Source organism: Podarcis gaigeae, assembly GCF_964106915.1.
Source record: "Podarcis gaigeae genome assembly, chromosome: 11".
In the NCBI taxonomy this organism is placed as follows: Eukaryota; Metazoa; Chordata; class Lepidosauria; order Squamata; family Lacertidae; genus Podarcis; species Podarcis gaigeae.
This window is the reverse complement of record NC_139687.1, coordinates 61,133,483-61,662,595: the sequence shown is the minus strand read 5'-3', so window position 1 is coordinate 61,662,595 and position 529,113 is coordinate 61,133,483. Positions and strand designations below refer to the sequence as shown.

At 45.9% G+C, this 529,113-nt stretch overlaps 8 protein-coding genes, 4 long non-coding RNA genes and 1 pseudogene across 40 annotated transcripts in view; 6 read left to right on the top strand and 7 right to left on the bottom strand.

Moving 5' to 3' along the window:
- The first annotated feature begins 41,002 nt into the window (after window positions 1–41,002).
- Window positions 41,003–58,024, top strand: AQP3 (aquaporin 3 (Gill blood group)). Its single transcript, XM_083702933.1, has 6 exons — window positions 41,003–41,198; window positions 52,397–52,523; window positions 53,143–53,280; window positions 54,285–54,403; window positions 54,534–54,751; window positions 55,759–58,024. Exons 1-6 carry the CDS (start codon window positions 41,091–41,093, stop codon window positions 55,943–55,945), a joined length of 897 nt encoding a protein of 298 aa, XP_083559059.1. The 5' UTR covers window positions 41,003–41,090; the 3' UTR covers window positions 55,946–58,024.
- A 13,832-nt stretch (window positions 58,025–71,856) lies between these two features.
- Window positions 71,857–73,366, bottom strand: LOC310827156 (WD repeat-containing protein 5-like; annotated as a pseudogene). The gene is made up of 2 exons: window positions 72,942–73,366; window positions 71,857–72,470 (listed from the first exon to the last, which is right to left on the bottom strand). The product of its transcript is annotated as a WD repeat-containing protein 5-like (transcript).
- A 19,429-nt stretch (window positions 73,367–92,795) lies between these two features.
- LOC310827636 (maestro heat-like repeat family member 5) lies at window positions 92,796–97,072 on the bottom strand (the record flags this gene model as incomplete). The annotated part of the gene is made up of 6 exons (XM_083703795.1): window positions 96,651–97,072; window positions 95,691–95,831; window positions 95,070–95,189; window positions 94,301–94,380; window positions 93,998–94,133; window positions 92,796–92,849 (listed from the first exon to the last, which is right to left on the bottom strand). Exons 1-6 carry the CDS (start codon window positions 96,705–96,707, stop codon window positions 92,796–92,798), a joined length of 588 nt encoding a protein of 195 aa, XP_083559921.1. The 5' UTR covers window positions 96,708–97,072.
- Window positions 97,073–105,820: 8,748 nt separating this feature from the next.
- On the bottom strand, window positions 105,821–109,262 carry LOC310827202. The gene is made up of 2 exons (XR_014556200.1): window positions 109,159–109,262; window positions 105,821–107,756 (listed from the first exon to the last, which is right to left on the bottom strand). It is a non-coding gene; the product is annotated as an uncharacterized lncRNA (long non-coding RNA).
- LOC310827196 (maestro heat-like repeat-containing protein family member 7) lies at window positions 107,754–109,997 on the top strand. Of its 2 annotated transcripts, none has more exons than XM_083702997.1 (3): window positions 107,754–107,956; window positions 108,987–109,066; window positions 109,248–109,997. In XM_083702997.1, exons 1-3 carry the CDS (start codon window positions 107,900–107,902, stop codon window positions 109,420–109,422), a joined length of 312 nt encoding a protein of 103 aa, XP_083559123.1. In that variant the 5' UTR covers window positions 107,754–107,899; the 3' UTR covers window positions 109,423–109,997. The 2 variants fall into 2 exon arrangements, 1 of the variants encoding a protein (XP_083559123.1); XR_014556196.1 differs by lacking the exon at window positions 107,754–107,956 and adding an exon at window positions 108,563–108,666.
- Window positions 109,998–119,037: 9,040 nt separating this feature from the next.
- Window positions 119,038–130,780, top strand: TPGS2 (tubulin polyglutamylase complex subunit 2). Of its 2 annotated transcripts, XM_083702930.1 has the most exons (7): window positions 119,038–119,225; window positions 120,689–120,768; window positions 124,962–125,049; window positions 125,936–126,067; window positions 126,265–126,378; window positions 126,854–127,014; window positions 130,168–130,780. In XM_083702930.1, exons 1-7 carry the CDS (start codon window positions 119,135–119,137, stop codon window positions 130,405–130,407), a joined length of 906 nt encoding a protein of 301 aa, XP_083559056.1. In that variant the 5' UTR covers window positions 119,038–119,134; the 3' UTR covers window positions 130,408–130,780. The 2 variants fall into 2 exon arrangements, with proteins under 2 accessions (XP_083559056.1, XP_083559057.1); XM_083702931.1 differs by lacking the exon at window positions 125,936–126,067 and having other exon boundaries at window positions 119,098–119,225; window positions 130,168–130,552.
- On the bottom strand, window positions 127,155–215,787 carry LOC310827201. 3 transcript variants are annotated; one of them, XR_014556198.1, is made up of 4 exons: window positions 212,953–213,847; window positions 201,613–204,364; window positions 198,606–201,475; window positions 127,155–127,497 (listed from the first exon to the last, which is right to left on the bottom strand). It is a non-coding gene; the product is annotated as an uncharacterized lncRNA (long non-coding RNA). The 3 variants fall into 3 exon arrangements; XR_014556197.1 differs by lacking the exon at window positions 127,155–127,497 and adding an exon at window positions 215,594–215,787 and having other exon boundaries at window positions 200,130–201,475; window positions 212,953–213,558; XR_014556199.1 differs by lacking the exon at window positions 127,155–127,497 and having other exon boundaries at window positions 200,130–200,551; window positions 200,805–201,475.
- Window positions 130,525–164,075, bottom strand: LOC310827165 (aquaporin-7-like). 2 transcript variants are annotated; one of them, XM_083702941.1, is made up of 7 exons: window positions 164,055–164,075; window positions 154,295–154,415; window positions 150,533–150,659; window positions 146,968–147,105; window positions 146,597–146,715; window positions 145,749–145,966; window positions 130,525–132,499 (listed from the first exon to the last, which is right to left on the bottom strand). In XM_083702941.1, the coding sequence occupies exons 2-7, from the start codon at window positions 154,382–154,384 to the stop codon at window positions 132,334–132,336; spliced, it is 858 nt and encodes a 285-aa protein (XP_083559067.1). In that variant the 5' UTR covers window positions 154,385–154,415; window positions 164,055–164,075; the 3' UTR covers window positions 130,525–132,333. The 2 variants fall into 2 exon arrangements, with proteins under 2 accessions (XP_083559067.1, XP_083559066.1); XM_083702940.1 differs by lacking the exon at window positions 164,055–164,075 and adding an exon at window positions 159,103–159,706.
- LOC310827062 (maestro heat-like repeat family member 5) lies at window positions 164,943–194,330 on the top strand. 4 transcript variants are annotated; one of them, XM_083702619.1, is made up of 27 exons: window positions 164,943–165,576; window positions 166,296–166,666; window positions 167,883–168,022; window positions 168,320–168,430; window positions 170,196–170,312; window positions 171,214–171,324; window positions 172,469–172,609; window positions 173,129–173,248; window positions 173,938–174,017; window positions 174,357–174,492; window positions 175,770–175,865; window positions 176,731–176,835; window positions 179,260–179,395; window positions 180,218–180,336; window positions 181,841–181,990; window positions 182,124–182,278; window positions 183,096–183,243; window positions 183,463–183,644; window positions 184,541–184,678; window positions 185,438–185,552; window positions 186,355–186,498; window positions 186,977–187,153; window positions 189,006–189,155; window positions 190,226–190,351; window positions 191,681–191,783; window positions 192,592–192,657; window positions 194,007–194,330. In XM_083702619.1, the coding sequence occupies exons 2-27, from the start codon at window positions 166,297–166,299 to the stop codon at window positions 194,165–194,167; spliced, it is 3,597 nt and encodes a 1,198-aa protein (XP_083558745.1). In that variant the 5' UTR covers window positions 164,943–165,576; window position 166,296; the 3' UTR covers window positions 194,168–194,330. The 4 variants fall into 4 exon arrangements, with proteins under 4 accessions (XP_083558745.1, XP_083558744.1, XP_083558746.1 ...); XM_083702618.1 differs by having other exon boundaries at window positions 168,317–168,430; XM_083702620.1 differs by lacking the exon at window positions 192,592–192,657 and having other exon boundaries at window positions 168,317–168,430.
- A 1,753-nt stretch (window positions 215,788–217,540) lies between the features above and the next one.
- On the top strand, window positions 217,541–218,224 carry LOC310827219. The gene is made up of 2 exons (XR_014556226.1): window positions 217,541–217,913; window positions 218,004–218,224. It is a non-coding gene; the product is annotated as an uncharacterized lncRNA (long non-coding RNA).
- Window positions 218,225–218,805: 581 nt separating this feature from the next.
- Window positions 218,806–426,011, top strand: KIAA1328. Of its 7 annotated transcripts, XM_083702763.1 has the most exons (12): window positions 218,814–218,905; window positions 221,790–221,825; window positions 223,902–223,946; window positions 224,192–224,331; window positions 230,948–231,042; window positions 240,517–240,632; window positions 300,788–300,915; window positions 359,736–360,403; window positions 365,911–366,015; window positions 387,958–388,127; window positions 395,007–395,115; window positions 422,346–426,011. In XM_083702763.1, the coding sequence occupies exons 1-12, from the start codon at window positions 218,848–218,850 to the stop codon at window positions 422,554–422,556; spliced, it is 1,881 nt and encodes a 626-aa protein (XP_083558889.1). In that variant the 5' UTR covers window positions 218,814–218,847; the 3' UTR covers window positions 422,557–426,011. The 7 variants fall into 7 exon arrangements, with proteins under 7 accessions (XP_083558892.1, XP_083558890.1, XP_083558889.1 ...); XM_083702764.1 differs by lacking the exon at window positions 223,902–223,946 and having other exon boundaries at window positions 218,812–218,905; XM_083702766.1 differs by lacking the exons at window positions 221,790–221,825; window positions 223,902–223,946 and having other exon boundaries at window positions 218,806–218,896.
- Window positions 357,581–376,933, bottom strand: LOC310827237. Its single transcript, XR_014556244.1, has 2 exons — window positions 376,685–376,933; window positions 357,581–359,655 (listed from the first exon to the last, which is right to left on the bottom strand). It is a non-coding gene; the product is annotated as an uncharacterized lncRNA (long non-coding RNA).
- A 43,756-nt stretch (window positions 426,012–469,767) lies between the features above and the next one.
- The window catches only part of CELF4 (CUGBP Elav-like family member 4), an 805,408-nt gene continuing 746,062 nt past the window's right edge, over window positions 469,768–529,113 (bottom strand). For 4 of the 14 annotated variants that reach the window (XM_083702825.1, XM_083702815.1, XM_083702822.1 and 1 more), the window contains exons 9-13: window positions 522,139–522,204; window positions 517,443–517,523; window positions 511,929–512,072; window positions 499,817–499,984; window positions 469,768–472,133 (exon numbers count right to left, since the gene is read on the bottom strand). In XM_083702825.1, the coding sequence (XP_083558951.1) occupies window positions 499,857–499,984; window positions 511,929–512,072; window positions 517,443–517,523; window positions 522,139–522,204 (419 nt within the window). In that variant the 3' untranslated portion in view covers window positions 469,768–472,133; window positions 499,817–499,856. Of the gene's footprint in view, window positions 472,134–475,503; window positions 475,592–499,816; window positions 499,985–511,928; window positions 512,073–517,442; window positions 517,524–522,138; window positions 522,205–529,113 lie in introns of all 14 variants that reach the window. The other 10 variants (XM_083702827.1, XM_083702818.1, XM_083702816.1 and 7 more) reach the window with 4 other exon arrangements.

Genomic DNA, 529,113 nt, shown 5'->3' with positions numbered 1-529,113 from the left:
ATTTCTTCCAATCTTCTTGATATTCCTCTTCCTTCTGATCACGGATTCTTCCAGTCAGGTCGGCCAGCTCCAAAAAGTCCAACATCTTCATCTGCCATTCTTTTACTGTTGGTATTTTTGGGATTTCCAATTTTTAGCTAGTAGCAGTCTTGCCGCTGTGGTGGCAAGGGGCTTCGTGCTTCTTAGATGTGAAACACCCTCCCAGCACTGAGCAATCGGCCCCAGGTTCCCCCTTGCCTTCACCGGCAGGTCTACTCACGAGTAACAGTGCCAAGCCTGAATCTTCTCCCAGCACCTCAGGGTTTTTACTTACTGGTGGGGTGTGCTGGCAGGAAAGAGGCCCCTCTGGAATCTGCAGCCTGCAAGCTGCTCATTTTCAACGCTTTGAAAGTAGCAGATATCTGTCTCTTGGGAAGGGCTACGTCACAGAATTTTATTTTGGGAGGGAGGGGGCTTTGTTTGTTTGTTTGTTTATATCCCACCTTTCCTCCAAGGTGCTCAAGATAATAATAATTATAATATTATAATATTAATTAATTTATACCCCGCCCATCTGGCTGGGTTTCCCCAGCCACTCTGGGCAACTTCCAACAAAACACTAAAATACAATAACCTATTAAACATTAAAAGCTTCCCTAAACATATATAAATAAAATGGCATATATAAATATATATAAATAAAATAAGATGGTACACATGGTTCTCCCCAGTCCTCATTTTATTCTCACAACAACCCTGCTAGGTAGGTTAGGCTGTGAGAGGCAGTGTGTTATGTACTGAGTTGAATAGGATCCAAAAGGCAGCAGTCTGATTGGTCCTAGAACAATAGGATTCAGAATACAGCAGTCTGATTGGTCCTAGAACAATAGGGTCCAGAATGCAGCAGTCTGATTGGTCCACACTAGCCACCCAATCCAGCTCCAGGTGGAAGGGAATCCGCAACCTGATTGGCCTACAGGAGAATCCCGGAATTAGCTAATCATGTGGTGCCCATTGTGTAAATAATGTATATAAAGCAGACATCCTGGGGGAAATTCCATTCCTCCTCACCACTAAAAGGTAAAGGTAAAGGGACCCCTGACCATTAGGTCCAGTCATGGATGACTCTGGGGTTGCGGCGCTCATCTCGCTTTATTGGCTGAGGGAGCCGGCGTACAGCTTCTGGGTCATGTGGCCAGCATGAATAAGCCGCTTCTGGCCAACCGGAGCAGTGCACGGAAACACCATTTACCTTCCCACCTCGGTGGTACCTATTTATCTACTTGCACTTTGATGTGCTTTCAAACTGCTAGGTTGGCAGGAGCCGGGACCGATCAACGGGAGCTCACCCCGTCATGGGAATTCGAACAGCCGACCTTCTGATCGGCAAGTCCTAGGCTCTGTGGTTTAACCCACAGCGCCACCCACTATGAGCTGAATATAGAGCATGAAATCCACTCTTGACTCTGATTATATTTCACAGTGACTGGCCCAAGGTCATCCGGTGAGCTTTAGGGCCGAGGCAGGATTTGAACCCAGGTCCGAGTCCAGCGCTCTAACCACTGCTCTGCACTGCACCGCTAAATGCTAATTGGCAATTCCACTGAGGATGCAGCCAACCCCCAGCAGTAACTCAGTGGCGGTGGCTAAGCAGTTAATGATAACGATGATAATATAAATTATTTTTTTCAAAATCTATTTAGTTTTACACATTTGATTTATTTATTTGATGAGATTTATATACTTTTAAAGTTAAAAACAACAACAACAACAACCCTCCAGGTGGTTTATATATAAAATACTACAAAATATTCACCAGAGAATACTGATAAAATCAGCAGACTTTAAAAACACGTAGACAACAACTGGATTATTAAAATGTAGATAAAACCAACAGTTTGAAAAACAACTATGCAGAATAAATTTCATGTATGGGTAGGCTTGCCAGAGCAAAAGATGTTTTTAGCAGGCGTCAGCGATGGGACCTGCCTAATATTAATAATCAGTTTAAATGAAACAACAGAGGTGCAAGTAAACAATGTTAAATCAGGGTTGTTCTGATTTAAATCCACCTTTGTGGAGAGAACATTGTGTGTATATAAAAAAATATTTTTTTTGTTTTACAGTTTAGAGTATTCATGAAAACAATCTTAAAATATCGGTGACTTCCCTTCTTCCCTTTCCATGGTTCATTTTGCATAACATCAATCCCTGCCTATTTTACATAAACTAAACCATTCAGTATCCCATCAAAACTCATTTACACTGTTGAATTTATCTGAATGCTGCCAGCTTTTTCAAGTGCACATAATTCCGCCCCCCCATATATTCAATAAACATTTTCCAATCTTCTTTAAACCTTTGTTCTTCTTGTTCTCTTATTCTATAAGTTAGGTCCGCAAGCTGCGCATATTCCTCAGTTTTAAGTTGCCATTCTTCTTTAGTTGGGGCCTTGCTCGTTTTCCATTTTTGGGCTAACAAAACATGGAAAGCCAGCGATCGCTGACACCTGTTGGAACTATAAGGCAGGGAGACCAACAGGAGGTGGAACCAGAGATGACGTCAGGCGGAGCCTAATAATTCTAGATTTGTCCCCATCCTCAGGAAAGAGACTAAGGCGTAAAATTTAAAAATTCTGGGAAATGATATACAATGAGTTGAAGGAAGTGTTCCAATTAACATTTGCAAAAAAGCCTGAAGCATTCTTATTAGGGATTATAGGAAAAGACCTGCCAAGGAAACTGAAAAAACATATTTATGTATATGACAACGGCGGCAAGAGTCTTAATAGCACAAGGATGAAAGAATGAGCAAATCCCGGCCAAAGAACTGTGGCAAGAGAAATTGATGAATTACCGTATTTTTTGCTCTATAAGACTCACTTTTTCCCTCCTAAAATGTAAGGGGAAATGTGTGTGCATCTTATGGAGTGAATGCAGGCTGCACAGCTATCCCAGAAGCCAGAACAGCAAGAGGGATTGCTGCTTTCATAGCGCAGAGATCCCTCTTGCTGTTCTGGCTTCTGAGATTCAGATTATTTTTTTTCTTGCTTTCCTCCTCCAAAAACTAGGTGCGTCTTGGGGTCTGGTGCGTCTTATAGAGCGAAAATATGGTATGCGGAATTGGCGAAATTGATGCACAAACTGTGTGATAAGGACAACTGTGACTTTAAAGAAGAATGGAAACCTTTTACAAAGTATTTAAAGAAACAACAAAAGGAACTGGATTTCTTGGCAGGTTTTGAATAAACATACACAAACTTTTTATTGGTAACATATATCTAGATAAATGAAGGATCTTTACAATTTTAAAACATGCAGAGAATAACAAGTGCTGAAAAATCAGAGAGAGGAGGTGAGGGAAGCCTGGGGGTGGGTGGGAGGTTTTTTTCTTTTTTGGGGAGGAAAAAAAAAGGAAAGAGACTAAGGCAGCACTGAGACTTTGGAACTGCCTGCCTCTTGATTTCAGGCAGGTGCCTTCACTGTACTCCTTCCAGTGCTGCTGAAGACATTCTTATTTAGATTAGCATTTAGAAAGTCGGTATGAGTTTTCATTTGCTTTAGTCTATTCTACTGCGGTTTTAACTTTCGGCATTAACTTTCGGCATTTAACTTTCGGGTTGAAATTTACGGCCGCAAGTCTTTTAGTGATAATGGTATCCTTTCTGTGTGTTTTTTGGCAGACTGCTTTGAGGGTCCCGTCCCCCCTGTTTACCATCAAGCAGTATATAATTTTTATGGAAAAAAATAAAAACAAATAAATAAGGAGGAGGGAACGGACAGCCAGTAAGTACAGTACTATGTTTATCTTCAGGCAAGTTAAAAGCGTGGATCAATGGAGCGGCAAATTTTGGCCGAACTTTCTCCCAAATTTAGTGCAACAATTTTCTAATTTTGCTTTTGAAAATGCTGCACTGTTGCCGGCTTTGTATAAAGAATGGTAATATTTTGGCATTTGTTAGTGAGAAAGCACAGGGTGTTTGGCAGAGATGGCACCCTCTTACTCCCAGATCACATTTAAACCGTTTTAAGCATGGTTTAGCCCATTAAAAAACCCCTAGGCTTAAGGATGCTTAACTCCATTCTTGACTGGGGCCAAGGTAATTTTTTGCCAAAAAAAGAGAAGATTTTATTAAGGCTGCCCTACTGGACTCAGGAAGAATTATGCAGGCATGCAGAGGATTTAAAAGTAAGTATAAAGGGATACTGTTCATGTGTCGTCTTGCAATAAATTGTTAGAATAGTTTAGATAACAATAAATAGTTTAAAGTTAAGGGCAGCAAATTAAATATAAAAGCTGTTATTTGCAGAGGTATGTATTTTATCTTGCCAGCGGAGGAATCCCAGCTCTAGACAACTGTTGCTGCTGCCCTTTCCTAATTCTGAACAGCTGTCGGGGTTAATCCACAAACACAAAAATGGAGTTTGGAGGAGTTTAGTCTGGGTACTGAGCGCAGGGTGGATAGGTGGGGGCGCAACTTCAGAAAGCAAAAGGGGGAGAGGATTTGATGTGCCTGCCTTTGCCATCGCACTGGCCAAAAGCTTCAAATTAGAAATTCTCTAAATAATATATAAAGGTAAAGGTAAAGGTACCCCTGCCCGTACGGGCCAGTCATGTCCGACTCTAGGGTTGCGTGCTCATCTCGCTCTATAGGCCGTGAGCCGGTGCCATCCGAAGACACTTCTGGGTCACATGGCTAGCGTGACGAAGCTGCAGCTGGTGAGCCAGCACCAGCGCCGCACACGTAAACACCGTTTACTTTCCCACTATAAAGTGGTCCCTATTTATCTACTTGCACTTAAGAGTGCTTTCGAACTGTTAGGTGGGCAGGAGCAGGGTCCGAATGACGGGAGCTCACCCCACCGCGGGGATTCGAACCACCGACCATACGATCAGCAAGTCCTAGGCACTGAGGTTTTACCCACAGCGCCACCCGCGTCCCATAAATAATATATAGCCACAGTCAATGTAGATCGCTTCCAGAAAGGAATGGTTGATCATGTCAATTTCAGTTTCTCTCAGCTTCTAATTTTTCCAACCTTAATTTCACTTCTCCACTTTTCTACTTCAGTTTGCAATTTATTTATTTTTTTAAACCATCCTGAAAATTCTTTAGCATTTTAGTGCAAAGTTCTCCTGAGATACACAGGTGTCTGTGCAATTTCACCTCATATACACATTTCTGCAAAGCCATTCTCCCTAACATAATGCATTTTCCTATGCTATTTTCATGAATTTTTAGACATAGTATATAGATTTTTTGTACACATTATTTGATTGGAGAACTGCATTGAAAAATGTGTCAGTGCCATTGCTCCTGCACAGATTAATGAATAGGTCCATAAATTTATCCACTCCTTTCCTAAAGGCACCTGGCTATGGATGCAGCCAGCCAGCTAAGAAGGGAAGTCACAATTCCCCTCTTATAGGGCTGTCTCTCGGCATTAAATTATTTAGGAAAAGTACAAGGCCTTGCATGAATAAGTTGCACATTCAGGTCTAGCCACATGGTTCATTCTTCTTGCATGAGAGCCCAGGAATAAACCTGTCTGTACAATCCCTTCTACATGGATTATGTGTACGATCTATTTCACACACTTATTTGCTTCATTAACAGCACTTGTAAACTACTTTGCTATTACGAAACACTCAGCAGAGTGCAGAAAATACTATGAAAAGCAACCAGCAACCAACAACAATTAAAAACCGGCAATTGGGCCTGTAGTTAAAATGGCCTAAAGAAGCATCAAATTAAGAGTGTCATTTGTTCAATTTTTTCCCTTTGTTCGAATTCCCCGAATTCCTGCTTTTGTTTGTTTTTCTGTGCATTTGTAGTAGCGTTCAGCTGCATTTTTATTTTAATAATATTGCTCGCTTTTTGTGTTGCTCACTGCTTAAAGGTAAAGGGACCGCTGACCATTAGGTCCAGTCGTGACCGACTCTGGGGTTGTGGCGCTCATCTTGGTTTACTGGCCGAGGGAACCGGTGTACAGCTTCCGGGTCATGTGGCCAGCATGACTAAGCCGCTTCTGGCGAACCAGAGCAGCGCACAGAAACGCCGTTTACCTTCCCGCCGGAGCGGTACCTATTTATCTACTTGCACTTTGACGTGCTTTTGAACTGCTAGGTTGGCAGGAGCAGGGACCGAGCAGCGGGAGGTTACCCTGTTGCGGGGATTCAAACCGCCAACCTTCTGATCGGCAAGTCCTAGGCTCTGTGGTTTAACCCACAGCGCCACCCGTGTCCCACTGCTCACTGCTTATAGATGCTTAACTATGAAGTGATTTTATAAATGCTTTAAAATACTGTGGTACCTCAGGTTACATACGCTTCAGGTTACATACGCTTCAGGTTACATACGCTTCAGGTTACAGACTCCACTAACCCAGAAATAGTGCTTCAGGTTAAGAACTTTGCTTCAGGATGAGAACAGAAATCGTGCTCCGGCGGCGCAGCAGCAGGAGGCCCCATTAGCTAAAGTGGTGCTTCAGGTTAAGAACAGTTTCAGGTTAAGAACGGACCTCCGGAATGAATTAAGTACTTAACCTGAGGTACCACTGTAATCAAAGGCTGCAACGTGACATCAGTGGAACCAGGCCTGACTTGGGAAGCGGAATAAAGGATCTTCAAGGTTGTGACATGTTGTGTATACCTTGTGTACTGGTTCCTTGGGAATAGTTGTTGCCTTCACGCCTGGTTTTGAGCACCTGGAGATGGCAGGGATTGAACCAGGCGACTTCTGGACACTGATGCTCAGCTAGTGAGCTAGCTACAGAGCTTCCATCTGCACCATCTGCTTCATCTTGCCCTGGAAACTCGGAGCAAAGGGCAACCGTGGTTTCCTCTGTGCCTGATGAGTATTCTGGGGTGGCGAGGGCAGAGAGAGGCAGCACCTGCCTGCAGCAATCACCTTTCCTAAAGCATTTCTTCCCCGCTGGCTGAGGTATCCTCTTTCAAATTATTTCCACGCTTTGCATAATGGCTCCAACAGCCACAAGGATGGGCTGTGACCTGTGCCTTATGTAATGGATTGTGCAATCCCGATTAGGTAATCACCGGGGGGGGGGGGGGTTATATAAGGAGCATTTGGTGAATTATCAAATTCAGCGTGAAACCGATCTCCCTCGGTATAGCCAGCAGTAATCTGCCTCTGCCTCTTTGGGTAGTGAGCGGACGAGATGAGAGAGGTCATTTTCCACAGGTGACGTCCCTTTGAAGAGCACGCAGGAACAGAGTCAGGCCGTTGGTCTGTGTAGCTCTGTATTGCCTGCGGTGACTAATGGCAGCTCATCATGGTTCAAAAATAGGGGAACTTCAAGGAAAGGTTGACCTCCTGTTCAGCACACTCAATTTCTGCTCCTGGTTTTCCATTTTCCCCTCTAATGTTCAGATGCCCATCTGCACCTTTGGAGATGGCTTCCTAAGGATGTTTTTTGCCCACCACTTAAAGGTTAACCCGAGACTGTTAATTTTACAAAACTTGGAATTCCCCAGAGCATTCTGGTACCTCCTTTTTGCATGTGAGTGGTTCCATTCTGGCAACACATGGACTGCCACTTGGTATACTATTTGAAGATATTGTTACACATCAGCCTAATCTCTGAGCAGAGCGATATTTCAGGGCTGCTGGGTGCTCAGGTTTCCCTTTTGAGAATGAGGCACAGCGGAGACTGTGGTGTCTTTATGATATATGGTGTATTTCATAGAATTATTTACACATACAGTGGTACCTCGGGTTAAGAACTTAATTCGCTTCAGACGTCCGTTCTGAACCTGAAACGGTTCTTAACCTGAGGCGTGCTTTCACTAATGGGGCCTCCTGCTGCTGCTGTGCTGCTGGCGCGCAATTTTCGTTCTTATCCTGGGGCAAAGTTCTTAACCTGGAGCAACCAAAGTGGTTAGCGGAGTTTGTAACCCGAAGCATCTGCAACCCGAAGTACCGCTGTACATATTTTGTTATGTGCAAATGGCTTTAGATATCTATTAGGTCCATAAATTACCATATAGCATATATAGTCATACCTTGGGTTACAGCCGCTTCAGGCTGCGTTTTTTCGGGTTATGGACCGCCGAAACCTGGAAGTACCAGAATGGGTTACTTCTGGGTTTCAGCGGTCGCGCATGTGCAGAAGTGCTGAATCGCAACCCATGCGTGCGCAGATGTGCCGCTGCGGGTTGCAAACGCTGCAGGTTGCGAATGTGCATCTCGCACGGATCACGTTCGCAACCCGAGTGTCCACTGTATATACAACCTGAGCCTACGATGGAGGGGCTCACAGCAACACCACCCCAAGAGGGTCATGTTTCTCCCATAGCCACAGCCTTCAATTCGAGAAGAAACCAGGCTTCCCCGCTGCCTTTCCAGCTCGCAGTTTTCCCCTCTAGGTCACATCACAGCCAACTCGGCTATCTAAACTCAAGCATTTTTTTCTTTAAAGATATTTATTAAAGTTTCAAAAAAGGTTACAAAAAAAGTTACAAAATAGGAAAGAAAAAAGAGGGGGGAAAGAAAAAAATACAAAAATAGAAAGAAATACAAAGTACAGAAAAATAAAAAACAGTTAAAAACAAATCAATCTTTTCATGTCTTATATTTCATTTACTTGTTTCCCTGACCTCCTCACACCTCCCTTTTTTGTATTCCAGTTCAATTAGTTAATTCAGCAAATCCTTTCCCTCCTTGTTTTTATCTTAATCCTTTACCTTAATGTGTTATAACTTTACATTCTCACCTAATAACAATCCATTTTTACATACTCCTTTATAACATTGCTGTCACAACCACTTAACTTCATTCCGACATCATTCTAACATTCCTTAATTTTACAGTATTTATCTAAGTAGTCTTTAAATTTCTTCCAATCTTCTTCCACCAACTCTTCTCCCTGGTCTTAAACTCAAGCATTGTCCTTCTATCTATCTAAGAGCTAGAGGAGGGACCCCACCTATTTTTCTTCTGGCAAAGAGCCCCCTTTCCTTTGTTCTCTTAATGGCCCATCACCAGGTGGTTACCTCATCCAGGAAGCCAACTTGGCTTGATTAGCATTTAACATTTGCTAGGATTATACGTGTCTGTCACCCACAAACTCAAAACGCTATGATGAAACAGAGACAGTGATCTATCAGATAGGAAAAATAGGGGCTGCCCCTAGTTAGAACGGACTATTGTAGTCCGGACTCAATCTTTTTTTTTTTGCTTCCCCAACCAGTCATGTCTTGAACGAGCCTGGATGCAATCTCAAGAGAAGAGAAGAGAACTGTAGAATTGGAAGGGACCCCAGAGGTCATCTACTCCAAGCACATTGCAAAGCAGGAATCCCACGTTATCTGAGATCCCTAGGAAAAGTGGTACAATATCTGCCATCTTGCATTAATCATGCTATAATGTCAGGTGTGTTTTGTAGGAGCAAAGGTTTTCCAGGTTCATTCTTTCTCTCTCTCTCTCTCGTGTCAATTTTACTATGAATCATATATTCTTAGTTACAGATAGGTAGCCGTGTTGGTCTGCCATAGTCAAAACAAAAAAAAATTCCTTCCAGTAGCACCTTAAAGACCAACTAAGTCAGTTCTTGGTATGAGCTTTCGTGTGCATGCACACTTCTTCAGATACACTGAAACAGAAGTTTCCAGATAGAAACTTGTATAGAATCTTGTATAGAATCTCCCAGGACATTCTATACAAGATCTCAAAGTAGCTGTTTTACTACAAAGGAATTTCAGAAATAGACTGGAAAGAGAAGCTGCTGAATTACAACTTATCACCAAACTTAAAACCATGGAGAAACCTGGCCTGAACAAAGACCTTGGATTCTTATCTCATTATACATGACAAAGCCATTTTTCACCTTTTCACCCCTTGCTTCTTCCTGTAAGACCTATTGCAGTCGTTAAGAGTCGTCAACAGGCTCATCACAGCTATCTGCCAATCACCCATTCCCACCACCCTTCTGAGTAATACCCCTCCCCACCTTCTCACTATATAGAAGGGTCTGGAAACTTCTGTTTCAGTGTATCTGAAGAAGTGTGCATGCACACGAAAGCTCATACCAAGAACTGACTTAGTTGGTCTTTAAGGTGCTACTGGAAGGAATTTTTTTTGTTTTTCATATATTCTTAGTTTGTGCGGCAAGAGACATTTCATCACACAGCCATGTTTTCCAAACTTCTATTAAACTGTTAACTATTTATTCACTTACTTGCTTATTTTTAATATAATTTTTATTATTTTTTTTCTAATTGACAATTCAAAATATTCATTTAGGTAACCTTAAATCCCTTCCCTTCTTCTCTTTCTGTGGTTCATTTTGCATACCAAACATCCCTGCATATTTTACATGAATATTGTGAGGATGTTAAAAATGTGGGAAATCAATTAAAAATTATTATAAAAAACCCCAAACCATTCAGTATTCCATTGTTACATCCATCAAAACTTATTTACACAGTTGAATTATCTTAATGCTACTAGCGTTTTTAAATATGCACAATTTTCACCCATATATTCAGTAAACATTTTCCCGTCTACTTTAAACGTGTGTTCTTTCTTTCTTTCTTTCTTTCTTTCTTTCTTTCTTTCTTTCTTTCTTTCTTTCTTTCTATTTATTTTTTGATTCAAGTCACACTGCACTGTCCTCATAAAAAACAACATCGCTTGCATTTTGAAAAGTGAGTCCTTTGAGTTAAACTGCAGGATGGATTTGAAACTACAGGAAGGCAGATTGCAGTTAAACGTTGAGGGAAAGTTCGTAACAGCCAACTTGACAATGGGGAAACTGTGCCAGGGGAGGGGTGCCTTGCTGTCTCTGGAGGATTTCGAGGGAGTGGGAGGGCATGATGAAGTTTGAGCCCTACAGCTCAAATCTCAATTGCAAGCTGCTTTCTCTCAGCAACACCCATCCTTTTAATAGTGAACCGGGGCAGAGAGTGCCAACAGGAATGTTTTTGAAATATACTCGGAGTCGAGAGTGGATTTCATGCTCTTTATTCAGCTCATAGTGGTGAGGAGGAATGGTTCCCCCAGAATGTCTGCTTTATATACATTATTTACACAATGGGCTCCATGCTAATTCCGGTATTCACCTGTAGGCCAATCAGGTTGCGGATTTACTTCCACCTGGAGCTGGATTGGTTGGCTCCTGTGGACCAATCAGACTGCTGCATTCTGGACCCTATTGTTCAAGGACCAATCAGACTGCTGCCTTTTGGATCCTATTCAACTCAGTACATAACAGTTTTGTTGTTGTTGTTTAGTCATTTATTGTGTCCGACTCTTCGTGACCCCATGGACCAGAGCATGCCAGGCACTCCTGTCTTCCACTGCCTGACGCAGTTTGGTCAAACTCATGTTGGTAGCTTCGAGAACACTGTCCCACCATCTCATCCTCTGTCGTCCCCTTCTCTTTGTGCCCTCCATCTTTCCCAACATCAGGGTCTTTTCCAGGGAGTTTTCTCTTCTCATGAGGTGGCCAAAGTCTTGGAGCCTCAGCTTCACAATCTGTCCTTCCAGTGAGCACTCAGGGCTGATTTCCTCCAGAATGGAGGGGTTTGATTTTCTTGCAGTCCATGGGACTCTCAAGAGTCCCTTCCAGCACCAGAATTCAAAAGCATCCATTCTTCGGCGATCAGCCTTCTTTATGGTCCAGCTCTCACTTCCATACATCACTACTGGGAAAACCATAGCTTTAACTATATAGACCTTTGTTGGCAAGGTGATGTCTCTGCTTTTTAAGATGCTGTCTAGGTTTGTCATTGCTTTTCTCCCAAGAAGCAGGAGTCTTTTAATTTCGTGACTGCTGTCACCATGCTGAGAAACAAGAGGAAGGTAGCAGAATGCTCTCCCCCCCCCCCTCAAGGGCATCGTCATCCGCTGAGGGAACAGAGGAACAGCTGAATATTCCTGCTTTGCAGGAGGTTGGTCTAGATGATTGTTGGGGTCCCTGGACATGTAAAGAGGTAAAAGCTTTCTGGGAAACGATATATAATGAGTTAAAGAAAATGTTTAAAAAACCTTTGTTTAAAAAAACCAGAAGCTTTTTTAATTAGGTATAGTGGGTAGAGAGACACCGAGACAAGATAAAAAATGGTTCTTCTATGCAACAACTGTGGCAAAAAATTTGTTAGCCCAAAGATGGAAACAACAGCAGCTACCAACAGAAGCTACTGCCAACAGTGGCAGTGAAAATGATGGACTTTGCAGAACTTGCGAAACTGGCAGGAAGAATCTGGAACCAGCAAGACCAAACATTCCAAAAGGACTGGAACAAATTTATATTATATTTGAAAGACAACTGTAAGCAATTAACATCATTTGCAGGGTTATCTGAAGACCTGTAAGGTGAAATTGCTGCCTATTCAGGTTGAGTAATATAATATTTTACGTAATGATATAACAAGGATAGTTAACAAAGCGAAATGTAAAGATGCAAAGTTTAATTTTGTAAACCATCAGAAGGGAGGGAAGGAAGATGTTAGGCTCAGTCGGACCAAAGAGATAAAACAAGAGGATACGATGTTACATAATGTCATTATATGTCAAACCAATAAATATCATTTACATATATATTTAAAAATAGATGATCTTTGGGGTCCCTTCCAATGCTATGATTCTGTGATTCTAAGTAGATGAGGTTTTCGGTCTGAGGCTTTCCTTAGCTTTTTCGCTGGCTTCATTTATATTTTTATTTTCCTCTTCCTTATTGCATATCCCACCCTTAACTCAAGGAATTCTGGGAAATGCCTCTGCCTCTTCCCTCCCCTTTGAGTCTTCTGAGGGAGGATTGCCTGAGAGTTGGCGAAGGGCCGAAGGCCACCCAGAGAGGAGAGGAGATTTGAGTGAGAGTCTCGCTGGCCCTCGTCCAACTATCCTGCTAACCATTGCACTGGACTAGCTCCTCTGCTAACTCCGTAGCGCTGTCCTGGGAACTCCCCGCCACTTGGTTTAGTGGGCAGAATGCAGAATATTGTTACTTTTCTCTAGGGCTGAAGTGGATAAGCCCATGGTGACTTCCCCAGTTTATATGACTATGATTTGTATTCCTCCACCCCAAATGTCTTCTGAGGGCGTGCAGGTGTTTTACCTAAGCTAAACTCTGCCAGGGAAGGCTGCATGTGGGAATCATCCAGTGAGGCAATTCCAGGGCCCACAGAGAGCTGAGTCAGACCTGGATCCCCGCAGGCATGGGCTGAGGAACATCAAGGCAAGGCAAGGTCTTCTTCTGAGAGGCTGGTGCACTCCTTTACCTCCCTACAGCATCTCCCTCTGTTTCCTTCTGAGTCACTTTCTGTGGTTCTCCGACTCTGGGGAGATTTGGGTCAGGACAGTTATGCAGAGTGTGGCTCTCATAACCCAGCTCTTCAGTTCGGCCTCTCTCTGTGGGAATGTTAAGGACAGTAGGAAAGGATATACCGAATAAATATTATCCTTCCTTCACTCACACTAGTAAACGATGCAGCAGAGCACATTCCCTTCAATATAGCCAGAAACTAGTTTGCAGATTCGTTTGAATCTCTAAGTTAAGATTATTCCTGGTGTCCCCTTTAATCCCTCTTAAAAGAATAAAGGCACAAGAGTCTTTCTGAGTAAAGTAACAAAAAGTTTACTCACATTTCAGTTCACGATTTGATCCGTGAAAGGCAGGCTTGACTTGGTAGTTAGACAAAGAAACAGTGAGTTCATCTCACTTTTAATTCCTTACCCCTACGGTTATGATTTGTGGGTTTCCCACTTAATTTTATTTTGATTTTAAATGTGATTTGAATTATGTTTTAAACTAATCATTTGATTTTGTATTCTTAATATATTTGGTGTCAGCCACCCTGAACCTGGTCTTGGCCGAGGAGGGCGGGGTATAAATAAAATTTATTATTATTATTATTATTATTATTATTATTATTATGAGACGGAACTCATGTGCTGCTGGCTGAGAGCCAGCAGACAGCAAAATTTACATTAAGGTAACAAAATGGCTGCAGGAGAGCAGCATGGCAGCAAAAGAGAGAATAAGACAAGCTAGACTGAGAAAATGGCTGCGTGACTCGGCTCTTTTATGGAGTCAGCCAGAAACAGGCACATCTCCCAGGTCACATGCAGGGGGAGGAAGCTCAAGATCAGTGGAAGTTACACTGACTGGATGTCCCCCCACCTGTGCCCACGCCAGGAAAATAAGGAATGTTGCATTTGACTGCACCAATAGATTGCGTCCTACACTCTCTCTCTATCTGAATGCCTCCTGCATCCCTACCAACCTTCTGGGGTGCTAAGATCAGCAGTGGGGGCATTCTTGGGAGTCCCACCTGCCTGCCTTCAGAAGTGTGCGTCCTACTTTCTGCAAAGTCAAACTGGGAGAATGCATGAGAAATGGGCATTGCATGGAGTGCACAAAGGCGCATGGCAAAGGAGCATGATATGAGGAAGATCAAGGGTGGAGCTGTCTGTGGGGGAGCGTTCATCCTCCAGAGGCTCAGTGATGCCAATGGGAAGAGTCTGTGACTTGTCATGCTCTCTCCATCTGGGTCATCTTGCACACGTACACGTCCTAAGGGATGCTGACTGCACCGAAACATCTTCAGGCCTCCACAGCTAAGGACCATCTGGGATGCTGCCTTTTGGTTTTCAGTCAGGGAGTCAGAGAGGATCACTAGGGTTAACCAAGGTTTGTCTTGGAAAGGAAACGTTCTGGGAGCCAATGTAGGTCTTTCAAGACCGGTGTTATGTGGTCTCAGCGGCCGCTCCCATTCACCAGTCTAGCTGCCGCATTCTGGATTAGTTGTAGTTTCTGAGTCACCTTCAAAGGTAGCCCCACGTAGAGCGCATTGCAGTAGTCCAAGCGGGAGATAACTAGAGCATGCACCACTCTGCTGAGACAGTCTGCGGGCAGGGAGGGTCTCATCCTGCATACCAGATGGAGCTGGGAGACAGCTGCCCTGGACACAGAACTGACCTGCTCCTCCATGGACAGCTGTGAGTCCAAAATGACTCCCAGGCTACACACCTGGTCCTTCAGGGGCACAGTGACCCCATTCAGGACCAGGGAGTCCTCCACACCCACCTGCCTCCTGTCCCCCCAAAACAGTACTTCTGTCTTGTCAGGATTCAACCTCAATCTGTTAGCCACCATCCATCCTCAATACCATCAGCCACAACCCGTGTTGGTCCTGTAGGATCTTGAGATGCTGTTGGCCATGTTTCTCCCTTCAAACCAGCTTCAGTCCTCCTAGTCCAACATACCTGCTAACTCTGCATCCATTGTGCTTTCACTGCAGGCCTGGGAAGTGGGGGACACAATCCATTTCTATCCTGTATCTATTTTATGAAATACAGTGGTACCTCGGGTTAAGTACTTAATTCGTTCCGGAGGTCCTGAAACTGTTCTTAACCTGAAACTGTTCTTAACCTGAAGCACCACATTAGCTAATGGGGCCTCCTGCTGACGCCGCGCCGCTGGAGCACAATTTCTGTTCTCATCCTGAAGCAAAGTTCTTCACCTGAAGCACTATTTCTGGGTTAACGGAGTCTGTAACCTGAAGCGTATGTATCCTGAAGCGTATGTAACCCGAGGTACCACTGTACTGCACTGAGTTTTGATGCATTTTCTCCCCAAACCGGCTGTAATCTGAATTGGGGAAAAGAACGACCCAGCTGCACTTTGAAGCTGGGGATGCACACAGAGATTTTGACTTGATATACCAGTGAAGGTGCTTTGGGGGTGATTTGCTGCTTTGCAAACGCAATGGCACGAAGAATGCTGCTGCGGTGTAATTGCAGCACCTAGCATATGCTCAGTGTAAATAAATGCTAATTAGTAATGGTTATGTTGACACAGCAGGCAATTATGCTGGTATAATGTCTAGGATCAGGATGTTAAGCAAAGCCTCTGGCTCTGTTCCAGCTGCCACTCTCATACAGTAACACAAGCAGAAGCGAGGCAGAAGGAACTACGGTGTGTCTCACACAAAGAGGTTGGAAAACCCCGCTGTGCAATTAATTGGGTGGGAAGGAGTCATGGAAGGGCCTGTTCTAGATCTGGTCCAGTTAAATTTTTTAAATCTAAAATGGCTTGGAGGAAGGAAGTGAGACTATCACCATCTGGATGACCCAAAGCTGGAGATATGATGCATTTCTGAAGATTAGGTGGGACTAAGTGTCCATGCAGCTGCAATAAACTGCTAGGCATGAAATACTGCATGCACCATAATTCAAAAGCGTCAATTCTTCGGTGATCATCCTTCTTTATGGTCCAGCTCTCACTTCCATACATCACTACTGGTATTTGTCACATAGGAAACTGCTTTATACCACCTGTGGCCCACCCAGCTCAGTACTGTCCACACACACCGGCAGCATCTCTCCTGGGTTTTTCCGACAGAGAGCCTTTCCCAGCCCTTCCAGGAGAGGTTGGGGAACCTGTGACCTTCTGCCACTGAGCTATGCCCCTTCCCCAAGTGCCAGAGGTCCCAGAGATTCCCCACCCATCAAAGGAGTGGGGAAGAGACTCAGGAGATGGAAACAGAGTCTCAGAGGCTTGGAAGGGGCGTGTGGTCCACTTTCCAGGTCCAGAGCTTCCATCCCTATCCCAGTTCTCTGTCAGCAGAAGACAGATGTTGTAGGTGGAGGACCTGCTTTGCAGCTTCTACGAAGGTAATTGCAATCCTTGGCGGGCATGCACCTTTGGGCAGGGCAAATGAGGCAGGTTTTGCATGACTCTCAGAACACACACTTCTGCCAGCACTTGGAAATTATAGCCATGAATGGGAATGTAAAATAAGGCTACAACCCAAAGCAGGCTTCCTTGAAAGCTAACTCTGCCAGGACAAAAGAATGGGGAAAAATTATAATTTATTTAGGAGACCATTGTAAGCAGATGAAAACATTGGCAGGATTTTAATCACACTCGTAAGGTAACAAAAACTGTGGACAATTTAGATGGATGAAAAATGTGTGCAACGGATTGATATGCAATTGTAAATATTGAATATATGATTACATACTATACATATACACATTACTTTACATTTACATTTACTCCTAAGAGTTGACTTCCCTCCTTCCTTCTTCTGGTTTTTTTTATATCGTCACTAAGTTTTCCGCATTGTCTTTATTGTTCTTCTTCTTTCAACTTTATCTGTACAGTGTCTATATACAAATAAATCTTTCTATAAATACATGTCTTGTTGTTTGGCTGCATTCATTTACAGATACAATTATTGTCTTGATTGTATTTTACATTTTAATTCATATTGTCATTAACATCCAATAAAGTTTCTTTTAATTTCCCATTATGAGGTTTATTTCCTTTCTACTGATTTCACTTTATATGGATTTTTAATTGACTTTGTTATAAGTTTATATTTTCTAAAATCAAATAAAAATTGTTATTATTATATTATATTACCGTATTTTTTGCTCTATAAGACTCACTTTTTCCCTCCAAAAAAGTAAGGGGAAATGTGTGTGCGTCTTATGGAGCGAATGCAGGCTGCACAGCTATCCCAGAAGCCAGAACAGCAAGAGGGATTGCTGCTTTCACTGCGCAGGGATCCCTCTTGCTGTTCTGGCTTCTGAGATTCAGAATATTTTTTTTCTTGTTTTCCTCCTCCAAAAACTAGGTGAGTCTTGTGGTCTGGTGCGTCTTATAGAGCAAAAAATGTGGTATATTTATTATGTTATGTTATGTTATGTTATGTTATGTTATGTTATGTTATGTTATGTTATGTTATGTTATGCTTTATGTTATGTTATGTTATGTTGTTATGTTATATATTATTATTATATTATATTATATTATATTATATTATATTATATTATATATTATATTATATTATATTATATTATATTATATTATATTATATTATATTATATTATAATAAAGTAAATACAGTAAATACAGTAAATATAAATAAATAGGACAAAATGGCTGTGTTGATGTGAAATGTATGGTGGCACAGCCCATTGCAGGCCTAAGGGACATTCTACTCAGTGCCTTCTACTGAGTCAGCCTATTGCTCCATCGAGCTCAGTCTTGTTGACACTGATTGGCAGAAACTTCCTGCGCAGTCCAAGTAAAGGAGCTTAATTCTTGCTTGTTTGCTCTGAGTGCCTCTGGGGCTGCTTCCCCAGCTCCTTAATTGACACCTCTGACATTCTGGCAACGAGGAACTTTTTTACGTTACAGCTCCACCTGTATTGCTCAACCAGACAAGATGGCGTGACTGGGTCTCTATAGTTGGGTAAGGGATCCATCGCGTGACAGACCTACTGCTGTTGCTTGCAGACAAACTGTTTATTGTGCATACGTTTGCACAAAATTTGCGGGAGCACAGGCACTTCCAGACTCGTGCAGTTTTGCAGGTGGGAGTCAGTGCACAAGGGCAAATTTGGATTGCGCAGTTTAAACGGTTTCGTGCTCTTCTGCATCAAACCCATTTGCAAAAGAGGGGGAAAGCCAGAAGTTTTGTGGTAATGGGGAAATTAAAATGGAAAGTGTAGAACAACAACTTCTGGACACTACATTGTGTAACTCCTTTGCAAACAAATCAGAACAAATGCTCGATAAAACAGCTGGCCACTTATAGCTTCCCTGCAAATATTGTGCAATAAGAAGACAGTCTCGAAAGGACCAACACTGGTTGTTTAATAAGTCTTGAAATATACTCAGAGTTGAGTGTGAATTTTATGCTCTTTATTCAGCTCGTAGTAGCAATGAATGAAACTTTCCCCAAAACATCTAGCTATATAGACATTATTTACACAATGGGCCCCGTGTGACTGGCTAATTCCGGGGTGCTCCTGTAGGCCAATCAGGTTGCTGATTCACTTCATCCAGGAGCCTGATTGGCTGCTCCTGCAGGCCAATCAGGTCGCTGATTCACTTCCACCTGGAGCTGGATTGCATGGCTCCTGCGGACCAATCAGACTGCTGTATTCTGAATCCTAGTGTTCTAGGATTCAGCTCAGTACATAACAAGTCTGAATTTGCCAGAATGCGGCCAAATCTCACCCATAAAATGATGACAATCTGAAAGCATCCTTGTCTAGTTTGGCCCTAGTTGTGCAATGTAACATGATGTATAGATTGGTCGTTCCTGCCCTGTGCACCAAAATACATTTATTTAAGTCACCATAGTGATTTATAGTAAGTCAGACTAGTCTTGAACCCTGCAGCCTTGGAAGCAGGACTATGAGGCAAGGTGAGGCAGTTGCCTCAGGTGTCAGATCCTGCCTCTGAGGAGCATGATGCTCGCTGCTCACTGCCTGTTCCTCTTCTTCCTCCTTTTACTCCCCTGATGTCTTCAGTGGGGATGTTGTTGTTATTTAGTCGTTTAGTCGTGTCCGACTCTTCGTGACTCCATGGACCAGAGCACGCCAGGCACTCCTGTCTTCTACTGCCTCCCTCACTTTCGTCAGGCTCATGTTTGTAACTTCGAGAACACTGTCCAACCATCTCGTCCTCTGTCGTCCCCTTCTCCTTGTGCCCTCCATCTTTCCCAACATCACGGTCTTTTCCAGGGAGTCTTCTCTCAGGGCTGATTTCCTTCAGAATGGATACGTTTGATCTTCTTGCAGTCCATGGGACCATAATTCAAAAGCATCAATTCTTCGGCGATCAGCCTTCTTGATGGTCCAGCTCTCACTTCCATACATCACTACTGGGAAAACCATGGCTTTGTGGGGATGGGGGCTGCAAAAGTGTTGTAGGGTTGTGATGGCTGAGATGGGTTTCATTTTCTGTTTTGCATCAAACTGCAAAATGTCCCAGGCCAGCTTTGAGTAGAATCCTCTTGGGAAGGGCATGTGAGGACCTCAAGGCTGTTTTGCAAGCCCGACTGCTCTCTGCCTCAAGGATAACACGGAATGGATGGAACAAAGGATGCCTCTTATCACGAATTGCTAGCCAGATTGTGTTTTGTTTGCTCTGAGCACCTTGGCTTGATAAACAGAAAGTCTGGTCTTACTTGAGCATTTCTAACCTTCTTGAGGGAGAGAGACTTAACTAGCTTGGGGAGACCCCCATCTTTGGGGCTGGGGAGACAGACTTCACCCCATATCCAAAATGAGGGCTCCTCCAGATAACCTGTTTATTGAGCATTCTTCCTGATTTCCTTGCACAGAACTCATATGGAAGTGAGACCATGCTTGGTCTTCTCTGAACATTCCTGAGATGATACCAATGGGTTGAATCCAGCCAGGGTTTAATTTCAGCCAGAACTTGCTGAAACTAAGTTCTGGCACCTCTCAGGTGGATAACATTGTCCTTCTAAGAGAACAAGGGAGGTATTCATGTGGTGCGTTCTGGCAACAATTTTTCTAGAAAAATAGGTCTGTATCCAGCCTTCATATGACTCAAAGTAGATCCATTAAAATTAATGCATTGAAATGAGTCATGCCCTACTTTCAATGGGTCTACTCTAAGCATGACAAACATTGGATGCAGCCCAATAGCAGCCTAATTTACAGGAGAGTTGCACATTATTGGTTGCTGTACGTAGAGTGGAATAAAAACTTAAGATGCAAAGAATTATGACACCCAAATCTGACTCTTGCTGCTCTGACATTCAGTACACTCAGCATATATTTACAGATTTTTTTTGCTGATAGCAGGTTGAGTCATTTGCTCTAAACATGAGATTCCGCTCCCTGTCACATGAATACAGTAGATGCAACCTTTCACCCACAGACCTGGACTCACGTCACACATTTCTCCGAGTTCTCCTGGGGACAACAGAGCAGCTCCAAGCAGCCTGGAATCACAGGGATGCTCGATCCACCTTTAACTGTAGGATTGTTAGCTCAGCTCCTTCATCTGCATAATTGCATCAATCAAAAGCTCGTCTCAATCACAGGCCGTTGCACCATCTGATTCACACTCCTGACCTGCCAGCCAACGGCATTCTGGGATTGCGACACCTCGGATGCTCCTGATGTGCTGTTCTGTTGGACTGACACGAAGTTGCCTGCTGGGCTGTTGAAATGATGTTCAAGATTGTGGCTGAAGAAGTTGTTTGACACCTGTATCATTCATCTTCCTGTGATCACGGAAGCAAGCAAATGGAGGGGCGGCTGGGAAATGTGTCATTACATTCGGATCGATGAGGGAGATTAGGGATCATGATTTAGAGGAGCTCTCTAATTTTAGGAGGTGATGAAACTCCTCTCCTGCCTGACCCTCATTTTCTCCTCCAACCTCCTTTTCCTCATTCATCAGCCCATTTGAAGTACAGGGTGGAACTCTAGCATCCCAGGCACCCAACTATACAGCACCTGCTTAAAGACTTCCAAGCAAAGGAGAATCCAGCCACCTCCTGAGGCAGGCTGTTCCGCAGGCGAACAGTTCTTCCCATTTGGAGGTTTCTCTTCATGTTTCACCCAAACATATTTCCTGGCAATTTCCACCCATTGCTCCTAGTCCTGCTAAGCAGGCCTGCTCCATTTTGTCTCTTCTCTTGCTTGCATTTTTGATTTCGCACGTTTCTTTCATGCCTGACACATCTCTATGCCATCTTTCATGCCCAGACCTCCCAAAGTGGTTGTTGTTGTTGTTGTTTAGTTGTTTAGTCGTGTCTGACTCTTCGTGACCCCCTGGACCAGAGCACACCAGGCACTCCTGTCTTCCACTGCCTCCCGCAGTTTGGTCAAACTCATGCTGGTAGCTTCGAGAACACTGTCCAACCATCTCGTCCTCTGTCGTCCCCTTCTCCTTGTGCCCTCCATCTTTCCCAACATCAGGGTCTTTTCTAGGGAGTCTTCTCTTCTCATGAGGTGGCCAAAGTCTTGGAGCCTCAGCTTCAGGGTCTGTCCTTCCAGTGAGCACTCAGGGCTGATTTCCTTCAGAATGGAGAGGTTTGATTTTCTTGCAGTCCATGGGACTCTCAAGAGTCTCCTCCAGCACCATAATTCAAAGTGGTATGCTACCCATAACAGACCACACTGGGCCCTCCAGCGAGCTGGTTTTCCACCCCATTTTCTCATGCAAAAAGCATACAGGACTTTCAACACAGGGCTGGCAATGTGCCAAGCAACACTACTTGGTGCTGGTAGAGATTAATGGGCAATGATGTTTTGCAATATAACACCTGAAGTTCAGGCTCTGTGTCTCTCTGTTTGTGAGCCTGTAATTTCTTTCTCGATGGGAACTTCCCTGCTGCTCCTATTTGCATATAATTAAGCTACTGCCATAGTAATAACAGAAGGAGGAACGGCATGGGCTACAGTTAACATCAGAAAACCCAACAGGATACTGATATTTGGGAATACTGGCTGAGAAGGTGTTTGCAAGACAATAATAGAACCATACCATCAGACACTTGGAGGGACTCTGAGCCTCACCTAGTCTAATGCGCTGCAATGCAGGAATCTCAGCTAAAGCATCCATGACAGGTGGCCATCCAACCTCTGCTTAAAAACCTCCGAGGATTGGCCGAAATCACAGTCAAAGGTCACAAGATAATCTGCTCTGCACCATTAGACTGAAGTCATGAGTACGATCTCATCAAATAAGTGTTTGTGTGAATGGCTGGCAGCAGTCTGGGAATCCAAGACAGATTATCCGATGCAAATTGAACAGGATAGCTAAATTGTTGCATGTGCAAACTCAATAGGAACAGCAAGCTGGCCTTATTCATTATGGTCTAGAAAAAGTGGTTCCCAAACTTTTTTGGCCCCTCCCCCCGGTTCCACGACCTCATCCCCAATCTCCCCCACCCTATAAAAATAATAAATAATACATTTTATTTGTACCCCATCCTCCCCGGCCAGAGCCGGGCTTGGAGCAGCTAGGTAAAAGAAAAAGGGACCCCTGACTGCTAGGTCTAGTCGTGGACGACTCTGGAGTTGCGGCACTCATCTCGCTATATTGGCTGAGGGAGCCGGCGTACAGCTTCTGGATCATGTGGCCAGCATGACTAAGCCGCTTCTGGCAAACCGGAGCAGTGCACGGAAATGCCGTTTACCTTCCCGCCGGAGCGGTACCTATTTATCTACTTGCACTTTGACGTGCTTTTGAACTGCTAGGTTGGCAGGAGCAGGGACTGAGCAACGGGAACTCACCCCATTGTGGGGATTTGAACCACCGACCTTCTGATTGGCAAGCCCTAGGCTCTGTGGTTTAGACCTAATATCATATAAATAACACAGTATACATAAAAACAGGCATCAGTTAATTGAAATACATCTTAAAATTAATTCAGACAAATTAAAATCTGGACAAATGGCAGTTATCAGGTTAAGAGTGATAGCGGTTAATACTTTCCAGGACCAGCTGTTTTCACTGATCATATAAGAACCTGTGAACAGCATTGTTCAGAATAGCAGTTTGCATGACCCACTAAAGAAGTTAATAGCACAATAAAATTCAAAACAGTAAAACTAGATAGTTGAATCAATGTGAAGATAGGCTTTGGTGGACTGTGCGGATGAGACCAATAGTGGGTTCAGCAGTCAAGAAGGCGGTTTTTGCATGTGCTGCTGAGGGAAGTGAGGGGCAGGTGTGGCTTGTCCACCTGGGAAGGTAGTCCATCCAGGAGAAGGAAAACTCTGATCCTAAAACTCCAGAATGAAGTCCCTAAGGCAGTTGGATGGTGCCTTGTCTGTCTCCTTCCGGCAACTCCTGAAGCCAAGCTTGTGCCAAACGTCTTGCTCTGCTTTCCTTTGGACCACGCTAGCGAGGCTGAGAGGGAGGGGGTTGTTAAGTTGTGGGGAACATATCAGACAACACAGTGATTCTTCAAACAGCTCTTGTTTATTCACAAGCCCAGAACAGAACTGGGCTGAAGGGTTCAGTCAACGTGCTTATATAGCATTCAACTACAAAGCAACAGTAACAACTTTCTGTAACTATCCAATCACTGAACGTCACTTTCAATTCCTTATTTGCATATGCGGACTTGAGTGAAAACTATCTACAGTATCCCCCTGCTGGCCCAGGGTGAGAACTTCAATACATAACAGGGGTCTTGTCATCCGGGCAGCCCAGGACCTCCATACACATTGCCCAGACTTGTGCCCCAGTAAGGTCACTTTGGTGCTACTTGCAAAGTGGTTTGACTTCACCCCTGGAGGGACACTCCATTGTCTCTTGAGATGGATGGGAACCATTCAAAACCATTTGCATCAAATTCATTCAGCAAAAACCGATGATACCTGTGATACCAGCTTTTCAAAAGTTTCATAGTCATTTACGACTCCAGCACCCCCCTGCTGCCCCCTTGTTTCTTAGCACCCCCAAGTAATCCCTCCCACCAGCATTGGTACCACCAACTTTGGGAACCACCGCTATAATTTTTCCTCGCAAGTGAGTTGCTCCATCCCAAAGTCCAACAAGTTTTGCTTCTTGGACTGACATTTACAACACTGGAAGCAAACTTTGAAGTTACACAGGGGTCTTCCTTAGACAGAGCTATTAAGCACATTTTAAACAGGAATCAGAGATAAGAGGACATCGGTAGAACTGAGGATTCTTTAAAGCAAAGGATTTGGGGATGGGGAGGAATTAGCATCATGTTAACTTAGTCTTTATTATATACATAATCTGACAGTGTGTGTGCAATCTGTCTGTGTACTAAGAGTGGACAATGCATTGTCAAATAAAAATAAAAGGAATTGGACATAAGGGGGTTATCGGGGTTGCATTTTGTGGGAGCTGGAAAGGGCGGCTCTTGTGTGCAGACACAAGGGGGTGGTGAAGTGAGTTATCTGCTTCGGCGGGGCGCATTTAGCACCCACGCAGTTTGTGCAAAGCAGTTACCAGCCTCTTCCCCGTGCATTTGTGTTTGTACGTGATGTGAGATTGGCAGGGCGGATTACCCGAATCTGCATTGCGAAAGCTGGGGAGCTCAGCCCTTTGTGTGTCGGAAAGGAGGTTATCTCCTTGAGCGTCATGAATTGTGTAGGCCGACCTTGTTTGGATGGGTGTCCTTGCAAAAGACGGCAAGATGGAGGAAGAAAGAGGCAGGGAGAAGTTTTGGAAGCAGTCGGGGATGACAGCAACACGGTGGATGGGAAGACCAGTTTTTTCACCTTACATGGCGCATTAGGGTTGGAAGATTTAGGAGAGGTCTAAGGAAGAACGTTCTGCCTCCACAGTTGGAGGCAGCAATTCTTCTGAAGGCCAGTTGCTGGAAACCTCAAAAGCAGAGAGTGCTTTTGTGCTCAAATCCTGCTTCCTTGTTTTTTCAGAAGCATCTGGTTGGCCACTGTGAGAACAGGATCCTGGGCTGGATGAGCCATTGGCCTGATCCAACAGGGTCTTTTTATGCTTTGATAGAATGCTGTGGACGCGGGTGGTGCTGTGGGTTAAACCACAGAGCCTAGGGCTTGCCAATCAGAAGGTTCGAATCCCCGTAACAGGGTGAGCTCCCGTTGTTCGGTCCCTGCTCCTGCCAACCTAGCAGTTCGAAAGCATGTCAAAGTGCAAGTAGATAAATAGGTACCACTCCAGCAGGAAGGAAAACAGCATTTCCATGTGCTGCTCCGGTTTGCCAGAAGCGGCTTAGTCCTGCTGGCCACATGACCCAGAAGCTGTACGTTGGCTCCCTCGGCCAGTAAAGTGAGATGAGCGCCGCAGCCCCAGAGTCGGTCATGACTGGACCTAATGGTCAGGGGTCCCTATACCCTTTAAGGAAGAACGTTCTGCCTCCACAGTTGGAGATTCACAGTTGACATTCTTCTAAATGTCAGTTGCTGGAAACCTCAGGAGAAACTTTGCAGAGAAACTATGCAACAGAACTTCACAGATTTGCTCAATTTGTCATATACAGTATATAATTTTTATTAAATTTTCTGTTTTACAATTTAAAATACTCAAGTAATAACAATAATAACAATAATAATTTACTTATGCTCACTCATGTGGCTGGGTTTCCCCAGCTACTCTGGGCAGCTTCCAACAAGAGATTAAAAATACATTAAAACGTCAGTCATTAAAAACTTCCCTAAACATGGCTGCCTTCTGATATCTTCTACCCAAAGTTCACTCAACAGCTTCTGGTGGTTCCCTCATTGTGAGAAGTGAGGTTACAGGGAACCAGGCAGAGGGCCTTCTCTGTAGTGGCACCCGCCCTGTGGAACGCCCTCCCACCAGATGTCAAAGAGAAAAACAACTACCAGACTTTTAGACGACATCTGAAGGCAGCCCTGTTTAGGGAAGCTTTTAATGTTTAATAGACTATTGTATTTTAATATTCTGTTGGAAGCTGCCCAAAGTGGCTGGAGAAACCCAGCCAGATGGGCGGGGTATAAATAATAAATTATTATGATTATGATTATTCATTGCACTTTTCCATACAGTTTCACAAATCCCATAATACATCCTTTTTTACATCCTTAAGATATCAGTGACTTCCCTTCTCCTCTTTCCATTGTTCCTTTTACATATCATAAATCCCTGCATATTTTACAAAAACTATACCATTCAGTATTCCATTATTGCATCCATCAAAACTTATTTACACTGTTAAATTTATCTTAATGCTGCCAGAATTTTCAGCTGTACACAACTATTTCCCATATATTCAATTAACGTTTTCTAATCTTTAAACGCATGTTCTTCTTTTATTCTGTATGTTGAGTCTGCAAGTTGTGCATATTCTGTCAACTCAGGTTCCCACTCTTTTTTGGTTGGGACCTCACTCGCTTTCCATTTGTTCATTTTGAACTTGTTGGCATCCATGTGTCTTGAGAGACAATGGAGTGCACCTCTGGGGGTGACATCAAACCGCTAGAGAAACACAGCACCTGCTGTGGCTGAAGAGACCAGTAACTTGTAACTGCTGCCTCCTATGTTGTTTTTGCAGCATTAGCAGTCCCAAAGTGACCTCTTGGGAGTGCAAGACTGGACAGTGTGTGTGGAGGTCCTGGGCTGCCCAGGTGCCCCCCCCCACCTGACTGATGTAGTCCAAAGGAAAGCAGAGCGAGACGTTTGGCGCCAGCTTGGCTGCAGGAGTTGCCAGAAGGAGGCAGACGAGGTGCCATCTAACCATTTTAGGGACTCTGCTCTGGATTTGTGCAGAGTTTACTCGTTAGTCTTTTCTTCTCCCAAAGATGTTCTGCAACAGAGCAACAGAGCCGTCTTTCCCATAGGGCTTAGTGGTGCGTCGTGCCAGGGTGCCGGTCTCTCGGGGGCGCCCCAGTGAGTGGGGGAGCTGTGCGCCTTTGCCGGCGGCCTCCCCTTTCCCTGCACACCTGCCAGCTGTGCCCCACCAACCATAGGGCTGGTGGGCGTGCAGCTTGCCTCCCAAGTCTCCTAGGGAGGAGGGCGATCCCTGCAGAGGCTTAGGATGGAAGCTGCGCCCCACCAACTATATATGGCAGGCGGGCAAGCAGCTTCCCTCCCAAGCCTCTGCGGGGATTGCTCTCCTGCAGAAGCATGGGGGATAGTTGCACCCCCCCCCCATGGCTGGCAGTGCGCAGCTTCGCCACCCCATCCGTGGTCATTTGGGGCCGCTGGGCAGATATTTGCACCCTGGCGCTGCATCTGCTAAAGACGGCCCTGGGCAGCAGCATACAGGGGCCAAGCGTACAGGGGTCTTACTGGACAGTGATGCTGTCAGGGTAAGACGTGAAGGGCGGAGGTCCAGGGCCCCACTCAGCAGAATGAGCTAGAAGACCCTCAAATGTCTAGGGATGGCTTGCACTCACCACATTTTGAAATAAGTTTTTTTTTTATTGAATTTAAATGGTAACAAGAATTTCACATGTATGGTACTACAAAAACCACAAATAAAAGTCCATTCATTCCTATACAGTTCATTGCACCAGACATTCTTATTTCAACATCTAAGACTTCCCATCACCCCCGATATATTCCACATTGTTATTATCCAGTCGTACAAATAATTATTGCTTTGTTCTAGTTTTGTTGTCTTGTAAATCTTTTACCTCCTTTTGTTTTGTTTTTGGTTGTTATTAGACACAGAAATCATTCAAATGCTGCCATAGATGCCATACCACTACTGGTTTCTTTTAAAAAATATATTCCTTGAACATGTCCCATTTTTTAAATAAATTAAACACACAAAAAGCGAAGCGAAGCGAAATAAGTGGTGAACTGCACTTGGCTATATAAGCATCCCTCCCCCTATCGGGCCAGTAAATCAATACACTAAAATGACAAAAATTGATGGGTTTGAGCTCAGTAGACATCTGCATTCTTCTGGCCCATACAAAGACCCAATGGGCTGTTCCCAGAGGGCCCGGCTGGTGGAAAAACATGACTGTCCAGAAAGGCAAGGAGGGACTACAATTCCTAGCCATCACTCCCCTTGGAGTTGGGAGTTTCTTGGGTGCCAGGGGATCTGAGACAGATACTGTGGCTCCCATCCTGAGATTTGCTTTCAAGTCTATTGCACCCCCCATGAGCCGTGAAGTTGTCATGGAAGTTATCTAGGTCAGTTGCACAATGAAAAGTAAAGAAAGCTCTACAACACAAACACGATTGCCAAACCATTGCCTTTCATGGGCAGCGGGACCCTGATGAAATCTCAGGGCTTTACTTGGGTAAGAGCACAACTTCTGAGTCAGACTGAATGGTGTCTTTCTGAGCAACCAGTATTGACTGATCAAAGCGATAATCCCCCCAAATTTACCACAAATCGTCACAACTTGTAAGGTTGCGGTTAGGCATTGGTTTTATGAATCGGTTGGTGGAGGGGTATGGATTGGCTGTGCCTGCCCCTCCAATGCTGCTGCTGCAAGGGAATTCTGTTAAAGGAATCCAGGGGCTCACCATGCATTTGTCTGAACCCCTGTCCAGGGGTTAGGGCCACGCAAGGGCCCCTAGGAGCATTTGGGGAGAGGTGAGGGCATGGTACCCAGCTCCATCTCTCTCCCCAAAATGTTTTACCTTTCTGACTTGGCGGGTGTGCAAATGTCAGTCTGTCCCCGTGCAGGGTCAGGTAGTCACAACCAATGCCTAAGCAACCACTCACATTTTTTGTATTTTAATAAAGTTGTGGCCAAAATTATGCCAAAAACCTTAAACAAAAATTCTGTGTGAATTGTGTTTTTATTGGGGTGGCTTGGGGACCTCGACACACAACCAAACATAGATATTAAACCACACATTTGTTGTTGTTGTTGTTGTTTGACCAAGCTGCGGGAGGCAGTGGAAGACAGGAGGGCCTGGCGTGCTCTCGTCTATGGGCTCACAAAGAGTCGGACACAACTAAACAACTGAACGACAATAATAAAAAAGGCATACAAATTTGCAGTGCTATTGTGCAATGTCCCAAATTCAGAATTAAGAAGTGTAAGGAAAGATAAGGGGAAATAAAGGGGAGGAAAGTGTTGAATTGGTTCTCCATGCCTGCTTTGGTCCAGCTGATGAGATAGATAGATGATGATAGATTAGATAGATAGATAGATAGATAGATAGATAGATAGATAGATATAGATATAGATAGATTAGATAGATAGATAGATAGATAGATAGATAGATAGATAGATAGATAGATAGATATAGATAGATGATAGATGATAGATAGATAGATATAGATAGATGATAGATAGATAGATAGATAGATAGATAGATAGATAGATAGATAGATAGATAGATGATAGATAGATGATAGATAGATGATAGATAGATAGATAGATGATAGATAGATAAGATAGATAGATGATAGATAGATAGATGATTGATATTGAATGCAAACAATTAGATGCAAATATGCATTTGATGTCACATGTAGTCTCATCCTAAGAGTGACAGGCTTCCAAAGTGCAAGCAGCCACAAGACGCATTCTGTGCTACATATAAGGAGCTTGAGTGCCTCTGCTTGGTCGCCTGGAGACAATTTGCAGTTGCCAATGACGACCAGGTAAGCCCACTGCTAACAGGCTAAACTGAAAAACTAGGGTAACTCTCAGTGACACAACCCACTAACCTCTCTGTTGCTTCATGTATTCTTTAATGCGGAGTTTTAAATGCATTTTACACTTATATGGAATTTGTAATTAGGGTATTTAGTTCTCTCTTGACATGTTCTAGAGCAGGCATGGCCAAACTTGGCCCTCCAGCTGTTTTGCGACTACAATTCCCATCACCCCTGACCACTGGTCCTGATAGGATGATGGGAGTCGTAGTCCCAAAACAGCGGGAGGGCCAAGTTTGGCCATGCCTCTTCTAGAGATTAATTCAGTATAATCCTGCACCATTGATCTAACTTGGAACACGCAATTTGCACGTTTAAAGACACGACCTCGTTTAACCTTGCTTAACTCTCCTGCTTGCTGTATTGCAAATCTGGCGGCGGGCTAGTCATGGGAATGCTAGCAAAACAGTCCTGCCCATTGCTACGCCCGGCCACAGCTCTTTGGAACTGATCCAGACTTCTAACCTGGGCTGTTTCTTACAAAGGCTGTGAGTTTTTTCTCTCTCCATTGGTAATGGAATCTCAACAATTCTCTAGACAATGCAACCAACCTCTTGTGGCTGTTTACTTAAGGTGTTCAGCTTTTCACTGGATATTACTGCATAATCCGGGGATCCTTGTCTCTGCAGAGGCTCCTGGAGATTATGTATCCTGCAAGGATCTCAGGTTTCATCTTGCAGTCGTACAAAGTTTCCGAACCAAGCCTTCTGCAAAGTAAAAGTGTTTCTTTTCGTGGTAGAAGGACTCTACCTCCCATTCCACCATGTATGAAGCATAAAAGTGTGACCCATGTAGAGGTGGGGGAGGAAGAATAGAATAGTAGAGTCGGAAGGGACCCTGGGGTCATCTAGTCCAACCCCCTGCAATGCAGCAACCACAGCTAAAAAGAATCCTTGGCAGATGGCCATCCAACCTCTGTTTAAAAAACACCAGAAAGGGAAAGTCCACCAGCTTCCCAGGGAGTCTGTTCCACGGTTGAACAGCTCTTACCAGCAGAAGGTTCTCTCTAATGTTTCACTGGAATCTACAGTGGAAGGGAGTTCCATAGTTTAACTATGAGCGATGTGAAGAAGGACTTTTCCAACCTTCAGCTTCCACAAGTTCTGGTGTTATAAAAGAAGGAAAAAACTTTCCTCTCTCTGCTTTCTTCACTCCATCCATAATTTTATAAACTTCTACCATGTCCCCTGTTAGTTGACTTTTCTCTGTTGTTGTTGTTGTTTAGTCATTTAGTCATGTCCAAGTCTCCGTGACCCCCTGGACCAGAGCATGCCAGGCACTCCTGTCTTCCACTGCCTCCCGCAGTTTGGTCAAACTCATGTTAGCAGCTTCGAGAACACTGTCCAACCATCTCGTCCTCTGTCGTCCCCTTCTCCTTGTGCCCTCCATCTTTCCCAACATCACGGTCTTTTCCAGGGAGTCTTCTCTTCTCATGAGGTGGCCAAAGTCTTGGAGCCTCGGCTTCAGGATCTGCCCTTCCAGTGAGCATTCAGCGCTGATTTGCTTCAGAATGGATAGGTTTGATCTTCTTGCAGTCCATGGGACTCTCAAGAGTCTTCTCCAGCACCATAATTCAAAAGCATCAATTCTTCAGCGATCAGCCTTCTTTATTGTCCAGCTCTCACTTCCATACATCACTACTGGGAAAACCATGGCTTTAACTATACGTAAAACCATAGCTTTTACTATAGAGACTCCTTACACTGCGTTTAGAACCAAAATTGCATTTGGATAGAAACTGTTTCTCAGGCGGCTAGTCCTAGTCTTTATAACCCTGTACCTTCTTCCAGAAGGCAGAAGCTGAAAGAGATCATTTCTGGGGTGCATACCATCCTGCGCTATCTCTGCAGCTTTCTTATGGCACCTGGAAGCATAGATTTGATCCAAGGTGGGAAGAGTGCACCCAATTATTCTCTCTGCAGTCTTTACAACCCTGGTCAGCATTGTTTTTCCCCTGACCGTGCAGCTCCCAAACCACACACACAGACCAGAAGTTAATACACTCTCAACAGTAAAATGGTAAAATGCCATCAACAGATCTCATTGGAGGAGTTGCTCTCCCACCCACAAAACTTATATTTTTTTTAAAGGTTGACTTGTCAGGAAGGGTAAACAGCAGATCTAGTTGCCTCCCCTTTCCATTCCAGGTCCATATTTCAGTGCCAAATAGCATTATGGAAAAAGGGGAAGAACGTGGTAGAGGGATAATTTGCTATGCCAGGGGAAGCCAACGTGGTGTCCTTCAGATATTGCTGGACTCCAACTCCCATCAGCCCCAGTCAGCACGGCCAGCAGGCATGGATGTTGGGAACTGGAGTCTGGAAACTTCTGGATTGGCTGTCCCTGGATGACACTCACACATGGTTCTCTCAAAATGGCAAAACCCATTTTAGACCCAGAGGGCAAACCCTCCAACACTTCTCAGATGAAAACAGGGACATTCTCTTCTACATTAGGAATCTTCTCCTATGTTTGATCTCCTGCACATAGACACATAGACATCTGTCACCTTAAGCTAATTACGTCTCGGCTTAACCTACCTCACAAGTTAGTGGTAAAGAAAAAATGTGCAAAGGAAGAGATCGTGTACAACATCTTCGACACACAAATAGAATGAAATAAAATTTCAGCTGTAATGGAAACTGAGAATGATGGGGACTTCTGAGCAAACATGCAAAGGCTTGCAGTGTAAGACTCAATTTACAATAAAGGAATAAACACTCCGCACATTTCCTAAGGAATGGCTTGCTGCTGAAGCGTTGCAAGGAAAGAATTTAAAGTGGATTGGTGACCTCTTTCTTCAGAATTTCCTTCATTTGGTATTTCATTTCCAGTATTAACAGGACTCCATTTTTGCACATGCACGCACACAAACCACTTTTAATTGTTCTCTGAGATGTGGAGGAAAAAGGATAAGCGGGACATTCCAGGATCCAATCAGAAACTGGGATGGCTTCCATAATTCTGGGACTGTCCCTGGAAATCAGGACACTTGGAGGGTATGAGAGAGGTCACCAGGTCAGTGGGGTCATTGGGACCAGATACACTGTTAAGAAATCTCACTGGGTGAGTTGTCATTATTGATCTCATTTCCATCAGGAGCTGATTATAAGGTCGATGTCATGAGATGGAGGGAGGCAATCATCTGAATAAATGCAACAGGAAATGTGGAGGAAGCAGAGATGCTTCCAGGATAAACTCACCTCCTGAAAGTTATCCCGAAGGTGGTGATGACTCAGTCACAGTGTCCTCATAGGAAAAGCCACCTTCTACTGAGTCAGGGCACTCATCCATCTAGCTCAGCGCTGTCTACACTGGCCGGCAGCCGTGTTTCAGGCAAGGGAAATTCCCAGCACTAATTGGAGATGCAGGAGATTGAACCTGCAACCTTGTGTATGCAAAACAGATGCTGTACCACTGAGCTTTCCTAAAGCGTGGAAGAAGAAGGAGGAGGAGGAGATCGACAAGCTGGAATGCGTGCAGAGGAGGGCCACCAAGATGATCAAAGAGAAAAACAACTACCAGACTTTTAGAAGACATCTGAAGGCAGCCCTGTTTAGGGAAGCTTTTTAATGTTTAATAGACTATTGTATTTTAATATTCTGTTGGAAGCCGCCCAGAGTGGCTGGGGAAACCCAGCCAGATGGGTGGGGTATAAATAAATAAATTATTATTATTATTATTATTATTATTATTATTATTAGTCTGGAAATCAAGCCTTATGAGGAACGGTTGAGGGAGCTGGGTATGTTTAGCTAGGAAAAGAGGAGACTGAGAGGAGATACACTAGCCATCTTCTCATAACTCAAGGTGGCCGTGTGGAAGATGGAGCAAGGTGGCTTTCCCTTGCTCCAGAGGGCTGGACCCAAATAAATGGATTCACACAACAAGAAAGGAGATTCCGACTCAGCATCGGGAAAGAGCTTTCTGACAGCAAGAGCTGTTCGACAGTGGAATGGACTCTCTTAGAAGCTGCTGAACTCTCCTTCCTTGGAGGTTTCTAGGCAGAGGTTGGATGGTCATCTGTCATGGATGCTTTAGTTGAGATTCCTCCATTGCAGAGGGTTGGCCTGGATGACCCTGGGGTCACAACCCTATGATTTTATAATTCCTAAGTCCAGCCATCACACCAAGGATGGGAACTTGTATACGATAGACACCAGCTCAAGTTTAGTTAGAGGTCTAGTGGTTTACGATTTAGTCCCTGCTGAGGTTCCTGTAACCAGGATAAGCTTGGGTCACCTATATTAATTTCAAGTTGTTCTTTCGATAGCGGTTTGTCATTAACATAAAAATCTTGGAGTCTGAAGAAGTGTTTCTCTCTCTCATGAAAGGATAATATCACACAAACGAAAAATCAAGATGTTATTTCTGCAACATATAATTAAAAATAATAAAAATATTCAAGGGGAAAAGAAGGGAAAGAATGCGGCGGACTGGCCACAGTGTCACAATGTCAAATGCCTGCAGGAGATGATAGCAATTAGGGAGATCAACAGTTCCATGCTTGCATGAATAAGATCAGATTTTCTCAAGACACAGCTGCAGAACAAGAAGAAAAGCTCTCAGACCTGGGGGAATTAATCAGTACACAACACACTCAAAATATGGGTCAAGTGTGGATGAACCCTAACCTCTTTGAGGCTCCCACCTGGAAGCACCCTAAGACCCCGCTACTCCACTGAGAATGACTTCCAAAAAACCGGGATCACAATTGCACCGCCCAACCCTCAACTGACTTGGGTCAGCAGAATTTGGGTTCATGTAAGACGGAAATCTGTTCCAGACAGCGCTGGCTGGTCCTTAACTTTCCCAGTCTCTACGTTCTGGCCTTTACTGTATTGGCAACATTTCAGCTGCCTCCTTTCCTGGGTAATAATAACATGAGTAACGGTGCTGAGTAATCTGCCAGTGTATGGAGCAGGCAAGCACAGCAGATGTTGTGCAACCCTCCATATTGTATGCCGCAGGATGGGTGACGAATGGCGGTTTCCCTGCATGTCTTCACTGCAGTGATTAACGTACGCAACACCTCTTGTGCCACTGATCTAGTTTGGGCTAGATGAGGGTGAGTCACCCAGCTCAGAGTTGCCCCAAGAGAGGTAGATTGTACTGAGTCAGGCCAATGAAAATGGTAGCGTCTCTGCTCCTGGCAACCTAGGCAGGTTCCAACATGTGAATGTGGCTTCTCGAAGAACTGGTCCATCACCACTGGATTTCTCTGCACTGAATTACGGTGCAATGCATTTCTCTGCACTTGTGGAACTCACTGCCACAAGGTATGGTGATGCCTACTACCTTTCAGATAATGTGAAACAAATGGACACAGTTACTTCTGACATATGTTAGAGCCTATATATAAAGGCATCTTCCGCCTTAGTTTCTATTGTTGTTGTTTAGTTGTTTAGTCGTGTCCAGCTATTCATGACCCCATGGACCAGAGCACGCCAGGCACTCCTGTCTCCCACTGCCTCCTGCAGTTTGGTCAAACGCATGCTGGTAGCTTCGAGAACACTGTCCCACCATCTCGTCCTCTGCCGTCCTCTTCTCCTTGTGCCCTCCATCTTACCCAACATCAGGGTCTTTTCCAGGGAGTCTTCTCTTCTCATGAGGTGGCCAAAGTTCTGGAGCCTCAGCTTCAGGATCTGTCCTTCCAGTGAGCAGTCAGCACTGATTTCCTTCAGAATGGAGAGGTTTGATCTTCTTGCAGTCCATGGGACTCTCAAGAGTCTCCTCCAGCACCATAATTCAAAAGCATCAATTCTTTGACGATCAGCCTTCTTTATGGTCCAGCTCTCACTTCCATACATCACTACTGGGAAAACCATAGCTTGAACTATATGGACCTTTGTTGGCAAGTTTCTGTAGCGATATCTAAATTGTGCACCTAGCATTGATGAACGCCAGAATTCGATGCACTCCAGGGAGCAAAGACCACCTTAAATGTTCAAGTCAATCATTCTCTAAACCCACATTTTCTAAAGAATTCATTTTTTAAAATGTTGAAGTGTTTGTGGTTTTACAGCGTGAGATTTCAGAGGAACTGCAGATTCAGCTGCAATGGGAGCAGAGCTTGAATAAGAGGAGATTCGTTTGTGACCACAGCTTGGGAGAAAGGCATTTGTTATTTTAAACTAATTTTTATTCAGTAGCAGGCGGTATGGTGGGAGCTGTCACTCACCTAACCTCCTATTGGTCACATGCAGGGGTCCCAGCTATGTGCGGCCACATGGGCGAGCCCCCCCCCCAATTTTCAGTATTCCACATGGGGCCCTCCCGCTGCCACAACAGTAGAGAAAGGCCAGACTAAATGGACGCTTTTGGGGATCTGACATCCTTCTTACATTCAGGTCCTCAAGCAAGTTTACACATATGTGCAGCAGATGCGCATTAAATGTGCTCCTAAATCTGCCCTGACTTGCTTCAGGAAGAACTTTCTGAAGGCAGGAGCCTATTGACAGTGGAACAGGCTCCTTTGGAAGGTGGTGGGCTCTTCTTCATGGAAGGTTTTTAAGCAGAGGTTGGGTGGCCACCTGCCAGGGATGGCCTGGTTGAGATTCCTGCATTGGAGTTGGGCTGGATGATGCTTCCAGCTCGACAATTCTATGATTTTATAGGTGCTCAGCAAAGTCAGGACTAACTTGCTGCTGCTTTGCATGTTGCTGATTTACAGTGATGAGCCACGGACGCTTTGGGCTGGATCGGGCCCTGAGTGAGTCAGAACTGGAGGCACGCAAGCACTGGATGTGTAATGGACAGCCACCAAACTCCTCGAATGCTTGTTCGTAATTTCGTGGCTCAGTGCCACCTATGGGTCAACAGCTAAAACGGAAAACACACCTCTGTTGGGTAACAAAACATTCCTTCTTCTCCTGTCTTTTGCTCATCTCAACAAATCATTTGAGACTCTCGGCAGTTCTGAGAAATTCCAGCCTCAAAGAGAGAAAAGGCACCACAATCCCAAACCTGAAACTGGAAGTAGACGATCTGAAAAGGGCACACAAACCTCTAAGACCCATGCCAAAAGCCAACGCCCCTCCACGAGACATCACTGTGTGCTTTGCCTGATACAAAAAGAAAGAAGAAATATGGAACAACCTCAGAAACTCAACAAACCTCCGATATGGAGAAAACTCCATCCAGGCCTTTCAGGATTTATTGCAAGAGACCCTAAACCAATAGAGGAAACCTGCGCCCATGTATCCAATGCATAGCTGTCAACGTTTCCCTTTTTTTAAGGGAAATTCCCTTATTCCGAATAGGATTCCTCGCAAGAAAAGGGAAAAGTTGACAGCTATGATCCAGTGTCTTCAACAAGCAGGAATCAAGTACTGATGGGGCTTCCCCTTTCGCCTCGTTGTAACAACTGACACAACACAGCACACGGCCACCGACATACCTGAAGCCCTGCAACTACTGGAGAACCTCAGACTCCACCAGAATGGCAACCATCAGACTCACCGAACGACAACCAAGATGAAAATACAGTGAACAACAGGAGAAAGAAGAAACAACAGAAATGACATGACAATGAAAACCAAGACAGTCAAGTACCACTCACAGAACAGCCCCGCCGAACACACAAAACAAGACCACGAACCAACCTCAGCTAAACCCACACACCACAGATTGATAAGCCTGCAACATCAACTACTGCAGGTTCAGTCAAATGTGATGAAACAGCTGCTCAGCTTAGATCATCTGGTGCCCAATTTTGAACTTCTAGCCACAGACCATCAGAAGTCCTGTATGGATCTTGAACCCAGAATTTTGGAAGCAGAGCCCATGTCACTAGCTCCTTGCAGCGACATGGCAGTTCCGTGGTAGATTAACTGCTTTGTTTGCCGAATGTCTCAGGTTCAATTTCCCAGCATCTCCAAGCAGGGATGGGAATGTCCCTTGTCTAAAACCCAGCCCTGTTGACTTGTCAGACCTGGCAGTTTCCTATGGTGAGAACATAACTAGGAATCTGCGGCAGAGGGCCAGAGATTGCAGCTGAGGCTCTCTGTCCTCTTATCCCAGACATACGGAAACCTGCTCCCAGCTCCGTCCATGCACAGAGAAGTTCTTTATAATTAACCATCATGTTCTGGTACAGCCAAACCTCGGTTGTTGAACGTAATCCATTCTGGAAGCCCGTTCGGCTTCTGAAACGTTCGACAACCAAATTGTGGCTTCCGATTGGTTGCAAAAGCTTTCTCCATTCAGCGGAAGCCGTGTCGGATATTCAGCTTCCAAAAAACGTTTGAAAACCAGAGCATTTACTTCTGGGTTTTCGGCATTTGGGAGCTGAAGGTGTTTGGGAACTGAGGTTTGGCTGCATTCAAATGAGGCTCTGGGTCAAGGTTCTCGGCTCAAATTATACAGAAAATAGCCAAGGGTTTAAGTTTCTGTTTCCTTCCTCTCTTTTTACATTGCTGTGCAACATCTTTAGAAATGATCTGGATGGAGGAATTGAGGGGGACGCTCATCAAATTTGCAGATGACACCAAACTGGGAGGGGTAGCTAATGCCACAGAATACAGATTTGGGGTTCAAAATGACCTTAATGGATTGGTGAACTGGGCCCAAACTAATAAAATGAATTTCAACAGTGACAAATGTTAGAACCAGCTGCGCAAATACAAGATGAGAGGCATTTGGCTTGCCAATAGTACATGTTGAAAGGATCTGGGGGTCTTGGTGGACCACAAGCTAAACATGAGCCAACAGTGTGATGCAGCAGCAAAAGAGCTAATGCTATTCTAGGCTGCATCAGCAGAAGTCTAGTGTCCAGATCAAGGGAAGTAATTTGTTGTTGTTGTTGTTTAGTCATTTAGTCGTGTCTGACTCTTCCTGACCCCCTGGACCGGAGCACGCCAGGCACTTCTGTCTTCCACTGCCTCTCGCAGTTTGGTCAAACGCATGTTTGTAGCTTCGAGAACACTGTCCAACCACCTCGTCCTCTGTCCTCCCCTTCTCCTTGTGCCCTCCATCTTTCCCAGCATCAGGGTCTTTTCCAGGAAGTCTTCTCTTCTCATGAGGTGGCCAAAGTCTTGGAGCCTCAGCTTCACGATCTGTCCTTCCAGTGAGCACTCAGGGCTAATTTCCTTAAGAATGGATGCGTTTGATCTTCTTGCAGTCCATGGGACTCTCAAGAGTCTCCTCCAGCACCATAATCCAAAAGCATCAATTCTTTGTTGATCAGCCTTCTTTATGGTCCAGCTCTCACTTCCATACATCACTACTGGGAAAACCATGGCTTTAACTATACAGACCTAGTACCACTCTATTCTGCCTTAGTCAGACCTCACCAGTAGTCCTGTGTCCAATTCTGGGCACCACAATTTAAGAAGGATGTTGACAAGCTGGGATGTGTCTACAATTCTTTGATTCTTTGATTAATTTGCACCCTCATGAATCTGGTTTGTGATCCTGAACACTAAGGAAGATGATGCAGTCCTTTGAAAATGTGTCAGGCAGAAGGAGATATATACCTGGAGCTACTGTACATTTGAAGCAGAACTTTTCCAAAGAACAGAGCAAAAATGATTTATCCTGCCATGGAACAGGTAATAGAATCGTATGATTGAAGACTTGGAAGGGACGCAAAGGTAAGGTTACCAGATGTCCCTGTTTCCCGGGGACAGTCCCCGGATTCACAAATCAGTCCCCATACATAATCCATTGAAGTTGAAAAGTGTCCCCGGATTCACTGGAAAAAATCTGGTAACCTTACACAAAGGGCCATCTAGTTCAAAACCCCTGTGAGGCAGAAATCACAGCTAAGGAACTCCCAACAGCATTCTGCTGCCAAACAGCTCTGACAATCCATTTACTCAGAATCTCCTTTCATGCCTTTAATCCATTGGTTCGGGTCCAATCCTCAGGAGCAACAGAAAACAGGTTTGCTCCATCTTCTATATGACAGCCCTTTAGATATTCGAAGATGGCTGTCGTGTCAACTATCAGTCTCCTCTTTTCCAGGCTAAACATACCCAGCTCTTTCAACCATTCCTCCTAAGGCTTGGTTTCCAGACCCTTGATCATCTTGGTCTCCCTCCTCTGCACACCTTCCAGCTTGTCAATATCCTTCTTAAATTGTGGTGCCTGGAACTGGACACAGGACTCCAGGTGGGGTCTGAACAAGACAGAATAGAGCAGCCGCCAAGACCACATAACACCGGTCCTGAAAGACCTACACTGGCTCCCAGTATGTTTCCGGTCACAATTCAAAGTGTTGGTGCTGACCTTGAAAGCCCTAAAGGCCTCGGTCCAGTATACCTCATGGAGTATCTCCACCCCCATTGTTCTGCCCAGACACTGAGGTCCAGCACCGAGGGCCTTCTGGCGTTTCCCTCACTGTGAGAAGCAAAGCTACAGGGAACCAGGCAGAGGGCCTTCTCAGTGGTGGCATCCACCCTGTGGAACGCCTTCCCATCAGATGTCAAGGAAATAAACAACTACCTGACACTTAGAAAACATCTGAAGGCAGCCCTGTTTAGGGAAGTTTTTAATGTGTGACATTTTAATGTATTTTTAATCCTTGTTGGAAGCCGCCCAGAGTGGCTGGGGAAGCCCAGCCAAATGGGTGGGGTACAAATAAATTATTATTATTATTATTATTATTATTATTATTATTATTATTATTATTATTATTATTACAGTGGCACCTCGGGTTACATACGTTTCAGGTTACAGACTCCGTTAACCCAGAAATAGTGCCTCGGGTTAAGAACTTTGCTTCAGGATGAGAACAGAAATTGTGCTTCAGCGCAGTGGCAGCAGCAGGAGGCCCCATTAGCTAAAGTGGTGCTTCAGGTTAAGAACAGTTTCACGTTAAGAACGGACCTCCGGAACGAATTAAGTACTTAACCCGAGGTACCACTGTACTTCCCTTGATCTGGAGGGCACCAGGTTGGCAAACGCAGTGCCACTGGTGGAATGAGTTGAATCAGTTGGGTTGTGGTTTTAACTGCACATGAGTAATACTACTGGAGGGGGTGGAGCAGAGGAGGTAGCAAAACCGCCCACTCAGCCTTACCCTGTCAAGAAAAAAAGGAAGAAGGGGTGGGAGAAATTGCAGTTGAAGATAAGTTTGTGAGGGTGGAGTTTTTCAGGGGAGGTGTGTCCAGGATTCCTCTCCCTTTCTGCACGTTTATAAGGCGAGGCAGGTCTGCTGAAGAGCTACAGAGAGCCAAGCTTGGAGAGCTGAGAGGGACTCTTGCTCACCTGGACACAGAAAGCAGAGAAGAGGCAAGGCAGAGATCATGGGACGACAGAAGGACCTTCTCTCAGCCATCGGCTTGAGGCTGCGGATCAGGAATAGACTTATCCGTCAGGCCCTGGCTGAGTGTCTGGGAACCTTGATCCTGGTGGTAAGTAGATTTTGGGGGAGCAATGGGCTTGGGAGACGGATATGTTTTGGATTTATGTATTGTATTGCACAGATGTAAGAGCCCAGATTCAGCTTCTCAGAAAAGTTGTGGGATAGTTTGTTGAGTGGTGATCCTCAGAGGGTTTGGCAGAAAGTTTGGTTCTGGAAAACCCTCTTGCCTCTGCACAACTGCTTTTAACGGGATGTTTAGCAACAGAATTTCCCCTTTCCTTGTGTCCTGGTGGAAAGGGTTGGCTTCAGAAGCTAGGGAGGAATTGGAAATAAAACACTTTCAAAGGTCAAAATGTCTTGGAACAGGAAAGATTTTGAGTTACACAGAATGGCAGCAAACAGTCTTGAAGCGTTCTGTGTAACCTGAAAGCCTGCATGTTCACACAGCCAGCCAAATTGACTCTCCAAAAAGATAGAACTGCAGGCAAGTTTGCATTTTTTTTACGAGGTACCCTGTAACCTCTCCCCGCAGCACCTCCAGCCTATGAATTCACAAACAGAATTCTACAGTTAATATTCATTGGAGCAATGTCTCGTTTTCACAATAGCCTTGTAAGGTATGCCCTCCTCATAAAATCCCTCTTCACAGATTGAGAACTGAGTCTAAGTAACTTTGCCAAGCTGGTGCTCTCCAGAGATTTTGGACTACAACTGTAACCAGCACAGAGTTCGAAACAACTGGAGGCCACGAGGTTGGCAGAGGCAGGTTTAGGTGTGCACTTATACTGTGAAAGAGGCCGCCACTTTCTGAGGGTGCCAACACCAGCAGTAGCTCCTGGCTGAGCAAGCCTTGAGTGGCAAAATTTCGCTTTGCTCTGCATCGTAAGCGAAAGAACCCCAAGTGCTTGCCCAGTTTGAAAGTGCAAGTAGATAAATATGTACCACTCTGGCGGGAAGGTAAACGGTGTTTCCGTGCGCTGCTCTGGTTCGCCAGAAGCGGCTTAGTCATGCTGGCCACATGACCCAGAAGCTGTACGCCAGCTCCCTCAGCCAATAAAGCGAGATGAGCGCCGCAACCCCAGAGTCGTCCACGACTGGACCTAACGGTCAGGGGTCCCTTTACCTTTACCTATGTAAATCTCACATGTAACTTGCAATAGCCCAGCTTGGCTCCTTTCTCTTCCAAAATGCATGAGGCAGCTATACTGTCAGAACCTGCACCCCCCAAAAAAACCAAACAACCCCCCCCCCCAAATATCCTAGGAACTGTAGTTGCTGAGAAATGTGGCCCTGTGAAGAAATAAACTGCAGTTCCTCACATTCTTGGGAGGGGGAAAGTGTGCTTTACATGTGCTTTAAATGTATGGTGTGTACATAGACTGAAACACAGAATATATATGGGTTGTTGTGTGTGTGTGTTTTTTAAAAAAAACTTCTTCTTTTAAGTTTGCCACTGTGAAAGAGGGAAATGCAATTGCAGAAACCGCTCAGCAGTTTTTCAATGCAAAGGCTCCCAAGACTCTGAGCATCTGCATCTGGGAGCTGTTGCTAAGTTGTGTCCCTGTTTTAAAATCATAAAAATTAAGAGAAGTCGCTTCCAGATGACCTGCTCCTTGAGCATTCCTGCCAATTTGCTTGCCCAAAGTCTGCTGGGTGGGGAGGTGGTACGGCGTCAGCCGTTGACGGAGCATTTGTTCTGAAATGTTTGCAGGGAGGTTAGACATTGTTGCATTAAGTGAGCGTCATCCTGTGCTTTCCAGTGCATTTTCCTCCCTTCCCTTCCCTCGTCTCTAAAAAATTTACCTTTTGCGGGAATAGGACTTGTTTTGCTCAGATGGCACAACGTTAATTTGCTGGCAGGTAACTGAAAACCCAGCTGAAAAGAGTGGCAGCCTGGAGTTGTCTAGAGATGGGGATTCTGCAGAAATAGGTTGTCCGAAAGACCCTGATGTGTGTGGGTTGTGCGGTCAGTGCTGTTGGCTTTCCCTGTCGGGTGTGGTGGGTGTTTTCAGATGTGTGTGTGTGTCACTTGCCATTGTCGACACAAATGTTCACAATTATCACAGCCCCAGTTGACTGCTTTGCTTCTCTGCTTTTAATGTGAGATTGGTCTGAATGGGTTTTACTTTGAAAGAAGGGATAGCTGGCCTAAGAATGCCTTACTTGCTGCTGGTACCTCGGCACTTAACTGTTCAATTTACAGAAGGTCTAACATCAAGGAAGCTCTTTGATTGAACTCCTGGGGTCTCTAGGGAGGGCTAGAAGAGATATGAAATACTGGAGAGCTGCTGCCCATTTCAGCTTCAAATTCCTCCTTTCAGCTCCCTCTGTCCTCACCCTCCAAAGTGCTGGAGGGTTGTCACACTCACCAAGCTGTGATGCATAACTCATTCCAAAAGCTGGAGAGAGATTCCCAGCTATCAGGACCCTGCCATTCGCCCCCATCGGCCAGCTCCCACCAGCCACCGGGTATTATTCGGTAACAAGCCCTCCTGCACAGGAATGTCTGGCCAGAAGCGCTAAGAATAAAATTATCTTCTATCTACCCCTGGGCTGAATTCCTGAAGGCCAGAGGTCTCGGGCTGTTGTAGAACAACTCAGTGGCAGAACGCCTCTCATTTCATTGCGACCTGACTATACCTTTTCCATCTTCTAGCTTCTTATTTTTCAACTCCATTGACAGCTCCCTCCTACCCCTTCCATTTTAGCCATCTGTTACCAGCTGCAATCGATTTTCATCAGGCACCAGCTCTCACCACTGTACTGCACTGTCTTGTAGGAAACCCAGCCAGATGGGCGGGGTAGAAATAATAAAATAATAATAATAATAATAATAATAATAATAATAATAATAATAATAATAATAATTATTATTATTATTATTATTATTATTATTATTATTATTATTATACCCATGCAAATCTGCCATCTTGTACATGGCAATTTACTGGATAACTTTTTAAAAACCCAAACCCAAACCCAAGTAGACAGGCCCCTGCCCCGCAAAGGTTACAATTTAAAGTTTCACATTAATGTGGGACCAGACATGGGGAAAGGAGGGACGGGAAAGATGGAAAAGGCAAGGGGTAAGGAATGATTTCGTGAGAAGCCTTTAAAATGGCATTAAAGAGGGAAGTCACTGTGTATAATTTCTCTATATGTATGCCCCGACTTCAGAGGGAATGGGAGGAGCTGTGTGTTACGAGATCCTTCAGAGCGCTGGGAACGAGGAAGCGTTTTCAAAGTGTCCTGAGGATCATCTGATCCGTTTCCAAGTTCAGCTTTCGTGGCGGAACGCCAGAGAAGCCCTTATAGGATTTAACTGAGCGAAAACCAGAGCTGTAAATTTAATTGATTAGAGTGCAATCCAAACCATGTCTCCTTAGAAGTAAATCCCTTTGAATTCAACAGCGGGGCTTGCTTCCAGGTAAATGGGTTTAGGACCACAGCCTTCGCTGCTTACATTAATCAGTTAGGAAGACCTCTCCAGCGACTGATAAGACACCTGGGTGAATAAGCCAAAAGATTCCCCTTCATAATGTATTGTTTTAAATGTAAATATTTATTTTAAAATTGCACTATTTTAAATGCAAGTGTTTATTAGGATGCATGAAAATGTGTGCAAATTTAATTATTGGACAGTCCAACCACAGCTGTCAACTTTTCCCTTTTTTAAAGGGAAATTCCCTTATTCCGAATAGGATTCCTCGCAAGAAAAGGGAAAAGTTGACAGCTATGAGTCCAACCTGAGGCAGTTTACTCTGAAGTAAGCCACACTCTATTCAGTGGGGCTTCCTCTCAGGGAAGCATGCATAGGATTGCAATCTTAGACTGAAATCCTAGGAGGAGTTAGCACAACCAATGCACCAAATGAATACAGATCCAATACAGATTTAAAAGCTGCTTTTCCTCCCACCCCCAAGTTCCCCCTCTATTTTCCTGGCTCATTCACTTCACATCCACTTTGCTCCAGGCAGTGGTGATGATCTGCGCCATGATGGCTGGTTGTGAGCTGGGACTGGGAGCTTCTCTCGGCTGCTGGAGAAGACCTTCTGGGCTGAGCCAGGAGCTCCTTTCAGGCTGACCGTTAGGTCCAGTCGTGGCCGACTCTGGGGTTGCGGCGCTCATCTCGCTTTACTGGCCGAGGGAGCCAGCATACAGCTTCTGGGTCATGTGGCCAGCATGACCAAGCTGCTTCTGGCAAACCAGAGCAGCGCACGGAAACGCCGTTTACCTTCCCGCCAGAGTGGTACCTATTTATCTACTTGCACTTGATGTGCTTTAGAACTGCTAGGTTGGCAGCAGCAGGGACCAAGCAACGGGAGCTCACCCCGTCGCGGGGATTCGAACCGCCAACCTTCTGATCGGCAAGTCCTAGGCTCTGTGGTTTAACCCACAGTGCCACCCGCGTCTGAAGCCTTTTATACCTTGGGCCAAAGTTCCTCCTCCTCCTCTGGGGGCTCAGCTTGGTGGGGCTGAGGAGCAGGAGGGGGGAAGAGGCTGGCCATGGGGTGTGGCACCCTGGGCCAAGCAGGGGGCCCCCATAGCTGCTTGTCTCGAGGAGCCATCAGGCCCCAGCTGCTCTCTTTATCAGCTCCTCGCAAGCAGCAGAACCAGGCACTGAGCACACAGCCCAGGAGACGCCCTGGAAGCTCACAGCCCGAGAGCCATTTTGCAGGGGCAAAGCACACCCCGCAGACCCATTTAGACCCATTGCACAGATGAAGGCGCAATGGGAGCCGTAAGGGAAATGTCCTGGGCGATGCAAACTCAGAGCTCCTCTCAACGATCCCCCAAAAGGGGGGGGGTGTAGGATTGGCAGGACTCTGGGGGAAGAGGGGCTGGAGTCTGGCGTGAAAGAGGGGGGGGCAGTGGTTTGTGGGGAACTGGGCCGGCCAGGAGGAAAGAGTCGGAGTCAGGGGAAGCTTCAGAGCTGGAGGAAGAGGAGGAGGAAGAGGCAAAGCAAGGGCCAGGGGTTTCCTCACCCGCTTCTGCATCTCAACTCTCTCAGAACCAAGAGAGGACTGAACAGGATTATTGGGGGTAAATTATCCTTGCAATTTCCACCCAGAGACAGGAGGCAAAGGGCTTCACTCGCAGTTCGTCTCAATACAAAAATCTCCAAATGGGTCCGACCTTCAATGCCTAAAACTCCGAGGATCTAGAGATCACGCTAAGGGTGGCCAAATTCTGTGCGACTGCCATAAAACTCAGGGAACAAGCTGTCCTACTAAAATGATTAAGGTTTTAAATGACAATTTTAGGTTATATTTTAGTGATCAAGATTTAATATATATTTTTAATTGCCACTATATCTGAATTGTCTTTGTTATACCCAATTGCACTTCCATGGATTCCTGTTGTGTTTTATTATTTCCCTGATATTGTCAGTGAGCCGGAACTGGTCTGTGGCCGTAATAAATTCAATTCAATACCTGGCTCTCGCTCTGAGATGGATTGTGGGAGGCAGGGAAGCGCTGAGTGCAAAAGCACTTTGCCTGCTGGAAACCCTTCTTAAGAAGCTGAGGTTCTCCTCCACCACCAATGCAGAGGGACTTCTGAGTAAACGTGTAAAACTCGGGTTTCTTAAAGCCTTAGTGAGAACTTCAGCTTTTTCTGCAGTGAGAACTTTCACTCCTGTACGCCTTAGGGAATTCCTGCTTCTCAGAAAACGCTTCCATCAGTGCCAGGTTTAAGAAATTAATCTCAACACGCCCTGCAATCATTCGAGATCCATATCACATCTTCATTAGAGCAAAGGAAACCTGCAAAAGCCTCCAGGTGAAACAGTCCACCCTGCGAATGCTCCAGGGATTTGCTTTCAACAGGGAAACGGCTTCCATCGGAGTGTTTTTAAATGAGTAATAATATATAAGGAGTGTGGAGCTACAGGAAGATGAACTTTAGCAGGGACTAGTAGGCCCTTAAACATCTGAACAAGAGGCAGTAACTGTTGGGCAAGGTCTCTCTACCTGGAGGGCTTGTTATCTACCTGCGGGTACACACCCATCCGGCTCGGCAGGGCGGGGCAGTTGAGCACACAGCAGTCCCAATAAAATGGGACCCAAACCCCTGGAAGGAAAAAGAAAGTGGCGACTTCGAGAGTGCCATAAACTTGCAAAACAGCAGAGAGAAATGTCCCATTGCAAAAGCTGCCTTGTTGCGTGAGGCCAAACCAGAGCGTTACACACACAACGTGCAATTTTGTCGCCTTCTGCTGTGATCTTAATCTGGATGCAACTATGCCTGCTCCAAACGCTGGATATTTACACCAATAAGAAAGTTATAGAATCACAAATCTGTAGAGTTGGAAGGGACCCTGATGATCATCTAGTCCAACCCCCTTCAATGAAGATGACGATGATGATAATAATAATTTATTTATACCCTGCCCATTTGGCTGGGCTTCCCCAGCCACTCTGGGCGGCTTCCAACAAAATATTAAAATACAATAGTCTATTAAACATTAAAAGCTTCCCTAAACAGGGCTGTCTTCAGATGTCTTCTAAAAGTCTGGTAGTTGTTTTTCTCTTTGACATCTGGTGGGATGGCATTCCACAGGGCGGGCGCCACTACCGAGAAGGCCCTCTGCCTGGTTCCCTGTAACTTGGCTTCTTGCAGGGAGGGAACCGCCAGAAGGCCCTCAGCGCTGGACCTCAGTGTCCGGGTAGAACGGACAGAACAACCCCTAATAGATGGGCCATCCAGCCTCTGTTTAAAATTGAATGTTTTTAAATGAACGCACCACCTTCCAAGCGGGTCAGTTCCACAGTCAAACGGCCCTTGCCACCAGAAAGGTCTCCTCAGTGTTTAATCGAAATCTCCTTCCTTGTCATTTGAATCTGTTGTTTGAGCAGCTGTGCCTGCGTGGGAACACCAGCGCAGCTCTCTGCAGGACTTGCTGTGCTGAGTTGCAACTGTATGGGTACAGACCTTACTCATCAGTAGAACTTATGATATTGCACCTCTCTGAGGGTCCTGTGCTGTGCAGCTGATCCCTAACCTCTTCTCCCCTCAAATCTTGGGGTGCTGGCCTGTTTGCATTGCCAGATGCCCTGCTTTGTTCTCTGGTGGCGAACACTATTCGCTTCTGAGCCAGATGCAGGGATAAAGTCCTGCCTGGAAGTCGCTTCTTAATCCTCCACTCTCTTTTCCTGCCTTTGCTAAAGTGTCCAGATCTTTTGTAGTAACATCTGGAAGAAAGTTTTTTTTAAAGGGGGGAGAGTTCAAAGGGGGAAGGCAAACATCTGGGATATCCCTGCTTGCCGTTAAGACAGTGATCTGAAGGTGGCTTCCTAACACAGAGGAAGTTGGAGACAACGATGCTTCCGATTGCCAGTTTCTGGAAACCACAAGAGGGGAAATTGAGCTCTTGTGCTTGGCTTGCAGGCATCTGGTTGGCTACTGTTGGAACAGGATACGATTGGCCTGATCCAGCAGGATCCTCTCCTTCTGTTCTTACGATATGATTTATCCCAGACTTGCTCATACTCATGCCATTTGGACTTTTTACTGTGGTCACAGAGAGATTAATGAGGCATCTCAGAGAGAGAGAGAGAGAGAGAGAGAGAGAGAGAGAGAGGTTTTCTCCCCTCAATTTAGTCCCCAAATCCGATGCACTATGCCAGCCTCAACCATCCTGGTGGTCTCCAGACCCTCGGTCTGGGCAGTGGCGTAGCGTGGGTTGTCAGCACCTGGGGCAAGGCAAGTAATTTGCGCCCCCTAACCCTAACCCCCAGATGTTGCGCCCGGTGCGACCGGGCCCCCCTGCACCCCCACGCTACGCCACTGCGTCTGGGACAATCCTGGAATTACAGAAGCAATCTCTGTGATCATCCCCAAAAGTCCTGCTTTTGATGTCCCTATTTTCACTGAAGAAATGTTGGGGGCGGGCGGGTATGGAATAGGACGTCCCTCTTTTCCCTGGAGAAATGTTGGAGAGGATGCTATCAGCCTCAGCCAGCCTGGCCACAGGAGCGGTAATCAAATACACCTGGAGGGCACCAGGTTGGGGAAGATTGCATTGTGCAGGTGGCAGGCTTGGAAGGTTTTTCTTCCAACACATCCTCTTCCAAAGGTTAAAGAAACTCGCAGTTGTACTCAAATTTGCTTACTTTAGAAGACATTTTCTTTTAGCCAATCCGAAAAGGTTTGCACTTTTGTTCACTTGCACCGAAGCCCCACCTCCTGAAAAGACTTGAGCAACATAGCAGCACAGGAAGCTGCCTTCTTCTGAGCTGTGCCATCTAGCTAGTATTGTCTGCACGGACTGGCAGCAGTTATCTGGGCTTTCGGGCAAGGTTTTCTCCCAGGCCTCTTTGGCAAAGCCAGGGATTAAGCCTGTGACCATCCGCATGCAAGGAAGAGGTGCTGCCACTGAACTATGGCCTTCTCCAGCTGCAACACACGGCCACCAGCAGAGATTTGCAGAATGTGTGCTGCAGCCATCACTGGTGGCAAGCAAAGCCCTCTTGTTCCAGGGCACCAGTTTTTTAAACTTTAAGGTGAATTCATCCCCCACCTCCTCTCAGTTTGCGTGAAGGGATCTCCTCGCTAGGAGCTCAGAACCTCTGTTCCTTTAAATGTCAGCCTTTCGTGTTTTTTATCTGGGTGTTTGTGACGGATGGCCTAGCTGACTGATTTTGGCAGGTTGGATTAGCATTAGCTGGTATTTGCTGTTGTTTACGCATCGCAACAAAGGAGAGCTGTGAACAGAGGAGGCTTGGCTGTTCTTCAAAAAGAGCAGCTCTGGAGAAACACAGACGGATCTGCCCCATCGAGGCGCACTCCCTTGGGCAGTCCTCCTGTCAATCACCACGGACAGCTCATCCACACTTGCATGTGGCCCATGTTTTATTCTCTTTGTCCCGAACGAGAGGTTTTTCCTTTGCCTTGCCGCTTTCCCAGGGAAAACCCACTGCTGAATCGGAACAAATGTCAATCTTCAGAAAACCCGACTGATTTCTGTGTTGATTCAGAAGTAAACAATGGGCTTTCCTGGAGGAAATGGCGGGGGAAATGAAAAACCTCTTGCATGGGAAAGTGGAATTGTGGGTGAAGGAGAGCTGTCTGTTCTCTTCCTGGTGCCTTTTACGTGGAAAAACACTCTGATAAATTGTGCTCTAAATTGTGCAAATGGGTGGCACACAATTTGGGGTGCCATTTAGACTTTGCACCCCAGGCTCCGTAAATCTCTGGGTTGACCCCTACTCTGGGACAAAAGTTACCTGCGTGCTCTTAGCATAGCTGTCAACTTTTCCCTTTTCTTACGAGGAATCCTATTCAGAATAAGGGAATTTCCCTTACAAAAAGGGGAAACGTTGACAGCTATGGCTCTTAGCAACACTGGGCTCAGGAGGAAATAAGTTTCAAGAAATGCGGGGTTTTGTGGCCTGTCAGTCACTCCTTTTAATCTCCATCTCTCACCCTCCACTATGTGAGGTCGTTCTCTCATTCAAGGTCTCAGAGCCTCGAGATTTGACAAAAGACTTGAGCAACTCTGACTGAGCCAGGTTTCATTGTTCAAAACAATCCAGTTTTCCCGGAAGCTTTGAATAGGCCCCTGTTGCTGCGGTTAAGGCTGGTTTGCAAAGGCTGTTTGTGCTTCATGCTTCGTCACCTTGACCTCCCTCGCAGGGAAGTTGTGACTTTGGGCGATAACATTCTTTCTGGGCTAGTCGAACATACACACTGCAAAGACTTGTGTGTGTGTGTGCGTTTGTCCTGTACTGATTCAGAGGTCGTAGGACAAAGTTGAAGGACAAATAACCCTTCAGAGCTCTTTGTGTCCAACAAGGAGCAGAAAAACAGAGAGGGGGGAAAACCACTTTGTCTGTTTAAGGAAGGGGAGGAACCCTAATCGTAAAGGCAAACAGAGGACTGGCTTGCATAATGCAGAAATAAAAGTTCTTTTTTGTAGGCACGCTGATAAACTTATCCATTACACTGTGCATACAGCGTACTTCAAAATCACTAAAGTCCACATTCTGTGCCAAGCTAATCGAAACTGTGCAGCAGGAAATGTGGAATTATGCAGCCTGTTGTGACTGAAGAAATTCAGCTCTTTTGCTTGGTTATTCTACTGTCCATCTTGAGATTTTTGGATTGAAGCGTTGCTAACGTATATAGCATGTGTGCCAATCAGATGGCCGGATCCTGTTTCTCAAATATCATGCTGGTTCCTGTGTGCCCAGTGAATATATCTTTGTTTTATACCCAGCCGTCGATTCTGTTGTCAGGAGCTGTTGAAGCCACCTGCCATGTGGGCTATGCGATAATGTGGCAGAATGATAATTCATTCCAAGCTGAGCTAGGCTGCAGTTCTTGGATGTTCTATGTTTTTCTCCCTGTTGCTTTCAGTGGGACTGAGGATGCAACATTGTCTAGCCTCCCTGAAAGCAGAGACATTAAGCAGACCTTCTTGTCTGATTTTCCCACAAACAAGTTAAGGTGAATGCTCAATATACAAGTATCTGGAAGTACCCTAGAATTTTTGGATTTGGGAAGATCTGCATGATTCGTGGCTCAGCGGATTGACACAAATGTTTTTCTATTTCTGAATTGTGATATTTTGGAGGATATTTAAATCCAACCTACAGGCTACTAATCAAAACAACAAGATCAATAATATATTTAAATCCATGTGAGAGATCAACTTCTCTTATGGCACTTTTTGTAGTGCACAGATGCAAAAGAGGAATCTTGGTTTGGTTTTGATTTTAAATCTTCAGCCTGCCTTCATTCCAAGTTTGCAAAAGTTGCGCTAGCCAGCAAATCATCAGCTAATTCAATAACTGTCTTGCCGCACCTGAATGTTACAGGTGGGCTGTCCTTCCTTTATCATTTTTAAAACACCACTTATAAGCATTTTAAAAAACTAAACAAAAACAACAACTACACAAATTCTCCAATGAAATCAGAGTCAACAATTTACATTTTGAAAAACTGCTCCAGGACAGAAGGCATGAGTTAGTGACACCACTGCTTCTAGCCAATCAGTGCTGTGCACAACCAACTTCCGCTGTAAACACTCTAAACTGGGTTCTCCTAAGCTCAGTTTAGGATGGAAGGTTGTACACCTGAGAATGTGGTTAGTGAACATCTGCAGCAGGATCACCTCTTAGAATGCCTGAAGAACAGAAAGGGAAATCACTGGGTGCCTTTCATAAAGTAAAATTATACTTTGGTGCTGCTAGAGGATGTGATCCATGAAACTGGATTTGACCAAGATTTTTTCCCTCCTTTCAGGTGTTTGGTTGTGGTTCAGTGGCCCAGTCCGTACTCAGCGGTGGAAAAAACGGACAGTTCCTGACCATCAACCTGGCTTTTGGCTTTGCTGTGACTCTTGGAATTCTGATCGCTGGACAGATCTCTGGTATGTGCCTGAACTTTATGATAGGACACAGATTTGGCCACAGTTGACTAAGGACCTTCCATTGTGGAATTTAGGTCCGCCTGAATCTTACTGTCTGTGAGTTGGTATTCCCTTCGCCTTCCAGGAACTGAGAGCAGCACTTGAAGGCTGCAGCCCCAGGCTCACTTACTTGGGAGGAAACCTCACGGGATATGGACTTAACATGAATTTATCTTATTCTAAAGCAGACATGCATTTAAATTTAAGTCATGTGTGATGAGAGAACTCTTGCGCAGTAGCTTACGTTGCATAATTGAGGCAAGGGTTGAAGTGGTTTACGTTAGACATAAATTAAACTTGCTCCAGCTTTGCATTATCCTGAAACAAACCTGTCCTCTTTCCAAGAAGCAACCTTTGCGTCAAGACTTTGACACGTTTAGTCATGTCACGAGAAGGATCCCTGATCCATGGAGGGTTGCACCACCTACGAGATGTCCTCAGTAATATGAGCAGCCTTAGAACCATAGAATTGTACAGTTGGAAGGGCCACCAAGCCCAGCTCTCTGCCGTGCAAAACCCTCTCCATCTTATACATGCCTGGAAACAAAACAAGCACCCTAACCATGGCATTTTTCCACAGGTGCCCATTTGAACCCTGCTGTCACCTTCGCCATGTGCCTTATGGCCCGGGAACCTTGGCTCAAGCTGCCTATTTATTCCTTAGCACAAACCATCGGGGCATTCCTAGGAGCGGGTATCGTCTTCGGCTTGTACCATGGTAAGTGAGCAAGCGCATGGGTTGAGCATGTCTTCCCGAGCCTCTGGAACCTGCCTTTCCTTCCGACTTAGATCTGGAATGGTAATGGGGACTTGAAATTAGCACAGTTCCTTCATAAGAGTTTTAGGACATGGCAGTTTAATTCAGGGCAGGAATTACCGTATTTTTTGCTCTATAAGATGTACCAGATCATAAGACGCACCTAGTTTTCGGAGGAGGAAAACAAGAAAAAAAATATTCTGAATCCCAGAAGCCAGTACAGCAAGAGGGATCGCTGCGCAGTGAAAGCAACGATCCCTCTTGCTGTTCTGGCTTCTGGGATAGCTGCGCAGCCTGCATTCGCTCCCTAAGATGCACACACAGTTCCCCTTACTTTTTAGGAGGGAGAAAGTGCGTCTTATAGAGCGAAAAATACAGTATTTTGCATCATTTCTCCTCTGGTCTGGTGGAGCTCCTCTTTCCTTTGGTGGGCAGGCAAAGTGAACGGTGTTATATCTTGGCCCTGGAGGGGGGAATAACCCAGTTTCCATAGAACCTAAGAGACCTCAACATTAGAATGAGGGAATTAAGGGCAGCTGCAACTAAGCTGAAGGAATACACGTTGAGGTCCTGTTGCCTTTAATGTTGAGACTTTGCCTAGAGTCCCTCCAGTTAGTGCACTAGGATTCAAGGATGGGGAATTTCCTGTGGTCCTGTTGGATTCCAATTCCCACTAACCCCAGCTAGCCTGACCAAGGGATGATGGGAGTTGTAGTCCAACAACCTCTTGTGGGTGTGTGATTTTCCTGTTTTAAACAAAGATGAATTCCCCCCCCCCGTAATAGCTAGCTTTGTTTCTTAAAAACAAATAATTTTTAAAGATCTCCATCCACTCTGTATCCTATCTACTGATATATCCCCCCTCAAGAGTAAGAATAATCTTCTCCATATATTTATGATATAAAGAAACTGGGAATGGTGGCAAGGCTTTGATGAGATGTCTACTTTGTTTCCTTTTTTCCTAGATGCTATTTATGACTTTGGTGGGAGCCAGCTATTAGTCACTGGTGACAACGCCACCGCAGGGATATTTGCTACTTACCCTTCAAAGCACTTGACCCCCGTCAATGGATTTTTTGACCAGGTAAGAATGGGAGGGCTTTTGTAAGGCATTCTGAGCCAAAAGAGCCCAAATGCTATAAGAAGTGCAACAGGGAGACAATTTGAGATGGAGGAAAACCAGATTCTCATCTCTTCCTCCTTCCCCCTCTCAGTTCATCGGCACAGCAGCCCTGCTTGTGTGCGTCTTGGCTATTGTGGACCCCCACAATAACCCAGTCCCCAAAGGACTGGAGGCTTTCACCGTTGGCTTTGTCATCTTGGTCATTGGAACATCCATGGGCTTCAACTCTGGATATGCCGTCAACCCGGCTCGAGACTTTGGACCCCGTCTCTTCACTGCCATTGCTGGCTGGGGCTCAGAAGTTTTCACGTAAGTTGATGTGCCTTCACAGTAGATCACGGGTGGTCCTCCAGAGGTTGCTAGACTACAACTCCCACCATCCCTGGCCTTGCCCATGGTAGCTTAGGCACGTAAGAGCTGGAGGGCTGGTTCTTCATCCTTGCAGAAAACGTCATCAACAGGACTTTGCTTGCATTTGAATTTTCATTCGTGAGCAGGGAGCTCGTAATAATGAACTCTGGCTTGGGAACATCACAACTGCTATTGTTTCAAAGGCTGGTGTTTCGGAGGTGCTATTGCATAAATAGCTGCCCTCCAGCAGTTTCGGACTCCAGTTCTGATCAGCCCCACTTAGCATAGCCAGCGGTCAAGGATGATGGGAATTGTAGTCCACAACTTTGGGGAGGCATCTGAAGCTCAAGCACTTTCAATGTTTTGTTGTTGTTTTTTTTACTGGGACACACTGACAGCAACTGGAGACTTTTATGGGTGGCTTTTGGACTTTGATCCGCCTTCCTAAAATTTGGAGGAGCCTTTAATGATGGCAAGTTAGTGTCCGAGGCTCAATATCCCTGTCAAGACATAGTCCTGGTCTATGCGCCTAGGTAGGATCTGAGGACAATTTAATTGCAAGCAAGTCCTTGGCTGACCTCCTGAGAAATATTTTTGAGGTTGACACCATCCATGGAGTCTCATGTACCAGCTGCCATTGTGAGAGGGAGGAGTTTGGGATTGCTCCATGGAGGATGGTTGAGTTAGAGTGATATTTCCCAATTTTTTTTCAAAATGGGGAGACATGAAGCTAAATTCCAGGTGTCCTTGGACCTCAGGTCTACTTTTAGGGGGAAAACTGAGTTAATAACAGGAGAGGCTGTCACTGGGTGGGGAGTGCTTCTTGGGATGGGACAGGTAGTCTCATCTGAGAGGAGAAATGGGCCTTGAGGCCATTTTGGATAGAATAAAAAGGAGAAGCACACAACCAGATTGGCTGACCTTCCTATCTCACCCATCCATTTCCTTGTGTTTGCCTCTCACAGGACTGGCAGGGGCTGGTGGTGGATCCCCATCGTGGCTCCTTTCCTCGGAGCCACGGCCGGCGTGCTGGTCTACCAGCTGATGATTGGTTGCCATGACGAACCGCCTCAGCACCACCTTCACCAACACGAATGCGACGAGGAGGAAGCCGTCAAGCTGTCCAAGGTGAAGCAGAGGGACAACGTTTGAGGCTCCCTGCAGAAGCGCGACCACCCCTTGGGGTGCCAATGGACTTTTTTTGTTACAAAAAACCAACCAAAAAACTCAAAAAAATAAACAAAGGACTGATAGAACCAAAAAGAAGAGAGCAAGAAGATAACAAGACACACAGTTAGGAATTTCTTCTCCCTACCCCAATTTCCCCAACCCCACTTTTCCTCTGCTTTCCCCAATTGCTACGCCACCCTTGGTTCATTTGCTTTACAAAGTATGCTGTAAGCTTGAGGATCTGGGGCCTCACTCTGGCTGCACTGGGGAATAGTGTGCGCCACGGAAGTCATCATAGCTGTCAACTTTCAGATTTGAAAATAAGGGATCAGCAGCCTCGAAAATAAGGGATCAGCAGCCTCACCTGTCCCAGGGACAGTCTACGGGATAGCTAACAATCTGGGATAGCAGCAGGAAATGGCGCTGGAATAAGGGAATTTCCCGCAAAAAAAGGGAAGGTTGACAGCTATGGAAGTCATTAAAGTGTTAAGGCCTTCGAAGCCTGAATCCTACTTTTCCCAAGTACCAACAACTCCAAACCTCACTCTTGGCTCCCTGACACCCCCTTTGGCAAGATGCATGCAAGCACATATTGATGCGGGAACACCTTTCTAAATAGTTTTGGGGCGACCAGGTGGGTTAGAGTTAGGAAGAGTATTATGCCATTGCTGCCTATTCCTCCCCGGGCAAATCTCTGCAGGGCTGGTATCATCTCCTGGCTGCCAAGGTGGGGTTACGGGCCTTGCCTGGCCAATCTTTTCCTCAGAACAAGCTATACGGGCAGGAGTGATTTCGAGCTCCTTTTAGGGATGGGCATGAGAAACCACTGCCTGGAACGTCAACGGAATAAAAAAGACGAGGCGTTGGGAGAACCTGAAGGAAATGTTGGTTTTCATAGGGTGCAAGATTCATTACAGAGGCTCTTTGCCGCATCAAGCTTTGTAAATATAAAGATGTAACACCTTGTTATGTTCTGTCACAGCGTCCGGGCTTTGAAAAATGTGTGTGTGTGTTGGGAGAGAGAGAGAGAGATAGCATGTAAATTGAGTTTTTACTTCAGGGTGTTATATATATATATATATATATATATATATATATATATATATATCAATGCCCCTTTACACTTATCCCTAGTTAGCGAGTTTTCAGCTCCATTCATGCCGGCTACAATTCTACATGCTTGAAATCAAGAAGCATAAAGGCCCTTCACTCTCTTGTGGTCTTTTATTGCGATAAACACTAATTCCACCCTAGGCACTCGTTGCAGAAAATGTTGGGATAAAATGGTGCCTGGAACGGTACTGAATTTATGGCGGTGCCGGCAGTTTCCTCGCACAGGGAGCTGAGCCGAGAGGCCACAAAATAACAATAAATAAATAACAAATTATTGTGAAAATAATAACTTTTTTTGGGGGGGCTGCCAAATGTTGTCCTCTCTCAGGGCACCATATTACCAAAGTCCGCCCCCGCCAGGAACCTGGAAAGCCAGCTCATTGGTCCATCCGCCAATTGTCTTCACTGATTGGCAACAGCCTTTTAGGACACATTCCCAGCCTTAGCTGGAGATGCCAGGATTCGAACCTGATTCCTAAGTGACTCCACTTAGCATTCATGCCTATGACACAGAGGCACCCCCCCCCCGCAGGACCCAACATGGGAGACCTTCTCCGTTTAGCAAAGCAAAGCGGTATTACCTGTTAGGTACACTTTTGGGATGCTCAGAACTGGGCTTCCTCTCCCCCTAAGGCTGTCGTTTTGTTGCATGACTCCAATTTATAAGGCAACCAGGTGTCGCTAAAATGTTTTCAATCGTGATTTTAAATATTGAACGGCATTCCTTGGAATCGGAACATCGCCCCTCTTTGGGGGGGGGGGGATTCCTTCCTGTAGGGAAAGGTAAAAAAAACCAGGCATGTGCTTCCCACCCAACCCGATTTGTTGCATAGTTGCAATCTGCCGTGTTGCTCCGATACAATTTGTAATGTCTACATCATTTGTAATGTATTTCCAATTTGTCTTTGTTTTTTTTAATAAAAATAAATGCATATATAAATTGTCTAATTACAGTCTTCGGGGTTTCCTTTTTCAGTTGGTCAGTAATAAAAGTTGGTGGGAAATGCAAAAATAAATAAAAATGCCCAGCAGATTAAAAAACAAACAAACCTGTGCTACTAGATCCCAGAGGTCTGGTGAGATTGACTCATCGACAGATAGATTGCTGCTTTCTTAGAGTTGCCATATGTCCTCTTTTTCCAGGACACACCCAATTTTTCTGGGAGTAAAATTTCTGTCCGGATGGATTTTAAAAATTGTCTCTGGCGTTACTTTTTGGATGAGACATAGACATAACTTGAAGACTTGCTCTCCCCTCTTCTCCCACCCCCTTCAGCAATATATCACAGTTTATATAGCCTACATATAGTAGGGGTATTTAAAATGAGTCTCATCTTAGCATCCTCATTTTTGTTCTTCAAAATATGGCAACCCTAGCTTTCATAGAATTACAGAATTGTAGAGTTGGAAGGGACCGCAAGGGTCATCTAGTCCAACCCCCTGCAATGCAGGAATATTTCCCCCAACGTGGGGCTCAAACCCATGACCCTAAGATTAAGAGTCTCATGCTGTACCAACTGAGCCAAAGGCTCTGCTTGGAATGGGCCTGGTGAGCTTCATTTGAGAAAGCATTCCTTGGGAAAGGTGCCACCACAAAGAAGGCCCTGCCTCTGGTAGAAATCAATTCAGTTTTAGAAGCGGTTGAAGTGGGCCTCCCTCAGAGAAGGGCCAGACGGAAGGAGGCGGCGAAACCATGGCTGTGAAAGAAACACTTTATCCATTTCTGGAGGTCCAGTGGTTCATGAGTCAGGCTGCAAGGGAATGACAATGAGATTAAATTGCACAGTGTGTCCAGGTCCCAAACCTTCTCTCAAATGTGTGTCTGTATCTGGGAGCCTTCTCTGCACAGAGTGTGGTGTTCTTGTGCATGGAAGATGCAGTCCAAGATGGGATTGTGCATTTTGCAAACAAAACAGCTTTGTGCCACTGCAAAAAAAACCATCCCATTGCCTCGAACCATAGGCTACCTGTTGCTGTTGGGAGTTGGGGTACAACATTGTCCACTGTTGTGCTCCTGCGTATCGGTAATCTCTCACAGCCCACACAAAAAAGATCCCAGGCCGTTCCACCCCTTAGGCTCACAGACCAAGCCTTCTGCTTGCTGGCTTTGATAAATCGCCTCTTGCCCAAACAGGAGATTAGAAAATGGCTGTGCTCCTGGCTTCCCCACACCCCGCTGGAACTGAGTCAAGGCTTTTTTTCCTGACAAAGCTGAACTGGAATTTCACATGCTGCATCAGTACCTTTCCCTGTTGATATTAATTATAGCAATAGTAATATTGTCATGGTTGTTCTTAAATCACCCTGGTGCGTTATCCCGGGAGTGTGGACTGGGGAAAAGGACATGAGACATTCTCCTGGGCAGAGACATTACAAGTTGCAGGAACAAGCACTGTCCCTTGTCTTGAAATAACTTGCTCAGAGATAAATTTTATTTTATTTTCTCTTGGAAGAAGATTCCACCCAACTCATGGGAGGACTATTTAGAGCAGTGTTTCCCAAACTTTATTGCACCCCCTTAGTTCCATAAACGTGCCCCCAGTGCTCCCTACCCTATAGGTAAAAAAAAGAGTAAAGGACCCCTGGATGGTTAAGTTCAGTCAAATTCGACTATGGGGTGTGGCATTCATCTTGCTTTTCAGGCCGAGGGAGCTGGCGTTTGTCCACAGACAGCTTTCCAGGTCATGTGGCCAGCAGGACTAAACCACTTCTGGCACACAGAGGACCGTGATGAGTGCCAGAGCGCACAGAAATGCTGTTTACCTTCCCGTCACAGCAGAACCTGTTTATCTACTTGCACTGGTGTGCTTTCAAACTGCTAGGTTGGCAGAAGCTGGGACAGAGCAATGGAAGCCTATCCCGTTGCACAGAACTTCTAACCGTGCGATCGGCAAGCCCAAGAGGCTCAGTGGTTTAGACCACAGCACGATGCCCCTACCCTACAAAAAGCATTCTTCAGAATAGTGCTTTGCATGACCCACTAAGGGAGAGCATCGCACAATGAAATTCAAAACGACCGCAATCAATTTCACAGTTACCCAAAATCCAATTAAAACGATGTAGCTCAATTCATTTCCCCAGTAGTGATGTATGGAAGTGAGAGCTGGACGATAAAGAAGGCTGACTGCCGAAGAATTGATGCTTTTGAATTCTGGTGCTGGAGGAGACTCTTGAGAGTCCCATGGACTGCAAGAAGATCAAACCTCTCCATTCTTAAGGAAATCAGCCCTGAGTGCTCACTGGAAGGACAGATCCTGAAGCTGAGGCTCCAAGACTTTGGTCACCTCATGAGAAGAGAAGACTCCCTGGAAAAGACCCTGATGTTGGGAAAGATGGAGGGCACAAGGAGAAGGGGACGACAGAGGATGAGATGGTTGGACAATGTTCTCGAAGCTACCAGCATGAGTTTGACCAAACTGAGGGAGGCAGTGGAAGACAGGAGGGCCTGGCAAGTTGTGGTCCATGGGGTCACGAAGAGTCGGACATGACTAAACAACAACAAGCTCAATTCATTCGACATATTTTATGAACTTGACCCAGTGATCCTAACTTTACAAAGTCTGGTAGTCACTGACACCTTCAGCGCTCCCCCTGACACCCCTTTTCCTATTAGCACCCCACCCACAGGTAACCCCACCCCCCACCCCGGGGGGCAGGAGTGATTTATAGGTTTCCTTGTTTTCTCTTGGCTGATGTGCCTCTCCCAGTGGTGGGAAAGTTTCTACCTTGATTCCTTGCATGCGTGGGAGAGGCAGGGCAAGGGACTGTCAAGGACGGAGCACTTTCAGATTATTAAACCTTTCAGCGTCTTTCTGGGTTTTTCGTTTCCCTGTCAGGCTCTCTGCAAGACAGGACGGGCTTGTTTCAAGTTGGCTCGGAAAGGCTGTATTTCATATCCCTTTCGACGCAGTCACTGGGGACATAGATTCATACATATACGGACACACATATATCCCAGAAACTTTTGTGCCTTTGAGAAGACGGCTGGGAGGGATGGTGGTTGGGAGGGAGGGAGGCTTCCTTCATCTTGCAGATCTCAGCAGAGCAAGCAACGCACCTGGAAAACGCAGGTGTGGCTACCTGCCCTCAAGGCTCTTTGCAATTTAAATCTCAGACTCTCCATTTCAATGGGGTGTGTGAATAGCTAGATAGTTGGACTGCCAGGCAGACTACAGCACAACCAGGCATAAGCATTCTGTTCTCTGTTGCAAAGGGAGACAGGTCTTTCACAGTGGGTGAGAGATAGTTGTGGGTGCCAGTGTGCCTATCAGTTCCAACAGTGGATGCAGAATTAATAGCCACTGTGGCTAGTAGCCATTGGTAGTCTCTCTTCCTTGAATTTAATCCTCTTTTAAAGCTGCCCAAGTTGGTGGCCATCCATTCCTCCAGCAACGAGTTCCATAGTTTGACTAGGCTGTCTCATGTCTGGTTTATTGGGTCAAATTGATGGTCTATCAAGCTCAGAGCTCAGCCACATTTCCACCTGGGAAGCACGGGTCAGAGTGGTAACCCCATGAAGGGACATTTTATCATATGTGGTGGGATTGTAATGTAATTAAAAAATTTTGGGAAATGATATACAATGAATTGAAGAAAATGTTCCATTTAACATTTGTTAAAAAACCTGAAGCATTTTTGTTAGGGATTGTAAGGAAAGATCTGCCAAAAAAGCTGAAAAACGTCTTCATGTATGCGACAACGGCCACGAGAGTTCTAATAGTACAAGGATGGAAGACTGAAGAAACCCCAACTAAAGAATCATGGCAAGAAAAATTGATGGACTATGCAGAACTGGCAAAACTGACATATAAGCTACAGGACAAGGATAACTGTGCTTTAAAGATAAATGGGAACCCTTTACAAAGTATTTGAAGATGCAACAAAGCGAACTGGACTCCTTGGCTGGCTTTGAATAAACATTCACAAACTTTTTTTTATTGATGATAATCAGCTAAATAGTTTGAGGATCTACACAACTGTGTAACATGCAGAAAACAGCATTCTTAGAGAAATCAAAGACTGGAACTGAGGGAAGCTGGGGGGTGGGGGTGGGTGGGTTTTGTGTGGGAGGGTGGGGGGAGGGAGGAAAAATGGGGAAATAAGGATGATATGTTTCTGGATAATGTGCTTTGTTTTGATTTTGAATTAAAAAAAAGTTTTTGTAAAAAAAAAAGTGGTTCCCCCCTTGCCATTCTTTTTCCCAGGAAAAACTTGCTCTTTAGTTCTGCAATGGAGCAAACATCAATCCAGATAAAACCCGAACTGCTGTTTGCTCTGACTGAGCACTAGAGAACAATTTCCCCCGGAGGGAAGCCGTGGGACAACAGGAAGTGTGGGTAAGCACCAAGTATTGCCTACACCCCCCCCCCTTTGCCAGCCAAACACTCTTTCTAGACTACAACTCCAAACAGCCCACCCCCCAGCAAAGCCGTATGATACCAAATCCGATGGGAGCATGGTCATGTTGGCTTGAGCTGACTGGGAGTTGTAGCCCAAAAACATTAGCAGGGCACCAAATTGGGAGTGGCTGGCCTACACCGACTGGGTGTAGGGAAGAGGTTTTTTGCAGCCCTGACTGGAGATGCTGGGGATTTACAAGGCCTTTATATACTTCTGAGAAGCCCAAAATGAACATTGCAAGGCAAAACAGAAGCTTGCCAGTCTACACTTTTTTTGTGAGCTATGACTCCTCACCATTCATAGGCACAGTTGGTCAAGCAACAGGGCAAGGCCAATTTGTACTTTCTTTCCTTCAATCTGTCTCTTGGGCTTTAAGCTTGCCAGCTATTGTATGCACACATGTTGGCACGAGGCCCCTTCCAAGCTGCCCTAACCATCCGCCTTAATCTAAGACAATGATGGAGGTAAAGGTAAAGTGACCCCTGACCATTAGGTCCAGTCGTGACCGACTCTGGGGTTGTGGCGCTCATCTCGCTTTAATGGCCGAGGGAGCCGGCATACAGCTTCTGGGTCATGTGGCCAACATGACTAGGCCGCTTCTGGCAAACCAGAGCAGCGCACGGAAACGCCGTTTACCTTCCCGCCAGAGTGGCACCTATTTATCTACTTGCACTTTGACGTGCTTTCAAACTGCTAGGTGGGCAGGAGCAGGGACTGAGCAACGGGAGCTCACCCCGTCATTGCGGGGATTCGAACTGCCGACCTTCTGATCGGCAAGTCCTAGGCTCTGTGGTTTAACCCACAGCACCCCCGTGTCCCTAATGATGGAGGTGGGGGCGCCTATATTTGATCTGCACCAGAACCAGAGGCGACCCCCAAACCAGCTAGGGAGACAGCTTGCTGTAGCTTTTAGCACCTCCGGGAGCGGTCAACTTGGTTGTGGTCGAATCAGCATCTGTTACGGTGACTTGCCCTAACAACTTCATGGTGAGTTCCGGCACCTATTTTTCTTGGGGGGAAAGCACTAGGAATAATACTCACAAGTAGCTGTGGGGAGGATATCTCGCAAAAAAAGTAACTGGTAGCTGAAGGGCTAAGCCCCTCCTATCCCTCCCACACCAGTTTCTCTTTTGCAAATCGCTTGGAGCTTTGCAATAGGCAAGAGACGACCTGGCTAATGTTACACACCCGTGCTTGCTTTTGTCCGTTTGATGACCCCTGGGAATGCAGGAGTCATTGACTATTGCTGAACACATTATTTCCCATGGTGTGCTAAGCTTTCATGCTGAGCAGCACATCCCCACTCAGATTTGGGCATTTCATCATCTGTCGAGGAGTACTTGGGTAATTGCCTGGGAAACGCCTCTGCTGTCCAAAAATACTCTCTAGACAAAGAAGACCAATTACTATTACTATTATTATTATTAAAGCTTTCTCTTGGACTAGCTCGTTTTCCGGGTGGGGAGAACATTGTGTGCGGAGGAAAATTCAGCCCTGGCTGGCAAAATGCAAAAGAGCTCAGGGCTCCTGAACCTTTAATTGCTGTGTAGAAAAGAGACAGCCAATCCAACTATCAGTTGTAGAACAGATATGTTCTACAACCACTGCCTGAAGCAGCAATGCTACTGAATGCCGGTTGCTGGAAGCCACACGAGGGAAGAGGGCTTTTGCACATAGTCCTTCCAGGCTTTCCATAGGCATCTGGCTGAGAAGGCCTCTCCTCCTCCCAGAGGGGAGAGGTTGTGAGCAGGAGCAGCTTCCCGCAGGGGCAGGGAGGCGTGCTCGGATCTCTGCCCCTGATTGCTTCTTCTGCCGCGGCCAAGCCTTCCAGCCAACCAATAGGGCTGGCTGGTGGGTGGGGCTAAATGCGTTTAAACAGCCGTGGCTGCGCTCAGCTCCCAGTCTGTTCCTGCTTTCTTTGGATCTCCCACCCTCCCTCTTAGGTCAGCTTTTTTTGCGTATTGACCTTGCTATGGACTTCGGTTGGTTGCCTTGGTTGCCCAAGGGGCCTGGTAGGACTTTTTTTATCCATTTGGCAAATTGGCACCAGCCTCTTGGTTTTTTCGCCTACTTCGTAGCAACTCGTCACAACTTTCTGGTATTGGCGGTTAGGCATTGGAATATGTGTGCTGTGTTGGAGGATTGGGTATGGGCCATCATCTACCTCTCCTCTTTTGGGTATTTCGTTAAAGCAATCCGGTGGTCGTGGATCCTGTCCGATGCCCTGCTGGTGGCTAGGGCCATGGCACGACCCCCGGTGATGTCATGGGGGAGCTTCCAGTTGTATTTGCACCAACAAGCTCCTCCCATTGGTTATTAACCCTGATATGACTCCTGTGGAGTCTGGTATTGCTGTTTCATCCAATGCCTAAGCCAATACTACTCACATGCTGTAACCAATAAAAGTTGTGGCCTAATTTGGCCCATTAACCTAAAATAATGTGTCTTTGTGTCTTATTATACTCCTGTGCGGGTGGCGGGTCCTTGACTCACAATGAGATACTGGACTAGGTGACCATTGGCTTGATCCAGCAGCTGGAAACTTCTTCTTATGCTATCCTAGAGTTGTAGATTTGAAAGGGGCCTTCATTTAGTCCAGCTCCCTGCAATCGCAGCTGAAGCATCCCTGACAGATGGCCATCCAACCTTGGTTTAAAAATCCCCAATGAATGAGAGTCTGTCACTTTCCAAAGTCAGCCATTCCACTGTCAAACAGCTCTTGACATCAGAAAGTTCTTCCTAATGTTGAGTTGGAATTTCCTTCCTTGTTCTTTCTTCCATACGAGAGCCAGTGTGGTGTAGTGGTTAAGAGCGGTAGTCACATAATCTGGGGAACCGGGTTCGCGTCTCCGCTCCTCCACATGCAGCTGCTGGGTGACCTTGAGCTAGTCACACTTCTCTGAAGTCTCTCAGCCCCACTCACCTCACAGAGTGTTTGTTGTGGGGGAGGAAGGGAAAGGAGAATGTTAGGAGCTTTGAGACTCCTGAAGGGGAGTGAAAGGCAGGATATCAAATCCAAACTCCTCCTCCTCCTCCTCCTCCTCTTCTTCTTCTTCTTCTTCTTCTTCTTCTTCTTCTTCTTCTTCTTCTTCTTCTTCCTATGGGATATTTGAAGATGCCAATCATATCGTTCTTAATAACATCATTATTATATTAAATATCACCTCTCCATTTTCTCCTCTCTAGGCTGAAATTACCCAATTCTCTCAACTGTTCTTCATAAGGCTTGGTTATGCAGCCCAAAGTGGTGCAGTTTTACCACCTAAAGCAGAACTTGCCCCATGCCTGTGCTCTTGTCTTCCTGACTCCTCACTCTGTGCTTTGATGATTAAGCGCCTCTGTGGAAGCTAATAAAGCAAAAATTACAGACGCAAAACCAGGTCAAGGTTGCAAGGGGCCTCCCTGTTGGGAAGGTCATCAAAATCCTATAGCAAAAGCGAGGAACTGGCAGCGCAGTTGGCGTTTCAAAAGCCAAGAGAGAGCAAGCTAGAAGATAGCAAGGCATCCTCAATATATATTTCTGTGTTTTTATATTGTAAACTACCCCATGATCCTCAGATGAAGGGCGGTATTGTTGGCATCCGTCTGTCTCAAGACACAATGGAGTTCGCTTTTCAGCTGTAAACGCTGGCAGCATTAAGATAAATTCAAACAGTATAAACAAGTTTTGATGGAAGCAATAATGGAATACTGAATGGTATAGTTTTTGTAAAATAAATGAACCATGGAAAGAGAAGAAGGGAAGTCACTGATATGTTAAGGATGTAAAATTAGAATTTTAAATTGTAACACAGAAAACGTAATAATAATAATAATCAAAAAAAGACGCAATGGAGTTCACCTCTGGGGGTGAGGTCGAATCACTGGAGAATCGCAGCGCCTGTTGTGGCGGCAGAAACCGGTAACTTGTACCTGCCCCCTCCCATATTGTTTTTGCGGCGTTAGTAGCACCGAGATGCCTCTCTGGGTCACAAGCCTGGACACTGAATATGGAAGTCCTGGAATGCCCAGACCCCAGGACCTCTTGGCCACGCCGATGTGGTCCAAAGGAAAGCCAAGCAATACATTCTGCACCAGCTGGGCTGCAGGAGTTGCTGGAAGGAGGTGTACAAGGAGCCATCCAACTATCTTAGGGACTCTATTCCGGATTTCCATAGGATTTTCTCCTTAGCCTTCTGGGTTTTCCAGAAGAGGCTTTTGGTGGGCCACTGTGAGACCAGGATGCTGAACTAGATGGGGCATTGGCCTGATCCAGCAGGCCCCTCTTCCATTCTTATGCACTTAGTTCCCATTAAACTGGAACATTGGAACTTAAGTCACATAGTCTATCTTAACCTCCCTGGATTTCAGAGGGAACTGCGTGCACCTAGCTCTGTCCCAAGGCAACCCATAACCGGTGTGTCGTATGACTCAAGCCATCTCTGCTTCTTTAATCCCTCACTCACAATGCTGAAGCCGCAACTGATGCAATTTTAGATTTCCTCATGCAGAGTCCTCCTTGCTGTCCTTTCTTGAGTCCTTTACAACCCTTTTCCTTTTGTTGACACACTTTTTTTTTTCTGGGAAGATCCGTGACTCACACAACAACCCCATTTCCGGGGATCAGGAGCTGCAAGGCTCTTTCACATTCTCATCCTCAGTATCTTTCACGACCGGAATTGAGAATGACTGCAGGTAATTGACCTTGATCTTTTGCTGGAGAGCAAAAAAGCTGAGCCAAATTGTTTTGGTCAAAGAGGATGTTCAGCAGAAGCGCTAAGATCTCAGCATCTCTTTGCTGGTGAGTCCTCAGTACAGTGGTACCTCGGGATGCGGATGGGATCCGTTCCGGAGCCCCGTTCACATCCTGAACAGAACGTAAGAAGCGACTGTGCATCTGTGCATGCGTGGGTCACGGGTCGCCGCTTCCGCGCATGCGCGTGAAGTCATTTTGACTGTCTGCACATGCATGAGCAGCGAAACTCGGAAGTAATGTAGAGCTTCAGTATGCTGATGACAACATAGTGTGTGCACGCTCAGAGGATGACCTCCAAACCATCCTAAATATCTTTGCAGAAGCTTACGAAAAGCTTGGCCTATCACTTAACATCCAAAAAAACCAAAGTGCTGCACCAACAAGTACAAAATAACCCCTCTGCAGCGCCACAAATCCAACTCAATAGTGTAACGTTGGAAAATGTTGATCACTTCTCCTACCTAGGCAGTTATCTTTCCACAATGGCCAACAATGATGCCGAAATCCAGCATCGCCTGAGCTCTGCGAGTGCGACTTTCTCCCGATTGAAGCACCAAGTGTTTAAGGACCAGGACATTCACAGGAAAACCAAAATGCTTGTTTACAAAGCTATTGTACTACCAACCTTACTATATGCTTGTGAAACATGGACCACTTATAAACGCCATCTCCAACTCCTCAAAAGATTCCATCAACAGTATCTCCAAAAAATTTTACACATCACTTGGAAAGACAGGCGAACTAATATCAGTCTACTGGAAGAAGTAAAGATCACCAGTGTTGAAGCAAGGATTCTTCAACATCAACTTCGTTGAACTGGTCATGTTGTGTGGATGCCTGATGATCATCTTCCAAAGCAACTACTCTATTCCAAACTTAAAAATGGAAAGCGTAATGGTCAACAAAAGAGGTTTAAAGACTGTCTCAAGGCAAATCTTTAAAAAATGTAGTATAAACACCGACAACTTGGAAACACTGGCCTGCGAACGCTCCAGTTGGAGAACAGCCTTTACCAAAGGTGTCATGGACTTTGAGGACACTCGAACTCAGGATGCAAGGGAGAAATGTGCTAAGAGGAAGGCATGCTTGGCAAATCCACACCTTGATCAACTCCTGCCCGGAAACCAATGTCCCCATTGTGGAAGGACGTGTGGATCCAGAACTGGCCTCCACAGTCACTTATGGACTCATTGTTAAAACCGTGTTTATGGAAGTCAATCTTACTCGGCTACAAGTGATCGCCAAAGAAGAAGATATATAATTTTTTGAATGAATAAATAAATTTAAAAGAACAAGTCTTGGGGGGCGGAAACTGAGGAGGTAGATGAGGCTACATAACCTTTCAACCAGTTCAAGAGCTGAATTACATTCACATATCAACGCAGGGATGTTTCTCTTCATTTCTTTCTCCCACCCCAACCCCTGATAATCTAAGGTTTAGTTTTCTACATTTCCATATCAGTTTCAATTATATTTTTATTTATTTCGGAAAAACCATCAGCGTTTTAGGGGGACGTTCTCCTACTATTTCCATTTCGGCAAAGCAATCCCCACAACATGATGCCTCTTTGTAAGTGGTTTTCACTAATGTGGTTTTCACTTTTGACTCGTTACAGTGGTACCTCGGGTTACATACGCTTCAGGTTACAGACTCCGCTAACCCAGAAATAGCGCTTCAGGTTAAGAACTTTGCTTCAGGATAAGAACAGAAATCGTGCTCCGGCAGCGTGGCGGCAGCAAGAGGCCCCATTAGCTAAAGTGGTGCTTCAGGTTAAGAACAGTTTCAGGTTAAGAATGGACCTCCGGAACGAATTAAGTACTTAGCCTGAGGTACCACTGTACTTGGCTGGAGAAGGCAAATAATAATAATAATAATAATAATAATAATAATAATAATAATAATTTATTATTTCTACCCCGCCCATCTAGCTGGGTTTCCACAGCCACTCTGGGCACTCCCAACAGAATATTAAAACACGGTAGACCATCAAACATTAAAAACCTCCCCAAACAGGGCTGCCTTCAGATGTCTTCTAAAAGTCAGATAGTTGTTTATTTCCTTGACAAGGTTTATTGCCTTTCCAAAGGCAAGGCTAACAAAGAGAAGAGGTTCTGGGAAGGCAGAGAGAGTGAGAATGGATGGGCGGTGTTGATAGAAGAGAAACAGTTTTAGGAAACAACCATAAGATGCAATTTATTGGGCATTTCCCACTCTTTCTCAAGGATTTGGGGCAGGCTGCAATTCCGTCTGTCTCTTATCTTCTAAGGTTCCACGTTACAATACTTCATTGCATAATATCTTGGTTTTGAGAATCCTCCTTTCCTGTCACTCAGACGGATTCCCAACTTTCCCTCCTTTGAGGGATTAAAGAACTATTGCATTCATGGGATCAAAGGTCTGGGGGTGAGGCCGCTGGAACTCACCTCGTTGACCAATTCCCGGTTCCAAAATCGCTGTGACACGCTCACTTCCAGGAACTCCTTTGAAGAAGTTCAAAGAGTCATGCTCTCTGCTCATACCTTTCTGCCACGATGGGTAATGCGTGTGATACACAAATGGTTTCCTCCACACACTCATCCAGTGACTAAATGATGCAATCTCCCCCCCCCCTTTTATCTGGCCGGATCAGAGTGATCTGACCTTTGCCGTGTTTCACCAGAGCTTATTTTCGCTCACCAGGAAACCTCTGAGTCTTGGAAGAGGGCTAGAGAGCCTTCATTTGATGCTGGATTTTACAGAAACATCAGAGGTGCCGCTAATGTCCTGTCCACCCAGCTGCCCAACAGCCTCCTGGACTGAGCTGGCTGAGGAAGGTGCTCATAGAGTCACAGAACTGTAGCTTAGAAGGGGTCCCCAAGGCTCATCTAGTCTAGGGTTGCCATCTTTCAAAAAGTGAAAATCCGAACACAAAAGTTGTTGAGCTTCTTTCCCCTAAAGTATACTGTCGACACAGGTTGCCGTACGTCTGTTGCCATTTTTAGTGATTTCCACCCGGACACTGCTTTCAGCTGAATAATTTTGGCTGTGTCCGGGAATTTCCGGATGTATCGCCACCCTAAAAATGCTCTGCAGTGCAGGAATAACAGGTAAACAATCCGTGACAGGTGGCCTCCCAGCTCCTGTTTAGAAGCCCTGGGTAACAGTCCACCACCTTCTGAAGAAAGAAGAAGAAGAGGAGGAGGAGGAGGAGGAGGAGGAGAAGTAGTCTGGATTTGATATCCCGCTTTATCACTACCCAAAGGAGTCTCAAAGCGGCTAACAATCTCCGTTCCCTTCCTCCCCCACAACAAACACTCTGAGAGGTGAGTGAGGCTGAGAGACTTCAGAGAAGTGTGACTAGCCCAAGGTGACCCAGCAGCTGCATGTGGAGCTGCATGCGGGGAAGCAAACCCGGTTCACCAGATTACGAGTCCACCACTCTTAACCACTACACCACGCTGGAGTCCATTCCACTGTCAAACAGCTCTTACCCACTGGCGGACGAAAGTGGGGGCAGCGGGAGTGCCCCCCCAGGTGCCATCCCGGGGGGATGACATTGAGGCTGCCCCCTCTGGACGTGCGCGGTTCGCCGTGCACCCCGGGATGCGCGCCACGTGCCACACATGTCCCGTGCTGCGTGTCACACCCCCGTGGGTTGTGCAACACACACCCTGGGATGCATGCCACGTCCCCGCACATTCGCCATTCCAGGTGCTGGAGCATGGAGCTCCGCCACTGCTCTTACCACCAGAAAGTTCATCCTAATGTCCCCCCCCCAAAAAAACCCCACCTTTTATTGTGCATATGGTAACCATATCGTAAAATATTGATAAGGGCAGAGGAGAGGGAAGAAAGGGTAGAAAAGGAATATACCAATGTGGAAGCGGGGGGGGGGGGAGAGAATAAAGCCATACCATTAGCAAATACGAGCTCATACGAGGCTTCCAAGATAAAAAAGTGTTTTGTTTTGTTTTTTCACACTGAAATAACTGTAGAAAGTTTGTGAAATTTGGAGAATATATATTTTTTAAGTAAAAACAAACAAAAAGCCGCAAGCAAGGACTTTGGAGGACAGGGGTGAACTGGTAATTTGGAGTGGGGTGGAAAGCTTGAATAGGTTTTTACTGTCAAATAACATCTATTGGAGAGTGTGATGAACAGGGTGCACTACACAGAAGGACAAAGAAAGGGTGATTTAATCACAGGTTCTGGAAACTTGGGTGGGTGGGAAATAAGAAGAGGCACAAGGCAAAAGAACACTTGTTTGGTCACGTTAAAAAAATTGCCTTTAATAATTAGGCACCATGGCTCTTCTATTTAAAGTTTTATGAACTAGGGCCTACCTGCCTGGATCTTTTTTCTTTTTCTTTTAAAATATTAACATATCCAGATTCTTTCTAAGTTTATGACTTGGCGGTGGTTGCTGTTAGCAGACAGAGTTCCCTCCAAGCAATAAGGATGACATCTTATTCTCAAAGGAGAGAATAGTTAATGGCTTCCCAGTAGGAAAAGCCACCAAATCATCAAAGAAAACCAAACCTTTTTATTATCCCCCCCCCAAAAAAAAGAACTATATTTGCCCAGTTTGGAGACTAGCCAAAGAGAGAAGTTTTTTGGACCAAGACTAGGAGACATCATCTTCTCAAAGGTTGCTTTGAGAAAATACCCCCATGTTTCCCAGACAGCCCCCAGCAGTCTCTGAAGTGATGCTGAAAGCATTTTAGCAGTCATTCTTTCAAAATTTAATTGTTTTGTCATTTTCTAGAGCTGCTGAGGCAATGATGTTCTCTGTCGGATGGCATGCTGTAGAAATCACAACATCTGTATGCCCTGGAATTTGCTGTACGGTCTCTTGTACAGTTTGGAGGTTCCAAATGTAAACCAGGTTGTCCTGTGAACCAGACGTGATCCACTTTCCACCAGTAACGGAGAAGTTGGCAAAGATGCAGTACTTCTTATGGCCTTTAGGCACTTTCCTTTGCTGCAGTCCCAAAGCTTAAGAGTGCAGTCCAGTGTTGCTGCTAGAATATATTTGCCACTGGGAGAGAACTTCACAAAGGACACAGAGGGGTTGTCATCATCAATCAGCGTTTTCAAACACTGTCCTGATGCTGTATCCCAGATTCAGCAGAGGCCATCATAGCTGCTGGACACTATCAAGGAGCCATCATGGTTAAAATGCACCGCTGAAACCGGGTCAGAATGGGCTGGCAGGGTTTTTTGGAATTTCCTGGTTTTGACGTCCCGTGCAATGATTCTTCAACATCAACTTCGTTGGACTGGTCATGTTGTGCGGATGCCTGATAATCGTCTTCCAAAGAAAGTATTCTATTCCAAACTTAAAAATGGAAAGCGTAGTGCTGGTGGTCAACAAAAGAGGTTTAAAGACTGTCTCAAGGCAAATCTAAAAAAAGTAGTATAAATACTGACAACCAGGAAACACTGGCCTGAGAGCGCTCCAGTTGGAGAACAGCCTTTACCAATGGTGTCATGGACTTTGAAGACACTCAAACTCAGGATGCAAGGGAGAAATGTGCTAGGAGGAAGGCACGCTTGGCAAATCCACACCGTGATCAATTCCCGCCCGGAAACCAATGTCCCCACTGTGGAAGGACGTCTGGATCCAGAATTGGCCTCCACAGTCACTTACGGACTCATTGTTAAAACCGTGTTTGTGGAAGACAATCTTACTCGGCTATGAGTGATTGCCAATGAATAAGAAGAGGAAGATCCTCCCACTCGCATCAAACGATCCTGAGACAATGTGGGTTGGACTTGCAGCAGAAGATGTGGCTGCTGCGCCCCTTCAAGGTTTTCAAACATTTCCCCGAGCTCACACCCCAAATTCTGAGAGTTTTGTCATATGAGGCAGATACAAAAAAAAGTTTGAATCAGATGACCAAGCAACATCAGAAATTCCCAGCTTGTGGCCAGATACGGTCTTCTCAAATTTGCTGTCATAGGTGGCCCAGATTTTTATAACTGGGGAACTGGCCAGCCACTCCCTATCGGGACTGAATTTCACTGATGAGACAGCTTTTGTGTGTCCTGCCAGTGTGAACTTCAGGGCACAGTTTGGTTTTACAGAGACAGGCTTGCTCTGATTGCTTGAAGAGGAGGGTGTCGATGGTGTTTTGGCTGATACTGAATCTGGCTTCTTCTCTTCCATTGCCATGGCTGTAAAAACTAGCAAGCCAGGAAGGATCTAGGCCCTTGAAGGGATGGAAGAGCAGGGCAATTCAAAGAAGGGAGTCTCCTACTTAAGGCATGGCTAGAGGCTCTACTTTCTCCTCTTCCTCCTCCTCTGCCACCGCCGCCTTCACCTGCACACCTGCGCACCTGCAACCAGTTCTTCCTAATGTTAAGTCAGAATCTCCTTTCATGTTTTTTGAATTCATTGGTTTGGGTATTCCCCTTTGGAGCAGCAGAAAATAAGCTTGTGCCATCTTCCATGTGACAGCCCTTGAGATATTTGAAGGTGGTCATCATGTCAACTCTCAGCCTCCTCTCCTCCAGGCTAAATATCTGCAGCTCCTTCAACTGTTCTTCCTAAGTCTTGGTTTCTAGACCCTTGAACCTCTTGGTCACCCTCCTCTGCATACATTCCAGCTTGTCAATATCATCCTTAAAATGGGATGCTCAGAACTGAACACGGGACTCCAGCTGTGGTCTGACCAAAGAATAGAGTGGGACTATTACTTCCCTTAACCTGGATGCTATACTTCTGTTGACGCAGCCTAGAATTGCATTAGCTTTTTGTTGTTGCTGCATCACCCTGTTGATTCATGTTAAGCTTGTGGTCTATTAAGAACCCTAAATCCTTTTCACACGGACTTCTGTCAAGGTGTCCCCCATCCTATATTTGTGTTGAAGGAATCCTGGATGATAATCCTGGGTGACTTCAGCAGTCACACTGAAGTAAACACCGACAACTGGAAAACACTGGTCTGCGAGTCCTCCAGTTGGAGAACAGCCTTTACCAAAGGTGTCATGGGTTTTGAAGACGCTTGAACTCAGGACAAAAGGGAGAAACGCGCTAAGAGGAAGGCATGCTTAGTAAACTCTCACCATGATCAACTCCCACTCAGAAACCTATTTCCCCACTGTGGAAGTTCATGCAGATTCAGAATTGGCCTCCACAGTCACTTACAGACTCACTTTTAAAAACCATGTTTATGGAAGACAATCCTACTCGGCTATGAAGATAGAAGCAGCAGGAGCTGCTGAACCAGATGAGGATATCACGGCCTCTATGGTGACAATGGGATTGTCTGTCATTATCATCTGACTTATGCAGAGAACAGGACATAGCTTTGACTTGGTCTTTGCTCCTAGGCCAAACTCGTGGAGCCTGGACTCACGGCAGCAATTCCCCTCTGCAAGAGTGTGGGACCAATTCAGATGGTCCACCCTCGGAATCTTATGGATCCTGGTGGATCCCTGAATGCTCTGAGGGGGGGGGGGGCTTCCAAGTGGACAGAGCTGTGGTCTACATGATTGCAGTATATACACAGTACCCTTCGAATTGAAACGCCATGTAAAACGCAATTGTACAGTAGAAGAAGAAGAAGAAGAGTTTGGATTTGATATCCCGCCTTTCACTCCCTTTAAGGAGTCTCAAAGCGGCTAACATTCTCCTTTCCCTTCCTCCCCCACAACAAACACTCTGTGAGGTGAGTGGGGCTGAGAGACTTCAGAGAAGTGTGACTAGCCCAAGGTCACCCAGCAGCTGCATGTGAAGGAGCGGAGACGCGAACCGGGTTCCCCAGATTACGAGACTACCGCTCTTAACCACTTACACCACACTGGCTCTCAGTAATAAATAATCTGAATTTTCTCCCTTGCCAACGCTTTGCTCAGCTTCAGAATGGATGCTGCTTCAGTCTGGTTGCCCCATCTCTCTCTCCACAGCCTGCATGGAGACAGATTCTGCAAGAAGAGCGTGCCACAAAACTCCGAGACGCTCTGCTTTCAAGGGATGTGACTCTGTCAGAGGATGCCCCCGGAACTTCCTCCTGTTTGCAGCAGGAGCAGCAAGTGCAGATGTTAAAACATCCCAGGTTTGGCAGGCAACCAGCCTGCCTTTGCCAACTCCGGGTTGTGCTTTTTCTGGTTCAGTCCTGTTTCTTCTGGTTCAATCCGCCTTGAGACAATTGCTTCATTGTGCCTCCTTTAACAGGCTGAGCTGGCAAAAAGATTGTGCCACACACACACACACACACACACACACGCACAGGAGTCAGGGTGTGTGTTGGCAGACTGAGGTAACCAGTTCCACTAGGCAGGATGTATGCTTTCACGACTCGGGGAGGACCAACTCCCCCCTCCAAAAACTGAAGGCAGATGAGCTGAAAGCAGAGGAGTCTGAAGGGAAAGGGTGAGGGGACGGAAGGAGGAAGCCAGTTTCATCCAGTTGAATACACGGAGAAACTCATAAATAACTCATAGAGGTGCTTGAGTCATTGCGGTTCTGCCCTCCAGACGTGCTAGTTGGGTCCTGCACAGATGCTTGGAGGAGAAAAAATATCTCTAATTTTGAGAAAGGTGTGTGTGTGTTTGTGTTAGGAGTGGGGGAAGAAATTATATTCAGTTCAAAGGCAAACCTACCTAATTCACACTTTCTGAAAGAAGAGAAGAAGAGGAGTTTGGATTTGATATCCCGCTTTATCACTACCCGAAGGAGTCTCAAAGCGGCTAACATTCTCCTTTCCCTTCCTCCCCCACAACAAACACTCTGTGAGGTGAGTGAGGCTGAGAGACTTCAGAGAAGTGACTGGCCCAAGGTCACCCAGCAGCTGCATGTGGAGGAGCGGAGATGCGAACCCGGTTCCCCAGATTACAAATCTACCACTCTTAACCACTACACCACACTGACCATTTGCAAACCGAATCACAGTCCTCCTTCAAAACATGTCCCCAGCCAAGTGATGTGTGCTGAAATGCACACACTAGAGGGAAGTCTGCGCGTATCAGTGAAAATCTCACACAAAAATTCATCCTATTGGAGGAAACGGCTTGCAAAGAGGCACACATTACTTTAAACTGCGTAAAAATGTGCCTCTTGGGAGAAATTCACACTAAAATGCTGGTCAGTGTTTACGGGAATTCATGAAATCATTGCAGAAATGTGGAGAACTGGATGGAAGATTGGAAGAATGAGGAGACCCGCTCCTGCTAGGTGCTCATGGAAGGTGATGCACCCACACTGGGAAGAGATGGGAGAAGAATGGTGGGTGACTGACTGGGGCACCAAAGCCCTGTATTGGTGGGTGGTGCCGAACTGGTTGGGATGGAGAAGTCCTTCTGCAGGTGGCAATTCATTGCGTCAGCCTTTGGTGGGGCACGGCAAGTGCCGTTGCACATTCTGTGCATGGGTCCTGAGCAGGGCCGGATTGAGGTTGGATGAGGCCCCTAAGCTACTGAAGGTAATGGGGCCCTTTACACGCCCAGCTGTCCTTTGTCAACAACCAATTGCCACTGTTTTTTGTGTTGAATATATGCTACATATATATATGTAATTTATGGACCTCATAGGTATCTAAAGCCATTTGCACATAACAAAATATGTATTTTATCAAATAACTGTTGAACTGAAATACAATTAAGAAGTATATCAATAGTGAAATAATTATTAAGCTCTAAATTCAAATGATGGGGAGCCCATAACTTATATCATAGGAGCCTACACAACACAAAATACTGCTGCTGATTAACATTTGTGTGTGGGGGGGAGGTTATTGGCTTGTTTTAATTTCTGTATTATTGCATATTTTATATTCACATTTTTTTGCACTTTTCTGCCGTGAACTGCTCAGGGATCTTCGGATGAAGGGCAGTATACAAATATAATAATACAGGGTGCTTATTTTGTAAGATGGCATTGCGAATAAAGAATACAAAGTTGTATCCAATACTGTACTTAATCTATGACATGTTTTTGCCCTTTGCAATTTGTATTGCGTTTCCTTTGCACTGAAATGCACGGCGTTCACACTTAATGGTGTGGAATAATGTAATGAACTAGGTAAAATTCCACCCCAGTGAACAGTGAGGCAAATAATGTAGTTTTTGATGGAAGCCGAACTGCAGCAGAAAAGAAACAGTGCTGCAAGTAAAGAACACAGGGCAGGACATTGAGCTAAGATCAGGTTAAGACTTCGATGATGATGTTTTGATGATACCAGGAGCAGCAACTTGAAATGAAAACACTGATGCAGCTGCTGGAGGCCATTATTTCGTTTCCAGAGACCCAGGCATATGATCCAGGAATTGCATTCCCGACTGGTATCATCCACAGCAGAGCAAGGGATTCCAGTGTTCAACACTTGGCTCATGCGGTCCACCCATTCAGGTCAACATGGCACTCTGAGATAGCGCTTAGCTGTGCTTCCCAACACTGTCAAGATGACCTGAGTGTGTGGTGACTTGCAGCTACGTATACGGAAGAGATCGTGAAACAATGGCACTCATGCAGGCACCAACCTGCTTTCTTTGCAGCCTGGATGGGACTGAGAGCCAGACACCTGTCAGTGGCCTTTGGGAGAACTGGCACACCCTGGAATGTCGCTTGCTTGACAGCCATGATCCAAGCTGAGGATCCATAGAGTAGAATGGTAGAATTGGAAGAGACATGTCAGGGAACTGCCATCGGAGCCAGAGGCTGAGGGAAGGCTCCAGAGGGATGCCGGAGAGGGTCCCAGTAGGGAGAGAGGCAGCCCATCTCCTGGGGAAGGAAATCAGCGTAACACCGGTGGAGAAGGGGGGCAGATGGGGGAATCGGAGAGGAGGCTCCAGGACTCTTCACCGGAGACCAGCGGGGAGAGCACGGGTACTCTGCTGCCCACACCCTCCCTGCGCAGAAGACTTCCGCGCAGGGAGAGTAGGAGGAGACTTGGCGTCAAAGAACTTCTTTGCTGGAAGAAGTTCAAGAAACGCCCACTGACGGATTCTGCCAGCGACTGAGACAGCCACGGGTGTGAGGCTGTCCAGACAGAAAGGGTTCAACCAGGTTACCTAGCCAGGAGTGGCAGCCACTTACGCACGAGCAACCCCTAGAACCATTACAGGACACAAAGGGGTTTTGTTGCTACTTAAATTTGTTAGTTGCTTAATCTTGCCCAGGGCAACCGAAAGCCAACCAACCAGACAATAAACTTCACATAGGTACAAGAGGAATACATTAAAAAAGATTCCACATCTAAAAGGTCACAGACCAAAGGCCTGGTTATAGAGGTTGTTGTTGTTTTTTGCTTGGCATCATCTAGTACAAACTCCCTGCAATGCAGGAATCTCAACTACAGGAAAACAAAGATTCAGGTAGGTAGCGGTGTTGGTCTGACGCAGTTGAATTAAATAAATAAATAAATAAATAAATAAATAAATAAATAAATAAAGTGTCCAGTAGCACCTTACGAGACCAACTAAGTTTGTTCTTGGTATGAGCTTTCGTGTGCATGTACACTTCTTCAGATACTCTGAAACAGAAGTAACCAGAACCTTATATATAGTGGGAAGGTGGGGTATTTCTCAGAAGGGTAGTAGGAGATGGGTGATTGACTCAATGGGTATGGTAAACCTGTTGACAACTCAAAATAAAAAAAAAATCCTCCCAGTAGCACCTTAGAGACCAACTAAGTTTGTTATTGGTATGAGCTTTCATGTTCTGAAGAAGTGTGCATGCACACGAAAGCTCATACCAATAACAAACTTAGTTGGTCTCTAAGGTGCTACTGGAAGGAATTTATTTTATTTTGTTTCGACTACGGCAGACCAACACAGCCACCTACTTGTAACTGTTGATGACTGTTAATGACTGCAATCAGTCCTACAGGAAAAAGCAAGGGATAGTATGCAGATGACCAAAAGTAGCTTTAGCATGTGTAATGAGACAAGAATCCAATATTTCAGAGTATCTGAAGAAGTGTGCATGCACACAAAAGCTTATACCCAGAACAAATTTAGTTGGTCTCTAAGGTGCTACTGGACAATTTTTTTAAAAAAATTATTTATTAGGAATACAAAGATTACTGTCAAATTTCTTTTTATCAAAACTAAAAGGCTAATCTACATAAGAACACAAAGCAGGCAGAGAGAGAGAGAGAGAGAGAGAGAGAGAGAGAGAGAGAGAGAGAGAGAGAAGATAAAGGACAAAGGAAGAAAATAGGAAAGGAAAAAGAACAGAAAAAGAGAGCTTCTGGTTCTTTATCTGTCAGCTACTGTATATATAGAAATTAGTCAACACATCCACTCCAAAATAACACCCCGTGAAACCGCTTTCTATAAACCAACATTATCTCCAATCCTCAAACCCAAACATCATGAGTTCATTTTCTTTTTCACACAAAAAGTCCGTAAGAAGTTTCCAGTCTTTAGTAAATGTTGACAATGGCTTTTCTCTGATTAAAGTTGTCAGCTTCACCGTCTCAGCTAAATCCAGCCACTTTAACAGCCCTTCCTCCATTGCTGCTAATGATGCGTCTTTCCATTTTTGTGCATAGAAAAGTCTTCAACTTTCGATGTTGTCAGGAGGCAACGGAATGGCAGATGTTAGGACAAGGTGTTCCCCACGGTGCACGGATGCCTTTGCTCGTCAGCCAATTTGGCACCTTTCCTCCATAGCTTGCAGCGCAATAGAAAACCCATTATTAATTATCTCTCAAATAAAAAAATTCTTTCCATGGACCTTTTTAGTCAGCTCCCATTGGAAGACTCCCCACATTTCCTACCTTGGGGTTTTCTTGATGAACTTCCAAATGTGCCTCCTTTTCTGCTGCAAGAAAAGGTTGCTTATGATGATCACTATTTAGTGCAAGTATTTATTTATTGCACGGACACGTGTTTAGGACACGGGTGGCGCTGTGGGTTAAACCACAGAGCCTAGGACTTGCCGATCAGAAGGTCGGCGGTTCAAATCCCCGCGACGGGGTGAGCTCCCGCTGCTCGGTCCCTGCTCCTGCCAACCTAGCAGTTCAAAAGCCCGTCAAAGTCCAAGTAGATAAATAGGTACCACTCCGGTGGGAAGGTAAACGGCATTTCCGTGCACTGCTCTGGTTTGCCAGAAGCGGCTTAGTCATGCTGGCCACATGACCCAGAAGCTGTACACCGTCTCCCTCGGCCATTAAAGCGAGATGAGCACCGCAACCCCAGAGTCGGCCATGACCGAACCTAATGGTCAGGGGTCCCTTTACCTTTACCTATTTATTTAATTATTTATTGCATCAATATCACACCTTACCTTCCTGAAAAGGTTATGGCTTCATCTTTCTTCCTCTCTCCCTGGTACCCTACTGGGGCAGTTCGCTAATCAGATCAAAGCTCCTAACATCACCCATGCTGTGTTCCTCTCTTTTTGGGTGAAAATGTTTTAGTTTCTGAGCCAGCTTAGCTGCACTGACAACAAGCCTGTCCACCAGCCAGGATCCAGCAAGGGAAAGGAGGGGAAATGTTTCCTTAGGACCAGGTCTAAATTCCTCCAGCCATTTGCGTTCCAGGAGGACTTTAATTCCTAGCATGATTTGAGAGATGCTGTCTTCAGGAGAGCTCCTTCTTGAAGTTCAAAAGATAGCAGAAGGCCGCTCAACAGTAACTTGGAGAAGAGCTTTTAGTATGGCTGCCCCTGTTCCATGGAACTACATTCATAGTGAGCAACAGGGAGACACTATCTGCACATTCCTAGACATTCAAAGAGATTTCACAGAATCTAGAATTATAAAGTTGGGAGAGACCCTAGCTCTGCCCTCAGAAGAAGAAAGAGGACCTTCCTCCCTTTTGTGATCTATCTTTAGTGAGTAGGCCATCTATTGACAAGGTTGATCAGAAGCAAAAATTGAGGTGTACCTACACCTGCTACTTCTCCCTGGAGACCACAGTTATTAAGATATATTTTCCCATGGTAGTGTGGCAGTTGTGAGGAAACACTGTTTTCCCATTGCTGAAACCACAATGGGAATTATCCAGCCAAGATGAAATGCCTTTAAGTCTCTGAGTTCAAGGAGGTACTTAGTCAGCTGTTCAGATCCCTCTCAGGATGCTAATTCATGGGTGCTGTTTGTATTTTCCATCTCAAGTTCCCAAAAGTCTTGGGCTGGCTCCCCACTCCACCTCGCTAATAGACGACTGCATAAAAACCCTGTAAATATTGGCATATTTCCAATGACTTCTGCTTCAGCTCATATTCCCACCGGATACATTTCAGTTACCTGTAACCTTTTGTTGCCGGTGGTTTAGCAATTTCGCTGGAACTGAGGAGCAAGGGTGGGTCGAACACAGCGCCAGTCATGTCATATGCTTCACAGATTAAATTAAATTAAATTTCCCAGGCATCAATGAACGTCTTTAATTAGTGGCTCAGAAATTCAAAACAATAATTTATCCCAATCTGTTGATCTTCCTGTGTGTGTGTCGTACTTGGGCGTGACGTTCGAAAGTGCTTTTCTTCAGAAATGACGCATTGCCGTAACTTGTTGAAAGTTCCATCTGGCTGGACTGCTTGATGCTGGGCTGCTGATAGGAAGCCATTCACCCCACCTCCAGCTTCATAGTTGCTAATCCCATGACCCAATGTAGGGTGCAAGGAAGTGACAGCCTACTAAATTGCTCTTGGTGGATCGTGTCACAGATAATCAAAGGCAGGAAGGGATTCCCTGTTCCTTAGAATTCTCCTTGTGATGTTGTTTGCAGGCATGCGCTTTGGATATGAAAAATCGCTTCTCATCATGTATGGGACATGTTTATTCATTGGAAAGAACCCTGTGGCCCTCTTGCCACCAGCTACCACCAACATCTCCCTCTGGTGCAATCTATTAAGGCAAAGAATAAAGGCAAAGGCAAAGGTAAAGGTAAAGGGACCCCTGATCATTAGGTCCAGTCGTGACTGACTCTGGGGTTGCGGCGCTCATCTCGCTTTATTGGCTGAGTGAGCCGGTGTACAGCTTCCGGGTCATGTGGCCAGCAGGACTAAGCCGCTTCTGGTGAACCAGAGCAGTGCACGGAAACGCCGTTTACCTTCCCGCTATAAAGCGGTACCTATTTATCTACTTGCACTTAGGGGTCCTTTCGAATTGCTAGGTGGGCAGGAGCTGGGACCGAAAGACGGGAGCTCACCCCGTAGCGGGGATTCGAACCGCCGACCATGTAATCAGCAAGTCCTAGGCACTGAGGTTTTACCCAAAGCGCCACCTGAGTCCCTTGAAAGTGCGAAACAGTCCTAAAACAGGCTGCAAAACAACACTCAGCCATTCCTAAAAGACATCCCTGTTGTTGTTCTTCTCTGTTTTGCCCAGAGTGCTCTTTCAACAATGCCATCCGTGTGCCAGGTTTGAATGCCAAAGGCTCCCAGAGAGAGGTATTCCTGGCAGTTGTTTCCCTGCAAGGAAACTCCTTTTATATAAAAGCTGGTCCCAGCTAGATGCTTGCAAGGCATGTTGATCCAGACTGATGAGGGTTGGTTGGCACCGGACTGGGAAGCTGTCACAGAAGTTTGTTTCACTCAGGCAACACTCCTACACCAAGGTGCTTCTATGGCATTCCTTTCTTCTGCTACCTTCCCTCTGCTCTTGTCACTCTGCCAGCAAGTAGGAACATAAAGAGAGAGCCCGGCTGCATCACACCAAGCCCTTGCCTAGCCTGGAATCCTGTTTCCCATAGTGGTGGCATACAGAGAAGGGCCTCCGAGGATGATCCTAGAGTCTGGGTCGGTATATATGGGGAGAGGCGGCAGTGGCATAGCGTGCGTTGCCAGTGCCCAGGGCCACACAGAGGAGGCGTGGGAAGGAGGGAAATGGATGGGATACACACGCACGTTCAATTGCCTAACGGCGTCCACGTCACCCAGGAGATCGCAGCCAAAGAGATAAGAAGAGTCGTTCTGTTGTCTGGAGATGTCACTTCCTGGTTCACATGGAGAAGCCATTTTCAACAGAGCCCAGCAATGGAAGCGTGCAGCTGTATTGAGGCAACATTGGGGTTGGAGTTTTACACCTCTAACAAATTTCCACCTGGGGCAACCACCCCTGTGCCGCACATGCTATGCCACTGAGAGGAGGTCCTTGAGGTATGGCGGTCCTGATTGGTTTCTGAAGGCTTCTGAATGACAGTTGCCAAAAATCACAGCAGCGGGGCGTTGCTCTTGGGCTCGCACGCTGCTTGCAGCCTTCCCATGGGCACCTGGTTGTTCACTGTGAAAATAAGATGGTGGACTTGACAGGTCACTGTCCTGATCCAGAAAACTCTTCTTCTGTTCTTATTTTGGGAAATCTGAAGGCAATTACAGTGTTGAGATTTCAAACGATGGCGACAACATACCATATTTTTCGCTCCTAAAAAGTAAGGGGAAATGTCTGTGCATCTTATGGAGCGAATGCGTGGTCCCTGGAGCTGAATTGTCCAGGGGCAAAAAGCAGATGCTTTTTTTTTTTTAGAAAGAGGGAAGGGGGTGTTGAAACAAAGCTTCAAGCAGCTGATCAGCAAGCAATCGGGAGGGGAGGTAAGGGACTCTAGCGATAAAGGAGGCTGCCTGGGAGGGGGGAGGTAAAGACAGCAAACCTGCAAGGAGAGAAGGCAGGAAGATTAAAGCAATGAGGAGAGAAATTAGAAGGAGCAGCAAAAAACTGCTCCAGCTAACGAAAAGACACTAAGGCAAATAAGAGGGAAGGGGGTGTTGAAATAAAACCACTGAGCAGCTGATCTGCAAGGGATCGGGAGGGACATAAGGGACTCTAGAGATAAAGGAGGCTGCCTGAGAGGGGGGAAGTAAAAGCCAATGGATCCTCAGGATTTTTGCATTGGGTCACCCCAAATTCACCATCAGATCACACAGCATGTCTGTGGCCACAGCATGAACCACATAAATAATACATCCACTGTTTCATTCAGAATATGTTTTTTTCTTGTTTTCCTCCTCTAAAAACTAGGTGCGTCTTATGGTCAGGTGCGTCTTATGGAGCGAAAAATAATTTGGGTGGAAAGCACCTGCAAATCACCGTTTGTGTATCTGTGTCTAGGAAGTGGTGGAAAATATTGCTCCTTGTGTGCTATATTGCTCTCTGTATAATCTTGCTCTTTGTTGATGGACTGGGATAAATACACCGCATAGCAAGCTTCCATGTTCACCTTAGTCAATGGATCAGACAGAATTTCAGTGTACAACATGGAGGGGGTGGGTCCTGTTTCTGGGGACCTCCTTTGGCAAAATGCACTTCTGTGCTGTTTGTATTTTCCCGATGGCTGGTGGTTTCTAAATTTGACTGATTGGCTGACTGATCTGCTTTGCATGCCAAAAACCAGAGCTCCAGTCTGCAGGCAGGGCTGGGAAATTCTGAAATTCTGGAGAGCTGCTACCAGTCAGGGTTGACAAAACTGAGCTACCTGGTCTAACTCTGTGTAAGTCAGTATTCTATGCTCCTCCAGAGATGCCTGGCTTTGCCAACCACACAAGTTCTTGTGGAGCCACGTGTCTCCAGGATCTGAAATAGATCCCTGGCTGTGGATGGAAGGCTTAGCAGAATTTAGGGTGGACATTTTGAACCCACTGAATCATTTCCAGAGGAGATCAGCCTTGGGCAACTTGTGAGGCTTGATTCTTAGCCTCAGTTCTTCCGATCTGTAAAATGGGAGCCTCAAAAAATTCGTGGGAAGCAAGGTGAGATAAGGGTGGTGAAATATCCTATATTCTGAACCTTCTATGTGTACAGTGGCTGGCATAACCCACCTCTGATGCCTTCAGTTTGGGAGGAATATTTGGCTGACTATGGAAGAGAGCCAGTTGACAGTCCTTTGGAGAGGAATATGAGCCTTTAATTACTCTGATTCTACAAAGATGATTTATGTGCAATGCTTTCCAGGCACACCTATAACTTGGTTATTATTATTCCTGGCTGCTCTTTTGGATTTTCTTTTTAAGGCAAGGGTTTAATTGCATGTAAGAGGGTGGATTGTGAACAGCCCGATAGACATCTGTCATGAGCAATTTGGGCGTGGTAGATCTTGCCTTCAGCAGGGATGATAGATTAGGTGCTGTTTTGCACTACCAGGCTCTATGGCTACCTCTTTCATGTTTATTAATATCTATTTCTATTTATTAAAATATTTCTCTACCCCATTTCATTGCCAACAACAAGGCTGGTGTACAGGAAAACAGACGTACAATAAAACTACAACTCAGCAGCTAGGTCAATGGAAAGCTCAGTTAAAAAAAATAAAATGGCGGTACAAGTTGCAGCACAAGCAGCAAGTGCTGACTGCCACAATTCAGAGAGGAGGCGGTTCTACAGAGAGGGCAGGACTCCAACTCTAAGATTCTACGCACAATTTGTGGCCCATCAGACTAAATGCAGCTCACCAGCTACATCTGGCATGCTTTTGAACATCTGCATGGAACTGCTGAGGGAGATTATCTGGAGATTTGGGGGGCAGTGTCATCAGTATACTGGTGATATACAACTCAATCCTTTTTCTTCAAATTCAAGGGAGGCAACAGAGGTTCTGAAAACGCCCTGGGGTCTGTGATGGGCTGGAATTGCTGTTGGTCAGGGGCTGAGCCAATGAGAGGTTAGATGCTCATCTTGAGATGGATTACTATCATCTTCTCTCTTTTTTAAAGATTTTTATTAACGTTTCAAAAATTTTATAATAACAAAACATAACATAATAATACAAACAAACAAAAATAAAAACAGGTATAATTTCAATCCCTTATTTTCTTATAACTTACTTCCCCGACTTCCTCATACCTCCCCTTTCTGTATTCCAATTTCTAATTTATTAATTCAGCAAATCCTTTCCCTTATTTTCCATTTAATTTTAAGCCTCTCTTTTTCTTTTTTACTTGTCCATTACAGCTAGAAACCACATACTTTCTAAACCAACGTCATTCTAACATTCATTAATTTTGCAGTATTTCTTAAGATAATCCTTAAATTTCTTCCAATCTTCTTCCGCTGTCTCTCTTCCCTGGTCTCGGATTCTGCCAGTCATTTCTGCCAGTCCCATATAGTCAATCACCTTCATCTGCCATTCTTCCAAGGTGGGTAGATCTTGTGTCTTCCAATACTTTGTGATGAGTATTCTTGCTGCTGTTGTAGCATACATAAAGAATGTTCTATCCTTCTTTGGCACCAACTGGCCGACCATACCCAAGAGAAAGGCCTCTGGTTTCTTCAGGAAGGTATATTTAAATACCTTTTTCAGCTCATTATATATCATTTCCCAGAAAGCCTTAATCTTTGGGCACGTCCACCAGAGGTGAAAGAATGTACCTTCATTTTCTTTACATTTCCAACATTTATTATCAGGCAAGTGGTAAATTTTTGCAAGCTTGACTGGGGTCATGTACCACCTATAAATCATTTTCATAATATTTTCTCTTATCTTCTATCATCTTCTCACCTTGTGATGTGATTTGTGCCGTTATCATCCTCCCTTGTCCATCCTTAAATACTTATTTCGGGTCTAACTTAGATTTTATGTATAATACCACTCCTCTTTTCTTTGTTTTATCTGAGGTTATAAATTCCATTCCAATTCTTTTATTTATCAACACTTTTCTATGTCTTATAGCCACATGAGTTTCTTGTAGGCAAACTATATCCAAATTTTGTTTTAAGACTGCATGTTCACTTTTATTCCTTTTTGTTTTATTATTTAAAACATTTACATTCCAAATTAATATCTTGAGATCAGCCATTCTGATATTTTTCTTTTAATTAGAATCTTGTTTCTCTCTTCTTGAATACCTGTAATATCTTCGGACGTTTCCTCTTCCTCACCGCCTGTTGCTCCCTGTTTTTCGTGAAGCATCTGGGGACCCACAGGTTGAGAAACGCTGTTGTAGAGGCTGCTGAAAAGCAAGTGAGTACGAGAAGAGGCTGCAGCCACCCAAGCCCAGCCCTGTGTGCCATGCTGGCTCTGAGGGGCAGGCAGAGGGCAGAGGGCAGGGCCCCCTGGGCGGGAAGAAAGGGGGAGCAAAGCGCAAGGAGTTAGATAAGAGCTGAGGGCAGTGTGCATTAACTAAGGCCTGTAGAAATTGCTGCCCCAGGCAGAGGGTGAACAAGGTCCTGAAACATCAAAATCAGACACAAAGGATGCACAAGCCTGAACCTGGCAGGAAGAACCACTAAGTGTTCCTGAATAATAATAATAATAATAATAATAATAATAATAATAATAATAATTCATTACTTGCACCCCACCCACCTGACTGCGTTGCCCCAGTCACTACCCTCTACTCCTCTCCAGTTTCACCCAAGTCCTATCTAGCTCTCTCTGGCAAGGAAGGATGCTTGAGAGTGCAGGGCAGTTTCTTGCAAATAAATCTCCAAAGCCAGCAGAGTTTTCAGTGGGGAAGGTTCATTACCCATTACCCCATATATACCCACTCGACCTCTTTGATTGGTGGACTTGGCACTCTTTCAGGCACCACAGAATGCCTGCTCTGCATTTAGTGTGTCAGCACCTAAACTTTGGAACTCCCTGCCTATGGATATCAAACAGGCGCCTTCACTGTACTCTTTTGGGCCCCTGCTAAGAACGTTCTTGTTTAGACCAGCCTGCCCAGATGTTTAGAAAGCTGGGGCAAATGTTAATCTGGTTTTAGTCGATTGTTATTTTAACTTTTCAAAAGTCTCAAATTATTGCTGTCAGTTTTTCTAATCAATATTTTCCTATCTTTTCTTTTTAACCGCTTTGAAGTTTGTTTATTACAATAAAACAGCATATACATTTTCTGAAATAAATAATAAGTTTATCCCCATTTCCCAGAAAGCAGGCCTTGGTGAGCTGCTCTTCATGCCTCACCTGCCAGTCCTTTTCACCATCTTACCTTGTCAGAAGACGAATGCCATCAAAAAAGCTTTCTGGGTTTGACAGCATATCCCAGCACCTTTGCACCCCCAAAATATTGTATTCTTTGACGTAGTCACCACATCCAATAAGGTTTTTCAGAGCCTGCACAGTGGTCCTGAATCAAGTGAAAGTATTAAGAATATTATATTTATTTATCCATTAAAAAATGGTATACTGCCCTTCACCCGTAAATCTCAGGGCAGTTCACAACACAAAAATACAAGATAGAAAGCACAAAATAAATAATAAAAACAAGAACAAACCAAACCAATAACTCCTTCTTCCTCTCACAAATACAGCTGAAAGGGCGTAGGGTGTTAATCCGCCAATGGCCTGACTGAAGAGGAACATTTTGGCCTGGCATCTAATGGTATATAATGAAGGCACCAGGCAAGCCTCCCTGGGGAAAGCATCCCACTAATGGGGAGCCACCACAGAAAAGGCCCCTTCGGACTTCTCGTGCAGGAGGCACAGGAAGAGGGGCCTCCGATGATGATCACAAGGTCTGGGTAGGTTCATCTGAGGAGTTTTAGGTCCTTGACATCTTGCAGTCTCGAGCTGCTTGGCCTGATGGATCCACGAGAAAGCAAACCACAGGAGGAGAAAGAGCTCTTGAGTTCGAATTCTGCTTGCTGGTTTCCCACAGGCATCTGGTCAACCCCTGTGGGAACAGGATGCTGGACTGGGGTGGGCCACTGGTCTGATCCAGAAGGCTTTTCTTGTGTTCTTCAGCAGTGAATCCCTCCCTTCAGATTGACCTCTTGTCTCTGGCCAACACGGTGTTTGCGTTAGACCAGTGCTGGCACGAATTCTGGCCCTCCTGAACTCCCTGATCAACCCCAGCAGCAGCCAGCATGGGCAGCACTCAGGGATGATGGGAGCTGGAGCAGCCTCTGGAGGGCTGCAGATCTCCCACCCTGCGGCTTACAAGAAACACACCCTTTCCCCGCACCCCCCTCACCCATTTTGGCTATCATGATGTAATGGAGATGATACAAGGCCTCCGCTGACTGCAGGCCAATCTCCTTCACGTTGTCTGCGAGGTGAAGGGACAACAGCGCCACCAGCTGTCCAAGAAGGGGGAAATCCTGGGATATCTAGGAGGTGGAGAGAGAGAGATGAACAGTCAGCCCACATCCCACAGAGCCCAGCAAGAGAAAACCGTCTGGCATGCTTTCAGGCGGCAAAGGTGGCAGAGGGGCGCAGGGCAAGAGATCTGTGCTTAGATGGCCCACCCAAGGCTTGCCCTGGGGCCTTTTTCCCAGCCAGAACTCACTGGGACTCAGTTCTGGCACCTCTCAGGTGGGCGCTATTGCCATTGTAAGAGAATGAGGGAGGTGAGTTCATGGTGAGTCCTGGCACCTCTTTTTCTAGAAAAATAGCACTGGCTGGCACCTTCCCCATGGGATGGCCATGCCACACAGCTTTCATCTAGTTCACACCTGAACTTTCCAAAGCAATACGCCAACCAAGACACAGGTTTTCCTTCAAAATCCTCGCTTCCACAAATTTGGCAATGCAGTTCTCCAAACCAGCACAACAAAATGCAGACATTACGGGAGAAGGTATACAGAAATGCACAATTCATAAAAGCAACATGCTTGAATCCTGGCTAGACCAAGTCTCGTTTTACCCGTCTAGTTTCTGGTACCCCTGGATACATCTTGACAGCTAGAGGCCCAAATATCCTCTAGGGCTAGGTGTGCCTTTTACCAGCTTGGTCTGGTTTGCAAACTATGGTTCTTCCTAGACAGAGACAGCCTGACCACTGTTGTCCATATTTTGGGAACCTCAAGGCTAGATTACAGAAATGTATTCTGGGGGGGTCTGCCCTTGGATCTGCTTCATAGGCTCCAGCTCATGCAGAATGCTGTGGCCAGATTGCTGGTGGGGGCCTCAGGCTGAGAAAATGGGACACCATTGTTAAAACAGCTGCATTGGTGGCCCATCTATTTCTGAGGCAGCTTCAAGGTTCTTCTATTCATTTACAGAGCCCTGACTATCTGAGGTCCAGGTGCCTCAGGACATCAGGAATTCATATATCCCAACTTGATCACGGAGAACATCTATGGGAGTATTGTTAAAGCAGAGGGAAAGGGGGAGAGATGCTAACTTGCTATGTTATTATATATCTCACGCACAGATGCAGAATCAATTTAACACCCTGGCTGAAATTTCCCAAGAGGCATCCCTCTGTCTGAAGTTGGAAATAGCAAGATGAACCAAATGGGTTTCTTGGCGAACCCAGCAAAGCGATTCTTCTGTTCTTATGATCTGCACAGGTAGGAAGGGAATTTCCACACACAACCCTCATATTTGCTCGAGGGTTAGACTGATTAGCCGGATTCTGCCCTGGATACGCTTCCAGAAGGGTTTTTCCTGTGGGATCGGTGCTGATTAGTACCAGTTATTATTGTATTCACTTATGAATCACTTCCCTAGAGGCACGGAACATATGCAATTTTTTATTTTATTATTTCTTTATTTTATTGCATTTACCTCTCAGCTTTTTCTGCCGGGAGCTCAAGGTGGTCCTCCTCCTCCTCATTTAATCCCCACAACCATACTGAGAGGAAGGTTAGGCCAAGAGGCAGTCACAGGCCCCCAAAGTCACACTCAATGAGAGTCACTGCTGAGCGGGGGAATTTGAACCCGGGTCTCTCCCAGGTCTCAGACCAACACTCTAACTACTACACCACAGTGTCTTACACAGCATAAATGCTAAATGTGTCATTATAAATGCTAGCGTGTATCCCACCCTGTAACCTATCTCCATTGAATCTTGGCTAACCCTTTCCGGATAAAATCTGACAAGTTAAAATTAGCTGAAAACGAAAAGCCTATTGCCAAAGACCCATTTGCAATATCTAATCGGAATTTCTGTATTTTTTTGCTGTATAAGACACACTTTCCCCCTCCTAAAAAGTAAGGGGGAATGTGTGTGCATCTTATGGAGCGAAAGCAGGCTGCGCAGCTATTGCTGAAGCCAGAAGAGCAAGAGAGAGAGCTGCGCAAAGCCTCCTGAGCGCAGCCGGAGTGCTCCTGCCTCTTCTCTCAAGAGGCTTTGCATTGCTTTCTTGTTTTCCTCCTCTAAAATATAGAGCGAAAGATACGGTATCTGTTATTGTTTTTATATTGTAAACCACCCTGTGATCCTCAGATGAAGAGCAGTATAGAAATTTGATACATTTTACAAAAATCAAATATGAAATTGCAGCGTTAAGCCTTGGTCACTCACATCAAAGTCCAAATGCTCAGAAACATATTTCATTAGAAAGCTGGTGCTCTTGACAGCTCTTTCGCACTCATAGATTTTTGTGGAGTCAATCCAGCCATTTGTGTGCTGCAAGAGAGAAATCATCATCATCACATGGAAGGACAACCATTAATCCGGGTTTGCAAATTCACAAAGCTTCGGCTACTGGCTTGATCAATCATGCCAGGACCATAGAGGAGACAAATTGCAAAAAGGAGTTGTTTTGTAAAGGAGAAAGTTTGCTGCAATTTGTTCTACATCATCATCATCATCATCATCATCATTATTATTATTATTTTATACCCCACCTTTTCCCCTGACAGGTTACAAACAAAATTAAGAACAACTTGAGATATAGAAAAAAGAAGCCATTAAATGAAACACATTGAACATTAATAGAATTAGAAATGAATTGGCTCTTGGTTTGTTTTTGTTTTATTGTGTATTTTGTGTTCTCATTTTGTATTTTCATGTTGTGAACCACCCTGCGATCTGTCATTTGTGTGTGTGACAATTACAATAATACAACATACACCTCACCACAGCCATAGTCCTGGAATGCAGGAAGCATCCTTAGACCAAGCCCAGCCATTGATCCACCAATCTTGGTGTTGGCCACAGGTAATGATGGGCAGCTGGCCCTTCGGGGTTTTACAAAGAGAGTCTTTTCCCAGCCCCACCTGGAGATGCTGAGGACTGAACCTGGGCCCCTGAGCATGCAAAACAGAAGCTTTACCCCTGAGCCACGGCCCTTCCCCATATGCCACCAGCAGAGGACATATCTTTGAAAGGAAACGGATGTGTGCCTTGCACAAGCCTTCCTAGCAGAACAGAGGCCCAGTTCACCATCAGCATCCACAACCATGAGTTGGCCACAGACGCCCCCCGTACAATCATTTCAACAGGATCTTCTGCCTCCCCCTGCTCTGACATCTTGGGGGCTCCCTTACCACTAATATATCCTGCAGCGCCTCCAGAGAGGGGGCCTCCGACAGCAAGCTGGTGAGCATGTTGAGACAGGCGTTGACCGCCTGATAAAAGTCCTGGAAGGAGAGAAGCAAAAGCAGTTAAAAGCTGAAGACCCCCATGGAAATCCCATGTGCTATGGAGCCTTCTAGTCCAGCATCCCCTTTCCACAGGGGCCAACCAGATGACCCAGTGGGAAACCCGCAAGCAAGGCGTGAGCTCAACAGCCCCCTCCTGCCTTGGAGGTTTTGAAGCAGAGGTTGGATGGCCACCAGTCACGATTCTATGGTCCTATACTGCCTGGGGCCAATGGTAGCACATCTGGAGAAGCACACATTCTTCAACTCTATTTCTTTATAAAGAAAGAAGTCTTTTTGCAGCCCGTAGCCAGAATGAGAAAAGAGGGAAAGAGCCACGGGGGGGGGGGGGGCTGTTGTGGTAAGACTTTATTTCTATACCACCTGTCCATTGTCCAGGTGAGGGAACACCTTTCGAATGGCACACAGAAACAAGAGAATCCAGCTAGAGACCCAGTATATTAGGGCTATTGCAATAGGGCAGCCTTGCCCACCAGCTGCTCAGCAAATTCGTAACAAAGCTATGCAGGGGTTCAAACACAGAGCTCAAAGAGTCATACACATCAAACATTCTTTGACATACATCAAGAAAGGTTACAGGTCATACAGGACTCCACACTGGGCTCAACTTCCTTGGGGTGTCCCAAACCATTTGGCCCTAACTATTGTACTTTACAATAGTTAGGGGACGCGGGTGGGGCTGTGGGTAAAACCTCAGTGCCTAGGACTTGCTGATCGTATGGTCAGCGGTTCGAATCCCCACAGCGGGGTGAGCTCCCGTCGTTCGGTCCCAGCTCCTGCCCACCTAACAGTTCAAAAGCACTCTTAAGTGCAAGTAGATAAATAGGTACCGCTTTATAGCGGGAAGGTAAATGGCATTTCCGTGTGCTGCGCTGGTGCTGGCTCGCCAGCTGCAGCTTCGTCACGCTGGCCACGTGACCTGGAAGTGTCTTCGGACGGCGCCGGCTCACGGCCTCGAGAGCGAGATGAGCACACAACCCTAGAGTCAGACACGATTGGCCCGTACGGGCAGGGGTACCTTTACCTTTATTGTACTTTAACCTCCATTGCCATAGCAATCAAATCTTCAGTGGGGGCTGTTGTTGTTGTTGTTTATTGAGAAGGCCTTGTGGCAGCTGCCTCACTGCAAGGAGGGAGGTTACAGGGAAGCAGGCAGAGGGCCTTCTCGGTGGTGGGCCCACCCTGTGGAACACCCTCCTATCAGATGTCAGAGAGATACATAATTACACTTCCCTCTGAAGACATCTGAAGGCAGCCCTGCATAGGGAAGCTTTAAATATTTGATGTCTTGCTGTGTTTTAATTTGTTGGAAGCCGCCCAGAGTGGCTGGAGTAACCCAATCAGGTGGGCGGCGTATAAATAAACAAGCAAACAAAATTAAATGCTACGTAGGAGGAAGGCATGAGAGTCACAAAATGCAGGCATGCAGGAATCATTTGTGGATGCATTCTAGCCAAAGGTTAAATGCAGTTAATATTGAAACATGATTAAAATAAAAAAACCACACCCAAAGTCTCTGGTTGTTACATCATTGTAATGGGTCAAGTGTCTGTAACTTACTGGGCTCAGACTCTCTGTCCTCAAATCCTTTAACCTGGCAACCCCATTTTCCTCCATGCATATCCCTAGAAGCAGAAGGTCCAGTCACTTGGCTCTGTGATGATTGCGTGGGACTCCCGGCTTTGAGTTTTGTAAGTTTCAAGGAGGGCAACGAAAACACCTTCTTGATGCTTTTTTTCACTAGCTCAGACCGAAGCAGGGAGTCCATAGGTGGTCTCACGGCACTGAAGAGGAAAGAGAAAGGAGAGGAAATGATCAGCACCCAGCAGTTCCTGGTGAGGAAATATGCAGTGTGTCTTGCCAATGTCAGGGTATGGGCAAGGGAAGGGCCAGGAATAGGTGGGGCAGGGACAAGCTGTAGGGAGACTGAGAAGTACCTCCCCAGACTTACATCATGCAGCTGACGGTGATGATGGCGTGGTGCATGACAGAAATGGAGAAAGATCCCAGCGGCTCCTCTTCGATGACTTCCTGTTGTGGGGAAGCACACAGCACGTCAGAGACATGGAGGCACCATCGCTGCCACCCCCACTCCAAGCCCTGACTTGTGCTCTCTCCCCAGCCAAGCCCACTTGACACCACCTTTGCAATTGGCAAGTGGGTCCTCCCAGGGGAGAAGAGTGGGCTTCCTGGATCTGGGAATCAGATCCATCTTTCACCTGGACAGAGCTCTACCTCCTAAGAACATAAGATCAGCCTTCTGGACCAGGCCAAGGGCCCATCTAGTCCAGGATCCGGTTCTCACAGCGGTGAGAAACCAGGGAGCAGACCATGAGCCCAAGAGCCCTCTCCCCGCCTGTGGCTTCCAGCAATGGATGTTCAGAAGCCTGCCTTCCTTCCTTCCGCTGTGGAGGTAGAACATAGCAACCATGGCCAGAAGCCATGGGCAGCCCTCTCCTCCTGGGAGAACCTAGCCTCTTTTCCTTAGGCGCTGGTGACATCCTGCTGAGGTTGCCACAATTTAGGGCTGCCTTGCAAGAGGGATTGGAAACTTGAGCTGGAGCAGAACGTGACCACCCAGAAATGGTTTGGGGCCAGATGCTCAGAACCTGAAACCCTGGTATTTTACCAGAGCTAGACCTACACAACTATAAAAAAAGAACCGCTCTGGAAAAAACCCCCAGGAGATTCCCCTCTTTTTATCTTTTTTCTTTACTCACAATGATGCAGATGGTGAGCTCCGCTTTGTGCGGGAAGATGACATGTCCCACATTCGCTTGCACAAGCGCCTTGGTTGTTAGAATGGCTGCCTTCATAAGGCCCTTTTTCAGAGCCTCGTCCTAAAAGGAGAAGGGATTTTATGAAATTGGGATTGAATCAAAATCACAAGGAAACATAAAGCCACACTGACTCTAACCCTAATTCTAATCCTTACCCTAACACGAACCCAATCCTAAAATTAACCCTAAGCCTAACCCAGAAATGGTCTTGTTAGAGAGTAAAATTCAGGTTAAATTGCTCTTTTAGGAGTTGTTTTTAAAAGTCTGGAGCGGATTAATCCATTTTGCATTACTTGCTATGGGAAAGCACTTCTTGTTTTTGGAACGCTTTGGTTTTAGAATGGACTTCCATAATGGATTAAGTTTGAGAACCAAGGTACCACTGTGATACCCCATTTGGTCCTAGGTGTGGAGTCAGTATACACCCGTCTACAACCCTTCGGTGGATGAAGCCAGAGACTGCCTGAGGCATGTGGTGCAAGGACCTTGGCAGAGTTCAGGAGGTCTGCTCAGTCCTGAGAGAACAAACAACAGGAGTCTGTGGGAAAATGAGAGCCACACCTTCCAGGTGTTCTGGAATTGGAAAAGGAGCTCTGCCACGATGAGCTCAATGAAGCGCAGGAGGTCCTCAGGCCTCGCCCCAAGAGCCATCTGCCCATAGCAAAGCATGACGGTGACACTGGCATTCCTCTCCCCTGTATTCTGGAGGGAAAGGGTGGGGAAAGCTACCTATCTTTACCTATCTTTAGGCGCCACGTGAAAATGTTCCTCTTCAACCAAGCCTTTGGCTGAGTGATTTCAGATACCTTTCAAAGTGTGCTGGGTGTGGGGGATGTTTGCTTTTCTTCTTCTTTTTATTATGCATATATAGATATAGTAATTTTATGTAGTGAACTGCCCTGAGATCTGTGGATGAAGGGCACTATACAAATTGTAATAGTTATATTAACAACAACAGCAATAAAGCATAGCTTGCTCTTCAAGAAAACTTCATCGCAGGCCATCATAGACAACAGCCTTTGTCAACCTGGTGCCCTCCAGATGTTCTGGACTACAAAGCCCATCACTCTCAGCCAGCACAACGGTATGGTGCTAGGAACAGTAGTCCAAAACATCTCCCACAAAGACAAAAGCTAACGGGGGGTTGCAGATGGGGCTGATTAGTGAAGACAGCTCTTGGGCTGCTGGTATCACACAACATACCCGGCTTGGTGTTCTTGTACACAAGGCAGACCTTCCCATTCCCTCCGCATGGCTCCAGCTCAAACACCAGGCTCCGCAAGTCCAAGTAAGGTTTCTCCAGCTGACCCCCCTTACCTTTGGGGAAAGAAAAGGCTGAGCGAAGCAGACAGGCATTCTCATCAGGTGAAGGGCAAGGAATACTCAAACCAGGCAGAGCTTGAGAAGCTGGCGTCAGTGGGGCTTGTGTATAAGGTCATGGCAACTTTTGGTGGGGTAGCGGGAGGTGAGGAGAGATGGACCGAGGTCTCCCATGGACAAAGGGGTGAGGTGGGGCAGTACCTTCTTCATTATCAGTGTCCTCCAAGTCAGCCAGCGTGGGGGCATTGGGCAAGGCATAGACGGGTGACGCTCGGACTCAGTTTAACTTGGAGATGCTGTTGATGGTGATCCAGCCAAGTGGCATTGGGTTGTCTGGAAAAAAGGAAGCTATTACTAAGTTGCTGGCATGGATGCCACAATTCTGTAGGAGCACAGAAGGCTCACAGAATGTGGTGCCTTCTGAAGAAGAATCTCAACTTGCATGCTTGCTTGTTGCAAAAAGCAAGCGCCTAATCATCATGGCCGCAAAGATGGGATTTGCAGCACGCAGAGTGCTGCTGATGAAATAGGAATGATTCTGCTGCGGAAGAGCTCCCATTTCATTCCCCACTTCCCCAAAACAGAATTACAGGAGCAGACATCCCTAGGAGTGTAAGAGTAGGGTTTTTTTTATATGCCACTGTCACTGCGAGAATCCTAATAGCGACTAACTGGAAGAATGAGAAAATCCCTTCCAGATCAGAATGGTTGAATATGCAGAACTAGTTTAATAAAGCATTTTAAAAGAAAAAAAAAGAAAAAAGAAAACACACTTGGCCATGAAGTTCACTGGGTGAGACCTTAGGTGAGGCAGTCAGTCAGCCTGGCCTACCTCACAGGACTGTTGTGAGAGAGAAGCACCATGTAATGAGCAAGAGAGGGAAGAAAGGCTCTTTGCAGCTCCATCCCTCGGCCGTTTCCATGGCAACCAGGGATGCCACCTCCACCTCCCCCTTACCTAGGATGCGGGTCACCCCCAGGGTGAGCTTCTCCAGGTAGGGCTTGGTGCTGCAGGGCCTTCTCCTCCATCCTTTGCCTCCTCCCTCCCACATCAGCCCCTGTCCACCTGCACACCTGTGTTGTTGTTGTTGTTTAGTTGTTTAGTCGGGTCCGCCTCTTCGTGACCCCCTGGACCAGAACACGCCAGGCACTCCTGTCTTCCACTGCCTCCTGCAGTTTGGTCAGGCTCACGATGGTATCTTGGAGAACACTGTCCAGCCATCTCGTCCTCTGTCGTCCCCTTCTCCTTGTGCCCTCCATCTTTCCCAACATCAGGGTCTTTTCCGGGGAGTCTTCTCTTCTCATGAGGTGGCCAAAGTCTTGGAGCCTCAGTTTCAGGATCTGTCCTTCCAGTGAGCACTCAGGGCTGATTTCCTTCAGAATGGAGAGGTTTGATCTTCTTGCAGTCCATGGGACTCTACAGAGTCTCCTCCAGCACCAGAATTCAAAAGCATCAATTCTTCGGCGATCAGCCTTCTTTATGGTCCAGCTCTCACTTCCATACATCACTACTGGGAAAACCAGAGCTTGAACTATATGGACCTTTGTTGGCAAGGTGAGGTCTCTGCTTTTTAAGATGCTGTCTAGCATCTTAAACTCTTTAGTTAATTTAATTCACCTGTAGGAACAGCCAAACGGGAGGGACAGCACCATGTGGGTGTTCTTTTGACTCCTCTCGCGATCCATAGTTCAGAAGCCACACCGCGAAGACTTTCGGGAAACGCAGTCCTCCTTTTCATTCTGTTTCACTCGGTGGCCGTTCTGTAGGGGGAGGAATGGAGAGCAGGCACTACGACTCCCAGAAGGCAATGGGAGAGCCGGCTCCTCCTCCTCCCTTTCTCCCCCCGCCCGTTCCGAGTCCTCTCCATTGGCCGGCTCCTCCGACTCCGTATCTGGGCAAACCCCGGTCCCCGTCAGCCAATGGGAGCCGAGAGTGGGGCGCGCGGGGCGTGGAGACGTTGGAGTTGGCGGTTGTTTCAAATGGCAGATGTGACTACTCGTTGGAGTAAGGGCCGTCTCTTTACCTCAGGAGGGCCTCGCGGCGGGGTCAGCTGGGAAGTGTCGGGAGGAGAAGGAAAAGCGGGGAGGGGGGGCTAATTTGACGGTAATAAACCGATAATGAACGGTGGCAAAGGCTGCCGTGGTTCCTGAGCATGTGCAGAGAGCCGCCTCCGTTGCCTCAGGAAACAAGCCCCGTCACTTCATGGATAATGTTAACACCTTAACCCAACTGACAGCAACTCTAACTTGTATCAAAAAGAGGGAAAGAAATTGTTGAATTATGAGGAGGTCCGAGAAACAAGTAAATGAAAATTAAGGAGATGGAAAGAAGGATTGTTTTTAATAATTTTTGTTGGATTTTTTTATTTTTTGTAATGTAAAATCTTTAATAAAAATTATTATAAAAAAGCAACTCTAACTTGTGCTCTTTGCTCCCATGATTTTTTTTTTTGTCAGACCCAGGAATGATTCTCTTTTGTGTGACAACGTGTTCTCTGTATTGGCCCTTAGAAGTAGAAGTTAGTGCCATGTCAAGAAATACATTTCTTGAAGGTAGATGAATTTTCTATGACTAATTTCCTTCATGTTTCATTTACAAGCAGTTCTTTTTCCCCCCAGGCAGATGGTTCAATAGAATTGTTGCCCCCCACTCACTCCTTGGGTGCTGGTTGGGTCCTTTAAATCTAGAGAGAAGCTGGGGCTATGCCAAAGCAGCCAGCTCACATTGATATGTAGTGAATTACATACTATAGGATGCCCCGAATGACAGAAGGGAACTTGCTCTAGTTGCCTTGTGAAGAGTTTAGGAACAAGTACAGAAATATTGCAAAATTAATGAATGTTAGAATGATGTCGGATAGAAATTAAGTGGTTTCCAGCTGTAATGCTTTAAGAGAATATGGGGGGGGGGAAGGTTTAGAAATAGGTTAAAATTTATTGATAAGGATTTGCTGAGCTAACAATTTGAATTGGAATACAAAAAAGGGAGGTATGAGGAGGTCTGGGAAATAAGTTAATGAAAAATAAGTAATGGAAACTTTATGTGTTTTTAATTATTTTTATTTTTGTACTTTTGTTTTTCTTTTTTCTTTTTGATTTTTATTGTATTATTATTGAAAACCTTAATAAATATTCTTGAGAAAAGAAAAAAAAGGAACAAGGCAGCAAAAATTACGCTCCTCTCTGGTCCTCTCCCTGATCTTTGGTTCTATGTTGTGATTGTTCCCTGTTCTAGCCATTGAAATATGGCATGGAACTTGTCAACTTCATGAATGTCAAAGAAATGGTAGGGAGAAGGATAAGCTAGTTGCTCATGGAATTATAAAACTTTATCAAGTACCTCCAAAGCCTTTAAAAATCTGTTTGGTATACAAAATAATTGAACTTATTCTTATAAAACTGTTGAGAATAGTCAGGAAGCTGATGTGATACCTGGGGTCTATAAAAAGACTATAATCTTCGGTCTATGGCAGCAGTCGGCAACCTTTTTCAGCCGTGGGCCGATCCACTGTCCCTCAGACCTTGTGTGGGGCCAGACTATATTTTGAAAAATAATAATGAATGGATTCCTATGCCCCACAAATAACCCAGAGATGCATTTTAAATAAAAGGCCACATTCTACTCATGTAAAAACACCAGGCAGGCCCCACGAATAACCCAGAGATGTATTTTAAATAAAAGGACACATTCTACTCATGTAAAAACACGCTGATTCCTGGACTGTCCGCGGGCCAGATTGAGAAGGCGAGAAGGCCGCATCCGGCCCACTGGCCTTAGGTTGCCTACCCCTGGTCTATGGTGTAACCATGCAGGAGCCTTCAAACCAACATTCGGTCCCTGTCTCCTGACGGGAAGAGGAAGTCCAAGGTGCAGGGTTCTTGGTGTTGGGCAAGGTTATTCTTGTGCCTTCCCAAGTCTGGGTTGGTTTATTTTTGTTCATTAAGATTTTTTTCCTGGGCTCCTTAAGCACCTTTTCTTCTTTTTTGATGCTGCTTTCATTTCCTCTTCTTTTGTGGGAAGCTTCAGTGTGGGAGGTGCTTTGTAAGAACAACTCAAAGTTTTCCTGATCTTGTCTGTTCAATCTCTAGGTATTTCCACAGAGAGGAATTTTAGAGCAAGACACCTGCTGAAAGGTCAGAAAGTGGAGGTGAAAGCAAAGGTGCCTGCAGCTGCTGCTCCTGCTCCAATGGATGCCTGGAAAAGTGCAGGCCAAGGGCCTGGGCAGCAGGTCAGTACCGAGAAGGGCAAATGAAACCAGAACTCTTGAGGCTGCAATCTGTGGCAGATTTAACCTGCAAGTCCATTCAACTCAGCAGGACTGTTAGTTCACCCCCTCATGTTAGCTCACCCTCTATATAATGCTAAAGATAAACCAATTAGTCCTCTACTTCTTTTCCCTGAAGCCTATTTGTCTTACAGGGCAAATTGGAAAGTGTGAAAGCCCTTGTTTCCAAAGAGGAACTGTTGTCCAATTGCTGCGTCATAAATCAAGATGTGATTTGATTGGGTGGTGCAAATGAAAAGTACAGCATTATTTCAGAAAAGAACTGATATCTCAATTTGTTTTTATTGTTTCGTTTCCCACCCTATCCCATCCAAGGGTTGAGGCTGAGCAGCAGGTATTACAAATGAAACATGTCTCTCTAAAGGGCTCATGCTCGAAACAGAAGAGATAAAACAACCAAGAAGCAAGTCTAAGGCATCTAGGCATCTTTCTGTCTTTTTTTTATTGTGTTTCCATGCTGACTTTGGATGAGGGGGCAAAACAAATATTGCAGGCTAGTAACTTTTTGACTTATTTGTAAGGCTAGCTGAAGAAGTACCCTTCTCCTCTTTGCGTACAAATTGGATGCTGCAGGATGGAGAACTACTGCTGCATCCTTGTTGAGCTCTTGTCCTGGCAAGAGTAGTTATGGGGCTGTAGGATCGCGCTATACTAGTTATTGGAGGGTTGAGTTGTTGTCACGTCACTAGAGAAATGGATGGCTGTCTTTAACTCATGCACAAAGCAGAGACACAAATGCCTAGACAAGGGCAGGGATCTAAGGAATGCCCATGCTTATACAGTGGTACCTCGGGTTACATACGCTTCAGGTTACATATGCTTCAGGTTACAGACTCTGCTAACCCAAAAAGGACAAGGAGAAGGGGGCGACAGAGGACGAGATGGTTGGACAGTGTTCTCGAAGCTACAAACATGAGTCTGACCAAACTGCGGGAGGCAGTGGAAGACAGAAGTGCCTGGCGTGCTCTTGTCCAGGGGGTCACGAAGAGTCGGACACGACTAAACAACAACAAACCCAAAAATAGTGCTTCAGGTTAAGAACTTTGCTTCAGGATGAGAACAGAAATCGTGCTGTGGCGGCAACAGGAGGCCCCATTAGCTTAAGTGGTGCTTCAGGTTAAGAACAGTTTCAGGTTAAGAACGGACCTCCGGAACAAATTAAGTACTTAACCCGAAGTACCACTGTATGCATGTCTGTATTGTGTACCGTATGTATGTGTTTGTGTTGAAACAGTTTTTAAAATTCAAACTCCAACAGGTTCGCAGTAGCGGCTTGTGCGAGGTGTGGCAGGTTGTACATTGGGACCTTCTCTGCAAAGATCCTTCCCGAGCTCTAAACCACCGTTTTGTTCAAGCATTAGTCATTAATTACTCTTGGATTTCATCTCTGCGTAGTCCAGTAATTTCTAGCTCATTCTCTGTATTTTTGTTCTGCTGCTGTGGAGAAATGTGCTGAAGGTGCTGAAGAAAGGTGCTATTACACAACTGAAATTGAGAATATAATGGAAGACTCCCAACTCAGCTCTCTGAAGGTGCACATTGTATTAGCTGTGAAAATTCAAGACTTAGCTGTTACATGCATGCAGAGAGCTGAAGGGAAATGAGCATTTATGTAGCATGAAATGCCCTCTGGCGGACAAGGAGTGCAAAGTTAGCCAGTTCTTACACTAAGGGAGGATGACCAAAGCACTGGCAGTGACATTTTCATTGCTGCAGTAACCTGAGGTTTTCCGTTTCCTTTGGTCCCTGCACAGTAGCAAAGTGGGGTTGATATGGCAGGCACATTAGTTCTATTGACTGTGAGGGTTTTGGAGCTCCTTATAAGTCTTTGAGCAGCATCAGCTGTGACCGAGCCGTCAAATGCATGTTGAATTGTGAACTGCACTGGATTGAATGTGAACTAAATGCTGAATTCTGAAATAACCACAGAGGGGGAAAATTCAAGCATTTTAAATCTTGAATAGTATTTATTGAAATGATAAACTTTTTTTATTGTAAGCATTTCCCCCCTACTACTGCATTTAGCAAGGTAGCCTTTAACATTCACTCATACTGTATTGGTAGTTATATGATATATTCATGGGTTGACTTTTGTACACTTTTGTCAATAGCACCTTGGGCAGAGCAATCTTTTGCTCCTAGAAAAACTGCATTGTCAACCAATTAATAAATAACATCATTAATAAGGATTAAAAAGGGGGCAAATTGGTTGGTTTTTTATTGTTTAAAAACTTGTGTTCTCTTTAGTTATTAATTCATCTGGGACCGAATATACAGCCTGTGGCTTTATTGTAGATTCAGAAACATTTATTCCATGTTAATGATTGCTTTTTAAAATGCTGGTTTTAATTTTCAGGTCCCTGACAAAGTAGGAATGAAGAGTGCTTCTCTGAAGGATTTATGTCCTGAAGACAAGCGGCACTTGGCAAACTTAATTAAAGAGCTTGCAAGGTGAGGATAAACTGTCTGATAATGCATCAGGTTTAGGATGAGACTCTTTTTCCTTTTATTATAAATATTTTACTAATTTCCAAATATAACAAAAATAAAACAACATCAATACAAAGTCAATAAACAAAAAAGTTGACTTTCCCCTAGTCCCTTCCAATGTTTATCAACATACCACATGCCCAGTGTAAAATAAAAACTATTAAAATTATTGTTCATTCATAATGTAACTACAAGTAGTCCTAGAACCCTGCCAATGTATTAACCTGTGTACATTTCTTTTGTATATATGCAATAAAGTTCTTCCATTCTTCCTTAAATTTGTTGCCATCTCTTTCTCTTAGTTTCATTGTCATTCAAGATCATGATCTTCTGGACCACCGCCTCGCAGACGTGGGGATACAGGGCATAGCCCGTAACTGGCTGTGCTCTTTTATCTCTGGTCGGGCACAGAGGGTGGCACTAGGGAGGGAAATGTCGTTGCGCCATTCCTTGGTGTGTGGAGTGCCGCAGGGCGCAATTCTCTCCCCGATGCTTTTTAACATCTTTATGTGCCCCCTTGCCCAGATTATCTGGAGCTTTGGGCTGGGCTGTCACCAATATGCTGATGACACTCAGCTCTATCTGCTGATGGATGGCCACACTGACTCAGCCCCAAACACACTGACCAGATGCTTGGATGCTGTGGCTGGATGGTTTCGTGGGAGCCGATTGAAACTAAATCCTTCGAAGACAGAGGTCCTATGGCTAGGTCGGGATGGCATGGGGATGAGGGACCAACTCCCTTCTCTTGCGGGGGCCCAATTAGTGCCATTGCCTTCCGTTAAGAGTTTGGGTGTAATCCTAGACGCCTCCCTTTCCATGGAGGCGCAAGTTACAGCAACAGCCAAGGTGACATTTTTCCACCTTTGCCGCATCAAGCAGTTGGTCCCTTACCTTTCCCGCCCCAACCTGGCCACAGTGATCCATGCGACGGTCATCTTCAGGCTTGACTACTGTAATTCACTCTACGCAGGGCTGCCCTTGAAGCTGACCCAGAAACTCCAGAGGGTGCAGAATGCTGCAGCGAGGCTCCTCACGGGGTCTCTGCCATGGGAGCATATTCACCCAGTGCTTTTCAAACTTCACTGGCTCCCGGTAGAGTACAGGGTCAGATTTAAGGTGCTGCTTTTGACCTTTAAAGCCCTTCACGGCCTAGGACCCTCGTACCAAGGGACCGCCTCTCCCGGTATACCCCACAGAGAGCCTCAAGGTCCATAAATAGCAACACCCTAGTGGTCCCGGGCCCTAAGGAAGTAAGATTGGCTTCAACCAGAGCCAGGGCCTTTTCAACTCTGGCTCCGGCCTGGTGGAACGCTCTGCCTCATGAGACCAGGGCCCTGCAGGATCTGATTTCTTTCTGCAGGGCCTGTAAGACAGAGTTGTTCCGCCTGGCCTTTGGCTTGGAGCCAATTTGATTCCCTCCCTCTCTTTCTTTTTTCCTTTCCTTCTCCTCCTGCGATGAGACTAAATTTTAATATTTCAATGTTGTATTTTAATTTTAAGTTGTAATCATTCATCTTGTTTTTATTATTGCTTGTAAGCCGCTCTGAGCCCGGCCTTGGCTGGGGAGGGCGGGGTATAAATAAAAATTATTATTATTATTATTATTATTATTATTATTATTATTATTATTATTATTATATTATTATTATTATTATTATTATTATTATTATTGCCATTTCACCATATTCCATTAATTTAACTTGCCAATCTTCATTGGTTGGGACACAGTCTCATACATGAGCTGCAGTCTCATACGTAAGTTCTTTTGTAATCAAGGTATATCTACTCCTGTAATTCCTAGTAGGAATGCTTCTGGTTTTTTGACAAAAGTTAATTTAAACATTTTTTTCATTTCATTATAAATAATTTCCCAATAGTTTTTTTACTATTTTACATTCCCCCTACATATGAAGAAATGTCCCTTCCGTTGTTTTACATTTCTAACACTTATTTTCTTTAGATTTGTACACTTTTGCTAATTTGACTACAGTTAGATACCATCTATACATCATTTTCATATAATTTTCTTTAATCGCTACACATGCTGTAGATTTAATCCCACTCTTCCATAGTTTTTCCCATTCCTCCATCTGAATATTGTGTCCCACATCTTGTGCTCCTTTAATCATGACTAAGATGAGACTCTCTTTCCAATTACTTATGAAATTTAAGCATTCATGTTTATTAAAAGCATATGACCACTCCTTGCTGGCACAGGTATGATCAAGTAGGGCATGGAGCGGTTGTCTGCCTCTCTCTGTTTCAAGAGACTGCTGCTGTTTAAGGAAGGCCTTCAAAGAGTTTTCTACAAAATTTGTCCCCATTGTGTCATGGATGGCCTGAAACGTTGTGTCCTATCTCACTTTGCTGTTTTCCCCCAAGCACCTACAAGTTCTTACTTTGGACTGTGACATACTAACATGGGGCCTGATCAACATTTGTGTTTGGAGACTCTGTGTGAAACCAGCACCCATGTGGTCCTGAGAGCACACTCCCTCCCAAAGGATCTTTAGCGGGAGTCACACAGAGCGCTGTCCTTAATGTATGTATCTGAACCCTCCCAAACGACAAAGGTGAGTCCACATGAAAATAATATAAAAAATAAGAAATTTATTATAAAGGTAGTTTTATCAACAAAGTTCAGCAGCATACACACAACTCTAGGCACATGTAAAAACAATATTCTAACTTTCTAAAATAAGCATTTTAAATAAGGGTCCAAGTTAAACAGGGGAAGTTAATTAGAAAGATAGTCACCAGTTAGTTCTCTTGGCACCTGCTGGAGTGCTCCTGAAACTGTGAGTGTGCACACCTGTGAGTGTGCAGGTGATCTGACCTGAGGTTGCCCGACTCATCCCGGAAGTGCCATTGCTCTGTCGAGTTTGTATTTTCAGTTCTATGGGATTCCCAGTTGGTTGAAGGAACCTGGCACCAGAATCTTAAAGCGGAGGCTTCAGGCCCTTTTGCTTACTAATTATCCCATTGCCATTGTTGCAACCTAGCTTCCTGAGGAGGAGTAAATTGTTATGTATCTTCCTGACCTACATGGCAAAAAGGTCAGGGATAGTCAGAGGAACTGTGTCTTTCCCCATTTAAACTGTCCCGGACTCTCCTGAAGGGAGAATTGCCCTGTGCTTGGATCCTGCTTGCGAGTTTCCCACAGGCATCAGGCCAGCTCCTGTGAGAGCAGGATACCGCACTAGATGGGCTGTTGGCTGGATCCGGCAACACTCTTCTGATGTCCTTATGTCCAGAGGGATTCCAAATGAGCAAACCAATCAGTGGGCCATTTCTTCTCTTGCATGATGACCTCCTTCCTCAAGAAGTTCCAGAGCATGAAGAAGGGCAGAGCCCAGGTGAGGTAGACCAGAAGCAGAGTCTGAAAGGGCCTCAGTGCGTCCTTGGAGCAATCTGTGGCGCTGCAGTCTCTGGCCTGCTGTTCCCTGGGGGCTCCTCCTCTGGACCAGGCCAGGACACCTGTCAAGGAGCTGTGGGGGGCAAGCACAGGCCATTCATGGGACAGGAAAGAACAAGAGGCAGAAAACGGAATTAGCTTTTATGCGCAGCAAGCAACAACAAAGCCCAGTTCCTCTGGCTTGATTTGCTCCAGCTGGAGACTGAAACAGACCTCAGAAACCCACTCCGGATGCCTCCCAAGCAGATGGAGACTGAGGCGAGGGGGTGGGCTCGTCCTCTGAGCCTGCCTGGCCTGTCGCTCAGCAACTGCAGGTCTGTCCTCAAGAGGGATGTCGGGGGAGGAGAGCCAGGACTGGGACTGCCCAGCCGCTGAGCAGCAGATGCAGTCTCCAATACATAAAATTCCAATAGATAATAAATTTTCCTTTCTTTTTCCTATGTTCCATCTCATTTTCCATGGAGTTTCTTTATTTTATCACATTGCTGCACCCCAACTTCACTCTTTTGTATCATAGCAAAAATACAATCATCTCCAATTATTTCCATTGCTCATAGTTCAAATCCTGCTCGTGAATTTGTGATATTATATTTCTTCAAATAGTCCCAAAAAGACTTCCATTAAACATAAAACAGTCATGGTTAAGTTCTCTTATTTTAGCTGCCAGCTTTGTTGATCTATTCTTTGCTTATCCATTCTTTTCTGCTGGAAACTTCTTCATTGTTCCATTTCTGTGCATAGAGAATCCTAGCTGCTGTAGTTACATACACAAATAACCACCTTTTTTTGAACTTCTAGCCCTATAACCCCAAAAGCTTCAGTTTTGCTTTGTTTTTTCCATTTGAGGGGTATAATCACTTTGAACAGATAAAAGTCATATATCGTTCCCCAAAATTCCTCGTTTTCATTCAGGTCCACCACACTTTCTCATCCTGGTCTTCTTTTATCTTCTTCCAGCTGCCCATGATTGTCAAGGAGATTTACAGACATCTCCACAGGATCCCAAATGGAAAAAGACACTTATGGCAGTGGCCACTTCACATCAAGACTGCAGTGTGCAACCTCGTCTCAAAACGGAAGATCTCAGTGGTAGACATCCTTCTGGAATGCTCTCTGGGATGTGAAGAGTCTTTCAGTGCTTACGCAATCAGATTTATCGTCCATCCCTCATGATCACTGATTGCAATAAAGAAAATGACATGATTGACACACATCATTTTCCTTAGGCTTCATATCGCCACATATCTCAAATATTGATGGCACTGAAGGAATTCGGCCACGCAGTCATAGCTAGGAAGAATGAGATGCTTGAGGTAAAGGTGCCAAAAGGAAAAGGAGCATTGCAAGAGTGTAGGTAAGCCATCCCCAACCTGGTGCCCCTTCCCCGTTTGTGTGTTTTGAACTGGAACTCCCATCAGCCCCAGACAGCATGGCCAATGGTTAGACACGATGGGAGTTGTAGCACAACAATATCTGAAGGGCACCAGGTTGAGAAGATCCTGGCAGATTGGGTCCTTAGCTGCTGTTTACATTCACAGCAAAGCATATGAAACAGCCTCTGGGTTCAATGCCGCAAAAGACAGAATCAGGATTCAAGATGACCTCAACAGATTGGAGAACAAGGCCCAAACTTACAAAACGAAATACAGTAGGGATAAATGTCAGGTTCTACATTTAGGCAGGAAGAACCAGATGCACAAATATAGGATGGGAGACACGTGACTTGCCAGTAGTATGAGTTTCCTGGAGGAAAAAAATGAATCTTGTAAGTCTGCACAACAACTCCACCACTTACTGACTACTAACATTTTCCCAACTGCTAAAAGGTCCCAACTGAATGGTGACTTCTTCCTACTGCACCTAAGGTTTCCAAACACACTTTTCTCAATCTTTCCATCCAGAATATGGTCGAGAGGAATGCCTGTATCATCCTTTCCTATGGGAAAATGGCATTTGGGGCACGGCAAGATGACCTGTGGCCATTGTGACAGAGGTCCTTTTCCAGTTCCGTAGCGTCAGGAAGGTATGGCTCTCATTTCTCCATGGACTTCTGTTTGTTCTCTCGATTATACCATATTGGCCCAGATATATGCTGCATCCTCAGATAAGCCACACCTTTAAAATTGGGGGGGGGGGGGGAGACATATATAAGCCGCTCCCTTAAAATTGGGGAGAGAAAGAAAAAAGTCAATTAGATTCAGGGAATAAAATACCAGTAGTGTTTTTCTTTTTTATCATATACCAAGCAACCGCTGGTGCTGGACCCCCGAGCGCGCTTGGTGTGGTGGTGGGAGAGATGGTGTCTCCAGTTCTCTGACGTGCTGTGTGCTTCCCCCACAACAGGAAGTTATAAAAGAGAAGCAGCTGGGGTCTTTCTCTGTTTCCATCCTCCGCCAAGCCATGGACACAATCAGCCACATGACGTAAGTACTTATAGTCTCCCTACAGCTTGTCACTGCCCCACCTATTTCTGGCACCTCCCATGCTGCTGGGTGCATGTTGTACCAGGACTTACCCATAATTATGCTCCACAGCTGCTGAATTAGCACTTTTCCTGTGAGTTTGGGATCATTTCCTCTCCCCTTCTTTCTCTTTCCTCTTCAGTGCCTTGCGACCACCCATAGACTCACAGCTCAGGTCAGAGCTGGTGAGGAAAAGCATAAAGAAGATCTTCTCACTGCCATCCCTGAAGCTGACGCTCAAAGCTGGGACCACCATGCGAGCACCAGAGAGCCAGGTAACTGGACCTGAATGGAGGAAAATGGGACTGTCAGATTAAAGGATTTGAGGGCAAAGAGTCTGAGCCATGAAATAATGCTTCCAGAGACACTTGACCAGGTTTCTGCAAATTCGGCCCTCCAGATGTTTTTGGCCTACAACTCCCATGATCTCTAGCTAGCAGGACCAGTGGTCAGGGATGATGGAAATTGTAGTCTCAAAACATCTGGAGGGCCGAATTTGAGGAAGCCTGCAACTTCATCCATCACAACAGGAAGTTATTGAAGAGGAGCCACTGGGGTCTTTCTCCAGCGAAATCCTTTGCCAAGCCTTGGAGACCATCATATGCATGACCTAAGTACAGGGAGGTACATCTCAGTCCCCCTACAGCTTGTCACTGCCCCACCTATTCCTGGCAGGGTGCTGCTTCCCTTGCTCGTTCCTCAAACAGAAGCTGGCTGCTATGACTGCACAATCTCACTGTCTATCTCCACACATGGCAGTTGACTGCAAGGGATTCCTGCAAGGAAGCACAGATTGGATGCTGCTTGTATGTGTGTTTTTGTTTGTGGTTGTTGTTGTTTTTTATTTTTGTTACTTTTGTTGAAAATTTAATAAAAATTTAATACAAATATATTTAAATTCAGAAACTTTTTTTGACACAAACACATATATATACAATACAGACATGAATATAAACATGGGTATTCCTTAGATCCCAGCCCCTGTCTAGGTATTTGTGTCTCTGCTTTGTGCAAGGGTTAAAAACAACCATCCATTTTTCTGGTGATGTGACAACAACTCAACCCTCTAATAACTAGTATAGGGTGATCCCACAGCACAGGGCCCCAGCCCCATAGCTGTACTCTTGCCAGGACAAGAAGAGCTCAACAAGGATGCAGCAGCAGTTCTCCTTCATCCTGCTGCTTCCATTTTGTACACAAGGGGGAGAAGGGTACTTCTTCAGCTAGCCTTACAAATACTGTGGTACCTTGGGTTAAGAACTTACCGGTAATTCATTTTGGAAGTCCATTCTTAATGTGAAACTGTTCTTAACCTGAGGTACCACTTTAGCTAATGGCGTCTGCCACCGCCGCGCCATTTCTGTTCTCATCCTGAAGCAAAGTTCTTAACCCGAGGTACTATTTCTGGATTAGCAGAGTCTGTAACCTGAAGCATCTGTAACCCGGGGTACCACTGTAAGTCAAAAAGTTACTAGCCTGCAATATTTGTTTTGCCCCCTTCTCCGAAGTCAGCATGGAAACACAAGAAAAAGTGCCTTCTTCCATGATGGATGGTGGAGGAGAGACACTCTGATAGCCCACTGTGTTTTTTGTGCTGACTGTGGATGAGAGAAGACTACTCTTCCTTTATAGCTCGCCAAGAAATCAAGTGAGCTGGCTGCTCAGTCACCTGCATGAAAATCCTGGTTGCCTGTGGCTACTAGGCAAGTCATCAAATACAAGGCAGTCTTCAGTGATTTTAGAACTGATCCCTTTCATCTTTCGAACCCATGGATATCTCCATCTCCTTAGGTGCCACTTTACATTGGCCAAAGGCTAACAACACAATGCTTTTTTCCCCTCTGAAGAGCTTGCCATTTCTTGCCAGCAGAGGCCTGTCGCACAGATAACAAAGAATGAACAAAGGGTGTGTATCTCTTCTATGTGATGCCTCTTCAAGAGCATGACTGGGAGTTGTGGCTAGACATTACCAAGAAAACATGCCCTTCTGGGTTTAGCTACTCCTTTCAAAGAAGTATTCAAAAACTAATAAAATTATTAGCTCTGCACTGTATGTTGTTGTGTAAGTGATGTAAGTGTAAGTGATGGATTACTCCAATATAGGAGCAGCATACAGACCAGAAGGGTGGCTAAGCCAAGCCAGAATTGGCTGGCAGCTCTTTAAGCCATGGAGAGAACTTTGCTAAAGGACGTACAGAGCAGAATGAGAGGCGTGGCATTGCCATGAGTGAGAGGAGGAGAGGAGGGCGTAAGGCTGAGGCTACCAACTGCTTGTTTATGCGATCTCAACCATGCCAGTAGGTCATTCTGCTTTGACCAAAGCTAGTTTAGCACAGTCTTCTTCTCTATGTTCTGGTGTTTGCTGGTACTTTGTGCAGAGAACAGCACAGTAAACAGCATGGCTTCCTCTTCACCTTGACATTTGAGGTGGAATCTGGCAGCTGAAGCAGCATTGCAAAACAAGAAGGATTTACCAAGCCACCAAGTTCCACAGGATTCAGGCAGAAATGCCCCTTCTTTCGCTTCTGAGGTTATGCAATAAACTCTCAGAAAGAATCCCGCACGAGAACAGAGAAGATACAGGCAAAAAACAATTCACTGCAGTTCCTGCACTTACTCTCCAGGAAGGTCTGCCTGGTGACAACATTAACAACCTTGCAACACCAGGCTAGTGAGGATGGGATTCCGTGGATGCCACAAGAACCACAACTGGTGACCCCAGATGTACCTCCTTCTCCTAGGAACTGGATGAAATGGGACTGTAATGCTTACTGCTGTTACAGCCAATCTGCCCACTCCCTTCCAGCCCCAAATAGGGGGAGCAGAAGGACATGCCTCTTTTTGACAAATCTCTCAGGAATTCTGGTTTCATTTGCCCTTCTCGGTACTGACCTGCTGCCCAGGCGCTTGGCCTGCACTTTTCCAGGCATCCATTGGGGCAGGAGCAGCAGCTGCAGGCACCTTTGCCTTCACTTCCACTTTCTGACCTTTCAGCAGGTGTCCTGCTCTTAAATTCCTCTGTGGAAATACCTAGAGATTGAACAGACAAGATCAGGAAAACTTTGAGTTACAGATAGGTAGCCGTGTTGGTCTGCCATAGTCAAAACAAAACAAAATTCCTTCCAGTAGCACTGTGTGTATCTGAAGAAGTGTGCATGCACACGAAAGCTCATACCAAGAACTGACTTAGTTGGTCTTTAAGGTGCTACTGGAAGGAAAACTTTGAGTTGTTCTTACAAAGCACCTCCCACACTGAAGCTTCCCACAATAAGAGGATATGAAAACAGCCCCCCCCCCCCAAAAAAAAAGGCTTAGGCAGCAGCCCAGCCTAAAAAAACCTCTTCAAGAATAAAAACAAACCAGCCCACACTTGAAAAGGCCCAATTATAACCCTGCCCAACACCAAGCACCCTGCACTTTGGACTTCTTTCTGGCTTTAAAGAGCCCAGCCAGCACCCAAGAAGTGGGTGGGTGGCAGCAATTAGCACGATTAGTCTCTGGTGCTGACAAAAAATATTTATCATGGGAGCAGAGAGCACGATGGACTTGCTGTCAGCTGTGTTATCTTGTTAAAATGATCCATGAAAATATTTTTCCCCCAGTAAAAACAGGCAGAATGTAAAAGCAGGTCAAAGCAGGCCAACAAAACTCTGCCTCACCTTCTTTGATACCTCTGAGTAGGGAAGGGCCAACTGGGGGTTGGCTAGGTAGGCAAATGAAACTCAAAAGCCCACATCTAATTTGTCAGGAAGTCAGTGCATACAATGAAATTATTCACTGTTTGATCTACTCCCATGGTAGGGCCAGAAGGAACATGATGCCACCACCTTTGGGAAGCTGAGCAGGTCTAGATCTGGTTAGTGCTGGGTCAGAGACTGCCTGAGAACCGCATGTACGCTACTTTGGGCTCCATGATGGAAGAGAAGGTTAAGTGCAAGTAAATAAACATGTAAACATGAGCAGCTAGAGATCAAATGTTGCTAAATGGCAGCTTTAAGCCATTTTTCTAGCTCAGGCACATCCAACTCCCAAGAGACTGTGATCTACTCCCAGTATAAAAGCTGTCAGTGATCTACCTATTGTCATTGGAGAGATGAGGAGCGTGTGTTGGGTGGGTAGATTGCCCAGAGTTTTTGAGCTTTTATTTGTTAACTTTCAGTAAACTTTATTTAATCCCACAATCAATAAGGGTCCCGTGATCTACCAGGATCAGCTGGGGATGTACCAGTAGATCGTGATCTACTGGTTGGACATGCCTGCTCTAGCTCTATGAGGAGTACCTAAAGGCTGGCTGCCAACCTGTGAAAATGAGATGGTGGTGCCTAAAAGCACGCCATGATTTTTCCAGCCTCCCTAAAGGACGTGAAAAGGTTGTATCCCTAAGTTATCATTTGAACTCTTTTACTTCTAGCCCTCTCCCCAAAGTTACAAACAGACCCCCAATCTCATTTTAACCCGTTGCTCCAAAGTCGCCGAGATAAGCGTGCATGTGCCTTATGCACAGAGTTAATCTGAATCAGGTCCTGGCCCAATTCACTACCCAACAAGTCAAGTTAAATTTGGCACCCATTCAAAGATCATACCTAGAGCTCCTCTTCATCAGAAACTGAGTGCAATTTCATTCAAGGAAAGAAAGGGCAAAAGGTTTGTTCCATTCTACATTTTACAGTCTGAATATTCTTCTGCATAAAAACCGAAAGTTCAGAAGCAGTGGAAAACACTGACTAGGAGACTACCAAAACCAGCATTTCTGTAAATCCACTTTGTTATTACTCTTAAACAGCCCTCATTTAAAAGGTTGTCTTTTATTAAAGACCCTGTAACTAGCTCAATCACGGAGATAATGAGCCACATTTATTTGTATTAGCCTTGATTATAAAAGCAACTCCTGGAGGCTATACACTCAATCCATGCTCCTCAGACTCTTTTTATGGATACACAGAGTCTAAGCTTTACATTCACACATTTTTTAAAAAGCTATCTGGGGCTCTTACAAGCAGGTACTGGTATTTGGGGGATCAGGAAAGAAATCTGGGTCAACGGCACCCGCAAGACCATACCATGGGACCCTTCCCTGTTGGACCATCCAGACTGCCATCAGACTGCAAATCTTTAGCAGTCATTTATTAACTCATGGTAGTTTCAATTAAAGATTTGGGTAGGTAGGTAGGCAGGCGTGTTGGTCTGTCGTAGTCATAATAAATAACAAGATGAAAGATTTAAAAGATATATATTAAAAGATATCCAAAAGAACTCCCTGAAGAGAATCAAGTCTTTTTGTCTTAAGAGTCTTTAAAAGAATCTTTCCCCCAATTTTTTTTAATAATTCCAGTAGCACTAAGTATAAGCTTTCTAGGTATGAGCTTCTGTATGTATACACATTCTTCCGATACTCTGAATTACCAAACTAAAAACTATGGAGAGACCAGGTCTGAATAGAGATATTGGATTCAAGTACCATTACAGTGGTACCTTGAGTTACAAATGCCTCAAGTTACAAATGCTTCAGGTTACAAACTCCGCTAACCTGGAAGAGTTACCTTGAGTTGATAACTTTTCCACAGGATGAGAATGGAAATCATGTGCCAGTGGCGCAGTGGGAGCAAGAGACCCCATTAGCGAAAGCACGCCTCTAGTTAAGAATAGTTTCAGGTTAAGAATGGACCTCCGGAACGAATTAAGTTTGTAACTAGAGGTACCACTATATACATGTTAAAGCTAATTTTGGTCATCTATCCCTTTAAAGGACGTGGATGGCGCTGTGGTCTAAACCACTGAGCCTCTTGGGCTTGCCGATCAGAAGGTCGGCGGTTTGAATCCCCGCAACTGGATGAGCTTCCATTCTTTGGTCCCAGTTCCTGCCAACCTAGCAGTTCGAAAGCACACCCAAAAGTGCAAGTAGATAAATAAGTACCGCTCTGGCGGGGAAGGTAAATGTTTCCGTGCATTGCTCTAGTTTTGGTGTTCCGTTGTGCCAGAAGCGGATTAGTCATGCTGGCAACATGACCCAGAAAAACTGTCTGCAGACAAACGCTGGCTGCCTCGGCCTGTAAAGCAAGATGAGCGCTGCAACCCCAGAGTCATCTGCGACTGTCAGGGGTCCTTTACCTTTTATAGCCCTTTAAAAATCCCTTGCCCTTCCCTGTGGAACCAAGAGTCAACAACAGTTATAAAGTTGTAGCAACCTCTGCTTCAGAGTATCTGAAGAAGTATGTATACACACAAAAGCTCAAAACTAGAAAGTTTATACTTATGGTAGCTGGTCTTTAAGGAGCTACTCTTTTAAGCTGGAGATGCAAGATGTGTGCCCCACCCCAGACCCTTAAAGATGTTAGAATCATAGAACTGCAGAGTTGGAAGGAATCCTAAGGGTCATCTAGCCCAGCCCCCTGAAATGCAGGAAAATGAAGGTGGTCCTTATGAGGATCAAACCTGCTGCAACCCTGGCATTATCAGCACCACGCTCTAACCAACCAAGCTACCTAGTGCAGGATAGCCTTCTTTGGCAGAACTGTGATGCAAAGTCTTTAAGAACCACTAACTTTGCCTCTGGGAGCCTGGAGGTCTGAGCCTCCATTTCTAGCTCTATACTGTACAGAAGTTGGACAATTTGGTGGCCGGGACCCTCAGTTGTTTCTGCTGCGAGTGGGAAGCCTAATTCTGTTGCCAAGGATCGAAAGGGCGCTAGGAGGGAGTGGCGAATAGGCTATGGGTCTGTTTTGCAGGGTCACGAGACATGGGGTCACTTGGTGAAGAGGAGAGGCTATGGAGGCAGACAATATCATAAACAGGACACGTCCCCCAAGGCATACAGAAACCTCAAGGGCCATGCAATATATGTCTCCCCACCACCAGCCCCGTCTTCCCCATGACGGCAGCCAGCAAAGTTTCAAAACTTCCACCAAAGGGAACCACAAACAAAAGCTGAAATCAGCTGCAGCAGCTCAGAGTTGCGGGTTTAAGTTTCCGCTCAGCGCAACTATTTGGGTTGCTACGCTGTGCACTGAATGGAGACTTTGAAGGAGCTAAGGGGAATTTAACATACTGGCAGCAGCATTTGTACTAGAACACAAAGCAGCCCTGTTTAGCACTCTCTTTCATAGGCGCCGACTCCATGGGGCCTGAGGGGGCCCGAGCCCCCTCAAAAATTCGTTTGGGGGGGCTCCGCCCCCCCAATAATTTAAGAGCGCAGGGGCAAAAATAGGCAAAAATAAGGCAAAAATAAGATCGGGCGGTCGGGCGGAGGGAAGGCGGAAGCTGCTGCTTTCCTGCATTCTGCCTCAGGGTCTTACTGCCCACCCGCTTCTGTTGTTGCGTTTGCTCAAACTCAACAAAGAGCAGGGAATCCCCTGCCCTCCTGGCAAGCAGAGGGTTAAGGAAAGGATCGAGTCCTTCCTTCTAATTCTTTCCTAGTCACACTGCATGCAGGCTCCAGCCCACCACCTCCTCCTCTCCGTGCTCTAGGGACTCGCAGGTGGGAGAGAGAGAGAGAGGGCTGGCTTGGGGGGGGGACTTTTGCCTTCCTTTCCTCCCCCCCCCCGTTAAACTCCTCCCCTGCATTCTTAGCCAGCTGCTTCTCCGCACACCCCTCTTGTGCTTCTTGTCCCTTCTGTGTTTTTCCTTCCCTCCCCATTTAAAACGTGGTGACAAAGCATGGATCCACATGGATCCTCAGGATTTTTGCATTGGGTCACCCCAAATTCACCATCAGATCACATAGCATGTCCATGGCTACATCTTGCACCAAAAAAATCACGCACCCACTGTTGCCTAGGGTCACAGTGGTGCAAAAACATGGTTACAAAGCACGGATCCACATGGATCCTCAGGATTTTTGCATTGGGCTACTCCAAACTCACTGTCAGATATTAAAAATCTTTATAAAATAGAGAATTAAATACATACAGAATGTTAAATTTTCAGTTTTGAAATATTAGTACTAGTTTAGTACTGTATTTCTATATTACTATAGTACTGTATTAGTTATTTTCAAATACTTAAATATTTTTAGGGTGTAAGACCCAATTAAAGCCCGTTATTTACATACAGTATTACAGTATTTACATACAGTATTAGGCATACTGTATTAACTTTATTAACTGTATTAAAGCATTAACTTTAAGATATTATATTTATTTAATGAACCCTCAGCCTTATTCAAAGTAAGCTTAAATTAGCTATTTCACTTATTAATCAAAGTGCTATTACTGTGTGACAGCAATATTTTATGTTTTATTCTTTTAATGATAGTTTAGGATTTATTTAAATATCATTTCAGTCTTTTCAGAGCTATATATTCACTGCTCTGTAATAGTCTATAAGCATAATTGTTACTGTAAATTAAATTAGCTTTTTACGAAAATACCGTGCGTGTTTTTGTTTTGTTTCTTTTTTCAAAGCCAAAAAGTGTTTCAGGCTTGTCGAGTTTCCCGGAGTGTGGAGTTATAGAGAGTCGAGTTTTCGGGGTTCTAATGTTGATCATATGACTCTAAAATACTTTTTAAAAACTTTAAAACTCACTAATTTTCATCTAAAATTTAGAAAACTTCCCGGGGCAGGACCCCGGTATGGGCCCCCCCAATATTTTTTATAAGTCGGCGCCCCTGCTCTCTTTTCCCTCAAGCAACGCTCCCGGCCCCTCACAATGAGGCAAGGAAGAAGGGCTAACCCTATGCTATCCATATAATCAGTTATCAGTAATCAATATATTCATATATGCTCACACATAATCAGGGCTTACAGTATTTTATAATCCATTTTGAATCAAAGGGAAGCTGTGCCTTAGCTAACTGCACACTGCTTGAAACAGCAAAATTAGGAGCCGACCTTTCCCCTACAAACATCCCTGTACCCTGGACAAGGGGAAAGACGTGAATCAGAGATTCTGGTACAAAATCCCCTCCGATACAGGCTAAATTAATCCACAGAACAGGAAGAGCAAAACCACAAAATCTCCAAACTCCCTGTCCTGTCATAACTTAGGGGAGAGGTTAGACAGAGCGTCACCGCAAGCATCGGAAAGCAGAACTAGAACTCCGTGCTTGACCAGGAGCTGGTAGCATGGCAAGAAGCTGGCTAATTGGCTAATTTTCGCTGGCAATATCGTGACTGCCTCATGGTTGTCTCACGATCTATGATTTGCTGTGATCTGCTCAGGTATAAAGACCTCTGGATTTCTGTCAATCGGGGTCCCAGTTCCTTTTGGAAGAGATCCTTATTGCCTGGCAATAAACTTCACCTTCTTATTCTCCATTGCTGAGTCTGCCTGATCCTTATTTAACACCAAGCGAGTACCTGCTTACGTTCACGTGCTTCAACAACAACCCTGCAGAGTGGGGCGAGGGGCGAGAGAGAGAGAGAGGGAGGCTGGCAGGCCAAGGTCCCCCGCCCTGGGAGTGGGGGCTTCCCCCGTAACCCCCGGGTCTGGCTCCGCACTCGGCGGGCCTGGTTTCCTGAGGCAACGGAGGCGGCTCTCTGCACATGCTCAGGAAACACGGCGGCCTCATCATTGGGCCGCCGTCAAATTAGCCCCCCCCCCCGCTTTTCCTTCTCCTCCCGCCACGCCCCCCACCCCCCGCGAGCCCCTCCTGAGGGAAGGATACGGTCCTTACTCCACATCCACCACCTCGAAGCAACCGCCAACTCCAACGGCTCTCCGCCCAGCCACGCCCCCGCGCCCGACTCACGGCTCCCATTGGCTGACGGCGACCGGGGTTCGCCCAGATACAGATCGGAGGAGCGGGCCAATGGGGAGGACTCGGAACGGGGTGGGGGGGGAGGGAGGAGGAGGCGGTGATGCCGGCTCTCCCGTTGCCTTCTGGGAGTCGTAGTGCCTGCTCCCCCCCTACAGAACGGCCCTCGAAAGGAACTGAATGAAACGGAGGGCTGCGATTCCCGAAAGCCACCGCGGCGGGGCTTCTGAGCTACGGGTCGCGAGAAGGGGCAAAACGCGCTCACCTGGTCCTGCCGCCCCCCTTTGGCTGCTCGTACAGGTGGTCAGGGGCTGATGCGGGAGGGAGAAGGAAGAGGATGGAGGAGAAGGCCCTGCGCAACGTGAGCAGCTCCAGCAGCACCAAGCCCTACCTGGAGAAGCTCACCCTGGGGGTGACCCGCATCCTAGGTAAGGGGGAGGCGGAGGTGGCATCCCTGGTTGCCATGGAAACGGCCGAGGGATGGAGCCGCAAAGAGCCTCTCTTGCTCTTCGGCGCTTTCCCCTCACAAACAGCCAGGTAGGCCAGGCTGAGAGACAGGGACTGCCCGCCAACCACCCTGTCTTTCCCCATATTTATCCTCACAACAGTCCTGTGAGGGAGGCCAGGCTGACTGACTGCCTCGCCAAAGGTCTCATTCTTGGCGAAGTGGGTTTTTATTTGTTTATCGGGGAAATAAGAGCGGCTGAAGACCTAAAGGGAGTGGGGAATGGGACAAACCATCCTGCTAGCTCAGTGACACTTTCCATTAGCTCTTCCTAACATTGGATGAATGTTTAGTTTAGTGTGATGCAAATGAGCCACAGTTTATCTCAGGCACACACATTTATCCCCCAACCTCCTTTCCCCTCAAGACTGGGAGCCCAGTCTAACTAAAGGACCTAACAGGATTTCCCCCATCTTTTACCTTTGATGCTTCAAAGGGCTCCCTAAAGGGGGGGGGCTATCTGTCCTCTTCTATTTTCCACGCAGAAGCTTAAGATCTGCCTGCTTGATACCTTCCAAACACTGTGTGGTGTGCAAAGACTTTCTTCCTCTAATTCCATCTTCCCCCAAACCGGTGACTTCTGGGAGATTTGGAGCTGATGGAGTCTGTAATGCAGTGGTGTCATGGACCGGCTGGATGCAGAGAAGCTTGGGAACCCCCAAGGGAATCCCCAAAAGGCTCTTGGAATCATAGAATCAAAGAGAAGCTCTCAACGACTAGGACCCAAATTATCTCAGGGCCAGCCTGATTCCTTAGGCTTTACCTCAATCACTGAGAATCTTTGGTGCTTCCCAGCATCCCTGAGTTTCATCTAGTCTTCACTAGGGATGTACCCTTCAGTATGACAAGCCAAGTCCTGTGGAACTCCCTGCTACTAGAAATTTGTCAGGGACCAGCCCTCCTTTTTTGAAATCTTTGTTTGTTTGTTTGTTTGTTTGTTTAAACAGGCAACATGATTTTAACCAATGAGTATTGATTGATAGACATTTTTATGGATCTTTTGTTGATTCTCCCATCCTTATTTTCCCACTTTCTATATTTCTGCAAAAGGACAGATTAAAAAAATTGTAAGCAAATAAACCAATCAACATGTGGCCTTCCAGCTATTGCTGGACAACAACTCTTATCTCCCCTCCCTGTTGGCCACGCTTGTTGGGAACTGGGAGTCCAGCAGCAACATCTGGAGGACTCCATGCTGACTCCCCCACACTATGCTATTCCTCCTCCCTCCCAATCCCTTTTCCTTTCATGTTGTGGCTCTTTAATGTTGCAAGCCTAGAGGCTGAGAGACTGTCTGGTTTATATTCATCTGCAAACTGCTTTGGGGAAATCTTTCTGGTTGAAGAGCAGGGCAAGTATTGTTTACACTGATTACTCTTTTTGCAGAAGCTTCTCCAGGAGTTACTGAGGTGACGTTTGTGGAGAAGGTGCCAGCCGAGCGCCATGCCATTGTTTCATGGGAACAGGTAAGGCTGGCTATTATTTATGCATATCGCCTCTCCTCCCCCACGGTGCTCGAGTCAGCTTTTGCAGTATTATTAGTTTGGATTTTCCATAGAGGTGATCAGAACAGAGCACCTGGAGGTGAGGTCGTTTTTTTAAATGGGATTCCATGCAGAGCTGCCCTCTGGTAACAGAGCAGGTAAAGCTCGCTTCATGTGAAACTATTGATAGTAAAGGAGTTTGCAGTTTGCCCCTTTAGCACTAGGTGGCGCCGTCCTTCCTGGCTTTCCCGTCTCAGCCTCGCCAACCTGGTGCCCTCCAGCTCTTGTGGGAAAAGTGGGCACAGCAATGAATGCAATCTTTACCTTTGTGAAGTAGTCTACTTTCTACACACTTTCACACACCCTTCTCTGTCCTTCATCCTGGCAAGCGAGAAGTCTAATAAGCTCCAGGACATAGTGAAGCCAGGCAAAAACACTTGAGAAAGGTGTGAAGCTATATGGCTGAGCAAATATGGGTTTGGGAGAGTCTTAAGGCCCAGGTGGCAAGACCAACTTGGCTACTCTTCTGGCACTGATTTCAAGTTGTTCGTTCTAGGCAATGCTTCTCAAACTTTTTTCCCTGGGCCACACTTTCAGAATAAAGACAACACTGAATTCTTTTAGTGATAAGAAATACGTTGTAAAACAAAAAGAAACAACTCCTAGCAGTGCTTGATTTGTAATACAGAAAACAACTACTTTATAGTATGATCATTCATGGGGCGCCCAAAAAGCTTAAAACAATGCAACTACATAATAGCAGAAATCATTCCCAAAGTGTAATTATAAGCAATCCTCTTACGTATCTTAAGTACGTTTACAAACTCAGTTAGAGGTGTGAGCTTGCTTTTGTCGTCTAATGTTACTGATATTACGTGTAATTTGAGACAAACATATGCCTATCAACAGAAAGAAAGCTTTCTCTTTTCTGATGTTACATATTTGTTAGAGTTCAAAACCCCTCTTCGCAACAACAGGTCATGGAGAACTGTAGAATAATAGCCAATGCTCCTGAAAAGAAGCATGCATGCAGTTTCTGGCAATATTCCCAAAAATTATTTTTATACTATACTGAAATGTTTAATGTTTTTTTCCCCCGCCGCACTTGCCATTCTCCCCTGCCACCCCCTTTGAGAAACACTACTCTCAGGGGTGTTGGACATGTCCCCACCAATTATTCTCCCTCTGTTAAATTGGGCCTGTAATGAGGAACTGAAGAATCAGGGGAATCTCACCTGCTGTTGGGTCCTGCTTTGAAGAGCTCCCTCCATGTGTGCGACACACCCTTCCTCTCGATGCTGCCGCTCTGATAGCTGTTAGTTTAGGAGGCACGAGTTTTCAGGGCATGTCATCCAGGGCAGCAGAGAACCGGACATAGCAATGACAGCAGGCAGGCAGCTCAAGAAGAGGAGCAATGCAAACCTGGACAGAGCTGGCTCTGCGGATGCAAAGTTATAGATGCAGCAGGGCAAGGGGTCAGTCTTGACATAGGCCGTCAAGAATGCTGAGGGGGAGAGATGATAGGGCTCTCAGGCAACAGCTGGATACTGCAGGCCTGTTTCTGTCCATCGGGGCCAAGCAAAGTATAGGAGAAAGACAAATGTTGGAAGCAGTATAACGGACAAGAGGGCCAGCTGCACATCAAGGCTTGTTTGTTTATTAAATTTGTACACTGCCCTACACAACATAAAACCACAGTATGAAAAGCACAAAATACAAGTTAAAAATAAAAACAAGAACAAGAACAAACCAACAACAACCTCTCTTGTTTGCAGGCTAGCACACTCCACAAAGCAAGGATGCCCTCCAGATGTTGGGAAAGGATTGTAGTTTAATGGTAGAACATCTGCATTACACGCAGAAAGTCCCAGGTTCCATCTCCATAATTTGCAGGTAGAGAGCTTCCCTGCCTGAAACCCTGGAGAGCATCTGTTGTTTTTTTTAAAATATTTTTTTTATTCAATTTTTTAAACACATACAAAAAAGACAAGCACAACACATAATAAAGACAAACTAAAACAAAAACAAACATGTATAATTTCACAATCTTATTTTCGTATACCTTCTTTCATCCGACTTCCCCATACCTCCCTTTCACTGCATCCTTATTTTACAATTTTTTAGCAACCCGTCAATCCATTTATCCATTTAATTCCCTTTCATTAAGTTTTCCTTAATTTATTAGTTATAGCTGTAATTCTCTACTTCTTACCCCTTGACATCTAACCCTCCTCAATTTTACAACAATTTTTGAGATACATTTTAAATTTCTTCCAATCTTCTTCCACTGTCTTTTTCCCCTGGTCGCGGATTCTGCCGGTCATCTCTGCCAATCCCATAAAGTCAATCACCTTTGTCTGCCATTCTTCCAGAGTAGGTAGTTCTTGCATCTTCCAATACTTTGCCAGAAGAATTCTTGCTGCTGTGGTAGCATACATAAAAAAAGTCCTGTCCTTCTTTGGCACCAATTGGCCAACCATGCCCAGGAGAAAAGCCTCAGGTTTCTTAGGAAAGGTCCACTTAAGGACTTTCTTAATTTCATTATAGATCATTTCCCAGAAGGCTTTGATCCTCGGGCAGGTCCACCAAAGGTGATAAAAGGTACCTTCCGTCTCATTACATTTCCAACATTTGTTATTGGGCAAATGATAGATTTTTGCAAGTTTGACTGGGGTCATGTAACACCTGTAGATCATTTTCATTATGTTTTCTTTTAAGGCATTACATGCCGTAAATTTAACACCAGTGGTCCATAACTGTTCCCAGTCGGCAAACATAATGTCATGACCAATGTCTTGTGCCCATTTAATCATAACTGATTTCACTGTTTCATCCTGTGTATTCCATTTTAACAGCAGATTATACATTCTTGACAGATTCTTAGTATTGGGTTCTAACAGTTCTGTTTCTAACTTTGACCTCTCCTTCTGAAATCCTATTTTCCTGTCTTGTTTGAATGTCTCGTTTATCTGATGGTAATGTAACCAATCTCTAACTTTGGACTTTAATTTCTCATAACTCTGAAGTTTAACCCTTTCGCCTTCATATTCTAGAATTTCACAATATTTTGGCCATTTAGATTCCATATTAAGTTTTTTAACCCCCTTAGCTTCCATTGGTGACAGCCACCTGGGAGTTTTACTTTCCAACAGATCCTTATATCTAATCCAGACATTGTATAATGCTTTTCTGACAATATGTTTTTTGAAACCCTTATATACCTTTACCTTGTCATACCATAGATATGCATGCCAACCAAAGCTATTGTCATACCCTTCCAAATCCAAAATGTCTGTATTCTCAAGAAGTAGCCAGTCTTTCAACCAGCAAAAAGCTGCCGATTCATAATAGAGTCTTAAGTCCGGCAGGGCAAACCCCCCTCTGTCTTTTGCGTCAGTTAGAATCTTAAATTTTATTCTGGGCTTTTTGCCCTGCCAGACAAATTTTGATATATCTTTCTGCCACTTCTTGAAACAGTCCATCTTGTCCAATATTTGTAAGGTTTGAAATAAAAACAACATTCTAGGCAATACATTCATCTTGATAGTAGCAATTCGGCCTAACAAGGAGAGTTTCAACCTTGACCATATTTCTAGGTCTTTCTTTACTTCTGACCAGCATTTTTCATAATTGTCTTTAAATAAATTCACATTCTTAGATGTTAAGTTTACCCCCAGGTATTTCACTTTTTCCGTTATTTCCAGACCTGTTTCACTCTGAAATCTCTCTCTTTCCTCTGTAGTTAAGTTTTTTTCTAACACTTTCGTTTTCTGTTTATTAAGTTTGAATCCTGCTACTTGACCAAAAGTCTCGATTAGCTCTAATACTCTTTTAGTACTAGTGTCTGGCTGTTGCAAAGTCAATACTAGGTCATCTGCAAATGCTCTTAGTTTATAGTGTCTAACTCCGACCTGAACCCCTGGAGAGCATCTGAACCCTGGAGACAATGGTGAACTGGGTGGCCCAACAGTCTGGTTGAGCATAAGGCAGCTTCCTATGTCCCAGTGTTGCAGTACTCCAACTCCCATCCCCCCTGATCCTTGCCCATGCTGCCTGGCGCTCATGGGAGTTGGAGTCCGACCATATCTAGACGGGGCCACACTGGCAATTCCTGCCACGGAGACAGTGGCTGCTGCTTGATTCTCTTTTTCTCCTGCCCTCGCCTCTCCTTGCAGAAGAATGCCTGCGTCTTGCCCGAGGATTTAAAGAATTTTTACCTGATGACGGATGGCTTCCACATGACTTGGAGTGTAAAGTTTGACGGTAAGAATAAGCCTTTCACAGCTTGGAACCAGTTTACTCACAAGGTCGCCTTCTTCACTCATCCACTTCGATCTGCAGAACCGACACCATTACAAACCCCATAATGCTCATTCTGCATATGTAATAAATCAATATTTTAGTGCAGCAGCGCCCACACTTTAGAACTCCCTGCTTATTGACAACAGGCAGGTGGCTTCTCTGTACTCTTTTTGGCAGTTGCTAAAAATATTACTGTTCAGGCAAGCCTATCCAGTCACAAAGAAGTATGGCACATGTTTTAATCCAGTTTTTAGCTAATCATTGATTTTAATTAATGGAGAGGGCATTACTGTTTTGTTTTGTTTTTGTTCCTCTTTTTATGGGGTATGTTATGTTTGTACCTTGTGTTTTTATGCTGTGAACCACAGTAGGATCTTCAAATGACGTGAAGTATACAAATAAACAAATAACTTTTGAATGCTTTTAAATAGCCGTTTTTAACTTTTTGTTGATAATTTTGTCGATAAGCGCTCTTAGAATTTTACTCACAGTCAAACAGTATATAAATGCTATGAAATGCACACAAAATAAACACATTCTTATCTGATCAACAATTGCATTCAAACACCAATTTCCTCTATTTAAGTAGTATTCTGTCTTTATTTTTGGGAAGTGGGACAATGAAATGGGAGCTGTTCAGCAGCAGAAATGTTCCTATTTCAGCAGCAGCACTCTGCGTGGTGCCAATCCTATCTTTGCGGCCGTGATGGTTCAGCACTTGCTTTTTGCAAAAAGAAAGAAAGCTGAGATTCTTCTTCAAAGGGCACCATGTTCTGTGAGCCTTGTGTGCTCCTACAGAATAGTGCCATCCATGCCAGCAACCTAATAATGGCTGCCTTTCTTCCAGACAACCCAATGCCGCTTGGCTCGATGACCATCAACAGCATCTCCAAGCTAAACCGAGTCAGAGCATCGCCCGTCTATGCCTTGCCCAATGCCCCCACGCTGGCTGACTTGGAGGACACTGATGATGAAGACGGTACTGCCCCACCTCACCCCTTTGTCCATGGGAGACCTCGGTCCATCTCTCCTCACCTCCCGCTACCCCACCAAAAGTTTCTGTGACCTTATACACAAGCCCCAGCTTCCCAACTTTTGCCTGGTTTGAGTTTTCCTTGCCCTGCACCCGATGAGAATGCCTGCCTGCCTCGCTCAGCCTTTTCTTTCTCCCCAAAGGTAACAGTGGTCAGCCGGAGAAACCTCACTTGGACTCACGGAGCCTGGTATTTGAGCTGGACCCGTGTGGAGGGAATGGGAAGGTCTGCCTTGTGTACAAGAACACCAAGCCAGGTATGTTGTGTGATACCAGAAGCCCAAGAGCTGCCTGCACAAATCAGCCCCATCTGCAAACCCCAGTTAGCTTTTGCCTTATCTCCCACATCTCCGTTTTGGACTACTGTTCCTAGCACCATACAGTTGTGCTGGCTGAGACTGATGGGCTTTGTAGTCCAGAATATCTGGAGGGCACCAGGTTGACAAAGGCTATTGTCTATGATGGCTTGAGATGAAGTCTTCCTGAAGCAAGCTATGCCTGGCTTTCATAATTTGCCATTATTATTATTATTATTATTATTATTAAATATTAAAATTTGTATACCGCCTCAGAAGATGAATTTCCCTTGGAAATGCCTTTATCCTTTCTAGAAAGCACTGAGGCCCAGATCGTCATTCCTAGGCCTCAGAGTTCCTTATTAAAACCCCCTGAGAGGTGGAGTGGTCTGTTCTTCTCATCCTGCGGCCTAATAGTCTCTCTTCTCTCTTCCAGTTGTCACCCCGGATTCTGAGATCTGGTTTCTGGACCGAGCTCTCTACTGGCATTTCCTCACCAAAACCTTCACCGCTTACTACCGGCTCCTGATCACCCACCTGGGGCTGCCGCATTGGCAGTATGCCTTCACCAGCTACGGCATCAGCCCCCAGGCTAAGGTGAGAGAACAACAAATGGCCCATCCCTTTTCCCAGGGTCTGCCGCTCCTCCCCATTCTGCCTTCACAAAAGTCCTGCGAAGGAGGAAGGAGGTCAGGCTGAGAGAGTGTTTGGCCCAAGGTCACTCAGTGAGCTTCATGGCCAAACTGGAATTTGAACCCTGGCTTCCCAGGCCCTAGACCGACCTTCTAATCCAGTGTGTCTCAAACTTGGGTCCCCAGCTGTTGTCTGGACTGAAGTTTGATAAACACTGCTCTTACCACTATGCCACACCACCTCTACACTGATTGGCTGCTACTCTCCAGGGCTTCAGGTGGCCTCGTGGGGGTCTCTCCCAGCCCTCCTTGGAGATACCAGTGGGGATTTGCATGCAACATAAATGCTCTCGCCTCTGAATGAATCCTTTTGACCCACGGCTGAAGTTCTTCTGTTCCCTTGCTCTGTTCTGTATCACTCCCACTTTCCCAGAGTGGCATTTAGACACTGACTCTCCAGACCCTACAACATTGGCCTTTGAGTCCCACTTCAACCCAAAGATGAGGTTGATTTGATTCCCCCACTTCTTCCCAATGGAAATCTTCACTCCCGCCTTGTTCCCTGGTGGGGAGACACCAACTTGTGGTCCACCTCAGGTGCCAAAATGTCTTGGGCTGCCTCTGCTTGTGGATTAAGATAAGCCCTTTGTCCTGGATGGATATTTCATTCCCTGGTGAGAGTTGGACAGGAAGTGGCTGTTCCTCTCCGCAGAGACTTCTCTCTATTGAGATGGTCCAGGCCCCAGAGACTTGTAGAATCAGAAGGGATTTTCTGGCTGGTATGTCTGTTGTTCTTGAGACCCTGGTCTTGTTGTGCAATGGTCAAGTGAGCCGGGGCATCAATAGGACTGTTCCCAGGTGGCTTCCCTGACCCTGTGGAGCCCTGGTGGAAATCTTAGAGCAAGCTTGGCTGGGCACAGATACAGGTACAGGTGTATATGCCTCTGAACACTGACTCTCTCAGTCCCTCTTGAAGACCCCAGGGATTGAACTCTGCATCCAACACACACACACACTCTGACACCAAAGCACAACTTCCCTCAAATACACCATGCAACATGGTTTTAGGATTACCATGCTGTGGTGTGATCTCTCTCCTGCAGCTCTGTGCCAAGAAAGCCTTGCAAAGGGTAATAATATTTTAGCAGATCATCCAGGGATTAAATTGGGGATCTGCTCCATCCCAAGCAGACCCCCTTCGGTCCCTGAGCCCATCTAGCTGCATTCCTGTCTAAGGCCTCCGGTCCCACGGCTGGCAGATAACAAGCCAGGAGCCAGGCACTCACCTTCCTTCTCTGCCATGTGCAGCATTATTTTTATCACCACTTTTGATAGTTATTAGATGGGCAATTTGCCTTGACAGGCAGGGCTCGGAGGTTAGAGTCCTCTGTGTTAGGACGGCCTTTGGACCAGAGAGCCACACCTCTTTGGGATCCTGAGTTCCCTGGCTTAACTGTCTTTTACCTGGTTTACCTTTCTTTTTTTGCTTTATGTGTCTCTTGTAGGCAAATTATATTTAGATTTTGTTTGAGAATTATATGTTCCTCCCTGTTTCTCTTTGTTTTATTGTTCAATCCATTCACATTCCAATTCAGGTTTGCCTTTATCAACTTCTCTCAAGATAGGTCTACCTCCTGCTGCACCTTTTTCTTCTTCTTGTGCAAGCCGTTCCATTGCCTGCCTTTGCTTTTCCAGAGGGGTATTCCCATATCTGTTTCTTGTCTTTCTAAGTCCCTGCCTTGTTTTTCAAAAAAATTGTGTGCCTGCATTTCTGTTGTAAGTCTATACCTTCTGCCTTTGTATATAAATGAGAGTCCCTCTGGAAACTCCCACTTGCATTGTATGTCTGCTTTTTTTAGGGCGGTTGTCAGGTACTTATATTTCTGTCTAATTCTCAATTTAAAAGGAATTTCTTTAAATATCTCAACCCTATTATCACCCATCCTTAGACTGGTTTCAAATCCCTTCTGGAGAACTGTTTCCTTTGTTCTTCTAGTTATGAAAGTAACCAAGCAGTCTCCAGGCTGCTGTGTTCCTCTTTTTCTCCTATTTCTGACCCGGTAACAGGTCTGTATAGCCTCCTCCACCCACTCCTCTCTTTCTCCTAACCATTCATCTAAGATTTTTGCTAAATGCTTCTCTAGTCTCTGGTTTTCCTCTTGCTCTGGTAAATTGCATATTCTCACCGTATTCTCTTTTTGTCTCATTTGTGTCATAAGAACAGCATCTTCTAATAGATCCAGTCTACCCACAACCCCACCCACAGCCTCTTTACACACTACTTCTTGTTTCACTTGCTCGATTTTTTCAGAGGTTTTCTCAAATTCTGCCAATTTCTCCTCGAGTTCTTTAACCTTTACACCCATTCTTTCTATCTGCTGTGACAGCTGAGCTACTCTATCCTCTATCTGAGTTAGTACTCATTTTCTGAAATAGTTCCTACATCTGTAATCCAAAATCCTTCCTCTGTTGAGCAAATTGCTCCATTACAAAGTCTGCCAAATCTGGTTTAGGGTCTGTTTTTCTCTACCTGTGTTGATCCTCTTCTATCTGCTTCCCACCCACCACCAAGGTTGCTTAGCTTTATCAGACTTTCTCAAAACAAAGTTTTTACTCCCAAGGTCACAGCTCAATATTTCTCTCAATATATCCTCCTCTGCTGTGTGCAGCATTATTTTTATTGCCAATTTTGATAGCAGCGTTATCAGACGGGCAATTTGCCTTGACAGGCAGGGCTCGGAGGTTAGAGTCATCCTCTGCGTCAGGATGGCCATTGAACCCAAGAGCCATGCCTCGTTGGGATCCTGAGTTCCCTGGTTTACCTTTCTTTTAGCTGCCCTGCATCTCCCAATGAGAGACTCCCTTCACTTCCTCTGTGCCATGCCAAACTTCGTGAACTTCTATCGTGCTGCCTCTTACTTGCCTTTTCTCCTGACCAAAAAGTCCTAACCTTGGCCACCTTCCTTCATAGGGGATTCGTTCCACCCCTTTGATAATTTTGGTTGCCCTTTAATGAACTTTTCCCAACATCCTTCTCGAGACAAGGCAGCCAGAACCGCACGCCTACCCTGCAGTGATTGCCGTTTGCTGCTCCTCACTTTCCCTTCTCCTCTTCCAGCAATGGTTCAACATGTACAAGCCCATCACCGTCAACACGGAGCAGCTCTCTGAGGAGGCCGATTCCTTTGTGAACAAGCTGGACCCAAACAAGGTCTTCCGCAGCAAAAGCAAAACTCCGGTGTTGAAGAAGAAGCTACCGTCCCAGACGCCCTCCTCCCAGAAGGGCCAGGCAGGGACAGCCCCCAAGAATCCGCAGCAGGCCGGAAGCTCCTCAAGGAGACGGGAACCCCAGCCCTGACTGACCTTTGCCCTTTGACCCTGCACCACCCCACCGTGGCTTCGGTCCACTGCCCCACCCCCGAGAAAAGGCCTCCTAGTTTGTGGCTGGTGGAGCATTGAATGGGACCAAGATGTGTTTATCTAAAAGTATTTATTTAAAAGGCTTTAGGCTCTGGTTGATTTTCCTTTGTGCCAAACGTGACCAGTGGGCTCAGGTTCGACATGGTCCTTCCTTGGAGTGAACGTTGCTAATAATAATGCTAATAATAATTATTATTTATACTCTGCCCGTCCGGCTGGGTTTCCCCAGCCACTCTGAAAGGCTTACAGCACATATAAAAATATAATGAAACATCAGACATTAAAAGCTTCCTGATACAGGGCTGCCTTCACATGTCTTCTAAAAGTTGTGTAGTTCTTTATCTCCTTGACATCTGCTGAGAGGCCGTTCCACAGGGCGGGTGCCACTACCGAGAAGGCCCTCTGCCTGGTTCCCTGTAACCTCACTTCTTGCAGTGAGGGAACCGCCAGATACCTTCAAGAGGAGGACCTCAGTGTCCGGGCTGAGTGATGGGGGTGGAGACGCTCCTTCAGGTATACTAAGCCTGTCTAGGGTTCATAATGCAATGGCTGGCTATGGGGGATTCCTACTGGGAATCCCCTTTCCTGTCTAGATTGAGCAGATAAAGTGCACAAAGGGTGGGGGGAAAGCAACCCTTCCCTGGGAAGCATCCTTTGAGCAACCTTTCTATGGCACTGATGGGAGTTGTAGTCCAAAATTGCTAGAAGTGCACCAGGCTGAGAGCCGATCACTTTTCAAGTCATAAACCAACCACACGTGAATTGGGTCTCAATAATCCTTGACACGGCGTTGGATGAAAGAAACACAGCCTGCAATTTGAGCAATTGCAGGTAAGAGAGTTTGGTGGTTTGATGTTGGCGGCTGGAACCATCAAGGGAAGGGGGCAGCCATTGCATGCAGGTGGCCCCAGTTCGTTTGCAAACATCTCTAGTTAAAAGGAAAAGGGTCTGGGAAGGATCTCTGCTGGGGATCTAGTGGCCGTGGCACCAGTCAGGACTGTGGGTGCAGCTCCCATAATCCCCTGACCTTTGGCCATGTAGACTTGTGAAGACAGCATCCAGAAACACCTGGGAGGTGCTGAGTTACCAAACCCTGCCTTGGGATGAGATTTCCGTACAATCAGAAATGTAGAGTTGGAAGGGAGCCAAGGGTCATCTAGTCCAACCCCCTACAATGCAGGAATCTCAACTAAAGCACCCATGACACAGGGCCACCCAATCTCCAAGGAAGGAGAGCTTGTAACCTCCCAGGTTTTGAAGAATTTGAATTTGTTTGAAGAGCTAAACAGGAAGAGGGTGTTTCTGTGTCTTACAGCAGTGCTTCTCCTTAAGCCGGAGAACAGGCAGATGCAACCAGGCGTCTTAATCCTGATTGTACGTCATAGCGAAGCCTAGAAATTCTCCTGCATCTTTGCACAATTGATGCACATAGTTCACAAATTGCACCTGTCTAATTGAGTGCACCAGCGGAGGGTGGTACAGGCTACTTCTGTCTACAATAAAAAAATTGGATCAACCAGTCTATAATAACTGAAAGTACTGAAATGATGGTGTATTTTTCAAGGGCAGCATCTCACAGCACACCCCTTGAGCACCCCTGCCTAAAGATATTTTTGCAAGGCTCTTACATGAGCCTTGACATGCCGCTCACTGGCAGCAGCTGAGTGAGAAGAGCACAGGGCAGGCAGGAACTTACACCTTCCAGCCTTCCCTTTTTTATCCCCTAAAAAAGTGCCCTCTGTTTATTAGCTAAGAACATAGATTGATATCTGCTTGCACTCTCTTGGGCACTGTGGCCACAGCAGACAGCTGTGGATCTGTCCCAAGTCCCAAATTCAGCTTCCGGTTGACAGGAGTCCAGATTTCACAGTCGCTGCTCGACGCTCTCGTCGCCCTCGCAGTCTGGCTTCCTGCTCCCATCCAGCCGAGGGCGATTGTGAAAGTCAATGAAGATGTTGTAGATGAAAATTCCAAGAAGGCTTCCCAACATCGGTGCGACCACTGGGACCCACCACCAATTATTTGATGCGCTGGGGGGAAGAGAGAGAAAAACTGGTTTTATGCGGTTCTAGGAGAAGCCAAGAGCAGAAATTGAGCTCAGCTGCTTCTTTGACACCATTACTGGGGCCCACGTGGTTCTTTGTAGACCTGGTGGCAGTATTCAAAAGGATCTGGTACAGGGGTGGGCAAGCTGTGTCCCTCTTGTTGCTGGATGGCGACTACAGGTGACAACCATTTTGAGCAGAGGTTCCCTTCCTGACCCCCTTGGGTGTAAGTGGAGCACTCCTAAGCCCATCCTGCCCCAATTTGGGGCCACTTCCAAGTCGGGATCAGTGTGTGTGTGCGTGATCATGCATCTATCAGACCCACACCAAATGGTTTCTGCCTGTATCTTCCCCATCCTTGAACTGGACCATCACTTGCCTGTACTGCCCCTCAGTTACATCCATCACAAATCAGCCTTCCTTTAACGCAAGGGCTGCCCCTCCAGAGGTTGTTGGAGTGCAACTCCCATCATACGTGGCTGAGCTGTCTTCAAGGGCAGCCCCAAGTAAAGCGTGTCGCAGCAATCCAGCCTGGAAGTTAATAGAGCATGGAGCGCAATGGCCAAGGCATAGCTGTTCCAAAGGGGTTCCAGCTGAGCTAGGGGGACAGGAGAGTGCTCTTTGCCATCAAGACCACCTGAGCCTCCGCTGACAGTGTTGAATCCAGCTGTACCCCCAAGCTGCTCCTTCAGAGGGGAGTGCAATCTCATCCAGATCTGGCAGTCTCCCACTCTGCACCCCCAATTACACAAAACAGGATTCAGATTCAATTTATTGGCCCATCGTGCTTCCAAGCATTGCATCAAGTTCAGGAGAGCTGTTTCCACCTGCTGTTCTTTTATACTCTCATTTTGTACTTTTAAAAGGGGGAAATCCTAGGTACACCACCTTGAATTCCATGGAGAAGAGGTAGGGTGCACATCAAAAGCACCTTCTGTATCCTTACTCCAGTTCTTAATAAATGTGATAGCTCAATGCATGACCTAACTTCTCAAATTTCACCTAACGTTGGGCGAGGAGGTTCAGACCTACCTTCACATCCACAAGAGCTATCAACCAATTTGTTTCAATTGATCTATATTTAAATAAGTGGTTGTTGCCCACCCTCCACCTAACGGGCAGAGCAAACCAGGAATAATAAGAAAAAAAGGTTCAGTAATCAAATTTAATCAATCCATTCAAATAAGGGAGGGAGAAAAGGTGGGGATCTGCAATATTCACCTAGGAGACACCTGCCTTGCGAGTAGTACATGTGAACAAGATCTAGGGATCTTAGTAGACCACAAGCTTAACATGAGTCAATGGTGATGCAGCAACAAGGAAGGCTAATGCTATTCTAGGCTGCATCAACAGAAGTATAGTGTCCCGATCACAGGAATAGTACCACTCTATTCTGCCTTGGTCAGGCCACACCTGGAGTACTTTGTCCAGTTCTGGGCACCACAATTTAAGGAGGATATTGACAAGCTGGAATGTGTGCAGAAGATCATCAAGGGTCTGGGAACCAAGCCTTGTGAGGAATGGTTGAAGGAACTGGGTTTAACCTGGGAAAAGAGACTGGGAGGAGATATGATAGCTGTCAGGGTTTCAGGGACAGAGAGCGAGGGGGAGGGGTCCCAGGGTGACGAGGAAGAGGACGACGATGACCCAAGGTTGTCAGTGAGTCCGTCAAGTGAATCCGAGGATTCCCAAAAGGGAGCCCCCCTGGTCAGGCCAAGGGGCAGTAGAGAGGGAAGCAGTCAGAAGCAGGGGAACGAAGAGGGAATCCCCAGTGGGGGTTGGAGATCGGGACCGGCCTCTCCGTCGGAACGGAGTGAAGGGGGTGGAGTTACCAGTGTGTCAGAAGGAGCAGAACAGGGAGCAGAGAGGGGAAGGAGTTCGGAGCAGAACGTCCTGCCGGAAGGGGAGGAGTGTAGTACCGAGAGTAGCGTAACGGTCGAAAGGAAGGTCAGAGGCAACGTACGCGCGCCAAGTTCAAATGTGGAGGCACGCGGAAATGAGGAGAGCCCTGAGGAGGAGCCTGGTCCCAAAGCACGAAGGAGGGGGGAGCAGGCGTCAGAAGACTCAGCCTCGGGGGAGTCCCGAAGGGAGGGAGCACAGGGGGGCAGGAAGACCCTGCGGAAAAGGAAGGAGAGGAAAAGGTGGAGCAGTACAAGCCTCTTAAGCTGGTGCAGGGGCGGGACTGACTCAGAGGGGACTTCACACATCTAAGGGTAACAGATGCTGAGCCACGGAGCTTGGATGTAACGACAACAATGTTCTTCAATAAAACCTTTTGTATATAACTTGGACTGGATTTTGGTCTCTTGTGAGCTGGGACCTCGGGTGGCTCTGACAGTAAGTCCCCTCCCAAAGAACGCAAAATTTTTTTTTGCAAAGCTCACAAACGGTGACAGCCATGAGTGCGGAGGATCAGCTGACAGCACTGCGAACTACCGTTTCCGAACTCACCGCTGCAGTCCTTGCGTCTCAGAAGAAGCATGACGAAATGGAGAAGCGCTGCCAGGACCTGCAAACAAGGTGGGAGCGTGCAAACAGGGAAGGGTTCCCAGGGTCCAGATCAGAGGGCATTGGACTTGGAAGGCGGGGGGGCAGCCTAGTCACCCACTTCGATGGGAACCTGAAGCACTACCCCAGTTTCAGAGCAGACGTTTTGTATGCATTACACTTGCTTCGTCATGACTTTAAAGATGAGGAGGAGAAAGTGGGGTTTATTGTTTCTCACTTGCATGGGCCGGCCAGAGACTGGTTGCGCAATTTGTGGCGTGAAGATGGCCCTGCCCGCCGCGATTCTGATGAATTCATTAAAGCGATGGATGCCTGCTTCCAGTCAACCGTAGATTTGAATCTTGCACGCAGGGAGATATTTGGACTGCGGCAAGGCAAAGCCACTGTGCGTCAGTACCATTCCAGATTTTTTGCTTTACTGACTGCGTTACGCTGGGAGAAAGACTGCACACCTGTGAGGGATTTGTTCTGGGAGGGTCTCAGCGGTCCCATAAAGGACGAACTTGCCAGGGGAGACAGACCTCAGACCCTGGAGCAGGTGGTGCAGAGGACTCTGGCGATTGGCATACGTCACGAGGGACGTCCTTGGCACAATGAGGAAGAACGTCAGGTGCGTCCACCAGCGAGGACGTCTTCTTTCATCCCCAGGGAGTTCAGTCAGTCACATCCCTCGCCGCTCGGGAGGCAGGGGGAGGAGCCGATGGAACTTGGTGGTGCTAAGGCTCAAGCAACAGCCAGAGCCCCAGTTTCCGGTGCAGTAAAGGCAAAGCCTCCTAGAGGGACCAGGAAGTGTTACATCTGCGACAGTGCACTGCACATGGTGAAAGAGTGCCCCCAGAGGCTCCAGAAACACACTGCAGCTTTAGCGACGGTAGCTGCAGAAGTGATCCAGGAAGAGGAACCTCAGGGAAACGACAATGCCTGGCTGCAAGCAGAATTGCTGGGGCTCAGCCAGGCGAATCTGTAGAACAGTCCCCAGCGTCTTTGCAACCCACAGACCCTTTACCACCCAAGCCAGCGGTGCAGCTCACTGCAACACTTCAGTTGCCAAATGGGACCACCCTAGAAGTGCCCCTCACGATCGATTCGGGGAGCAATGCCGATTTCGTGGGGATGCAATTCGTCAAGCAGCATCGCATAGCGCTTTTGCCCGCCACAACGCCTCTGAACGTAGTCACAGTGGATGGCAGGAAATTGCTAGGAGGGCAAGTTGTGCAACAGACACCTCCCATGGTGATGCGGATAGGAGATCACCGAGAAGTCATTAGCTTCAATGTCACCCAACTGTCTGACACGCCTATAGTATTAGGCATGAGTTGGCTGGAGAAACACAGTCCTGCTGTAGCGTGGTACCAACGCCAGATCACCTTTTGCTCATCGTACTGTGCTCAAAATTGCATCCAGTCCTGCCAGGAGGAGGGGGCTGAGCACCAGCTGCGACTTGGCATGGTGCAGGCAGTACCTAGCAAGTACAAAGGGTTCCTGGAGGTTTTCTGCGAGAAGGAAGCTGACCAGTTGCCGCCCCACAGACCTTATGATTGTGCCATCGACCTGGTGCCGGGGGCGCAGTTGCCGACTGCAAAACTGTATTCCATGTCTGAGGACGAGATGCAAGAGCTCAGGGAGTTCATAGAGCACAATTTGAAGCGTGGATTCATCCGGGAATCGAAAGCAGTGGGGGGCAGTCCTGTGTTCTTTGTAAAGAAGAGAGACACGCCCCAAAAAAGACTCATTGTGGATTACAGGTTCATAAACAGTATGACCAAGCCCAAGGCCTTCCCCATGCCCAAGATAGATGATCTCCTAACAACCGTGAGGAAGGGGAAGATCTTCACCAAATTGGATCTGCGTGGAGCGTATAACCTCATACGCATCCGGGAGGGCGATGAGTGGAAAACGGCCATGTTCACGCCTCTGGGCACGTATGAATACAGAGTTATGCCGTTTGGTCTCCAAAATGGATCTCACGTATTCCAAGCCTTTATGCATCACGTGCTAGCGGGACTCCTCTACAAGAAATGTGTGTGTTTCCTCGACGACATCCTGATCTTTTCGGAGACGGAAGAGGCCCACGAGAGGGACGTAAAGGAAGTCCTGCAAAGACTACGGGAGAACAGGCTCTACGCCAAGTTAGAGAAGTGCCAGTTTGATGTGACGGAGGTGGATTTCCTGGGCTACAAGCTGTCCGACAAGGGGCTCGCCATGGACAGCGTCAAGGTCCGCGCGGTGTTGGACTGGAAGAGCCCACGCAATCGGAAGGAAGTCCAGAGATTCGTCGGCTTCGCCAACTTCTACCGCAAATTCATCAGAGGTTTTGCAAAGGAGACAGCAGCGATCACGGACACTCTGAGTTCCAAGAAGAAGAGGTTCGTGTGGACGGAACAGGCGGAGCGCTCTTTTCGGAAGCTTAAAAGCCTTTTCGCCTCCGAGGAGCAGCTGCTGCACGTGGATCCAGGCAGGCCCATGCGAGTAGAGACCGACGCGTCAGACAGGGCGGTTGGAGCCGTGCTCCTGCAAGAAGATCCACATGGGAACTGGAGACCCGGTGCCTTTTACTCCCGAAAGCTCAGCAAGGCGGAGCAAAACTACACCATATGGGACAGAGAGCTGTTGGCCATTCACGCAGCGTTCAAAGCGTGGCGACACTTCCTCATAGGAGCCAAGCACACAGTACAGGTCCGCACGGATCACAAGAACCTAGAGTATTGGCGCACGGCGAAGCTCCAAAGCCAGAGACACTGTTGGTTTCTGCTTCCTTCACTGAGCAGCGAAGTGCTTGTCACAAGACAATGTTTACATTCCACAGTCAAGTGCTGTTGGGTTTTCTCACGGGAAAGGAGACTGGATGTGACGTACACTGGTTTCCTGTTTTTCACTGTTCTTTGCAGTTCAGTGTTGATTCTCTCCGTGCTTTAGAGGAGAGAGGATGCCTTTCTCTGCTCCGGCAGAGGGAAGATGTTTTTCTGTAAATTACCAGCTTTGAAGTGTAAATAAAGTAATATAGAGCATGTTGGCACGTACTTTTCATCATTCCGCTGTGCACTGGACACTGCTTATCTCCAACATTTGGTTCCGGGCCCAGAAAAACGCAGTGTTTTGAGAATGGACTCCAGAAGTCGGGCTCCTGGCAAAGGAACAAAGGAGCAAAGAATTGGAGTGCCGGCAAAGGATCGGAATGCAGAGGGCCGGATCGGACGATATCTCTGCGCGTCAAGATGATTTGATGAGGTATGTGCTACAGCTCCGGGCAGCCTGCCAGCTTCTAATTAATGGCTTTATGGCTGGACTTTGAACTTTTATAGCCGGTTTTGCCGTGGCACAGGCAAAAGGCTAGAAGGATAAATTTTTCCTATGCTGGGGGAAATCGAAAGTAAAGCAGCTGCAGCAGTGTCGCAGCATGAATTTAAGACAGCAGAGAGAACTTTCACTTTTGAACTTGCCTTTGGAATGCGGTTTGAAGCAGCTGCAGATAAGCAAAGCAGTTAAGCAGAAAGGCACAGGTTCACAAGGCAGAGGCTGTTTTGAATTTGCTTTTGGATTGAAGCAGCTGTACACAGACGCAGCTTGTATAAAGCAGCTTGATTTAAAGCAGCAGAGATGACGCAGAAGGCTAATGCCAGAGTCATGATGGCTAGCTGCAGAAGGCTGGATGAGGCAAGTGGGGAATTTGATGCCAATCAGCCAAATGCTCAACTCACAGTAGCCAGTGATACTGCCATGATTCAGAATGAAGCAGACCGCCAGGGTGATAGCTGCATGGGCAAGGGGGAGTCTTCACAGACGTCATCCCATAGTGCAGTGGAACCACCAGATGGCGCCAAAGCTTTGAAGGCAGTGAAATGCTACACGTGTGGACGTCTATGCCATATGAAGAGGGAATGCAGAAATCCCAGGGCCAAGACAGAGCAGCGCAGCGAAAGCTCATCGCGTGGAAAAGGCCGAGGCAAAGGCAAAGGTCCAGTGTCCAGGACAACGCAGCACAAGGCAATGGTCTCACGCTTCACTCCAAAGGTTGCAGAGGTCCAGAAGACGTCTAGATCTTTCTTCGTTGTTGATTCAGCGGCGACCCACCACATGTGCAACGATAAGCGACTGTTCGTGTCTTTTACACCGCAGGAAGGTGCGATTCACCAGGCGGATGACCACACAATCCCCAGTAAAGGCTACGGAACTGTTGTTCTTCACAGTTTGGACTTATCGATACAGGATGTGCTTTATGTGCCAGATGCCAAGCATAATCTGCTCAGCGTTGGACAGCTGAATGAGCGGAAAATTGACGTTTCCTTTAAGAACAAAAGGTGCATCATCACAAAGAAAAATGATTATGTATTGCATGCTGAATATGTTGATCGTTTGTATGTTTTGTATTTTGATGATGTTGTGCAGGATGACACTTGTTGCATTGCAGGTTCTAACAAAAGTTTGCATGCAGAATGTATTCACGATTTTCATCGAAAATTTGGTCATTTGCATTTTGAGGCAGTATCTAAAATGCCTGCCTTGGTTGAAGGTATGACTATTAAACCCTGCAGGTACCACATGAAGTGCAAGGCATGCGCAGCAAACAAGGTAAAAATGGCTGCGAAAGGTAAGGTGTCTAGTAGGCAAGCTACAGAACCATACCAGGTTGTTCATGCTGATTTGGTTGGACCACTAGCGCCCTCTTTGGGTGGAAACAGGTACTTCATGGTTCTCATTGATGCATTTTCCAGGTATATTTATGTGTACAATCTCAAGCAGAAATCAGAGGCTTTTCCAAGGTTCAAGAAATTCTGTGCTTGGTTGGGAAATGTGCATGGTAAGAAGGTAAAGACTCTTTTCAGTGATCGCGGGGGAGAATTCACTTCTCAGCAGTTTGAAGCTTTTCTGACTGAGAAAGGAATTCAACACGATTTGTCTAGTCCTCGCTCGCCATGGCAGAATGGACTTGCGGAACGAGCAAATCAGACATTGCTTCAAGGGTTAAAAACCTTGCTGCATGATGCCAATCTTCCAGAGAGTTATTGGGCCGAAGCTCTCTCATGTTTCACTTACAGTTATAATCGCAGGTTATCTTCAGCGATTGGTTGTACCCCCTATGAGAAGATGTTTGGCAAGAAGCCATACATCAAACACATGAAAATTTTTGGTTCTGACATGTGGGTTCACTCACCACAAAACTCCAAGTTAGACAAGCGTGGATTGCATGGTATCTTTCTAGGTTATCAGAAAGGGTCTTACAGAATAATGATGACTGACTCTAAGACAATTAAGCTCACAAGAAGTGTTGAGTACAATGCCAAGTGGGGGGAGAATGTGGGAATTTTCCAATGTTATCCTGATGACAGTGATGAAACTGAGGATAGTCAAAAGCAACCGCAACAACCCACACCCACTGATGAAGGTTCTGAGTCTGAGTCTGAAACTGAATCGGGTGATTCAGAGGATTTCAAGAGTGCGAAAGCCTCTATGCAACCCTCTGAAAGCTCTGATCAAGAATTGGAGGAACCATTGTTCACAATAGGTCACTTTTCTCCTAAGAAGGAAGAGGAGAGTGTTGAAGACTTAAGGCTAATTCGCAGGTCACAGAGAGCCACAAAAGGCAGACCTCCAAAGAGATTTGCTGATGAGTTTGCCAAGATAGCAGTAACAGCTGTTAAAAGCTCCAAGAAGGTGTTTGAACCTTCAAGTTTCCAAGAAATCCAGGATTTGGATTCAAAGGAAGCTGAGCCATGGTTAAATGCCATGAAGGCTGAGCTTGATTCCTTGGAAAGGAACAAAACATGGGACCTTGTTCCAGTAGTTCCAGGAATGAAACTGCTTGGAAGCAAATGGGTCTTCAAAGCGAAGACAGATCAAAATGGCAAGATAGTCAGACACAAAGCCAGATTGGTAGCCAGAGGTTTTGCACAGGTACCAGGTGAAGACTATCACGAGACCTACTCACCCACCGTGAGGTATGAGAGCATTAGGCTTATGCTCAAGCTAGCTGCAGAAGAGAATCTACACATTAGTCACCATGATGTGAATACAGCTTTTCTGTACGGATCTCTAGATGAATCACTTTATATGCTTCCACCTGATGGCATACAGGTAAAACAGGGATTTGTTTGTGCTCTGAAGAAGTCCCTTTATGGTCTCAAACAAAGTGCACGGTGTTGGCACACAAAACTCACTGAAGTATTGTTTTCTCTAGGTTTTAAGCAAGGGAAAGCTGATCCATGCGTATTTGTCAAAGAGGAGGGGCAAAAGAAACTATATTGTTTGTTTTATGTTGATGATCTTTTATTCTTTTGGAAGGATGTCACAATGTACAATAATGCCCTAGCTCAATTGAAAGAGCACTTTGACATGAAAGATCTTGGTGAGGTAAACAACTACCTATCTCTGGAAATAGAGAGAGATCAAGATGGTAACATTCTAGTACACCAGTCACGTAAAATTGCTGATGTGTTAAGCAAACTAAACCTGATGGATGCTAACCCTGTAGACACACCGATGATAACAGGTTATCAGGTAGATGACACTGGAGAAGCATTTTCTGATACTACACTGTACAGAAGTGTGCTAGGCAAGCTAAACTTCATTGCCAGATGTTCAAGACCTGACATTGCTGTTAGCTGTAATTTGCTAAGCAGACAAGTCAACAATCCTACTGTTAAGGATTGGAAAGCTCTGAAACGCATAGCGCGGTATTTGAAAGGCACTATGCATTACAGACTGAGATTTAACAATCAGAAGTCTGGTGGTCTTGAGATATTTGCAGATGCAAGTTTTGGAAGTGACACTACAGACAGGAAAAGTACGTCTGGAGTTTGCTATAAGTACAATCAGGGTCTATTTGATTGGTCATGCAAGAAGCAAACAACAGTTAGCTTAAGTACTTGTGAAGCTGAACTGAATGCACTGTCTTATTCACTTAAGGATTGTGAATGGTTGTTACAATTGTGCAAAGACATAAAAATTCCTGTCAAATGTCCAATCCAGGTTTACCAGGACAACAAAGCATGTTTGGCTTTGCTGAATTCTGAAGGTTGTAAGCAAAGCACGAAGCACTTGCAACTGAAGTTGCAACATGCTAGGGAACGTATTCAAAAGGGACTCGTAACGGTGTCCTATATGCCAGGTAATGAAATTCCTGCTGATGTATTGTCCAAGATTGTATCAAGGGATCAACACTGTACCTATGTGCAGAAGTTGGGTTTGTACTGATATTGTACGAACACGCTGCCCAGTGATGTTCACAGAAAGGGGGAGGATGTTGGTTTCTGCTTCCTTCACTGAGCAGCGAAGTGCTTGTCACAAGACAATGTTTACATTCCACAGTCAAGTGCTGTTGGGTTTTCTCACGGGAAAGGAGACTGGATGTGACGTACACTGGTTTCCTGTTTTTCACTGTTCTTTGCAGTTCAGTGTTGATTCTCTCCGTGCTTTAGAGGAGAGAGGATGCCTTTCTCTGCTCCGGCAGAGGGAAGATGTTTTTCTGTAAATTACCAGCTTTGAAGTGTAAATAAAGTAATATAGAGCATGTTGGCACGTACTTTTCATCATTCCGCTGTGCACTGGACACTGCTTATCTCCAACAGACACATGCGCTGGGCGGAATTCTTCGCAGATTTCGACTTTCGGATAGAGTACATCCCCGGAGATTCCAATGTTATAGCCGATGCGCTATCCAGGAAACCGCAATATCTCGATGAAGCGACACCAGTAGCAGCCAGGCACATTTTCGCACCGCAGGCGTGGTCGTGCGCTGCCATCACAGTAGATCTGGACGCGGTGCGACGCGCGTTGCAAGTGGATCAGTTCGCACAGTCCAAAATGGAGGAGTTGCGCAGAGGTGTGCAGAGTGGCGAAGATTTCCAACTACGTGACGGGCTGCTAACTCGCAAAGGTGCCCTCTACGTACCAAGCGACGAGCTTCGCGCAAAGGTTCTGCAGCAGTTGCACGACGCCCCCAGTGCGGGCCACTTCGGCAAGGAGAAGACAATAGAACTGGTGGCAAGGGACTTTTGGTGGCCTCGGATGCGTGCAGAGGTAGCGGATTACGTCGCCAGGTGTGACACTTGTCAAAGGTCCAAGCCAGTACACCAGAAGCCAGCGGGGCTGTTGGAACCGCTGGAAACGCCACAGCAACCGTGGGAGAGGGTAGCCCTGGACTTCGTTACTGACCTGCCCAGCTCCAGAGGGAAGACGGCGGTACTGGTGGTTGTGGACCTGTTCACCAAGATGGCGCACTTCATTCCGTGCGCAAAGGTGGCGACGGCGGAACAGACTGCCAAACTCTTCATTGATCACGTGTTCAAGGTGCATGGGCTGCCGCAGTCAATCCTGTCCGACAGGGGGCGCCAGTTTGTTTCCAATTTTTGGCAGAAGCTTTTAGGTATCCTGAACGTCAAGATCAACCTTACGTCGGCGAGACATCCACAGACCAACGGCCAAGCTGAGAGGGTCAACGCGATCATGCAGCAGTACCTGAGATGTTACGCCAATCAGCGACCCGCAGCTTGGGTGGACTACCTGCCGATGGCAGAGTTTGCCTATAACAACACGAAGCACGCGTCCACGGGGGTGACGCCGTTCTTCGCGAACAACGGTCGTCATCCCAGAACCTTCCCGGGGTTCGGGGCACCGAGAGAGGGGGTGCCGCAAGAAGCCGACCAGTTTGCAGCGGAGCTGCAGGAGGTGCACGAAGAGTTGCGGAGACATTTGGAGCTGGCCAAGCAAGCATATAAGGTGCAGGCAGACAAAAATAGGAGAGCGGGGGAGGAGATCCAGGTGGGGGACTGGGTGTGGTTAGCCGCCCAAGCGATGCCAGCCAAGTCGTTGGCCAAGAAGAAGCTAGGGCACAGGCAGTTAGGGCCGTACCAAGTGGAGGCTAAGATCAACCCTGTAGCCTTTCGACTAGCCCTCCCCGAAGGTTCCAGAGTGCATCCGGTATTTCATAGGTCGGTGCTCACCCCCTACAAGGCACCGCACAGGTTTCAGGAGTCTGAAACAGTCCCGCAACTACACACTAAGTCACAGGAGAGGGAGAGGGCGCCTAGGGCCGAACCACTCAACGAGGTCACAGAAATCCTGGACTCGAGATGGGGGGAAGAGGGGGTAGAATACTTTCTAGCCACAGAGGGCACTCCAGCCAGTGCCAACGGTTGGGTGCCGGGCTACGCTTTAGACGAACCTCTTCTAAAAGACGAGTTCCATGCCCTTTTCCCGCATAGACCCATGCCAGCCGAGTACTTTGATGACTGGCTCTTTACGCCCACACTCTCAGGCAGTACTTTCCGGGGTTTTTCTTCAGCCGAGGAGAGAACGCCAGAATCTAGCCCGCCCAGGGGATCGTGCTCAGGGGTGGACACGGAAACCTCCTATTGGTGGGACGAGCAACCAGAGGAGGACTGGCGCAGGAAATGGCTGACGGGACCTTGGCCGGCAGCACCAGACGAGGTACCAATGGAAGAGGGAGAAGAGAACACTTTGGGTCAAGAACCCGAATTCGAACACTCATACACCGAACTGCAAGCAGAGGATATGGAGGTACACAACCTGTATCCTGCATCCACCTCCGAAGAGCTGCAGCTCCTACAACCTGCACCCGATGGGCAGGAGGGGGGAAGGGGGGGCTTCGAGGGGGGGATGGATGTCAGGGTTTCAGGGACAGAGAGCGAGGGGGAGGGGTCCCAGGGTGACGAGGAAGAGGACGACGATGACCCGAGGTTGTCAGTGAGTCCGTCAAGTGAATCCGAGGATTCCCAAAAGGGAGCCCCCCTGGTCAGGCCAAGGGGCAGTAGAGAGGGAAGCAGTCAGAAGCAGGGGAACGAAGAGGGAATCCCCAGTGGGGGTTGGAGATCGGGACCGGCCTCTCCGTCGGAACGGAGTGAAGGGGGTGGAGTTACCAGTGTGTCAGAAGGAGCAGAACAGGGAGCAGAGAGGGGAAGGAGTTCGGAGCAGAACGTCCTGCCAGAAGGGGAGGAGTGTAGTACCGAGAGTAGCGTAACGGTCAAAAGGAAGGTCAGAGGCAACGTACGCGCGCCAAGTTCAAATGTGGAGGCGCGCGGAAATGAGGAGAGCCCTGAGGAGGAGCCTGGTCCCAAAGCACGAAGGAGGGGGGAGCAGGCGTCAGAAGACTCAGCCTCGGGGGAGTCCCGAAGGGAGGGAGCACAGGGGGGCAGGAAGACCCTGCGGAAAAGGAAGGAGAGGAAAAGGTGGAGCAGTACAAGCCTCTTAAGCTGGTGCAGGGGCGGGACTGACTCAGAGGGGACTTCACACATCTAAGGGTAACAGATGCTGAGCCACGGAGCTTGGATGTAACGACAACAATGTTCTTCAATAAAACCTTTTGTATATAACTTGGACTGGATTTTGGTCTCTTGTGAGCTGGGACCTCGGGTGGCTCTGACAATAGCCATCTTCAAATATCTAAAGGGCTGTCACAGTGAAGATGGACCTGTCTTGGTTTCTCCTGCTCTGGAGCGTAGGACATGAATCAGTGGCTCCAAGTTACAAGAAAGGAGATTCCAATGAAAACTTAGGAAGAACTTTCTGATAGTAAGAGCTGTTCAGCAGTAGAACAAACTCCCACAGAAGGTGGTGGACTCTCCTTCCTTGGAGGTTTCCAAGCAGAGGTTGGCTGGCCACCTGTCCTGGATGCTTTAGTTGAGATTCCTACATTGCAGGGGGGTGGGTTAGATGATGCTCAGGGTCGCTTTCCATGCCTATTATTCTATGGTAGAGAAAAGGAACTCACCTGAAGACCTCCAGCCCCCATCCAGCAACGGCTGTGAAGATCCTTGGTGGCAAGTCTCTGGAAGGGTTAATGGCGTAGCCTGTGTTCATCCCCAGGGACATGCCGATGACTGCAACCAGCAGCCCAACACTCAAGGCATGGGTGCCTGGAAGAGCACCCGCATTCTTCAGGTCGTTGATGGCGAGGATTCCAATCAATAGCACAGCTGTAGCGATGAACTGCGGGGATGAGGCAAGGAAGGAAGGAAGGAAGGAAGGAAGGAAGGAAGGAAGGAAGGAAGGAAGGAAGGAAGGATGTAATAAAAGATGGCAGCCCAGAGGCAGAAGAGGCCACTCCAAAACAAGGTGGGGGAAAGTCCAGTGTGGGGACCAATGGGGAACAGTCATTACAACCCCTTTCCCTTGCTTGTTTACCTCTTAACCCACCTGAGGCAGACACCAAAATGGCGTCCCCCTTCCCTGCCAGGGAAGAAGTGGTGAAGGACGAAGGAAGGAAGAAAGATTGACATCAGGATCTGCTGCCCCAGTGGATCCTGCCACCTGAGGAGATCACCTCACCTTGCCTCATGGCTGGGCCGACCCTGTCTTACACCCCTGCATTCTGAAGACTGATTGGGTACATTTGTCTCTTAAGGAGGAGTCCCGTATGAGGACAATGGTCAAAGCTGTCCGTGTCTATTATCTAAAAGCCATAGAATGACTCCCTATGAAATAGTTGTGTTTTAACTGATAATCCCTGATAATCCTACTCTTTTATTCTTTTAGCAAACCACTTTGGGGTTTTTTTAAAAAAGTATATACGGTAACTTCAATGAACTAACTAAATAAAGTCAATCCTGGTGCACCAACCTCATTTATAAATCCACCCAAAGTCGACATGTACGGAGACGGATAGGTGGCAAAGATGTTTGCCGTGCCAGTGGGTCCTCCAACCGTCAAGGTCCCCCCAGTATAATCGATCAGGGCCTCTGAAAGGGAAGCAACCAAGATTACACCGTTCAGCAGCAAAAGCACAAATTGGAGAGGCTACAAGTGGACTTTTTGATCCAACCACTCTGCCCTTGCACAGACCCACAGTGTGTGTGTGTGTGTGTATGTGTTTATGAGAGATAAGGGTGTTCGTGTGTCACTGAAACAACTAAAAAATCATGTAGTTCTTCTTGCTCCCCAGCTATTTTAGTGGCTTTGTGAGGGGTTGGGGGTCAAGGGAAGTAACATACCATAATACAGTGAAAACGTTGTAGCAGAAGCCAAGAAGGATCCCACAAACTGGCCAATCACATACGCTGGAAGCTTGTACCATGGCAGATTCCCCACGACACAGTTTGCAAACGTAATTGCTGCATTCATGTGAGCACCTTCCAGGGGCAAAAGAAATGGCAGGAATGCGAGAGGAAATGATGATAATAGTAGTAGCAATAATAGCATTTACAAGCCACCCCTCCATCTTGCTAATTCTTAGAAGGGCTATCTTTGCAAAAACAAAAACACAACAAAGACCAATTCTGAGAGTGTTTGCTAAAAACACTACATAGGGAAATGCTAAGTGAAGGAAAATCAAAAGGAGAGCTTTCTCTCTTTTGGCTGTTTTCCTTTTCATTTAGTTTGTTTTTTATGGTATTGTATGCTGAACATTTTCAATAAAAAATAAAACAATGAAAAAAAGGAAAACAAGCCAGTTCCGCACTTCCATTCCGCACCCTCAGCTGCTAGAGGCAACTCTCAGCAAGGTGGTCCCCAGATTAAGGAAGTTGTTCTACGCCTCATGGAGTGGGTGTTGGGATCTGCTTCTTAATCCTGAGAACCGTGGTTCTGTGAGTGTAGAGATGGCCTCAATGTTGCATCAAGGCTGAATCTGTACGTTTCTAGACCTCCAGTGTGTGGAAGTTCTCCTTATTCTTTACAGAAATCAGTATAAAACAGGGATGTAACACAAAGATGAAAACAGCTTTCCTCAAGCTTGTGCTCAGATTATGGGTGCCCAGTGGCAACCGAGACGTAACATGACATCACGATGTGACATCAAGGGAAGTAATAGTGCCACTGTATTCTGCTCTGGTGAAACCTCACCTGGAGTACTGTGTCCAGTTCTGGGCACCACAGTTCAAGAAGGACACTGACAAACTGGAACGTGTCCAGAGGAGGGCAACCAAAATGGTCAAAGGCCTGGAAACGATGCCTTATGAGGAACGGCTAAGGGAGCTGGGCATGTTTAGCCTGGAGAAGAGGAGGTTAAGGGGTGATATGATAGCCATGTTCAAATATATAAAAGGATGTCACATAGAGGAGGGAGAAAGGTTGTTTTCTGCTGCTCCAGAGAAGCGGACACGGAGCAATGGTTCCAAACTACAAGAAAGAGGATTCCACCTAAACATTAGAAAGAACTTCCTGACAGTAAGAGCTTTTCGACAGTGGAATTTGCTGCCAAGGAGTGTGGTGGAGTCTCCTTCTTTGGAGGTCTTTAAGCAGAGGCCTGACAACCATATGTCAGGAGTGCTCTGATGGTGTTTCCTGCTTGGCAGGGGGTTGGACTCGATGGCCCTTGTGGTCTCTTCCAACTCTATGATTCTATGATTCTATGACGTTGTCTGCATCCGGTTTCTACTGGAAGTCACTTCCAAGACTTCGTAGGGCCTTGGAGGTTGTGTCGGAGCCTCACAGTGTGGGTGCTGAGCACCCACACGCAAAAACTGTGAGTGCCCTGACACCCAAGGCCAAGAGTTGGCACCAATGCTCATGCCCTCCAGTGCTTTGGGTCTACAGCTGTATAAATGACTAAGAATGTAAGAAGAACCCTGCTGGATGACTGTGTCCCTTGCCTGTCTAGTCCAGCACCCTCTTTCACAGTGACCAATCAGGTGCCCCTGTGGGAAGCCCAAAATCAGGAGGACCCGAATGCAAGGGCACACTCTCCTTGCGGTTTCCAGCAACTGCTGTTCAGAAGCATTGCTTCCTCCAGCTGTGGAGGCAGCACATAACCATCACGACTAGTACTGTTAACAGAGAAATCTGAGGGCTCCTTTGGACAAAAAACAAGGACACCAACCAGGAATACCAGAGCAAAACAACACCCAGTAGGCTTGGTCTTTATTGAAGACTGTCGCGACAGGACTCCCACCTGCCACCAGGTGGAACAAGATGGAAGCCCTAAACAAAAGAGCCCCCAAACCTTTATTAGCTGCTAATCCTTATGTTACACCCCCCCCGACTACATCACTCATACATCACGGTTACATCATGAAAGGGGAGGTCTGGTGGCAGTAATCTGAGCATCCTGGACCCTGCCCCATGGTTCCCCTTGCCCTCCACCAAACACCCATCGTGTAACAAAAGAGATATTTACATTTCCCTGTTTCCCAGCCAAGTTAATCACACCCTTTGGTCTTCATCTGGGTTTCTTATTTCTGGAATGGCTACCTGTCTGGCACTCAGGTATCAGGATGCCAGGGATTATCACTAAGGCAGAGGCGCTGCTGAGTAGCTGAGCTCACATGTCTATATGAATTTCTGAAGTTTTCCCTGTGAGCCAGTACATAGATACATTTATCAGGGAATTGTTACCTTTGGTATTGTGCAGCAAAGGCCCTTTGAATAGATAGGAAGAAACTGTGATGAAGTGTTTTGTGGGGACAAATCACAAAAGTGATTGTGCTGGTTTTGGTAGTCGGCTGCACATGCATGATATCTGCTGGAGGGGCAACCCCCCCCAACCTATACATACATTCCTGCAACATAGCCATCGATTGCCCTCTTGTCCTCCATGAACTTGTCTGATGCTCTCTTGGAGCCATCTATGTTGGTGGCCGTCACTGCCTCCTGCGGGAGAGAGTTCCACACTTTCCTTTATCTGTCCCAAACAAGCTTCCTTGAATGTCCATGAGTTCTAGTGCCATGAAAGAGGGATAAAAACTTTTCCCAAAGAGGTAAAATCAGTTATGATTAAATGGGCACAAGATGTAGGTCACAACGTTATGATGGTAGATTGGGAAAAATTATGGAAAACTGACTTAAAATTTACAGATTGTTCCCTATTGAAGGAGAATTATATGAAGATGATGTACAGATGGTACACAACACCAGTGCAGTTAGAGAAAATGTACAGAACTAGTTCAAATATATATTGGAAGTGTAAGGAAAAGGAGGGGACATTTTATCATATGTGGTGGGATTGTAAGGTAATTAAAAAAATTTGGGAAATGATATACAACAAATTGAAGAAAATGTTCCATTTAACATTTGTTAAAAAACCTGAAGCATTTTTGTTGGGGATTGTAGGGAAAGACCTGCCAAAAAAGTTGAAAAACATCTTCATGTATGCGACAACGGCCGCGAGAGTTCTGGTAGCACAAGGATGGAAGACTGAAGAAACCCCAACTAAAGAATCATGGCAAGAAAAATTGATGGACTATGCAGAACTGGTAAAACTGACATATAAACTATGGGACAAGGATAACTGTGACTTTAAGGATGAATGGGAACCCTTTACAAAGTATCTGAAGACGCAACAAAGCGAACTGGACTCCTTGGCAGGTTTTGAATAAACATTCACAAACTTTTTATTGATAATAATCAGTTAATAGTTTGAGGATCTATACAACTGTGTAACATGCAGAAAACAGCAGTCTCAGAGAAACCCAAAACTGGAACTGAGGGAAGTCGGGGTGGGGTGGGGAGGTTTTGTGTGGGAGGGGGGAGGGAGGAAAAATGCGAGGGGGGACAAGGATTGAAACTGCACAGTTGATATGAAAAGGGAGATCTTCCAGGCACATTATCTACCAGACTCACCTGAGATTCCACCAGCTACGTGAATTCCTAGCATGACACCGAATCCAAATCCCAGATTGATGCTCAGAAATTCCCCAAAGCTATTCTTTCCTATTACCACCTGGGCAATAGAGCCCTGTCCAATAACCTGTGGGGGAAGGGGGAAGAAGAGAGACCCGTATGTGTCAAGGTATCCATCGTCATGGTAGCAGGACAACATCACCCGTGCAAAGATCACTGGTGTTGAAGCGAGCACAATTCAAAGTGTTGGTGCTGACCTTTAAAGCCCTAAACGGCCTCGGTCCTGTATACCTGAAGGAGCGTCTCCACCCTCATCGTTCAGCCCGGACACTGAGATCCCGCGTCGAGGGCCTTCTGGTGGTTCCCTCATTGCGAGTAGTAAGGTTACAGGGAACCAGGCAGAGGGCCTTCTCGGTGGTGGCGCCTGCCCTGTGGAACACCCTCCCAGCAGATGTCAAGGCAATAAACAACTATTTTACTTTTAAAAGACAACTGAAGGCAGCCCTCTTTAGGGGCTGGGGAAACCCAGCTAGATGGGCGGGGTATAAATAATAAATTATTATTATTATTATTTTCAGCTTCAGCTTCATTTGACTGGTCAAGTTGTACTGATGTCTGATTATTGTCTTCCAAAGCAACTACTCTATTCACAATGTAAGAAAGGAAAGTGAAGGGGGCCACTAGCGGCGCATCAGAAGATGGCTGACAATAACATCTCTCCGACCCACACAAGGTAATTTGGAGGCTGTGATGGGAGTAATAGCCTCCCTACCCCCCCAGGATTGTGTGGGGGGGCTGCCCTTGCCTGCTGTGCCCTATACCACCCGTGAATTTGAGGGGATGGGGGCACTAGGCAGAATGCCCTTCTGTGGATATCGGCGCTCCTGGATGCTGCCTCTGATCCGCGCCTCTAGCTGCAAGAACTTCAAAAGAAACGATTAGGATGAAGCGAATGCACATATTTCAAGGAAAGAGGGGGACTAAAGACTGCTAACAGAAGAGATCTCTGATAAACGAGACGAGTCGGAAGAACAAGAATTAACCAGATGAAGACACACCAAGACTCGGTATGGCAAAAGGACTGGATGGGGGAGGGGGGGAAAACTTTCCTTTCTTTCCTCTATGTGATTAAACAAGAATCCCCCCCCCCCCACAAGTCAGAAATGTCGTTTGAAGGACTTAAGCTGTGGATTTATGTCTGTGTGGAGATAAACTTTCTAACCAAAGCATGCTTTAAGAAGAGCGTGGAATGTATAAGGGCTTTGGAATGACGCAGTTAAAAATACCGTTGCCATATTGGGAAGTTCTGTCGGAGGACTTAAGTCTGGGAGGAGAAATAGAGAAATAGAGCTGTTTTTATATTGTGGGTGAAACTTCTCAGAGGGACTTAAGAACGACAGTTCTGTGATTAATGATGGAAAGAGCGATGTTATTTATGAATGCGATGATATATGGAAACCATCTCGATTTGAGGATTGGATGAACGGAAAATTCACACAGGATTATTATTGGTGTTTATCGGCTTAAGGAGATTATCAGAAGAGATCATAAAGAAAAAAGAGAAAATATACGAACAAGATGAGATACGGAAACAGCAAGATAAGACTGGATAGAATTATGAACTTTGTTTGGACTGATTCGGACATTAACACAGTAGCAAGAAGATGATCAGAATCCCCCTTCGGAACTTGAAATATGGGTCCCCTCAACAAAATTTAAAATTCGGCTTTGTAATTCGGAATTTATGTGATGTGATGTGATTTGATTTGATTGGTCGGTTAATAAAAAATATTTTTTTAAAAAAAAAAAGAAAGGAAAGTGAAATACTGGTGGTCAACAGAAGAGGTTTAAAGACACTTTCAAAGCAAATCTTTAAAAATGTAGTATAAGCACTGATAACTGGGAAACACTGGCCTGCGCTCCAGTTGGAGAACAGCCTTTACCAAAGGTGTCATGGGCTTTGAAGACGCTCGAACTCAGGACGCAAGGGAGAAACGTGCGAAGAGGAAGGCACACTTGGCAAACCCTCACCGTGATCAACTCCTGCCCGGAAACCTATGTCCCCACTGTGGAAAGACGTGTGGATCCAGAATTGGCCTCCACAGTCACCAGAATTGGCCTCCACAGTCCAGAATTGGCCTCCACAGTCACTCATTGTTAAAACTGTGTTTATGGAAGACAATCTTACTCGGCTAGGAGGGATTGCCAAAGAAGAGCTCTAACCCACTGAGCTGTCCAGGCTGACATCAATGTATGACATTTACAGACCACCCTTTCTTCCAAGGAGCTCAAGGCCGTGCACATGCTTCTCCTCCTCATCCCCACAACACTCCCGTAAGGCTGAGAGACTGGCCCGACGTCACCCAATGAGGTTCGTGGCTGAGTGCGGATGTGAATCCTGGTCTTCCAGGTCAAAAGCATATTAGTCATACCTTGGGTTGAAGTAGCTTCAGGTTAAGCATTTTCGGGTTGTGCTCCATGGTGACCCGGAAGTAACGGAGCGCGTTTCTTCCAGGTTTCACCGCTCGTGCATGCGCAGATGCTCAAAATTACGTCATGCGCATGCGCAGAATACTGAATTTAATAGCGATGATAATGGATTAAACAGCCCTTGCAATAATAATACTATATTTTTTGCTGGTTAGATAGTTATAAATAAATATAGCATTGTATGAGCTGTTCTTGAAGAAATGTTCCCCATTAAGTTGGGCGTAACGGTGCTTTTATCAGATGCTTCCTCTAAATCATGAGACAATGAGTTCTAATCCATAACCAATTAATACAACCAGATACCTAATGCAAATAGAAGTTCAGTACGAAAAGTCCTCCCCTGTTTTCTCCCATAATATCATCTTTGAGTCGGGTTGTTGTTTGCTATTCCAAATATACTGTTTAGCATACGAAAGGTTTGCTGATCTTCAGGTGGATCACTAAACATGGTTAATGAGCAGTGCTCAGGTCGGTGGGTCACAGCCTGTGTGTGGGAGACATTGATCCTTCTTGTCCAGAACAAGGGGTGGAGATGACCATTGCCGACTCTGTATGCCTTTAAAGCACCTTTGAAGCCTATCCTTTCCCTCAAAGAATTCTGGGCCCTGTAGTTTGCCCCTCTCAAAGTGACAGTTCCCAGCAACCTTTAACAAACTACAGTACAGAGGTACCTCGGGTTACAGATGCTTCAGGTTACAGACTCCGCTAACCCAGAAATAGTACCTCAGGTTAAGAACTTTGCTTCAGGATGAGAGCAGAAATCGTGCTCCAGCGGCGTGGCAGCAGCAGGAGGCCCCATTAGCTAAAGTTGTGCTTCAGGTTAAGAACAGTTTCAGGTTAAAAACGGACCTCCAGAACGAATTAAGTTCTTAACCCGAGGTACCACTGTATCCAGAATTCTTTGAGCGGAGGGGAATGTTCTTTGAATGTGCTTTAAAGATATAGTTGGCACACACAACACTGCAGTGTTCAGAAGAGCCCCGAGGCAGGATCAGACCTAACAGATGCATTTTTGCACACACACTGACAGACTGGAGAATCGTATCTCAGAATTTAGATATGTGCACATTTTGAGGGATGCCTGTTTTGGTTCCGCTAATGTTTTGCAAACTTGATGAAGTCTGCTTCTGATGCAGACTGGGTCCCCTTCCTGTCTCCTTCCTCATCCACATGCATCACTTTTTCAGGAACAAGAAGGGGGAATGCATGCCCCAGCCTTTGCCACCCCCCCCCTCGAATGACCCCTGCACCCTCCACCCCTGTCCTGCTCACCATCAGGATGAAGGTGGACAGAGCCTCTGCCAGTCCCTGTCGGATGGTTTCATTTCGGATTGTCAGCCAGCCGATGACTTTCTTCAGCATCTTGGTCTCCGACAGGCAGGAGATTCAGTCTCTGTTGGGAAGGCAGATGTCATAACTCCTGGTGGCACAGAGTCACTGTCCTCTCTTCCCCAGCCCTGACTGATGCCTGGTTAAAGGGTAACAAGGCAATTAAGCAGCAGCCTGATCTGCAATCTTCTCCCTCCGCCCTTCCTTCCTTCCTTCCTGCCTTCTTGCATAAAACTGTAGCATTGGACGGAACTACGAGGGTCATCCAGTGCAGAAAGGTTTTGCTGGACGTGGGGCTCAAACCCACGGGCCTGAGATTAAGAGTCTCGGGCTCTGCTGCAAGAAAGGATTTAGTTATACAAGACCTAGGTTTCAAACGGAAGTGATTGAAGGGAAAGTGAAACTACTGAAGGCTGCATACAGTGTACTATTAGAATGGGAGACGAAAGTTGAAGAGGTAAAATCAGTTATGATTAAATGGGCACAAGACGTAGGTCACAACATTATGACGGAAGATTGGGAAAAATTATGGAAAACTGACTTAAAATTTACAGATTGTTCCCTATTGAAGGAGAATTACATGAAGATGATGTACAGATAGTACACAACAGCAGTGCAGTTAGGGAAAATGTACAAAACTAGTTCAAATATACAGTGGTGCCCCGCAAGACGAACGCCTCACAAACGGAAAACCCGCTAGACGAAAGGGTTTTCTGTTTTGGAGACGCTTCGCAAAACGAATTTCCCTATGGGCTTGCTTCGCAAGACGAAAAATGTCTTGCGAGTTCCTGCAGGGTTTTCCCCCTTTTTTCCCACTTTTCCTAAGCCCTAAGCCACTTATCAGCTGATCCGCTAAAAGCCGCTAAACCGCTAATAGCGCTAATCCGCTAAGCTGTCAATGGGCTTGCTTCGTCAGACGAAAAAAACGCTATACGAAGAGCCTCACGGAACGGATTAATTTCGTCTTGCGAGGCACCACTGTATGTTGGAAGTGTAAGGAAAAGGAGGGGACATTTTATCATATGTGGTGGGATTGTAAGGTAATTAAAAAAATTTGGGAAATGATATACACCGAATTGAAGAAAATGTTCCATTTAACATTTGTTAAAAAACCTGAAGCATTTTTATTAGGGATTGTAGGGAAAGATATGTCAAAAAAGCTAAAAAACGTCTTCATGTATGCGACAACGGCTGCGAGAGTTTTAATAGCACAAGGATGGAAGACTGAAGAACCCCCAACTAAAGAATCATGGCAAGAAAAATTGATGGACTATGCAGAACTGGCAAAACTGACTTACAAGCTACGGGACAAGGATAACTGTGACTTTAAGCATGAATGGGAACCCTTTACAAAGTATTTGAAGACACAACAAAGCGAACTGTACTCCTTGGCTGGTTTTGAATAAACATTCACAAACTCTTTACTGATAATAATCAGCTAAATAGTTTGAGGATTTATACAACTGTGTAACATGCAGAAAACAGCAGTCTCAGAGAAACCAAAGACTGGAACTGAGGAAAGTCGGGGGGTGGGGGTGGGTGGGTTCTGTGAGGGGAGGGAGGAAAAATGGGGGGGGGGAATAAGGATGATATGTTTCTGGATAATATGTTTTGTTTTAATTTTGAATAAAAAGTTATTTTTTTAAAAAAAAAGTCTCAGACACTGCCGACTGAGCTATGCATAGTCGTTCCCCTGTGAACCACAGAAGCAATTTATCATCTCTGCCTGACGACATCAGCTGCGCTTGGAAGAAAAACAGACCCGCCTTAAGGGAAGCCCGCATGCATAGGATCCGAGATGAGACCCAAGACGCCCAAAGAAAAGAAAAAAAGGAACTACACTAAGCAGTTGAAGAGCACCGTGACCCCCCCCCCCACCTGTGAGCTTCATGGCCCAAAGGGAATTTGAGCCCCAGCCATCCAGGCCCCAGACCGACATTCTAATCCAGTGTGTCTTAAACTTGGGTCCTCAGCTGTTGTCTGGACCCAGGGTTGAGAAACACTGCTCTCACCACTACGCCACACCACCTCTACTCTGACTGACTGGCTGCTGCTCTCCAGGGCTTGAAGTGGCATGGTCGGGGTCCCTGAGTGTCATCTAGTCCACCCCCTGCAATTCAGGAATTGCAGCTGAAGATTCCCTGACAAATAGCTATCCAGCCTCTGTTAAAAAATTTCCAACCAAGGAGAGACCACCGCTTTCGGAGGGTGTTCGTTTCTACGTTTTACTGTCAGGAAATCCTTCCTAATGTTTAGCTGGAATCTCTATTTGTATACTTAGAATCCATCAGTTTCTGATACGTCATGTTTTCTTTTTAAGTCCTCGTGAAAATTCATCAGCGTTGTAGTGTGATTTTCTCCTAATACACACAGTTTTGCAAAGCATCTTTCCCTACATTTGTGTATGTTAGTTTCACCAATATATGCATTTCTGTGCACACTTCACCCTGGCCAGTGCATTTTTGTAGGAATTAATTGGCTGGAAATATGAAATTCTAAGAAGTGTGAATTTTGAAGGACGGCTGTGCTCTGCTTTGCATTTTGTTTCCAAGACTGTGGATGGGGCAGGTTCTCCTTTAAATGTGAATTCCTCCCCATTTCTGTGTCTAGTGAATGTGTATATTTGCAGGAACTTGTCTGTGCTTTATGAGGGATAAAGTTCTATCACTTCTGCAGCCAGCAATTCCAGGTTAAAAACATAGCATGAAAATTTACGGAAGTCCACTAGGGGGAAGTGCCATAGCAAACAGCAAGCACTTTCTCTGAAGCGCTGCATTACCTGATGAAGACCACCTTGTCTATCATGGGCATTCAGTTGCAGAAGATTTGTTCCTTCTTTGCATAGTATTTGCATTGCTACTTCTGGAGTTCTGGATTGTTCTTGCTCCTTATTAAATAGTATCCATCTTAATTCCCTCCGCACCCACCCTGCTCAAAGTTTTATCACTGATTTACGATGGACATAAACACTTCAAAAGCTGTATGCTGCTTTCTGGCTGAAAAAAAAATATGTTTACTATGCACAGAGCAAAGTAACAATGCTAGCCAATGGCAGTAGGGAGCAAACGTCCAGACCCAGAAATACACACACACACACACACACACACACACACACACACAATAAGGGCATCCCTGGGTTTCCCTTTATATAACCTCACAGCTTTTGGAAAGACCATGTTTAGTGTGCACGCAGGAGCCAGGCCCTGTGACCAAGACTGGGGCCTTCCTAAGTTTGTGCTGAAGACGCAAGGTGTGGCCTCACAGGTGAGGCCAATTGGTAACTCACAGCACCTGGTGGCAAGAGCTGGGAAGGGATATAAGGTCAGCATTTCCCTTCAGCTCTTTGCCACAGCAACACGTTCCCTGCCTTGCTGTGTTTTGACTCCTTGCTCCCTGGATCCCTGACTTGGTGACGCCTTACTTCTTGATCCTCAGACCCCCGACTTCGTGACTCCTTGCTCCTTGGACCCCTGACTTCGTGACTCCTTGCTTTCTGACCCTCGGACTCTTGGCTTCTGGACTCATGTTCCTGCTCCCACCCCGCCATCTTAGAATCATAGAATCATAGAGTTGGAAGAGACCACAAGGGCCATCGAGTCCAACCCCCTGCCAAGCAGGAAACACCATCAGAGCACTCCTGACATATGGTCGTTAAGCCTCTGCTTAAAGACCTCCAAAGAAGGAGACTCCACCACACTCCTTGGCAGCAAATTCCACTGTCAAACAGCTCTTACTGTCAGGAAGTTCTTCCTAATGTTTAGGTGGAATCTTCTTTCTTGTAGTTTGGATCCATTGCTCTGTGTCCGCTTCTCTGGAGCAGCAGAAAACAACCTTTCTCCCTCCTCTATGTGACATCCTTTTATATATTTGAACATGGCTATCATATCACCCCTTAACCTCCTCTTCTCCAGGCTAAACATGCCTAGCTCCCTTAGCCATTCCTCATAAGGCATCGTTTCCAGGCCTTTGACCATTTTGGTTGCCCTCCTCTGGACACGTTCCAGTTTGTCAGTGTCCTTCTTGAACTGTGGTGCCCAGAACTGGACACAGTACTCCAGGTGAGGTCTGACCAGAGCAGAATACAGTGGCACTATTACTTCCCTTGATCTAGATGCTATACTCCTATTGATGCAGCCCAGAATTGCATTGGCTTTTTTAGCTGCCGCGTCACACTGTTGGCTCATGTCAAGTTTGTGGTCAACCAAGACTCCTAGATCCTTTTCACATGTACTGCTCTCAAGCCAGGTGTCACCCATCTTGTATTTGTGCCTCTCATTTTTTTTGCCCAAGTGCAATACTTTACATTTCTCCCTGTTAAAATTCATCTTGTTTGTTTTGGCCCAGTTCTCTAATCTGTCAAGGTCGTTTTGAAGTGTGATCCTGTCCTCTCGGGTGTTAGCCACCCCTCCCAGTTTGGTGTCATCTGCAAATTTGATCAGGATGCCCTTGAGCCCATCTTGCCCCCGGTTCTGACGTCCCCAGCCGGGACTTCGATCGCCCATGAACTGGACCATGACAGGATGGCCATTTGTCATGGATGCTTTAGTTGAGATTCCTGCATTGCCGGAGTTGGACTAGATGACCCTCAAGGTCCCTTCCGATTCCACAATTTTCTGATTCTATGAGCAAAGAACTTTCCTCTGATGCTACCCCACAGATAACAACTCCTATCTGTCCCTGCCAGCCCTCATCTGAGCTACCCTGAGCTCTTCTCCCTAGGAGGGAGGTTGGGCAGAGAATGAGTAACTTACCCAGGTGACACACAAGGTGAGCGTTTCGGCCAGAGATGGATTTGAATCTCCCCCGTCTAAATCCATTGCTCTTTATCATGATGCTGCCGCACCCAGATGTCTCTTCCTTGCTCCTTCCCTCTCAGCTTCCAGCTCCCCGAGTCCCAGCACCGCTTCGACTCCCATGGGGCTGGAAGGTACCCAAAGGCCATCTACTCCAGCCCCACCTGCAATGCATTTCCTCCCTCCAACAAATCACTCTGGCCAGCTTTTCTGGTTACGTTCACCGGGGGGGGGGGGGGGGGGGAGAAAATGACTTCTCGTGCTTCAAAGTTCACTAGGGAGAAGAGACACCGTCCAGTTGCCAGTCCTCTGAAACAGCACGGCTTGAGCCGACCTCTTCAACGTCCGAGGTGCCGGAACAGAGCGCAGGTTCCATCTGTCATAAGGTCTATTATGGGCTGGCGCTGAAGTCACAGTGGCCTCTGCCAAAGCTGGGTTCTTTTTACAAGCCATTGAGGTTACCAACCCAGAAGCTTGAGCGGTTATAACTATTTTTTAAATTTTATTTTATTGTTTCAATATTTTAAACATATACAGTCATACCTCGGGTTACAGACGTTTCAGGTTGTGTTTTTTCAGGTTACGGACTGCCGAAACTCGGAAGTACCGGAACGGGTTACTTCCGGGGTTTGGCAGTCGCGCATGCACAGAAGCGCTAAATCATGCTTTCCGCATGCGCAGAAGTGCCGAAATGCCGAATCGCAACCCGCGCAGCTTTGGGTTGCAAACGCTGCAGGTTGCAAACGTGCAACCCGCACAGAACACGTTCACAACCTGAGCATCCACTGTATAGCCAAAACACAATGTTGTCTTTTCTCTTAATTTTTGTCAACTTCCCCCCCTGTTTTCCATGGAGATGATGTTTTTCTCCTGCTGTACCCCTTCTAGCTGTCAAATCATAATCACAATATTATAATCTAATTACTTCTGCTGCTCATAGCTCAAATCCTGCTCACGAGTTCAGCATACTATAATGTGAAAAGAGCCTATTCTTCCACAAAACACTCATCATTAGATTCTCTTAATTTTTCTGATAATTTTGCCAGTTCTGCATAGTCCTTTATCTAACTTATCCATTCTTTGGAACTTCTTTTTCCTTCCATTTCTGCGCATACAGAATCTTAGCTGCTGTTGTTACATATAGAAACAACTTTAATTATCATTAATAGCAGGTCACCACAACCAAAAACTGCAGTATCTAGTTCACCATTGCAATGATAAACCCTAAAAATATAATTGAGACAAGACGAATTAAGGAAAATTCACCAGAAACTATTCACTTTGGTTGTTGTCAAAGGCTGTGGACATGCCGTAACATTACAGCACATGACCCCCCCCCCAAAAAATCATGGGAACTGTAGTTTACCCCTAAACACAGTGCTATAGGTCCCAGTGCAACACATGACTGGCTTGTCGTAAAGATCACTGCGTGCAAAAACTTGCAATGCCAGAAAATGATGTTGAGCCTAATATTTACCCTGCAATCCCAACCACCTTTCCCAGAAGAATGTACGACACCCTGGACACAGCTATACAGCTCCAAATGGAACGTTTTATTTAATTTTAAATATATATTTTTAATTGATTTTTCATTAATAACCAATATGAGCCACATTATTACAATATCAAATCATGCCAAATCATAATACAATTTATAAAGCCAATTATACATTCCAAATTAAACAAATTGGGTGACTTCCCATGTTCTGATCATCCGGAGATCGTTATTCCTAAATCCTGCACAGAATCTCATATATAATCCAAATGCACCAATTCCGATCTTGATCCTTTCTTCTGTTTTTGCAGCCACTGGTTGTAATGACTTCACTCGTATTCAAAAAATCCTTCTCCATTAACTTGCAAGAGGGATTTAACACCTGCAGTTTTCTGTGTAAATAATTTTTCCTTTGTACTCCCTTTCCTGTTATAATCCATTGTCCTTCTTGCGGGTTGTCTCCCTTGAAGAGCTGTTTTTCCAAACTGCGTCAGAGCCATCGCCATCTTGTTTATTGGGGCCAAAAGTATACTGGCATCAGGCCATGGCGCAGGGCTGACATTCAGCTCTTTCTTCTTTAATCTTCCCTTCATTTTTAACAAGCTGATGTCTCACCAAAGCAATTATAAATCCAAATTAATGCTCTCCATAGGAGACAGTGCCACAAAACCTCACAGTATTTTACACAGTCTTTCGTTTGAAGAACTCCATAGGTAGATTCTAAAGTTCTTGTAAAGTCCCTGTTGCATTCCATTTACAATTCTAATCCAATAGTAAATTCAATCCATTAATAGTTTCTTGGTTCATCTTCAGTGAAGGTTTGCCGGATCATAAATCAGCAAATATAATGTAAATAAAGTATATATATAATGGGAGTAGAGAGCACATTGGACTTGCTGTCAGCTGTGTTATCTTGTTAAAATGATCCATGACAATATTTTTGTTAAGTAAAAACAGAATATAAAAGCAGGTCAAAGTAGGCCAACATCCTCTGCCTCACCTTTTCTGATACCTTCCTGAGTAAGGAAGGGTCGATTTGGAGTTGGCTAGGCAGGCAAATGAAACTCAAAAGCCCGCATCTAATTTGTCAGGAAGTCAGTGCGTACAATGAAATTATTCAGTGTTTGATCTACTCCAGGATAGGGCCAGAAGGAACATGATGCCACCACCTTTGGGAAGCTGAGCAGGTCTAGATCTGGTTAGTGCTGGGTCAGAGACTGCCTGAGAACCGCATGTACGCTACTTTGGGCTCCATGATGGAAGAGAAGGTTAAGTGCGAGTAAATAAACATGTAAACATGAGCAGCTAGAGATCAAATGTTGCTAAATGACAGCTTTAAGCCATTTCTCTAGCTCTATGAGGAGTACCTAAAGGCTGGCTGCCAACCTGTGAAAATGAGATGGTGGTGCCTAAAAGCACGCCATGATTTTTCCAGCCTCCCTAAAGGACCTGAAAAGGTTGTATCCCTAAGTTATCATTTGAACTCTTTCACTTCTAGCCCTCTCCCCAAAGTTACAAACAGACCCCCAATCTCATTTTAGCCCGTTGCTCCAAAGTCGTTCCAAGAAGTTGTTCTCTGCACACCATCTCTTCTAGATGCTGAAAGGAAAGATCTTACTCAGCTCCCATGGCCAGAGGGGCACAACGAAACAGAGACTAAAATCTAGTTGGAAAGATTTAGTTTAAATACATCAGCTGAAGACCTATGTATGCAAATTAGTTCCAAAAAGATGTGAGCATATTAGTACCAAACAGAAATCAACAGCAGATTATATATACATGAATCTTGGGAAAGAATAAAGCATATGTGGATGATGAAGAAGAAGAAGAAGAGTTTGGATTTGATATCCCGCTTTATCACTACCCGAAGGAGTCTCAAAGCGGCTAACATTCTCCTTTCCCTTCCTCCCCCACAACAAACACTCTGTGAGGTGAGTGAGGCTGAGAGACTTCAAAGAAGTGTGACTAGCCCAAGGTCACCCAGCAGCTGCATGTGGAGGAGCGGGGAAGCGAACCCGGTTCACCAGATTACGAGACTACCGCTCTTAAGCACTACACCACACTGGCTCTCACACTGGATGACAGTAAGGAACAGCATATGCAGATAATGATTACATGGAAAACAAAACAGCACCTGTTTATGCAATTACTTGCATATACTGTTTCTTATACAGTACACTGCTCCCTTCCTCATGATTCATTTACTGTATTTGTTGCTCTATAAGACTCACTTTTTCCCTCTTAAAAAGTAAGGGGAAATGTGTGTGCGTCTTATGGAGCGAATGCAGGCTGCGCAGCTATCCCAGAAGCCAGAGCAGCAAGAGGGATTGCTGCTTTCACTGCGCAGTGATTCCTCTTGCTGTTCTGGCTTCTGAGATTCAGAATTTTTTTCTCTCTTGTATTTCTCCTCCAAAAACTAGGTGCATCTTGTGGTCTGGTGCGTCTTATAGAGCGAAAAATACGGTATATACAATATGCTGTTGTTCTCTCTTTGATATCTTTATGCTCACATCGTTCATGAACTAAAATCCATTCACTCATCTCAAGCGACTCTCCCCAGCCCCTCACAACAACCCTGCAGAGTAGGGCGAGGGGCGAGAGAGAGGGAGGCTGGCAGGCCAAGGTCCCCCCGCCCTGGGAGTGGGGGCTTCCCCCGTAACCCCCGGGCCTGGCTCCGCACTCGGTGGGGCTGGTTTCCTGAGGCAACGGAGGCGGCTCTCTGCACATGCTCAGGAACCACGGCAGCCTTTGCCGTCGTTTATCACCGGCCTGCCGTCAAATTACGATACAATACGATCATCTTTATTGTCATTCTCCCATCCAGAACCACGAAACTGAAAAAATCTATATAAGACATTAAAAAACCAACAAGCCTGTTATCCCAGCTATCCCAACCTGGTTAGCCCCATTTTTAAATACAATATACTGCCATAAAGACTCCTTGCACTGCATTTAAAAACAAAATCACATTTGAATAGAAACTGTTTCTCAGACGGCTAGTCCTAGTCTTTATAACCCTGGACCTTCTTCCAGAAGGCAGAAGCTGAAAGAGATCGATAGTTCCCTGGGTCCTCTGGTGGTCCTTTTTTATATGCCCGTGGCATTAATTGCATCAAAGATTTTTGCAAGAATTTGGGCCCACTATGCTGGGTGTTGTTTAATAGCTTCCGCCGGGATCAGATCGGGCCCTGGGGCTTTATCAGTTTTCAGTTTAGCAATTAAGTCTACTATTTCCTCCGGGTCAGTATCTGGCCATATGGGTATGTGACATGAAAGAGTATCAGAAAGAATGTTAGAGATAACTGTCTGGGAGAAATATTTTCTTAGAAAGAGACCATTTCCGCCCCCTGCTTTTCCTTCTCATCTCCCACCCCCTGACCTCAAGTCCCTCCGGAGGTAAAGATACAGCCCTTACTCCAACAAGCAGCCACACCCGCCATCATGAAACAACCGCCACTCCCAGCGTCCATCTGACCTGCCACGCCCCCCGCGCCTGACTCTGACCTCCGATTGGCTGATGGGGCCCGGGCTTTGCGCAAGCAAAGTGTTGTCGGAGGAGCTGGCCAATGGGGAGGACTCAGAATGGGCGGGTGGAGAAAGGGAGGAGCAGGAGGAGGAGCCGGCTCTCCCATTGCCTTCTGGGAGTCGTAGTACCTGCTTTCCATTCCTCCCCTCCCTACAGAAGGGCCAAATGGAGGCAGTGAGAGATTTTACTTTCTTGGGCTCCATGATCACTGCAGATGGTGACAGCAGTCACGAAATTAAAAGACGCCTGCTTCTTGGGAGAAAAGCAATGACAAACCTAGACAGCATCTTAAAAAGCAGAGATATCACCTTGCCAACAAAGGTCCATATAGTTCAAGCTCTGGTTTTCCCAGTAGTGATGTATGGAAGTGAGAGCTGGACCATAGCGAAGGCTGATCGCCGAAGAATTGATGCTTTTGAATTCTGGTGCTGGAGGAGACTCTGGAGAGTCCCATGGACTGCAAGAAGATCAAACCTCTGCATTCTGAAGGAAATCAGCCCTGAGTGCTCACTGGAAGGACAGATCCTGAAGCTGAGGCTCCAAGACTTTGGCCACCTCATGAGAAGAGAAGACTCCCTGGAAAAGACCCTGATGTTGGGAAAGATGGAGGGCACAAGGAGAAGGGAATGACAGAGGACGAGATGGTTGGACAGTGTTCTCGAAACTACCAGCATGTTTGACCAAACTGCGGGCAGCAGTGGAAGACAGGAGTGCCTGGCATGCTTTGTTCCATGGGGTCACGAAGAGTCGGACACTATTAAATGACTAAACAACAACAACAACAACACACAGATGTAATTCAACCAGTGTTTAATTGCTTTTTAATTGTTGATTTTCCCGCCTGGCCCCAATATTTTTAGCTTGTCTTATTTTCATCCGTGAGCTGCCTTGAGTCCCCGTCAGGAAAATAAATATGTGATCATTCTAATAATAAATTCAAGCCCGTCATTTTTCACCCCTATATACAATGCTGGCAAGAGAGGAAGGCCACCTATAACTTAGAGTGCAGAGGTGAAACAATCATATGATCCTTGGATGAAGGGTGTCATAGAAATTTGATGAATTTATTTTTCTTTAATAAATATAACAATGATATTGCCTTGACCTGCTTGGCAAAAAAATCTCACACGGCTTTTGGATTCAGCAAAACCCAGGGGGACCTCAGTGAAACTGGAAGGCCATACCTGCACACACCTGGCCCATTGTCCCAGGCCAGGTGAGCAAGAGGTCTCCTTTCCACTGACATCATTGCACTCCTGATGTTGCCATAAATAATGCTGTGACCTCATGTCTCCAGGGGCTCGGGGGCCCCTAGCAACGCTGGTGAGGAGGAGCCACATTATCAGAGAGTTTTTATTTCCTTTTGCCCCCTGAAGATTACGGATCACAAAGAGGCGAAGGAGAATATCAGGTAAAATAATTCCTGCGCATTCAAACAGGCTGCCTCTGGTTGCTAACCTTCATTCTGACAGATTGTTAGTTAACTGCCCTGGATACTTTCCTTTTTTTGTGTATTTTATTCCCTAAAGGAATAAAATAAATTGTGGGGTTGGCCAAATAACAGCCCATCATGATAGTGAGATTCCATAAAGTTTGGATTCAATTTGCTCCAGGAGTTGCCGTCGCTTGGCCCCAGAACGTGTTTTCAGCCCTAAAGAATCTCAGTCTTAGGACAGGAGAACTAATGAAGGCAAGGAGGCCTCTGAACATATGCAAAGTGCCTTTCCTTTCACCACTTGAGTTGCAGCAAGCAGTTCCTACCCCTTGTTGCACACCAACCCAGTCACCTTCTTCTTGCTGCTCGAGCCTGACACTCTGTGACTACGGGAGACGCAGGACCCTTTTGGGGTGTCGATGCTGTGAACCCCTCCATCGTAGCCTCAGGTTGCATAGATGTGTAAATAAACCACAAATCCTCAAGACATCACAGTCTCCACTGCCCCCTTAATCCCAAAAGGAAACACAAGCCTGGGTAAATGCCAGGAACCCATGGACTCTTGCACCACGGAGATTGGGTTGGCATGCAGCAATAGGGAGGGATTGCTTGCTGCCCCTCAAGTGGTGAAAGGAAGGGGGTCCAAAGGGGTTCCAAAGAGCAAACCAACCAGGGGGCCATTTCCTCTCTTGCAGGATGACCTCCTTCCTGAAGAAGCTCCGGGGCCTGAAAAAGAAGGACCAGGAAAGTAATGAAAACATCCAGGAGAGCAACCAGGGGCAGCGGGACAAGCTGGAGGCCCCGTCATCTAGTCTGCAACAGAGTGCCACCCACGACCCGGCTGGCCGGAGAACCTCCCAGCTCTTGCCCATGCTGGTGAAACCTTCTCAGTCACCTGCGGAGGCCAGGAGGAAATCTCAGGCCCCTCCGGTAGTCTTCCCAGAGCTGGTCCAGCGTCAGATCAGCACTGTTCAGCCAGTCAGCAGCAGGCAGGACTCCAGGCAGCAGCGGCAGTTGTCCCTGGGGAAAAAGAAGAGCCCTGAGGATTCTGGGCCAGTGTTCCCAGGTGAGTAGGCAGAACCAGATCCCTTTCGGGTTTCCCTTGGCAAGGCCTGCGTCATCCGAGGCCGGGTCTCTCTTGGTTTCCTTGATCTCTGGGCGCAAGTCCCACCCCCCCTCCTTTTTAAGAGGCGTGTAACATGGAGCAGGGACTTACGGGTGGCTGCCCCTGTTGTGTTCTGCATTGCTGGGGGTTGGACTAGGTGACCCCGCAGGTCCCTTCAAACGCTAATGTTCTATGATTCCTTCTCAGTTATGGCATGCATCCGCTATCTGCACTTTCCAGAAACCATTTTTCCCAGTTTGGTGAAAGGGGACAAATTCAACACAGCGCTAAGCAGATTGCTACATTAGCTCAGACATTTCTGCTTTCCTGGCGGGACAACCTACCCGCTCCTTCCCCCCTACATGCTTTGTTCTGGGGGTTCGCCTGCCCACCCCTGAGCCAATTAGGGGGTGCTTGGGGGCATATGGGGAGAAGAGAGGGTGGGGGAAGCCCAGTTGTCCTAGCAGAAGTCCAGGGTGCATGGAACGTATACACAGGCTCTGTGCCACAACATGGGGGAAGTGTCTTGTAATTCTGGATATACAGGCGTTTACAGTGAAGAGCAACGACTAAGTAGTACTAGGAGCCGTGGGGAGCTCTTTCATTAGGAGGTCCATGATGAGGGCTGGAAATTACCCTCAGCACCCCAGAAAGACCCCTCCCCTGAAAGTTGACACCAGTATGATAGACACCAGTTGGTGCCATTTGAAGCATGCAGAGATGATATGGTGCGGCAGCCCTTTGGGGCTGCCATTGCCGGTCCGAGGAACTGAGCCGATGCGGTCGTTCTGTGGCCCCTTCTCCATGACCTGCTTCCTGAACCTTTGTCCGGATCCATTTGTCAAAGTTTGTGAGGATGTTGAATGAGGTCCGCGACTGAGCGCTTGTTCCGATTCGTTCGCAAGGAGATGAGACAATGTCACATCAAGCAAATGCTAGCTCCCACTTTGCATTCTAGTTTCGCTGTCACTTTTCCCAGCATGAAAAATGTCCAATTTGGAGTCGGTTGTGGAGCGGGAAGTAGGTTCGTTGTGCAAATCGCTTTAACCGAGCGACCTGACTCTGCTGACGTGCCATTGAATCCCATCTGGAAGGAGCAACTGGAAGCCCCCTGCCAAAGAACTGACCATTCCCTCTCGTCTGCCTCTTTTACTCAACTCTCTCTCTCTTTCTCAAGAACTCTCAGATGAGAAATTTGGATACTTGTGGGCGGGTAAGAAGCTGCTGAGAGGAAGATCGCTCAGAGAAACTTTGGAGATGATGGATGAGCGGGAAATTTTGGACACCATCCTCAAACACCTCCAGCCAGCTCCCCAGGTGTGTGTGATGCAGGGTACATTTAAATCAAATCAATTCAAATCACTAGCCAGTAAGATTTTGGGAATAATAAATGTTCAGAGTTGTTTTCTGCAGTTATATCAAAAACTACTGATTTGGTTATACTGTTAGAAATGCATAGACAGATAATTATGATATTTCTAGTCTAGTCTATTTCTAGGCATGCATATTTTTTTAAGAGAAGACAAGTGGCAAATAAATGGCAACTGTTCTCTAGACAAAAAAAATGACACTTTTCTTACTTTTATTCCCTTTTCTTTCCGACTTTAAAAGCAGACCTCCAGTGTCCACAGAAAATCGACTATCTTGTCCCAGGATTCAGCTGCCTCAAACCTGAGAGCAGCAGTCCATGGCCAGCAGAAGACCTCTAAGTCAGGACATGAGAAGGTAAGTTCTGAGTATCATAGATGACACCGGGTGGGCAGCATACAATCTGAGGAAAGAAGAACAGAGAAGTTTTACTTTCTTTCTTAGCACAGGCCTTGTACATAGCAGGGAGACACTGAACAAAACATTCAGAGGCAAAGCTCCCTCAGAATACCAAGCCAATCAGAGTGCAGGCTTCCTCAGTAAGCATCAGCAAGCAAAACCTTCACCTTTCCCTCTTTTGGTTATTTGGCTTGAACATGAACACAAATCACCTGGAATGACCTCCTGTTGGAAGGGTAAACTTCCAGCCAAACATTTTCTTCAAGGAGCGTGGGAGGTCATCCCCCCACTCCTGCTTAGCACACTCAGGCCCTGAGGGACAAGCTAGAGAAGGCCGTAAAAATCTGGTCTCCAGCTGTTTTTGAACTACAATTCCCATCGTCCCTGACCACTGGTCCTCCTAGCTAGGAATGATGGGAGTTGTAGTCCAAAAACAGCTGGAAACCCAAGTTTGGGAAACCCTGATCTAATGCTAACATTTTAAGGAGTTACAGATAGGTAGCCGTGTTGGTCTGCCATAGTCAAAACAAAAAAAAAATTCCTTCCAGTAGCACCTTAAAGACCAACTAAGTCAGTTCTTGGTATGAGCTTTCGTGTGCATGCACACTTCTTCAGATACACTGAAACAGAAGTTTCCAGACCCTTCTATATAGTGAGAAGGTGGGGAGGGGTATTACTCAGAAGGGTGGTGGGAATGGGTGGTTGGCAGATAGCTGTGATGAGCCTGTTGACGACTCTTAACGACTTTAAGGAGCTTTGAACAAGGGTTCTGTGGGGGAAGCAAGACCATTCATGGGGCGTGAGGGTGCTTCTAATGTCTGGTGCAGACAGACCTCCGGTTTCTTCTGAGCTCAAGGGTCCACAGCAATTGGCTCCCCCTTTCCCCCTTTGGGAAAAGAGAGGGATAGAGCATTTGGCAATCTCCCTCCTTGAGCAGGCTGACCAACTCTGCCTCTTCTGGCTGTCCCCGCAGGGAATACAAGGAGGTCCTCTGAATGCAACCTGCCGCTCAGGTTTCCCTCCTCTCTCTTGGCAACCAACAACTGTGCCGTAGGTGGGGTGCCAGAAAAGAGAACACCCTCTCCCAATTTCAGTCATGCAGGGTGGATGGGTAGGCCCATCAGAAGCTGCGGGTGCAGGTATTAGTTTTCTTAAAAAGTGGGAAGAACCTAGGCTTAGTGCATCTAAAACAAAAGTGTGTTGTAAGAATGAAAGAGGAGCCTGCTGGGTAAGACCAGCAGCCTGCACAGTCCAGCATCCATATCTCACAGTGGCCAACCAGATGCCCATGGGAGACTTGAAAGCAGAATTCGAACACAGAGGCCATCCCCCTTACTGCGGTTTCCAGCAAATGGGATTCAGAAGTATTCCTGCCTCCAGCAGTGGAGGCAGAGCAATGAGGACATGTTGGAACTTTTCAACTCAACTCAAATGAGGGGTACTAAAGAGTTGTAGCATGACTTGGGAATTCAGAAGATATTGTGGGTAAATTATATAACTTAGTTTTGTGTGGTAAGTAAACTATGCCTCAAACTGCATACAAATCGTTAAAACAATTGTCTAGTACTTGCAATCTATTATGATGATGATTATGATTATTATATTTAGTATTACCTGACATTTTCAGAAGGTAAAATTGAAATTCTTTGGTTTTCGAAAAGCAGTTTATGTAACTGGTGGAGTCTCCTCACTGTGACCCACCAAAATCTTCCTCAACCCTTAGAATGCCCTCTATAGATACTACGGACTCAAACTGCGGGATTCCAGGAACAAAGATACAGTCCACCTATACTTGCACTTACTTCTAAAGTTGCCACTTGAAGAGGAAACAGTCAGAGAGGTGAGTGAATTCCTGTGTTCCCATAAAGTCCTAGGCAGTGCTACACAGTTTTGACAAATGTACACGTTTTTGCCAGCAGATCCCACTAATAGAGCACATTTCTGTACATTTTTTTTAATGCAACACTTTCCCCCCAAATACGCATTTATTCAAACATTGGTTGGATGACTGCATCACAAAATTGCCTGTGCAAATTTTGAAAGATAGCATGTTTTGTCTCAAATATTGTTTCTGAAAGTGCAGATTGACGTGTGTTATGAGAATGATACGGTCTAAGATATAAAATAAATGTACCAAGCGAGCACATACATAAATACATAAACCGCATGTCTGAAACAGTACAGGAAAAAGTCCTGAAACCATTTTGTCTCTCCCAAACTGACCTCAAATGTTTCTCTGCAAGGAGGGAGGAAATGAGAAAAACCTCCCCATTTTCTCTTTGCTCACAAATCCTGCCATAAGGGCACATTTAAGATATGAATAGAGCGAGCCTGTGACCTGGACTCAGGAATTAAGTACCGTAGTTTTCATCACGAAAGAATAGCCAGGCTGTCCAGGTAAACCCATTAGCAGCCAGGTAACCCCACCAACAGGTTTTGTGTCAGACAGGATTCTGTTGTGGATCTCCCCTTCTCTGATGTATGTATGATATATGGGGGGCGGGTCTTGGGCTCCACGGTGGGGAAATTCAAAATGTCTTGCGTGTCATTGTATGGGGTCCCTCCTGCCTCCTGCATGTGGTTGTGAGCTCTAGCTGCTTTGCTTCTCAAGATTCTCTGGTTGGCCTGTTATCTTCTCCTACCGATAGAGAACCTACAAAAGGACTCTATGGGCTCTTGGGTACCCCATAAGGGAAAAGGAGCAGTTTTTTCCTTTATAACACGTGCATCATTCTCCCTAGGGAATTTCTGAGGCTGTCGGTGTGGCTTCATACTGCCATTTATCTCAGATGCTGATGGCGCTGCGTGATTTCGGCCATGGAGTCATTACAAGGAAGATTGAGATGTCTGAGGTAAGGGTGTCAAACGAGGAAGGAGCATTGCAAGAGTGTAGGTAAGCCATCCCCAACCTGGTCCCCTTCCCCATCTGTGTGTTTTGAACTGGAACTCCCATCAGCCCCAGACAGCATGGCCAATGGTTAGACACGATGGGAGTTGTAGCACAACAATATCTGAAGGGCACCAGGCTGAGAAGATCCTGGCAGATTGGGTCTTTAGCGGCTATCTATATCCACACCAAAGCATATGAAACAGCCTCTGGGTTCCTATTATCTAGAACTGGCATTGTCAGATGGTTGGCTGGCATTTCTTCAATAGTGGAAGCTAATTTTGGTGGGGGGGGGGGTTCTCTCCTGGTTACCATAGATGATAGAATCACAGAGTTGTAGAGTTGGAAGGGACCCCAAGGGTCATCTAGTCCAACCCCCTGCAATGCAGGAATCTCAGCTCAAGCATCCCTGACAGATGGTCCTCCAACCTCCGACAAAGGAGAGTTCACAAACTCCCGAGGGAGAGTGTTCCGCTGTCCGAAAGTTTTGAATGAAGAACCTCTTAGAGTTTGGAAGAGGGGACACCTCTCCAACTGAGGGGAGGGAGCAAAACTCAAGAGAGAAGGCAGTCAGCAGGTTGGGAGAGGCAGAGAGAAAGAGGGGAGAGGTTTCAGCTGCAACCAGCTTTTGAAAATGGGAGGGGAGCTGCCAGAGTTGCTCTTGGACAAGGGTACATCTGCCTTATGGGAGTGCCTGCTGGCCACGTTCCACTATGTTTTAGAGTAGACCCATTGAATGTAATGAACATGACTAAGTTGGGCTCATTCATGTCAACTGGTCTACTTGAAGCAAAGCATAGATAAGTATCACTCTCTGTGTTTAGCTCCATATATTTGTAAATAAGGCGGATTATTACAAAGGCATAGTAACTGCGTGTGGATCTAACAGTTCCATAACCTGAGGGGGCCTTGGGGTCGTGTGCCCCCGACTCTCCACTTCTCCTCCAACCCAGCTGGAAGGAGATCAGAACCTTTTCTTTCCATCAAGTGTTACTTCAAACGCCCCAAAGGATGGTTAATATTCACTGTGATTTGTTCAAAGGAGCCAAGAGAAATGAAACCCAGGCGTGTGTTGCCCCAAACTCACTTTCCCCACCCTTTCCCTCCAGAATACAGGGGAGAGGAATGCCAGTATCACCATCATGCTTTGCTACGGGCAGATGGCTCTTGGGGCGCGGCCTGAGGACCTCCTGCGCTTCATTGAGCTCATGGTGGCAGAGCTCCTCTTCCAATTCCAGAACACCAGGAAGGTATGGCTCTCATTTTCCCACAGACTCCTGTTGTTTGTTCTCTTGGCACTGAGCAGACCTCCTGAACTCCGTCAAGATCCTTGCACCACATGCCTCCAGACTGTGCCCTAGGGGGGAGTCTCTGGCTTCATCCACCGAAGGGTTGTAGACTGTGGTGTATACTGACTCCACACCTAGGACCAAATGGGGTATTACAGTGGTACCTTGGTTCTCAAACTTAATCCATTATGGAAGTCCGTTCTAAAACCAAAGCGTTCCAAAACCAAGAAGTGCTTTCCCATAGCAAGTAATGCAAAATGGATTAATCCGTTCTAGACTTTTAAAAACAACCCCTAAAACAGCAATTTAACATGAATTTTACTCTCTAACAAGACCATTTCTGGGTTAGGCTTGGGGTTAATTTTAGGATTGGGTTCGTGTTAGGGTAAGGATTAGAATTAGGGTTAGAGTCAGTGTGGCTTTATGTTTCCTTGTGATTTTGATTCAATCCCAATTTCATAAAATCCCTTCTCCTTTTAGGACGAGGCTCTGAAAAAGGGCCTTATGAAGGCAGCCATTCTAACAACCAAGGCGCTTGTGCAAACGAATGTGGGACATGTCATCTTCCCGCACAAAGCGGAGCTCACCATCTGCATCATTGTGAGTAAAGAAAAAAGATAAAAAGAGAGGAATCTCCTGGGGGTTTTTTCCAGAGCGGTTCTTTTTTTTATAGTTGTGAGGTCTAGCTCTGGTAAAATACCAGGGTTTCAGGTTCTGAGCATCTGGCCCCAAACCATTTCTGGGTGGTCACGTTCTGCTCCAGCTCAAGTTTCCAATCCCTCTTGCAAGGCAGCCCTACATTGTGGCAACCTCAGCAGGATGTCACCAGCGCCTAAGGAAAAGAGGCTAGGTTCTCCCAGGAGGAGAGGGCTGCCCATGGCTTCTGGCCATGATTGCTATGTTCTACCTCCACAGCGGAAGGAAGGAAGGCAGGCTTCTGAACATCCGTTGCTGGAAGCCACAGGCGGGGAGAGGGCTCTTGGGCTCATGGTCTGCTCCCTGGTTTCTCACCGCTGTGAGAACCGGATCCTGGACTAGATGGGCCCTTGGCCTGGTCCAGAAGGCTGATCTTATGTTCTTAGGAGGTAGAGCTCTGACCAGGTGAAAGATGGATCTGATTCCCAGATCCAGGAAGCCCACTCTTCTCCCCTGGGAGGACCCACTTGCCAATTGCAAAGGTGGTGTCAAGTGGGCTTGGCTGGGGAGAGAGCACAAGTCAGGGCTTGGAGTGGGGGTGGCAGCGATGGTGCCTCCATGTCTCTGACGTGCTGTGTGCTTCCCCACAACAGGAAGTCATTGAAGAGGAGCCGCTGGGATCTTTCTCCATTTCTGTCCTGCACCATGCCATCATCACCATCAGCTGCATGACGTAAGTCCGGGGAGGTACAGTATTTTTTGCACCATAACACTCACTTTTTTCCTCCTAGAAAGTAGAGGGAAATGTCTGTGCGTGTTATGGAGGGAATGCCTACGGGTGGCATGCCTACGGATTTTCCTCCTCTAAAAACTATGTGCGTGTTATGGTCGGGTGCATGTTATAGAGTGAAAAATACGGGTACTTCTCAGTCTCCCTACAGTTTGTCCCTGCTCCTCCTATTCCTGGCCCTTCCCTTGCCCATACCCTGACATTGGCAAGACACACTGCATATTTCCTCACCAGGAACTGCTGGGTGCTGATCATTTCCTCTCCTTTCTCTTTCCTCTTCAGTGCCGTGAGACCACCTATGGACTCCATGCTTCGGTCTGAGCTAGTTAAGAAAAGCATCAAGAAGGTGTTTTCGTTGCCCTCCCTGAAACTTACAAAACTCAAAGCCGGGAGTCCCACGCAATCATCACAGAGCCAGGTGACTGGACCTTCTGCTTCTAGGGATATGAATGGAGGAAAATGGGGTTGCCAGGTTAAAGGATTTGAGGGCAGAGAGTCTGAGCCCAGTAAGCTACAGACACTTGACCCATTACAATGATGTAACAACCAGAGACTTTGGGTGTGGTTTTTTTATTTTAATCATGTTTCAATATTAACTGCATTTAACCTTTGGCTAGAATGCATCCACAAATGATTCCTGCATGCCTGCATTTTGTGACTCTCATGCCTTCCTCCTACGTAGCATTTAATTTTGTTTGCTTGTTTATTTATACGCCGCCCACCTGATTGGGTTACTCCAGCCACTCTGGGCGGCTTCCAACAAATTAAAACACAGCAAGACATCAAATATTTAAAGCTTCCCTATGCAGGGCTTCCTTCAGATGTCTTCAGAGGGAAGTGTAATTATGTATCTCTCTGACATCTGATAGGAGGGTGTTCCACAGGGTGGGCCCACCACCGAGAAGGCCCTCTGCCTGCTTCCCTGTAACCTCCCTCCTTGCAGTGAGGCAGCTGCCACAAGGCCTTCTCAATAAACAACAACAACAACAGCCCCTTCTGAAGATTTGATTGCTATGGCAATGGAGGTTAAAGTACAATAGTTAGGGCCAAATGGTTTGGGACACCCCAAGGAAGTTGAGCCCAGTGTGGAGTCCTGTATGACCTGTAACCTTTCTTGATGTATGTCAAAGAATGTTTGATCTTTATGACTCTTTGAGCTCTGTGTTTGAACCCCTGCATAGCTTTGTTACGAATTTGCGAGCAGCTGGTGGGCAAGGCTGCCCTATTGCAATAGCCCTAACATACTGAAGCTTGCTGTGAGTCTCTTGATTCTGTGTGCCATTCGAAAGGTGTTCCCTCACCTGGGCAATGGACAGGTGGTATAGAAATAAAGTCTTACCACAACAGCCCCCCTGTGGCTCTTTCCCTCTTTTCTCATTCTGGCTACGGGCTGCAAAAAGACTTTTCTTTCTTTGAAAAGAAATAGAGTTGAAGAATGTGTGCTTCTCCAGATGTGCTACCATTGGCCCCAGGCAGTATAGGACCATAGAATCGTGACTGGTGGCCATCCAACCTCTGCTTCGAAACCTCCAAGGCAGGAGGGGGCTGTTGAGCTCACGCCTTGCTTGCGGGTTTCCCACTGGGTCATCTGGTTGACCCCTGTGGAAAGGGGATGCTGGACTAGAAGGCTCCAGAGCACATGGGATTTCCACGGGGGTCTTCAGCTTTTAACTGCTTTTGCCTCTCTCCTTCCAGGACTTTTATCAGCAGACGGTCAACGCCTGTCTCAACATGCTCACCAGCTTGCTGTCGGAGGCCCCCTCTCTGGAGGCGCTGCAGGATATATTAGTGGTAAGGGAGCCCCCAAGATGTCAGAGCAGGGGGAGGCAGAAGATCCTGTTGAAATGATTGTACGGGGGGCGTCTGTGGCCAACTCATGGTTGTGGATGCTGATGGTGAACTGGGCCTCTGTTCTGCTAGGAAGGCTTGTGCAAGGCACACATCCGTTTCCTTTCAAAGAGATGTCCTCTGCTGCTGATGGCATTAGGGGAAGGGTCGTGGCTCAGGGGTAGAGCTTCTGTTTTGCATGCTCAGGGGCCCAGGTTCAGTCCTCAGCATCTCCAGGTGGGGCTGGGAAAAGACTCTCTGTCCAAAACCCCGAAGGGCCAACTGCCAATCATTACCTGTGGCCAACACCAAGGTTGGTGGATCAATGGCTGGGCTTGGTCCAAGGATGCTTCCTGCATTCCAGGACTATGGCTGTGGTGAGGTCTATGTTGTATTATTGTAATTATCACACACACAAATGACAGATCGCAGGATGGTTCACAACATGAAAATACAAAATGAGAACACAAAATACACAATAAAAGAAAAACAAACCAAGAGCCAATTCATTTCTAATTCTATTAATGTTCAATGTGTTTCATTTAATGGCTTCTTTTTTCTATATCTCAAGTTGTTCTTATTTTGTTTGTAAGCTGCCTGGAGTCCCTGTCAGGGGGAAAAGGTGGGGTATAAAATGATGATGATGATGATGATGATGATGATGATGAAGTAGAACAAATTGCAGCAAACTTTCTCCTTTAGAAAACAACCCCTTTTTGCAATTTGTCCCCTCTGTGGTCCCAGCAAGCCAGTAGCCGAAGTTTGTGAATTTGCAAACCCGGATTAATGGTTGTCCTTCCATGTGATGATGATGATTTCTCTCTTGCAGCACACAAATGGCTGGATTGACTCCACAAAAATCTATGAGCGCGAAAGAGCTGTCAAGAGCACCAGCTTTCTAATGAAATATGTTTCCGAGCATTTGGACTTTGATGTGAGTGACCAAGGCTTAACGCTGCAATTTCATTCATATATATATATATATATAATTTCTATCCTGCTCTTCTATCACAGGGTGGTTTACAATATGAAAACACAGGAATACAATAACAGATCATTCCGATTAGATATCGCAAATGGGTCTTTGGCAATAGGCTTTTTGTTGTCGTTTTTAACTTGTTTTAACTTGTTTTTAACTTGTCAGATTTTCTCCAGAAAGGGTAAGTCTAGATTCAATGGAGGTAGGTTACAGGGTGGGATACAGGCTAGCATTTATAATGACACATTTAGCATTTATGCTGTATAAGACACTGTGGTGTAGTAGTTAGAGTGTTGGTCTGAGACCTGGGAGAGACCCGGGTTCAAATTCCCCCGCTCAGCAGTGACTCTCATTGAGTGTGACTTTGGGGGCCTGTGACTGCCTCTTGGCCTAGCCTTCCTCTCAGTATGGTTGTGGGGATTAAATGAGGAGGAGGAGGAGGACCACCTTGAGCTCCCGGCAGAAAAAGCTGAGAGGTAAATGCAATAAAATAAAGAAATAATAAAATAAAAAATTGCATATGTTCCATGCCTCTAGGGAAGTGGTTCATAAGTGAATACAATAATAACTGGTACTAATCAGCACCGATCCCACAGGAAAAACCCTTCTGGAAGCGTATCCAGGGCAGAATCCGACTAATCAGTCTAACCCTCGAGCAAATATGAGGGTTGTGTGTGGAAATTCCCTTCCTACCTGTGCAGATCATAAGAACAGAAGAATCACTTTGCTGGGTTCGCCAAGAAACCCATTTGGTTCATCTTGCTATTTCCAACTTCAGACAGAGGGATGCCTCTTGGGAAATTTCAGCCAGCGTGTTAAATTGATTCTGCATCTGTGCATGAGATATATAATAACATAGCAAGTTAGCATCTCTCCCCCTTTCCCTCTGGTTTAACAATACTCCCATAGATGTTCTCAGTGATCAAGTTGGGATATATGAATTCCTGATGTCCTGAGGCGGCCTGGACCTCAGATAGTCAGGGCTTTGTAAATGAATAGAACGACCTTGAAGCTGCCTCAGAAATAGATGGGCCACCAATGCAGCTGTTTTAACAATGGTGTCCCATGTTCTCAGCCCAAGGCCCCCACCAGCAATCTGGCCACAGCATTCTGCATGAGCTGGAGCCTATGAAGCAGATCCAAGGGCAGACCCCCCCCCCCAAGAATACATTTCAGTAATCTAGCCTTGAGGTTCCCAAAATACAGACTACAGTGGTCAGGCTATCCCTGTCTAGAAAGAGCCATAGTTTGCAAACCAGACAAAGCTGGTAAAAGGCAAGTCTAGCCCTAGAAGATATTTGGGCCTCTGGCTGCCAAGATGTATCCAGGGGTACCAGAAACTAGACAGGTAAAAAGAGACTTGGTCTACCCAGGATTCAAGCATGTTGCTTTTATGAATGGATTTTGAAGGAAAACCTGTGTCTTGGTTGGTGTATTGCTTTGGAAAGTTCAGGTGTGAACTACATGATTTTTTCCCTGCTCCCCAAAGCGGTGTGCCATGGCCATCTCAGGGGAAGGTGGCAGCCAGTGCTATTTTCCTAGAAAAAGAGGTGCCAGGACTCACCATGAACTCACCTCCCTCATTCTCTTACAATGACAATAGCGCCCACCTGAGAGGTGCTAGAACTGAGTTCCAGTGAGTTCTGGCTGGGGAAAAAGCCCTGGGGCAAGCCTTGGGGGGGCCACCTAAGCACAGATCTCTTGTTTTATATAATATTTATTAAAGTTTCAAAAAAGTTACAAAAATGAGAAAGGAAAAATGAGGAAAAAAAGAAAAAGAAAAAAATAAAGGATACAAAATACAGAAAAATAAAAGCAGTTAAAAACATTTCCCTCTTTCCATGTCTTATCTTTCATTAAACTTATTTCCCTGACCTCCTCACACCTCCCTTTTTTGTATTCTAGTTCACTTAAATATTCCAGCAAATCCTTTCCAACTTGGTTTTTATCCTAATAGTTTATCCTAATATAGTATAATATTACATCCTGGTCTTTCAACAGTTAAAAAAATCAATTTTTACCTAATCTTTTGTATCATTTCTGCTAATACCACATTACTTCATTCCAACATCCTTCTAACATTCCTGAATTTTACAATGTTTCTGTAGATAAACTTTAAATTTTCTCCAATCTTCTTCCACCAACTCTTCACCTTGGTCTCGGATTCTGCCAGTCATCTCCGCCAGTTCCATATAGTCCATCACTTTCATCTGCCATTCTTCCCGGGTGGGTAGATCTTGTGTCTTCCCTAAGCACAGATCTCTTGCCCTGCGCCCCTCTGCCACCTTTGCCGACTGAAAGCATGCCAGATGGTTTTCTCTTGCTGGGCTCTGTGGGATGTGGGCTGACTGTTCATCTCTCTCTCTCTCCACCTCCTAGATATCCCAGGATTTCCCCCTTCTTGGACAGCTGGTGGCGCTCTTGTCCCTTCACCTCGCGGACAACGTGAAGGAGATTGGCCTGCAGTCAGCGGAGGCATTGTACCATCTCCACTACATCATGATAGCCAAAATGGGTGAGGGGGGTGCGGGGAAAGGGCGTGGGAGATCTGCAGCCCTCCAGAGGCTGCTCCAACTCCCATCATCCCTGAGTGTTGCCCATGCTGGCTGCTGCTGGGGGTGATCAGGGAGTTCAGGAGGGCCAGAATTCGTGCCAGGACTGGCCTAACACAAACACCCCGTTGGCCAGAGACAAGAGGTCAGTCTGAGGGGAGGGATTCACTGCTGACCAGTGGCCCACCCCAGTCCAGCATCCTTTTCCCACAGGGGTTGACCAGATGCCTGTGGGAAACCAGCAAGCAGAATTCGAACTCAAGAGCTCTTTCTTCTCCTGTGCTTTGCTGCCTCTGACCGTGGAGGCAGAGCATAGCCATCCTGGCTAATAGCCATGGGTAGCCTTCTCTTCCATGAATTTGCCTCATCCTCTCTGAAAGCCATCTTGGTCCGTGGCCATCAGCGCCTCCTGTGGCAGGGAGTTCCAAAGTTTAGCTGTGCACTGCATGAAGGAGGACCACCCTGAAACTTCAGTTTCATTGGAGGTCCCGGAGTTCTCGTGTTAAGAGGGAAAGAGAGAAAGCTTTCTCTCTCTCTCTACTTTCCCCTTGCCATACATCGTGTCTCCTTTTCCTCGCCATTTTTCTAAACAGAAAATCCCCCAAATGCTGCGACCAAAGAGCTCCACAACCACCCCAGTCCTTTTGGTTGCCCCCTTCTGAACCTTTCCCAGTTCTGAATTATAATTTTTGAGGTGAAATTGAGAATCTTTTTGTGGGTTTTGTGCAGGGAGCACTAATGCTGTGTTCTTTCTCATGCATATCCCCAAACCTGACCCCGTTTAGCCAAGAAGGTGGAGATGAGGCATAAGAACAGGAAAGGCAACGTGGTCAAATGGTTCCGAGAAGACTTCTTCATCCCTGGGCCCGCCATCTTCTACACCGACGTCTCGAAGGTGGCCAAGGTAGGTGTGGCTTTTTGGACTGTTTCTTGCTAAGACCCCAGCCAGCTCTCAGTTAGCAGATGTCTGTCCATTCGGGCAAATGGGGCCCCCCCAACCTCCTCAGGCAGCCCACGCCTTCTAGGGGATGAGGGAGAGATTCAGAGCAGTTCACATTTAAAGCCAAAGCTTTCAAATCCAGGCTTCCTGAAACAATATGAGAACGTAAACATAATCTGCCTTTGAAATTCATACATCCTTGAATTTTTCAGTGCCATTTCCTGGCCAAACAGTGTATACAAAAAGGATTGTGCAAGCTGAAAGTGTCCAGAAAATGAATATATTAGTGTTAATAACGTATGGAAATCCATTGTGTTAGAATAAATCCTGTTGGACCGCTGGTCTAAACTGCATGCCAAATTCTTCTTATTTTAAAAGGTCACATTACACAAAACATTAGATAGATAGATAGATAGATAGATAGATAGATAGATAGATCCCAACCCCAAACTACTCAGGCACTGTGAGCCCTGGCTAGAGACCCGTATGCATTACAAACTGCACCTGCCAGGCCAAGGGATCCTGCAGGAGAACTGTGGAGTAGCCTTAGCTGTGCATCTGATGGGCCACTGCGGTGAGGAGAGCTGCTTCCCTGCATGTCTGGCCTTTGCTAGATCGAGGAGAGGCAGTGTGGTGCAGTGGCTAGAGAGTCTGACCAGGCGCTGGGAGACCTAGGGTTCAGATCCCCACTCAGCCAGGAAACTCATGGGGTTAGCCACAGTCTCTCGGTCTGAACTACGTCATGAGGATAAAATGGGGAGGAGAGAGAACCATACATTGCCACCTTGGGCAGAAAAAGAGTATGAAAAGTTGGCTCATTTGGTGCCCATTTCATGAGGCACTGCCAAGCCAATGGACTATGCCAGGCTTCCTCAACCTCAGCCCTCCAGATGTTTTTGGCCTACAACTCCCATGATCCCTAGCTAGCAGGACCAGGGGTCAGGGATGCTGGGAATTGTAGTATCAAAACATCTGGAGGGCCGAGGTTGAGGAAGCCTGGACTATGCTAACATTGTGGTGGATGTTTTTGACGTATATTAAGAAATAAACACACAGCCTGCAGGTTCCCACCTAATCTGACTTCGTTTGGCATTGATTGATTATATAACTGATATCCACCATTACTCGCCCTCTCTGTTTCTGCGAGAACAGTTATCTTATTTTCTAGTCTGACTTTAGATGGTACCTCTTCATGTTCCATTGTCATAACCAGTTTTAGATGTGGATGGAAAATAGGAAGGCGTCACCTGACTCTTAGTTTTGTTTGTTGTGAAATCTTTCAATTACTTAAAGAAACGTATAAATAGAAGCAGAATTGGAGAGTTGGAAGGTACCCTCAGGGTCATCTAGTTCAACCCTCCGCAAGGCAGAGTGGATGTGTCTTTCACTTGGTTTGTCCCTTGGACTACTGAAAAGTGGTCAGATGCAGAGCAGAAGAAAACTCCCTCTTCTTTCTTCTTTCTGCCAGGCTTTTGGAGAGCACCTCACGCCCAGCCAGATCAACGAAGTCGTGTTGAAGGCGATTGACAACCTGATAGTGGAAGACAGAGCCGTCTCTCAGGCTGCAGGAAAACTGCTGAGTTCCTTCCTTGAGGAATGCGGGATGGACATGGAAGATGTAAGGCTCAAAACGGAGGCAGGGGGAAGCAGGTTTCCTCTAAATTAAACATTCTCTTCAGGTGTAGAATTAGCTTGTTTCTAGGGATGTTCACCACACTTTCTCATCCTTGTCTTCTTTTATCTTCTTCCAGCTGCCCATCGTTGTGAAGGAGATTTACAACCATCTCCACAGAATCCCTGACATTCGCACGAAGGATGAGACACTCACAGCTGTAGTCAACCTTGCTGCAAAGCGCCTGAACCCGGTCGTAGATAGCCTGTTGGACTGCTCACTGGAGTGTGATGAGTAAGGGCCTCTTAGAGATGAGTGTGTTACGGGGGGATATATCCATCTTGCTTGCAAATCTCAGGGCGTCTCAGATGCCCTGCATAACCTGCGATCCACCAAGCCAGGCCACAGCCCATCAGCCACGGATGATTTCCCAACTCTGTGGCATTTGCCAGGTTTTTCAAGTAGAGCTGCCAACTTTTTGCCCTCGGGAAGCTGCTTCCTATGTGGGAATGAGGCTTTCTTCCATGCTGTGAAAAGCAGTACCCACTGTGGATCAAACCTCGGTTCAAGATTCAGGTGGAAGCCCTGCCAGGTTTCCCACACACACACACACACACTTTCTGGACAGTTGAGAGGGACAGGGAACAAATTCAGTTTGGGTCACTTTTAAGTGAGAGCTTACATCATTTGCAGTTTCCAAAACGAGAACTGTCATATTTCAAAATTCACACTATTCTGAATTTTTCAATGCAGTTCTCCAGTCAAGTAGTACACACACACACACACCCCTCAAGTAGGCACACAAATGCATGAACTGGTGGAAATAACATATAGAAAGACATAGAATTAGAGGCGATTGATTTGCAAAAGGTGTTTAAGAGGCAAAACTGGATACGAAAATCTGCAAAGTTTTCATGATGTGGAAATGGGGAGAGCTGAATTTAAGTGGGGTTTCTTCATTTATTTTTCAGTTTCATACTGAGTTACATATCAAAAAGGGGAATAGTAGTTTCTTTCTTTGCTAATGCACGTGCGATATAAAGGAAATACAAAAGGCCTGACTTTTTTTAAGAAAAGGAAAAAGGGGAAATTCTGTTTTCAAAAATTGCAGAAGTGCGGCAGCGATCTGGAAGGCCCTGGTCTCCGATCCGTACGCCAGCATCAAGCTGCTGAGACCCCTCCTGAAAAGGCTACAGGATGAAGACCCCAACGCAGAAGTCACGTACAGGCGACGCAGCACTTCTCAGATGCCAATGGCGGTACGAAACCACTCCGTTTCTCTCTCCTGGGGGGTTCTTGAATGGGAGCTGGATGGTGCTGGGGGCTTCTGGCAGGGGGGGTTGCATCTTAATAACTGGCCTCTGGGGTTCTTAGTAGTCCATCGCTGAGGGGGGTCTATTATTATTATTAGGAGTTGGGAGATCTTGATCTGACAATGTCCTCTGCTGAATGCTGTTCTCCTGTCCTTGTCCCTCCAGGCTACCAACGCTTTGTGCCTGATCCTGTCGCTACCAGAGGCTTCGGATGTGCTGCAGAACAAGTTCCCCCAGCTGCTGCTTGCCCTTATCACTCAGATCTATTTTCTTTTTGGGACGAGCAGAAGAGTTTCGAGGGCGACAAGTCTCATGCCGGAGCCCCCTTCGCATCTCCAGCCGCTGGCGTAAGGGACCTGCTCAGGCATTTGGGGTGGCCCTCCCTTCTCTCTCTGGGCGCTTGCAAGCCTGACCGTAGCAGTGATGGCTCAGCCCTCCCCCAAGAGATAGGCTTCACTTGCACATGGAGGTTCTGCTTAGCTTGGGTAGCTTCCCCAACCCCTGTGCTCTTCAGTCGCTTTGGACCACAACTCCCACCAGCCCCAGGCAGCACAACTGTGGCGAAGATAGGAGTTGCTGTAGTCCAAAACATCTGAAGGACACTCGGGTGGGAAAGGATGTTGGAGACTCTCCCTCACGATGGGCTGATTTTGGTGTGGCACGACTCACGTGTCATGAAACCTTAAGTCTCCATCGCAGCCGGAAGGTTGCAGCTTGTGCTGGAAACAGGTGAGAGGCTGCAGGGGCTGGTGGTTGTGGCTGGATCCGTCAGGCCAAGCAGCTCGAGACTGCAAGATGTCAAGGACCTAAAACTCCCCAGATGAACCTACCCAGACCTTGTGATCATCATCAGAGGCCCCTCATCAGGTGCCTCCTCCACGAGAAGTCCAGAGGGTGGCAACACAAGAAGGGGCCTTTACTGTGGTGGCTCCCTATTTGTGAAAGGCCCTCCCCAGGGAGGCTTGCCTGGTGCCTTCATTATATACCTTTAGATGCCAGGCCAAAATGATGTTCTTCTGTCAGGCCATTGGCAGATTAACACCCTACGCCCTTTCAGCTGTGTTTGTGAGAGGAAGGAGGAGTTATTGGTTTGGTTTGTTCATCTTTTTATTATTTATTTTGTGCTTTTTATCTTGTATTTTTGTGTTGTGAACTGCCCTGAGATCAACGGGTGAAGGGCAGTATACCATTTTTTAAAATGGATAAATAAATATAATATTCTTAATTCTTTCACTCGATTCAGGACCACTGTGCAAGCTCTGAAAAACCTTATTGGATGTGGCGGCTACATCAAAGAATACAACATTTTGGGGGTGCAAAGGTGCTGGGATATGTTGTCAAACCCAGAAAGCTTTTTTGATGGCATTCGTCTTCTGACAAGGTAAGATGGTGAAAAGGACTGGCAGGTGAGGCATGAAGAGCAGCTCACCAAGGCCTGCTTTCTGGGAAATGGGGATAAACTTATTATTTATTTCAGAAAATGTATATGCTGTTTTATTGTAATAAACAAACTTCAAAGCGGTTAGAAAGAAAAGATAGGAAAATATTGATTAGAAAAACTGACAACAATAATTTGAGACTTTTGAAAAGTTAAAATAACAATTGAATAAAACCAGATTAACATTTGCCCCAGCTTTCTAAACATCTGGGCAGGCTGGTCTAAACAAGAACGTTCTTAGCAGGGGCCCAAAAGAGTACAGTGAAGGCGCCTGTTTGATATCCATAGGCAGGGAGTTCCAAAGTTTAGGTGCTGACACACTAAATGCAGAGCAGGCATTCTGTGGTGCCTGAAAGAGTGCCAAGTCCACCAATCAAAGAGGTCGAGTGGGTATATATGGGGTAATGGGTAATGAACCTTCCCCACTGAAAACTCTGCTGGCTTTGGAGATTTATCTGCAAGAAAGTGCCCTGCACTCTCAAGCATCCTTCCTTGCCAGAGAGAGCTAGATAGGACTTGGGTGAAACTGGAGAGGAGGAGAGGGTAGTGACTGGGGCAACGCAGTCAGGTGGGTGGGGTGCAAGTAATGAATTATTATTATTATTATTATTATTATTATTATTATTATTATTATTATTATTATTCAGTTAGTGGTTCTTCCTGCCAGCTTGTGCATCCTTTGTGTCTGATTTTGTGTTTCAGAACCTTGTTCACCTTCTCCAAAGTACACCTCAGAACGACTTTCAAACAGGCCAATGCCTACTTGCGCCGCCCTGACGCCAAGGAGAGGACGGTTGGGATGGCCTTCTTCACGGAGGTGAGAGTCGGAAACAGGGAATGCCTGCAGGCACCCCTGCTTTGCCACAACTGCACCCAGGCAGGCGAGGAAAGCAGAGGGTGTGAGAAGGTCTCCTGCACCACCATTGATGGCTGGCAGGCCTGCCCTCTGCCTGAGGCAGCAGTTTCTACAGGCCTTAGATAAGAGCTGAGGGCAGTGTGCATTAACTAACTCCTTGCGCTTTGCTCCCCCTTTCTTCCCACCCAGGGGGGGCCTGCCCTCTGCCTGCCCCTCAGAGCCAGCATGGCACACAGGGCTGGGCTTTAGTGGTCGCAGCCTCTTCTCGTCCTCACCTGCTTTCCAGCAGCCTCTACAACAGCCTTTCTCAACCTGTGGGTCCCCAGGTGTCGGTGGACTACAACCCCCATCATCCCTAGCTAGCAAGGCCAGAGCTCAGGGATGATGGGAGTTGTAGTCCAACAACATCTGGGGACCTACAGATTGAGAACCGCTGCTCTACCCAGCTGCGCAAGGGAGGAGGCGAGCAGCAGTGGCCACGGAGATGCCATGGAGGGGCAACGACAGGCCCCCTCACAGCCGCCACCGTCATTGGGGACCAGCTCTGGCTCATACTCCTCCCCTGGCAGCTCTGGCAGGGAAAACAGGGACATTCTGGGATTAAATCAGAAGCCGGTTGGCTTTCGTAATTCCGGGGCTTTCCCTGGAAAATCAGGACACTTGGAGGGTATGGGGTACCGGACTTCGGTTTCCGCGGCACAGATTTCCCCCTGCCCTCCTTGCTTTCTTTGGCCTGGCACACATCAAGTGTTTTCTTCCGCAGCTCCTTTTCCACTCAGAGATAGGCTTGTTCTTCGTGAAGCAAGACATTATGGACGTCCTGAAGGAGTGGATGGGGCAAGCCAGCCCCCTCATGCAGCTCTTCAGCATCCGAGGACTGGGCTACATGCTGCAGCACCAGCTGGAGGTAAGAGATTGGTGGTGGTGTACAAATTAACCCCACAACGCTTTGAGGTAGCCATATCAGCCTTTCAATGAGCCAGTTGTAAGGAAATTCCCTTGTTCTGCTGCAGCCTTATTCTCAGGTGCAGATCAGCACAGGGAGGAAGCTGCCTTAAAGAGAGTCAAGCCAATGGTCTGGCTACCTCAGGGTTGCCCACACGGACCGGCAGCAGCTCCCCAAGGTTTCAAGAGTCTCTCCCAACCCTGCATGGAGAAGCCAGGACTTGAATCCAGGACCTTCTGCATGCAAAGCAGACGCTCCAGCTCTGGCCCCTTCCCCTATTGGAGGCCCCCACCCTGCACAAGGACTCAGGAGAGAGCACCCACTTGGGTTGTTTACTTTTGTGTAATGCTTACACCGTGGCTTTCTGGGTGCAAACTGCGTGTGCGTGCGCTGACTTCTCTGCAGTGACCGTGTTCCCTCACCTGCTTCCTTCCTTCAGGAAGAGTCCTTGAATCCCTTCATCTCGCCCCTGATCAACTGCGCCTACAATCCAGACAAGAGTATTGCCAAAGAGTCCATTAAGTGCCTGCAACTCATGTTCCACCACTTGGAGGGGGAGGAATACAGCTTGGCTGGCTGCAGCCTTTACCCTCAACTCTTTAAACACTTCAATGATGTAAGTCAAGAAGCCTACTCGAAATGGGCTTCATCCATGCCCTGGGGCTTCCCAAACATTTTGGGGAGGGCCGCCCCTTTGGTTCCATAGCCTCATCCCCAGTGCCCCCGACACTATGAAAAGAATCACAGTGGTACCTTGGTTCTCAAACTTAATCCGTTCCGTAGTCCGTTCCAAAACTAAAGCGTTTCAAAACCAAGGTGCGCTTTCCCATAGAAAGTAATGCAAAATGGATTAATCCATTCCAGACTTTTAAAAACAACCCCTAAAACAGCAAGTTTTACTCTCTAACGAGACCACTGATCCATAAAATGAAAGCAATAATCAATGTACCGTACTATAAAATAAATAAGACAGTATTGTAGATGATAAAAATTTAAATAATTTTTTTTCTTACCTGCACTGATGATAGTCATTGTTTGGATGGGGGACTTTTATCCATTTCCACAGTCACACAATCAATCTATCAGTAGCTGAACTGGGTTCCACACAGTCACAAAAACTAACCGAAAAAGCCTCAAAAACAAAAATGCAAAATAAATAGTAAAAACAAAAGCGCCAAATACAGTGGTACCTTGGTTCTCGAACTTTAATCCGTTCTGGAAGTCCATTTGACTTCTGAAATGTTCAAAAACCATGGCACGGCTTCTGATTGGTGCACGCGCCCTGAAAAAAATAGCCGACAGCCGCATTGGACGTTCGGCTTCCGAAAAACGTTCAAAAACTGGACACTTATACTTCCAAGTTTTTGGCATTTGGGAACCAAGGCATTTGGGAACCAAGGCATTTGAGTACCAAGCTGTTTGAGAACCAAGTTACCATTGTATTCAGAATAGAGGTTTGCACGACCCACTAAGGAATATGATAACACAAAATCGAAATTCCTTTTTATCTCCCTTCCTTCCTTCCTTTCATCTTCTTTCTTCTGTCTTTTCCTTTTGTTTTCCTTGCTGTCCTCTGCTCAGGGCCATTGATTCTTGTGCTCTTTGGGCATGGTCAACGGGGGAGGGGGGCAACTTCCCCATCAATCAAGTAAATAAATAAAAATACTTAATTAACTGACCAATCGCATCACAGATACCTTGGTTCTTCTGCCACCCCCTGCCCAACATAAATACTGCCCCACCAACATAAGTCCTGGCTACGCCCATGTTGGGCTCCAAGGAAGGTGATGGCTTGATGGTGAAGGACCCTGAGTGAGAGATAGGGAAGGGAAGAGGCTGGGAGGGTTGACATCTTTCCTGGTGAGACAAGGGTTAAGAGCTACCCTTGAGAGAAGACTCTGCATTTCTGTTGCTCTTTCTGCTTTTATTTAGATCAGTTTCTTTTCTTATATTATGGAAAAGCCTTAATGAAGACTTATGGGAAAAAATAAAGAAGATAATAACACAGTGAAATTCAGAACACCAGCTGCGCCGTCTTGCCCCCGCGATTGAGGGGGCTGGTGCTGTGCGACATGCGCATGTCATGCACACATGCCACGCCATGTGCCACACGCACGCCGCATTTAGACCTCAAGCCCGCCTCTTTCACCTCCCCACAAGTGATCCCACTAGCCTAATCTGCAAGAATTCTTGCTTCACCTGCACTTCAGGTGACTCTGTCTGCCAGCAGGTGATGCTGGCAGAACTTTAGACGCACCAAGATGAACTCAGTCCGTTAAGCTCCTTGACGGTGGTGGGCAAAGGCCCCCGGGGTTGGTCCCCTGTGTGTGGGCCCAGCCAACACCCTCAAACAACCAGACCCATAGTGAATGAGAAGCGTTTGCTCAGCCAAACTCCCTGAAACCTGTGAGACGGGTTTGCCCTGCACAGCACTTGGGACTGACTGGCGTTCTCCTCTCTCTCCTCAGGAGGACAATGAGCTCAGGCTTTGCTCCATCATTCTTTTCGGGATGCTGTTGAGGGGCGTGAAGGAAGAGCACAGAAACAGGGTGGAGGACATCGTCATCAGGAGCCTCGTGCCTCTGATAATCCAGCTAACTGACCCTGTGAGCGGAGAGGTGAGTTGAGGCTGCAAGGGCCAGTCTGGGCACCGCCTGGCCCCTTTGGCAAACTCCTTCTCCCTGGCAACTGTCGCACGCAGCTGAAACGCAGAGCAATGTTTCTCTGCTTGTGGAAACCCTTTACGATGCCAATGCTGGGTGGTCCTCGAAGCATCTGTTGCAGCTGAGGAACTCTTCCCCTTTCCTGGGAATTTCCACACGAGGAGCGTTGCTCTGCGTGTTGCAGCAGGGCTTGGAGAATCATCACGTTGCCCCACAGATCAATTAATGCGTAGACTGGTCTTGAATGGGTGGGCCTCAATTGTGCTTGGGGTCTGAGTCATCGCTACACCTGAGGTCAGAAAAGTTAGAGATCCTTGCAGATAGCATGCTGTGGTTGGGATTGCTCTGCAAAAGGTTGGAACCGTCAGAGTCATCGAACCACAGAATCAGAGCTGGAAGGGATCCCAAGGTCCTTTAGTCCCCCCCCTGCAATGCAGGAATCTCAACTCAGGCATCCTTGACTGATGGTCCTCCAACGTCTGCTTAAAAACCTCCAGTGAAGGAGAGGCCACCACCTTCCAAGGAAGTTGGTTCTGGAAGTCTTCTGATCCAGGCTGGTTAGCTTTAAGGAGTGGAAGCCCTGCAGGGTTGGTTTCAAAACCTGGTCATTAGACACTATTTGAAACACCAAGGTTTGAGTTCTTGGGTTTGAAAGCTAAGCCTTGACACCTCTGCTGCCACTGTGATCAGCTGACTAGGCCGGCCTGGTGGAGGTTTATTTAGCAGCCAGTAACCAGAGGGAGGGTCTTTTTCAGGGTAGCTCCTCTCTATGGAATCACTTCCCTTCTGAGCGCAGGTGAGCCCCTACATTAGTGGCATTTTGATGCTTGTTAAAAACCTATGTGAGCTCTCAGGATTTACAGGTGCTTAATTCCCAGTGGGCTAGTTGTATTTTTAACCCTACCTGGGTTACTGTCTGCATTTTATTTGCATTGCGGCCTTAATACAGATATGTATATTTTCAAAGCTGTTGCAAGCCTAAGGCTTGATGTGAAGTAAAATGTCACCCCTCCTTTCAATTCTAGGAGTGTCGAATTGTCCTTAACATAATTGTCACCTTCCTGAAACTGGGGGAGCTGCCCTTTGACATCTTTGAGTCTGTGCAGCAAGACAGACTCTACTACAGATTCTCAGTTATCTGCAAGTATATTGTGAGTAAAATTAACATGGTCAACTGTTCCCCCTTTCACCAGATTTCTTCAGAGGAGAAGAAATTTTCCATCCATTTCTTAAGTTTGGGACTCACTTACTTTCCTCCCAAACTGTGTGTGTTTGGTGTGAGCAGTGGGAGTTTCAGACTTATTTTATTCTACTGCCTGGCTACTATTTTGTATCCACCACAATGCCCCAGATCACGGCTTGGGTGAGGAAGTGGAAGAATATCTAGATGAAATTCTTCAAAATAGACTATTGAGAAATGGTGTGTGTGTGTGTGTGTTTGTGTGTGTGTTAATTTTTCTTAGAAAGGTGCTGTGCAACAGCTGCAGCCCTCCCAGCTGCTCCTCCCTCTCTCCCTCTGCTAAATTAACCCCCCAGTTTGATGCCATTGTGGTGTATTGATGTTCATCTCCCTGGCTTAGCTGTGGCTGCAGACCCTCCAAGTGTCCCTATTTTCCAGGGACGTCCTTCTTTTAGAGAAGCCATCCTGGTTTCTGGTTTGATCCCGGAATGTCCCACTTTTCCTTAGGATGTCCCTATTTTCATTGGAGAAATGTTGGAGGGTATGGAGTTATCCGACCTCTGAGCCATCTGAAGGCAATCTTGTATAGGGAAGTTTTAAAACATTTTGTTAATGTTTTATTGTGGTTTTATGTGTGTTGGAAGCTGCCCAAAGTGGCTGGGGCAACCCACTAAGTTGAGTGGGATATAAATAGTAAAATTATCATTATGGAATGGGGTGTCCCTATTTTCATCAGAGAAATGTTGGAGGGTATGTGGCTGCAGCATCTGCCTTCTCATCTCCCTGTGTCTGTATCTGTGGCATCAGCATCAGCCGGCCGCAGCCACCAGCTTGCCCTTGCCCTCTCCATCACAGATGTCTTCTAAGACATTTTGTCACTATTATCTATGTGCAGCACAGCCGCAAACAGAGGCCCAGCAACACTGCCGCATCCACAGTTATGCTATGGAACTCACTGCCACAAGACGCACAGGTGGCCACTAGCTTGGATGGTTTTAATATAAGATTGGACAAATTCATGGAGGGTGGCTCTGCTCTGATGGCTCTGCCCTGCCTCTATAGTTCTGCCAACTAAACCAACTAACATTTTCTGTGCTCTTAATACTTGGGCATGAAGTATGATTCTGCATTATATAAAGGCAGCAGTATTACTGTGGGTGGCCAATTTGGAGATAATTAGGTTATACTTTTCAAGTATTTGGCCACCACGAGGGATAGAAATGCATTAAGAAGCTGGAGTTTTAGGAAAGACTAATCTGGCACCTTGGTTGCCTTCCTGTCCACTCCCCCCTCCCCCCAGTTGTGGAGATACAGGCAGAGGTTGCCGGACATGCTCACGCAGATGATGGAATACCTAAAGAGCAGGAACCCTGCACATCGCGAGGCAGCGACCATATTGATAGGTAATTGAAAACAAGGCTCTTGAGAGGAAAGGGGGTTTCAGGGCATGAGCCAGAAGTGGGATTTCAGCTGGGAAACCTGGAGGCTGAGAGGCAGGGATGCAACTCCAGGTGTCATGTGCTGCCTGACTCTGTCCCAAGGAGAGCGCTAAAGGGAGGCTGCATCCAGAAAGTCAGGCACTTCTCCACTGTTGTTGTTGTTATTTACCCGACCCATGCCCCAAGGTCCCAGGGTGGGTTACCATTTTTAAATACAGGCAGTGACTGGTTTCTTGCAATTGGTGCACCATGCGCACTGGAAGTGGCCTGAAAACGTCACCAAAACATCATTAAGATGTCACTAAAAGGGCAGAGCAAGGGTCGAATGGGGGTGGGGTACGGCAGGGCAAACAAGGGTGGGGTGGAATGCTTTACGTGGCCCCCACCAACGCGTGTGGTCTGGAACATAACTCCCACGCAAAACGAGGATTGCCTGTATTAAAACAGAGATGTGCCCCTCAACCTTTTTGTGCCTGGGGCAATCCCCCCAGTAGCCCCCACTACGCCACACCATTTCCCCTGTATGGAATCCTGGAGAACCCCTGTTACTCAGTGTAGACCGTCCTGAGCTGGACATACCAATGCTTTGGCCCAGCATCTGTCAGCTTCCCAGGTTCCTACGATTAAACCAGCAAATTGTGAAAGTGATCCAGAAGTTGTTAGCCCCTTCTCTAGAGTACCAACAGCCTGTGTGCCTCAGGACTGATGAATGTTTTTAAGCTGGACAAAGTATCAAATGCAGGAACTGATCGTTTTCTATTGATCTGTCTAGCGTGCAATGCACAGTATATGAAACCCGACTTGGTGAGCACCAAACAAATTGACGACATTTATCTGGGTGAGTAAGGATGAAACCGACTCTTTTCCTTGCAGGGATCTTTTCATCACAAGACTACTTTTTCCAATCTCATTAATCCCAGATTATCTCACTTTAGTTACTATCAGCCCCTGCAGTCTCCTTTCCCTTCTGGATTGTGATTCCCATGTTGTTCTAGCCACTAACATGATGGGAAATCTGACGAGTTTGTGCTGGGCAAGAAATTGCATTGGCAAAGTATAATATAGTTGGATTAGACCTAACAACAAAAGTTTTGTTTCTGTACACTTGGACCTGAACAGAAACAGTCTTTCTTTCTCTCTCTAACACCTGGCATTAATTTACCCAGCAATGCCAAGGTGAAATGAATTGTCACAGTAGGGTGTGCTGAATTTTTCAGCTTTCAAATTCAGAAAGTGAGGGGTGCTAAAACATTGTAACATGACTTGGGAATTCAGATGTTGTTTGGGTGAAATGAATATGATTTGCTTTTGCTTAGTCAGTGAAATGAGTGTAAAATTGCATAGAAAGCATTACAAACGATTGCTAGGAACTTAGTAATTTTTATTTCAGTATTAATGTAATTACCTCACATTTTCAGAAGTTAAAATTCTTTGGTTTTTTCGAAAGCAGTTTTTTCTGCTTCTTCATTAGAGATAGACTTACCACAAAAATAGCAGCTTTTAATTCCTCACACCCAAAAACCTATTTTAAACATATTTCACCCCCTAAAATGGCATGCGCTACCCAGGGAGCCCAGCTCACTTCCCTGGCAGCTTTTCTTTGCCATTGCAACCCCATTGCTTTGCAATTCTCCTGTCCTGTCCATCAGCCCCCTCCAGATCTTGTTGGACTACAACTCCCATCAGCCAAAGCCAGCCAAGCCAATGGTAAGGGGGGGGCGTCCTTCTGTGTCAATTCTCCTCATCTCCACATCAAAAAATGGCCAGTCCTGGAAACCTCTTCCACGTAAACAATACTGAGCTCAGCAACCTAATGGGCCTAACTCTGTTCCAGGCAGCTCCTTCTGTCCTTATCATGAGGGGCATTTGCTCCTGACAAGACCTATCCCTGCCCCTCCTTTGAATTTATCTCTTTAAATATCTATATGTGATTCATAATTGTCTTCTTAGGGCAGCTTACAAGAGGAGGGAGCGATGGCCACCAACTTGGATGGCTTTGAGAGGCAGAAATGCTTCTGAGCACCAGTTGCGGGAAACCACAGGAGGGAACCAGGCTCTTGTGCTGGGGTCCCACTTATGGGTTTCCTGTGGGCGCACCTGGTTGTCCATTGTGAGAACAGGACACAGGACATTGGCCTGATCCAGGAGGACTCTGCTGTGGTTCTCATGTTCCTTCTTCCATTGCAGCTCTCCTGGACCTTCAGGGTGACTTGGACGTGGCTGTCTCAAACGCTGCGGTGGCTGCCAGCGAGGAGCTATTTAGACGCTGCGGCGGTCGGATCAATCCAAAGATTGTACCCAGCCAACATCTCCTGTCCATGCTAAAAAACAACAAGGCAAGGCAGTGAGAGTGAGAATTGGCATGCCCAGAAGGAGGTCTTCAGAAAAGGCAGGCAAGCAGGAGCAGTGCTCCTTGCTTTCATAGTGCCACAAAGAGAAGCTGCAGGGCAGCTGGGCTTCCATTTGAATTGAGAGCACTTGTAGAGAACTTAATGAAGATTCTAGACATTGCTTTCTGTGTGGTCTGCCTTTCTCTTTAGGAATCAACCTTTACGCTTCAACTTTTCCCTTTCCAAATGCCATTGTTTTTATATGATGATTTTCTCTCCCCTGTCCCCTCCATCCAATGGAGAGCTGATCACACTCAGAAGGGTAGCATCCCTTACACATGCCTTCATACACAGAGTATAGCCTAACGGGCAGGGGGACCTTCCTCCAAGAAAAAAAGGAAAAGAAAACATTTGGGGCTGGGAAGGGGTCTTGAGACAGCTACATGCTTCAGTCATTTTCAGTAGTATCTGTCAATTTGACTATACATTGTCAGTCTGCTGCAAATTAAGGTTCAGAATATTTAGGACTCTAAGACCGATTTATTGATTGATTGAAATAGTTCCTCTTTGAAACACCCTTGCATTTTCCTGGTCAGTTTTGATCTTAACCTCATACCTGTCTGTGCCACTCAGGAAGCAAGCTGGGATGCAATAGTGGTTTTGGGAATGAAGCAGCAAGAGATTATTTTACTTTTTAGAGGAGTCCCAGAGGAAGAGGAGGAGAATGTAAAACAGTATTTAATTAACACATTGTCTGAATGGTTAGGAACATAGGAGGAGGAGCTGAATGGTTCAATTGACAGTATCTATTACGTTAAATCCAATTTTTGCAAAGATTAGGAAATTGCCAGAAGACTGTTTGGTAATTTTTAATTCAAGATTAATTAAAGACAGAATAATACAAACCAACTACCAAATCAGATTAAGAATGTTAATATATTTAAAGATAATTATGGGAAAACCTGGAAAGAGATGAAAAGGAATTTAGAAATTTGGGGTGGTTGGCGGGCAGTCCCTGCCTCTCAGCCTGGCCTCCCTCACAGGACTGTTGTGAGGGCGGAGGAAGCGCCATGCAATGAGCAAGAGAGGGAAGGAAGGCTCTTTGGGGCTCCATGGCCGTTTCCATGGCAACCAGGGATGCCACCTCCGCCTCCCCCTTACCTAGGATGCGGGTCACCCCCAGGGTGAGCTTCTCCAGGTAGGGCTTGGTGCTGCTGGAGCTGCTCACGTTGCGCAGGGCCTTCTCCTCCATCCTCTTCCTCCTCCCTCTCGCATCAGCCCCTGACCACCTGCACCTGCACACCTGTACGAACAGCCGAAGGGGGGCGGCAGGACCAGGTGAGCGCGTTTTGCCCCTTCTCGCGACCCGTAGCTCAGAAGCTCCGCCGCGGTGGCTTTCGGGAATCGCAGTCCTCCGTTTCATTCAGTTCCTTTCGATGGCCGTTCTGGAGGGGGGGAGGAATGGAGAGCAGGCACTACGACTCCCAGAAGGCAACGGGAGAGCCGGCATCACCGCCTCCTCCTCCCTTCCCCCCCCCCCAGTTCCGAGTCCTCCCCATTGGCCGGCTCCTCCGATCTGTATCTGGGTGAACCCCGGTCGCCGTCAGCCAATGGGAGCCGTGAGTCGGGCGCGGGGGCGTGGCTGGGCGGAGAGCCGTTGGAGTTGGCGGTTGCTTCGAGGTGGCGGATGTGGAGTAAGGACCGTATCCTTCCCTCAGGAGGGGCTCGCGGGGGGTGGGGGGCGTGGCGGGAGGAGAAGGAAAAGCGGGGGGGGGGGGGCTAATTTGACGGCGGGCCGATGATGAGGCTGCCGTGTTTCCTGAGCATGTGCAGAGAGCCGCCTCCGTTGCCTCAGGAAAGATGCCCCGCCGAGTGCGGAGCCAGGCCCGGGGGTTACGGGGGAAGCCCCCACTCCCAGGGCGGGGGGACCTTGGCCTGCCAGCCTCCCTCTCTCTCGCCCCTTGCCCTACTCTGCAGGGTTGTTGTGAGGGGCCGGGGAGCGTCGCTTGAGGGAAAGAGAGAGCGCTGAACAGGGCTGCTTCATATTCTAGTACAAGTGCTAGTATGCTAAATTCCCCTATATCTCCTTCGAAGTCTCTATTCCGCGCACAGCGTAGCAACCCTAATAGTCGCGCTGAGCGGAGACTTGAACTCGGGATTCCCGGCTTCCCCCGTCAGCTCTGAGCTGCCGCAGCTGATTTCAGCTTTTGTTTGTGGTTCCCTTTGGTGGAAGTTTTGGAAACTTTGCTGGCTGTCGTCACGGGGAAGACGGGGCTGGTGGTGGGGAGAAGTATATTGCATGGCCCTTGAGGTGTCCTGTTTATGCCTCCATAGCCTCTTCCCTTCACCAAGTGAAGGGAACCCTAGTGACCCTGCAAAACAGACCCATAGCCTGTTCGTCACTCCCAGCGTCCTTTCCATCCTTGGCACCAGAATTAGGCATCCCACTCGCAGCGGGATATTGTCCTACATCTGTATCAAGCTAGAAATGGAGGCTCAGACTTCCAGGCTCCCAGAGGTAATGTGAGTTGGATCTTGGAGACCTCCTATCGCAGTTCTACAAAAGGCGGCCATCCTGCACTAGTTACCTTGGTTGGTTAGAGCGTGGTGCTGATAATGCCAAGGTTACAGCTTTGATCCTTATAAGGGCCACCTTCATTTTCCTGCATTTTAGGGGGCTGGGCTAGATGACCCTTAGGATTCCTTCCAGCTCTGCAGTTCTGTGATTCTAACGTTTTTAAGGTTCCAAAAGTGAGATCTCTAATCTGAACCTGGTAGATGAGGGTAAGTGGGCCCAAGAAGCTAAAATGTATTTCAAAAGTTTAATTTTAAACGTGTTGGCAGAAGATAAGTGAATGGATTTTAGTTCATGAAGAATGTGAGCAAAAAGCAAGCAAGCAAGCTGAGATTCTTCAAAGGGCACCATGTTCTGTGAGCCTTCTGTGCACCTACAGAATTGTGGCATCCATGCCAGCAACTTAGTAATGGCTGCCTTTCTTCCAGACAACCTGATGCCCCTTGGCTGCATGACCATCAACAGCATCTCCTAGCTAAACCAAGTCAGAGCATCACCCATCTATGCCTTGCCCAATGCCTCCATGCTGGCTGACTTGGAGGACACTGATAATGAAGAAGGTACTGCCCCACCTCACCCCTTTGTCCATGGGAGACCTCGGTCCATCTCTCCTCACCTCCCGCTACCCCACCAAAAGTTTCCATGACCTTATACACAAGCCCCACTGACGCCAGCTTCTCAAGCTCTGCCTGGTTTGAGTATTCCTTGCCCTTCACCTGATGAGAATGCCTGTCTGCTTCGCTCAGCCTTTTCTTTCCCCAAAGGTAAGGGGGGTCAGCTGGAGAAACCTCACTTGGACTTGCGGAGCCTGGTGTTTGAGCTGGAGCCATGCGGAGGGAATGGGAACGTCTGCCTTGTGTACAAGAACACCAAGCCGGGTATGTTGTGTGATACCAGCAGCCCAAGAGCTGTCTTCACTAATCAGCTCCATCTGCAAACCCCCGTTAGCTTTTGTCTTTGTGGGAGATTTTTTGGACTACTGTTCCTAGCACCATACTGTTGTGCTGGCTGAGAGTGATGGGCTTTGTAGTCCAGAACATCTGGAGGGCACCAGGTTGACAAAGGCTGTTGTCTGTGATGGCCTGTGATGGAAGTTTTCCTGAAGAGCAAGCTATGCTTTGTTGCTGCTGCTGCTGCTAATATTATTATTAAAATTTGTATACTGCCCTTCATCCACAGATGTCAGGGCGGTTCATTACATAAAATTGCTATATCTATATATGCATAATAAAAAGAAGAAAAGCAAACATCCCCCTCACTCAGCATTTAGAAAGGTATTGGAGATCAATCAGCCAAAGGCTTGGTTGAAGAGAAACGTTTTCACCTGGCACCTGATCACAACCTGGGGCTGCTGCATTGGCAGTATGCCTTCACCAGCTACGGCATCAGCCCCCAGGCTAAGGGGAGAGAACGACAAATGGCCCGTCCCTTTTCCTAGAGTCTGCCGCTCCTCCCCATTCTGCTTTCACAAAAGCCCTGCAAAGAAGGTCAGGCTTAGAGTGAGTGATTGGCCCAAAGTCACCCAGTGAGCTTCATGGCCAAACAGGAATTTGAACCCAGGTGTCCCAGGCCCCAGACTGACATTCTAATCCAGTGTGTCTCAAACTTGGATCCCCAGCTGTTGTCTGGACCCAAGTTTGAGAAACACTGCTCTTACCACTATGCCACACCACCTCTACACTGACCGGCTGCTGCTCTCCAGAGCTTCAGGTGGCATGGTAGGGGTCTCTCCCACCCCTCCTTGTAGATACCAGTGGGGATTTGTATGCAACATTAATGCTCTCACCTCTGAACGAATTATTTTGACCCAGGGCTGAAGTTCTTTCATTCCCTTGCTCTGTTCTGTATCACTCCCACTTTCCCAGAGAGGCATTTGGACACTTGACTCTCTAGGATTTGGGGGGCAGCAGCTGTTCTCAGCCCCACTTGGAGATCCCCAGGGATTGAACTCTGCATCTAACGCACACACTCTGACACTGAAGCATGATTCTTCCCTCAGATACACCGTGCAACATGAGTTTAGGATATTACCATGCTGTGGTGTGATATCTCTCCTGCAGCTCTATGCCAAGAAAGCCTTGCAAAGGGTAATAATAATAATTTAGCAGGTCATCCAGGGATTGAATTAGGGATCTGCTCCATCCCAAGCAGACCCCCTTCTGTCCCTGAGCCCATCTAGCGGGATTCCTGTCTGAGGCCTCCAGTCCCACGGCCGGCAGATAGCAAGCCAGGAGACAGGCCTGGAGACACCCCCACCCTTCCATCGCTCACCTTCCTTCTCTGCCGTGTGCAGCATCTTTTTTATCACCAATTTTGATAGTTACCAGACAGACAATTTGACAGACAGGGCTAGGAGCCTAAAGTCCTCTGCGTCAGGATGGCCTTTGTGTTCCAGAGCCATGCTTGTTTGTTTGGGATCCTTTGAGTTCCTTGGTTTACCTTTCTTTTACTTGTCCTTCATCTCCTAACAAGAGACTCCCTTCACTTCCTCTGTGCCATGCCAAACTTCATAAACTTCTATCGCGCTGCCTCTTACTTGCCTTTTCTCCTGACCAAAAGGTCCTAACCTTGGCCACCTTCCTTCATAGGGGGATTCACTCCACCCCCTTGATAATTTTGGTTGCCGTTTTCTGAACTTTTTCCAACATCCTTTTCAAGAGAAGGGCCCTCAGGCTCCTGGCAGGCAGTTCTGGGTGGCAGGAAATGCTGTTTGCTGCTCCTCACTTTACCTTCTCCTTCTCCACAAGGTTCAACATGCACAAGCCCATCACCGTCAACACGGAGCAGCTCTCTGAGGAGGCCGATTCCTTCGTGAACAAGCTGGACCCAAACAAGGTCTTCCTGACATTGCAAAGCAGCACCTTAAAGTCATGTGGGTCTCCCTTGCTGATTCCAATATCCTTCTGGTGAAGATCAGACCCGGAGGCAGGGATAGTCTTCAAACAATGACTAAACCTGCCTCCTCAGTAATGACATGGTGTTGACAGCGTAACTCTTCCTGCTGCCCATGTTAACTGGGATCGGATGTCCCAGGGCACCCCACCCCCCGTGGAACATGCCCCATTCTGTTGGCTGGGGCCCACTCCCAGTCAGCCCTGACCCTCTCCCCTTAAGATCAAAACTATACCTATCCACAACCCAACACCCACCCACCCCCAACAGAGAAAGAAACACACAAACAAAAGAACATACCAAAAAAGCACAATTTAAAAGGCCACAGATAAAATACAATTTAAAAACTATTAAAAAGAGGAGCCCTCTCTGCCGAGTAGCAGTCACAGTCCTTGTGAAGCCTGTCAGTGCCCCCCTCCCCAGCCAGGTGGAGAGAGGCAGGGCAGAGCAGGGCCCTCAGGCTCCTGGCAGGCAGTCCTGGGTGGCAGCAGCAGCAGCAGTCCTTTCTAGGGCCTGTGAGGTCCCCCCAAGCCAGGTGGAGAGAGGCAGGGCAGGGCCCTCAGGCTCCCGGCACGCAGTCCTGGGTGACAGTGGCAGCAGCAGCAGTCCTTTCTAGGGCGTCAGGCGTCCCCAAGCCTGATGGAGAGAGGCAGAGTAAAACTACTTTCTGGGTGCAGCCTTCCTTTAGCGCTCTCCTTTGGACAGAGTCAGGCAGTGCATGACACATGGAGTTGCATCCCTGCCTCTCAGCCTCCAGGTTTCCCAGCTGAAATCCCACTTCTGGCTCATGCCCTAAAACCCCCTTTCATCTTAAGAGCTTTGTTTCAATTACCTATCAATACGGCTGCTGTCTCCCAATGTTCGGGCCTGGTGCTCCTCAGCAGCTCTGTGAGCTCCCTTAAGGTTGCTAGCAGTTTCTGGTTGTATCTTGATGCCTGGGGACGGGAGTAGACAGAAAGGCAACCGATTAGTCTTTCTGCTGCTGACTAGTATAGGCAACCCTGAGATAGCCAAACCATTGGCCTGACTCTCTTTAAGGCAGCTTCCTGCCTATGCTGGTCTGCACATGAGAATAAGGCTGCAGCAGAACAAGGGAATTTCCTTTCAACTGGCTCATTGAAAGGCAAAGCGTTGTTAGATTAATTTGTACACCGCTTCATAATGTGCCCCCTGCCAACAATTTCTTACCGCCAGCGGGTGTTGTAGAATGTGGCTTAGTCCTCGCAGGCTGCCCATCTGCATCAGGGGGTTGGGTGCCACCAGCCACTCTTGGAGAGTGTCCACAATGTTCTCTCTGCTGCAATCTCCCGGTGAAAAAGGAGCTGAGAAAGAAAACACTTGATGGGGTGCAAGGCCAAAGAAAGTGCCATGAAAATCAAAGTTCACTACCCCATACCCTCCAAGTTTGTCCTGATTTTCCAGGGACAGCCCCGGAATTATGAAAGCCAACCGGCTTCTCATTTAATCCCGGAATGTCCCTGTTTTCCCTGCCAGAGCTGCCGCCACCAAGCTCAGGGAGGAGTATGAGCCAGAGCTGGTCCCCAATGACGGTGGCAGCTGTGAGGGGGCCTGTCGTTGCCCCTCCATGGTATCTCTGTGGCCACTGCTGCTGGCCCCCTCCCTTGGGCAGCTTGTAGAGCAGCGGTTCTCAACCTGTGGGTCACCAGATGTTGTTGGACTACAACTCCCATCATCCCTGAGCTCTGGCCTTGCTAGCTAGGGATGATGGGAGTTGTAGTCCAACAACATCTGAGGACCCACAGTTTGGGAAAGGCTGTTGTAGATGCTGCTGGAAAGTAGGTAAGGAGGAGAGGCGAGGCTGCGGCCACCAAAGCCCAGCCCTGTGTGCCATGCTGGCTCTGAGGGGCAGGCAGAGGGCAGGCCCCCCCTGGGTGGGAAGAAAGGGGGAGCAAAGCGCAAGGAGTTAGTTAATGCACACTGCCCTCAGCTCTTATCTAAGGCCTGTAGAAACTGCTGCCTCAGGCAGAGGGCAGGCCTGCCAGCCATCAATGGTGGCGCAGGAGACCTTCTTACACCCTCTTACATCCTTGCCTGCCTGGGTGCAGTTGTTTCAAAGCAGGAGCGCCTGCAGGCGTTCTCCGTTTCCGACTCTCACCTCAGTGAAGAAGGCCATCCCAATTGCTCTTTCCTTGGCGTCAGGGCGGCGTATGTAGGCACGTGCCTGTTTGAAAATTGGTTGGAGGTGCGGTTTAGCTCGGCACGGGGACTGACCAAGCGGGCAGCAACGGCTTCCTATTCACTGCAGAATAGGAAGCCATTGCCGCCTGCTTGGTCAGTCCCCACGTGGAGCTAAACCGGTACACTGCACCAGTTCCTCCGCATGGGGACTGACTTTCGGATCGCAGCCACGGCTTCCTATTGGCTGCAGGAAGCTCCTGCAGCCAATAGGAAGCCGCAGAAGCCTCCCCGCCCCCCCGCGACTCCAAAAGCCAGTGGGGAAAGAGTGGCGGGCGTGTGCGTATGTGTGCGCGCTCACGCGAGCGATCTGGTCCATCGACGGAAAATTTGCCGACTCCGGGTTTAGTTGGTAGATTATTCTACAGTCCTGTTATAAGAATAATAAACCATTATAAAGTGAGTTATAAATTCCCTCAAAAAATTCCCTTAAGGTTTGTCTGCTGACATTACATTTGTTGCATCGTTATATCGATGCACTTATTATTACTGAAATCTCGCGTATCTGTATTTTGTATCTGTTACCTTCTGTATCTTTACTTTTCAATGCTGACAAAAAATTGTGTATTTCTTTATTTGTACCAATGAATCTGCAAAAACCTTTATACTAATAAGAAATGTCATTGTTGTCCGTGGCTACACAGTGCCATCTACAAAGTCTACAGTACACACACACACCAATTCAAAAGTTGAATGACTTTATTCAAAACAAGGCTAGACAATCACACTTATATATGCAAAGTACCGGGAAACACCCAAAATCCTGTCTTCATTTCCTCTCTTATCGATCTGCTCCAGGCATCACTCAAAGTCGTCCTGCAAAATCAGAAAAACAAACAATACATAGCCATCAATAAACATGGGAAAACAGGAATCTGCCTAAATCCTTTTGTATACACTGTCTACACCATAGAAATCAAGTATCCACAAATGCTACCATTAACAACTATTTGCCCTTCTGATTTACCTGTAAATCCCCCATGCAGCACCTAGTCTGATGTCCTCTGTTTTTTTCCACTTGCTCATTCTTCTGTATGGAAAATGAAAGGTATAAATGTCTGAGTTTTCTTTTGTTCGGGTTGCTCCTCCGCTGAGCAGGGACCCCGATGCAACAGATCTTTTATTTGCAATAAACGATCAGGCTTAATTGCCGCCTTGCTTTAATATTGTTTTTGTCTCTATTTGTTACTGCTGACTGGTAAGAGCCTCAAAACGCACTCTACATGGTGTTCCTTTCCTCTACAAGAATCGGGACTATATTAAAGGGAATTTCCTCTTTTAACAGTCCCAAAAGGTTGACTTGACAATGCAACTCAATATAATATTTATACACAAGAGTAAAATTAAAGATAAAAAAGGACATTTTTTTTTAAAAAAAGCATTTAACATTTGCAAATCTAACAAATGCCATTTTAAAAAATAATCCAAAAAATATTCAACCAGTTGTTAAATTGGAACCCTCCTGTGGTTTCCTGCAAGTCGTATTCAGAAGCATTGCTGCCTCCAACTACGGATCTAGATTCAGGTAGGTAGCCGTGTTGGTCTGACGTAGTAGAAATAGAAAAAATATTTCGCAATCTTCGCGGAGCTCTGGCCCAATGGTTGCCATCGGTTTGATTTGACTTAATTTTATAATGAATTATTTTAGAGTGTTGTACTGTTTTATTGTTGTTAGCCACCCTGAGCCCGGCTTCGGCTGGGGAGGGCGGGATATAAATAAAATTTATTATTATTATTAAAAAATTGTCCAGTAGCACCTTAGAGACCAACTAGGTTTGTTCTTGGTATGAGCTTTCATGTGCATGCGTATCTGAAGAAGTGTGCATGCACACGAAAACTCATACCAAGAAAAAACTAGCTGGTCTCTAAGGTGCTATTGGACAATGCTTTTTGTTTTTTTATATATATTCCAACTATGGAGGCAGAGCAGAGCCATCAGAGCAGAGCCACCCTCCATGAATTTGTCCAGTCTTATTTTAAAGCCATCCAAGCTAGTGGCCAGCTGTGCGTCTTGTGGCAGTGAGTTCCATAGCATAACTGTGGATGTGGCAGTGTTGCTGGGCCTCTGCGGCTGTGCTGCACATAGATAATAGTGACAAAATGTCTTAGAAGACATCTGTGATGGAGAAGCCAAGGGCAAGCTGGTGGCTGCGGCCGGCTGATCCTGATGCCACAGATACAGACACAGGGAGATGAGAAAGCAGATGCTGCAGCCACATACCCTCCAACATTTCTCTGATGAAAACAGGGATGCCCCATTCATAATGAGAATCTCTGCAGCCAGTTATTTCCTCTCAGCCTAACTGGCCTCGCAGGGTCGTTGTGATGACAAAATATGGGAGAAGATAATGACGTGCACTATCTTGGGCTCCTCAGAGCAAAGGTGGGATATCAATGTAATGAACAAAAATGTCCCAGGGCTACTTATTTTATTGCAAGTTTTCCTCCAAGGAGCCCAGTGTGGCATAGATGGTTCTCTCCCTCCTCATTTAATCACCACAACAACACTGTGAGGTAGGTTAGACTGACAGGCACTGACTGACACCCACCCCCTACCTGATCACCTAGTGAACTTCATGGCCAAGTGGGGATTCGAACTCTGGTCTCCCAAGTCTCAGTCAACACTAGCCACTGCATCACACTGCCTCTCCTTTGAACCTGCTATGGCATGAAATGCTGCCTGGACCGTCTCATGTTTTGGACCTGACCTTCGGGACACTTGCTCCCCCCCAACTAAGCTACCTTTGCTTGGAGGAAAAAACCTGCTACTTTCTCCGCTGGATGACTGGCCCTTTCCATAAAGGAGATCTGTATTTTTGTATTAAGACTGGAACAAAATGATTTTAGGCGTGAATAATAATAATAATAATAATAATTTATTATTTATACCCCGCCTATCCGGCTGGGCCTCCCCAGCCACTCTGGGCGGCTTCCATAGAAACCAAAAATACAGTAAAATATCACACGTTAAAAACTTCCCTGAACAGGGCTGCCTTAAGATGTTTTCTGAATGTCAGGTAGTTGTTTATCGCTTTGACATCTGCTGGAAGGGCATTCCACAGGGCGGGCGCCACTACCGAGAAGGCCCTCTGCCTGGTTCCCTGTAGCTTTGCTTCTCGCAATGAGGGAACCGCCAGAAGGCCCTCGGCACTGGACCTCAGCGTCTGGGCAGAATGATGGGGGTGGAGACACTCCTTCAGGTATACTGGACCGAGGCCTAGGTGAACCCCAGAATAGAGCACCGGAGACTGTTTTGCAGGGAGCCAAGGGGGATGAACTAAATGACCTAACAGGATTTTCCCCATCTTTTACCTTTGATGCTTCAAAGGGCTCCCTAAGGGTGGGGCCCCCTATCTGTCCTCTTTTAATGTTAACATCATGGGGTTGTGGTTAGAAATTGTTTTTGATTGTATTCTCCACAGTATTTCTTTCAAAATCCATAGCGTATCTATGCTACTGGCAGATTGGTTCGGTTCTGAAAAGTGGGTGAAATCCTTTTTATAGGATGCTTAAATCTCCAAGCATCTTTTAAATAAAAGTTTTCACTACTGGGAAAACCATAGCTTTAACTATACGGACCTTTGTTGGCAAGGTGATGTCTGTGCTTTTTCAGATGCTGTCTAGGTTTGTCATTGCTTTTCTCCCAAGAAGCAGGTGTCCTTTAATTTTGTGACTGCTGTCACCATCTGCAGTGATCATGGAACCCAAGAAAGTAATGTCTCTCACTGCCTCTATTTCTTGCCCTTCTGTTTGCCAAGAGGTGATGGGACCAGTGGCCATGATCTTAGTTTTTTTGATGTTGAGCTTCAGACCATATTTTGCGCTCTCCTCTTTCACCTTCATTAAAGGTTCTTTTATTCCTCCTCACTTTCTGCCATCAAGGTAGTTTCATCTGCATATCTGAGGTTGTTGATATTTCTTCCGGCAATCTCAATTCCGGCTTGGGATTCATCCAGTCCAGCCTTTCGCATGATGAATTCTGCATACAAGTTAAATAAGCAGGGAGACAATATACAGTCTCAATTTTGAACCAATCAGTACTTCCATATCCAGTTCTAACTGTAGCTTCTTGTCCCACATAGAGATTTCTCAGAAGACAGATGAGGTGATCAGGCACTCCCATTTCTTTAAGAACTTGCCATAGTTTGCTGTGGTCGACACAGTCAAAGGCTTTTGGTTGGTCAATGAAACAGAAGTAGATGTTTTTCTGGAACTCTCTAGCTTTCTCCATGATGCAGAACGTATTTGGAATTTGGTCTCTGGTTCCTCTGCCCCTTTGAAATCCAGCTTGCACTTCTGGGAGTTATCGGTCCGCCTGCCTTGTAGATTTTTAAGCATAACCTTGTGTGTGAAATGAGCGCAATTGTGCGGTAGTTGGAGCAGTCTTTGGCACTGTCCTTCTTTCGGATTGGGGTGTAGACTGATCTCCAATCCTCTGGCCACTGCTGAGTTTTCCAAATTTGCTGGCATATTGAGTGTAGAACGATAACAGCATCATATCTTAAAATTTTAAATAGTTCAGCTCACATTTTGCTGGCCTTCTCCCCCCCCCTATTTGTAAGGCCTCGTTGGACAGTAACATCTTTATAGGGACTGTATATGCATTTTAGCAACCCCATAATTTAAGTATATTTCCTCATAACAAACAGGGGAAAGCTCATGAGTTCAATCAACCAACCTGCATCACACACACCTGGGGAAGTGGATGGGGGTGTTGGAGGATGGTGTCTAAAATTTCCCTCTCATCCATCATCTCCAAAGTTTCTCTGAATGTTCTTCCTCCCAGCATCTTCCTACCTATCAACAATTGCCCGAGGTTTTCATCTGAGAGTTCCTGAGAGAGAGAGAGAGAGAGAGAGAGAAAGAGAGAGGAGTAAATAAGGCGGATGAGAGGGAAAGGTACTGTATTTTTCCGTGTATAACATGTCCCTGTGTATAAGACGCCCACTATTTTTGGGTACTCAATATTTAGAAAATAGGGGGAAATTGCCAAGACTTGTTAAGCTTTTTTTGAGGGGGGGGGGGATTGCCCAGGGTTGTTGTTGAGCTTTTTTTTTTTTTAGGGGGGGGGTAGCCATTAATCAAATTGCACTGCCTGATTGCCACAGCAGCAGCCAATCAACAACAGCCGTTTCCACAGCAAAGAAATCACCGCTGGAAATCTCCTCCTGGAGGCTACAACTAACTGCCTGTCCCCCCTCAGCACTACCCATGTATAAGAGGAACCCCAATCTGACACATGATTTTTTGGGTATAAAACTGTGAATAACTGCGTGTCCAGTACGCTCCCTCTGCGCAAAACTTCTGCTGTGTTTCTCAGCGCAGGCTTTAGTCAGGAGCTACCTTAAGCAGTATACAGAGTCGCAGTGCTGCCTCCATGTGAGAAAGAGTAAGCAAGAGTCCACAAGCTGTTCTTTTCTCTTTAACAGCGTTTATTTACAAGCAATAAATTCATCAGAACTTTGAGACGTTCTCGGTGCCGGAGCACAAAACACGCTGTGTATCAGCGTCTCTCAGCGTAAAAACTGAATGTAAATCACAGACAAAGAACTGACACAGCTTCCTGAACGAAGCTCCACCCCAGATACAGGACACCACTATGGGTTAACCCTTTAACCACCATACTCCACACCCCCTTTTGCCCTGCATCTGGAGGGAAACAAGCAACACAGCTTACCCCAAACACAGACCTTCACAGAACTCACCATGATGCTGGAAGTTCAATGGTTTTGTAAAACCATTAGCGAGGTTCTTGGCTGAGGGACAGTATTTCAGCGCAACTAATACCTCTTGAACACTCTGACACACATTCTGGAAATGAATGTCTAGATCAGTGTTTCCCAACCTTGTGCCTCCAGATGTTTTTGGCCTACAACTCCCATCATCCCTAGCTAGCAAGACCAGTGGTCAGGGATGATGGGAGTTGTAGGCCAAAAACATCTGGAGGCACAAGGTTGGGAAACACTGGTCTAGATGCTTGGTCCTGGCCTTAAATTGCCCAGATTCTGCCAATTTGAGGCAAGGCTGATTTTCTTCGTAAATGACAGGCAAACAGTTCTGCCCGCAGATCTCTTGAACCAAACACACATAGAACTCCAGCTCTCTGCAAACCTCAGAAAGCGCACTGAACTCAAATTCTTCCTCATCTGAGTCAAACTGCTCTGAAAGAACATCTGGGTTCCCATGCAGGCGTTTCCACCCACTTTGCTCACTGAACTCAGCACTACTGCTAATAAGCAGCTGAGACTGATTGCCACTTGGATATGCGAAACGCCAAGCCTTGGACCCAGGTTCATACCCTACAAAGATTATCTTCTCTTGGTTCACCCTTTCTGCGATTGTCCTTTGGAATGAGGACCCATGCCTCACAGCCAAAAACACGCAAGAAATCCACCTTGGGCTTCTTACCGTGCAGCAGAAAATAGGGCATATCCCCTGCACTTGCATTGAACACTGTTCTGTACAAAGGCCGCACATTTATAACTCTCGGCCCAAAAGCGCTGTGGCAGGCCTGCGTCAAACAGCATGGCAGCCGCAGCCTCTTGCAGTGTTCTGTTCTTATGCTCAGCAACACCATTCTGTTGAGGACTGTGCGGTGCTGTTAGTCTGTGACTAATTTCCTTTTGTCAGAAGAAATTCTGCAGCGCAGACCCAGTGGATTCTGCCCCTCTATCACTTTGGAAGGACACCAATCTCGTGGAAAATCTTAACTCTACTGCTGTGATCCAATCTTTCATCAACGCAGCAGCCTCACTCTTGTGTCGGATTGTAAAAATCCACGAGTTTTTCGAAAAATCATTGATCAGCAACAGAACGTGTTTGGATCCACCCAAAGACGCTACCTGCATGGGGCCACACAAATCTTCATGGACTAGCTCAAAGGGCCTGCTGGTCTTTCTAGTGCATGGATCTGCAACCTGCGGCTCCGGAGCCGCATGTGGCTCTTTTACAACTTTGCTGCGGCGGGGCAGATACTAGCGAGGGGAGGAGGCGCATTGTGTGCCCCGACACTCCCCACTCTGGTCGGCGCAGTACTGGCTGTGACGTCACATGGGGGCGGTGTGTGCGTTAGTCACACACCGTCCCGACGTCACCTTCTCGCCCGCTGTCAGATCGCGGCTCCGGAGATATATTTGTTTTAAATGTCACAATGGTTTTGCGGCTCCCGGGTTTTCCCCCCGGAAATGGGTCCAAGTGGCTCTTTTTGTCTTAAAGGTTGCAGATCCCTGTTCTAGTGGATCTAGGATATGTGCATGTGGTTACCTTAGATTGTTTACAGGCTCTGCAATCTAAGAACTTGTCACATTCCTTAAACTTACACCCCTCAGTATTTTCTGGGGCCTTTTTAACGTAGGACCACCCTGTGTGGGAAAATCTCCTGTGCCAAAGATGTACACAACCATTGTGTGGTGGCACATTTGCGCACTGCACTTGTGCCTCTTCAGGGGGTTCAGCAACAGCAACATTAGCAATAGGCATCTCCACCATGAACAGCCTATCTTTGCACTCAGTACTGTATAGCTTCTTCCCATCCCTGAAAAAAGAACACGTTATTTGCAAACTTTACACTGAAGCCATCAGCTACAAGAGCGGACACACTTAAAAGACGGTTGGCGATCTCAGGAACCAGAAAAGCTTGGACTTCATGATCTAGAAAAGAACAATACAACATGCCAGTCTCAGTTAACTGTCTCTTCGATCCATCAGCCAATGACACATATCGTCCACTTTTCACAGACTTGCAATTTCGAAGAAGCCCACCAGATGGCACTAGAGTGTGAGTCGCTCCATTGTCCAAGATAAAAGAGAGAGTGGCTGATTGTTGACATTCCAACGTTGCCATGGAAACACTTCCGCCCCCACTAGGGCCTCTGCCGGTGTTCTCAAGCTTCGCTGTCTGAGAACCGTCGCTTATCTGCTTTCTCTGCTGGCTGACCTTGCTTTCCTGAGCCTCTGCAGAACAGCTCTCACGGCGAAAACAACTCTTGGAGACTTTGGCTTTAACAGAGCTCTTACAGCTGCTGTCTGCACCCCCATTCCTGGGTGCCCAGCTTCCTGAGGAACAGCTTGCCACTGCTTTCTTCCCAGCTCTCTGCCTCTCTCCATGTTCATCACACAGATGTGTTGAAGCATAGGAACAGCTTCCAGGAACGTTGCCTTCAGCCCTCGCTGGGCTCCTTTCAGCCCCCACTGGGCTCACAGTCCCCTCTCGGTCTTTGGCTCCCACTGTGGCTACAAACGCCTTCACCAGTGTCTGCCAAGCGACCCGGGACTCCTTAATGCCCTCTACATGAGGCAAAAGCCAAGCATCCACACTTGCTTTTAGTATGCCCAGCACCCACTGCTCCTTTTCCAGAGCTGCAGCCACGTCTGTCTTTGTGATGGCCTGGGAATCTGATTCAGAGGCTGAACCTGAAGAATCCCAGCCTGCACAGGAGTCCCCACCTCCAGGGCCGGCTGAGCCAGGGCAGGGGCTTGAATCTGAAGGGCCTGCACCTGTGCCGGATCCCCAGGAGCAGACACCAGATGAATCCACTCTGGCTCCGGAGGTGATTGAGGACCCATTGCCTGCAGGTGCTCCTCTCCCAGCCCTGTCAGGGGAAAGTGAGGTTGCCTCTGGGTCCAGTAACCCTCCAGCCTCTCCTGAGCTGCAGAGGCTCATGGCAGAGAGGCAGAGGGAACTAAGTTCTCTCAGGAGGAGTGCTCGCCTTAAGGCCAGGAGAGGCGAGTCACCTGTGGGCTGGGACCGCACTAGGCCCCAGAGGAGATAAAGGCCAGTCAGCCCAGTCCCAGGTTGTGGGAGCAACATCGCTGGAAACCTGTTCCTGCCAGCACTCTGACCTGCTCTTCTGGAGTTCCTGACCACGCCCAGCTTCTTGCCTTGGACCCCGCTTCACCCTTGACAGACAGCCTCTAGACCCTCGACCCAGGACCTGACTCAGACCATGCCACACGGTAACCCCCCCGGGACCAGCACAGCCTCACTAGCTTTCCCAGCAGCTTGAGGTAGTGGGGGATGCATGCAAGACCAGATCTGTTCTCCCAGAAGCCAGTACTTCATTCTGACGGACCACTCATCCCAGTTGGGGCCAGTTAGCTTCCCAAAGGGCAAGTTAAAAGCCTCTTGAGCCTGCGCCATCTTCCCCCGGGGCTTATAAGCTTTACTCATGCTTCTGCCAGCTGGTCCTCTGAAGATGTAGTCTGCTGCAAGCTCCTGCTTCACCAGCGAACTCAGGACTGCCCCCTTCTCAGGCAGGAGTTCAAAGCTGGCCCCTTTCCTTGTGGTCTCTTCTCACACCCGGCAAAAGAAATGTTACTTCCCATAACCTGTGAATAACTGCTTGTCCAGTACACTCCCTCTGCACAAAACGTCTGTTGTGTTTCTCAGCGCAGGCTTTAGTCAGGAGCTACCTTAAGCAGTATGCAGAATCGCAGCGTTGCCTCCGTATGAGAAAGAGTAAGGAAGAGTCCACAAGCTGTTCTTCTCTCTTTAACAGCGTTTATTTACAAGCAATAAATCCATCAGAACTTGGAGACATTCTCTGTGCCAGAGCACAAAACACACGCTCTGTGTCTCACAGTGTAAAAACTGAAAGTAACTTATAGACAAAGAACTGACACAGCTTCCGGAAGGAAGCTCCACCCCCAGATACAGGACACCACTAGGGGTTAACCCTTTAACCACCATACTCCACAAAAATCTCATCTTATACACGAAAAAACAGGGCAAGTTCTTTGTCAGAGGGCTTCTTGACTGTTGCGATGAGTGGATGCATGCCGTATCTGAACAGGGATCATAGAACTGTAGCATCTGAAGGGACCTGCGGGGCCACCTAGTCCAATCCTCAGCAATGCAGAAGAGGGCCAGCCACCCAGAAGTCCCTGCTCCACGTTACACGTCTCTTTAAAAAGGAGGTGTGTGGTGGGTGGGAATTGTGCCCAGAGATCAAGGAAACCAAGAGAGACCCCAGCCTTGTATGACGCAGGCCTTGCCACGGGGAACCCGAAAGGGATCTGGTTCTGCCTACTCACCTGGGAACACTGGCCCAGAATCCTCAGGGCTCTTCGTTTTCAGCAGGGGCAAGTGCTGCTGCTGCCTGGAGTCTGGCCTTCTGTTGACCGGCTGAAGGGTGCTGGTCTGGCGCTGTACTAGCTCTGGGAAGACTACCGGCTCCATCTTGTTATTTCAGGCCACAGTGTTAATCTCTGGCCTCCCCAGCACTTATTATTCTTATTAAAAGGGAACACAAATGCCAAACTTAAACTGCATCTTTCGCTCCATAAGATGCACCTAGTTTTTAGAGGAGGAAAACAAGAAAAAAAAATGTTCTGAACGAAACAGTGGATATATGATTTTTGTGGTTCATGCTGTGGCCACAGACATGTGATTTGACGGTGAGTTTGGAGTAGCCCAATGCAAAAATCCTGAGGATCCATGTGGATCTGTGCTTTGTAACCACGCTTTGTGGCCCCACGCAACAGTGGATGTGTGATTTTTTTGGTGCAGGCTGTAGCCATGGACATGCTATAATAATAATAATAATAATAATAATAATAATAATAATAATAATAATAATAATAATTTTTATTAATACACCGCCCTTCCTGGTTCAGAAAACTGGGCTCAGGGCGGCTAACAACAAAATTAAAACACTTAATTTATGCAACAACAACAAAAAAGCATAAAATACAGTATGAAACATGAATAACAATAAATTCAGAATTCAAAAATCAATTTAGGGGGGAAATCCATCCAATAAACATTAGATGATCACCAGGGCTAGCTGGCTAAATTAGTCCTACTTGGGCCAGTGAGGAGACCAGGGGAGAATTAGGTGTGGGATCCCAGAGCAGGTAATCTTCATAAAAAGGGGAGAGGGAGGGAAGGAAGAGGAATAAAAGATCAGTTCAAATTGAAAGCGAGGGTCATACAGGCCCTGCAGAATGAGGTTAAATCCTGCAGGGCCCTGGTCTCATGGGACAGAGCATTCCACCAGGTCACAGCCATCACTGAGAAGGTCCTGGCCCTGGTAGAGGATAATCTGACTTACTTAGGGCCCAGGACCTCTAAACTATGTTTATTCAGGGGTGGGGTGGGTGGGGCTTCTGCCCAGAGATAAAAGGAAACCAAGAGAGACACCAGCCTCGTATGATGCAGGCCTTGAAAAGAGAAACCTGAAAGGGATCTGGTTCTGCCTACTCACCTGGGAACACTGGCCCAGAATGCTTTTCGTCTGGTCTGCTGCTGAACTGTACTGGCCTGGTGCTGTAGTAACTCAGGGTAAACGACTGGCTGGACTTGGTTCTTCCTCCAGGCCTCTGCACGGGCTTGAGGAGGCTTCACCAGCACTGGCAAGAGTTAGTATGTTCTTTGGGCAGCAGGGTCCTGGGCGACACTCTCTTGTAAATTAACTGGAGAAACTTTTGATGAACCTTTCTTCTTCTTCTTTAAGAAAAAAGCCATCCTGCAAGAGGGGAAATGGCCCGCCGGTTGGTTAGCTCACTTGGAGCCCCTTTGGACATAAGGGCATCTGAAGAGCAACTCAGCAAAAAGAACTCGCCATGAGGTCTGGATAAGTAAATAGCTTGACTCAAGACCCAGGTCTTTTAACGTAACCAGGTCTGCTAATGACTCTTAGCATCACATCGCAGTCGGCCATAGATGAACGATATTCTACTTTACGTCCTTTACTCCAGAAACAGATTCACAAACGATAAACAGGATTTTCAAAGGGGCAGACGTACCCTGCAAAGGAAGAGATATTAATAGTCTACAACTCATCCCACACCTCAACATCGGAGGAAGAATAGGTCTTACAGCTAGGACTGGGTTTTGTGCCCAAGCCGCGTTATAATGCTTTTCGCACAGCAGAAAGTGTGTAAAAGCTTGTGCACAATATCAAGCTATGTGATATGTTTGGATCTAATGATCAGCCTTTATAGCAATTTAAACCCGAATCTTCCTTCCTTCCACCTAATTCCAACCCATCTATCACACTGTTCCACCTATTGGTGCTCTGTGATCTAGACAAACTTGAAAACTGTTTGAATGACTGAGTCCAGGGTGTCTTACATTGTCCTGGGCAAAGGTGGTTGGGATTTCAGGGTAAATATTAGGCTCAACATCTTCTGGCACCGCAAGTTTTTGCATAGTGATCTCTAGGATAAGCCAGTCATGTGTTGCACTGGGACCTATAGCACTGTGTTTAGGTTTAAACTACAGTTCCCATGATTCTTGGGGGGAGGGGGAGTGGGGTCATGTGCTGTGATGTTATGGCATGTACGCAGCCACTAAAAATAACCAAAGTGAATAGTTTCTGGTGAATTTTCCTTAAACTGTCTTGTCTCAATTTAGGGTTTATCATTGCAAGGTGAGCTAGATACTGCAGTTTTTGGTTGTGGTGACCTGCGCTCAGTTATAATTAGTTAAAGTTGTTTCTGTATGTAACAATAGCAGCTAGGATTCTATATGTGCAGAAATGGGAGTTGGAGTACTGCAACACTGGGACATAGGAAGCTGCCTTATGCTCAACCAGACTGTTGGGCCACCCAGTTCACCATTGTCTCCAGGGTTCAGATGCTCTCCAGGGTTTCAGGCAGGGAAGCTCTCTACCTGCAAATGATGGAGATGGAACCTGGGACTGCGTGTAATGCAGATGTTCTACCATTAAACTACAATCCTTTCCCAACATCTGGAGGGCATCCTTGCTTTGTGGAGTGTGCTAGCCTGCAAACAAGAGAGGTTGTTATTGGTTTGTTATTGTTCTTGTTTTTATTTTTAACTTGTATTTTGTGCTTTTCACACTGTGGTTTTATGTTGTGATCCACTCTGAGACCTATGGGTGTAGGGCAGTGTACAAATTTAATAAACAAGCCTTGATGTGTAGCTGGCCCTCTTGTCCGTTATACTGCTTCCAACATTTGTCTTTCTCCTACTTTGCTTGGCCCCGATGGACAGAAACAGGCCTGCAGTATCCAGCTGTTGCCTGAGAGCCCTATCATCTCTTCCCCTCAGCATTCTTGACGGCCTATGTCAAGACTGACCCCTTGCCCTGCTGCATCTATAACTTTGCATCCGCAGAGCCAGCTCTGTCCAGGTTTGCATTGCTCCTCTTCTTGAGCTGCCTGCCTGCTGCCTGATGTCATTGCTATGTCCGGTTCTCTGCTGCCCTGGATGACATGCCCTGAAAACTCGTGCCTCCTAAACTAACAGCTATCAGAGCGGCAGCATCGAGAGGAAGGGTGCGTCGCACACATGGAGGGTGCTCTTCAAAGCAGGACCCAACAACAGGTGAGATTCCCCTGATTCTTCAGTTCATCATTATAGCCCAATTTAACAGAGGGAGAATAATTGGTGGGGACATGTCCAACATCCCTGAGAGTAGTGTTTCTCAAAGGGGGTGGCAGGGGAGAATGGGAAGTGTGGCGGGGAAATTTTTTTAAAAAACATTTAAACATTTCAGTATAGTATAAAAATAATTTTTGGGAATATTGCCAGAAACTGCATGCATGCTTCTTTTCAGGAGCATTGGCTATTATTCTACAGTTCTCCATGACCTGTTGTTGCGAAGAGGGGTTTTGAACTCTAACAAATATGTAACATCAGAAAAGAGAAAGCTTTCTTTCTGTTGATAGGCATATGTTTGTCTCAAATTACACCTAATATCAGTAACATTACACGACAAAAGCAAGCTCACACCTCTAACTGAGTTTGTAAACCTACAACCAAACAAAGCTTTCCAAAGATCTCTGAAGGAAGGGAGGGCTGGTCCCTGACAAACCTCTAGTAGCAGGGAGTTCCACAGGGCTTGGCTTGTCACGCTAAAGGGTACATCCCGAGTGAAGACTGGATGAAACTGGGGGTGCTGGGAAGGACCAGAGATTCTCAGTGCTTGAAGAACCAGGAATCAGGAAGGCCCTGAGATAATTTGGGTCCTAGTAGTTGAGGGCTTTTCTTTGATTCTGATTCCAAGAGCCTTCTTCCCCTGGGGGTTCCCCGGCTTGTGCCTCCCACCACTTCTCTGCATTCAGCCGGTCCATAACACCACTGCATTACAGCTTCCATCAGCTCCAAATCTCCCAGAGGTCACTGGTTTTGGGGAAGACAGAATTAGAGGAAGAAAGTCGCTGCACAGCACACGGTGTTTGGAAGCTATCAAGCAGGCAGATCTTAGGTTTCTGCATGGAAAATAGAAGAGGACAGATAGGGGGCCCCACCCTTAGGGAGCCCTTTGAAGCATCAAAGGTAAAAGATGGGGGAAATCCTTTTAGGTCATTTAGTTCATCCCCCTGGGCTCCCTGCAAAACAGTCTCCGGTGCTCTATTCTGGGGTTCACGCCTAAAATCATTTAGTTCCAGCCTTAATACGAAAATACAGATCTCCTTTATGGAAAGGGCCAGTCATCCAGCGGGGCCTTCCTCCTCCGCACCACTGCCATGGGAGCATTTAACAAGCCAGCAAATTATAAACAGAATAAATTTGGTTCTCCTGAGATCAAAGGGAACACAGGCAGGACGGGGGACGGAGGTTGCACAAAGGTTTCGAGGGATAAGTGAGCGGCAGGTTCTGAAGGGGCCTGAACCAAATCCTAGATCAAACGGGAAATTCTGTCTTAAAAGCCTGGATGTTAGATTAGAAATATCCCAAGGGCAAAACAGAAGATTACACTATTAAAAGAGCCATGTACAATTTGGAGAAGGCAGTCCTTCAAAAAGAGGAAAAAGTAGCAGGTATTTTTCCTCCAAGCAAAGGTAACTTATTTTGGGGGGCAAGTGTTCTGAAGGTCAGGTCCAAAACATGAGACGGTCCAGGCAGGATTTTATGCCATAGCAAGGTCAAAGCCGGTGACCTCAGCTCCAAATCTCCCAGAGGTCACCCGTTTAGGGACATGGGTGGCGCTGTGGGTTAAACCACGGTGCCTAGGACTTGCTGATCGTAAGGTCGGCGGTTCGAATCCCTGCGACGGGGTGCGCTCCCAGCGCCTGCCAACCTAGCAGTTCGAAAGCACCCCAAAGTGCAAGTAGATAAATAGGGACCGCTCTCCAGCGGGAAGGTAAACGGCGTTTCCGTGTGCTGCGCTGGTTCGCCAGCTGCGGCTTACTCACGCTGGCCACGTGACCCGGAAGCTGTCTGCGGACAAGCGCCGGCTCCCGGCCTCTTGAGCGAGATGAGCGCGCAACCCTAGAGTCGATCACGACTGGCCCTAACGGGCAGGGGTACCTTTACCTTTTAAGGTCAAAGGAGAGGCAGTGTGGTGCAGTGGCTAGAGTGTTGGCTGAGACTTGGGAGACCAGAGTTTGAATCCCCACATGGCCATGAAGTTCACTAGTTGACTGGGGGGTGGGTGGGTGTCAGTCAGTGCCTGTCTAACCTACCTCACAGTTACAGATAGGTAGCCGTGTTGGTCTGCCATAGTAAAAAAAATAAAAAAAATTCCTTCCAGTAGCACCTTAAAGACCAACTAAGTCAGTTCTTGGTATGAGCTTTCGTGTGCTGTGTATCTGAAGAAGTGTGCATGCACACGAAAGCTCATACCAAGAACTGACTTAGCTGGTCTTTAAGGTGCTACTGGAAGGAATTTTTTTTTTTTTGACTACCTCACAGTGTTGTTGCGGTGATTAAATGAGGAGGGAGAGAACCATCTATGCCACATTGGGCTCCTTGGAGGTAAACTTGCAATAAAAATGCAATAAAATAAGTAGCCCTGGCACATTTTTGTTCATACATTTATTTCCCACTTTTGCTCAGAGGAGCGCAAGATGTTGAACGTCATTATCTTCTCCCACATTTTGTCATCACAACGACCCTGCAAAGCAGGTTAGGCTGAGAGGAAATAACTGGCTGCGGAGATTGTCAAGCCCAGAAGGAAGCTAGCTTGATAGCAGAGAGCCACTTTAGGAGGGGGTCCTACTGCAATGGGCCCCACAAAACAGGAAAGGGTTGCCAAGGGAAAACCGGAAGGGAAAGTCTTGAGGGAAAGGAGTTGGGGAAGGTGGGGGAGGGGAGAAGAAATTACCTCACAGGGCTGTTGTGAGGAAAAATATAGGAAAATATAGGTCAGCCTGGCCTCCCTCACAGGGCTGTTGTGAGGAAAAATATAGGTCAGCCTGGCCTCCCTCACAGGGCTGTTGTGAGGAAAAATATAGGTCAGCCTGGCCTCCCTCACAGGGCTGTTGTGAGGAAAAATATAGGAAAATATAGGTCAGCCTGGCCTCCCTCACAGGGCTGTTGTGAGGAAAAATATAGGAAAATATAGGTCAGCCTGGCCTCCCTCACAGGGCTGTTGTGAGGAAAAATATAGGAAAATATAGGTCAGCCTGGCCTCCCTCACAGGGCTGTTGTGAGGAAAAATATAGGAAAATATAGGTCAGCCTGGCCTCCCTCACAGGGCTGTTGTGAGGAAAAATATAGGTCAGCCTGGCCTCCCTCACAGGGCTGTTGTGAGGGGAAAGCGCCATGCAATGAACAAGAGAGTGAAGAAAGGCTCTTTGCGGCTCCATCCCTCGGCCGTTTCCATGGCAACCAGGGATGCCACCTCCACCTTACCTAGGATGCTGGAGCTGCTCACGCTGCGCAGGGCCTTCTCCTCCATCCTCTTCCTCCTCCCTCCCGCATCAGCCCCAGACCACCTGCACCCGCACACCTGTACGCGCAGCCAAACGGGAGAGAGAGCACTAGATTAACGTCTTTTGCCTCTTCTCGCACCCGTAGCTCAGACGCCGCGCCGCGGTGCTTTTGGGGAAACGCGGTCCTCCGTTTCATTGAGTTCCATTCGGCGGCCGTTCTGTAGGGGGGAGGAATGGAGAGCAGGCACTACAACTCCCAGAAGGCAATGGGAGAGCCGGCTCCTCCTCCTCCTCCCTTTCTCCCCTCCCCGTCCGTTCCGAGTCCTCCCCATTGGCCGGCTCCTACGACAGCGCGTCACTTGCGCCGTATCTGGGCAAAGCCCGGGTTCCGTAAGCCAATGGGAGGTCAGAGTCGGGCGTGGGGGGCGTGGCAGGGCGGGGGGACGCTGGGAGTGGCGGTTGTTTCAAGATGGCGGATGTGGCCGCGGGGCCGGGGCCGGAAGCAGCTGCTCGTTGGAGTAAGGACCGTATCCTTCCCTCAGGAGGGGCTCGCGGGGGTGGGGGGCGTGGCGGGAGGAGAAGGAAAAGCGGGGGGGGGGGGAGGGCTAATTTGACGGCGGGCCGATGATGAGGCTGCCGTGTTTCCTGAGCATGTGCAGAGAGCCGCCTCCGTTGCCTCAGGAAAGATGCCCCGCCGAGTGCGGAGCCAGACCCGGGGGTTACGGGGGAAGCCCCCACTCCCAGGGCGGGGGGACCTTGGCCTGCCAGCCTCCCTCTCTCTCGCCCCTCGCCCACTCTGCAGGGTTGTTGTGAGGGGCCGGGGAGCGTCGCTTGAGGGAAAGAGAGAGCGCTGAACAGGGCTGCTTCATATTCTAGTACAAGTGCTAGTATGCTAAATTCCCCTATATCTCCTTCGAAGTCTCTATTCCGTGCACAGCGTAGCAACCCTAATAGTCGCGCTGAACGGAGACTTGAACTCGGGATTCCCGGCTTCCCCCGTCAGCTCTGAGCTGCTGCAGCTGATTTCAGCTTTTGTTTGTGGTTCCCTTTGGTGGAAGTTTTGGAAACTTTGCTGGCTGTCGTCACGGGGAAGACGGGGCTGGTGGTGGGGAGAAGTATATTGCATGGTCCTTGAGGTGTCCTGTATGTCTTGGGGGACGTGACCTGTTTATGATATCGTCTGCCTCCATAGCCTCTCCCCTTCACCAAGTGACCCCATAGCTGGTGATCCTGCAAAACAGATCCATAGCCTGTTCGTTACTCCCTCCTAGCGTCCTTTTGATCCTTGGCACCAGAATTAGGCGTTCCACTCGCAGCAGGATATTGTCATACTTCTGTAGCAAGCTAGAAATGGAGGCTCAGACCTCCAGGCTCCAGGCAAAGTGAATTGGTTCTTGGAGGCCTCCTATCGCAGTTCCACAAAAGGCGACCATCCTGCACTAGTTCCCTTGGTTGGTTAGAGCGTGGTGCTGATAATGCCAAGGTTACAGATTTGTCTCGTGACCCTGCAAAACAGACCCATAGCCTATTTGTCACTCCCTCCTAGTGTCCTTTCGATCCTTGGCAGCAGAATTAGGTGTCCCACTGGCAGCAGAAACGACTGAGGGTCCCGGCCACCAAATTGTCATACATATAGAGCTAGAAATGGAGGTTCAGACCTCCAGGCTCCCAGAGGCAAAGTTAGTGGTTCTTAAAGACTTTGCATCACAGTTCTGCCAAAGAAGGCTATCCTGCACTAGGGTTCTTGGAGGCCTCCTATCGCAGTTCTACAAAAGGCGGCCATCCTGCACTAGTTCCCTTGGTTGGTTAGAGCGTGGTGCTAATAATGCCAAGGTTGCAGCAGGTTTGATCCTCATAAGGGCCACCTTCATTTTCCTGCATTTCAGGGGGCTGGGCTAGATGACCCTTAGGATTTCTTCCAACTCTGCAGTTCTATGATTCTAACATTTTCAAGGCTTTAATGGTGGTTGTGGGGCACACATCTTGCACCTCCAACTTAAAAGAGTCACATTCTGAGTGCATGTAACTGATGAGAAAATGAGACTCTAATCTGTCGGGGTGGATGAGAGTAAGTGGGCCCAAGAAGCTAAAATCCATTTCAAAAATATAATTTTTAAACATATTGGCAGAAGGTAAGTGAATGGATTTTAGTTCATGAACGATGTGGGCTTAAAGATATCAAAGAGAGATCAACAGCATATTGTATGTAAATGAATCATGAGGAAGGGAACAGTGTACTTTATAAGGAACAGTATATGCAAGTAATTACATAAACGTGCTATTTTGTTTTCCATGTAATCATTATCTGCATATATTGTTCCTTTCTCTCATTATTCGGATATACTGTCGTCTTCTCCAGAATTCATTTATATATAATCTGTTGTTGATTTCTGTTTGGTATTATAATGGTCACATCTTTTATAAACTAACTTGCATACATAGGTCTTCGACTGATGTATTTACACTAAATCTTTCCAAATGGATTTTAGCCTCCATTTGGTTGCTCCCCTCTGGCCCACTGGGGCAGAGTAAGAACTTCCTTTCAGCATCTAGAAGAGATGATGTGCAGAGAACAACTTCTTGGATGTAACTTGCTGCCAATAGTTGGAAATGGGCTGTTATTAACTTAATTGAATCCACCATGAGTTGATGGGTGACTGCTAAAGATATACAGTCTGATGGCAATCTGGATGATACAACAGGGAAGGGTCCCAGGTTAGGGTCTTGACTAGGGTGCAGTTTACCCAGATTTCTCTTCTGATCCTCAAATACCAGTACCTGCTTGTAAGAGCCCCAGATAGCTTTTAAAAAAATGTGTGAGTGTAAAGCTTAGTCTCTCTGTGTTTATAATCAGAGTCTATATAGCCTCCAGGAGTTGCTTTTATAATCAAGGCTAATACAAATAAATGTGGCTCATTGTCTCTGTGATTGAGCTAGTTACAGGGTCTTTAATAAAAGACAACCTTTTAAATGAGGTCTGTTTAAGAGTAATAACAAAGTGGATTTACAGAAATGTCTGCTTTGGTAGTCTCCTGGTCAGTGTTTTGCTGCTTCTGAACTTTCTATCTTGTTGCAGAATATTTTTCAGCCTACAGTGGTACCTTGGTTTTCAAACAGTCTGGTTTGCGTACGTTTTGGAATAAAAACACGTCAAACCTGGAAGTGTGTGTCCCGGTTTGCGAACTTTTTTTGAATTACTATCTATTTTTTTTGGATTACACACAACCTTGTTTTGGAGGCCACATTGGCGAAAGCATGCCTTGGGCTACAACCTGTTTTGGTTTACTAACGGACCTCCGGAATGGATTATGGTTGTAAACCAAGGTACCACTGTATAATATTTTCAGAGTGTAAAATGTAGAATGGAACAAACCTTTTGCCCTTTCTTTCCTTGAATGAAATTGCACTCAGTTTCTGACGAAGAGCAGCCGCCTGTCTATGTCCCAGGTATGATCTTTGAATGGTTGCCAAATTTAACTTGACTTGTTGGATAGTGAATTGGGCCAGGACCTGATTCGGATTCACTTTGTGCATACGGCACATGCACTCTTATCTTGGCAACTTTGGAGCAACAGGTTATAACTTTGGAGCACCCTGTTGCAACAGATCAATAAGGCTCAAGCTTACTAGCTGCTTTGCTTCTCAATATTCTCTGGTTGGCCTCTGTTATTCTCTCCTACCAATAGGGAACCTATGTAAGGACTCTATATGGGGTCTTGGATACCCCATAAGGGAAAAGGACAATTTTTGTTTACAGCAGGGGTCTGTTTGTAACTTTGGGGAGAGAGCTAGAAGTAAGAGAGTTCAAATGATAACTTAGGGATACAACTGTTTCAGGTCCTTTAGGGGGGCTTGAAAAATCACGGCGTGCTTTTAGGCACCACCATCTCATTTTCACAGGTTGGCAGACAGCCGTTAGGTGCTCCTCCTAGAGCTAGAGAAATGGCTTAAAGCTGTCATTTAGCGACATTTGATCTCTAGCTGCTCATATTTACATGTTTATTTACTCGCACTTAACCTTCTCTTCCATCATGGAGCCCAAGGTAGCATGCATGCACCTGTGGTTCTCAGGCAGTCTCTAACCAGCACTAACCAGACCCAGACCTGCTCAGCCTCTGATAGGTCGTGGCATCATGTTCCTTCTGGCCCTACCCTGAGAGTATATAGATCAAACTCTGAATAATTTCATTGTATGCACTGACTTCCTGATGAATTAGAGCTGCTCTGAGTTTCATTTGCTTGCCTAGCCAACTCCCAATTGGCCCTTCATTACTTAGAGGTATCAGAGAAGGTGAGATAGAGTTTTGTTGGCCTGCTTTGACCTGCTTTTATATTCTGACTGTTTTTACTGAAAAAAGAAAAGAAAAAAATTCCCTGGATAATTTCAACAGCTTAACCCAGCTGACAGCAACTCCAACATGCTCTCTGCTCCGATGATACATATTTTTTGTCAGCCCCAGAGACGGTTCCTGTTTGTGTGAAAATGTGTTCTCTGTATTGACCCTTAGAAGTTGAAGTTAGTGCCATGTCAAGAAACACATGGCTCTTGAAGGTAGATGAATTTTCTATGCCTTAATTTTCTCCATGTTTCATATCTGAGAAGTTCTCTTCTGCAGGCAGATGATTCAGTAGATCAGCCCTGGTTGATCAGCTTGCAGTCTCTTTGTATCGTGCTGATTGCTGCCACCCACCCACTTCTTGGGTGCTGGCTGGGCCCTTCAAAGCCAGAGGGAAGCTTGGCTATGCCAAAGCAGCCACCCCACATTGATATGTGGTGAATTACATACTACAGGGGGACGTGGGTGGCGCTGTGGTTTAAACCACAGAGCCTAGGGCTTGCCGATCAGAAGGTCGGCGGTTCGAAACCCTGCGACGGGGTGAGCTCCCGTTGCTCGGTCCCAGCTCCTGCCACCTAGCAGTTCAAAAGCACGTCAAAGTGCAAGTAGATAAATAGGTACTGCTCCGGCGGGAGGGTAAAACGGAATTTCTGTGCGCTGTTCTGGTTCGCCAGAAGCGGCTTAGTCATGCTGGCCACATGACCCGGAAGCTGTACGTTGGCTCCCTCAGCCAATAAATCGAGATGAGCGCCACAACTCCAGAGTCGGCCACGACTGGACCTAATGGTCAGGGGTCCCTTTACCTTTATGTTTACATACTATAGGATGTTCCAGCCCCAAATGACAGAAGTAAGGGAACTTTCTCTAATTGCCTTGTGAAGAGTATAGGAACAAGGCAGCAAAAATTAGTCTTGTCCGCCTCTCTACTCCTCTCCCTGGTCTTTGGTTCTATGTTGTGATTGTCAACTTCATAATTGTAAAAGAAATGGAAGGGAGAAGGATAAGCTAGTTGCTCATGGAATTATAAAATTTTATCAAGTACCCCCAAAGCCATTAAAAATCTGTTTGGTGTACAAAATAATTGAGCTTATTCTTATAAAAATGTTGAGAATAGTCAGGCAGCTGATGTGATAACTGGGGTCTATAAAAAGACAATTAATCTTTGGTCTATGGTGTAACCATGCAGGACTCTTTGAACCAAGCATTCGGCCCCTGTCTCCTGACGGGAAGAGTAAGTCCAAGGTGCAGGGTTCTTGGTGTTGGGCAGGGTTATCCTTTGGCCTTCTCAAGTCTGGGCTGGTTTGTTTTTGTTCATTAAGAGTTTTTCATTGGGCTGGGCTGCTGCTTAAGCTTTTTTTGGGGGGTGGGGGAGGGTGCTGTTTTCATTTCCTCTTTTTTTGTGGGAAGCTTCAGTGTGGGAGGTGCTTTGTAAGAACAAGTTGGAAGTTTTCCTGATCTTGTCTGTTCAATCTCTAGGAATTTCCACAGAAAGGAATTTTAGAGCAAGACACCTGCTGAAAGGTCAGAAAGCGGAAGTGAAGGCAAAGGTGCCTGCAGCTGCTGCTCCTGCTCCAATGGATGGCTGGAAAAGCGCAGGCCAATCACCTGGGCAGCAGGTTAGTACAGAGAAGGGCAAATGAAACCAGAATTCTTGAGGCTGCAATCTGGCAGATTTAACCTGCAAGCCCATTCAACTCAGCAGGACAGAGTAAACCTGTGGAGGAAGCCAATGTGAAGTTTACTTAATGGTTTATTTATTTATGACATTTATATTCTGCCTTTCTACCAAGGCATCCAGGGCAGTTTACAGTGTTAAAATACTGAAACAAATGAGATATAATGTAAACGTGGTCTTGGATGGTGGCAGCGATGGCAGTCCAATTGGATACAGACTTTTGATGCAGACTTTTTCTGCCTCCCTTGCTCTCTTCTTATTCTCACACAGCTGAGAAGTGGCTGTTTGTATCTGGCTTAGAAGCCTTTCCCCTCTTCCTTTTTCGTGCAATCATTGTGGGATTCAAGGTGCAAAGATAAAGTAATTGTGTAGGCCTTGAAAAATCTTCCTTGTCCAGGCATCTAAAAATTTACTTTAGCATTTGTAACTGTGGCTAGATTAGCGCTTGCAAGCCTGGGGCCAGAATGGAGCAAGTAGGACCAGTTTCTGTCACAGTGCCTAAGGATTAAAAGCTTCTTTTAGGGAGTCAAAACTCTGGATACACCTCCGTCATTGCCTGTTCTTGCAGCTGTGTATAGTGTTGTGACAGATGAGCTGCCTTTCAGCATGAACAGGCAGCTGCAAGGGATTTGTCAAAAAGAGTCATGTCCTCCTGCTCCTCTTATTTGTGGCTGGAAGGCAACGGGGGTGGGGGTAGATTGGCTGGCAAGGTGTCCCAGTGCTTCTCTTTGAGATTTGCTGCCTCCTCCCAGCAGGTCTCTCTTCTCTTTGGGGCAAAGACAAGCTTCTTCAGTGATCAGCTTCCACATTCTCTGTTGAGAAGCTTCCCTTTATTGGGCCAGACATTGGTTCACCAAGGCTGCTATCTTCCACCAGCTGTGGCTGTCTAGGGCAGTGGTTCTCAAACCTTTTTCTTTGGGCAACACTTTCAGAATAAAAAATTGGTTGCAACACACACACACACACACACACACACACACACACACACGTGTGTGTGTTTTGCTAATAAGAAATATATTGGAAAACAAAAAGAAACAAGTAGCAGTGTTGGATTTATAACATAGAACACAATTACTTTGGATTAAGCCTCAACCCTTCTTTGTGCCAGCCATGTACTCTACCCAGCAAGTTACCATCCCTCTAGCAGAATGTTTTTGCAAAGAGCATTTCAAGTTATCAGAACTGCCCTCTCCTCATGGGCAGAACCATGGCTGTGTGAGAGATTGAGGTGGAGAGTTAAAGATCGTCCCCTCAGACAACAGCAGTTTATGCCTTCAGTGTGAGCAGTGCTCCTTTTGAATACATTACAGTGTCACTAAAGTGGAAGACGTAAACTTCAGTTGTATAGGAGCTGCTGTAAAAGTGCACCCTTACGCTGCCTTTATTGAATTTATAGCTATGACTAATGGGCCTCTGTCTAAAGAAGCAATAGTGAGTTATAAAACAACAAAGCAGGATTCACAGAAAGAGAATATTACATGTTAGCTCACCCCCTCCAATGATGATGATTATAATAACATAGTATATATTAGTTTAAAAACCTGGAGCAACTAAACCAATTAGTCATCTAGTTCTTCTTTTCCCTGAGGCTGATCTGTCTTACAGGGCAAATTGGAAAGTGTGAAAGCTCTTGTTTCCAAAGAAGAACTGTTGCCCAATTGCTGCCCAGCTGGGCTGGTGTAGCTGAGTCATAAATCAAGATGTGATTTGATTGGGTGGTGCAAACGAAAAGTACAGCACTATTTCAGAAAAGAACTGATATTTCAATTTATTTTTATTGTTTTGTTTCCCACCCTATCCCAAGGGTTGAGGGTGTGAAGCAGGTATTTTATCTGTAACATGTCTCTCTAAGGGACAAGAAGAAGAAGGATCCTTTACCCCGGTATGGCTCCCCTTTATCATATCACAGCCCAGCAAGACAAAGACGAGAATCCACTGACAGCATATGAATCAATATTGCTAACCTGATTCAAAAACATCCACCCACCCCACTCACACATGAAAACAAAGTTCACCACAGCCAATCACAAACAAGCAACAACACCCTAGGCCATGGGTCAGCAAACTTTTTCAGTAGGGGGCCAGTTCACTGTCCCTCAGACCCTGTGGGGGGCCAGACTATATTTTGAAGGAAAAAAATGAACGAATTCCTATGCCCCACAAATAACCCAGAGATGCATTTTAAATAAAAGAGCACATTCTACTCATGTAAAAACACTAGAAGGCGATTGGGCTGGATCCGGCCCCTAGGCCTTAGTTTGCCTACCCATGCCCTAGGCCAACCCCAACTTTACTCACCACCAAAGGAACACAAGCAAATAGCAACGAGAACCTGCACAAACGAGGCTGACAAAAATAAATACAGAAACAGCAGTAAGCATTATGATCCCATTTCATCCAACTCCAAGGAGAAGGAGGTACATCTGGGGTCACCAGTTGTAGTTCTTGTGGCATCCACAAAATCCCCTCCCCATTAGCCTGGTGCTGAAAGGTTGTTAATGTTGTCACCAGGCAGACCTTCCTGGAGAGTAAGTGCAGGAACTGCGGTGAATTTTTTGCCTGTATCTTCTCCGTTCTTGTGCGGGATTCTTTCTGAGAGTTTATTGCAGGGGTGTCAAACTCAAATTCATCGGGGGCCGCACCAGCAGAATAATAAGCAGACCCCCCCCTAATAAGCAGACCCCCTCCCCCCCCCACATACATCATATGTACTTAAAGTACAGGAGAGAAGGGTTCAGGCAGCTGTTGGATCTGTCACATCACAGGATGGCATGCGCTCAATATAAAAACAAGTGGAGGTTTCCTGAATGCATGTAAAGTGGAGGTTTCCTGTGTAGAACGGCCGGCGCCGCTAGAGGGCAGACATTCTCTGGCTTGTAGGCTGCCGCGTACGCCCTGACGAGACGGCTTTCTTGTGTCCCAAAAAAAAAAAAAAAAAAAAAAGCGAGAATAAAAGGTGAAGGCTGGTGGCCGGCGGCTACACGGGCCACATTACGAGGTCTGGTGGGCTGGATTCAGCCCGCGGGCCTTGTGTTTGACACCCGTGGGTTATTGCATAACCTCAGAAGCGAAAGAAGGGGCATTTCTGCCTGAATCCTGTGGATCTTGGTGGCTTGGTAAATCCTTCTTCTTTTGTGATGCTGCTTCAGCTGCCAGATTCCACCTCAAATGTCAAGCTGAAGAGGAAGCCATGCTGTTTACTGTGCTGTTCTCTGCACAAAGTACCAGCAAACACCAGAACATAGAGAAGAAGACTGTGCTAAACCAGCTTTGGTCAAAGCAGCATGACCTACTGGCATGGTTGAGATCGCATAAACAAGCAGTTGGTAGCCTCAGCCTTACGCCCTCCTCTCCTCCTCTCACTCATGGCAATGCCACACCTCTCATTTTGCTCTGTACGTCCTTTAGCAAAGTTTCCTTCATGGCTTAAAGAGCTGTCAGTCATTTCTGGCTTGGCTCAGCCACCCTTCTGATCTGTGTGCTGCTCCTATATTGGAGTAATGCAACACTTACATTTACAGCACTTACACAACATACATTGCAGAGCTGTGCATGTAATATTGCAAACTTTACAACAACCCTGTATGTATTAGTCCCGATATTGTAAATGGAGTGGGGTTTGAGACGTGGGTTTTGAAGGTTGCCAGCTGAATTTGTGGCTGAGATGAGATTTGGTTCTCCCCTGGATCTGTGCGCTGGGTGCGTTACTGACCTCTCTCTTCAGACGATCTCCTTATTGCATGCTATATCTCCACCATTTCACCCCTGCTTAGCTGTTTGGTTGCTGCCACCGGCTTTCAGGGAGTGCCCTCCCTTTCCCCACAGCTTGTTAAGACTTAAATGTGTTCTCTCAATGTGCCTTTTTAAAAAAAAAAGTATGACTTCCTCTTGATACCTAGGCAGATAATCTGCCAGTCATATATTTCATGCTGGTGAAATAGTGAATATCGTTGGGAGTGCAGTGTTCCCCAGTGTGTTTTGGGACAGTCCTGTTCTGCAAACCAGGCTTTCCTTCATGTTTTTCATGATTTTGAAAAAGCTGCTTCTTTAAAAGCACTATACATAGTGTCCACCAAGGATACGTGCTGCAGAAATTACTTGACTCAGGGTACGTTCTCTCAAACGTAATGGGAGAGCATCTATTTGGTGTGAATGTAGGGAGTGAGCTGTTGCCTTTGGAACTAGTCATCCTTTTTTGAGAAGTGCGGAGAAAGTTTTTGCAGATGTAACCTGCAGCTGTTAACTTGAAGTGCTTTGAGTGAAAAGCTTGTTTAAATTAAACACAAATCAAAAGGTTTGAATGAAGCTCTTTTAATGCCTGGGGTTGTGAGAAACATCACTTGATACAGGTTGATCGCTTCTATCCATTTCAAAGAGGGCTTAAAATAATAATTTGATTAGCTTTTGAAGACTTCTTTGAAAGGAGTAGCTGAACCCAGAAGGGCATGTTTTCTTGGTAATGTCTAGCCACAACTCCCAGTCATGCTCTTGAAGAGGCATCAAATAGAAGAGATACACCCCCTTTGTTCATTCTTTGTGATCTTTCCCACAGGCCTCTGTTGGCAAGAAATGGCAAGCTCTTCAGAGGGAAAAAAAGCATTGTGTTGTTAGCCTTTGGCCAATTTAAAGTGGCACCGTAAGGGGATGGAGACTCAAAGACTCAAAAGGTGAAAGGGATGGGTTCTAAAATCACTGAAGACTGCCTTGTATTTGACGACTTGCCTAGTAGCCACAGGCAACCAGGATTTTCATGCAGGTGACTGAGCAGCCAGCTCACTTGATTTCTTGGCTAGCTGTAAAGGAAGAGTAGTCTTATCTCATCCAGAATCAGCACAAAAAAAACACAGTGGGCTATCAGAGTGTCTCTCCTCCACCATCCATCATGGCACTTTTTCTTGTGTTTCCATGCTGACTTTGGAGGAGGGGGCAAAACAAATATTGCAGGCTAGTAACTTTTTGACATATTTGTAAGGCTGACTGAAGAAGTACCCTTCTCCCCTTCTTGTACAAAATGGATGCAGCAGGATGGAGAACTACTGCTGCTGCAACCTTGTTGAGCTCCTCTTGTCCTAGCAAGAGTACAGCTATGGGGCTGGGGCCCTGTGCTGTGGGATCACCCTATACTAGTTATTAGAGGGTTGAGTTGTTGTCACGTCACCAGAGAAATGGATGGTTGTTTTTAACTCATGCACAAAGCAGAGACACAAATGCCTAGACAAGGGCTGGGATCTAAGGAATACCCATGCTTATATGCATGTCTGTGTTGTGTATGTATGTGTTTGTGTTGAAACAGTTTTTAAATTTAGGCTTTGTTGAGTTTGCTCCAGCAGGTTAGCGGTAGCGGCAGCAACTGGTGTGATTGTGCAAGGTGTGGCAGGTTGTACATTGGGACCTTCTCTGCAAAGATCCTGCCTGAGCTCTAAACCACCGTTTTGTTCAAGCATTAGTCATTAATTACTCTTGGATTTCATCTCTGCGTAGTCCAGTAATTTCTAGCTCATTCTCTGTATTTTTGTTCTGCTGCTGTGGAGAAAGGTGCTGAAGAAAGGTGCTATTACACAACTGAAATTGAGAATATAATGGAAGACTCCCAACTCAGCTCTCTGAAGGTGCACATTGTATTAGCTGTGAAAATTCAAGACTTAGCTGTTACATGCATGCAGAGAGCTGAAGGGAAATGAGCATTTATGTAGCATGAAATGCCCTCTGGCGGACAAGGAGTGCAAAGTTAGCCAGTTCTTACACTAAGGGAGGATGACCAAAGCACTGGCAGTGACATTTTCATTGCTGCAGTAACCTGAGGTTTTCCGTTTCCTTTGGTCCCTGCACAGTAGCAAAGTGGGGTTGATATGGCAGGCACATTAGTTCTATTGACTGTGAGGGTTTTGGAGCTCCTTATAGGTCTTTGAGCAGCATCAGCTTTGACCGAGCCATCAAATGCATGTTGAATTGTGAACTGCACTGGATTAAACATGAACTAAATGCCGAATTCTGAAATAACCACAGAGGGGAAAAATTCAAGCATTTTAAATATTGAATAGTATTTATTGAAATGTTAAACAATTTCCCTCCTATTATTATGACTTGCATTTAACAAGGTTTCCTTTAACATTCACACATTCATATTGTATTGATAGTTATATGATATATTTATGGGTTGACTTTTGCACACTTTTCTCAATAGCACCTTGGGCACAGCAATCTTTTTCTCCTGAAACAACTGCATTGTCAACCAATTAATAAATAAAATCATTAATAAGGATTACAGAATGGGTAAATTGGCTGCACTCTCCTTCCCCCACCCCTTTCGAACTTTTCCTTCCAGCTGGAGCTTATCTTTAGAAGCACAATTTAATGGCGAATCCTCCAGCACACAATTTGGGAAATTATCCTACTGGTTGATTTTTTATTGTTTAAAAACTTGTGTTCTCTTCAGTTCTTAATTCATCTGGGGCTGAATATGCAGCCTCTGGTGCTTGAAATACTTTTATTGTAGATTCAGAAACACTTCTTCCATGTTAATGATTGCTTTTTAAAATGCTGATTTTAATTTTCAGGTCCCTGACAAAGGAGGAATGAAGAGTGCTTCTCTAAAGGATTTATGTCCTGAAGACAAGAGGCGCATAGCAAACTTAATTAAGGAGCTTGCAAGGTGAGGATAAACTGTCTGATAATGCATCAGGTTTAGGATGAGACTCTCTTTCCAATTACTGTTATGAAATTTAAGCGTTCATGTTTATTAAAAGCATAAAGTGGTACCTCGGGTTAAGAACTTAATTCCTTCTGGAGGTCTGTTCTTAACATGAAACTGTTCTTAACCTGAGGTACCACTTTACCTAATGGGGCCTCCCGCTGCCACTGCGCAATTTCTGTTCTCATCCTGAAGCAAAGTTCTTAACCCAAGGTACTATTTCTGGGTTAGCAGAGTCTGTAACACAAAGCGTCTGTAACCTGAGGTACCACTGTATTACCACTCCTTGCTGGCACGGGTATGATCAAGTAAGGCATGGAGCAGTTGTCTGCCTTTGTTGCAAGAGACTGCTGCTGTTTAAGGAAGGCCTTCAAAGGGTTTCCTACAAAATTTGTCCCCATTGTGTCACTGATGGCCTGAAACGTTGTGTCCTATCTCACTTTGCTGTTTCCCCCCAAGCACCTACAAGTTCTTGCTTTGGACTGTGACATACTAACATGGGGCCTGATAGACATGTGTGTTTGGAGGCTTTGTGTGAAACCAGCACCCATGTGGTCCTGAGAGCACACTCCCTCCCAAAGAATCTTTAGTGGGAGTCACACAGAGTGCTGTCCTTAATGTGTGTATCTGAACCCTCCCAAACGACAAAGGTGGGTCCACGTGGAAATAATATAAAAAATAAGGAATTTATTGTAAAGATAGTTTTAACAATGAAGTGCAGCAGCATACATTCCACAATTCTAAGCACATATAAAAGCAATATTCTAACTTTCTAAAATAAGTGTTCTAAATAATTAGAATTAATTAGAAAGATACAGGTTAGTTCTTTTGGCACCTGCTGGAGTGCTCCTGAAACTGTGAGTGTGCAGGTAATCTGACTTGAGGTTGCCTGACTCATTCTGGAAGTGCCGATGCTCTGTCTAGTTTGTATTTTCAGTTCTACGGGATTCCCAGTTGGTTGAAGGAACCTGGCACAAGAATCTTAAAGTGGAGACTTCAGGATTTCAAAACCTGCTCCTGGTGCCCTTTTGCTTATTAATTATCCCATTGCCATTGTTGCAACCTAGCTTCCTGAGGAGGAGTGAATTGTTATGTATCTCCCTGACCTAGCTGGCAAGAAGGTCAGGGATAGAGACATCAGTTATGCCGCTGTATGTAAGCTTACAAGACGGCAGGAGTGTCGTTTCCTATGGCCATCCACTTCAGCCAAGCCTGTCTTTGGTTCACTCCTGAACACAAATTGGGAGCAACAGCAAAAGCCTCATTGCTGCTGTTTGTGTGGCTGTGGTTTGCACTGCCCCTTTAATAATCCAGCTGCCTAGTACTGGCTTTGCAGGTGCACTCTAGATAGTCTTCTTTCTGCCATCTAAGCTATGGTAAAAGGCTGGAACATGTGCTGCTGGAATCGATTGAAGGATTAAACAAGGTGGGCTGTATGTTGGCTGTCTAGTGTCCGGAAGCAGCACTAATAAGCCTTGCACATGCTTTTCTAGCTCCCTGCTCCTCAGCCAATCCCACTGTCTTCTTCAATTATTCACCATTCATCATTTTCCTAGTTTAAGCTCAACATGCAGCAGTTCTCCTGAGGCCTTGAAGCTGGAGTCAGTTGGGGATAACATGTATTGTTATCCAGATTTGTCATTTTATATAGCATCATCCTACAATTCGGGTGTTCTGTTACCTTTGGTTGTAACCAGAGATAGAGAAGGAGTTTCTTGTTGAAAAGCTTTAACCTCCTTTGAGTCATTATGAGGTTCTTGTTCTTCCCATGAGTCTGTGATCACTGCTCTCCTATTAATGTAAGAATGGAAAACAAGGTTTGCATGTGTTTGCATATTTGTTTGTGTTCCCTACTGTATAGCTTGTGGGCAGAATGTGATATTTGGGTACTGAGAATGAACTGGGTGAAGTTATGGGAGAGGAGATTATAATTACTTTCTACCCCTGCGTTTTTGAGCATTCCCTCACAAAGTGGCTTATGATAAAAATTGCTAAGCGAAACAGTTGGACAAACAGTAATATGAGGCTATGTCTGTTGGTCACCTAATAGTCATGATGAGAACCAAGTCATGCTGGGAACAATGGGGGAATTGTATTTTCATTGTCCTCTATCTCTGTATTTTGGGGGATAATTGGCTGATAGCTATCACAGACTGAGATCCAGCCTGGTTGGACTTGAGGCCTAGCCGAGTTTGGCATATCTTATCTTTTTATCTCCAGCAGAATGAACCACAGGGAGCAACCACTAAGAGTTGACCCACTTCAATCCTTCTCTGTTTGTCCTTGAGATGATGCCCTTGTCAGATGCTTTCATTTGCAATAAACCATATTTTGTCCAGTAGTGAACTCTGAAAACCAACTGTGGCAAAACATGTGTTGTGCATACTGTAGTTTGTTTACAGGATATCAAACCTGGTGCTGCAAGCTTCTGAGTTTGTTCCTTAGTGTGTGAAGAAGGGTTGCGGGAATGCATGCAAGTCAGCCGCTTGTTCACAAAATGGCAAACCGTGGTTTGTTATGTGGCGCTTGGGGGGGGGGAATTGTCATCGCGCCACTCCTTGGTGTGTGGAGTGCCTCAGGGTGCGATGCTCTCCCCGATGCTTTTTAACATCTTTATGTGCCCCCTCGCCCAGCTTGTCTGGAGTTTTGGGCTGGGTTGCCATCAGTATGCTGATGACACCCAACTCTATCTGTTGATGGATGGCCATCCTGACTCGGCCCCAGACACACTGACCAGATGTCTGGAAGCTGTGGCTGGATGGTTACGTGGGAGCCGGTTGAAGTTAAATCCTTCGAAGACAGAGGTCCTCTGGCTGGGGCGGGACGATATGGGATCGAGGGGGCAACTCCCATCTCTTGCGGGGGTGCAATTAGTGCCAGCACCGTCCGTTAAGAGTTTGGGTGTAATCTTCGATACTTCCCTCTCTATGGAGGTACAGATTACAGCTATAACAAAGGCGGCATTTTTTCATCTCCGCCAAGCTAAGCAGTTGGGCCCCTTATCTCTCTCGCCCTGACCTAGCCACTGTGATCCATGCGACGGTCACCTCCAGACTGGATTATTGTAACTCGCTCTATGTGGGGCTGCCCTTGAGACTGACCCAGAAACTCCAGCGGGTGCAGAATGCCGCGGCGAGACTCCTTATGGGGTCTTCGCTGCGAGATCACATTCATCCGGTACTATACCAGCTGCACTGGCTCCCGGTAGAGTACAGGATCAGGTTTAAGGTGCTGGTTTTAACCTTTAAAGCCCTATACGGCCTAGGACCCTCATACCTACGGGACCGCCTCTCCTGGTATGCCCCACAGAGAAACCTACGGTCTGCAAATAATAACCTCCTCAAGGTCCCAGGCCTCAGAGAGGTTAGGCTGGCCTCAACTAGAGCCAGGGCCTTCTCGGCTGCGGCTCCACTCTGGTGGAACGCTCTGTCACAAGAGACTAGGGCCCTGCGGGACCTGACATCTTTCCGCAGGGCCTGCAAGACAGAGTTGTTCCACCAGGCCTTTGCTCAGGGCGCAGCCTGACTCCCTCCTCCGGCAACCTGCGCAGAATTTTGCTTAATCGGTTGCCATCAATTTGATTTTAATTAATTTTTATAATGAAATTTTTAGAATGTGTGATTATTTGACTGTTTGATTATTTGATTGTTGTTAGCCGCCCTGAGCCCGGCTTCGGCTGGGGAGGGCGGGATATAAATAACATTTATTATTATTATTATTATTATTATTATTATTATTATTATTATTATTATTATTTTAGAACTGGGCAGAGGGTCCAAGATGGTTGTGGTTCAGTTGTAAAAGATTTTAAGTGTAATCATTAGCATTTATGTGGGTGTTAAATTTATTTCAAACTGGGTTATTTTTTGAAGAGATGCTAAGGGATTTTTTTTAAAAAAATCCTCATTTAAATAAATATATATGCTTTACCCCTTGTTTTCTAAGGAAAGCATTTTTTTTTAAATCTCCTCTGTATGCATACATTAACTCATTTAAGAACAAGATTCTTTTTAAGTCTTGGATGCTCTGAGTCCCCCCCCCCCCCCGGGCCAGCTTGATAATTCTACCTTCCAATTTTTGGAAGAAAAATAGAAAGTTGCAGCAACATTAATTCTGAAAAGTAAAATGAGCGTAACACTCTCTTATACTTGGTTTTCCTTTTATTTTTAAACCTAATCATATTTTAATGGATATAATTAAAAAGACCTCTTCACCGTAATGAGGGAGTTAAGCTTTAGTTTCTTTCACCTCCACTCTTTTAATGCTTGCCATAATTTTCTTCTCTCTTTGGAAAAGATGGAAGGGTTCTTTCCCCCCATTACTATTAACCAGCACTGGTGTAATTCCTAATAACAAAACAGAGTAGGAATACTCCTTTTTTCTGTTTTGAACCGTGCATTGTAGATTGACTGCCATACTCTGATTTCTTAGACTAATGCTTTGATCAGCAGGAGTTGTTTTACACCTTGGTTCTTCACTTGATTTATTTGTTGCTTTTCCTTTTATCTTGCCCTGTATTGCCAAAGGCAGTCCCAGGACAGGGGACATTAAAACTGAAACAACACATTATAAATATCAGGCAAGAATGATCAAACCATGCCAGAATAACAAAACGGACTAATATCCACTAATCAGTCAGGCACTAATGAAAACTGATATGTGCTGAGCTGTTACTCAGAAGGGAGGCAACTGCACAATTGGGGCACCACCACCAAAAAGGCTCTTCCCCTGTGTTGCTGCATAGCAAATTTCAGCAACAGAGCCTTCCTGGAGGATACAAATGAACAAGAGACAACACTTCTTGAGGTATCCAGATCCGAAGTTGTCATAGGGCTTTATAAGTCATCTTAAGCACCTTGAATTTGGCCCTGTAATATTTTAGCAGCCAGTGCAATTCTTTCAAGATTGATGCTTCTGGTAGACTGTCCTGTATAACAGTCTACCTGCCTTATTTCCATACAGATAACCAAATAATCCTTCTCTAATGTCACTAGTGGTGTTTAAGAAAATAACCTGCTTGCCTTGCTGTGTCAATTCGGAGGTCTGTCTAGTCTGAATTATAGAATGATAAGAGTTGGAAGGGACCTTGAGGGTCATCTATTCCAACCCCCTCCAATGCAGAAATCTCAACTAAAGCATCCATGACAAGTGGCCATCCAACCTCTGCTGAGTTCTTACCCAGCAGCTTAGCATGACTGTTGTTTTCTTCTCATTCCTGTAACACACCGTCCACTTTGCAGAGTAAGCAGGCCAGTCCTGTATTGTTCACCTTGTGCGCTTGCTGGCCTATGCAGAAGCTCCTGTGTGAAGCTGCTTGCTTATTAATTAATTAATTAATTAATTTAGGAGTGTTTATTTATACCTTGCCTACTAACCGAAGTGCTCAAGGTGGCTTACAATATATTTTTAAACATAATACAAAAGTCACAACAGCAGGGCAAAGGTATACATAGGTTTCCCCTTCTTGTTCTCCAATAATAATAATAATAATAAATATTTATACCCCGCCCAACTGGCTGGGTTTCCCCAGCCACTCTGGGCAACTCTGATGTTCCAACCAAAGCTCCATTCTGTGGCTGAGTCTCCTGGTCTTCAATTGTCTGTTGAAGCAGCTAGATTCATAGCTGTCAACTTTTCCCTTGTCAACTTTTCCTATGTCAACTTTTCCCTTGTGAGGAATCCTATTCAGAATAAGGGAATTTCCCTTAAAAAAAGGGAAACGTTGACAGCTATGGCTAGATCAGAGCATTCCAAATTTCGTGTTCACAACACACTTTTAAGACATGCATCATTTCATGGCACAGTAATTCAGTTTTACTAGCAAACCGGAGGTTAAACTAACCCCTTTCCAGGCCTGGAATGAGGGGGCATTCACACAACACATCTACACACTGTGCCCGACACACTAATGTGTTGCGACAGACCGTTTGGAAATCTCTGAGCTAGATGTTAGCCCCGCACAGGCCAGGACTTCTTTCCCTTAGCCATTTCCCACAAAGGTTCAAATGTTGTAAATCTCAAGTGTGTATCTGTTCAATAAAGTTTCTTAAGGAAATATTGAGCCTGCACCCTGATAAGAAATGCAGGGGTCTAAATGTTGAAACATAATGTCTCCTCTATGACGCCTTTCATATCATTGTGCAAAGCTTCCACCAGCTTTTGTTTTGCCAGGTATCGCTTTTCCTTAGCAGGAGACCTTTCCTGTTACTCCTTCAAATCCTTAATTAAGAGAATTCTGCTTTCGCATGCTAGTTAAGAATTTGGAGGTAGCTCACTGTTAATGAGTGGAAACTAGCCTCTTCTCACATCTGCTCTTGTTTTGGACTTTCTAAATGATGGGGGAACCCAATGTCTAGGGATTTGCGTTTGAAAAATAAGTTTTGCCACAGGCGAAAAACAGGCAGAACTGTTTGTCTGTAACCAGGCCTTTGGCTGATTAACCAATCTATGTCCTTTTAAATGTGTTTGTAGGAGGGTTATTGGTTTGTTTTTGTCTTTTCTGTTATGCATTTTGTTTTCTCATTTTGCATTTTTATGTTGTAAACCACCTTGTGATCTTTGGATGAAGGGCAATATACAAATTCAATAAATGAATAAATAAATACACAAACAGATGGGCAAATTAATTTGACCCCAAGGCACATTTTGTATGTTTTTGCTCAGGGAGGAGGTTGTGGCAGTGGTATTCTTTCTCTTAATGCTAGCTGGTGATAATAGCAGCAGCAGGGGGGTGTAGTCATACTTAATGGTTGACTATGGCAGGAAACAGGTCATTGGATGAGATGGTCTTTTCTTTTGATAGCAAGGACTCGTTTTATGTTAACCTGACCTGGTGACCTCAACTGAGCTCTGCTCACCTTGGGAGGAATCCAGTATAGCGTTAAATCTCTTGTTCGGTCAGTGCAAGGATTTCAGAATATTTCCTCCCTCTCCTCATGCTCCAAAACCCTCTGGAGCAGATTTGGGCAGATTGTGGAATATGCGTCGGGGGAAGAAAATACCATTGTACACATGGAAATCCTTGTATTGATACAACACGGTAGTTGAATAATGCCCTAAGCCTTTACTTATTTGCTCATTAATTATTTGCATTTATAGCTCACTCTTCCCCAAATGGTTCCAGGGTGGGTTACAAAAATAAACCATTTAAAACAAGTACAGTGCACCATTGAAATAATAAAATGAAAACCACTAGTTTTTCCAAAGGATAACATAAGTAAATTGCATCATGCTTGTGCTCCTGTCATACTGTAGCAAGTAACATGTAGAACAATATGTTCTGGCGAGATGAATCGGAAGTGGAAGTACAGCAAGTGAGCCAAAGTTTTTGTTTAGCTTCCAGTGATTTCCTCCCTGACAGACCCAGAAATCATTTTTGGCATTTCCACCGTGAGGCATAAAGCACTAAAGTACACAGTAATCTCCAGCAGGTCTTGAATAGGCCTTGACATAAATCTGACATAATCTGACAAAGCATGTGTATCCATTTTCTCTGCTGTCTTTTTGGTCACCTGTGAGTAATTGTATCTTCTAAGGCTTATCTTCTTTGCAAGGGCTGCCCCCCTCCCCGGCCAAACACACACACACACACACACACACACACACACACACTGTGATGCTGCTCCCCCCCCCCCAGCATTTGGAGGAACACTTTCTCCAGTTGTGCAAACGAGCTAGAGTTGTGGCAGCACACATCGGTATATTACTAGATGCAGATGTTAGTAGTGGAAGCCAAGGCTGTGCCTTATATACAGACACCTGTCGGTATCTGGCTTTGAGGCTCATAACAGCTCATGAAAAAGACACAGATTTGTTTTCTTGCTTATTATATTTCACATTCCTTTGTCAGTCTGATCGCCAACATGGCTTTTCATGGTTTCCTCAGCCAGTTTATCAGTGTTGGGGGATTTTTATTTCATACACAGAAGAACCTCCCTCCCTCCCCCCAGTAACATCAGTTTAAATATTTGACAGCACGTTATCAACACTTGGCTTTTAAAAAAAAGCCGAGATCACAAAATAAAGCAGCACCACAGTTACAATCCTTAAGGACAAAATCCTCCGGTCCCTGGGGGAGAGAGTCAGGGACCAGCAGAGTTTGCAGAACCCCCTCTCTACGGGTGAGGGAGGAAATGGAGAGGAAGATCTGCAGACAGAGCAGGAGGTCCACCCTTGGGCCATTCATGGAGCCACCGTTGCCTAGAACTTCCTCCATGATATGTAATGTGGACCAGCCTTCACCAGCCTGTTGCTCACCAGGTATTTTAGGCTGCAACTCATAGTTATAGTCCAAAACAACTGGAGGGCACCAGGTTGGTGGAGGCTGGTATAGAGAGTACTGTATTTTTCGCTCTATAAGATGCACTTTTTTCCTCCTAAAAAGTAAGGGGAAATGTGTGTGCATCTTATGGAGCGAATGCAGGCTGCGCAGCTATCGCTGAAGCCAGCAGAGCAAGAGGGAGAACTGCGCAGCGCCTCTTGTTGTGATGCCTTCACAGCGATGCACTATGAGGGACGGAAGGGAGCCCTTACGGAGCCCCTTCCGTCCCTCATCCTGCTTCACTGGGAAACCAGCAGACCAAGAGGCGCTGCACAGCTCTCTCTCTTCCTCTGCTGGCTTCAGCAGAGCGGTGCAGCGCCTCTTCAGCGAAGCGGGAGGAGGAAAGGAAGGGAGCCCTTATGGAGCCCCTTCCTTTCCTCCTCCTGCTTCGCTGAAGAGTGTTGCTTCATCTCGCCTGCCTCCTCCGATCCCCCCAGCAGGGACAATGCTGTTAGGTGGTCAGCAGATCCAGTTTCCCCAAAGGGGCAGACGGACCAGCGGCTCCTTAGCCTGATCCTCCCTCCTTCCTCTTCAAAAACATTTGATTCAGAATATTTTTTTTTCTTGTTTTCCTCCTCTAAAAACTAGTCTTATGGTCTTTCAAGAGTCTTAGGGTCTTTCAAGCTATAAAATACGATATTTTATGAGGTGGGAAACTTTCAGACATTTGATTCTCCACCTGCTGCTGGAGGTGATACGCTCCAACAGCGGATAAGACCCTGAAACTTTTTTGCTCCTCAGTCAAAGCAAGTCCCACCTCTGCCAGTGGGCTCAGTGTTTGGTCTTGGTCAAATCACTTTCTCAGCTTTCGTTCCCCGTTGGTAAAACAGCAATAATAATGACTCACTTTGCATGGCGGCTGGTGAGATTGAAAGCAATAAAAGGAATCGGCTGCTCTGCTGATGAGAGGGGCTATGCAAATAAGCAGAAGCAGCAGCAGTAGTAAATCTATCCCCACATTCCTCCCTCCCCTCCCGATGTTTCGGAGCGAGATTGGGGAGGGTGGGGGAAGAAGTTGCCCCGATGCCTAAGGCTGGCCCTGATCAGAAGCTTTCCCCGCTTGTGTTCATGCATAATATTTGTCTGATAGCGTGTGTGTTCTTTCATTCTTTCAGGGTGAGTGAGGAAAAAGAGGTGACAGAGGAGCGCCTGAAAGCTGAGCAGGAGTCGTTTGAGAAGAAGATCAGACAACTTGAGGAACAGAACGAACTCATCATCAAAGAAAGGGAAGATATCCTTTTTTATTTAAGAGCGGGGTGGGGGGTGGGGTGGGGGAGTAAAACACAGAGTTGCTGCCTGGAATAAAAAGCAAACCGGAGAGAAATAATTGTCCTAATTTATAGCCGGGCATAAATCTCCATGTGCTGCCATTCAGAAGCAATCGGAGGTGACTTGCCAGCATGCACTTCTGGCTCATTTGAGCTTGAAAGTGCCACCCAGCTGTTCCCAGGATGTTGCTTTGCTGTGAAATAGATATTTGTCAACTTAAAAACAACGAAACAGAATTTGTGTGTTAGTAAAATATAGACTTCTCCCTCCCACCTCCCTTGCTTAATCTTGCTCCAGCAGTTTCACGGATGGCTAATGCAGGCTTCCAGAGATATCACCCCGCACTTTGCCTGCATTGTGTACCTGGATGTTGCCGGGTTCCTGGAATGTTGGCCCTGGCATGGTCCTCACCTGGAGCAAATGGCACACTATCGGATCAGTGCAAGGTGCACTTTGATGTGGCCTGCCTCTCCTTTTCGGAAAACATTGAATAGGCAGAAGGGTCCTCAGCCACCAAAACCACTGGGCAGGGTTCAACTAATGACTCCTCAATAGAAAGTGAGTTCAAGGACTTCTGCTTCCACAACGGGCCTTTCTCCCATTTCCTTCCTTCATGCCCCCTGAAATTGGTGCTGTGGGGATAGGAGAACCTCCAGAACAGCATGCAGGGGGCAGGGAGGAGAAGGGGGGGGGTGTTGGTTGCCCTGATGGAATGATTGCCTTAGCATCACTGAATTCCTCCCTTTATCTCTGAAAACCCCATTGAAACAAACAGGATGTTTGCCAGGCATTACGGTGTTTGAAATTCCAACATAGTCATTTATTTTAAGACTGAATGATTCAGAATAAAATTGCTGGTGACTGCAACAGACAGTGATCTTGGGTAGGGTAGGGTAGGGTAGGGTGTGCATTCCCAAATTAAAAAGAAAAAAGAGAGAATGTTGGTCAGGCATTGACCCAGGCCCTTGGCAGACAGGAGTGTCTGAACTACCACTGTGGGTTCATTTCTTAACCAGAGCTAAGAGTGCTAATCTGTCAGTTTGACTGACTGACTGATGGTTTGATCACAGAGTGAAAAACAGAACAAGAGGTACCTGGGCAGGGGGGGCGGGTACTAAAATGGCGCAGTGTCATTTCCCACCTTGCAGCCAGATTGGGTGCAAATGTAGGGCTTGTTGGGTGTGCTTCTGTAGAAGAAGGTGGGGTGGGATTCGGGAAGGGTAGGGGCAGTAAGTAAAGCAGAACATTGTTCAGGTATCCTTGGTAGACAGTCGTGTCAAGCGGGAAGCTGGGAATCTCCCGCTGCCACCCCCGACCCCCCTGGACAGCTTGTTGCTTGGCCTGGGAAGTTCATTGGTTCCAACTCCGTTCTGGGATATCACCTGATGGGACAGGCAGGGCTGCAGCTCCTGAGGGATTCAGAAGCGAAACAGCGCTCCCAGTGATGCCGGAATTATAATGTTGCATTGACCACACACACAGCTTCAAACAAACAAATATCCCGCAGTAGAGAGATCATTGCTTGTAGAATTATTTGATGAGAGGGCAAAACACCTGCTGCCTCATTGCAGCACCCCATTTTGGACTCACAGCTGTCCATGGAGGCGCGGGTCAATTCTGTGTCCAGGGCAGCTGTTTAACAGCTCCACCTGGTACGCAGGCTGAGACCCTACCTGCCTGCAGACTGTCTCGCCAGAGTGGTGCATGCTCCGGTTATCTCCCGCTTGGACTACTGCAATGCGCTCTATGTGAAGGTGACCAAGAAACTACAACTAATCCAGAATGCGGCAGCTAGACTGGTGACTGGGAGCGGCTGCTGAGACCACATAACACCGGTCTTGAAAGACCTACATTGGCTCCCAGTACATTTCCGAGCACAGTTCAAAGTGTTGATGCTGACCTTTAAACCCCTAAACAGCCTCGGTCCAGTATATCTGAAGGAGCGTCTCCACCCCCATCGTTCTACCTGGACACTGAGGTCCAGTGCCGAGGGCTTTCTGGCGGCTCCCTCACTGCGAGAAGCCAAGATACAGGGAACCAGACAAAGGGACTTCTCAATAGTGGCGCCCACCCTGTGGAACGCCCTCCCACCAGATGTCAAAAAGAACAGCAACTACCAGACTTTTAGAAGACATCTGAAGGCAGCCCTGTTTAGGGAAGCTTTCAATGTTTGATATATTATGGTATTGTAACGTTTCGTTGGAAGCCGTCAGGGTGGCTGGGGAGGCCCAGCCAGATGTGCAGGGTATAAATTATCTATCTATCTATCATCTATCTATCTATCTATCTATCTATCTATCTATCTATGTGATTGGGTATTAGGGGGCTGAGCCTTGATGCTTTTAGAACAGAGTTTGAAACTTCCTACTTATTTGCTGTGTTCATAGTGTCTTTCGTTCCTTCAGCGGCGCAGTGTTCTAGGCATCGAGTTTTGCATATCCTTATGGGTGTGAGGTGGGATGCACACTCCGGGGGGCATTCTTTCTCCTTTGGCGCATTTCTGCATGCGTAACTTCCATTAATGCTAATGAGTGCTACTGAGCTATCGAGAAGGAAATATATCCCTTTGGGTTTTTGTTTTTACCTTTATTGGCGAGAGACTATTCGAGCATAAATACTTCTTTCAGGAGAAGCCTGGCAAAGATGGCAGAAGGTTAATACATGCGATTTTACACTACATAAAACTCTATAAAAACTAGAAACATAAAACAAGGACATAATTTAAAACAATATAATTTTAACTACGCGAACACTTATCCATCATACATGAATGATTCAAAATCCTTCACATACCTCTGATCAGTTAATTTCAGTTCTCTTGAAGTCTGCTCAGTGGCCAAGGAACTGTGTAAATGACTTATCAATCTGGAATACAAATGCCTGGTCTTCTGCAAAGAAGGGGAGGAAACCTGGTGCTGTGTTGGAATGTGGGAAGGCATCTGTTTGGGACATGCTTAAAACAAATATGGGATGGACACATAGGTGATGCGCCTCCCGCTCCCCGACACTTTTGTGAAGCTCTTAAATTTGTGTTAGAAATCTGGGGGAGTGCAGGCAATTTCCAAGGTGCATTTCTTTCATGAACACACACTTCCCAACTTCGTTTCTTTACACAGGGCACCCCAGAAGTAGCCAGAAGCATTTATTTTAATGGCTGAAAAAGCCCCTAACACTTCATAGAATTGGAACAATTCACAGAATCGTAAGAGTTGATGTTGACATTAGGGGCCATCTGGTTCTACTGCAATTGGGGTACCATATCTTCAATAGTCTATTGTTGTGTGCTGATGTTATGCTTGCATATTTTTAAATGGGAGCTTCTATCCTCTAGCTGCAGGGTTAGTTGAAAACATTGTGGTGATTTGGCATTGTTTGCTGTATGGTAACATTGGTTGGGGGTGAAAATAACCAGCTAGAGAGAAAGGGTTATCCCACTATATCATTGTCAGGTAGAAGGGGATTTTGTGGACAGGTCTTGCCAAAGAAAGAACTGTATACGGTACAGTTGGAGCACATTTGTGTCAGTAACCCTTTTCCTATAGCCTTGGGATAATTTTAACAGGCTCTCTTAGAGGAGTGATATATAATATTTCTGAGGAATATTGGGTTGTGCCCAGCTGAGTTTTTCTCTGACTAGACCCATTGAAATCAATGGACCTAAATTGGTAATGCCTCTCGATTTAGATGACTCTGAGCATGACTGTCAATGGCTACAACCCCATGAAGTTAGTAAAGAGGAACTTCAGAAGCCAAGTTCTGATGTGAAGAATATTTCTCCACTGACGTCAGAGAAGGTTGCAGCCGGTCAGCATAACCAGGGGAGTGTAGATGAAGCTGATCCAGTTTTAATCAAGATTGCAAACAATCGTAAGGGAAGTTCATGGCTTGTGATGGTTGTGCTGTGCTGTCCCCACTTCTAAGCAATTTCTGTCATCTTAGCCTTAGTGGGACATTGTGTTGAACCAGTCTTGGCTCTTGACTTCTGAAGATAATGGAACAAATGAACAGCTTTGAGCATATAAGATTTGTAAACATAGTCTGTTCCTTTTAGGGGCTCGAGGTGCCTGTGAATGCTCTTCATGGATGGGTAAGAGAGTTATGCGCCTTAGGTTTTGATGGTGTTTGCGGGCGCACATGTATGCAAAACCAAGGTGTGTGACTGTCGCTGATGGTCACAAGAGAGACTTAAGTTGGTGTGTATAGGGGTGCATGCTGTGTCTATTTTATGACAATCACTTTAGCTATGCTGTATATTTATAAAAGGGACACGGGTGGCGCTGTGGGTAAACCACAGAGCCTAGGACTTGCCGATCAGAAGGTCGGCGGTTCGAATCCCCGCAATGACGGGGTGAGCTCCCGTTGCTCGGTCCCTGCTCCTGCCAACCTAGCAGTTCGAAAGCACATAAAAGTGCAAGTAGATAAATAGGTACCACTCCGGCAGGAAGGTAAACGGCGTTTCCGTGCGCTGCTTTGGTTCGCCAGAAGCAGCTTGGTCATGCTGGCCACATGACCCGGAAGCTGTATGCAGGCTCCCTCGGCCAATAAAGTGAGATGAGTGCCGCAATCCCAGAGTCGGTCACGACTGGACCTAATGGTCAGGGGTCCCTTTACTTTTATATTTATAAAACACATTTGTTACTTTTTCATACAAGACACTTAGAGTGATGTACAGTAAGTTATAAAAACACATTTCAATAACACAAATGTAAAAGAAAAAAACATCAGCAGTGATCAGAAAAAAACAGGAAGATTATGATGAACAATGCTCATTTCCATAAACAATGCTCATTTTCATAAACAAATAATTCTGGCATTCTTTATTACCTTACCCAGCATCTTGAAGTGTGGAATGAGTTTTCAGAAGGGGCCATGAACAGATACAGAGTCTTGAGTTGGTCATTTCAGGATCCCATGTAATGCTATGCAGGTGGCTGTGTGTGTTTGCTTGCTGATGGCAATGTGCTTAAAATGGACCTTGTCTTTGTGTTATGACCTTTGTCAATCATGCCTTTGATCATCTCTTTAATGGCCTAAGGCAGAGACAAGCTACATGCAGTTCCTCTGCAGTCGGGCAGGGCTGCTCTCATACCCAGAGTTCTTTTTCCTGCAGTCCGTAGCATTTGTGGAACTCTTGAGAATCCTAATATTTACAAAAATATATTTAAAAAGTCTCCACGCAGAAATTAAATTTGAATATGTGTTTGTGAACATTTCTGGTGGGTTCTCCAGTTTGGGAAAAGTTACCTTCCAATAGTGTAGAGCAGCCATTAGCTTGAGTTGGCATGCAGTGCTGTGCTTGGCCTGGCTGGACATTAATGATCTGAAATTGCATACCAACTTCCATCTCTTAGTTAGCCAGGCAGGTGCATGATTGATAGTTTTGGTAGCGGTTTAGCACCCGGTTATAGTCACTGCCAGTACTTAATAGCCTTGTGTCTCTACAAAGGGCGAAACACAGATTTGTAGTCTTGCCACATGGCTCAGAATTTGGCTCTTCTGGCACACGGAACACAAGTAATCTGAGAATATCCTTGTATCAGTATTGCTGGTCGAGGTATTTAATGTACTGTTCTGGTTCAGGTTCCTGAATGCCCTAAAACAACGGCTTAATTCACACCAGCCCTTTGCTCCTCCTTTGCTCCTGACTGTGTCAGGTGGGTGAAGGTACAAGCTGGATGTGTGAACGTGGGCTCATGGTTTTTTCCTCTCCAAACAAACCATGAATGGAGCCGGTTGGAGGAAGCAATCAATGAGACTGGGTTCCCTTTCCCACATACCACAGGGGCAAATTGCTAGTGTGCCTTAAACCATAGTTTATTTTAAAAGTGTGGTTTAAAGTTGCATGTGAACTGAGGTCACTGTTTGCCACATGGCTCTGAATATCGTCATGTAATAATTGTGAAGGGAAAGGAATGTAATATTTGTTAATCTTACCTTTGTGGACTGTGTGCACATTGGGCCTTTCAGCTGCCAAAACTAGGCTTCACAAATTATGGGTAAGGAATGTATTGTGTAGTTCTGAACCAATTCACTCTCTTTTCTCTGGAAAGAGACGGTTAGTTGAAGAATGGAGAAAAAGAGCCGATAATTCCTGAGTACCCAGCCTTTGAAGATGGTGCCCATAGTGAGCATCTTGGCTCCCCACTAGTAAAGGTTTCCAAACAGTCATTATGGCCTAATGGATAAAAGCTCAGCTTATTAAAAACTCCCTGAATATTTATATGCTCAACCATAATGGTGGCATCAGTTAAATAATATATGTATTTAGCAACTTGTTAAATGTAGAAGGCGTAGTCAAGGGCTGTTGGGTAAATAACACATGCCCTGAAATTTTTATGAACTCCTAAACTAACATCAGGGAAGACCGGCATTAAAATAATGCTAAGTGTTTAAATTTATCAAAGCTCAGAAATGCTCTTGAAGACACTTTCGGTCTTAATTCACTTGGTTTAGTTTGTCCCTTGAAATACTGGACGCTTATGAGAACAAAGGCAGATTGGGTTGCTCGTGGTTGTGGAAGCTAGGATTAACAGGGTGTCCTTAAAGAATGACATTTTGCCCCTAATGCCAGCTCTGTGGGATTAAACCTCAAAGCGGTGTCATCACAGAAGCTGATGGCAATCCCGAATGGGCTGTCTTGTCATGCAGAGCGGCACCCTGCCAAACTTTCATGTCCAGGCAGTGACTCTGGCCCCTATTAAATCCATAGCCCTGTCTGTGACAGTTGCCAAGACCCACAGTGTTTGCAGAGGCATCACTCCTCTTGCATTGCCACTTCTTATGGAGGTTTGAATTCTTTCCTGGATTGCAGGCACTTCTGGCGCGGAGTCTTCCTTTGCTTGTGGCACCCAGTGTTAATTGAGTTAGAGGCAGATTTTGTGAGTTCTTGTAGTGGGGCAAATTGGACCAGGTGGCTCTCCAGCCACCCAAAGTGTGAGCTGGAGGATTTTAGGGGCTAAGAATACTTTATTGTCTGCTCCCGCTTTTAGGGGCTTGGCTAAACAGCTGATCGTGGGTGGTGCATAATGGCTAAGAGCTGAGAAGTACCAGCTTATAATGCTAGCTCAGCGTGGACTTGCCGGGTAGTCCAAGACAAGACACACACCACTAATGTTGACTTGCCTTTCGAGAGTTGTTGCAAGGATTATATTGGGTGTGGGAAATCCAAAATCACTATATAAATCAAACTACTGTTTAAATACATACTGTTTCCTATGGGGTATGTTTTCAATAAGTTTGTATTGACATCTTAAGTAATGTGGCCTACTCAGAGCTACTGGGGTGGGGCAAGTTAAAAATTAAGCACCTAAATGAATAGCCAGTCCAGATTTTTGGAAGGCCGGGAGAGAAAAAAGAAATAATAGCCTAGCTGTGATTTCTCTGAACAAGTTGTTCCTTGCTCAAGGATTGTCTGCACTGGTTCCCTGATACAGAAATACTTTCTGGGGAGTCTCAGTAATATAGTGTTCCCTCATTAGTTTAAGAAATTGTTTAGTGCTCATTTAGAAATGGTTGAGTTCCAACTCTCAGGCTGCATGTGGCAGATTCCCCTGTCCACGCGGCGAGCGAGCTGCTTTGAACACGCAACTTGCTGTGTGGAAACAGACACCGCAGTGATAATTTTAAAGTGGGCCCTGCCTGGCATTGTGGATGTTCTGTGCACACGGGTTGCATTTCTGAGTTATGGTCTGCTTGCTGACACTTGGACCCAAGAGAAGGCCAAGATTGAGGTCTCCTAAATGGAGGCACAAGTGGTAAATGAGATCATTAATTGCTGGAGCCTGCACTGTAGCAAATTGACTAGAAATGTGGATTCAGAGAAATTGATATACTTTATTGCTCCTACCGAAATGAATTCCCCTGTCTCTCCTGCCCCCTCAGCAGTAATGAGCACGTTGGGCCAGCCCCGTGATTGGCGTTGCTGCCTTACTGAACTGTTTTGCAAAGTTTTAAACATTTCTTGCATGATTAAATGCACTTTCAATAAATCAATCTCATAATAATTGTTGTTCAGGAGAGTTCATTATTCAGTTTAGTCTTTTAAATGACTGTTCTTCTTTAAAGGATTTTCCTGACGTAATAATGGCTTCAGCTAAATCCATTTGCCATACTCTGGCTTGTAATTACTTTAGATTTGAAGAATAAAATGAATGGCTTTATTATTAATCAGCAGCAAATTTGTCTTACTGTTTTTAACCTTAGAATGGCCTTCACTTGTAAAGTAGTTTCGGTGATTCAGATGGCAGAACACTTTTTTATCCCTTCTCTTCCCTTTTGGATAAAAGGATTTATTTGGTGAAAGCAATTGGTATCCCTTTTTTTTTGCAAGCCATTTATCACAATGATTGTAACCATGCAGTGGTGAACAAATTAGCTTCCGCCACCCGCTTGGTGTCTCAATGGCTTCTTGTCTGGCCTTTTGTGCTTCCTTCAGGTTGTACATTTGTCGTGACCTGAGCTGTCTGCTGTGACTTCACTGGGCCAACTCTGTATAAAAAAGTAGAGTAAGTTTAAGAAGCCAAGCAAGGAACTCTGCATCCCATACTATCCATTTTAATAGGATTCAACCAAGTACATGGTTTTGAAATTCAGATATTTATTGGATTTCCACATTTTTTCCCTTTTATATTGTTAAAAATTCCATTCATCTCGCAGTCAACATCCACTAAAAGCGATGGTTTCCTCCAAAGACAGGAAAAAGAGGTTGTGTAAGTTCAAAGGAGGATAGACCTCCAACTTGATGAAAGCTGGTTCAAAGAAAAATAATAGAGAAAACAGAAGAATAGAAAGTTCACAGGCGGAGAAGAGGGTAAAGGAGGGAGGCCAGCTCAAAGATGGAGGTATCAGAGTCTCAGCTTTGAAACATCAGCAATATTTTGCCAATTTGCAAGCATGCATATCTAGAATCTTGTACTGACTCTCACATCAAGCTCCAGCACATCCTCTTCTCAGTAAGAGGAATGGCACACATTTTTGCAAGGTAGTGCTAGCTCCTTTGTCAGGCTTCTGGTTTTTGGAAGGTTCGGATATGTTCAGAAAGCTCAACTGAGTTGGAACGGCTTGTTTTGCTTTCTCCCTCTACTGAACCTGCCTTAGACTTGATGTTTCTGGCTTTTCTGCTCACTGGGTATTGTCATCTCCCAATCTGCCATCTGTCCTTTTCTTAAAAAATGTCCCCTCCTTTCGTTTGCAAGTTCTTCAGTGTCCTTCCCATCTCTTCCTCCGCAGTCCCCTACCATCAATCCTCCTTTTAAGCTAAATGTAGGAAATTTTGCAGGGTGACGAGTTTTGTGTTTTCCCATTGCAAAGTTGACTGTCATAGTTTCAGTCCCATAGTTTCAGTCCTCTGAACTGGCTTGATTTGGGGTATAGGGAAGGGTCAGTTAAATAATTGTTTGGCCCGCGACATCCCTTCATACCTTTCCCCAAAGTGATGCACTTTTGCAGACCTTTTCTCAAACTCTTGCTTTTGCCTGGCTGGGTTCAGGAAACATGAGTGTGTTCTACTGTCTATAGAATTTTTGCTGTGGTGAGTAGCTGCATGTTAGAAAATTAGTATTATGATTCTTTTTTTGTTGAAACTGTTTTGCCTAAGATCCTTCACATCTTAAGTGTCCTCCATTTCATATTTGTTTCAATTTTGCTAATTCCTTGAAGACCATGACAATATTACATGTTTCCAGTTGCCTTGAAACTTCAGCAATCCCATAACACAGCTTTGCAGTATTGTCATAGGCACAACAACTTTGCTGCTGTCTTGTAGTCTAATTTTGGTTGCTGCTGAAATTGCTCGGTTTGCATGTCCTAGTAAGCCATAATTCCAAACGAGCTGTGGCTTACCATGCCTGCTGCTCAAATCATGCTCTCCCCCCCCTTCCCTTTTCTGACACAGGAGGAAAAAAGTTTGTTGGCTTAACATTATGTGTGAACTTACAGAACCCTTGTGGTTGGGTTCTGTCCAAAAAAGGTTTGTTCTTGGCTTCCTCTCATGGTTTGTTTGGAGAGAAACTAACCATGCGTGCTGGTTCACATGCAGTGCTAAGCTAATCCTCTGGTTTGGTTCTTTCAAAGGGAGGAGTGGGGTTGGTGCAATTTGAGCAGTGAGTACCAGCATGCTCTTTGTTCACAGCACACCATAGTTTGTACCTGCAGTTTATGATAGTGTGTGAACCAGGCCCGGTGGTTGCTCAAATTTCTGTTTAGAGCTAAACTCTTAGTTGGCAGCCCTATCACCATGTCCCTGAAGGAATAAGCAGTTCAGTGTGGCAATGAGCCATGTTCAAATATATAAAAGGATGTCACATAGAGGAGGGAGAAAGGTTGTTTTCTGCTGCTCCAGAGAAGCGGACACGGAGCAATGGTTCCAAACTACAAGAAAGAAGATTCCACCTAAACATTAGGAAGAACTTCCTGACAGTAAGAGCTGTTCGACAGTGGAATTTGCTGCCAAGGAGTGTGGTGGAGTCTCCTTCTTTGGAGGTCTTTAAGCAGAGGCTTGACAACCATATGTCAGGAGTGCTCTGATGGTGTTTCCTGCTTGGCAGGGGGTTGGACTCGACGGCCCTTGTGGTCTCTTCCAGCTCTATGATTCTATGAGTCCTGATCTAGTATTTGTTTTTTAAGTGCTACTTTCCCCCCCTAATCTCAGAACAGAGAGGGCAGAATTACACAGTTGGGCAGATCCTCCCAGATTATAAATAAAATCTGATGTAGATAAGCTAAATGTGAAACTTAGTTTTGTATGTCACTCCTCAAAAACCAAGATGGAGATCCAGAGGTGCTAAAGTTCTTTACTTTAGGTTGGATTGTCTCTTCAAGAGTATGAGTATCTTTAAAGAACTGAACTGGAGATCATAATCAAGAAGATCCCATGGTTGTCTCATTTTGTTGGAAGCCTTTAAAAGAGTCTAGACTTTGCTATCAGTTTATTATGTGTGTCCATCTTTACCAAATCTTCCTTTGGAAGGATACTCACCCTAAAACGATGATGGACAGCTTGATTATTTCCTCCCCACATGCAGGTTCTGCCAGAGCTGTGCCTTTATTGAATGCTCCTAGACCTTTGACAGCATAGTTCCAACAACAACAGAAGCTACTCAGCTTTAAGGACTTACTCTGTTCAAACAGAAGGAGGAATTACCCTGAGCAGCAGATTAGCTACTCTGCACAGGGCAGCATTGCAAAAAACAAAAATCTGGGGTAGAGGAATGAGATGAATTATATATCCAGGGATTAATTTAGCTTGGGACAGAGAATTTGGTCTTGAGCCTAATGAAGCCACCAAACTGAAAACCATACCTATGGGCAAGCCAAGGGTTAGGGAGAGGGTCCTAACCTGGAGCTCAGGAATTTGTGGATCTCCTTTCCCCAGCGCTTGGGTGAACATCTCTTGCATACAGTTTTTGCTTGAGTGAATTCTGCTGTGGCAGAGTGTCACGCTGAATTCTCGGAGCATGGTGTCGGATCGAAAACGGCCCTCATCATCACAATAGAAATGCCAAGTTTGGACTTCTCTCATAAGTTTCCATTTGGGTTGCAATATTAAAGATGACAAGAGGCTTGTTGCAACCCACCCTTCCAGTGATGTTTGGAAGGACAGTTTGAAGATGATTAGTAGGCCAACTTTCCATCACTGATCACGGTTATTTTTTGGTCATCTTTTGGGTTCCAACTCCAAGCATGGGAAAGACCCCAAGATTCACGATTGTTTTGAAGGGAATTGAAGTGGCCAGACCAAAACATACAGTCTTTATATGGATTCGGTCAGGTTCAACATCCCAGCCTGTTGCCCCTGGCACCTTAGCTTGGTGTCTGGGTGACGCTTTGCTTGGAGCAGGTCTCTATTTTATGTTGGAGAAGTGACTCTTAAGTTTTCAGAGCTTCCCTTTGAAATGCAGGTGTGTTATAAATTTCATGGAAAGCATAGCTCTTTTTGGGATAGGAGAAATACCCCTGGGTTAAAATGCAGGAAGTGCAGTTGTAGCAATAAAGATTATGTTGCTGATGAGTTCCCCTCCAGGCCCCATGGCAGTAATACCTCTATATTTTGTCTTTAAGGAAAACTGCTGAGAGGCAATAATTTTTTTTTGTATGTGTCCCATTTTCATTAATGCCGGGTAATTGATGGAGTTGCAGTGACTTGTAACAGTGATGAGTTCTAAACATAAGAATGCACTCCTTCCTAATAAGTGAGCACTGCTGGGCTTTAAAAGCGTACTAAATCAGTTGCTTTAGTGTGAATTTATTAGTTTTTTTCAGCATTAGCTTTAATAGTAGTTATTTACATAAGCGTACATCCCATTAACCGCCATCAGGGCTGGAAAACATGCTGAACTGTTCATATTTTCATATAATTATTGAACATAATGGTTTCATTTGCATTTCTAAACAGTGATGTTTCTGTCAAGCTTGGAAATAGTGGCTTTACGCAGTCCCTATTTCACATCCACTTATTTGACATCGTTAAATTTTATGCTAATGTGCTTCCCTAGAATATCATCAGTAGGACAGATGTTTGTGCTTTAATATACAAATCAGAGATGCTTTGCCTTCCTCGATCCCTCCCCAAACTGCAAAGGATTTTTTTTAAAAATTAAAAAAAAAACCTCCTCTTGGCACTTTTTAGATGTAGTTTGTGTCACTCCAAATAGCTGTGAGAAGTAAAAAAACTCCAGTCCTGACCTCAGCCGCTGCTCTGAAATGTTCTGACACCTACTTTCCTCGCAGGAGCGTGAGATGCAACCTTTCTTCCCCATGGAGGAGAGTCTCTACAGAGAGAATTATTTTTCTTTGCACGATAATTTTTGGAAGGGTATAAAGCAAGCCGCTATATGCAGAGGTCAGCAGATTTATCAGAAGTGATGGAATGAGGCAAGGTGGCTGTTTGGCAGCATTGAAGCTTTGGATAAGATGATGCCAGAGCCCTGACCCTGTGTGTGTGTGCGTGTGTGTGTGCACACACGCACGCACGCACACACACGCGCGCACACACACACACAGACGTGCAAGGAAGAAAGTCAAAGGACTTGCCCCTCAGAGTTAGACAAGTCAAAAGCCAAAGCAGGAGAACATCATGATAAATTCTTTGATGTGTTCCGGTCCTTTTCCGCCCTATCAGACCCAGGGCTCATTTTTAATACGAACTGGTGGTGTATTGAAATTTGTCTTGTCCTGGTGGCATTTAATTGCTTTAGCTTCTTGAGGGGCAGCTAATGTGCATTGGGATGCTGCTGCCTGATGCGAGAGTGGGAAGTCGTTTTTGAAGAATGGCAGTTGGGCTGGACCCTGGCCCTTCCCTGAGGTTTGTGGTATTGCTTTGAGAAAAGCAGAGGGCTTCAGGAGGAGGCAGTGGAGGCAGTGGAGTTTTTCCCTCTTCCCATGCCCATCCCTTGCATGAGAGTTCTGAAACCAAACACAGTCATTCTGAAGCTCCATGATTGTGGGTTCTAGGTTGATGATCCGGCAACACAGTTTGCAATCTCAGAGGAAGTGGCAGGTTGGCTGCTTTGGGGCAGCAGCAATCATCCGCTTTTCCTCCCCCAGCACTGAACTCTCTCCTGTCCCTTTAGGACCCCTTATTTTATCTCGGGGGGGGGGGGCTGCAACCCAATATTTGGACCCCGGTGAGAACCTGGAGGCTGAGAGGGAGGGTGTGTCAGAATGAAAATGAATCGATACTGATTTATTTATATTAGTAACTTTGTAGAAATGCAACATTTTTATATGTAACTGTATTTTTGTAATATTTTGTTTAAGATGCCTGTTCTTGCTTCAGGGTTGTTTTTTGTGTGTCCAACTCTTAGAGATTTTAAAAAATATATATATTAAGCAGTATAGAACTTATGTGATCAAGTCAAATAATCATTTGCAAGCCTTGGATGGGCCACCCTCCAAATTAAGGGGAGAGGAGTGCACAGCAGCTCCAGAAATGGGCTTAAAATCATCCTTCCTGGCTGAGTTTCAGGTTCTGCTGAGCAGTAGACAAAAGAAAAGGGAGGGGGGAAGGTTGGGAAAGGGAGAGTAATACTAAAGTGGGATGTGAGGGGAGAGAGGAAAAGAAAGAGGGGGGAAATAAGGTGGGAGAAAGGAAGGTGGGAAGAGATTGAAAGGGCATGGAGATAAGGAGATAGAGACAAGAAAGAAGAAAGAAGGAGAGAATAAGAGGACAAAGAAATAAAGGAAGCAATAGAATGGAGGACTGAAGGGAGTTATAGAATGCTCTCAGATTAGCTTGATATGTCAAAGAGGAGGAAAGGCTACTGTTGTTTTTAATGCAGCATATATTTACTGTGTTTGCCCTCCCAACAATCCTGTGCTCGGTCCCTGCTCCTGCCAACCTAACAGTTCGAAAGCACGGCAAAGTGCAAGTAGATAAATAGGTACCGCTCCAGCAGGAAGGTAAACGGCATTTCCGTGCGCTGCTCTGGTTTGCCAGAAGCGGCTTAGTCATGCTGGTCACATGACCCGGAAACTACGCCGGCTCCCTCGGCTAATAAAGCGAGATGAGCGCTGCAACCCCAGAGTCGGTCATGACTGGACCTAATGGTCAGGGGTCCCTTTACCTTTACTTACACATAGGGTCTGTGGCTGGAGGATATAGACTTGCCTTCATGTCAGAGGCAGAACCTAAATCCAAGCCCAGTGCTATTCTCTGTCCTCACATGGTGCTAATGGCTTAAATCTTCAGCTTCCCTTAGAATATCCATGGCATGTTTGGAAAAGAGAAAATGTTAGCGCGCTAAGTTGCAACAAAGCAGGAAGGGGTGACTCTAAAGTGTTTCCCATCCCAGCACCTCATGTTTGTGAGAATGCTGTGCACCCAAGTTCATACTGCTGCCTTTGGGAATTCATCTTTTAAAATACCGTATCGGCAGACTTGCTGAGATTTCCGCTGCAAATGGCTTTTCTTTTTTTGGCAGGACCTTCCTCAAAGCAAACTTGGAGTTCTTCACTCTGTGGGGCAGCAAATCAAATAACTACTTTTGGAATTGCTTGTAGTTGTTACAATCTTCCATGGCAAAGGCATTAATTGCCTTGTACTTCATTTCCAACTTAAAACAATATTTTGTAAAAAAGAAGATGATGTGCTGTCATTTGGCAATCCTTACTGTTACCTTATGCCACATAAAACTTTGGGGAACAAAGGGAGTCATTGGGGTGTATAAAGAAAAGCAAAACCTACAGGTTATCTGTTTGTTCCTGAGATCCTGGAGAGTAGACTGTGGATTTGTAGGCATGCCTTCTGGTTTTTATATATGTTGCAATAAAATGGTGAGGAATGATAAATGTTAACATCCTTTAAATCATTCCTTTAACCTTAAACTGAATATCACTGGTGCCGTGCGACAGGCACTGGAACCGAAATGTTCAGGTGGGACTCGGCGGTGCCCGGCTGCGCAAGTGTGACAGCTTAAATACCAACGTGATTTAAATGTGAGCAGTCTGAAGGTTGCATTTTGAGGACTAAGAATAAAACAATTTCGGCCTATTCAAATGTGAATGTTGACGAGCCAGGAGAATGTAAGGAAGAGCTAGCTGTCCGGGGGCCTCCTCTTGCCTGGGCGTACGCAGGTGCAGGAAGAGAAGGCAGCTGGCATGTTGGACGAGGCTTCCACACTACAAATTTAACCTTGCCAAAAGATTTGGATTCAGAAGCCTGATTGTCCAGCCAAGGTGACTGCTGCTGCTGCTATCTGAGATATCTAACTCAAGCCAAGGGCATCAACTGACCTGCTAAGTCTGTCCTCGTTTTGTATAGGCCAGCCAGATAGCTTTCCTCAGCTGTGCCAAGATAGTTTCATTCCTTGTGGACGGGTGCTCCCTAGGAAATATCCTATCACACGCTTAATGTTTTAAGGGGACATGGAGAGGTGACTGAAAATTATGTTGCTGGATGTGCTGTGGTCTTGGATATGGAACGGTCTGCATTTTGTAACTGGAAGGGAAATTCTGTTGGGGCTCTGGAAGTTACGGTGAATGCTGTGCGTGGCCAAGTGATAAGGGACTGCTGTCCAATTTGTGTGTTCAGCAGCACCTGTGCAACTTAATTGTGTTTGATTTCAGTAATGGAAAAGGAGGAATATGATCTGGCACACTTCCTGACAAAGAACAGAACTCATGTGTTGGAGTTGCTTTCCTTGGTGGGTGAATATTTTGCTCTTTGGTATCTTATCACAGGAAAGGTGGGTAGGAATTAGTGAACACCAAGGTAGTTAGTGTCAATTCTACAATATGTTCTTTAGAAGTCCTGTAGGGGATTCATTTCAACATATGTTTGCATAGCCGAGGTGTGCTTCATACATCTCACAAAGTAGACCATTGGCAGGCAAGCTGGTAAGTGTGCGTTGGCTCCTAGAGTGATAACTTTGTAAGTGAAGTACCGTATATTTATACAAGTTTGCCAGGGTGGCATGCTTCTTTCATCTAAAAGAACTTGGATTTTCTGGTTGAAGTATTTGTGGTTATTTAGCACATAAATAACCTGTCATAAAAGCTGGCTTTGAGAAGCCCTATCAAGACACCATTAATCTTAGCTCAGTGGTGGCGCATGTGCTTTGCATGCAGAAGGTCCCAGGTTCAGCTGTGTCTGGCTAGAAGGGTTTAGTTAGCAGGCAATGGGAATGACTTCTGCATCAGACCCTTGAGTGGTGCTCCAGGCAAAGGAGTCAATACCAGGATAGATGTACTGATGGTCTGACTTGGTAGAAGTTGTGTTGTGAGGGCTGGAACTAGCTCTCAATTAGCTCAGCACACTCTTTGAATCCTCAGCAGACCAGTTTCCATGCTATGTGGCATGGTTGTAGCCTGCCTTAGTCATGGCAATGGCCAACTCTACGGTCATAGGTCAAGCAACTTGAGAATATAGCACACCGAGTCTTGACACTGAAAGGAAACTTCTTTCCTTGTTGCAATTTGATTTGGAAATACAAAAAAATCACTCCTTTGTCTAGGCCAGGCTATGTGTGCACTGCCCTAAGAATACGTCAGTGGATTCTGTACCAAGGAAGTAAATGCAATGACCTGTAAATATCAAGCCAATTGAACAAATCAACACAACTGCTGTTTTTTTTGTTTTGTTTTGCTGGTCATGGGGAACTGTGCAGGCCACTGAATACTCTATTCCCTACAATTGAAAATGGTCTTTGACCACCTCTATGGCTTCTGAGATTTCAGGGAGCTTTGCCCACACACTTTCAAGCATATATCCACAGATTGTCAGGGCTAGCAACTTGCATTTTTAATTTAAAAAGCTGAATTATTGCCCTAAATCACACCCTTATACTTCCACAGAATTGTGATGTACATTCCACAGTGACTTTGGTCTATGAATTTTGGATTCCTTCTCACTAGAAAATGCTTTGAATCTTTCTTCCTGAGATCTTTCCAGAAAAAGGTTTTAATGTAAGTTTCCCAGCTCTGGAATTTTGAGCATTTAAACTCAAATTCTTGCCTCCATGAAGTATGAAAGTTGACACTTGTTTGGTATATGATTGTGGGAAGAGTCAATCATCCTGGTTGTGTTGGTTTTCTGAAGACAAGTTGTTTTGAGTGCCCATAAATTTAATGGTCTTGTTCTTTCACTAATCTCTAAGAATTCTGGAGTGCATGTTAAAATCACGTGAGCAGACTGAATAGGTGCCTATTTTGAACCTCTGCCAAATCCACTACCAGCAGCAGGAGCGACCATTCCAACAAGTGCTTAGGTCCTGGTGCAAACCGCGTGGAGAATTATTTTTTATTTAAAGCCCCCTCTCTCTTTGTTCTTGAACTTTAATAGAAATGTACTCTACCGCTGTGGCGTCTGATTTTCCATATGTTCATCATGTAAAGATTCTGGGCGCTGTCAGTTCTGGTCTGCCTGGAATAGCTTTTAAATTAAGTGTCCTCAAACTTCTATTTCCATAATGCAAGAGAACTCCTCTCTGTTAAAAGCTAGGTTTGATAAAGGCTGCTGCTGAATTGTGGGGATGAAAATTCAAACTTTACTGTAAATAGCTAGAGAAGAGAGTTAGTTCTCCGAATACTTTGCTGTAACTCTGAGTTAAAGCACTGATAATTGCGTGAAGTGGAAGAGTGGGGCTCTGTGTCCTCTCTCCTCCATTGTCCCTTGAGTTTCCTGCCCACAAGGCTCTCCACCAGTTGAGGGCATGCCCCATAGCCTACATTTGGCTCCCTCTGTGAGTGGGAACCCTGAGGCCTCAGTTTACCCACTTGGCTTCTCAGGATGTTTCATTGGGTGTAGATACCAAGTTCACCTACTTCTCTGCAGTGACACAAGTGAGATCACTGGAGAAGGACCAGGGCTCTTTTCACATGCCTACGAAGGAAAACACCGCTCTCTGCTTTTGTCCATAATCCACATGGCTCATGTGGATTTTGTGCTTGGTTCTCAGGTGTTCTCTGAGTGGCAAGATAGTCTACACATACAGTGGTACCTCGGGTTACATACGCTTCAGGTTACATACGCTTCAGGTTACAGACTCCGCTAACCCAGAAATAGTGCTTCACATTAAGAACTTTGCTTCAGGATGAGAACAGAAATCGTGCTCCGGCAGCGCGGCGGCAGAAGGAGGCCCCCATTAGCTAAAGTGGTGCTTCAGGTTAAGAACAGTTTCAGGTTAAGAACAGACCTCCAGAACGAATTAAGTTCTTAACCCAAGGTACCACTGTATTGGTTGTGGGCATGGACCTGGGAGGCTTGCACTCTTCATCACTCTTTCCTGTACGACACTCCCATGCCGGAGGTGTGGATGTGTTTTTACTAATCTGTACATGAAATACAGTGAGTGGAGGTGTTTAAAGGAAGGCAAAAAGGCCAGCCTGATGGGCCCGAAACAGAGATAGATTGGAAGCCTTTAGGTGAGTGATTGGAAAGGTGTAAAGGAAACAGCCTGCCAGTGGCTGGGATGTATTTCCTATTCAAAACAGTTGAGTGCCCCATAAAAGTTAAATACCGCTGAGAAAATTGGTTGTTTATCTAAACAGAATGTATGGTTTAGTAAGAAGAGGTATTTATGGTTTCCAAGATGAATCAGACTATTTTTTCTTGTGTGTGTGTGTGTGTGTGTTATCCCCACCTCAGTGGCCCCTGTTTTGGGCAGTCTGTTCCTTTGGACTCTGCAACTCTGCCAGGTTTTGGAATGCTGTATATCGATTACTGGATTTCATTTGTATAGACGTCAAAAACATAGGTATGTACATCAGAATAAAACAGAGAAGTGTACCATGCTATGTATTGAAGCTGCTTATTTTGGAGGGGGATAACATGCCTCTTGATGCGGTTCTCTTTTGGGTCCAGTTCCTGGGATTGCCCCTGAAGTGGATTGCTAGTTCATTTGCATCTTGTCCATGTGTCTGTGGGATAACTTCAGGCAGTCAATAATTATGCCAGATATTAGGTTGAATTTATCCATTGTGCCACCATGAGCATTTGTGCAGAGTAGTTTAAACCCCACACATTACTTTCCCGAGGGAATAGTGCTGGCGTAGTTGGGGTGTCTTTGCTAGCCATTGAATGCAGCAATACAGAGGAGTTAGTGCTATTGAACTGTGTGTTTGGCAAACTTTACAGCTAATCACCACTCTTCTCCCTGAATTTCCAAAGCACTTGCTGTCGTGCGTGAATGGCTTTATTTCATTTGGTGTCATCCCAAAGTTTTAAACAGATGTTCGAAATGCAGCTAATTTGGCAGTAATAGACTTGGATTGCTAGTGCAGTGGCTTTCAATGTATTGTATACCAAGTTTCCTACTGTGCTCCCTTAAATCCTCCAGCACAATAAAAAGTGAGCACTAAAACTGCTGCTCAATTGGAAATTCTTGTTGCCTGTTCTCACACGTGATGGAGCTTGAAGGTTTGGGGGCTGCTTTAATTGTGTATTGTAGGCATTTAGGGTTCTTCCCTATGGTCTGAATTAACTTGTAGAAAGTAGAATCAGCTTTGTATTTTTCTTGTGGGGCTCGGAAAAAAAGGGAGAAAGCTTCAGCTGAAATAATGATGCACTTTTGTCATGGAAATGGGAAGATATCACAAAACTGGGCTTATAGGAAGGTTATTTAACTCTTTTGGTTGAGAGTAGTAGATTCCCCATCCCACCAAGTAAAGGAGAATATTGCCGCTCAATTCCTTTTCTACAGTTGGGATATTAGTGTTGGGTAGAAGGCAAAATTAGTGATTGGTAGCCTTTTGTCGGGTGGTGCTGTGGGTTAAACCACAGAGCCTAGGACTTGCCGATCAGAAGGTCGGCGGTTCGAATCCCCGCGACGGGGTGAGCTCCCGTTACTCGGTCCCAGCTCCTGCCTACCTAGCAGTTTGAAAGCACGTCAAAGTGCAAGTAGATAAATAGGTACCGCTCCGGCGGGAATGTAAACGGCGTTTCCGTGTGCTGCTCTGGTTCGCCAGAAGCAGCTTAGTCATGCTGGCCACATGACCTGGAAGCTGTACGCTGGCTCCCTCGGCCAATAAAGCGAGATGACCGCCACAACCCAAGAGTCAGTCACGACTGGACCTAATGGTCAGGGGTCCCTTTACCTTTACCTTAGCTTTTCGCCTGCCTAGGCCATTCTGAGGAGTGGAGCCCATCTGCTGCATTCCACAGCAAGATGGAAGAAGCCGAAAGGAGACGATGTATGTCAGAGCAGTTCAAACCATTTCCCTGTTTATTCACGCTTTGCCTTGATCATGTGAGTTGGGAACAATGGGGTTGGTTCCCAGCCGCAGTTCTCCATTTGGTCTCAGCTTTGAATGCTAGAGCATGAATTGTGTATGTACAAGTTTTCATCCCTTCCTGGACTGCTGTCCTGGGAAGTACACTGCAGCAGCCAGATAGGGATATGGGATTACTCCTGCGGTGAGGAGTTCAGTAAATCTGCTCCTCCTGCAGGGAGTGCCTCACTGGATTTTACCCCAGGTGAATCTGGTCTGCAAAATGCAGTTGTGGCTGTTGCAGAAATTGAGTCAAGCAATTACGGATTTACTTGTCCAGCGAGAGGTTTAAAAGTAGGCACAACACCCACCCACACGTCACACATACACGTAACAGAGTTCCCTTTTCCTCCTTATTTGCACATGATATTAAAAGTGCACAAATAGCTGGAGACCAGGGAGGGTAGCAGCAGCCACCTCTGTATTCAGTTTAGCAAAGAACAGCAACAACAACTATTAAACTCTGAGCATTAAGTAAAAGCCATTGGTGCTTCTTGAGTTATTAGAATGTAAGGTCTGACCTGCTGGTTCACACTGAAGGTTCTGTTTTGTTCCACTCTCTTGTCCTAACAGAGGCTAGCCATATGTCTTTGGGGAAAAAGAGACAAACATCTTCTCCTGCATTGTCCCCAGCACCTGGTGTTTAGAGGCATGTTGATTCTGAACTTACCATTTAGCTATCATATCAATCTTCAGTCTTTCAGAACCCTGAGATAAGTTTTGAAAACACAAATCTGGGGATTCTTGTTGGCTCTGGTCCTGCGCTGTTCCACCGTGGTTCTGTTCCCTTCTTGGGTTGTATGCCATGGTTTGGATTGCATTCAACAATTTTGCTTACATTTTAATTTTTTTTAACATTAGGGTCACAAAGTATGTCAGCCTTATCAGCCCAATAGCACAGATTGTTCAAGGTTGTGGCTTTACCCAAGACACTTTGTGACCTCATGAAAAACAGGCAGATTTGAAAATGGGAACTTTGCTGGTTTGCAGATGATATAATCATAGAATTGTAGAGCTGGAAGGGACCCTAGGATCATCTAGTCTGACCCCCTGCAATGCAGGAATCTCAGCTAAAGCATCCCTGACAGATGGCCACCCAACCTCTGCTTAAAAACCTCCAAGGAAGGAGGGGCCTTTGTATGTTTACTCCAGAAGTAACTCATACTGTATCCAGAGGGACTTTTCCCTAGTAAGTGCTTAGGAACGAACCCTTTCTGCTTATCCAAGTGTCTGCTCAGAAGTAAGTCCCTTTGAGTTCAGTGAGTCTTACTTCCAGGTAAATGAGTGTGAAGTTGGAGCTTTAAGCCTCCACACTATACTAGCTCTTTGTGTGACTGTTGGTTGGGTGCTTTTTTCCCTTTTTGTGTGACTACAGATCTCACAGAAATGCTTCAGAGGTCATGTGCTTCTCACACTTAGCGTTAATTAAATCAATTTAGGTTTGCAAATGACTGACAATCTTCCAAATCAAAGGTACTGTTAATTCAAGATTTATCCATATGCAATTTAGACTATCCTATCTTGGATTTCTCTTTCAAGTTTCCATCACTACATTGCTTAAATGTATCCATATGGCAGCCTTATCTTACTGAGCACAGTTCTTTAATGATCTCCTAATTAGACAAATATCATTAGAGATGAAGATACTGTATGAACCAGGCTTTATGGCCTGATCGTAAAAAGAATCCAATAAACAGGCATACTTATCCAAATTTATGTTAAAATGGCATCAAAGGGCTTGCTTAAAATCATATTAAGGGGTAACGAAGTTTGGAATGGTTCCGGGTTTTGACATCAAGTAAGGAACAGAGTTAAAGTCAATATGCTTTTCCTCAGCAGAGTGGGACATGAAGGGTAATGAGCAAACTTGTATGTATTGGTTGTCGGGTTTCTATGGCTTTTAGTTTTTGCTAGATTAAGCCCCTATGAATGGCGCATGTTTAGCCAAAACAGGTGATTTATGCAAGGCGTAAGCATCTCCGATAGGTTCATCATGTTTGCAGCTGTTGAGGTGCAGCGGTTAAGATGGCGAGCCCTGAACCAGAAAACCCTCATTTCAGACCTTGCCTTGACCAGGAGGTGAGTTCAGGTGACCCAGTGCCTCTCTGCTTCCCCTTCCAGAGCTTACTTTGTTGAAATGCACACACTCTGTCTCGGGGGTGGGCTGCATTTTTCTGCATTTTTCTGAGGGGGACAACCTTACCAGGGCTGGATGCTACATGTGGGCTGAACCAGATGCAAAAGTGTGTGACTCTTACCTTTCTATAGTAAGTTGCCTTACAGACATGCAGAAGTCAGAGAGATGTGTGCATCTGTTTGTACACCCAAGCTCACACACATTGCATCCAGACGAGCAGAAAGGCATGGCCACAGCTCAGCACTTGAGGAGGGTTTGGAGGAAGGCTGGCAAATGGTGTGGCCCAGGATGAATCCCTAAGGCCATATAGAGAAGCTAGGAGGGCCATATTCTGCCCTAGATCCTGAGATGTAGCTAGCCCTGCTATAGCACAATATTAGTATTTAATTTATTTTCTTGATTTTAAAACCACACCTCATCAGTTGCAGATTTGAGGTCAGTTTACAAAACACCAAACAGAACAAGTCATTAAAGCAGTGAAAATTATTCTTTTGTTGCAGGGGGATGGACTAGATCCCTTGCAAGTCTGCTATTCTCTGAAAATTGCAACCTCTACAACTGTCATTATTCCATAACCATGAAGAAATGCAGGAGCAGTTCAGAATAACACCCATTCCACCAAAAGCATGGAAGAAAGTGTCATAACCTGGAATCGGATGCCCAGTCATGTCGCTGCTTTCTGTGCTTCCAGGCAGAGGGAGTTCCACAGTTGAGGCTATGCTCTAGGGCAGTGTTTCCCAACCTTGGGCCTCCAGCTGTTTTTGGACTACAATTCCCATCATCCCTGACCACTGGTCTTGCTAGCTAGGGATGATGGGAGTTGTAGTCCAAAAACAGCTGGAGGCCCAAGGTTGGGAAACACTACTCTAGGGCAGCCTTTTTCAACTTGTGGGTCCCCAGATGCTGTTGAACTACAACTCCCATCACCCCTAGCCAGCAAGGCCAGAGCTCAGGGATAATGGGAGTTGTAGTCCAACAACATCTGGGGACCCACAGGTTGAGAAAGGCTGCTCTAGGGAAAGGCTCCTGTATTGCCACAAAGTGAACCATACCTCAACAAGGAGCCTTCACCCCCCCCCCCCAATCTCAGGGCACAGATAAGACGGCCAGCACTTGAGCAAAACAACCCTTAGGATTCTGTAGCCCAAGTTGTAAGCAGCATATTAACGTAGATACTAACATTGGCTGTGTCTGTGTCACAGTTTGAACACCTATGTTTCAAAATTCAGATTCCTTATACTATAGCATGCATAGTTCCAGTTACAGATAGGTAGCCGTGTTGGTCTGCCATAGTCAAAACAAAAAAAATTCCTTCCAGTAGCACCTTAAAGACCAACTAAGTCAGTTCTTGGTATGAGCTTTCGTGTGCATGCACACGAAAGCTCATACCAAGAACTGACTTAGTTGGTCTTTAAGGTGCTACTGGAAGGAATTTTTTTTGTTTTGACTATAGCATGCATGTTTTCCCTAGTTTCATCAGCCATGGTTGATTTGCTGCAGGGGGGAAACTCTGCATCTTAAAATCCACTGGTTAACTGTTAGAGATGCAGGATACCAGAGTTACGGAACTCAAAACCTTGCCTGGTTTTAGAAGCAGTTTGAGGTTCTCCTCTCCAGTACGGAAGCTGCCTCTGGAGTAAGCGTGCCATTTTTTCCTCAGCATGTTTCCCTGTTGACAGCAAGCCTGCTAAAACCCCAAGCGGCTTTTAACATTTTGGGGCCATCTAGCACTGCCAAATCTAGCTGTGTGATGTCACTGTTACTAAGAAGCAGGGCTATTTTTCATACAGAAGCTGTAGTCAAGTGGGGCTGTGAACAGCAGCAAACCTGTATAAAAATGGCAAGCTGTGTGTGTGTGTGTGTGTGTGTGTGTGTGTTCTGTCACCTGCAAACCCTTTTCTTCTGCAAAAAAAAAAAAAAAAAAAAAAAGTTGGCTGGAGAACATCCGTCTCAGTCCCCGAAATAACTCGTTTATTATATTCATCTTTAAGATAAAATGCTGTAAAAGATACAGTATGTGCTCTGCAGCTCTTCAAATGTTCATTTTTGCAGTTTTGTTCTACATTGAAGCAGTGATACAGGATTAAGTCTTACATGTTTAATTCTCCTTAGCTTTTTGATGTCTGTCAATAAAGCTGACAACCCTAACATTATTGCCTCAAAAGCGACGGAATAAGTGTTAAATGTTTTGAAAGAAGCCTCCTTAGAATATCTCATTGGAACACCTGAGAACATACAATAATTTATATTCTGCAAATATATTTTATGGCAATAATCCTGAGCTTATCAGAAGGCACCTTCACACATCTTTAATTTCTGTAACTAGTTGTAATAATTTCCCTGGGACCAGTCTGAAAATAGACATTTCATTGGTTAATATCCCAGCTTTGCAGGTCATATTGATTTAGGTTTTGCTATCACTTTTTTGTGATCTGGACAAGCATACATAAACATGAAATTATAGATATTAAATTTTATTTCCATTTTTATATTATGTAACTTTGCTTGAGTTATTAGTCTCTCCTATCAAAGAAACTTGATATGTCACATAACTTTTCAGACTTTGTCCCAAGCAATACAAATATTTCCGAAAAGCAGTTTTTTAGAAAGCAAATTGTAATTTGTTTTAAACTATTTTGAATTGCTGTTAATTCCCTTTTCTCAGAGTGTTAACTATTTGTCCATTTAGTTTAAGTTGCAGTTTTAATTACAGCTAGGACAGAGCTAAGAAAATGCCCCCTATACATGATTTTGAAGGTGCCAGGGAACTCCAGGGAAAACCTAGTGGAACAAAGGAGCTGCTGTATTCCTCAGCATCCTTGCCCAAACTCTGGGGAGCTCTCCAGCCCAAATGGCTGCAAACTCGTGCAAAATACCCTTTCATGTACACCCTGTTTACCCTCTTTCTAGCCTCTACTTTTTAAATATATATATATAAAGGAGGCCTTTGTCTTAGAGTAAAGCCAGAAACTTTCATCTCCAAAACCTCAACGTAAAATGCAAATTAGATACTGGTATTATTTGGACTTTTTTCAGGTAAGGGTCCTATAATATAAGTGATGCAATTGGAATTAGCAGTTCAGTTGGAATTTGCAGAAAAGGTTTGGTTGGAATTAGCAGAAATCTGCCTTCTGGATTCTGTGCTGATTCTTAGGAGGACTTTTGATTTATTGCCCCATCTCTTATAAACTTCTTGGTGTCCCTTCCAAATAACTCAAAGCAGCAGTTTTATTCCTTAGATGAGGAAAGCTATTTGCCTCCATTTTCCTTTCATGTATCTTATGACTTACGGTTCCTCCTCCTTTTTCTTCATGCTGAACAAGTTCTAAGCAAGCCACTAATAGCTTGGGTTGCTTTCTCATTGGCTGTCTCATCTGAGTGCCAAAAACACTTCCCTGGAAGAACGAGCCTCTCATTGTGGAAGAAGGATGTAGCAGATATTCTTACAGATGCTGTGATGCATGTTTCACCTCTGTGGATGTTGTCCCTTGGAGACATTCCACCCTGCATTCTGCCAGGACCTATTCAGGATAGTATATCATCGAGTTCAGTGTTGTGACATTTGGAGGGATCTCCACCATCGGTGGTAGCGGAGAACACAGTTAAGACATTGTCAACTAAAACTTAACTCAGTTTATGTAGATTTTTGTCTATAACCTACTTTTGGCATTGTCTCAACACTATTGTTGTGATCTTATGGTAAGTTCCATGGAAGTAAGCAAGGCCTTATTTGTTTTGTTTTAAACAGCTGAGCAACATTCTAGCTGACATAGTTGCGGAGGGAAAAAGAAGAAATTACCAGAGGAGCCCTGATTTTGGGAAAGGATTCAGGAAATGATGGCTCAGGGCACTAAATCTCATGGTCCCAGCTCATGGTCTCTTGCTTGGTTCCCCACCACCACTAGTAATCAGTGCCCCTAGCCTTTAAAAATAAATCAGAACTTTTCATCAAGAATACAAAATGTCAACCCGATACTGAATCCCCTGTTTTTCATAATGTTAATTTCATTTTCGCTCCTTTAGCTTGAGTGATATTTCAATTAATTTAATCTTATTCCAGTTCCCAGTCTGCCTGGGTTGGATTTCCATCATCTCAGCGCACTTGTTAGCTTACTTCCTATATCTGTGTTGCAGCAACCTCTGAATGCAGAGCATGACATTGGCTTGTTTGTTTAGACATCACACCAAACCAGGGTTAGCAGAAACCTGCACCCAACACACGCCCCCCCCGCCCCCTGCTTACCAGGCAATGGCTTACCAGTTTAATTCAGCTATCACAGCAAACCATATTTCATTTTTTAAAGGAGTATGTTGTAAAACCTGGGCTTAGACTCTTCTCCTCAGCCCTGCTGTTGAAGGACTGACTTCTCTCGAATTCTAGATATTATATACATGTGAATTCCTTATGCCAGTTCCCTTTGTGCACTGGAACAAAAGAGAGTCGAGAGGAGGCATGCACATCCTTCAGGATTTGGGAGCAGCATTCTGTCTGTGGTCTTGACTGTGTGGTTGGAGCAATGCGTTTCGGCCTGAGAGGTGGGAAGGAAAGCTCATTCCCATTCCACTTTAGACAAGATGCTGTCGGCAGCAGCTTGTTTCCTTTTAAATCTTTTCCACTTTCTATCTTACAAAGACATTTTTCCCACTGACATTGCTATTGGAAACCACATTAGGCTCTCATATTTTTGTACGTTAGCCCTACACCTCAATAAATATAAAGACAATTCCCTTCTCCTTCTCATAGGCCCAGCAGGTATTCTGAGTTCGTTCTTCTCTTTTTCTTAATCGTGTTTAGGTCCATAAATTCTCCAGATGCCTCTGTTGTATTAACCCGTCTAACATGATTTTATGAATATTGGTACAGATGTTCTCCCTAGCTTTTGTCTTTTGATTTCCTGGATTCCCCCCGCCCTCCCAGCACCAGCTTTAATCTCTCTCTGGAGCAGTAAGATATTTTCTGTAAGTAGGTTTATGTACTGGACGCTGATTCTTCGCATAACCGAAGGGAATCCAGAAAATCAAATCTTGTCGTTTGAAGCAGGATCTTATTCCACTTCAGTTTAAACATCTGTTTGAGTCTATAGGCTGTGATGTTTTAAAGAAATCTTTCATTCAGACAAGGCATAACATCCTGGCTGGTTATTGCCTAGTGGAGATGCGTTAAACTGAATTTAGACAGATTTCTTTCTAAATGGATGGTGAGCTGTCAGTGAGAAAACTTTTATTTGGCATAGAAGAGTGAGGGGAGCTCTTTCTGTTGGACCCGGGCAACAGTTTGTTGTAGGTTAGTGCCTGAAAAAAATATATTGCTGTGTCTACTTGAAGCAGTGGTGCTAACGTACAAGAAATGAGAGCATGTTAAAGGTTTGTCAGCAAAGACAAAAAATGGAATGGCAATAACTAGAATTCCTCTTACTTTAATGAATATCCAAAAGAAGAAGAGTGAGACTGATTGGGGTCCAGAAATTTGGCCTTTAGAGGTATTTTACTTTTGAATCTTGTGGTCCGTTGCTGCATATTTGCACTGCGCCTCTTACAGGAACATAGGAAGCTGCCTTGTATCAAGTCAAACCACTGGGCCCTGTAGCTCAATATTGTCTGCATTGGCTGGCAGCAGCTTTCCAGGGTTTCGGAAAGGAGTGTCCTTTCCCTGCCCTACCTGCAGATTCTAGGGAATGAACCTTTTTGCATGAACTGCATGCAAAAAGCCGTTGCCCTACCACCGAGCTGTGGGTCTTTTCCCTTGTCTGCTAGGTCCTTGTCTGTATTAAAGTAGCTTCATCTACATTTTCAAGAATTCTTCATTGTAGTCCTGTAAGGAGGGTCAGTATTATCAACCCTACAGTGCAGATAGGCAAGGTGGCTGCTTGCCCAGTGAACTAATGGTAGAGCCAGGTTTTTTTAAAACTATGAATGTTCCGGTTGAGAGCTTGCTGACCTACACACCCAGTCCTGTGCATGCTTACCCAAAAGTCCAGGTATTTGTCTCTCATTAGTAGTGTTTATGGCTGCCCTCTGCCCAGCCCACTGATTCCTATATGACGTGAGCACAGAACTCCGCTGCCTTGATTTCAGGATTTTGTGGAAGGCCTATAAAGTGCTTTGCTGCTTTTGCTTTCTGTAAAGGGAGAGACACCTCCATGTTTCTGGGGTTTTTTTCAGGGGGGGACGACCAACGCAGAGACAAAGAAAACCGTTCTGTCTCCCCTCACGTTGTCTGCATTTTACGAGCACTCGAGGAGTCGGGTGGGATCTTTGTGCTGGGCAAGGGCAGCGGAAGCCCGGGGAATTATGCACCCTGTGCACTCAAAATAGGATCATGCATAGCAATGGGCTTAAGCTCTAGGAAGGCTGACTTTGGTTGAACAGTGGAGAGCTTGTGCTGTGTGCCACACGTTTCCCTTCGGCTGCATCTTGGCAGTTGAATTTCCTTTGTGCGTTCAGCAGCCTCTGTGCAGTTGTCTGGTTGTGATAACTTGTCTGTTTTCCTGGCAACGCCGGCGTGCCTTTCAGCCAGAGATGTTCTGGCCTGTTAGACTGGAGAACCAGCATGTGGTTTTGCTTGTCTGTGCGCCGCTTTTGCCAAATCAAAGCACATTTATAGAATAAAACACAAATTACAAAGTGCAGACTAGGATAACAGAAGCTGAACAGATTTCACAGCATCACTCTTTTCAGAGGCAAAACTTTTAAAGTAGTTCTAATCTTAAGAAATCCTTTCTCTCCGCCCACACCCCCAGAAGCCTCATTTGGGAATGATTCCTCTTTTGAAAGCAATGTGTGTACCCTACAGTAATGCACAAATGCTTTCTTTAGTGGATTATTTATTTATTTATTGCATTTATGTACCTTTAGTGGCTTATCAGAGGACATTATCTTCTCATGGTTGACATGATTTGTGGCCGGCAGCGATGTGCTTTTTTGATCGCTGCACATTTCTTAACAAATAGCATAGAATAATATAATCTAGAAGCCCATTTGTCATTCTAATGGAATCAAGACTGCAGTCCAGCATAACTATATCTGCTTAAACCCCAGTGAACTCGGTGGGACTATGGGCTTCTATTGAAGATCAAGCACTAAAACCTTGGCTTGGCTGCCACCACCCTGCCTCTTTCTGTAAGGGCTTTGCTAGCAGTGCCACAATACAGATTTTTCAGTCTGGTGCAAATTAAAATGAAGGCACAGACTTTTCTTCTATTGGCCTTGATCTCAGGTCATTTTTTGTGAAAGCTTGATTTAAAAAGGCTAAAACTTTAACCCTGGATTGACCCAAATCTCACCACCCCTGGCCATTGGCTGTGTTAGCTTAGGGCTAATGGAATCCAACCACATACAGAGGTTCACAGGTTCCCCACTCCTGCTTTAACCTGACAGAAAACAGATGGCCGAGATCAGGGGGGATGGAGGACTTGCAAATCCTACAACAAAATCTGAATTTTTCAAAAGACAATAGCCAACGCTTTCTGCAGCTGGAGCTCTGCTATTGAAAGGTTTGGACACGAGATGGCAGCATCATACAGTGTGTGCTCTGCCCATCCCAATAGATATGAGAGATATTTCTTTCTCTAGATGCGTTTTGGGTCGCCAGGAAAAATTGGAAAGATGAATCCAGGTCCAGAGAGGAGCAGGGGCTTCACCCTACTTCATGAAATGGATATTGTGTTTGAATATACAGGCACACACACCTGTTTCACGCTGGGAAACATTTTTCTTCTAAGCGGAACCTTTTTATTCTGGGCCAAAGAGGGCTGAGCTCTCCTGTTTTGCGTTTTTGTTTGTGAGGGTTCATCTGCAGCCCAGACTGCAAATCTCTCATCTCTTTTCCCTCCTGTACCCACAGTACAAAATGTCATTTGGAGGGGGAGAAAAATTAGTCCTAATGTAGCGGCAAAACTGTTGCCTGGAGAGTGTGCCTGCTGAGAGGCAGAGACAATTTGAAAACAGTAATAAGTTTCTCTTGATATGATTATCTTTCCTGTGCTTTAAAGGGGGAGAATGGAGAGAACACTGTTTGTTCTTAATGGGAATGCCCTTGAAAGAACAAGTAGGGGAAATCAGGGGATGAGGAGAGGAAAAAGAATGATAAAATATATAGTGTGCGGTTAAGTTTTCAGATGTGCAGAGCAGGATCAGTTCCAGCTTGGACTGAAAGAATTAGGGCTTGGGGTGCTGCTAGGTCCATACCATGTTTCGGTGGGTGCATAAGCTACCTGGGGTAGGTGGTGGTAAGCATCACTCATTAAAATGTTGAGCTGGGTGTGTCTTTTCCCTTAGCTGGTTGGCAAAAGACTGTACTGTTATACCTGCTGCTCAATGTATCCATCACTACACTGTGAATAGTCGCCAGCTTCCTTTGCAACGTTGTGCATATGTATGGATATATGTGTGTGCATGCACAATATAATAAAAAAGGTGGCCGCTAGAACAAGGACACCAATAGCAATTGTAAACAGCAGAGGAGGAGCGCATGGCACAATTGAGATGGAAGAACTTAAAAAGAGAAGAAGCCTGCTTGCTTTTGGACTTTTTTGTTGCTATGTGTCCAACACTAGATAGAAAGGCAACAGTGCTGTGTGGTCTACCTATTGCATTGCACAGGGAGCAAATTTGTTCCCTTAAGGCTTAGGTTCCTAGTTTGGAGAAGCTGAGAAGGAAGTGTCACAACACATGTCTAGATACTACTGGAGAGGAGTCAATGGTCATGTTGTATCTTGGCACCTGTGACATGCCAAAATGTTGTTGTGTGCCTCTCTGGAAGTGATTTTAGGTCCTAGGTAGAAGGTTGAGAGCCAGGACCAACAAAGGTAGCTTTCTCTGAAATGCTACTTGTTTTGTGTGCAGGAGTAGCTAGGCAGATACAGCTGAGTAGTCTCACTGTATGGGTGAGATCATGGTTTGGATTTGTTAGGCACTGGGGAACATTTTGGGGACAAGCTGGGCCTGTAGAAGAGGCACAGGCTCCATTGGAGCCAGGGTGTAACCAGAATTAAAATCAGAAAGGTGGCAGAGCAGCTTTCAAACTGACTGCTGGTGGAAAGCTGAGAGCACCATGGAGCATCAGGTTTGGAGCAAATAACACCCCAGGGATGTGTGAGAGAATATTTATGGTGGCCCAAATGAGAGGTAGAAGTAAGCACTGAGTATGCAGGGGCTTTCAGTAGCAATTCAAAGGGGCCTTAGCACTGTAGTGTTGCATGTCCACGCCAAAGACATTTGGAGAGAGAAACAGTGTATAGGTGTTTATATGCTAATGCTAGAAAACTGCAAGCCAAGATGGGCAAGCTGGAGTGCTTGGAGAGCACAGATATGGTGGGCATAATTGATTCCTGGTGAACTGAGCCAGTGGGACATGTTTATCTCGGGATACATACTCTGTACGAAAAACGGGGATGGTGTACAATGGTGTTGCTTTGAATGTCAAAAAGGGCACAGAGTCCAGCAATCTAGAAACCCCCAAAGGGAGAGGCTCCACCACAGAATCGTGGGTAGTGAATTACTTCATTATTCAATAATGCAGTACTGAGGACCTGACCAAAATACCCAGGGAGATCTTGATATGGAAAATGAGATAAAGGAGAGGCATCTAAAACATGCAGTAATGAGTGACTTCAACTACCCTCAGATAGACTTGAGTGCGTATTCCAGTCGTGAGAAAGAGCTGAGATTCCTGTCTTGCAGGGGGTGGGCCTAGATGATCCTCAGAGTCCCTTCCAACTCTACAGTTCTATGATTCTTTGATTCCAGATGTATTTAATGACTTAAAACCGTTGGTCATAGAACCACAAGCAGAGGGCTAACAACCCTGGAGTAAATCTTAAGTGGTGCCCAGGACCTAGCATGAGATGCAAGCGTTGTTGGACCAATGAGAACAGTGTTCCATAGTGCTACCAAATCCAACATATATGCAATTGCTAAGAAAATCCAACATGGTCACATTTGACTTCAAAAGAGGGAGCTTTCCCAAACTGAGGGGATTGGCAAAAATGAAGTTGAAAGGCAAAGTCATGAGGCAAAGTTCAACCCAGGCCAAGAAGCCCCGTGAGAAGAAAGAAGGGAATGAAGAATGCAGACAAAGGCAACACTGGGGCCTTCTCCACTTGGACTGCACCCCCCACCCAGACCAACTTTACATTAAATATCATTCACACACACACACACACACACACACACACACACACACACATTTTAAAATTGTAAACCATTTTGGTGCCTTGGCAGAAGGGTGGTTTATAAATGCAGTAAATAAACGAGTTTATGTTAATGTGGTTAATGAGCAGAAAAGATGCTTCAGTTTGTTAGGCAGCTGTGGGCAGGATCTTAAGGCCTTGACAGGTACATGAGGTGGCTGCCTCTTAGGGAAACTGGATCAAAGCAGGCTTTAATGGTTAGAACCAGCCCTTTAAATTGGGCCTGCAAACTGAGAGCCAGTGCAGCTTAGAAGCCACTGGCATAACATGGCCAAACTTCCCAGTTCCAGTTAATAATTTTTGGGGCTCTGCTTTTGACCAACTGCAGTTTCCAGACCATTTTAATAGGTGGCCACATGTACAAAACATTGCAATTAGGTTTCTGTAGACTTTTTCCTCTATCCAGCACACCATCTAAAATTAGTCTACAGCTTTGTGAATATCAAAACTACATGGTTTACTTCTGCTTACCACCAACTATAGAATCTTGGTGTTTCGCCTAGGTTGAAGAGTGGGGTCTGGGCAACGGCTGGATATTATAGTTCAAGAATGGGGAACCAACCATTGTTCATCCCAGAATTGCTAGGTGTGGCCTGAAACCTGCATAGTGGAGCCTCATTGGAATGTGTGCTAGCTTCCATCTGCGTTGCATCTTAGAGCTGTGACTCAGTGCAGATTTCTACACCAGCCAACTCCCCTCCCCCTGAGACGAAGAGGTCTGGAGGACTTGAAAGCTTCCAGTTATTTGTGACATTTTGGTTCTCCCAGTAATAAGAATTTCGGAGTTTTTCTTACGTGCCAACATGGCTTAGAATCCTGGATTTTTGCATTACCAAATGGATTCATAATTTCTAACTGGGCATCCTTAGGATAGCTTAGCCATGATGGTTCAAGGGATAAACAGCAATACATCTTTCCTGTTTCTTTGTGTGAGACAGGTGAAGGCATCACATACCCCCTGTGCTCACTGTCCCTCTGCTAATTAGCTGATGCTTTGACATTTGAGGCTTTATCAACTGTGTTAGCATCATAAATTTCTGCCCCTTTTGATTTAAAATATGAATCGAGCTTTTGACTTTGTTCCCACTGGAGAAGGGGCTGCCTGCCTCCTGGAATGAGACTAAAGCAGAGTTGAAGGAGACTGAAGGTACAGATGCAAGCATCCCTTCCCCCACCAGCCAATAAAAGAGAGAATAATTTCAGATAAGCTCAGCAATTTTGAGGCATTTCTTTGTTTGTACTGTATATTCCCAGTGCTTCAGCCATCACTACTGTCAGGGATGTGCTGTAACGGTAGGTAATAAATGCCCTGAAATTACTGAGATTATCTCTGGGCTCCTTTTATAACTTATATCTTTTTTTTGGTATGGGTTTTTTACATGAAACCTCTCTTGACTAGCGAGTCCCTGGCAAATCCCTGGGTATCTCGCATGGTCTATTGCATTAGAGCAAGTCTGATGTATTATTCAAGCAAATCACTAATAAAAGATTTAAACCTTTCCCTATTTTTTTTCTTCCAGGCGTAGTGGCTTCTTATTAGATTGCCAACTCTAATGCAAACAATACTGTGTTGTCCTTCTGTCCTCCATTTATAACAGGGGAGGCAAAGACTTGTGCACAGATCTCTTGAGTGAGGGAGAAGGGGGGGCGGGCAGGATCACTGCCATCCGGAGTATTTGCCCTGGGGACCAGAAAGTGTGCAAAAGCATCACAGGGTGGGGATTAGTAGCTCCTCAAGTTTGAGAGGGTGTGAGACTGCCGGCTTTCCTTGCATAGAGACGGAGGCTCTTGAGTTGCTGCCTTAAGGGGCACGAACAATTCAATGACCCCTTGATGGTGCCTTCATAGCTGGCTTTCCCCATAGGATATGCAAGTTGCCTGCTGAGCATCAGATGCCTTTCTGGGATGCTAAATGCAGAACTTAAGGCATCTGTTGAGATTTGACTCACTTACAGCTCTTTTCAATCAAGAATCCTTAATTTAAATCCAAATGAAGGAAGTCACGCAAACCTTTCTCTGTAAGACATTCCCCCCCCTTTTTAAAAAAAGAACATCTCCTGGTGACTAGGATATTCTTTCAAGCTTTGACTTTGCATGTAACTTCAAAATCATTTCTCCCCCACATATTTCAAATCTTTTTTTAAAAAAATCAAAAATCTATATACCCAAATTCTGTGGAAAGAAAACCCCACTTCTGCAACCTGTATAAATTGAGGAGGCAGGCAGAATTTCCCCCTTAATTGGCATAATTTATTCTGCTTCTGTTGGTCTTGGGATGGGCAGCACAGTTATGGCACAGTACCATGTGCCTGATACCAGATTCACTCTTGTACCTGAAGTTAAAACATTACTCAGATGTCTGCTCTGCCCAGCTGGGGAAGGAGGCACTGTCAGGCTGGACAAATAGCTAATCCCTCCGGAAAGGGGATGTGCAGCAACATCTTTACTGTGGTACCTTGGTTCTCGAACCTAATCCGTTCTGGGAGTCCGTTCGACTCCCGAAACCATTCAAAAACCAAGGCACCGCTTCTGGTTAACTTCAGGAGCTTCCTGCACTTAAGTGGAAGCCGCGTCGGACGTTCGGCTTCCCAAAAACATTGGCAAACCGGAACACTTCCGGTTTTGCAGCGTTCTTTGAACATTTTAGTTTTGGGCAACTAAAACAAGTTGTGTCAATTGTTATTGGGCTGCAGTAGAGAAGGCTGTCCTGTACTGAGCCAGGTCCCTCCTACCTAGCAAGGGCAGAAGAACTGCCTTCCATAGTAAGGTTCAAGCATTTCCTTTTCAAGAGCAACCAGATGTTTTTGCAAGTCCACAAGCAAGGGCACCCAGGAGCTCCCAGCCACTGGCTCTCCAGGGTTCTGGATAAGGAGGGGTTGTGACAGATCAAACAGGAAGATCCTTTAGCTGAAGATGCAGGGGGACGGCCTGGATCTATCCCCATTGAGCTAGGTCCCCTTGCCCATAGTGTCAGGGCATTCCTGCAACAAAGTTGGTTAGTCCCTCAAATTAGAAGATGGTTTGGAAGTTGGCTAGCTTGTCTACCTGAAAATAATAGGAATCAGAAGCGGAGGGACTGTTGCCCTTGTTTATCAACTCCAAGGAAAACTAGAAGTTTTAAAACTGCCTGTGTCTATGCCTTAATATTTGGCTAGTGATTGCTGGCCTGCGGTGTCTGAAATGAGGTTTGATTAACCTTATTAACTGGAGAAAGAAAATGGGTTTATGGAGGACCATGCTTGTTCTGTGTAGGTGTATCTGGGCTTCCTCTGGCTTCCTCACACAATTCAAGGCTCCTTTTGTGCTGCCTGCAGAAAGAGCAGTTAATCTTCATGCAAGGCACAGTTGGGTTTCTTTATAAAATACTTTAAAAATAAAAATAAAAAAGGAGCTTTTAAGACTATCAGCTACATTTGCAATTACCTCTGACTGGCCAGCTTGATAGAGCTAAGCAACAGGGAAAGAAGAATTCTCCAGCTTGAAAAATTGCTGAGCGGGAGAACAGGTGTAAAAATGTTCTGCTGGATGGGTTTGGTAAGAGCCACACAATTTTGGCACCCAGGAAGGTGAGGTGCAAGGGAAGCCAATGTTGGTGAACCATTGGCAAAAACTGCACAAAGTGTGTGCTTGGATTTTTTTTGGGGGGGTGGGAGAAGAGGGAGAAGTGGAATCCTTTTTCCTCCCTGCTTCTGTACAGCCTTATCAGTGTCCAATGAATATTGTTCTGCAAGCATATTTCTTATTTCATGCTTCATTTTCTCTTCTCCCAGAGCAAGAGGTGCAATAAAGCACTTTGCCTTATAAGCACCTGGGGATATGGTGTCAAAAGGAATATTTGCTTTTGCCGTAGCTATAGTAAAAAACCCTGAGCTTAACTAAGGTATATTCTCTCTCTTTTTTTATCCTAACCTGTTTGTGATGAAGGGGTGTAAAATAAGAGAACAGTAAAAAAAATAAAAATAAAAGAAATAGAAAAATCTGATGTGTCTCACACACCCACCCACACCCTAGCTTTTTATTTCTTCTTTTTTTTTACTCTTCTCTATGGATGGATGGGGCTTTTTTGGGGGGAGGGGGGAGTCTTGTCCAATCTCGACTTGAAAGGAGACATGAGGAAATGGAGAAGAAGCAGAGTGGAGAGAAGCTAAAGTAACAAGGGAAGAATATATTTAGATGCAATTAATAAGTACTTTGAACGCGGGTGGAGCTGTGGGTTAAACCACAGAGTCTAGGGCTTGCCGATCAGAAGGTTGGCGGTTCACATCCCCACAACGGGGTGAGCTCCCATTGCTCAGTCCCTGCTCCTGCCAACCTAGCAGTTCGAAAGCACATCAAAGTGCAAGTAGATAAATAGGTACTGCTCCGGCGGGAAGGTAAACGGCGTTTCTGTGCACTGCTCTGGTTTGCCAAAAGCGGCTTAGTCATGCTGGCCACATGACCCAGAAGCTGTATGCCGGCTCCCTCGGCCAATAAAGCGAGATGAGCGCCGCAACCCCAGAGTCGGTTGCAACTGGACCTAATGGTCAGGAGTCCCTTTACCTTTAATAAGTACTTAGGGCTAGTTTCAACAGGGCACGTGGATTGCTGCAACAGCCACTTTGGAAAAATCCCCACAGAAGTCACCGGCAAGATTGGCATGGACCATGGCTGTGAACTTTTAACATGCCACAGTGCGTACGTCGCCTCAATGAATCCCTTGGTCCATTCACAGGCTCTGTCTTCATGTTTTCCGACATCTCTGCAGCCATGAAGGCCTGTCATTATTCTAACCAATCTACTAATTCTAATTCTTATGGCACCTTAAAGATTAAACAATTTATTATGGCATAAGCTTTTGTGGACACAAGCCGACTACATGAGATGCAGCTCAATGGGCAGGATTCAGTGCAAAGACTGAGAACCATAGAATTGTGGAGCTGGAAGGGACCCAAAGGGAAATCTAATCTAGCCCACTGCAGTGCAACTTCTACAAGCGTGGTTCCCCCATGTCCTCACGCTGTGCTCCCCAAAATTTGCACGGGGGTCAGGAAAAACCCCAGATCAGTGCATGGAGGAAGGAGAGTGGGAATTGTTCTGCCTGCAAAGCTGGAATGCTTGCGCTGATGGAATGATTGCCATAGTGCTGTGATGAATTCCGATTGTTGATTATTTCTGCTGCTAGAGACTAACATGGAAACCCCTCTGGGGGTAGAAACACAAGAAAACATGAATCTGAGATTTTGAGGATTCTTTACCAGTTGTACAGATCCAGTTAATTTATTTGTCTCCCTAACTTCTGCAACTTTCTTTATTGTTTTTGCCATCCTGAAAGTCTTCGATTGGGCAAGAAATAAAGTTAACAAGAAATTCATTGTCTCCATCCCCTCTTATTCGTAGATTTCATTGATGTTGGCATCTGAGCAGTTTCTTGCTGCCAAAGAGAGAAGCCAGCATCCTGTTTTTAAAAAGGGTCCCATCTTTGGCAATGAGAACACCACATTACTACAACTACTGATGGGGTGTGCAACATACATTACATATTTTTTGTGTTTTTATATTGTAAAACGCCCAGTGATCCTCAAATGAAGGGCAGTATAGAAAACAGATAGATAAATAGATAAATAAATTCATTTTCCCAGTGCTTTATTTTTTCCATGAAGATTTTTTTGTCCCCATTTTGTGAGTTCATTAGAAACAATGGATGGGTGCCAATTGCAAGTACAATACTAGGCAAGCTTGGCAGTTTCAGCATTTTTAGCTTTGTTTGCTAAATACAAGTAAAATAAACATGCTAAATTAGATCACTCTCCAGGGCATCAGAACATTTTATAATTCAAATTAGCTGATGCAAACTACCTAGAAAATTTTCTGGAGAAAAAAAAATCTGATTCAGAATTTTCTGTACTGGCCCGTGCCAAAGCAACCTCCTCCACCTGCAAAAGTACTTCTTACTCCTATTGCATTGCTTGTCTGGTGGGTAAAAATGCAAAAAATGGTGTAGAGGGCCAGTTTCTCTTCTAGTGTGCTGTACCCTATTCTACCGAATAGGCTACAGTGCTCTTCATTTCCCTCCGCATAACCCCAAGATGAATTTTGATTGCATTTGGAAAGGTCAGTGTTTGCACTTAAGCCTTGCCTTGAGTGTCCTTCATACAGTTGGACTGGAGGAAAATAAAATCCAAGTGAATGGTGGTTTTCAGAGCGCAAATATTTGCAAATGGGTTTCCTCAGCCTGGAAAGTTTGCTTATGCTTACAAGCCTACACAGATCCCATCAGTAAGAATGAATGCTTCATCTCCCCCTCTCACAGAAGAAGTGAAAATTAACACATTCCCTCATGAAGCTGTATTTGCTATGGAAAAGTGGAAGAAGCTAATATGTGGTTTATTCCCTTATGGGAAAGGGAATATGGCGTATCCGAGTTCCTCCTCTTTGCCACAAATGGGTATGGTGTCGAGATGCTCCAGAACTCCCTATGTCAGGGGTGTGGAACCAGAGGCTCTCATGATGTTGGATTCCAAAACCCATCAGCACCAGCTGGCATGGCCGATGGTGTAGGGTTGATGGGTATGGCAACATCTGTAGGGTCCCCTATCTTTCCTTTAAATAAAACTGCAGAATATGCACTATGAATCTTTGCTTTGCCTTTGTGACACTCTAGGAAAGCTCAAACTAGTTGTCTGTTGGCCCAGAGAGGCTTGCTGTGACATAGATTGAAAACTCCTGTATTTTAGGTAAGGATGCTGCGGTGGCAAAGGGAGCACGTTGATGCTTACCATTTTTCCCCCTTTTTAAAAGAAGGACCACTTTGCTCAGCAGCTCTGCAGGGGACCGAGCAAGAAGATACAGGCTGGTGGTGTGAACCTGTACTCACTGTAGGAGCAGTTTGACAAAGAGATAAGCTGGTTTGAAAAATGACAGCATCTGCTGCGTTCCTTGGGGTTTTCAAAGGACACACGGAGAAGCGTTTGCCACAGTTGCATTAGGTGCTATAAATCCATCTCAGGGTAGAAAAGGAGAAGGGGACTCTTCCCTTGCTTTCAGACTGTGACTCAAGGAACCCAGGAGTTCCTCAAAGGGTTCCTCAGTCATTAACAGATTTCTTTGAAAGATGGCGGGCCTGTCACTCCCTGTAATGGCACAGCTTCTAGGGATGTTCTAGAGCAGGTATTTCCAACTTTTTCAGACCCAGGACCCACTTTTAATCCAAACGTATGTTTGGGGACCCATTTCTTAACCTTTTAGAGCCAGTGTGGTGCAGTGGTTAAGAGCGGTAGTCTTGTAATCTGGGGAACCGGGTTCGAGTCTCCGCTCCTCCACCTGCAGCTCCTGGGTGACCTTGGGCCAGTCACACTTCTCTGACGTCTCTCAGCCCCACTCACCTCACAGAGTGTTTGTTGTGGGGGAGGAAGGGAAAGGAGAATGTTAGCCGCTTTGAGACTCCTGAAGGGGAGTGAAAGGCGGGATATCAAATCCAAACTCTTCTTCTTCTTCTTCTTTTACCATATATTTGCATGGTGGCGGTGCTCCTGTTGGAAGACACCTTGGATTAGGCTGTGACCTGCTATAGGTCCTGACCCACCACTAGGAGACCTGTGTTGTAGAGCACACATGTATCTCGTCAAGGCAAAAGCGAAGCAGATTTTGGCTTACTCCCAATTGTGTGTTCTTTACAATATGCCCCAGAAATACTCTGAGATTTGTGGGGTTTTCACCAAGGCAGACAAGCAGTACGGGGATGAGGGACAAAAAAAAGAGGAAAAGAAAAAAAAGAGGAAATTTTTCTCATTGTAGACATTTGAAAATCATTGAGCTACAGAAGAACCCTCTTCAATTAGAGTAGAAATCCACCTCGTCCAGCTTTCTTTTTCCCATAGTGGCCAACCAGACATTTTATGTTACATGGGTCAGGCCGGTGCAAGATCCTGTGATTTGGGTCATAACAGCTCCTCCAGTTCTGGGATTTGCTTCTGCTCAGTTTTCATTCTGGTATTATAGTTTTGGATGTGGCAGTTAGTTTGTCATTTCCCTTCCACCTGAATTCCAGTCCAACAAACCTAGACACTGAACAGCCATACTCTTGATTCTGCAAGTGGAATGCAGGGTTTCCTCTTTGTGCTGGAAGGTACAGAAAGGGCTCGCAGCTCTTGTCGAGGGACCCTCATTTTGGCTCAAAGACCCCCTCGCGTTGCCCCATCTCCAGACTGCAAGGGAGGCTTTGCTTCACGTGTTTGTGTTCCCAGCCCTCCTCCTGGTGAAGATGGCCTCCGCTTTGTAAATTGCTGTGCTGCCGGCTTTTGTCTAAGCTACAGCTGGAGAGCCTGCGGAAGCTTAGAAAGGTCTTGGCACTCTCATTCATTATTGTGGAATGTGGATTTGAGGGCTCGCCTGTGTCGGTTTCGTTTCAACTCCTGACGCTTTTTGCGGGAAGCTTGGCCAAAGCGAGCTCTCGCCTTAATGTCATTCAAAAGCCTCATAGTAAACACGTCATGTGGTTAACCTTTAATGCAGAGTAACATTTAAAATAAAGAGTTTGCATCTTTAACTGCTAAATTACTACATAAATATTTAGGTTAGGCGCAAATAGGAACGCAGCATTATTTATGGGCCCACATTTCCTTGTCATTTTCAGAGGCACGCTCATTGTGCTCCTAAACAAATGCAGTGGAAAGAGGTGCCTTATGAAAACGGCCTGCTGATTCCAGAGCTTTGCAAACCTGCAGAGAGAGAGAGTTGAGCCTTTTTCTGCCATCCTTGCTCAGTCTCTTATTTTGCATTTCTACTAAGATAACTTAAAATAGACACATATGAAGCTGCGTACTGTGCTTTTTCTCATTTGCATTTGCAGGTTACTTTCCACTTATTGGCACCAAATTGTAGTGCCTGTTGGGATGTTTTTAAATCTCCGTTTGAGATGCTTTTGCTGGTAGCCTGTGCCATTCGTTGTAGTTTCTCTTGTATAGAAAGAGGAGAAAGCAGAGTCAGTTGCACTAAATGTCATTGAAATCTGGGAAACTCTTGTGTTGACTTGAACTTTTATAAGGAAGATTTTAGGCACATGGGTGGTGCTGTGGGTTAAACCACAGAGCCTAGGGCTTGCCGATCAGAAGGTCGGCGGTTCGAATCCCCGCGATGGGGTGAGCTCCCACTGCTCGGTCCCTGCTCCTGCTAACCTAGCAGTTTGAAAGCACGTCAAAGCGCAAGAGGATAAATAGGCACCGCTCCGGCAGGAAGGTAAATGGCATTTCCGTGCGCTGCTCCGGTTCACCAGAAGTGCCTTAGTCATGCTGGCCACATGACCCGGAAGTTGTATGCCGGCTCCCTCTGCCAATGAAGCGAGATGAGCGCCGCAACCCCAGAGTCTGTCACGACTGGACCTAATGGTCAGGGGCCCCTTTACCCTTTACCTTACCTCCTTCACCCATTCTGCTTCGCCTCAGATCTCCAAAGCTATTTCTACTCTTTCCAACCTCCAGCTAGATGTCTTTGTTTTGATTTTTGATTTTGTGTTTTTTTATATTGCAATTTTATGTTATAAACCACCCTGAGATCCACAGGCATAGGGTGGTATACAAATGTAATAAGTAACAGTAGTAATAATAATTAAACAGACCAGCAGGTGATTTATCTGTTTCTGGACCAGAAACCATTTCAGATTGCTTGAGGGTTGGTGATCCTTCATCCCTCCCTACAACATGAAACTACTTTTTACATGAATGTCAGGTGAAAGCTAGTCTATAACCTTCTTTGTGGCACCCTAGTTCTGTAGGTATAAACAGCATTTTATTTGTGAGAGCATTTCGACATTTGAATCGTTCGCCTGGAGAAGGGGGCCTGGTTTAGGGTTTAAACATATACTTTATGACTATACCATGATTACTGTCCAGAGATGGTATCAAGAGACTGTATAGGACTCTTTCCCTTGTAGTTGTATAATCGGGACAACCCTAGTAGATTAACTGACCATCAGTTCAGAAAAGACAAAAGTAAATGTCATATTCTGTATCACTCAGTTACTACGCATATTGGCCAAATAGACCACCTTCAGAGATAGTGTACCGGTTTGTTTGCCCGTTGTTTAGGACAAAGTGTGGTGCACAACTATTGTCTTCAGTCTATGCTGTTGGAAATGGACGTTTGGCCATTGTTGGGAAGTGCGTGCTGGATTAGATGGGCTTGATATGACCTGGGAGGCCTCTTCATTAGCCTTGCTTTCATCAAGGACTCTGCACACTGGGCTTAGTGTTTCCCAAACTCATCATGGTATGGAACTGACCACTCCGGAGTAAGTTGTTTGAATACCCTGACCTTAGAAGGCTCCCGATGGCAGAGAACTCCTTGTCTTGCTTTTCTCCTTTTTTAAAAATTTGCCAGCTTGTAAATGTTAAAACAAAACAAAGCTGGAAACCAGAAGATGTCTTGGGACTGCGGTGCTAATGGTTCTGCCTCTTCCTTTCTCAACCTGCTATAACTCGGAGACAGGAACCCTGGCGAGACCGAGGGAAGCTGCTGTCGTCCGTCTTCAGGTTTCCCTCTACAGAGAAGTAAGTGTTCCTCCAAAACGACGTCTGACAGTCTGAGTTATAGGGAACATTTCAGCGTCTACTCTTTGTACGGAAGAAGGCAATTTATTCGCAGCAGCAGCCGCCGCCTCTTCTTCCTCCGCCTCCACACCCTCTTTTCATGCAGTGTTACTTGAGAAGTTGGCATTGTAAATGATGTAGCAATGTGCATGTATTAATGAGGGGTATAATAGGCTTCGGCGGAACTGGCCGATAAGATGTGTTAATCTTGTATATTAAATAGTCCTACAACAATGAACCTTATAATGAGGTTGTTATTAAATCTTTTCTTTGCTGGCTTTGATTCAGGACAACTGGCGTTCTTTGGTTTGGCACATTCTTAAGGCTGGGTTTTTTTCAGAGGCGGAAATAGGGAAATGGCCTTAACTAGGTTTGGCACATGGGATGGTAATGTGAGGCTTTTTTCGCTGTCTTGTTGGCAGTGAGTGCTAGCGCCCCCCCTCGCAGAGGATTTGTCAGTATGACCTCGACTCCCGTCTCAGCGCTGTGGCTCTCTCCCTACCCTCCCAACCCCATCACAAGCGCTGTAAACAGATTGTGTTCTAATAAGGTTAGAAAAGCTGTCAAAATAGCTGCCGTTTTGAAAGAGGAAATTGCAGCATACTCAAGCGAATGCCGTGCTGGATGGTTCTAATGAGAGCAGTCCGGAGACAGTTAGCTTTGTGGTACCTCTGAAAGGGCAGGACTTCTTGGCTCGTATGGGCACCCTTGTTTAGCAGCAGCTGTGCTCTGCACCATATGAGTGTCTGATTTGTCTCAATCTGAAAGACTTTTCTAGGTGCAGGGCTTAGAAATGAGGCAATAACATCAGCCTAATGGAAAAATGTGCCCAGATTATTATAATTTTTGGTGTGTGTGTGTGTATACATACAAGCACATGCAGGGGGTAAGTGTTTGTAAGAGACTGCCAAATATAACTATCCTTTCTAAGGCTAACTGTAGTGTCCCATTTGCCTTCTCTGGAGTGTGGCTTGGCTTTCTTCCTCCACGCTCATTTCTGCAGCCCATACTGTGTTCGTTCTGGGGGACATGGGCTAATGGGAATGAGGGCCAAGGGCACATTGTTCAGCACCGCTGCAGATGTTCCGTCCCATACTTGGATGCTAGACCACTTAGGAACCCTGTATACACACCTTTCATCTTCCTGGAGGGAAGGTGGAATATGAATGTCATAATTGGTTGCACAAAAATGTGAATAAGCTGGTGATTGGCTGATGTTCTTTAGCGAGGGAAGAGCCCTGGTCATTGATGGGCTCCTTTCCCCATTTTTCAGCTTGCAGTTTTTGGCGAATCGAATTAGCTGATGTGACTTCAAGGCAGTCTCTTGCGAGAAGATGCAACTGAATGCAAGATGGTGGGCGGGTTGGACAGCAAGCTTAAGGTGAAGGATTCTTACCCTTGCCTCTTATTTCTAAGGAGAGGGTTTTGATTATCATAGCTTCAAAAGGGCTTCTGTTGTCATACATTACACCGAAATCATCTTTGGCAAACATCTATCAAAATTCCTGCAAGAAATTGATTCTGTGTTGAAGAGTATAGGCAGCTACTCAGTGAAGTGAAAAAGAGAGAGAATCTGCTCTAGTTTCAATCTCATTTTTTCTCCTTGGTCCATGTGGAAAGATTTATGTGCATAAATTCACTGAGAACCAGGATGGTAGTTTCCATCTAGGAAGCCTCCAATGCCAGGGCCCTTTTCCAACTTCATTCATGTTGCAAGTTTTTAGTATATCCATGTTCCTTCCCAGAAATAAGTGGGTTATAGCATCAGAGTCACTAGTGTGACTAATAGTAATAATAATAATAATAATAATAATAATAATAATAATAATAATTTATTATTTATACCCCGCCCATCTGGCTGGGCCTCCCCAGCCACTCTGGGCAGCTTCCATAAAAACCAAAAATACAGTAAAATATCACACGTTAAAAACTTCCCTGAACAGGGCTGCCTTAAGATGTCTTCTGAATGTCAAGTAGTTGTTTATCGCTTTGACATCTGCTGGAAGGGCGTTCCACAGGGCGGGCGCCACTACCGAGAAGGCCCTCTGCCTGGTTCCCTGTAGCTTTGCTTCTCGCAATGAGGGAACCGCCAGAAGGCCCTCGGCGCTGGACCTCAGCGTCCGGGCAGAATGATGGGGGTGGAGACGCTCCTTCAGGTAAACTGGACCGAGGCCGTCTAGGGCTTTAAAGGTCAGCACCAACACTTTGAATTGTGCTCGGAAACATACTGGGAGCCAATGTAGGTCTTTCAAGACCGGTGTTATATGGTCTCAGCGGCCGCTCCCAGTCACCAGTCTAGCTGCCGCATTCTGGATTAGCTGTAGTTTCCGAGTCACCTTCAAAGGTAGCCCCACGTAGAGTGCATTGCAGTAGTCCAAGCGGGAGATAACCAGAGCATGCACCACTCTGGCGAGACAGTCCGCAGGCAGATAGGGTCTCAGCCTACGTACCAGATGGAGCTGGTAAACAGCTGCCCTGGACACAGATTTGACCTGTGCCTCCATGGACAGCTGTGAGTCCAAAATGACTCCCAGGCTGCGCACCTGGTCCTTCAGGGGCACAGTTACCCCATTCAGGACCAGGGAATCCTCCACACCTGCCCACCTCCTGTCCCCCAGAAACAGTACTTCTGTCTTGTCAGGATTCAACCTCAATCTGTTAGCTGCCATCCATCCTCCAACCGCCTCCAGACACTCACACAGGACTAGTCCTGCACAGTGCCCTCTTGTCCTGCTCACTTACTAGTATTCTTGTTCAGTGGCAAAACTATGTGCTTTTCATGAAGAATATTCTACATTCAATCTCTGTTGAAGGATCTTAGGCAGCAGGGCTACCACCTGAGACTTTGAAGACCTGCTATCAGAGGAAACATCGCTTGGTGAAACAGATCAATGAACTCTATAAGTGTAAGGCAGTTTCACATGTCCCTTTATTCTGTCCTCCCTACACCTGGTGTCCTCCATGTGTTTTGTACTATGACTCACATCAGCCCCAGCCAGGATGGCCATTGGCCTTTTGCCAGCTTGGGTTGGTGCACCAACTGTGGCTGTTCCTGGACTAGGTAGAGTCTGGCCATAGTGATCCATGCATTGGTAACCTCAAGGCTTGACTGCTGCCATGGAATCTGTGTAGGGCTGCCTCGGAAGCTGGTCTGGAAGCTGTAGGTGGGGCACAATGCAATAGCATGGCAGTGTGGGGCAGCCTATAGGAAACACATTGCATTTACTGGCTGCCAGGCCAGATTTAAGGTGCTTATACTGACATGCAAAGCCCGAAGTAGCTAGATAACTGGCCAAGTGTCTTCTGCCATATAGACCTGCCTTTTTTTTGAGATCTCTTGGGGCTACTGTCTTGGCAGCAATGTGGGAGAGAACATTCTCAGGACAAGCCCTCAATTTCTGGAATTTCCTCCTCTCCCAAATCAGGCTGGTGCCAACTATTGTGAGTTTTCAGTTCCTGCTGCAGACCTATTTATTTACCTAGGCATTTGGGCGATTTACTTCTGAGTTGTTTTTTAAAAGAGTTCTATTTCCATTCCCTTTTTATTATACAGTAATGTTTCCCTCCCCCATAACCTGCTATAGGATGCCTTCTTGTTAACACTTTAAGTCGATATATAAATGAAACATGTGGAGGGCACCAGTTGGGGAAGGATGCTGTCCTCTAGTTCTCTATTGCCATGGCTTCCAGGATATGAGGTCCATCCTTTGGCTTTTTCAGACATAACTGCTGCCAATTCTTAGATCCATTGTATCCCCGTTTCTTAAGTGAATGCTCTCATCAAATTGCAGAACCAACCCAGGTAGATGAATTCAAATAGTCATGGATGAATGCCATTAATGTAAATTGGAAGTATCATTATCTGCTGAGAACTTCCAAAGATAAATATGTGAATCTAGAAATATGCAGGTGTGTGTTTGGAGACAAAGAGGATTTTTCAAAGCGAGAGCCTCAGCCTTCATTTGGCTGAAGAGCAGGCATCTTGCTTTCGTGATGGTGAAAATAGCCTTGAGAGCATCTAGGTGAATATTCTATCCCTTCTCTCTCCCTCTCCCCCTTTTATCTCTCTGGGTGTGTGGGTAAGTAAAGCAGTGCTGGTGGAATTAAGCAGGACTTCCAGTGCTCAAAGCTGGAGTGCTATGCTTAATTTCTTTCACCTTGCCATGTTTGTCTAGTAGCAGGAAAAATGGAAGGTCAGCTGCGCCATTTGCCAAGTAGCAGTTGCTCTATGGGAGCAGTTGAGTAACAAATCTGTTAGCATTTCTATTGCCACCACAATGCTGTAATTTTTTCTGTGCTGCAAAACATGGCTCCATGCTATGGTTGTTGAGACCCGGCGCTTGCTCTGTCTTCTGGTCCCTTACCACCTTAAGTGGAAAAGGTAACGTATTTCCGCGTGCTCAGTATGCTCAGTTTTCATCGCTCATAGTCCTAGTTTTAGTTCAGTGTGCACAGCCCTAGAAAGAACTGCCTCAAAGCTCCTATGGGTTGGTCTCAGATAGATCTGAGGTGGATCTGGGTTAGGATCTTGTTCTACAAACCTAGTCATTGGATGGCCTTGGTTTCCTCTGTCAACCTCCAAACATCGTGTGCAGAGCAGGATATGTATTGACAACAAAGCAACTGCAGGGATGTATGAGAGAGGGCCTGTGAAGCCTAGATACAAAAGCCAGCTTTCCTTCTTCTGTCGTGGCCATGTTGCTCGTCCGGTGTAGTGCACTCTCCTTTCTCCTTGGGGTTGCATGTGGTTTGTAGTGCCAGCATGGCCAAATCATAGCCTCAGACTATGCTGCTTTTTGTGCTCAAAGACAGGTATTGTCTTCCCATGGCCAGCAGTCTGAACTGGGTGAGAGGAGAAAGCTCTGCTCTCGAGGAAAGGACTGGACTGAGTTGAGGAGCATTCACACTGCCTACTTTGCCCTAGCAAGGCAAGTTGCACAAAGTGAAGGAAGCCTACGCTGCAGGGCTGGCTGAAATGTAGGGGCAAGGGAGGGGAAGGGCTTCAGCCTCCGTCCTCCCTTGCCTCTTCTTAGTAAGCAATGTGTGACTTCCTCTCTCACTATTTCTGCCTCCATGACTTCCACCCATGCTATGCACCCGTCCGTCTTCCTGAAGTGCCTCCTTTAATTTCAGTGGTAGAGAGCCTCGGTTTTTGTTCTAATGGAAACCAGTTCAAGCTGGAGTCAAAAAGAACCAAAATGGACTGATCCACCACTTAGAAGAAGTGGGTCACCATCAACACCACTGAGCAGAAATTCACGGCGGGAACGTATCTCAGTAAGCACAGGTTCCTGGGGTGAACAATCTGTTCGAATTAATGGGGTACCTAGGAAGAAATTTGGGAGACTAAATCCTGACTTAGTGCCTGCGCGTGAGGAGTGGTGTGCAAACGACCCAGAAGTGAACTGGCCAGTGTAGAAGTCGTGTGCCTATAGAGTCACTGTTGATTATCCTGCTTGGAAAGTCTGTCTGAAGATGCAGCTCATGTCAAAACAACCATTTCAGGTTCTCTCCCTGCACATTTAAGACTCCTTCTGCTGAGGGCCATCAGGAATGTTGGACTGCCATGATATCCCCCACAGCGGCCACTAAGGGGAGCCTTCGGTCCATATTTTGTCTCCATGGCACTGACCAATGCTTTTGTCAGCTTTGCAGATGCACATATGGTAGAATATTATCATTTTATGGTTACAATTATGAGCAATTTGATAGAAAATGACAGCTAAATTATGCAGCATTCTCTATATTTGTTTTAATCTTGCACTTTAAATATGTAAAGGGGAGGGGGAAGTAGTGCCCCTATTTGTGTTTGGAAGATTTAGCCTCTCTCTTATTTTTCTCTGTGCCACCCCCACCCCCCTGCACTTGCTATAGCTTGGGTTGAGTTTACTTTGTGTGTGTGTGCATTGCAAATGGAACAGGTTTTCTCCCACAAATCCTATATCGTTAGGAAAACTTGTATCCTGTTCAATGATGAAGGCAGCACATCCCCACCACTCCAAGGGCCCCTGACTGATCCTTGTTGGAGGAGCTTTGATTACTGGCAGGTGAGCCAATGGAAGCACCCAAAGCCAAGATGGATTTTGCAAGAGCATCTCTATAGGCCCAGGTGTAGTTTGCGCTGACTTTCTCGTTCAGGCTCTGGAGGGCCTTAACCTGTGCAGAATGTAAACAGAGAGCAAAGTCTTGCCATTGGTAACCAGCAAGTCTTGGGGCCACCATACCCTTCTAATCATCACTGCAGCACCTAGAGCTCAACTCAAATTGAATTTAAAGAACTCTGGTTAAATGTATAGAAACAGTGCTTTCTGTTCTCTTCTGTCTTCCAAGGTCCAACTAAATATTGTGTCAAAATGATTGGAAATTGCGACTCAGTTTCTTTCTGTGTTATATACAAGCAACTTAGCTGTTGCCTGTGTATGTATGAGGCTGACTTGCAAATAGTCAAGCCATTACCTGTTCTGGCCAATTCTGTGTTCTCTAACTGGCAGTGGCTGTTCAGAGCCAAAGGGAAAAAGCTATTTCTCAGCACCAGTTGCCTGAGATGCTTCTTAGGCGGAGCTGTCAAGGACTGAACATGGGATCTTGTATGCCCAAAACGTGTATTCTGCAACTGGGGTGTGATCCTGCGTGAGAGAGAAAATCAGCCATCTTCTGTCTGCATCCGTCCTTGCTGAGTCGGTATCCCTCTGTTTCTGCTTTTTAGCTTTGTGAACAACTGTTGCTATTCAGCCTAGGTGGACAACCTGCAGTCAGCCGAGCCCCAGGGCAGCAAGGAAAATATCACTATATCCGTGTTGCTATCCATGTTACTAAAGGTATATCAGGAGAGCTGGGGAGGTGGCAATCTTCAGGACATTGCAAATGTTGGGAGGGAAGCCCCCCACTCCTGCATTTTGGGAATGAGGCCAGGGATATGGAGTGGGAGAACGTACTGCCCTCAGGGCCAGCCCCAGATGCCCCTACTAACCAGAAAGCATTCTTACAAGTAGGTCCCATTTTGTTGGTTCCTCCCCTGCCCAAGGATGTTGCATTATTCTTTTCTGGTTCCAGAAAACTCCAGCTCAGAAGTCCAGATTCAGGCCTGCTCGCTCTCATTGATTTTTGGCGACTTTCGATACTGTTGACCATGGGTCAGCAAACCTTTTCAGCAGGGGGCCGGTCCACTGTCCTTCAGACCTTGTGGGGGGCCGGACTATATTGGGGGGGGGGGTTTGAACAAATTCCTCTGCCCCACGAATAAGCCAGAGATGCATTTTAAATAAAAGCACATATTCTACTCATGAAAAAACACCAGGCAGGCCCCACAAATCATCCAGAGATGCATTTTAAATAAATGTAATGTAAATGTCATGTAAAAACTCGCTGATTCCCAGATTTATAAGGCGATTGGGCCGGATCTGGCCCCCGGGCCTTAGTTTGCCTACCCATGCTGTTGACAATTCTGGAGCATTTCAGGGAAAGTGGGTGTTGGGGGGGCATTGTGCTTCAGGGGCAAGGCCATTTCCAGAAAATAGTTATGTGAGGCTAATATTTGGCACCATAGGAGTTCATTCATTCATTCATTCATTCATTCATTCATTCATTCTATTTGGATGCTGCTTTTACACACACAGGGACGCAGGTGGCGCTGTGGGTTAAAGCCTCAGCGCCTAGGACTTGCCGATCGAAAGGTCGGTGGTTCGAATCCCTGCGGCGGGGTGCGCTCCCGCTGCTCGGTCCCAGCGCCTGCCAACCTAGCAGTTCGAAAGCACCTCCGGGTGCAAGTAGATAAATAGGGACCGCTTACCAGCGGGAAGGTAAACGGCGTTTCCGTGTGCGGCTCTGGCTCGCCAGAGCAGCGATGTCACGCTGGCCACGTGACCCAGAAGTGTCTCCGGACAGCGCTGGCCCCTGGCCTCTTAAGTGAGATGGGCGCACAACCCCAGAGTCTGTCAAGACTGGCCCGTACGGGCAGGGGTACCTTTACCTTACCTTTTACCTTTACACACACACACACACGAGAGAGAGAGAGAGAGAGAGAGAGAGAGAGAGAGAGACGATGCTCAAAGCAGCTTACAACAAAGAAACTGGGATGGATTTCAAACAAACACTACAAAAACAATTTATAATAACATAGCAAAACAATCATAAATAAAACAACATACAAATCTCATGTTCCCCTACTAGAACTATAACAACAGCAAATAATATATATCCCAGTTTCACCTTCGTCCTCAAAACACCATTCCCGTGATGTTGCTCACATCCTGAGATATCCTGTGGGGTTCCACAGGATTCCATCTTGTCCCCCATGGTATTTGACATCTATATGAAGCCCTGGAGATGCACCAGGAGGTTTGGAGTATAGTGTCATCAATATGTTTAGCACCACTCTTTCCTCTGGGTGATCCCAGGGAGTTATTGGGAATTCATGACTGCATGTCTCATGTGATGCTGTCCCTAGCTATTAATGAGCAAAGTCACAGCATCATAGAATTGCAGAGTCGGAAGGGATCCAAGGGTCATCTAGTCCAACCCCCTGCGATGCAAGAACTTCAACTAAAGCATCCATGACAGGTGGCTAGTCCTGTGAGTGGATGCAGGTACTCAAGATTGATGACATCATTGTGCCCCTGTTGGCAAATAAAGGCAATAGAGAGTGATTTTGAGTGAGGGTGAGTTAATGTAAAAGCAAACACTTTTGTAAGGAACATTAAGGAAAGGGAGGTGGCTTTGGCAGTGTCAAGCAAAACCATGAGAAATGGTGACCAGAGTCTGGTACAGCCATTCCAGGGATTCAAGAGTTTTCTTTGGAAACCTGGGCAGTTAAAAAAAGAAGAAGGCTTGAACAACCATTTTGCCTTCATGCAAAAGTGAATAGGTTGCAGTGACTAATTTGAATTTTCCTTCAGTAATTTGGTTTGGAAGCAGTCTCTGCAATCTTGTGATTCTCTACTGCCCTCTGTGTTTTTGGTGGTGCTTTAAATATGTTATTTTCAACAACATCTTGGCAAACAAATTCAGGTTGCTAAAGGAGCAATGGCATGTAAATCTCCCTTCGGTAGTTCATGAAATTTCCATCTTGTTTGTGGAAATAAATCATATCGGCAATTTTGACCGATGTAAGGAGCTTAGTGTTTTTCATTGCTTTTAAAATCAATTTTAGCAACTACTGTGCAGGTGGTATGGGTGGAGATGGAAGGATTAGTTTTCCAAACAACTCATTCAGCTGATTAGGAGGCTGCATCTTTAAGTTCCTGTGGCCTTATTGATGCCAGATGGGAGCAGAAAACATTTGAATTTGATATCCTGGCTGCGCCAGCTGAAAGCTGGGAAAATTTCCCTTTGTTTGGAGTGCTGGTGCCTTTTTTCTTTAAGGCAGGTAACCTCCGCGTGGCTCATTTGTATTCACCGTGTGCCATCCCAGCTCACTTCAAAGTGTAATCAAGTCATGAACTAATTATGATACCATATTCCCAAAGAATGTAAATTTAATTTCCTTTCAAATACAATGGGAATGTATTAGCCATTCCTTTATATGAAAGCTATACTGTTCAACAATAGAATGACAACACTTCAAACAGATGTGAGTGGCTTAACTTCTGCAGGCGTGGTGACCTTTTCCCTTCTCTTTTCACACTTGCACCTTGGTTTAATTGACTGGCTAACTGCTTGCTAGCATTAAGCTATTCAAATCTCCAGTTCCTAGCTTCTCGCTGGACAGAAATGGGATACATTTCTGCCTTGCGCCTCTCCTTTTATGTTTCTGCAGCCCGCTTTGCTGAACACCCCAATTCTCCAGAGGACATTGACTTTCCTGGAGTTCACAGCTTGAGCAGAACCTTTTCTTTATTAAAGAAGGGCCTTGTGGGAAGTTTCCTAGCAGGTCCTTCGCTTGCTTGAGCTAAATAGTCCACATAAGCTCCGCAGTATTAGAACACGAGAAGTAAAGTTGTTCATAAAACATTTTATTACTTTCTGTCTTTGCCGCACCTTCAGATTTTAGCTAATAAACTCCGCAGGGAAGTTGCTTGGCTTTACCCTTTTCCTCAGCCATAATTCAGGCAGGCACCCCCGTGGTCATTGTTTCTGGGCTTCCGAAAGTGCACACAGCATGTGCCAGGTGGTGTGTGATGTTTGGGACTGTCTGGTCTCGGGAAGCGATCGGAGCTTCTCGGAGCTCATGCACCATTTAAACCCAGGTTTGCTCTATGTATTTCGCGACAGCTTGCATGAAAACTCCCACAAATTTGGAAAAAGTAAAACTCTTAATAATGTATATTGTTGCTTGGGGGATGTGTTTTGTCATTATTGGACAAGTGAATTCTTGGAGTACTGAGCCTAGATCGCTGAGAAGAGAAAAACCTTTTGTGTTTGGCAGAAGCTATCACGGTGCATCAGATATTTTGGTGGGTTTGGATGTGGGAGAACCAGGTTTAAATCATTCTCTGTCCAGAAGTGTGTTGGGTATCATGTTCAATAGCCATTGGCACTAAGAAGACAACTGCCAAATTTACACGGATCTCCTGAGCATCCCTAAGGTTGAAATTATGGGTAATCTGACAAGCCCTCCTCCCCCCCCCCCGTCTCCCACAATCAGAGCTTCCAAGCTAGGTCAGCTTCGCATGCTATGAGCAACAAAAGCTTCTGGCTGTTTATTTCCACTGACTCTCCCAGCTGAAGCATGCTTAGTTACTCATATTGAGTTTGAGAATATACCCTCTAGTGAACTAGACATTTATTCCAGAGTTACGAAAGCTGCCATGATACAATGCTTTGGGAACATACGACATCACTCTGTGTTACACCCCCTCCCCAAATAATGCAGTTATGTTTCTGCATTGCTATCTCTGTGTTGGTTACCCTACTACACTTATCCCAGGCCATCTGCAGACTCTGCCTGATCTTTGATAATGGTTGCAGTAATGCTGCCATCTCACTTCTTTGCCGCTCGTCACTCAAGTTAAAACTCCTTATAACAATTGGAATGTTTCTAAGCGTTCTGTGATATCATAACTACTCAATCAATGGCTAGGAAGATCTCACAAGTTAACTTCCCGCGTTTCACTTCTGCTTTTGTCAGGTTGCTTTATTTGCGGTGATTTTGGTGGGACGTAATGGAAATGCTGCTTTCCCCCTGGAAAATATACAGTAAGTTTTCTAGGGGAAGCAAAGGAGAGCAATACTGTACAGAGTAAAATCTGTTGCATTTCTTTAAAAATACTAAAAAATATATATCAGGGAAAATGTTGGAAGTGCAAGGTCTAATGAAACAATTCCTGCACGAGGCCTTCTCTGCTGTATAGGATGCTCTTGTAATTTCTCTGGTGTGATATGGAGGTGCAAAAAGCAAAGCAGCAGTCAGTCCTGTTGGTTTTTCTAGTCCTAGTGGGAAGGACCCCCTAACTAAGTAACAATGAACTCAAGGAACACAGTTGCTCCTTGTGCATGTGGGAGGTGCTCAAAAGCTGAGCGGGTAGAACGAGCAGCAAGAGTTTGATAATCATGAGATTGGCTGCTTCTTATATTTTGCCACGCAACTCAGATTTAAATGAATTTTCCTGCCATTTGTCTTCAGATGCAGACATTTAACTCTTGGGCTGTATAAACCAACAGGCTTTTTCAAGAGTAAAATTCATGCCCTGCGTCCAGGCTAATATGTTCACCTACTATAAACATTACTACCGATGGTTACAGCTGGCATAAAAATTCCTTTTATATACATCATCACTGGCAAAGACTCGGGAGACCACCACAAATCATTTTAGACTTTTTGTGTGTGTGTGTGCAGCGACAAAACACACTGAACTATAAAACTGCCTGAGCTCCACGTCTGTTGGCTCAGAAATGCAATTAGCTTTTTTAAAACCTTGCTTGTGCCATCCTTTTGTTTCAAGCCAAGCAAAGGCGTTTGGAAGGGCTCACTTTTTCGGACTGATTTCAAGGAGGATCCCAGGTGTGCGCACTTGGATCAAATGGAAAACCCTTTTGGGACATGCCATGCCACATTTTTGGAGGAAATAAGCCAGGAAGAGGAAATGTCCACAACAGAGGTGGGGAGTTTCTTTCAGCTACATTCTGGGGGCCACATTTTGGGCCTGGGGTCCAGCAGTGTTGGTGGGAGCAATACATAAACTAGATGAGGCCACCCACCCATCAACACACTCCTGTGCTCACCTCTTCCACCACCCCACTACACTTAAAGGTAAAGGAACCCCTGACCATTCGGTCCAGTTGTGGCCGACTCTGGGGTTGTGGCGCTCATCTCGCTTTATTGGCCGAGGGAGCCGGTGTACAGCTTCCAGGACATGTGGCCAGCATAACTAAGCCGCTTCTGGCAAACCAGAACAGCACACGGAAACACCGTTTACCTTCCCACTGGAGTGGTACCTATTTATCTACTTGCACTTTGACGTGCTTTCGAACTGCTAGGTTGGCAGGAGCAGGGACTGAGCAACGGGAGCTCACCCTGTCGCGGGGATTCGAACTGCCCACCTTCTGATCAGCAAGTCCTAGGCTCTGTGGTTTAACCCACAGCGCCACCCGCGTCCCACAACACTTAGGCTTGGGTGAAAGCATTGGGGCAGTTTGAAGATTATGCTAGCCCATTTCCCCCCTGCTAGAGACCTACACAAAGATTGCTCCCTGCACAGCAACTGGGCTTGAAAACAGACCTGCCGAAGCCGACAGGGCTTTTTCCAACCCGTTTTGTTATGGTGTTGGTGTTGATGAATTTTTGCAGGGCAGGAGAAGGGAAAAGTTAACTCTCCCAACATGAGTTTAAACAATCTCCCCCCCCCCCCCAGCCATTGAAGTATGCTTCCATTGGCACCAATAGAAGTTCTTTTTTTTTTTTAAAGGAGCCTAATTTTTATGGAGGGCAAGAAGGGGAGGGCCCTATTGGCCATATCTGTGTCTCTCCCCCGTCTCCCTAGACTACAAGAAGTATGGGATTTTCCCATCCGTTCCTTGCATTGTCAGACCGCACATGGGGAAGCAAGTGTGCACTTGGGAAGGGGAGGAGGGTGACACCCGAAATCTAGGTAGCCATAGGTTTTTGCCACCTCCTAGCAAGCCTCTCTGCCCTTCTTGAGCACCCAGAAAGAAGCCCTCCAACTTCAGTTGAGCAGCTCCCTTCTTTTGTAGTTACCTGCTTTGCTGGATTTCTGTATGTATGAAAGCACTGTTTGTTTCGGTGCATAGACACAAGCTAGAGGTTGCCAACCCAGGCAGAATAAGGGTCCACGTGCCTGCTGTTTTGACAAGCTTCTCTGGCTGTGGGTATTGGACAGCCCAGGCTGGTCTTGTTGTATATCTTGTGATAAGGAGGGGCAGGAACCCAGAAGAGGTGCCGGTGCAGTGGATGTGAGCAGAACAAGGAGAAGGGCAGTTGATTACAACCACTGTAGCCCCTAAAAATGGCATTTGTGTGACCATCTCAGACAACAAGTTACTTCTTGATCTCTGATTTATTCGCTTGGCTCTTGAAAACTTGGTTGAGCCAACTCTTAGCCTTTTTAGGATTGACAACAAAGCATAATAAGCTCCTAACCGATGTAGTTCTTTTTGTTGATGCTTGGCTTCCATCAGTGCCATTTTTCTAGAAAAAGAGGGGCCAGGATTCACCATGAACACCTCTCTCTTTCTCTTAGAATGGCAATGGCGCCCACCTAAGAGGTGCCAGAACTCAGTTCCAGCAAGTTCCAGCTGAAAAAAATCCCTGGCTTTCATGACTGTTTCAGTATTCGTTTATGGGGCCTTAGCTTTGACGTTAACATCAGTGATTTTATTGGGGATTGTTACGTATTTTAATGTGAGTTTTGGGGTGTGTGATGGGGGTGTTGTGAGTAACCTTGAGTTCCTTTGGAAACTGAATAGTGTGTGTGTGTCCTATTTAAAATAGCAAATAGTTTACATGATGGGTAACCTCGGCCACCATTTTCAACAGTACACACACACACTACTTGGATCGTAGGAAAAAGTTAAAGCAAGTCTGTGCTGTTTGCGGGCTAGAAAGGGTGTGTGTGTGTGTTTGTGTGTTTCCTCCCTTACCAGTGGCATCTTGTTAAAGCCTTTATTTGGAGGACTCTGGACAGCGAGCCCTCGCCCTGTCTGTATGCATAATTAAAAGCAGAGAGGTGGGGAGGGGAAAGTGGGGGGGGGGGCGCTAAGGAAATGGTTTACCATGTTAAATGAGCAAGGGACGGAATCGCACAGTGACAGGTGAAGAGCCGATTCATCTCCTCCTGGAATTTCAATGCTGCAAGCAAGGCAGGGCGCTTTTGCTAATATCCTTGCAAATGCCACAGTTTGCTGCGTCTCTAGATCACTGTCCAAAACTTGTCGTCGGTCTCTGAAAGGCCTGCCAGGCTGCGCCTGCATATGAGCCATGGGGAGTTTGCGAAAGGCTTTGCGTTTGGGATTGTAGTCAGGCAAATTGATGACCATGCCGGCCGCTGTTGAATAAATCATCCACACTTATCTCGTTTGCATCTCTGAGCTCATTCTGCCTGTTTTTATCACCACCGTCTCTGTCTCCGTCTCCGGTCTCCCTTGCTTTCTTTTGTTGAATTATGATGTCCCACCCATCCTGCACTTTGCATCCACTTTCTGCGAACCAGAGAGCAGCCAAGATGGTGGCAGAAATGTCTGAACAGTTTGTTGCCATTTATACCCCCGCTGTTCAATCACATTTCCATGATAAGTTACAATAAAATTAAGGGGGGGGGGAGACATGCCTTTGAATAAAAACAACAGATTTGTAGAAGCATTGTAAGAATGTAAGACCTGAGTCAGGATGGAACAAATCAGCATAGATTAGAAGCCTGGGAGACTAAAAAGGCCTTTGCCTGGCATTGGAATAACAATAAATTAGGCACCTGGTGCATTTGTTTGGGGAGAACATTCCAAAGTCAGGGTGCCACCACTGAAAAGGTTCTGCTAAGTATTAACCTGCTGGACCAATGTCAGAGACACCTGTAAAAGAGCTTCTGATGACAAGTGATCCTTCACCTACCCTGGTCTTGAGCCGTGGAGGGCTTTAGCGGTCAGAACCAGCACTTTGAATTAGGCCCGGAAAGAAACTGGAAGCCAGTGTAGTTTACAAAGTGTGAATATAATATGATCTTATACATTGGATGGGAGTATGTATAGTTGAGGGAGTGCTGTCAGTAGTAGGAATTTCAGCACATTTCCCTGATGGAATTGTTTGCTCTGCATATATGGCAGGCCAAAAAAGAGTTATTCTGGGAGGATTGGCACCCTGGCCAATTGCTTGGTCAGTATCCCATGAAACATCGACTGCCACTGTGTAGGTGCCAACTTGCCTTTTAGCATTTCGTTATGGTGACATTTGTTCACAAGGAGCGAGAACTACTCCCCCAAACCCCCTGGTCCTGCAGGAATTGGGTGCAAACCTAACAGCGTAGCAAAACATCTTCTGCTGGTCCCCTGCTATAACAGCAGGCACCTCTGAACACAAATAGCCTAGGATTGCCCATGACTCACATCTTGGTTTTTTTTTACACAAAACAAGGTGTTGATGTTGATTGAAGAATTGGCTTGGAAAAATTTGTTTTTATTTTTTTTCTTGGTTCTTTCTTTTTTTGTTTCATTTTCTTTTTAGGTATGTAAAATTTGTATATAATTTTTGTATACATGTTGGAAATTATATTATAGTAAGTCCTGTAACGTAATATGACAATGTTTACAGATGTAATATAAGAATGTTAATAAATAAATAAAATGGGGGGGGGGGAGAATTGGATTGCTGCCTCCCTAGCACAACTCCCCTTAAAAATGGGCTTGCTGTCTACTCTGTTGTTAATTGCTATTACTTTACTTCCTGTTTTTAATTTCATCGTTTTTAAAAAAGGTAACATTGGATCCTGGTTTTCTGGGATAAAAGCCAGTGGGGAGAACTGCCCATTCACCATTCACATTTGTAGAAACATATTGTTAAAGGTTCCGATAATTTCATTGAACGTTAATTTAATTGCTTCACAAGAACAATTGTCTAGTTTTGTTTCTGTAATCAGGATGCTGATGATTGCATCATCTTGTTTTTTGTTTAAAGGGAATGCTTAGAAGATTGTTCATTATTCGACCAGGCAAACACCCAACGTTGTGTGTTGGAGGCATGGAAAGATTGGGCACCAGAAACTGGTGGCTTGTGGGAGAATGGACATGTTGTGCAAAGCCCTGTAGAGGGAGGATTTGTATAAATTAAGGCAATCTCTACATGGCCCAAATTGCAAGGCAAATCTCAGTAATATTTGGCCCATGTAGCCGCGTTCTTGCATTTAGTCAGGAATCTAGATGAAAGGAAATGAATATTTTGTTTATGTAGTTGTAACTTATTCTCTCTAGACATTCTGAAAGAGTCCATCTTCTTGCTGTATGGCTCATGTATTTTGCTCTGATTTCTTACCTGGACAGCTAAATCAGATTTGCACAGAATAATGTGTTTGACTTCATTTCTCCCTCCCCCCTTCCCACTCCCTCATCCATGAGAAATGTTTTTGTCCTTAACTTGCTATCTCACCTCTGCAGCAGCAATACAGAGAGTGCCAGGAACTTTTGAGCCTTTATCAGAAGTATCTCTCGGAGCAGCAAGAAAAGCTCACATACTCTCTTTCGGAGCTTGAGGCTGCCAAGCAGAAGGAGCAGCAGGTAAGTGCCTCATCTCTTCCAACGGCATTGTTTCCTTTTGGATGGTTGGTATTCGTCATCCTATTGAAATGGCACCTGCAGCCATGGGGCTCCAACGGCAAACATTGGAGCATTTAAACCTGCTGTGCTTCCCTAAAGGTGGCGGGTCCTCCAGGCACCCTTCCCTTCCCTTCTCATGGGGCCTAGAGGGGAGAAATCCCAGCTGAAAGGCATCTCTGGATCAGCAGCACAGTGAAATCATTGATCATAGCTTGATGTGTGCTTTGCTTTCCAACACACAAAGCACATTTCATTTTTCCTCCCTGCCTTCTTCCTGGAACCAAGCCCAATAAGAGAGCACATCATATAAAACAATGGAAAAAACATTTAAAAAACCACAACAATAGATTAAAACAGAAGATGAAAGAGCACTGATCCAGCAACTATAAAACAGCAGTCCAACTATTGAAGGGTGTGATGAGGACAGGGAGGGACCACCTTCCATAAAGGCACTGACCAAGGTAACATATCCCAGCCCCTCCAGAAATGCCACATAGAATCATAGAATCATAGAGTTGGAATAGACCACAAGGGCCATCGAGTCCAACCCCCTGCCAAGCATAGAACAGAGGAGGTGCTGGTGACTGCCAGGCAGAAAGAGACCTGGCTTTTCCTATTGAACTAGGGCCTATGGACTGCTCCGCACCCCCTTCTGCTAAGTTCAAGGGCTGCCAGCCTTTTTGGACCAGTGGGGCACATTTACAGCCCTAGCTCCTGAAGGCAGATGGCAGCCCCTGTAGGGGGCAGGGTACTGAACCAGCAAAAAGTACTGGAGCTGGTTATAAGCTCTGGACTTGAGCAGTTTAAGTCCAGTTACAAACTAAGAGCACAGCAATGAAGGAGGGAGGAACCGCATTCTCCCAGGAATGAACCTACCCAGATATTCCCTCTAAGCCTCCTAACAGATAGTCTCCACCAGTTTGATTGTCACACCCTTCTTGAAAGACCTGGCTGGACTGTTTGCCCTTCTGATACTCTGTTGGCTGTCCTTCTCCTCTCCTCAAAAGGCAGCTGGGCTTCAGGGCTCTCTTTCATTGTCCTTCTCCTTCTCACCACTTTAGTGCTGCAGTGAATGGGAAGGACCTTTTCTACAAGAACCAACGCCCCCTTCATCCCAGCTCTCTTTCTGTTGGATGCTTGCTGCCCTACCCGCTTTTTAAGATAAAGCAGCTGCCACAGGAAAGCCTAGTACGTCCTCTATGTGAGCTGTAGCCTGGAGCCAGCAGGAGCCTCCAACACCTCTTGGAGTTTGGGGAGCACCATCCTCAAGACTAGTGTGGAGGTGGAACCAGCCAGGGGGAAGTTACAGTAACCACCTGCCATTAAACATGGGACAGACTTTGCATGGTGCCTAAAAGATAGTAAAAAAACACATGTCAGGTGCCTACATCCAGAACGGAAGTTCTGCAATTTGGGTGTCACTTCAGACAAGGGTTTTAGTCTTTGTTCTCCAACAGCTTTATGGAGGCATACAGAGGAGATTTACTGTGATGTGAACATCATATAAAAATATACTTTTAAATCTCCCCCCCCACACACACTTTGGGAGAAGAATGGCATAAGGTGAGTTTAGTCAAAAGTGTATGGTCTTACTCTCGCAGTAGTTGTTTCCCTGAATAAAACAAGTCATGTTGCTAAAGCTTTTGGAGCATCGACTGTACTCAAGTTAGAATTTCAATTTCAAAAGGCCCTGTGGCGCTTCAGAGTCTCATGCCAGAGTTTTCTCTGTTGTTTCAGAAGAACAGTAATCTTAGGACCTCAGGGGCATGCATGTGTGAATCAACCCATGTTCTTTGCAGCAGCCCGAAGACTGCCAGTGTTGTGGTACCTTGGGGGTGTTTGTCTCACTGGTATTGCTTTACGACCTGCTTTATGACCGGATTTCATTGGATCCATGAATGAGTGGACAGGTGGCCTTTTAACACTGAAGAATACAGCTGTGACCTTCTGCAATACTTTGGTGAATGGCAGACTTTGAAAAGGTAGAGGCTGCTATCAGTCCTTGTTCGGTCTCTCTTCCCAGATTTGCTACACTGCCCAATTCCTTCCTTCCTTCCACATTCTACCAGCTTCCAAATGCAGTGGATAATCTCAGTTCTAAGAGAGAATAAACGAACACAGAGTGCACTAGGTTTATGTGGCATATGAACATAGGAAGCGGCCTTATTCCTCTAGCTCAGTATTATCTACAGTGATGTATTTCTGCAGTTTCTGGATATGATTCTTCTTTTTACTTGACCAGAATTGTCTGCTTTCTCATCCTGTTCTTGGTGCTGTTATTTCCCCAAAAACTTTCTTTTCTGTGTCTACATACCACTCTGGTCTGCCAGGGACACCAGGCTTGTGGCCAGCTGGGTTTTCATGGCGCAGATTCATCTAATAGCTCAGTATCATGTAGCCATCCTTAATGGATCCATGAAGGTCAAATTCTTCTTTTAAAGCCATCTGAGTGATGATGAAAACAGTTCCTGATATTGTTAAGAGGCACTGACATTGAGAAAAAAACTTTGCAGGAACCCTGTATCCCGTCCAAACTGTGAATCCAGCGAGCTCTTGGTTCAGCTCCGCTGGGTCGTCTCTGGGATGCGGAAGAACCTTTTCTCGGAGGGTGGAGTCCCAGCGGCCCTCGGCTGACAGCCTGGCATTCCATTCTGAGCATCTGTCTTGGCAAGAGCCCCACAAACGTACTGGGGAAAATGGTGCCGTGATGATTTAAGACGGAGCCCTCGTGGAGTCAATAATCAGTAGCTGGAACGTGGCGCTTCCTTTTTTGTGTGTGAGATAAAGTTAATTCCATTTGAAAAGATACTTAAGGTGACATGAATTGAATTATTCAAACCGGCTTTCTCAGCATTAACTCTAGGTTAATATCTCATGATGCCTCTGGTTTCATTATAGGAGTTTTAAGTACATAACTTTTTATAATAAATTCAATACTGAGGAGCTGGGCTGAAATTGGTTTACTTTCTAGCGAGCCATAAAAAAGCAGCATTAATTGTAAAGTGAATATTGAAGTGGTCACTGAAGTTGACTCAGACAGATGCAGAGATAGCCCTTGTGATGAGATATGTGGAGCAATAAGTTTCTGCCCTGACATTAATAGAAAATACCATCTATATTAAAATGTAGTTAAATCGCTTTCATCAAGAAAGATTTTAGACAGTCTCTCAGCTACTCCCAAATGCACTTTCTTTGCTGCTTTTCATGAAGCTTTACTTGGATGTAAAGAAAATTGCCCTTGTTCTAGGTAATCAGCTCTGACCTAATTATACAGTCCTTGCTTCGCTGCCATCTCAAACAGTGGAAAGAATTCAATTTATTTTGGCGAGAAATTGTGGAAATGCTTTGCAACTTAGAGGACCTGTGCTTCTTTGCTCCATTGCCGAATGAACCTCTGCACGGGGGCTGTTTTGAACCTCTCCCGTGGCAGGAAGGGCAAAATTATTTGCCAAGCCACCCCTTTTTCATATTAATCCGTTTGTTTGTGAGCACAGCTGGCGGCACTTTGGTTTTTTACTTTTAATGTTCACTACATCTGCAAATCCCTTGACTTTTGGGTTTGTTGGCAATTGTTCGTGGCTGAAGTGGAAATAGGAAAAGCTAGTAGAGCGATTCTGCACTCTCCAAAATGTAGTAGGTTTATTTTTTAATCATGGACTAGTACTCTTGAAGGATGCAGGAGTTGGCTAGAGGCTTGGGAGGAGCTATTCTCCATGGGACTCTATAGGGGTGCAAAGGCCAGAGCTCGACAAAACAAGCTGCCCCAGGAACATAGGAGGCTGCCTTTTGCTGAGTTAGACCACTGACCCATCTAGCTCAGTATTGTCTGGAACAGGCATGGCCAAACTTGGCCCTCCAGCTGTTTTGGGACTACAACTCCCATCATCCCTAGCTAACAGGACCAGTGGTCAGGGATGACCTAACCTGGGGAGAAAACAGCCTGATGAAGAGAGCACAGCAGAGGTTATATTTTCTGAGAATCCTTCGGAAAAACAATCTCTCAAAGGACCTGTTGATGGCATTTTACCATTGTACTGCGGAGAGTGTATTAACTTCTGGTCTGTGTGTGTGGTTTGGGAGCTGCACGGCCAGGGAAAAAACAACGCTGTCCAGGGTTGTAAAGACTGTGGAGAGAATAATTGGGTACACTCTTCCCACCTTAGATCAAATCTATGCTGCCAGATGCCATAAGAAAGCTGCAGAGATAGCGCAGGATGGTACGCACCCCGGAAATGATCTCTTTCAGCTTCTGCCTTCTGGAAGAAGGTACAGGGTTATAAAGACCAGGACTAGCTGACTGAGAAACAGTTCCTACGCAAATGCAATTCTGGTTCTAAACGCAGCATAAGGAGTCTCTATAGTATATTGTATTTTAAAATGGGGTTTCAGAGTTTTTAGGGGTTTTTCAATGTTTTATGTAGATTTTCAGTTTCATTGTTCTGTATGGGACAGTGACAATAAAGATATCATATGTCGTATGATGGGAATTGTAGTCCCAAAACATCAGGAGGCCTGGGTTTGGGGGTGCCTGGTCTGGAAGGTTTCAGGAAGGGAGTCTGTCCCATCCCTATCTGAAGGTACCAAGGATTGGATCTGGATCTGGGACCTTCAGTACTCAGAGCAGATGGTCTACAGCTGTACAGTGGCCCTTCATTTCAGATGGAAAGGATAAACATATGAGGAGCGTACAAGGAGTGCGCTTGAAGGATCTGGATATGTTTAGCATGGAAAAGAGGAGACAGAGGAGATTTGATAGCCATCTTCAAATATCTTATGGGCTGTCACATGGAAGAGGGAACATGCTTGTTTTCTCTTGCTCTTGAGGGTAGGACTTGAACCAGTGGCTTCAAGTTACAAGAAAGGAGATTCCGACTAAACATACAAAAACCTTTCTGATAGTAAGAGCTGTTCAGCAGTGGAACAGACTCCCACGAGAGGTGGTGGACTCTTCTTCCTGGAGGCTTTAAAGCAGAGGTTGGATGGCCATCTGTCAGGGATGCTTTAGCTGAGATTCCTGCATTGCAGCGGGTTGGACTAGATGACTCTAAGATTCTATGAAAACTGGAAGTCACCACCAGACAGGAGGGTTACTGGAGACCACAGAGCTCTTGAATCCCAGATGTGATTGTTTTTGGATGTTTGGTTTTAATCAAACCTGAGAAACCAGCTTTTGCCAAGATATCAATCAGTATCAGCTTTCTTCCAAACTACCTTGAGGAGTGAACCTCCCCCCGCCCCATCCAGACCCTAAACAGCACCGAACAATACTTCAAATATAATTTAGTCCTTAGGGTACTTGTTTTGAACAGCTGCTTTGCAAAATTGCACGTTTTCTTGCGTACGTGGGTGGGTGCCTCAATCCATTTCAAGTTTCACCCTGAGATCAGACAGTAATAGCAAATGGGGCTATTTCACTGGAGAGGATCCTGTATAAAAGGGACACTCAACCACCTGATCGAGATTTGCCAGCCCAGCTGGGCTCTGAGAGGAGTATTTCTATATGTACATTGCAGGCATCCTGTTATCTATCTATCCAACTAATAAGCAGAAGCCGCATATGAGATTTCCAGATTATGTGACTGTTGTAAAGCTGACTGTCACCATTCCTTTTGTGAGCATCTGTCTTTATGTCTGTTAAATGGGTGTGAGTGTGTGATACTCTTTTCATTGTAAAGTTCTTTAGCTTAGTGGTAAAAAGTTGCTAAAAATGGATTGAGTCCAAATCTTTTCATGTGCTCTTTGTTCTGTTCTTCCACTAAAGACACCTGCTTCTGATTATGGTCAGAGGCAGATGTTGGACTCTATAGAAAGGTGACCCCATCCCCACTGTGGACTGCTCCTCCCCCCCGCAAATTTTGAATTTCCATGTGATTTTGCTTAAGGTTCTGCTGTGTTTAATTGTGACTTTCAGATTCTGTTTTGAGTGAAGCTGGGTGAATAACTGGAGTGTGTGTGTGTGTGTGTGTGTGAAGTGTTGTTGGGTTTTCCCCATATACAGTACATGAAATCCATAACAGGATAGCCTTTACATTTTCTGTGACGCTGTCCTTCTTTAAATATGTTATTATCTTTCTTCTTATAAATATTGTGTCGGTATACATGCTGATTGCAGCAAAACAAAAGATAGGCCTGTGTCGCAAAGAACAGAGTCTACATTAGGCAACAGGAGAGGAACGAAGGCAAAGTTACCAAGGGATAAATGCAAGTAAAAACAGCAATACATGTTAAGTTGGTTTCACTTGTGAATAGTGGCTGAGATCCCAATAGTGGTTTGTTGTTGTTGTTTTTTTGCATCAAGACTCCTTGTTCATACTTGAAGCTCCCACCATACCTGGTATTTAAGTAGCCGCTAACCCACTCTTGACCAGTGGTATATGAGGCAACAGAGCTTGTTTGTAAGCATGCTTAAAAAACGTAAGACAACGGTATGGATTACCATTTAGCCAATTTGTATTTATCATAGTTTGTCTGTTTTGCAGCTGCATCCTCAAACTCCAGTTAATAAGCTTCTGACATCTTACTTCCATCATTGCTGTCTCGGTAGTGTTGTATTTCCATGGCTTTAATAACTCAATGTAGACTGAAAGGATAATACTGAAGGAATTGACTGAGCTAATTAGACCCTGATTTGTCTTGCTGTCCACAGCATGACACATATTCTTGACATAAATAGGATAAGGCAGTTTGGTTATCCTTTACCATTAGCCACCTGCAAATAGTTCTCTGGCACACAGACCCAGGGAAGGGGAAGTATACCAGGGGATTGCCAACTGATCCCAGTTCCAAATATGGCAGAGTCTTGGATCTCTCTGCGTGTAAATCAGATCCTGGCCATTGGCAGCCTTTCTGCCACTTGAACACTCTGTCTTTGGAAGTAAGCAAGTCACACTAATTACCCTGGAAAAATCTTTCTTTTGAAAGTCTTTTCAATATTTCCAGTACCAATTCAGACTGAGAAAGTTCAATAGAATGAAGAAGGTCTTCAGTACGCCGATAGAGATGGTGCCTGTCTGATCTTCAAGGGAAGGGAATTCAAAAGGGAAGGTGGCATAACACTAAATGCCCAATGTTCCACATTGTGTGGAACAGACCTCTTGATAAGACGGTATCTGCAGGAAGCCCTCGCCTGCAGAGCACAGTGACCAGCTGGATGCATAAGAGGTGACATGATATTTCAGGTATCCTGGTCCCAAGCTGTGTAGGAATTTATGCAGCTTGAATTTAGCCCGGTAGCTCATTGGCAGCCACTGTAGTTCTTTCAACAGTGGAGTAACGCGTTAGCGATATTCTGTCCCAATGAACTGTTGAGCTGCCACATTTTGCACCAGCTGCAGCTTCTGGGCCAATCTCAGCGGCAGCCCCACATAGAGCACGTTGCAATAATCCTGCCTGGAGTATACCAGTGCATGGACTACAGTGATCAGACTATCCGAGGCCTGAAATGGCTGCAGCTGTTTTAGCAGATGAAGCTGGTAGAAGGCGCACCATTCCACTAAGGTCTCCTGGGCCTCTAGTGACAGAGATGGATCCAGGAGCACTTTCAGACTATGAACCTGCTCATTCAGGCGTGCATGACCCCATCCAAAGCAGGCAATTGACCAATGTCAAGCCACTACCAGTCCCAAGCACTTGTCCAGGTCTTGCAGACTCTCCTGATTCAGATGTTATAGAAGTATGTACCCCCAATATACTGATGGCATCTTATCCCGAATTTCCTAATGACTTCACTTAATGGCTTTGTATAAATGTTAAAAAGCACATGGAACCGGTTGATGCCCTGTGGTATCCCCATAGCACATTGCTGGGGTCCAAAAGACAATCACCCAATGTTGTTCTCTAAAACTAACCCTGGAGATAGGATCAGAACCACTGTAAAACAGTGCTTCTGTTACCCATCCCACTAAGTTGGCTCAGAAAGAGACCACGGTTTACGGCATCGAAAAGCTGCTGAGAGATCAAGTAAGAATAACAGCAACGTACTTCCCCTTGTCCTTCTCCTGATAAAGGTCAACCATCAGAGCAGCCAAGACTGATTCAGTCCCATAACTAGGCCTGAACACAGATTGACATGGGCTTCACCCAAGAGTATCTGCAGTTGTTAAGCCGTGGTTTCTTCCAATTCCAGTACAGTGGTATCTCTGGTTGTGAACGCGATCCGTTCCGGAGGCCCGTTTGCAACATGAAAAGAGTGCAACCCGCAGCGGCGCATCTGGGCACGTGCGGGTTGCAATTCACCACTTCTGCGCATGCGCGTGATGTCATTTTGCACTTCTGCGCATGCGCGAGCGGCAAAACCCAGAAGTAACCCTTTCTGGTACTTCTGGGTCGCTGCAGGACGTAACCTGAAAGAACGTAACATGAAGCGGATGTAACATAAGGTATGACTGTAGTCTCATCTGCCCTCTGACGCTTTTTAAGCGGGCTTTCGTTATCTGAGGAGCACTTGTGAGGAAACAGTGGTCCTCCAGATGTTCTTTGAACTCCCATCAACCCCAGCCAGTATGACCAGTGCTCAGGGATGATGGGCGTTCTTGTTCAGCAACATCTGGAGGACCACAGGTTTTGCTCTCCAGCTTTAGGGTCTCAAGACAAGCTCCATATGTCTTATCTGCAAGGTCTTCCTTGAGGGCTTCCCCTGGGCATCTGGTTAGTCACTTTGAAAACAGGATGCTTGTCTGGATTGGGCCACTGGGGTGATCCAGCAGGGCTGTTCTTATGTTCTTATTCTGTTCTTCTGAGGACCTTCCCTTCACCTCTGCTCACTCATGCCAAGATAAATTATTATAATGCATTGGAACTGAAAGAACAGGAAGAGCAGCCGCCACAACCAGCCTCTGAGTTGTTCTTAAAGTGTAAGAATTTCCATTTCAGTCTCTTCCTAACGACACATCTGAGTATGGAATCTACAATGTTAGTCTCTATTTTCAAACCTGTAGGAATTTGCCTAACACTTAAACATTGCACAGCAATCAAGTCTGATAGCAGCAGGCTAAATATCAGTTTCTGAAAATAAATTTTATACGAACGTATTCTCCAGACAATTTGACTTTTAAATGTTTAAAAGTGACATCTTTATGCAAGCGAACACTGGCTGAGGCAATAGCTACAAAACCTGGACATTTCCCCAGCATCCTTGTGCTTTTCACAATAACCTGTTAAAAGCACAGCTGGCTACAATGCAGCCTTTTACTGTTTTCCCTTGGAATAATTTACTGCTCTTCTGACCTATAAACAGATAGCCATTACTGTGACTTAGCACCACAAAACATTCTGGACACATGCTCGGAGGTGATGCGTGCTTTTAAATATTGCATGTGTGAAAGCTTTTATAACCAGGTCTTTGTGAAATGGAAACATTATATTTCCTTAAGCAATGTTGCGTACCTTTAAGCACCAAGCACAAATATTCTTCTTGTCCCAGGCCTTTGACCAATTAAACATACTTTTGCCTTTTAAACTTTTTAAAGGGGGAGTATTGTTTTTGTTTGTTACTATGATATGTATTTTTGTGTAGTATAGTAATAATAATAATAATAATTTTGAGCAGGTGATTGGTTGCTACAAGGTTTCCATGCTTGTCTTTCCCCTTGAACGAAGAACCACCCAATTTTGGCTTTTATTGAGGGTTGATTAAACTTAGAATCTCAGTGCTTGATGTTTTGGTTGATCTCAGTGGCTGACCCATTTTTCAACCAAACCCACTCAAAAAAAACAACAACAACAAAACAGCATGCAGTGAGGTTGAAGAATACGCATTCGCTGCTGAAGGTTTCTGCTTCATCCATTGTCGTTACTGTGGGACTGTGGTAATGGGAACCACCTGTCTGTTATATGGTACATTATGCCTCATCTACCCTTTAAAACAGCTTTTCTCAACCTGTGGGTCCCCAGATGTTGTTGAACTACAACTCCCATCACCCCTAGGTAGCAAGGCCAGAGCTCAGGGATGATGGGAGTTGTAGTCCAGCAACATCTGGGGACCCACAGGTTGAGAACCACTGCTTTAAAAGCTTATTGAGAGGCCTGGATAGAATTGAATTATGTGTCGCAGAGGCCACGTTTTCTGCAAAGAAGCTATGTGCAAATAAAAAATGAATAGAGGACGTGCCCTCCTCCAATCCAAACTGGGACAGTTTTAGGTAGAGGTGGCCTTAACCTTTGTCCTCCCCATCTTCATCCTAATGGCGCCATGTTGCCTCCTTTTTGAATTTGGTCTCCTATCTCACTGAACTTGGGAAGGTAGAAATGGCATGTAGAGTAGACTTCTCGGGCGGCTGTTTATTAAGTTCATAGAATCATAGAGTTGGAAGAGACCACAAGGGCCATCGAGTCCAACCCCCTGCCAAGCAGGAAACACCATCAGAGCACTCCTGACATATGGTTGTCAAGCCTCTGCTTAAAGACCTCCAAAGAAGGAGACTCCACCACACTCCTTGGCAGCAAATTCCACTGTCGAACAGCTCTTACTGTCAGGAAGTTCTTCCTAATGTTTAGGTGGAATCTTCTTTCTTGTAGTTTGGATCCATTGCTCCGTGTCCGCTTCTCTGGAGCAGCAGAAAACAACCTTTCTCCCTCCTCTATGTAACATCCTTTTATATATTTGAACATGGCTATCATATCACCCCTTAACCTCCTCTTCTCCAGGCTAAACATGCCCAGCTCCCTTAGCCGTTCCTCATAAGGCATCGTTTCCAGGCCTTTGACCATTTTGGTTGCCCTCCTCTGGACACGTTCCAGTTTGTCAGTGTCCTTCTTGAACTGTGATGCCCAGAACTGGACACAGTACTCCAGGTGAGGTCTGACCAGAGCAGAATACAGTGGCACTATTACTTCCCTTGATCTAGATGCTATACTATTGATGCAGCCCAGAATTGCATTGGCTTTTTTAGCTGCCGCATCACACTGTTGGCTCATGGACAAGTTCATTGCTTGTCCTGCTAGTTTGAGGAGGACTGTGCTTCTCCCACAAGCAGAGAGAGTCTTCCTTGCTTTCTGTTTACAAAGCACCAGCTTTTGGAGGAATGAAAGGAGAACCTATTTTAGCCCCATGCATTGGTTCTGAGCGTGTGCTGGCAGCACCCACTGAAGGGAGAAGGGAATAAATGGCTGGTAAAAGGAGATGGGCGTACAGAGGACTGTCCTCAGAAACCTGAATCATTTTGAAGATAATTGATGCAATTGTAGATGAGAGAGCAAATCCCAGGGTGTATTTCTTTTCTGGACTCCATTAGGAAAGGAAATTGGACGCTGTGCTGCTTGTAATCCCTTAGCAGTGGGTTCTTCAGTTTCAATCTCTTTTAGAATGAGAAGGAACACGTCCAGTCACCTATTCCAATCATCTGACATGATGGAATTCCTTGCTACAAGTTAGGGAAATGGTTACTGGCTTAGATGGCGCCCAAAGGGAATTACACAAATTCCTGGAGGAAAGGTCTATCAGTGGCTATTAGCCCACAGTGCCTAATAGCAACCTCCAGGTTCAGACAGTGTTTCTCTGAATATCAAGTTCTGGGGAACAAGCGACCTGAGGATGCTGGGAGGGGGAAGTCTGTTGTCTTCATAGCAGAAGCTAAGTATCTGGTCTCTGTCGAAAACAGACGGCTGGATTAGATGAGCCTGAGATCTCCTCTTAGGCTCTTAAGGCCGGAGTTCATGTGCTCAGGACATTGGATACCTATCCTGCATAATAGACCTTTCAGAATGTATTCCCTTTAATTTGCTCCCAGATCAATATGAACATTTTCATAAGAGACGTGTCTTTTGTTTTGTCTGTCTGTTCCCTCTTCGTTCCATGCTTAAAATCAGGCATTGATGAGTCCAGACTCACCTCTGCAGGGAGGACATCATATAATGTGGGCCCACCACTCGAAAGGTCTTGTTTTGTTTTGTTTTGTTTTGTTTTGTCTTGTCTTCACCAGCCACACAGTTTTGTCTAGGATCTCACTTTCCCTTTTGGAATGAATTTTAAAATATGTCTTAAAATATGTCTTAAATAAGAAAGGCACCCAGTTAGAACTTCTGCTCATTTGAGCTGGTTCCAAACATGCTAAAGTGTCTATCAGAATTGTAGGAGCTGTCACATTTTTTAAAAAAAGAATATGACATTGATTTTAGGTGAGCATTTTTGTCGTCTGTTTTTGTTAGGAGGATGTTGTGATTATTTCAAGTGGAAAGGCCAATTTTAGTTGTGGATGAAGATCATATTTATTTCCATGCTTTACATTTCTTCTTCCTTTAAAATGCGATAGTACCACCTTAGCTGTAGCAATACTGCGTACTATCGCATTGCGATCGTTGACAGGTGTAACAGCCTTCTGGTGGATGAGGGGACTTTTGGTTTTATTTTCACTAAGACGAGGTCGGGCAGCACAACCGATCCAGGCATGTTGTACCTGATTAAAATGCATCAGTTAACATTTACAATGAGATTTCACACACTTTTTAATAACTTTTCTTTCTCTCTTTCTCTATCAAGTTCCATGCTGGCTGCCTTTTTAGGCAGATGATGATTTATGGAAAGTGATCTTGGTGTTTATTTGAACAACCAAATGCAATAAATCTGCTAGCCATTTCAAGGGAAAGTTTATTAATGCAGGGCATTATTCTGCTCAATATCGTGTTGTCTTTAAAATTAAGCAGAGCATTAGTAATAATGAAACTGGCTTAAATCAATACAGTCTTGGTATGAAACCTTTTGCATGGGTGGGGGTGAATTGAGCAGTATGTAATGTAACAGTGGCATTTATAACTCGGCAGAAAAGAACAGACCTCCAAGTGAAACTGTTTCTGTTGAATCTCTGTCTACAATTTTGTGTTTGGTCGATTTGAGTGTTTTGTCTGCGGTGTTCTTACAAAACTTCTAGGACTTAGAAATGCAACACGTAAATAGTCTAAGCTGTGATTTATGCAGAACACTTGTGGTATGGGTTTTGCTCGAAAACAGAACCTCTAGGGTACTGTCAGGGAACTGCCATCGGAGGGACAGGTGGTGGACAGGCTCCAGGAGAATAGGAGAGAATCTGCAGCAGAGGAAGGAACCAGCAGGGGGAGTGCAGGAGTCACAGCGGAGGGGAGGCTCTGGGATACTTCTAGTGAGAATAGCGAAGAGGTAACAAGACCCCCATTAGGAACTCCCACCCTTCGCCGGAAACTGTCACGCAGAGAGTCACGAAGGCGCATGTCCGTCAAACAGCTTTTATGTTGGCGTAAATTCCGTAGACGCCCACTGTCAGATTCTACCAGCGACTGACGGAGTCATGCTTTGGGGGCTCCGTTAGTGCCTCGGTTTGGATGACCAGCCAAACCCCAGAGGGATCAAGCTTTTACGCACAAGCAGCTCACTATCCCATCACAGCAATCTGACAGTCTTTGAAAGCAGCTTGTGCAAGCAGAGGGCATCATGAGCGAACCAGCCGGAACCGGAGGAGCAGGAGCTGGAGCTGGAGCAGGTCCAAGCCTGGAAGAAAGGTACAGGGCGTTGGAGGTCCAGCTGGCGCTGCAAACGGCGAGGCTCGAGGAGAGGAGGGCTCAAGATGCGGATAAAGGGAAAACCACCCCACTTGCCAGACGGGTGCCTGGATTGGTGCAGAAATTTGGGGGGGATCCCAGGAACTATCAAGCCTTTAGGACAGAGATGCAATATGCTCTCAATCTACTGTTTGATGACTTCCCCGATGAGAACTCTAGAGTGGCGTACGTGATTGGCCATCTAGAGGGAGGGGCGAAGGACTGGGTTCGGCCCCTGATGGCAGCCAATAATGAAATCTTAAAGGACACTATGAAGTTTTTTCGCGCCATGGACTTGATGTTTTCCAGCGAGATCGAGCAGGGGGTGGTGCGCAGACAGTTAATGGCGTGTAAACAGGGGAGCCGATCTGTACGTGAGTACTGGACTGAGTTCGCCATGCTGATTCATAGACTAGGGTGGGACCTTGCTAGTGAACCTATTCAAATGCTGTTTGAAGAAGGTCTCTCTCCGGCAGTGAAAGATGAACTTTCCCGGGCGCCTAGGGTGGAGTCTATGGATCAGCTGACTAAATCAGCGCTGTCCATAGGAACACGCCAGGAGGCTAGAGCTATGGAAAAGCGGGAAGGAAAGGGGGAACGTTGGAAGGACTTCCGCATTCCAGAGATTCCGGAGCAGCCTTTCCCGCCAGCAGAGCCGATGGAACTTGGAACAGCGCACGCGCGCGCAGTTTCAAACACCAGTGAAGGGCGGAAGAAGGAGGGAAAGAGCGGCAAGAGATGCTATCTCTGCCAACAGCCAGGTCACTTTGCCAGAGTCTGTCCGCAAAGGAAGGAATGGCAAGGGATGGCGGGAACTGTTGGGGGGAAGGAGGAAGAAGAAATCACGGAGCAAGTAAAAGCCAACGCCTGGTTGCCAACATCAGGGCACAGCAGCCAGGCCAGGGAGTAGTGAATGTGCCCACGCCGGAACCTCCAAGACCAGCGCTTGTGATAGAGGTGTTGCTGGAACTGGCAAACGGACACCCACTGAAGATAAAAGCGCTATTGGATTCAGGTAGCTCATGTAATTTCATGAGTAAGGAGTTTGCAGCTGAACACCAGATACAGACTATCCCATTAAGTAAGCCTTTGCAGGTTACCACGATTGATGGGAGGGAGCTGTTGGGAGGAGAAGTGAACCAACAAACTGTACCAATGATAATGAGGGTGGCAAGACACACAGAACTGATAGCGTTTAACGTAGCCACCTTGGGAGGAGCTCCTATTATCTTGGGAATGAGCTGGCTGGCACTACACGATCCGCTAGTAGGCTGGCATCAGAGAGTGGTTTCCTTTGGATCAGCACATTGCCTAGAACACTGCAAGGAGGGAGAGGCTCAGGCAGGGGCCAGGGCCACTCTAGCAGGGATGGAAGTGATAGACAAGGGGAGGGTGCCACCACAATACGCTGACTTGATTGACGTATTCAGCGAAAAAGAAGCAGATAAACTGCCCCCGCACAGACCCTTTGACTGTCAAATTAACTTACTCCCAGGAGCACAATTGCCAGTGGGCAAGCTGTATGCAATGTCAGACAGTGAGATGCAGGAGTTAAGGGAGTTCATTGACAAGAACCTCAAGCGAGGTTTCATCAGAGAGTCACGAGCGGTGGGGGGCAGCCCAGTGTTCTTTGTGGACAAAAAAAACACGGGCAGGCCCAGGCTTGTATGTGATTTCAGGGCCCTAAATGCAGTGTCAGAACCAGTGACTTTCCCTATGCCTAGAATTGATGACATTCTAACACGGGTGAGAAAAGGGAAAATTTTTACCAAGCTGGACCTTAGGGGGGCATATAACTTGATACGTGTGAGAAAGGGGGATGAGTGGAAGACCACTATGTTCACCCCCTTGGGGGCTTTTGAGTACCGGGTTATGCCTTTCGGATTACAAGCGGGCTCCGCCTGCTTTCAATCATTCATGAATCACGTCCTGGGGCCACTGCTCTACAAGAACTGCGTAGCGTTCTTAGATGACGTCCTGGTGTACTCAGAGAATGAGGAGCAGCATGTGCGAGATGTAAGAGAGGTACTGAGCAAGCTGCGAGAAAACCGGCTGTGGGTGAAACTGGAGAAGTGTCAGTTTCATACCAGGGAGGTGGAATTCCTGGGGTACCGGTTGTCTGACAAGGGATTGGCCATGGATCCCAGCAAGGTTCAAGCGGTACTGGAATGGAAAACACCAAAGACCAAGAAGGACGTGCAAAGGTTCCTGGGCTTCGGAAACTTCTATAGGAAGTTCATCAAAAACTTTGCCCATTTAACAGCGCCCATCACGGATTGTCTTAGTAGCAAAAAGAAATTTGTTTGGACGGAAGAAGCGCAGCGGGCGTTCGAACGTTTAAAGCAGGCGTTTGCGTCGGAAGAGCAACTTTTGCACGTGGATCTACAACAACCAATGAGAGTGGAGACTGACGCGTCAGACCGAGCGGTGGGGGCCGTTCTTCTCCAGCCGGGAAAAGATACGTCTGAATGGAGACCGTGTGCATTCTTCTCGCGGAAGTTGAACAAATCCGAGAGGAACTACACAGTATACGACCGAGAACTGCTCGCCATTCATGAAGCATTCCGGAAATGGCGGCACTTGCTGATTGGGGCGCAGCACAAGGTTCAAGTCCGAACTGACCACAAAAATCTGGAATACTGGAGAACAGCCCGAGTGCTGAACCAGAGACAAGTGCGATGGGCCCAGGAGTTCTCCAAATTCCACTTTGAGATTCGTTACGTGCCCGGCTCCGAGAACGTGAGGGCGGACGCTCTTTCCAGGAAACCTGAGTACTTAGAGGGGGAGGGAGCGCCTGAGGCAAGGCATGTAATCCCTGAAGACCGCTGGGTGTGTGGGGCGGCATTGGTGGGGCAGAGGGAACTGATAGAGGGTACTGAGAACGATGAATACGCCCAAGAGAAACTCAGAGAGCTCAGGAGGACAGAGGAGAACACAGGGGGGTTTGAAGAAAAGAACGGGGCATTGTATTACAAAGGGGCACTGTACATACCCGATGGGGAACTGAGGGGCAGAGTACTCAAGCAGTTGCATGACAGCCCCACAGCGGGACATTTTGGACAGCACAAAACCATGTGGTTGGTTACCAGGGAGTTTTGGTGGCCCAAGGTGAGGGAGGACGTACGGGAATATGTCAGGGGTTGCGACAGGTGCCAGCGAGCGAAAGGAGAGAGGGTGGCGCCAGCGGGGCTATTACAACCCTTACCCACGCCAGAAAGGCCATGGGAGGCAGTATCCATAGATTTTATGACGGACCTGCCAAAATCCAAAGGCAAAACAGCTGTCATGGTGGTGGTAGATCTATTAACCAAGATGTGTCATTTTATAGCTTGTTCACATGCGGTCACAGCGGAGGAAACCGCCAAGTTGTTTGTAGAACATATTTTTAGGTTGCATGGCGCCCCCTTGAGGGTTTTGAGCGACAGAGGGAAACAATTTACTTCCAGGTTCTGGAGGAAACTTATGAGCTTACTGCACGTAGAACTCAATTTCTCAACTGCCCGGCACCCAGAAACAAATGGGCAAGCGGAAAGGGCAAACGGGATTTTACAACAATACCTGAGGTGTTATGTAAAAGACAGAGAAAATGATTGGGTGGATAAGTTACCTCTAGCAGAATTTGCCTACAACAACGCGGAGAACGTGTCCACAGGGATGAGTCCCTTTCTGGCAAATTATGGGTGTCACCCCCGGGCATTCCCAGGAGAGGGAGGGGAGAGGTGGAGCGTGCCGGTGGCGGAATATTTTTTTGAAGAGATGGAAGCGATCCACCGTCAGCTTCAACTTAACTTAGAGAAAGCCAAGGAAGAATATAAGAAGCAAGCAGACAGAAATAGGAGGGAAGGTGAAACTATAAGGGTGGGAGACCGGGTGTGGTTATCCACCCAAGGACTACCGTTCAAGGGCGGGAGTAAGAAATTGAGACCCAAAAGATTGGGACCCTTTGAGGTCATACAGCAGGTCAACCCAGTAGCATTCAAACTCAGGCTGCCCAGTCACATGAAATTACACCCAGTATTTCACAGGTCATTACTGTCGCCGTACCGAGAGGGACGTGAGTGGGGGGAGCGTGAGAGAGAGGCCACCCAAACGCCCGTGATAGAAGAGAGAGAGCGCGACATGAACGTGGCAGGAATCATTGATTCCAGGTGGAAGGGGAATCAGGTGGAATATCTGGTAGAATGGGAGGGGGAAGTAGAGTCGGAAAACACTTGGGTACCAGCAGAGGTAGTCAATGACGAGGTCTTAATAGAAACATTTCATCAGCGTTTCCCAAGAAAACCGCAACCCGTGGCACGATTTAGAAGGGAACACTTTGGGACCACCGATGAGGAAGGAGAGTTTGAAGGGTTCCCAGAGTCAGGGGTGGGTGAGGAAGCCGACTCCGACGAAGAAGAGGAAGACGGGGAGAGAGACGGTACGCCGTGGCTAGAAGTGTTTGAATCCTCGGATGACGAGGAGAGTTCCTTCAGGGGCTTTCCGCCCTCACCGCCAGTGGGAGAGGAGGCGGGAGGGGGTGAAGGGGGCCCTGGGGGGGAGGTGGATGTCAGGGAACTGCCATCGGAGGGACAGGTGGTGGACAGGCTCCAGGAGAATAGGAGAGAATCTGCAGCAGAGGAAGGAACCAGCAGGGGGAGTGCAGGAGTCACAGCGGAGGGGAGGCTCTGGGATACTTCTAGTGAGAATAGCGAAGAGGTAACAAGACCCCCATTAGGAACTCCCACCCTTCGCCGGAAACTGTCACGCAGAGAGTCACGAAGGCGCATGTCCGTCAAACAGCTTTTATGTTGGCGTAAATTCCGTAGACGCCCACTGTCAGATTCTACCAGCGACTGACGGAGTCATGCTTTGGGGGCTCCGTTAGTGCCTCGGTTTGGATGACCAGCCAAACCCCAGAGGGATCAAGCTTTTACGCACAAGCAGCTCACTATCCCATCACAGGTACCATTTGGTGTGAGAATATGTTTGCATGGAGAACCAGCTCTGCTGAGGACTATGTTAATTAACATGTTAATTAACATAGTCCTCAAGTTCAGTTGCTGTGTTTCCCACATACACATAGGTGCACCATGGGCAGTGTCATAAACATGGAAATCAGTTCCAGTATGCACTATGATCAGAGCATGTTTATATAATGGGCTCAAGGCTTTTGGTAGCCACCAGGAGCAGCTGAAGATCCAAACCTTAGAATGCCAGAATATATAAGGGGTGTGTGTGTGTGTGTGTGTGTGTGTGTGTAAGTAAATTGCGGGGGGTTGAACCAGATGACCTTTGGGTCCCTTTCAGCTCTATGATTCTATGAAAATGCTTTGGGAAGTTGTTTGCTGTGTGCACTCAGAGTAACACACATTAGCACATCCATTTGCATTTCAGCCATCTTTGTGCACACAAGAACATACATTTCTGAGGGCTGATTTCAGTGGTTTATTTAAGTGTGCAAATGCTGAGGAAGGAAACGTTGGTGTGCAGTATTGAACTATTCTCTGGTTTTCACTAACTGCGAGCTAGACCACAATAAAAGTGCCATTAGAAAGGTTGAGTGCATCCACCACACTACACTTGCCAGAGCAGAGGAGCCCCGTAAAACCTTGATTCCCTGGTTCTCTATGAGTGGACAAGTAGGATTGCACCAGAATCCCTTAGTGTAGCCCACATTAAGCTGGGGAAATCCAGGGGAATCTTATTGGTCTAGCAAACACAGTCCTATCTCTGATCCCTCGCTGACTGCGTAAAAGTAAAGGTGTGAGCTTTGGGAGGCAATGTGGACCAGGGTATTTAATAGATGCAGAGACTATGCTTGCCCTTAATTCTAGGGGGAGATTTTTATTATACACACACACACACACTATATATATATATACTATATTATATATATATATATAGAGAGAGAGAGAGAGTGAGTAGACTGGATATAGAAAGTTTGGGCAACACTGCTCTGGCTCCTGAACTTTGGCTTGCTTACTTCCTGATATGTTCCCATCGTACGACAACCATAAGATTCTCATACTGTTGTAGGAGTGAAGGGCTTTCAGCTTCTCCCTCAGGAATGTCCAATTCCGTTCCTCTTGGTCAGTGCCATTTGCACAAGAACAAGGAATATCCAATCCACTGTTTGGATCTATGCAGTTGCTACAGGAATTCTTTTATCTATTATATTTCCACTTTTGTACCTCGTTTGAAAGGAGAGTGCGTATTCCTAATTATGTACAATGGGGGAGAGAGAATGTTGTTGTTACTTAAAATTCATTTACCCCATCTTACTCCTCATGTCCACACATGTTGGCACGCATGCTAGCTAAATGTGTACATATACATGTTTATATGTGTGTGTATATATACTGATATGTGCACACATATGTTCATATCATAAGGAGCAGCGCGCGCGCGCGCACACACACACACACACACGTACAACCCTTAAAAACAGGCGTATGCAAACTCGGCCCTCCAGATGTTTTGGGACTACAACTCCCATCATCCCTAGCTAACAGGACCAGTGGTCAGGGATGATGGGAATTGTAGTCTCAAAACATCTGGAGGGCGAGTTTGCCTATGCCTGCTTAAAAACCTCAGCAAGTGTTAAAAATCCTCCAAAACATCTCACAAATTATTCCTATATTTTCACTCTCAGACCCAGGGTATTTCTTATGCTGAAGAGTGTCTGTTTCCTTACAGGCAACGCTGCATGTCCTGCCAACTGCATATATTTCCACAGAGGATTGTAATATAGGTTGGTCTTAATATCACAAGCCTGTAGAATATACCACCCTCCCTTCCCCATAGATATCCCCTCTAGATGTGATAAACGTTTTTGGATTTCTAGTGGGGAAGAGTAGTATTCTCTGGCTCCATTTCTTTTCTGGTCCAAATTACTCAAACGTTTATGCAAGCATAAACCAGGAAAAATGTAATCTGGTACATATGGGAAGTTGAGCCCCACGAACACAGAATGCCCATAATATTGAGATGTCAGCAGGGGAGATGGATGAGTGACAAGCGTTGTGGCTGGTGAATTCATTGCCTTTTTTTCATTCCAGGAGACATTGAAATGTAATGAAACTTAAACATTTTTAAACAATGCCCCGATTAAAATTTAATAGCAATGAAAATGAACAATATTCTTACAGGTTAGAAATAGTCTTCATTATTCTTTTAAAAGTTCATATCATAAGGAGCAGCATAGTTAATAAGCGCCCTGAATATTTTTTCATATTATGTACACTGTTCAGCTAGAAATTTAACAAGGATTTTTAATGAAATGATGGCAGAAATCGCAGTTTTATTGCATCCCTTTGCAGAATATCTCCTGTGAGACTAAGCTAGAGAGAGTCCAATATTAATGACTTTTCATAGGAGCTGAGCAATAAGTTATGGGGAGCTTATAAAGATGATAATTTTAGGCTGCTGTTTGGATAGCTAAACAGCCTTTTGGAGAATTGCTGCTTAATAGACACATCATGGGAATTAAAGACATTTGGATGTTAATTTGTATACATATTCTGCTATAGGACCGCAAAGAGATTCGTTTTTACAGATACTTTTGTTTGCTAGTCTACAGAGAGAGGAGACGAGAATTCATTTGCTGGAGAATTTCTGTCAACCGAGGGCTTAAGAGGACCTTGAGAGTTGTCAAAGGGCCCATGTTCATCCCCCTTTCCCCCCATCTCGCTTTTTTTAATAAGAATTGAAGAGTGTGCCATGTGATCCTAGTATGGTTTTGTTCTCATTAAAATTTAAAGAAATTGTTATTTTGGGAAATGAGAATTATGGTTGGGGAATGAGCACCAACAATATTTACAGAAGTGCCACTGCCAGCAATCTAACATGCAGCGTTGACTTAGATCATGCCATCTTTTGCCCACTTTGCAAATATATTTTAGTATATTGCCACACACCTATAAAAATAAGTGAATGTCTACGGAGCTGATCTGATACTGCAACCAGCATTTTTCAAAAACCCTTCACGTGTTCCAATTTCCTATATTTTAAATGCAGATGTTCATCAAACTTTTAATACCAGGGGGAGGCCTTGCTTGAAACCTGCTTCAGAGTGAAGCACTGGGTGGCAATAAACTTAATTCTGGCTTTTATCTTTCTTGGTTCCACCTCGAAGCTTTTAAATATAACATTTTTGAAGTAAGACATTCTTTTGTGTTAGTCATTTCTATGAACACCTGTGAACTGTTGAGTTTAATTGGCCTGCAGCTGGGGCTGATTGTTGGAATATTGTTGGGGAGGGGGGTAGCCGGCTGATTGGCTGTCTTCATATTGTGTATCATTATCTCTCCATTCAGGTTGGGATTTTTTTTTATTATTATTAAAAGATGCAGGTTATGATGAAGGTTTATGGATTAGAACCTTAAAATAGGAAATGGAAGGCTTTGCCTCTGAGTTGAGATTGGTTCGACATCAACAGCATGTTGATCATCTCAAGAGCAACGCGCCGGCTGCCTTGATGAGCAACTTGTCAGAGGTCTACAAGGCTTTTTGAAAAGGGGGCAACTTCCTGGAATTGCGAGTCAGTTCGTCTTTCTGATGGCGGAGCGTGACACTTTCACTCTCTTGCATTTTGCAAGGAAGTTGAGGGTTCTGCATGGGGGCTGTCACAAAGGAAATGGCTCCCCGAACTCCTCCTGCACATTCATCTGTAGGGTTTGGATCTCTCTGCTTTTTTAGCAGCTCTCTGTATGTCACGTTGCTTGCCTCGGAGCCATGGCATTCACTTCTGCGCAGATACACTCCAAATGCAGTTACACTGATTGGCTTTGAAACATTACCATGCCAATAGGGTGCTAGATTTCTGAGCTGTATTCCAGTGCTCCCCCCCCCCCCTAGAAAAATAGATGCTGTACTCACCATGAAGTTGTTACTGTAAATGCCACGCTTTTCAACAACAACAAAAGAGCTGCCGGTACTGCGTACCTTTGAGTACCCTCTTGGGAAAAAAGAACTGGCTGTATCCTGTTTGTATGGATGTTCAGAGCATGGGGCGGGGAGAAACCTAAGCGCCAATCAGCTTGCAGTGATCTCCAGTGATGCAAGACAATTTCAATAAGCTTACTGAATTTTGTCTTGCCTTGCTGGAGATCACCGCAAGCTGATTGGCGCTTTGGCTTCTCCCCGCCCCATGCTCTGAACAGGCCAGTAAGTAACACTGAACTTGGAGATAGCATCTTCTCTGCACTCCCTCCCAGCAGTCTCTGCTGAAGAAAGACCCTGGATTGCCATGCGTAGGGTTGCCATATGTCTGGGATTTCCCGGACGTCCGGTTTTGGGCAGCCAGCACCCCTGCCCAGGTGGATTTTTTCATTTTGGATTAAATGTCTGGGTTTGGAGGAGGTTATCTTTATGTTTTTGGCTTTTTTGTGGGGCACATTCATTCTCAGAAGGTGCTGTACACTAGAACAGGAATCAGGAATCAGGTGTCCTGGAGTGACCTGCTGGGAGTCGCACTAGGCCTGGTGTTGTTCCTGGCTGCCACCAGGCCTTACGCGACCTTGGGGCTGCGCTAGGCCCTGTGCCAGTTCTGGTGGCTACCAGGCTTTGCGTGATCTTCCCGGGGCCACTCAGCCTCCCCTTGTGGGCAGGAGGCCGAAGACGGTAACGGTAAGAGAAGGGAGGGAAGAAGGGGGTAACAGGCAGGTGAGGAAGGGGTTAGCGATAGGGAGGGGGCAAGCTAAGGAGATTCAGTATGGTGGGGTGTGTGTCCGGGTTTTTGATCCCCAGAGTAAGGCAACCCTAGCTGATCAGGGCATTCACTGCTTTATATACCCGTGGGTCAAGAGGCATGTGTCCTTTTGGTGTGTTCCAAATTGCCTCATTGGCTTCCATCCGCCGGAGCCCAGCAACCTTCCAGCAGTGTGAAGCTATGAAGAAGCAAAGGCAGAACCTCTACAGAAGCCTACGAGGGCTCTGTGGTCATGACCTGAAGCATGAATGCTTTGCTTGTGTTCATGCCTGAAGCCCTCTCAGACTGCACCGGCAGCAATTGTAAGCTGGCTGCACCATTAAAAGAGAAGGTAAGAGGATTGGAAGAGCGGTTTTCTGCAATTCATCTCATTAAGGAAGATGAGAACTTATTTGTGATATTTTTTGGTGTGCCGTCTAGTTAAATGGGGGCTAGAGGGCAATGCTGTCAGGTGGATTCAAAAGTGGTTGGAAAACCATGGCCCAAAAGTGTTCATTAGCTATTCCTCAACCAACTGGAAGGAGGTTTCAGCCGCAGTGCTTCAACGTTCTGTGCTGGGGCCAGTACTCCTCAACCTATTTATTGAGGACTCAGATCAGGGAACGTTTTTGGACCCTAGGGCAGCATTCCTTTCTGTGCAACTCCCTAACCACAATATAGCAGTAGTGGGCAGGTCCATGGGTGTGGAGCAGCAAATCTGTAGGTTACCTTTGTGTGATAGGCTGGTTTCGACACACACTCAAATACCCCTCCCTATCCAGGCAAGCAAGCAAGGGACATGATCAAAGTTCAAGGGCACATTCCAGCCAGGTGAAAACACTCTGGGTACAAAGCCAGGCCAGGGGAGAGTTCCAAGGGCCAGACGGAGAGGACTTGAGGGCCACATTTAGACCTCTCACCCCAGATTCCTCACTCTGTCTTAGATGGGGGGGGGGAGGCTATTGCAATTTTAGGCTGCATTAAAAGAACTGGAGGGGCAGGATTCAGGTAGGTAGTCCCACTAGTGGAAGGCCACCCTAGGTCTTCCAGTGATGCAACAGGAGTTTCTCCCCTCTCTGCCTCCTTCCCTCCTTGAAATTGGTTTGGGAGGTTGGGAGAAACCCCAGACCAGAGCACAGGGGAAGGAGCTGGGAGTGGTTCATTTTGGCAAGCTGAAATGCCACATTTTGCTACACTGAATTCCTCCCATAATTTCCAAGTCATGAGAAGTAAAATAGTCGTACCTTGGCTCCCGAATGGTTTGGGAGTTGAACGTTTCAGCTCACGAACGATTGAAAACTGGAAGTGAGTGTTCTGGTTTTCAAATGTTCTTTCGGAAGCCAAATGTCCGAAGGGGCTTCCACGGCTTTCGATTGGCTGCAGGAGCTTCCTGTAGCCAATCAGAAGCTTCATTTTAGAAGTCAAACGTTTCAGAAGTCAGACAGACCTCCGGAAGGGATCCTGTCCGACTTCCGAGGTACGACTGTAGTTATACTTCAGTGCAGTAGTTGGATCTCATCTGGGGGATTTTGTCCAGTTCTGCACTTTAAGAAGGATGTGGACAAAATGAAACGGGTTGAGAGTAGAGCAACAAAGATGGTCAAGGGTATGGAAAAAGCCAAGTGCTATGAGAAAAAGTTGATGGAACTGGATGAGTTTAGCCTGAAGAAGAAAAGGGTCATTGATTTCCCTCCTTTGCAGTTTTCTTTTGCATCTTCTCTTGCTGGTCCTGTGGGCATTCTGGGCTGTGTATGTAAACTTGGAGCTCAAAGTAGGAGATCTCCATTCTCTTCTAACCTCAGCAGGGAGTGTAAGATTGCATGCAGTAATGAGACATACCCCTTGGGATTCTCCTGAACAATGCAGCTGTTGTAAGACATGCATGCACACACCTGGTCTCCCTTGAGCCTTTGGCTTGGCCTCTTTGTACCCACCTGTGGCAGAAGGTGCGTGAGGCTGACAAAGTTTAGTTCCCTCCCAGCCTTGAGCTCAGGATGAATGCAAATTTCAGTTGCTTGCTCCACCCTACCGCTTCCATTTTCTGCCTCCCGTGTGCAGTCATCGTCATTTTGCATCCTTCCTCATGGAATTTCTCTCTCTCTACAATAATCCACCAGCAAGGGGGCATGCTAAGATATGCTTTATATTTCAGTCAGGGAATTGCTCCCATAAGCGATTCTGGCATCCTAGATGCTGATGAAAATGTAATTGTGAAATGTGTTAACACATGCAGTTTGGTTTCCGACAAACTCTGCTCTCTAGAGTCATTGGCAAACCTGGGCTTGGGTTGTAGATGAAACTAACTGTATTTAGTCAACATTTTACCTCTGCTCCATTTTACTGTTTTTCTAGGCAAAGAGACTCAGTCTTTGAAACAGCTCACTATGCCTGGTCCCTGAGTCTTAGGCTGAAACTCACATTGAACGTAATACTGAAAATGCAGAATCTCCATGTTGAATTCCACTGAATGTCACTGAAAATTGCCCTCACCCCAAATGCTGAATTCAACTCCTTTCTGCAGTGACATCATAACATCGTACTTTTACCCCTCCTTCCATTCTTTCTGATTAACCTGATAAAAAGATCCAACTTCCATGGGAGTTGGTTGTGGAGGTGTGTCACATGTAGACATTTCCAGTTCCCTTTGAATCTTATTTAGCTGAGAAAATATAGGCAAAAATGGAGCAATCTTCTGCCTTTGGGTAAGATCTTGGGCCTGTCAGTGATGTGGGTTAGTTGGTTGGAGCTGAGGGTAGTGGTGGAAGCACATTATGGCACTAGAAGCATGTTTTTGGTACTTGCAGAGAAGCAGGGAAGGGTTCGAAATCAAGATGCCCTGGGTAATGTTGGTTTGCAAGCCCCCTCCATAGAGGCTGGCCCCTCTCACTGTCCTCGGAGCTTGCTTACCGGTAACCTCCTCTGGCTGATATCTCGGACAGACCAGGGAGATTTTGATAGGTGACATTTCCCCAAGAGTGGGTAAAATGCACAACCCCTCCCTCCTGCTTCCGCAGGGGAAAGAAAAATAAGTCAGAAATCTATTTAAAGGTAAAGGTACCCCAGGACGCAGGTGGCGCTGTGGGTTAAAGCCTCAGCGCCTAGGACTTGCCGATTGAAAGGTCGGCGGTTTGAATCCCTGCGGCGGGGTGCGCTCCCGCTGCTCGGTCCCAGCGCCTGCCAACCTAGCAGTTCGAAAGCACCTCCGGGTGCAAGTAGATAAATAGGGACCGCTTACCAGCGGGAAGGTAAACGGCGTTTCCGTGTGCAGCTCTGGCTCGCCAGATGCAGCTTTGTCACGCTGGCCACGTGACCCGGAAGTGTCTCCGGCCAGCGCTGTCCGGAGACACTTCCGGGTCACATGGCCAGCGTGACATCGCTGCTCTGGCGAGCCAGAGCCGCACACGGAAACGCCGTTTACCTTCCCGCTGTAAGCGGTCCCTATTTATCTACTTGCACCTGGAGGTGCTTTCGAACTGCTAGGTTGGCAGGCGCTGGGACCGAGCAGCGGGAGCGCACCCCGCCGCAGGGATTCGAACCGCCGACCTTTCGATCAGCAAGTCCCACGCCCTGAGGCTTTAACCCACAGCGCCACATGATGTTTATTTCTGACATTACAACACTAGAGAAAAACACGTCCTTTCAGTTCAGTTCTTCCAGCAAGTCTGACAAACTTCCTGAACATGCGCAGTCAGAAGGCTTCAAGTTACACTCATCACAAAGACTTATCCAGCCTGTGAATGTCCTGGGAAATACTTCTTTCCCACAGATAAGCGCATCATGTGATGTCAACAAACTGGCTGTCTGCAGCGGTGATGTTTCCATATACTGACAGGTAATGCATCCTTCTGGTCTCAGGTTCTCAGTCCTTTGCATGTAAAGCGTACCTGAACACTACAGCTGCATCCAAAGAAGTCATCACATTGGTACAAGGAGTTTCACCTGCACAGCCGGGCTCTCCTCTCCCTGCACCCCCTCAAATCTGTTCGGGAAGGGCAATGGAGGAAAGGAAGTCCCATTGTATCTAACAGGATGGCTTTGTCAGATACAGCCTGGTCTGTGCATTGCTCAGCTAGAGGAAAGCCTGCAGAAATCAGAAGATGTTGGTGCTTTCTTTGTTTTCAGATGATGCTTGAATGTGCCCCAGCTGGCGCCATCCTAGAAGGGTATTTCTTCCTATTTATGAGAGGTAGGGGTTGGCTAAGGTTTTTTAGACATACTTGCCTCAAAACTCATCATTGCATTAAAACTGCTGCCTGATCAACCAGAGGCAGCTTTTTTGTATGTCCCCAGTTTGTAATTGATGAATTTATGAATGAATTGACTAAATGTCGCAGCCCCAGCACAAATGGTTATAGCCTCTTCTGTTCAGGTCCTGAATATTTCTTCCTCTCTCGTTCTCATTCTCCCTCTCCTCTCTGTCATTGGGCTATTCTAACTGAACAGGGACGGTGGCTTTTTAATGAGATTTAGGTCTGTGCCTATTGGAAAGATTGTGTCTTAATGAATTTCCTTCTGTCTGAATATCTTGGTAAGAAGACCAGATTTTCTCCCTTTTCTCTTAAAGCTATTAATTGTGGCGAGCTCTATTTGCAAACGGGGCTGTTCTGTGACAGAAACCCACCGCCCGGTGGTCTGGGGAAGGTTTCTGGAAAGTGTTGAAAGATAACATTGTTTGTAACAATTGAGACAAATGCTTTTCCTTTGTGTTGAAGAAGGCTCATTTAGCAGAATCCCGGGCAGCCAAGTTGTTCAACATTTTACAATAGTTTTATTTACCTTTTTTTTTTGGTGTGCTGTGCCTAGTAAAGCAAATTGTTAGAAGAGTAAGCATAACGTGTGTTTTTATGCCATTAAGCACCCTGTAGCAGCCACCGTGGAAACAATGGTTGCTTGAAGAATGGCATTCTGTTAATGATGGCATCGTGAGGGGAGATGCATTGCTGAGCAAGGTGCTTCTGTTGCAGTAGCAGAAATATCTGGATCCTGAATTAATCAAAGGCTCTGGACTGTAATGTCATTATGAATAATCAGAACATTTCAGCCCGAGGCTTGGCCCATCATTTTGGCAAGAACTGAACTCCGTCAGATTCGATTGAAGTTGTGCCAGTCTTCCTTGGCAAATCTGATTGATGCGATCTCTTTCCTCGCCATTAATTTGAACCGCCAGACAGTGCACAGCTACGCTTTGGCCATCACAGGCATTGAGATGAATTCATTTTGATTGCTTCTGCTTGAGACTTGGGGAAACATGAAAATCCAGTTGCCATTATCATTGTCTGCTCCTTTTCTCCATGTGCACGTGGATAATTCTGCATGTCTTAAGCAAAGACCCACGCGACATTGACTGAGAAGCGTTGCACGTGATTGGCATGTGTATGTTCTGTTCGCCCTTCCACCTTACAAAAATTCCAGGATTGGAGAAACTTTTCTGTGCTAACTGCTTTGCAGAAAAGCATGCCTCCTTTCTCTTACCCTTGCAAAGCAGAAAATAAAATGCCACAGTTTCCTCAGAGGCCTTGTTTTAGTGCACACTTTCAGCCTTCAGTGAGTTGTCAGTCCTCTCTACACCCCAATACAAATGAAGATTTGAGGATCTTTTGTGCTCCGCAGACTGAAACAAGTAATAAACAGTTTATGTAATCATCCTAATCACGAATCTCGGCCAAAAATGTCGTAAAACCCTGCTGAGTACAATGATCTCTATGATTTTTTTTACAGCATGTAGAAAACATATATTATGAATATGGTCTGTTGTTTCTTGCTTAGGTTATTAACATTCCCCCATCCAAGGTTTTCAACTGAGGAGAGTTTCTTACCTCATTTCAACTTTCCTCTCCTTCAGTACATTCACATTGGCATCTAATTTTGCCGTTAAACCATCCCCAATGCAAAAATGAATTAATGTTCCAAAATTGTGGGCTTGGGTTTTTTTCTGCTCTCTTGGTTTTGTGAGTGTTGACAATATTTTGTTGTTTAGAAAATGATTTGAGCAAATCATGTTATTTGCAGGAATCTGTTTTGGCAGCCGCCCAGAATATCTTTTAATGGGTTGAAGACATTAAGAAACTATCATACCTTGGCGTAATTGGATGCTGATTATACCATTTTTTAAATTTTAATTTTGAAAGCTTTTGATCTGGTCTCATTGTTTAAAACCAGGGATTTTGTAGGTGAAATCAGACTGCGTAGGATTGTGGAGGCACCTGAGTCTTCTTAGCCAACTCACAAATATGAAAAAGAAAGTATCTTGGGGGTTTCTGTGGGCAGTTTATTATCTCTTGGCCTGTCAATATGTGGAAGAGTTGTGAGAATAAAATGAGAACTCTGTGTCCACTGTCCACTCTTAGATCCCTGGAGGAAAGGTGGAGGACAATTGTGGGGAAAATTAAGTAGATCTGATGTTGCATGAATCATAAGCAAGTTGGTTTTATGTATGTATTTATTTATATTGAAATGTATGTGTACTGTACATCTGAGAATCTCATCTAATATGGAACTTGACATGCTCCCATTTATATTTATCATTTAAATTTGAATTATAATTCTGGCTTGCCAAATGCTCTGAAATATTTTTCCCTTATCAGTCTCTTTGTGTGCTTTTCTTTTGTTTTTGCAAGCTGTTTGGCAGCTAACTAGAATTACCATTTTGCAGAATGGGGACCGAAGCAGACTTATTCAGAGCCACACAATGAATGAATCTGTGGCGAGAGCCTCTCTTGAACCCAAGTCCCCTCCTGGACACGGGGCCAGCTCTGTCCACCAGCCTGCACAGGTTCTGATCAGCAGCATGCAGATAGTAACGAACTGGAAACAAGAATTGGTGTTTGTATATAGCAGTTCTGAAAAAGGAGCTCTCCAGTGTGAATCGTTCTGTTATCCTGCTGACAGCAATTGTTTGCACATCCTGGGAGCAAAATTCAGATGGAGATATTGATGTGGCAGAACACATCCGCATTTCCATATGAAATGCTGGGCTCCTAGTGTTCTGACTAGGTGTTCTTGATGAACTGAAATAAATACATATTGTCTTCGCATGTTGGGACAAGCAACTAAAAAATGAATCTCTGTGGGTTTGTGTTTTTTTTAATCCCCACTGGTACATGGTATGAGACGTTGCTTGCTTTAATGTCTAACTCAAGCCGGTGTGAGGGATGGCTGCGAGGGGAAGGCATTATCTTCCAGTAATGCAAAAATTCCCAATGGGCAGGGCTGCCATTATTCTCTAAACTGTGTGTTTACTTATGCTGTATCACTTTGGAAATGCAGCAAATTGAAGCCTCTCTGAAGCAGGTGGAGCCTGCATTCCCGTTAGCAAAGTCTTGTTGTAACTGGCGAATTAGAAAAGACAAAGCTTTGGGTGGCAGCTGAAGAGATCATAGAATTGTCAAGTTGGAAGGGATCCCCCAAGGGACATTTAGACCAACCCCCTCCGATGCAGGAATCCCGACGAAAGCATCCATGATGGACGGCACCTCTGGCTCTGTATGCCTGGCTACATGAAGGGCATGCGCTAAAATAGCAAGCAAGTGCCGCCTTTTAAGGAATTTCAGAAAGTCAAGCATCCAAGGGGTAATAGAGTTGACCTCTCATTTCAGAAATCAGGAGCGAGAACCTCAGAGCCTTTGCTTCCAAACTTTATTTAAAGCTCTTGCTTAGCAATCAGTTTTCATAAGGGGAGGGATTTGTGCTTCGTGGAAGATAGGTTGTACAATTGCAGAGAAGATCTCTCCCTGCCTAACCCTGAACTCTCCTCTTCCTTCAAGAGATAGGAGGCACTTCTTTAAAGTGAGAAATGCAGAAATTTAAGATCACAGACGGCTGTGGCTGAATTGCACTCACGCCACTGATGCTGAAAACCTAGATACATTTCCTGTGTCCTTGCACAATGGAATTGCAAGATAGCGTTTTTAATTTTCTCCTTATAAGCAGACATTAAGGGCTCTGTGCTAAAAGAACCAGGTTGTGCAGTTTGAGGTAAATTAGGCAAAGCACTGAAACTAGTATCAGTTGATTGGATTTGCATACCCATAACCTAGGGATAAAGGAGAAATTCATTGCTCACGTCTGAAGGCAAAGCTACCTAATTTGCACTTCTCAGAACAATATGCCAACTGAAGCAGAGCTATCTCTTTGGAATCTGAACTTTTCTGAATTTTGTGAGGCAGTTCTCCAACCAAATGATGTGTACAAAAATGGGTATACAGTGGTACCTTGGTTCTTGAACTTAATCTGTTTGAGTCCCAAAACTGTTCGAAAACCAAGACACGGCTGCAGGAGCTTCGGATGTTTGGCTTCCAAAAAACGTTCGCAAGCCAGAACACATACTTGCGAGTTTGCGGCGCTTGGGAGCCAAAATGTACGAGTACCAAGGTTTACGAGAACCAATGTACGACTGTATTCTGGAAAAGGGTGGGCAATAATTAGTGAAAAGAATATAGAAAAATGCATTGTGGTAGGGGAAATTGTTTACAGAAATACATGTTTTAGGAGAATTGCATACACAAATGTATATGAATTTTCATGTGGACTTTTTTCCTTTAAAAAAAGGTCTCAGCTGATGTGGGAATGGTGTGTGAACTGAACTTAAGGCTGGAAAAATGACAAATGGAAGAAACCAGAAATGACAGATTATCCATCTCTACTGTAATAATAATAATAATAATAATAATAATAATAATAATAATAATAATTTATTATTTATACCCCGCCCATCTGGCTGGGCCTCCCCAGCCACTCTGGGCGGCTTCCATAAAAACCAAAAATACAATAAAATATCACACGTTAAAAACTTCCCTGAACAGGGCTGCCTTAAGATGTCTTCTGAATGTCAGGTAGTTGTTTATCGCTTTGACATCTGCTGGAAGGGCGTTCCACAGGGTAGGCGCCACTACCGAGAAGGCCTTCTGCCTGGTTCCCTGTAGCTTTGCTTCTCGCAATGAGGGAACCGCCAGAAGGCCCTCGGCGCTGGACCTCAGCGTCTGGGCAGAATGATAGGGGTGGAGACGCTCCTTCAGGTGTACTGGACCGAGGCCGTCTAGGGCTTTAAAGGTCAGCACCAACACTTTGAATTGTGCTCGGAAACATACTGGGAGCCAATGTAGGTCTTTCAAGACTGGTGTTATATGGTCTCGGCGGCCGCTCCCTGTCACCAGTCTAGCTGCCGCGTTCTGGATTAGTTGTAGTTTCCGACTGTAACCCAACTGGAAATATGCATATGTTTATTTAGGATGGCTGTGACACTTTTAGATATATTACTTGTTAGGGGGTGGATGTTGGGATGAGCTAATAAGGTAACAGAGCTTTGGCAACATGTGAATCCTGCATTTACTTAAATATCTATGCCTGTATGATGAAACCTTTTGCTCGTGTGGTCCTTGTACTCTTGAAGACAACATTGTTTAATGAAAAGTTGGAAATGACAAGTTTTATTTAGAAGTTGGAAGGTACGCTTAGCTTCTTTGTTGAAAAATTACATTGTATAGTGTGGGGATAGAGTTGTCTTGACTAAATAGCAAAGACAAATCACTTAATCCTTTGGAAAATCACATTAAACACACCGTCTGAATCAAGAGATGCACATAGATCAACAGCAGTACCTTCAGAGAATGCCCTTTTGGTGAGCTCTAATTTAAGATCCAATTAAACCCCCACTTTTAATCTGCAATTAATGAATTCATCAATTAATTGTATCAATTGATAAATGCTTTCTTCTCTTACTTATTAGTTTATGGTGTCTAAGATACAAAATAGGTAAAGTTGGCACCATTAATTTTCTTCTGTTGGTGGACGAAAGGGGAGTTCATAGTTGTAGCAAGTATTCTGAAAGGGGGAAATGTTTAGTGCCCCTCTCAGGCCAATGAGATGCTGCAGCTGGTGTGTTGGGGGCAGCCTCAAAGGGTGGCCTCTAAAAATCACTTGGTTGACTCTTGGGCCCGGTCTTATTCAACATCTTTATCAACAACTTGGATCATAGAATCATAGAATCATAGAGTTGGAAGAGACCACAAGGGCCATCGAGTCCAACCCCCTGCCAAGCAGGAAACACCATCAGAGCACTCCTGATATATGGTTGTCAAGCCTCTGCTTAAAGACCTCCAAAGAAGGAGACTCCACCACACTCCTTGGCAGCAAATTCCACTGTCGAACAGCTCTTACTGTCAGGAAGTTCTTCCTAATGTTTAGGTGGAATCTTCTTTCTTGTAGTTTGGATCCATTGCTCCGTGTCCGCTTCTCTGGAGCAGCAGAAAACAACCTTTCTCCCTCCTCTATGGGACATCCTTTTATATATTTGAACATGGCTATCATATCACCCCTTAACCTCCTCTTCTCCAGGCTAAACATGCCCAGCTCCCTTAGCCGTTCCTCATAAGGCATCGTTTCCAGGCCTTTGACCATTTTGGTTGCCCTCCTCTGGACACGTTCCAGTTTGTCAGTGTCCTTCTTGAACTGTGGTGCCCAGAACTGGACACAGTACTCCAGGTGAGGTCTGACCAGAGCAGAATACAGTGGCACTATTACCACTGTGGCACACATTCCTTTTTTTAATATAATTTTTATTGGTTTCTACACATGTTTTCCAAACATAACATCCCATCTTATACAATATAACAAACCTTTGGCTATCACAGCCTAGGACTTCCATCCACCTCTACTAATGGTTTTCTAACTTTCTTTCTGATTTTGCATTATTGTTAAGTTATTGCTATAAAATCCAAATCCTAAATAAACTACTTCTCAGTCCTTTTTCGCAATAATTCATATAATTCTCCTTATAATACTTCTTGCCACCCTACAAGTGATGACAATTGATTTCAATTGTCTTTCAAATGTATCATAAATTTATTCCAATCTTTCAGGAAAGTCTGGTCTTGCTGGTTCCGAATTTTCCCAGTTAATTTGGCCAACTTGGCATAGTCCATCACATTCCAGCCTCAGACTGCTTCCCTGCTCGTCTTTGCCTGCAGGAAGTCATACAGTCATAAGGTAAAGGTAAAGGGACCCCTGACCATTAGGTCCAGCCGTGACCGACTCTGGGGTTGCGGCGCTCATCTCGCTTTATTGGCTGAGGGAGCCGGCGTACAGCTTCCAGGACATGCGGCCAGCATGACTAAGCCGTTTCTGGCGAACCAGAGCAGCACACGGAAACACCATTTACCTTCCCGCCAGAGCGGTACCTATTTATCTACTTGCACTTTGACGTGCTTTCGAACTGCTAGGTTGGCAGGAGCAGGGACCGAGCAACGGGAGCTCACCCCATTGCGGGGATTCAAACCGCCGACCTTCTGTTCGGCAAGTCCTAGGCTCTGTGGTTTCACCCACAGTGCCACCCGCGTCCCCATACAGTCATACCTGGGGATAAATATGCTTCAGCATAAGTATTTTCGGGTTGTGCTCCGTGGTGACCCGGAAGTAATGAAGCGTGTTACTTCTAGGTTTCGATGCTCGCGCATGCACAGACGGTCAAAATGACGTCACATGAATGCGCGGTAGCGGCGACCTGCGCATGCGCAGACGCACTTTCACATCTTACGTTCTGTTCAGGATGTGAACAGGGCTCCAGAACAGATCCCATTCGCATCCTGACGTACCACTGTACAGAAGGGCAGGCATGGCAAGACTGCGCTAACTTTCAGTGGTTGGCTCACTGTGGTCTCTCTTTGCAGAGCCAAAGGGGTGAGGAGAGAGGGTAACATGTGGGATTGCCAGTAAGCCAGTGTGGAGTGAGGTCCCAATCTTTAACCCTTCATTGTCCTCTTAAAATGCCCACAGGAAGGAGGATAGTTCTGTTGCCAACTAACCTCGCTCGCTTAATGGGACCTTTCCCCCCACTCTGAATTCAGATGCAGACACTGGAGAGTTTAGCCTTCGTGCCGACGACCTTCCCAGAGGCATCTGGTATCGTTGCAGGAAACAGAGTGTCGGGGTTGGTTTGATCCAATAAGGAAACTGCTTACTCTTGTTGCTAGCCAGGGACAAGAACAAACAGAGACCAAAGAGTTATTATCCCGGCTTCATGGATTCTGTAGCCAGGCCTTGTTGCGACAACCCCAAGGCTCAGCGCTTCTGGAGTGCATCAAGCGGCTGTGGTGGTATCTGCGCTTGCTTTTCCATTGCTTTACAGAACTGCTTCAGGGACAGCCCATCTAGCTGAAGTTGCATTTGACTTTTATGTTAAGGATCCCTTTGTGCTTTGAATTTCAACAGCAATTTTAATTCATATCTGGCCAGAACCTGACATTTAATTCACCAGCCAGACTGCATTTTTAATGATCAATTTAGAAATGCCTTTTCTGATGTAAAGTTGCAGATAATTGGCATTAGCGGATTCTTTGCCAGGGTTGTTGATCACCCACTGCTCCCACTGACTTTGATGAAACCTCAGAGTACTTAGCACCTCTGAAATTCAGGCCATGAAATAAGAAATAAGAACTTGTGTGCTTGCTGGGGAGAAAAAAAGCTCATGTCACAGCGTGATCAAGACTTTCCGGTGCGGTTGGTGTGGGCAGTGATGACTAACTAAGAATGTGCTGAAATTAACTGGACAGTCTGTTGTTCTTCCACCTCTTTGTATGGATTCCCTACACCAGGGGTCAGCAAACTCTTTCAGCAGGGAGCCGGTCCACTGTCCCTCAAACCTTGTGGTGGTCCGGACTATATTTTGAGAAAAAAAATGAACAAATTCCTATGGCCCACAAATAACCCAGAGATGCATTTAAAATAAAAGCACACATTCTACTCATGTAAAAACACAATGATTCCCAGACCGTCCGCAGGCCGGATTGAGAAGGCGATTGGGCCGGATCCAGCCCCCAGGCCTTAGGTTGCCTACCCCTGCCCTACACAGAAGTAACATTCAGGTGGCAATTCCATACTCGACAATCCAGGAGTGACCCCTGGGACAGAGTGGGATTTACCTCTTGAGTAAACGGGTAGGACTGCGCTGTCGCGGTTGAAATTGTTTCTGAATCGGCCCTCAGTGATCATCCTTCTGAGAGGTTTTGCTGAGACCACCCAGTTCTTTGTTCGATGTGTTCAGCAGTGCTAAAACTGCTATGTTTGTTAAAAGATTATTTAGCACTACTAGCAAAAACACACACACATCAGCCTATTAACTGTGCTCTGACCCTTCGCCAGCTGACCATACCTGCCCTAACAGCTACCTTCACGTAAGCAAATCTATCAGACAGTGTTGTGGCATCATTTCATAGTCTTATGTGTTTCCTGGTTGGCTGTGGCCATCCATGCCACAGATCCGAGACGAAGTGTTCTAATTCCCTGTTAGTGATAACCATCATATAGCCAAATCTGATTGGCTTTGTAGCATGATGACATCACCCTATTCACTATATGAGCCCCGATTCTCGGGCTGCCAGTATGTCTTCTCCAGGAAGAAAAAGAAACAGGTGGCCAAGTTGGTAGCATCAGACAAACTTTTAAAAAGGCGAATGATTTCACAAATTCTGTTTAGGAGAATTTCTCTCCCACTGAAATGGCAGGGTTTGACCCGAGAAATGAAATTTGTTTTATTCGGTAAAATGTTGGCCCCCTTTTTTTAAAGCTTACGTTGTATTTTCATAATTATATAGCACTGCAAGGAAAGTTCCCATTCCTGCCCCTTTTGGTGCTCCATACTTTCCCTTTGACCACACCTGAACCTTTGAAGATGTAATTGCGTTACCTACCTCACAAGGTTGTTGTGAGAACAAGCTGGGCGGGATGTGTGGAGAAGCATGTGTACTGCTGTGAATACCTGTATAGTGGTGTGTAAATGTCACGATGGAGCCTTTTACATGACAGGCAATATATACAGTATATACAGGTGAAACTCGAAAAAATAGAATATCGTGGAAAAGTTCATTTATTTCAGTAATTCAACTTAAAATATATGAGATAAACTCATGACATGCAAAGCGAGATATGTCAAGCCTTTATTTGTTATAATAGTGATGATCATGGCGTAAGCTGATGAAAACCCCAAATTAACAATCTCAGAATATTAGAATATTGTGAAAAGGTACAGTAGCTATTCAATCCATAACACCTGCAATGGGTTCCTGAGCCTTTAAATGGTCTCTCAGTCTGGTTCAGTAGGAAGCACAATCTTTTTTTTTTTTTAAGTAATATTTATTATGAGTTTAAGGATTACAGAAAGAAGAAAAAAGAACAAAGTTAAACAAAACAAAACAATACATTACAATACATAAAAAACCAAAAAAACACTACTTATCTTAACAAAACAAAAACAGAGACAATTAAAAACACATCCAATATTTCCATATTTTATCTTTCATTTACCTGTTTCATCGACCTCCTCACACCTCCCTTTTTTGTATTCTAGTTCAGTTAGCTATTTCAGCAAATCCTTTCCATCTTTCTCAGTTTTTATCCTATAATTTATCTTAACACAATCTAACCTTACTTTTCCCCCTTTGGCCCATTAATAATCTATTTTTACTTAATTCTTTATAACATTTCTGCTAAAGCCATATAACTTCATTCCAGCATCCTTCTAACATTCATTAATTTTACAATATTTCTGTAAATAGTCTTTAAATTTTTTCCAATCTTCTTCCACGACTCTTCTCCCTGGTTTTGGATTCTGCCAGTCATCTCCGCTATTTCCATGTAGTCGATTATTTGCATCTGCCATTCTTCCCGGGTGGGTAAATCTTGTGTCTTCCAATGCTTTGCGATAAGTATTCTTGCTGCTGTTGTAGCATACATAAAGAAAGTTCTGTCCTTCTTTGACACCAATTGGCCGACCATGCCCAGGAGAAAGGCCTCTGGTTTCTTCAGGAAGGTATATTTAAATACCTTTTTCATTTCATTATAGATCATCTCCCAGAAAGTCTTAATCCTTGGGCATGTCCACCAAAGGTGAAAGAATGTACCTTCAGTCTCTTTACATTTCCAACATTTATTACAGTAGGAAGCACAATCATGGGGAAGGCTGCTGACCTGAAAGTTGTGCAGAAAGTCATCATTGAGACCCTCCATAAGGAGGGAAAGCCTCAATTATAACAAATAAAGGCTTTACATAATCTCGCTTTGCATGTCATGAGTCTATCTCATATATTAGTTTCACCTTTTAAGTTGAATTACTGCAATAAATGAACTTTTCCACGATATTCTAATTTTTCGAGTTTCACCTGTATATATTCCTAGAAATCCAGGCAGACAACAATGGCTGCTTCTATTCTGCGTAGTTCCAATTTTGCAGGCAGCCTTGCAACATCATGTAGTTCCTCACAGGGAAAACCTCTGTGACAGACTTTATTTGGAAGAAGCTGCTGCTTTTTGATATGTGGTGTTTGCTCAGCTTCCCCTCTCTTTGTTCTTCTCTTGTTCAGGAGGGCATTTGCATGAAAACAAGTTCTTTGTTTCTTAAGAGTTCATCTTCTCCTGCTGCTTATTTTCCCACCCGGCTGTAATCCTCTGGTTTGTGACATCTCAATTGGTGGCTGTGAAAATGATTATGATGTCAAAGGGGGAATTATGACTTCAGGTGAGAAATAAGCAGCAGGTGCAGGTGAACTCGAGAAAGAAGCAGAGCTTGTTTTCATTGAGGTGTCCTTTTAACACAAAGGAACCGGGGAGGATGCTTTCTTCCTTGCTTGCTCACTCTTGTAAAATGCCTCAGCTTATAAAGTATGCACCCCTTTCAGGGGGTGCTCTTTTGTTTTAAATTACCGTATTTTTTGCTCTATAAGACTCACTTTTTCCCTCCTAAAAAGTAAGAGGAAATGTGTGTGCGTCTTATGGAGCGAATGCAGGCTGCGCAGCTATCCCAGAAGCCAGAACAGCAAGAGGGATTGCTGCTTTCACTGCGCAGCGATCCCTCTTGCTGTTCTGGATTCTGAGAATTAGAATATTTTTTTCTTGCTTTCCTCCTCCAAAAACTAGGTGCGTCTTGTGGTCTGGTGCGTCCTATAGAGCGAAAAATACGATACAGTGGTGCCTCGCAAGACGAAAAGAATCCGTTCCGCGATTCTCTTCGTCTAGCGGTTTTCTCATCTTGCGAAGCAAGCCCATTGACAGCTTAGCGGATTAGCGCTACAGCGGTCTAGCGGCTTCTAGCGATCAGCTGTTAAGCGGCTTATCAGCGGATCAGCTGTTCAGCGGCTTAGGAAAAGGGCGAAAAAAGCGAAAAAAACCCACGGGGACTCGCAAGATTTTTCGTCTTGCGAAGCAACCCCATAGGGAAATTAGTTTTGCGAAGCGCCTCCAAAACGGAAAACCCTTTTGTCTAGCGGGTTTTCCGTCTTGCGAGGCATTCGTCTTGCGGGGCACCACTGTAGTTTCTTTTTAATGTAGATGGACCCCAGTTTTCTCCTGAGTTTCATTGGTGCTAAAATCACAACCTAGTCATAACCTGGTCAGTTTGAGAAGATGTAACCATATTTTTCCTGCCAACCTAGCAGTTCGAAAGCACGTCAAAGTACAAGTAGATAAATAGGTACCGCTCCGGCGGGAAGGTAAATGGCGTTTCCGTGCGCTGCTCTGGTTCGCCAGAAGCGGCTTAGTCATGCTGGCCACATGACCCAGAAGCTGTACGCCGGCTCCCTCGGCCAGTAAAGTGAGATGAGCGCCGCAACCCCAGAGTCGGTCACGACTGGACCTAACGGTCAGGGGTCCCTTTACCTTTACCTTTAACCATATTTTGTCTAGAGTAGGCTGAGGCTCTGAGTGCATTAACATCCTGTCAAACCATAACATCTTCTCTGTACTAATTGGTTTATTCAGGGTAGTTAACAGGTAGTGTTAAATCTTAGGAAAACACCGCCAAGCCTGTGTTCAGCTATGACCTGGTTGCTGCCCAGGTTCACAAATGTTTAAATTCACGTGCACTGTGCAAAAATGAGGGTTTTAAAAAAATTTCTTCAAGAAAAAAGTTGCGTTTGAGCATTATCTTCAATTTTATTTCTCATAGTTGGGAGAGAGTGCCCATTCTTATGTAGCCGGAATAGAAACACCCACATAGAAGGTGGAGGCCCTGGCAAGCTTGAGGGAAGTTGAAGGCCCACAGAAATATTAATTTAAATAATCTAGTCAGCCAGATGCATATAGGGAAGCCCATAAGCAGAACCTGAGCGTAAAGTGCGTTGGAATGGCTTAACCAAAGAATGTACAATAATACATATAATAAGAATGTAACAGTGTCATTACTCTGTAGTTTGCTCAGCCACAGACAGGTGGCACTGTGAACTACAGCATGGTGAGAAGCAGTGAATGGCTGGCCAAGGAAGCTGCAAAGGGGAGAGCCAGAAAAGACGGCAGGAGTCCCTCCATGCCCACCCTGTTCCATTTGACTCCTCTGCCTCTCTGACCCAGAGCCCCAGTCAAGCTGGCACTGCTACTGGTCAACTGCTTCCTCCCTGGCCAGTTTGGGGATCTGCTGCTTCTGCTGCTCCTGCTTCTGCTGCATTGGCTCCTAGTACATTTCCGAGCACAATTCAGAGTGTTGGTGCTGACCTTTAACACCCTAAACGGCCTCATTCCTGTATACCTGAAGGAGCGTCTCCACCTCCATCGTTCAGCCCAGACACTGAGATCCAATGCCGAGGGCCTTCTGGCGGTTCCCTCATTGCTAGAAGTGAGGTTACAGGGAACCAGGCAGAGGGCCTCCCTTCAGATGTGAAGGAAATAAGCAGCTATCTTATCTTTAAAAGACATCTGAAGGCAGCCCTGTTGAGGGAAATTTTTAATATTTAATGCTGTATTGTTTTTAACACTTGATTGGAAGCCGCCCAGAGTGGCTGGGGAAACTCAGCCAGATGGGTGGGGTATAAATAATAAATTATTATTATTATTATTATTATTATTATTATTATTATTATTATTATTACTATTATTATTATTAAGAGTGAGCCATGTTAAGGCAATAGTGGTAGACCAGCCACCAGTTCTGGCCTCCTTCTTGCAGAGTTGCTGCTTCCGGGCTGACTCTTCATCCCGCTTGCCTTCATCAATGGCATGAGGTGGAAAGGGGGAAGATCTAAGGGGTTAGTGGATTGTGGGGTTTGGTGAGGTAGTGAGGCAGTAGGTTGGGTTGGTGAGCAAAGGGATTAGTGGAGGAGTGGTGCCTGTTTCCCCAATATACAGGATAGAAGCTGCAATTAAAAATCAATGAACGCAATTATATAAGAGCATAAATTAGCCGCCCCCATTATACCAAGCTGTAGGAAATAAACTTCCCCATCAGGCCTAGCAATCCAAGCAGGGGGAGGATGTTAACTTTCACACCCTTAAAACTGTCACTGCTTAATAAAACTGCCAAAGTTTTCTGAAGAACTGCTGAATTCTTCACAGAAGGCGCCAGGAGACCTTCTCTGGTTAGAGTTCCCTGGAGACAGCCAGGAGTGGGTGTTGCTCTTCACTTCTGGTGGAGGAGAAGGGAACCGAAGAGGGTCTTCAGAGATGAACTCAAAGCCTGAATAGACTCATATGGGAAAAGGTGGACTTTGAGTACTGGGTTCCAAGGCACAGAAGGACTCATAGATTATTACCTTGACTTGGTCTGGATAAAGACTGGCAGAAGTGAAAACGAACAAGGACCTACATGATTTGTTCTGAATGTCTGGAACCTTGTTAGTAACCTCACTACTGAATTCTGCAGCTGCTGAAATTGGTGTACTGCCTTCAAGGGAAGCCCCATGTGCAACGCATTGCAACAACCTCTAAATAATTGTACTCTTGCCTCCTCTCTCCAGCAATGGGTACATAGTGACACTCTGCCTCTGAACCAGGAAATTGTGCTTAGCTGGCAGTAGTCAATAGCGAGCTGTAGACCTAGTTCTGCGAGTTAGTCTGATCTCCTTCTAAAGCCCTTTCCACTTTTCCTAATAATTCACTCTATACATTAACTATGTCTTGTGGAGTACCACTTCCTTTTGCTGGTCATATATTTACTGCCCATCAGTGCAATTGGATGACTTTGATTTCTAGTACCATTGATGATATAAGTATGCAAGTACTTATCTCTCATCACTTTCCCCACTCCTTTCGCCTTTCCCCTGCCTTTATTTTCCCTGAACTCAGAACAGATGCTGTCGCACACCCTCTAGATCAGTGGTTCTCAACCTGTGGGTCTCCAGATGTTGTTGGACTACAACTCCCATCATCCCTGAGCTCTGGCCTTGCTAGCTAGGGGTGATGGGAGTTGTAGTCCAACAACATCTGGGGGCCCACAGGTTGAGAAAGGCTGCCTAGATGCTTCAACTCCTTGATTATTTTGATTTTCCTTTCCTAAACCTTTTCCAGCTCTGTGGTCGTTTTCCCCCCTCCCTTCTTGAGAACTTGTGGCCAGAACTCTCCCCAGTATTCCAAAGGCAGCCACATCATAGATTTTATAGAATGCCACTGTGGCGTTGGCAGTTTTATCTTCAGTCCATTTCGTGATAGCCCTTGCAGTGGAATTTTGCTTCTCTTGGTTCCACTGCTGCACTGCGAGTTGAGTTGATTGCTTCATTGTAGTGTTCACCATGACCGCAAGTGATTTTTCGTGGTGAGTTATTGCCAGGAAACCATCATTATGGTTAAGATATCTTAGGACTGCCTGTTTTAAATAGTGCAGCGACAGTGTGTGTAAAAGGACTGCAGCGGCAATGCCACAAAGAGGCCCGTTAAAATATATCACTATGTTCCTTCTAGATCTAGAGGTCCACTTTTTATTTTTATTTTTTGTTAGAGCCTGTATTCTTCTGATGCCTTATTGTTTAAAGGCACTGTGCAGGATTCCTCCTTGCCTGCAATTGGAGTCCTGGGAAGATAAGTAGCCCACATTGTACCATAGTCATTTGTCTGCTGTGTGCTGAATGGAAGGAAAAAGCTATTTGCATAGCTGGCTTCCCAGGTGTGAACAACAGCTTGCAGGGTCTTGTGTTTTTTAGGTAAATTGTTGGTTGACCTTGCTGTTGGCTCCTGGGTAGATCTTTATTAAAAGAGTTGTGGTTCTAAAGACACCACCAAGCCAGGCCTTCTGACTTTGTATCTTAATGGTTGTCCCATTGTACTGCAGACTTTTTCTTTATAGCCAGCCAGGTTTCCAACTACGCCTGCTTAATATTTTCTTTTCCCCCTTCCATGTGCACAGCTTATTTTGTAGTTTAATTTATTTAACAAAATTTTGATACAGTTGTACCTTGGAAGTCGAACAGAATCCGTTCTGGAAGTCCATTTGACTTCCAAAACATTCTGAAATCAAATCACGGCTTCTGATTGGCTGCAGGAAACTCCTGCAGCCAATCAGAAGTTGTGGAAACCCCATCCGACTTTCGGGTTCTAAAAGAACGTTTGCAAACCGGAACAATCACTTCTGGGTTTGCAGCCTTCGGGAGCCAAAACGCCCGGGTTTTAGGGCGTTCGGGATCCAAGGTACGACTGTACCGCTTACTAGAGCAACATATCTCTGTGTGGTTTCTGATAAAAATTTCTGGACTAGCTGCTGGCTACTGTTTTGGTGGAGCCCAGAAGTGCTATATGGGATCTATTCACTTTGAGTCTCTCTGCCCAGCAGCACAGACCATCTTTAGAGAATCTGGTTAAATTTTGTCACTCCTCCCTCACTGAACTTTTGAAAGCTTCCTTAGCTTAATATTTAGCTATTTTATTTATTTAAATATTTATAACACTCACTTTAATAAAGCATATCAAGGTGGCGTACAGCATACAAAATAAGAAAACCAGTCCCCATTGAGATTTATCTTCTCTTCCCCCACCCCCTCAATCTGCACTCATTAATTCAGGTGTCTCCTGAAGGAGGGTTAGCATTAGGCAATCGAATTATGGAATAACCATTCACCTGGATATGCTTTTGACACAGGCAAAGCCAAAAACAGAGCCACTCACTTGCTGATGCTTGTGACGGATTCAAAGAATTATCCCAAGTGAGTGTCACTTAGTGCCTGCCCTTTTCCAAGAGAGCTTCATGTTGTACTCATCCTTCTTATAAATTTGCAAGTTCACATTACTCTAGGAAATGCCACAGCGGCAGGAAACTATTAATCTTATCAAGCATCACAGAGTAGAAACTGATTGAGAAGATTGGATGTCTTTGCCGTATCTTGGCTACAGCCTGAGGTTGAGTGTGAGTGTGGCCATCACACAACTAGCTGTTCCTTCCTCAGAAGGGAGTGAGCACAAGACATTAAGAAAAAAAGCTGCTGTATTCTGATGGCATTTTATGATGAAATAACTGCTTCACACCAAAGGCTTCTTTTGCTGTTCTTTTTAACGTTTTTGTGTCTAATTTTAAAGCCATCCTTTTCAAGACTGTAGCTTTGCTCACTGATCAGTTTATATATTAAAATTATTAAATAGCTCAAAGGGCTTTAAATATCCCAGAGTGATATTAATTAGTTGACTCTCCAGTCACTAAGGCTTGTCAGAGCTCAGTTTGAAGTTCAGCTTGGAGAAATTTGGCAAAAAAAATAATACCAAAGTTCCAGACCCATAATTACCCATCAAGTGAATGTGACAAAAGCACCCCCCCCCCAAATCTAAAGTGAGGATCAAGCACTTGGGGGAGGACACTTCTCAAACAACTTTTTGAAGATGATCCTTCTGGCGATCCTTTGGTGATATGGATTGTCTTGAAAGTGGGCGTGTGTTTTAGCCCATGCAGAGTGAAAGCAATTGGTAACCCTGTTTTCCAGGATCACAGATACGACTGAGGTATTGCCCTTCCTCTCGGTTGGCTTTGTTTGCCTGAGTAACACTGCCATGTAGCAAAATCTGATGCACTCCTAAGTGCCATTATGGTATCTCATTCCAGTTGGCCGGAGCCCTCTATGTGATTAAACAAGAAAGAAAAAGGCACAGAAGTTTGAAGGGGGAAATGGTGCTGAAGTAGCAGCGGCAGAGAATGAGGAAATGGTGGGGTCAAAAGCCCGGAATATTAAGGGATTATGTAGGAATTTTTTTGGCCTTTGGATACCTCAGTTTTTGGCCCAAAAATGAAATGGGCAAACATTTGGCATGTCCTGTATAATTTGTTTTCAAAGGCTCTTAAATCTAATTACAGAGTAATTGTGTCCATTGCAATTACATCTGTGGCATGGAATCGTTTCCCGTATAGATCCTCAAAATAGTACAAGATTCATGTGAGCGTGTGTATATAGATGCACTAGCAGGTCTGGTGACACCCTTAACAACCTGACCAATGGTTAGGCATGATGGGAAATGGAGTCCAACAACACCTGAAGGGGACCAGGATTGGAAAAATGTGGTCCATGAGTTGATGAGAGGCTGCTTTTCTCTGGAACATCATCTCTGCAGATCTGGAGGTACTTGTAGACTGCTTGATTCTTGGGTGCCACCTGGGGCTGGAAGTGCCTTTTCCCAACTACACGTGACAAACCAGTGGAGTACTTTCCTGGCAGCAGAGATCTGACTACTGTGATCTGCAACAACCTCTGGGTTGAACTTCAGCGGTGTATTATCCATGGAGCTGCTTCTGAAGAGGATTTGGAAACGACAAATGTTCTAGACTGTTGCTGTGAGATTGCAGACCTAGCACTAACTGAAGTCAACCCATCTTCCCTACCCCACAAAATCACTGGTTTTATTTGTAATTTCTCAAGCTCAATCTATGTGCTCTCCAGATGCTTTAGAATATAACTCCCATCACCATTAGCCATGGTGTCTGCAACTGAAGGGAGCTGCAGTCGAAAACATCTGGAGGGCACCAGGTTGGGGAAGGCTAGCTTAGGTTCTGCTTATCCAAGGGACGCCTCTATGTTCTCTGTCACTTGCCTTGCACCTAAATTGAAATCAGTGGTTCTTTACCCAAAAGTCTTCTCTAGGGAACTATCTTCCTAGGTTTTTTGTTTGTTTAGTCGCTTAGTCGTGTCCGACTCTTTGTGACCCCCTGGACCAGAGCACACCAGGCACTCCTGTCTTCCACTGCCTCCCGCAGTTTGGTCAAACTCATGTTGGTAGCTTCGAGAACACTGTCCAACCATCTCGTCCTCTGTCGTCCCCTTCTCCTTGTGCCCTCCATCTTTCCCAACATCAGGGTCTTTTCCAGGGAGTCTTCTCTTCTCATGAGGTGGCCAAAGTCTTGGAGCCTCAGCTTCACGATCTGTCCTTCCAGCGAGCACTCAGGGCTGATTTCCTGAAGAATGGATAGGTTTGATCTTCTTGCAGTCCATGGGACCCTTCTTCCTAGGTAGGCTTGGCTAACTCCCTCTTCATTTTTAGGAGGGGTGCTATTATTTCTCAGGAGCACCTTAACTGTTGACTGCTATAAAATATAAATAGGAGCCACATCAAATATTTCTCTAAAAATCATGTGTGTTTTTAAAAAACTGCTAACGTATCTGAGTGTAGATGAACCTCTCCCTGCCCCAAATGGGGCCTGTGGGTTTAGGCTTTGAGCTTCCCGCGTTGGGGAAGCAACTGGGGACCCCCTTTTAAATCTCAAAAATTTGTTCCCGCTTTTATGCGCAAATCCTGAACACAATGCAGCAAATAGGCTGGCATAAACTGTGGAGTTGTTGCATGTTGCTTATATGTCCCCTGGATTCTTGGGCCTGCTTGATATTATTGACCATCATGAGAATGCATCAGAAAAGAGACACACTCACCTTTTTCAAAAGCTGAAACTTCTGTGTAACTTTTTTGTCAGGTCATGATCACGATGAGCCAGGCTGCCTTTCAAGCACCACACTGACAGGTCGACCTCTCTGCAGTCCTTGTTGTCATTCCTTGGCATGATTGTCGTTTGAGGGGCAGACTAGAGGTCATCCCACCAGAGCCACGGGGGCGCCGCTAGCTAGCCTCAGGAATGCTCCCTACAAATGTAGGATCAAAAGGGCAGCCACATGAAAATTGCTGCTTGCTCTTATATTTTTTTATGAATTATCACCCAGGGACCTGGATCATTAGCAAAATCCAAATGCTCTTCTGCAAGGACATTGCCCTGCTTGAGTCTACTCACTTGGGGCCACCTTTGCTAGAGAGCAGGGGAATTCTTCAGCTTTGCGGGATGCCTCTGTTATGGAAATATCCTTCCTCATTTACCTGTTTCGCTAAAACAATCTCTCTTGCATATGGTGATGCTTTTTAAAAGCCTTTGGTCTTTTTGGCACAGCTTCTGACTCTGATTCTTTTTCAGCAAAGACATGCTAGATCTATAGCCAAAAAGGGTCTGCAGGGGATGCCTCGCATTTGAGCAAGTTCAGTTATCTTTTTGACAGCATTCTTTCAGTGCTTGCCATCTGCCACTGAGAACGGAACTGGGAAATGGACACTAACTTGAGGTGTGTTTGCATCTCTTTTTCCAAGTATCAGTAGCTAACTCCTTAAGTCTCAGCAGTGGAGTGCTGTTCAGGCTTGCATGCGCACTAACGTAATGCCGTTACACTTCAATCCAGAAAGAAGGAACGATGCTTTTTCGAAAGGGTTCTTTATCTTCCAGCAGTAATATCTATTAGAAGTAATATCTGTAGGTGGCAACCATTTTAGCACGTCCAAATGATGCGTGATTGCTGGCGCGTGGGTCATAGCTGTCAACGTTTCCCCTTTTTAAAGGGATATTCCCTTATTCCGAATAGGATTCCTTGCAAGAAAAGGGAAAAGTTGACAGCTATGGCGTGGGTCCTTATGGACCCGGACAAGGGAAGAAGGTGGGCAGGGTGTGATACACAGGGGCCAGGAACACAACCACCATGCGAAATGGCCATTGCCTGTACTACAAACTCTCAGATCACAGAGGCACTAAATACCAGCTCCATCATATCAACCAAATTTATTAAACGTAGTTGCAAATGTTGGTGTGCTGTGGTAACATAGAATGATCTGTGACATTGCTAGTGTGCTTTTTGGTGTAGTTAACTCTTCTTTGACCCTAGATGGGCATTGCTGCAGTTTCCGGGACACAATTTGAGGTTGCCAGTCTTTTTGAGTTTCTGGAAGCCAAGAGGCCCTATTTCTGAGCTTCTGTTGGCACAGGGATATGCTGCCCCATATCTTCAGCTCTGCTCTAAATCCAGCATCTCCAATGCAAGAAGAGGGAATGTGAAGAGTCTACAGCCAGGGATAGTCTCTGAATAGGAGTGTTAACGAATGCTCTGTTCCATTGACCCACTTCTCCAAGTGTGATTCCCACCTGTTACAAAAACTTTTTAATTTCTGTCAAAAGAGCTCAGGAGTGTTACTAAGCTTTGAACGTGTAGGAGGAAAATGTGTGGAGAAATTCAGCTACATGATCAGATCCCTAATGTGTGACGCTTGTGAAACGGCACACTGCTAGTTAGATTTGGTTGCCCTCCTTCCTTTGTTTTCAAGTGAAATATGTTGAGAAAATAATGTTTTCTGAGTCTTGCTTTCTTTAAAGCTAGACATCTTTGCTCTGATCTCAACCTTTTTTTCTTGTTTAGACCATAGGAAGCATCACTCTGATCTGTTGCAAAAAAGTGTGTAGGTACGCTTTTAAATGTGTTCTGAAATTGCTATCTGGGAAATGATGTTAAAGAAAGTACAGAAGTGTAACAGTGAGGGGTAACTGGAAATGCGGAGGCCAAGATGTATGAAACTTGCATTAATTCCATTGTGAGTTTGTTTAATTGCTGTTAGCAGCTAGTTGACAGCTCAGCTGCTGTGGACCAAGGAAATGATGCCTTGAAGATGCTAAAAGGGGGACAATCCTAGTCATTCTGATGTGCAGGAAAAATGAAGGAAACACAAATTCCAGAAGAGCAGCTGTGTGCGTTTGTATCAACAAAATGATATAGCTGCTGTGTGCCTTGGAGACCAGCTGGTTTGCTGTGGCAAACTCTTGTCTGGGCAACCATGCACTGCACCAGGCGTGTGAAGAATAAAAGACCAAAACAACTTCTGGAAAAATGCTTTGAACAATCAAAAGGAAAACACAGAATGACTAAAAACCAAGGAGTCTGGGTTGGTTGTGGCATCGGTAGTAGTTGGGGAATTGCCCCCTTTGAAGGAATGAATGCAAATTAGTTTGCCAGTAGCGCTCAGCATTAGAGGAGCTTTGCAGGCATTTCAGAATCGGGAGGAAACTCACTCAAATCCGTTTAGTTGAGATGATGAACTATTAATGGAAGATACAAACAAGCTTTAAACTCCCTGTGCTTATTCCATTTCTGTCTTCACCGCCCACTTCCCAGGCCCCAAATAAATATCAACCAGAACTTAATAGAAAGGTAGCTGTGAGGTCAGGAGAGGAACATGCCAAAGAATATCCAGCTTATTGGAAGTTCTGAGCCCAAAATGTGCACTGAGAGATGAAGGGAGCAGATGGAACCATTAGATGACATAACATTGGGAAGGGTAAGCAAATAGCGCTTATCAGTTGGAGGGGAGCAGCGAAAACCGGACAAAATCAGCAAGATGAAATGGTAAAGGCAAAAGTGTCAGCCCTGGTGTTTGGGTGCTGTTCCCTGTCTTCTGCCCTCCCAGACAGATCTTCTGTCTTCCTTACATCTTAAGCTACATTCACACAAACAGTTGTTTTTGAGCTGTTCTGTTCAGGCTGAGAAAAACGAAGCAAGGGGCTCAGTGAAGAGGAATATGAACCATTATATGCAAATATTACCAAAATCTTATTCTGCTCTTTTCTGAGCACCCCTGTCTAAATAGGTTTTCCTCTCTAAAGGAAAACTGTAATTCATGAATTTTTGTTCTCTCTCTCTCTTTGTCAATGAATCACTCTCCACGAAACTTCCCAAAACCAGTGAGCAGGTTAACAGCTCCAAATCCAATGTGGATGCACTCTGGGGCAAGCATCTCCTCTTAAAAGGCTTGTTTAAAAAAAAGGTTTTACATAGGCTCCAAAAGGACAGTAGAGATAAGGCTTGTCAGATATGCAACAAGAGGGCGTTGCAAGTGGGGAGGTGCCACCACCTAGAAGACCCATTTCCTGTTGGTCTGAAACAGATGGGATGGGACCTCCAGGAGACGATCTCTTGCCGAGTGCTGTGATTGGTTGGGTATCAAAGGGGTGTGTCTAGGGAGCAAGGTCCCTCCTAGTTGGGGTGAAAGTGGGGAATTTTTTTAAGCTGGCACTGGAAAGAATGCAATGAGCACTCAGTGGGTGCAGAATGCCGTGGTGAGACTCCTTATGGGGTCTTCGCCACAGGATCACATTCATCCAGTTCTATACCAGCTGCACTGGCACCCAGTGGAGTACAGGAGCAGGTTTAAGGTGCTGGTTTTAACTTTTAAAGCCCTATACAGCCTAGGACCCTCATACCTATGGGACCGCCTCTCCTGGTATGCCCCACGGAAGACCTTATGGTCTGCAAATAATAACATCTTGGAGATCCCAGGCCTCAGGGAGATTAGGCTGGCCTCGATCCAGGGCCTTTTTGGCCTTGGCCCTGATCTGGTGGAACGCTCTGCCACAAGAGATCAGGCCCCTGCAGGATTTGACATCTTTCCGCAGGGCCTGCAAGACTGAGTTGTTCCGCCAGGCCTTTGGTCAGGGCTCACTCTGACTCCCCTTCTCTTTTTGTATAAGAACAAGTATGAAAAATTGATCCTGACTTAGGAGGCAATTTAATTATTGTTTTATTTTATACCAAGGTTATATATTTAACGTTAGCCGCCCTGAGCCTGGTTTCAGCCGGGGAGGATGGGATACAAATAAAAGTCGTTGTTGTTGTTGATGTTGTTGTTGTTGTTGTTTATTTATTTATTAATGAAGGTGCTTGCTTGCTCTCAATAGGCAGGGAGTTCCAAAGTGCAGATGCTGCCACACCAGGTGATTGAGTTTTTACAAATGCGGAATGAGTATTATGTGTGTTTGCAGGTGGGATCCCTGGTGTCTCCATTTTAAGAAAGCAGCCTGAGTTTAATGAAAAGAATTCTGCTAGAAAGATGTGGTGCTTCTGTTTAGAGGAGACCCTACCCTGACTTAATGGTCTGATCTGCTCCAAGGTAGCTTTGTCTATGTATTTGAGAGGATGGTGCATCGGCCCAAACCTTGTGAGCTATTTGCCTGTGGATGGGGATGTCAAACCTAGTGGCTTTCTGGCTTCAGGTAAAGCGGATTGTGACAGTCTGAGCACCTCCACCTTACGAGAAAGTCCATGAATTTAAAATATTGCAGCTCATGACTGAAGACATGTTGTGCACCTGTCTCCTTGAGTACACAACAGCAAGGACTATAATTTTCCCCCAAACCTGTATTGTTTCTCAAAGAAGAAATGTTGGCATTTCCCCCCCTCCAGCAGGGGTGAAAGGGTCTAGCTTTTAAACAACGCTCCGTGCTTTCTATCACTCTTTTGCTTCATTTTAAATTGGGTAAACCTTTTGGTGCAATTTATCCCAGATATACCCTTTTAAGATGCTTTTTGGGTTTTTGTTTTTTAAAGAAGAAGCTTGCAGCTAAAGACTTACACATTTTAAATTCAGTGCTTGTAAGTGGCGATATGAAATCCCTAAGGCAGGCCGAAATAACTGATATTAAAACCTTGCAAATGTGTGTGTTTGCTGCATTCTGTTGTTTTTCTTATTCCGACGGCGGAGCAAAGCCTCTGCGGCTGATGGGCGGGAGGGGAACTGGGGTGGGGAGGTGCAGGTTAGGGAAGGGGGGGGGCGATGCAAACCTCCGGGGCCCATTAGACTTAACTTGTTTACTGCATTGATATCTATATGTTAAATGACAAGAGAGTTCAGATTATTGAATAATTTAAAATTCAGCTCTAATTGGTGTCATATGACCTGGAAAAGGCCATGGATGACGCCAGGAGCATGCTGTGAAACGCTAATAAATAATTCATAAATGAGATCATTCATTTGCCTGGATGTCTTGTTAAATGCAGAAGTTTGTAAGTAATAACGGATGATATAACACCTGTAAGTATTTAGTTCATATGCTGGAAGGTAATCTACCTTGATGATCTTCTAGCAGAAAGCTGCCAGAGTGTGTGAGTTAATTGCGCTGGGGAGAATGCACTCCATTTATTCGGGATGGGGCTTTGGCAAAGATTAGCTTGCAGCTGTTGCATTTTGCATTCCCGATCAGCCAGCCGACGGCTCGGCGCTCGCAGGCCCCCGGACTTAGCGATGCAGCCCGCCGTTCACCTGCCCTTCTTTTGCGTGAACTCCAAATGCACTGGGAAATGGCGGCAACCTGATCTGCTCACAAATAGTATTGTTTCTGAAATATTTATCTAGGTCTTGCACCGCCGAGCCCTCTGTAAAACAAAGGGCAGGAGTGGTGGGGAGGTGAAATTGAAGTCATAGCTGCTCCGTTATTTTTTTATTTATTTCTGTCGTCGTTGCATGTTGATAAAGCCGGCAACACGCTGAATTCTAATTTCTGCACCAAGCACTGTCAAGGGAATGTTTTTGTTGTGTGAGAGAGGTCTGTGCCATGGCTGACAGGAAAGGCAAAACATCAGCGGTCTGGTTTTCCATGTGGCACTTGAGGTTGGTATCGCTGCATGCGCATCATTGTGCTCTCAGTGAGGGAGCCCTCCTTTCGTTTTGCCTCTCCCGAGGCAACATACCGTATATACTCGAGTATAAGCCGACCCGGATATAAGGCGAGGCACCTAATTTTAGGATAAAAATCTGGGAAAACCTATTGACTCGAAGATAAGCCAGTTCACCACATCACAAACCTGGTGGTGGTGGCAGCGGCGGAGGAAGAACAAGCAGCCCTTTTGGGCTGCTTTCGGGCTGCTCGTCCCTCCGCCGCTGCCTCTGCCACTCACAAGAGCAGGCATAGGAGCCGTGGTTGTGAGAGACACAGCGCAGTGCCTCTCCCAACCTCAGCTCCTGTGCCTGCCCTTGCGAGAGGCGGGCAGCGGCGGTGGGACCAGCAGTGAGAAAGGGCTCCCTTCAGGCTGCTCATCCCTCCGCCGCTCGCCTCACTCGAGTATAAGCTTAGCGGGGCTTTTTCAGCATTAAAAATGTGCTGAAAAAGTCGGCTTATACTTGAGTATATACGGTAGGAAACTGCCTTTATATGGAGTCATAGCACCGGTCCACCTAGTTCAGTATTATGCAGAGAGCTCCTCTCTGGATTTTCAACGGTGACCCTACCTGGAGACATTTGGGATTGAACTTGGAGCCTTTGCATGAAAAGCAAATGCTCTATCACAGAAGTACAGGACTTTCCTATCCGCATAGGGCTTGGCTTGCTTAAAGCCAACTTTATACCGCCTTCCTGGTTGGAAAGGGGGACATGTCTTCTGAAATATTCCCAAGCTACAGTACCAAAGAAGCATACCCAGCGGCCCTTAAGGAGCACACCAAGCTAGCCATGCTGCCACGAGGAGAGTGGGATGCTGCACTGAGAGACCCCGGCCCCTGTCCTGTGATGTCCTGATGTCCCACAAGTCTGGAAGAGGGGGCATTCTTGCTTCATGCACAGGCCTCCCGGGAGAAACTCATGCCACATCTGAAACCTTGTGCAAAAGCAAGTGTCTGCTGCCCTATCTTTCAAATCTGCAGCATGAAGAAATTGTGGAGTTGCATGGTTCGCCCCCCACCCCAGCCTTGTATGTAGAATCATAGAATCATAAAATCATAGAATCATAGAGTTGGAAGAGACCACAAGGGCCATCGAGTCCAACCCCCTGTCAAGCAGGAAACACCATCAGAGCACTCCTGACATATGGTTGTCAAGCCTCTGCTTAAAGACCTCCAAAGAAGGAGACTCCACCACACTCCTTGGCAGCAAATTCCACTGTCAAACAGCTCTTACTGTCAGGAAGTTCTTCCTAGTGTTTAGGTGGAATCTTCTTTCTTGTACTTTGGATCCATTGCTCCGTGTCCGCTTCTCTGGAGCAGCAGAAAACAACCTTTCTCCCTCCTCTATGTGACATCCTTTTATATGAAAGAGACACCTCTGTCTCTTTCCTGGTTTCTGTGAAATAGAGAGGATCCAGGTGTGTGTGCAAAGAGAGAGGTGCAAGTGAGCATTAGGATGGGATGAGAAGAGCTAAGCAAATCCAAAACTTGGGTTCTGGGACCTTTCAAACACCTATTGTTTTTTGAGGCCCTTGGGTCAGAGGACTCTTAAAGTATGGAGGCCTTTCCAGGTCATGGGCAACACAAATGAATGCCCAGAGCGCTGCAGAGGTTTTCTCCCCCCCCCCCCCCCAGAGTAGCCAATACTCTGGCAAGTATCTGATTTGAAGAGGAATGAGTATAGTAATTCTTAGGCAGGAGATTGTTTCCTAAAACATAAGTTGGCCCCTGCATCTTTCAAGTGTTGTCTCACCCTTAAAGGCACCTTCCCATATATGTGGTGGGAGTGTGTTGTTTTTAAGATTTCTGAGCTTGATTTTTCCCACTGTCATCTTGTACCCAATTCAATGTTAGCCTTGTTGTTGATGGGAAACGGTATCAATCCAAATGTCAAGCGTAAAGAATTGATCTTCTTACTTATGTGAACAGCGACACAAATAGTTGCTTCCCATTGGGAAAAAGCACCTCCTCCCACTACGGAAACTGGGACCCAATATGTGTGGATATAGCACCTACAAGAAATATGATTTTATCTCCATATGGTCTCAATTTATATTGTTTATTAATCTCTCCCCCCCTCCGTTACAGCAGCCACTATGAGGAAACTATTTTAATGCTTTAGTTTGATGTGTACCCTGTGGATACGAACTAAAATTGTAATATAAAAGATTCTCCAAGTCTGTTTTGATGCCGTGTGGATGTTTGCATGCAAGACTTAACATTTATCTTGGAAGACAACCCTTTGTGTTTGATAACTGTTTTTAAATTTTTTAATAAAGTTTGTAAGAAACAACAATAACCTAAGTTGAAAATCGTTCTCAGTGTCACCTCAGAAGCCATTTTGAAAATGGGTGTCTTGCACCCTTGGGCCTCGGTTGGAAGTATCCTTAGCATAGGAGGTGAAAGCAATTAATGACAGCGTATTGCTCTTACAATAATTATTTTAAAGCAGGCAGAAAGCAGGCACCCATCACGTAAGCTGTGGATTTCTCTTTGGCAGAGATTCGTTCTCTGTTGCCGTAAGAGATTCCTTGTAAGCCACACGTCTTCACTCCTGCCGATCGCTCTGTGCTAAACGAGAACAATGCAGCGTTGTTACTATTACCTTCTCATTGTCTCACCCCCCCTTGCCTTTCTTTTTTGTATGGCACACTTGAAATACAGCAATCATCATCATACATCATTCATGAGCAACAATGGCACTTTATCTCCTGCTAAGAAAATAGGCAACTAACCTTTTTACGTGGTTATCTGCCTTATTTATCTTGGGGTATTAATATCGGCAATCTCTGTCCCATCTAGGTGCTTTGTAATGATTAATCTTAGACTTTTTTTTTTGTAATGGAGATTTCAGTAAAAGATTGGGCAATAAAAGGAATGAGTCTGAATGCCAGATATCTTTCACTTAAGTTTTAATTCTGCATATTCTTCTAAGTAAATTCTTTCCTAATAACTCTTTCAACAAAAGATTGGCATAACTATCTTGATAGCTTAACAGCAGCCTGTTGCACAGTGTCAGAAATGCACCTGGCGATGAGGGGTAACAAAAATGCTTCCCTTAGAGAGGAGGATAAAGGCAGGCAAGACTACCTTAGACTTTGAATAGTGCTTGAGAAATAAGTAATAGTTTATTCTTGACTTTCTCCGACACTTGCCAAAAACGTGGAGTTTGGACCGAGTGCCCAGCTGCATGCTGTAGCCTAGGAGCTGCACTTAATAGGAGCTTCTTGCGATTTTCGACTTCTTGGCAAAGCACCCCGGAGAGAGCCAGAGCTCCGTGGTGGGACAATCACGCTGTGCACAGAGTGCACCATGTTCAATCTCAATTCAATTCAAGCATCTCCAATTCACAGCAAGTGAACATAAAGGCCTCTGCTCGGCATCCTGGAGTACCAGTCAGAGCAGGCAGTGCGGGACTAGGTAAAGGTAAAGGGGCCCTTACCATTAGGTCCAGTCACAGCCGACTCTGGAGTTGCGGCACTCATCTCGCTTTATTGGCCGAGGGAGCCAGCGTACAGCTTCCGGGTCATGTGGCCAGCATGACTAAGCCGTTTCTGGCGAACCAGAGCAGCGCACGGAAACGGCGTTTACTTTCCTGCCAGAGCGGTACCTATTTATCTACTTGCACTTTGATGTGCTTTCGAACTGCTAGGTTGAAAGGAGCGGGGACTGAGCAACGGGAGCTCACCGCGTCGCAGGGATTCGAACCACTGACCTTCTGATCAGCAAGTCCTAGGCTCTGTGGTTTAACCCACAGCACCACCCGCGTCCCTAGTGCGGGACTAGATATATATTAAAAAGGTAAAGGACCCTGAACGGTCAAGTCCAGTCAAAGGTGACTATGGGGTAGCGGCGCTCATCTCGTTTTCAGGCCAAGGGAGCCAGAGTTTGTCCACAGACAGCTTTCCAGGACTAAACCACTTCTGGCGCAACGGAACACCATGACGGAAACCAGAGCGCATGGAAAGGCCGTTTACCTTCCCATTGCAGCAGTACCTATTTATCTACTTGCACTGGCCTGCTTTCAAACTGCTAGGGTGGCAGGAGCTGGGACAGAGCAACGGGAGCTCACCCCGTCATAAGGATTCGAACCGTCAACCTTCTGATTGGCAAGCCCAAGAGGCTCAGTGTTTTAGACCACAGCACCCAGTGCTGAGCCAAACCACGCCTTTAGCATGAAAGAGAAAACAGTGTTCCTCCTCCTCTGGTCTCCCTGCTGCTGTGAACCAAGCTATGGTTTGACTTAGCAATGAGTTTGAACCCAGACTCATGGTTTGTCTCACCCCAGGCAAACCCTGAGTAGTAAGCCATAAAACAAGCCTAGGCTACAGATGAGACTGAAATGGGCCCATATTCAAAACCACCTTCATCCATAAAGACCCTGGTGATCTATCTCCCATGATTATTGGGGGGTGGCGGAGATAGAAACCTATGCCCTGAGCTTATTGGACAAAGGAAATGCTACAAATCTGAAAAAGGGGCCTTAAACTGCTCAGGCCACCTCTTTCCATATGAACCTACCTGGACCCTGAGATCATCTTCTGAGGCCCTTCTCTGTGTGCCTCCTGCACGTGAGGTCCAGAGGGTGGCAACACAAGAACAGGCCTTCTCTGTGGTGGCACCCCATTTGTGGAAAGCTCTCCCCAGAGAGGTTCTCTTGGCACCTTCATTGTATTCTTTTAGACGCTGGGCGAAAATGTTCATCTTCAACCAGGCCTTTGACTGATTAATGTCCTACAGCCATTTAAATGTGTCAGTGGGAAGGGGATGGGTTATTGTTTTGCTGTTTTACTTATTTTTGTCCTGTGTTTTATTCTGTGAACTGTCCTGAGATCTTACGATGAAGGGGGTACATTCCCCTGAGGAAGTGTAACCCTTGAGCATTGTGGGAAATGTTCTTTGCCTCTAGGAAGCTGATAATTCGGGCCATGTGGGTCAACCAGGTTCAGTGGCTGTCCATGGTTTCGGACAGGGAGTCATTCCCAGCCCTCCCCCTTCCGAGAACATTGGGTGTGTTTGATGCTATAAGTTGTGATAGAGAAGGGGCTGTCAGGCTGTTGTTACACACAGTTTCAGAACAACGTTTTAAGGTTTTCCTGTCCATACTCTCCATCAAAACATTCTTGCTGTCTTTGTAGACCTTGGATTCTGTGCTTAAACACACTTAAAGGTTGGGAAATTCCTTACACAAATCCAGTCTGAAACAGTTTTGGTCCAATATTGTTCCTGGAAATAAATGCTCAGATTTAAAGAGCGCTTTGAGCATCTATTGCAAGCCTTGGGGATGGCTCATCCAATGCCGTTGTTTAACTTCAGTGAACTATGGTGCAAGAGTGCTCTGTGGTACATATTGGGATTTTTAGTGCCCGTTAACATACATGAACTGTGGGCCCAGTCGGGTCGCCTCCGCTCCCTACATTTTGGATTGGGTCAACAAATGCAAATTAACGTGTCTTTCTAGCTCCGGAGTTTTATCAGTCTCTCATCACCAGCCCAACTTAATTGGAAAAAGAAATCACTTATGTGGCAGGATTTAAACGTGTTTTGTAGTTGAATGACAGCTTTTGATGTAGAACCGTATTTTACAGGAAGTGGTCTAGTTCTTTATCAGTGTTTCTGTAAGGATATTTCAAAAACTCTCATCAAATTTCCAACAGTAAGTAATATCCCATTCAGCGCAAGGTGAAATGTTTTACATCAAATCCCCTGCTGTGTAATGGCCAATCAGACAGTATTTATAGTGGCTGAATGGATTTCTTGGCTCTGTATTCAAAATTAAACATTTTCAGACATTAACATTTAATGCTTTTTTGCCACACTTCAAGTTGATTTTATGTAACCCTAGATACTCGCAACTCCTTGATAGGCTGAAGTACCTTGTTTATGCCCCAAATCCTGCAGGCAGTGGTTTTTATATTTATTGTACCTGTGTAGACGGAATTAAATTGCAGATTTGATAGCATATTCCTCTCTTCCACTTGAAACCCATTTTCTGTTGAGTTGCGTTAGGTGTCAGTCATCAAACCGCTGCAAGTTTACTGGTGCTGGTACAAGTTTTCAACGCTGTGAGCCAGCGATGAGAACTAGAATAGAAACAATTAAACATATTTTAAATGGAATTTTTAAAAATTAAAGTGGGTTGGTTTTTGTTTTTGCCTTGTAGATGTCCAACCATAGAAGCCTTTGTCAACCTCTGTCGTCTTCGGAACTGGATGGATCCTACCTTAGCATTGCTCGGTCACAGGCCTTATACAAGAACAACAGAATGGCACGTGGAAGTCCTACCCACATACCTGTGTCTCAGTCTTGCAGGAACAGTCATACTCATCAAGCTGCAGCCCAGGGTCTTCGCCAAGAAGAGCGGAACGAGTTCATGATGGGCAATGGGTTGCATGGTAAGTGCAACAACGTGGTCTCGCCAACGAGGCAAAAGTTGCCTCCCCACAAGAAAGCAACTCCTGCCGCGGAGCAGAGGAGAAACAGCTGTCCCCTTCAGACTTGCTCTTTCCACAAGAAACCGGGTAGCTCGGATCATGGTTCTTGCCAAGAGGGCTGCCACCTTCCAAAAATGCACCCCGGACCACATTGTGAATCCTTTGCCTGTTGCTCATGCCCGTCGCATACTCCTGGACTGAACGGCAGCACGAACTTGAGACCCAAAGAAATGGAGCGTGGTAAAAGGTTGTCGGAAGAAAGGAGGAAGCAGCTGCTGCTTCAGAAGATGGAGCTGGAAATCGAGAAAGAACGCCTTCAGAATCTGTTAGCCAAGCAGGAGGCAAAACTGCTGCTTCAGCAACAGCAGCTCCACCAATCCAGGCTTGACTACAATCGGTGAGTTTGGGGAGGAGAGTTGGAAATGGGACTTCTGCTTGAGTTCTGTTGGGGTTTATGGAAGGCGGGTGGGTCTGTTGACATCTTTCTTAGGCCAATATCTGGTGCTGGGTTGTTGTTGTTTAGTCGTGTACGGCTCTTTGTGACCCCCTGGACCAGAGCACGCCAGGCACTCCTGTCTTCCACTACCTCCTGCAGTTACTCATGTTTGTAGCTTCTATGACACTGTCCCACCATCTCGTCCTCTGTCGTCCCCTTCTCCTTGTGCCCTCAATCTTTCCCAACATCAGGGTCTTTTCCAGGGAGTCTTCTCTTCTCATGAGGTGGCCAAAGTATTGGAGCCTCAGCTTCACGATCTGTCCTTCCAGTGAGCACTCAGTGGTGCTGGGTTAGATGAGCATTTCTTAAACTCCTCTTCAGGCCACAGAAGAACTCATAAAACACAACAAGCTTTCTAATTTACCAAAAGACATTAGTTCCACAAAGATGTGTGATCTGCCTTAATCATCTGCGGCGTCATGGGAACAATTTGGTTAAAGCTACATTGCAAATGGCTCAGATACTGTGGTAGTTTAGCATTTTCAATGATGGCATCGAGGAATACGATGCATTGCGAGCCTCTTCGAGATTCTGAGCTCCATCAGGCTCGTTCTGCGTGGGGGATTAATTCTGCTGATCTAAAAAGAGGATGTCGCTGTACTTCAGTGAACTCCCACTCTCTGGTGCCCATAAGCAAACATCCTATGCCCAACTGCAAGGTCTCAGAGAGTTGCTTCAGCCATTTAAGGCAGACTTTAGCAGTTGTTTCCTTCTGTTTGCCCCATCACTGCTATTAAGCATGAAAAAGATTGAAGGCAGTTCAAAGCTAGTTGAAACATGGAAGCTGGGAGTTGTACTGGGGAAGCGTAGAAGCGATCTGGCTGTGCAAGTAGAGATCCATTGAGAAGGGTGGGTGGGTGACTTCTAGGTGCCCTGTAGAGAGCAGGGGTAGACAACTGACTTGTGGATTGAACTTCACACCATGTACCCAGCTGGCTCTGACCTGACATGATTTCTAATCTCTGCCTGAGTTATTCGGAGAGGTTCCACGTTTTATGTAGTAGTTACATTTGCTGTGGGTATGCTGATGTTATACTGGTTTTCCCCACAGCAAATTCTTAAGATGTGAATGACAGGCATGCATGCCTAAACACCTGCGTACCCTCACCTGAGAGCCCTGATTTGTGTTGTGGTTTCCCAGTGCATGTATATGGATGTTGAAGGACGCACATCTGTCATTCACACTTTAAGCATTTGCGGCAGAAAACACCAGCACGCCCACAGCAAACACAATTGCCACTTACAGCACAGAGCTACTCTTGAGTTGGGTACTTGAGTGTGAGGCAGAAAGGGGAAGGAATCTCAGAGGTGCTGGAAGATTATTTATTGCCCGATGTGTTTCGAGTATTATAGCTTTCCTCAAGGGAGGTTTTGATTTCAAAGAGGTACCAAAACCGACCTCCATACCATCTCATCACAAAATAACCTGCATCCGATGGCTTCCTTCCTTTTCTTTACTTTTTGTGTGAGATAAGCTTGTAATTCATGTGTTTTGGAAGCTTGGTTGTACTGAGGCCTCTGAGACTTCAAGACATGGAACCATCGTATTTTTCAAGCTTATCTCCATAACAGTCTAGCATAGAATTTTGTTTTGGAGGATGGAGAAGTACAATGGCAATAAATCCCCAAAACCAAGGAGAAATAGTGTTGTGAACTGCTTAGTGTGTCCCCTTACTTTAAACACTAACTTGAGATCTTTAAGACAAATTATGTTCGCAGAGGTCCACCACTTTTGACTTCCCTTACAAGCCAGACATTGTAATTGCCACCATCTCCTTGCTTCCTGCAAGTCCCCTCTCTCTCTGTGTGAGGACTTGTAGCCATTTGTCTCCTCTTGTCCCAATCCACTGAGGAGGCCCTTTTGGTTGTTGCCAAATAAATACCTGGGCCACAGCGATGTGTAATAGGGCCTTCTTGGTGGTGGCCCACTCACTGTGGAATGACCTCCTCCTTGATGTTAGGCAGGTGCTGAGAATCGTTCATTTTCAATACCAGGTGAAAATACCAGGTGAAAATTGAATATTCAGCAGTAACTTTATATTGAGATTGACAAATGGTGTGGGATGTCGTATAAAAAATGGATTGTGGGTCTTAGATGTTTTAATTATTCTTTTGGTCACTTTTAGTAGTTTTGTGGCCTGCCCCGTGCTCATTTCATGAGGAAGGGGCTTTGCTGATTCTCACCATTTGTCCCACCTTCAGAAGCCTTGTGGGAAGTGAAACAATACTCAGCCTCTTGTTCTCTAGACACAGGCCAAGAAAAGTCTTTCTCAACTCATCTTAGTTTCTTTAATGTGAGGTGCTGGGACCTCACATTATATCAAGGATTGTCACATGGAGGATGTTTTCTCCTGCTCTGGAGGGTAAGACTCAAACCGATGGCTTCAAATTACAAGATTCTAACTAAACACTTGGAGGAACTGGCAGTAAGAGCTGTTTGGCAGTGGTATGGTCTTCCTTGGGAGTTTGTGGATGGCCATCTGTCATGGATGCTTTAATTGAGATTCCTTCATTGCAGGGGGTTAGACTAGATCAGTGTTTCCCAACCTTGTGCCTCCAGATGTTTTTGGCCTACAACTCCCATCATCCCTGACCACTGGTCTTGCTAGCTAGGGATGATGGGAGTTGTAGGCCAAAAACATCTGGAGGCACAAGGTTGGGAAACACTGGACTAGATGACCCTCAGGCTCCCTTCCAACTCTACATTTCTTTGATTCTATGACCTTCTGCAATCAAAACGTATTGATTACTGCTGAGCTGAGGAGTCTCCTGTGCCATTTTATATGACATGACCCGTCCTTTGGTTTCTCCATCTGCAGAGTTATCTGTTGAATTCCTTCTAAGAGTTTGTTCTAGTCTCAGGTTGGAGTAAAAGGTGGTGACTTGGCCAAGCCTGACCAGTTATTTTTCATATCTAAGCAGGGATCTTACTATGGGTTTGCCATATATATCACACACACACACACACACACACACAAACCTACATCTCCAGCTACTTCAGTGGCTCTTTTCATGACTCCCTTTGCAGTAGCTGTCTATGTTTTCATGACTGGGCATCATGCAAAAAAATGGAGCATCTCTCTCCCCACACCCCTAAACCCATTTGGAATTGAAATCAGACCACGCTTGAGTTTAAGGCAGTCCTTGATCCCTCTTTAGGGATCCTCTTCCACAGAGTAGTGTGCTTGCTAGATGAACTAGGCAGGGCCAATGCTCCAGTGTCACAGCCATGCTCTTTTTCTCCATGCAAGTATAACCATGTAGAGGAGACTGCCTGAAGGGGCCCTCTGCCCTCTTTCCCTTCCCAAACTTAACTTGGGGGGGGGGGAGCAGCAGAGGAGAGGGGACTCCAGACACCAATAAATACATAAAAGCTCAGGATGAGGTCCCATTCTGTGTCAATGGCCAGCAAGGACAGAGTAGCTCCCAAGGTTCCCTCCCTGATCTCTTCTTTTGTCTGTAAGATGCTGTTCAAAAGCAAGCTGTGTTGCTTTGGCTGTTAAAATGCCTGTTTGATCAGAGGCAATCAGAGCTGTGTACTTTAGAAGACTACTGGGGTCACAAACAAAGGTGAAGAACTAAGTAGGAGCAGATGGATTTTTAATGATCAAATATCTCTAATCCATGCATATGTTCCTGCTAATGGAGGAAGAAAAGGAAGGCCTGAAGTCTGTGCGAGGCAATGTTGTTGTTTTGAAAGTCGTTCTTGGAGTGCTCTGTGGGGCATCCACTGCCCAACGACGGGACTCTTAAATGCCTCTGCAATTACGCTTTTCTTATTGTGTATCCTCACATCTGCTGCATCCAGCTTCTGCTGAGAAGATTGCACGTTCTGTAAAGTGCTGGTTGGCAGAAAAGCTGCAAAAGGAAGACCAGAGGCATCCTTTACTGTCTCCGCTCTGCTCCTTCCCATGTATTGATTAATTTAAGTTCATGGAGGATAGATGGGTCTCTCAACAGTATTAGCCATGATAGCTAAATACAACCTCCATCTTTGGAGGCATGAAAACTTTTTTCTTTTTCTTTTAAGGTTTTGCTAGGCAGTCACGACTTTCAGCCCCGCTAAAGTGCACCAATACGACCTAAATGCCTGCAGAGACTAGCTGAGAAACACAACATTTTTCTTTTCCTTTTGGCAAAACCCAGCTCTCCAGCTTGTCTCGATGCTCTCTGTTTGTGTGTGTGCTAGCTAGCTAGTTGTAAACAGAGGCTTGTATCCAGAGTAGTTCTGCCACTTGCACAACGAAACTGTTCCCCCCTCTCCTCCCCCTAAATCTGTTGTGGGTTTCCCTTCAGCCTTCCAGAGCAGATGTGGGGAGGGTGTGGGGCAAGGAGCTGGGGAAAGTTCCATTACAAAAGGATAAACCCTAAAGAAACGAGAGCATTGGGTGCCACCCAATAGAAAGGCACAGCTGCCAGACCCCATGATAGCAGTAATGGTGTCGGAAGAAGAGCCTTGTAGCTGAATCGGACTAAAAATCCACATAGTTCAGCACCCTTTTTTCTACACTGGCCAGCCAGGTGCGTCTGAGATGCCCACAACACACAAGACATGAAGTCAATAGTTCTCCTTCCTTTTTTAAAAACAAACAAACCCAGAGATGCATTTTAAATAAAAGAACATTTTCTACTCATGTAAAAACACACTGATTCCCAGACCATCTGTGGGCCGGATTTAGAAGGTGATTGGACCTTAGTTTGCCCACCCATGTTCTAGTTAATAATGGCAAGTTCAACACGTTCTTACCTAAATCATCTTACCCTCTTTAAAGCCATCTAACCTATTTGTGGCCTCAGTTGCACGTTCCATAAATTGCTATTTCTATTATAAAATGGTATTTTCTTTTCTGGGTTAAATTTATCAAAAGGTGGAGGGATGGAAACAAAACCATTCTTCTGTCTGGAATGTTGCGGTATGAATGGAGCAGACATTCTTTGCAAGTTTGCCCAACTGGCAATACATTTGCGGAACTCGCCGATCGCAAATTCAGAATTCAAAAGCCCGCTTCCGATGCCCTCATCCAGTGACTCCTTGAGCAATTGAGAGATCTGGTGGGCAGGCACACAGCACTGCTTTCGACCTCAGTACCTGGCACTGCTGCTTTGTGACTGCATCAAGGAGTATTCGTGGAACTGCCCCCTCCATAGAAAACAATGTAGGATTCTAATAAATCTAAGGGTTTTTTTTGGCTTGGAGGCCGATGGCTCATGCCTAGGCGTGTCTATTCAAACATAAGTCCTGTTGACGTCAAGGGCACTTACTTCCAGTTAAGTGTGGGTAGGATTGCAGTTTAAGTGTTTAATTTACTTGTTGTGTAAAGGGGGAAAGGAAGAGAAGGGGCGAAGGTTTGGCTGCTCAGCACCGTGCATGTTTACCGTGATATGTGGCTCTTCTCTCCCCACCCCAGGTTTAAAGGCCAGCCTCCTAATTCGGAAGAACTGCTCATTGATGAAGTGCTGATGAGACCAGCCGGCTTGGCCCCAGTGATGAATGGCACTTGTGGGGGCCTCAGGTAATACCTTGGTCTTGTGCTCCTCTGTTAAGCACTTTCATGTGTCAGTATATTTTATGATTTGTCTAAAGGGCTTTACAGAATGCTAAAAAACATATTTTCTTTCACCTCTTCCTCCCTTCTCTCGGATTAAATGCTTCAAGCCAAAAAGAATGGAAGTAACATCGTGGGATGACAATATAGTCAATAAAGGCAGTGGGGTGGTGGGCTTCTGTCCTTGAAAGTAGACCTTGAGAGCCTGCATTAAAGGCAGTCACTTAGGGGCTCTCAGATGAAGCTCAGAGGTGAAGCAGGATCAGGCCAGGGCATCAAAGAAGCCAGGAAACCAACCAAGGCAAGGTTTGAAACAGACATTCATTGGAGACGGCAAGCTTAAGAGAGAGGTTTGAAAGTGGTTCACATGGCACAAAGCCAGGAGGGAGAGAGGGCTCCAAAACAGGCAGCAAACAGGGTGACACTGGAGTTGAAATTCAGCAGAGGTGCTCTGAAAAAGTGTCCCCTGGCAACCTTTCTAGTTTGACCCAGGTCTGTAGTTCTTCAAGTGCGGAAGCAGAGTTCTGTACAGAAGTACTAATAATCACGGGGGGGGGGGGGGGGAGAGGGCGCCTCCTTGAGCCCTACCCTAGGATGGGCAGAGTTGCACAGGGTCTGCCTATCTCTCCGTTAATTAATGCAAATGCAGAACTCCTTATAACAAGTGCCTGCACCGGGAGAGACAGGAGCAATCACTGGGCAGCACTTACTGTGTTTTTCTCATTGGGTGTCATGTGCTTTCATAGCCAAGGTTTTCAATGTTTTCTTTCTGTGTTTGAACACTACGCCTCTCCAGTTCTGGGGCTCTGATTGTAGCCAGCATTGATCTCTGAATCATCCCTCGAGGGCTACCTCAACCTTTGCTGCAGCAACGAATGCAGGGAAAAGTTCCCTTCTAAGTTTGGGCTTCGAGACAGGACTGAGGGACAACCCCTGCAAAGGTCTTGATTCTCCAGGCAGGTGGACGGCTGGATTGAACGCAATTCGGTTTGCTTCTGAGTAAACATGCATCAGCGTGTGCTGCCCACACCGTCATTTTGCTTTCGAAACAAAGCAAGTTGTACTGAACTTGGCATTTTAGTGCTGTGCTCAGATCTGCATGTCTGACTTTGCTTCCTTGTCTTGAAGGTAGTGCCTTCAGTTTCCATTGGTGACCCTTGTCTGACCAATGATCAAATCTGCTTAGAAACTCAGTTCCACAATTGGATGTGTTCGCTTTTCTGTTCCTTACGGATAGGGTTTTCCTCCTTTCTCATGCAGGAAATCTTCCCTGTGCAGATAGATAATGTGTCGCTTCATCATAGAGGTGACCATAAACGGACTTATCTGTGTTTGATTTTGTCCAAAACACAGTACAGTAACCTCAACGTACATGGAGGCTGCATTCTGGGGATAGCGCATAAAACCAAAATCGCATATACCGTATTTTTCGCTGCATAAGACACACTTTATTCCTCCTAAAAAGTAAGGGGAAATGTGAGTGCGTCTTATGGAGCGAATAGTGCTTCACAGGAGAGACGCTGTGCAGAAAGGGAGATGCGAAGCCCCTCTCCTGCGAAGCAGGAGGAGGAACGGAGCCCCTTCTGTTCCTCCTCCCGCTTCGCTGAAGGGGTGCTGCACGGAGACAGTGGCCAGCACTGTGGCCAGACAGTGGCCAGCTTGATGCCTGTGGGAAGCCCACAAGCAGTACATGAGCATCATAGCACCTCTAAAAACTAGGTGCGTCTTATAGAGTGAAAAATACGGTGGTTAGAATACCCCACATGCCCATCTCCTTTCCACCTTATTTATTTATTTATTTTTAAATTGTCGCATGCAGTTAAATGCACATAATCTGCAAGTTACCTGTATGTAATACTTAGAAAACACAAGTATCAAATGTTCCCACTCTTCTAGCGAATCTACTTTCAGCATCTGCAGGTCTTTTGTTAGTGGCAACAGCCCTCCTATATCGAGAAGGGAGAGATAACATAGGGTGTGAGAGAAACAAGACTTAGGGATTCTGTGTGATTGTCTGTCCATCTTTATGTCTCACTTTTCTGATGGAGACATGCAGTCATCTTATAGCATTAGTGTGCAATTGCGCATTCCCGAGTCTCTGTGCCAGCCGGTCGTGAAGTTTGGCAGCAAGACATCGGAAAGTTTGCTTCCTGTATTCATTCATCAGTTCTGCAAAGGTTACCAGATGAATGCGCCCTAAATAATTTAATCTAATGTAAAGCCAGAGGAGGCTAAGACGACAAGTCCATTTGTCTCCTTTATGCATTTGAATATGGAAGTGATGTTTGCTTCAGTCTCTGAAAAGGGTGCATGTGATTATTGGGGCTGGAGAATGATGCTGTGCAGCTGGACTGTGTCACTGAAATGCCAAAGACTTTTCTTTCTTTTTTTGCTATTTGAAAAACAAAACACAGAAATAATCAAAAAAAGAAGTTATCTCTACCTTCTGGTTGACATGAACTCCTGGGGTGAAAACTTGAATGTTAATTCTCAGCTAAGCAAGGCTCCACTTAAAAGGAGGAATTTTTTTGTTTGTGCTGTTCTTTGTTTTGCTTTTTTTTTAAAAAAAAAAGGGTTAAAAGTATTCAAAATATTAAACTTGCTCAAGCGAGACATTAGAGTTTCGAAAGAAAATAAATGATACAATCAACACCCGAAAAACATATTTTTTTATAATTAACTGCTCATTTTGACTTAATTATCTACAATTACCAAATCTAATTGCAATTTATTTTCTATTATCTGTGGGAAGAATAGCAGGCAAGGGGACGTGCCTGCCGGGCGATGTGCACAAGGGCAAGAGGAAAGGTCCCAAGAACATGCAGGCTTCTCAGTGGGGACCCCAGAGGCAGGCAGGTGCGGAGGGTGGTGGGGCTCAGCATTTGGAAGGCAAAATGGCCTTTGTGTGGAGAGTGGCATCTCGTTGGCTCTCGGAGAGCATCTTTTTAAAGCTATATTATTATTATAAATTATTATTTTTATTTATACCCCACCCAACTGGCTGGGTTTCCCCAGCCATTCTGGGCGGCTTCCAACAAAATATTAAAATACAATATTCCACCAAACATTAAAAGCGTCCCTAAACAGGGCTGCCTTCAGATGTCTTCTAAAAGTCTGGTAGTTGTCGTTCTCTTTGACATCTGGTGGGAGGGCGTTCCACAGGGCGGGCGCCACTACCGAGAAGGCCCTCTGCCTGGTTCCCTGTAACTTGGCTTCTCGCAATGAGGGAACTGCCAGAAGGCCCTCGGAGCTGGACCTCAGTGTCGAGGCAGAACGATGGGGGTGGAGACGCTCCTTCAGGTATACTAGACCGAGGCTGTTTAGGGCTTTAAAGGTCAGCACAAACACTTTGAATTGTGCTTGGAAACGTACTGGGAGCCAATGTAGGTCTTTCAAGACTGGTGTTATGTGGTCTCAGTGGCCGCTCCCAGTCACCAGTCTAGCTGCTGCATTCTTGATTAGTTGTAGTTTCCGGGTCACCTTCAAAGGTAGCCCCATGTAGAGTGCATTGCAGTCCAAGCGGGAGATAACTAGAGCATGCACCACTCTGGCGAGACAGTCCGCGGGCAGGGAGGGTCTCAGCCTGCGTACCAGATGGAGCTGCTAGACAGCTGCCCTGGGCACAGACTTGACCATGGACAGCTGTGAGTCCAAAATGACTCCCAGGCTGTGCACCTGGTCCTTCAGGGGCACAGTTACCGCATTCTGGACCAGGGAGTCCTCCACACCCGCCTGCCTCCTGTCCCCACAAAACAGTACTTCTGTCTTGTCAGGATTCAACCTCAAGCTACCCAGAGGGAGACTTCTGCGGGCAAGTCTCATTTCAGTTTCACATCAAGCCGTTTGTTTGCAAAAGCTGAGACCTGCCCCACCCATTTGATCTTCTTCATTTACTTTTGTCATGGGATCATTTTGTTCTTTCTCCAGTTAACCAATCAACCAACCAGCTTTAATCAATGTTGCCCATTCCATCTATGTCTTAGTATCTCACAGTGAGATTTGGGGCGGATAATGATTTGGAAGGCTGCTTCTTTCCTTGATGCAGCCAGGTTAGCCAGCCTTGGAGCACAGCCTCTCCTAACCTGCTGCCTTCCAGACATTTTGGACTACAAAACCCATCTGCCACAGCCAGCATGGCCATTTGGGGGGGCCACAAAGTTGAGGAAAGCTTCTTTACAGCATAAGTGGGGAACCCCACATCCAGGGGCCAAATGTGGCCCTCAAACTTCTTCCCAGGCCACCCCTTCTCCCATACTTTTCACCCTCCTTAAGTATTTTTACCTGACTGGCACGTGTCCTTGAACCTCCTTGAATATCTCTTACTTGTTGGGATGGAGAACAGTAAGGTAGGGTGGGTGGTGCATATATAGACACTAGCCTACTGTGCAAAGGTAAAATCTACACTCATGGCCCGCCCACTTTTGAAGATGCTCCTCCCACCACTGGCATGTGGTTCCTGCAAGGTTGCCTAGTAGGAAGTGCAGGCCTTGGGCTGTAAAAGGTCATCCACCCCAGCTTTTGAGGAATAGTTCTTCCGTATTTCTCAGAGTTTGAAGAAATGCCTCATTCAGAGGCATTGATCCATTTAGCTCAGTTCTGTGCTGTCTTGACTGGCGGCAGCTCAGAGTCTTGGGGCAGAGATCTTTCTCCTCCTCTGCTGCCAAAGGGGGACATGAAAAGCATCTCTTTTGCCACTAAACTACTGTCTCTCCGAACATCTTAGCTCAGGGTCCATCTGTTGACTTTGAAGACCTATGCCAGAAATGTATTTCCTGGCCATTAGCCCTTTTAAGATCAGGAGCAGCCTTGCTAGATCAGGTCACAGATCAGAGTTTAGTCCTGTGTTCCACTACGGCCATCATAGTGCCTAACATCCCACCAACATTCACATTTGCTGCCCATAATATCAACAGGACTTTTCCCACAACTGTAAGAGCTAAAAACTCTTTTCAAAAGCTTTAGTTCTCTTGAGGCCAAATCCCATGAGCATTTCGGGTTCTATTCTTGCATGGCAAAGGGCGGTGGCAGTGGCGGGGGAGCTGTGGAGTGGCCGACACTTCTTACCAGAAGGCAGCTTTCTACCACCCCACATCACAGAAACTGCATCTGCTAACGGCCTGCGCCTGTTCGTTCTTATGCACTTGCCCTGCAAGGCCCCGGTTGCAAGAGGCCCTTGAAAATGTTGTCTAAAGCAGAACCACATCCAATTGTATATCTTAAAAAAAGGAAAAATCCATCTCCCCGATGCAGATGTCTGTTACATGCTGAAGTACCCACTCTGTGAGTATTCAGTAAGATCAGTACGCCCAGAACCTGCTTTTGTGCACACTCCTGACATCTGGGAGAGGTGATTTCCCCCCCAGGCAATCTACACTTTGTCTTGATTTTTGAATATGAATACCTTTGCACCGGGAAGGAAAACTGGGTGGGAGAAGAGGTCAGCTGTTTACCTGAGTACCACACAGACAGAGGCTGCGCTAATAATGAAATGGTGCATAATTATGTCTCGCACTTCAGAGATCTCAGCCTTGTGATATTCCCATTCTTCCTCGGACCCAAAGACCTTGGCTACACACCTCATGCTTGGTCATGTCAATAGGGGTAGAAGCCATGGGGCGGGGGAGAAGGGCTTATTCTGTACAAGCCATGTTCACCCCTATTGAATTTCCTTGGGCAGTCAATGAGATTTTACATGCGTCTTCAGTTTTTTTGCACATCTGATTGCCATGTTTGACTCTAGGAAAGCTTCCTTCCCCAGGGCGGGTCACCTAGTACCTGTGAGGTATAAAATACACTGTATAATTTGGAGTGTCTTGGATTTAAATCTTTACGCAAGTGTGGAGATTACTGGGTCATTGTGAAACTGATCGTGCACAGCTTGGCTTAGTGTGCATCATGAACCCCCTTCTCTGTGCAGCATTCTCCTCCAACTGCTGGTATCCCACACTTTTTCTCCTCCCTAGATCCGGAGATTTCCTATGCAATCCTTGTAGCTATCCTTATTTGGATGTTCAAAGCATAGTGTTCATCACTGCAGCTTTTGGGAGTTGATATCTGCTGAAAGAGATACTCAGCATTGCAACGTGGGTATCAATACTCACTCTTACTTCTGCAGGCGCTGCCTTTGGAAGGGAGAGAGCGAAAGGGGTTGGCTGGTCCTAAACTTCCCATCTAACTTGGAGCCACTCAGAGATGGCGCTATTTCTACTTATCCTGGGGAGTGTAGAATGGTCTGGACTGGGAGCAGGGGAAGAAATCTCTAACGAGAATTTGTGCCGGCCCCATTTTGCAGCCTCTTTTTAACATGCTACTTTTGATAGTTTGCTGCTTTAGAAACTTTGGAGACTGAGATGCTTTCCTTCTGCACCTCTTTAAAGACCGCCACATCTTCAAAAACAAATGAAAAATGCTCCACCATTTATTTTGTGAATGAGACAAATTGTGTTGTGCTTCCCTTAAGTTTTAGACTGCACCTATGCCCCTGCTGTCCCCAGCACAGGTGTGCACATCTCACAATTAAACAAAGCATAAGGAAAATGTGTCTTTTCCTCTCCTATGACCATGCGAGGCTGTCCCTCAAAGCACATTGCACAGGAATAGGATATTATACCAATTGTGCTCAGTGGGACCTACTGCCACACTGAGAACAGTGTTTTGTCAAACAGGAACTCCTTTCTATAGCCTAGTTTCTATGTTGAGGGACCCTTCCCATGCATAATTGTTCTTCTTAGAGGAGTTCCTTCTCTCCCCCCCCCCCCCCGGATTATTTGCACCACCTAAATGTTCTCATTTTGGGTATATTGAGGCTCCATCTCACTCCGGAGTGTGATTTCCCCTCTGATATTTTTAGTTAGCTGGAAATGTCAATTGCAGAATTTCATAGCACTTTCCCTCTCTTTGAATGTGCGTTGTTATGGTGATTATTCTGGGAAGGGATGTCGGATCTTTCAGATTTTGTTTATGGTATAGCTGTTCTGAATGTCTGGTAAAAGAAGAGGGTGTGGTGATGCTGGTGGCAGAGGGAATTATTTCTGCTGCTTGTTAAAAACACATTATCGGCAGTTCTTTTATAGCTGAACTTTAGAGGGTGTGTATTTTATACTCACTTTACTCTACCTTTTGTTTCCTAATTTAATCAAGGCTGTCAAATGCAAATGGATGCCTACCTGCAGCTCCTCTTGCCTTCCCCAGAGGTGGAAATATACCCCCCAACCTTCCTGAGCAGCAGCCCCCCCCCTTCTCCCCTGGGCTGGAGATCCTTCCCCCAATATTCCATATGCAGTTCCACCTTGTGGCTCTGCTATTTTACTCTCGGGGCCACCTGTCAATTCTTTTCAATCATGACACACATCAAATCCTGCTATTTCGGCTCTGGGTCTCTTGAGAAGTAGCTGCCAGTTGTGCCAACATTCAGCTGAGGCCGCCAAACTCTACTCTTGTGTGTTGTCTCTGGAGGTGAATTTAATAACACCTTGAACCACCTCGTTGGCTTCATGAATTTACTTGAGTGCAACTTGCTTGCGCTCCCCCTTCCCTGACTTCCTTCTCAGCGGTTTTAAACTGGCATTTTGACAGCCTCAAATGAACCCCTTTTGCAAATTGTTTGCAGGCTTTTTCCTCTCTCCCCTTCTTTAGTTAAGCAGAAATTTTAGCTAACCCGCTTGTCACTATCTCTTCTAACAGCCCGGCATACTTGCCAGTGCCAGATTGGTTTATGTTGATGCTTGTAGCTTTTGGAGAGGAGAAAAACAGAGTGGGAGCCACTTATTTGGTCAATGAAATGTCCCTTAACAGATCTGCACAAAAGTGCAAATGCTGACTTATCGGTAGATACAAATCTGACTTGTCAATAAGTGCTGTATCTCTGCAACAGATGGATGCCATTGCCCATTGTTGCATAACAGATGTCTATATAGTGGATTTATCCCATTACAGCCACAAATAGGCTCAGCAACTGGCGGCCTTTAGCAAAGGGAGGCATTTGCTCTTCAAAGCCTTATGTGGAACTGCTTTCTTCCAATCTAGCATTATTTGCAATCTGGGATGGACTCTTTTCAAATTCTCAAGTGGGCCCACTTCAGTTCCTTGGGAGTCAGAGTCAGACCTTTAGTTACCAACATATTACATAGCGCAATGAGCATATTACATAGGTCATATGACTGCATCTTCTGGCAGGTTTGCCCAATTTGGGCAAGGTTTTTAAGGCTGCAGCAATCAACGTTGATGGTAACCAGATTGCTCATCCATGTAGCAAGGTCTGACCTGTTTGCAAGGTGAAGATTGAAGAAGACCCTAATAACCCTCTGCCTTTGCTTCTTGAGCATTGGTGCTGAAGCTTGGATCAGCCACTGTCTTCTTGGCCTGATCAGATAGGGCTGGAGAGATCACCCATTGCCTCAGTTCACCCATCCTCTGGCACCATTTCCAGCTAAAGGGCCACTTTCCCTTTTGTGCAACTTCATGAGGACTACATGCCAGTGATGGGCGAGGCCAGAGACAAAGGGGAGCAGAGCATTTAAAGTGAGTTTTACCTTGGTACACTTGGCTTGCTTCTACCAGCACTCACACTGCCCTCTCTGTCCTGCACCAACTCAAGCAAGAAGCTTCATCAGAGTTCAAGGATGCTTTGCAGCCAAGCAAAAGCACTTGGGATGGCGAGGTCTTGGGAAGGTTCCTAAAATCACAGACTTGGAAGGGACCCCAGGGGTCATCAAGTCCAACCCCTTCCGATGCAGGTATCTCAGCTGAAGCAGCCATGACAGATGGCCATCCAACCTCTGCTTGAAAACTTCCAAGGAAGGAGAGTCCACAACCTCCCGAGGGTGACCATTCTGCTGTCTAATAACTCTTATTGTCAGAAAATTCTTCCTGGTGTTTAGTCGGAATCTCCTTTGTTGCAACTTGAAGCCATTGCTTTGTGTCCTCCCCTCCAGAGCAGGAGAAAACAAGCTTGCTCCCTCTTCCATGTGACAGCCCTTCAGATATTTGAAGATGGCTCTCATATCTCCTCTTAGTCTCCTCTTTTCCAGGTTAAACATACCCAGCTCCTTCAACTGTTCCTCATCAGGCTTGGTTTCCAGACCTTTGATCATCTTGGTCTCTCTCCTCTGTGCACCTTCCAGCTTGTCAACGTCCTTTTTAAATTGCGGTGCCCAGAACTGGACACAGTATACCAGGTGTGGTCTGACCAAAGCAAAATAGCCTAAGCAATCATCCAAGTGAGAGAGATTTGGAGGGTCATATTAGGCCCCTAGACCTGATGTTCTCTATCTATCCTTGCTTTAGCATGTCCCTGAAATCTTAGAGGATGGCAAGCTTGCCCCCATGGGCACCTGAACGTTACGATTGCCCTGAACCAACTGGAGCATGTTGCTGCATGTGTTTAGATTTTGGGCAGGAAGAACCCGCGTCTTGAATGAAACCGATTGCTCTTGGTTCTCACCTACAACTTGCTGTGCTCATTTAATTCTTGTTTCCCTGCTCGGGAGCAAGGCTGCTTTCAACAAAACAGAGGTGTCTTTAAAATATTCAGCGGAATGAACAAAGCCTCCCTCTCCCACTGTTTCTGTCCTTCACTAGACCATCAGCTCCGTCTTTTCCTCTTTTTGCCACCTTGATCACAACGGTGCTCCAGGACATGAAGTGCTGTGTGCAAGGCAATGCCCAGCCACTTGCAGATACAGAGACTTCAGAGGCTCCTCTCAAAGACTGGGTGCACCCAAAGCTACTTAGGCTGGAGTGGTTGTTTAATTTTATTTTTCAGTGTGCCCCACCTACCATTTTTGACCCAGGTTACTCCTGCAGGGATCTTTCCTCGAGTGCCTTGGTGCTTTGAATTGAGCTCAGCAGCTTTCCATTGGTGCCAAGCCTTTTCCAAACTGTCCATTAAGCTTACAAAAGTGCTAATTTTTTTCCCAGAGCCACACAGAGAAAATGTTAGATTCAGCTTGGCTGATTTGTTCTTCACACTACTCCCATGGTGAAGAGGATTGATTTTTGTGTTTCTTTTGATGTTTGGCTTGCTTTCCTTTGGAATTCAATGCTTTGGGCCTTAATCCTTTAACCTTGAATCTGAGCACCACGGCTTCACGAGGGATAAGGCTTTTTTCCTCTCTCTTTTTTTTTGATGGAGGAATGGACTACCCGTTTGTTATATCGGATCAGCTGGGAGTGGTGATGTAAAACAAGATGGATCTTCAAACAGTTTATTTTTCTGCTATTAAAGGCCTTGTAAATGGGGGTGAGGTTTAGGGAGAAGTGGCTGAGAGACTGAATTGTGTATCAGGAGGTCCCTGGTTCAAATCTCACCTCTGCCATAAACTCACCAGGTTGTGGGGTTGTTGTTGTTGTTTTGTTAGGCTAGTCACACTCAGCCTCTGCCTAATTTCTGGGGATGACAATAATACTGGCTCACCTTACAACACAGACACGGCATTTGTGACCATCCAAATGCCCTGGAGCCCATCTCCAGTTCCAGCAAAGTGTGACCAGTGCTCAGAGATGATGGGAATTGCACCTGGGAGGCTGCATCAATGACATCGTGTAGGGTGATTGCAAAGATTTCACCAAGATTATGTGAATATATTTTTTTGGGGGGGGGGGCATCAACGCTCTATAGAAATGCATACTGTCATACCTTGTATTCGAACAGCCTAGATCTTGAATGTTTCGGCTCCCGAACGATCGAAACCTGGAAGTGATTGTTCTGGTTTTTGAACACTCTTTTCGAAGCTGAACGTCTGGTGGTGCTTTCGCGGCTTCCAGTTGGCTGCAGGAGCTTCCTGCAGCCAATCAGAAGCTGTGCTTTTGTTTTCGAACACTTTGGAAGTCAAACGGACTTCTGGAATGGATTCCATTCGACTTCCAAGGTATGACTGTAGTAGTAACAAAGGAAAAGTGGAACGCCAGTTGCTGTTTCCATCACTGACACATTTCTGTAAAAAATAAAAAAAAAATGTTTTTTATTTTTGCCTGTTTGTTTGTTTATATACCATCCTTTGTCAAAAGACTACCGGGTGGTTTCCAACATAGAACACAAATGCCAACAGATAACATAAAAACCAAAGCAGTTATAGTAACACAAGTTTAATAAGATAACACATAATAGAATGTAGATTCTCATAAAATACTGATTCCCTCTACAACAATAGCCTAAAAGTAAAGGAGAAGAAAATCATTGGCCAGGTATCAAAAATACCAAAGCACAAAAACCAGTCCATAGATATATCCTTCAAGCGGCTTGAAGCTTATTAAAAACAGCCATAAAATGTTATAAATAAAATACAGTGTGATAGTTGAAATATAATATAGTAATTGCTGATAACAAGCCAACAAGCAGCATATGGCACCAGTAAAATATCCAGAAATAGATCCAGAGTTGTCAAAACTTAATTCTGAGGATTGTCAAAGGCTTAGCAGAAAGGGGGGCTTTTTACAGATAGCCGGGAGGTTTCAGCAGAGAGCCTGGCTCGATCTCCCTTGAAGGGTTCCACAACATGGGTGCCTTCCTAGAGCCTAGTAAGGAAGGCAGAGGGCTCAAAAATCTCTCTCCATGGCAGGTTGGCTTTCCCATGGACCATGGAACAATACACCCCGAGTGTCCTTCTAAGGTGGGGGAGGGTTGCCATCAATTTTGGATCCCCTGACTCTAGATCCCCACAGATCCCCTGAACCTTATCTATCGCCAGCTCTAGGCATAGTGAAAAACTCACACCTTCTGCCCTGGGCAGCAGCACAAACCAGCAAGACTTGGGATGCAGCTGTGGGTCTGCTTCTGTGCTCCAACCCAACCCCACTTTGGGTCATTTTGTTGGGGAACAGACTCAGGCTAGGATGAACTTTGCAACTTGCTCAGCCTGCACAGATTCACAGATTGCTTAGCTGAAGATTCACAACCTCGCCTTGCCTTGACCTCTGCTTCTTCTGAACTGGTCGTTCTCCAGTGGGCAGATGAGGGGCAGCTACCTGATGGGCGCGCATTGCATTTGGCCCAAAGGTTGGCAGTTGCAGACCTCTCTTGCCTAGGGCAAAGCTGTTGGGCCCTTGCCCACGCACTCAGGCTGTAGCTGCTGCAGAGATGGTCTGCCATCAGCACTAATAGCAAGTTTGTTTGATCCCGTGCTCCCGATGTGCACAGCCTGTCATCTTCCCTGGCCAGCTGCGAACGCTGGTTTTTGGATAAGGGTCCCCAAAGCTCAGCAAGTTATGGAAATGGGTCCATGGCAGCTGATGGACAAACGTGGAGGGGAGGGGAGCACCCCGCTAATGCTTCTCAGAGGGCAGCGTTTGTGGCAGCAGCTGCTCTTCCTCCCTGCCCAGCATCAAGAACAGCTCTGTGGGCAGCAGGAAGAGTCTGGAGTGCTGGATTTTTATAGGATCATTAATTATACGTTATAAGGCAGCTAAGCATGGCATTCGTAGTGTGATGAATTTCATTATGAATGGCCTTTTCATATTCTTCATCTCATTATATTCAGTCCTTGTGACCTAGAGTTTAGCTAAAGTTATTGTTCGGGTTAACTTTCATTTAGCAGGCGTCCTAATTTTAGAAGCCGTATGATCTTTAGATTTTATGGAGAGACAGTGTGCTTATGGGTGTGTGTTTTGCAAGATCTCCTCTTGGCAGTTGTGTGTGTGTGTGTGTGTGTGTGTGTGTGTGTGTTTGTAACAATTCCAGCCCGTTCAGAGAAGGGATTTAGGCTGGTCTTGATTTGCTCAAAGGTCTTCACTGCCTTATCCCCTGGGTAGCCTCATCCACCTGAACAGATTCAGCTATCATCTCTATGCCAATGACTTTTAAATCCATCGCTCCGCTTTGTCTCTCGTACAACAGTCTCTCTGAAACATAATCTTGGTTGTCTAGCCAACAGCTCAACCTTAATCTTGCTAAAAAGGAGCTCCTTATTTTTCTTCCTTAAAGGGGAAACTTTGGTGTTGGCACAGTTACATTCTCTCTTTGTTATATGGGCTTCTGAGTTGAGGGGGAAGCGCTGCTGCTCCCTTTCCTCCACTTTCCAGCCAACTTTCTTCAAACTTTCCTGGTGAGATTCTCTGAAATAACTGCACCCATGCCCTGTTCATCTCCTTGCTTGGCTCTGATCAGCTTCTCCTCCCTCCTAGTTGTCTTTCAGCAGCCAGTCACACTCCTCTTCCATATTCAGTGTGTAGTGTCAGACTGGGGTTCAGATAGAAGTCTGTGAACGTGGCTCCATGTAGCGAAGGAACCTCAAGTGGCTTTAGCAACCAGGGGGTTTGGCAGATGCTGCACCCACCTATGGAGAGTCCCCTTCCAAACCTCCCTAAATACCTTTGACTGGCTCCATGCCTTCGCCCTGGTTGCCGTATTTGGCTTCTTGGACTTGGAGCAGTCAAAAGCAACTGTGTTCCTGGAGGGACATCAGCCTATCAGGCAGCTGGTGGTGGCACTGAAAGGCCTTTGGCTCTCTTCATTGTCCAGTAGCTATCAGAATAGCCAGCTGCTACAGTCACCCAGTAGCTTCTCAGTACGTGGAGCCTCATATATGGACTCCTGTGTGAAGCAAGGCTTTTGAAAGTACTTTGGCAATTAAGATGGGAGACTTTCATTTCTATTTTGTATTGTTCATTGCTGCTGGTCTCGTTGAGACTGTGCTTCGAAGCCTTGCATGAAACTGCAAATGTCAGGAGTACTTTGAATGTTCTGCAGTATAAATTGCATGCATCTTCTGGAGCCCTAGAAACTGAGTTGGTTCCACACGGATAAGGGTCTGTCTGCACTTACTTTATTTTATTTATTTATATTTATTTATTGAATTTACATACCACCCCATACCCAGAGGTCTCAGGGCGGTTTACAGAACCATTTATTGTGGGTATAGTTGCTATTTTTTAAGTTTATTTTTTGGCATGTAGCCACATGACAGGGTCATTCAGCTAGGGTTCCAGAATAATGAACCCAAAGAACCACCTTTTCTTATACCACAAAAAATCCAGCTTTTGTAAAAGATCCAGAATGGGTCCACAATAATTTCAATATTTGTTTGACGTATGCTCTGCCAGAGGGCAGAGGGGAAGGCGTGTGAGCACAAATCCGAGGCTCAAAGCAGCTAGTCCTCATCGTGCTAAACTGTGGTTTAGCATTGTGTCCAAACGAGGCCACTTTCAGGAAGCATAGCCCTTTGGACGGCCCATGAAACTGTTAAATCTGGACCTTTAAAATGCCTGCTCAAAAGTGCTCCTTGTTCTTATGAGCTGCGTTCCCCCCACCCCACCCCCAAATAACGCAGCAGCATCCTAGGGAACGAGAGCAGGGCGGCTGAAACAGCTTCAGAAGTTGGGATTTAGGTCAGAAACTTTGTTTGGAAGAGGATGTTCTGTCAATCCTTTCAGTGTTTTCGCTCACCAAGAGCCAGGCAGGTTTTTCCAGATACGTGGGCGCTGCATTTGAAGGATTGTTTTTATACCTGTGACTTGGCATTTACATGGCTTTCTTTTGTGAAGGCTGACAGCCCTGCTCGCTGGAGCGACAGCTGCCCTACTCCGCTCCGTACGAAAGGCCACGTGCAGATTCCTGGCATATTGTCCCGCTTAAAGCTTGCCAGGCCTGACTTCAACATGAATCTCTGCAGAGCTCTAAGCCGGGGGAGGTCCCCCGCCCCAGCCCACCGCTCGCCCGCTCTCTTTACCGACTGAGATTTATTTTCCATGGGTGGGGAAGGAGGGGAGAGGATAATTTCTAATCATTTTGCTGTTTATTAGAGCAGCCAATTAAGGCCGGAATTTGCAAAGGGGAGGATCAAAACACGCCATTATTTATTTATTTATTTACTGCAGCAAAATTAGGAACGAGGCTTCGGAGAGGATACGCTGGTGTCAGTTTAAAGACCCGTTTAATTCCTTATTTCTTCAAGGGGTGTGCTGGCGAAGGCTTTTGGCTACGTGCGTGGGTTGCGAAAGAGGCAGAGGGGCCAGTTCTGCTCTGCAAGCCACACGTAAGCTTAGCGTGCGGGTTTCTCAGCCAGATGCCGCCGATAAGTAAGCAAACACACAGAGCAACATGAGCCGAGGCCTCGCAGAGTTGGAAGCAAACACGTGTCTGGGCTGTGCCGCTTCAGAGCTCGACTGAGTGTCCACCTGTTGGAATGTTACTTCCTTATTTTTTTAAAAAAAGTCCTTGCACATAGAAAGCTAGCATATCAGGGAGAGAGCTTCAGGGCCGGTCATCTTCCTGTCATCCAGTTTCCTATGTGTGAGGGTTGTCTCCCCCATTGAGGAGCGTTCAGTCGTGTTGCACCCCAATACGCAATCCGGGTTATCCTCCCTCAGTGAAAACTAAGCCAGGGCGAACGGCAGATTTGCAAAAGGAAATATCGGGATGAGCAAGGAAGTAGCCCCATCTACTTGCTGTTTGTGAACTGTTTCCCAAGGTGCACTTAGCTTCTCTAGGAGATCATTTCTCAACACACAACCTGCATGCTACAAGAGACATTGTGCATCTCTGCCTGTGCCATTTCTGCCATTGCTGATGTCGCAGGACAGGGCTTGGTCCTGGGAGAAAGAGGTGCCTGCATCTAGTAGTTTTCTTAATGTGGTCACTCACCTTGTTTGTTCTGGGGAAGAGTCCCATCCTGGGTGCAGTCTCCCGACCTAGTACTACAAGAATCTCTTCCCTTCCAGTTCCAGCTGTGCTGCGAGTTGTTCTCCTGTGCGCAGATTTTATACAGGTGCCTCTGTTTAGGTTCTGCATTGGTGCTTTGTTGGTGCCTTCTTTGCAGGACTCAACTGAATCCCTGTTCAAGCATCCCCTTTCCATTCACAGTTCTGTTTTGGTAGAGCAGAAGACTTTTAATCGTGGGTTTGAGTCATGGGTTTGAGTCCCATGTTGAACGATTCCTGCATTGCAGGGGGGTGGACAAGATGACCCTCGTGGTCCCTCCCAACACTGCAATTCTGGGATTCTGTGACTTGCACAAGCCCCGTTCCTTCTGGTGTTGTTACCCATTCCCCCTCCAAGAAGCTGGCAGGCAGAGTTCTGAAGTAGAAAACCTAAATTTGTGGAGACTTCTCACATGATTTTGAATCCTGATTACGCTTTGGTCATAAGTGTCCTCTTTCAGTTATTTAGCTCCACCAATAGTGTCCTTCGTAGCTAACCAAGTTAGCTGCTTTATAGCAGTGGATCATCTACCTCGGGTCGGCAACGTGACCCACGGAGGCCGTTTAACTGGCCCATGATTTATAGATTTATAGAACTGTAGAGTTGGAAGGGACCACAAGGGCCACCCTGCAACATGGGTCTCAAACCCAAGACCCTGAGATTAAGAGTCTCATGCTCTACCAACTGAGCTATCCCTCAGGAGCCGCCCCAGAACCGAACCACCCGCTCGGCGAGTCCTGGCGCACTGCGCTAAACCAGCGCAGCATGGGGACTCTCTTCCGCAGCTCCGGAAACCGCTTCTGCACATGTCCATGGCACTGGAAATCACTTCTGCGCATGCCTAGACACCGAAAATCACATCTGCACAGGAGCAATTTTTGGCGTCTGGGCATGAGCAGGAGAGATTTCATGCACAGACGTGATTTCCGGTATTGCGCTGCGCTGCGCTGGTCCGCCCCACGGAGGATCTCCGCGGGAGTGATCCGGCCCCTGATCTACCTCCTGGGAACGTAATCATAGACCAGGTCTCAAAACCATGACAAATGTGGCAGACACTTCCATGAGTAACTTTACTCCTAGCAATTTTTTAAAAATGATACAAAGCAGCCACATGAGGCCGAAATAGAGACTAGAGGGCCAACAGTGGGAGGGTCTGCCTAACCCTTTTCCTTCACCACCATCTTGGGGGCTTTTCCCCTCCAGGAAAAAGGGTAGCTTTGACGACGACTGGGTGGTTCTGAGTGGGCAAATAGAAGCGAAAAGGTTGTAGTCAACTGCTTCCGCAATCCCTCTTGTTTTCAGTTTCCATGAAGCAGAATGACTCTGAACGTGTAGTGCATTGGCTCCTCTTTGGGAAAAGAGTTCAGTGGTGGTGGTTCTGCTTCCCCTCCCCAGAGTGAAAAGATTTGGGACTGGTGGAGAATGCTCTCTACCTGAAGGCTACAGACTTTGCAAAGGCCTGCATGCGTGCATGGAAACTGATGGCCGTCCTCTGCAAAGGTCTCAGCGGGGCCTCTCATGTCTGAGGACCAGCTGAACCCCCCCCCCCTCACGCTGCTCAAACCATGGTCTCCCCTTGGGATAAAGGCTTGAGTTCTGCGGAAAGTCGGCACTCATATTTAGGCATGCAGACTCATCCCTGGAATTCTTCCACCACATTTCGGCTCCTTTTCAGCTTAGCAGAGAGAGATGTTCAGGAAGGGCAGAGTGGCAAGCAATTCTTCAGTTTATGGGGACTTAATCTGTCATCCCCGGATGAATCACCGGACATCTATTTCAGCATAGTTGCTTATACTTTCAAAAAGAGGACGGGGGGGGGGGACCTGAGCCTCTGCAGCCATCACACCTGACAGCATTTGATGACCGGAAACATCACGGTGCAGCCAATTAAGACCGGGAGGTGAGCCCAAGCAAGGCAATCTGTCAGTTTGTCGGTGGTTAAGCTCCCAAGCCTGCGGTCTCAGCTGGGGTGCAGAAGGCTAAAACTGCACCGGCCATCTGTTGAATAATCAATATTGGAGGGCCTCTGTTGCTGCCCTTGCGCTTGTCAGCTTCCAAACGCTTTGCTGGCTTAATGTTCTCTGGATACCTCTGATCAGCCCTGCAAAATGTATGACTAGATCAGGGTTCAGTGAAAGGTGAGTCTCCAAATTCAGAATTCATGGCCGGGAAGCAGCCAGCCGAGCGCTGAATGCTGAGCAGGAGCCCGGCAGGAGCTTTTGGGTGTTGGTGGTAAGTGTTGCTCTGTGGCCAGGGGGAAGAGAAGCATCCTTCTCACTGCTTGGTTAGCTTAGCACATCGCTAGTCCCGTAAAATTCCTTCTGTGGGCCAGGGCTGCCATTATGCCGAATTGATTCATCAGGCTATGCTGTTCTCAAACAAGTTAAATTTCATCATACTTGACTTGACTTAATTTAAAAATGAATTTAGCTACCTCTGAGCAGACATTGGTTTTAGTGTTTTGAAGAAGTGACATTTTCCCCCCTCCGCTAAAGCAGACTAATGAAGCCGTATTAGTGCCCTAACTTGAGCAGTATATAAAGATTAGTAAATAAGACCCCATTAAAAATACTTATAATGTAAGCAACATGGGTCCCAGTAGCCTTCCTAATGTCCATTAATGCTTATTCTGAGGATCAGAGCTCATTTTACTGAGCCATTTAGTCAAACCGTGCGATTATTTAGAAAGTTAATTCATGCATACTAAAATCGAGCTTAAGTAATGCAGAGGGTAGGAGGTAAAACTCTATGGAGATGATAGTCCTTTTTGTTATTTAATGATCAGCCATAATTAACTTGCAAATTTGAAATAATTAGAACAAATTAAAGGTATTTAACTTTGCCTCCCTAAAGAAAAATTCAAATTGCACCAAATGCGGCTTTAAATTATTCAAGTCTCAGAGGTCTGTGCTGGGTTTTCTCTCTCTCTCCCCCCTTCCCCCCACAATGCCTTTTTCTATGACGAGAATACCAATCTGCTTTTTGTCAGAAAGCATCCTATCAAGCGATTGTTCTTTGTGTCTAATAAATGACAGCTATTCTTCTTGGTAAAAGTATTTTAGTCTCTGAAGACTACATCAGCATTTCCGTGGCATTTTAATTCAATAAAACAAAAGGTTAACGTTTCTCCCCCACTTCTCGCCCCCCTCTCCCCGCCCCACTACTTCTTAAAGAAAGCAAATCCCAGCAAGTGTTCCGTGGGTCCTGAATGGCATTTTGAAATATCCCACTCCAGCTCAAAAGTGGGGGGGGGGGGGATCCCTGGCATTGGGGAGCTAAAGTAAGTCAAGTTCCAGGTGGCCCATCTTGCTTCGACAGTGTTTAGGTGAATCTTGTGGTGGTGGAGAATCGTTTCATATTTGAGTCTCTCTTCCTGCGTTTTCCCCGTAGGGTTGCCCTATGTCTTTAACTCGTTGGCATATTGTTCAGCGGCTTCATTACAACTAGAAATGTTAAACGCCTTCCTGGCAGTGATCACGGGTGGAACTGCTGTAGGGAAGGCCATGAATCTATCTATGTGCCTACTACGAAAGGAAACCTCTTTGAACATTGGAAACCCCCTTACGTTGTCAAGACGGTTGGTTCACGCAACTCAGTGTTTAGACAATATTCTGACTGGGAAAAAGCTCCCCGAGATCTTCAACCAGCGCAACTCTTTGGAATAGAGAGCAGGGAACATACTGTGCAGCTGGGTCAAACATACCTTAGAGAGAGTGTGTTCTCAGCCAGCTACAATAAACTGATACTGTGGTTTCAAAATCTATAGGAAGCTCCCAGGCCTATGAAGATGTAGACTTGAGTAGGGATAGTGTAAGAGGAACAGGGGGCCATTCTAATCTTTTGGCAATCAGGGAATGAATGCAAGCGAAACGAGACACAGTAATGTTAGTTGTGTGATTGTAATAAATGTTGGTAAAGCATGAGACTCTTAATGCCAGGGTTGTGGGTTTGAGCCACAACTTTTGTTGGACAAAATATTCCTGCCTTGCAGAAGGTTGGGCTTGATGGCCCCCGTGGCCCCTTCCAGATCTACATTTCTAGGATTCTATTATTTCTACGTCCATCGTTTTTGTTAGGTAAATAGCAGCCGGGGTGGGGCGCACAGCAGATTCTGGGTCACATGGAGTGGAAAGGGGAAATTTAGCACTACTTTCGCAGCCCCAAGGCTATTCAGACTTTCACTAGCCACCGTTTTGAAGCCTTGAATGTGCGGGTTTGCATTTGGACGCTTGTCTTCACACTGAGTTTGGTCCTGTGACACCGAACTGGCCTGCCCATGAGGCAAGGTGAGGCGACTGCTTTGGGCGGCAGGATCCACAGGGGCGGCAGATCTGGCCTCCAAGGAACGAATTGCCTGCTACTGCTGCAGCCATACCAGTGGCAGCTATAGGGCACATCCTTGGCAGACCATCCACATGTTGCCTCTACAGCAGCCTCTCATTTAATAGGAGGCACTGCTGTTCTTCTCCCATCCCCTCTCCCCCATTATGGATCTTGTTTCTACCCTGCTTATCCCTGAAGTAGAACTTCTCTCCCCTCTTCTTTCCTGGTGGTGGGGGCACATTTTTTGATTCAGCCTCAGGAGCTGAAACGCCTTGGGCCAGCCCTGACTGCACATGTGAGCAAGAGTGATGCTAGCAGTTTTCGGTGGGCTAGCATGACTTGGTTTAAAACTATGGTTTTTTACTTTCGTTGTAAGCCGCCTTGAGCACATAGAGCGATAGGATGTATACAACTGAGATACGTTCCTTCAGGCTCCTGGCACCTGACAAAATTACGCAGGGGGAAAAAAATGCCGCCATCCATATCCTTACAAGCTAAGCTGATAGTGGGCGGCAACAGAAGGAGGGAGGGATGCTGTTATGCATGCTTAGCCTTTGGTTGGTTTCATTCGGGACTGATAATTTGGAGGATGAGCCAAAGCTCAGGTGGAAAAAGTGAGCTTTGAAGAGGAGCTTGAAAGAAAGGAGAGAGGTGGGAAAATAAAACTGACCAAAGGATTCCTCAAAGTGATAGACACTCTTCACTGCTAACTGGGTGGGGTGGGAATGTGGCCTGACTCTGTTCCAGTCGACGCATAACCTAGATTGGGAAAGGCTGGTGGCTGTGTTGAAAGAGCTTTCATCAGCCTACTGTTTCAGCAAAAGACTTCTTCTCGTTCTGAGGCATTACAGCGTTGGCGCCCTTGAAATCCTTACTCAATATTAATCCTTCTCTTTCTTAACTCCTGGTCTTTTCAGGCTTTCACTTGCATTAAGAGCTGAAGGGTCAGACCCCAAGGCCTTGTTAGCAGAGCTTGCTATGCTGTACATTTTTTTTATTTCTTTTCCATCCTGTCCTTTAAAATTAGCAATTTAATTTTTTCCCTCTCTCTGGCACTTGCAGTGCTACTCAACCCTGAAAGTAATATTCCATCCTAGAGGTAACCTTGGCTTGTCAAGAGAAGCCATTTGAGTGTTCCAGCAAAGTAACTTCCTCCCACTAATTTTGCAAGTCAAAGGTCGCCCTCTTCAGAAAACAGGGCTATCAATTCTAATTAAATCTTTACCCTGGAAACCCAGAAGGCGCCCAAATAACGACTGGCTTCTTAAATATCTTTTAAACGATGCTAATTGTGCTGAAACTCCTGGGTGAAAGAGAGCTCCTCCAATCTTTTCATTGCGCTGGAAACGCTTTTTACGTTTTTCCAGGAGACAACTGGGATACCTATTCAGCCCCATATCTTAGAGTAATCTCAAGGAGGGGGGGCATACTCATTATTCCTGTGTATCACACCTGAAGTTAGGGCAGGTGTTGGTCTACATGGTACATTCCAGCAGTATGATCTTGAAGTCTTGTCTCTCCTTCTAATAGTGAACTCAGCCACTGACTGTTGATGGGTTTGTCACCAAAACAAGGTCACTGAGAAAGAAGAGGGGAGCTATCAGCATGCTCACAGGAACCCAAAGGCTTGCAGGAGTACAAAATAACCCCCCCCCCCAAAAAAAAATAATAACAAAAATAAACAAATAACAGGAGCTAAGTACTTTGAACAGGCCTGCAAGTAGCCATTCACCTGGTTGCCTCTGGAAGGTAAAAATAGCATCCAGGTATTCAAGTGTGTGTACAAGTAAATTTTCTGGTCTTGCGGCACTTCTTTTGTCTGGAAGATAAGGGAGCTGTTTTGGTGGGTCAAATATATTTTAATGCTTTTATATGCTAATATACTGTTAGCTTGAAAGAGAGTGAGGGAGAAGACCGAAATGTGACACCCATATTCTTTTCCCCTCTTCCAGTTCTCCGAAGCTCAGCTGTGAAGATTGCCTTTCAAAAACGTCAGCTTCTGGGAGAGGCTGCAACACACCAGGAAGCAGCGGAGGGAAGAAAAGTGTTGGCTTCAGTGCCCATGCAGACGATGAATGCTTTGGAGTGCACACAAAGAAGGAGACTGTCAGACCGAGAAGAGGTGAGGTGCACCCCGATATCCCCAAAGGCCAGGTCACCCGCACCATCCAGCAAACCTTCAACACATCCTCTACTGTCTTTGGTGCTCCTGCACCTTCCTGTGCTGTATTATTCATTTAATATATTTACATGCAGTTTCATAATTGAAACAGTAACTTAAGCAGATTACAAAATAACATGTACATACAACATATCTTCCTATATACATAGAAATGTAAGGCTGTCATCATGCAGGATTTTTTAGTGCTGCATCCCATTCCTGGGTTTGCTTGAAGTAGGGCATGGGAGGGGAGTAAAAACAGAGGGAGCTGCACAACAGGATAGGTAAATAATGGTTTTAAATAACAGCAGAGGTTTGAATAAAGCAGGCGTGGAGGGAGGAATCGGTGATTTTAAACAATGGGCAGGTGTTTGAGAAGAGTTGCACTTTAAAACAAGGCTTCAGTACAGTGAGAAGGGATTTGGAAAAAGCTCTGTTGTGTTAGCTTTTTGCTGTTAACTTCTGGGCTATATGCATTTCTGCTATTTCTCCTTGTTAAAACTGGCTTGTTGGATGATTTGTTTTGAAACAGTTCTCAGTGCCCCTCCATTCCTGCTTTACTCAGACTTCTGCCAATGTATGAGCCCAGCGAAAAGGTAGAGACACTGAACGAAAAAACTTAGCTGTTTTAACTTCACCATCTTCCATTCCTCAGTTGTCCCATGTAAGAAATAAAGGATGCAGAGCCCTCAAAAATTCCATACTACTTTCTCACAATGTATTTCATACCTGGCACCATGTGATGTCTTCAACATGAAGTTCCAGGTTCCATGTAGTAACTTAGAAGATTATTATTCTATTAATAAGCACGCATCCACCCACCATATCCATTGAGTGAGCATAATATTTGCCAGAGTGGACTGTAGGACATTAAGTTAACAAGATGCTCCTCCCACTGGATAGGAGGTTTTTTTTCAGGGCGAGTTGCCATCCCGCCACCTGCCACCCCAAATTTGCCATGCCCGTGGCTGGGTTGGCACAGTCAAATTGTTCTCTGTGTGAATGCATTTTACATGCACAGCTTCTGTAAATAGTGTTCTCTTGAAATGCCAAAAACAAAGCAGGTTCAGATAGGTGATTTCTTGCCAGAGCCATGGCTAAGAGAGTATTAAACTTTCCTTCTTAATTTCCCTCAATCCTGAGCTTGCTCGGCCTTTACCTGTGGCTTCCATAACTAAATTGTGTTGCTGTGCTTCCTTCCTTTGCTGTCATTTAACTAACAGTTCAGTTATGTCATAAACGTTAAGAGCTTCTGAATCAGTCTTCTCAGCAGGTGGCCCAGTAATCTCAGAGTGAGCCTTAATCTACCTTTTAATATCATTCTTCTGCCCAGGTGAATGTCAGGGTAAAATGAACAGAGATCGTCATTGTCATTGTTAGTTTTATTTATATCCCTCCCTTCATCCTCGGTAACAATTCATAAAATGCACACATCAACACAAAGGTCATTAAAAATTGTCTCAATTGTTTTTATATATGAAATCGTGTTAATGGTTTTGGGATCATAGAGTTGGAAGGGACCCTGAGGGTCATCTAGCCCAACCCCCTGCAATGCAGCTGTCCATTACGGGGATCAAACCTGTAGCCTTGGTGTTGTCAGCACCATGCTCTTACCAGCTGAGCTATCCATGAATCTATATACAAAACTATTAATATGTATTTTATTGTGGATGTTATTATCATCCATGTTCTTGATTGTGAAATAGCTCCAGAATAGAATCACAGAATTGTAGAGTTGGAAGGGGCCGTGAGAGTCAACTAGTCCAACCCCCTGCAGTGCAGAAATCCTCTTCCCAATGAACCCACGACCCTCTCCATAGGAAGCGATTCATAAATGAAATAAATAGGTATTAGGAATAGCATGTATCCTTCCCTGAGCCCTTGAGATAGGGCAGGAAGGAAGCTGATTGAAAACTTAATAGTTGCCGTGCCAGCCCAGTAGTACAAAAGTACAGAAAATGGTTGCCTGATGGGGATAGGAGATTTGCTTTAATTTCCAGCAAAAGGAAATCGGCGTGCATGTCTGACTTTTCATGATGCAATCTCCCTCTACCGCCGGAAACGCAGAATTTTCTAGCCCAGGGACTCTTTTATAGCCCACATCTGTTCACTTAGTGTGTCCACTTAAGGAGTGGGCCAAAGCACTCTTTCTCTCGAAGCGAAGGGGAAAGAAATTTGAGCAGTCTTGTGCTTGGCTGCAGAGCCTAACATAATCTTTGCTTCGCTTATGAGCTGGCTTTGCCCCCCCTTCCTCTCTCTCTTTCCTTTCCTTTCCTTTTAAACTTGTCAACGAGTTTGCGATTTGTGTCAGCAGAAAAATAAAAAGAAAGGCAGAATGTGGTGCAGCTCTCCTAGGAACAAACAACCTGTGTTATTGGTTAAGACCGCGTCCGCATTAAAAAAGCATTCGCGGCGAAGAAACTTTTGAAAGGGTATCATCAGAGGGGGACCCGAACAGAGGGTGAGGTTAATCTCTTCCAAGGCTCAGCTACAAAAGTTGGAAGCCGGCAAAGGGCTTGTGTCCAAAAGAAATCAATTTCTAATTTGAAACAAAATCATTTTTGACTAACAGGAGTTCAGGACCCATTACTTTTGCTGTATAGTCTGCTGACATTTCAGCTCTTTCTGTGGCGCGCAATGAATTCTAATAGTCATCTCATAACGTTGCTACACCAATCAATTTAAGCGAGAGAAAGCCGTTACAATTCTTTGAAGTTTTCAGGGGCAATTTTCACTGATGGATTTCTTTTTTTCTTTTTTCTTTTGCCCTTTTTTCCCTTTCCCTTTCCTTTTCTTTTTTTTTAAACCATCATTATTTCATTTCTTTCTTTTTCCCACCCTCCCCTCCTTCCTTTAAATGCCTCATGATAGAATTGATGCCCACTTCCCCCATTGTTCTTTGGAATTTTCTGTGGGCTTCCCCAAGAATGAATTGACCCTGTCCTCTGGCTCTCCATGCTCCCCTCTTTGTTTCTCTGCAGGTTTTTCTTTCTTTTTTAGCAATTTGGTGGGGGGAAATTACAGGCTGATAAGCGCTGGCTTGGCAGTCAAGTGATTTGTAGTAATTAACAGATTGCCTCCCTCACCTGCATTAGGATGCCGGCCATTGAAGGCTCTGGGTTCAGAAAACAGGGCACTGCAGTTGTACAGCTTCTCTCAATTTCAGAAGAACTTGGTTTATTGTTACAGATAGGTAGCCGTGTTGGTCTGCCATAGTCAAAAAAAAAAAAAAATTCCTTCCAGTAGCACCTTAAAGACCAACTAAGTCAGTTCTTGGTATGAGCTTTCGTGTTGTTGTTTAGTCGTTTAGTCGTGTCCACCTCTTTGTGGCCCCATGGACCAGAGCATGCCAGGCACTCCTGTCTTCCACTGCCTTCCGCAGTTTGGTCAAACTCATGCTGCTGGCTTCTATAACACTGTCCCACCATCTTGTCCTCAGTCGTCCCCTTCTCCTTGTGCCCTCCATCTTTCTCAACATCAGGGTCTTTTCCAGGGAGTCTTCTCTTCTTATGAGGTGGCCAAAGTCCTGGAGCCTCAGCTTCAGGATCTGTCCTTCCAGTGAGCACTCAGGGCTGATTACCTTCAGAATGGATAGGTTTGATCTTCTTGCAGTCCATGGGACTCTCCAGAGTTTCCTCCAGCACCATAATTCAAAAGCATCAATTCTTTGGCGATCAGCCTTCTTTATGGTCCAGCTCTCACTTCCATACATCACTACTGGGAAAACCATGGCTTTAACTATACGGACCTTTGTTGGCAAGGTGATGTCTCTGCTTTTTAAGATTGGGTCTCCCCAAATGCCCAGGACTAGCAGGTCTCCAAGGTTTGTGTGGTGGAGGCCGCGGGACCCAAGGCTGATCCACAGGAAGGGACCAGCGATTTATGGGGTTTCGTGCCTCCGATGAGACAGGAGCCAGGGCTGGAGGAGGAGGCGATACCTGAGATGAGGGTCCAGTAGAATCCCCTTCCCCGCTATACTCCCAGGACCAGGAAGGGCTTAAAAAGACAGGCTCAGTGGCATCTTCTGTGTAGGGGAAGTCAAAGGTTGCTTGTGTGTGCTCCATCAGACGAAGGTACTTAATTTTGGGTAGAGGCGTGGTCACACTGTTGCTCGGAGCACCAGTCTGGGGACATGATGCCAGCTCCTTAAGTCTCCAGAAGCGTTTCTGCATGTTCTGTGCACCTTAGAAGCTACTGTAAGTGAATGCTTTGTCAATAAAGTATTAAACCGCTGGCTGTTTGTCCTCCTCGGGCTGCGTGTGCTTCGTAGACCAGGGCTCCTTTAATTTACTAGAGCAGAAATCCCTGAGCTTTTTTGGCCACTGCTCCTGTGCTTCCATAATCTCATCCCCTGTGCCCCCTTCCCCATGCTATAAAAGGCATTATTCAGAATAGCTGTTTGCACGACCCACTAAGGAAGATAATAACGCAGTAAAATTCAAAATGTTAACAATTAATTGCACATTTATTCAAAATCCAATTAAAACTATTTAGTTTAATTAATTTTTAAAAATGATGAACTTAATCCAGTAACACCAGCTTTTCAAAGTCTGGTCATTTACAGTTCCAGCGCCCCATCCCCCCCGCCACACCTTTGCTTCCTAACACCCCCTGCTGCCCCTTTACCTCTTTAGCACCCCCTAGGTCATCCCACCATCCTCTAAGGGGCAGTTTGCACACTTTGGTGACCACTTTACTCTTGCCACTACCACGTGGAACCAGCCGCTTTCGTAAAAAGTCCCATTTCTTGCACTGTCTACAGGAGTAGGACATCAAAGCCTACTTTAAACTATCCTATGTGTTGGCTGCCCACCAGTTTCTGCTAAAAAAAACACTCCTAAACAGCAAGACCACTTTGCCAGTATAATGCAATGCCTTTGCACCCTCCTTAATGGGGAATCATTTGCAAATGATGGAACTGGTCCAGCTCCTTTATATTTGTGGATGCTGTTTACATTTATCTGTTGCAGCACATTTCATGACCAGAAAACTAGGTACAGTGGTACCTCATGTTACTTATGCTTCGGGTTATAGATGCTTCAGGCTACAGACTCCGCTAACCCAGAAATAGTACCTTGGGTTAAGAACTTTGCTTCAGGATGAGAACAGAAATCGTGCTCCGGAAGCATGGCGGCAGTTGGAAGCCCCATTAGCTAAAGTGGTGCTTCAGGTTAAGAACAGTTTCAGTTTAAGAACGGACCTCCGGAACGAATTAAATACTTAACCTGAGGTACCACTGTACTCTTATTTATTTCTAGGAAGGCTTTGCATGGAAGCTATTAGGTTAAAGTTAGGCTGAGGTTTTTCCTTTCTTGGTCATCTATTGTGGCAACCAGCTTCAAAATCAAGTTTAAACTTCATAACCAGAAGCAACAGGAGAAAGGGTTTGCACAATTATGCTTTAGAGCAGTGGTTCCCAATTAGCTCTCTAATGCAGACCCCCTGTTTTTCAAAAGCCAATCCACAGACACCCTACTTTTGAAGAAATTGATAACTCTATTGAAGTATTCGTTATGTGAATGTTGCTGCAGCCCCCCCCCCCCCGGGTGGGTTACATGGGCTCCCAGTTAGAAACCACTGCTTTAGAGAGTATTGTCCTAGAGTTGTCATCTGGAGATTATAATCAAACTATTGAAATGAAATAACTTCAATCCCTTGATGCCTAGCTTAATTCTCTTCCAAATCATTGTAGTTGCCTCGGGAACTCCACCAACTATTGATAGCAGCACTGCGAATGTCAAAGACAGCTGGTTCACAAATCATAAGAAACTGTGTAATTCTGAGGCAGACCATTGTTCCGCCTAGATCAGTATTTACATTTACATCTGAAACTCTGGACAGCTATGGCCAGGACCTTTTCCTCACCCTACTTAGAAAAATACCAGGGATTGACTTTGGACATTCTGCATGCAAAAAAATGTGCTCACTCTTCCCCACAATCTCACTAATAAGGAAAATAATTCTGGCCTCTCCTCCCCCTCCAAAAAAAGGGGGGAGGGAAAAGTGTGACCCTGAAGAAGGTCCAATCCTGAACATCTCCAGCTAGTTCTGAGCAAGACCCTTTTCACTCATTCCCTCTCCTGAGAGCCCAGCTTTTACTGTGATGTACCACAGCTCTTAATTAAAGCGTCCAAATTAAGTATGTACAAACCTGGTTCCCAGAGAAAACATCTCTTTCAGACCCATTTCTAGGCAAGTTATTGCCTTATTTCACGTGTTTTCAATATGTGCTTTGTGAACATATTCTGATGTCTTCTAGTCTTCTAAATACAGAATATGCTTCTCAAAGAAAGTGGCCCTTTCCTCCATTCATTTTCCCTGTGGGTTGATTTCAAGATTGGTTTCTACGCTGCAGATGTCCAGCTAATACAAGGCTTTGGCATTGCAAAAGAAATGAGTCTGCCTCAGAATTAAAGCAGAATGTAGAGGAGACAGTTCTTTGTGCTTTTGAGAATAACTGTGCATATTTAAAATAGCACTGAGAATTCTCTGCTGGTTTCCGGAGAATGCTGGTGATCTGGGGGTGACGTTGGCGAGGATTGGCCGGATGATCACTAGGGGATGGGAACCCGTCACTTGCTAAAACCACAGCGCTGACACAAAGTCTGTTGTGGGTAGTGTATTATGCAATTATGACTCCAGGCGGCCCTGAAAATATATATTCCTCTCCATACCTGTCAAGAGTAACGACTCCTTTGGCTGCCGATTCACCATATAGAAAGTTCCCTGAGGAGTAGCACGACACTTGGGCCCTGCATTCTGAAATAATGCAAGAAAGGCTGTCCAGAACTTTTTCGGCCTCTAATGCCCATCGTAATTGTCTTCCATCGTGTTCTGCAGGGATGAGTTCAGCCTCCCGGAAGGATGCGGCTACATCCCCCGGACTGACAGGCAGCAGAAAAGAGCTTGTAACTGCGGCCACCTCCCCAATCCAGCATGACACCTCACGGTAAGATGACTGGTAATCTCTGGTTTAAGATTCCTCAGACGCAACCATCAAATTCGCCCAGATACGAGGGGAAGCAGCTGAGTTTCTGTGATATTTCATGTTTTGCTCAAGCTGGATAATATAAACTTAGAACTGCCATATCCTGTGACATTTATAGTAAGCCTTAAATTGCTTGTTAGAATAAGAAATGCAGGAATATGCCAAGTTCTAATGCTTTAATTTTTACTTAGAGCCTGAGAGGGGGGAAGTATTTTTAAGTTATAAGTCCTGACACATTTAATACATTTGTAAATAATTTAAAGGGATGGTGTTCACTGTGTTTAGACCCTTATTTCCCTTCAAAGTCCACTTTAAGTTTTTTAATCCTCCCAGTGTCACTGCCCTCCCTCCCACCAAATTGCACCACATTTTATCATGATGTGTTTCTTTTAAGCCATTTTATACAAATGTTATTTTGCTGTTTAACGGCAAGCAACAAAATCACATTAAGTCAGCAGTTCTGATAAGTCACCTTCGGAAACCTCAAATGGCAATATTGCTCTTGTGAAGAACTACAGAAGGATAAAAGCAGAGTTGTTTTTCTTCTGGGCTAATAAGGTTAATAACAGCAATTGCCTTTACTTTGGTCTTCTCAACGCTGAGAATGTATTATATGAAAATCTCAGCCTGGTTTGAAAACGAATCCTAGCTTTGGACATCAAATGGTCAGCTTAAAATGGGGGGGGGGGTGCTGATGGCAAGAGATGTGGGCAGGGAGCAGGGACCCTTTGACCCAGTGTGTTTGCTATGTTATTCTGCCTCTTTGCAAATCTGGAAACAGACTAGGGAGTTGGTGCTCCATCCTTCACTTTCTCTTTGGACATAAATTACTTGCCAGTTTCAAATCATGGCTCACCATTACATCTGCCCAATCCAACTGTCTTTCCTCCTAGACTGGGGTTTGCATGGTTATTTTAAACCCTGGTTTCAAATCCTGTTGAGCATTGGTGCACATGTAACACTGGACTCTGCTTATGGCTGACAAGGTAGTTCAGGGGTGTGTAAGCTGGTTCCTTAAAGCCATTGAAGCAGGTGTCAATTGAATTGATACATGTCAAGGAGTGCCACACATGTGGCCACCACCATTGAGAAGGGCCTGTTCTCTTAAGGTGCAGGCTTCTGAAAAACTTAACTACTGGGAGAGTTCAGGAACTCATGCAAAAAATGGGAGCAACTGTTCCAGAGCCCATTTTTAAACCATACTGTGCTGGGCCCTCGCGTTGGGCCAAAATGGATTCAAGTTTTGTAGTATCTGAAAATCCCCCCCCCCCCCCCGCCTTTACAAAATCAGCTTCCCTGTTAGTGTTTTTAATGCACAGCCTATTGACTTTGCATATTGCTGGATTCTGTCTTGTGAAAGAAGACAGAGCATGTTAACATAAATTGTAAAGGGGTTCAGTAGTGGAATGTCTCTGAAGAGGTGTACCTGTTCGATCATCCCATCCAGTTTTTGCACAGAATGGCTGAGCGTTCAAGCATTTTGGGAGTAGGTTAAAGGCTCTGACTGACAAACTTGTACAACAGAAACTTACTTTTTCTTTGATCAAGAGGGTGATTGAAAGGGTAAGTATCTTCAGGAGAATCCACGACTCCTTCCTTCATGAACGATGCAAAAGGTTATTTCGCCAACCTAGATCCAAAGAGCCCTGTAGGCTTGGAACGCTTTCCCATACATTGGTGCCAATACTATAGCAAGGGGTCCCCCCAGTCCTTGAGTGTTCATTGATTGGCTCTCTTTTCATGCTTGTATCAGGATCCAATGTGGCCATTCATTGTCTGAAAAACTTCCCTGATGTGATGCCTGCTTGACAGTCTGCTTGTAGCTTGCCCTGGTTTCAGCTGTGCAAAGCTTTCTTGAAGTGCTGACAACCAGCCGATCCTTGGTGCTTGCAGAAAACCCAACGCTGCAATTTGAAGCCCGCCACACCTGCTGATAGCTGGGTCTTCAAAGCACCTTGCAAGGGGCTCTGCAACCCTTTTGGGCCCAGTCGCAGCATTCCCTGGCATGGCAAAAATGGCGATGGGCTAAATGTGGCATTCCTGACCCCTGCCGTAGACTAGGAGATGTGCTAGATTTGAAACTTTCATTTCAGCACAAAATATGTCACTGTAGCTCCTAATGTCTACCCATATATAGGGAGGCTGTGTAGGCAGGATCCTTCTGGGGTCTTGAGTACCAGTGTGCTTTTCTCCTTCTGTCTGTCCACCTTGGGTCATCCCCCATCAGGAGAGGGAACACACTGTGCTGCAGTCCTGAAAACATATGTGGCCAGGACACAGAACTTTTCTCCACCGTCTTCTCCTGGTTGCGTAGATTACTCTGGTACTGGTGCTGATGATGAAGGAGAGAGGTTTGTTTTTGGTTTTTGCTTCATAGCAGGTAAAAGTTGAGCGCTGAGCTTCTATCTTACCCTTGAACCCATTCCTACTTTCTCGGCCAGGGGGAGAGAGAGCTGGAGGAATTCAGAGCCCAGCTGATGACCTCATGGCCTGCTATCCTGTCCAACTACATTCTTGTGTTTAAATTGCTTTCAGACCTTTCTACATCTTGTGCTAAATAATAATAATAACAACAATAAATGATTGTCCGGTGTGGTGCCTGTTCTTCCCGAATCTTCTCTTCCTTCCCTTTGAGTGTGCTTTTTCTTTCTCCCTTCTCACCCCCCCCCCCGCCCCTTTTGGTGCAGCGTGTTAGTATAATTGACCAGGTTAAAGAGCCCTGTTTTGCTTTCCCTTACTCATGGGCTTCTCTAATTGAAAATGGTAAATGGACAAGTATTTCTGTGGGAGACCTAAACCCAGTCCTATTCTTCATCCACGAAACCTGCTTGGGCAGCAGGTCAGTCTCAATTTATCACTGAATGGGTTATAAGCTTAGATTGCAGGTTTAACTAACTAAATTAATCAATATGGAGAATTATAGCTGCTGGTGTGCCACTAAAGTTAAAGATCTGTCAGCATGTTTGTTAGAATCCACAGTTAACGGTTTAACCCTAATGGTTTGCTTTGTTTGGGGCTGAAACTTGCTGAACAAAACTTGAGCCTTAACAGGAGGGCTGTGGGGCGGGGGAGAAGGAGAGCGGCAGGCAGAAAACCAATTGAGTTTGCAGTATATGTAATTACTTCTGGCTATTTAAACTTCTTGCAAGTAGAGCCAAGCCAGGTTTCATGCAAAGCGTTGGCAAGCATCAGCGACAGAAGCTGCCTTCGCTTTCGTAGGGATTGATTCTTAATATAGGAAAGTAAGAAGAGCCTGCTGGATCAGGCCAGTGGCCAATCTAGTCCAGCATCGTGTTCTCACTGTGGCCGTGTGGGAAGCCGTCAAGAGGGGGTCGGGGAAGAGCAGGTTGGGGAGATGGAGAGATGAGCTTGGTCTCCCAAACAGAGGAGGGACAAAGCAAAAGGAATGGATTTGTACAGTCATAGCTCAGGTTATAGACGATTCAGGTTGTGTTTTTTCAGGTTGCGGACCGCCGAAACCCGGAAGTACCAGAACAGGTTACTTCCGGGTTTCGGCGGTTGTGCATGCATAGAACCACTAAAACGCGCTTTGCGCATGCGCAGAAGCGCGGAATTGCAATCTGCACATGCACAGACGCGGGTTGCGAACGCTGCTGGTTAGGAACATGCATCCCGCATGGATCGCGTTCGCAACCCGAGCATCCACTGTACGGTACAGTATCCTGGGCTGCCCAGCATCCTGGGCTGGATCAGGCCAATGGCCCATCTGGTCCAGCATCCTGGTCTCACAGTGACCAAATAAATGCCATCAAAGAAGCATTGGAGGCAGGGAGGAGAAGACAGGTGGGTGCCAATGCTGGGTCCCCGCAGCCACTGGCAGATTTCCATCACTCAAAGTGATGCAGCCTGTGCTCTCAACTTAGTGCTCCCTGTATTACTAGCGCCAGCATCCCAGTAGCAAATGTGCAGAGTCACTTTCTGCTCTGACTGTTTGCTTCACAAGTGTTTATGGCATGCACATACTGTGTTACCCCCCCCCCCATTCCTTTAATTTTTCTGTGGCCAGGTAATCACTGCTGCTAATTTTGGGGGCGAGAGGGTCTGGAGAAACAAATCCCCCATCCCCACCCACCTAAATCTCTTTCCATTTTCCTCTCCTCTCCTGAGACTGATTTGGGAAGGCAAGCAGAAATCAGAAATAATTGAGGGGAGCCGGGCAGGGCGATGTCAAAGCAAAAGATGCAGATCTGTGAGAACTCAGCTGTACCTGTTGAACCGCCCTGCGGGGAATGGGAAAGAAAGGAGCAGCCTGGGTGAGCTGTCATCGTCCAGCTCCCAGTGGTGGCCTCTTCTTCCCTCCTTTCCTTCTCCAGCTGTCACCACGGGGGTACCATCTTGCCCAGAAGGGAAAGGAGAAGCAGTAGCTACAACTTCTTCCAAATCACCTTTCCCAACTTGGTACCCTCTAGATGTTTTGGACTATATCTCCCATCAGCCATCACATGCTGTTCTAAACCATGGGTGGGCAAACTAAGGTCCGTAGGCTGGATCAGGCCCAGTTGCTTTCTGGTCCGGGAATCGCCACATGGATCACATGCTCACACATTCTTTTCCTCTCCCTCACACGGTGGCGGCACCTCCTTCTTCCCTCCTCCTGGCTTCTCCCCACGCTGCCTAGAGGAGGAAGGGGGCTGGGCTTTGTTGGTGCTCTCAAGCGGCCGCCATTTTAAGCAGCCCCTCTCCGGAGCCCTTCCATGCGCCTCTCATCGACCCCCCGCTGCTAGCCCCTGCCGCTCGCAAGACACAGGTAAGCAGCCACCGGGCCTCGTGATGCTCTTGCATCATTTCTTCCCTTCAAAGTATAGTCCGGCCCCCCACAAGGTCTGAGGGACAGTGGACCGGCCCCCTGCTGAAAAAGTTTGCTGACCCCTGTTCTAAACAGTTGACTTTCTCATTTTACAGTGGCAATAATAATAATAATAATAATAATAATAATAATAATAATAATTTATTATTTGTACCCCACCCATCTGGCTGGGCTTCCCCAGCCACTCTGGGCGGCTTCCGAAAAAATATTAAAATCCTCTAATACATCAAACATTAAAAGCTTCCCTAAATAGGGCTGCCTTCAGATGTCTTCTAAAAGTCTGATAGTTGTTGTTCTCTTTGACATCTGGTGGGAGGGCAAGCCACCTTTTATGGTTATTTTTGTAATGATCTTGGTCATACTACTTATGTCGTGGTCCTACGCAGTGGCCGCAATAGGGCAGTGGTGGGGAGCACGTCTTCTGCCGGCTCTTGCCTCTGGGCACATCTGCTTCACTGTCACGGCCTGGCCAGTGGTGTCCCTCAAGGATGTAGAAGTCAAGCTGCTGGTGTCCCACTGCTGAGGAGTATTAAGTCATATTTGAATGGCTTAGGCGTATGAGAGCAAACAACTGAAACAGAATAAAAGTAAGCTGCTGCCTTCCCCTCCGATTTTCGGCCCCCGTGACTCCCACATCATCTTTTGCCATCCCAGACCAAATGGATTGGCCAATATCAGGCATCCAGGGCCTGGAGTGGCAGGATTCCCCTTAAGGTTTGCCTGCCTTCCCCCTGACCGAAAGTTTTATCTTTGCAGTCAACTTGGCTTCACGTTGCAATGAAGAGCCCGTCCTTGCACATTCCTGTAGCGCACATATTAAGTAATAACTCAGAGACACTATCGTCGGAGAGATCCGCAACGGCTGCATCCTTTGGAGTTTTTAGAAAAACAAATTACGTTGTGCAAATTTGTGTTTGGGGGCTGTTAGGAGGAATGGCGTGATTTGCCCAGCACGTCTCCGATCAGGTAGATGTGCATTTGGGGACTTTTAAACAAATTAATATTTGATGTAAAATGCAATGCCCAGAGCTGTATATTGAATAAGTCCACAGTGCCATATTATCACGCTGGATCCTTTGAACTGAACGCTTTGTAGTAAATAAAAATATGAATTAGCTGTGCCTGGAACGGCAACTGCTTTTGAGATTTCGGCGTCTCGGGGAACTGTTTTTTGCTTTTTGACATGGCTTCTTGCATTCTTCAGACATCTTCCGTTAAGTGGAAACTTCAGGAGAAGTGCCCTTTCTCAGTCAAAATTTTAATATTAAAGGGGGAGGGGTGATCTAATTTCTAAACGTTTTGAGGAGAAAAGATTTGTGAGGGGGAAGATGGTGAATTAAGTTCTGAATAGGGGAGGAGATAAGTCCCCCCCTCTTTTTTCCCTTAGGAGAACTAACATCATGAAAAGTCCAATATAGTTCCGTATGCGAGTGATAAAAGCAGACATTGGCAAATTAATCTCTCTTATTCACTGTGTAGGTTGTTAATTGTTCTCTCTGCTTGCTGTCGATATAATGTGAAATTTTCATTCCCCCCATTCAAGATGGGGAAAAGTTGTGGCTGAAAATGTTAACATTTGCATTTTTATTTGTTGATTTATTTAAAGGACAGCCTCTCTTACAGCAATCCATCACTCAGTGACACCCCAAATATGAATAATGTATTGTAGACTTGCGGTTACAATGTGTAATAAGTGCCAGAGACAGTAGGAGAATGTTAACTATGTTGCAAATGTAATATTTATCGACTCGTAGTTTATTGCTTTGGAGGTTCAATAATACTGACCATAGGACATTAATACTGCTTATCCTGATTTTAGCCGGCAACCTCTGTATGCAGAAATAAGCTATCTATCTTGCGCTCGCAAAATAAATATGGAATTTACAGCACTTTGTAAATGGTGCATTATAGGGTGCTTGTGGTTCTTTGTAGAAATCCGAGCGTCCACACCTCCCTTGCTGCCACCACCTTAACTTGTGCCATGATCCCATTTCAGGAAGAAAACCCAAATGGTCAGTAGCTTCTTGATGGCCCCTTTTCCTCAAAGGTTTCCTGTAGAAATGAATTCATGGATGTTGATACACAGCCACAAACCAATAGAAATGGACAGTGGCACCCAAGATCTCTGGTCCAGACCCACAGGAGAACTTCCTGGTGGATTCTTTCCCAAATGGGAAACTGCCTGTAACTTTTGCTAGGAAATGGAGTGACAATTAGGGATTGTATTGTGCTGGATTTTTCAAGCAAACTAGCCCAACTCCTTGCCCGTTATTCGGAAATCTCTGGGTGGTCTGCGTTCAAAAGTTTCACGTCGGGCAACCCAACAGCTCCAAAAGTTTGCGATCTGGATTTAGACAAGTTCATGGTGCCTTCACTTATTTCGTAGCTTATTCAAGTTGCAGAGAATAAAATACACCACTAGCCATGCCCAACCACCTAAAGTTCCTATTTGGATCTGCCATGGCCTGTAGTTCCCTGACGGTGGCACACTGGCACAACTCAGCCAACCCTTTGCATGCACCTTAACCCGGCAGTTTTCAAACTGCTGGTTGGGTTTCCTTAGTGAGATCACAAGTAATGGGATTACTTACCTTCCCTGAGGGAGGTTTGCACAGTCATCCCCGGCAGTGAGTTCCTTCGGTCACCATAGGAAGTGCAGAATGAGTTCTCTATTCCCTCACACTAAGTAGGGTGGCGGGTGAAAGAGAAAGAGGCCAGGATTTGCCGTAGTGTGAAAGGGTGCTTTGCAATGAGAGCATGTGATGGACAAGTCAAAAAGAAAGAGAGAGAGAGTTTGAGACTCCTGCCTTTGCAGTGCCTCCAGTTTCTAAGGCAAAAGATTCTGCAAGTCCTGCAAACAGTTTGCTCCTCTGCTGCTGAGCTGCTCTTAAATTTAAGATGTCCTTTGAATGTTTAACTAAAGCCTCTCTCCATGGTACAAAGCCATTGCTGCTTGTGCCGTTTTCAGGGCGCTCGTTGATGTTTCCTCTTCATCCTTCCAAGATCATCTGAAATATTTGATTTTTATTCTGCTTTTCTCTTTGAATTTCATTGTCTCCATCTGACTGTATAAGTGCCCTCATTATTTATGTATCATATTTATGTACTGTTTTTCCTGTAGCTCAAAGCAATTAACAATTCCACGTAAAACACACCAAATAAATATAAAGATACAGAGTCCAATATAAAAGGCAGGCCCTGTGAGCAGAAACAGGTTTTTTGAAAAAAAAATTAGGTTAAAACAAGCTAGAATGAAGATCAGAGCGGTTACCCTATCACTCATCAAAGGCCTCTCTCATTAAGGACAGCTTTTATGTTCTCCAGACTTTCACTGATGGTGTTTCATATAAAGATGGAACCCAGAGCACAATGTTCCTTCCTGTACCTGGATCTTAATAGGTGGCCTGGAAAGGAAGAAGATAAGCATAGGAAACTTCCTTGCACCCGGTCAGTCCTTTCACTGTCTGACAGCAGCTCCTTGGATTTCAGGGAGAAGTGTTTCCTGGCTCAACCTTGAGTTGCTGGGGATTGGATCGGGGTCCTGTGGTGTTGTTGTTTAGTCGTTTAGTCGTGTCTAACTCTTCGTGACCCCATGGACCAGAGCACGCCAGGCCCTCCTGTCTTCCACTGCCATGCTGGTAGCTTCGAGAACACTGTCCAACCATCTCGTCCTCTGTCATCCCCATCTCCTTGTGCCCTCCATCTTTCCCAGCATCAGGGTCTTTTCCAGGGAGTCTTCTCTTCTCATGAGATGGCGAAAGTATTGGAGCCTCTGCTTCAGGATCTGTCCTTCCAGTGAGCACTCAGGGCTGATTTCCTTCAGAATGGAGAGGTTTGATCTTCTTGCAGTCCATGGGACTCTCAAGAGTCTCCACCAGCACCAGAATTCAAAAGCATCAATTCTTTGGTGATCAGCCTTCTTTATGGTCCAGCTGTCACTTCCATACATCACCACCATAGATTTAACTATACGGACCTTTGTTGGCAAGGTGATGTCTCTGCTTTTTAAGATGCTGTCCTGTGGTGTGCAGCCATGTTTTTCTCCCAGTCAAAGCTTCTCAAGGGAAGCCATGCATAATCCACAAGATTACCGAGGCATAAATGAAAGTCGCCAGATCCCTGTGTGCCAGGCCAGAGATGCAGCCATCTTGTTGATAGACAGAAGGTGTTTGTGGCTACAGCTGCCACCTGATTCTTCCGGGAACAAAGATGGGTGAGCAAGTTCCTCCAGTCACAGGCAAGCCAGGCATTGCAACACTATAAAATTTGAACTATCAATGTCTTACGAGATAAGGGGGCAGTGCAGGCGGTCCTATTCTGATGAGCCTGGCATTTTAAAGGGAGCCTGGTTCTCCATTAAAATCACTCCATATACAATTAGTCCGCATCAGAAATGGTGGTGGTGCTGTCCCTCATGGAAGCTGTTTCAAGAAAAAATGCAAGTCACCCTTTAGACCAGCCTTTCTCAACCTGTGGATCCCCAGATGTTGTTGGACTATAACTCCCATCACCCCTAGCTAGCAAGACCATCATCAGGGATGATGGGAGTTGTAGTCCAACAACATCCGGGGACCCACAGGTTGAGAATCGCTGCTTTAGACAGCATTTGCAGGCTTCCATCACCATTAACTTCCACATGTAAAAGAGACCGGTATTTGAACCTTGCCCCATTTGATCCTTCAAATCAGGGTCAAATAAACCAAGAGTGTACTGGAGTGATGGTGAGGGAGTCGCATGCAGTGTTGGCACGTTGTTGGAGCATGGGTTCAATGTGTGCATACAGCATTTTCTAAGCCTGAGCTTTTCTGAAAAGGCTCCCTTCGAAAATCACAAAGCACTAAGGTATGAGCGCTCCCCACAAGAGATTTTCTGGTCTCCTTCAATGAGAGAAGGAAGCATTCCGCAGGCAGTGCTGCAAACCTCCTTTGGACCATTCAGAACTGTTCATAAACCCATGGCTGGCTTAGGAAATAAAATTAGCTCTTGCTCTCCTTGTAATGTGACCTGAAACTCCACAAGTCTACAGGGAGCCACCAGCATGAAAATCCAGCCTCCATTTATAAGGCAAAAGCAAAAAGAAGCCATGATGTTCCATGTGGGCAATGAAGGCTTTGGAATAGATCGGGCACAGTGTAGCGATGTGCCTTTTGTGCTTAAGATGGCAACTTGCTCATCTCAGGGGCCACCCACCATTACCAGCTTGACGCAACGGATTGTGTCCATTGCCGAGAACGTGAAATCCTGCCAGGAACGCCCTGACTCCCAGTGCAAATGGATTAATGTTAATTAGCAACTGTCGGCTGTAATTGTCACCCTCATTAAAATACAGAATTATGTATTTCTTAGTTATAAATAACCTTTCTAATTGTACTTGATGTATGCCAGTTTAATCAAATAGTACACTTGCTTGCAGGCAGATATTTGCATTAATCTAGCATTGGATCGTTGAGTCTTTTTGATCATCTCTTTTTCCAAACTTTGCTGGTGTGTGGTTGGAAGGAGAGTTGGGAGGGGAGAGCTCTCTTTCAGCTACTTGTCCTTTAAACTTTTTTTTTTTCATTTTTTTCTCCGCTATTCAGCTATGCGACTCTGATAGGATTTTATATTAAAATGAGTGGATGTGTCTTCTGGGATTGTTGAGTGCAACTGAAACCTTGTCAATTTTTGAAGTAGTTTGGCAAGGTTTCCGTCACTCAGTGGTGTGACAATAAGTTGATTACGGTTTTGAAACTAAGAATAAGCCGGGGAAAATAAAGTGCAAATCACATTAGAGAGCTGGCTTAACTCTTTTTAGGGCTGCTTCTTTGGAAGAGCTGCATTGTTCGATGTCGGGCTCGGAGATTCTCCCACGCCACTTTCCCCAGGTCCAAATTGTATCTAATCCTGTGATAGGTTTAAAAAACACACACACCAAATGGAGAACTTCTCAGATTTTATTACAGAGCTTGGGGAAGGATCCAGGATTCTTGTCACCAAGGCACGTTGAATGAGTTATAGAGCAGTGGATAGGGTCAGGAAGCAGAATGGTCCCAGAAACATTAATGGACAGAAAAAAAGATGGTGGACAAGCTGGAAGGAGGAGGGATGGGTGTTTCTTAGTGAAGAGAGGCAAGGAGTTCTAGGGCTAAGTTCACTGCCCATTTGCATTCCTTTTCTTGATAACTCTGGTGGTTTGTTAACACTTCAGAAGTGGAGCAAGTCTGAAACAAGCATCTTACATGATTGTCTTCCCCTGTGCATGTTCCTGTTGGCTTAAGCAGTGCTACAGTGCCAAAAAAAAGTTTTTAAAATAAAATAAAATGGCAGAGTTCCCCTTTTGCATCTGTTGTAATGATTTGACACAGCATTGGAAAACGATTCGGCACATACCCCCGAATTGTCGCAGGCTTATTACTTTTCTGGGACTCCCCTTCAGTGACTCTCAAAGCAGATTATGAATCACATCGATCCCTTTCCCTCAGTTGTGCCCCCATATCTCTTTCCATGCCCAAAGTTGCTCTTATATCACTTTGCATGTTCTTACGCTGAGCCCAGATAAGGGCCGAAAATGGGCCTTGTCTCCATTTCCAGGTCTGAAGATAAAAGGTGCATAAAACAGCCATGTTGGAGGATTGTAGAGGGGCAGAAACTGCACTTACCTGGAGAAAATATTATTATTAAGCTGTTACATGAACAAATCAGTTGTTGCAAAACGCACATTTGCAGTGCCCTGCAAAATCCATACGTTGCTTTCCCTGCACTGACGCCAAGCATCCAACCATCCACTTTAAGTATAGTATAGTTCTGGTCATTCATTTTATATTTGTTTCAACAGGACAAGCCCTTGATCGAGTTGAGGTCTTGAGACAATACAGTTTAATGCTCACCTACCTCTAGCAGCAGGGACACAGGTGGTGCTGTGGGTTAAACCACAGAGCCTAGGACTTGCCAATCAGAAGGTCTGCGGTTTGAATCCCCGCGACGGGGTGAGCTCCCATTGCTCGGTCCCTGCAGTTCGAAAGCACGTCAAAGTGCAAGTAGATAAATAGGTACCGCTCTGGCGGGAAGGTAAACGGCGTTTCCGTGTGCTGCACTGGTTCGCCAGAAGCAGCTTAGTCATGCTGGCCACATGACCTGGAAGCTGTCTGCGGACAAACACCGGCTCCCTTGGCCTAGAGAGCGAGATGAGCGCGCAACCCCAGAGTTGTCCACGACTGAACCTAATGGTCAGGGGTACCTTTACCTTTACCTCTAGCAGCATGTCTGAAATCCAGAGAACAATGTTAACATTTTAAACCTTAGACTGAATGGTATGGTGTGGGTCGCCTTGTGTATGTTCCAAGTGTGAAAAATAAACTGCCCATGCTTTCATTCCTTCCTATCTTTTGCTGTCTTGATGCATCATTCTACACCCACCCACACCATTTATCACATTATCGTTTTTCTTTAAGCTGAATGCATCCATTTCCCCCACAAGATGCCTCTGCCATTTCCCCCTAAATCTGACACCCTGCTCAAAACTTTCACCCAATGAGTACATTTCTCAGACTATGCGATTTCAGGTCGTGTCAAATATTGGTTGGCAATTGCTACGAAGGGTGCATGTTCACTCAAATGAAAACTGCAGCCAGTCTTGACTCCCCAGTGTAGTCAAGTATACCTGCCTTATTCCATGTGTTTCATCAGTCACACTTTACATCTACCTATATGCATGTAAACATGTAAACCAGCTCTCAGTTTCATAAGTCGCCTTGTCTGTCTCTTAGTTTTGCAAGATGCGGCGGCAGATTTAGGAGGGGATGGAGTGGCCTATGCTACTTCAGACTACAGAGGTGGGGTGCACCATTTTTGAATGCTCTCCATTGTATACCCCCTCCCCACAAAAACACCCCGCCCTTGCATAGGGGTAGCAAATGTGCTGTCGGCCAGATGTTGTCAGGAGTCCAGCTCCCTTCAGCCTGAGCCAGCAGGCCAACGGTCAGGGATGGTGAGCATCCTCATCCCAACAGCTGGCAGTGACCACCTTGGTTGCTGTTGTCCTAGCAGAGGTCCAGCCGGCTCCGTTACTGTGATGACTTTCTGTTCGTAGAGAGGTTAGCTTTGTTTTAATGTGGAGGAACATAAAATGTATACCCTGCCACCTGCTATCTTAAATAGTACACTTCATTTCACAACTTCATTTCTGCCAGACTTTATACTGCTTGGATAGTCCAAGTCTCTGTTGCCTTGGAGGAAATGCGGGCTTCGCACATGCTGCTGGCAGTCTAGACTTTAAATAAGTTGGAGTTCTTGTTATTAAATATACCAAGAAAAAAGAACACCAAGAACTCAGGCCAATGTACGTTTCAATAGTGGGAGTGGTCCCTACTCGCTAATCAGAAGTTAATTTTAACAAAATTTTAACAAAAACAAAAAATGTTAGGAAAAATATCAGCGATTAAAATAAACGTGTTGCCAAAAATGCTATTTCTTTTTCAATCAATACCAGTCATCCTGAAAGATGAATGCTTTAAAAAATGGCAGAAAGAGATTTTAAGATTTATCGGGGGGGGGGGGGGCAAAAGGCCAAGAATAAAACATAAAATACTTACAGATGTAAAAGATAGAGGCGGGTTTGCCCTCCCAGACCTTAAATTGTATTACGAATCTGCTTGTTTGGTATGGATCAGGGACTGGATGAGATTGGACAAGCAAGAGGCACTAGAACTAGAAGGTCATGACAACAGATTTGGTTGGCATGCATATTTATGGTATGGGAAAGGGAAGATTCATAGAAGCTTTTACAACCATATAATCAGGAAATCATTAATGAGAGTATGGGAGAGATATAAAGACTTATTGGAACAAAAGACTCCGTGGTGGCTTTCACCACATGAAGCATTACTGCTCAAACCACTTGGAAAGAAAGGAAAATGGCTCACATATGCTGATTTATTAAAGGAACATGATGGAAAATGGAAATTAAGAGATTACGATGAGATCAAAGACCACTTTCAGAGTTGGTTGCATTATCGACAACTACATGAAACATAAAGAAGACTGTAAGAAAGGATTTAGTTATACTAGATCTAGGTTTCAAATGGAAGTGATTGAAGGGAAAGTGAAACTACTGAAGGCCGTATATAGCATACTATTAGAATGGGAGACGAAAGATGAAGAGGTAAAATCAGTATGATTAAATGGGCACAAGTTGTAGGTCACAACATCATGATGGAGGATTGGGTTAAATTATGGAAAACTGACTTAAAATTTACAGAGTGTTCCCTATTGAAGGAGAATTACAAGAAGATGATGTACAGATAGTACACAACACCAGTGCAGTTAGGGAAAATGTACTAGTTCAAACATATGTTGGAAGTGTAAGGAAAAGGAGGGAACATTTTTTCATATGTGGTGGGATTGTAAAGTAATTAAAAAAATTTGGGAAATGATATACAATGAACTGAAGAAAATGTTCCATTTAACATTTGTTAAAAAACCCGAGGCATTTTTGTTGGGGATTGTAGGGAAAGACCTGCCAAAAAAGTTGAAAAACATCTTCATGTATGCGACAACGGCCACGAGAGTTCTGGTAGCACAAGGATGGAAGACTGAAAAAACCCCAACTAAAGAATTATGGCAAGAAAAATTGATGGACTATGCAGAACTGGCAAAATTGACATATAAGCTACGGAACAAGGATAACTGTGACTTTAAGGATGAATGGGAACATTTCACAAAGTATTTGAAGATGCAACAAAGCGAACTAGACTCCTTGGCAGGTTTTGAATAAACATTCACAATTTTTTACTGATAATAATTAGCTAAACAGTTGGAGGATCTATACAACTCTGTAACATGCAGAAAATAGCATTATTGGAGAAACCAAAGACTGGAACTGAGGGAAGTCGGGGGGTGGGGTGGGGGATGGGTTTTGTGGGGGGAGGAAAAATGGGGAGGGAATAAGGATATGTTTTTGGAAAATATGTTTTGTTATAACTTTGAATAAAAAAAATTTAAAAAATATTTAAACAAAAACTGATCCATTCAAAAGTATGTATTCTGACAAGGATTACAAACTCAAATAGAGATTACAAATTCTAACAGAGATTACAAACTCAAACTCATGAAGATATGTATAACACAATAATTCATTACAGAATTAGAGATAAGAGCTGATAAGTAGAGACAAGTTCATGTTAGTCCATAGTCATATTCAACGTGAAGGTCTTAGTTTCAATCATTGAGCAGAAGTCAGAAGTCAGTTATGGATCAGAGACCAGGACAGGGCAGTCTAGACTTGCCTTTGGGGGCGTGAATTGATGACGGTTGCTGCTGTTCCGGTTCTCCGAAATATTTTTGCTCGTGCTAGGGCAGGAACCAAAGCAAGATCTATCTGCACATTCATAGTAAGCCATTAACTGCGGTTTACCTTGACGTGCAAACTGGGTCTCTCTCTCTCTCTCTCTCTCTCTCTCTCTCTCTCTCTCTCTCTCTCTCTCCCCTCTCCCTCTCTCCTGCATGATGCCTGCTCTGGATTTGGGTGTTTCCAATACCGTGTTATATCCACTGTACCATAGTTGTTCTTTCCCCTCTCCTCTCCTCACCCGTTCTCATTAACTAAGGTGGCTTGATGTATTTTTTGTGCTTGCTAATTTAATACAAAACGCCGCACAAGCCGGTTGCCCCTGCCCCCCGAGACTGAAAGGAAAGGGATTGAAAGTTGGTTATTTGGGTGGATTTGGAACAGATTTTATTATTTGCACAAATATCATGCGTTTTCCTGGCACTGCTGTTGCTTCTGCGGTTTCTGCTTGATGCTGAATTACCTGTGTTCTTTTCCTCAGCTCCTTTGCTTCTTTCCGTCTTATAAACTTGGCAAGATTTTGATGCATGCATGCCTAGAATAGTTAGCAAGAGTAACTTGTTAAGGTGTGCGTGTGTGTGAAATTTGTTCTTTTTTCTCAGCAGGGTCAATGAATAGAAACACCAACCTCCAAAAAGCCCCTTATTTCCTTTGGGGCTTTCTTAAAAGTCTTCTTCCTCCTTTTTTTTTTTTTAAGAAGAGGTTTTCAATCCCTCTAATGCTATTGTACTTTTTAACTTTCATTTTTGCTTCATCTGCATTGAATCATCTTTTACTACTTAAAACCAAAATTGGGTTTATTGAAACATTTCAATTTTGATTATTTTTTTAATAAAGATGTCGCCATCAAACTTAATGAAATCACTGGGATGAAATGAGTAAAAGTTTGAAGAATGTAATAAGCTCGGAGCCCTGCAGATTTTATTAAATGTGTAGCAGACAGAACGCGGGCACATTTCAGCGGTGTGTTTTCTTCCCCCTTATGTGCTGTCTTGGATCAATAGGGTGTGAAAAACATGCCTTGTCAGAAATGACCTTTGCACTATTAGACTGACTCTCTTTCGGGCGATTTTCCAGCAGGATGAGTTCTGCCTACACCTCACATTGCCAGGAGTTCTTCTCTCTTTGTGTGCGTTTGGAACTCGCTTCCTGCCCTTCTCCCGCTGTTTTGGGCAAAGGGTTGGGGGCTGCATTCTAATCCCATTCCCCTGCAGTTGGACACAGTAAATGCATTTTGCAGACGGCGCGTGTGCCTGTCAATCTCATTTCAGCGGCATCATAACTTATGAGCGGCACTGCAATTTATTAGCCCAGAGATCTTCTCACTTGAGGAAATAAAACGCTGCCTGCATGATACAGTGTTTGTCAGCAAACCTTTTTAAATGATGGACTTTGTAGGAATCCAGAGGTTTGCTGACAAACACTGTATCATGCAGGCAGCGTTTTATCCAGAAGATCATCAGGTGCAACTTCCCAGCAGCATCATCATCATCATCATCATCATCATTTTATTGCTCAATTTCTATATCACTTAATACCAAAGCAGGCTTTTAAGCAGTTTACAACATATCAATTCTCTTGCAGGACCCTTCATTTGTCCCCAAAATCACTTCACTGTTCCATAAGTCCCAAGAGGTAGTCCCTCTGCCATTTTCTCCAAATCCTTCATCTTCCCAGAAAAAGCATTGGTGCACCTTAGATGTCTATTTCTGTCTTGATAGGACTTTGTGTTTCTGGAAGTTGGGGGCATTGTTTGTTTCCGAGGGGGTAGGGGGCACGTCTAGGCAGGTTTCTTCTATCTCATTATCACACTGGCTTAAAAACACTGTATGGTGCTGGGGAAGTCTCCACCTCCTGGGGGGGGGGGCTTACAGCGCATCCTCTATGGGTTGTTTCCACCTTGGTGGCATTCAGTTGATGTTTCCGCTCACTGGAAAACTGTTGGTCAACCATGCAGGCGTCCCCACTTTTCCAAGCCGCGGGAGATCAAATCCTTGGCATGTGCAGGGGCAGCGTTCAGAGAAAAGGTGTCACAGAGCACAGACCAAACATGGCTTTCTGTTCCGGAATCCTGCCCTGGATGTGAAGTTCCAGGGCTGTCCTCCAGGAACTCCTGGGAGTAGAAATCTGCAGTGAGAAATTTCCATTTTTCCTTCTGTTTATCCCATAAATTATTTCTCTCGTTCTTGCTGTGCACTTAAACCTCCAAGACGTTTCTTTCCCCCCCGTAACATGGCATTGTTACTTCACTGTATCTGTGAACATTTTAATTTCACGGCCTGCAGCCTTCGCAGTCTTTTGTTCTCTCTTCCTATGGGCACGGAAGGGTCACATTCATTTTGGATTGGCTTGAGTCATGTTTTCTGGGAGGCCTCCGTATGTCAGAAATGTGGAGCTAACACTCTTTGCTAATTAAATGGGTCTTTAGGGCAGCTGGGTGGGGAAACTAACCTCCAGGCAGCATTGACACTCCAACTTCAGAACCATAGAAGTTTACAGTTGGGAAGTTGGCGTCTTTCTCATTCCAGCTTGGGGTGAGCCTACGTGAAATGTTGGTGCAAAGCAAGTAATACATATTCCACAAATGTATTCCTATTCCACACACACACACCCAAAATGGGGGGCAGCGGGAATGCTGATAATAGGCTTTATGAAGACGGTGACATGGGGACCCCCCCCCAACATCCTGTTCTTGTTTTGCATTCCTCTCTGTTGAGGGAGTGTTCGGTAAAAAGCTTACGCTGTTAATCGTACTGCAGTTGTTCTGGATGGCGGGGGACTCACACTGCGCCACCCCCACGCCCACCCCGGCCACGACCTGTATCCCGTGACATTTCATTTATAGCTGGAGTCTTCTTAAAAGCACTGAATTTGTGCCTTATACCCAAAGACGCCTGCCTGTAGGTGCTAGAGTTATCTGGTTGGGCCCTGGCAAACTGGATACTGGGTCAGGGTTACCAGGTGTCCCCGGTTTCCGGGGACAGTCCCCGGATTTGCAAATCTGTCCCCGGACAAATTTCATCCCTGGAATGTCCCCAGGTTTGCAACTGGTAGCGCAGTTGGCTCTGGCTGGCTTCAGGAGCTGCTCGCTGCCTCCGCCGCTGCCGAGGGGGAACCAGGGACATCCAGCGGCACAGTTCTCCTGCCCCCTTTGTTTTGATAGATTGGGGGAGGCTCGGGAGTCACGGGCGGGCGGCACGCCATTGCCCAGTTTTTTTAAAAAACTTCGTGCATTTATGTTTCACAGGGTGCGAAAGAAGGGCTTTGCACCTTTATACAATGTGCTTGTGTGCTTGGGCCCAGGGTCTTTTACCTCACCATCCCCACTACTGATTCCCTGTTGCTACTCATCTTCAAAAAAATAAAATAAAATAAAATAAAATAAAATAAAATAAAGGGGGGAAAAAGAGTGTCCTCGGATTCATTGAAAAAAATCTGGTAACCATATACTGGATTCGATAAGTCTTTGGTCTGATCCAGCTGGCTCTTTTTATTTTTTAGATCTTTTGCCAAGGAGAAGGTGCACGTGGAGCTTAGCTTGGCATGCGTTTTGTACCCTTCTAGACTGTGTTTAAGCCAATAGATTGTGTTTGGATCCTGCCCTGTGGCATAGTGGGGGAAATTGATTGTTGGGATGGGCTAGGAAACATGTGACAGTGAAGGCTAGGATGCCTCAGGAGGGGGAAGAATTTGGGGGAAGTATAATGAGAGGAGTTGCATGGAGAAGAGTTGCTGAGACTGAACCAGGGCAAGAGAAAGCCCAGCACATCCAGGAGCCAAAAGTATATAGAGGCAAAGAGATGCAGACCCGGGGGGATTTGCGAACAGTTAACATCATTGTCTTCCTGGAAGAATACTCTGCACAGTAGGAGAGAGAGCGTTTGGGACATAAGGACACACATCCAATTTCTGCAACCTTTTCACCTAAAACAAATGGAAGTATCTTGGAAATATGAGGCATGGATGGATACATTGGGATCAAATATGGATCTACTGGATATGCTAGGCAGGGATTTCTGAGATAGGTAATTGTGTGAAGGTCTTCTAGATCCCATGCCTTTCCTCCTATCCTGAAGTTGTTTAACCGATCATGGAGACTTCTAAACCTCATCGTGTTTTAGATATCTCTCTGTGTGTAACGCAGGTGGCGCTGTGGGTTAAAGCCTCAGCACCTAGGACTTGCTGATCGAAAGGTCGGCGGTTCGAATCCCTGCGGCGGGGTGCGTTCCCGCTGCTCGGTCCCAGCGCCTGCCAACCTAGCAGTTCGAAAGCACCTCCGGGTGCAAGTAGATAAATAGGGACCGCTTACCAGCGGGAAGGTAAACGGCGTTTCCGTGTGCGGCTCTGGCTCGCCAGAGCAGCGATGTCACGCTGGCCACGTGACCCGGAAGTGTCTCCGGACAGCGCTGGCCCCTGGCCTCTTAAGTGAGATGGGCGCACAACCCCAGAGTCTGTCAAGACTGGCCCGTACGGGCAGGGGTACCTTTACCTTTACCTTACTGTGTGTAAGCTTCATCTACCTAATCACATGCTTTTGTTCAAATCACGCTAAAAATAGAGTGACTTGGTTATTATTAGGATACATAATCTGTTTTTAAAAGCGTGCACTTCATGTGTGTTTCCCCAAATCTGAACTTTCAAACAAAGTGTTTCTGAATTATTGATGCCAAATGCATGTTTCCGTAATGCAGCCGTGTAAACGGGATTGAATGCCCATACAGAGGTGCCCAGAGCTCTCCAAAGTGCATGCTAATAAGCAGAAAGAAAACATCGCTGCGGTGCTGGAAGATTTACAAAGCAAGAGTTTGTTGTCTTGATTCATGTAGTTCTGTCAGCTTGCATCTGGGCTTCTTCTTTCAAAGTACCACTTTGGTGAGCGGCTGAAGATTACACACGCCTTCCCCCTTTCATTCCAGCCCGAGTTGGAGAGAATTGGAGAAGTACTGCTCTTTTTTGTCAGCCCTGAACCTCTTATCAAACAGCTTCATTGAGGGACCTGTTATCAGGTCATTCCCTGGCGCTATGGAAGAGATCATTCATTGGCACATCCAATCATTGCCTCGTTGTACCACCTGTGTGTGTTGGTGTGGATGGGCTGCCTTTCAGCAGCCAAGACTGAGCTCAGCAAAGCGATGGAGCCAATCACCTGTGCTTCCATTTTAATCTGATTTTGTGCTAACTTCTTTAAGTGTTGGAAGCTGCTGCTGCTGCAGGTGATAGCCTTTATTAATACTGAGCAGCCAAGTATGTGTTGCACACTCATTCTTTTGCAAACTTCTGCACTATCCCTTTATTGCACAGATCACTTTCTCTGCCTTAGTCCAAACGCTCCAGCAGAGCTGAGCCTCTTTTCAGCCAAGGCCTCTCACGTTGAAGCATTTGCCCCGTAACCACACCAAACGCTGCCTTTTCGGGTTCACAAGACTGCAACACTAATATCAAAATTGGCTCTTCCCTCTCCGGTGCCTGCGAAAGACAGTTGTCTCCAATGGCATTGTTACAAGCCTCGGTTTTATTGCCAGTGACCCCACGGGCGGCAAGCCTGTGAGAGCTGCACGTCAGGTTTTACAGTGGGCTGTGATGTATTATGCTTCAGTGGTGCCATAGATTAAAATTGGTCATCAGTTTGTGATGCTGTACAACCACAAAAGAATCTGATGCTGTTTGGCCTCAGAAAAGTGTGTGTGTGTGTGTGTGTGTGTGTGTGTGTGAGAGAGAGAGAGAGAGAGAGAGAGAGAGAGAGAGAGAGAGAGAGAGCAGAGTTGTGCATTCCCGAGACTGTTCTAGGGCATGCGGGGAGTTTGGTCCTCATCTCTGGGCACTGAAATCCCAAAGGGAGCGATGATAAATAGGCAGCCGCTCAGAGGAGATATAGCCAGGCTAGGAAGTGTTGATGTATGGGGAGCGATAAAATACGTCCAGCCTGCGAAACAGTGATTGGGAGAGGCGCAGTAACAGCCTTCAGGTGTCGAGGGGTGTTAATGCTGGGAGCGAAAGGGAGGGATAGTGCACTGTGTGCTTAACTGAGTCGTAAGGATTGATCTTGGTTGTGGGAAAGAAAGCACTTGGATTTGGGTTCCCCCAACACTTATATCCATCTCTTGTGTTCTCTCTGCCACTGCCTAATATTAAGAATATGTACACAACACCATAAGTGGGACGCAGGTGGCGCTGTGGGTTAAAGCCTCAGCGCCTAGGACTTGCCGATCGAAAGGTCGGCGGTTCGAATCCCTGCGGCGGGGTGCGCTCCCGCTGTTCGGTCCCAGCGCCTGCCAACCTAGCAGTTCGAAAGCACCTCCGGGTGCAAGTAGATAAATAGGGGCCGCTTACCAGCGGGAAGGTAAACGGCGTTTCCGTGTGCGGCTCTGGCTCGCCAGAGCAGCGATGTCACGCTGGCCATGTGACCCGGAAGTGTCTCCGGACAGCGCTGGCCCCTGGCCTCTTAAGTGAGATGGGCGCACAACCCCAGAGTCTGTCAAGACTGGCCCGTACGGGCAGGGGTACCTTTACCTTTACCTTTACACAACACCATAAAGCTGGTGATTCCTCATATATTTTGCACTGGCGCCTCTACAGATAGAGGAATTCCCTTTGGAACTTTTAAGGGAAAGTAGAGATTGCTGCTGTTTAGATCCTGGTGGTTCTGCAGCTGATGCCTTTGAACCTCTCTCTGGGTTCACTTCGGCCTTACATTGAAGGGAAACATGGTTGAGTCCTGCAAGTCATTGCCCATGTATTTTATCATAGAATAGACTCATAAAACCTTAGAGTTGGAAGGTGTCCCAATGGTCATCTAGTCCAACTCCCTGCCACGCAGGAATCCCAGCTAAAGTATCCATGACAGATGGCCATCCAACCTCAATTAGAGTCCACCACCTCTCATGGGAGTCTGTTCCACTGCCGAACTGCGCTTACTGTCAGAAAGTTTTTCCGAATGTTTAGTCGGAATCTCCTTTCTTGTAACTTGAAGCCATTGGTTTGAGTCAGGAGTGCTCTGATGGTGTTTCCTGCTTGGCAGGGGGTTGGACTCGATGGCCCTTGTGGTCTCTTCCAACTCTATGATTCTATGATTCTATGAGTCCTAACCTCCAGAGCAGGAGAAAACACACATGCTCCCTCTCCCCTGTGACAGCCCTTGAGATATTTGAAGAGGGTTATCATATCTCCTCTCAGTCTCCTCTTTTCCATGCTAAACATACCCAGCTCCTTCAACCGTTCATCATAAGGGTTGGTTTCCAGACCCTTGATCGTCTTGGTCGCCCTCCTCTGCACACATTCCAGCTTGCCAATGCCCTTCTTGTATTGTGGTGCCCAATTGGACACAGGACTCCAGGTGTAGTCTAACCAAGGCAGAATAGAGTGGTACTATGACTTCTCTTGATCTCGACACTAGACTTCTGCTGATGTATTTTATGAATTTTTAAAAAATTGGGAGGAGGAGCAAGGTTAAAATGTGAGTATCTATGAGGCTGTGGCCCAGTTCTGACGAAGGGTGGTAAAGCAGTATGCTTTCCCATACATTTTCTTTTAATCCTTTCTCATAGAAAATTATCATGTCACAAAGAAGGCTGGGTTAGGACCATTTGATGCTAATTTTCAGTGTGCAGGGAGAATTGTGTGTGAGAGAGAGAGCATTCAGTCACATGATCCTCTAGCACAGCCCAGGTGCAGAATCACCACCTTAGTGAGGAACTAGAATTTAGCAAGTAATGAGTGACTAGTGCAGTTCGCTTTTGGTTTTTTACCTGTTTACAGTGGTGCCTCGCAAGACGAAAAGAATCCGTTCTGCGAGTCTCTTCGTCTAGCGGTTTTTTTGTCTTGCGAAGCAAGCCCATTGGCGGATTAGCGCTTTTAGCGGCTTTTAGCGGCTTAGCGGATAAGCGGCTTAGCGGCTTAGAAAAAGGGGGGAGGGGAAAAAAACCGCAGGAACTCGCAAGACATTTTCGTCTTGCGAAGCAAGCCCATAGGAAATTCGTTTTGCAAAGCACCTCCAAAACGGAAAACTCTTTCGTCTAGCGAGTTTTCCGTCTTGCCAGGCATTCGTCTTGCGGGGCACCACTGTACTTATTAAATGCAAGAGCTGGCTCTGAATATCGATGACACCACTTGCTGCTTTCCAGCTAAACATTGATGCCCCCTTCTTGACACACAGCACAAGAGCTCTCAAGGGTTGAATCACAGCCACTGGTGTGAAGAAGAGGGCAGGTTCAAACATGCTGAAGGGATGACCAGCCTCATATAGGCAGCATGCTTGAGCCTCCTTAATGCATGAAGGGGTTAATTCCACAGAGTAGCCTTGAATCTTGGCTTCCAGAATTCCAACACAATCATAGTGGCAATTGAGATACTGGTGGCTTCATGGGCCATGAAATAGCCTGTGTACCAGCCTCTGTAAACTGGACTCACATATGTGTCATTTTATTTATAAACTCACTTCTTTAACCGTTCTATCTCTCTTTCCAAAGTCACAATTGGGTCTTGATGTTGGGAAAACTTGTACTCTTCCTCATGAAGCAAGACATCAGTTATGAAATATCTCAGAAAGAGGATGGTGGCAAGATAGGTGCCGTCTTTTAAAGCCCTGCCCTGATTTTCATTTGGTGGAAGAGTAGAAAACATATTTTGAGCACGCCATGTTCTTTCCTCTCCCAGACTTTCCACACTGGGACGTCTGTGGCTTTGAATCATCCCCGTTGACTGAAACATGTGATTTAAGCAACCAAAGCTTTGGCTTCCTGCTCTGTAAAACCGGCACACACTATCATAAGCGTTTTATTATCTGTAATTAATGTTTGTAAAGTACTTGGGAGCTGAAGGTGTGTTGGAAGTACAAAGCAGCATTATATCAGTCGGAAAGCTTGCTTGAATCCAAAGGCAATTCGTGTACCACTAATAAATCACTTGGAGGTTTATTTTTATGTTTCCACTCAAATTTCTGACATAAACCTTTTTATTTCATTGGGAACATGCGCTTAAATAAAAGCAAACCTCTACAGTTACTAATCTCCGATGCCATATTGCGCGAACGTTTTGTTGAAATGCCATCACCTTTTCAAAGAACCAGAGCTGTGTGTTTTCTAGACATTTATGGTTGAAGAATAAATTTTCAGAGACTGTAAATGAAAAGATATCGCTGAACATGATGATCAAATAATATCTGACACTGCTTGTTTAAGGAAATATACATATATCTTACTGCCGGAGCATTTATGACGCCAATAAATCTCATTACTTTTGCCTAGTGATAGAATTCTTACTGACTCCACCAAATATCAGATTGGCTTGAAATTGTGCCGTTTTCTGCATACTGGAGCAAAATCATTTTATTATTTAAGCCAGGTGGTGCAAGACGAAAATATAATGCAGCTAAATATAGGGGTTGGGTTTTTTAAAAAAATATAAAAAACTATTGTACTGTGTTCATGAAGCATCACATTATGCTGACACTTAGTGACGGAAATGCATCCAAAATACAGCGTCATATTCCCCAAATATCAATATATTCATTGTGAGTTGAAGCTGTTTCAGATAAGTGTACAAACGATGTGTCTGGTTGCACTTTCATAATAGTAAGTTTGTACAGTTTTCCACTGGTTAGCTGTCAAAAAATGCTTGAAGCGTTTCTGTGCAGACTTCTTCCCACCCATCCCCTACACACATACCAGTATTTAAAAACCTCTTCTGATCTTCCTCTCCCATCATCTCCTCAGCCAGCCTGCTGCACATGGAGCAGAACTTAGTATGAGAGGCTGGCGTCCTTTAAAATTTCTCCCAGCCAATGCAGTTTCCAAAAGAGGGCAGGGGGAAGGATCTAATTGGCTCACACACATGGGGGGCGTGGCCAGCTGGGTAGAACTTGCTCCATGGACCAGCACCATCTTCCCAGTGGAGCAGCAGGTCCATGGGAGGAGATATAGCTCTGTTGGTTAGAGCGTGGTGCTGTTAACACAAAGGTTGCAGGTTCAATCCCTAGTAGTGTCCAAACTTTTTTTGAAAGAGGGCAAGATTTGATGAAGTGAAGGGCCATGGGGGCCGACCAAAGGGCCAACCAAGTAGTTGAGCTTTTATATGATTTTACCCCAAAGTTGAGGAACGGGGGTGACCAACTCTGGGGTTGCGGCGCTCATCTTGCTTTATTGGCCGAGGGAGCCAACGTACAGCTTCCGGGTCATGTGACTAAGCCGCTTCTGGCGAACCAGAGCAGCGCACGGAAATGCTGTTTACATTCCCGCCGGAGCGGTACCTATTTATCTACTTGCACTTCGTGCTTTCGAACTGCTAGGTTGGCAGGAGCTGGGACTGAGCAATGGGAGCTCACCCCATCTTGGGGATTCGAACCGCCAACCTTCGGATCGGCAAGTCCTAGGCTCTGTGGTTTAACCCACAGCGCCACCTGCGTCCCATTTAGGAGCAGATATCCTGTTCTAAATCAGAGGCTTGTGCTAGAAAATTCACAACTTGGTCCCTTTCAAAACCCAGTGCTAACTGCAGTAGCAGCTGCTGTATTCAATATATGGTCAAGTTTCATTCTGAGGCAGATCCATTTTGGAGCCAGAGCATGTTGGCAGTTTCCCTTTAAAAATATTTCCTTAGAAATAAGCATGGAGGAAATTGGCTCGGTGAGCTCCATCGCCTGCAGCCAGATGCTGTCTGATGGCACCTCAACAGGCCAGGACAAACTGTATTATCGGAGGATTAACCACTAAATAGCCGAAAGGAGAGGTCTCTCCATCAGATAAGGTCGTTTGAGCGGAGCGAGTTTGCTTTCTTGCATATAGAGCCCTGATGTCAAATAGACTGATTTCCAATGCCTGCTCTTTTAAATAATCTTTGCTGCATTTGCTGCTCTTGTAATCTGCCAAATCATTTAATTTTCCCGATAGCTGAAATGCTGTAAAACTTAGATAAACTTACAGCAGAAATTAACTCCAAGTTGGCTTGCAGCTGAAACACAGGCATGGCGTGTTAGCTTGGCCTGCAAGTGACTTTTCTTCTTCTCTCTTCCCCCGCAAACTAATCCTTGGTTTGAAAGGATACATCCAGACTACTGTTTGTGCTTGATGGAATTGCATGAGGAAATGATGCAGCCTTTGCCATATTCTGTGACTGCCACTGGTAGAAGTTGCAGCAGGTGGGCTAAGGCTGGAGTAGAAGTCATTTCTGGGGTTTCTCATGCAAAGCTGAATCCTTAAGAGATGCAAGTGTGTTCAGAGCCATTGCTGTGCCTCTCCCTAGCCTTCTGCTGCCCATTTCTCTTGCCAGTTTCAGTGGATCTTTGCACTTCTCTGCAGCCTGGAAGTGTTAAGCATTGGGGTAACAACTTTCCATTGGGCAGCGATATCTGAGACCACTGACAAACTTCTGTCCACCTCTGTCCTTTATCTTAGAATCATAGAATCATTGTAGAGTTGGACGGGATCCCAAGGATCACCTCGTGCAACTCCCTGTAATGCTGGAATCGCAGCAAAAAAATCCCTGGTCACCCAAGCTCTGTTTAAAAACCTCCAAGGAGGGAGATTTCACAACATGTTTTATCATCAGTAAGTCCTTCCTAATGCTTAGTGGGAATCTCCTTTCTTGTGACTTGAATCCATTGGTTCAGGCCCTAGTCTCTGGAGAAGGAGAAAATAAGCTTCCTTCATCTTCCACCTGACAGCCTTTTAGATATTTGAAGATGGCTCTCATCTCAGTCTTCTGTTCTCCATGCTAAGAATCCCCAACTCCCTGAGCCATTTTTTGGTTTCCAGACCCTTGGTCCTCTTGGTCACCCTCCTCTGCACACACTACAGCTTGTCAATATCCTTCTTTTATTGTGGCACCCAGAACTGTATTCTAGGTGTGGTCTGACCAAGGCTGAATGGAGTGGGACTATTACTTCCCTTGATCTGGACACTAGACTTCTGTTGATGCAGTCTGGAATTGCATTAGCTGTTTCTTGCTGATGCATCACACTTTTGACTCGTGTTAAACTTCTGGTCTACTAAGACTGCTAGAACATTGTGTGTTTAATAGAGTCTCTCTTCTCCTCTCTCCTTCCAGGTACGAGTCCTCTCTCTTTGACTTGGTGGAAGCAATGAGCCCAGGGCTTCAGCATCACTACAGCGAAAGCCGCAACCAGAGCCAAGTGCTTGTGCCTCAGAGCAGGAGGTGGAGGAAGCCTGGATGGAACCAGAGCCCGACTTGTGCCATGAATGGGACCATGGCTGAGCTAGAGGAGAGCCGCATTCTGGAGGAGATCTTTTTCATTTGAGGGGCCCAGTGGTTGCAGCCTTTCCCTCTGGGTGGACCCAAGGACCTGTCTTCCCTTTCTAACATGGGCATGTTTACACATCGGGATATTGCTTTTAAATTATTTGATTGACGAATGATTGTCTCCTTAACTCCCCCCACCCCTTAGAAAAACTTAACACGATAGTTCCCCTGTCCCAATTTCCGAATCATGTCTAAAAAGCATCCTTTCAAGCAGACTGACCGAAGTGTAAGCAGGACACTTCTGGGCTCTTTCTCTGCACGGTTACAAGGTAATAATTTTTAAAGGAAAAGAAATTCATGCCATTGTGGAAGGGATTAGTATTTCATTATTGATTTATTTTTTTAGCTGTGAAAACCAGTTTCCCAGAGCTTCATTGCTTGCTCGTACACAAAAGCACATTCCAACTTTTATCATTTTTTCCAAGTAGCCTGTTAACATTGAGGGTGCTACCTATATATTTAGCTAATGAATTTCCAGCACCATCTGTCAGATTCTGTGTTGTGCCATTTAACGGGGGTGGGGGTTGAAGATGGGTAACCGGCAGCCTTCTCTTAACACTAATGGACATTTCTCAGTTAATGAATCTCTTACGAAATAAGCCTCTCTCTCCGTTTTTCTTTAAGGGTGTATTGGACATAGAATATCTACTGAGAGATCATGCCCCTTACAGCTAAGCTGTGTGAACAAAACCAGGCATTTTGACAGCCTAACCTGCTGGTTTTTTCCCCACTCCTCCATGCTGAAAAGTGCTACAGGGTGAGATCAGCTCATGGAGTGTTATCTCTGAGGTCACCCCACCCCCCGGTTTTTTCTATTTTTAACCCCCTACCCATTCCTGGGTGTTGTAAATAAAGACAAATCAGTAATTCATCCCACTTGCCACTTGTGACGTGCATTCCTCCTTCTAGCTTTAATCATTTGTGCCATATCTTATTTCATTTTGTTTTTAAAATATGCTCCACCCCAGGAAAGCTGCACGTTCAGTTATTTAAAGAAATGTGCGGGATTAGTTGAAATGGCTGCGGATTGCAGGAATCAGCAATCACATGCAGCGTTCGTATTTTAGCAGAACAGAAGCCCCAGGCATGAATTCATGGAAGCCCAACTCTGAAACTCCCCTTTCTGCAGCTCAAAGGTGGAGCAAGAGGAAGACGTGCACCTCCTTCTTGCGTGTGCTGCAAAGGGAGACGGACAGCTTTAGCAGGGCGGACGTCAGTTCTGACCTGCTCCTTCTTCCCCTTCTTCCCCCGGCCTTTGCCTTCCTCTCTGCTTATGTCCTTGAGATGGGCTGGGAAGCTGCTATTTCCCCCCCAAGTTCGCAGGAGGGTCCCTTATCCATTGCCTTAATTCTGCAAGCGCAGGGATGTCTCAGCACCCCATATCAGATCACAAGGTGACATTCCCCACAGGGATTAGCACAGGTTCTAGCTTTTTTGGTGTGCTGCTTTTAGTAAAGTTGAAGGGAGCCTGAAGTTCTTCCACTGACCCAAGGATCAGGTATGCACTATAGGAAGAAATGAACAGGTCCAAGTAGGAAACACTGAGCTCTTTAAAAATGCTGCAGATTTAGGGCTTCCTCCAGTGTTGCAGCAAGGATCGTTTGATTCCTTGAATGTTGGCCTTTAGCGTTCAGGAACGGGGCACTTTATGGGCTTTTTGCTGCTATTTCTGCCTCAGCTCAGAAACAGTCATGGTCTCTAGTTTCACTAGGCAAGATGGTCTTTAGGGCTGCATATCGCTGCCCTCCAGCTCAGATCATGACCTTTTTATTATATTTCTGTCATTTGAGCACAGCGATTCATATTGACATAGGAGCTACCCAAAAACAGGAGAACGAATGCAACATAAAATAACAGGATTTCTTCCTAAGCTCTCTCTCCCCACTCTCCTTTTTAGACAGTCCCTCTTCAGGAATGAATCCAATAATTTTCCCTTTTAATTTCTAGCCTTCTCTTGTTTGCCTGGTTGCCCCTCTGCTTGCCTTTTTAAGATGCCACCATCAACCTTAAGCTGTGCCTTCAGATTTACATTCCAGAGCTCTCTCTGTCAGAGTGATTTTTTTGTCTCCAGTTCTTAGCCAGTGCCAATATTTAACCTCTTTTAATATTGAATCTAGGATTTTCAATAAAGCTCTTGATAAACAGGTCGGATTAATGCTGTTGATTTTTGTGTCAAATTGTACCTTGGTCATCAATGTCTTTTGAAAGGACCATTGTCAAGGGTTCAACTTCAAACTCTTATCCATAATGGCTAAAATCCACGCATAGGAAAAAAACCCTGTCTCTGAGGCACTTTATAAAAAAATATTTTAAAAAAAGGAATAGGAGGATCCAAGAGGGTTGGTTGCACAGTTGGGCCAAGCGCTCCAAATTCAGTTGTTCAAAAGTTCATGCAGTCAGTTAGAGTGGCTGCCATTTTAGTGTACAGATGGCATCTCGTGGGATTCAGTGGAGACACTGCATCAATGCTTGCCTTTGTGCACATGTGAGCAGCATCAACCGCGAACGTTGTACATTGTCCAATCAATCTGCATAACCTGCATAAGCGAGGATACCCACCAAGATGTCAGTTGGTGAATGTGGCTAAGCAAGGGAAAATGCATGAGGGCTGGGCAAGGTGAGATGTTTTGTCTCCACATTTCCCAGCATAATTTGGAGACTCTGCACATTGACAGCACAATATGGAAAATGCCCCATTCAGGGCCGTAGGGTCTGCACTACTTCATATGTACATCCTCTGCTCAACTTGCAGTCCTTTCTGGAAGCCAAAGGCATTTTGTCACAAGGCTTTATAAAGCCGAAATTATTAAAAATATTTACAGCTTCAGAGGAAATGCGGGTGGGGGGAAATCAGTGACTGTCCAAGACCAAAATCAGCAGTTGTGGGTGGAAATTGTTTTTTTCTGTCTGCTCAAGCAATCGAAGAGAATCAAAACTTAAACTAGCCCAGGAAGTCTCATAGTGCTGCATAGCTGTCAACTTTTCCCTTTTCTTGCGAGGAATCCTATTCAGAATAAGGGGATTTCCCTTAAAAAAGGGAAACGTTGACAGCTATGTGCTGTCCATGTGCAGTTTAGTTCCTGTAGCTGAAAGCACCAACCAGAGACATCAAAGTGCAAGGGGAGGACTCTGTCCAAGATTTACTCCAAGTAAACCTTGCTGGGTGGAATCAGAATGGTTCTGGAGCAGCTATTCTTGCACTGTCCGGCTCTTCATGCGTTGAGTCTTGCTTCTGCCATAATGGCCTGTTGTTGTTGTTGTCTTTGTCTCCCCCCAACACACATGTGCACTTTGTAAGAAACGGATCTGTAAAAACAATCACCCCTCCCCACCCACCCTCCAAAATACTTCTTGGGTTATGTTTGGTAAGTACTACCTGAAACTTGATTGGATCTTTAAAAATAAACACATGCAATGTTTTAATTTAATAAATTATCAAGGTGGATTTCCCCCCTTTCTTATCTGTCTCGTTTCTTTATTTCTCGCCTCGTTTTGTGAGTTGGCATGTCGTGCGGAATTTCTGGATGTTTCTCCCCCTCCCTTTGTGTCAAAGCACACACGTCCAGGCAGAGGGAAGTTGGCAGGTACTCTGGACTGGTTTTTTTTCAAAAAAGAAAGAAAATGTTTCATCTTCTTTGTTGGGCCCCCAACTGACAAACACACCAAACAACGTGCTGGGCCGAGCAACATTGGAAACGCCAGAGGCAAAAGTTGCTTTTCTTGAGATGCAAGTATTCAAAGCCCATCTCAGTTTTGTGTGTTATATCTGTCCAGGCAGCAGATGATAGCCTGATAAAGTTAAGGGTCCTTCAAAGCGAAAGAGCAGGAGGGTGTAAGCGGATGGGGGAAGCTGCCTAAATGGGATTGCAAAGCAGCCAGCTTTCCCGAGTGACAGGACAAGAAAAACGCCAGAGGCAATGTTGTGAATTAGGGCCGTTCACAAATGCACCCTCATCATTACTTGGCGATAGCTATGATTCTAGGAATTCTTCCAAGGATTCAGCCATCAGGAGGCCCTCGTGGGGCAGAGATGCCCTCGGGAGATCCTCTCCTTTGGAAGGTGGTTTGATCCTCTCTGGGACGCGGGTGGCACTGTGGTCTAAACCACAGAGCCTAGAGCTTGCCAATCAGAAGGTCGGCGGTTCGATTCCCTGTGACGGGGTGAGCTCCCAAGCTCGATCCCTCCTCCTGTCAACCTAGCAATTTCGAAAGCACATCAAAGTGCAAGTAGATAAATAGGTACCTCTCTGGCGGGAAGGTAAATGGCGTTTCCATGTGCTGCTCTGGTTCGCCAGAAGCGGCTCAGTCATGCTGGCCACATGACCCAGAAGCTGTACGCCGGCTCCCTCGGCCAATACAGCGAGATGAGCGCCATAACCACAGAGTCGTCCGCGACTGGACCTAACGGTCAGGGGTCCCTTTACCTTTACCTTGGTCCTCTCTCCTGCTGATGACAGTCCTGTTTACGCAGTCTTTTATGGGACTAGCCTTGGTATTTATAATAGTGACCTTGATGCTTCCAGCACCTGCCATGTCTCCTTTGAGGTAATGGTCATCGTCATGGATCATCCTGGTGCCTGCGGGCACACATAGAAACATGGAATTGTAGAGTTGGAAGGGACCCTAAGTGTCATCTAGTAAACCCCCCGCAAATGCAGGAATCTCAGCTAAAGCATCCATGATAGATGGCCGTCCAACCTCTGCTTAAAAACCTCCAAGGAAGGAGAGTCCACAACCTCTCAAGGGCGACCATTGCACTATCAAACATGCAGAGACAGATGTCCTTCTTGGTGCCCACAGGGTCTTCTCTTGTTGCTGAAATTTGACTTGAAAGAAGCATTCCGCTGTTAATAGAATAGTAGGTTTTTAAGCAGAGGTTGGGTGGTCATCTGCAGTGCAGTGACCACTGGGAATCCCTTCTAACTCTCCAATTCTGTGTCTGTGGCAGCTAGTTTTGCCCAGAAAGGGAGGGACATCTTCTCCTCCCTCCTTCCCCCCGATCGCTGGGACGCATGTCTGAGCCGCCTGCTGAGGGTGCAGTAAACTTACCCGGAGCTATATTGATTTAAGACTGTTCACTTTTGTATATATAACTTTGGAAAATGGTAAACTATATTAATTTGCTGTGTTTTTCCAAAGGAAAATTATTTATCGGGAGGCCTTCTTAGCTCGAGTGCTCGGGGCCTTAAATCATCATAATAAATTTGCGCTATTCAGGCTTTCTTACATTGTAATAAATTTGTTTTAAACATGAATGAGAAGATCCATGATTTCTTTAATATACTGTTATGTATTTCCTTTCAAAATGACATGGCTCACTACATCAAGCCAGAGAAATAATAGCGGGAGATTTACAGTACTTAAAAATAACTTTGCCTGGTATTGTGACGTTAACCAACTCCCCAGACGGGGCTTTGGGGAGCTGCTCCTTTCCCACATGCCCTCTGCAGTCTTAAACTTTGAGCAGCATGCCGGGGGGGGGAGGGGGGGCCATTCCACTTGGTGAGGCTGGATGTCTGCTGCACTGTTGGTATTCCAAAAATTTTCCCCAAACCTGCCTTTCCGCCGCCTGAAGCTCTCTCGAAAAGATTTTCCCTTGCTGCTTATTTTGCCTGGAACTCCAACACAACCCTTCTCAAACATCTGATCTTTATTCCTTTCTTCCAGGGATGCATACCCCCATTTTTCATTTGCCGTTCCCAGGGTGGCTTACAAAAACACGGGAGGAGGGGGGAACGAATTTTTAAAAATGCAAAAAGCGGTGAAGTCATGCAAAACCCACGCACTCCACCCAAAACAGAGTAGATAATTGCATTAAAGGCCTGTGTTGTTTTCCAGTGCTTTTTCCTGGAAGTGAAATGACAACATGCCTGGCGAGCCTCCCAGGATACAGCATTTCAGAGCTGGGGTGCCACCACTGAGAAGGCTCTTTCCCCAGTTGCGACCTGCTGTGCTTCAAGATCAGGGATTAGATACATTCATGGAAGAGAGGGCAGTTGATGGATTCTAGCCAGAATGGCTATGCTCGCTGTTTATGCTGATGTGATTACTCGAGAGCAAAGAGGCAAGACTCCAACCTGTCTTTTCCAGGCTTTATTAACTGTACAAAGCTATTTACAGTGCAGAGAGTCACAAGTCCATGTCTGCTCAGTCGCTGGCAGAATCTGGGAGTGGGCGGAGCTTATACCTTCCCCAACATAACAGTCGTGTGACCCCCATCCTTCTCCTCTCTGCGCGCACACCTACTGCGCAGAGTGGGTGTTGGCAAAGGGGGACTTGCCTCCCCTCCGCTTTGCTCAGGCTCAGTGTTGGTGCTCTCCCTAGCATCTTCTGATCCCTGCGTCCCTTCCCCACTGGAGGTGGGGCTTCCCTCCTCGCCAGAGGAAGAACTGCTTCACCAGATCTTCGGGGGCTCCCTGTAGCACAACTGCCCTTCCACCTCTCGCCTCTGAGCTGATGGCAGTTCTCTGACACTCTGCTTCCACAGTCAGAGGCAGAAATGCTTCCGAATGCCAGTTGCTGGAAACCACAGGTGCTCAAATCCTGCAATCAGGTTTGCCACAGGGATCCAGCAGGATCCTCTTATGTTCTTATCAAGGTCTTCGCATATGGGAAGGCACTGGTGGAGACAGGCGGTACCCTGGAATCCAGCAATGGGCCAGGAAATCAGTGCAGCTGGCATGATCCGATCATGATCCCTGTTCCCGGTCCACAATTGAGTGCAAATCTTTGCACAAAACCTAACTTTCTGCGAATGCTTTGGCACAACCCCAACACGGCACAGTCATGAGCACGTGCAACTCCCACCTGATCATATCGATCCATTTCCCCTCATGCCTCTGTGCACAACTAGGTTTCCCTAATCACAGAGAAATCCCACATGTTCTCAGCAGGTATCTCCTCTTAGACAAGCACCTAAGATGTGGATTGCATAGGACTATCGGGGAACTTGATGGTGTACCATTGAGCACAGCTCCACACCATCTAAATTGCATGGAGAAAATGGAGCAGAAATTGGGGTTCAGTAGCTTGGAGTATGCCGCGCACGTTTGAACTGGACCTGAAATAAATTTTATTACTATTATTGTTTTGGCCTTGACAGGTACAATGCGATCCTCTGTGTCTCAAGGCCTCACTTCACACGCCATCCGCTAAGCTGTCATGATGAAAACCTGACAGCCAGAAACACCTGCTTGACCTTTAAGTCATAAACCCCTCATGCTTAAACAGAACATATTCATCTGCAGGGCGGTGTGAAGGTTGCGGTCGGTGGTGGGCTGGGCTGACGTCTGGGGAGGTTTTGAGCTCCCATTCCGGAGCTTACAGGATCCGGTTTTGGAGCAAGTCCTTGAAAAAGGAGGGGTAGGGTTGACAGATTCCAAAGAGTCACAATCTGGACACAAAAGTTGTTGTTTGCAAGATCTCAAGATGGCAGCAGATATGGGCTCCATTTGCTTGGACACCACTTTTTGCCGGACATATCGCATATTGCAGCCCTACACAGGAGTGGATCTGGATCCCTGCAATTAACTTGGAGCCAAAGCCCTACTCAGTCTGGATTCCTGTTCCCCTTAGTGGCCAAGCCAGTGCATCTGGGTGGTCTACAAGCAGCAGGGTAGCAACCCACCCCACTGCTTGCTTTCCCAAGCAACCAGACCTCCCTCCATTGTCTCTGCTGCCCCAAACCATCTCCATCAGATCTCTCTCTTCCATTTGTTACCTGTGGGCAGCCATTCCATCAGGGAGAGAGGAAGCAGGAAGTCCGTTCCAACACCTTTGCAGGAGGACCAACTCCACCAGACACCTCCTGCGCCAAAGCTGTGCCATGGGAACAACTGTTTAGAGACTGGTGCTTGTGCTTCTGCAGAACCGACATATTTGTAAGTGACGCATAATTCTCGTTCTGTGCTTGCGAGGAATAAGTCCTTCCGGCTGTTGGTATCTGCACTTTGGAACTCCCTGTCCATTGGCATTAGGCAGACACCTCTGCCGTGTTTTCAGCCCCTGCTAAAAGCTTTCTGTTTAAGTAACATTTCACAGGGGATTTCAGATTTTTTTTTTTCAAAACAGCTGATTTTATTTTTAGCCTAACTTTATTTTAATGGCTGGGTGTTGGTTTTTTTTTGTAGTTTTAATGTATGTTTTGTATTCTTTGTAGACCACTGCAGCAGTTCTCAACCTGTGGGTCCCCAGATGTTGTTGGACTACAACTCCCATCATCCCTGAGCTGTGGCCTTGCTAGCTAGGGGTGATGGGAGTTGTAGTTCAACAACATCTGGGGACCCACAGGTTGAGAAAGGCTGGCTTAGAGGCATTGATGATTAGGCAGTACCATACCCTCCAACATTTCTCTAATAAAAATAGGGACAACTCCCATTCCATAATGACAATTTTACTATTTATACCCCGCACATCTTACTGGGTTGCCCCAGCCACTGTGGGCAGCTTCCAACATAATAAAACATTAAACATTAAAAAAAACCCTTCCCTATACAGGATTGCCTTCAGATGGCTCAGGGGTCAGATAACTCCATACCCTCCAACATTTCTCCAATGGAAACAGGGACAGCCTAAGGGAAAGTGGGACATTCTGCGATCAAATCAGAAATTGGAACAGCTTCTCTAAATCAGGGGCGTCCTTGGAAAATAGGGATGCTTGGAGAGTCCTCAGTAGATGAATGCTGTTAAATAAATCTATATAAATATTCAGATCTGCCTTCATACGAAAATAAATGCGCCCCTGAGATTTGACACTGTATGAGTCTTCTGTATCAGGAGGTTGGACTAGGTGACCCTTTGTGTCCTTCATAATACTATGATTCTATGAAAATAAAATCTACCCTGCTCTGAAGGGTAGGTCTCGAACCAATGGCTTCAAGCTAAAAGAAAGGAGATGACGACTAAACATCAGGAAGAACTTTTTGACAGTAAGAGCAGAATAGTTCAAGAGCAGAATAGTCTCCCTCGGGAGATGGTGGACTCTGCTCCTTCCTTGTGGGTTTTTTGTGGGATGTGAAGCTCAAGAGCAGTCAAGTACAACATTCCAAGAGTGAACATGTTTACACATGGGGAGGAATGTTTGTCCAGCCAGCAGGTAAACTTCCTGTTTCCTTCTGGGCTGGGACAGACTTCCTCTGCTTGTGACTAGAGGTGGGTGTGGCCTCACCTGTGCAGGTAACGACAAAAGCACAGGACAGGGCAGCCATGTCCCTCTCTCTTTGACTACATGCATCGAAGAAGCAACATCTGCTTAGCCAAAGATGCTCTCTTGGCTTCCAGCCAAGAGAGGACAAAGGGACTGTCTCCTTATGAGATAGTTTCCAGGTGTATGTTACTTTTCTAAGCTACGTCTGCCTTCTGAGATCTGATTGTGAACAGAATGTGAGTAAACTCTCTTTATACTTTTATAGAAGACTGTGTCGTGTCTTATCTTTTATGAGGGAATAAGGGGAAAATACCAGAACAGTTATTATAGAGGCTTTAGTGAGACTGAGCTAACACATCCGCTGTGAGTTTAAAAGGGGGAATGTTACTCTGCTAAATCATAGAATCATAGAATCATAGAGTTGGAAGAGACCACAAGGGCCATCGAGTCCAACCCCCTGCCAAGCAGGAAACACCATCAGAGCACTCCTGACATATGGTTGTCAAGCCTCTGCTTAAAGACCTCCAAAGAAGGAGACTCCACCACACTCCTTGGCAGCAAATTCCACTGTCGAACAGCTCTTACTGTCAGGAAGTTCTTCCTAATGTTTAGGTGGAATCTTCTTTCTTGTACTTTGGATCCATTGTTCTGTGTCCGTTTCTCTGGAGCAGCAGAAAACAACCTTTCTCCCTCCTCTGTGTGACATCCTTTTATATATTTGAACATGACTATCATATCACCCCTTAACCTCCTCTTCTCCAGGCTAAACATGCCCAGCTCCCTTAGCCGTTCCTCATAAGGCATCGTTTCCAGGCCTTTGACCATTTTGGTTGCCCTCCTCTGGACACGTTCCAGTTTGTCAGTGTCCTTCTTGAACTGTGGTGCCCAGAACTGGACACAGTACTCCAGGTGAGGTCTGACCAGAGCAGAATACAGTGGCACTATTACTTCCCTTGATCTAGATGCTATACTCCTATTGATGCAGCCCAGAATTGCATTGGCTTTTTTAGCTGCCACGTCACACTGTTGGCTCATGTCAAGTTTGTGGTCAACCAAGACTCCTAGATCCTTTTCACATGTACTGCTCTCAAGCCAGGTGTCACCCATCTTGTATTTGTGCCTCTCATTTTTTTTGCCCAAGTGCAATACTTTAAATTGTGAACTTGTCAACACAAGTTGGAAAGGCTATAATCAGACAATATATCTTCTCCTGCATCCCTGAACATCCCCACATTTTTAAGCAGAGGTTGGGTGGCCATCTGTCTTGGGTGCTTTAGCTGAGATTCCTGCATTGCAGGGGGTCAGACTAGATGATCCTTGATGTTCCTTCCAACTCTGGGATTCGATGAAAATTGTGGTTCCAGCCCACTGGGAATGTACCATCATGTGGCTCCTTGATCCCAAGGGAAAGTGCACAGCCTCTTACTTGGGGCTCCGTTCCCTCCGATGGGGCTTGCAAGAGACAACATTCCCGGGTAAACACGGCTTGCAATTGCCCAGCCCTGCCTGCAAAAGACAGGTGCTTGTTCCAGATGCCCACTTTCCAGGACAGGGGCTTGCTGACGCTCTCCCCAACGACTGGCAGAAAGTTTGGGGAAGTCATCCAACCCTTCTCCGGAGCCATGCTCCTGCGCTTGCTGGTCTGGAAAATTGAAATACGTGGGTTGTGTAGGATTTAGAGTCAGGTATTAACTTGAGGAGAAGAGATTTGACTCCCAGAGAGCAGCGGCTGTTTCCAAAAGCGATTCATGTGGACACGCTCAGAGCTTGGCACGGCGAAGGGAAAGCTGTTTGGAGAACGCTGCGGCCGGTCTGCTATCGACAAGCCCAGGGAAAACCTCCAGCAGCGGTTCGGCAAGAATCTCCTTAGCAACTTGTCGTGCCGTTGGCAGAATCCTCTGGGCAGCTAGGGCAGAGAACTGCCTGCAGAGCAGAGCGGATGAGAGAGAGCCAGCCTTGCGTGGTGCTCTGTGGCTTTGCAAGCAAACAGGCCGAGGTTCAACAGGCGAGCTCTTCCTGCCTGAACCCCCCCAGAGGGACTGATGCTCAAAGCCGTGTAGAGCCTGAGTGAGATGGAGCAGGGGTCTTGACCCCACTGTGCTCCTCGCAACAGCCCCGCCACAGTTTAAAAGTTCACCCACCGTCTCCCACTGAGATCCTCAGCCTGAGCGAAGCGGCGAAAGGTCATGCAGAGGTAGCTCTGTGCAGCTTGTCAATGGTTGCATAAAATCATCCCGGCTCTGTCAGCTATATTTGGAAAGCATTTTCCCGTCGCCATCACCACCCCTCGCTGCCTGGTGTGCTCTGGCTAGGTGGGCAAACCAACCTCCCTTCTGCTTTTTTCCCCTCCAGAAGAGGCTATGCATGGAAAATAACCAAGCGCGGACCCGGTCGATGCGTGTGACACATCCGCTGCAAATAAAATGGAAGATGGAGCACTTTAATAATAGGAAGAAGTTGCTAACAAAGTTTGCCGCTGCCCGTAAAGATTCGGCTGGAATTATTCAAAACGAAAGATTTATTTAATTAAGCAAGTCCTTATTAACCACCTCTGGTCTGCGCCCTTCCTGGACTTTCACTCCCTCTCTTGCTGCTGTGGCGCTGAGTCCGCCATCCCTTCGGTCCGTATTTCCCCTCCGTTATCTGTGAGCCATTCCTCCAGTCATGTCTTCTAACTCTTTTGCTAATGCACTGAACTCAAAGCAGGGCACATGAAGCGGCTTAGTCCTGCTGGCCACATGACCTGGAAGCTGTACGCCGGTTCCCTCGGCCAATAAAGCGAGATGAGCGCCACAACCCCAGAGTCGTCCGTGACTGGACCTAACAGTCAGCGGTCCCTTTACCCTTTACCTTACAACCTTGTGAGGTAGGTATGGCAGAGAGAGAAGCAGTGGTTGGCCCAAGTTCACCCAGCCAGCTTCACGGCTGAGTGGGGATTCAAACCCTGCTCTCCCAGGTCAGACAGACCACTAACCACTGAACCACCCTGCCTCCCTCTTGGCCAGAGCACTTTTGGCTTAGCATTTTGTTGATCAGCACCTCCAGCTATTTCGAGAGCTTTCTGTGGGTTTCCCTGAGCTGTCGGGCTTCTCTGCGGCACATGTTTACTTTTGCTGCCCCCGCCTGTTCAGGTCTCTCTTATTTAATTATTGAGTACCCAGCCCGGTGAAGAAAGCCATTTTAATTTTAGTTATCATTTTCTTAATTGCAAACCAGGTTCCCGCAACGGCCCCCGGGATTTTTGCAAGTGACTTCCCAGCAATTCTCTAGTTGCTGATTTGACCATTCTGTAGCTGGAGACGCATTGCTAACCTGGAAGGATCAGATGGTTGGAATGCATGATATCACATCAGACGCTGCCTCCCGTTTAGCCAGCACTGGAAGAAACCAACCCGAGTCACAAAATCCACAATACCTGCACAGCAAACAAAATGCCTCTTCCATTCCTTTTGCTGCACTTAAAACACAGCTTCCCGCGATCAACTCCTGCAGCGCAGAGTTAAACTGTGGAACTCACTGCCACCGTAAACAGTGATGCCCCCCCCCCCGTAACTTAGATGGGTCTGATGTAGAATTTTGATATTTGATTAGATATTAGATATAAATTTTGCTTTTGTGTTTCAGTATTAATTGCATTTAGCCTTGAGATAGAACACCATGAATGACTCCTGTGTGCCTACATTTTGCAACCCTCATGCTTTCTTACACAATCTTAGATAAAGGGACCCCTGACCATTAGGTCCAGTCGCAGACGACTCTGGGGTTGCGGCACTCATCTCGCTTTATTGGCCGAGGGAGCCAGCGTACAGCTTCCGGGTCATGTGGCCAGCATGCCTAAGCCACTTCTGGTGAACCATAGCAGCGCACAGAAACGCCATTTACGTTCCCGCCGGAGTGGTACCTATTTATCTACTTGTACTTTGACGTGCTTTTGAACTGCTAGGTTGGCAGGAGCAGGGACCGAGCAATGGGAGCTCACTTCATCGTGGGGATTCGAACCGCCGACCTTCTGATTGGCAAGTCTTAGGCTCTGTGGCTTAACCCACAGTGCCACCCATGTCCCATTTCCGCAATCTTATCTGACCCTAAAAGTGGCACAGATGGCCAGCCAGGAAGTTCTGCTATGTCTTTTTTGAGTTAACGCCGGGGTTTAAAGCCAGCCTCTCCTTGGAGCTCCTCCACATCTTCCAGGGACAGGGAAGTAAGATATGTGCATGACATGTCAACAGCCCCGACTGAAGGTCTGGTTGCCAAGGCAACTGGGTCAAAGTGTGCTAGCTGGGACCAAATGTCTTGGGGCAAATGCTGATCTCAGTATGGAGCCATGGACACTTGCATCCCACGACCTGTAAACTTTCTTGATGTACGTAGAAGGATGTTTTGAAATTTACGACTCTTCGTGTGCTGTGTTTGAATCTTGTATATAAGCTTTGTTACGACTTTCCTTCGAAGCAGTCCTTCCTAACTGGTGGTTCCATCAGAACAACCACAGGGTCCCTATTTGACAGCTATGCTTCCTATTTTTCTCTTGGTTTTGTGTTTTATTTAAAAGGTGTCCCCTCACCTGGGCAACAAACAGGTGGTGTAGAAGTCCATTCTTACCACAGGTTCAAAAGGTGCATTCACAGAGGAGAAAGCTGTTGATGGCTACCAATAGGGTTGCCACCTGTCCCTAGAAAAATGGGATCACCCCCTTTCTTGGACAAAAGTGTCCCCTTTTCTGTTTGGCCTTCAAACAGGGCACCTTCTTACCTGTATTTGATCTCATCCGGCCCACAATGGCGATTGCTTTGCTGTAGGTGCGACTGATGAGGAGCTTGGTACAAGTACCAGCAGAGAAAGAAGTGACCTCATCTTCCCTTGCCTCTCCTTCCTTCCCTCTCACTTGTGCTGCTCCTCAGCTTCAGCCACCGGTCTAACATGGTGCGGGTCCACTGCTGCTTGGCCCTCTCTGCCACCCTGACCTGACCTGACTTGCCCTTCCTTCCTTCCTTCCTTCCTTCCTTCCTTCCTTCCTTCCTTCCTTCCTTCCTCTTCCCTCCTCCTCCCTCTTCCTCTGCACTCGTGACTCTTCCAACACCAGACGCGCATGAGTTTTGAGCTGCATCTCAAGTTGTCCATGGGAACCGGTCAACTATATAACAACAACAACAACAACAACAACAATTTATTATTTTTACCCCGCCCATCTGGCTGGGTTTCCCCAGTCACTCTGGGCGGTTTCCAACAAAGTATTAAAATACAGTGGTCTGTTAAACATTAAAAGCTTCCCTAAACAGGGCTGCCTTCAGATGTCTTCTAAAAGTCTGGTAGTTGTTTTTCTCTTTGACATCTGGTGGGATGGCATTCCACAGGGCGGGCGCCACTACCAAGAAGGCCCTCTGCCTGGTTCCCTATAGCTTTGCTTCTCGCAGTGAGGGAACCACCAGAAGGCCCTCGGCGCTGGACCTCAGTGTTGGGTAGAATGATGGGGGTGGAGATGCTCCTTCAGATATACTGGACCGAGGCCGTTTAGGGCTTTCAAGGTCAGCACCAACACTTTGACTTGTGCTCGGAAAAGACTATGTGACTGGGTGTGTGTCTGAGGAGGGCAGGTAGCTAACGGTGGGTAACCCTACTCCACAAGGAGGGGATTGGGTGTCATGAGACTGTGTGTGTCCCTCACCCCCAAACCTGACCCATATTTTGCCTGACCAAAGCTGGCAACCCGAGTTACAAGCCAGGTTGGCTCTGTTCTGCTTCCACAGTCGGAGGCAGCCATGCTTCGGAATCCTAGTTGCTGGAAACCCCAGGAGGGGAGAGGTCTCTTGTGGTCGAATCCTGCTTGCCAGAATGGGGGCAACTAGTTGGCCCCTGTGAGAGCAGGACACTGGACTAGATGGGCAGGCTTTTCTTATACTCCCATAACCAGCATGCGGTGCTGGGATATGAAATTCAGGCTGCAGCTCAGCACGGCTTCCGCTCACTGCGGGAATTCAGAACAGCAGAACCTCCATGACCTTCAGCTGCCCACCTGTAAAATGGGAATGTTTCGTGCATGCATTCGAACTATTAACCTGCCTGGTGTCAGAGGATTTGTCGGTGTTGTTAACAAACATTTTAAGCATGTGCTTATAGTAGCCTTTTTGAAAAAACAACCGTTGAATAAAACGAGTTAAAGATGCAGCGAGCTAGAATTACTCCTTGTTAGTAGGCTGCAGTACAAGGAGAAAGGTTACGTATTGATTCTCGGAGGGGAAAACGCTCAGGGTCAGGTGTCAGTCTGTCTCCAGGGGAAGAGAATTCCATATGGATGAGAGGGACTCCGGATTGCATGGACACTGATGTGTTCTTACATGTTCTGCTCTTTCCCAAGTGGTGCAAACAGTGGCGTAGCATGGGGGGGGGAAGGGGGGCCGGCCACACCAGGCGCAACATCTGGGGGTTAGGGTTAGGGGGTGCAAATCCACGGGTTAGGGGCTGCAAATCCACGGGTTAGGGGGTGCAAATTACTTGCCTTGCCCCGGGTGCTGACAACCCACGCTACGCCACTGGGTGCAAAATTCCTCGTGAAGAAATTGCTTGGGTTGTTTTCCTTTGAAAAAGTGGCTTATTGGAGACAAACGTGATTATTAGTATTAGTATTGTTGTTGTTGTTGTTGTTGTTGAGTTGTTTAGTCGTGTCCGACTCTTCGTGACCCCATGGACCAGAGCATGCCAGGCACTCCTGTCTTCCACTGCCTCCCGCAGTTTGGTCAAACTCACGATGGTAGCTTCGAGAACACTATCCCACCATCTTGTCCTCTGTCGTCCCCTTCTCCTTGTGCCCTCCATCTTTCCCAGCATCAGGGTCTTTTCCAGGGAGTCTTCTCTTCTCATGAGGTGGCCAAAGTCTTGGAGCCTCAGCTTCAGGATCTGTCCTTCCAGTGAGCACCCAGGGCTGATTTCCTTCAGAATGGATAGGTTTGATCTTCTTGCAGTCCACGGGACTCTCGAGAGTCTCCTCCAGCACCATAATTCAAAAGCATCAATTCTTCAGCGATCAGCCTTCTTTATGATCCATCTCTCACTTCCATACATCACTACTGGGAAAACCATAGCTTTAACCATACGGACCTTATTAGTATTATTAGTATTATTATAAAGCAGTACTGGGGACCTGACCAAAATACCCAGGAAGATCTTGATATGGGGAATGAGAAAAAGGAGGCATCCAAAACATGCAATAATAGGTGACTTCAATTACTCTCACATACACTTGAGTGCATGTGTGTTCCACTCATGAGAAAGACGGCTGCATTGCAGAGGGTTGGTCTAGATGACCCTCAGGATCCCTTCCATCTCTGCAATTCAATTATTCTATGAATCGCCTTTCTTTCCATGTGGATGATAGCTGAAGATTTAGAAAGATGGTGATAAATTTGTTTAGCCCACATTTTTAAGGAAGCTGACCTCCTTTGTACTTCCTGAATTAATGCACGGATCAGAACATAGTTGTTGGATCAAATAATGTGCAAAACCAAAAGCTTTCCCATTTTTATCAGCATTGGATTTGAATTTTTTTTTTTTAATATACGGAATTTTCCTTCTGTCTGAAATCGTTTTTAATTGCTTTTACGGACTGTGCAATCGCTTCGAGATGCTTTCCTGGAAGCCATTCGTAAATGGAATCAAATAAATAAATGTCCACTTCTCCCTTGAGGAAATAAAGCTCGAAAGTTGCTCATGGGGAAAGAGATTTTCCTTTTGGGTTAAATATCATATTTCTCCATCCCTCTCCCCCTCCCACCCTGAGAATGTGGAAACTTCTTAAGTCTTGGGAAAGGAGGAAAGCAGGGAGAGGGGCTTTGGGAGGGGGCATTTTCCCTTCTTTCCTCCCTCCCTTTTAAAAAAAGCGGAGAAGCTTTGAGCACCTCTTCAAAGGCTGCCAAATTCACTTTGAATAATATAAAACTCTGAGAGGCGAAAAAAGGGAATATTAAACGAAATGAGCTCAGCCCCGGCAGAGCAGCTGCTGGGATGGAGCCGCCTGCATTTTTCATAAATACAACATGGAGGGGACGGGTGCTCCAACTCCCCGGTCGGAAGTAGAAGGAGCCAGGAAAGGGAGCTTGGCAGGCTGGCACAAATGGAGACAGTGTTAAGTGAAGACGGTTAGAAATGACTCGTGGAGGAGAGGGCTTGCAAAGTCTACTAGCCAGGATGGCTGCCTCCATTGTTAAGTTGTGGGTGAACATATCAGACGACACAGCGATCCTTCAAAGAGCTCTTGTTTATTCGCAGGCCAGAACAGAACTGAGCTGAAGGGTTCAGCCAACCTGCTTATATAGAGCTCAACTACAAAGCAGCAGTAACCACTTTCTGTAACTATGAAATCACTGAACGTCACTTTCAATTCCTTATTTGCATATGTGGACCTGAGTGAAAACTATCTACAGTATCCCCCTGCTGGCCCAGGGTGAGAACTTCAGTACATAACATCCACAGGCATAGGCAGTGATGCTTCTGAATCCCAGTTGCTGGAAAGCACAGCAGAGGGGAGAGGGCTCTTGTCCTCGGATCCTGCCCGCGGGCTTCCCACAGGCATCTAGAACAGGGGTCCCCAAACTAAGGCCCGCGGGCCGGATAAGGCCCGAGGGACTTGTTTATCCGGCCCATGGTGACGCCTGCCGCCACTGCCATCCGCTCGTACCAGCACTGCGCTGCGAGCTGCCCACTTCCGGGTCAGAGAACCACTGGAAATAGCTTGTGTGCATGTGCAAACGTTATTTGCGTATGCGCAAGCATTGTTTGCGGTGCACATCTGGGTCGGAGGAGGCCCGTGCACATGCACACAAGCAATTTCCTGTGCTCCTCTGACCCGGAAGTGTGCCAGAAATAGTGTGCGCGCACATATATGGGCACGCGCTCCCCTGCCCTCTGGCCCGCCGCACAATCGGTGCTGGAGACACTGGCCCAAGGCGCAGTAAGTTTGCTGACCTCTGATCTAGAAGGTCGACTGGCTTGATTGCCCCCAGACCAGCCATTTAGATATTTGAAGATGGCTTTCCTAGCTCCACCCAGTCTCCTCTTTATCAGGCTAAACTAGGGTCTCCATATTTCAAAAAGTAAAAATAAAAATAAAATCCAGACACAAAAGTTGTTGAGCTGATTTGCTCCTGGGCAACACTTCCTGGTTCTGTTTTCAAAAACCCGCACCGATTTTTGGAAATTCCTTCCAGGTGGCAATTTCGCCATTGGAATCCTGAACATGTCTGGGATAAACCGGACATATGGCAGCCCTAAACATACTCAGCTCCTTCAACCCCTCCTCATGAGGCTTGGTTTCCAGACCCCTGATCATCCTGGTTGCCCTCCTCATCTGCACACCTTCCAGCTTGCCAACATCTTTATTAAATTGTAGTGCGCAGAACTGGGCATCGTTTTCCAGGTGCGGTCTGACCAAGGCTGAATAGAGTGGGACTATTACTAGATGGGCTTTTTGTTTGACCCAGCAGGGCTGTTCTTCTTCTGATCCGAGTCCCAGCAGGGAAGGTGGAACTAGCAAGAAAGAGTTCAAGACCAAAAACCTCTCTCTTTCCTTGCAAGCACTTTTGAGCTGCCAGTTCAGGGAAGCGAGATGGATCAGGAGAGGGTGGCAGGTTGCTCTCCCTCTGTAAAACAACCACACAGGCCAGTTGCTCTAGATTCTGCTTCTTCCTCGGCCAGCCGCTCCATACAGTGGGGCCAAAGCGTTTGCCTGGCGACCGTAAATGATAATAATAATAATAATAATTTATTATTTATACCCCGCCCATCTGGCTGAGTTTTCCCCAGCCACTCTGGGTGGCTCCCAATCAGTGTTAAAAACCGTACAGCATTACATATTAAAAACTTCCCTGAACAGGGCTGCCTTAAGATGTCTTCTGAATGTCAGGTAATTCTTTATCTCTTTGACATCTGAAGGGAGGGCGTTCCACAGGGCGGGCGCCGCTACCGAGAAGGCCCTCTGTCTGGTTCCCTGTAGCCTCACTTCTCGCAATGAGGGAACCACCAGAAGGCCCTCGCAGCTGGACCTCAGTGTCTTGGCTGAACGATGGGGGTGGAGACACTCCTTCAGGTATACAGGACCGAGGCCGTTTAGGGCTTTAAAGGTCAGCACCAACACTTTGAATCGTGCTCGGAAACGTACTGGGAGCCAATGCAGATCTCTCAGAACCGGTGTTATGTGGTCCCGGCGGCCACTCCCAGTCACCAGTCTAGCTGCCGCATTCTGGATTAATTGCAGTTTCCGGGTCACCTTCAAAGGTAGCCCCACGTAGAGCGCGTTGCAGTAGTCCAAGCGTGAGATAACTAGAGCATGCACCACTCTGGCGAGACAGTCCGCGGGGAGGTAGGGTCTTAGCGTTAATCTGCGTTAATCTGCGCCTCCATGGACAGCTGTGAGTCCAAAATGACTCCCAGGCTGCGCACCTGGTCCTTCAGGGGCACAGTTACCCCATTCAGGACCAGGGAATCCTCCACACCTGCCCGCCTCCTGTCCCCCAAAAACAGTACTTCTGTCTTGTCAGGATTCAACCTCAATCTGTTAGCCGCCATCCAACCTCCAACCGCCTCCAGGCACTCACACAATGCTGCCTTGCTTAGGACTCCCTCCAGTTCCATTGTGGCTGGGCTGGGGCAGTGGTGGGGGCGATTGTCCACATGGGTGGCTGAGATTAGCTCATCTGCTGGACTGGGGCTGAAAGCACAGAGGCCTGCCCAGCCAACCAAGGACACAATGCAGCAGAAAAACATCTGGGGGGAGGCGGAAAACACAGGCACTATGACGAGAGGGAGGGGGGGAGAATGGATTTTGTTTGCTGCAGTATTCCAGATTTCCTGGTTGCTCTGAGCATGTAGCAAGTATGGCTTGGGAGATTTAAAAGGAGTCAGGGAGCCTTCATCTAGCCCAGGAATGGGGACCCTCAAGGCCAAGGGGCAAATGTGGCCCTCAAAGCCTCTCTATCTGGCCCCCGAGACCCTCCCTGCTTGGCACTCTCCTTGAGTGTTTTTGCCTGGCTGAAATGTGTCCTTGGACTCAGGTAAAGGCACCTGCTTACATGGATGGAGATAACAACAACAACAACAACTACAACTACAACTTATTATTTATACCCTGCTCATCTGGCTGGGTTTCCAACAAAACACTAAAATACAATAACCTATTAAACATTAAAAACTTCCCTAAACAGGGCTGCCTTCAGATGTCTTCTATAAGTCTGGTAGTTGTTCTTCTCTTTGACATCTGGTGGGAGGGCGTTCCACAGGGTGGGTGCCACTACCAAGAAGTCCCTCTACCTGGTTCCCTGTAACTTGGCTTCTTGCAGTGAGGGAACCTCCAGAAGGCCCTCGGTGCTGGACCTCAGTGTCCAGGTAGAACAATGGGGATGGAGACGCTCCTTCAGGTATACTAGACCGAGGCTGTTTAGGGCTTTAAAGGTCAGCACCAACACTTTGAATTGTGCTTGGAAATGTACTGGGAGCCAGTGTAGGTCTTATGTGGTCTCGGCGGCCGCTCCCAGTCCCCAGTCTAGCTGCCGCATTCAGGATTAGTTGTAGTTTCCGGGTCACCTTCAAAGGTAGCCCCATATAGAGCACATTGCAGTAGTCCAAGTGGGAGATAACTAGAGTATGCACCAATCTGGCGAGACAGTCTGCGGGCAGGGAGGGCTCGCGTACCAGATGGAGCTGGTAAACAGCTGCCCTGGACACAGAATTGACCTGCATCTCCATAGAGTCCAAAATGACTCCCAGGCTGCGCACCTGGTCCTTCAGGGGCACAGTTACCCCATTCAGGACCAGGGAATCCTCCACACCTGCCCACCTCCTGTCCCCCCAAAACAGTACTTCTGTCTTGTCAGGATTCAACCTCAATCAGTTAGCCACCATCCATCCTCCAACTGCCTCCAGACACTCACACAGGACACTCACACAAAAGAGATGTCTTTTGGTGTGTGTGATGTGATTTGTGCATTGAAGGGGGTTGGATTCGGTACCCTACTGTACAAGGGTTAACATTTATTGCTCTGAGCTCTTTGTCCTCTGGCCCCACTAAGCAATGGCCTCTGGCAGGTCAGCCCCACAAGCAAGGACATGGAGCAGAGAGGAGCGAGGGATCTCCAAGATGGCACAACAACAGAAAGTTTCGCTGTAGTTATGCCAGAGGCCTTTCCGCACGATGGCCTTTCATCAAGGTCTTCTCTGTAAATGATGGTGATGAATGCCACGGCTGCTGAACTACACATAGAAAAGAAAAGGTGTAACGTACACTCTGATATTACAAAAAATCATATTCAACTGAAATTGGAAAATAAGAAGCTGTTGCCTGGAAGAGAACGTGACCCTGAGTCTAGGAAGAAAAGAAAGTTCTTCACCCACCCTTGCTGTAGTCTTTGGTTGCAAGGAGGCCTCCACACCCACCCACACCCACACCCAAATCCCTGCTTAGCATCTCCCAGGCTACCAGTTTGAGATCCGCTGCAGGCGGAGGGAATGCCAGCTTGCTGCAGCCAGCAAGTCTGAGCTGTGGCATTTAGGATTTCTCCAGTCCTCAAAGCTGGCCAGGTTTCTGGAAGACCCTGTTTGAGACTTCCCAAGGTCTTCTTGCAGGGGGTGATGGGGCAGTGGAACGGAGGCACACTTTGTTGCGTGCCTATTTGGAACTCTGAAGAATTCACAGCCAGAGTGTCGAGCTTTTTGCACCTACGATTTATGAGAGCCCGGGTGGTATGGTTAGAGAGCGGAATAGAGACCTGGGAGAGACCAGGGTTCAGAACCCCACTGGTCCTCCCAGCCTAACCTACCTCACAGTATTGTTATGGGGATTAAATGGGGGGGGGGGAGGGGAACTTGCACACCACCCTGAGCTCTTTGGAGAAAAGGTGGGGTTTAAATGCAATACACAAATCAGAATTGACAGCTGGAGAAGGCTCATCCCATCTGGGGAATCTGGGCCAGCTTTTTTCCTGGAAGGATGGGGGCGATAAAGCAAAAATCTGGATTGCCACACTTCGGATGGCATTTGGGGGTTTCTCCCCTCCCTCTCTGGGACCAAAGTTGGGCATGCTTCTGAGAGCCGAGGAGACAACGGAAGTCTTGATAGCATAGCAGCGAGTCAGTAAGCAGCTGGGCACATGACGTGCCCTAATAAATGGGATAAAGACGGTATCTCCCGAAAGCTTATTAAGAATTATTCAGCGCACATCGCAAGGGGGCCAGGAAATCAGAAAATTAGTTTTAGCGGTGCTGAGAAGATTAAAGAGAAAATAACACCCAAGAGACCACCTCCTTCCTCCCCCGGTCCTGCTATGCCTTTGTTTTTTGCTGCAAACCAGTCCACATTAAGAGGTTCCCCCATTAATTACAGCTCAGGGCATTAGCCATCCTGCAGATTCTGGTCGCTCTGATTTTATCCCAGATCCCAAGCTACTCGAGGTGCAACCAGGGACTCAGCTACATTAGTCAAAAAAAGCATTTCAAATGCGTTATAAACATGCAACACCAGGTGGTGCTGTAAAGCACAAAACTTTTCTATGCGATTTTACATAGAGTTTTTGTTATAACGATTTAATTTATGACATATTTATAGCGTTTTTTCCCCTGTGGGTAGATCCACCCCAGATCAGCTAAGTCTGGAGAAAGATGCCGGGGTTGTCTGAAGGGGTGTTGCTGTGCAGAAGTCCCAGATCCAAGGCTGATCTCTAGTCAAAGCAGAGGTGGGAAGAACCTGTGGCCTTCCAGATGCAGCTGAACAAGGGTGCCCTCCCCCTCTCAATCCCTGACTGCTCTGGCTGATGGGGGCTGGAGTTCATCAACAGCTAGGGCAGTAGTTCCCAAACTTTTTTGGGGGGCCATAAACTCATACCCACAGCCCAGTACCCTATATAAAGCATTATTCAGAAGAGTGGTTTGCACAACCCACTAAGCAAGATATGAACACAGTAAAATTCAAAACAATAACAATCAATTGCACGTTTATTCAAAATCAAAGTAAAACCTTTTGGTTTCATGAATTCAACAAAATGGATGGACTTGGTCCTGTCAATGGTACCAGCTTTTCAAAGTCTGATAGACCTTTACATCTCCAGCCCACCTGCCTCTCTGCACGCCCTAGGGAATCCCACTGGGGGAATCATTTCCTCCTGCATCTGCATGTAAATCATTTCCTCCTGCATCTTTTATAATAATCCAGATCTTTGACATCTCCATTATATCCAAAATTCACCTCTGGACTACAAGTGTTATTCCAATCTTACTAACAATTTTAGCTGCTTACAATAGTTCTTAAGACCAATTATGAATTTCCCCCACTCCTTATTAAAATTTTGGTCTCCCTGATTTCTGCAGGAAGACTTTTGGAGCAACTCTGCTGAGACAAAGACAGCCCCAAGAGATTCTGCCTTCACCTCTTTGGGAACAACAACAACAACAACTGGTTCACCTCAGCCGGTCCGACTGACACAGTCAGGCTGCAAACTCACATTGCTGCTGTTCCCCTTTTACAGATGCGGGAACTGAGGTTGAGCTGGAGAGATTTGAACTCAGGTCTCTGCGCACTCCACTGGGCCTGCTGTTTGCTGCCGCTGTGCTCAAAAGTATATTGGAAGGAGCAGGAAGTGGCGACGAGCCCCCCTGGGCCTTTGGGGCTCTCCCTGAGCCCCCTGCCCCCCCCGGCAGCCATGGGTGCCTTCTAATGCTTTTCTGGATGTGCGTGGGATATTTGCTGTGTGGATAACAGCGTGGCTCGCTTAGCCTGTAGGCAGCCGCTCGGATGCGAGCATGTAATTAATTGCTACGCAAAAAATGTTCTGAGCCGAATTGCCTGGTGTATAAATGATACCGTCTCCCTCCGCACAAAGGGAGCACGATGCAAATTCTCCTGCTATATTTTTTAAATACCAGCATTTTTCAGCTGTTTGTTCTTTTGTAAAATTTATCAGCCTGCCTCCTGGGAGATGAAAGGCAGCGGGTCCGGCGGAGGCAAATGAGCCTCGTTTCAGCAGCTCCTGCTGGGAAGGAAGACTTGGCAGCGGATTCGGGGCAGGGGCGTGGAGAGACCCCCCCTTCCTTTTTCATCCCCGACTTTCCTTTCTTCTCCCCTTTCAAAGGGCTCTTGCCAAAACAGACCTCTGCCCTCACGGTGCCCTCTCGCAGCTGGGCTTCTTGCATTCAGCCAGGAAATTCCTGGAACCTGCTTAGCACAGCCTCTAGCTAAGAACTGCTTCTTTTTACACTGTTTCCTGCATTGCAGGGGTTGGGCTAGATGAGCTTTGGTTCCCTTCCAGCTCTAAGATTCTATGATTCTTACTCCTCCAAGTGGAGGAGAAATCTCCTCTGCAGCATCTGCTTCCTAGTGATGGAGGCTGGTGGAGCCTCACAGTGCTTCTGCGACGCATTTTGGTTTGCAGATGTCCTGGGAGGTGTTGGGTGATATCGCTGAGGCCGGAGCCTCCCCCACAACGCAGTGTCACACGGGATTCATCATTCCGGTGTCCCGTCACACTGATGTGACTCCAAGGACATGAGCGCACAACTAGCAGAGTCCAAACAGAAGCTGAGCCTTGAGGTGTAATATCTAAGCCGAATTTACTGCGCACAAAATCAAACGTAACATAACAAAGAAAACATGGCCTCTCTGTCTTCCTTCCTCGCAGAACTGCAAAAGCAATAGCTATACAGAACGGAACAGCATACAGTGGTACCTCTGGTTACAGACACTTCAGGTTACATACGCTTCAGGTTACAGACTCCACTAACCCAGAAATAGTACCTCGGGTTAAGAACTTTGCTTCAGGATGAGAACAGAAATTGTGCGGCGGCAGCGGGAGGCCCCATTAGCTAGAGGTACCTCAGATTAAGAACAGTTTCAGGTTAATAACGGACCTCCAGAACGAATTAAGTTCTTAACCCGAGGCACCGCTGTATCTCAATTTCCGTTCACAAGATTCCAACAATCAGTGCTGGAATGTAAACACAGACATGTGACATGTAGCAATCCCACACACAACTGCAGCACGGGAGGAATGGAATTCCCAACAGGAGGAGCAGGACAAAGGCAAAGGGAAGCACTGCCCAGGCATTTTGACTCCCAGGGAAACAGACACCCTCCAAAACAGTGCTTCTTGGACTCTCTAAGGGGGTGGATAAGCAATTCCATCCCACCCGCCCAGTGTGTGCTGGGGACTGGTGCCATGTATGGTCCCTGAAACGTCCCACCCAACCTGGGCCGTGGTGGAGACATTGTGCACTGGCAGGCAATGATTTGTGGGCTGTGGACCACCACTTTGAGAGGCTCTGCTGCAAAGCTCCAGGCGAACCCCTCTTTCTCCCTCTCATCCCTTCTGGTAGTCTACATAAATAGCAACACTCTAGAGATCCCGGGCCCTAAGGAAGTCAGATTAGCCTCAGCCAGAGACAGGGCCTTTTCAACACTGGCTCCGGCCTGGTGGAACGCTCTGTCTCATGAGTTGTTCCGCTTGGCCTTTGGCTTGGAATCAGCTTGATCCCTCCCCCTCTTTCCTTTCTCCTTCTGTGATGGAACTCCTATTTGGGGATTTCCATGGCTTTTTTCTGGCCCATGTAGGACCAGTCTGGATAGTTGTCCTTGCTGAAAATTTGACGTTTTCATCCCCCAAAAGTTTTTGATTTGAGTTTCTACTGAAATGAGGCTGCATTTTAATGTTGTATTTTAATCTTGTTTTTATACCTGGTGTTAGCAGCCCTGAGCCCGGTCTTGGCTGGGGAGGGCGGGGTATAAATAAAATTTATTTATTTATTTATTTATTTGTTTGTTTGTTTGTTTGTTATTACATTTGCAAAGGTCATAGTGCAATAAGGCCTGCACCAGCAGCTGGTACTTTCAGGAGACTGGGGAAGAAAGAGTAAGAGCTGTTCAATTATGGAATGGTTTCCCCCAGGAGGTTGTGGACTCTCTATCCTTGGAGGTTTTGAAGCAGAGGTTGGATGGCCACCTGCCATGGATTCTTTTAGCTGAGATTCCTGCTTTGTGGGGGGCGGGTTGGACTAGATGGCCTTCAAACTCCTTAGTTTTATGGTTCTATGACTTGCCATCATTGCCCTCTGCAGTGGCTTTCCAGCAACTCTCCCCTGTAGCACTTGCCCCCAGTGAGGCAGTTGCAAGGACCGAAGGTCCCTGCCTTCCCACCGCTCTCTAAGGCTCTCCTCTCCAGGGCCTTTCCCAAGCAGTCTCAACCTGTGTCTATGCACAACCAATCTCTGCTCTTCTCTTTACATCGCTCTTCATGTTTTAGGAGACCAGCAGGAAAGGGAGCTGGTTGCGGCAGGAGGGAGAGACCCCCTGGATTCTTCAGCAGCCTGTCTCAGCTCTGCCTCGGCCTCTCTCCTCTCCAGCCTCCACTTCAGTCTCGGAGTCTGCACTGCTGTCTGCCACAATCTCCTCCTGCTCACTAAACCCTGTTGCCTCTTCAGCTTCTGACACCTCCTCTTCACAGTCTGATCCCTCTTCTCCCTCTGGCCACTCACCTTCATCTCACCACCAATCCTCTGGCCTGGGGGTTCCCTTGGGGGGTTCTCCAGCTGGTGCCTCCAAGCACACCTCTCCATCCAGCCAATCCCCTGGCACTGCCCCTCTCCCCTGAGCTGTATTTAGGCCAGCCTCCTTGGAGTGCAGCAAGACTAGGACCAGAAACTTTATTGTCAGTGAATATTCTTTCTTTATTTTTTTGCTTTGTATAGTGGACGCTCGGGTTGCGAACGTGATCTGTGCAGGAGGCGCGTTCTCAACCCGCGAGTCTGCGCACGCACGGGTCACAATTCGGCGCTTCTGTGCATGCGCAAAGCATGATTTAGCACTTCTGTGCATGCGCAAACGCCGAAACATGGAAGTAACCCATTCCGGTACTTCCGGGTTCGGCGCGGTGTGCAGCCTGAAATCGCACAACCCGAAGCGTCTATAAACCGAGGTAAGGCTGTATTTATGTACTTAAGCCTGGATTGATGTCTTTTGTTATTTTGTAAGGTTGAGTTGATTCTGCGTTGTTGATTTTAGCTATTTTGAATTTGCCGGCATGTTCTGCCTTTTCAAATTTGCATTTCCGGTGTTCTCTGTGTTGATGTTTTGAAGGTTTTCTGGAAGCTGTTTTGGGCCCAGCTCGCAGCATATAAGTCTTCTTCTTCCTCTTCCTCCTCCTCCGCCTCCTCCTCCTCCTCCTCCTCCTCTTCTTCTTCTTCTTCTTCTTCGATCACTTGTAGCCTAGTAAGATTGTCTTCCATGAACACGGTCTTAACCGTGAGTCCGTAAGTGACAGTGGAGACCTCAACCCGCCAGTGGTTCAGTGGTAGATATGCATGCAGAAGGATCCTTGTGAGATGCCAAGAAGGTTGAAGAAAGAGGAAAATAACACCTGTAAGTCTTGTATGACGCTTTCTGCAGCTTTTAACAATCTCAGGCAAAGGATTGGCCAAAGCACCTGTTGCTTAGGGCTTAATTTCGCTGGGGTGACGCCAACTTATCAGTGAGATACATTTATGTACAGAAACCTTTTTCTCTCTCTCTGTGCTTTCCTACCCACAACTGATTTCCCTCCCAACTGATGGGTATTCCGCCCCCCATTCAAAGCTAAGCATAGCCCCACCAACAGTCAATATTTATCTTCCAGTCTCCGGCTCCCCCCCTCCTCCCCCCGCCTGGGAACTCAATGCCTTTGAAAGGCGAATGATTGACGATTTACTGAAAAACAGAGTTAAAAAGTATAAATAATTCCTACAATTTGGCTGCTGTATTAAACAGGGCATATGAGAAAAAAGCCCCAAAGACCAAGGTTGGCTTTTATTATTAACAAGGAAAAAAAATTAAATTTAAATAAATGTAATATTTATTAAAATTTCCTTTCACGCTGTTACCTGAGGTTCATAAAACTTTTGAGCTGTGTCAGCAGTGTGCTCCCCAGCACATCGAACTCCAGGGAAAACTATAAGCAAATGCTTAAGATCAATGCAAACTACATTGCCATTACTCAAAAAAAGGGGGAATTTTAACTATTTTTGAAGGCCCCAGGACTCTACTAATCCAGGTATAAAGACTCTTTTCACCTTCAGACTTCATGATTCTGGTTCCCCTTTCACCTCCTCTCCCTTCCTCATCCACCCACCCACATGAAACTCTGCACCTTTACTCTGGGGGTGTGGAGAGCGGGAGGGAGGAAGGGGAAATGAATATACATTGGGCTTAAACATCCACCCACTCACCAACTTTGCATTTCCCTGTAATTTCCCCAGCTGGCATCTCTCTGATAATTACACCACAATTCCATTCTAGTTTTCCGGCGCCGATTTCTCGTATGCCTGGGGTGTTGAGCTGCTGGGCGCTTTGATGCACCTCAGTGCTTGGGGTTGATGGTGGGATTCTCAGTCCCCCATCCCCTTGTGCAGCTCCACTGCTGCGTGGGTGATTGGCAGGAGAGAGGGAGGAGCCTCTTCTAGCAACCAATCCTACAGACACATCCCTGCAAGGTGCGGGGAGGCAGCAGGAAGGACGTCCTATGTTCGACCATCTCCCCGTAGGGCTGGGAAGCACTACTGTCTGAAATCCCAGACAGCCACCACTGCCAGGCCACGTAGATCAGCATGGTGGGTGTCCACCAGATGTCTCGGACCACGATTCCCATCAGCCCAAGCCAGCATGGCTGATTAGGACTACAATGCCCATCAGCCACAGCAAGCACTCTAATTTACATTGGTTACATACACTTCAGGTTACAGATTCCATTAACCCAGACATAGTACCTCGGGTTAAGAACTTTGCTTCAGGAAGAGAACAGAAATCATGCTCCGGCAGTGCGGCAGCAGCGGGAGGCCCCATTAGCTAAAGTGGTGCTTCAGGTTAAGAACAGTTTCAGGTTGAGAATGGACTCCAGAACGAATTAAGTTCTTAACCCAAGGTACCACTGTACTCGGTACATGGGTGGTGCTGTGGGTTAAACCACAGAGCCTAGGACTTGCTGATCAGAAGGTTGGCGGTTCAAATCCTTGTGACAAGGTGTGAAGTGAAGTGAACTTCACTGCATGTAATGCTCTGAAGGAAAATGTAATGAAAATGATATATAGATGGTACATGACCCCAGTTAAACTTGCCAAAATATACCATTTGTCTGATAATAAATGTTGGAAATGTAAAGAAAATGAAGGAACATTCTTTCACCTCTGGTGGACCTGCCCTAAAGTGAAGGCCTTCTGGGAAATGATATATAATGAGTTGAAAAAGGTGTTCAAGTATACCTTTACTAAGAAACCAGAGGCCTTCCTTCTGGGCATTGTCAGCCAGAAGGTGTTAAAGAAGGACCGAACATTCTTTATGTATGCAACAACGGCAGCAAGGATACTCATCGCTAAGAGTTGGAAAACTCAAGATCTACCCACGCTGGAAGAGTGGCAGATGCAGCTGATGGACTATATGCAACTGGCCGAGATGACTGGCAGAATCCGAGACCTGGGAGAAGAGAAGGTTGAAGAAGACTGGAAGAAATTTAAGATTTATCTACAAAAATATTGTAATTTGGTTGAATGTTAAGAAGGATGCTAGATCATAAATAATTGCCTACCACTGAATTAGATCCGAATTTGACGATAAGTGAGATTAAGGAAAATATAATTTTTTTGGAGAACTGCTAGATTCTATTTAAATGAGCAGATATAAGATTGTAAACAAGATGGTAATTTGCTTAGAAAAACCTTTTTTAACGATGTAAGTGAGAACGGGAGACGTGAGGGAGTCCAAAGAAGTGATGAAATTATGCTATGATATAAATAATGTTGTTTATTATTTATGCATTTGTATTCGAAAATCTTAATAAATATTTTTTTTAAAAAAAACAAATCCTTGTGACAAGGTGAGCTCCCGTTGCTCAGTCCCAGCTCCTGCCCACCTAGCAATTCGAAAGCACGTCAAAGTGCAAGTAGATAAATAGGTACCGCTCCGGCGGGAAGGTAAACGGTGTTTCCATGCACTGCTCTGGTTTGCCAGAAGCTGCTTAGTCCTGCTGGCCACATGACCTGGAAGCTGTATGCCAGCTCCCTTGGCCAATAAAGCGAGATGAGCGCTGCAACCCCAGAGTCTGCCACGACTGGACATAATGGTCAGGGGTCCCTTTACCTTTTACCTTACTACTGTACTAGGAACATTTAGGGGGCTAGCCTAGTCCCCCTAGTCCAGTGACATGATGCTCGTTGGAGTAAACCCTCCTGAAGGTTCCTTGGACTGGAGGTGGGACAGCACAGGTGAAATAACAACAACAACAACAACAACAACAACAACATATTTATACCCCGCCCATCTGGCTGGGTTTCCCCAGCCACTCTGGGCGGCTTCCAACAAAATATTAAAATACAATAGTCCACCAAACATTGAAAGCTTCCCTAAACAGGGCAGCCTTCAGATGTCTTCTAAAAGTCTGGTAGTTGTTTTTCTCTTTGACATCTGGTGGGAGGATGTTCCACAGGGCGGGCGCCACTACCGAGAAGGCCCTCTGCCTGGTTCCCTGTAGCTTGGCTTCTCGCAGTGAGGGAACCGCCAGAAGGCACTCAGAGCTGGACCTCAGTGTCCGGGCAGAATGATGGGGGTGGAGACGCTCCTTCAGGTCTACTGGACCGACGCTGTTTAGGGATTTAAAGTTCAGCACCAACACTTTGAATTGAATTGTGCCCGGAAACGTACTGGGAGCCAACCACCTGATGAATACAAAGTCTGCCACCATTCACTGTTCTTCCTCTGGAAACAGCTCCCTGATGAAGGCTCCTAGGGCTGGTTCTTCATCATTGCCCGATGAAGAACAAAGTCTCTTTCCCTCTCTTGCCTTTGGCCCAATGCGTTCCCTTGAAAAACACTCTTTAGCTTTCAATTGGAACAAACAGCAGCCTGCGTAAAACCTGGTTTCCATTCAGCGCTAAAGCTGCCTTGCAGCAGCCTCGTGATTAGTACTGTTTTCAAATGCTTGTCTGAGCAGGAAGGTCCCAGCCTGGCAGCAGAAGGAGAACAAGGAGGGAGCCAGTCTGACCTTTCTTGGGCAGGAATCCCACAGTCTGGGAGCAGCCACAGAAAAGTCTGGAATAGTGTGGTGTAGATTCCTCTCTCTCTCTCTCTCTCTCTCTCTCGTCACTACCCAGCATGCTCCTGGTGTTGATGGCTCTGAGAGAAGGTGCTCACCTGAAGATCTAAGCAGCTGGGTGGGTTTGTAAAGGGCTTTACAGGTTGCAACCAGCACTTTGAATTGTGCCCGGGAATGGACTGGTAGCCAGTGATGGGGGAGCAACATGCTTCAGGTGACCAGACCCGGTCAGCACTTTGGCTGCAGTATTCTGGACCAATGGAAGCTTCCAAACACTTTTGAAGGCAGTCCCAGGGGCCCACAGAAGACCCCAGGACTGATCCCCAAAGAGGGCTGGGAAGGACTCCTGCCTGAAATCGTGGTGGAAGCAGTTTGGTGCCATTTTGCTCCATCTGAATTTATCCACGGGACAGCCTCTGCCTTCCTCGGCTTACTTCCTCCGTCTTGAAGGTGGGAGCGTGTGGAAAGCGCAAGCTGCTATGCTAGTCATTTTCCTCTTCTCCTCTTGATCATTAACATGCTGAAAAGAGCTTGAAAGAAACAGTGCCATTTTTTAAAAAGGGATTTATTCATTTATTCATCAAGGTTAAGGACCCTGAAAAACTGCTGTCGACATCTTTTAGCTCTCAGTTCTTTCAAATCTCACATCCATTATATTCCTAAATCCAGTGCTCCCCCCCTCCCCCCGTCCTCTGCTGGAAGGTTTTTCTCAAGGCAAATCTATTGTTACAGACCTAATGTTACAATAAATCCCTTTAAAAATTCGTTATTCTGGTACAATTGTCTGGAGGGAACGTGGGATCTCTAGAGTTTGGGGAGAATTCTCTGTGCTGTAAAAGTAGCGGAAAGTAATATTCTCCTTCAACAAAGTCCTAGTTTGGTCCATTTAGTATTGAGGTTCCAAGTGATTTGTGTATCACCCATACGGCTCTTTTGCATGGGACAATGTCAGCACAAAGCAACTGGGTTTTCTTGTCTGCATACTGCTGGCTGAACTCGTGAAGCCTTCAGCTCCTGGATCTAGCTGTTGTTGTTTTTTTGGGGATGAGCTGTGATCTCAGGGTCCTTCCTGTTAAAGTGCAATTATTTAATTGACGCTGAAATTGTGAATGGTAAATGTGCACTGCTGAAAATATTTAACATGGAAGATGCCATTAAAGTGTTCTATGCCAAACCAAGAGCAAAAAGGGTTCTTTGAGCTGCCTTGATAATTAAGCATTGTTATCCAGTAGCTCTGACTTGGTGTATTAACCTCAGATCGCAGGAGAGGTATTGAATTGCAAATTCGCCTTTTTGGAAGGGTGGTGGCTGCAGTGCAGGCTCTGTGAGAGTGAGGATATAAATGGACCACTCCAGGTAAACATTGATGCTGAAATCCAGCATCGCCTGAGCTTTGCAAGTGCAGTTTTCTCCCTATTAAAGTGCAGCGTGTTTGAGGAATGGGACATTTGCAGGGAAATCAAAGTGCTCATTTACAAAGCTATTGTACTACCAACCATACTGTATGCTTGTGAAACATGGACCACTTATAAACGCCATCTCCAACTCCTCGAAAGATTCCATGGTGTCTCTGAAAATTTTTACATATCACTTGGGAAGACAGGTGAACTAGTGCCAGTGTACTGGAAGAAGCAAAGATCACCAGTGTTGAAGCAATGATTCTCCAACATTAACTTCGTTGGACTGGTCATGCTGTGCAGATGCCTGATGATCGTCTTCCAAATCAACTACTCTATTCCAAACTAAAAAATGGAAAGCGTAATGCTGGTGGTCAAGAAAAAAGGTTTAAAGACTCTCTTTTAAAAAGTAGTATAAACACCAACAATTGGGAAACACTGGCCTGCGAGCGCTCCAGTTGGAGAACAGCCTTTACCAAAGGTGTTATGGGCTTTGAAGACACTCGAACTCAGGACGCAAGGGAGAAACGTGCTAAGAGGAAGGCACGCTTGGCAATGTCCCCGCTGTGGAAGGACGTGTGGATCCAGAATTGGCCTCCAAAGTCACTTGCGGACTCACTGTTAAAACCGTATTCATGGAAGACAATCTTACTCGGCTAGGAGGAATCGCCAAAGGAGAAGAATTTCCCGAGACACTCCCAGAATTATGAAAGCCATACCTGCTTCTGATTTGATCCTGGAACGCTCCCATTTCCCCTGCCAGTGCCACTGCCGTCGCAGCAGTGGCGTCTATGAGGGAGCAGCCTTTTGCCTCTCCATGCCTGTAATGGCTGCTAGAGGGCAGGTGAGGAGGCGGAGCCAAACTGCACATGATGCGCCAGCCCTGAGGTGCAGGCAGTGGGCAGGACAGGAAGAAAGACGGAGCACAAGGAGTGTGCCTGTTGTGTGCTTTTATTTTTGTACACCTTCCGAAGAATACAATAAAATAAAACCGGGATTAAAGGGTTTTCTCAGGACGGTGGAGGGTGCGAATGCTGTGTCCTGTTGGTGTAGAAACAAAAAGTGTGTGTGCATGTGTGTGTGTGTGTCAAGGAGCGGGAAATGTCCCTATTTTCATCTGAGGAATGTTGGAGGGTATGGAATACCTTCATAAATAGATCATATCCCTTTTCCTGATGACAAAGTAATGCCTTCTCCACCCTGCTAACCCCCATCCTCTCCAAAAAGAGGAGAAGTGGCTAATTCTGTGTCCAGGGCAGCTGTCTAGCAGCTCCATCTGAATGGAGCAGGCTGAGACCCTCCCTGCCTGCAGACTGTCTTTCCAGTCTTTCCAGACTGCAGCCATGAGCTCTGCGTGGGCCTACCTTTGAAGGTGACCCGGAAACTACAACTATTCCAGAATGCGGCAGCTAGACTGCTGACTGGGAGCGGCTGCTGAGACCACATAACACCGGTCTTGAAAGACCTACATTGGCTCCCAGTAAGTTTCCAAGCACAATTCAAAGTATTGGTGCTGACCTTGAAAGCCCTAAACGGCCTCGGCCCAGTATACCTGAAGGAGTGTCTCCACCCCCATCGTTCTGCCCGGACACTGAGGTCCAGCGCCGAGGGCCTTCTGGCAGTTCCCTCACTGTGAGAAGCCAAGTTACAGGGAACCAGCCAGAGGGCCTTCTCGGTAGTGGCACCCGCCCTGTGGAATGCCCTCCCAGCAGATGTCAAAGAGAACAACAACTACCAGACTTTTAGATGGCATCTGAAGGCAGCCCTGTTTAGGGAAGCTTTTAATGTTTAATGCATTCTTGTATTTTAATATTTTGTTGGAAGGTGCCCAGAGTGGCTGGGGAAACCCAGCCAGATGGGAGGAGGGTATAAATAATAAATTATTATTATTATTATTATTATTATTATTATTATTATTATTATTATTATTAAGTTTCTGGTGGAACATGCTGTGACCAATGAAGAAAGAGATGGAGATTAGAATTTTTATGCCAGCTCTGCCTCCGCACATGTCCCTCATCTTTGGGTACCTGCCCTTCTGCCCTTCCAAAGTGTGGGGCTGTGGCTTATCACTCTATTGAGGGTTGAGCAGGATTTATTTTGGAAAGCACTGATTAGGCCTTGGGGTCCCCCCCCCTTCACACTATGTGGTGTTGTTTATGTTTGAAGTGGCATTTGATTAATTTGGCACTCACATCCTTTTATCTGTCCCAAATCTCCCAAAATTCAGCTTCATTAGGTAAAGGGTAAAGGGACCCCTGACCATTAGGTCCAGTCATGGCCGACTCTGGGGTTGCGGCGCTCATTTCGCTTTATTGGCCGAGGGAGTCAGCATACAGCTTCCGGGTCATGTGGCCAGCATGACTGAGCCGCTTCTGGCGAACCAGAGCAGCGCACGGAAATGCCGTTTACCTTCCCGCCGGAGTGGTACCTATTTATCTACTTGCACTTTCATGTAATTTCAAACTGCTAGGTTGGCAGGAGCAGGGACTGAGCAACAGGAGCTCACCCCATCACGGGGATTCGAACCGCCGACCTTCTGATCGGCAAGTCCTAGGCTCTGTGGTTTAACCCGCAGCGCCACCCGTGTCCCTTCAGCTTCATTAGGAGTCCGTGAATTCTAGTGTTAGGTGAGAGGGAGGAAAAATCCCCCCCCCCATGATCTTAACCAAAGACCTATCGACTTCTGGTGCACCCCCTTCTCTTCCCCTTCTCCTCCTGGCAATTAAAGAGGATTTGAAAAATTATAGACCTCCGGCAAACTTCCAAATGGCCTGTTCTCCGCTCGCCGCCTCTTTCTCTCTGGCCCAGTCAGGCTGGCATCCTTCCACGGGCCTTCATTATATTTTACGGCCATGCTACAGTAGTTAAGAGCATAATTTAGGAAGTGTCAGAAGCGGAGTATGTGGGAGCCATCTTAACCCTCCTGCGGCACCGAGCGCTGACTCAAAATGACACACTGCTCAGGGAAACATTAGTGTTGTCTTTACACGGGGAAAAATATGTTCTTCCAGGGCTTCTACATAAATATGCTAGGATGGTCCTGGCCACCGCTGCCCCCCCCCCACAAGCCGCCAATCCCCCAGCAAACCGAACATGATGCTTCTCTGAGCAAGGGAGGGCAGAGACAGAATTGTAGAGTTGGTTATCTAGGCCAACCCCCAGCAATGCAGGATTTTTATTTTTTTGTCCCCAGATAGGGTTCGAACTCATGACCCTGAGGTCAAGGGTCTCATGCTCTTCCGACTGAGCTGTGATAGAAGGAAGCGGAGAATGTGGCCGCGCAAGAGAAGGCAGCCGGATCATAGAAGGGCTACATATGAACCCCAAAAGAGGATGCCCATTGCATAAAATTTGCACATACCAATTTAAAGGTAAATGTACCCCTGACCATTAGGTCCAGTCGCAGACGACTCTGGGGTTGCATGCTCATCTCGCTCTAATTTAAATGTAGAGAGATGCAATTAAATAAATTGCTATAATGACGGGTGTAAATAGAAATAAATATCCAACTAAGTTTTGCTCAGAGAAGACCTGCTGAACAGGACTAGGCCTATTGATTTCATTTGATCTGTTCTTTGGGCAGGTCTGCTCAAAGCTGACTACTGCAATGAGTTTGCTGTCAAAGTGCTCAAGCTGTTGCAGGACACCCTCCCACCCTCCCCTCTGCTGGTGGATCTTCCTCCTCATCGTTCTTTATCATCAAACTGGACTTCCACCAGACAGCCCTTTTAAACAGACCTATGGTAGCCCAACAGAGAGTTGTCCAGGTGCTGCTGCTGCTGCTGCTGCTGCTGCTTCTTCTTCTTCTTCTTCTTCTTCTTCTTCTTCTTCTTCTTCTTCTTCTTCTTCTTCTGTTCTGGGATGTCTCAGTCTGTAGAGTATGAGACTGTTTTAAGCTCAGGGTCAGGGTTCAAGCCCCGGCTTGGGCAAAAATTTCCAGGGGGTTGGACTAGATGTTTCCCAAACTTCGGACTACAACTCCCATCATCCCTAGCTAGCAAGAACAGTGTTTTGGGATGATAGGAACTGTAGTCCAAAAACAAACGGAGACCCAAGTTTGGGAGATACTAGAATAGATGATCAATGTTGTCCCTTCCAACTCTACAATTCTATGATCATTTGATTACCACCCGAACATTACAGGGCGGTTCGTAACATAAATGCTCACAACGTTGCACAAGAAACAGATCAATGGCCGTAATGGCTACTGAGCAACTATTTGGGGGAGCTTTGAACTTTTTAAAGCCCTAATAATGACGCTGAGACTCCCTTGAACAGAGTTTGAGAACTTCCTCTCTGGAGCGGCTGAAAATAGTACACACAGCTTTTTATCCGAAAGGGGTGGATGTGATCTTTGGGAAGTATCCATTCCTGGCACCGGCGAAGTGCAGAACTCAATTGCCGCTAACGAGGATGAAATTACGGAGGCATTAGTGTAATTACAATGAGAAAACTCTTCTAGTTCAACAAAGATGATTGATGCTGCCGGAAGGCTTGGTGGGAAGTGGTTCCAAATGCGTTGTCCCCTGCGCTATTTATCTCCAGCGAACGCCACACGGAAGAGCAGGCCTGCCTGACAAGTTTAAAAGATGGGAGGAAATGGCAGGGAATGTGGCAAGAGGATCTCTATCAAGTAAATAATGTGCGTTGGCAGAGCCACCGACAAGGAAGGGTGCAAGATTCTGGAAACGGCGCACCTCAAGAGGAAAGCGAGGAGACTGGGCCATAAATCTAGCCGTCCGCTCAGGAAGGCTCGGAGGTGTGTCTATACGGAGATGGTTGCCAAAAACATCTCCACACTTCTCCAGGACTGTACCTGCGTCGTCCGCACCAGTTGATAGCTGCTCACGACTTCCAACCCCCCCAAAAAAAACCTGTTTAAAACGTCGGGGGAACTAGCTATAGAGGAGAGGCCCCCCAACCCGCTTATATTTTTATTTTATTTTAAATTCCAATGCCGAGGCAGGTTAACGAAGCTCCAGGTGTTCTTTCTAGAGAAAAAGAGATTAAGAGTCAACATTAATCAAGTTTACAGCATATTCAAATGAGGAGATGAAGTGAAGGAGGATGCACCATAAACAACCACCCAGACTGAAAGGTTTTCCTAATGAGCCTGGATTTTCAGTGAGGGATTTGCCAGGGTCGAGGTGGGTGGCAGGAAGAAATAGGTGCGTCTTGCGCAAAAGTGGAATGAGGGCCCCAAACCGGGATATTTCCTCCCTGATTAATTGGAACGCTGTTTAGAAATCCGGGGAAATGGATGAGCGGCAGATTCATGGGCAGACAAAGGGAAGCGCTCCTTCGTGTGGGGCGGAATTAACGTATGGGATTTGCTGCCGCAAGGCGTGAGGGTGTTTGAAAGCAGGATTCAGCCCGCAGCTATAGTCACAGAAGCAAAATGGGATGCAATAATAATAATAATAATAAAATTATTCTTTATACCCCACCCATCTGGCTGGGTTTCCCCAGCCACTCTGGGCGGCTTCCAACCGAATATTAAAAAAAATACAGCGTCAGACATAAAAACTTCCCTAAACAGGGCTGCCTTCAGTTGTCTTTTAAAAGTAAAATAGTTGTTTATTGTATTGCCTTGACATCTGCTGGGAGGGCGTTCCACAGGGTAGGCGCCACTACTGAGAAGACCCTCTGCCTGGTTCCCTGTAACCTCACTTCTCGCAGCGAGGAAACCGCCAGAAGGCCTTCGGCGCTGGACCTCAGTGTCCGGGCAGAACGATGGGGGTGGAGACACTCCTTCAGGTATACGGAGCCGAGGCCGTTTAGGGCTTTAAAGGTCAGCACCAACACTTTGAATCGTGTTTGGAAACGTACTGGGAGCCAATGCAGATCTTTCAAGACCGGTGTTATGTGGTCTTGGCGGCCGCCCCCAGTCACCAGTCTAGCTGCCGCATTCTGGATTAATTGCAGTTTCCGGGTCACCTTCAAAGGTAGCCCCATATAGAGCGCATGGCAGTAGTCCAAGCGGGAGATAACCAGAGAATGCACCACTCTGGGAAGACAGTCCGCAGGCAGGTAGGGTCTCAGCCTGCGTACCAGATGGAGCTGGTAGACAGCTGCCCTGGACACAGAATTAACCTGCACCTCCATGGACAGCTGTGAGTCCAAAATGACTCCCAGGCTGCACAGCTGGTCCTTCAGGGGCATAGTTACCCCATTCAGGATCAGGGAGTCCTCCATACCAGCCTACCCTCTGTCCCCCAAGAACAGAACTTCTATCTTGTCAGGATTTAACCTCAATCTGTTAGCCGCCATCCATCCTCCAACTGCCTCCAGACACTCACACAGGACCTTCTCCGCCTTCACCGGTTTCTGGGAGTGTTAGGAGACCCATATGGTTCTCACAGAGCTACGGTTTCCCGAGCGCCTTAACAATCAGTCCTTCTTCCCAGGGGACTCTGGGAATTGTAGCTCTGCGCGGGAAACAGAGGAATCTCCTAACCCCTCCTAGCGCCCTTAACAAACTGCAGTTCCCAGAATTATTTGGGGGAAGCCATGACTGTGTAAGGGGACGCAGGTGGCGCTGTGGGTTAAAGCCTCAGCGCCTAGGACTTGCCGATCGAAAGGTCGGCGGTTCGAATCCCTGCGGCGTGGTGCGCTCCCGCTGCTCGGTCCCAGCGCCTGCCAACCTAGCAGTTCGAAAGCACCTCCGGGTGCAAGTAGATAAATAGAGACCGCTTACCAGCGGGAAGGTAAACGGCGTTTCCGTGTGCGGCTCTGGCTCGCCAGAGCAGCGATGTCACGCTGGCCACGTGACCCGGAAGTGTCTCCGGACAGCGCTGGCCCCTGGCCTCTTGAGTGAGATGGGCGCACAACCCCAGAGTCTGTCAAGACTGGCCCCTACGGGCAGGGGTACCTTTACCTTTACCTCTATGACTGTGTAAAGTGGAGTCCTAGCAGGTCTTTCCAGGTATGGAACGAATGTGGCCACTGGGCCTAACGGTAGGGCTGGCCGAATCTGTTGCTCCACTCATTGCCTCAGCCTCCTGCATTGCAGCGGGTTGGACTAGATGAGCTTTGGGGTCCCTTCCAACTCTCCAGCTCTATGATTTGGATTTGGGGGTTATTGGGTTGTTGCTTTTATTTTGATTAGATACTTTGTGTTCTGGTTTTGTTCTGTGAGCTGCCCTGAGACCTCCGGGTAAAGGGTGGTATAATAATAATAATAATAATAATAATAATAATAATAATAATAATAATAATATTGTGGGGGCCGTGAATCAGCATGTGTGGTGAAGGTGGTCACCCCAGAAGATGTGGAGTGAAACGGAAGCAAACTCTGGTCAAGAAAGCTCTCGTTTAAGCAGGCCTGAAAACCTGATTTTTAAGGGAAGAAACGTCTTGTCTGGAACACGAGAGCAAAATTCTTGGTGAGGCTCCAGCCCAGCTGAGATCACGCCCCAAGGTGAAGAAGATACAAGGCTCATTACAGATCTGAGTGACCTTCGTGAGACCCCTTGTACCTCAATTAGGCGTGGGAATGCATCACTCCTCCCAAATAATTAAGTTTTTTAAAAGTAAAACACTTTAAAAATAAATATTTTCCCCCAATGTCATTTACTAGCACAGAACTGAATTTTAGTGAGAGAAAAGAGTGAATCGCGAGGCAGGAAAAATCGGGTGCTTGGAGGGCTAAAACGGAAGCCCTCAGTGTTTGAATTCACCTCTTCCTCTTTGCTTAATCTTATTTCTGCTTATTTATTCCAACTTATTTCGGCTTGTTCTGAGAACATGGGAGCCCAGTTTGCTCTTTGCCCTCTTCGTGGGTAAATGGGAGGGGATTTCTCGCTTTGCTCATTTTTTGAAGCTCCTCTCAGCTGCTTCATCAGAGCTGGCCTTTTGAGGAAGCAGCTGATATTTCGGCTCATGAGCAGGTTTCGAAGAGATGCAGGATTTAATAGGGCTTATTTTTTCTATTTTGCTTTCAACCTTCTGTTTATTCCCTTATGGGGCTCAGACTTTGCTATTACAACTTTAAACATTCCCCCCTCTTTTTTTAAAAAAAACAACAACAACCTCGGACTTCCATTTGGACCATTCTGGATCTTGGCTTCAGCTTTCAGAAGCCAGTTTTGTGGATCCGTATGTAGACTGACAGCTATAATCCACCCCATCCCTCCAATCTTTGGGTTAAACTGCCATAAGTCTGGAAATTCTGCAAGTTTTAAAGTACTTTGCACAAGGAATGTTGTTGGGCGATGCTGTCAGGCCTTCGTGATAAATGCTTTGTCCTTAGCTGTTTGGTTAATAGTCTTACTTACCAGTCTAATATTGTTTCCCACTCATAAATTGCTCGCTTTTTCAATCCTTGAATTTCAGTTACTGCAAAAAGTGTATTCACCCCCCTCCCCATATGATGTAAGCAGACCTTTACCATTTATGCTATTATTTTGTCTGACTCTTGTCATGTCTGACTCATGAATACTCCCACCCCCAGACCCCAAGAGTGAAATTCGAGAACTTACTTGCAGGATCTGTCAATCTCAGTTTTTCATTTTTCCAATCTTAAATTCACTTCACAATATTTCCAGCATCAGTTTATTGGATTTTTATTTTAATTTTTTTTAAAGAAAAGGCCCTCATGAAAATTGTAACCGCAGATTTTTCTTTGCAGTGCTTCCCCATGATAGACACATTTTTGCAAGCTGTTTTCTTGAATAAATGCATTTTAATTGGTTATTTTCATTAATACCTTAAGGACCACCTCTCTCCATATGAACCTACCTGGACCCTGAGGTCATCTTCTGAGGCCCTCCTTTGTGTGCTTCCTCCTCAAGAGGTCCGGAGGGCAGCAACACAAGAACAGGGCCTTTTCTGCAGTGCCTCCCCATCTATGGAATGCTCTCCCCAGGGAAGTTCACCTGTGCCTTCATGATACATCTTTAGGTGCCAGGTGAAAACGTTCCTCTTTAACCAGGCTTTTGGCTGGCAGACATCCAATGCCCTTTAAAAATGTGTTCTTGTTTTGATTTTTCTTATTGTCAGGGGTTCAGAAGGAGAGACACAGGAGGGGGAGCAAATGGAGAGTGAGGAGGAGGAGTACGAGGGGGGCGCAGGCAGTGACAGTGGCCAGAGTTATTCCACAAGCCTCTCTAGCGAATCGGAGGACTCACAGAAGGGAGCGCCGGTGGCCAGAGCAAGGGAGATTCCAAGGGAGAAACCTCAAGAGGGAGGGGCCAGCGGGGAGTCCCTGAGCAGCAGCTGGAGATCAGGACCAGCGTCTCCACCAGAGCGCAGTGGGGAGGGGGAGTCCCAGGAGTCGGAACCAGTGTCCTCACCACCAGAGGGAGGAGAGGAGTCAGGTTTGGCAACACCCACATCAGGAAGCGGGGAAACGGTCAGAAGGAAAGTCACCGGCTGGGCGCGCGCGCCAAGTTCAAATGTACAGGAGCGCGGCACAGCGGGGAGCCCGGGAAGGGAGCCAGGTCCTAAAGCCCGCCGGAGGGAGGGGCAAGACTCAGGAGGCTCCGCGTCAGAGGAGTCCAGGAAGGAGGGAACCCCAGAGGGCAGAAGGACCCAACGCAGGAAAGAGCAGCGCAAGAGGTGGAGCCGGGCTAGAATCTTAAACTGGTGTGGGTGGAGCAGTGAGTCAGAGGGGACTTAGCCGGTCTAGCGTTAAGACGTGGGCCTGCGCGCCCAGAGCTTGGAAATGGAAACTAAACTTCAATAAAGACTTTTGTATATAATATCCACTGGGCGTTGGTCCTCTGTGAGCTGGGACCTAGCGGCAGTCCTGACACTTATGTATTTTGTGTTTCTATATTGTGATTTTATGTTGTGAACCACCCTGAGACCTGCAGGTATAGGGTGGTATACACATTTAACAACAACAACAACAACAACAACAACAACAACATGTGCCTTGTCCCAGTATTCCTGAAGGAGTGTCTCTACCCCCATCAATTAGCCTGGACACTGCGGTCCAGTTCCAAGGGTCTTCTGGAGGTTCCCTCATTGCGAGAAGAGAAGTTACAGGGAACCAGGCAGAGGGCCTTCTTGGTAGTGGCACCCTCCCTGTGGAACATCTTCCCTTCAGATGTCAAGGAGATAAAGAATTACATAACTTTAGAAGACATCTGAAGGTTTTTGGGAGGTTTTTAATGCTTGATATTTTACTATATCATGTAAGCCGCCCAGAGTGGTTGGGTGGGGTATAATAATAATAATAATAATAATAATAATAATAATAATAATAGTGTCCACTTTCCCTTTAGGTACACATATTTTTGGCTGAAGACCTGCATTGCAAAACTCAAAGAACTGTGAATTTTTGAAGGAGAGCTGCCTTTCTGTTTGTGCATCCTTTCTTGACATGTGAGTTAGGTAAGATATGAACCACAGTGAATTTCCACCTCCATACCCAAGCCTGGAGTCTGAATCATAGAATCATAGAATTGTAGAGTTGGAAGGGACCCTGTGGATCATCTAGTCCAACCCCCTGCAATGCAGGAATCTGAACTCAAGCATCCATGATAGATGACCATTCAACCTCTGCTTAGAAACCTCCAAGGAAGGAGAGTCCACCACCTCACGAGGGAAATGGTTCTGAGATGCTGTCATGCTGATGTTTCATGCACTGGCACCATTGGCCTGGTTTACTCATGACACCAAGCATGTGGGAATCCTTCTCTGGAAGTTCTGGATCTCCACACCCACCCAAAGAGGAGCTGAGAGGGAGAGGTGCAGCAGACTGTTGAAGGAAAGCTGCCTCTTGACACGAGCTCTTGCGCTTCTTCTACAGGAACAGCCGCCATCTTGGGTTGTCTTGAGGTGCCCAGATGGTGTTGTCATTCTAGCACAGACTTTTGTAATAATAATAATAATAATAATAATAATAATAATAATAATAATAATAATAATAATATATTATTCATACCATGCCCATCTGGCTGGGCTTCTCCAGCCACTCTGGGCGGCTTCCAATGGAATATTAAAATACAAAAACCTATGAAACATTAAAAGCTTCCCTAAACAGGGCTGCCTTCAGATGTCTTCTAAAAATCTGGTAGTTGTTTTTCTCTTTGAGGGTATTCCACAGGGGGGTGCCACTACCGAGAAGGCCCTCTGCCTGGTTCCCTGTAGCTTTGCTTCTCGCAGTGAGGGAACCGCCAGGAGGACCTCGGCACTGGACCTCAGTGTCCGGGCTGGATGATGGGGGTGGAGACACTCCTTCAGGTATACTGGACCGAGGCCGTTTAGGGCTTTCAAGGTCAGCACCAATACTTTGAATTGTGCTTGGAAACATACTGGGAGCCAATGTAGATCTTTCAAGACTGATGTTATATGGTCTCAGCAGCTGCTCCCAGCCACCAGTCTAGCTGCCACATTTTGGATTAGTTGTAGTTTTCGGGTCACCTTCAAAGGTAGCCCCATATAGAGCGCATTGCACTAGTCCAAGCGAGAGACAACTAGAGCATGCACCACTCTGGCAAGACAGTCCGCGGGCAGATAGGGTCTCAGCCTGCATACCAGATGGAGCTGCCCTGGACACAGAATTGACCTGCGTCTCCATGGACAGCTGCGAGTCCAAAATGACTCCCAGGCTGCACACCTGGTCCTTCAGGGGCACAGTTACCCCATTCATGACCAGGGAGTCCTCCACACCTGCTGCCTCCTATCCCCCCAAAACTGTACTTCTGTCTTGTCAGGATTAAACCTCAATCTGTTAGCCGCCATCCATCCTCCAACTGCGTCTTGACCACCCCCACTGGGGGAAGAATGGTCCCCACCCCAAGCCCGAATCTTCCCTCTGCAAGACACTTACCTGTGTGAACCACATTGGCAATAAACAGCCTTACTAGGAGATCAGTTCAGTTGGTAGAGCATGAGACGCTTAATCTCATGGTTGTGAGTTCGATTCCCAAGCTGGGTGAACGATTCTTGCATTGCTGAGGGGTGCCATGGATGACCCCCCATGGCCCCTCCTAGTGGGTTTCAGAGTTGGGTGTGTGTAACAAAGGTGCCAGGTCAGCTTCCCCGGGAGGAGCATTTCACAAACAGGGAGCCACTGCTGAAAAGGCCCTGTCCTTGTTTTGCCACCCTCCGGACCTCTTGTGGAGGAGGCACATGAAAAAGGGCCTCAGGTGATGATTGCAGGGCCTGGGTAGGTTCATATGAGGAAAGGTGGTCCTTGAGATATTGCGATCCTGAGCCATTTAAAGCTTTATAGGTCAAAAGCATCACTTCAAAAGTTCTACTAACTAAGAACAAAAGAGCATAAGAAGAGTTTGCGGGATCAGGCCAGTAGCATAAGAAGAGTTTGCGGGATCAGGCCAGTAGCTCCACAGCTTAGGAGGCCTCCAAACGACCACCTCAAGACCAGCATATGATAGGAGCAGCTGCAGACAGGCTCCATGTTAGCATCTAGGCTGGACATCAGTGCTAACGCTGGTCAACACAGTATGCTTTAAAAAATATATATATATAAGCATTTTATAATCGGGAAGTGGCTCTCCAGGCGTCTAATTAGCTACAGATGCTCAGTTTATTATCTTCACTTTAAAAATGTGCTACCCTTTTGTACGGCAAAATGGATGCTTGCTATTCCCAGGTAAATGTGTTTAGCATCAGGACGGGAGAAGTAAACTCCTTTTGATTCCTGTATACATTTTAAAATAGCCTTTCTGTGTGTGGACCAGGAAGCAATCTACCCAGAAACGTTTGCATATATGTGTATGTGTGCCTTTCAGTTCCAGGAACTTGGTTTTATTCCCACCACAACCATTTGCCTTTGTGTCCCTTCGAACCGCCAACCTTCCGAGCTGCAAGCAGTTTATAAATCCCGAAATTAAATGAATGGGAGTCTGCCTAGTGTTAAAACCTTTGCCTTCTCATGATTCTGTACTGCCGCAGTGGCATGCGGTAAAATTTTCCATAGGGAACAGTTAGGGACAGAGGTGCCAGTGATGTCACACACACGAGCATTATGCCTCCCTCTCCAAGCGAGGCAGAAGTTTCCTGGGCTTTGGGAATGAGGCAACAGGCTTTAATAGCTTAATGCTCTACTTTACCGGGAACATTTAGGGGACTAGTCTAGTCCCCCTAGTCCACTGACCGCATGCAGCTGGAACGCAGGCAGCCAAATCTGAATGTAATCTTCAAGCTGGACTACTCCAATGTGTTCTATGTGGGGCTGCCCCCAAAACTGCAGCTAGGGTAAAATTCTGAGGCTTGACTGCTCCCTTGGGCAGACTGTTATTATCATCACCAGAACCACCGTGTTACACTATTGCTGAAAAAATTGCATTTGCATGCAAAAAAAGAGAGAGGTTTCGATGACAGTTCAAAGGAGAAGTGTTCGGATTGTGCAGCTATCCAGGAGTTTGAATCACAGAGCCATAAATTTCCCCGTGTTGCCACTGATAGTTAATAATAATAATAATAATAATAATAATAATAATTTATTTGTACCTCACCCATCTGGCTGGGTTTCCCTAGCTACTCTGGGCGGCTTCCAGCAAAGATGAAAAATACATCAAAATGTCACACATTAAAAACTTCCCTGAACAGCCTTCAGATGTCTTCTAAATGTCAGGTAGTTGTTTATCTCTTTGACATCTGATGGGAGGGCGTTCTAGAGGGCAGGTGCCACAACTGAGAAGGCCCTCTGCCTGGTTCCCTGTAGCTTTGCTTATTGCAGTGAGGGAAGCCCAGAAGGCCCTCAGCGCTGGACCTCAGTGTCCGGGCAGAATGATGGGGGTGGATACACTCCTTCAGGTATACCGGACCGAGGCCGTTTACGGCTTTAATGGTCAGCACCAACACTTTGAATTGTGCTCAGAAACATACTAGGAGCCAATCTCGGTCTTTCAAGACCGGTGTTATGTGGTCTCGGCAGCCGCGCCCAGTCACCAATCTAGCTGCCGCATTCTGGATTAGTTGTAGTTTCCGGGTCACCTTCAAAGGTAGCCCCACATAGAGCGCACTGCAGTAGTCCAAGCGGGAGATAACTAGAGCATGCACCACTCTGGGGAGACAGTCTTTGGCAGATAGGGTCTCAGCTTGAGTACCAGATGGAGCTGGTAGACAGCTGCCCTGGACACAGAACTGACCTGCGCCTCCGTGGACAACTGTGAGTCCAGAATGACTCCCAGGTTGCGCACCTGGTCCTTCAGGGGCACAGTTGCCCCATTCAGGACCAGGTGGTCCTCCACACCAGCCCACCTCCTGTCCCCCCAAAACAGTACTTCTGTCTTGTCAGGATTCAACCTCAATCCATTAGCCGCCATCCATCCTCCAACTGCCTCCAGGCAATGTCTTGAATTTTGGCCTTCTTCCTTTTCAGCATTAAAAAGCCCCCCAAGTCTGAAATCAAACAGCCGCCTTGTGTTGGGTGAAGTAATATCTCTAATTTGTGTGTACTTTTTCTTGATCTCATCACCTACCAGGTTTAAGGTCAATGGCGGTGGAATACCAAGCAGACATTAAATGAAACCGTGTCGCTAATTCAGTCCAGCGAGATATGTTTTATATCACAAAGGGATTTGTTCTGATACTCAAACAATGTATATTAATGAAATAGTCGAAAGCGATTCATTTGGTTCTCATTGAGAAGTAAAGCGTGCTGCTTCTTTTTTTAAACTGTGCTTTATTTAGGGCTAAGCTGGTAAGCGTCATTCAATAATTACAGAAGATTACAAGGAGTTTTAGGGAATTGAGAATCAGAGAGCAGTTGTATGGAACTGCAGAGTCATTTACACACCTAGATTAGGGGCTTGTTTCGGTGGTCTCAACCCAGCCAAACAACCAGAGAAGACCAGGGGGGTGTTTAGCCAGTATAAAGACTTCAAAATCAGGCCCAACAGGGAGAAAGACAGAGAACAGTTTCTTTAAAAAACAAAATAAGAAATCCCCCAAATCGAAACAAAAAGGCAAACAATTATTTGTAAAAGAACAGTGTCGTTGTTCTCGGTCCAATAAAATGGAGTAAAGGGGAAAAAACACACCCTTAAAAATCAAGTTTTAACACAGTGGAAATAAATTATAATAAATATGATATACTTTAAAATATATGTGTTCTTAAATAATTCATTGTTTCTATTTTTCTGATTCAGATTTTAAAGCAACTTTTTTTTAAACTGCTCTAAAGTCATTTACCAAAGATAAATATCGTGCTTTCCTTAAATAGTTTTCCTTGATTTTTTTTCTCTATCATTACAATTAAAAGTCCTACAAAATATGCAAATTTATTTACAGAAAAACAGAGCCAGCATCTTTTATTTTTAAACATCCCCCTGTTTTTCAAAATTCCTTGTAAACAGTTTCAGAAATTCTTCAAAGAGATTGCATTTTTTGTATTTTTTTTGTTTTTTGTTTTTATGTTTTAAATATTTTTTTAAATGTTTTTTGTGTTTTTTTTTTTAAGATTAAGGTTCTAGGCTAAACCCCGCTCCCACCCCACCCCTGTCCTGAAGGGTTCTAGAGCAAATATGGAAGCTACTGAAGCAAAAGATGATTGGAGGTTGCTGGCAACAGCTTATGGAAACATGAAAGCGTCTTAGCTGTGGTTTTCTTTTTCCAGTTTATTTTTTTCCGTCAAGTTCGAACTAACTTCCGAAAGTCTGCAAGAAGATAGCCGTCAAGTCCCCCGCCCCAGCCCCCCTTTGCGTTGCCTACAGGAATTGAGATTTTTTTTTGTTTCGTTTCGTTTGCTTATTAGTTTTATTTATTTATTACTAGCTGGAATGCTTGCAGTTTAAAAAGCTGCCGAGATTCAGCCATCTTCTCCTTTGCCCCCCTTCCCCCCACCCCCAATAAGACACAGCTTCCAACAGCAGTTGGCGGAGAGCAGGAACTGATTTCATTCTAAACTCTACAAAAGTTACAGTTCTACAACATCTTTGTGGATTTTTTTTTTTAGCATTAATGCTAACCTCTATGTATTTTTTTTTGCTTTTTTATTTTTTTTAATTTTGCTTTTTATGTCATCTAATCCTTTCCCCCCTATTATATAGGTATTTTAAACTTTTTTTTTTCTTTTTTAAATTCTGTACAGCTATTTTAGGGCAGGTGGAGTCAGAAGCATTTACAAACGTGTATTCTTTCTACTTTGCATCAGCCTTCTTGTCTTTGTCTTCTGCGCCTTCTTCTTCATCATCATCATCATCACCATCGCTTTCCATTCCAGTGATCTGCTTATTTATGTGGGTCTCTCCTTTTCCTTTGTCTGCTTTCCACAGATACCCACCTCAACCTTCCCCTTCTAAGCACTCAATCCTTACATATTATACAGAAAACCATACGAAAGTTTCATAGACTCTTAATTAATGTATAACCAAAGATCCTCCCCAAGTATCAAAGAACTATTATCTTGCCATTTTTTTTAAAAGCGTTTAAGCGGGTTTTTTTTTTTTTAGTTTTTACATATTTCATATAATTGCTCTCAAAACCTGTTATAGGAACAGCTCATGAGAAAAGGAAAGAACTTCTGTAATTTACATACAGCTACAAGTCTGCGATAAAAAGTTATGTCCTTTGGTCCCTATATAGCTAAGGAATGACAGATAAAGATGCTTAGTGACTGGTGCCATGGGGTTTCCATAGCAACTGCATCCTTGGTGGCAAACAGGCACTCCTCTTGTCAGTATCAAGGTTTGCATTTCCTGTTTGGAGAAAAGCCGCTGTGGTAACATCAATTTCACTGCAGAAATCCTAGACGATCTTGCTCCTGTCGTGATTTTGTCTGTGGTTTTTTGTCGTTGTTGTTATTTATGTTTCTGTTTCAAGCTTATGTCCTTTCGAACCCAGCTGACGTGACTTTTCTTAAAGAAATGGTACAGTCTAAACAATCAGAAAGAGAGTAAGTCTGAAGTCTTCAGCTTGACTGATATTTGCTGATATGTTAAAGGTGTAATCCAACAGTTCTCGTTCCTATATATATTTATTTAATATATATATATATATTTCTCTAAATGTGGCCCATTCAGCTGATGCCCTAAAAAGAGATGAAGAAGATCATTGCAGATTTAACCAACACACGTTTTACCAGTTAAGAAAAGAAAAGAAAAATAACCTCCAAGAAATTAAACGAGGAAGAATGAAAGATAGAGAAAACTGACAAGGGAAGAGAAGTTCAAAAGTGTATACCTAAAAAGAAAAGAAAAAAAAGAGGAAATTTAGGAGAACACCTGTTTCCAAGACAACCTTGCTCTCATTGTGGGAACTAAATGCAAATTTGGCAAAGGGGTTCAAGATCAGATCCCTAAACTGCTTTGGAACATTTTGAGAATGTTAAGTAATCCATCTCCCATAAGTGATGCAAAGTCTTGCCGGTGTTTTCCTAGCTCCTAACGGCCCCTGACTACAAGGAACTTCTGCTCACAATAAAATCTGAAATATTTACTCCACTTAAGAAACATCAATGCTGTGCCATGATAATGTGCATTCATACACAGCCTGATTTCACATGGCTCCTCGTCTGTTTGGGAGCTGGAGCCTTCAAGCGGGGCGTTCGCACGAGTGAGCTCTTCCCCGTTCACTTCAGATTATGAGACAGCGCCAGATATTGCACCCTCACTGTGGACGGGAAGCTGCTGGAGATGCCACAATGAGAGTTCTCCAGAACACTGTTCTCCAGAGCGTTCTGTGTCATGCACCTCAGTTGCCACAAAGCTTTGGATTGGGCTTCGGGGCTGCTGTGATGCCTAGGCTCTGCTAAGTCCCACATTTCTGCATTTGCCAAATATCAGGGTGCTTCCACACTGTCAAACTATGGGAGCGCTCCCCCAAGTCACTCTCCATAGACTGAATTCAGGAAAGACCCATCTACGACCCAAAACAGAAGTGTGTTGTGGAGGGCTTCGTGGAGCTCTGGAATTACACAGGCTTTCTCAGACGTAGCCATGTCTACCCTGCACACTGGAGGCTGGAAAAAGATACTGTAATTGATCTATCTTTATCTATCATCTATCTATCATCTATCTATATCTATCTATCTATCTATCTATCTATCTATCTATCTATCTATCTATTTATCTATCTATCATCTATCTATCATCTATCTATATCTATCTATCTATCATCTATCTATCTATCTATCTATCATCTATCTATCTATCTATCTATCTATCTATCTATCTATCTATCATCTATCTATCTATCTATCTATCTATCTATCTATCTATCTATCTATCATCTATCTATCTATCTATCTATCATCTATCTATCATCTATCGATCTATCTATCTATCATCTATCTATCTATCTATCTATCTATCTATCTATCTATCTATCTATCTATCTATCATCTATCGATCTATCTATCTATCATCTATCTATCTATCTATCTATCTATCTATCATCTATCTATCTATCTATCATCTATCTATCTATCTATCTGTCTCTATCTATCTATCTATCTATCTATCTATCTATCTATCTATCTATCTATCTATCATCTATATCTATCTATCTATCTATCTATCTATCTATCTATCTATCTATCTATCTACTATCTATCTATCTATCTATCTATCTATCTATCTATCTATCATCTATCTATCTATCTATCATCTATCTATCTATCTATCTATCTATCTATCTATCTATCTATCTATCTATCTCTATCTATCTATCTATCTATCTATCTATCTATCTATCTATCTATCATCTATCTATCTATCTATCATCTATCTATCATCTATCATCTATCTATCTATCTATCTATCTATCTATCTATCTATCTATCTATCTATCTATCTCATCATCTATCTATCTATCTATCTATCTATCTATCTATCTATCTATCATCATCTATCTATCTATCATGATCATCTATAAGCAAAGTGACTTTCCTCAGTTTGACCATAACAGTTTAGAATTGCACCACCCCTTCCCCAAGCTTTTGTTTTTCTACCACGAAAAAGACAAGACTCTAATTTGGGCAGCTGGGTCTGTCATTGCCTGGTAAAGCACATGTGCTCCTTAGCTTAATTTTGTGGGCCGCAAGGAGAAATTGTCCTTTTAAAAGTCCCCCCCCCCCAACTTTCTGTGGGCAGCTAAGCTGCCAGGAAGATATTTTCTTTTGCAAATGGCAGAAAGAAACACTTTTTGCACAGGTGGCTTCAAAAAATAAAATGAAATAAAATAAAATGGTTCCAACTTCCTCTCCTCTCTCTGTGTGTGCAATAAAATAAACTAAAAATGTAAAGCTACATTTCTTAAATATTTTTTTTTTAATCATGATCCAACTAAACTTGACATTTAAGGAGGATGCTTAATCATTACGGATTAGCTCTTATCTCTTGCTAGCAAGCAGGTTTCTCTTCTTATGCACTTGGTGATTTATTACATCAAGAAACTTAGAAACTGCAAAACTCCCCTCTGGTGGGGAAGGTGTCATGCGTTATATCAAACCATGCTGGCAGGTTTCCGACACTGTTGATTGAACAAACAGCAAACCGTACACAGCAGTCTAAACAATTACAACACCGAAAATAATAAGAATAGAATAAGAAATAAAAAAAGGAAAACACTCATCTAGGACCCTTTTTCAGTTGTAAACAAACAAAAAGAAAAAATGCATTTTACTTTAGAATCAGGATTTTTTTCCCTCTCCCCCAAATAACACCCCCCCTCCCCAGACAGGATGGATTTATTGAGAGTTATTGCGCTATGAGGCAAATTAGGAATTCTAATAAGGAACGTTAGAAGCCGCAGGTTTTATTTTCTAGCTTGCTTTGGAAGGTAGCTCTTTCCATTTGTAAAAACTGCTGCGATTAACTCTTATGAATTTTTGAGAGGGATTTGAAATATCTTAAGGAAGAAAGAAAGAAAAAAGATCAATTGAAAAAGGCCCCCAATTATCCATTTAAAAAAAGAAAACACAAGATTTTAGAGTGCAAGAATACCAATCACACATTTCCCCCCCTGCTTCCTTTTTTTTTAAAAAAGCTAGGAATTATTCATACATTTATAACAATCCCCCTTTCCGCCCCCGAAAGAATTAAGAATTCACGTTTCCCCTCTTTCTGTGTGATAATCTAAAGAAGCAAAAACCGCTGAACGAGAAATCAAACAACAAAGAAACCACTGCAAGCACTAAAGGAAACGAACAAATAATAGGAAATAAAAAAATAATAATTAAAAAAAATGAGCACAGCAATAAAAAACCGTGGCAGCACAAAAGTCAAGAAAGGCACATGTGATCATGACTGGCCAATCATCAACTGATACAACATCCAAGAAAAAATGCTTCAATCACGGCACCTCCACGAAACTTGACGGCATGTCATGCAACCAATTCTTAGCTTCGTTACATGGCGCCATCATGTCACACTTTCAACTTCGAGTTGATTTGAACTTACGGACTGGGGGACTGTATTCTCCACTTTCCTGTCATTACGTGAACTTTTTTCCTAGCTCAGCGCGAGACTGTGGTGGATTTGACTGGCTCTTGGTTGGTATTGTTGGAATTTGATTGAATGACAAAAGAAGAAAAGATTTTTTTTATATATATATCTTTGTATTTATATATAGTTTGGAAAAAAAAGGCGGGACGGTGGGAAGGAAAGATATAGATTAGAACGGCAAAAGAATTATGAAATCATAAGATATTTTTTGGAAAGAAAGAAAGGGGGATAAAAGAAATATAAGCACCAAAACACAGCATCGTTCCGAAAAGCTCTAATGAACACGAACAATTGAACGTAAAGAAGAAAAAAGAACCAGGAAACGGAATTAAGTAAATAAAACAGGGATGGAAGGAGCCTAGCAAGAGACACACCGACATATACAGACAGTTTGTGTGGGCACATAATAAACAGTGACCATTAACAGAACAATATGTCGTGGCAGCTAAAATAAGCATGGGTTGGATGGATGACAGCAGACGCCGGTAAGTTGGTTCGCAAAGTCTGGGGAAATATATTGGCTGCCAACCATCTCCTGTTGACCTAAAAGCAAACCTTCCCCAGCAGTTCCCATTTTTGCAGGCATCTACTGGATGGGATTGGCCTACTAAAAGACAAGGGGCCTTGTGTTGGCCAGAGACTTGATGTCTCTTTCCTCCAAAGCAGCAACATTCGAAATTTGCCAGGCGCAGTTTGCCCCTGGCTGTCAACCACTCTCGACCAAGTGACGATGCCTGGGCTAAAGGATAGTGCCTGAGCCTGACATCTCCACTATCTGGAGATGGAGATCCTAGGATCTTGACTCTTCTCATACACTAGCAACACACCCTGTAGAATTCTATCTTTGATATTCTACCTACACAATCAGAACGAATTTCAGGAACCAAAACGTTGTATTGAAAAATGCAACTTTAGAGCTGTCTGGCCAGAAATGGCAACTAGGCGTTCCATTTTGGCAGCTGTAACTCTGGTTTAAGGAGCCTTTTGGCGCCTAGCTTATATATCTCAGTTTCTAACACTGCCCCAATGGACAGCATGGACAACAATCAGGGATGGTGGGAATTGGAGTCCACTTGGAGCCCAACCACACCTGGCGAGTAAAGCAAATAAACAGGGAAGGTGTAGTCGATACCACTGAGCTATTTGTCTGCCTGTTGAACGTATGGCAGGCGTATGAATTCCAGCTCCTGCTACAAGTCCCACGATCACGCAAAGGTACCCTTCCCCAAACCAACAATTCCATTTACCCATAGGTTCTTTTCTGCATCAGTGTTCGGTTCCTACCCATGGCTTGCGCCAATCTGAGATACTCCTCTCCACACACCCCACATCCCAGCTCACAAGTTCTCTGTTCCCTGGATGTAAAAAGCAGATTCGCTTATCAAAGCCACTTCCGCCCTGCAGAGGAGGTGGGGTTGCGGGCTCCACGGCCCCACCACACACACGGCGGCTGGAGCCCAGCCCCTGTGCAATTGGGGGAATCCCTGCCCATGTCACCCCCTGGCTGGCTCTGGAGATGTGGCCTGCCCTATTTAACACAGGCGCGGCCGGGGATCTCCCTCTTTTCCCACCTACCAGCTGTTCCTGTTTCCCACCCTCCCACCCTATAAGGTTTTCGTTCCTTGACCTCGCTATGGACCTTGGTTGGTCGCCATTGAGGGGCCTGGTAGGAATTTTTCCACTTGGCAAATTGGCACCAGCCACTTGGTTTTTGCCTACCTCGTAGCAAATGGTCACAACTTTCTTGGTATTAGCAGTTAGGCATTGGTATTGTTCTGTAGATGGAAGAGGGGAGGTAGCGCCATCCCCTGCCCCACATATTGAAGGGTAGTCTGATAAAGGATTCTGGAGGGCATGGCCCTGTCCGAAGCCTATGGAGGTGAGGGCCTAAGGCATGCCCCTGAGCAGTGACCCCGGGGGAGTTCCTAGTCGATGTGCATCAGCAGGACTCCCCCTACTGGTGGTTAACCCTTCCCGGACTTCAAGCGGACGGGCTGAAGCCGGATATAGTCGGTTAGGACCAATGCCTAAGCCAATACCGCTCATCACCTGTAACCAATAAAGCTGTGGCCTTATTTAGCCCATTAACCTTAATAATTGTGTTGTGTATTTATTTCTGATGGGGGGGGGGGACACACCTGAAAGATAATCGGGAGAACTGCAAAAGAAAGTTTCTGAAAGTAAGTCAGGGTTGCTTCCCGCAAGACAATTTGAGAACGTTAAGAAGATCTCAGCTGGGTCAGGCCAAAGGCCTGTGCGGTCCAGCATCCTGTTCTCACCGTGGCAACCAGCTGCCTCTCCTGACTTGCTATTTTGCAGCAGCTGGTATCCAAGAGGCATGCTGTCTCCAACAATGGAGGCATATTGATAGGCATCACTCTAGCCCACTGCACCAGCCTGTCTCTAACTCTCTTTTAAACCCATCCAAGTTCTAATATGAAGATCGCATCTGCGTAGGATAGCCAGATGGGCCTTGCCAAGAGGAGGGGGCAGGGGGACAGCTGCCCCCCCAATCAAGGAAAACAATAGAAATACTTAAATGATGAATCATGTCGCTTCTGCCACCCCCCCCCCCAAAAAAAGTCCTGCCTTCCTCAACAAAAATCCTGGCTATGCCCATGGATAGCCGTGTTGGTCTGTGTTAGCCAAAACATCAGAAAGAAGTGGAGATGCTTAAGAATAATGCATTTGTTGTAGTGAAGAGTTTTGAGATCAGTTTGGGGGAAGCTGGCTGCATGGGAAGTGGAGTTTAGGCTGGTCCTTTACTTGGTAATAATAATAATAATAATAATAATAATAATAATTTATTTGTATCCTGCCCATCTGGCGGGGCTTCCTCAGCCACTCTGGGCGGCTCCCAACAGAATATTAAAAACACGATAAAACATAAAACATTAAAAACTTCCCTAAACAGGGCTGCCCCTAGATAAAACGTTTGCAGGCTAAATGGGGAAGGTTTGGAGAATATGAATTGGCTACTGTAACTCTCACAGACGAACTAGACGTTGTGCTGCTTCGCCTCAGTTGTGGAATGAGGTGATCAGGTGCAAAAAGGGCGTTTTAAAGACAGCTTTGCTGCAATGTTATTCCTTATGCTCACACAGACTGTTTTTGCAGTGTGTTCTTCTTTTTCCTGGGTGTTTTATCTTTCCTGCTTATTTTATTTTATTTTATTTTATTTTATTTTATTTCCTTGAATTTATATACTGGCCTACACCTGCAGGTCTCACGGCGGTTCACAGAATGAAATCAAAATATAAAACCACAAAATACATAATCCAAATAAAAACAGCAACAACCCAATAACCTCCCTTCCAAACAAAACAAACAAAAAAACCACAACACATTTTAAAAGAGAATAGGATGTCAATCAAATCAACCAAAGACCTGGTTAAAGAGGAAAGCTTTTGCCTCGCACCTAAAGGTGTATAATGAAGGCACCAGGCGAACTTCCCAGGGGAGAGCGTTCCACAGACGGGGACAGTTCCTGCTTTCTGTTTGTGGGTCCTCCTCACTCCCTCCATTGATTTCATTAAAACCCAACACATCGCAATAATTCCATGACTCAGCAATAGGAATACTTCCAGAAGATGTGACCGAATCCAAACAACCCCCCTCTGTGAACAGATGTAGGACCGTCTCTAAGATTGGACACCATGAGGCAATCGCCTCAGGCGGCAGTTGCTGTGGAGCGGGGTAGGCCTCTGCCCAACCATTCTTGCCCGAGTCCCTGGCCATTCTTCCTGGCTGGAGGACATACCTGTGTATGCCACACAGCTTGGTCTCCACCCTTTAAACTAGCCTGGTGCCTTAAGTGTGGCAAAGAATACTGCCCTGCCACCTGCGTTGTCGATGTGTGAGTCAACTGGCCACCCAGTTGGCTTCTGCATGTGGAAGGAGACGCCATTTTGTCCTTTCCCTCGGGCAGCAAAATGTCCTGAACTGGGCCTGAGCGGAATACACCATTCTGCTCACGCTATGGCAGGAGCTGTAAATGTGCCCACGGGGACCAGTCTGCCTGCCGGTATCCACTACGGTGCTCATGAAACGCCTCAGTAAATATCCCTTCAAAAATTCACAACGCACAGGGGACAGTTTGCTCTTCCTCTCAGTTCCTGTTTGAGCTGCATCAGACTCACTTGCATTGAACACATCCCCTTAAACATGCCATAGTTCAGAAAACTGATGCAAGGACTGAACCCACCCCACACCTCCCCTCCATTTTGAACAAAGGAGGAGAGTTTTGCTCTGTGACTACATAGGGCTGGTTGGTGTAAGTGCCTTTCCCCATTTCTGTAGCAGCTGGTGCAGAGTGGGGTCCTTCCATACCTTTTGTGTGTGTGTGTGTGTGTGGGGGGGGTCCTATCCCTTCCTCTCTTAGATGTTGCCGTCGTTTTGTGTTACTTCACAAACATCACATTACCCACATACAGTCATACCTCGGGTTGAATGTGCTTCAGGTGGAGTGCTTTCGGGTTGCGCTCCATGGCAACCCAGAAGTAACAGAGTGCATTACTTCTGGGTTTCACCATTCACGCATGCACAGATGCTCAAAATGACATCACGCACATGCACAGAAGCACCAAAATGCGACCCACGCACATGCAGACGCGCCGTTGCGACTTATATTCCATTCAGGATGCGAACGGGGCTCCGGAACGGATCCCATTCGCATCCTGAGGTACCACTGTAGTTTTGTGCCACATACCCACCAAAGTGACTTTGTGTTATTCCACCCCTCCCACAACAACTACTTCACTCCCAAAGCTGCTTTCAGAGGATCAATATACCATATTGGGCAAGGACATTTCTGCTCAGAAGACCCAAGTAGAGGTGTTTACTTGAATAAAATATTGGGGTGGGGGGGCTCAGGCAAGCCCCGCCGCACATAACTGATCACAAGACACATGCACACCATTTGAATTGCAACGTCCATCAACTTTGGGGGTCCCCTGAAATACTTTATCGGGGGCACACGCGAAAGGACCTCGCTCCAAGGAGTTGGCTCCCAGAGCCCAAAAGCATCTTACCAGTAACGTTCTGCACTCAAACAACCTTACTCCGCGTACTCAGGTATTTGGGAGGGCTTTCTATGGGTTACAAATCTGCCGCAGTTGCTTACATCTCTCCCCCAGTCACCCTCCCCAACCAAAACCCTCTCAAAACTAAGAGCACGCTCAGTATCTCTGAGCTAGGCTTGGCTGTGCGGAAACAAGCTAACTCTAATCTTTCAACACTCAATTAGCACGTTGGATATTTTATTATTATTTTTTGCCTGCAGCTTCAAATTACCTTCAAGGTGTATGGCTCAATTAACTAAAAATATTTCTTGACTCGTTTTTAATTGCACTAAAACTAGGATACACCTCCAGCTAGGAAGAGTAAGGTGAAAATTGGTGTCCCCATATGTTGAAGATTGATTGAAGCCTGAGATCACTCAATAAGCTTTCATAGGACTATTAATTATTAAACTTTTATTAATTTCTCCTTACATTTTTTAAAAAAAAGACATTCAAAGCCCCACTTCGTACGATGTTCCTGAAATTTAATAATTGCATCAGTAAAGCTGGGGGGCTTGTCTTAGAAACAATTTTGAGCACCTTTTGTAGGATATAAACATCAATGTGCAAGAGTTTGTTTGCTGGAAAGTGGCCACATCCATGAGCATCTTTCACCTATTTTCAGCCTGCCAATTATATATATATAATTATATATATATATATGGGATCTCTAGCTGTCGGTAGTCGCCTGAGCTTGATATGAAACTCAAAGTCCAGAGATTTGCTGAAGAGGCTCACTTGTGGGTCAAATGCAAAAACTCAGACACATTAAAACTAAGGACAACATTAGCACGGGAGAAACATAAACGGCAATTAAAATTGGCTTGTCCCATTCTTCCTCGGGTGAAGATAGCCACCACAACATATGCCGTTCTGATTATGGCAAGGAGGTCATGCCATCCAGCCTCCCCCAACCCTATAGCCATGACATGATCCATTCTCTGTAATGGACTCCAAGTAGGAAATGATGGGTAGATGGATGGATGGATGGATGGATGGATGGAGGCAGGGACAACTCAGCCATTAGACAGAATTAGGACAATAGCCTCAGGTGGCACCAGGGGGCAGTAGCAGTAGATACCACCTCCCCAATTGTTCCACCTGAGCACCCTGACCATCATCCTCAGTGGGAGATCAGAGCTATGTGTGCCACAATCTAGAGATGCGCCCGCCCAACCCCAAATTCTCCTGCTGCTGTCATGTGCAGCCTTCCCATTGGTGAAAGAAGGTTCAGCTGGCAATCATGGCAGAATGGGGAGGGCACAATTTTGTCCCTGGAGGTAGCATGTCCTCCATGCTTACTAACCAGCATTACTGCCTTTATGCAACTATAACAAGAATACTGTCCAACACTTGCCAAATTAACACACCTGTGTCACGTTACCTGTGCAGAACCCTATTTCCCTGAGAGTAAGTTTCACCGAACACATGGGACTTGCTTCTGAAAAAACACATGCAGGATTGATCTATAAATGAAGAAAGGTTTACACACACCCCTTCCTCAACTTAGTGCCCTCCAGACATTTGGGACTACAACTTCCATCAGGCTGAGTCAGCGCAGCTGTCTGGTTTATGGAGTATGGTGATGATCCCACCAAACCAACCACTTCCATAGAGCTTTGGTAACCTCACGGCTCAATTTTTATGACACGTCCTATGGAGGACTACCATTTGGCCTGGTCTATCCTTGGGCCTGGTCTAGAAGCTCCAGCTGGTACAAAACGCTGCAGCTCATCTGTTGGTGGGAACGGATTACCGCCAGCTCATGACATTGATATTTAAAAGATTGCACTGGCTGCTGATATGATATCTCAGGTTTGTTGTATTAATCCGCAAGACCCTTAACAACTTGGGGGCAGGATACTTTATGTCCCAGTCCAGTAACTGAGGCCTTTGGGGGAGTCCCTGCTACTGGTCCCCCATGCCTCAGACCAAAGCTTTGTGTCAACCAGGAGTTGTGTCTACAGTACCTTGGATCCAATTTTGTGGACTTCCCTCATGTCTGAGATCAGACAGGATCCCATTCCCTGTTGAATTTTTGGCACCTATTACAGCACACATTTTAAGTAAGTTTTCTTATTCTATGGTTAGTTTTTAAATTGATTTCATCTTTACTGCACCCTCCTAACCTAAGATGCGGGTGGTGCTGTGGTCTATAACACAGAGCCTAGGGCTTGCCGAGCAGAAGGTCGGCGGTTCGAATCCCCGCGACAGGGTGAGCTCCCGTTGCTCTGTCCCAGCTCCTGCCAACTTAGCAGTTCGAAAGCACATCAAAGTGCAAGTAGATAAATAGGTACCGCTCCGGCGGGAAGGTAAAACAGCATTTCCGTGCGCTGCTCTGGTTCGCCACAGGCGGCTTAGTCATGCTGTCCACATGACCCGGAAGCTGTACGCCGGCTCCCTCGGCCAGTAAAGCGAGATGAGCGCTGCAACCCCAGAGTTGTCCGTGACTAGACCTAACTGTCAGGGGTCCCTTTACCTTTACCTAACCTTACCATACACCTCTAGGCTTTCAAGCCTCAATATAAAAATGGTGGAAATTAAATAAACAAACAATGCTATACTTTTCAAATTCACCCACTCAGCTAACCATCATCATGTGTTGGTGTGATCAAGTGATGTATACCTGGAAGTGTGAACTGGACACTTTGCAACCCCAAATGCATATGTCATAAGCACAAGTCATAAATCTAATCTTTAAAAATAATCTTGCACATCTCGCTCCTCATATATGAATACTTTCAGATTTAGCACATGTCTCGTGGCAACAGGCAAATCAATTCTGCCTCCCTCTTGGAAACTAATCCCCAGCATTAGCACTAAAATAAATTCCCACCACCAGCATCTGGAAAGAGTTGCACTTCCTTGCAGGATGCCCATAGATTCATCCTTGAAGATGGGACAGAAGCTACAGCTATTGCAGTTGGTGGAATGCTAAACGATGGGGCATATTGAAATCATAGGATACCAATCTAACAAGGCCTGCATTTGCAGCCTATGGATAACTTAGCCCAATACAAGATATTAACATACCCTCCAATATTTCTCTGATGAAAATAGGGACGTCCTATTTAATAATAATGATGATGATGATGATGATGATGTTACTATTTATACCACCTCCCATCATGCTGGATTGCCACTCTGGGTGGCTTCTAACATATATAAAAACATAATAAATCATTAAACATTAAAAACTTCCCTATACAGGGCTGCCTTCAGACAGCTCAGGGGTCAGAGAACTCCATACCCTCCAACCTTCTCTGATGAAAATAGGGACGTCTAGGGACATGGGTGGCGCTGTGGGTTAAACCACAGAGCCTAGGACTTGCTGATCAGAAGGTCGGCGGTTCGAATCCCCGCAATGGAGTGAGCTCCCGTTGCTCGGTCCCAGCTCCTGCCAACCTAGCAGTTCGAAAGCACGTCAAAGTGCAAGTAGATAAATAGGTACAGCTCTGGCGGGAAGGGAAATGGTGTTTCCGTGTGCTGCTCTGGTTCACCAGAAGCGGCTTAGTCATGCTGGCCACATGACCCAGAAGCTGTACGCCGGCTACTCAGCCAATAAAGCAAGATGAGCGCAGCAACCCCAGAGTCGTCCGCAACTGGACCTAATGGTCAGGGATCCCTTTACCTTTACCTAAGGAAAAGCAGGACATTCTGGGATCAAATCAGAAACCGAAACAGCTTCTGTAAAGCAGGGTCATCCCTGGAAAATAGGGACACTTGGAAGTTCTGTATTAATGCTAACTGCTCAGCAACTTAGGCCTTGAATGAGCACCCTTCCAGTGACGGGGCCTTGCCTGTGAAGTCCAAGGAACCTTGCCTGGTGTCTACTCTTTTCTCATATCAAGGTAGAGGTCTTTCTGCATTTCGACGCTTTCTTAGCATCACTTTTAACTGTTGTATACCCAGTGCTATTTTTCTAAAATAAAGAGGAGCAGGAGCTCAGCATGAACTTCTCCCTTGCTGTCTTAGAATGGTAATGGCGCCCGCTTGAGAGGTACAGTGGTACTTCGGGTTACAGACGCTTCAGGTTACAGATGCTTCAGGTTACAGACTCTGCTAACCCAGAAATAGCACCTTGGGTTCAGAACTTTGCTTCAGGATGAGAACAGAAATCGTGCTGCGGCAGCGGGAGGCCCCATTAGCTAAAGTGGTGTCTCAGGTTAAGAACAGTTTCAGGTTAAGAACGGACCTCCAGAACAAATTAAGTTCTTAACCCGAGGTACCACTGTACTGGAGTTGAGCTCCTATGAGCTCAGGCTGAAACAAAGCCCTGTGTATATCTCTTTTTAAGTTTTCATTGATCTGTACTGTTCTATTCTTGTTATTTAGATTAAAAAAAAACAACCTTATGTAAGCCATTGTCATGGGGTATGAGTTTGAACCATAACCAAGCAAGCAAACACCTGCATGTGTCTAAATAGGTTCTGTGCCCAAATAGAGTCTGCAGGAATGCAGATGGTATCCTTGCATCCAAGACAGAAACTCTGGAAACTGATTAAAGAGGGTTGGAAGGGACAGGGGAGGGGGAATCACTTCATAGCCGCACTGCCCTCAACAAGAAAAGGTGGCTGACACCATGCGCCGCTCTAATCAGCGCTGAAAGCTTATGAGATCAAGGTCTGCCTCCTTCTCCATTACTCTTTCCTCTGTCTTTTCAGCTTTTTTCGCCTGTCTGCTTGGGACTTGAAGGGCTGCTCTTATCAGCCCATACATATTAAAAACACCCCCCAGCATTAAAAAAAAACCCTAAAAACCACCCCCTCAAGTAATATACCCAATGAGGGAGATGGAATGGGATGAAAGGTGAACAAAGGCTCTACAAAACCAAAACCAAAGCAAAACAAGAAAACCAAGTGGGAGATTCAGCCACATCAAGGACCAGCTCATTAATCACAATCCAACAGACCAAGACTAAGGCTAACTTGAGGTTTTGAAAATACATATCGGGAGAGGAAGCTGGGAAACGGCCAAAGGCGTCACATGGCGAGGTTGCTCTGACGGGGAGATCAGAGGAGAATGCGAGCCATGTGCTCTGCAAGGCACCCAGTGGCTGCAGCTCAAGGAGGACTGCTCCCGTGGCATTTAAACATCCCTCACTTGGACCCTTCACCTGGTTTTTCTTATCAGTTATGAAGAGCCGAGGTTGGGGCAATCTTAGCTTTGGATGGAGGGGAGGTTGTACAGTGGTACCTCGGGTTACAGACGCTTCAGGTTACAGACTCTGCTAACCCAGAAATAGTACCTTGGGTGTCAGGGAACTGCCATCGGAGCCAGAGGCGGAGGCAAGGCTCCCAAGCAATGCTGGAGAAGGGCCCAGCAGGGAGAGAGGCAGCTCATCGGCTGGGGAAGGAAATCAGCGTAACACCAGGGATAAAGGGGGGCAGATGGGGAAATCGGCAAGGGGGCTCCAGGACTCCTTGCCGGAGACCAGCGGGGAGAGCACGGGTCCTCCGCTGCCCACACCCTCCCTGCGCAGAAGACTTCCGCGCAGGGAGAGTAGGCGGAGACTTGGCGTCAAAGAACTTCTTTGCTGGAAGAGGTTCAAGAAACGCCCACGGATGGATTCTGCTAGCGACTGAAACAGCCACGAAGTGAAGGGCTGTCCAGACAGAAAAGGTTTAACCAGGCAACCTAGCCAGGAGTGGTGGCAACTTACGCACGAACAACCCCTATAACCCTTACATCGGGTTAAGAACTTTGCTTCAGGATGAGAACAGAAATCGTGCTCCGGCGGTGTTGCGGCAGCAGGAGGCCCCATTAGCTAAAGTGGTGCTTCAGGTTAAGAACAGTTTCAGCTTAAGAATGGACCTCCAGAAAGAATTAAATACTTAACCCGAGGTACCACTGTAGTTCCTTCCTGTCCCTCCAATGCTAGGGTATCCTGTGTGGTGTAGTGGTTAAGAGCGACAGACTCGTAATCTGGGGAACCGGGTTCGCTTCCCCGCTCCTCCACATGCAGCTGCTGGGAGACCTTGGGCCAGTCACACTTCTCTGAAGTCTCTCAGCCCCACTCACCTCACGGAGTGTTTGTTGTGGGGGAGGAAGGGAGAGGAGAATGTTAGCTGCTTTGAGACTGCTTAGGGTAGTGATAAAGCGGGATATCAAACTCCTCTTAAAGGGGTACAGTGGGAGTGGCCTTTTTACCGTTGGGGCCCAGGGCCAACCACACTCCACCAAGCTCCATGAGGCTCCTCTTATTTGATGTAAGTCTTAGGAACTCCTGCTGCCAGATTGACCCATGCAGGTACTTCCGGCATGCAGGCCAGAAGTAAACAATTGCCCCATACCTAAGCCAAACGTCTTGTGCCTTGTATTCAATAAAGGCATAGTCTGTTTCAAACCCAAGCCATTCTATGTTGTCCTTTTTCCTACTTGGTGGGCTGGGGGGAAGAGGCGGCACAATGGCTTGGCCTGCAAGAAATGTCATGGGGCCTGAATCAAAAAGGATGGTGGTGGTGGGGTCAATATCCCAGCAGAAGAAGTGGGAGACCATGGCATTTCATGGGACAAGGGATGGAGGATATCAACAGTGTCTTTCCTTGCTATTTTCTTCCTTCACATTTCTAGGAGGGCAATGTTGTCTGCTCCTCTGGTATAAATGACAGCTGTCTTAAAAGGGCTCTACTTTGCTAATGATGCTCCCATACTAATGGCTCGATTTTATTTATTTATTTATTTTAAAAAGGTCCATTTCTATGCTGCTTTTCAGGACATCCTCAAACATCCTCAAACGGCTCACCATATAAGATCACAGTGGGCGTGCTCACATATTGCATGCAGTGTGCCTGCATACACAACCGTTGAGCTGTACATTCATACAGTTGTTCACACATCATGATCAGCGAGAGTACAGTGTGTACCTATGTACAGATTCACTGAGCCGCCTAAATCAAAAAAGTGTATACTCTTATGCTCATTTGTAACGTGTGAGCAAGCTTAATAAAACAACAAGTGCCATTAGAAACTGCACAATTAGAATCAATACATAATCCAGCTCCTTAAATGCAGGACGGATTAGCTGCAGATAATACACCCATATAAAACCATCGCAGCTCACCCTCTCGTGCCAAGCATGGGGTTGCTACAATATACTGCTACAAACTCCCCGATCTTAAGCTTTGCCAAAGGCCAGTTGGAAAATGAAAGCCAGATCAAGAGAGGAGGCAAACGCAATTCTCATGGTGGCGGGGGGGGGGGGGCATCCCTGAAAAAGCCCTCTCTCATGCACCTGCTACTATGGTTGTAGCAGGTGGCACTGGGGTCTAAACCACTGAGCCTCTTAGGTTTGCCTATTGTAAGGTTGGCAGTTTGAATCCCTGCAATGGAGTGATCTCCCGTTGCTCTGGTCCAGCTTCTGCCAACTTTGCAGTTCGAAAGCACACCAGCACAAGTAGATAAACAGGTACCACTGTGGCGTGAAGGTAAATGGCATTTCTGTCCACTCTGGCACTCATCATAGTGTCCCGTTGTGTGAAGAATTGCAACACAATGTGCTGCGTGAAGAATTGCAAGAGGAATGTCTTCAGAGTGTTAAAACCAGGTGCTGGTTTTAACCTTTAAAGCCCTAAACAGCCTAGGACCCTCATACCTATTGGACCTCCTCTCCTGGTACGTCCCACGGAGGACCTTACGGTCTTCAAATAAAAACATCTTGGAGATCTCAGGCCACAGGGAGGTTAGGCTGGCCTCAACCAGAGCCAGGGCTTTTTCGGCTGTGGCCCCGATTTGGTGGAACACTCTGTCACAAGAGACTAGGGCCCTGCGGGACTTGACATCTTTCCGCAGGGCCTGCAAGACAGAGCTGTTCCACCAGGCCTTTGGCCAAGGCACAGTCTGACCCCCTCCTTCGGTAATCCTCACAGAAGTCTAGCCCAATGGTTGCCATTAATTTGATTTTGAATTGATTTTAGAATAAATTGGTTTTAGAAATTGATTGTGATTTTAGGTAAACTGTGTTACTTTTATTGTTGTTAGCCGCTCTGAGCCTGGCTTCAGCTGGGGAGGGTGGGATATAAATAAAAATTATTATTATTATTATTATTATTATTATTATTATTATTATTATTATTATTGTCAGGGGTTCAGAAGGAGAGACACAGGAGGGGGAGCAAATGGAGAGTGAGGAGGAAGAGGACGAAGGGGGAGCAGGAAGTGACAGCTGCCAGAGTCATTCCGCAAGCCTCTCTAGTGAATTGGAAGACTCGCAGAAGGGAGCACCGATGGCCAGAGCAAGGGAGATTCCAGGGGAGAAACCTCAAGAGGGAGGGGCCAGCGGGGAGTCCCTGAGCAGCAGTTGGAAATCGGGACCAGCTTCCCCACCAGAGCGCAGTGGGGAGGGGGAGTCCCAGGAGTCGGAACCAGGGTTCTTGCCACCAGCGGGAGGAGAGGAGGCAGGGCTGGCCACGCCCACATCCGGAAGCGGGGAAACGGTCAGAAGGAAGGTTACCGGCTGGGCGCGCGCGCCAAGTTCAAATGTACAGGCGAGCGGCACAGCAGGGAGTCCTGACAGGGAGCCAGGTCCTAAAGCCCGCCGGAAGGAAGGGCGGGACTCAGGGGGGTCAGCTTCAGAGGAATCAAGGAAGGAGATAACCCCAGAGGGCAGAAGGACCCAGCGTAGGAAGGAGCAGCGTAGGAGGTGGAGCAAAGCGAGAATCTTAAACTGGTGTGGCTTTAGCAGCGAGTCAGAGGGGACTTAGCCGGTCTAGCGTTAAGACGTGGGTCTGCGCGCCCAGAGCTTGGAAATGGAAACTAAACTTCAATAAAGACTTTTGTATATAATATCCACTGGGCGTTGGTCCTCTGTGAGCTGGGACCTAGCGGCAGTCCTGACAATTATTATTATTATTATTATTATTATTATTATTATTATTATTATTATTGGCAGCCCTACTTAGATGCATGGCAGTCATCTAGTCCAGAAGCAACTAGGGACTGAGTAACAGAGGCCTCCGAGAGAGGACAGCATCTTATTATTGGCAGCCCTACTTAGATGCATGGCAGTCATCTAGTCCAGAAGCAACTAGGGACTGAGTAACAGAGGCCTCCGAGAGAGGACAGCATCTGATTTGGCAATGCTTCTTTGAGGAAGCATCATTTGTTCCTTCTCAGAGAAGCATTTTCCCATCCATCCTGACCTGGGAATTTTTTGTCCTGGTACAGGACAGATCAGGAAAAACTGCTAACATCCTCGCTCCCCACCCCACCCCCAACGCCTGGTCCACCCCTGCACTGACAGATTTTGAGAAACGAGGGCTTTGTCTGCTGTATGGACCTTTTTGATGGATTCCACCTCAGCCAAACGAAATTAAGATTTCAGCAAACAAGCCCCACTTCTGCGGTGGCGGCAGAACAAATGACGGCTGATAATTGCCAGCTCCTTTTGCTTATTCTTTGCTCTGCTCACTCCATCAGTCTCTCCAGATTATATTTTCAGCTGAGTTTAATGAACATCATTTATTAAACTAACACCAGGGTTCTGCTCTGGCCTCAGACAGATGTGTTCGCTAATATGAATCATTCCTTTAAATTGGATTATTCTGATTGAGAACAGATCCCCGCCACTCCATGGAACGCAAACAAACGGGGCTCACTCTCCTCCGGTCGTGACAGTAATCAGGTTGTGCTCATTAAAAGCCCATCCTGGTGCTATTCACATCTGGGGCTGGAAGGGGAGCGACAATACCGTTTTCCTGTTGATACCCCAGGTACAAAATAGAATCAGCACAGCAAATTCATTTTTATCCACTTTCTGAGGCAGTGGTCAAAACAGCAAAGCTCACCCAGCTTAGGGACACATCTTGGCTTTCAGATGCATGGCCTATGGACATAGTCAATTGCTTTCATGTCCTGCTTTGTCACCACAAATGGTTACTATTCCAGTCTTTAACAAGGCTGCAAATGTGTGCCCTGGGTTCCATTGGGTTGAATCCAAGGGAAAGAGACAGTGCTAAGGAGCAGGATAAGTTCCACATGCAGACCTACTGATTCATTCATCTGCACCTTGTGACATTTTATGCAAAAGTTTGACTTGTTCGCCCATCTGGGATTGAAGGGAAAATAACTAAATGGTCTTATGCCATGACTTCATCACTGTCTGTCTCCCTGCTCCGAAGTAGCATTTCCACCCTCAAACTTCACCCCACCTCTTTCCCATGCAATGCTCCAGTCATTGACCCCCCGCCCCCACAAGGGAGAAAAAAAAAATCCTCAATTTTTGCAAGGGTAAAGTTAATTGTCACTATTGATCACCCAACATTCCCTACTTTTAAAAAAATGATGAAATTCTCTGCCTTAAAAATCATGTCTTACCATGCTTAAAACTGCAAGCCTAAATACACTCATTAGGGGAAAAGTCATAAAGTTTTTGTTTTTTTTTTTTGGTAACATTCACAAATTGGTGCTGAAATGGGGAAAATGGAAAAGTAGAAACCCACACTGAGAGATTCAGCCATCCCTAGGAAAGAGTATAGGAGAGAGCTTTTATTGACATATCTCAGCGGAGTGCCTTTATGCATTGACTGAGGCTTAGGTCTGTTGTTCATTTAATCAGCTGTTTGGAGGAAATTGTATGTCTTGTCATCAGGGATGTCATCATAAGTGCTATCCTTTGGCGGCTGATCAAGCAGCTTATGTGCAGGACCCCAAAGGAAATAACAACATTACAAAGGGCGCAGGGCCTTTACACTGGTGGTACCAGTGTTATGCAAGTGTCTCCCTGCTGAAATACAAGAGTCCCCCATGGGTGCTATTCAATACAAGCCCTAATCAGAGTAGATCTATTGAAGCTAATCTAATATAATACAGTCATAGCGTGGGTTAAAATTGCTTCAGGTTGAGCATTTTTGGGTTACGCCCCACGGCGACCCAGAAGTAATGGAATGCGTTACTTTCGGGTTTTGCCGCTTGCGCATGCGCAGACGCTCAAAATGACATCGTGCGCATGCGCAGAAGCGGCGAATCATGACCCGCGCATGCACAGACGCAGGTTGCGTTCTGCTCTGGATGTGAATGGGGCTCCGGAACGGATCCCGTTCGTATCCAGAGGTACCACTGTATATAGCTTGGGCCCAGACTATCTGAAAGATTGCATCTCCCTTTACAAACCTGCCCAGGTGCTAAGATCCTCAGGTGAGCACCTTCTCTCACTCTCATCATCTTCAGAGGCATGGTTGGTGATGACATGAGAGAGAGAGAGAGAGAGAGAGAGAGAGAGAGAGAGCTTCTCCCAAATTTTGGAAAGAGCATTTAGATGGGCTCTCTTTGTTATCTTTCTGCTAGCAGGCTTGATATCTTCCTATTTAGACAGACCTTTGAAAATTAGGTGCTATCAGGGCAATCAGTATTTTAATGCTGGTTCTAAATGTGTTTTATTGTATTTTTATAGTTTCAAACTAGTTGGTTCTAATTACTTTGTATTTTAAAACGAAGGTTTTTGAATGTTGTGAACTGCCTTGAATGAATCCCAACTTGGGAGAAAAATATATTCAGTCAATCAATCAATCAATCAATCAATCAATCAATCAATCAATCAATCTACATGGCTCACTTAGGTTTATTGATTTCAGTTGGTGTACTCTGAGTAGGACATAGTTAAACACAACCTCATCAGCACTGGCACTCTGCCAGTTCTTGAAGACACACCTATTTAGCGTTCCCCTGATCTCCTGACTTCAATTGTTATAATTGCCATTTTACCTCCTTTGATTGCTATAATTGTTTAAATGGATTTGTTTTATTGAGCATGTTGACTGGGGATCCTTAATGTTTTGACCATAGAATCATAGAGATAGAAGGGATCTAATGGTCATCTAGTTTAACCCCTTGCAATGCAGGCATCTCAGCTAAAAGCATCCATGGCAGATGGCCATCGAACCTCTGCTTATAAACCTCCAAGGAAAGAGAGTCCACCACCTTCCGAGGGAGCCCGTTTTACTGCGAAACAGCTCTTACTGTCAGAAAGTTTTTCCAAATGTTTAATTGGAATCTCCTTTCTTGAAGCCATGGGTTCGAGTCCTACCCTCCAGAGCAGGAGAAAACAAGCATATCCCCTCTTCCATGTGACAACCCTTAAGATATTTGAAGATGGCTAACATATCCCCTCTGATGAAATTGTTTTCTCGAGTATTTTTAATGATTTGCACACACACATATATTATAACATGAAGGGACGCGGGTGGCGCTGTGGGTTAAACCACAGAGCCTAGGACTTGCCGATCAGAAGGTCAGCAATTCGAATCCCTGCGACAGGGTGAGCTCCTGTTGCTCGGTCCCTGCTCCTGCCAACCTAGCAGTTCGAAAGCACGTCAAAGTGCAAGTAGATAAATAGGTACCACTCTGGCAGGAAGGTAAACGGCGTTTCCGTGCACTGTTCTGGTTTGCCAGAAAGCGACTTAGTCATGCTGGCCACATGACCCGGAAGCTGTACGCCAGCTCTCTCGGCCAGTAAAGCGAGATGACTGCCGCAACCCCAGAGTTGTCCGCGACTGAATCTAATGATCAGGGGTCCCTTTACCTTTATAACATAAAAGTGGTGTATATTTGCGAACCACTTAGAGGGCGCCTTTGCAATGAATTTAGCGGTGCATAAGTACCTGAACAAATAACCATAAATGCTGCATAATGTGACTCGAGTGCTGAAGTCCTTCTTAGCCGTGGCGCAGCTGGTAGGGAATCTGCTCATTTTCCCTGCACTGAAACCCTCACGCATGTCCCTAACAACCACAACAGCAGCACAAGCGCTGACATTTTACTTGGACAGGCTGTAAGCAGGAGTGATGGAAGATTCCCCACCACTCCTTTCCCCCGCTCAGAACAACCCTCTCCATGACGATTCCCCCTGCTTTGGTTTGCCTGTAGCTTTTCAGCCATGGGTGTAAAAGCTGTTTGGGAAGTGGGATTTTGATCTGTTGGAGGGAAAGAGTTAAGCAGCCTCTTCCAGTGATGGTTTAGAATGGCAGAACAACACCTACGAAGTACCGTATTTTTCGCTCCATAAGACACACTTTTTTCTTCCTAAAAAGTAAGGGGAAATGTCTGTGCGTCTTATGGAGCAAATGCGTGGTCCCTGGAGCTGAATTGCCCAGGGGCGAAAAACAGATCATGCTTTTTTTTTTTTTTTAAAAAAAGAGGGAAGTGGATGTTGAAACAAAGCTGCTGATTCTTTGCCGATCAGGGAGAGAGATAAGGGATGCTAGAGATAAAGGAGGCTGCCTGGGAGGGCTGTGGTAAAGACAGAAAACTTGCAAGGAGAGGAGACAGGAAGACTAAAGCAATGAGGAGAGAAATTAGAAGAAAAGGAGGGGCAAAAAACTGCTCCAGCTAAGGAAAAGACACTAAGGCAAACAAGAGGGAAGGGAGTGTTGAAAGGAAGCAGCTGAACAGTGGGATCAGGAGAGAGATAAGGGATGCTAGCAGAGGCTGCCTGGGAGGGGGGGGAGGTAAAAGCCCATGGATCCTCAGGATTTTTACATTGGGTCACTCCAAATTCACCATCAGATCACATGTCTGTGGCCACAGCATGAACCACAAAAATCATACATCCACTGTTTCGTTCAGAATATTTTTTTTTCTTGTTTTCCTCCTTTAAAAACTAGTTGTGTCTTATGGCCAGGTGCGTCTTATGGAGCGAAAATACGGTAGCTTGAGGACATGGAATTCTGCAACCCAGCCTGGTCCAATCCTGCCTTTTTTCTTCCTCATCAAAGAACTGTGTTTCGCCCGCTCTCACACACATGCTGCCTTTAATAAGGGCACAAATGTCTGTCTTTATGCCACGGTAAAACAACAGCACTGACTGGATTACTGCCCTCTTGGAACCGCGAGAGGGGAACCTCGCCTGCTGTTTTTTCGCAAAACGATAACTGTAATTTCCTGTAATATTATTTGGGTGAGGGTGTGTCTTTAATCAAAGTTCCGCGCGCAATCAGGGTTCAATTGCATCGCCTCCCACAGCTCCAGAAATCCCAAAGCAAAGAAGCTGAGCCTGTCTCCCCAACCTACCCCTTGCTCATTAAGGTGCCAGCACTGCAACGTAGCCAAATAGCTGCCCTGCATTAAAAAGAAAAAGGAAAAAAGAGAGAGAGGGAGCAAAAAGCCAGCCTCATGAACAAGCAGCAAATATTGCTGAATGGAATTTTGCCTCAGCATGGTAATTGCTGATTGTATTTCGAAGCGAACGCGGTAATTAATTATTGCAGTTTTCCATCAATGCGGGCTATTGTATGCCAATCTTAGTATAACCATGATAATTAGCAAACGGGATTTCACATCCATTAGAAATTGAAATTTGCAGTTCATGGGAGAGAACTCTGCGTTGTGCTATTGCTGAAGTGACTGGCAGTTTAAAAGGATGCTATCAGGTTGGAAAATACAGGGAAAGAAACCCGAGCTGCACTAAAAGAAGGACAAAAATGACTTTAAAATAATAATAAAAAACAGACCCTTCAGACTTTTAGCTTGGGTTTCCCATTTTCCAGCAGGGTGCAGTAAAGTCAAGTCATAAGCATGAGTTAAATGCAGGACCTGGTTAGTAGATAATTCGGGAATAATCTGGGTGAGCTCATTTCTCCTGTGGTTTCTCTTAGCGAAGCACAGCTCAAGATGGTTCATCAGTCATCCTGCTGCAGCCAAATGCCTTTTTTGGCCAGCTTGACCGCTTAGCAGCCTTGCAGGCAGAAGAAAGCAGACCTGGGACCAGACCTGAGAGCTGGTGAAAGCTCATTTTGAGCCCAGTTGTGACAAAAGGTGAAGGACCTGTTGGATTCGGGGGAGGGAGCTGAACTGGTTTGGGGTGATCATGGTTGTCTATTTATGATATATTATTATTCATTGAATTTATATACCGCCCTATACCTGGTGGTCTCATATATATATATATATATATATATATATATATATATATATATATTTGAATTTAGGTAAAGGTAAAGGGACCTCTGACCATTAGGTCCAGTCGCGGACGACTTTGGGGTTGCGGCGCTCATCTCACTTTACTGGCTGAGGGAGCGGCATTTGTCCACAGACAGTTTATCCGGGTCATGTGGCCAGCATGAATAAGCCGCTTCTGGCAAACCAGAGCAGCGCATGGAAACACCGTTTACCTTCCCACCGGAGCGGTACCTATTTATCTACTTGCACTTTGATGTGCTTTCGAACTGCTAGGTTGGTAGGAGCAGGGACCAAGCAACGGGAGTTCATCCCAGCGTGGGGATTCGAACCGCTGACCTTCTGATCGGCAAGTCCTAGGCTCTGTGGTTTAACCCACAGCGCCATCCATGTCCCATACTGAATTTATATCCCACCTTTTTCTCCAAAGAGCTTGAGTGGGCGTACGTGGCTCTCCCCTTCCCATTTAACTCCTGCGACAAGCCTGCGAGATAGGCTCGGCTGAGAGGCAGTGACTGGCCCAAGCTCACCCAGTGAGTAAGGATTCGAACCCTAGTCTCCTAGGTAGTCCAGCTCTGTGCTGTGTATGGAAACACTGTCTTTTATCTGCCCTGAATCTCCCAACATTCAGCTATGCCGAATGCACACAAGTTCTAGCATATTATGAGAGAGGGAGAGAGATTTTCTCTTGTTCACTGTCAGGCAGAGAATTTTTGCAAAATTCTACTTGGCTTCTCTCTTAACTAAAAAGTCCCAGATGCCGCAAACTTCCATTGTAGGGAAGTTGCTATATCTTCACCCTTTTCTGAACCTTTTCCAACCCTGCCATATCCCTTCTGAAGCCAGGTAACCGATTCCAAGGAATCGCCCTGGATATCCCAAGAAGAAGAAGAGTTTGGATTTGATATCCCGCTTTATCACTACCCGAAGGAGTCTCAAAGCAGCTAACATTCTCCTTTCCCTTCCTGCCCAACAACAAACACTCTGTGAGGTGAGTGAGGCTGAGAGACTTCAGAGAAGTGTGACTAGCCCAAGGTCACCCAGCAGCTTCATGTGGAGGAGCGGGGAAGCGAACCCGGTTCCCCAGATTACAAGTCTACTGCTCTTAACCACTACACCCAAGCAAACGGCGTCTTTCCGGAGACCCAGAGACTTGGGCAAACATCTCCCTGAAGACTCCTATGTGTTGGAGCAGCCCCTGTCCCTAACTCTCCACCCTGCCACAGCCTACCTTTCCCCCTTCACCTAGAAGGGAGTTTCCCATGTTCTTCTTTCATACGTTTCAGGACATGGAGTGGCATTGGCTACTGTCAATGGGGTTTTGAGGAACGGTCACCCAAAGGACTCCACACACCTGGCCATTTCTCCCTCATTATTTTCTGTGTCTTACTATCTGGCAGCCACACCGAGTGCCTAGGAATCCTTGCTTTCTCATCTTGACGGGAGGATTTGAAATAGAATATATTGATTTTGGTAGATTTGCCTCAAATGATCCTCTCTTTGTCCTCCCGCCGGCCTGCCGCACACTCACACCTCCCTCCTCCCAGCTCTGCTTCTGTAATTAGAGAGGAAGGGGAGAGAAGGAGGCGGCCATTTTGGGAGGCGGCTTCTCTCCCCCCTTCCCCGCGAAGGATCCTTGGGGGCCTTGTTTGTTGAAGCTTGTGACCTTATCTACCACATCTCAGTGATCTTTTTAATGCCTGAAAACAACTTTGAGAGCATTAGTGGCGAAAACAAGACTTAAAACCACTGTAGGCTAAAACAATTTGTGTTCTAAAAGAGGGATTTGATCAAAGGGATGAAAAAAGCACTCAGAATTAATTGAGTGGAGCTTTCTCCCTCCATCTCTCGCAGCTCCTTTTCTCACTCTCCCTCTTCTCTCGTAGTCTAGCAATGTCTTGGGAGCTTCGGCCCACGTGGGGAGCTTCCTCCATATGAAAGGGGTCTTCCTTGTTTGTTTAACGGTGAAGGTTGGACACGCACGTCCTTTAGAAGGCAGCGGACACCCAGCGCCTCCTTGCAGAAGTGACTGGGAAGACGTACGCACAAGGGGAGCTCCAGATAAACATGGAGGTGTCTCTACAGATCTCTATGCAGTGGCCTAGTCACCAATTCCGGACAGGCTCTTTTGGAGCATTTCACAGCCTGTTTTGGGATCTCCTGAGCCTCTTTTAGTTGAGGTTAGGCTGGCCTCAACCAGAGCTAGGGCTTTTTCAGCTGTGGCCCCGATCTGGTGGAACGCTCTGTCACAAGAGACTCTAGCCCAATGGTTGCCATTAATTTGATTCAGAACTGATTTTAGAATGAATTGATTTTAGAATGCATTTCAATTAATTGATTGTGATTTTATGTAAACTGTGTTACTTTTATTGTTGTTAGCCGCTCTAAGCCCAGCTTCGGCTGGGGAGGGCGAGATATAAATAAAATTTATTATTATTATTATTAGAATAGCCTGCTGTATTAGGACAATGGCCCATCTAATCCAGCACCCTGTTCTTATGGTGGCTGAACAGATCATAGAATCATAGAATTGTGGAGTCAGGACTTCGGACGCCGTCTAGTCCAACCCCCAGCAATGCAGGAATCTAAACGAAATCATCCATGACAGGTGGCCGTCCAACCTCTGCTTAAAAACCACCATGGAAGAAGAGTCCACCACCTTTCCTGGGAGTCTGTCTCCTGATATTTTGCTCTAGGAGGCCTAGATTGGTCAGAATTGAGTACACACTTCCAGAGTTAACACTAAATACATTACTTCTGGTAAATAGCTGCTAGAGGGCTGTGGAAAATTGTGTCTCATGCTTTTTACACTCATCTACCCATATGCTATCTGAAACGAATGGGGCCCATTGGTTGCCAGATGTCATCCCCCCCAACTCTCCTGCCCCACTAATAATGGCGTATGCCAGTGGTTTTCAACCAATGTGCCATGGCACCCTGGGGTGCCTTCAAGGATGGTCAAGGATGCCATGGGCAACACTGGTGTCTGTCCCTCTTTCCTTCCCTGCCTCCTCTGATGCCCTCTCATGCCTCTGCCTCCCAAAGGCTCTTTGGGGGGGGGTGAGAGTTCAGCTGTGTTCAGAGGACTCTCAATGAGAGGACCCTGAGGGAACACTCCTCAAGGGAGGGTGTTCAAAAAAGTGTGAGGGGCTGCCAGCTCTGCAAGCAAGTTTGCCAGTAGAAGGAATGATGGTCTCTCTAACCATGCCTCGTTCTGCCACCCAACTTGGATTCTACAGGCGCCCGCCTTCTGCTACTTTTTGCACCACCCTCACGAATGCATTTGGGGTCCACTCTTCTTTCTCCAGCCTTTACCTGCCTCAGGAAAGAACCACAACCATCCTCTCCTCCCAGGGAAAGGATTTTGCAAGTCTGGTAGAACAAGCACACACTTCTAAGCACAGAGGAATCCCACCCCCCTCCCCGGCAGCAGGTATAGAGTAGAAGCCTAAGTGGTACACAAAACCTTCAAGACCAGCAACTTGCAATTGCCCTGTCTGCTCATGGTTCACCATGAAAACGGGCCTTTTCACCCATTTGGCATTTGAATTCAGAGTCCACCATCTAATGCCCCTTTGCAAGCTTTGTTGAGGTCTGCACAGGAATAGTCCTAAGCCGAAAGCTCCTTTATCCTGATCAGAAGGAATCACATTATAAAGACTGACCGCCCCCCAACCGTACAAGGAATGGAAAATGTTTTGACATGCTTAGAACACAGAACTCGCGATATGCGTAAACTGGACAGCCCTTTCAGTTTGGAAACCACAACATCAACTTGTGTCTTTAACACGTTCACCAACTACAAGATTCACAGGTCACTGACAACATCCATCCCACTGCAACGAGGTTTTTACGCAACTTCCCATTCATTTCATGGGAGTTTTCAGGGGAGACTTTCAGAGTGGAATGTTCCTATGACCCTCCTTGTCTGCGAACAGCCATGGGAGTCATATTGGCGATGGGCATCTATGCACATGAAATATCTTCCAACTCTCGTTTTTTAGATGTCTGAGCTGGTACTGGAGAAGAATTGGGGAGTTGACCTCTGTGTCTTGCAAGCTTGACAAAAACGGGGTATGGGGTTGGCGGGAAAGGAGGGTCCAGCATGATGCCAGATCACTTATCTTGTCTCTCCCTTTCCAGCACCAACAACAATGCTTAAAGACGTCCAGTCCCACTTCATGTTTATACTTTCTGGTCTAGTCCTAGAGGAGAAGGCAGACCCCCTCAGAGACTGAACGGTCAGGGTCCATGACACAAGAGACGCTATTGGACAACAGGTGACGTTCCCCTGGCCCCTTCCCTCCATGAGCAGTTACCTGTGCTAGACCTTGCTTATCCAGAGTTTCCCACAATGCTTCAGTAGGGGCGGTTAGCATCCTTTGGCCTCTTCAGCTGCACCTTCAGCCTCTTCATGCCAATCTGGAAGCCGTTCATAGCCTGGATGGCAGCTTGGGCACTAGCAGGATTGTCAAAACTCACAAAGCCTGTCAAGACACAAGGCAAAGGCGCAGGGTTTAACCAGCTGGAGGGGGTCGCCGGGCCACCCCACACACAAGACCAACTTCGAGGATGAGGATGGAGTGCGGGCGAAGGGGGGCGGTGGATGGCAAAGCTGCCAAGTGGCATCAAAGGCAGGAGGGTATGGCTGCTCTGTTGTCATGGCGGGGAGAAGGAAGGGTGCGGATGGGATGAACAGAGCCTTGACCTTTGGCAAGTCTTGACTGACAGGGGAGGTGGGAAGCAAGGCCACGGGGAGAGCTGGGTTCAGGCGAAGGAACTGGCATGGGTTGGTGTGGCTCATTTGATGACAACAAGAAACTGAGCCAGGTTCAAGGTCCTTGTGTCTATTTACAAGGCCTTGAACAACTTAGGTCCAGAGTCCCTCTCTGAGACCATAGCTGGTCATTCCCCCAAGTTGATGAGGCTCATGTGACAACAAGAAGAAACTGAGCCTTTAGTGTCGTTCTCCTAGTCCAGTAGAACTCTCTGCCACTAGAGATTCAGCAGGCACCTTCCGTGCCAACTTTTAAATGCCTGCTGAAAACTTTTCTATTCTGCCAGACCTATGTAGCCGTCCATAATGGTTAAGTGTTAACTTTTTTACACTGTTTTTCTTGTATGGTTCATTATCAGTGTTTGTTTGTTTGTTTAACAGAAAAAGGTGCTGTTACTCACCATGAAGTAGTTACAGTAAGTGCGGCACTTTTAACATTTTTTTGGGGGGGGAAGGTGATGGTATTGTGTATTCTTGAGTACCCCCAGAAAAAAGCAAGGCTTATTATTATTATTATTATTATTATTATTTGTATACCACCCTTCATCCATAGATCTCAGGGCAGTTCACAGCATAAAATTACAAAATATTTTATGCTTGTACTGCTGTAAACTGCATTGATTTAATTTTTTTTAAAATAACAGAGCAGTATACAGATATTTTTACAAATAAAGAAACAAGAGTCAAGGGCAGGAACAGTCTCCGTCGCAGCAGGAGCAAACCCTGAGCTGCAGCAGACCTTGCAGGGGCGGCGAGAGAGGAAGGCTGATGGGATGAAAGGCTTGGGTCCCAGAAAACAAAGGAAGTCAGAAAAGGTTGGTGGCTGTGCATGTGAATGTTCAGGACCTGCGTTTGGATTTGATACTATAAGAAGAATACTCTAGCAAGTGGAATAGTCAGTATGCATGCTTGCCGGCAAATGCATGAACAAGGCTGCTCATTTCTGAGCACAATTCAAAGTGTTGGTGTTGGCAAACCTTATTTATCAAAACCTTCCTGTTTTATACTCCATAGCCTCTCTCTCCCTTTTCATTTCCTTTCCACACTTTCATTGCTCAGAGGGTGTACATTAGGGAGTGGGCAGAAGTTTGGCCCTGTTCACATTTAAAGGAGAATCCTGCACCATTTAATGTAGGGACAGAAACACAGCCATCCTTCAAAATCCACACTTCTTCGAATTTTGCAATGCATTATATTTTTTTTTGGGGGGGGAGGTGGGGGATTGTATTGCAAAAAGTGTGCATATTAGGCAAAACTGCATGCAGGAATGTATGTTAGCAGAATAGGATGCTAAAATGCAATTATACACATACAAAACTGGAATCTGGAGAACTGAATTTAGGATTGGAGAAACGAGAAACTCTGAGAAACCAAAACTGTCAGATTCTCCCATCCCTATGGCACACCTTCACTACCTAGTTTTGGAGTTCAGACCTCACCCTTTGGTTGATATAAAACACTCAGTGATGGAGGAGTCCTCTCCTCACAGCCTGGTTAACAGTTTCCCATGCATTACATGGGATCAGCCTTGGATTGGGGCTAGCAGTAATAATATAACACCCTGAATCGAGTTCTTGGAAGGCCTTTCTCTTCTTTAGATGACAGAGAGAGAGAGAGAGAGAGAGAGAGAGAGAGGTTAAAAAGCTCTTAGCTCATTCTGTGCCTACGTTAATTAATAATCAGAGAAATATATGTACTAGTCTGAAGATGGTTGGTAGGAGGACAGGGTTTTGTGATAAATCTATTTTATGTTTTTTTTCTCCGGGATTATGTTAAAAGGCTGTGCTAAATAAATGATTTAGCAAGGCTGTAAAGGATCAAGAAATTTGCAAGGGTTGCAGCTCAGGGCATCTGATCTCCCTTGTTCCGCAAAGTTGCCAGCTCTAAAATATGGGAGTTCTTATTCGAAGGGAGTGTCCGGTTTAGTTGCTGCTGCTGCTGCTGCTGCTGCTGCTACAAAGCCGCCCCCGGCAGGAATTTGCTAGGAGCAGCACTTTTGGTGCAGCAGCAAATGGAGGGGGATTCATGGCAAGGCTTTTGTGCCTTTAGTTCTGTGGCTAAAGTGCAAGGGTGTGTGTGTGTGTGTGTGTGAAGGATGCTTTAAAGGAGTCGTGGAAATTCTCAAATGGAACCCAAAGGCAATCTAGTCCCAATTATAACTCTGCCTGAATAACAGGACCACACCTCCAGCATTGCTGTGTCTGTAGAGCAACCCACTGGACTCCAGTTTACTCCCATGGCAATCGAGCCAGGGAAGCTGATACACTGCCCTCCAACTGTTAATGGACCTCAACCTCCCATCATTGCCCTTGCTGCCTGAGGCTGATGGGCTTTGTAGTCCAGTGACATCCCAAAGGCTATCCCTGCAGCAGAGCACAAGCAAGTCATCCAGCTAGTGGACAACCTTCTGAATTTGGCGGAGTGGAAATTGGACCAGAAAGACCCATGCAGTTGGCTCTGCCTAAGCAGCCGCTTGGACGCAGGTGGCACTGTGGGTTAAACCATAGAGCCTAGGGCTTGCTGATCAGAAGGTCGGCAGTTCCAATCCCTGCAACGGGGTGAGCTCCCGTTGCTCCTGCCAACCTAGCAGTTCAAAGGCACGTCAAAGTGCAAGTAGACAAATAGGTACCACTCCAGCGGGAAGGTAAACAGCATTTCCGTGTGCTGCTCTGGTTCTCCAGAAGCGGCCTAGTCATATAGGCCACATGACTCGGAAGCTGTAAGCCAGCTCCCTCGGCCAATAAAGCAAGATGAGCGCCGCAAGCCTAGAGTCGTCTGTGACTGGACCTAATGGTCAGGCGTTCTTTACCCTTTACCTTTAAGCAGCCGCTACATGCCGCACTGACTACCTAGCGGTGTGGGATTCTACCAAAGGGAAGCTGCTCTCAGGCCACCGAAGGGGCTCCAGATGTATTGCCAAAGAGCAAATGCCTCTAGGGGGCTCGAGCGATTAAGCCAAGCTGCATGCGACAAAGGCAAAGTGGTGCAGTAGTCGCCGGTGAATGCTCTCTCAAACGGGAGGAAGGCTAGCTATGGTTGGGGATTGGGAAAAAGGTACCCTTGATAAGAATATAAGAGCCTGCTAGAACAGGCCAACAGCCCACCTAGTCCAGCATCCTGTTCTCACATTGGCCAAACAGCTGCCATTATGGGAAAACTGCAGGCCAGATCTGAGCACAACAGCCCACTCCCTTCCAGTGGTTTCCAGCAGCTGGAATTCAGAATCATTGCTGCCTCCAACTGGGATAGTCACAATGGCTAGTAGCCATCAATAGCCCATGCTACTCAACCTTCAAGTTCCTTTTACTGACTTACCTCTGTTCCATATCAGTGTGTCCCTCCATTTCCCAGATCTTATTTCCCCCACCAAATAACTTTAAAATCTAAAATCTTAAAGGCAGAATAAATGAGAAAACATTAGCCAATGTGTGGAAATATACTGGGTCAAAGCAGTAGACCCACTGCAATCAACAGACAAGTTACTTTTGCCCAGTGATTTCAATGGGTCTGCTTGGAGTATTGACTACATTGGACATCAGCCACTATACATAGTTTAGCTGAAGAATCTGGTTGATTTTGTTATCACTGCAGAGATCTCAGGATTTAACCCTGTGCATGGCTGGCGGGCTTGAATGGCACGCGCCGTCAACTTTCATATTTCTTCCATGCTTCCTTCGTACTAATAAATGAGCTTCTGTATGGAAAAATTGTGATTCAAGCAGTGGAAATGCAAAGTTAGTTTTCATTGATTCGTCACATAATTTCTCCATGTAGGAGTTCATTTATAAGGAAGAGTAATTGCAGAATAATTGTCTAGGAAAAAAATCACCTCGTGGCAGGGTGGATAAAAATCGATGATTTTTTTTTTTAGACAAACAAACAAAATTGGAGCTTTTAAATTCAAATAGGATTTTTTATATAAAAAAAATCTAATTACAGTAAGCATCTCTTTTCATGTAAAACTGTATGGGAAACGAAATCTGAATTTAACGCAAACAAGCAAGTTAACGCCTGGACTTACGTTGTCTTAAATCGGAACCTTGAGTGTCTCTCAAAGATGTTGAATTAAAGACTGTTCTTCTGTGCACTGAGGGGAGAGCTGGGAAGTTAAACTGTATGAACAACAGAATAAATAATGTATTTCAGCTATTATTGTGGGATTCTTTACTGGCCTAGGGACTAGTAGCCATTCTTGGACTACCATTCAGGGAATGCCATCATATATCTCTCCAGCATCACCCAGAGACATTAAATGGATGGTTCTGCTCTCTCTCTCTTTAAATGCCCTCCATCTATCTGAGCTCTCCACTGTATTCACTTCTTGAATTATGAATATTTATAAACTCTACCAGCCAAGATAGCATGGAGATTTACTTTCTATCTCCTGCAGGGTGGGGCGGTGGAGAACCAAAACTATTTTGCCCACAGACTGCTATCCCTTGCCTTGACGAAGTTCTGGACACTTACAGGTCCATCAGCTCCTGTGCATATTTACTCAGAGCCTAGGGCTTGCCGATCAGAAGGTCGGCGGTTCGAATCCCCGCGACGGGGTGAGCTCCCGTTGCTCGGTCCTGGCTCCTGCCAACCTAGCAGTTCGAAAGCATGCCCAAAAGTGCAAGTAGATAAATAGGTACCTCTCCGCCGGGAAGGTAAACAGCATTTCTGTGCGCTGCTCTGGTTTCACCAGAAGCGGCTTAGTCATGCCAGCCACATGACCCGGAAAAACTGTCTGCAGACAAACGACATCTCCCTCGGCCAGTAAAGCGAGATGAGCGCCGCAACCCCAGAGTCATTCACGACTGGACCTAACTGTCAGGGGTCCTTTACCTTTATCCCCTGCCTCCCCCCACTTGGTTCAGCAGGGCTTACTTTGGAGTAAGTGAGCAGAGGATTGCAGCTTTAGGCTTTAAATGCACTCTCGCAAGGCATCCTTGCACATGAGCAGTCAGGGAAGCAAAACAAACACCTCTCCTTTCTAAGCAGAGGTAATTCTGCAGCGTGGGCTGCTATGACCAACGTTTTTTGATTGTGCTCTTAGGATGTATAAGGCAGGGGTCAGCAAACCTTTTCAGCAGGGGGCCGGTCTACTGTCCCTCAGACCTTGTGGGGGGGCCAGACTATATTTTTAGGGGGAAAATTCCTATGCTCCACAAATGACCCAGAGATGCATTTTAAATAAAAGCCCACATTCTACTCATGTAAAAACACGCTGATTCCTGGAACTTCCGTGGGCCGGATTTAGAAGGCAATTGGGCCGGATTCAGCCCCTGGGCCTTAGTTTGCCTAACCATGGTATAAGGCAGTGGTTTTCAACCTGTGGGTCCTCAGATGTTGTTGGACTACAACTCCCATCATCCCTAATCAGCATGACCAGTGGTCATTGATGATGGGAGTTGTAGTCCAACAGCATCTGGGGACCCACAGGTTGAGAACCACTGGTATAAGGGTTCTCTTTGCCGCAAGGCTGGGGGCCCTGGGGTGCAGTTTTTGGAGCCTATTTGGAGGCAAAACAGTGTTTCCCAAAGTGAGTGGTACCACCTCATAGAGGGCAGTGGGGGTTCCTAGGGGGGAAGTAAGAAGCAAGGGCTACCAGACTTTCAAAAGCTGGTATCACCGAATCAAGTACATCAATTCTCTTGAATCAATTAGACAAAGTAGTTTTCAATGGATTTTGAATAAATGCATAATTAATTGTTACTGTTTTGAATTTTATTGCGCTATCCTCTTTCTTGCAGTGTCAGGCAAACTGCTACTCTGAATAATGCTTTTTGGTAGGGTAGGGGGCATTGGGGATGAGTTTATGGAAGCAAGGGGCAATGGCCCCCAAAGGACCTCTGGGGTAGAGAGAGCAGCACACAGAATCATAGTGTTGTAAGAGGTCCCTGGTGGTCATTTGAACCAGGCAGAGGGCCTTCTTGGTAGTGACACCCGCCCTGTGGAACGCCCTGCCACCAGATGTCAAAGAGAAAAACAACTACCAGATTTTTAGAAGACATCTGAAGGCAGCCCTGTTTAGGGAAACTATTAATGTTTAATAGGTTATTGTATTTTAACATTCCGTTGAAAGCCACCCAGAGCGGCTGGAGAAACCCAGCCGGATGGGCAGGGTACAAATTAATAATAATAATAATAATAATAATAATAATAATAATAATAATAATAATAATTTAGTCTAACCCCCTGCAATGCAGAAATCTCAACTAACGCATCCATGACAGATGGCCATCCAACCTCTGCGTTAAAACCTCCAATGAGGGATTCTGTTCCACTGTCGGACAGCTCCTACTGTCAAAAGGTCCTTCCTTAGTTGAAATCTCCCTTCTTGTAACTTGAAGCTGTTGTTTTGAATCCCGCCCTCTAGAGCAGGAGAAACCAAGCTTGCTCCATCTTCCATGTGACAGCCCATGTGACGTGCTCTACGGGAAGCTCTTTCTGACCCTCTTTGCTCTGCTTTGCTATTGGTCGGTCTCCCTCTCCCCCCAACCAATAAGATTTTAGCTTGGGAGTGGGAGTGACACTTGGCTTGAGCGGACCAGGGAGGGAACTTCATCCTTCTGGCCACATTCTTGGAGACAGAGGGACAGGGTCTCCATAGGCTCGGCCAGTTGGTTTCCTACCTAATGCAAGCACACCCCACCCTTTTCTATAAATGCAGTAAATAACTATCGAATGAATGAATGAATAAATAAATGTGTGGTGTGGCAGTGACTCCTGCTCACACCTGGTTCTGCTCCCACTGTGAGCATAAGTGGAATTTTAATTGCCATGTAAGCATGGGTGGCGAATGGCACTATGGGTTAAACACAGAGCCTAGGACTTGCCGATCAGAAGATCAGCGGTTCGAATCCCCGCAACGGGGTAAGCTCCCATTGCTCGGTCCCTGCTCCTGCCAACCTAGCAATTCGAAAGCATGCCAGTGCAAGTAGTTAAATAGGTACCACTCCGGTGGGAAGGTAAACAGCGTTTCCGTGAGCTGCTCTGGTTCGACAGAAGCGGCTTAGTCATGCTGGCCACATGACCTGGAAGCTGTACGTCAGCTCCCTCGGCCAATAAAGCGAGATGAACACCGCAACCCCAGAGTCGGCCACGGCTGGACCTAATGGTCAGGGGACCCTTTACCTTTGCCTTTTATGGTTGCTTCTACAAGAACTTGCAAAATGCGAAATTTTCTTTCCTTTTCTCCATGATTTAGAAAGGTAGCTTAGAGGCACGGAGCTGAAGATTAGGCTGAAGATTTCAAACCAGAAAGGATATGCATTAGCCTTCCTCACCCCTGAGATTCCCATTTCCTTTCTGTTTGTCACCCCTCCAGCCTAGTTTTCCATTCATTCTCATACACTTCTCATACACATTCTCATACAGCCTTCTACGCTGCCTCCACCCCACATTATTTACCCAGCTGCACCTCCTCTTCCAACCTTCCACCTTTGAAAGTTATCCAAAGGGGCACAAAATAACAAAGATTGGACCGAGAATCAATTGCAATATGCAGTCGAGTTTTCTTCTGTGTTGTGCCCTTTGCAATGCCACCCACGTCCCTTTGAAAGGAAGAGAGAAAAGACAAAGAAGACCCTTGCAGCTCATGTGCAGAGGGTTTTTGTTGTTGTTATTGCCTGGGAAAAGGCTGGGCTGTCCCTTTAACTGCAGAACAGCAGAGCAGCTGCTCCTCTTGCGCAGACATGCTTGCTAGGTCTGAAAGTTTTGGTAAGTCGGTACATAACTGACAGTTAGATTTATCTCCCCAATAAGCAATCAACATTATAATAAAGGAAAAATGCTTTCCGTGCACCTTTGAGAGCGCATCAGAAATTAATCTAAACATCAAATTAATTATAGTTTGTAAAATGAATAGTGGCTCACAGCCCTAATACTTGTGCGGCTCTTCCAACGCCCCCCCCCCGCCGGTCACCCTCCCTCCCTCCCTCCCCTGATTGCCTAGATGCTGTCGCGGAATGTGGGCGGAGGGCAAGAAGTTTTATGGGCCTACATTTTTCATTCATACATTCCCATCCAACTGGAGATTTTCCTCCTCCCACCGTTCGCAGCTGCCAAGTGCCGTGTGAGGCCCTGGCACAGAATAAACTTCACCGAAAGGTCAAGGAAAGGCCGGTGGGTGGGACTTGGAGCCTGCCTAGATGGCAGGGATTTTTAATTAATTAACGGAATTATAGAAGCATAGAACTGTAGAGTTGGAAGGGTCCGTGAGGGTCATCTAGTCCAGCCCTCTGCGATGCAGGAATCTCAACTAACACGGCAGAGATGGCCATCTAACCTCTGCTTAAAAACCTTTAAGGTAGGAGAGTCCACATCCTCCTGAGGAAAACCATTCCACTGTCAAACAGCTCTTACTGAAATCAAGATATATTATGTCCACACATTCCCCTGATCTACCAAATTTGTAACTCTAAAAAGCACTGGGATTTGTCTGGCATGACTTGTTTTGGAGAAACCCATGTTGGGTCTTAGTAATCACAGCAATCAATCAATCAATTGATTGGTTTTTAAAAAGAACAAAACCAAATCCATATTTTTGTGGTCCACTTTCTCAGTGGCCAATAGTGGGCTGTATCCCTTCTGAAAATTGCTTGCTTCATCTCACAAGAATCCATCAAGAGGGCTTCCTTGGGAGGTGGAGGAAGACTTAAGAAAATGGTTAATTATTCCCAGTAGAGATGGCCCCTTGCCCCTGTGTTCGCCAGCCAGGTATAAGTCTTAGAATCATAGAATGGTAGGTTTGGAAAGAACCCCAAAGGGAACCACAGCTAAAGATTCCCTGGCAGATGGCCACCCAAGCTCTGTTTAAAAACTTCCAGTGAAGGAGAGCCCACCACCTTCTGAGGTGGTTGAGCAGCTCTTAGTGTCAGAAGGTTCTTCCTAACTTTTAGGCAGAAACTCCTTTCTTGTGCTTTGAATCCATTGGTTCGGGTTCTAGCCTCTGGAGCAGCAGGAAACAAGCTTGCTTCATCTCCCAAGACCCTCCCTTCAGATATTTGAAGTTGCCTATCATATGCCGATATGATATGTCTTCTCTTCTCCATGCGTAACATACCCAACTCCTTCAACTATTCCTCAAATGACCACAAAAAACGTGCTGAAACTAGGATTGTGAGGATGTGGGTGGAGGACCAATGCAGCCCTGGATTTACTGTGATGCTCCACAAATTCTTGGCATGTTTTAGCATCTCTCAGATCCTTGTTTTTCAGATCTTAAGTCCCTTTCTCAACATTTTCACCCCAGTTTGCGATCTCTCTCTCTAACATATCGGTATGCAGTTTTACCATAATACAACACATTGTGTGTTATTTGCATTAATATATATTAATGCAAATGTATGCAACTGATTATAATTTTCACTAACATAGAGAGCCAGTACTGAACTAATACCCTGGGAGACCAGGGTTCAAATTGCCACTCAGCCATTAAGCTCGCTGAGTAAACTTGGGGACCAGTCACTGCCTCTCAGCCTAACTTACCTCACAGGGTTGTTATGAGGATAAAACGAGGAGATGGTGAGCTATGTACACCACCTTGAGCTCCTGGGATATAAATGCAATAAATAATAAATAATAAATAGATAATTTTTCTGCACACATCATTTGGGTGGAGAACTGTGCCACCAAATACGGAAGAGTGCGGATTTCGAAGGGGCATTGTGTTTTGGTTCACGCACTGTTTTGTGAATTAGGTAAGTTCACTTTAAAACGTGAACCAGCCCTGACGTCTCCTCCATTCCTAGAGGGTGAGTGGGTCTGGGCACACATACTACAGTGGTACCTCGGGTTACAGACGCTTCAGGTTACAGACTCCGCTAACCCAGAAATAGAACCTTGGTTTAAGAACTTTGCTTCAGGATGAGAACAGAAATCACATTGTGGTGGCAGCGGGAGGCCCCATTAGCTAAAGTGGGACCTCAAGTTAAGAACAGTTTCAGGTTAAGAACGGACCTCCAGAACGAATTAAGTTCTTAACCAGAGGTACCACTGTAGGGAGCTTAACCATATCTCCTCAAATGCCTCTGGGAATTTGAACCAGCCCTGACGTCTGCACGACCTCATTATCGAACATGTCCCTGTGCATCCTCACCCCACATCTCAGCCCCCTTTTGGGCTCACGTGACTTGTCATCTCCCACCCCCTCTTCTGGTTCAGCCCACTTTTCATCATGTGGTCACAGTCAGGATTTCACATGACTTTGCCTCCTGGATCAGGCCAATGACCAGTATTGGTTTGTTTTCAGTTTAGTTTTCATTGTGTATTTTGTATTCTTATTTTGTGTTTTAATGCTGTGAAGCGCACGGGGATCTTCAGATGAAGGGCGGAATACAAATCCATCCATCAAACAAACAAACAAAGCCCAGGACCAGGTTTCAAATCCACACTCAGCCATGAAAAGCTCCCTGGGTAATACCTTGGGCCAATTCCTGCCTCTCAGCCTACCTCACAGGGTTGTTTTGAGGATAAAATGGGCAGGTGTGAGAACCATGTTTATCACCTTGAGCTCCATGGAGAAAAAAGGCAGGATATAAATGTAATCAATATCATAATGAAAACACCTGCAAGCAGGAACTTAGCCCAAGAGGACTTTGAATCCCAGCAGCTGTTCTTCAGCTGGCTGGGACTGTGGAGCACAGCCATTTCTAGTATGGCTCAGAGAAATCCTAGCATGGTAGAGTAGGAAGGGTCCGCAAGGGTCATCGGAAGGCTGTCGTCACTACCGAATTTTGGAGAGACATTTGGCCGTGTCGGAAAGAGAAGGGTAGGTGATGGAGGAGGGATTTCTTTGGGGGGCAATGGCAGGACTGAGGGAGGTGAGCTAATGGCAGGAAGTGGATGGATGGATGGATGGATGGATGGGTGGATGGAGCTGAAGTTCCCAACCACCGCCCCACATAACAACATAGGCATCCAAGACAGTTAACAGCAGCACAAAGGGGAGGAGGGAGTGAGGATGGGGGGAACACCCTACAGAGAAATCCAAACACTGGGATCAGCATGCTCCGACATGCACTTCATCGCTCCTGAAGCCCAACCCCTTCCATCTCTGGTAAAAAGGAGCAGGCTCTCTGCTCACCAGGCGCCCTCTCCTTCTGACACCCGGTCTCGCTCACCCAGCTGAGAAACGGTACCCAACCACATCACTTAGCTTTCCTTACTGCTCCATCTTTGAATTGTCCGCTAAGCTTTTCCTGTGCCACCCGCTGTCCTCGTTTGACCTGGGTCTTTCTGCTGGTTCCTCTCCTCCTCCTCCTCGCCACCCATTGCCCCATCCCCAAATGGCTAGCAATTCCCCCATTTCCACCCGACCAGGATTTGGGATGGTGTCCCCAAAGGTTCCTGGAGTCAGCGACCCTCTCTGCTGCAGGGCAATGCAGTTCCAAAGTATGAGACAGTGAGAAGGGAGCCAAGGGGGAAGGGGAGGTGGGGCAGCGGTGGGGGGAAGGGGGGAAGAAGAAGGCAGATCGACAAAGGGAAATCGAGGAGGAGGGGGAGGGGGAATCAGCTAAGTAAAGTTACAAAAAATATAGCAGTATGAGAAGAAAAAGGAAAAGGAAACCAAAAAAAGAAAAAAAAGAAATAAAAAACCAAACGGTAAAAGTAGTTCAGAGAAAGTTCCTTTCCTGGATGAATCTAATTGTTTTGTTATCTTTACCCACCAAAGCATTTACTTTGGTTTGTCGCCCGATCCACAAACACTTTCGAGGAGATGACATTACCGAATGGCAGGAACATCTGCATCAGCTCTGCGTCCCCAAACTCCTGGGGCAGATGGTAGATAAACAGGTTACAGCCCTCTGGTCCTGTGGGGAAGATGGAGGAGAGAGAGGGAGAGAGAAAAAAGGTAAGGGATGAAGAAGGAGGAAGCACACGGAACACGAGAACACAAGACACGTAAGAGGCACTTGCTGGATCAAGTCAATGGCCCATCTAGTCCAGCATCCTGTTCTCACAGTGGCCAACTGGGAAACCAGAGTGCAGAGCATTGGTGCAAGAGCCTTCTCCCCACTTGTAGTTTCCAGCAGTTGGTGTTCAGAAGCATTGCTGAAGGAGCGTCTCCACCCCCCATCGCTCTGCCCGGACACTGAGGTCCAGCGCCGAGGGCCTTCTGGCAGTTCCCTCACTGCGAGAAGCGAAGTTACAGGGAACCAGGCAGAGGGCCTTCTCGGTAGTGGCACCTGCCCTGTGGAACGCCCTCCCAGCAGATGTCCAGGAAATAGAGAACTATCTGACTTTCAGAAGACATCTAAAGACAGCCCTGTTTAGGGAAGCTTGCAATACTTGAAGAAGAGTTTGGATTTGATATCCCGCCTTATCACTCCCCTCCTCCCTATTTGATGTGGAAAGGCTGAGAAACAGATCCCTGAAACTGGTTTGTTAGTTTAGAAAAAAAGGTAAGTAAGTGGTGACATGATAGAAGTTTATAAATTTATTTATGGCACGGGAAAAGTGGATGGATAAAAGGTTTTCCTGCTCTCTCATAGCGCTAGAACTTGTGGATGTCCAAGGGGGCTGAAGCCTGGAAACCTCAGGACAGATAACAGACAGTACTTCAATAGTTAAATTATGGAAGTCACATGAATGGCCACCAGTCTGAATGGCTTTAAAGGAATATTGGACAAATTCACAGAGGAGAAGGCTATCAATGGCTATTGTTCAGGGAATGTGTGGCATTTTAATGTGTGGCATTTTGATGTATTTTTAATCCTTGTTGGAAGCCACCCAGAGCAGCTGGGGAAACCCAGCCAGATGGGCGAGGTACAAATAATATATTATTATTATTATTATTATTATTATTATTATTATTATTATTAGCCAGGACGGCTGTGCTCTCAGTTTCTGGAAACTACAGGAGGGGAGAGAGCTTTTGTTTCTAGCTTATGGGTTTCCCACAGGCATCTGTTTGGCCTTCCAGATGCTTTGAGACTACAGCTCCCATGATCCCTAGTTAATAGGACCAGTGGTCAGGGATGATGGGAATTGTAGTCCGAAAACATCTGGAGGGCCAAGTTTGCCTATGCCTGCACTATGATAACAGGATGTTGGACTAGAAATGTTGGAATGGATGTTGGAATCAGGCCATTGGCCTGATTCAGGAGGTGCAGGATCTACTTATGTTCTTAGGATTAGCTCGGATTTCCCATGATGGAATAAACCAATATGGCCTTACTAAATATCAGGTGGCCATAACAGGTACAGCACACAAATTTACACAATTCAAGCCAAGTTTTCTAATTTTAGTTCTGAGTGTTCAGACCCTCCAATTCTCCCTATTTTCCAGATTTTTGGATTTACAGGAAGCCGTCCCGGTTTCTGATTTGATCCCGGAATGTCCTCAGGACGTCCCTATTTTCATCAGAAAAATGTTGGAGGGTGTGGAGTGATGCACTCCCCAAGGAAAGGAGATAAGTAATTATATGATCTTTAGAATATATCCGAAGACAGCCTACATAGGAAAGTTTTTCAGTGTTTAATGTTGTATTATGTACAATCATGCCTTGGTACTTGGATGTTTTGGCTCCTGAACGCCACAAACCTGGAAGTGAGAGTTCCGGTTTGCAAACATTTTTTGGAAGCCGCACATCCTATGCAATTTTCGCAGCTTTCGTTTGAGTGCAGGAAGCTCTTGCAGCCAATTGGAAGCTGTGCCTTGGTTTCTGAACAGTTCCAGGAGATGAATGGACTCCTGGAACCGATTAAGTTCGACAACCAAGGTACCACTGTATTTATATATGTTGGATGCTGCCCAGAGTGGCTGGGGCAACCCAATCAGATGGGTGGGGTATAAATAATGAAATTATTATAATTATGATGATGGAATAGGACAACCCTTTTTCACTGGAGAATTGTTGATGGACATGGAATCTGATGCAGAATTTTGTGTGTGTGTGTAAAACTCTTCCCCCCCACCCTTCCTAATGCCTTATCTGGAATCATCACAACGATCAAGTGGATCAAGGGTTAAACCATTTCTTCCCCGTTAGCTGGGGGTCAGCGGGGGGGGGGGGAGAGAGAGAAAGGAGGGAACAGGGGTGTACCATGTAGAAGAGAAGGATTTTTAATGTTCTCGCTTTCTTCATCAGGGCATAATTATAGTGTCATAACACAGCAAATTACAACTTTGCCTTTCCTGTTAGAGAGAGGAGTTCACGAAGGTGCTTCCCCCTGCTTTTTATTGGCCATTACTCATCCCCTCGGCTGGCAGGGGTAGTTCCGCCGAGTCAGGATTCTGACAGATGCCCATTTAAAGCTCATTAAAATTCCCGGGCCTTGGCATGATTGAAGGCACTTTCCCCCTCCACATTTTCTTTTTGGATTAATGGAAAATGAAGCCCTGATGAAGACTTGCTAAGCACAATTTTCCCCCACTACGTTGCTAAAAGGAACGGCCGACCTGCTACAAGGCGTGAGGCTCCTCCGGGACCGTGAGGTTGCCTCGGCATTTATGCCAACATGGAGGAGCAGGGCTGGGGTCAGTGGGCCGGGCTAATGGACTAATGAGGCCCCCAAGACCCTGCCGCTGAACTAAGCGACTTGGAGAACCGCAGCACTCAAAAGGGGAGCCAGAGCGTCGCACCTCCAAGATGCAAGGTGGAAATATTGTCATCATGTCGAGATCAGCTGCTGGGCAGGGTTCAGGGTCTTGGTGCTGAACAATTCAGGACCAGGTGACCTGGGGGAAAAACACACCTGCCCCCGTAGAGACCCTGTAAAACCCTTAGATCATGTTGGGGAATTCTATTCCGCACCTTGCAGAATATCACTGTGCGGCGATGTTAAAATGAGCTCTTTTCACTTTTGCCACTGTGCTATGGAAGGCCCCATTCTGCACCATCAGTTGCCACAGAAGTCTCATAAAGAAATAATAATAATAATAATAATAATAATAATAATAATAATAATAATAATGGTTTCCCGCCCATCTGACTGGGGATTCAGCTACATAAGTAAAAATAAAACGTTATAAATGCGTTATAATACTGTGACACCAGATGGCACTGTAGAGCTGAAATCGGTACTCTATGAAATTTTTCCATTGTGAGCTTTAAAACAATTCCCAACTCCTGAGCATTTTCAAAGTGGTTTTTTAAAAATAATAATTGTGTAGATACAGCCTGGGTTGCCCCAGCCACTCTGGGCGACTTCCAACATATATAAAAACATAATTAAACATTAAAAACTTTCTGATAGTTCTCTGTTTCCTTGACATCTGATAGGAGGGTGTTCCACAGGGCGGGTGCCACTACCAAAAAGGCCCTCTGCCGGGTTCCCTGTAACTTCACTTCTCACAGGGAGGGAACTGCCAGAAGGTCCTCAGAGCTGGACCTCAGTGTCCGGGCTGGGTGGAGACCCTCCTTCAGGTATATGGGGCCATTTAGGGCTTTAAAGGTCAGCACCAACACTTTGAATTGTGCTCAGAAATGTACTGGGAACCAGTGTAGATCCTTTAGGACCAGTCTTATATGGTCCCAGCGGCTGCCCCCAGTCACCAGTCTAGCTGTCCCTTTCTGGATGAGTTGTAGTTTCCAAGTGACTTTCAAAGGTAGCCCCACATATCTCTCTGCCCAGGGCTTTGCCCGACCCATAAGGTCAGACCCTGCTATTATATGCTGGAATCCCCCGAATTCCTGTTTTTTTTATTTATTTTTATATGCTTGTATACTACCTTTAAAAAAATGACTTCAATGATGCCTTTTAAAAATTAACCTTTTTTCATCATACAATAAGATATAGAAAACTAATGTAAATAAAAAACAAAAGCAGCTACAAAAAGTTAAAAATAACTTTTTTTAACCTCTCTTAAAGGTTCCTAGCCCTTACAACCTATAGAACGTAGTAGCCCCTCTCAGCTCTCACCCAACATCTTTTGTTTCCCCTCCCAACCTCTCACCCTGGGAGACGGACATTTCCCTCACTCAAATCCAGGGTCCCTGTAGGTGACTCAAGCATGGGAGTTCCGCACTGCAAGGAGTGTTTCCCTCCACAGGAAACGGGGGGCTGTGGGAGGTCAAAGGGGAAATGACTTGGGCCGATGCCCCATGACTTCACACGACGTACTTTCCACAAGACTGATTAAGTGGCTAATTACATGGTGCAATACATTCATATTCACCCTGATTATCCAAATAATGTAGGCAAGCGAAAAAGTATTGGATACAGGCTGGAGTCCATATGAGTTCCTTTGATACCCTTTGGCTACTGGTAATTTCTTTCTCTCTGTCTCAGTTTCCCATTTGTAAAGATGGATAGTTAATGGCTTGGCCAAAAGTGTGAATTTGAAGATGAGTTAATTCCTGTAAATAATGCATTTGGCTTTTTTATTTATTTATGGTAATATAGTCATGATCAATATATTCAATTTCCACCCCTATATTTTATACCATTCTAAAATGTTTGATACATCAGGGCATATATGTATTGTTCAGCTATCAATTTACACTGATAAATTGGTTTTAATTTGTGTTTTGATGTGTTGATGTGGTTAGCTTCTCTATTATGGCTGTTCTTATAGTTGTTAAATTGTACGTATTTGCACGGTTTGGTGGCTTTTGTAATTAGTATTGTAATATTGTAATTAGTATTGTGCAGTTATTGGTATTCATCTTTTAACTAACCAGCTACCGTCTAACACTCTATGGTCAACACTGGGCCATTCGAGGCAAGTTACGCTGCCCTCTAGAGGCTGATATCTGAGGAGACTCTAGGTGCAAAATCGTACCACCTTTCCTACTCTTTTATCATTTCCTCCAGGAAGCAGCAGCTACAAAAAATGGACCAGCAAACAAAGCAAAACTTGGGCTCACATTGAAGTAATAGCATATCTTCAATTTATTAGGATGTGACACAAAAGGTTTGGGAAGCTGGTGAGCCTCTGGTGAGGCGCAGCCACGAAGAACTGAGAATTGAGGAACCTACACAGGTCTCACTCTTCAGTAAATATTTTTGGTGGCTTCTTTCATAGGAGTTTTCATACTGGCATCAAAATAGCAGCTCTGGAGCCCTCTGGCAGGAATTTCCTTATGTTATGATACCTAGATAGTGACCTCTTCTTGAAGTATGTGCATGGCATCGCAAGGAAGTGTGTTCTCCAGAAGTGGTGGCTGGCTACGCAGTTTCTTCCTGAAGCTACAGAAAGAATTGCCCGTGGTCAAGACAGTATCCCAAAGACTCACCTTCTCTCTGTTGCTGTGGGATCATGGGAGGCGGCTGTGGGAAGGCTTGGCTAATCTGGCCATATGCAGCAGGGTAAGCAGCTATAGGGGAAAGAGGGGGAGAGAAGAAAGGAAGGAAGATTTCAGGACCATTGCAGAAGCAGATCTTCACCCCCAACAATCATCCCCAACCAAGAGTTAAACCTCATCGGGCTGCAAGGTGGCACATTATAACATGAACCCAAAATAAGTTGAGTTCTTGAAAACTGGGTGGCCTTCCTTTGCTTAAGAGCTCTTGGTGTTCTTCAGAACTGGGATCAGTGCACACATGAATGCCATCACTTGGTTCCTCAACACTGAGCGTGTGAACTGACTCTCTTGAATGCCATTGGCTTGGAAAGGCTGCAAGAGTCGGATTTGCCATGCTTGAGCTATGATGGCCCACTCACCTATGCAATTTAATGCCGTCATTAAAATGATGAGCGTGCATGCAATGGGCCTGTCTGTATCCTGCCTCCAGTTGTGCGGCTCTGAGGATCACACTGGAAATGCATCACAAATGAGAGAGCCACAAGCCATTTGTATAGACGAAGGGAGGCAACCTTGAAGGCCCAGTGAATGTTCTGGGAGAACATCATGGTGCAACTTGGTTGCAGGTAAGCTGGTGTGGCCCTGAGCAGGGGTCCATGGATACTCAATAACACAAGGGAAAGAGTTGTGGAGGGGTAGCTGTGTTACTCTGTCGCAGCAAAACCAAGGAAGTCTCTTGTGGTAAGAACATCAGAACAGCCTGCTGGATCAGGCCAAAGGGCCGCTTAGTCCATCACTCTGTTCTCACAGTGGCCAACCAGATGTCTGTGAGAAACCTAGAATCAGGATAAGAAGCCTCTCCCCTCCTGTGGTTTCCAGCCACAATATTCAGAAGCACTGTTGGCTTCAACTGTGGAAGCAGAGCATAGCTGCCATGACTCATAGCTATCAATAGCCTTCTCTTCCATAAATTTGTCTCATCCTCTCTTAAAGCCATCTGGGTTGGTGGCCATCACTGCCTCCTGTCACGGTACCTTGAAAGACGAATACATTTATTACAGCATAAGCTTTTATGGCCTGGAGGCTGATATCTCAAGTCTCTGATGGACTTCCATGTGTGGTGGAAACCAGTTATCTGCTTGCATAGTAACAGGAGGCGATGGCACCACAGAAAACTATTTTAAAGATCATGCCATAGCATGACACACCAATTCCGAAATCACGACACCTTGGGACCTTACAAAGGCCAAATTTGCTTTCCCAGGGGGGTTATTAAGAACTGAAAGGTCTGGACCAGATCAGTCTGTCAAATCTTGCAAGCAATAAGGGGCAGAAACTAAGACACCAGGAACTGGTCTTTTATGGAGAATGAAATTGAACTTCCCAGATCCAAGTTTGATTCACACACAAAAGCATTCCTTGGCAGGAGTCTTTGAACCATAGGAAGTAAACCAATTGGTTGTAGCAATGGACAGGTTGTGTTATCCATAGAGGGAGGCTAAGCACTGATATTAAAAGTCTGAGAAAATTCCAGTGGAAATGGACCACGACTAAAACATATGGGGGAACTGAAAGCATCCTATTGTCAAAGCACCCTGCATTTTGCATTTCAGGGAAGAATGTCCTTCCAACCCTTTTCGCACGAGTGCTTCGCAGAGAAATTTGTTACCCTGAATCTGAGCTGCTGCCTGACTTTGACTCCCTGTGTTGCCTTCTCCTTCACCTGCTCTTAGTCATTTGCCACACTTCCTTGTTCCTGATTTTATTTGCTAGAGGGCTTTGCTGTGCTCTGCAGTGCTCCAGACCAGAGGTGGGAAAATGTCAAACTTATTGTATCTGCTTTCTAAAAAAAAATTAATTTACTGGAACTCCACGTTCCACCAGTTAGAGCCAGTTCAAAAGGCACAGAAGAAAAAGAACGGTGCCTCTGAGCATATGCTGAGCCAAGGTACTTCTCGCTGCCTGAACATAACTGAGCTCACAGCTTCTGTTTTCTACAGAAGTCTGTTTCTGGCTAGCATCCTTCCCAGTGGCATAGCAGGTGTGGGGGAAAGGTGGGCTACCGGGGCAATTGCCTCGAGTGCAATTTTTTTTTGAGGTGTGTCTCTGCAGCTGCCACCCTGACTGGAGGCTCTCCCTGTCCCTCCTACTTGCCTCACCTGAGCAGCACTGGGAGAGGACGGGCCCTTGCATCCTTTGGCTGCACAGGGGTCCCCAGCGGCGGGAGAGACAAGTGGATGGCAAGACTCACAGCAGTGGCACCGATCCATCCTGAGGATGCATGCACACAGGTACTGCTGCTGCTCTGTAGCTCTGTCTGGTGGCAGCAGCAGTGCCGCGTGGAGGTACCGGTTGGGGGAGCAATGCTTGCCTTAGGAGACATACAATACTTTCCTTGCCCCGGGGCTCTGGCAACCCATGCTATATCACTGTTCCTTCCTTTAGCAGCCTAATTCATTTTTGGGTGAGAAAAGTTCCTACTGTTAAAACAACTGGGAATCGGAATTGTCTGGATCTAGTGCAGATCACCGAGATATTGACTGGCAGATCCAGATCTCCCTTCTGCCCACCTCTGCTCCACAGGACTCCTTACACCACAGTGGCTGAAACCAAGGAGGACTCTGTGTTGACCAGTGGCAGCTCCTGGGAGATGGACAGGAGAGCCCTGATGTATTCTAGTCTAATTCACGACCATCTTTTAGATGAATAAATAATATTTCACGGCATTCCCCCTTTGCCTTTTCAGATTAATGTCTCTTTTTTTAATCCCTGTGCTTCTTCTGTACATGGGAACCTGTGTGATCTTCTATCCCCCTCTCTACCCAAGACAAAAAATGCTCTGAAAGTTTGGAAGTAAAGGAATTCCAGTATCCATTCCATCTCCAAGTACTTTTCTCTTGTACCAAAATGGCATCCTGTGTGCTAAGGTAATTTGAGCTCTGCAGTGTGAGAAAAGGGGATTTTCATTACCCATCTAAATTGTGCACACCAAGCAAAATTGCATACATTTCTTATTTTGCTTAATTGATGCTGCTAATTAAGCGAAGGGACAGGTTGCTGCATAGGACACGGAAACCCGTTCCCCTGGGAATCTTATTATTCTCTTCTCCTTTCGGAGATTCTGCAAGATATCACTGCATTCCATCTTCCTGCCATATGGACTAGAAATTTGGATTTTTAAAAAATGAGAGCTGAGATTCTCAGGATGATGTATTTTGTGCCTGACACTAAATTCTGCCCCCTCTTTTTTCTGGTGCTTTCTTTCTTCTTCCAACAGGCATTTGGGAACTGACTTTTTAAGGGAAAGGATGCTGCTGTGCTTTCTTATTGTAATTATCTTTATGTTTCAATAGATCATATGTATATAATTTTATTAAAGTTCAATTGTTTTAGCTGTTTCTATTTTATCTGTAAGCCGCCTTGAGTCCCTGTAAGGGTAAAAGGCAGGATATAAATAAATGTTGTAATAATAATAATGATGATGATGATGATGAAATACCTACAAGCCTGATTTGAATGTCTTCTAAAAAATAGGGGCTCATCTCCTATAATCAGTGGGGTTTTGGTGCCCTTGAATAAAGGACTTATTTCAAATGAAGAAGATTTTCTTTGCTGCCCTGTGTTTCAATCTGTAAACTTAATTATGATTTTCAGTTTGAACTTCTTAATATAACTCTTATCTGATTTTTGCATGGCTTTCTTGTATTCCTGGCTATTCTGTTCCATGGCTTGGCCATATGGCAGGTTTTATTCCAGATGACCTGTCTATTGAGCCCAGATCCTGATTTGTTTGCAGGGAGGTTAGACAAGGATGGCTATTGAATGAGCATTTCTCATTTTCTTTACTGCAGAAAGTCAGATTATTATTATTTTTTGGGGGGGCGGGGGCGGGGCGAGTTACTTGTGTAGAACTTCCCAATAAACTACAACTTGCAACCCAAGTTTCCCGGAACTTGGTTGAATTCCACCTGAAAACGGCAACTAGCCGTCTGAGAAACAGTTTCTATCCAAATGTGATTCTGGTTTTAAATGCAGTGTAAGGTAGTCTTTATGTGAGTATATTGTATTCAATTATGGGGTATCAGAGTTTTTAGGAGCTATAGCTGGGATAGCAGGCTTGTGGGTTTTTGAATGTCTGAGGCACCGTATTTTTTGCTCTATAAGACGCACCAGACCATAAGATGCATGTAGTTTTTGGAGGAGGAAAACAAGAAAAAAAATATTCTGAATCTCAGAAGCCAGAACAGCAAGAGGAATTGCTGTGCAGAGAAAGCAGTGATCCCTCTTCCTGTTCTGGCTTCAGCGATAGCTGCGCAGCCTGCATTTGCTCCATAAGACGCACACACATTTCCCGTTACTTTTTAGGAGGGGAAAAGTGAGTCTTATAGAGCAAAAAAGACGGTGGATTTTTAAAATTTCGTTGTTCTGTATGGGACAATGACAATAAAGATTATAGTATCGCCAGTCTGAAAGCACCCTTCGTTTCTTTGGGTGCTTGTTACAGAAAGGCAGGGCCAAAATGCAACGATTCAACAAAAGCATTCTCCTATGGGTGTCGCTTCACGGTCTCATTGGGATTCCAAAATAATACAAAGCACAAGGGCGCCGTGCCAGTTATGAAGAGCACCCCAATGTATCGGGCATCAGAGAAGTGAAAGGTTTATTGGGGGAAAGTGTTAATACTAACGACCTGCATATTGCTGCACTCCAGCGTAGGCTTGCTGCAAAGGGTCGGCTGCGGTGGGACTCTGTGCTGTGAAGACACAAGAGAAAGAGAAAGAGGAGGGTTAAAGGGCAATGAAGGTAAGCTCAGGAGCGCCGGAAGCACCTCCTGGGTCAGCCCAATGACCCAACTAGTCCAGCATCCTGTTCTCACTGTTAAGATATTCCCTTCCCCCTTAAGAACAGACGTGTGGGTTGTATGTCACCTGTCTGTTTACACTCCAGCACAGCTTGCTGGGAACTTCCATTTGTGTATAGCTATTGCTTCATGCTTCTTGCTTTGGACATGAAGGAGGGCAGACATGCTTTCTTTGTCCTGATGTATGCTGAATAAACTGCTTGTAAAGGTAAAGGTAAAGGTAAAGGGACCCCTGACCATTAGGTCCAGTTGTGATCGACTCTGGGGTTGCGGCGCTCATCTCGCTTTATTGGCCGAAGGAGCCAGTGTACAGCTTCCGGGTCATGTGGTCAGCATGACTAAGCCGCTTCTGGAGAACCAGAGCAGCACACGGAAACGCAGTACCTATTTATCTACTTGCACTTTGACATGCTTTCGAACTGCTAGATTTGCAGAAGCAGGGACCGAGCAACGGGAGCTCACCCCGTCACGGGGATTTGAACCGCTGACCTTCTGATCAGCAAGTCCTAGGCTCTGTGGTTTAACCCACAGCGCCACCCGTGTCCCCTAAACTGCTTGTAAATATGCTTTAAACAGCCTCTATCTGCCCTTCTGTTGTGAAGAGTTTTTTTTTTTACTCTGCTGGCTTGCATGCTCAGCTTCTGAAGGCTTCTGAAACTCAAGTCGCAGTTACATGCTGACCCAAGGACTGGAGATCGCCGGCTACTGGTCGGTGGGCTGGAGCCAGCTGGGGGCCGGCCAATTGCCCCCGTTTCCTTGGAGGCATCCCAACACTCACAGGGGCCGACCAGATGCCCTAATATGAAACCCGCAAGCAGGACCCGGGCGCAAGAACTCTCTCTCCTCCTGCAGTTCCCAGCAACTTGTGTCCCGTAGCATTACTGGGCAGGGGGCAGAGCAGAGCCATCTTGGCTAGTATGGATGGCTGTCACGGGTGCTTTAGCTGAGATTTCTTCATCACAAGCTAGGGACCCATGCGGTCCTTTCCAACTCTACAATTCTATAATCATCCTACAAGCACACAAAGAGAAAAGGCAAATTAACCTGAAATTAATAATAATAATAATAATAATAATAATAATAATAATAATAATAATTTATTATTTATACCCCACCCATCTGGCTGGGTTTACCCAGCCACTCTGGGCGGCTTCCAACAAAACATTAAAATACAATAACCTATTAAACATTAAAAGCTTCCCTAAACACGGCTGCCTTCAGAGGTCTTCTAAAAGTTTGGTAGTTATTTTTCTCTTTGACATCTGATGGGAGGGCCTTCCACAGGGCGGGTGCCACTACTGAGAAGGCCCTCTGCCTGGTTCCCTGTAACTTGGCTTCTTGCAGTGAGGGAACTACCAGAAGGCCCTTGGCACTGGACCTCAGTGTCCGGGCAGAAAGATGGAGGTGGAGACGCTCCTTCAGGTATAATGGACTGAGGCTGTTTAGGGCTTTAAAGGTCAGCACCAACACTGAATTGTGCTCAAAACGTACTGGGAGCCAATGTAGGTCATTCAAGACCGGTGTCATATGGTCTCGGCAGCTGCTCCCAGTCACCAGTTTAGCTGCCGCATTCTGGATTAGTTGTAGTTTCTGGGTCACCTTCAAAGGTAGCCCCACACAGAGCACATTGCAGTAGTCCAAGCGGGAGATAACTAGAGCATGCACCACTCTGGTGAGACAGTCTGCAGACAGGTAGGGTCTCAGCCTGTGTACCAAATAGCCTGCGACCTTCCTTTCTCATGCCCTCTTCCCCCCTGCGTAGGGAGAAGTCCGCAAAAAAGATATCCCTTGAATGAGCTCTTCCTCAGGTGTGCAGCAATAAAATATTTAAAGCATAGCTTGGCTGAACCTCCGTCCCCCTAATGTCACCTTGGCCCTAATATTTCACTTCTTATTAGGAGCTTAATTTGTATTTATCGGTGCTGCTAGGTTTTACATTTATGCAGTCCCCCTGGCTTTGTACTTTTTAAGACAGCCCCTCAGGGGGATCAGGGCCATTCATCCCTTCGCTCTCCACCTCATTGCTTCTCTCCTGTCTGCGGAAGTGGAACATCACCTGGAGACGAGGGCTCAGGCAAAGCGGAAGCAGAAGCCTCAAAAGAATTTGCCTGGCTACCCTTGGCTTCTCCTAGAAGAGGCACATGGCAAATCCTAGGGAAGGGTCAACACTAAGATGGGTGCCCCAAACTGCTGTTGCGCAAAGTGATGCATTGCTTCTGTAAAACAGGGGCGCCGACTTGGGCTCCACACTATGGGTGCCCAATGCAGGCGTGCACCATGGCAAGTCATAATGACGTCATAATTTTTTTTGCTGTGGGTGCCCATGGGTGCCTGACTTCCTCTCTCCACCTTGGCTGCGGCTGAATTCATGCACCGCTCGCCACAGCTGCCACGCTGTTTCTGCTCTGCTGCAGTTTGCCTTTCTCCAAAAACTCCGCTGGTTGTCTCGCTGCCTGCTTACATTATTCCACCCGATTCATTTCGTTGCAAAGGAAGCACAATGCAAATGGGGGGGGGGGGAAACAAGCATGTACAGTGGTACCTCAGGTTACAGACGCTTCAGGTTACAGACTCCGCTAACCCAGAAATAGTATCTCGGGTTAAGAACTTTGCTTCAGGATGAGAACAGAAATCGTGCGGCGGCAGCGGGAGGCCCCATTAGCTAGAGGTACCTCAGGTTAAGAACAGTTTCAGGTCAAGAACGGACCTCCGGAACGAATTAAGTTCTTAACCTGAGGTACCACTGTATCGTTTGTGGACTGCAAGCAGCAACAGCAGCAAACAGTGGTCACACTTGCAGGTTCAGTTTCCGTCCTGGACAAGGGAGGAATAAGCAAACATTGGCCATTTTTGCCCCCATTTTTGTTTCTGTTGGAATCCTCCAACATGCCCTAGTATGAATCGGCCTTCGGTGCAAGCCTATCAGAGAAGGAAGGAGGCTTGCCTGGCCTGACGCGCTACACAGAAAGCAAGATCTGAGCTCGTAAAATGGAAGACTAAGCCGAGCTGATAAAACGGATGTCCAAAGTAACTTCTCTTGTCATCTCAGGGCAAAAGGCCTTTCCCAGGGCACCTGGCTGAGAAGAGGAGTCCGCCTCTCTCTTAATCCCATCATTTCCATATCCCAGTGGAAAAAAGCTTCTCTCAGCTAGTCGCTTTTTTTGCAAGGCGATCCCGGCCAGCACGAGACCGTGTGACCATGGCATATAACCTTCCATAAACCTGGAGACATAAAACAAGCCAATGACCTCCTCGACAACCATAAATATGAATTTAACGAAGGCAGCACTTATTCATTAGGTAGGAGTCGAGGAACGACTCCCAAGTCCTTCAAAGAAAGTAGATCTGTTAATGTCACTTTCCCCGAGTGTCTGCCCGGTGCCAGGAAGAAAAAGAAAAACCAAAGTCAGCATGACGTTGAGTGCTTCACCCGGGAATGATCCTCAGAAAACCCACAGCGCTGATAGAGTTATCAGCTGACATCGAGGGAGATGTGTGTGACACAAAGGGACAGATAGCCAGAATGCTGGGCAGAAGCAGCATTTCAAAGGCGATTTCCCCTGAGAAAACCTGCAAGTGCTATAGGGTTTCACCGGCCAGTGTTTAAAAAGAGAGAGTCCAGGCAAAATAATGAGATGTTCTCAGGGGTGGGGAGCCATCACCGGAAACAGGAGCCCTGCATTTCCTTGGCAGCCCTCTCCTTGGTGGCATCTAAGCAGACCTTCTGTTCTCAAGTTGCCCTTCTTCTTCAGACAGCCAACTGAAGACAGGAGCACTGGAAGCTGCTTTCTAGTGAGACAGACCAGTGTTTTTTTCCCACCGGCTGGCTGTTGCTCTCCAGGAGGCAGGAGCCCTGTCTGCCTTGAACCAGGGATCTAGCCGTCAAATGGAGGCCTTTGGAATAAAGTTAAGATCCTAGTCCTCATTGTTCTGGAGAAAGGGCTGATTTAAAGAGAGGCGTAGGAAAATGACTTGTGCCAGGCTAGAGTGGTGCAGCTCAGGCCCATGCCTTGGAAGCTTCCTAGTCTATTTGCAAAGGCTCTCTCCTATAGTTCCTAAAAGGGAAATGTAAAGGTAAAGGTCACGACTGGACCAACTCTGGGGTTTGCAACGCACATCTCGCTTTATTGGCTGAGGGAACCTGCGTACAGCTTCTGGGTCATATGGCCAGCATGACTAAGCCGCATCTGGCGAACCAGGGCAGTGCATGGAAACGCTGTTTACCCTCCCGCTGTTGCGGTACCTATTTATCTACTTGCACTTTGATGTGCTTTCGAACTGCTAGGTTGGCAGGAGCTGGGACCGAGCAACAGGAGCTCAACCCATCGTGGGGATTCGAACTGCCAACCTTCTGATCAGCAAGTCCTAGTCTCTGTGGTTTAACCCACAGCGCCACCCGTGTCCCATACCTACTCTGAAGTCCTAGCTTCACTCTTCCCTCTCCAAGCACCCTAGATATTTATATTGGGAGTTTTCTGGACCTGATTCTAGAACCCAGGGTGTGGGTTCTAGAGACCCAGGTCTCTTGATCTGGCCCATGGGAAGCTATCTCGGCCAAACCCCTCACAAGGCAACAGTCAGCCCATGCCCACTCCCCCCATGCCTGACTAGACTGCATCCTTGAACTATGAATTTGTTCAGCATGACCTAGTGGTTAGAGTGATAGACTGGGACCTGAGAGTCCAGGGTTCAAATCCCCATTTAGTCATGAAGCCCACTGGATGTGACCTTGAGCTTCCTTCACAGGGTTGTTGTGAAGATAAATGAGGAGAGGAGGGCAAGTATCTCTGCCTTGAGCAACTTGGAGGAAAAGGCAGGATAGAAAACAAACAAACAAACAAACAAACAAACAAACGTCTCTCGCTTATTTGGTGGGCGGGGCGGGGCAGGGAGGTATAACAACTTCAGACCTTTGCAGGCTTGGAACATAAGGTAAAGGTACCCCTGCCCGTACGGGCCAGTCTTGACAGACTCTAGGGTTGTGTGCCCATCTCACTTAAGAGGCCGGGGGCCAGCGCTGTCCGCAGACACTTCCGGGTCACGTGGCCAGCGTGACAAGCTGCATCTGGCGAGCCAGCGCAGCACACGGAAATGCCGTTTACCTTCCCGCCAGCAAGCGGTCCCTATTTATCTACTTGCCCCTGGGGGTGCTTTCGAGCTGCTAGGTTGGCAGGCGTTGGGACTGAGCAATGGGAGTGCACCCCACCACGGGGATTCGAACCGCCGACCTTTCGATCGGCAAGCCCTAGGCGCTGAGGCTTTTACCCACAGCGCCACCCGCGTCCCAAAATACTGGGTCTTTGATAATGATAGAATTCTAGAGTTGGGAGGGACCTTGAGGGTCATCTATTTGACCCCCCTGCAATGCAGGGATATGCAGCTGTCCCATATGGGGATCAAACCTGCAACCTTGGCATCATCAGCACCATTCCCTAAGCAACTGAGCTATCCAGTTCTGCGCTTGGAATATAGCCTCTTGTAAAAAAAAAAAAAAGCGATGACAAACCTAGACAGCATCTTAAAAAACAGAGACATCACCTTGCCAACAAAGGTCCGTATAGTTAAAGCTATGGTTTTCCCAGTAGTGATGTATGGAAGTGAGAGCTGGACCATAAAGAAGGCTGATTGCCGAAGAATGGATGCTTTTGAATTATGGTGCTGGAGGAGACTCTGGAGAGTCCCATGGACTGCAAGAAGATCAAACCTCTCCATTCTTAAGGAAATCAGCCCTGAGTGCTCACTGGAAGGACAGATCGTGAAGCTGAGGCTCCAAGACTTTGGCCGCTTCATGAGAAGAGAAGACTCTCTGGAAAAGACCCTGATGTTGGGAAAGATGGAGGGCACAAGGAGAAGGGGACGACAGAGGACGAGATGGTGGGACAGTGTTCTCGAAGCTACCAGCATGAGTTTGACTAAACTGCAGGAGGCAATGGAAGAAAAAAGTGCCTGGCGTGCTCTGGTCCATGGGGTCACGAAGACTCGGACATGACTAAACGACTAAACAACAACAACAAAAGTAAAAGTCCTATCCGTTGACTGATGCACTTTGCATCCAGGAAGTTCTCAATGACGGAGCATGGCCTTTGGGCTGAAGAAGCTTCCTTTCACCCAGAATGCAAAGTGGCCTTTTTCCTTCTAAGTCCTAACATCCCAGAGCAGATTGCATTAATGCTCCCTGTGTACCTCAAATGGCTCCTGACTTCATAAACTGCATGGCTATATTTGCTGATAAGTGCTTTTCCATTCCCCCAAAGCAGTGAGCAGGGTAAGACCTCTTGGCCGGATGCCTTGCCTTCTAGATTCAGGTCAACCCCTCTCTGCTCAGCACTACCAGTAGCAGCAGAGGCAGCCATCGTGGTCGGGAGAGGCTGTTTGCCGCCACTTTGCCTTAAGAGCCACCTCTGCAAGGTCAGGATCAAAATAAATAAATAAGCGGGCAAGTGGGAGGGCTCGCTTCACCTTCTGCTTAAATCCAATTTAAATCACTCTCTCCAAGCCTAATCTATATCCATAATTATATCATTTGGTACAACAAGCCTGCGAAAGGTCCTATGAAATTTATGTAGATTAAAATTCATGGGTGCCATACTACGGATCCCCTATTATGAAGATTGATTAGGACAGCTGATGCAGTGATTAAAGAAGTGCGCGTTTACTGTTGTAATTAATTAGGCATTCAGACACAACAATAACGGCAATAACCGGAAGAAAGCGCTGAGCCGGCAGAAAATGGCAACTGGCCCTTGGCTTTTGGGGGGCTTTGTTCGGCTGGTTTTGCAAGGGGTTCCAGCATTACTTTGG

Coding starts and splice junctions, on each gene's coding strand:
- AQP3 (XM_083702933.1), top strand. CDS start 41,091: ATGGGACGACAGAAGGACCTTCTCTCAGCCATCGGCTTGAGGCTGCGG. Junction 54,404..54,533: donor TCAATGGATTTTTTGACCAG/GTAAGAATGGGA, acceptor TCCCCCTCTCAG/TTCATCGGCACAGCAGCCCT. Junction 54,752..55,758: donor TGGGGCTCAGAAGTTTTCAC/GTAAGTTGATGT, acceptor TGCCTCTCACAG/GACTGGCAGGGGCTGGTGGT.
- LOC310827196 (XM_083702997.1), top strand. CDS start 107,900: ATGGCACTGAAGGAATTCGGCCACGCAGTCATAGCTAGGAAGAATGAG. Junction 107,957..108,986: donor GGAAGAATGAGATGCTTGAG/GTAAAGGTGCCA, acceptor CCCCCACAACAG/GAAGTTATAAAAGAGAAGCA. Junction 109,067..109,247: donor GACACAATCAGCCACATGAC/GTAAGTACTTAT, acceptor TTTCCTCTTCAG/TGCCTTGCGACCACCCATAG.
- TPGS2 (XM_083702930.1), top strand. CDS start 119,135: ATGGAGGAGAAGGCCCTGCGCAACGTGAGCAGCTCCAGCAGCACCAAG. Junction 120,769..124,961: donor CCATTGTTTCATGGGAACAG/GTAAGGCTGGCT, acceptor CTCTCCTTGCAG/AAGAATGCCTGCGTCTTGCC. Junction 125,050..125,935: donor TTGGAGTGTAAAGTTTGACG/GTAAGAATAAGC, acceptor CCTTTCTTCCAG/ACAACCCAATGCCGCTTGGC.
- LOC310827165 (XM_083702941.1), bottom strand. CDS start 154,384: ATGCTGAAGAAAGTCATCGGCTGGCTGACAATCCGAAATGAAACCATC. Junction 145,967..146,596: donor TGGGTGGATTTATAAATGAG/GTTGGTGCACCA, acceptor TCATCCCCGCAG/TTCATCGCTACAGCTGTGCT. Junction 132,500..145,748: donor TGGGGGCTGGAGGTCTTCAG/GTGAGTTCCTTT, acceptor TCTTCCCCCCAG/CGCATCAAATAATTGGTGGT.
- LOC310827062 (XM_083702618.1), top strand. CDS start 166,297: ATGACCTCCTTCCTGAAGAAGCTCCGGGGCCTGAAAAAGAAGGACCAG. Junction 172,610..173,128: donor AATTCCAGAACACCAGGAAG/GTATGGCTCTCA, acceptor TTCTCCTTTTAG/GACGAGGCTCTGAAAAAGGG. Junction 187,154..189,005: donor TCTTTAAACACTTCAATGAT/GTAAGTCAAGAA, acceptor CTCTCTCCTCAG/GAGGACAATGAGCTCAGGCT.
- KIAA1328 (XM_083702763.1), top strand. CDS start 218,848: ATGGCGGATGTGGCCGCGGGGCCGGGGCCGGAAGCAGCTGCTCGTTGG. Junction 360,404..365,910: donor TCCAGGCTTGACTACAATCG/GTGAGTTTGGGG, acceptor TCCCCACCCCAG/GTTTAAAGGCCAGCCTCCTA. Junction 366,016..387,957: donor GGCACTTGTGGGGGCCTCAG/GTAATACCTTGG, acceptor CCCCTCTTCCAG/TTCTCCGAAGCTCAGCTGTG.